Source organism: Pogona vitticeps, chromosome 2 (genome assembly GCF_051106095.1).
Source record: "Pogona vitticeps strain Pit_001003342236 chromosome 2, PviZW2.1, whole genome shotgun sequence".
NCBI classification, from domain to species: Eukaryota; Metazoa; Chordata; class Lepidosauria; order Squamata; family Agamidae; genus Pogona; species Pogona vitticeps.
Window position 1 is genome coordinate 262,619,247 of NC_135784.1, and position 576,716 is coordinate 263,195,962.

Here is a 576,716-nt window from a genome sequence, read left to right on the forward strand (position 1 = left end):
ACTAGACTGTAAGAAAAAGGATATGCTGACAGCTGACCTATATTTTAAGGAGACACATGCACTATATTTTAATGCACACATGCACGCACACACACGGCTTCGGTCAAAGAGCCATTAAACATCTCATCAAGGAGCATCAGCATCAGCAACCTAAATTAATATTTTACAACTGAGTGAGAGGAAAACAATCTTCAGAAAGTTCAACCTGTCTTATCAAAATATGCCTAGTCACGTAGCTAGACAACACATGACTAAAATGCTGGCATACTCATTTGCTGCCAGTCTACAGCTTTTTTGCTTGTTTGTTTTTAAAAAGGAAAGAATAAACAAAGGTGCTCTGGAATTAGTCTTAATAGGGGGGAAACAATTCTGATTGATACAATATGCCCTACTTTTTCTTCAGAAAACTATACTCAGCTCTAGTTGGACGTTGCCGGCTACTGTGATGTACGTAGTCTTTTGAAGAATCTCAGTCCATAGTCTTGGCTGCAGGGGAAAGTGCTGCTTGTAGTTATGCCCTCTAGACTTTTTGGCTGTATCCAGACAACCATAACATGGTTTAATGTAACTCATACATCATTTGTGTGTGTGTGTGTTTCTTTGTGGGAATGAAATGAGCATGGTATCTGCACATAGTTGCTTCCTTCCTTCTTTCTCATGATTCTGTAGCTAACCTTGAGACCCATGACTCAGCCATAGCTGCACCTGCTGAAATGAAATGCTCTCATCTACACAGCTGTTGAAGGTACAGGGACCCTGGCCTCCTATCCGTGTGTTCATCCTAAGCTTCATGTGGGTAACATGCAAAAGAAAGGGAAAAGAAAGCAGAATCTTTGTACCTTTAATAATTGTGAAATGGACTCTTCTTTTATAAAACCATGAAAGATCTGGGAACCCTGGTCTCTTTTCCATTTTGTCACCCTCGCCACATGAACCACCAATATGAGCCATCAAGTATAATACTCAAATGCTGGGATAGTGATTCAGCTGGAATAAAGTGTTATTCCAAATAGCTGTGGATCTAACTTTAATTAAAAAAAAAAAAAAAACAGGATGGTTGGATGCAAGCCATGAAAGAGGGGCTGTATTTTAATAGTTATGAGCAAGAGATTATTACAGCAGATGTAGCTTTTATAGTGCATCCATCAGATATATCTACTGCAGTTTCCTCTTCTATACAGTTAAAAGTACAGGAGGAGCCCTGACATTTTTTGTGTCTGGCTGCGTTAACAAGAAAAGGTTGTTGAACCTCCTTGTCTTTTCCATGTTGGGTGGTGCAATTGCGACTATGTGCTGCAGGGGGCATAGGAATGTGGTGGCGCTGTGGGTTAAACCACAGAAGCCTCTCTGCTACAAGGCCGGATGACCAGCAGTCATAATATCAAATCCATGCAATGGAGTGAGCTCTCCTTGCTTCTCCCAGCTCCCGCCAACCTAGCACTTCAAAAGCATGCAAATGTGAGTAGATGAATAGGTACCACCACAGTGGGGAGGTAACGGTGTTCCGTGTCTAGTCGCATTGGCCACGTGACCATGGAAACTGCCTTCGGACAAACCCTGGCTCTACGGCTTGGAAACAGGGATGAGCACCGCACCCTACTGGACAAATTGTCAAGGGGAACCTTTACTTTACTGCAGGGGGCAGTACAGATAAAGATAGATGGGATTCTCTAGTCTGTTCCTGCTTGGTCTTTTCTGCTCTGCTTCCTCACAGACTGACTTTTGCAGATGTGACTTGAATTCTCTCTTTCTTTTTCTCTGTTTCAGTCATTTATAGCTCATGCTAACAAACATACCACTGACAGTGACCTTTTGTGGATGGTTCCATACAGGCTACATCCAGATGCGCTGAACTACAACATCCACCATCCCTAGATGTCAGAAAAAATGATCGTGCTAGTTAGAGATGCTGGCAATTAGAGTCCAGTATAACTGGTGGTCTCCATGCTAAGGAGGCATAGCCTGCTGAATCAAAATGTAGTGCTTCAATCTTCAGATTATTTTCTCATGAACAAAGAGAGTTCCCACAAGCTTTACATCAAATCATTTATTCATAGATATAGTCAGTCAGTGGGTTGGTAAAATTAAATGGATGGGAGTATGTATGTATGAATTTAAAATATTTTTACTCCCAAGGTGGCTACATCATTAAAAGACAATATTTAAAGACCAAGCCAGTATTAAGACAGTTGAAGATTATTCCAAATCCTTCCCATATAAGTCCCATGTGTTTACTACTAATACATTTCTTGATTAATATGTTAATAAAAAAGTTTTCTAACACCAGTAGCAGGCAGTTGTTAATCTGGGATGTCGATTTCTCATTAGATGCTGTTGCTAATATCCTGCTCTTGCCTGGCTGTTTTTATTTACTGAGGCTTGCCCTAATCACTGGAGAAAGCTTGATCGTTTCACTCTTAATTTTCTCAGTAACAATAGAATATACTGTATTTTTTGCACCATAAGACTCACTTTTTCCCCACAAAACAGGGGGGTGGAAAGTCTGTGCATCTTATGGAGCGAAGAAAACAGATTATATTTTCCTGTTTTCTTCTCTTAAAAAAATCGGTGCGTCTTATGGAAAGGTGCGTCTTATGGAGCGAAAAATACGGTAGGTAGCTGTTTCAAGCCGTACTCTTTGTGGATAGGGTCATTATTTTATTTAGTCACTAGGTGGCACTGCATTGGGTTGCATTTAAGTAGAGTCAGAAGTTTCCTGTTGTTGTTGTCTTGTTTAAGATAAGTAATGAATTTTGTGTCTGCTTTCCTAACTAGTATTTTCTCTAAGCTTTCCATGACACACAAACAGGGGAAACGCAATTCTGATAGTAAGGATGTACTCAGTTTCAAACTGTTGAAGGAAAAGTATATATGAGAATTTCCTTGCTGAAAGACACCAATGTCAATTCCACTTTGTTGTTCCATCAGCGTCCAACACAGTTCCCAGATAATTTCTAAAAACCTAGATCTGACCTGCTTTCTCTTGACAGGGGCCCATATAGGCATTGAGCACTCAACTACAGAGGAAGCCTTTCTTCTGCTTTAATGTGCTTAATAACCTCTTAAGAATTTTAACAAAGCAATCTTAAGAGTGCACTTTCACCAGTATTATTCCAACAATGAAAAGATTTTGATGCTTTTTACTGAATTCAATTTTCTGTCATTGAGGCAGAGAAGACAGAGGCAGGGAAAAGAAGAGGGAGCCTAGTGATTTATGAATGCCTTCTGAAATCCTACCATCTTGTGCTTCATAGCAGCACCTTTGAAAAGGCTTGCTTTCAAATCCAAATTAATGTTCAAACCACCCTGAAATATTAAATTTCTCTGGAGTGAGAGCAGACAGAAAGAAAGCGGGGCTGATTTAATTCTCAGCTGCTTGCTAAGAATAAGATCATCATGCAGATGTGAAACATAAATACGGAATGTTATTACACAGGATTGAGTTGAATGTGGCTTTGAAATAATTTTTAACTGCTTTGCAACAGCATTTGTTTGTGGCAAAGTAAGGAATTGCCCCAGAAAGCTCACATTAATTGGAATCTCATTGGTGTTGGCATCTGGCTGTGCTGCCAGAGATCGGGAGTTCGATTCCCCACTTGTGCCTCCTTGACCAAGGCTGGACTTGATGATCTATAAGATCCTTTCCAGCTGTGCAGTTCTATGACGATGATGATATAATTTCATTTCACACACACACACACTTGAAAACTATTGCTCATGGCAATCACTACTAAAACATGATTCATGAGTATACGTATTGGAAGGGGAAAACTCTACACCTAAAATGGTGAAAGCAGTGACACAAAGCCAATGTCCTAGTTTATTTTTGTGCCAGCGGTTCAGTTCTGGAGGGAATGATGACAACTAGTTTGTGTGGGGAGATCCAATAAGGGGGAGCTCTTCGGAAGTCCTCTATTCAGTTCTCTGGAAGAAAAAAAGGGGGGAATTCATCTGGCAGCCTGAAGGACAAGGGGAAAAGGGCAAAGAGGAAAGGAGTGAAGTCCTTGGCAGAAAGAGAGAGACCTCTAGCAGAAATTTTTAAAGGGGTCCCCACCCACTGTATGTTTTACATCAAGGATACAATATTGCTGCAATTTATACAGCTTGCAATTATGTTCTTTGTCTACAAGCTGCTTGACAAAGTTGCATAATGGCAATATACAATCAGTTATATATTTTGTAGGGCCCAACACACTTTAAGTGTGTTGAACTAGGTACATGAGACCAGAATGAATCATCAAACTGGCCATTTGTGCTGGTCCACTTTTCAGTTGAACAGGTGTTCAGTGCTTCCTAGCCCTACCCCCTCTGGCAGGCATCCATTCAGAGACAGTGCCCCAGATTTCCGGCTCCACCTCCTCCAAGTAATACCTCTGAGTGGGCGCCCACCAGAGGAGGTGGGGCTTGGTGGCACCAGATACCTATTTGGCCAAAAACCAAACTGGCATTTCTTGCCCATCTGTAATACCCACCCCATAAAGTGCAGCTGATGTCTTGATCGTTCTTGTTTATGTGAGTCCCTGTGAATAAGTTGTCATCCATCTTGTAAGCAAATTAACCATCTCCAAAACGGGCTTTACTATAACAGTACTTGCCTGGGCCCCTTCATGGATTGCTGCCTTATTGTGGCGAAGGGGCTTGAGTAATTCAGAGAAGCTATGGGCTGGGGCACCCAAGGCGGACAGGTCATAGTGGAGAGTTCTGACTAAACACAATCCACCTGGAATAGGAATTGGCAAGCCATGCCAGTATCTTTGCCAAGAAAACCCCATGAACAGAAACAAAAGGCTAAAAGATATGACGCTGGAAGATGATCCCCTCAGGTTGGAAAGCGTCCAACATGCTACTGAGGAAGAGCAGAGGACAAGTACAAGTAGCCCCAGAGCTAATGAAGTGGTTGGGCCAAAACTGAAAGGACGCTCAGCTGTGGACGTGCCTGGAAGTGAAAGGAAAGTCCGATGCTGCAAAGAAAAATACTGCACAGGAACCTGGAATGTAAGATCTATGAACCTTGGTAAGCTGGATGTGGTCAAACAGGAGTTGGCAAGAATAAACATTGACATCCTGGACATCATTGAAGTAAAATGGATGGTAATGGGTGAATTCAAGTCAGATGCTTATCATATCTACTATTGTGGACAAGAATCCCGTAGAAGAAATGGAGCAGCCCTCATAGTCATCAAAAGGGTGGGAAAAGCTGTACTGGGATACAATCTCAAAAATGATAGAATGATGTCAATACGAATCCAAGACAGACCATTCAACATCACTGTAATCCAAATTCATGCACCAATCACCCATGCTGAAGAGGCTGAAATTGACCAATTCTATGAAGACTTAGTACACCTTCTAGAACTGATACCAAAGAAAGATGTTCTTATTATAGGGGACTGGAATGCTAAATAGGGAGTCAAGAGATAAAAGGAACAACAGGTAAGTTTGGCCTTGGAGTTCAAAACGAAGCAGGGCAAAAGCTAATAGAGTTTTGTCAAGAGAACAGACTGGTCATCACAAATACTGTTCCAACAACACAAGAGGTGAGTCTACATATGGACATCACCAGATGGGCAATATCGAAATCAAATTGATTATATTCTCTGCAGCCAAAGATGAAGAAGCTCAATACAGTCAGCAAAAACAAGTCCTGAAGCTGATTGTGGCTCTGATCATCAGCTTCTTATAGCAAAATTTAAGCTTAAAATGAAGAAAGTAGGAAAAACCACTGGGCTTGTTAGGTATAATCTAAAACAAACCCCGATGAATACACAGTGGAAGTGAAGTACAGATTTAAGGAACTAGATTTGCTGGACAGAGTGACTGAAGAACTATGGAAGCCCGTAACATTGTACAGGAGGCAGCAACAAAAACCATCCCAAAGAAAAGGAAATCCAAGAAAGCAAAGTGGCTGTCCAACGGGGCCTTATAAATAGCAGAGAAGAGAAGGGAAACAAAATACAAGGGAGATAGGGAAAGCTACAGAAAACTGAATGCTGACTTCCAAAGAACAGCAAGGAGAGACAAGAGGGCCTTCTTAAATGAACAACGCAAAGAAATAGAGGAAAATAATAGAAAGGGAAAAACCAGAGATCTGTTCAAGAAAACTGGAAATATTAAAGGTACCTTTTGTGCAAAGATGGACATGATAGAGGACAAAAATGGCAGGGACCTCAGAGAAGCAGAAGACATCAAGAAGAGGTGGCAAGAATACACAGAGGAATTATACTAGAACGATCTGGATGTCCCGAACAACCCAGATAGTGTGGTTGCTGACCTTGAGTCAGACATCCTGGAGAGTGAAGTCAAGTGGGCCTTAGAAAGCTTGTCTAATAACAAGGCCAGTGGAGGTAATGGCATTGCAGTTGAACTATTTAAAAGATGACATTCTTAAGGTACTACACTCAATATGACAGTGAGTTTGGAAAATTGAGCAGTGGCCACATGACTGGAAAAGATCAGTCTACATCCCAATCCCAAAGAAGGGGCAGTGCCAAAGAATGCTCCAACTACCATACAATTGCACTCATTTCACATGCTAGCAAGGTTATGCTCAAAATCCTCCAAGGTAGGCTTCAGCAGTATGTGGACTGACAACTCCCAGAAGTACAAGCTGTATTTTGAAGGGGCAGAGGAATTAGAGACCAAATTGCTAACATGCGCTCGATTATGGAGAAAGCCAGAGAGTTCCAGAAAAACATCTACTTCTGCTTCATTGACTACGCAAAAGCCTTTAACTGTGTGGACCACAACAAACTATGGCAAGTTCTTAAAGAAATGGGAGTGTCTGACCACCTTATCTATCTCCTGAGAAATCTATATGAGGGACAGGAAGCAACAGTCAGAACTGGATATGGAACAACTGATTGGTTCAAAATTGGGAAAGGAGTACAACAAGGTTGTATATTGTCTCCCTGCTTATTTAACTTATATGCACAATACATCATGTGAAAGCCTGGACTGGAAGAATCCCATACCAGAAGTAAGATTGCCAGAAGAATTATCAACAACCTTGGATATGCAGATGATACCACTCTGATGGCAGAAAGTGAGGAGGGATTAAAGAACCTTGTAATGAGGGTGAAAGAGGAGAGCACAAAAATGGTCTGAAGCTCAACATCAAAAAAACTAAGATCATGGCCACTGGTCCCATCACCTCCTGGACAGAAGAGGAAGATATGGAGGCAGTGACAGATTTTACTTTCCTGGGCTCCATGATCACTGCTGATGGTGACAGCAGCCACGAAATTAAAATATGCCTGCTTCTTGGGAGGAAAGTGATGACAAATCTAGACAGCATCTTGCAGAGACATCACCTTGCTGACAAATGTCCACATAGTCAAGGCTATGGCTTTTCCAGTAGCGATGTATGGAAGTGAGAGCTGGACCATAAAGAAGCCTGACCACCGAAGAAGTGATGATTTTGAATTGTGGTGCTGGAGGAGACTCTTGAGAATCCCCTGGGCTGCAAAGAGAACAGACCTATCTATTTTGAAGGAAATCAAGCCTGAGTGCTCACTGGAAGGACAGAACCTGAAGCTGAGGCTCCAGTACTTTGGCCATCTCATGAGAAGAAAAGAGTCTTTGGAAAAAACCTTGATGTCAGGAAGGTGTGACGGCAAGAGGAGAGGGGGACGACCGAGGATGAGATGGCTGGACAGTGTCACCGAAGCTACCAACATGAATTTGACCAAACTCCAGGAGGCAGTGGAAGACAGGAGGGCCTGGCGTGCTCTTGTCCATGAGGTCATGGAGAGTCTAATGCAACTTAACAACTAAACAATTTGCTGCCTGTAATGATACTGTTCCCACTGTGCACTCGGAACTGCATCTCAAGATTTCAGACAATGAGTTATAAGTCATAGAGTTCTGTAACTAGTTACTTATAAAGTAATAAGGATTTAATAAAGTTGCATTTCAAAAACAACACATGGAGTAGGAATAAAGGCACATTACTGATGTAACAAATATTGTCAAATGCTGCTTTCAAAGGCATGTTAAGGCATTTTTCAAGTTTGATGTCATCCTAAGGTGTTATTTTTGAAACATAGAAGAAATTAATGATGATGGGCTGCTTTTTTTATAACTGTAAGAGGAATGGGTCCAATTTAGGCTCCTTCTATGCTCTGGTTTTTTTTTGGGTTACACATTTCCAAACCATCATACTGTAGTATGGGAAATACTCCAAGGTGTGGAGTGTCAGACATATTTGAGCAGGAGAACAAAGACAGGAGGAAGTACAAGAGGGATCTGATGATGATTGGTAGTCACGTGAAACAATCTGAAAACCAAGAAGATGATCTGGATTGTATATGTTGGTTGACTGTCATGAGTAAAAGCTCTTCTGCGAGATGGCTTACAAGGTGGCCTTTGGCTGCTTTTCCTGTGCATGTGTATGGCCTCAAAATTGCTTACTATGATTTTACCTTGTAACATTATTTACTGGTTAACCTTTTCAGTGAATGCTTCTGGACAACGCCGAGATTCTAATTGTGAATGTGGAACCAGATGATGGCAATTCTGAATTAAACAGTACAGAGTTTGACAGTACACACACATGCCTATGATAAGACTGTAAGTTGCACAACCTTCTTATATTGGCATCCCTATATTCTCTCTCTCCCTCACACACAGAAAGCACAAAGGAGAATCACTGGGAGGAGATAAAACTAGCCAAGCTTGTAGAGTGCAGTGTCCTTGCATGACCCCTATAGCACGCTGGCTAACACGCCTAGCAGCTATTAGATAATACAGACTGACACACACACTTTCTGCTGTCAGTAACACAATGTCACAGTGTAGAACAGAAATAACTCTTCCTGACACTTGGCAGATAAAGTGCTTTAGAGTCCTCCCCCTTCACCACCAGCTAGCACCATGTAGGGAGGATTTGCTATTGAAAACATGGATTAAATAGAGCAACATTAAAAGCTGCCAATCAAGCGGCAAGTAGGGAATGGTGCTGGAGCCAAGTCGTGGGACGAAAGGGAAAATATGCATGGCATATTCCTGGGGTGTTTCTTTTACACCTCTCAAGTATCAAACTCATCTGATTTAAATATTAAACTCATTTTATTGCATTTTGTTTTTTTTACTAAAAGAGGTGAACTGGCTTAGGAAATGCTTGCTTTTAGCTTTGTAACTGGGAAAACTTGTTGTATATTGATATATATCTGCAAGTCACCTTGGTAGAGCTTTGCCTTAAAAATTGCAGAACATGCATTTCTTAAATAAAGTTATATGGCTTTATTTCAGCTTAACATTCTTCTCATAGTAGGTTTCTCTATTTCCTACTGCTTTCCTTACATGCGGGCGCAGAACTGCTATAGACCCGAAACATCAGTGAAGATGGCCCAGATGCTGCTGAAATTTGTTTTCCTAGAGTGGGCCATTGTAGTGGAGTTGTATGATTTCCAACATGAGTTGCTCAGTTAAGTAGAAGAGTTAACCTTCCGCAACTTGGCACCTGCCAGCTAGGTTCAGTCACAACTCCCAGTGGGAAGAACCAGTGGCCATGCTCACTGGGATGTTATCAAGTACATATGGTGCTAAGTTGTGGAAGGCTAAGTCATGTTGGCAACCTAAAGCCTCCATCATGTGGTAGCAGTTCAGCAGCTACCACACCTCACTTTTAGTGTTTGAATTGGGCCTTCTTTGAAAAAGAGAGAAATCTGAAAGGTTAAGTTTATTTGCCTCAGGTAAAACTGATTTTGTGGGGGGGGGGGAGAAAGTAGCATGGAAAAGCTTAGAAGTACGCAGTGACTATTCCTCCATCTCCATTTTTCTCATCTATCCTCTTCTCATCTATTCTATCTTCTTCTGTTTGCCTCCCTTTATTAGCCCACCTATTGTTCCCGTTGACTCTGTTCTTCTGTTCCAAGTTAGCTTCATTGGTCTTTACAGGATTTCCATGAAAGTTTTCACAGCTAAGTGATTCAATAAGCATAGCCCAACTTATTCCCATGAACATTTTCAGTGATGGTGGCTTGATGACTCACTATGTGCAAAATGGCTGTGCAATTACTTGAACATATTGGCAGTTTGCAAACTGACACTCCGCTTGTTCAACCCACTTTCGCAGGGCTGGTGACAAGAGTCTGATGAAGCACCTGCAAAGAAGTGCCAGATCAAACACATAACAAGTTTGGCACTTGATAAATCCAACTTCAATTGATTTCAACAATTTACCATGTGAGCTGGCCTTTTTTTCTTTACACAACAAGCCTGAAAATTAATTCTAAGAATTCAACAAGTTAGGAAATAGGATGCAATACATTATGTGAATCAGAGCAGCTGTTAGTTGTTCATGAGCAGCCCAGTGAATGCTGCCTTGGAAACATTTCTAATTTAGCTCTCTTGACCTATAGTGCACGTTCGAGGTGTGAAAAAACCAAAGCAACAATGCCCTCCTGAATTCTGGTTGTACTTGATATACATCACTCTCAGAAATATACAGGTGACAGTGTTATTCTATTTCAAATCCACCTAAAAGTAGGTCCCTGTGACTTCACGTTTAGCTTTTTACTGAGCAAGCATGCATGAGAATTCAATCCAAAGACCTCAAGAGTATTCATTTCATGGCATCAGTAGGAGGGCAATGGACTCAGAGTAGTAATGGGGGAAAATACTTTACCTAAATTAACATGCCAAAGAACTAGTCCCTATCAGCAGGAAGAAGAGAAGGAAAGTGGGTGTTTTGCCTGAACACTGGAGGTCAAGTAGTAGTTGATATTTATTTATTTATATTTATTTATTTGATTTATATCCCGCCCATCTGGTATATTCTACCACTCTGGGCGGCTACCAACAGAGATATGCTCATTTTAAAAAATACAAAGCCATTGACATAATCAGTAATAAAAACAGTGCAAAATATAAGAAATGATAGATAGCAAAAGGAAAAAGAGTTAAGTGCTGGCAGGAGGGAAGGCCTGGATGTACATCCATGTTTTTAGTTGGGTTTTAAATGTACCCAGTGTAGGGGCCTCGCAAATCTCCGGAGGGAGGTTATTCCAGAGTCGAGGAGCCACTGCCGAGAAGGCCCGGTTTCGTGTCTTCTCCTTCCGGGCCTCCCTCGGCGTCAGGCTCCTCAACCTCACCTCCTGGCTCGCGTGAGTGATCTGGGTAGATAGCATTGAGTTTCACCTACCCCATTTCAGGTCAGAGCCCTTTATTTCTCCCATTCGTGTGTTTGTGTGTGTGTGTGTGTTTCACCATCTAGACCAGTGGTTCTTAACCTTGGGTTACTCAGGTGTTTTTGAACTGCAACTCCCACAAACCCCAGTCAGGACAGCTGGTAGTGAAGGCTTCTGGGAGTTGCAGTCCAAAACTCCTGAGTAACCCAAGGTTAAGAACCAGTGATCTAGACAAATGTGAACAAATGTAAATATAAATCTGTAAAATACTTTTAAATATTTAGATACAAATCTAACTGAATAGTCTACCTATCAGTAAGACAAATTATTTGGACTGAATGCAGGGCACCTTATTAGCTCCCATGGAATCAATTAAGCAAAACAACTGCATTTTTAATAATAATAAATAAATCTATAGAAGTAATCTACTGCTTGTTAGGATGAAACACATACTGCTTGCTTTTGGTGAAACACAAGCATTTCTCAAAAGAAAGAAAAGAAATTCATGTTTGTTTGTTTGTTTGTTTGTTTGTTTGTTTGTTTGTTTATTTATTTATTTATTTATTTATTTATTTATTTATTTATTTATTCACCAAAGTTGGAGCCAACTGGATGAGACATAACAACTATATTGCACTATATTGGCTGAAATTTTGTTGCTTAGAGTTGTAAGTTGCAACTAGAGTAGGCCTACCAAATCACTGGAACTTACAGAGGAGCTGACTCACCAAATCTCCACTGATTGGGTGAATCCGCTCATTTGTAAGTCCCATTGTTTCAGAGGATCTACTGTTGTTGCAGCTTGCTTCTCTAAGCAACAGTTTGCATTTGAGTTGATCTGTGTCCTTTATATTTACATGGAAATAAGGGGGAAATGTGCCTATAAGCATAGTATTCTACCTACTTGCTCTGTAAAAATATAGATGCTGTCTTCCACTGTATTATAGAGAATTGGGATGCTTGACAATTTGCCCCCCTCTTCTTGCTTTTGGCCTAAACTGTTATTAAAAAATTAAATAGATTTTTAAAAGGGTTCTTACCGTTTGAATTTTGGGAGTTTTGCGTTAACACTGAGACTCCCTGAGCAAAAGACGTCTGGCTGCAAACCAGTGACAGAAAATAGCATTTCTTTGTACAGAAATGAACATACAGCCCCTCACATACACCCCAGGAATGATTCCTCACCACCTCCTAGTTTAAACCTGGCCTTGCTTTATCCATACTGAAATTCCCTTCTTTCTTCCATCCTCAACACAGCATTTATTCTTGATTTAGGCCTGATACATCACTGTACCATTCTCCCCCATTCCAGTTTTAACATTTAATCCATTTGCAGAGAAGCACATTATGCAGTGCGTCTGAAAATCTACTCCAGCATTTTTCTCCTAAAATAGAATGCTAAAAGCATTCGCTCTAATGCATCTGTGTATATGAAAGAGGGGCAGGGGGAGAAAGAGAAAGATGATAATGCACAGCCCTTCAGAAAGCTGTGGCTTTTTTTTCATTAGGCGTTCAGATTTCTAATGGGTATCCAGAGTTCTTGCAGGTGTTGTGGCTCAGGTTCCCTTGACCTTTAAAAAGAGAGCCTAAAAACAAAAATAAAGACAAGCTTACCAGCTTTAACAGTAATAGACAATGATTAAGTACTGTGCATTAGGTAATATTATCAGTATGAAGTATTCAATTTTTAGGGGGGAAAAACTCTAGTGTACAAACATGGGATATTGTTCTTCTCTATCCACAACTCAAAATGCCAGGAAGTGGCCCAATATTGCTGTACAATATAGTGCCCACTTAGCCAGCAGAAAAAAAGGATGCCAAACTTTACATAACGAAGGACAGCCTGAATATTGATGACATCCATGTCAGCAGTCAAGATGGTCTGCAGCAGTGGTTCCCAACTTTGGATCTCCAAGTGTTCTTGGACTAAAACTCACTAGCTGCACTGGCCAGGATTTCTGAGAACTGTAGTCCAAAAACATCTGGAGACCCAAGTTTGGGAACTACTGATCTACAGGATACTCTCTTGTACTCAGAACCATTCACAAAGAGACTCCAAGCAAGGGGAAATCATAGAAAGTGACTCCTTTTTTGTCAGTTAACCGCTTGTTACCCAAACCCAAAGCAATTGTCAGGGCTGATTTTCAGCAAGTTCTCTAAGTATCTGTTGCTTGGAACTATAAAATAATCAAAATGCCTAGAAGAAAAGTGCCTTCTAGATTAACTGTGTGGACGCAAGTACCTGTCTGTGCATCTGGAATGTTTTGGACTGTTAATCCCCCAAGGAACTTACATTATTAATTTGGAGTGTTTCTAGTGCATGGCACACCGAGCCATCTCTATTGAGAAAGTCTTGACCACATTCCTTCAGGACTGATGCTCTTTTATGCTCAAGAGCAGAGCAGAGCACAGCCAGATATTAAGAGAAGGCTAAAGGAAAGGTGTACGTAGATGCATGTTGCAAAGTACCTCATTTTAAATCACTCTCAGGAGTGTATAGTGGGTCCTTTGCAAAATAATGCTTACTAGGGATGTATTTGAACCTTTGGGAAGGAAGGGAAATGGCTTAAATTAGGACATCTGATTGGCTGTTTCTTTTGGATGGAAAAATATATATTAAGTTCGATCCCTCCACCTTTCTATATTTGCTCAATTGCTGCTCTACAGCTAGATGAATGGAACAGCAAGTATTGTCAATTGTTCTCTCAGCTGCCTCCTTAACACCAGAATATATGAACCATCACCTTGTGTTTGGAAAAAGTGGCAACATCCAGATTCAAAAACAAGAGCACAGCAAAGATCAAGTTCAGTTGGAAAGAAGTTTCAAACTTATTTAGGTTTAGTAGCCAAGAGGCCATAACCTGTGCCAAGCTTTCGAGTTTAAACATATGCACTTTTATGATGCTTCAGCATGCTTTATAGAACCTTGCCAGAAGGAACAATGGTTCATAAGCATTTGCTTGCCATTACTTATCAGTATGCATCCTGCTCCTTTATTAATGTTATAGACACTTAAAGGACATGTGGTCTTGGTGGCTAACAGCACTTTTCATCAACTTAGGCTGATAAAAAAAACTGTAACCCATTATAGCATAGAAAAGCTGCAGCCATTACCTATGTTGTAATCACCTCTTCACTAGAGTTGCACAACAGCCAAAGTATCCAGGACTTTGTCTGCAAACGGTTTGAAAATTTCAGATACTGCACAATAGCGCTGCTATGTTCCTAATTGGGGTGCTTGATATGATCATGTCAATACCAGCGCTTTGTCTTTGACCTTGTTTCCTAATCTGTTTCCAGGTCCAATTTATGGTTCGTGTTGACCTTTAAAATTCTAAATGGTTTGGGGCCAGAAAATAGATCATTTTCAGAGGTTGCTCCTCCACACGCTCCTTTGGGATGAGGTTTGACATGTGGCTACAAGAAAGAAAGAGGGAAATTTATTTAGAGCATATCCTTACATTGTTATATTTCCAGTGCCAGGTAAAAACACTTCACCCAGGCATTTTAGACTTTCACTTTTGTAGAGCTTGTTGCTAGTCTCAGTTAGAGTAGATACACTGAATCCTTGGAACTTTTGTGTTGACTTGCCAAGTTCTCAGTGATTTCAATGGATCAACTCTAGCTGCAAGTAATAATTGTGTTTAGGCTGTTGGGTTTTACATGTTTAATGGTTCTTTCTTTGAAAAAACAAACTGTTATTTCCTTCAATGTTGTTTTTTTATCTATTTTATCATAGAATTTTAAAGAAAAATTTGGCATAGGTTGGCGTTGGAGATGGGCACAAACCGCAGTGCCTGGAGGAGGTGGAGCAGGGAAGCTGAGGTGCTGATTCTGACTTGGGGCTTGTTGGAGGCGGCAGAGTGCCGAACTGCAGAACACTTCTCCAGTTGGCATATAAACAGCATAAGTAAACAGTCTGTTGTCCTCTGAAGATGCCGGCCACAGAGACTGGTGAAACGTTAGGAAGAACAACCTTCAGAACATGGCCAAAGAACCCGAAAACCCCACAACAACCATTAAACAGTCTTTCTTTCTCTGTTCTTATCAGAGCATTGCACAGTTCAGGATCGTGGACACACGTGAAATATAGGCAAAATCAAAGACCAATTAAAACGTCAAGAAAATTAGACTATTTTTGATCAGAAGTGGTCAGAACTTGAGATGCATGCAGAATATTTCCTTGGATTTCAACCATTGTGCCAGGTTGAGTTGGTGTCTATGAAGTGGATGGCTTCAGTGCTATTCTAGTCACAATGCTTCTCCAAGTGAAGGATTTGCCAGCTGCACACCATTGCCCATCGGACACTGGAGCATACTCAACGTGCTTTTCTGCTCTTCGAAGGAGTTCCAGGTTACATCAACAGCACATGATCCTCCTCATGGAGGCCACCACATTTCATAGGGGAATGAACAACTTGCAAAAGAAAACTTCAGATTCCACAAGCAGAAAAACTGGAACAAAGAGATCTCAAAGCAAAAATGGAAAATAAAACTCTTATTCAACAATGACATCCTTCCTTTGCTCAGACGTAGGGTGATTTTCAAGTTCTCCCTTGTAATGTGTAAGACCAACCCATCCAAGCATTTATCTCTGTGCAGACAGAATAGAGGAAGGTGCCTTATATTGAACAAACTGTGAGCTCCCTTAGTTCACATGTTGTCAACCCTGACTGCCAGCAATAGTTCCCTAGGCTTCTAGGTACAAATCTTTCCTAGCTCTTGCTAGTCTTTGACTGTCATAAATAGAGAAATATCTCCTAGCCTTACCTGGAGATTTTCTTTGCATTCTTCGGTGGCCTTGCATCGAAGTTCTAATCAAGGATCAGATGCGACTAGTGTGCTCAGGATGGGCTGGTGGCAGTAGCCAGAAAGAGGAATGAACTAGTCCTGTCCTCTCCATTGCCAGTTCTTTTGTCTCTTGCACATGAATAACATTCTGCAGAGCAGAGTTTGCAATCTGTTGTTGCTCTCCAAATAGTTTGGAACCATTCTTTTCTGGACAGTGAATTAGCTTTGCTCTGTCCCCATCAGGACAACAGAAACTCTCTCCACTCTTCTTCTAGTCTAGAAGGAAAAAGGTGGCCTGTGTTTAGGGCCCTATAAGAGACCGGTGCATTGCCTGGTTCAGTAGATCTATTACATTGCAGTCCTATAAACGGCCCAGTCAGAAGTAAGCTCCATGCTGTTCAATGGCATTTACTCCTGGGGAAGTATCTGTGTGGGATTGCAAACTTAATTACCAATATGTGCTCAGAATCTGAATCTAGCAACTATTTTACCAGACAATACAAAACTGCAATCCATGTTGAACAGCCTCTAATTGTTGCCAGGATGTGTTCAAATTACATCTTTATAGTGAAAGAATAACATTCAGGATGCTAGTAAGTAAGCTACCAGTAAGTATTTTAGTGATTTTTATGTAAATATGCATCTTTCTGTTCCATGATATTTACCTAAGGTTTCTTGCCTTGGTATATTTGTATCTATATCTGTCTGCTCAGATCCCTGTTGAAGTTAAGTCACAAGAGACAAAAAATCAGATGTAATGGTTTGTGCTCAAAATACATTTCAAAATTATGTAAGGTTTGAATATCAGATTAAAGATTATCAACAGTATTGGTAAATTCTAAAGTTAATAGAACTTACAACTGACCTTGAGGACCATATCTTACACCACACTTTGCTATATTTCCTTCGGAAAGGTTTATTTATTTCAGTACGATCAGTTTCCCAGTAATGTGTATCAGACAACAGGCTTTACATAAATTGTAAAAGAGCTGAGATTTTAGTTCAATATAACAGCAGATGCCAAATGTATTTTTGGCATTTGATTGCCAAGAACAAATGCAAATGTGGAGGTAAAAAAACAACATTCTGACATAGCTTTTTTGTGTGGTTGTGTTATTGTAGAGCCAAGTGTTAGAAACTTTTTAAAAAGCAAACCCAAAAAACTCTTAACATATTCCAAAGTAGTTTCTTTTGTGTTACTTTCAATAGTCCTAGTCTGATACATGTTCTGAGTACTGTATCAAAGGATATCTAAAGTTGACTTGATCAAAAGGTAAAAGGGTAAAGGTTCCCCTTGACATTTTTAGTCCAGTCGTGTCCGACTCTAGGGAGTGCTGCTCATCCCGTTTTCAAGCAGTAGAGCCAGCGCTTCTCCGAAGACAGTTTCCATTGTCACGTGGCCAGCGTGACTAGGCAACACCATTTTTACCTTCCCACTGAGATGGTACCTATTTATCTACTCGCATTTGCATGCTTTGAAACTGCTAGGAGCTGGGACAAAGCGACGGGAGCTCACTCTGTCACGTGGATTCGATCTTATGACTGCTGGTCCTCTGACCTTGCAGCACAGATGCTTCTGCAGTTTAGCCCGCAGCGCCACCACATCCCAAACTCATCTCCATTTCACCAGGGCTGTGAAGCCTTTGGTTTTCAGATGCTGATCAAGTATTAGCCCAGCTTGCTTCACCACTCACTAGGCTAGTTAAGGTTGAGGGGAAGTGGTGTACAGCAAAGTCAAGGGGTGAGGTTCCTTAGCCCTTCCCCATTCTTTACTAGGGAACTCACACTCCTGTCAATCACAGCAGCACTGATCACTTGTGGGGTACTTTGAGAAATGTCAGACCCATTTCTTACCCTCCCTCCTCCACAGAACAAACAATTGTCATGTTGAATGGGAGATCCACGGTCAAAACTGGTGTTCACTCGAAGATTTCTCACACTCTACTGGAATGCTTGACTAACAAATACAGAACAAACTGTTCCAGTACAAACTGAAGCACCCCCAGCACCCCCAAATAGGATTGCAGGCAAAATGCCCCACTGAATATCTTGCAGTCTGTTTCTGATGACACATGCCTATGTGGGAAGAATATCAGATGCAAACAGAAAAAAGCACACTTTGAAGTAGAAGTAGAATGTTATATAAAGGATAAATAACACTGGGCTTTTCTATCTTGCCAGATCAACAGACATTACTGTACTAAAAGTACCCAAACATGTGCCTATTTTACTCTGTCTAGTCAGACCAGCCTTTATTAGAATTGAACAGCAAGAACAGATGAACCAAAACAGTGCTGGAGCTGTATAGAAATTTGAAGGGCGAGCACAAGTAAGAATCCCTGATATAATTTGATTGTTAGACAGAATTACAGATAATGGATTGCTTTGAATTAGGGTTGTGTCAAAACTGTGAAAGTGTTTCTTTTCACTAAATGCTTCTATGAAGATATTTTGAGTTAATGGGTGACTTTGAGTGATGGGCATGTTTCGAACTGGGGTAAAAAAAACCTGTTATACTTCAAAGTTTTGTGCAGATTGGTTTTTATCAGCTTTGACATGCTGTGACAGACATATAAACAGAATCCCTATTACGTCTTAGCTGTGGGGAGCAAACATACAGAAGTGGGCCATGTCTCTGATAAGGAAACAAACTTTTAGACAAACAAGTGTTTCCTCCAAAAACCATGTTATCCCTCCACACTTGCATATCTTTTAGGACTACATACCTTGGACATCGGACATGCAAACAAAGGCAGGTTGTCTCCTAAGTTGACCATCTATAAAAACAAAAGCAGGGGTACTAATATGGAAAAGGGTGGAAGAGAGGGAATTCCTTCTTTTACTGTGCTGCCTGCCCATCTAAGACCACAGTGCTTTTCTTTTCCATTATATTATAAAACTATTTAAAAGATATATAAAACATCTTCTTTACTTTAATACTACATGTTAACTTGTTAACTTACTGTTGATAGCTCTATCCCAAACATCTTTACACCATTCATTTAACTGAAAAATCATACTTTTTCTCCAATTCCTAACTACATTAATCTTGCAGCTGTTAATAAATTTGAAATTTATCTTTAGTTGTTCAATTACATTGTTTCTTATCATTGTCTCTGAATTTAACATATTCCATTTATTTCCTTGAATGCCAATTGTCAAATGTCAATATATTCTCACATTCCCACACACATGAAAATAAGTAGCTATTTTCTTAAATCCCCTCCAAAATAACTTGGGATAATAACTTGGGCGCCCCATTTTAACGATGAATCCACATAGCGATGGCTTTTTTGCGATCGCAAAAGTGATCACATTGCAATGTTTTAGATAGTAAAACATCGCTTTGCGATGATCGGTAAGCTGTTTTGCTTACCGATTTTCGCATAGCGATGTTTTTGGAAGAGCTGGTTGGCGGTTCCAAAATGGCTGCCAGGTAATTAAAATGGCTGCCAGCTGTGTTTTCGCGCCCATTTTCGCGTAACAGTGAGTTTACAGCCCATTGGAACGCATTAAACGTGTTTTAATGCATTCCTATGGGCTTTTTTGTTCCGTATAGCGACGAATCCACATAGCGACGATTTTTCCAGAACGGATTATCATCGCTATGCAGGGCACCACTGTATATAGGAAATTTATATAGGGATTTCCAACACTTTTTTACAATATTCTTTATTATGTCATATAAAAAGAATGTTCTCAGAGTTCCAATGTAATTCTTGTGATTCCATATTCAACAATATTAATTCATTGGACTATGATATAAAGTGTATGTCTTAACTGACTCGCTATATAGTAAAGCATTAAATTTAGGAAGTTACAACCCTCCCTACTTAACTCCATTACAGAATTTATCATATTTTTCCAATATTTTAACTCTTCTTCAGTTATCTTTATTAATAACATCATGCATTAAACAATTATCTTAAAGTCTTCATTTTACATACTGTATTGCTATTCAACCAAAGCATAAAAGTCCAATTTCCCAAAAATCATCAAACTTTTTATTAGTACTTTCTTTTTTTAAAATACTCCTTTAATCTTAAAAAATTATTGGAACATTTATACCTACATAATTAACAGATGTTCAAATATTAGTATGAAATTGTTTCTAGTTATCTTTTTCCATCCTTATTGTAATTAATCTCTGATTTCGTCCAATTTATCTGTAATCCTGTTATTTTGCCAAATACTTTTAAAGCTGATTTTACCCTGTCTGTAAACATTAATGGGTTTTCTATTGTTAATAATATATCATCAGCAATAAACTAATTTTAAATTGGTCTTTAGTGGTTTAGGCATCTGGTGCAGAACCAGAGGTTGAGAGTTCAATTTCCCACTGTGCATCCCAGAGAAGACAGCCTGTGTGGTATTGGGTAAACTGCACAGTGCCAGAGTGCCTGCAGAAGAAGGGAATGGTAAACCAATTCTGAGTATTCTCTACCTCAAAAATCCTGAAAAATTGTCACCATATATCAGAATTGACTTCAGGGTACCTTTTATTATTATTATTATTATTATTATTATTATTATTATTATTATTATTATTATTATTATTATTATTATTATTATTATTATTATTATTATTATTAGTAGTAGTAGTAGTAGTAGTAGTAGTAGTAGTAGTAGTAGTAGTAGTAGTAGTAGTACCACCACCACCTATGCCATAAATTACTCTTATCTAATGACATTTAGCAATACAGTGGTGCCTCGCATAATGAGTGCACCATTTAACGATGAATCTGCATAGCGATGCAGATTTTGCGATCGCTAATGCGATCGCATACCAATGTTTTAATAGGGTGAAAATCGCTTTGCGATGATCGCTAGGCATTTCGCTTACCGATCTTCGTATTGCAATGGGGGAACAGCTGTTCAGCGGTTCCAAAATGGCTGCCGGAACATCCAAAATGGCCACCGGAACACCCCAAATGGCCGCTGTAACACCCAAAATGGCCGCGGCTGGATGGGGAAACATCGCAGAATGGTGAGTTTGGGGCCCATTTGGAACTTCATTTAATGCATTCCAAGGGGCTTTTCCGTTCCATTTAGCGATGTTTCCCCATAGCGAAGGTTAATCCGGAACGGATTAACCTCGTTATGTGGGGCACCACTGTAGTTCTATAACTCTTAACAAGTACACTCCATTTGTATCTTTTAATTTCACCAGTGGGGACAGAGTGAAGTTCCACAAGTTACCATGAATGTTACAGGAGGTTGCTCAAGTGACAGTTAAAAACGACCAACCTAGGTCCTGTCTGACAGACAGAGAATTCAACGGCTGCAAGAAGTGGAGGTAAATAAAAGTTCAGAAATTACTATTTACCACTCAGATGCATTCTTTTCATGGTCTAGAGGGGCGGGGTAAAAATCAAATAAATAAATAAATAAATAAATTCTCTTTTATTGGCCATTAGAGGCACTGATCTTTAAGGCTGAAAGCAGACAGAGCCAGATACGCAGCCCAAAATATTACTAGCATGGCAATCTGTACCAACCAAAGGAGAAACATAAATGAAGAGTTAATCCCTGTTCTCAGCCCTCTGCTCGGCTGGAGACCAAAGCTGCTGCCTGTTGAGTTTCATTTTCAAATTCTGAGTATTAAAGCCATGCTACAGGATCAGGAACAAAACCAACCTGGTACTAATTATTTGTATAGCTGCAATAAAGATTGTTTTTTGCAATATTAATATATGGCCTGGTACACGCTGTGCATGCTGAAGAATCCTGGTGCAATCCTCTGGCACCTCCGGGTAGGAAAGACACCAGATTAAAACTTTGGAGGGCTGCTGCCAATCATATAGACAATAATGAGTTAGATGCATCTGACCTGGGTATCAAGCAGCTTTTCTACGTATATTCCTTACCTTCCTGTTCAGCACACTGTATCAAGACTGAACTTTCATAGTACATGTTTTCCATTTCAGTATAGATCAGTTTAAAAAGATTCTTTTCTTGCAATTTTGAAAGCCAACTAATAATAGAAAAGTACAGTCACAGCAGTTGAATTTCAGCAGTCAGCTAAGCTTCTGTATTGACAAAAAGAGTAGCCTGGTGTGCTACAGACCAATTTAAGGAATTCTTAAAAGAACAATTCTCTGAATGGATTGAAACTGGGCACACAGTTTACAAGGAAAGTAAGTTTGTTTTCCCAGGATCAGGGTAGTCGTCCCCAAAGCGGCAAAGCCAATCAAGAGTTTTGTCACATCTTAAAAACTAAGATGTTTCATTTGTCATTATGTTTCATGGACTGGTGTCTGCTTCTTCACATAAAGGCTGCCGATCTTTCAGATACCACAATGCTCTTGTTTTCACTGCAACACATTAACATGGCTATGTCCTGGACATTTTCACAAAAACACATGCATTAATTTCTCATAGTAAAAAGGACCACATTCTTGCATGAAAGCTACTCGCTTATCCTTTTGCGCCATTTCATATGGTTTCTTCATCTGTATGACAAAATATGGTTTCTTCATCTGCGGACAAAAAAGCTCTACAGAGAACCATTACAATTGCCCAGAATATCATCGGGCTCCAGCTACCAACCTCACATCCCGCTGTCTAAGGATGTCACACAGCATCCTGAGAGACTCTTCCCATCCTGCTTATAACTTTTTTGAACCATTACCATCTGGCAGAAGATATAGAACAATTAAGACTTGGACCACACGTTTTCTCAGTAGTTTTTATCCCAGAGCTATAATTGCAATTAATAATGAGCTTAAAGACCACCAGTAGTGAATAATTAGTTGGACTGTGTTACTTGGCCTGCAGTGTAGATGTTTGTATTTTTAGTGGGGGATTTTTAGTGGGTGGGGAGTGTTTGGGGAATTTTATGTGTGTGCATGTGTCTGGTCTCTGGGTGTCTGTGAATTTCGTTGTATGGGTATACTGTGTATATACTTACAATGACAATAAATAATAATAAAATAATAATAATAAAATAATAATAATAATAATAATAATAATAATAATAATAATAATAATAATAATAATAATAATAATAATAATAATAATAATAATAATTATTATTATTATTATTATTATTATTATTATTATTATTATTATTATTATTATTATTATTATTATTATTATTATTATTATTATTATTTACCAAACTGTACAGAAACATGCTGATTTCTGTTATAACAATAGCCAGGGGAAACAAGATGGAAGTTTGCCTCAACTGTGGAAGTTCTCCAGTTGTCCAGCTAGAATTTCTTGCCTTAGCTTCTGAAAGATCTCGAAGCCAAAGAATCTAGTTGATTTCTGCAATGTTGGGATGTGTATGTTAAAACAAAATTCAGAAGTGGCATATCGCTGCATGTCTTTCAAAACCAGTCACTCACACCAGACCCATATAACGGTATGTGCATCATCCTTTTATTTCATAGTCAACAATGTTGTTTCATAGGGTAGAATCAATAAATAATGTTCACTCAATAAATGTAAAAACCCTCTCTTTGGCATTGGACCATACTCTTCAGGTCAAACTCAAGGTTATGTAGCACAGTTTCTTATGAAATCCTTCTTCAGTACAATATAAGGGTGCAACTTGTAGTAAAAATTACAAGGAATTCCCTCAAATTTAAACAAAACCTTTCTACAGATTCTGCACTGCAATTTGGACATAACTATGGGGAAAAGGTGGCAAAGAGGAAATGTATCCTAGGCTTGCAAAGCATGTGTGCTCTTCTGCATTTCTTTGTAAGAAACAAACAGTCCAGCCTTTTCACTCAAGAACATTAGGACTGCACTGTCAGGAATCATTTAAAAAGCAAACAACGGTTTCACAAACAATGTAAGCACCCCTTACTCTATGCTCCCAATTTTAGCTTTTGCTTCTAAGTAACATATAGACCAAAAACTTAACATGGTTGCACAATGCTTCAGTAATAAACAGCACATCTTAAAAGAGATTAAATAAAAACATTACAGATTATTTTAAAATGTTACCAGTAGTCTACCGTAAGTTAAATTAGGATTTATTTGGAGATGATTTTTCAAACAAACATTTTAAGCCAGAGGATTTGACATGATCATTTAGCAGAAACCTTCAAAGCTTTAAAAAAACACCAAGTCCAAATCAAGTTTTTTAAAAAGCAATATTCAGTGCTGTAAATAAACTGGAATGTTCAGATGTAGTGCTAAAATATGGTCTAGTAAGACCTCTCATCATAACTATGTAATACGGTAGCACTAAATTTTAAATGTTCATTTTGATTCTTCAGATAATAAGTGCAGTTATGCAGACAAGTAGTCCATGAGACAATGTTTTGAAAAACTGAAGGTATGAAATTGAAGTCAGCTAGTATTTACCTTCCAACATTTTTCATTTTTTCCTTCAAAATATTTTTTAAAAAAATCACTGAAATCAATTAGAAATATGAAAATTAATTCAATTACACACACAAAAGTTGGCTCCAGTAAATGAAATGCCCAGGCTCAATTTCGTCAGTGATTTTTTCCCATTTCCAGTGCAAAACCAGTAACAATAATATGTAAACTGGATTATTTTAAATAACTCGTTATCTTAGTCAAACTTTCCCCCCTAAAATGCAAGTCATTGCATATACACATACATTTAATATTCAGAGTGTACTTCAGTGCTTATTCATGAGTGGCTTCATACAGCGAGCCCAGTCCAAAACACAGATCACAGTACATCAATTTCTGAGTGTTAAATCACCATAATCTCTAGGTATCCATCTGCAAGACCTTATGTTACTTTACGGTGTTCTAAAGATATCTGCAGTCAGAATTTCCAATTATTATCTTTTTTTTCCTCCACCATCTTCAAACTCGTACTCATCTAAATTATGGTCTGGATCAACTCTTTGCTGATATAGCCAATTATGATTTCTGTGCCTGATTGTCCACATTGCAAAGTGAATTTTGATGCAATGAAGAACCAAAGACAATTTATATTCATGTATTGTTCCTAGCAAACATACGGTCCCCTCTTAGGGTGAGGTGTTGAAGCTGATACTGAAGCACTTCTGTATCTGCTGGTTCCTTGATGTTCATTCTGTCTAAATTGAGGTAGTCCAAGGATTTAGAGTGAGACCTTTTGCCTTTGAAAAGGCAAAGAGGCAAAGGACCATGAAAAGCCTTGTAAGGTTCATAAGGTAGTGGCTTGGTGCATTTATCCCCTGAGCTGGGCATCCGGCGCCTTCTACGGCCATTGATAGCTGGGATCTCATAAGGCTGGTAATAGCGGCTTCTGGCTTTACATACCCGGGAGGAACGGGAGAGTCCCGAATCAAGCTGTTTGGAGCGCAAGGTAGGCACCACTGCTTCTACTTTATGCTCTTCACCTACAGTGCACGTTTGGGCTAATTTCAGAAGCTCCTCTCCAGTTGTAAAGCCAACCAAGTAGTTAGAATCCATGTGAAGGATCTGGTAGCCTGAAACCGTTTGGCGCATTGGTGAACATGGAGTGCTGGAGCAGCGAGGTTTCTCTGAGTCTGCCTTGCTCGCGGTGCTCACCTCAGTGATAGGCAAGGGAAGAGCAGCTAGAATAGACCTGGACTCTCCATTAATGTCAACTTCCATTTTAAATATGAATCAGCTAGCCTGCAATTTAAAAACAAAACAAAAACAGTTTTAGTAGCATCATGAAGTACAAGGAAGAGACGCACAACAATTTTGCTTGGACTGTGACCACAAGTGAATCTAAGCATTTGGGATTCCACACCTCTTTTGACAGCTCCTTTTATGCTCAGAGTAAGCCTAGGTGTCAGTGAGGAGAGAACTGCAGTCCCACCTCTGGAACCTGCTGTGTGGCCTTGAATAAGCTGATTATCTCCTGGGCTCAGTTCCCTACCTCTGCCCATGAAAAGAAACCAACATAGGTTTCTTTCTATAGCAGTGAATGTAGAGGTAAACGCAATAACCATTACACAGCACTGCTGAAAAGCAAACATTAAAGAATTGTAAAGTGAACCTCATCCCCAATATACTATTTTACCTCACCAATTAACCCCAAGGGAAGTTTTCCGCCTAAACTAACTAAGAATGACTGAAAGATGTTGATGTAAGGAATGGTTGGAAAGCCCGATGGTTTTCTTTGCACACAAACAATGTAAAAAAGAGGAGGAGAGATGGAAAAGCCAGTTTGTCATAAACCGCTTGGACTTATTTTCAGTGGGTTTCAGTGGAAAGAGCTTCCTCTGAAGCCAATCTTATCTTCTACATCTCTAGCTTAAGCTCCACTGGAACAAGCACAATTTTTATTTAAATTCTAGTGAATGTCTAATTATCTCCAGTAAAGATTTTTATTTTAGCAGAAACCCAGTGTTTCTATACCCTTCAATAGACCATGACATATGACCCTTTCAATATTTGGGTCAGAGTGATGCAAAGGCCTATTTCTACCATTAAATGCCAAGGCAACTGCCTGACCATGAGAGAACCAGAAATATTGATTAAAACCAACTGCATTCTGTCATGCCAAAAAGATCAGATGACTGGAACAACATTGTGAGTTTCACGCTTTCAGTCAACCCTACTAGTCCCAAAACCACCCCACAAAGAAAAATGTCTTTTGAACATTTTTCGATTATTTTGCATCTCTCCCTCTTACACCTACACAACCACATACTCTCTCTCTTCCATAAAGTCTACATTTATAACTTGTTCTTCCATTTTACCCCATTGGATATTCAGAATGTTCAAATTTCTGTGAGTATTGAAATGACTCCCCACTACCAAACTTATATTTTGGGTTCAAGATGCTTAAAAAAAGACATAAAATCCCTCTTTACAATACTGACACATACAACTTCTTTTATAATTTTAAAAGTAATTTAAAAACTGAAATCCTGCATGTCCTGTGTAATATGTAAAGCTTTTTAACCATTTGCTCTTTTCTTGTACTTTAGACAAAAAGACTCTGATCTCCCATCTGAGCCTGCCCAGATATTAACATTTTTGGTAGAGGCTTTTCTCTTGATTCCACAACCACCACAGACATGTTTGGAGGAGACATAAGACAGTATCTTCTCTGTGGCTGATCCCAGGCACTGTCAAGAGAGGCTCGGCTGGCTCTGTCATCCTTCCTCTACCAAGTAAAAAGACAGGGCTCTGGTGTCTAAATGCACTGCTGTACAAGTAGTTTGAAGTGGTGATGGTTTTAACATTTGTACACACTTCACATCTAAACCAGTATTAATTAAAGGCTTACAACAACATAGAAAAGGATTGCCAAAACTGAAAGGCAAACCTTCTAAAATGTGGCACAATTAACCTATCGCTAAGAAAAGGTACTGTAATAATTGCAGTTTTTGCATGTGTGCTTTATACCCTGTTTCCCCAAAAATAAGACAGGGTCTTATATTAATTTTTGCTCCAAAAATGCATTAGGTCTTATTTTCAGGGGGCGTCTTATTTTTTTTTAAAGTACGGCAATCTACATTTATTCAAATACAGTCCTGTCATCTTCTTCTGGTTGCTGCACAATGGTGGAGGCCGGGGTTTCACTCAACTAGGGCTTATTTTTGGCGAAGGCTTATATTACGAGCATCCTGAAAAATCATTCTAGGGCTTATTTTCAGGTTAGGTCTTATTTTCAGGGAAACAGGGTAGTACGGAAATAGCATATATGGAGCTGAAACCCTCAACTAAAATGCTTGGGGTAAGGGTCACTAAAGCTATAGGTGGTTGAACTCATTTTCCAGATTCTGGGCGGTTCTGTCATCCTCTAATGAAAAGTTCTCATTTTAACTTAAACAGTCAGCTCTTCATATGGAAGTCAGGATCTTACAGTTTCTCTTCCCCTCTACCCCACTGCAATCTCAGATGTCAGGGAGAATTATTTGATTATAACAATTAGTGCAGCGCATCTGGAGAACAAAAGCATAAATACAGGCATTCTGAGGCCTTGGGCTTTTTTTGGGAAACACTTTATGAGGGTCTCTTTTTTTTAGTCCAAGCTGATGAGGCATAAACAAGTTCAAGGGCAGGAGAATATGGCAGGATTTTGTTTCACACTGCAATTATATGGGTAACTGCAACTACATTTGCATTGGAAGTAACAATCTCTTTACAAATTGCCACACTTCCTACACAGAGAGCACTTTTATAAAGCAAACCACATGGAATTTGTGTGTATACACTGGCATGTATGAAATGTTGCATCCAATTTCTTATTCAGAAATTATATGTCACAAATAGCTTCATTTATGAAGCAGCCCTTAGGCATACATGAGGATATATTTTGTGGAATACTGAAGTCTGCCTCAGGAAATGGATGGGTTAAGAATACAATTTAAAAATGTTAAAAGTAAATTGTATTTATATTTTAATAAGAATTTAAAAAGAAGTCGGTCCAAAATCCTACAGAAAGGTTGCTGACTGGCACAAGTTATAGGTAACTCCCTTATTACAAGAGCTTCATTGGCTGCCAATCAGTTTCCAGACACAGTTCAAAATGCTGGATATTTATTTAGTATTTTTAAAACTGTTGATTCTTTCTTAATTTTAGTTGTGTGCCACCTTGATTCCCCTATGGGGAGAAAGGCAGCATATAACCAACCAACCAACCAACGTCCAATTCTATATGCATATTTACCTATCGCAAGCCTCAGAAGTATCACCTTATCACAGTGATACCTACTTCTGAGCACATATGTCAGGCATACAAAAATAGTAGTAAAATATGACTTCATTGACTATAGTAAACATTTTCTTTGTATTGACAACACAGAACTGAATATGATACTGTTCAATGTTTGAAACCAATCTTTAATCAAGAGCTTAAAAGCTATGGTAACTTTATGTGCTTCATATAAAGTAGTCCCAGAGAATCTAATTTTACATCTATCACTGTAAAAGGCACTAGGGGATTGGCAATGTCATTAGGGGATTGTGTTGTTCTTTTTAAAGACAAATCATCCCAAGCCTCATTAGCTTTTGCAGCATTAACCATAGGAAGCAAACTGACAGTTGAAGTTCAGCAAGTAGACTCAAAAGAATAGACCTAAAATTATCTGGCATATCAACACTAAGGTGAGGCATGCAGATTTTAAGTATCCTGAATGATTTGAAACAAATGTACACAAAGAAATCATGCCAAAGTAGGAAGACAAGATCTCAGTGCAAAGCAGTATGTCTAGATACCTGGGACTGGACACACAAAGAGTAACAACTGTATTGTACACATTCAAAATAATTATTTTTAAAAACCAGTACTCAAAACCCAAACTAGACAAAATGCAATTCAAGTAATCAGCCATTATGTAAACCTTTTTTGAAAAATAACCTGGAGACATGGGCCCTGCATTTGGGATCATGGTGCAGGCGACACACGGGCTTTTAATTTTTGCCACCATTATGGATCCCTTCCGATTCAACACACTAGGGCCAGAATATTAACTAGCCAAGGTAACTGAGAGCCACCTGAAGTTGCACTGAATCTAAACTTCTGCCAATCTAAGAAAGTTGGGAATTATTTATGACTACACGGATCTTCGCCTAAAATAAATTTAGATCTGGTATAGTTTAACTTTTCTCTTCCTCTTTCCCTCCTCTGCCTCTTTTTTTGGCTCTTCTGCTGGCAGATGAGGCTCCTGCCCATTCCAAACTCTACAACTAGAACATCTTTGATGTTAGGATTGCATTGCATGCCTCTTATCTGCACTGTATGCAAGGTTCTTTCTGAATCAAGATCACAGTGCTGACCAGAGGATTAGAAGCCTCCTACTCACCCCTCATATCTTGACTTGGATCAACATCCTCATGCCTAATATTTACTTTTTAAAAGACAATCATACAATTGATGCCTGTGCAGATGAGAACTTGTCTTGCTTTCTCCCAAGACAGAATAAAATTGAAGAGGCAACAATATTTACTGTGAATCTTACAACAGTTTCACAGTGTCAATCTGAACATGCAGAAGAAATGCTGCCTTTCAAGAGTTTAGCTACTGTTACAGGTGGGCTAAACGTCCCTTCTTCAACCTGATGCATTACAGACTACTGTATTGCACTCAGCCAATCTGGCCACTATTCTGGTTACTGGTTAACTTAGGAACGATGGGTTTTTTAGACCAACACCTCTGTAGGGCATCAGGTTGAGGAAAACTGGATTAGACCATGACATGAATGCAGAAAAGAAAGAAAAATACAATCTCTGGAAGCAGTGGCATCATAAACATTTCATATGATAAGGAAGATTGCTTTAAACTAATGTGGCAGATCAAGAGTAGTAAGTTAGTTAAACATTCTCAAAATCTGAAGGTTTCGGTCATGTTTGCTGGTGCAGAAAAAAAATCCATCATCTTGACACTGACAGTTCTGGGGTGTGTGTACGTTTTCATCAACTACAATACACTGGATCAGCATGTTTATTGCCAAGTTTGGTCCCTCTATTTATATCCTTTGAGTGTTATGTTGCAGCTAACAGGAACACTGTTTTAGGCTGCCTGGAAAAAAAAACCAGACCGTTCATCCACTGTATATGGCAGAAGATGGGCTTTAGCCCTGATACATTTTAGCAGTTCCAGCTACAGCTCATCCAGAACAATGATGCATCGTTCTCACCAGTCTGTCACCACTCTATGAACTTCACTCAGAACTCAGTGCCTATCAATCCTACTGATTCTAAGATATGCCCTGCATATACACACCTCAAGTTCTAGATAACACCTTGTGCATCTGGTTGTAGGCCATTAGAGCTGAAATCAAAGGCATGCCTGTTAAGTCTTTCAGATGCCCATAAGTCTCTTTGTTATTCTAAAGATCATACAGCGTACTGTAGCTAGAGACATTGTTTACTGCTCAACTGATGGCAGAACATTAGGATCTATATCAGTCTGTGACTGACAGATATAGAATAGGAGGTAAGTAGTTATCTCAAATGGTCAATCTGAAGATGAAAGGAAGATGATCTCCCCCCCCCCACTTACAGACAGCTATCATGATCAGTAGTCATTGTAAGTTTATTGGATGATCAGATGCTTATAAAAGAAAAAGAAAACTTTCCCTCATCCGCTTTTTTCATACCATGGATAATTCTACACTCCTCCATCTTGTCTCCCTCAACTCACCCTTCCTCTAGACCAGGCGTTTCCAAACTATGGCCCGTGGGCCACATCTAGCCCGCCTTACCATTTTATCCGGCCCGTTCCCTTCAACCCGTGCGCCGGGGGGGCGGGTAGGCATATATCCATATATGTATGGGCAGGCGAGCAGGGGTGCGTGCATGCGTCTGTGTATGCATACACACACATTCCTGTTCCTTCGGCCCTCTACGATCTTGAAAGTATCTAGTGTGGCCCTCAGGGTCAAAAGTTTGGAGACCCCCGTTCTATACTAAATGATCCCAAACACTACAACCTTTCCTCGTAGCAGTTACTATAGTCCCCTGATAAATGTTGTTTGCTGATTTCCACATCTTCCCATATCTATAATTTTTTTTTCCAGGAGCAACAAACAGAAATATACGTAACACTCAAAGTGTTGTCACAACACAGATGCACATAAACACAGTATGATATTGGCCATTTTATTTTTGGTTCCTTTTCTAATTATGCCCCATATGGAGCATTCCCTTTTTCACAGCAACCATACATTTGGCTGGGGTTTTCACTGGACATCTCAACCTCTAAATGTTAAACCAGAAGAGGCTAAACTAAACCTATGGAGAATAAAAACAATACACCTTGCTGAACAGATGGATGCCAAAGAGTGTCTCCCACTAGGACAAGACTCTAGCTGGACTAACAGATTTCAAAGTGAAATAGGAAAATCAAAGAATAATCAAGTAAAATGGGGCTACCTGGATACAGGGCAAGTTTTCTGTGACTGTGGAGAAATTCAATCAATGCAGCACATGTGCATGCAATTTATGCCCCACCATGTGTACAAAAGACGATCTAGCAAATGGCCAAGACAGTGCTATTGAAGCAACCCCATACCAGTGAAAAAAGACCCCCAAACCCAATATCTTTTTTCTGATCAATAAGTGGTAATAAAATCCCACTGATGCATATGTGAAGTCTGGATGTTACTCAGTGTACACTGTGTTCTGTATTTATTTGCAATAAAGAGCATTCACCATTTTAAGGCCCAGTGTGCAAAGATCCTTTTGGCACTCTACGCAATATGAGGTCTCTCTTATATCAATAAAGAATTTGTTACCATGCATTCTGGCCCATGTACATGTAGTGTAACCATGGCAACAATATACCTATCCACATTGCGGATCACAGTCATGACAATATCACAGCTATATAGGCCAGCACATTTAGGAAATATTGGCTGAAATCGTGTTTGTAGCATAAACCGAATCATAACTTTTTCCTGTTCTTCCCTGGTAAAAAAAAAATGCTGCTACTGCAGGGGGCACACATTTACATCCCCCAGATAATTGTGGCAGGAAAGTTTTGTTTATCAGAGGGGGGGCTAGATGGAAAGTTACACCTTGTCTTATGCTATGAACAGGGTTTCAGCCATTCACTTCCATGTGTGTGAGGATGCATCCTCCTCTCTGCCTTATTCTATCATTCCATTAAGATCTTTATTTGATTTTATTTACCTGTTTAGAGTCCTGTAACACTGAATCTGCCATTTTAACTGTTTTCAGGGCTGTTTTATTTGTACTTACTTGAGATATTAACATTTCCTTTTCAAACCCAAAACAAGCTGCCTTGTGCACAGGCATTTGCCTGGTTCTGCATCCTGTTGGTGTTCATGTAAATTCTGTGTAACTTCCTGCAGCTGCCAATAGAGAAAGTGCTGGAGTACATTTCAGTTGTGCAATTGGGCAACCAAGACATGCTCTGGCATCTGCTGCAACTTATGCAAACACTAAGATCTGCTCTTCGTTACTGATCATAAACAAGTAGTATGCTGGATACATAGTCAGAAGCACTCAACCTATTACATGAAATTAGTAGACTCACTTCAAAACAAAACAGTCATGGTGTAAAGCAAAAACAAAACAAAACAAAAAAGGCAGGCATTTGTGCTTCTTGAAAAACTGGGTTTGTATGTAAAAGAAAAAAATGAGTGACGTTTTGTTCAAGTGTATATGGCAAAGAAACAATACATGTGCATGCATATACACTTGTGCAAACATTTTTAGGCAAAAAAGGGAGTATGATGTCAAAGAGAGAGTATTATGGATAGTGTTCTCACCTTGGCACTACCAACACAACCCAACAGCATTTCCTTCATTTCCTAGTGTCTACAATTGAAGATAAACCCCTTGACTATGGGCTGCCTTCCAACAGATTTAAAGGGAAGTGCCAGTCTGAGAAAGAAATAGGTTCACGAGTGAACAGAGCCAGATGCATTTAGCAAATGCCGTAGGTTCAGGTCCATGAGTTTACACAAATACAGCCATACAATGCTTCATTTCAGTTGCATCCAAGAGTGATGCAACTACGCATTCAGCAATCATCATTGTTTGTTTTTAAAATAAATGCCAGCCCTTTTAAGTGCCAAGACACTATGGGACAGGCAGCATCTTTTCTGCTTTTCTCAGTTTTCTCAGAGCAGACTCTCTAATAATGTGCCATTCTATGGAACACAGCCTGAAACTCAGAAATGCAAGCTTCTCATCATCAGTGGTCCACAGTGTTGTAAAGAGACACAATGACTTATGAGTAGACCAAGTCAAGCAAGAGCATGAAGCTGGAAGATTACTGAATTCCTTGTTTATACAGCCCCAGATTATGTTGGAAGAAATCTCCATGGCGTACAGAAACGTGTCTATAGTTTCCTACCCCATTTTGGTCTATACAGAATACACCTGCTTGTTTTCCTTATCATTATTTGTATCTTATTTGCCACACATGGTATATACACAGCACTTGTTCTTCTTATGCTAGTGATAAAGCTGGCCCATTGTGAAAACAAAATCACATCAATCAGGCTTGATCCCAAGTCACTGCTCACCCTAGTAACGGATACTTGCAAATCATGTTTGTAGTAGGCAGCTACAGCCTGACCTACTGACAGACAGCAGTTACATAATAACAAATACACTCTCCTGTTTTGTGGGAGGAGCAATTTAGAACTACTTTTCTGTGTCTCATTTCCAGCTGATCTGCGTGCATTTGTATACACAGTGTATCTATTACTGTTGCATACGGCATGCCATACACAAATTCTATGTAACAAAATATTTATCTGTAATAAACAAGCCTACTCCATCTAAACTTGTACAGTACTCTTCTCTGTTCAAGCATTATGACTCAATTCCAACAATGTACACACGTACCTACTACCATCACAATAATCACAAATGTTACTCTGTTTCAATCTATTGGTACTGAGTAATACCGAATGTGTGAATGGACTTCCAAAACATTCCAGCTAGCCTCACACTCTGATCAGTGATACAGATAATCAGCATCATTTTGAAGGGGACCTACACATGTACATGCACAGGACTCACTGCATCATGATGAGAACTCAGACTGGCCATGGCTCTCCTGTGTGTTGAAGGAGTTCTTGGATGTCATCTGTAAACAGCCAAGGTCTCTTTCGGACTGATGCTGATCATACACCTGAGTCCAATTGACAGAGGTAGTTGGTGCTTTCTCAGAAGTATTCCTTGCGTTTGTTAGCAAATATCTGAAGTGGGCTAATGTTTCATATTACCGTACTGTGCTTTGCAGTCTGGCATCCTCACCTATTGTATATGTACAAAGCCCCATTTTCTCCCATGCAAAGTGAGATCATCTGTAGTGCACAATATACTAGCTTTTCCACAAGAACACCAGAGACAGGCCTTCCAATTTTCTTTTTGTATTTTAGAAAGTCACTTATGGAAACAAGGGCAGTAAAGAGAACCTGAACGTAAGGAGAGTTCAGCAAATTCTGCATCCATGGAGGCCATGGTGGAGGATACAGTATTAGTATGTCTTTCAGCTATATTAGCTTACATCTTTTGAAATCTGTTTGTCTTTAAGGTGCCACAGTACTTTTGGTTTTGTTACATATACTGGAACAGACTTTTCTGCCCACGTCTCCAAAAATTACTGGTTGCTTTGAAAGGTTTTTCACTTAAAAAGCAGCTAAAACATATGTCTCCATAGACAAAAATATTTTACTGGCAAAGCTTTAAAACCAAGGATTTTTAGGACTGAAAAACATGTGTGGATACTGCGTTACAAAAGGTGGCAGTACATAAATTAATATTAAGACAACATCCAATAATGGAATAATCTGGGGCGAGGTAGGGTGCTGAAGTGATCTTCAGTTTCCTCATCAGTGTGCTATATTGAAGGTGTTAATTTCCCCCTTTTTCAGAATCCAACTATCACCTCCACTTTCTTTTCTGCTACTGCTAGAGTGCGATATATTTGTCAGGGTTCTTCTCATCACCCAGTCTTTTAAGCAGAGAAGCCCACAAGAGCCTCTGAAGGAAGGAGGGGAAAGTAGACCATATGCAAACAGGGTGAAAACTGGTTCTCTTCAATCCCCCCCCCCCCCCAATTTGCTGTGCAGCAGAATCAGGAGCTGCCAAGAGCTCTCCATAGTGCTACTTCCTTTTATGGACAATGAGCCAAGGCAGCAGGACCAAGGAGAGTAGGCAGACGCTTGCTCACAGAGCACACAAACTACGCTCCCTGGCACAGCTTCACTACTCTAGCTCAATGATGTCAGAGAAGCGGCTAAGCAGAGGAACAGGGCACTCTCGCAGCCGATTACTATCAGGTTCTCCAGACTGCTTGCTACTTGCTTCGCTACTTAAAACAAAATCAGCACAAGCACAGGCAGGGTTTGTCACTTGCTTGGCTCCGATCTTTAGGCAGCTTCCTTCTGCAAGGGTTTGTGAAATTAAAGGAATGGGGCGCCATAAAATAATTTAATGAACTATGGGGGCCTGATTCCATATGAAAGAACCAATTTGCTGTCATATGATATGCGACATCTAGCAACTACTGCACCTCAGAGGAATTAAAAGTCCCATTGATTCAACCGAAGCAAATGCTTTATGGCATTCTAGATTGCATGTATATACGCATATAAGAGCTTATGATGTCTTTGTTTACACTATACCCGGCCTTTCCCAACCCTGGGGTCCAAGGGCACTCACAGTGTCATTAAAAACCATATATAACTGAAAGCACAGCAAGAGACATTATTAGCACTATTAAGCTCACATGGTACCAGACTCGCATAATGTATATGATCATTTAATATGGCTTTCTCTACTTAAATAATATGTATAGACATCGTAACATCCAAGTGCCTATGGCTGACAGCAAAACACAATATTCTGCGATTATCAGTACTACCAGAGGCACACGAAAACGCCAACTCTCTGCACATCCTACAACCAAGTGCATGCGCTTTAAAACAGCCTTAAACACTTCCCAACGTCTGGGCAGCTCCCGTGCATGTTTTATAAAGAGATTCAAGTACTCACTGTACATGCACACATACACCCCGATAATGGACCCTTTTTGTACAGGTACGTACAGTACTTCTATTCACACAACTCGAGGAACAGAATGCAAATATTCTTGGATTTCTCCCCTCATCCCCGATCGCAGCGGCAGAGAGATTCGTACGTGTGGGCCACACGTGTGACACGCACGTACGTGTTGGCACGGCTACCCGTGCCCGCAACAAGCTTTCGTGTAGTACGTAGGAGCGACCTATCCGCCTAAGCTGCGCGCTTCTACGCACACACAGACACACACACACACACTGACGCGGAGGGCGACGCGCCCGTCCTTTGCAAACCGCCAGGCAGGCGCATAGGGACAAGCCCTTCTTCGCCCGGCCCGCGCGGCCACAACAAGAGGGAGGAAGGCCGGGCCGGCGGGGGCGCGCCTCCGCCTCCTCCTCCTCCTCCTCCTCCGGGCCGGTGGCGGGCCCGCCTCTGCAGCTGCCGGAGCCCATTCCGTCCTCAGCCCCTGGAGAGCGGCAAGGGCGCCAGGCAGCGGCCCCGCGAGCACCGCCTGCCCTGGCCATCCTCTGGGGGTGGTGATGGTGAGGCACTCCTCCGCCGCTGTTGCCGCAAGCAGGAGCCCCCAGTGGTGGTTGGTTGTTTTTTCTCTCTCTTCTGCCTTACCTGCGGGTCCAGGGCGGCGAGGCCTGCGGGCCGCTTCCCGGCACCTCCCGACGCTGCGCCGCCGAGAGAGAGAGAAGGGAAAAGGCGGGCCGCCCCTCCCTGCTCTCTTATTGCACGGTCCAGGGGCGGGTCCTGGGAGCTGGAGGGGCGGGGCGAGGGCGGGGCCGAAAAGCCGACGAGCCACGCCCCCTGCCTCGCTGCTCCGGCCCGCCGCCTGAGCTATTCCCTCGCTTCCTTTCCTGGGTCCCCGCCAAACCGGGGGGGGGGGGGGCGCGGTGGTCCCGCCGAGTCGGTCGCGCTTTCCTGGTCTCCTTCCTGGCGGCGTTATCGGAGCGGTTCTCCTGCTTTCTCTCTCTCTCCCCTCCCAGGCTCTCATTCAAGGCCGGCTTCGAGCCATCCACCTGACGGAACACGTGAACGCATACGAGAGGAAAGGGGAAGCCCGGTTGTGGCACCTTAAGTGACGCGCTTCCTCGTGGCGTGTAGACGCCGGAGTCAAGCCCATACTGTTCGGATGGGGTTACTCTCTAGGAGAGCGACCTCGCAGCTTTATTCCGGCTTGCGTTATTAACAGCCCGTTAAAAAGGCATGTCCCGATGAACAGGAACTGAACCTGAACTACGACTTGGCGATGCTAATTTTTTCCCACATAAGGCACTTACTGTTTCCTCATTTATTTATTTTTTTTGCTTTTTCAGGAAGGAAGGAATCCCATGGCAATGTCAGCTAGCCTAGATGGTACAAACATCAGAGAGTTTTCCCCCAACGTCTCCACACACACACACCTCCCCGATTTCCTAAGCATCCCATTCTTAACCGTTACCTTCGGCAGTGGCACTGAATTACTTCGAGGTACATTGAACCATCTGTCAAAAATAGGAAAGCTCGTGGCAGCTTTTCCTTGGGGCTTTTCAATTTGAAAAGCACAAACAACGTTGTGGCGGCGGGGGAGAGCAAAGCAGCATCTATTTAATGCGCCTCCAGTCATAGCCTGTCTTTGTTTGTGTACATGCCCCCCTAGCTTTATGCCTGTCGTTGCCCCTTTAACGGAACTACTTCTGCTCCGTCCTTACTTTTCAAGAATTATAGTTTCTTCAGGTGCGTTGTGTATTAGCATGAGATGCCTGACTCGTTCCTCCGCTCTGGCCTGATTCCAGGAAAAATAGGTCGTGGTGTCTATCTCAGAATAAGGAGTGGAGTTTTAGGAAACTATGCTGCCTTTCCCACTTTTCTCATGTCTATTGCACGTCCTACAAGAAAGGATTTGCTCACTTTGTACTGTAGGATCCTTTTTTCGCCTGTCGGGCCAATGCAGAATGCTGGATGAGTGTAACATAGTTTAGTAAGTTTTAATGTGGAGATTGCAAAAGGGAAGAGGGACTAGATCACTTTTAAAAAACTGTAAGATAGTATATAGTATAATGGAGTGATGGCGAACCTATGGCACGTGTGCCACAGCTGGCACACAGAGCCCTCTCCGTGGGCACAAAAGCCATAAGTCACCATAGAGAAATACTTTACCCATCCTGCAATCCTTGGTATCAGCACTCCCCTCTGCTGGTGCAGTGGTCCAGCGAAGGGGTGCAATGGCGACCATTACTGGTCTAGCCCACTGTGGGATTCGAGGACCTGTAAGTATTTATTTGTTAATACTGTCCGTAGAAAAAACAACCAAGCATTTAACCCTTGCAGTGCAGGATCAGTTGTTTTTTTCTAAACAAAAACCTCAGCATTCGGGTTTTAATTGCAGTATTGGCACTTTGAAGTAAATAAATTGATTTTGTGTTGCAATATGTGCACTCAAAAAGGTTTACCATCACTGGTATAATGGGTAGAGTGCCAAACTAGAACTCAGGAAACTTAGGTTCAAATCCCCAGGGATGTTAGCAAGGCTTTGGCTCCAAGTCCCAGTCTTTGGTACCAAGTCCTGAGTCCTAAGTCCAAGTCCCTGTTGAAAACAAGCTTCCCCCCCCCACCCAGAAAAAAAGGTGGGTGAGTTTTGAGTTGTGAGTCTAGTCACCAATGTGACTTAAGTCTGACTTGACAGTGAGTCCTATGACTTGAGTTCCCATCCCTACAACCCTGCTTGGCCATGAAGACTCATGGGAGTGGGGGAAGTGTCACTGGTAAAACCAAATCTTAACAAGGGTTCCCAACAATTAGAATCAGATAAAGGGTGCATAACCCACTCCCACCTCAAGAATGTACTGTAGACATAATTTATCTTGCAATTCTATATAACTGACTTTCACATTTACCTCGTGTTATGTAATTCAATGTATTGTAGTAAAGGCAATTTAGCTCATAGTCACCAGTGGTTTCCATTAGCAATAGGGTTTGTTTTGGCAAAAAATCAATGGCAAGTTTGTACTGTTGATGGTATGAGTTGCCACTGGAGGAGTTGCTTGAGAATGTCATATGCATGGATTCTATGTGTCTATTACACCTGGAGTAAAGCTAGAACTGAGGTTCCACTGATACCTATGTAACTAGAAAACATTGGGGGAGCTGGAACTAACCATAACATTATAGGGTAGTATACTATATGCAGATAGCCTAGTGGTTTAAGTGGGAGTTTGATTTCCCACTGTGCCCCCTTGACAGGGGTTGGACTCAATAATCCATAGGGTTCCTTCAAGCAAAGCAGTTCTCAGATTATTACTATTATTATAAGGCCTGAATAATGTGTTTATTGAGGGTGTGGCCCTTAACAGCTAGTTTTCCTGGCACTGTGGAACAAAAGTGGTCAGGGAAAGCCCTGAACACAAACATGCTGAACCAAAAGCTTTCTATGAATTGATTACATTTTGAGAAGGGTGTTTTGCTTTAGACATGTTGAAAGTGCTGTGATACTTTATAACACAGAGGACGGAGGCTTTACGAACCAGGCCATTTGAGTCAGGAGAAGGGTCAGTTTATCAGTTTTCATTGGGGAAAAGGTGGCTTCCAAATGGCATTTTCGTGTTATGCAAAAAAGCATTTGAAAATACAGTGGTACTTTGACTTACGAACTTAATCCATTTTGGAACGACATTCGTACAGTATGTCAAAAAGTTTGTAAGTTGAAGTACCATTTTCCATTGAAATGCATGGGAACGGAATTAATCCGTTCCAGCATTTCAAAAGGCAAAAAGGCAGGGGAAAAGGGCTGGAAATTCCAATTTCCTGCGCTTTCTCCCTGCCTTTTTGGCTTTGGAGGTCTCAAATGGCTTCCTCCGATGTTGGGGGGGAAGCCTTTTGAGACGTCCAAAGGTGCCGATTGCGGCGGTGGGGACCCCCAGGAAATCTGTATTTCTTCTAATAGCATTACGTATATGCATTCCAATATATGGACATGACATCAGGAACACATTATGGAAACATCAAAGTTACAAATAAGCTTCTTTATGAAATGGACACAGGGTGCATTAATTATACCTGATTTCTACTTGGGACCTGACTGATTACTAAATTTTAACATTAATTTCTATCTCCTAAGTGCAACTTAACCAGGAGCCAATTTGAATTGTCTGATTATAGTTCGTGATCTGTTTATACTCTCAGTAGACACCCAGAGTATTTCTTGAAAGCAAGCATGGTGCACAGCTGTCTAAACCAGTGGTCCCCAACCTTGGGGCTCCAGATGTTTATTTATTTTAATTTTTTTATTTATTTATTGTATTTATACCCCACCTATCTAGTCATTTCGATCACTCTAGGCGGCTTACAACAAATGATAACAAGTTCTAAAAAATTTATAACAATTAATTAATTAGATGATTCTATAAGATGGGAAAAATAAAAATAAATCAAATAAAGAGAGAAAGAAAGAGGAAAGAGGACAGGAATTAACTGGAAGGGAAGGCCTGCCTAAACATCCATGTTTTTAGTTATTTCTTAAAAGTACCCAGCGAGGGTGCAGCACGAATCTCCGGAGGTAGGTTATTCCAGAGACGAGGAGCCACCGCTGAGAAGGCCCGGTTTCTAGTTCTTTCTTTCCGGGCCTCCCTTGGCGTCAGGCTCCTCAGCCTCACCTCTTGGCTCGCACGGGTGACACGGGTAGAACTAGTTGGGAGTAAGCGTTCCGCCAAGTATCGAGGTCCTAAACCGTTTAGGGCTTTATATGTAAGCATTAACACTTTGAAGTCAATGTGGAAACGGATGGGCAGCCAGTGCAGCATGGCCAGAGTAGGAGAGATATGCTGGTATTTTCTCACTCCAGTAAGGAGTCTGGCCGCCGCACTCTGCACCACTTGAAGTTTCCGCATCAGCTTCAAAGGAAGCCCCACGTAGAGCGCGTTACAGTAGTCTAATCTAGAAATTACGAGCGCAAGTACTAAGGTAGTGAGTGCCTCCGTGTCTAGATAAGGTCGCAGCTGGGCAATCCGCCAAAGGTGGAAAAAGGCGGTGCGGACTACCGATGCCACCTGCGTTTCCTGGTGAGCATCGGGTCCAGGTGTACCCCCAGGCTGCGGACCCCACTCTTCGCGGCCAGGGCCACCCCCCCAAATATGAGGGAGTTTCCCAAGCCACCATCCACAGGGCCACCCACCCTCAGAACTTCCGTCTTGTCCGGGTTCAACCTCAGCCCGTTCTCCTGCATCCACTGCTGTACAGCCCTCAGGCAGTGCTGGAGGAACAGGACGGCATCACCTGCAGTTGGTGAAAAGGAAATATAGAGCTGGGTGTCATCGGCATATTGATGACACGATGCTCCACATCCCCTGATGACCCCACCCAGCGGCCTCATATAGATGTTAAACAGCATTGGGGAGATGATCGACCCCTGTGGAACCCCACAATTGAGACTCCACGGGGCCGAAATACTCTCCCCAAGCTGCACTCTCTGGGGGCGGTCCTCCAAGAAGGAACGGAACCAGGCCAGAGCTAAGCCACCGATACCCAACTCAGAGAGCCTCCCCAGGAGGATACTGTGGTCGACGGTATCGAAGGCCGCTGAGATGTCGAGGAGGACCAACAAAGAAATTTTACTGCTGTCGGCCTCCCTCAACAAGTCATCGTATAGGGCGACCAATGCCGTCTCTGTACCATGGCACGGCCTGAAGCCCGACTGAAAAGGATCCAGGGCATCTGTTTCATCCAGATGTGCCTGAAGCTGGTCAGCCACCACCCTCTCGACTACTTTGCTCATGAAAGAAATATTGGCGACGGGCCTATAGTTGCCAATTTCGTCCGCCGCCAAATTAGGTTTCTTTCTTATGGGCCTAATGAGTGTCTCCTTGAGGGCAGAGGGAAACCTGCCCTCAAGGAAAGACCCATTTATTATTGCAGTGGCCCATTCTGTTGTTATCGGCCTGGCTGCTTTGATTAGCCAGGCCGGGCAAGGGTCCAAGGAGGAGGTGGTGGCTCGACAGCGGTCAAGCACTCTGGCCACAGAATCAGGCGTGATAGGTTGAAAGGAGTCAAGGGTTACCAGGCAAGACGGAGCGCTGGACATCTCTGCTCGACTTACTGTGTTCAAAAAAGGAGAGAGGTCCCGTCGGATGGCCTCGACTTTAGATTTAAAAAAGGCTGCAAACTGGTCAGGTGAAAAACTAAGGGGAGGCCTATCATCCAGACCAGTTCCGGATAGGTCGCGCACTATACGGAATAACTCCACCTGCTGGTTGGACGCTTCGCTTATCCGGTTAGCGAAGTAAGTTCGACAAGCAGCCTTTACCTTAGACAGGTAAAGGTTAGTTGCGACCTTGACAGCTATCCTATTATAATCCGTCGGGTTCTTCCTCCATCTACGCTCTAGCCTTCTCCTATGTCGCTTCAGCACTCGAAGCTCCTGGTTAAACCAGGGCGCTGGACGAGCTCTACGACGGAGAGGGCGTTTAGGTGCGATTGTGTCTATAGCCCTGGTTACGAAGGTGGACCAATTATCAACCAGAGTGTCGACAGGAGCGCTAGCCAGGTCCGCCGTGACCCCTCTCATGACGTCCTGGAATCCAGCTGGATCCAGTAGCCTTTGAGGGCGGACCATAGAAATAGGTCCCTGCTCCCTGCGAGGGGGGAGAGCCACTGTGAGGTTACATTTTATTAGGTGGTGATCTGACCATGACAAGGGGATTGACGTGAGGTCCGTCACCACCAGATCACACTCACTCCAACTGGAGGAAAAGACCAGGTCCAGTGTGTGACCACTCACGTGGGTGGGGCTGCTGACATGTTGGGACATGTTCAAGGAAGCCATGGTTTCCAAGAACTCAAGAGCTGACCCAGATGGCTCTGCCCCCGCGTGCACATTGAAATCACCCAAGACCAAAAGCCTCGGGGATCCCAATAGTGCCGCGGAGACAAAGTCAGTCAACTCTGGACTTTAACTCCCAGAAATCCTGGCCAGCAGAGGTGGTGGTGAAGGCTTCTGGGAGTTATAGTCCAGGGATATCTGGAGGCCCAAGGATGGGGACAACTGGTCTAAACAGTTCAAGGGCTCTGTATCCCGGGAAATGATCATAGGACTGCAGCCATATATTACCTGAAATCCTGTTGCTGTTAAGTTATATAGCACACATGGCTCATGATACAGTGGTGCCTCGCTTAACGACGATAATCCGTTCCAGTAAAATCGTCATTAAGCAAAAACATTGTAAAGCGAAATTAAAAACCCCACTGAAATGCATTGAAACCCATTCAATGCGTTCCAGTGGGGTAAAAACTCACCGTCCAGCGAAGATCCTCCATACGGTGGCCATTTTCACTGCCTGTATAGCGAGGAATCCGTCCCTAAGCACAGCGGGGAGCCATTTTAAGCACCCAGTGGCCATTTTGAAAACCCAACAATCAGCTGTTTTTGATAGTCGTAAAGCGAAAATCGGTTCCCAAATCAGGGAACCAATTGTTGCTAAGCGAAATCCCCCCCATTTAGACCAACCTTTTTGCAATTGCAAAAAGATTGTCGTAAAGCGGATTCATCGTAATGCTGGGCAATCATTAAGCGAGGCACCACTGTATTGTCAGCAGAGAATTTTCAGAAATTAAACATCTACAACTTCTCTCCCAAAGGCTCCTGTGTAATTACTTTCATTAGCCCCAATGATTTTGGTAATTAGACTTCTCCCTCCACTTCCAACAGCTCCCTGACAAGGAATGTGAAAACATGGGAGCCTCAGGAGAGATACTAGAATGTTTGAGAAAAAATGCTGCTGCTGTTGTGATCTGCCTTACTTGATGTAACTTACAGAACAGGATTTCAGCCGTAGTAATGCTGAATGCAGTTTGTTGGATGAGTCCAATGGCTCTGGAAACTCCCCCCCCCAATAAGCACACGAACACCAGTTCCATTTTTAGATAAAATTGACCACCATTTTATTGGTTACAGCTGCTAATAGTCCTAGTGCTAGCATGGAGGACAGACATCAGCCACCCTGACTACTGCTGATAATAATCAAGGTGATAGGATCAGAGTTAACTATGTAGGCCTGTGCCAGTATGTGGCTCCTACCTGTCATGGGTGGGAGTATGCAACAGTCCCCATGTTAGGCATGTACAGTAATGGCCTCGCTGCCACCCCTCCCTCCTTGAAGTGGATACATCTGGGGAGGGCTCCCACCCCATGGGTTCCTTCCCAACCAGCTGAATCCATCTTCATGCTTCAGAAAAAAGCTCCCATCAAAGCTGTGACAAAGAGGGATGAATATTAAAAAATTGATCAAATCCAAAAGTAAGAAAAAGGTGGGTGGAAAAACTCTCAAGCCAAAATTGCCAGCCTCCCTCGCTGCATTGCTTGCGTACCTAACAGATGGACCAGACTGAAAACTTCAGTCTTTGAATCTTCTTGAACAGCAGGCTTGGTTGCCTGTGAGCTACTGCATGGGAAAAACAGCCTGTGCAACTACAGGGGAGGTTGGGATGATGATGGACAGGCCAAAATGGCAGCCACCATACTTCCCAATCTGTCAGAAGCTCAGGTGGTTGATTTCTAGTAGTTGTCAGTCTGATGGTTCATGTGCCCTCTTTATCGCAAAGGAGAATGTAAGTGTGACGGACAGCTCTCGGGTCACTCCTGTCAGTCAGGTCACAGCTCTGGTGTGGGGGCCTATGAAATGACAGGAGGGGCGGAACCAAGAGAATGAAAGGAGACAAAAAGACAGTTTACTGACAGTTTTTAGGCAGTTAGGGCCATTGATGTGTTAGAGAGAAGACAGTCATAGATATACAGAGGGATTGAAAGACTTTGTAATAGGATAAGATCTTGAGAAGTTGGTTTGGTTAAGAATTGAATGAATTATAGTGATAAAAATAAAAGAGACTGTTTGAATATGGTAACACTGTGATTAAAGTAAATCTAAACAAGCAAATCTCAAGTCAAAAGCACTATTAATGAGTAAAATAAGACCATCCTTGATTTACATATGTGATTGAACTATTATCTTATGAATAAATATTGTTACACTTTACAACAGAGTTATTATTCCTATTTGGTACATTGAGGAGATTCTCCTCTGGTGGCAGCATAAAAAAGGTGAAAATTGTAAGCTGCACCCAAAGGCAAATCGGGGAGTTAAGGAAAACAAACAGAGGAGCTGGAGGGTTGCTACAGTAAGCATGAGGAAATCAGTGATCCATGCATTGGATACATCACTTGTATACAGTTACAATGTGCTCTGTGTAGGGTACTGTTCAAGAGCATCTGAAAATTTCAAAATATAGCTAGGTTGCTACCAAATATAGGGAGCACATTACATTAATGTAGAAAGACTAGCTTTGGTTCTGAGTTATTTTCCACACTGAATTCAAGTTGTTGGTTTTAACCTTTAAATATTTATAATATACCAAATTGTGTGCATCATCATAATTTCTTACAAGTAGATAGTTCATTCTATTATGTTTTGTGGTACGGTAGGAGCAACATTTTTTTTTCTGGCAGTAAATAATTCTCTATTGGAAAGCAAAATGTGTATTACTATTGACGCTTTTATTTAAAAGCATATTAGAATTTTATGCCAAAGCTTTGGTTGACTGGAATGATGTGCACACATAAACTGTAACATATTCTTATATAAAAACAGTAAACATGTCATGTACATTCAGAAGTGAGAAGACAAACATTATCCATATTACAAATTTACATTACACAAAATGAAATATTTGTAATGAGGGCTTATGAATATACTATATATTTGGTATCTTAAACAGTACTCAAGAATTTCTCACACGTGAACCCATATGAAACATGCATACCAATGCTATGGCATGTTTAATAAGCAATTAAATATTCAAGGAGAAATGTTGGATGAGTGTAAGAGTTTTTGTGCTGAAGAACTAAAGCACAATTTATTCTTCAAGATTTTAATAGCAGTAATAAAATCTTTAATTTGCCTTAACAACTCTCACCTAACAGTAGAGTTTGAAAGTACAATGATAGGGACATTAGCTGTATAGATTTTTGTCCAACAATGAAAATTTGGTAATGCTGCAATATCTTTTAATCTCATGACAGGTAGTATCAGGCCCTATAGATATATAGTTATGAACATGGAATATGAACAGACCAGCTGTTTCTGCTCTTACAAGGCCCTGTTATCCACATATGAAATTGTTTTTAAGCAATATTCTGCAGGAATCTGTAAAGAAAGCAGTATTTTCAATAGACAGGACAACCATCATGAAGAATGTAAACAGAAAATTACCCATATATTAAAGCACAGAAAATAACAACCAGAATAGATCTGAATGTCAAACTTCTAATGTAAACATACAAAGAGCATGGAAATTCAAAGATAAACCAACCATCACTGACCCTAGTATGATAATATTCACACAGCAAAAATTTAATAGCATAACAATTATTCTCTTTGGAAACTGATTTAAATAGATGCTCCCAACCTAAGACTGAGTGGACAAGTGTCAGTTCAGGGCAAGATATTATCGTTTAAGTCATGTATATATGAATGGTGGACAAACAGCTTTTTAAACTGCTTTAGAGTTATTGGGACAGCTATAATGAGTTCCCCTACACCCCTACAGCTGCCTCAGAACAGTTGGGAGTAGATAATGTTTCAAGAACCACATCTGAACTAGAGCAGAGAGGAGCAAAGAATCCTCTTTGGCACAAGACCTAAATCCCACATTTAACTCCTATCTGGTGTAAGCAGGACAGCACAGGAGCAGGCTCAAGATCCAACTCCTGTCCCCCACTAGTGCTGAAGAATAAAAAGGTGGCACACATCTGAGTTCCTTAGACAAAAGTGTGGGTATATGGTGAGGCCTTGAGAACTACTGAGAAAATAAACACCTTTCTGTGCTCTTTTGTTCATCATTTTTTAAAAAAGTTTCTTGCTTGTACCTTTGACTACAGCAAGGCTTCTCAGATTATATGAAAGTTACAGCTGAACTAATAACTGTATATTACTGTTCAATGTGTTTGTTAGAAATGAGCCATTCTCTAATAAAGGCTTTCTGTGAACTAGGACTAAGTTTAACATGTTACAATGCACCCATAGCTATTACAGTTAAGTAGCACTTCAGCAGCTCAAAGTAATCAGGCCATTACTCTCTATTCTAGGGCAACATCTGCAGAGTGGTGTGTGTGTGTGTTATCTTCCAGGTTTCAGTGCTTTTCATCTATTGTTCAAATCTTAAATACACTTATACGAGAGATGAAAGAATCATCCATTGAACTCTGTTATCAGGGATTGACATTTAGGAAGGTATGTATTAACAAACAAACATATTTACATGGCTTGGTGATAATTTTTTTTCTTTCTTGCCCTGGAGTTTAATGAGTTTTACAGGCCCAAAACCAGTAATAATAATATTAATAAACAGTAGCACTTTTTTGCACCAGTTTGTTTCTTATCTTCCTTCTGCTGCTGCTATAACATAAACCAGTATTTTAGGCTGCTTTGGCTTTGTTTTGTGCGCAGATTGAAAAAGATTATGCAGCTTGTCCAGTAAAAATGACCAGTTCCTTATAACTATGATGTAAACTTAGGGTTTGCCTTTTTCCCCAGATTTTAGAAACAAGGGCATCAACTCAAATATTTACAATATATGCACTGCAGCAATAATTTTATATACAAGGAAACACATTCTTACAGACTGAAATGCACAGCCTTTGAAAGGTGACTCATTTTTTTTCTATGAAGAGATACAGTTTTTGCTTGAAGTGCTTCATTTCAGCAGAGAGAATGCAATCACCAAAGGCATTAGCTTTTTTCTTTCTTTTTGTGATTCAGCCAAACCTCTGAAAGTAAAGGACCACTGGAATCTATACAAAAACAAAATAAGAATGTTTCTTATGAGTATGAAAATGACAATGAGCATAATCCAGCCAAACATAAGAATTTGATTTCAAGGGAAGACCATTATACACATGAGTTGTCTCTCTCACTACAATCAATACCAGTACAGTTCTTTATGGCTGCCTTATGGCCTATACAGTGGTGCCTCGCATAACGAGCGCACCGTTCAACAACGAATTTGCATAGCAATCTAATTTTTTAGATCGCTAATGAGATTGCATTGCGATGTTCTGTATAGGCGGTTCCAAAATGGCCACCAGGTGCCCAAAATGGCCACCGCAAGTGTTTTCGCGCCCTACCCTTGCTTACCGAGGGCGCGAAAATGGCGACGCTATGGAGGAACATCGCTGAACGGTGAATTTTGGAGCCATAGGCTTTTTATGTTTATGTTTAGCGATGTTTTTGCATAGTGACAATTAATCCGGAATGGATTAACGTCGCTATGCGGGGCACCACTGTATTATGATCCTTTTCAAACAGAGATGAGTTACAAAGGGGGAAAAGATATTTAAAGGGGGGTTGACTGAATATTTTTAGACATTTCCAGCTATATTCTTAGCTGTTCTGAAAGTTCAGAGTGATTAATATTACGTCTCATTCATCTCTTCTGACTACCTGTAAAACGTAAGGATGTGCTTTGCATCACCAATCTATTTTTAAACAATTTGTTTCAATCTAAATACTACCCTACTGATGGCAATATACTTCCTTCAGTATAAAACTTACAATTCTAATGAACACAAAACTCACAAGAACTGTTCGTCAAGTTGAATCTTGATATATATTTGTTGAATAAATCAATGCCTTTAATTTAACTCAATGTAGTGTTAGTCTGGTTTTACAGAAGAATTTGTTAAACATCAAGATACTCAAATGGAATTTGGTTATGTGTTGAGAACACAATGCTGTGTTCTAAGTTTAAATACCATTCCATTTCCAAAAGGAGAAAGAAAATACAATACACCTTGTAAGACAATGGGTACAAAACCACTGCACAACTACATGCACACAACTTGATGCTGCACATCTGGCAGTTAGGATAGCACTATCCACCAAGCACTTCCACTGGCACATTAAGCAATTGGTTGTGCTGAGGATGAGTAACTAATTGCACAATTCTTTGTTGCCAGGTATCATGCTCAGCGCATTTCTGCCAAAGTCATTTTAAAATTAGATAAAGGTATGTAACTTTGTTACATCAGTGTGAACAGGATTTGTCCATTATCTAGGGATGAATCCTATGATTTGTGAGCTACTGAACTCCTAAAGAGTTATACTGCAGGAAGAAAGTTCATGTCACAACTACAGTGTTTATGTTCGGAGTAGACCATGCTCTTCCAAACTGTGCAAGGTGTTTTTCATCAAAGTGCTGAAGAGAAGATACTAAAGCAGACTTGTGAATTACCTGCTGTGACTCTCATATGCCTTGACTTGCACTTTGATACAAGAGTAGTTCAGGCTGATGTAATTTTGGCAATGACATTGTGACAAACCCAGACCTACTGGGATCTATCACACAGTTACTAAGCTGCCACCAACCATTCCCTATAATAAGTCACACAGACCAGGGATGGATTTTTAAACAACAAAAGAATAAGGTTTATTTTAAATACAAACAGGGTAAATAAAACAATCAGGTGAATAAAATAAAGTAACGTGGCTTATTCTTACACACACAAGCATACAGTTTGGTTCACCTAGAACCTTTAACTTAAAGCACAGACCCTGAACCCATCAGTTCTGGCTAACCAACAGACCCCTGAACCTTTCAGGCTGGTACTCTGACACACAGTAGTACCCTGTCAGACACCCAGACTCCCACAACAGCCTCTTCTTCCCCAGCTGCTGCTTCGTCCCAACCCAGTGTCTCACAGTCTGTCTCAGCATCTCCCTTCACCACACAGGCATCACATATTTATACAGTACAGCCCCTCCTCCTGATGTCCCGCCTTCCACTCCCCATAGGATGGAACTTTCCCTCCAAACCCATGACAGACAGGTAACATCAGTGCTGTTATGTAACACCTCCCCTCTTTATAAGTTGTTTTGTAGGGGGAAAGCTAAGGTGCTTTTCACCAAAAAACAACCTGTATAAAATACACAACAACATTTATACATACCATATTATACTTACTTACATATACTTACACTCCAAGTTAAACATAGCAAATAGGCATTTCAAACATTTACCATATGCATTACATCAATTTACCTTTATTAATACAAACCATATTCAAAACCAGGTACATTTAACTTTTTGTCATTATTATATACACATATAGTCCATGTTCTTTCGCCGTCTTCAATCTTCAGGTCTTCTTGATAAGGCGTCAGCAACACAGTTCACTGACCCTCTGACCACCTTCACTTCAAAGTCATAGTCCTGTAGGTTTAAAGCCCACCTCATAAGTTTGCTATTGTGGCTTTTCATTGTCTTTAACCATTGTAATGGTGAATGGTCAGTACACAGAATAAAATGTCTTCCCCAGATGTAAGGCTTGGCCTTCTGGATCGCGTAGACTATGGCCAAACACTCCTTCTCCACGGTTGCCAAATGTCTCTCACCTTTTTGAAGTTTCCTACTCAGGTAGGACACTGGATGCTGGTCACCATTCTCATCCTCTTGGCACAGAACTGCTCCTACCCCGCTGTTAGACGCGTCGGTGTAGATGATAAACTCCCGGTCGAAGTCTGGAGCACGCAGGACAGGATAGTTGATTAACGCCTCCTTCAACCTCTGGAACGCCGCCTCACAGTCGCCGGTCCACGGGATGCGGTCATCAGCCTTCTTCCTCGTCAGATCGGTCAGCGGAGCCGCAATCTCGCTAAACCTCGGGATGAACTTTCTGTAGTAGCCCACCAACCCAAGAAATGATTTGACCTTTTTCTTGGTGTTGGGTCTAGGCCAATCACGAACAGCTTCTATTTTGGCCTCCAGGGGTTTTATCATTCCTCCCCCTACCATGTGACCCAAGTATTTTATTTCTGGGCTACCCAGCTGACACTTGCTGGCCTTTACTGTTAGCCCTGCTGCACTTAACCTCTGCAGCACTAACTCCAGGTGTATCAGGTGATCTTCCCAGGTATTACTGAAGATCCCTATGTCGTCAATGTAGGCCACTGTAAAGTCACTGAGCCCTGCCAAGGTCTGGTCCATCAGCCTTTGGAATGTGGCTGGTGCATTTCTGAGACCAAAGCTCAGGACTCGAAACTCATAGAGACCAAAAGGGCTGCAAAAGGCAGTCTTTTCTTGATCCCTGGGATCAATTCTTAATTGCCAATATCCCTTTACCAGGTCCAATGATGAGATGAACCGACAACCCCCTATGGTTTCAATCAGGTTGTCTAGCCTGGGCATTGGGTAGGCATCAGGAGTGGTTACACGGTTTAATTTCCTGTAATCGACACAAAACCTAATGCTCCCATCAGGCTTGTCCACAAGGACTATCGGAGAGGACCAAGGACTAGAAGAGGGGACGATTATGTTCTCCCTCAGCATCTCGTCCAGCTCCTTCCGCACCTTGTCCCTATAGGGTCCCGTTACTCGGTATGGGGATACTGCCTGCGGGGGTGCATCCCCTGTGTGGATCCGATGCATCACTCCCTTCACTATCCCCGGCTTGTTGGAAAACACCTGTTGATATTTACTAAGCAGCATTTTTAGTTCTTGCTGCTGGTCTTGGGTGAGTGCAGGACTGATCTTTACCTCCTCTGGGTTGTATTTTACTTCCCCTCTACCCTCCCAGAAGGGTAATTCAGCTTCCTCACTCTCAGCTGCTTTTATCGCGAATAAAACCCTCTGTTCCCCTCTGTAGTAGGGTTTTAGGGCATTCACATGAACCACCCTCCTTGCTTGGTTCTCCTCCTGCTCTATTAGGTAGTTCAGGTCTGACATCTTGGAAATGACCCTATATGGTCCTGCCCATTTGAGCTGCAGTTTGTTCTCTCTGCAGGGCCTAAGCCAAAGCACTTCTTCCCCTGGGTCAAAGTGCCTCTCTCTAGCTTTGTGGTCATACCATGTTTTCTGTCTGACCTTCTGAGCTTGCAGGTTTTCTGCTGCCAGCTCTAGATTTCTCCTTAGGTCATTCATCAAGGTGTCTATATAAGTCACAACGTCTTGTGGGTCATCCTGGGTGATCTGCTCCCAATTTTGTTTGATCAAATCAAGGGGCCCTTTCACCCCTAAGCGTGCAACCAACATTTCAGAGTGACCCCTTTGTAAGATCATGGGGCGATACTTTTCAGGTACCACCAGCTGACTTCTGATCCCATCTCCCCCTTTTGAGATATTCCCCAGGGTCTCTCTATATAAAATCCCCTTTTTCTCCAGAAATCTCACTGGGGTTTCAGGTGTTAGCTGGGCGTCAGTCACCTGTTCAAAACACTTTTGGAGAGAGGCGTCTGCCTTCTGCTCCTGTCCAAATCTGCTGTCTGTGGTTAAGGTTTCCACCACAGCTTCTGAACTCCCCTCTGCTTCCGTCTCTGGCTCATCATTACCCCCCTGAACTGTTCCTGTGGTGGCTTGTGAGCGTGTAATCACTAGCACCCGTTTCACATGTTCAGCCAGGTCATTTCCCACGAGCACGGCTGCTGGCAGAGTCGATGAAATCGCTATCCGCCAATCTCCCCTCCAGCCTTGAAAGTTGACAGGTACCTCTGCTACTGGCAGAGAGATTATCTGCCCCTCAATCCCTGCCACCTTCATGCTCTCATTTGGGATTATAAACTCCCTAGGGATGATATCTGGATGGCATAGGGTTACTTGGGAACAAGTGTCCCGCAGCCCCCTATACTGACGGTCAAGTATTCCTACGTCCACCCCTGCTGTCTCAAACAACTGAGAATCTGTTTTTATCAGCAAGCAGCGCTTTACCTCCACAAGAGGACCATTTTCCTCAGCCTGTTCAGCAGAGGTAGCTGTCCCAGACTGAGTAGTCATGGCAACAGGCTCCCTCTGTGACACTGAGCCTTGCTCTTTCTGGACACAGAACACAGCTTTTGGCTTGGTCCCACTAGAATTCTGAGGCACCATCCCTTTTAGCTGCTTCAATTTCTCACACTCTGAGATCAGATGACCCTTTCCCTGACAGAAATAGCATTTTCTGGTGTATTTTGATTCCCTCTCCTCTTGTTTGGGTTTTCCCTCCAAATTCTGAGGGCTTGGTTTCATGCCTGAGGGCTTCCCTTCACCATGGGCCCCTCCCCCTTGCTGGCTTTTCCCTGGTCCCTGAGAGTACTTGCTGTAGGTTTCTTTGGGTTTACCTACAGATTTCCCCTCACCCAAGGGCTTTCTTATTTGGGAGATAAAATCCGCGATTTCTGCGGCTGCTGCCACAGATTTCGGTTTCCTTTCCCTCACCTGGAATTTCAATTCCCCCTGCAGGACTGAATAGAACTGTTCCAGGGCTATCAAGTCTTTAAGCTGCTCATAGGTCTCTATTCCCTCCTGCGATAGCCATTTCTCAAGCAGCCTCACCAATTGGGCCCCCACTTGGGTAAAAGTCTGTTCTGGTTTCTTGGTGAGGGACCTGAATCTTTGTCTCAGCTGCTCTGCATTTATCCCATGTCTGGCAAACACCAGTTTTTTAAACTCTGCAAAATCTTTCATCAATTCCTCAGGCATCTCGGCATAAACCTCAGCCAGGCTACCACTGATTAAAGACCGCATGATGGTCATCTTCTCAGTTTCCCTTACTGAGAAGTCCACAAACGCTCTTTCCACTAAGGAAAAGAACACCTCAGGACAATCTCCCTTGTGGTACACAGGGAATTTCTTCAGGTCAGCCTTAGACAATTGGCCTCCCTCAGAATCCCTATTATTATTATTGTTCTGGTTCATCAGTTCCAGTTTTCTTAATTCAAACGCCATTCTTTCTTTTTCCAGAGCAATTTTCTCTCTCTCTAATCTTTCTTCTTTTTCCAATTGCCTCATCCTCAGTTCATGCTGTTGGGCTATGAGCAATTTTCTGAGTTCTGGGTCCTGCTCTCCTGTGCTGTCACCTTGCACTGAGCCAAATTCATCCTCAGAACCTTGGTCAATCTGGGGGTCTTTCACTTCACTCATGTCTGCTACTTGGCTTCGAGTCAAGGGCATAATCCCCCCTCAGAACAGGCCGCTTTAAAAAGTCAAGCCTCAGAATAAAACGACCACTTTTTTTCCTTTTTGCCTCAGAACCAGCTCTCCCTAGAGATTGCTGCTGTTCTTCAGCACTAAATTGCAACAGTATCGAGTCAGAGCCTACCCCCCTCTGCTGGGCCTCTCAGCTGGCAAGCTAGCTCGCTGTTGCTATGCAGTTTTGCCTCAGCGTTTTCCCGCCAAAACTAGGCTGCCTCAGAGCACCTTAATCTAAGTCTCCCCCAGTTGGCACGTTCTTCTACTAGCGCACCTCCCCGTGAGGTACACCTAGAAGATTACCTACGCGCCTCAGACTGTCCCTGACTAGACCCCCCTTGCTCTGGGCACACTTGCCAAGGCTTTGCTGGACCGCTGGACAACTGGACCAGTCGTATCCCACACGCTGGACACCAATCAATGTGACAAACCCAGACCTACTGGGATCTATCACACAGTTACTAAGCTGCCACCAACCATTCCCTATAATAAGTCACACAGACCAGGGATGGATTTTTAAACAACAAAAGAATAAGGTTTATTTTAAATACAAACAGGGTAAATAAAACAATCAGGTGAATAAAATAAAGTAACGTGGCTTATTCTTACACACACAAGCATACAGTTTGGTTCACCTAGAACCTTTAACTTAAAGCACAGACCCTGAACCCATCAGTTCTGGCTAACCAACAGACCCCTGAACCTTTCAGGCTGGTACTCTGACACACAGTAGTACCCTGTCAGACACCCAGACTCCCACAACAGCCTCTTCTTCCCCAGCTGCTGCTTCGTCCCAACCCAGTGTCTCACAGTCTGTCTCAGCATCTCCCTTCACCACACAGGCATCACATATTTATACAGTACAGCCCCTCCTCCTGATGTCCCGCCTTCCACTCCCCATAGGATGGAACTTTCCCTCCAAACCCATGACAGACAGGTAACATCAGTGCTGTTATGTAACAGACATATCCTGTTATTCAGGATTCCTCTTGGCTTGTAGCTCTTGAAGACATGGGTAAAATGTCTGAAGTGATAAGGGCTACCAGATGTTTATCCAATCCCTGCCCTTCCTGGAGCATTAAATCTACTAAAGTACAAATGATGCTACAGCTAAGATAGATTATTAATTATTTTCTTTTTTAAAAAACATGGCAGCAACAGTATCTTTATGAAAAGCATTTGCCCTTGACTCAGGGGTTTTGACTAACAGTGTTATACCTGTCATTGTTGGCAAGTGTGACTGAGAAGGGTGGTTCTGTGACTCCAGACAATTTTAGATGTGGACCACTCACAAACAGAATTTTCAACAAAACATAGACAGCTTTGGTCAACTCGGGGACTAGATGGGGGCAGTTTGGACCTCCTAGTCCCCCTGGATCTCTCTCTAGATTTTTGTTGTAAATCTGTCCAGGTATGAAGATCTTCAGGAGAGACCCTCCTGAAAATACAATTATCTACAGTCCACTTGTCAAGCAATTGCCAATTGTAGAAAATACTCCCATTGTAGATGTAATCAGTTCCCACTCTTGTTGTTTTTAGGAAAAGTCTGAAGACACATTTCTACAAACTGCTTTTTAAAAATTATTTTATTGATTATTGTGATGATTTAACTAGCTTTGATTATTTTGATATTAATGGTTTTATTGTTTAGAACAGATGAAGAGCAGCTTAGTTTGTGACCTGCTTGTAACCCGTTGACTGCTTTGAGGACTATATTTTAGCAGAAAGGTGAAAAATGAAATAAAGGAAATGAAGAAATTAATGGCTATTGAAAATGAAGATAAGTTGCATTCCTTGTAGCTGCATGCCTACCACTTTCCATAAATATAGGCTTTTTTTTTTCAAAATAAAAATGTTTTGGTTGTTAAGAAAGCAAATTCCCAGTATAAACTGAAAAACAAAAATAATGCTGATTGATTACTGTGACACATTCCTTTTGTACATGGGTAGAAGGAGGTTCTTACAGTGGATTGTGCCTCTCATTCATCTTAATAGACAGGAATTAAAGACCAATCTTTTTTCTGGAGTGGCTGTTTCCCTCTGGTGGAGAGGACAACTCAGCATTTTACTCCTGTCTTCAAGCCTACTCTCAATAACAAACTGAGAGAACAAACACAGAATAAACAACAGAGGAACTAGGAAGGCTGAGACCAGAAGACACTTGTCTTCATTACTCCCTGAGACCCAAGCCACAGTTTGATTACAGCTGAGTCCAGCACCCTTTTCACCTGGGAGAAGAAGGACATATTTCTATCCCTGCAGTAAAGTAATGTGTCACAGTAAGTGTCCAATGTTGCTTCTTCCTACAGGGGGAGAAGGACATCCCCTTAAAAAGCAATTTACCAAGCTCAAAGTCCTAGGTGGGTTTCTGACACTGCCAGGTCAAAGACCCTAAAGAAAAACAGATGAATGAGATTCTACTGTGGAAGAACCTGTTGCAGGATTCCACACCCAAAAGATGCCTCTACTGAGACAAAAAAATCCAGTCCGTAATGCATAATGAAGGAAGACTGAAATTTTGGAACTTGGTTTTTCAAGAAATAAATGAAATATTAAAGTTAAATTTAAAAATATGCCCTAAAATAGTTTTTTTAGATCAATATTTGAGAGTGAGCCATGGAATTGGACAACTAAATAATACCAAATTTAGTAATAGTGGCTAAATTAATAAAAGCAAAGAACTGGAAAGTTAAGTGTGATCTCCAATTGAATGACAAAGAACACAGCTATCAATGATAATTTAATGTGCAATATTGAAGTAAGGAAAGGAATGGCAAATAAGAATATGTTTAGAGATATATGGGGAGAATTTATTGATTTTGTCTTAACAAAGGGATAGGGTTGTATGCCTTCACAAGAATCAATGTATTTTTGGAAGGGGAATGGGGCTCCGTAAAGGGAGGGAAAAGAGAGTATCTTCAATGGTCCCAGCAGGGCGGGGGAGGTATATTGGGTTCCATGTGTGATAACTAAGTTTCTTAGATCAGTTTTTTTTTGTGTGTGTGTATGTTATTTGTTTTGGTTAGTTTGTAATTTGTGCTTAATTTAATTTAAAAAAAGAAGAGGCTCCTAGCTAGCCCTGTGGCAGGAACAGGATACTAGGGCAGAGTTTGGCCAAACTAAACTTCAAAGCCTTCTAATTTAGGCTTTTCCTCCCATGTGGATCACATTGAGATAGTTGTCAGGTGGCTGCGAGGTAACGCCAAAGATGGAGAACTATGGTACTTTTGTTTCAGAAAATCCACATATCTCATCCCCTGTTGCAGTCAAAGATATCTAGGACCTATTACGAACTTCTGTGTAAAGGAAACAGAACTGCTCTGCATGCCTGCATATGAAAGAGCCATTTGCAATTCAGAATACTTTTGAAGGATGAGGAGGCTGGGTGCAGCCTCTCTTGTTTCTTCAACTACATCCTGTCCATCTTCAATGAGGACTTCAAGAAGACATGGTATCTGCAAACACCATCATTGTCAAGATGAGTGTATAATGCACAGAGAGAAGATAGACATATGCTATAGCTTGGAATATGTAGGCCACACTATTATTGGTCTATATAACAAATGTAAAAGGAGGTATATCAGGAACTTGTGCTTGATATACTTGAGTGTGCAACATATTCATGAATATTTATTTCTTTTTCTTCTCAACTTTGCAATGACAGTGTTATTTGTCAAAGGCTATCTCAGGGGACTTCACATGAAAATTTGCCTCTAAAACAATATAAACATACAATGATTTTAAAAACAGACTATTCATTAGTGCAGGTCATCCGTCATGTAGTAAGAATGTCCATGGGCATCTGTCTGTGTACAACAGCGGGTACGCAGCCTCTAGTTATGCACAAAATCCTTTCAGCTTTGGACAGTAACATCATATTAAGCAGAAAGCTACAGGGCTACTTGCTTCTTCCTTCATTTTTCAACTGCTGTGAAGTAGTTTAATAACTCAAGTCATCTCTCCTGGCAAATAACATTTAATACATTTCACTCTTCTATGTTAAGTTACTTTTCTTCCCACATGTGCTGCCACAGAAAAAGAGACCATGAAAATCTGAGCTGGTGATCAGCTGTCCGTTAACATGACTGGAAATGGAGAATTGTTAAGAAAGCAGTTTTCCCCCAGCTTGTCTAATTCAATAGTTATTAATAAAAAACTTCAGAGATATAAAATTGGGAAAGAGATCAATGATGTGAACTGTCAAGCTACACTAAATACTCTCAAATATTTCTAAGCTTAGAGAAAAAAAATATTAAGACACATTTCTTATCCAGAGCTATACTGACATCTGCTTACTTCAAGAACTCTTCTCCACAGATCGCCGACTCAAAAAGTCTTCAACTGGTGTTGGCTGAATTTTTGCAGGCGTGTATGTATTTAAAGAATCTTTTCTTGCTGACAAGGCATCCTGAAGTAATGGAGAACCTAGAAAAAATATATATTTTAAATCCAAAAGCTATCTTGTCATATGTCAACAAATGCCATATTAGCTTCTGAAAAATAGTGTCAACGCTTCTTGGGAGAAATCAGTACACAATGTAATATCTGAATGGTATATTAAATACAAAATGCCTCCATCAGATTTTTAGGGATCCCCTCACCCCATCAGTTCCTATGAAAATTAAATAATTGTTTATTCTTTATATAGTGATTTTTAGCAGCTCTGGGGATTGCTAGGACAGAGAAAGCCAGGGCAGTTAGCTTTGTGGAACCTTTGTGCCATCACTAAATAAAGCAGACTAATCTGATGGCAGATATAGTAGTACCTAAGGTCTAAGAAAATGCTTTAAGTTCATGGGATGACTTGTGCACCATGCTGGATCTTCTTTTTCTTCACCATCCCCTCATCTCCCTCCCTTTGCAAAGGGACCTGAAAGCCACTTTCGATTTTACAAAGCATTTTTCAGTACTGAGCTTGAACATGTCTGTGTGCATCCACATGTCCAGAGCAAAAATATACTGGAGATGAATATTTTGGATTTTACCCATTTGTAGTTGTGCAAATAACTCTTACTACTATAAAGATGTTATAGGCAGCATACAAGACAATTGGTGTTGTAATTGTATTCTGTGACTAAGTTATATTGCATTTTCATATTTTTCAAGGTAATTACAATGTAGGCAGTAAAATAATATGCCAGTTGTTCAGGAAAATGAGGAAACACTTATTTGACTAAACTTGAGGTTGTTTATCAGTCCTAAACTAGAAAAAATAATGCTAGTATTTTAATGTATTTCCAATGTCCAGTTGTGCTTTGCCATATGAAAATTGGAAAATATAATAAGTAATCATGAAGATAACCTGCAGATGTCTGTGGAAGATTTTCAGACGAATTAGAGGCAGCAATGGAGGCAAGAAATTCATCCACCTGCTTTAATGACAAGGAGTTGTGGAGGGTTTCTAGAGGACATATTGAAGGCACCATGGAATACAATTCAAAGCCTGAAAAAGAATTTAAAAATGCCACAGATTTCCAACATAAACGAGAGAAATCAAGCCATGATATTGGCAAGGAAATGATCCAGAGAAACAAGCATAAGAACCAAAATACAAAGAGACCTGTGTGTGTCATATGTTCCTATGCTGACCACAATACACCTCTTCTGACCTCTTCTCCTGACTACAATTCTTTATCTAATATGAGAAGCCACTCTGAAGTTTTCCTTGACCCTATTGAGAGTTTTCAGAGGTGGACACATGGCATATACAGGTGTATAGTGAAAGGAGAGGGAATTTTACAGGCGATTATCTCTCACCCTGGCAAATTCTGAACCCAGATACATGCATATAAAATTTAGATACCAGAGTGAAATTGAATAGATCCATTGGGTATCCATGCTTATTATATACTATGCTCGTGATTCTTCAGATATTATAATTCAAACACATGGATATTTAAATGAATCTAATGTAGCAATTTAGCCACCACTTACACAGTTAGTCTTACAGATTCTCTTCACTCCTGTATCAATAACACTTTTCTAATCACCCCCTCTTTTGAACTTCAATATAAGACAGATTTGATATACCAGTTGTTAAATGTTCCATATAATGTTATTTCAAATAGCTTACTGGAGCCAGCTCTTTCAGTCAAAATGAAAACATGTCTATGAAAGACTTTAAACTGTCGTCTTATGAGAAGAAAGCAAAGACAACCCTTTCATATATTTTCAAACTGCAAGATCAAAAAGAGTGTCTCTTATACAAATGACAGCCAGGTTTATTAATTTCTGTAAAAACCACACATATACAATTCAATGTTATGCATTGTAAGTACAGGCATAATTAATTATTTCAAAACCAACCACACACAATTATAATGATTTAAAATATTAATGAAAATATATATCAATATATATGTTTAATGAAAGCACTCCTATGAACTATACAAAAATATGTCCATATGATGCTTCAAACTTTTCATTTTAAAAACCACAAATAGAAACTAATCTTATGTAGATGGCTAAGTTTTTGGTTCTATACAGTACTTGCATTTCAATATCATGAGAGGATTGTTACTGAAGATGTATTCATATTTTTATTCCATGATATTTTATGTTAAAGATTCTATAATCTTGATATCACCTTTTTCTTCTCAAATTAACAAAAATCCTATACAATTTCATGCGCAAAATAAAATATGTCATAGAAATGCTATACCATTTAATTATACAGTACTAGTTATGTATATATGTGCAGTTCAAATTAACTGAATTTAATATATACTAATAACTCTTCTAAAAATGCAACACTATACATGCAGGCAAGCGCAAACCCTTTCTTTGCATTACAGTAAATTCCACAAGAACTGCAGCTTTCCCTGACTGTTGAAAAATCCACAAATATGTATGAGTGAGTATCTGTATTGCAAGAAGGAATTTAGTGGGAAACTATTTTCTATATAAGTATTTATGCCTATTTAATGTCTACACAATATCACTACAAAAAGGTGTTCAGTAAAGACTCTTTTAAAAAGTTAAAACGGAAGCATAAAATAACAACACATATTTTGGCTTACTTCATTTAGTACTGTCTACCTAGGCTATCAGAACCAACTCACCAGTTATGAACACTCATCTTTTAACAGCTTAAAAGATGTTCACTCATCTTTTAACAGCTTCACTGTTGGGTTCTCAGCATTAAAGAAATGCTCTGAAACAGTCACTGACAAGCCATTTTTACTGAACTAAAAATAAGAACTATAAAAGATATCTGTATGCATTCTATCTTCTGAAGGAAGCTATCTATGTATTGGTAGGTAATTCTTTAAATATTTGATCAGGCACCGTGAGCTAAATCACATTGCACTCTATGCATTTCCTTCAAAATGCAAGACAATGAAAGGGTTAGCGCAGCAACTTAGAAAGCCACCCTGCCGTCTTACATCTGAAAGCTATAAAAACATACCACTGGAGCCTAGAAATTCCTCAGAGGAAACCGACCAGCACCTAAAGAGGTCTGGATGCTCTGCATAGAGGCCCAGAAAATAAGGTAAAACACTGTCAGCAGGTACTGGTTTCACCATGTTCCTTGAACTCAAGATGAAAAAGAAGGTAAAGACTGAAATGAATTAGAGGCTGCATTGTTATTGCAAAGCTATGGAAGTCAAAGGAAAGGAGACGTTCCAATGAAAAGGTGAAGAAGAGACAATGCACCACACCTCTATGTATACAAAGCAGCTAAAGGTACTCCCCAAGTATATTAGGGAAAAGCATACTTAGATTTCAGAGTAAAATATAAATATGCAGTAAATAGGGGAAGATGTGAGGGAACATACTAAATAGATCAAAGAAATCCATATTAGCACAATAGTGATTGAAAAACAGTGAGCACACAAAATATAAAGTATGCTCAGTTTGCTATTGATATTTTCCCTAATTTTAAAATTAAACATTTTAAAATACATGCATGTTTAATTTTCAAAACTCAATTTTCATTTGTTTTGCACCATTATATAGAATTGCTTTTTTTCTTTGTAGGACTTACAGTAAAAAGCCACATTTCTCATTTTCAAGGCTATGACTAATTATCAAGGTCTTTTAAAATTTTAACTATGGATTTATGACTGAAGTGACCCTGTATTTCCAGTATGAAGTGTTTTCTGTGAAGCAGATATATTGCAGGTCATAAGCATAGAGCTGCAGTTTTAGTAGGAGACCATACTACCTTACAACTGACTTCTGTTAATGAACAGTATCTGAAAGTTTCAATTGTGATAAAGAAATTGAGGGCAGCTCTTCATCTATGAGGGAGGAATTATCAACTCTTCCTATGGTGAAAATAAGTGATTCAGTGGGAAAGTCTGTGTAAAACAATGGTTGTTCTGGGTTTTTTGGGCTGTTTGGCCATGTTCTGGAGGTTTTTCTTCCTAACGTTTTGCCAATCTGTGGCAGGCACCTTCAGAGGACAGGAGCTAGAACTCTGTCTATGTTCTGGTGTACAGGATGTTGAGTATTTGTAGCTGTGGGATCAGGTTTTTGTTCTTTTCAGGAAATTCTGTGTTTCCTGTGATCAGGATGTTTTTTGTTATGGGTGTTTTGTTGTGACAAGAGGGAGATGACACTGTGATTGATGGGTGTTGTTAGGTAGTCTTTTGTGTGCAATGATCACTGGTCCTTGTGGCTGGGTAGAGTTCATTGACCTTTTTGCAGGCTGTATTTTTCAGTGCTGGGAGCCAGGCTTTGTGATTTTTTAGACTTTCTTCTTTTTTGTTGAAGCTGTGCTGGTGTTTGTGGCTTCCCCGTGTAGTCTAACATAATGATTACTAGTGCTGTCCAGTACTTCTGTGTTTTGAAATAGGATTTCATGTCCAGCTTGTTTCAGGGCATGTTCAGCTACTGCCGATTTTTCCACTTGTTTTAGTCTGCAGAGTCTTTTATGTTGTTTGATTCTGGTCTGAATGTTGCATTTTGTGGTCCCAAACAGCCCAAAAAACCCACATCAACCATCGGATCCCAGCCGTGAAAGCCTTTGAGAACACTTTGTGTAAAACGGTTTATATGTAGGGAGAGAAAAATACTTCCCAGTGACCAATTTCAGCAAAAGAAATCTAAATTTGTCTAGAGCAGTAGTTCCCAACTCTTTTTCACTTGCATACCCCTTGGTAGCTCATTTCCAGAAAGTCTACCCCACCATTCACCAAAATAACAAAGCAGCAGACATGTACTGTACTCATTTCACAAAACTTACCAGCTTCCTCTTAAGTCAGTGGTTCCCAACCTAGGATGACCCAGCTGTTCTTGGACTGCAACTCCCAGAAACCCTGGCGAGCACAGCTGGTGGTGAAGACTTCTGGGAGTTGCAGTCCAAGAATAACTGGGTTACCCGAGGTTGAGAACCACTGTCCTAAGGTAAAGACCAGCAATACAGCTGCAGTTCTGACAGACAGTCGCAGAATGGAAAGGCAGCCCACTACAGTGGTGCCCCACATAGCGAGGATAATCCGTGCAGCAAAAATCGCTACAAAGCGATTTTGTCGCTATGTGGTTTTAAAAAGCCCATAGGAATGCATTGAAACCCCCTGCATTCCTATGGGCTTAAAACCCACCTTTAAGCGAAAATCCTCCATACGGCGGCCATTTTCGCTGCCCGGTAAGCGAGGAATCCAGGCGAAAACACAGCGGGCGGCCATTTTTTTTTAACCCGGCGGCCTTTTTGGAACCGCTGATCATCTGTTGGAAAACCATCGCTATGCGATGATCGGTAAGCAAAACAGGGTACCAATCATCGCAAAGTGATTTTTTCCTATCTAAAACATCGCAATGCGATCGCTTTTGCGATCGCAAAATCTTCATCGCTTTGTGGATTTGACATTAAACGGGGCGTCCATTAAGCGAGGCGCCACTGTAAATTCTATCCCTAACCAAATCTTCCTCTCGTCTATCAAAGGAGCCAACTGATAAAGAAAATAAAGTTAAGAGGAGATGGAATGGATCCACCCATTGAGCACTGTGGAGAGTTGTGGATGTTTGTCAGTAAGCTCTCACACACTTTCCTGAACAATAATCCATAATACATTCCTCTGTCCCACCACCACACATTTCCTTAGGCCTTTTTCAATGTTATGTATTTTTTTCACATACTCCCAAATGTCCTGGTTTGTAACCCTGGGGATACACGTATGGTTGGGAACCACTGGTCTAGAAGCTTCAGGAAGAAAATATAAAAACAGATAACTCATTAAGTAAGCATTCCCATATAAATGGAATTGAATTTGGATAAAATAAAGTCACACCATGCCTTTGGACACTCAGAAATGTAAGCAAAGCTTTCCCACAAGTTAACTTTTCTTTTTAAGTCCAGTGCCATGTTAAGAAAGGTGACAGCTTAAGACAGCACTATAAATAACATGTGGAATTAGGAAATGGCAGATTTATCAACTGTAAAGTAGGTTAGATAAAATATGTTTTAAAACATTTTGTTTCTGCTTTTATTCTGTTGTCATTTCATTATGTTACGAAGTTGTGTATTGCTTTGAGATCCCTCATGGGCAGGGAAGCAAATTTTAATGAATACATAAAATGAGTAGATAAATAGCAACTGCAAGGCCAAACAGTATACATCAGAGTGTAGATGTTGGAGAGAAAAAATCTAGAGCTTGGAAAGCTGCTTTTAAGAAAAATGAGTATAATTACATGCTGAAACCTCTCATAACTGGTTCATTGTACTGAACCTACACAGAACTAAGAGCATAATCCCACCAAAGCTCAACTATGGAAGGTCTCAACATGTCATTATATTAATTCATGTTAACTTTCCAGGTTCTGGGGGAAACAAAACAAAACAAAAGAACCACCAAAAAAAAAACACCCCAGAAAGGCCTTCAGTTTCTTATCTTAATTAGGAGTTCCCCAGTTTTCCTCTGATGGCTACTGTGGAATGAGAACGCATGAGAAGGACTTTTGGCCCTTTCAGCAAAGCAGTTCTAATGCTAAATTCAAAAAGACAAAGATATCCAACATAGCCAGAAGGCAAAGAATATTATTTAAAAAAGAAACTAAGAATTTAAAATCAGAAATGTTTTTTAAACACATGCCAGACATAATCATTAGGGGAAATGGTTATAATTAGATGTGGAATTAATTTATGTTGTCTACAAAAAAGATTTGGATGTGTGAATTAAAAAAAACAGATTAAGAAATTAAAAGGGAAAACAGATTCAAACGATCGGTATATCTAATAATTGAGCATATGGCTGTGTGATCAGTTGGGATTAAGAAGGATGGTGGTGGATAGTACTAAACACCCCATGTTTGGGAAGGGATGAAGCAAGGGAATATTTTTTTTCTTTAAATAAAAGGAAAACATACCATTGGTTGGGTGTCGAGCAAATGAGATAGAAAACCTTTTAACAGCAGAACCACGTGTGGTGTCTGAGAAAGAGAAAAACAGGTACCTGAAATTCAAAACAGCTACCAAAAGAGGGTAATTTCAAGAAAGGACAGAAGGGGGTGGGATGAAGAGGAGGTTAGAATTAAGTGGCATGCAGAAGGGACTGGGAAAACTGTATAGGCCAAAACAGATTTATAAGTAAATAAACGTTGCTTGCTGTTATTACTTCATGTTTAATGGAGTGTATGGAAGAAAAGCATGGGTGAGTTTGTGATTCTGGCATACAATGTTATACATTATTAGAATTTAATTTCATGGAAGTTACTTTAGGACATTATTTATTTATTTTAATCACAAATATTAACAAGCATTGCAGTAGCAGTGGAAATATTCTGCTGACATTTCTTCTCTCCTCATTACATGAAGCCCTCATCATATATCACTTCTATTCACAAAAAGAATCTACTACTTCTTATCTTTACTGATATATCTCCATAGATTTCTCTGGTTTGTAAGAAATGTTTCTATTCAATATTAAGAGATTGTGTCCAAAATTTATAGGTTTAATCTAGTAGTTGTATTCAAAACTGCAGAATTTTGTACAGGCTGAACTTCTCAAATCTTGTGTTTATAAGATTGTTTATAAGATTATGGGTATTAAAGAAATAAAATATTGGTGCTATTAAACTCAATTGATTTCTGAAAAATAGAGAATAAAATCCCATTACAATTAACACTAGTAGGTAGTATTCTAGGTTACTATTCCATCAATAGTTCTTTCTTCCCCAAAGTTTCAATGTATGCATTATGAGTGGGTGTATGTAAGTGCATGTGCGAAGGTGTGCACATACCATCTATGCAGCCAGAAGAAGTCAGCTTTTTACGATGAGTACGAGCATAATCCTGTAGGTTAGGTGCACTTGAAGAACCCCCGAGCACTGAGGTGCTAAACAGGCTCGCACAGTGAGACCCTGATGGGAGTTAGAGAAAATACATACAGCAACCAGGTGTTCTTCCATTCACATTGGGGAAGCATGCAACATGCAAGCATATTGCTTTTACCACACAAAAGGCAGCTTCTGGCACTGCCTTGGATGGGTTCACAAAACACTTATAATGTCTTAGTTGCACTTGAAAGATTCTTCTACCACAATTAATTGTACTTCTATAGAGCACAGTTCCCTTTACTAATTACACAGAAAGAAAGGAACTGGACTATAATAAAGAGAATTTATTATTTCTTGTTGCAAGACTTTGTAAAGGGGAAAAAAGGAAGAATTGTCAAATGAGGATAATTTAAGATAAAAAGAAATGGAGGAATAAAGAAAACACAAGATTAAATGCTTTAGAATTTATAATTGAACCTGTATAAATAAACAAAAATTTAAAAATGGCAGAGCTAGGCAGCTTTTGCAGGCAAATCTTACTAAAATTCACAAGATGTGATAAATATAATTTGCACAAGTTGCACTTCTGGCCTGTACAGACATACCCTATGAAATGTGCCCGTTACACAAATTTATCTTCTTCACCCTAAATATACTGTTTTAACATTGCTAAATAACGAGCACAGCAAAATGAGAATACTTTAAATTATGCCTTGAAATTATAAAGTTTGGTTTAAATACCAATTACATGTTATTTTTGTTATCTAAAAGTTAAAACCTTATTTGCAAAAATAAATATTAAATTAAAGTACTACACAACAGGGGCTGGACTCGATCTCTTCCAGCTCTGCAGTTCAGATTTATTATTATTATTATTATTATTATTATTATTATTATTATTATTATTATTATTATTATTATTATTATTATTATTATTATTATTATTATTATTATTATTATTATTATTATTATTATTATTGCAATTTTTCTATGAGTGAATCCAACATAAAATGAAATGGTGGTATGTTTGGATCTCCTCCTCCACAGCACCAAAAATCTGCTCTGGAAGGCAACCCATTCCTCTGGAGCTGATTTTAAGAGTGTGTGAGTAGCTGTAGGGCGAATAGAGTTTACATTTAAAATTCTGAAAAAGTTGCTACTTTGTGTATATAATTTCTTTTGATCATTTTCTGGTACATATAGTATTACTGACTCAAAGAGGGATTTCTCCTGTCCCTGGCCTTCAAAATATTAGCCATTTGCTTTCTAACCATGATCTAGTGATTCAGAATATATGCCAAGCTATCGATGACCAGCAGTGATGAAAGCATTACTATTGCATTAGATAAGACAGAACCAATATAAACAAGTGCCTGATTTGTGGCAAAAGCTTTGAATCCAAAGAAAAACCATTACATAAGCACACAAATAGATCTGTTTCTATCAACAGTGACGTACCATAGAGAGCAGGATCATGTAGCTACTGAGCAGTGTTAGAAAAACTCCAGTAGTCAAGAGTACTTGGTGAAAACAATTGGCTAGAGCAGCTTTCAATGTGAAACACCAAATTAAGATGAGGTATACTAAAGAACTACAAGATTTAATAGGCAAATGTATAAATATCTAATAAAAATTGGAATTTATGTTGAATATATTTTGTTTAATATGATCAAACTGTCTCTGAAATTGGAGGCATTTACATGTAAGAACATAAAATACTTGTAATGTACACTTCTGAATGTAACATAGTTCATCTGCCTGTAAGAGAGGGAGGTATGCGACTACATGACTAAAAGGCTGGCTGCACTTCTCATTTCCCCCGCAACTGTTTCCATTAAAGCTGGTCATTGTAAGAAGTTTTTCAAGAACTAGGCTGGAATTCTGTTGCATGCTGGCTGGCTGTTAATCCTTCGCCTGCATAATTCCGTTTGATCTCTTGGGCTTGTTGCTGCCCAGAGATTGCCTGTTTGAACTAATGGGGCTCCAGTTTGCAGGAGACGACACTGGAAACCTATGCAAACTTTTAAAAGGTTGAACTGCTTGTGCAACAAACCATTGTGAAAGTGGTTCAACTGAGCTGGATCCTAGCCCTAAGTCAGCTTTTTGTCCTCTTTCCCAGCTCTTTTTGTGTGTGTGTTATGCCATCAAAACAATAAGCCCGTGAGCAGGCATTGTTGTATGAGTTACTGCTCTCTCTAAAGTCACTTTGGGAGTCTTTTTGCTGGAGGAGAGTAAATATATTTTTCTATTTCAGTAAAATAAATAATATAATCCATTATAAAATAGTATTTATTTTCCTGTACTAAAGCAATGCCAAAGTTAAATACAGTGGTGCCTCGCTTAACGAGCACCTCGGTTAACGACGAATCTGCATAGCGACGGATTTTTTGTGATCGCAAAAGCGATCGCATTGCGATGTTTTTAATGGTAAAAAATCGCTTTGCGATGATCGGTAAGCTGTTTTGCTTACTGATTTTCGCATAGCGATGTTTTAAAAACAGCTGATCGGCGGTTCCAAAATGGCTGCCAGAAAAAATGGCTGCCTTCTGTGTTTTCTAGCCGATTCCTCGCATACCGGGCAGTGAAAATGGCGGCCGTATGGAGGATTTCCGCTTTAAGGTGAGTTTTAAGCCCATAGGAACACATTAAATGGGGTTTAATGCATTCCTATGGGCTTTTTCTTTTCGCATAGCGACGAATCCGGTTAGCGACAATTTTTCCAGAAAGGATTATCGTCGCTATGCGGGGCACCACTGTACATGATCCTGGTGTAATGTGATAGTTACAACAGAAAGGTCTGTCCACTGAAAGCTGTAGTTGATGGAATTTGGGATAGTGCAAAGAACTTGACTCAGTTTTTATTTTTAAAAAGAAGACGGAAGACAGGCAACTGAGAAAAGTAAAGTGTTGTTTTTTTAAAAACAAAACTCCAGGAGCATCTCTTCATCTCTCTCTAGATCATGAAGCAACCTTCCAACCCAAAGCTGGAAATGAAGAACCTTAATATGGTCTTTGCTAACTTGTGAAAATAAAATTATGACTTTAATTCAGCTGAAAAAAATAATAATCACGTCCATAGGGTAGCAGACATTCTGCTTTCAATCACCCAGGTAACTCGTATGTACTAGTTTGATTCTTCATCAAAAAGGCAGTGGTAACATTTTAGATATTTATAAGAAGTTTGCAACATCTGGTGAGGTATCGGCTTTATATCTGGCTGGATTAGAGAAATCCATCAAAGGGGAAAACCTGCTTGCAAGATTACTGTTGCATGTGTGTTTTTCCCCTCCAACAAATTCCTTCTATCTATATTTACTACAGATTGATGTGAAATGTACAGAATTTAGGAAGTTTATACATACCTATGCCGCTTGTCTTTTGCTCTACAAAGGTTCTTGGTGGCCGAAAATAACTATTGTTTTCTGGTGGGACCTAGACATGACAAACAGATAAATGAGGGGAGAAAAATAGACTCCTGGGATTGTAGAATCCATTAAGCTCGAAACAGCAGCCTGTTTAATACAGACAAGTATTAATAAGCCATACAATGTGTTAGTAGAAATACCAAAATAATATGGGAGATCATGCAGTATTTCTCAAGGGAGTCAATTTCACATATGAGAACCTTGCAATGAAATGGTGCAAGCAGCCATTCATGATGAGAACAGGACAGACACCAAGAAAGATGAAAACACAGAAAGACTGTGTCAATTTAGTTTACCAAATGAACACTCCTAAACTGCACCTGTATTGAAAAGGAGTAGGGGAAGAGGAAACACAGATAGGCCGATGAGGTCACTATACAGTCACTGATTCATGCACAGGCTGTATCAGGGTAAACTTCTGGTGTTCACAGCCTTTAATCTAGAACTCTTTTCTCCTACAACCAAATGCTTTATAAGTTCAAGAGAGAATGGAAATTATACATTCTTTTGAAAAGAAGGAAGAGTCTCTGGTAACAAAACACCATCCACTGTCCAGTATAAACAACATAATAACTCTCTTCATTCTTCAACTTTGACTATTACATACGTTGCAACATAGATCTCTGTATGCCATACCATTAAATTTCTCCAGTACTTCAAATTTGACAATATTATGTATTACAATGGATGAAGTTCTGTCTCTTTTAAAAGGAGGAAGAAAAAATATGCCTCCAATTAAGGAAGAGAGAAAATAATGATTAGTGCTAATTTTTTCCCCTGCACAGTTAACAGGTTGCTGAAAATGTAACCTATGCTCAACTCAGTTGTGGAATACTGGATGCCAATCTAATTATGTAATGTGGCATTTTAATTTAGTATACCGACCACAAGTTTACTAAATGCTGGTCTTTTTCTTTCTTTTTTTCCTAGAAAAAAAGTCTTAAAGGACAACTAAGCCAAAGCTGATGCCTCTTTTGTTAGGGAACTAACTATATTTAATTCAACAGTGCTGAAAAGAAATAAATTCAAAATTCAACATATACATCCAGAGGAAAAAAAATATAGGAAAAAAAAACATGCACTTGCTTTTTTCCCCCCCAAGCATTCTTGGAAGTGGCTAATATTTTTAAAGATTACATTTTAATGACTGGTGAAATAATTTAATTTGAACGAATCCAGAACAAGGGATTAGATGTCCTTAAAGACGGTTGGTTTCTGCTTGGAATGCATAGTAAGGTTTAATGAAGTAAAGTTTAAAAACCTGTTGCCATGAGCCAAAAATACTGGATGTGAAAGCCAATGATTTAGGGGAGACAGGGGAAGAAGTGATTTGTTCCCCTGATCTGCGTCTTCGACGCCCAGTACCCACACCACTGGTGTAATGCAGCCAGGTACCAATACACTCTGGGCTAGACACACTCAGGGGGCTCTCTTCCTGGAAGTGAGAAAGGGGGCAAAAAAACAGCAAAGCATGCAACGTTAGATTCATAGCCAAATGATGAGGAAATAAAAACAGTTTTCTTTGCACCCTTTTCTAAAGAGCTCTACCAGCATTAAACAGTAATGAGTAATGTTTCTCATAAAATCACACAAGGCAACCAGATACAAGAATTCACTTATTTTCATTGAAAAACTCCAGCAGTACTAATGGCAAGTTAACCAAATGAACACAAATTCTATAAATTTCAAAGGAATTACTATACATACAACTCAACTTCCTTTCTTTTTTTGCTGCATTTTCCTTCACTCATAATGCAACATACATTTCAAAACATAAACAATTGGGAAGTTATTTAATTGACTCAGATGAGATTGAGAAAGATTACTTAGTTTAACAAAAAGATGTCTGAAGTTTTTCTAGTAAGATACACCACAAGCATTCAGTCTTTTTCTGTATCCATATGCCACATATATCCTCTGTTCAAAATGCTGTTATCTTCTCTCTAAACTTTAGGACCAATTTAATGGACCAAATCAAGTACCACCAATGGACCTGTACCAAAGTACAGTTACACACATATCTCACTCTACAATTTGGAGACCTCAGCCTACACCACCTTACACTGTCAATGAATATCTGTTGCTGAAGAAGGAAGGACAGAAGGTCTAGAACGTATATTTAGTATTAGGTTTGATTTTTGGAAGTTATTTGAATTTTGTTCATTTGTACTCCTACTGATTTTATTTCTAAAAATATCGCTAACAGATTAGTCATAATCTTAAATTATATTTCAAGCTGAGCTGAAAAGAATCTGGCAATATTTCTTCATAGTTGAATTTACACTCAATTTCCTTGTTTCCTATTGCTGCTTTCAGCACACATAGCATCTTCAGAAAAATAAAAACAAACAAAAATGTTAAATTTAAGCTAAGAGTTCCAACATTTTTCATATTCAAATTTCAAACAATAAGATAAATTAGATTAGATAGAAAAATGTATTGCTATTAAAAAAATTCATAACAAGAAATTAAAGATGTATATATGTGTGTGTGTGTGTGTGTGTGTGTGTGTGTGTGTGTGTGTGTGAGTGTGAATATATATGTGAATATTGTGCTTGCTGAAAAACATCTAAATATTTTTGATAGTACTCTTGTTTTCCTTTCATTAAATAACTATAAGGTTCTGTTTCGTTTAAAAATCCACTACTATGGAAATACACAGTAATATCTGTCAAAAATACTTTGAACAGAAAAACATGCTTTAGTTTCACTCTGATTAATATCCCAAAATTTCACAGTGGGAAGCATGCTGTGGTGTGGAAGGCCATGAAGGACAGCGACTTTATTATTCACAGGTTCCACAAAATGGCAACACAAAGATAAGAACTAGTTAGTTTCACAGCCTGTTTGTTGTCAGAAAAGCCCAGGGTAATCTTACAATCTATCAGTCCTGACCCTGATGTGATGTTTTCCTGACGCATGAGGGAGAGAAACTGATCCAACATACTCATTCTAGCCTAGCAGTCAAACATCAAGCTAATTATGAGGATACAAGGCATTTGTGAACAGCAGAAGAAATCAATTCCTCATTCCCCTTCTTTTGAGGAAGTGGGAAAGACCCTACTGTCAAGCTTTGGAATGGATTCCTATATAAAAGTCTTTCATAATACCACACACTAGTGACCATTAAAAATCTACAACATTGGTGGAAAGTTTGGGCGGTCTGTGAACTGCTCTGGCTCCACCTGTGGCCATACCCATCCAGTTCTACAAAACAAGAAGTGTCTACTTTAAGCCCAGACAGAAAGTACACTAAGCAGAGAGAAATATTTAACAAAAGAGTTGGTGGGAGGAAAGCCTGAACACTGTTGAGGCTTCCTTTAATGGCTGGATATAGACTGCAGGGAGTCTTTGTTTTTGTGGAATTTTGTTAGTCCTACCCACAAGTGCAGCCAGTGGTACTGGCTGCAATGTAGTAAAGGCCAACAGGCCCAGAGCAGGAGCCAAAGCCATGCCATCATCTAGTTGTTCACATCTCTGCCCAACCTTTCTTCAACAGAAAACAGGTGGTGCAAGAGTCCAGATTTGCAGAATCAAATAATGTAATAACTCTGTTTCTTCCATGTAAATCAGTAACAGTAGGCATGATTCAAATTACTGCAAAACTGCTTCTGCTCACACCCAGAAGTTTTGTCCTTTCTTTCCTATGAATCAGAATTGTGGGAAGATTGTGATAATGGAGTGTTGGTTACTTACCATGAAGACTCATTTTGACGTGCAACTAAGGAAACATTCAGCTGAGTGGGGTACCTCCCTCTGATGCTCAAAGTTAAAAACTTTGCATGTTTGGGTTCTTTGTATTACACACTTTGCTCCTTGCCCAGTTCTTTACATAATAAGCACTGACAGATATGAATGCAAGGACTTATGAAAAGCAAATAGAAAGAGTAAAATGCTAAGAGCCACATGACATACTGTACATCAAGGAACATAAAAGCTTCTTGCCAATCAGCCACCAGTGAGTCCATCTGGATATCTCCTTCCTTGTATACCATAACAGATCTTCACATAAAGGAACACTGTTAAGTCTGCAGGAAGGAGACAGCTGACAGGTGAAATGGCGACCTTCCAGGACCTTTTCTGAGGCTTGGAAAGGCTCAGAAAAGGTCCTGGAAGCTGGCGATTTCGCCCCCACTGGCCCCGTGGGGGGATCCCCCCAAGTGTCCTGGAACACACCCTAGGACCCTTTGGAAGCTCACCCTGCCCTCCGCGGGGCCAGAGGGGGTGAAATCGCCACCTTCTGGGACTCTTTTGATGCTTGGGAAGCTTCAGAAGAGTCCCTGAAGGTGGTGATTTTTGCCCCATCTGGCCCCCGGGGGGGTGAGCCTCCAAAGGGTCCTAGGATGTGTTCCATAAGACGGACCTCTCCATAAGGCTCACCAAACATTTAGGAGAAGAAAACAGATTATTATTTTCCTGTTTTCTTAAAATTTGGTTCGTTTTATGGAGAGGTGCCTCTTACGGAGCGAAAAATACGGTATATGTGGGACAGAAAACAACAGTTAAAACTGGATATGGAACAAATGATGGGTTCAAAATTGGGAAAGGAGTACGACAAGGCTGTATATTTCTCCCTGCTTATTTAACTTATATGTAGAATACCTCATGTGAAAGGCTGGATTGGGGGAATCCCAAACCGGAATTAAGATTGCCGGAAGAAATATCAACAACCTCCAATATGCAGATGATACCACTCTGATGGCAGAAGGTGAGGAGGAATTAAAGAACCTCTTAATGAGGGTGAAAGAGGAGAGCGTAAACTAAAATCATGGCCACTGGTCCCATCACCTCCTGGCAAGTAGAAGGGGAAGATATGGACGCAGTGACAGATTTTACCTTCTTGGGCTCCATGATCAGTGCAGATGGAGACAGCAGCCATGAAATTAAAAGACGCCTGCTTCTTAGGAGGAAAGTGATGACAAACCTAGATAGCATCTTAAAAAGCAGAGACATCACCCTGCCAACAAAGGTCCGCATAGTCAAAGCTATGGTTTTTCCAGTAGCAGTGTATGGAAGTGAGAGCTGGACCATAAAGAAGGCTGACTGCTGAAGAATTGATGTTTTTTAATTGTGGTGTTGGAGGAGACTCTTGAGAATCCCCTGGATTGCAAGGAGAACAAATCTATCAATTCTGAAGGAAATCAACCCTGAGTGCTCACAGGAAGGACAAATCCTGAAGCTAAGGCTTCAATACTTTGGCCATCTCATGAGAAGAAAAGACTCCCTGGAAAAGCCCCTGATGTTGGGAAAGGGTGAAGGCAAGAGGAGAAGGAGACGACCGAGGATGAGATGGTTGGACAGTGTCATCGAAGCTACCAACATGAATTTGACCAAACTCCGGGAGGCAGTGGAAGACAGGAGGGCCTGGTGTGCCCATGGGGTCACAAAGAGTTGGGCACGACTTAACAACTAAACAACCACCTTGGCCATGATGCTGCACATAGTTTCCTAGAGAGACCGAAGGCCTGGGAGTGAGCTCACCACCATTATTTGGATGATGAGGCGCTCCCTGCAGGGATGTTTCACGGGAACTCCTTTGGTAAGGTTGAATGGGTAGAGACACCATATCAGAGGCGAATGAAATTCTGAGTTAAGGCCAGTGGTACATGTTTTTGTGAGATTACCTGTTTGTTGCAATGTTAGTACCACCTGAAAAGATTAAAAATGCAGATGGTGCATAGGGCACCACTGTGATGCCTGAAATCATGAATCACAAATTCATCACGTCTGTTTAACATTTCTTCCTGAAGAAGGTGACCTCCCTGACAAACCTATTCACCCCCTGCTGAGCAACAGAGGCTAGAGCTTTGTGGGTGTCTATTGGACATCATCAACTGGGAGAGAAGCAAAGAACTCATGCCTAGACAAATGAGTGTGGTCTGGAGATCCTGTTGTGCTCCTTAGACTATGGCTAAATGAAGAGCGGCTTGTTTTGTTGTTTAGTCATGAAGTTGTGTCTGACTCTTTGTGACCCCATGGACCAGCGGTTTGTTTAGTATGAGCAAATATGCATGTTACATACAGCACTGATGTTACCTGTCTGTCATGGGTTTGGAGGGAAAGTTCCATCCTATGGGGAGTGGAAGGCGGGACATCAGGAGGAGGGGCTGTACTGTATATATATGTGAAGCCTGTGTGGTGAAGGGGAGACGCTGGGATGTGAAGAAGCAGCAGCTGGGAAGAAGAAGCTGGTGGGAGTCTGTGTGTCAGACAGGGTACTACTGTGTGTCAGAGTACCAACCTGATAGGTTCAGGTGTCTGTTGGTTAGCCAGAACTGATAGGTTCAGGGTCTGTGCTTCAAGTTAAGGGTTCTGTGTGAACCAAACTGTGTGTATGTATGAATGAGAATAAGCCACGTTACTTTATCTTATTCACCTGATCAATTTATTTTCCCTGTGTGTTGTTTTAAATAAACCTTATTCTTTATTTGTTTAAAAATCCATCCCTGGTCTGTGTGACTTCTTACAGGGAATGGTTGGTGGCAGCTTAGTTAAGTGTGGCAGATCCCAGTAGGTCTGGGTTTGTCACATTGATTGGTGTCCAGCGTGTGGGATACGACTGGTCCAGTTGTCCAGTGGTCCAGCAAAGCCTTGGCAAGTGTGCCCAGAGCAAGGGGGGTCTAGTCAGGGACAATCTGAGGCGCGTAGGTAATCTTCTAGGTGTACCTCACGGGGAGGTGCGCTAGTAGAAGAACGTGCCAAGTGGGAAGACTAGATTAGGGTGCTCTGAGGCAACTTGTTTTGGCGGGAAAAAAGCTGAGGCAAAACTGTGTAAAGTAGCAGTGATTTAGCCTGCCTGCTGAGAGGCCTAGCAGAGGGGGGTAGACTCTGGCTCGCAACTGTTGCAAGATTAGTGCTGAAGAACAGCAGTAATCTATAGCAAGCTGGTTCTGAGGAAAAAAAAAAAGGGTGGTCGTTTTATTTTGAGGCTTGACTTTTTAAAGCAGCCTGTTCTGAGGGGGGATTATGCCCTTGACTCGAAGCCAGATGGCAGAAATGGGTGAAGTGAAAGACCCCCAGGTAGACCAAGGTTCTGAGGATGAATTTGGCTCAGTGCAGGGTGACAGCACGGGAGAGCAGAACCCAGAACTCAGAAAATTGCTCATAGCCCAACAGCATGAACTGAGGATGAGGCAATTTGAAATGGAGGAAAGGGAAAGAGAGGAAAGATTAGAGAGAGAAAAATGCAGGAAAGGGAAAGGCAAAGGCAATTTGAGATTGAGAGAATGGAAAGAGAAGAAAGATTGGAGAGAGAGAAAATGGCGTTTGAATTAAGAAAACTGGAACTGATGAACCAGAACAATAATAACAATAGGGATTCTGAGGGAGGCCAATTGTCTAAAGCTGACCTGAAGAAATTCCCTGTGTACCACAAGGGAGATTGTCCTGAGGTGTTCTTTTCCTTAGTGGAAAGAGCGTTTGTGGACTTCTCAGTGAGGGAAACTGAGAAGATGACCATCATGCGATCTTTAATCAGTGGTAGCCTGGCTGAGGTCTATGCCGAGATGCCTGAGGAACTGATGAAAGATTTTGCAGAGTTTAAAAAACTGGTGTTTGCAAGACATGGGATAAATGCGGAACAGTTGAGACAAAGATTTAGGTCAATCACCAAAAAGCCAGAGCAGACTTTTACCCAAGTGGGGGCCCAATTGGTGAGGCTGCTTGAGAAATGGCTATCGCAGGAGGGGACAGAGACCTTTCAACAGCTTAAAGATTTGATAGCGCTGGAACAGTTCTATTCAGTTCTCCATGGGGAATTGAAGTTCCAGGTGAGGGAAAGGAAACCAAAATCTGTGGTAGAAGCAGCCGAGATCGCAGATTTTATTTCGCAAATAAGAAAGCCCTTGGGTGAGGGGAAATCTGTAGGTAAACCCAAAGAAACCTACAGCAAGTACTCTCAGGGACCAGGGAAAAGCCAGCAAGGGGGAGGGGCCCATGGTGAAGGGAAGCCCTCAGACATGAAACTAAGACCTCAGATTTTGGAGGGAAAACCAAAACAAGATGAGAGAGAATCAAAATACACCAGAAAATGTTATTTCTGTCAGGGAAAAGGCCATCTAATCTCAGAGTGTGAGAAATTAAAGCAGCTAAAAGGAATGGTGCCTCAGGAGTCGAGTGGAACCAAGCCAAAAGCTGTGTTCTGTGTCCAGAAAGAGCAAGGCTCATTGTCACTGAGGGAGCCTGTTGCCATGGCTACTCAGTCTGGAACAGCTACATCTGCTGATCAGGCTGAGGAAAATGGTCCTCTTGTAGAAGTCAGGCGCTGCCTGTTGGTGAGAACAGATTCTCAGTTGTTTGAGACAGCAGGGGTGGACGTAGGAATACTTGACCGTCAGTATCGGGGGCTGCGGGACACTTGTTCTCAGGTGACCCTGTGCCATCCAGATATTATTCCTAGGGAGTATGTAATCCCAAATGAGAGCATGAAGGTGGCAGGGATTGAGGGGCAGATAATCTCACTACCAGTCGCGGAGGTACCTGTCAACTTTCAAGGCTGGAGGGGAGTTTGGCGGCTAGCGATTTCATCGACTCTGCCAGCAGCCGTGCTCGTGGGAAATGACCTGGCTGAACATGTGAAACGGGTGCTAGTGATTACACGCTCACAAGCCACCACGGGGACAGTTCAGGGGGGTAATGATGAGCCAGAGACGGAAGCAGAGGGGAGTTCAGAAGCTGTGGTGGAAACCTTAACCACAGACAGCAGATTTGGACAAGAGCAAAAGGCAGACGCCACTCTCCAAAAGTGTTTTGAACAGGTGACTGACGCCCAGCTAACACCTGAAACCCCAGTGAGATTTCTGGAGAAAAAGGGGGTTTTATATAGAGAGACCCTGAGGAATATCTCAAAAGGGGGAGATGGGATCAGAAGTCAGCTAGTGGTACCTGAAAAGTATCGCCCCATGATCTTACAAAGGGGACACTCTGACATGTTTGCTGCACACTTAGGGGTGAACAAAACACAGCAGAGAATCACACAGAATTTTTACTGGCCTGACATAGGGAAGCAGATCAGGGAGTTCTGTAAACAATGTGATGTGTGTCAAAGGCAGGGGAATAACCGCGACAGGACCAAAGCAAAGTTGTGCCCTTTGCCTGTGATTGACACTCCGTTCAAATGCATAGGGGTGGATATTGTGGGACCTTTGCCCAAGGCCACAAAGAGGGGGAATAGGTTCATTCTCACCATTGTGGACCATGCCACGAGATACCCTGAAGCCATACCCTTGACTAACATTGAAACTAACACAGTGGCAGATGCCTTGGTGGGGTATATGTCCAGGATGGGATTTGCCTCAGAAATAATCACAGATTTGGGCGCATCGTTCACATCAAAGCTCATGAAACGCTTATGGCAAATCTGTGGAATAAAGCACAAGGAAACCACTGCCTATCATCCTGAAAGTAATGGGTTAACTGAGAAGTTCAATGGGACTCTAATGCGCATGATTAGGGCTTACTTGGCAGAGAATCCAAACAATTGGGACCAGAAGCTGCAATCCCTTTTGTTTGCTTATCGATCAGTGCCACAAGCCAGTACCGGGTTCAGTCCATTTGAACTTTTATTTGGGAGAAGGGTGAAAGGGCCCCTTGATTTGATCAAACAAAATTGGGAGCAGATCACCCAGGATGACCCACAAGACGTTGTGACATACATAGACACCTTGATGAATGACCTAAAGAGAAATCTAGAGCTGGCAGCAGAAAACCTGCAAGCTCAGAAGGTCAGACAGAAAACATGGTATGACCACAAAGCTAGAGAGAGGCGCTTTGACCCGGGGGAGGAAGTGCTTTGGCTTAGGCCCTGCAGAGAGAATAAACTGCAGCTCAAATGGGCAGGACCATATAGGGTCATTTCCAAGATGTCAGACCTGAACTACCTTATAGAGCAGGAGGAGAACCAAGCAAGGAGGGTGGTTCATGTGAATGCCCTAAAACCCTACTACAGAGGGGAACAGAGGGTTCTATTTGCTATAAAAGCAGCTGAGAGTGAGGAAGCTGAATTACCCTTCTGGGAGGGTAGAGGGGAAGTAAAATATAACCCAGAGGAGGTAAAGATCAGTCCTGCACTCACCCAAGACCAGCAGCAAGAACTAAAAATGCTGCTTAGTAAATATCAACAGGTGTTTTCCAACAAGCCGGGGATAGTGAAGGGAGTGATGCATCGGATCCACACAGGGGATGCACCCCCGCAGGCAGTATCCCCATACCGAGTAACGGGACCCTATAGGGACAAGGTGCGGAAGGAGCTGGACGAGATGCTTAGGGAGAACATAATCGTCCCCTCTTCTAGTCCTTGGGCCTCTCCGATAGTCCTTGTGGACAAGCCTGATGGGAGCATTAGGTTTTGTGTCGATTACAGGAAATTAAACCGTGTAACCACTCCTGATGCCTACCCAATGCCCAGGCTAGACAACCTGATTGAAACCATAGGGGGTTGTCGGTTCATCTCATCATTGGACCTGGTAAAGGGATATTGGCAATTAAGAATTGATCCCAGGGATCAAGAAAAGACTGCCTTTTGCAGCCCTTTTGGTCTCTATGAGTTTCGAGTCCTGAGCTTTGGTCTCAGAAATGCACCAGCCACATTCCAAAGGCTGATGGACCAGACCTTGGCAGGGCTCAGTGACTTTACAGTGGCCTACATTGACGACATAGGGATCTTCAGTAATACCTGGGAAGATCACCTGATACACCTGGAGTTAGTGCTGCAGAGGTTAAGTGCAGCAGGGCTAACAGTAAAGGCCAGCAAGTGTCAGCTGGGTAGCCCAGAAATAAAATACTTGGGTCACATGGTAGGGGGAGGAGTGATAAAACCCCTGAAGGCCAAAATAGAAGCTGTTCGTGATTGGCCTAGACCCAACACCAAGAAAAAGGTCAAATCATTTCTTGGGTTGGTGGGCTACTACAGAAAGTTCATCCCGAGGTTTAGCGAGATTGCGGCTCCGCTGACCGATCTGACGAGGAAGAAGGCTGATGACCGCATCCCGTGGACCAGCGACTGTGAGGAGGCGTTCCAGAGGTTGAAGCAGGCGCTCATCAACTATCCAGTGCTGCGGGCTCCAGACTTCGACAGGGAGTTCATCATCTACACCGATGCGTCTAACAGCGGGGTAGGAGCAGTTCTGTGCCAGGAGGATGAGAATGGTGACCAGCATCCAGTGTCCTACCTGAGTAGGAAACTTCAAAAAGGTGAGAGACATTTGGCAACCGTGGAGAAGGAGTGTTTGGCCATAGTCTACGCGATCCAGAAGGCCAAGCCTTACATCTGGGGAAGACATTTTGTTCTGTGCACTGACCATTCACCACTGCAATGGTTAAAGACAATGAAAACCCACAATAGCAAACTTATGAGGTGGGCTTTAAACCTACAGGACTATGACTTTGAAGTGAAGGTGGTCAGAGGGTCAGTGAACTGTGTTGCTGACGCCTTGTCAAGAAGACCTGAAGATTGAAGACGGCGAAAGAACATGGACTATGTATATATATTGATGACAAAAGGTTAAATGTACGTTTTTTGAACTTGGTTTGTATGAATAAAGGTAAATTGATGTAATGTATATGGTAAATGTTTAAATGCCTAATTGCTATGGTTAACTTAGAATGTAAGTATAAGTAAGTATGATATTGAATGTATAACTGTTTTTGTGTGTTTTATCCAGGTTGTTTTTTGGGAAAAAGCACCTTAGCTTTCCCCCTACAAAACAACTTATAAAGAGGGGAGGTGTTACATACAGCACTGATGTTACCTGTCTGTCATGGGTTTGGAGGGAAAGTTCCATCCTATGGGGAGTGGAAGGCGGGACATCAGGAGGAGGGGCTGTACTGTATATATATGTGAAGCCTGTGTGGTGAAGGGGAGACGCTGGGATGTGAAGAAGCAGCAGCTGGGAAGAAGAAGCTGGTGTGGGAGTCTGTGTGTCAGACAGGGTACTACTGTGTGTCAGAGTACCAACCTGATAGGTTCAGGTGTCTGTTGGTTAGCCAGAACTGATAGGTTCAGGGCCTGTGCTTCAAGTTAAGGGTTCTGTGTGAACCAAACTGTGTGTATGTATGAATGAGAATAAGCCACGTTACTTTATCTTATTCACCTGATCAATTTATTTTCCCTGTGTGTTGTTTTAAATAAACCTTATTCTTTATTTGTTTAAAAATCCATCCCTGGTCTGTGTGACTTCTTACAGGGAATGGTTGGTGGCAGCTTAGTTAAGTGTGGCAGATCCCAGTAGGTCTGGGTTTGTCACAATGCACTCCCTTGTAAATGGAGATGGGCAATTACTACACCACAAATTTGGTGAAAACCCACAGGAAGCAATGCCTGGTCTGAGTGCCACTAGGGCAGAATTCCTCTGTAGAAATGACTACCTCCAACCAAATGAAATAATTCATGCTGTGGTGGATTGAGGCGGCATGGGGTCCTTTATTTGCTCAATTGGAACCTGTGGGAACCTGCTAATTACAAAGATTGACCACTGGATCCGACAGGATAGGAGAAGCAACCTGAGCAGAGGAAGAGGACAAGGGAGCAAGTCTGGCCTTCTTAGATGGAGTGGAAACAAGGTCTCTTAAATCAGCTCAGCTTTTTTTGAATGCGCACTTGCTCATTGATTCACGATGCACTGAACATAGGATGACAGGAAAAGATTGCAACAGGGTTGCATGTAAATGAAATGAAAAGGAAGACACATAACGCTGAGCAAAATCTGCCTGCCAGCCTAGCAAGGTACAAAATCACCATCGTACAATAATAGCATCATAGTTGACCTCTGTGGGAGCCTTATGGGGAGCAGATGAGGGGGTTGATCATTACTGCTTCCACTTTTCTGACAATTTTTTTCCTGTATCTATTGTACCAGTTGAAAGGGACATGGACATGGCTGTTGCAACCAATGCACAACTCTTTCATGACTCCATTGGGCTCCTGAAAACAGAAAGGACTGTGTGGGCAGGCTGAGAAGTTGGGAGATGTTTGAAGGGTATGTCTTGAGGATTATCCCACTCCGTAACAATATTTGAACTTCCAAGGGTCATCTTGTTTGATTAACCTGCTGGCAATATGGCGGGGGGGGGGGGGAGAAGGGGAAAAAGTTAAAAAAAACAAAGTTTAAAGGAGACCAATGACGGAAGCAAGCAAAGCAAAAGAGACAGCATATTCTGAAAGAACCGAAAGACAAAGATCTGGACTGAAAAGTGGGATGGAGGTAGTAGACTAGATCACTAGTAATGAAAATATAATAGAAACAAAATCCTGTAAGTGTGAAGAGAGTGGAGCCATATCTAACCTGAGCAAGGGCAAGGAAAGAACTGGGAGTGATACAGAGGTTAAACTGCAGAGAAGCCAGATTTTCAAAGATTAATCCTGTTTCCCTTGGTGTTAGAGGGAAATAACCCACTCTACTGGATGTCTCTGATCCTACAGGCTATGAACAGGTATTTTCCACAATGAGAATATGTTGACTTGCATTGCCTTGAGAGGCAATAATAAACATATATAAGCAATAACAAATCCCACAAAAGAAAAAAAAACTGAAAAATGCCCTTTTCCTATTACATTGATCTTTGTGACATTGCATCTTATGATTCTGTGTAAGAAAGCAATGTAGGTTTGTTTGAAGAACCAAATTCCTCTGACTTTTAGTTATTGCTTTATAAAACTGTTTAGAGCATTGTTAAAATCCTAAGAGCAGTGATACTATATACTTTGATGCATTTTAAAAAAAGGATTCTGAAAATGAATAGCCTACTTTCCCAAAGAAGCACTGATTTCTACTACATGAAGTTGTTGGAAAGCAAAACTTACTTCCACTGAACCAATTTTCCTGGGTCTTGGGAGTGGTGACTTTCTGTGAATATGAATTGGATCTGACACCAAAGGTTTGAACACCATTACAGATCGATCAGGTTCATCCCTTTTATGAGTGTGCAGTTCTTCATCACTATCATTTCTATGTGAGGTTTTCTTTGAGCCATCATTCTACAAGAAAAGAGACATTTCATGTGACACACAATTTCGGACAAACTGTAAACATAATGCCTGTGAATATCAGGGATTATGGCCTTTATCTAAAGACGTTCATGGTAATTATCCCCCTCACCACCACAAAGGATGTCTGAATAGTAGTTGAAGCATCAGAAGCAGATTTTCAGGATGTGTGTTTGAAAAACCAGGTTTCAGTTCCTCTTCCAAAATAAAGAAAGCTGTTAAGTTTGTGCAACAAACCTTATTTATCAGAACCAGTTATGCTATTTCCAGTTTTATTTTTAACAAAGCAATAGCTTCGGATCAGGATATATGTACATTCAAGAAAGCAAACTAAATATCTAACACATCACATCATCTATAATAGAATTTTACATGAGACAACTGTTAAAGTAATTCCTGTCAAGCACCACTCTAAGCATTTTAATATAGTGCCTTCTTCCACTGTTATTTTCTTATGTCATTGGACATTTTATACTATTTAAATAAACAATAATAAGAATTCCCAAAGAATTTTAACTGATTTTAAAGATATAAAGCTGTATCTTGAGTTATCCATAGAAAACATGAGGGAAAGGTGCAATTATGTATGAGGCACTTAGCTGCTTAGAAATGTTATGCAGAAAGCTGTGCTTGCATTTCATATATATTTAAAAAACACTTTTACCTCCCGTGAAGCAGGTCTATACCCAAAACCTGATGGTAGATTTTTATCCTCTTCACACCCTTTAGCTCCTGGGCTAAAGTGTAATTCCACATGGAAACGTTCCTCTGAAGAAGGCTCCTATCAGAAATGGACAACGTAGTTTAAAACATGTTTATGAGAATATATTACCATTTATCCTATTTTCATATTATTTCTTTACCTTGTTTGGATCCTCATAGAGCATGATAACAATCTGGGTCATGTAATTCAGTTCACTGACAATATTGAGATAATCCATAGCTCGTTTCCACTGTTCATCTTTTGATGCCTTGGAGCAAAAGAGTAGAAATTTATCACAGTAAGAATATGATTCATAACTCCCTTTTAAACTCTATATTCTTATTTCAGCATTTATGGCATTCTGGCTAAAATCCTCTTGGGCAGGGTCCATCTGCACAATGGGAATAATGTCATTAGCAATTTTGTGGTGCATGTGACTTCAATATATTGTGTAAGAGCCATGCATGCTCCAAAATCAGAAAAGGAAGCCATTAATTAGCAGTATTTTGCCGCTGCTAGTGATATTCCAATTGTGCAGGCAAAACTGTGCAACAGGATTTTAATCACTTACCAGGAGTAAGTCTCACTAAGCACAACTGAACAACAATACAGTAAAAATGTTTATTATACAGTCCAAGATCATGCAACTGTTATTTTTGTGTTGAAACCAGTGATCTAAAATCATTAACCAAACCTTTATAGTTTATATAGCAATACCAAAATGTATAGATTGTCCTACTTCCTAACATGCTGATGATCTAAAACTAGCAATATTAAAAAGAGCAAGAGATAATGGAAATAGGATTTTATGATTCCTCCATTGCTGCTTCTAATTTCCTACATCATAATCACTTTAAATCAGTGATTCCCAATGCTTTTAAAGTCCTGACCCTATTTCATAATAGCGAGCTAACCTGCAATTCCCTCTGCCATATTTGCACGAAAACACATTTTTAATAGGGTAAAGTTATCCCTTCTCATAAATTGGAGGCTTCTTTCTCCCCACAAAGGGCCTGTTTCTCATACATACACATGCGTGCTAACTTTAATATCCCATTCTTAAATGTCTAGGAAGAAGTTATTTAACGCAGGCTACAACAGATACAAGGTGACCCATGACTCCCCAGAAAACACTCTGTGGCTCCCTAGAAGGTCAAACCCTTAGGTTAGGAAACTCTGCTCTAAAAAGCAACAAAGGAACATGCTGAACTACATCTGAGATTCTAAAGGGCCAATGGCAGACATGTAAAAACAAATTCCAGTAAACAATTCACACTAAGCAGTATCATGTATTTCAGAACTAAAAGAAGTCAGTGAAAAATAATGGAGCTATTTTGACTAATTGGGAAAAAATCCCATAAGACAAAATGAATTCTTGCAAATGTTACAGATCAGCTAGCATCGCTCTTCAAAACATCTGAAAATTAAAATGAAATATTTTTTCTATTATATAATCCTGATTGTCTGTATACTTCTGTGCCCAATTCAAGGTGTTGACATATAAGGCTCTTAAGGTTTGGGACCAGGTTACTTCTCAGAGCACCTCTCCCCTGAGATCATTGGTCTGTTCCACCTGCTCCACTCAAATGGTGATGTTGTAGGTTGGTAACCCAAGGTAAGACCAGAAATCTATGAGTAGGAATTGGGCTTTCTCGGTAGTGGTTGCCACATTATGGAATGCATTGACAGCAGAGATATGCCAAGCTTCTTCCCTCCTAACATTTACTAAATACAGGCAAAACTCATCTTTTCAGAGAAGCTTTTTTGTAGACATTCCCGAAATGATTGTCTCTTATGTTGTTTATTTTAATTGGTTTTTAAATTGCTGTTGCCACTGGGTTATTTTTTTGGGGGGGGGGGTTATTTCCTTTCAATTACATTTGTTTGGGGATTGGGTTTTTAAAATTTTTCAATTATGTAAACCACCCAGAGTAGTAGCATGCCACCAAATGGGTGGTGTATATATAAATAAGTAAATACATTTTGAGTTTTAAAAAACACTGAATGCAATAACAGAAGTATGAAAGGCATACAAAATTCATATAGAACAAATTGAAGATGTCAACACTTACATCACATAAGGAGCCATACCGTAGAGTTGATAGTAAGGAATGGACATGACTTTCACTAGTGAAATACAGCCTAGTTCGGACATGACGTTCTGGAGACATAACTCCACTAGAATACCTAAAATAAAATAAGCAAAGAGAGCAAACAAATAAAGGCATGGGAGAGTCCATATAAAAAGCAAAACAATTTTCATGACTATAAAGCCTGAATGTTATAATATATAAATAAACCTCTTTCTCCTGACTATCACAAATCAAGCATAAAAGCTTTAGTGTAACCTAAAGAGACTAAATTTATAAGTGCTTTCCAGAACTCCACTTTAAACTATCATAACATCAGATTTTATAGTTTGCCAGAATGCCAGTCACACTTTCGCTTCGTTTTGTTCCCTTTAATCTGATGAAAGTTTCTCAAAAACTTTAAAACTTGCTTCCTATTTTGTGACAGTTTGGTTGGGCCTAATAAGGATATTTTCTGGTAACAGATTTTGGCCTTTTTAATTCTACCGTGGTAAAACAGGTTGCTTTTCTGAAACATTTGTTCTTTGTGTGATCATCTGTGTATTCATACATGGATGTCTGCGTCTATGCAGAATCACTCTCCAGAACCTTTAGATAGAGAGTTAAATGCATCTACTCCTTAGCAGGCTGCCTCTCAGTTAGAAAATTCAGATGACACAGCAATAATCAACAGCAGGTGCCAAAAAGAAGAAGCTAAGTAAATTACTTGAGGGAAGAGATGCTTGCTCAAAAAACAAATATTACAGCTAAGCAACATGTTTTCCTTCTTTGGAAGTAGTACATCCAATGCCTATGCAAAAACACTTGTGAATTTACTCACAAAGACATCAGAAAAGCAGATAGGTATGTATCTGCATTCAGACAGAACAGTTCTCTCAAAAAGAGTAGCACTGAGATCTGGTGATGAAATGGTAGTATTAGATAAAGGTAGACTCATCAAAACTGTTGAATCAACAATAAATTCAAGATAAAGGTCAATGTGTGGAACCAAGTTGCTGAACAACATTATTCAGGTAAGGTTGTCAGTTCTGGTAGAGTGGCTCCTTGGAGCAGATGGCAATGGAGTCTCCGCCAGCTGACATGCCAGCATGACTATCTTTACAGCCTTTTGCAATGAAACTAGGAATCCTTTCTAAGGGTCATTGTAAGCCAAGAATAGCTGTGGAGGCTTATAAAATGAAGTCATTCTTTGGATGTAATATGCTAGAGCATTTTTGGAATTTAGCACGTGCTGAGACTTTTTCCAACACCACTGATGGGAAAACAATTTTCTGTAAAAGGCTGAACTAACCTTTGGAATGAGAACAAAATATGACTTTGTGTGGGTATCAACCTAGATATGTTTACTTTGGCCATTTGCTGATCCAAGGAGGCTTTAGGAGTTGCATGAGGTTTAAGGGACCAAAAAAAAAAAAAAAAAAAAAAGAGGGGGAAGAGTTCTCACTTTGAATACAGTGGTGCCTCACTTGACGATGTTAATTCGTTCCAGTGAAATCGCTGTAGAGCGAAAACATTGTCAAACGAAATTAAAAAACCCATTGAAACGCTTTGAAAACCGTTCAATGCATTCCAATGGGCTGAATACCTGCTCGTCCAGCGAAGATCCTCCATACGGCAGCCATTTTCGGTGCCTGTAAAGTGAGGAATCTGTCCTAGAAAACAGCAGGGGGTCATTTTCTTCAGCCAGCGGCCATTTTAAAATCTGACAATCAGCTGTTTGCTGATTGTCGTAAACTGAAAACCGGTTCCCGAAGCAGGGAATCGATCATCATTAAACGAAAAAAAAAAACATTCAAACCATCATTTTACAATTGCAAAAACCTAATCGTACAGCGATTTCTTCGTTAAGCGAGGCACCACTGTAATTTTATTTACCAGTCTAAAGTGGGATCTGGCTACAGTGACACATACCTCAGTTACATCCCATTTACTGTAACATGCTCTATGTGGGGCTGCCTTTGAAGATGGTTCAGAAACTTCAGCTGGTGCAAAACTGCAGCCAGACTACTGACTGAGGCCAGCTACAAGGAGCATATAACACACCTGTTACAAGAACTGCACTGGCTACCAGTCTGTTTCCAGGCCCAATTCAAAGTGCTATAAAGCCCTTTACAGCTTGGGTCCAGGCTACCTGAAGGACCATATCTCCCTATATGCGCCTTCTTGGCAATTAAGATCAGCAGAGGAGACCCTCCTCTCAGTCCCATTGCTAGCACAAGCACAGCTAACAGGAGAGGGCCTTCTCTGTGACAGCTCCCAGGCTATGGGAGATCAGGATGGGCCCTTCCCTGTTATTTTTTTTAAAAAAGCTAAAGACCTATCTCTTCAGGCAAGCTTTTAGCAATTATAACTGAATCCCTGAACCCCATTTTAGCAGATAATTTTAATCTTTTTTATGTTTTCATGTTTTAATCTTTCAATTGTATTTTAAATCATATATTGTTTAATTTATCATTTAATATTTAACTTACTGTGTTTTTAAATTATGTGAATTTTAATATTGTGAGCCGCTTTGGGTCCCTTGTTGGGAGAAATGGGGCATAATAATAATAATAATAATAATAATAATAATAATAATAATAATAAGAAGAAGAAGAAGAAGAAGAAGAAGAAGAAGAAGAAGAAGAAGAAGAAGAAGAAGAAGAAGAAGAAGAAGAAGAAGAAGAAGAAGAAGAAGAAGAAGAAGAAGAAGAAGAAGAAGAAGAAGAAGAAGAAGAAGAAGAAGAAGAAGAAGAAGAAGAAGAAGAAGAAGAAGAAGAAGAAGAAGAAGAAGAAGAAGAAGAAGAAGAAGAAGAAGAAGAAGAAGAAGAAGAAGAAGAAGAAGAAGAAGAAGAAGAAGAAGAAGAAGAAGAAGAAGAAGAAGAAGAAGAAGAAGAAGAAGAAGAAGAAGAAGAAGAAGAAGAAGAAGAAGAAGAAGAAGAAGAAGAAGAGAAGAAGAAGAAGAAGAAGAAGAAGAAGAAGAAGAAGAAGAAGAAGAAGAAGAAGAAGAAGAAGAAGAAGAAGAAGAAGAAGAAAGAAGAAGAAGAAGAAGAAGAAGAAGAAGAAGAAGAAGAAGAAGAAGAAGAAGAAGAAGAAGAAGAAGAAGAAGAAGAAGAAGAAGAAGAAGAAGAAGAAGAAGAAGAAGAAGCCAGAATGCTCCATTCCATGATCCTGAATGTGGAGATGATGGGAAGAATCCTTGATTCTTCGGAGACAATACTGGACAATAAGCAAAACTTCTCAAGGCAATAAAATTGTAACAATAAATTACCAATACATTGTTTATTAAGCAAAAAGGAACTTACAAAGGATGGAGCTTGTTAACAGTATCATCATCTTGAGTTCTTTGAAGATCAGACCGGATTTTCCTCAGTAGTGGGTTGCAGTAGCCTTTAGCAATCTCTAGTTTTTCGGCTTCAGTAATACCATATTCCTTGATGAGCAGAACATAAACTGCACTGAATACAGGAAATTAACTTCCAGCTCAGGACTCATATTTCATCCTTCTTCCATCTCCAATCCATGGCACTGTGTTTTCATGCAAATGTAGCCAGAACTGCACCACCCACCCATCCACCAGACAGAAGAGTCAGCAGAGCTGGAATAACCAATCTTTAGAAAATAAAATGTTTAGTGGAGAAAATCCTAAACACAAAGCCCAACAAATTATCAATGGCCATGGAATGTTGACTGAGAAGAATGAAACCAATGTTGGAGAGGGAATGGAATGGGGAAGATGGAAAACGAGTATGAAGGAGGAGACACATATGTTACAGATAATTCACTACCATAAGATAGGATAATGGCCAACTGTTAGGTTTTAAAAGGAGATTAATATATATAATAAATGACACGCAAGGCTATCAATGGCTAAAAGCAAGGATACTGCAGATTATCTCAAGGAATCAGGAATCATGACTTTGAAATCCAGCCATCAGGACGCAACAGCAGCAGCAAGGATATAGTGTTTATGTCCTGTTTGTGGTTCTCCCACAGATATGTAGTTGGAAGTTGTGAAAGCAGAATGCTGCATAGTAGGACCTACCATGACTCTTCTTATATCTTTGGTATAATCTACTACTATGATCTACATTTTTAGTCACCTCACTGCATGCATAGCTAACTTCCTTATTTATATAAAGCCATTTTTCAGTGTACCTAAGAGTGGAAATAAATGTTGATTTCAAAGAAAGTATTTCTAGTTTTTCAAACAGGCAGAAAGATACATCTTTTGATAAAGTTTTACTTAAATAATACTAAAAACAACAATAGTAAAAGTATCAGTGCCTTCAATTTGTTAGATTGTGAATTCAACAGCATGGATACCTTGCTCTCTTTAGTAATACTCAATTTTAGAATTTAGTAAGATTTAAATTTCATTTACTTGTTCTACAATGAAATAGAAAACCCCAAATAGCTGACTATGTAGAGAATGTATTCCATAGACATGGAGTATTGCGGGAGTGGGGGCAGCAGCAGCAGCAGAAATAATGGCAGGGAATAACTCTGGGTGTCTCAGGACTGTTTTTCTAATATCAGAACAAAGTGGGACTGCACCAGCTCTTCCAAATGAAACCAGAAATGCTTGAAAGGTCATTTCCTATGTGCAGGTGGTAGATACTCCTTGTTTTAAAGAACTGTCAAGGATTCTCACCTTTGGAAAGCTACAACTTTGAGCAGAAATATTTCACACTGCAGCATTCTGGTACAAGCATCACTGTTACGTGTCATCAAGTTGCTTCTGACCTAAGGTTAAGTAAGGTATTCAAAGAGTAGTTTACCATTGGCACCCCTCAGTGAGTTTCCATGGCCAAGCAGAGATTTCAACCCAGGTTTCCTGAGTTCAAGTCTGATACCTATCCCACACAATACAGAAGCATTACTTGTCACTATATATGTTATTTGCCATCAAGAGTGCGATCAAACCAGTGAGTAATCTTACACGTTTATGCTATTGGTACCTAAGATTCTGGTAACTTTTAGGGTACAACCCTCTCTCCATACACTTGGCTTAAGCTCAAAGTAGATACGTATAGAATTGCACTGCAAATCTGGATCCAAGTTCTAAGTATACATATAGGATTGTACTGCAAATCTGGATCAAATTGATAATGTATTGAAAAAATACACCATGTACTTAATTACTGGATAATCTATTTAATTTAATATGAACAGACTCAAAAGGCACCTTTTCAATACATGCAGACAAATCCTAAAAACTAGTTAATAGCCCACAATGTGCAGCTGAAGTAATTAACTATTAATTCCCACTATAATTTATGATGAGCATGACCTTCACAAGACATTTAATTCATTGAGATGAGAACATTTTTACAGTAGTTGCGAGATACATACCTGAGGTATCACAATGTCAGCTAATGCCTTTGACAATCTGTATAGTTCCATTGTATTTTCCAGTTTTAAAGAGATGTTATGCTGGACATCATATTTTATACAATCGTAGATATCTGGGATTTTGCTTATGTCATATTTTCCATTCTTCGTTTTAAAGTCCTTCTCAAGCTTGGCCCACCTACGCAGCATCAGCTCCAATGTTTCACTGTGGTAAAGCTGAATATCTAGGTGGACAAAGAATTATCATTAAAAAAAGTGAGCAGAAGTTAAGTAATTCAAGTAATTTAAGACAAATCAAAGAATACATTAACACATGATCACAGAGCTTGTCAGCATACTCTAGCTGAAGATTGCCTCATGTATGTTTTCTGCCATAGCAGTTTTGTTCTGGTTCAGATTTAAGAGCCTAATCCCCTTTTACAACAAAAACTATCAAAACAAACTCTAGTTGAGGAGAGTACAAATGAAACTGCTCTGAGGTCTCCTTTACCACCCCAGGAATGTTATTACATTAATAACATCCAAGAACTATCTTTTCTACCTCAAGAAGGATGCGCTACATTAACTACTGAATTTTTTCTTAACATTTCAATAGTTAATGTAGCACATCCTGCTTAAGGTAGTAAAGATAGTTTTCAGATATTGTTAACAACAAACATTGAAATTTTAAGAAAACGTTCAACTTTTATTTCTATATCACAACACAAAGTTTCTCTCTGCAACTCCACAGGTTTTTGCCAAATTACTATCTATTCTTCTTTTCCATGTTCAATTCTATAGCACACATTCTTCTTTCTATATGCTCTTCTTATGCCTTCCTGGGAAATTTCTCTTTCTTTTTGGATCTCACTCTCTGTTATTATGCCACCCCCTCCTTGCCCTATGGCTCTAGCTGTATCTCCACTTCTCAGCATCGACTTTGCTGCATTGCTCTGTTTGTGTATACCTGCCCATGATGTCTGCTCCTCTCTAAGCTTCACATCAACATAGTTTTGACTCTCTAAGAAATCATCATACAGAGAAAATGTGCAGGTGAGCCATCTGTATGTTTGGCTGCAACAGTTACCTGCCACCAACTCTATTATGTACTTCTGAGTCAAGGAAGAAGGAAAAATATTGCCTAGAGGAGGCAGCAAATAGATTGGAATCCTTTTGGTTCTGTCTCTACTGAATATTAGATGGAGGGAAAACTTGCAATTTCACTAGGGCTTGAATAGTTAACTTAATAGTTATAAGCAACATTTTATTCCTGCCTTTATTCTTTTATAGTTTTATTGTATCATTGTTTAAAGATGTATATTGCTTTGATGGTCCCGATGAAAAGTGATTTTCTGTAGACTAACAAGAGTTTACAAAAATTGTGTAATAAATTACTAAAAAGAACTCCTCCCTGCCCCAAATCAAGTTGCTGACGAAGAAAGCTTGATCAGGAATGGATTTGTGTGTCAAAGGACTTGGTTCTTACACTGACCATAAATTCCTGGTCTGAGAATATGCCCAGAAGTGCCTTGTTTCTTACTTCTTAGCTTATATCTGCCACTTGATGCACTATTTTATTTTTGGCTTCAATTGGTAGATGTCAGAGATCACAGTATTGTAGTAAAAACACCAACCAGCTCTCACTTCTGTGATTATCACACAGCTATTGCAAGTCTGATTATTTGCCCACCATTGCTGCCAACAAAGGTCTGCTGAAAACTTTCACCTGTCCTTCCCAATTATTGACAGGGTTCAATAGGTCTCTATGTTCTCACATACAAACTGCCAAATTAACAGCCTCCTATGGGACTGCAAACAAACAAACAAACATACCCATCTACAAAAATGGGGGGGGGGGTGACAATCTGCTTATTAGTCATTTTATGTGAGCTTGCTCTAGTCTCTTGCTTCATACCAGAACCTGCATCCAAAGAACTTTACAAATAGATATGCACACCCAGGGGGCTATCTGGAGGTACTGTTCGTGAAAAGTGCCTGTTCATACCAAGTGGAAAACCTGTCTAGAAACAAAGGGGAATTTCTAAAGCAGTTTTTGATGCTGGCAAGAATCCACCATTTCTGTGTGCCTTGATATTCAATCAAAGACTAACTGGTAGTCCCCCCCACCCCCATTCGTATTGCCTTTATAGAAGTAGCAACACCTTTGAAATACTCCCAGGTACTCTTCCTTCAGAAAAACAACTGAGAAGCTTGCTAGCTTCTGCCAACATTGGAGGGACTCTTAGCCATGCTGGGATGAGAAGAAAGAATGCCTGTTTCCACTGATGGAGAATGGCAGTCTCAGAGTGCTGCTGACAAAACACAGACGCATCACCCTAGCACCTTGTTCACTTTGGCTTGTATTTTGAAGGCTCTCCCCTGACCTTGACTCTGCAGCTGCCATTCCTATCCCATTTCCACCACATAGCTCTGGAACTGACAATCATCACACAGCTGCTACAATGATCCTTTTACTTACTCCAGCCCTGCCCTTGAATAACTGCTACAGCCTTCTTCCTAAACCTAAGCTTAGCCATTACAACCACTGGTTCTGTACTTGCAGAAGGAGTTTGCTATCAGATTATAGCTGGTATCACTGACCACAAAAATAGTTCATGGCTAAGTATTTATGTATGAGATTACAACAATTGTTTACCTGAAGATTTGGGATCTTCCATCCGTTGTCTGATCTGAGATGTTAAACTCTGGATCAAAGAATATACCTTGTCACATGTCTTAACAGGATTTTTTATCACGTGCATTGATTTTATTAGAGACATGCTCCCAGATGGTGTAAGCTATAGAAACAAATAAAAGGGAATTTCTTAGCTATACTAGTTATTTTAATCTCTCTTTTTAAAGAACTACCCATTGGACAAAAGGCCAGTACAGTTCTGATAAACATCGAAATGGTAAACCTCAAAACAAAAAACAAAACAAAAATTGGAGATAGGTGTGTTGACAAAAAAAATGGTAAGCCTTAAAATACTCAAGCTGAACATATAAATCAAGAGATCATTTGATACTGTTGAGACTATTTTGTAAGGTGGTTTTCTTCCTGCTTGTACAAAATAACATTCTGTGTCTGCTTTTAATGCCTAAAAACATACAGGGAAACATGTAGCTGACATAGAGGAAGTGCATCTTTAAAAACCCTTCTGTGACAAGAAGACAAAGACATATCAGAAATGATTAAACATGGTTTGAAATTCTCTGTTGATTCTTTTTTGCAGCCACAGAGTATAGGACTCAAACCAATGGACTGAAAGAGCCAAAAAGGAAAATCTGACTACGCACTGGAAGAACTTCCTCACAATAACAGGAAGTTATTGCTTGACTGTAGGATGGACTACCTGCTTTAGTTGTAGATTTCCTGCATTACGTGAGGGTTGTAATTGACAGCCGCTAGGAGGCCCTCCACCTGTACAATTCTTAGATTCTATAAAAATATTTTTTCTTATTTGTTATCTTAACTAAAGTATGCAAACTAATTCCTTTAACTTGTAACTACCTTTATTGCTTAGCTGTAACTAATTAAAGCAGGAACGGCTTATATGTGACCATATAGATGATTACATTTTTAGCAAACTCCTGAGACCCTTAAAATAGGCAATCCCTGGTTGTTTTAACAGTCTTTTCCCTAGTCTGATCCTGAAAATCAGCTGTGTGATTTGTTGTTAATTTTGATAGCATAACAGTCAACAGAGGTTCCAAGGACACAAAACTGGTCCATACACCCACCGAAGTTGGAATTTCAGGACCAAACTGTATATTAGTTTCTTTGGGAATTTCACAACACTGTATAAATATTTATCCTCTTTTTCCACAGACTATGACTGTATCCAGGTAAACCTGAAAGTACATAAATACTGCTGTACTTAAAATGCACAACATGAATGCTAGTATGTTGAACTCCTTTTATGATATGTCTTCAAAAGCTTAGAAAATTAATTAAAACATCTTTTATGAAATTTCTAATATTCACACATTTTTAAAAACTCCCCATACTTTGTACTAGCACACATTATAGACTACCTTCTAACCTTCTCATAGTCTTCAGCAGTAAAGTCTTTGTCTCTTTGGAGTATTTCATTCAGGCGTGCCTTCACGCGATGTTGACAACTGCTAAGAGAGTCGCTGTCACTGTCAAGTAGACCATTCATATTAGCACTTTTGACCATCTGGACAAGAATAGGAGTGAGCTCTCCTTCCAAAGCCAGTAGTCCCTAGAGAGAATAAAATCACTGAGCAGTGATTAAGGTAGAAGCAATGAGCTTCTTTCTCAGCATATACTCCAGATTATGTCAACAGTTCTTTCAGCATCCAATTTTTCAATGTACCTAAAGTTATTTTTACTAAAATGCATATTAATGTAAAAAAATGCTAAAAATAGTGACTGCTTAATATTTGTGGTACTTCATCTGAAATCCAAAGAGATAGGTAACAAGGCCAAATCCCATCTGTACAGCATATATATGCTAGATTTGGGGGAGGCACTAAAATCATCTATCCCTTCCAAATCCTAGGAACTGGTTATAAATTTTTACCCTTTGTTCTTGGATCCAGCAGATTACATCCCTTTGTAAGCCAGGAAGGTGAAGGGAGCCTTCCTCCCTAGATGGTGCCTTTTAAACTTTATCCTCTTTCCTTTGAGACACTGGCTGTTGAACCCAGCAGTATTCCCCTCAGACACCGGGGGCCCCAATAACTGACTTTACAGCTTTAAACTATGTACACAGCCCTCCCTCCTTAAAATACAAAAATACTCCAAAGCATTCATCCCGCCTATCTGGTCAATCATGACCACTCTAGGCGGCTTACAACTTAAATAAAATACACATAAAAATGCAGATACATATAAAATTATTCCATAGTGAACAATAAACAAAATCCAACAAAATGGAAAACAAACAGTAGGAAAGGAGAGGGAAGGAGGACATCAGGAATTTACTGGAGGGAAGGCCTGCCGAAACATCCATGTTTTTAGTTGATTTTTAAATACAACTGTTGCATTTAAAGAGGAAACATGCATTCAGTATGAGGTTGCCGAGCTTTGCAAGCAACTGTACAGCGTGGAAATGCAAGAATTGCTTCTCTGGCCATCTTACAGTTACAGAAGAAGAACAAGGACCTAGAGGCTAAATGAATTCTCAAAACAACAAAATAAGAAAAAAGGTCCTAAATTTAGCTAGCTACCTCCACAGGGTTCAGCTTCAGAAGTTTCCTGAAGCAAGAATGGCTACACATTCCTTTACCAGCCCAGACAGCTTACATCACAAATATAACTATGGTCCCTGCTTGTCTTGTGTTAATGGATACGTTCAGTTCTTGTAGCCTCATGATGTGGACAGGACCCTAGGTGAGGTGACTCTTGGGCCCTTGTCCTTTATGGATTATAAAAGCTTCCAGAGGAGAACTGGCAGCAGGGTAGGATCCCAGCATGCTTAAAGGAGATAATAGTATGACCACTGCTGAAAAAGCCTCCTTGGATCCCACAGTATAGGAAAATTACCAGCCAGTCTCTAACGTTCCATTCTTGGGCAAGGCAGCTAGAGCATGTCGTGGGTTCTCAGCTCCAGGGGTTCCTGGATGAGACAGATTATCTATATTCATTTCAGCCTGGCTTCAGGTCTGATTATGGGAGGGAGACCACTTTGGTTGCCTTGGTGGATAACCTATGCTGAGAACTGGATGAGGAAAGTGCGTTCCTCTTGAACATAACCTCCCAGTGGCTTTCAGTACCATTGACCATGGTATCCTTCTGGGCCATTTCTCCAAGTTGGGACTTGGACGTACTGTCTTACAGTGGATTCTATCCATTCTGGGTGAGTGAACCCAGAAGGGAGTGCTGGGAGACTCCTGTTCAATGCCCTGGCCAGGGCATCCTGGTCACATGCCTTGACATACACCTTATAGTGCAACCAGAATGTGCCTTGGCTTCTCATTAATTAGCCACAGCAAGTTCTGCAAACCTTTTGCAGATATCAATATAATTTTGGTCAATTTATGCAATTTTCATGCATATTTAACCTCTGTCCTTGTCTATGCCATCTAGAAATTAGAGATGTATACTAGAGAGAAGAGTTCTGTCTTTCAACAAAAGATGAAAAATGTGGAGTCTTTTTTCTGTTTCTGTGGTTTTTGCCGATTCCTGAAAATAAGCCTCTTAAACATGAATGATTCATATTAATGAAAGAGGGGAGTTTGGTGTTCTTTCATGTGTCCCCCTTTTCTTGAACCATGCTTTCACTATTTGTCTGTCAAACTGCCTGGTAAATTTCTCACCCAAGTTTTGTGAGGCCTGCTGTCAGCAGCCAATAAGAACTCCTGGGAGGTAAGAAACATTTTGCATATGTAAAAGGGCCTGGATGCTCAGATCCCAGTGTTGATACTCTTTCCTTGTTTCAGAATCATTCCTGGTGGTGGGTGTGCTCCTAGCACCCTCCATCTTGTGTTGCCTGTGCCACTTTCTTGGATGCTTTCCTTTTTCCTGGATTTTTGGGTCAGTTAATTCCCCATTTCTTTGAATTATTTTTCATGCTGTCCTAGCATGCCTCCCTCAAATTCTCTCACTACTTCATTGTGAATCCCACACACACACTTTGGCTTTTTTTCTTTCTTGGATTATTTTTGCTGCCGGACTGACTGTTGCTACACTGGATTCAAAGAAAAAAAAAGAAAAGCATGTATCAAGTGGTGAAAGGAAGAGATATTCCCCCATATTCTAGCTGTTTTGGTTTCCGATGGCAGGGCGCTTTGATTGCAATTTATGCTGTTATTTATCTGCTTGGTTTTCCTGGTTTGGGGCGGTAGGGGACTCTGTGTATGGGCGTTTTATTTTTTTTGCTATTTCCTGTGAATGTGTGCTTTTCCTGTTTGACTAATTTTTTGAAATTGTTATCCAGTTAACTTATGCTCTGCTTATTCTGTTAAAGGCATATATTTGGTGAGGGGTAATTTGGGCATTGTTTGCTTCATGGTTGTTGTTGGTTGTATTCTTGCCTGCTTTTGAATCAGACTGAATCTTTGTTGCCTTGCTTTTGCTTTTTAGAGTGGCTGTTACAGGTTCTTTAAGACATTTTTGGAGTAGTGCCAGAAAACATGAACGGAAAGACACAAAGCAGAATGACTTGAAAGATCAGATCCCTTTTGTCTAAGGAATACAATATTGATGTATTCTCGAAGGCTTTCAACCATTGAAAACAAAATCATTTAAAGAAAAACATAAATATGAATATAGGCATCCTCAAAATGAAACCAAGACAGAAGTTTTTTGTTCACATCCCCAATGTACACATTTCATACAGAGTGAGCTGTAAAAAACATACTATGGTGACAAATGAGAGGAAAGCCTGTCTTCTTATGGAAGAAAGTCAAATAGCTAATTTTGCATGAAGTAGTCTGTCTTTTATATCTGCAACACATTTATTTTAGAAAGTAGTAATGGTAATTTTTTAGAAGCAGCTTGTGCTCAGTGTGGCACTTCCTATTTTAAAAGTGAAATTATACTTCTTTATATTACCTTTGCAAAGGCTGCTGCAGTCATCTGAACTCTTCCCTCATCAGAAGCATATATTTTGAGATCATGACGATAAGTACTATGCAGTCTAAGTAGACCACAGCCAGGAAATCCAGCATAGTCTCCTACCAAAGAAAAACAACCAACTTCATAATCTGTTTTTGTACTTACGCTTAGATTTAAGAAGATTTTTTAAAGGCTTTCTAGGCTATTAATACAAAGGAAAATAAGATACCTTGGCCACCTGGATACATGCACCGAAAAGCTCTTCCTAGTTCCTCTGCTTGAACTCTGCCTGCTGGTGTCAGCTCTCCTCCCCATTTGAGAACTAAGAGCAGAGATGGTTCCTGTTTGCGATTATCTAAATACATAAAAATATATAGTAATACTAGTAATGCACAAGCCATTAGAAATGGTTAGAAATCAATTTGTCTCAAGACTCAACACAAGCTGAGCTGGAAAAACATATTTTTTTCTTTTTAAAGACAAAAAGCAAAAGAATTTCAAAATTAACCAGATGCATCAAGAGTGAATTAATTAAATCGTTTTAAAAAGAAAAACACATTCAGGTTAAGCTAACAAAGGGATCAATTTAGACATTTCTAAGAACTGACTTTACCATCTTCTTCACTGGACGTTTTGGGACAACCATGAGGCAGATATGTCAGCTGAACTTTGCGATTTATGCCAGAAAAATGCCCATACCTAAGGACAACAAACAAGAGGTCAGGGGACCACTAAAATTGACTACATGTTGATTAATAAAATATTGCTGATCAAATGGATATTGCGAACATTGTTTTATAAGGATGTTACATATTTATTATTGTTAATTGCTGTCATATAGAATATATTTGCATAAATTGGTATGAAGAGAAGCACAGTTATGTTTATCTGGAACATAGTTTAAAAGTACTATCATTTGTAATTCCCAGTAATAGCCCAGTGAGATCAAGATCTAACTGGGTATCTCAAAGAAATATTTAAGAATTTTGGATGTTGTTATATAAAACACTTACATCTCCAACACAGTTTTTAGCTGTTCAAGCTTAGATTTACTTTCTTCAATTTCAGAATCATTGTTTTGTCCTAATTCTAGTAAGAGTTGTCTTGCAATATCAAGTACCTCCTAAAAAGAGTGATAAATGGTGTTAAATGGTATATAAAAGCAATATGAGTGTGCAAACATATACAGAGAAATGAGAAAATATCATGCTTGCCTGTAACTGCTTGGGCTTCTTGAGTTTTAGCTTCCCACTCTTATAGCCATTACATTTTTCAAAAAGATCAAAAAACCTTTAAAAGAAGCATGAGTTAATTAATAGAACATTTTTTATCTTCTTAATGCAAACCTAGTGTTAATATGTGCTTTTAGACTTTAATGATGCAGAAAATGGCACAAAAACAAACTTTTCATAAATTCACTGATGATTTTGGTCCTCAAAAGTTTGAGGCTTTTTACCACATAATACTGAACAATCTAGCAAACGATGTCTCCACAGTTTGAAGGTTTGAAGGATCACCATGTAACTGAGATTTGCATTTACAAGCCATTTCTAAGAATGTGTACCTCACTTCTAAGCTCCACATTTCATCTTATTGCTATAAAAGATGCATACTTCTTCTTTCAGCAACTTCCAAAAAAGCAAAATACACTCAATATACAAGTTTGATTAACTCACTTCCAGTATTCTGAATGATAAATACTATTTCTTACTCTTAGGCTGATTGATTTCAGCATGTTTTAAAGTGGGAAGGATAACTGGAACCAAAATACTTTCATCTTGTTGAATTAGTTTGTTTATTACGTAATAATTATTTTTGTATTTATCTGTGTATTTTACGTTGTAAGCCACCTAGAGTGGTTGTAATTGACCAGATAGGTGAGATATAAATAAATAAATAAATAAATAAATAAATAAATAAATAAATAAATAAATAAATAAATAAATAAATAAACAAACAAACAAACAAACAAACAAACAAACAAACAAACATCTAAAATATAACAACAGTCTCTTACGAGAGAAATATACACTTACAATATACTTCAATACCTGGGAAATTAAAAACATATTGGCTGGCTGAAAAGTTAAAATTTTAACAAGCTATGCCTCCCTCAGAAAGGAATTCCACAAACAGCACATAAATACATAGGTCATTTTCTCTCTGATCACCAGTTACCACATTTCAGATGATGAGATGATGGCAGCACCTGCAGAAGGGTTTCAAAAACTGAACCATTTATATAGGCAGTTTAGTAAGGGCCAAAGTGTTCCTTTGATGCTAGTATTTAGGCTAGGGAATATTGTATATTGATTCTCCAGTTAATTTTTCATTCTAGTATCTATCCTGTTTGGAGTTCCATTTATGCACTGACAATCAGCACTTTATTAAGGAGGTGCCTGCCTTCTCAGGATGTTCATAATCTTTGCCTCAACAAAGACTTTAATCCTAATCTCTGTCCTGCTGCTTCTCTTCCAAGAGTTTATGAAATGCTTTCTGTTTATATTTGAGTTTTCTATAGTTTGATTATGTAGTTTAAAAGATACTGTATGTTTGATTTTGCAGATATCCAGGTACTGGCAACTGGCAACACAAACAACACTCACATTCAATAATTCACAATCCCATGAGAAAGTAATGAATATGCACAGAGTGTAAAACAAAGGAAAATCATGAAACTGCAAGTCAAACAGAAATAAGAAGTGGAACAAGAATGGTGCTAATGAAAAATTCTAAATTTTAAGCTGTTCTGAATCCATATGGAACATTTAACAATGTAGAATCAGATGGCTCTACATGTTACCTAAAATGGAAATTCAAGTAAATGCAGGGATACCTATCATAGAGCAGTGATGGCGAACCTTTTTGAGCCCAAGTGCCCAAACGGCAACACAAAACCAAATTATTTCAAAATGCCAACACTGCAATTAAACCTGAATACTAATAAGTTTTATAAAGTACACTGAAATCCTGAACTTGTTTCCTCCAAAGTAAGCTACCCTCAGAAAAGCAGCTATATACTGTATAGGAGTGCAATTTTTTAAAGTTCATACCTACATTTTATACACTACATAAAGTGTATACACACATTTCATTTATTTGAAATGTAGTGTTGGAAAAGAGATTTACAGATACCATGACTTGTTAGAAAGATAAGTAAAGCAAAGTAAGTGTGGACTCTCACTAGAAGCTAAAACAACCAAGGAAAGGGTATTGTACTACAGTGGCATCACGAGAAGACAAGCTCACCGGAAAAGGCAGCAATGCTGCAAAAAGTGCAATGCAGTAGAAAAAGAGGAAGACTGCACATGAGATGGATTGACTCAATAAAGAAACCAACAATCTTTTGTTTGTAAGACCTTTTGTTTGGTGTTGCAGTCAAAGCAGGACCAGGAGCAGAGAGACTGGGATTCAGATTTGGGGAACGAACTATGATACTTTTGCCTGCTTTGGGGATGAGAAACAGAGAAACATGATTGCTACGCACTTCAGAAATCTAGTTCCAAGTGTGTTGGCTGTCTTTTACTAGGTGTTTGCTGTTAGTGAGACTCTGTTAAATATTCCAGTTCTGCCCAGTTCAATTTAGAGTCTAAACAGAATCTTGAAATACTGTACTTGCTGTTCTCAGCAAAAATTGCAGAGCTAATGCAGTGGAGATGAATTTTGGAAGGTTCCTTTTTTCATGGTTTTATTTATATTTAATTTATATACCACCCCATTAGTCTCAAGGCACTATTCTGGGCAGCTTATAGACAATTACAAACCAGGATAAACAAACTATGGTCACTGAAATGTAACAGAAAAAGCAACGACAAATCAAAAATATAAAAAATGGCACCAACAAATTTTCACAATAAAGAGAACCAGATGGGAGGCGCTCAGACAGGGTTGGATTGAAAAGCCTCCCTGAAGAGTAGTGTTTTTAAAAACTCAACCCCCATCTCCGTTGTATGCTTTTCTTAGAAAAGCTACTTTTGTTTTCACTTCACTAGTTTGTTTTGCAGAATATCCCATGACTGGTCACATCTATCATGGGAGCGTTTCTCAATGTTCCCATTTTGAGGACCTTGGAAATCAAAAACAGAGTCTGGGGACTTTGCTGAAGCCTCAGATTATCTAACCAGTATCTTAACGAAGATCACCTAAGGAACCTGATAAATGGCATAACTGAGTTCAATTAAAAATAGGTGGAGGCATTCTGAATGTTATACTTAACCAATGAATGGATTAAGTACTCATACTGTTAACTCGTCCTTTAAAACTCCACAAAGATTATTGAATAATCATTTATCAAGCCTGTCTTCCTATAAACACTCTGGGAATAAGCACCATTGACTACAAGGGATTTACGCTTATATAAACATGGATAGCATTGCATTTTAGAAGTGTTACATCACAGGATTGCAGAGTTCCATCCCTTAACATATGGTGAAGCTCTAATTATACATTTCTGATATATTTCTATAGTACTCTAATTTTTCAAACAACCTATTGCTGCCAAGTTAAAAGTCTCTCTCTCTCTCTCTCGTATGCTACGAGAGGCTATTCTGGGTAGATAGCCAGGCTATTTTGGGTGGCTCGCAACACAATCAAATGAAAAACATAATTACAAGTATAAAATAAATTCAACATATAAAACATCATAAAATATAATGACAATTACATAACCACATAATAAAATATTAGATATTTAAATATTTCAAATGATGGAGAGGGCAGAAAAATCTTTTCATCAAAGTTCTTTTAAGACAAACATGTTTAGGCTTCTTTTGTTAATTTCCCTACTTTCCAGAAAAAGACACTGCAAGGCCATATTTTGGATTAAAATTAGAACTATGTGGAAAATGCCTTAAAATTACTTCCACCTCCCACTCTGTCAATCAGAAAGCAATTTGTAAGGCTGGCCAGAAAAAAAAATCAAGTGTGTACCATAATACAATCTTACCAAAATCCTTTACTGTGTACTTTTGAATGCAATGTACTCCACCAATTGTGATTAGCTTTTGATGCCTTTTTAAGTCTCTCTTTCTCTCTCTCTCTCACACACACACACACACACACACAGAGAGAGAGAGAGAGAGAGAGAGAGAGAGAAAGAGAGAGAGAGAGAGACAGACAGACAGACAGACAGACAGACAGACAGACAACATTTTGGAAGGCTCCTTTTTTCATGGTTTTATGAAAGAGTTAGTTTCTCTCACACAAAACCTCCCTTCCTCCCTAAGTTTTCAGCAATATTTTGCATCAGTTCAGTACAGTGGGGTCTTGACTTGAGAACTTAATCTGTATTGGAAGGCGGTTCTCAAGTCAAAAAGTTCTCAGGTCAAATCTGCATTTCCCATAGGAATGCACTGAGAACCATTTGATCCGTATCTGCTCTTTTCCGTCCATAGAAACTAATGGGAAGCTGCTATTCCGCCTTCGACCACTAAAGGGGGATATTTTGTTTCTTTTTTTCTTAGGTCAAGAAAGGTTCAGGGAAGGCAGGGAAAATACAGTCCAGGCAGTACCAGGCAGTCTGAAGACTCCCAATCCACTCTCTAAACGCTGGGAGGAGTGAGGAAGCAGACAGGCACCCTTTTCACTGGCCAACAGTTAACTGAAAGTTCATATTTTGCACTTTCCCTGCCTCCCACATGGTTTTTTTCAGTTCTTAACTCAAATCTAAGTACTTAAGTCAAGTCAATATTTTCCTATGAGAGCGGTTCTTAAGTCAAAATGTTCTTAACTCGAGCCGTTCTTAAGTCAAGACCCCACTGTATGTCCCTGTTTCCTCTCATTATATTTAAACAAGCTGATGAATCCACCTGTCCCTCTCTCGCGCCTGCCTTCCCACCTTAATTGGAGCCTTCCATCGTGTTTGCATCAGTTCCTTTTTTCATAGTTTTGAGTCAGTCTCTCTCTCTCTCACACACACACACACACACACACACACCTTCCCTCCCTAAATTTTCTACAATCTTACATTTAAACAAACTTGATAAATCCACCCATCCCTCTCTCACACCTTCCTTCCCGCCTTAATTGGACTTTCCCTCCTGCTTGCAATCACCTCCTGCGGAAGTAGTAATTCACAAGCCAGATTAACTGCCCCAGGCTGTTCTACAGCAGTAAACAATAAAGCAGCCTTATCTCCAATCTCTAAAAGATCTGTAAGGAAGGTAGCAGGGGTGGGGGTGGCGCTCCACTTGTGTGACCAGGGAGAGGTTCACCATCACTGTCCTAGAGGCACCTGAATCAAAAAATAAACTTGCTGCTACATATAATAGGTGAAATAGAGTTTTTATCCATTTTATTTTTCATTTTTCCTTTTCATCACCTACTTTTGATGTTTAACTTCCATTTTCATCTTTTGTTTAGGGGTACGATCTCCATGGCGTATAACAGCTATGACACATCTAAGTTCCATCCTGCAAATATGCAAAAGATATGATTATTCTTATTCTATGCCATGGAGTTTAATGAGTAAGGGAGATGGGCTGCAGATTGAAGGATTCTTTAAAAGAGGAATTTACCTCTTTTGAAAAGAACGTTTTTTTGAAAGAGGACTTCATCTCTCATTTCTTCTCTCATCCTTCTAACAGAATTTGAATCACCTTTGCCCCCTACCAGTGTAGGCAACAGTTATAAACAAAAGGCCAGCTTTCCACAACACATTCTTAGACTTTTTGAATATTCATAGTGCAGATATTACTTTACCTTGTTTTTATATCAAAGCTGGAAATCCAGGCCAGCTGGATGCACATGAGTGACATAACTAGAATTAGTCACTGATAGATAAGAAAACAATACAATTTGTTCTAAAGGTACCTTACATAAATTAAGACAAGTAGTTTGCTGCTTACATTGTGCCAGATGTGGTTGGCACGATAGGAATATCTTCTGCTTCTAAAGGAATGGACCACGGAATCTGAAACTGTGGAGCAAGTTCTCGCATTATGATATTTCTAAATGGAACAAAAATGAAACATGATTTATTTTTATTTATATCTGCTCTTACTTCTTAACTTGTGATAGCTCATGCAAGCCAGGGCAGAAAGCAGATATGTTTGCGTGTGCCAGGGGTGGTGGTCCTACTCCGCCCACAGCTACCATATGGCCCCCTGGAGGACCCTAGCAATTTTGAACGGGGCCACAAGCTGAAAAATGTGAGAAATTTCTGAAAGAGATCTGTTCATGTTGTATCACTGTTTGACAGGAATCTCTGAGAAGAACTCCTAAAAGGGATATGGCCAAAAAAAAGTTGAGACTGGAAGGTCTATAATATCCTATTATTACTATGTTGACTTCCTAGGAAGCAGTGATGCACTGTATGTGTAAGAAATGTTAATTTCACAATGGAAAAAAAAATCAAACTGCCTATACCATCTCTTTCACTGAAGATTTTCAAGAAGAGGGCTTCTTGAAAATGTTCTGAACTGTGCTAAACAACCACAGTACATCACTTCCACGTCTCTGCATTACAGTTTGCTGGAAAATGACATGAAATACTTTTTGTACAACAATCAAATGTATTAGTGGGATTTTTTTTTTGCCCACACTGTTTTTTTGTTAAAAAGAAAAAAGAAACTGTACACAAGTAGCTGATATTTCAGAATACAGTGGACCCTTGACTTACAGACGGCTTGACTTACAGACTTTTTGAGTTACAAACTTCTCTGGCCGCAAAATTTAGGTTTGACTTGCAGACTGAGATTTGACTTACAGACCAGAAAAAAACCAAAATGGAACAAAAACGGCTGTTACGGGATTAATCGGTTTTCAATGCACTGTAGGTCAATGGAGACATGACTTACAGACTTTTTGACTTGAGAACCGCCTTCCAATACGGATTAAGTTCTCAAGTCAAGACCCCACTGTACTGTTTAAAGCCACGTAGAGGACAATGCTGTAGAATCAATATATTGTAGTTTAATTTTGGGTAGATTCGTCAACAAAATGTGACTCTGGGTGATGAATATGTCCCATTGTAGAGCAAGAGAGTTAAAATTAACTGTAGCATCTTCAGTGAATAAAACAATTACTGTATTTTTTGCACCATAAGACTCACTTTTTTCCCACAAAACAGGGGTGTGGAAAGTCTGTGCGTCTTATGGAGCGAAGAAAACAGATTATATTTTCCTGTTTTCTTCTCCTAAAAAATTGGTGCGTCTTATGGAAAGGTGTGTCTTATGGAGCGAAAAATACGGTAGCTATAAATTTTGGCTGCCGACTTTTCAGACAAGCAAAAGAAAAAAACTTCAAGACCTACCAAAGGTAATATAATACTCTCAAGTTCTTGTATTCTGCGGTTCTATAACATTTCTGCTTTATTTGCCTATGCTAACTATCCATCTTGTTTTCAAAGCTGTTACGTATGCAAACATTTTTCTAAAGAGACATAAACCGATCAGTTCTTTATCTGCTGAACTGACCTGCAACACACATCTCTTTAGTGTCTCAGTTTCCTTCTAATATAAGGTATCACTGCCTTGAGCTCAATAGAAAACTCAATAAATGACAAAGGCACATGTGTAAGTTTGGAAGCTCCACCATGGAGCATAAAGGCTAGAGTGCCACAGCTTCCTTTGGAAATATGCTCCAGCTTCCATATTCAGGCTTCCCAGATTACTTGTCCATCAGTGTATCACCACTGTTCTTCACCCAGTAGTAGTGACGGGTGGAATACAAGTGCTTGCAGGGAAGAGGGAGAGATGTTAAAGCAGGCAAACAGAACAGTAGGGAGGAAGAAGAAAAAAGGAGGACAAAAATATGTGGACATGTGTGCATGTGAATGAGAGAACATGTAAGATCATAAACAGCCCACCTAGTTCTCACTCTCTCTGTCTTGAGTATGAAAAAGAGAGAAATAGTGTGGGTTGGTAATCATCTTAAAACAAGACTGTTGCGTAATTCTCAGTCACATACACCAGCATGCAACCCCTGAAATAATGCAAATAAGCCTTCACAGGAACAAAAGTTTTGCATTCATGCCATAAAGGAAACTTTGTGGAAAAATCTGCTGGACTGTTTCATTAGTGAAGGCAACTACAGTAGAACAGGCATGCACATTCAAAATCTAATATGGATCAAATTTTGCATTTTATTGAATATATTCTCCAATGTTTCTATCCCTCTGAATACTGTTGGCCTGATTGGTTACTCAGTGATAAATATCTCATTTTTAAGTGTAGAAAACCTTACCCAAGGATTTTAGCACAATCATCATAATATTTCATTGAGTTCTTCACAAAGCTGAAGCCATTGACATCACAGACGTAGGACTGTCCATTTGCACGTAACAGATCAAAGCCACAAACTGTTTGCTGTTAAAATAAATTACAAACCCAGAATGTTTGCAAAGTTCATGTATACATTTTCAAACCTAAGATAATCTTTTGCAATAAACAAACACATACACATTAGTAGAAATATTAGAGTTCAGCAACTGAGGATCTGCTGTTTCATATCTGTTTAAGTGTACAGAAAGATAGAACATGTAGACTTACTACAGAATTTTAATATATTGTCCTTGCACTTTATATTCATCTGATGCTTACCCATTGATTTATGTTTAAGTACCAAGATGCATTTATAAAACACACACATATATGTATATCACTGTAAAAAACTTTCAGTCATAAGAAGCATTTATAAAGCTTAAGTTGATTCTGAAAAAAGGGGCACCTGTTTCTCATATTTATGTGTGTGTTTGTACCAGTAATAAAGACTCTGCTTATATATTTGTTCTTAATTCACTTCCCTTCTTAATCAAAGATCAGCAGAAAAATATTTATAAGACCATTCAACACTAGGAGTCATCTACTATGTCAAACCTGGGCAGTTTTCTTAGCTCTTATCTGATAAGTAACAGCTCTAGAGAGTAAATGATCAATTGCACCAACATGCAATGTTTTCATGTTACCTTAAAAGCCAGGCATACTTTCCAGGCTATCAGCTTCTCCCTCGCATTAAGGATCACTGGGTATCTGACTTCTTTTCCTTCACTGTCCCGTTCTACCTTTCCATCAAGAGCAGGAGATTTACGAGCTTCTGCATGTGCATAATCCGGGCCCACAGTATATACCTTTATTTGGGGAAAAAGAAAACAGAATGAAGAGTTTTTCTTCCTTTAAATACATGCCAGTCCCAATTTGAAGCTGATTACAGCTTCAAAGCTTTTATGTTTGTGTCCGATGATGAGATTAGAGACAAAGTGAAAGGCACAAGATGTCTTAAATTTATTGTTTATTTTAAAGCTGATAATGTATATTTCATATTATACCCACTGCTACTATCAGTTTGTTTCTCAGGGCTCCTAATTAGATGGATTACAAATTATTGGCTTGTATCCCCATAATATGCACCAGCTCCACAAGCCCAAAGGTATTTAAACTTGATTCCTCCATGCCTTAAAACTACAGCTGCTATGTGTTGTCCATATCACAAGGCAACCAGGTATGTTCTCTGGAAAACTATGAAGTAGTTTGTGAAATAGTGTGCAAGGGGAAAGAAGCTTTTAAAGAAAGCAATGTATTTTTGCAGCATGAACTATGACAAAAAGAAAAATGGCATAATTTGTTTGGATTGCATGATTCCTATCTTATTTGTAAAATGTTCAGATTATCCATTTTAAATGCATAATACCAGTCTTCAATTACCAAGCAGAAGTTTCTTGTGCTGAAATGTTATATTTTTAGTTGTGGAACAATAAGCACAAGAACACTTTTTTGTCAGAAACAGCTCAATACATAAACAATCCACATCATTAAGTTGAGCATGTGGACATTTCTCTCACGAGTAAAAGTAAAAATAAAAACCAGACTGCTGTATAATTAGACAGTAATAAATACTGAAACAGATTTGGAATCACTGAGAGCAAAATGGACATGTTCAAAAACTATCCTATAGTTACTGGAGACAACCAATTTGAACTGCGCAGATGAAACCAATCAATCTGATATTTAGATCATGTTAATTAAGACATCTATAACTTTTTGAAGAACACCTATATAGATCCATTTCTCAATATATGAGATTTTTTCTGATTTAGTTAACAGGACTCAACAAGAATATTTTAAATACCAATGGAATGGATGTACCCTGTATATGACTAAATCTGGAATCAATCCACTTTCTTGGAAATAATTGCCATTTAATTCAATGGACTGGTCTTTGGGATAAAGAGTATCAGGACTGGCATGTCTGAATAATTTCTTTTCAGGATAAGTGTATTTCTCCACTTACAGATTTGGAAAACAGCAAAGCAGCAATCCTATCTCCTTTTTGCATTGTAAAATACTTATCTAGCTATATGGTAGTTATACTACTAATAATACTTGACAAAACATTTTTTTTTTAAAAAATCTTCTCTCTACAAAGTCTTTCCCCTGGAGAAACTATTTAAAATGTAAAAACAGCAATATTTCAGGTAGAATAGCATCTAAAGCTGCTGAGTTTATTAAATATTTTACTGTTCTACATAAAATATATAAATCCAGAATATCTAGTCATTATACCTTCACATCTGTGCCATCTGTAGGCATGAATTCCTCATAAATGTATGAACCTGTTTTCCTTACACTACTTTCAGGGGAATAAACACTGCTTCTGCTGCCAATCTGAAACAGAAAACTTTGCATTAATATACAGTAAGTCACAGACATTGTGGCTGAAATTCTGTTTCTGCTACAAAAAATCTCAGTTCCTACCCCCAGGTCCCAGGGCTCCCATGGAATTTCTTTCATTGTGGGGAAGCCACTGGGGGCCAATGGAGAATGTCTTCATACAGAGCAGGATTTTAGCCAGTGCACATTTATCACTTAACAAAGTAAAACAGTAAAGGCTTTGCTAGGTGCATAAATACAGTAACAGAGTACTAAGCAGGAGATACACGTGGGTAAGCTAAAGGATAAATTTGACTGAAATAGTGTTTTAAATAACAATTAGTCTACTCAGAAAGACAACTGAATCATGTTATTTCCCCAATGCACTCTTTCTTACTGTGACGTTAATAAATAAATCTTTCACAAACAGATTGCACAGACAGACCACTCCAACAATTCTCTAATCAGTAACACTCAGTATTTAAATGTGTGCACTTTTAGAATTAGATGTAAAAGTTTGACTTAATCTACATAATATACATAAAGGCTGTAGGACTGGAAAAACCTCAGTAAGAGTTGGAATAGCCTTGCTGTTTCTCATCTCTGTATATGATTTTACATGCTTATTAATAATTTTTCAAGAAAAACTCCCATTTTGTGAACTGCAAGATGTTCTGATAGTTTCTTTTAAACTGAGTACAGCGGTGCCTCAATTTACGAACGTCCCAACATACAACCATTTCGAGTTACGACCAGCTCCAGGTGCAAAACTTTGCTTCTACTTGTGACTGGAGCTTCGAGTTACAACCAGAAAAGGCAGGGGAAAAAGGCAGGGAATTCAAATTGTTAACTGTTGGTGGCGAAGAGGCTGCTTCTTTGTAGCTCTTTCACCTCAGAAGTTAAGAGAGTGTGCAATCAGAGGAGGCTTTGGACTGCCTGGTAAGGTGCTGCTTTCTACTTTTTAAAAACGGTTCTGGGTGGGTTTTGCAGTGTGGTTTTGGGCTGAGTGGTGGGATTATGTTTCTATGCTGTGATGGGTCTTGCAGTCTTTGCTTTTTGGTGGTTTTTTTCACCCATTTCCACTGGGGTCTTGCAAGGTTTGTTTGCTTTTTGCTTTGCTTTTTTTTGCATTTCCGAAGGGTCTTGCATGGTCTGTTTGCTTTTCTCTCCCCCCCACCTTCGGCCGGAACTGCTGAACAAAATCATTGCCTCATAATATAAAAATAAAGTGTTCTAGATACTCCCCAAAAATATATTTGGGGGAAGGTTCATAAGAAGAATCCATTAATTATGAGCTATGCTCTTCACTGCCCAGAGACAGAGGCAGGAGTCTGTGATTCAGTCAACTTTTTAAATTATAACTCCCTCAATTATCTCCTTTAATTTGTTATACAGTCAAGTCACAAAAACATAGGGACAAATTAAAGTACCAATCCAAAGATAGAAGATAGGAAAAAAATATTCTAACTACAGTGGCTAAGAGTAAACAAGCAGAGATGCCAACATAGCTAAAGAATTAATATTTTATGTAAGAAATGAAGAAAAAATGTATCAGCACTGTGAGGGCGAGCGTAGATTCCTTTTCTTCACCTTCTCAGAATGGACTTTCATAGTGAGTATCCAACATGTGGTGCAAATGAGGGATCCAATCATTGTGAGAAATACCCCAAATCCCAATAAATATTTAGTTGGCTATATGTGATCTGATTAAGCAGAAACAACACTTTGAAAATGTGTCTGCCAAAGGAAGCATCTAAAACTGAACTGAAATTTATCAATTTTATTATGCTGGATAGCTCACTGAGTTGATTACAGTACATGGTTGCAGAATCAGAGGTTGAGGGTTTGAATTCTCACTGTGCTTCCCAGGAGAGACTGACCATGTAAGCATGGGCAAGTTGCACATTCCCAGCCCACCTCAAGAAGAAGAGAATGGTACACCATTTCTTAATCATCTGTATCTAGAAAACCTGGAAAGGCTTGTCACTGTTGACTTGATGACATAAAATTATATGAATTACAAACATAGAGTAGTTTGAGTGCCCTATTCCTATTTCACTCCACCCACACCTATCTACCACCACATAGTGAGTGCAAACCCAATCTACATTGGTGCCTTGCTTAACGGGCGCTCCGTTTAGCGACGAAACCACATAGCGATGAAGATTTTGTGATCACAAAAGCGATCGCATTGCGATGTTTTAAATGGGTTTTTTTCGCTTCGTGATGATCAGTTCCCTGTTTCGCTTACTGATCATTGCAAAGTGATGATTTTTAACAGCTGATTGGTGGTTCCAAAATGGCCACCGTGTAAAAAAATGGCCGCCCGCTGTGTTTAGGGACGGATTCCTCACATAAGAGGCAGCAAAAATGGCCGCCATATGGAGGATCTTCGCTTTAAGGTCAGTTTTTTGCCCATAGGAACGCATTAAACAGGTTTTAATGCATTTCTATGGGCTTTTTAAAATCACATAGCGACGAAATCGCTTAGCAGTGATTTTTGCTGCACGGATTAATGTCACTATGCGAGGCACCACTGTATACAAATTACTTGTAATTGTCCAGACAATACAGTTTACAATATAAGGTTTACAACTGAATGAGTTAGCTTGCCGTCCTGTAAAACTATTTTCTTTTTTGTATTTTAGTACTGACAATCAAGTGCGAATGAAACAGGGTTGTTATTAATCAGTTCAGTCTAATCTCACTTTACGAAAGAGCCTCTGACTTCCTCCTCCAGCGGATGTTGGATAATAAATATAAACATTGTGGTCTTCAGCACTAACAGGCTTTTCCACGAATGGTTTTTGGAAAACTTCTCCATTCACTTCCACATGATCTTCTCCTTCAATCAAATTGCATTCTAGAAAAAAAAGTAAAGTTCAGACTTCAGGCTGGGGTCACAAGTTAAGGTACTAAAGTTCCATCATACTTTGGGGATGGGAATGAGTAATGGACAAACATTTAAGACCCTCACTCTTTAAAAGGCTGTATGATTTGCAATACTAAGCATAAACAAAAAAAAAATGGGTTTGGCTACTTCAAACAAAGAACAGTTATTTCAATTTAAGGGTTCACAATATTACACAGAAAATCGGTAATGATTTTGTAGTTCCAACATTACACTGCACATGCAATCAGACTATTTGTATGAATAATTTTTTGAACAAATCAGCCACTGAAGTATCTTCAACAACCACTTCTTACAGGTCATTCCTTCCCTGTTGTTCACTTTTAAAGTATTCTATTTTTAAAAAAAATCAAATATGGCATCCAAAGTCTATATGAATCTTCGTAGGCATCCTTTTCAGTCTCAAAAGACCATGGTAATGCACTCTGTATGGTGTCCTCTCCAAAGCATGAAGCCTGGGTAGAATAATATGGAGGATATATTGTTACCCAAGCAGCAAATCCCCCCTCTCCATGTCGCTGAAATAGTCCAATGGAAAGGCAAGAGCCAATACAACTGGTTCCAGCGACGTCGCAGGAGTTGCCAAAACGACACGAACTGCCTCCGGGACTCCGGTTCTGGATTTTGCCTCGAGGTTTACTCCTGAAGCCATTTCCATCAGTGGATATAGCCACAAGGCAGTGGAGGTTTCCCAGGCTGATGAGGCCCACGTACCCTACCTGGTCCCACATACCCGGTATGAATGGATGTATTCATACATCTATTTGTATCGATGCAAATAGATGTATGAATAACCAATAATTAAAAACACTGATCTGATATGATCATGTTCCTATCCCCTTTGGCAATATTATTTTATATATTCTATGTTTATAGACAAACCCATTAATTTTTTGGTTGTTCTGGGTTTTCTGGGCTCTTTGGCCGTGTTCTGAAGGTTCCTGATGTTTCGCCTGTCTCTGTGGCCGGCATCTTCAGAGGACAGCAACCTTCAGAGCATGTTAGGCAAGAACATGAGAGAGGGCCTTTCCACTGGCCATTTCCAGATCTTAACTCTTCCCATCTTCCACCAACATACAAAGACCTTCCTATTCAGGCAAGACCTTCTGCAACTGATATGTATACATGCTGTACTTTTCTGTTCTTTTAGTCTAATTGGTCTAATTTAACAGATACATAGTTAACTGTATTCAGTGTTAGTTTGCTCTCTATTTAATATTTTTCAATATGCATTTTAATTGTCCTATTCATTATACTGTAAGTTAAAGTGGGTCCCATGTTGGGAGGAAGATAAGGTACAAATAAAATAAAATAACATTTTTTTTAAAAAAGGCTAGAGTTATAATTTGAATTATTTAATTGCAGAAATGTATGGAAAAGAAATCAGAAACTAAACATTTTTAAAAGCCCAATATCTATTTCCAGACAGGTTCCAATAAACCAATCAACATTTTTCTTTGAAAGAATTAACCATCTATTTGTTGACTAATTACAAATTTCAGCAACAGAGTATGAAAATTGTTTCATGTGCAAGCATATAGCATAGCCCAAAGTGCAATTTGTACAGTTATTCAAGAGAAAGTTATATTGCCTTCAATGGCATTTATTCTCTATTAAGTGGGAGCTTTTCAAATCTAAGAGACTCTATAGAAAAACTGTTAAATTCATGGGGAGAGGGAAGTATTCCTGGTCTATTCTGCTGAAAAAATACAGAAACCTTTTCATGTACTTGTTGAGATATATGACCTTCCACCTACAGGATGAAGTAGTTCATACCACTTGCTGAGATGTACAGATTTTAAGGTAACACTGCATCAAGCAAGCAAAATTACTATTGTGAACAATTGCTTAAAGCAGAGTCCTTTGAAAAATATTTATAATGGTTTTTACCTTGGGGATTGTTTGGATCACGATTCAGAACTGCATAACGAGGAAGTAAAATACCTTCAGCTTTAAGAATGCTGTAAACCTCTCTCCTGAAAGAACAACATTTTTTCCATTAAATGATTATAAAGCCACAGAATTGTGACATTTTAAAAATTCTTTCAATGATCATTTAATCAAAGACTTGCACTACTGCAAATAACAGGAAAACAGGACATACGACAAAATGCTGTCATGTACCCTCCCTTCCAAAAGAATTCTATCTGGCCATTCCCTTTAAACTAACACACCTCAGCCTCTCTATTATTGTGTTTTCCTTTTCCTCGTGTACCTGCTCAGTCCTTGGGCTATTTTCTGAGTTTGTTGCTTTTTAGCATTTTAAAGTTTTGTGTACTTCTGAAAATCTCAGAATTCCTCAAAGTATTTCACTTCTTCCCTATTATTTCCTCAGCAGTTCTATTTTGGCTATGATCCTGTTGGCACTCACTACTGAGCTCAGTATTAGAAATGATAATAATTGCTCAACATAACACTTTTCTGAAATTCTCAAAGTATTTGTGTATTGACTTCATTATCCTTACAACTGACATATAAGATTGGCCAACTTTTTGATTCTTAAGTTATAAAATGGGCCTGAGACAGAGGCTCTACTGTCTCTACTACATCTACTGAGATCCTGGCAAGATGAAATTCAACTTGTTACTCTGTAATCCTGTGACTGCCTACTAAGAAGAGGTATTACAAGATACATTCCCAGATAAACATGTACAATATTTCAGGGCTCTGGATCTCCTGCTTCTCAAAGGGCCACAAGAGAAGAATAACTCTTTCTTAGCAAGCATGGATGCAGCAAGACTGACAAGCGATATTCACTGAAGTAATTTCTTAGTATTATATTCAAGTACCACCACTGACATGTTTAGATCATAATGATGTTATTGTCATCATGATGGGATATGTAGTCAAAAGTGTAGCATGATGATGGAATATGTAGTCAGAGAAATGTAAAATGGAGTCAGATAGGTTCTGTGTGGAGATGATTTGAAGGACTTTGGAATGTGTTTTTCTAAGCACCATGAGAGTGTTTTTCTGAGACCTTTATAGCCAAGATCCAGATACAGTATCTTGAAGGCCAAATGAAGAGGCCCTGTGAGACTCAACATTCCAAGCTTGTTACAGAAGAGATAAACAACACCTGGACTCTCATGGGAATAAGGAAACGAGAGAGGTGGCATAACCTTTAAAAAGTTAATTGGTTAACAGCTAGAAAAGCCATGAAGAAGGGAGGAGTTTGGGAAGGTAGAAAATGGACGATGGGTTATGAGAAAGTGAGCAATGGTGATTGATGGAGACTGATGATGGTTCGTGTGGTTTTCTGTTCCATGAAGGAGAGTCGATGTAAGTAAAGCAGAAAGGAGGTGGGGGCTAGCCCATCATAGCCTACCTTAGGTTAGCTTTTTAGTGTTTATTGTTTTAAATGGGAAATAGTTATCTTATTTAACTGCAATGATCTTTGAATATGTTCTTAATGCTGATGCTTAAACTGATTACTAATGAAATTTTATTTTTCTAATAAAAAATTAATTATTAAAATTTCTTACCAAAGGTCTGGTCTCTTGAACAGAAGGGTCTGGCTAAATCCAGGAATGGAGAGGGCCACAAACTAGCTATCATTTAAGAGTCCTACCTAACTGAGTTGCTGTGAGTTCTAAGGAATCACAAAGCCTATGTGCCTGTACTTGCAAAGTACTGAGTAAGTGCAAAGTGTTCTTTTCAGGTCAGACTTGTTCAAAGGGCTTATGCTACACACTGCTGAGGTCTAAGGACTTGCCCCAGCACAAAGGTGGTAGATAAACGCCAGCCAAACTCTCTGGCCAAATGCCCAGTGGCCCTTTAGGGAGTCATAGTTATCATAGAAGGTATACATTTGTTTTACAAATGGATGTGATAGAAAACAAATATTTAAGATTTTTTTATTTACTTCACCATCTTGATACTGGAACAAGATCAGGATATATGCTAATATTCTACCATAAGGAACTGTTTCAAATATGCACAAAGAAGAACAGAGATATACAGCATTTCTGTCAAAATAACAACAAAAACAGAGATCAATTTATTCATTTAAGACAACTTATGTTTCTCCAGAGTGTCTGTCTCTGATGGTTTATGCACTATTTGTCCATGGGACAACTTTCATGATGATAATTCCTGTGGGATCATATTACTACAACAGATGATTTATTGCATTGCACTCTGGATTTTTGCAAACTTTTAAAAAGTCCCATGCACTTCCCACCACACACTTTTCTTCTAATAAGTTGATCACTAGTTTCCTTGGATGCTATACTCTGAGAAATCAACCAAATTTTTAGGCAATTTTAGACTTTTAAAGTTACCCCTGTCCTATCCTGATCAATGATCAATACAAGAAAGAGATGAACTATATACTCCTTGGCAGGTATTCATTTGGATACACCAAATAAAAGAGATATTTGATCAAGTACAAGTAAATAAACAAATAAACAGTACTTCTCCCTGTGGACAATAAGTACACATTTCTCTTTTAAAACCATTTGGTATCATACAATTGAAGTCAGTAATGATTTGACTGTGTTTTGGAGATACTGACAGAAGTGGACCCTTCCACAACAAATCACTAGTTCTGCATCACTGAGATCCCATAAAGTCAGGCTGAGAGGCCCACCAAGATACAGTGGTGCCTCGCATAATGAGCGCACCGTTTAGTGACGAATTCGCATAGCAATCTGTTTTTTGGGATCGCTAATGCGATCGCATACTGTTGGTTCCAATGGGCAAAATTCGCTTTGCGACGATTGGTAAGCGTTTCGCCTACCGATCTTCACATTGCGATGTCGGGAGAACAGCTGATCAGTGGTTCCAAAATGGCCGCCGGAAGACCCAAAATGGCCGCGCGCAGCATTTTCGCGCCCTGTCCTCGCTTACCGAGGGCGCGAAAATGCCTGTGCTATGGAGGAACATCGCTGAACGGTGAGTTTGGAGCCCATTGGAATACATTAAACGAAGTTTAATGGGTTTTTCTATTCCTTTTAGCGATGTTTCCGAATAGCGATGGTTAAACCGGAACGGATTAACCTCGCTATGCGGGGCACCACTGTATTTGTTCCTGTAAAGATGAAATGCAGTAAAGTCTTTACTGTAGGAGAGAATGCAAACAGATAAAAAAAGCAGATGGAAAAAAGGGAAAACAGGTCATATTGCTCCAAATAGTTTTGAAAGAAAGTAAACATATATCCCCCCTTCATGGACAGTTTCCTTCTCATGGTGAAGGGGCTTGAGTAATTCAGAGAAGCTATGGGCGATGCTGTGCAGGGCCACCCAAGAGAGATAGGTCATAGTGGAGAGTTCTGGCTAAATGTGATCCGCCTGGAGCAGGAACTGGAAAGAATACCCCATGATCAGAAACAAAAGGCTAAAAGATATGACGCTGGAAGATGGGACCCTCAGGTTGGAAGGCATCCAACATGCTACTGAGGAAGAGCAGAGGACAAGTACAAGTAGCTCCAGAGCTAATGAAGTGGTTGGGCCAAAGCCGAAGGACGCTCAGCTGAGGATGTGCCTGGAAGTGAAAAGAAAGTCCAATGCTGCAAAGAAAAATACTAGATAGAAACCTGGAATGTAAGATATATGAACCTTGGTAAGCTGGATGTGGTCAAACAGGAGATAGCAAGAATAAACACTGACATCCTGTGCGTCAGTGAACTAAATGGACAAGAATGGGTGACTTCAATTCAGACAATTATCGTATTTAATACTGTGGGCAAGAATCCCATAAAAGAAACAGAGTAGCCCTTACAGTCAACAAAAGAGTGGGAAAAGCTGTACTGGTATACAATCTCAAAGATGACAGAATGATTTCAATATGAATCCAAGGCACATCTTGCAAAATCACAGTAATCCAAGTTTATGCACCAATCACCAATGCTGAAGAGGCTAAAATTGACCAATTCTATGAAGACTTCCAACACCTTCTGGATATGGCACCAAAGAAAGATGTTCTTCTCCTTATAGGGGACTTGAATGCTAATGTAGGGAGTTAAGAGATAAAAGGAACAACAGGTAAGTTTGGCCTTGGAGTTCAAAACGAAGCAAGGCAAAGGCTAATAGAGTTTTGTCAAGAGAAAAAGCTGGTCATCACAAACACTCTTTTCCAATAACACAAAAGGCGACTCTACACATGGACAACATCAGATGGGCAATACCGAAATCAGATTGATTATGTTCTCTGCAGCCAAAGATGGAGAAGCTCTATACAGTCAGCAAAAACAAGACCTGGAGCTGATTGTGGCTCTGATCATTAGCTTCATATAGAAAAATTCAAGCTTAAGAAAATAGGAAAAAACACTGGGCTACTCAAGTATAATTTAAACCAAATCCATTATGAGTACACAGTGGAAGTGAAGAACAGATTTAAGGAACTAGATTTGGTGGACAGAGTGCCTGAATAGAAGCTCATAACATTGTACGGGAGGCAGCAACAAAAACTATCTCAAAGAAAAGGAAATGCAAGAAAGCAAAGTGGCTATCCAACACGGCCATACAAATAGAAGAGAAGAGAAGGGAAACAAAATGCAAGGGAGATGGGAAAGTTACCGAAAATTAAATGCAGACTTCTAAAGAATAGCAAGGAGATACAAGAGGACCTTTTTAAATGAACAGTGCAAAGATGTAGAGGAAAATAATAAAAAGGGAAAAACCAGAGATCTGTTCAAGAAAACTGGAGATATCGAAGGAACATTTTGTGCAAAGATGGACATGATAAAAGACAAAAATGGGAGGGACCTAAAAGAAGCAGAAGACATCAAGAAGAGGTGGCAGGAATACACAGAGGAATTATACCAGAAAAATTTGGATGTTCCAGACAACCCAGATAGTGTGGTTGCTGAGCTTGAGCCAGACATTCTGGAGAGTGAAGTCAAGTGGGCTTTAGAAAGCATGGCCAATAACAAGGCCAGTGGAGGTGATGGCATTCCAGTGGAACTATTTAAAATCTTGAAAGATGACGCTCTTAAAGTGCTACATTCAATATGCCAGCAAGTTTGGAAAACTCAGCAGTGGCCAAAGGATTGGAAAAGATCGGTCTACATCCCAATCCCAAAGAAGGGGAGCGCCAAAGAATTCTCCAACTACTGTACAATTGCACTCATTTCACATGCTAGCAAGGCTATGCTCAAAATCCTACAAGGTAGGCTTCAGCAGTATGTGGACTGAGAATTCACAGAAGTACAAGCTGGATTTCGAAGGGGCAGAGAAACTAGAGACCAAATTGCTAACATGCGCTGGATTATGGAGAAAGCCAGAGAGTTCCAGAAAAACATCTACTTCTGCTTCATTGACTGCCCAAAAGCCACAGGACCACAGCAAACTATGGCAAGTCCTTAAAGAAATGAGAGTGCCTGACCACCTCATCTACCTCCTGAGAAATCTATATGTGGGACAGGAAGCAACAGTTAGAACTGGATATGGAACTCCGGGAGGCAGTGGAAGACAGGAGGGCCTGGGGGGCTGTGGTCCATGGGGTCACGAAGAGTCGGACACAATTTAAGAACTAAACAACAACAGCAACACACATATATCCCTCTGCCAGCTGTTGCCTGGGTACTTTCAATTTTTTTCATTCAGTCATGGGGATGAAGGGGACTGGGGAGGACTTAGCCAAGCCATTTATTTTTTTTCCAAGCCAGTCCATTCCTCAAGTGGGTGGAGATTTCTCTTTAGATTTAAAAAATCTTCCATTCTTCTAAGTATCCTTTGACAATGCTGCTCCCCACTACCCATGCAAAAGAATGTCAAAACATTGTGCATACGCACACACATGGAAATAGTTGAGACTGCATATTTTCTCCCCGGCAATATACCTCAATCTCCCCCCTTCTTCTCTATTTCTCATTTTTTTCTGAGTGTGACTTTTCCTCTTTGTACCCACTTTTTCAGTGTTCCCTTTGTTTCCCTACTTCTGTTAACATCTCTTTCCCTCATTTCCTTTATTTTGTCTCTTTCTGTTCCTCATGAATGCCTACAAGCAAATGTGACAGAAAGTAGCAGACAGAGACTGAGAAGGAGAAAACACAGAAACACAAATGGAGTGGGATATGCTTCTAGTATTTTATGACCAGGCACCTCAGCCAATATCTGTTTGTAGCCGTAACACTTTCTTAAACATGTGGACCTACAATAGTATCATAATGTACAACCTATTTTCTAACCAGGAAATGTTCAGCAAAATAGGAACAGTTATTTGTACTTGATCAATGCCCGTAGTTATTTACATACCTGTCTTGTATATGATACTGCATATTCAAGTCATTAATAACAAATGGATTCCTGAGTTCTGCATAGGCAACTGCTTTGTCCAATGGAAACCCTACATAAAATACATTCAGGAATATTATTTCACAACCACTGTATTTAACCAGATTTTACATGGCAAGGAATGGATATGTATTAGTGTTCTCAGAACTGACCAATGCTAAAGAGGTTTTACAGATCGCTTTTAATTTTGTTTATCTAAAAACATGCTTTTACTCAGATTTCTTAAGTCTGACCTGTCCTCTTTGGGAAACTGCATTTTCTGCATTTACTTATACCCAAATGAATAACTAGTTCATCCAAATTACTGGACTACCAAATATTACAATACCACAATTAATACATAAATCAGTATTTTGTCATTTGCCATTACAAACTTTTTGAACTAATGGGGAAATTATGGGTTACATAATGAGGCTGCAATCCTAAACACATTCAGTGGTAAGTTATAGTAACATATTTATGTATTGTCAAATCAGTTCTAACATATGGCAAACTGAGGTTTTCAAAGTGAAATGTAAGAAGTGGTTTACCAGTCCCTCCTTCTGGTGGTGGTCTGGTATTATGCAGTCATCCCAAGGCTGCAGGGGTGGCAGGACATGTAACACAATAAGCTACAGATGTTCCATGTGATCTCAGTTGGCTTTTCTCTTCGGAGGCACACTGGGGATTTCAACGCTCACCTTTTCTGTTCTTTTAGTATAATTGTATACTACATCCTTACCAGTAAGCATGGTCACATATTGCCATCTCATATAAATAAACAAGGACTGTTACAAAAGAAAGCTATGGGTTGTTGACGGATGATGTTTTCTTGGTTTTTTTTCTGTATTGCAATATAAAGTAAACTGATACTGATCTGTATCACTGTAATAGGTTTCTGTGCTTAGAATCCAAATACTTTTGAATGTATAAATGACTACTGTATTTTTCCATATATAAGATGCCCCCATGTATAAGACATCTCCCCTTTTCTAACCCAAAATTCTGTGCTTAGAATCCAAATTCTTTTGTATGTATAAACTACTGTATTTTTCCATGTATAAAATGCTCCCATGTATAAGACACCCCCCCACTTTTCTAATCCAAAATTAAGAAATCTAAGTGGGGCTTAGCACGTGTAGGGGGGAAGGGATCAAAGCACTGCAGGATTGCTTTGATCCCTGCTTTCTCCCTTCTTGCTAAGCCCCGCAGGGCTTAGCAAAAGGAGGGGGAAAGGGATCAAAACCATCCTGTGACTGCACAATCATTTTGATCCCTTTCCCCCTTATACATTCAAGGGATTGCTTTGATCCTTTCCCCCCTCCTTTTGCTAACCCCCATGGGACTTAGCATGCAGAGGGGAAAGCAGGGATCAAAGCAATCCTGCAGCGCTTTGATCCCTGCTTTCCATTTGCTAAGGCTTAGCCAGTGGAGGGGAAAGCAGAGATCAAAGCCCTGTAGGATCACTTTGATGCCTGCTTTCCCCTCCACTTGTTTTTTTCTCTCCTCAGCTTGCTTCCGTGTATAAGACAACTCTCAATTTTTAGTCTAAAGATTTTAGAGAAAAGCATAGTCTTACACACAGAAAAATTATATATATATGAAAGCTTTTACATAGTTGTGAATAAAAATCCATCACCTTTCGAATGAAAAGAAATGAGACAGTCGCATAAAGGCCAGTTTTCCACAGGTTCGTTCAAAATGACATCCTCTTCAAATATTACTACGGTAATATATTTAAACATGGAAAGACGTTCAAGAATTTCATTCATTGGTTTTGATTTGGATTTTTTTGCCATAGAACATATTCCAACTACGATCTGTCTTTCTGGTGGCTAATAATAGTGATAGATAAAATATAAAAGGTTAGTAAAGATTAACAATGACATATTTGAAAAAATGTTTTTACATGTTTTTCACTGCTCAGAATCCTTTTGGTGAATTTGTGTAAAGAAAATTTCATTAACTCTTGGCAGCACATTTTCTGTGCCTTTTTAATGTGATTCCAGCTTCATTCCTGAGTGCATACTCAGCTGCATAATTGGGAGAATGCTCTGGAACAAACCATCAGCTCACAAACAAGTAGTAATTTGTCACCAAGACTTAGCAGGATTTTCCTTACATAAGCATAAATCTGGCCATGTAAAAATTGTTGTGTTTCATGCAAATATTAAACAGATTGGCTTTCTCATATGCTTATAATACTTATGAAATGGAAAGTGCAACCTAAAGTTAATGTTTTATTTTCTATGAAAGGAACAATCTAAAGAAAAGATTAAAAATTTAAAAGCATCAATTTGCTTTAAAGCTCTATGTGAATAATAAGGATTTAGATGCAGGAACAAACAGCAATATAGAGATTTCAAAGGGTAGTAAATACTTGATGATTTTTTAAAAATGAAAACAAAAAGTGATCAACTACGTTGCATTGACATCCCTCCTATGAACAAAACAATGTATATTCAAAACTATAATTTCAAATTTGAAATAGCTTTCTCTATGGATTAAATGTGGAATATGAGGGTACAATATGAGGGTACATATTTTTGCTGTTTCATTTATTTCAGAGGCACTTAGGATACATGTAGCCTTAAGCAGGATGGTAACAATAGTTGCTGGATTGTGTTCTTCACAGTCTTGATTTAAGATGTCACTTGAAGCACATATATATGCAATCATATAAAAAAAGATTGTTTTTCCCAGCAAATATTACCCTAAAACCTTCATTTTCTATCCTGATTATGAATAATCTGATTTAATTCAAAACAACAAACTAGAATTTGCTATCAGATATATTTTATTTTAACTATCAACATTAGAATTTTAAGATACTACTTTCAGCAGAGGTTCAAAATCTCCTAACTGTGGTACTAATAATGCACAAAACATACAGTACATACAGAATCATACTCCTCATCTTCATCTTCTTGATCATAGAAAGCTTCAAATCCTGCAGATCTTGCTTGATCCAAAAGTTCTTCTCCATCTTCACCACCCACAAAAAACCTGGGAACATCACTTTCTGTTGCACTGACAGACATGATTATATATCCAAAAGTGATCTATGTAGAAACTGTAGTCACTCTGAGAACCGAGACATTGTACATAATTCCCAAGGGCTAGAGTAATAAAAATCTTTGCAGTTTGGCTCTGCTTACACAGTTGCTTGTTGCTCTGATAGTCAGCTGCCAAGTGCAGTTTAATTGATATCATCTGTCCATTGTTTTCAGTCCTCACATTTGCAAAAAAGAACCCTGGAGAATACCATTTCCCTGAGATACTGTGACGATTTCCACCCTAAAAAAAGAGAAAGAAGCTGAATGAACTCTATTAATTTTCTTATTAAAAATTAAACCTATTATAAAATATTACAAAGCACTGCATGGGAGAATGTGTACACAAGTGGAAAAGCCATTTAGCAGGCTGAACAGCAACCACATACTAATTCTGAGAAATATATATATAAAAAAAACCAAGTATCATTGGGGGATTGCAAGTAAAGGGGGAAAGCCATGCAGGAAGGTGTTTAGTGTTTTGTTTTGTTTTACATGGCCAAAATGAAATATCTACATTCATCAGTAAAATTAAACTGGCAACACCGTGTCAGGTATTTCAAGATACCTAGCCTGTTCCAACATTTATTAATAAAATCAATATTCCAGGTTATCTAGCACTTTCTAATAATTACTGATAAAATTATGCAATTATAAAGAGAAAGGTCAAAATCTGGTTTTAAAAGGTAATCTGGCACTTGCATGTCCTGAAATATCAGGTTTTACCTAGCAAGCCTAGTTTCACTCTCCTAAGGGATTCCCTCTGTACTATAGCCACATCCTGCTTATGTAAATACCTTGCATTGTTATGTTATAGCAACATTAATTCCCTGGGCAACTCAGTAGTTTGTAGTAGAAGTTCTATTCTAGGACACCTCTTCTTAAAATTTCAGAATAGGGTGGAAGTAACATAAGATATGCTTGTTTAGTATGCCATAAGTATTGCAGAGGCATGAAACATATTCTAGGACTTTGCCAACTGATAAAAACACAATAAAATAGATATAAAGAATACTTTTTTTTTAAAAAAAGGAAAGAACACAAGAAGTCAAAATACTTTGAGAAAGAGAGAGCAAACCTTAAAGCAGAACCTAATCCCCAAGAGAAGCTATTGCCCTTCAGAGGCAGACACATATTTCTACACAATGACTACATAAACTAAGAATGCTAAATGTTTCAGGCATGAACATAGTCATTACTATAGAACAACTGGCTCTGACAGCTCTTTGGTTGAATTATTTATAGATAAAGAAAGGTAACAGCGCTTTCTAGAGAACACTGATGAATGTTCTCATGTACGCAATGCTGAATATTTTTAAAAGGCAACTTTAAAGGTTCTGTGCATGTTCTTAACCTTACACAAAACAGTGGTATAGTTTTTCATTCAAGTCAAACATTTTGTAGATCAGGGCTTTACAGCACAATCCCTATTCATATTTCTTTGAAAGTCAGTCCCACTAGGCTCAGTGGAGATTATTCCTGGAGTGAATTGCAATTAAAAACTGCTGCTTACACTCTATTTTGCTTTCATCTTTTTAATAGTTCTTGCTCACACAGAAGCAAATTCACGCTTAAGTAATTTAATCACAGTAAGTTTAAAAAAGAACACTACTTACTTTTAAAATTATGGATTTTATTTGCCATTTTAAACATTAATTCATTGTCACATGCAATAATTACACAATTAATGGGTCGGAGACCACAAAATAAAGATTGATTGACTGATTGAATAATTACACAAACATTTTACAGACACTGAAACACTTGCAAGGTTGAGCTGAGGAACATCTTGATACGCTATGCCATACAGAGTACACTGTACATTGACAAACTGAATCCCTAATTTCTGCCCAACTCACTGAGCTATCCAGCCAGCAAAACATACATACACGCAATCACATTCCAATTATCTTCACAACTGCAAATTCAATTTTCCATAGCCTAAGGGGAGAGCCAAACTAGGGACAAATCACATTAGTGGGTCACACATACAATTCAAATTAGCTTTTCAACAGGCACACACACACACAAAAATAAAGTAGCACTATCATGTTGTGGCACAAAATACTAGAAGAAAGAGGACTGTGGCTTTTTGTATCAAACAGTATGCCACTTTAATGACACACCTTTTACAGCAGTAACATCCAAATATATTTTTAACACCCAGAACACATACTGTTTTAAATTTAAGCACTTTCTCTATAAAATGAGGATATCTGAGGACATGAAATCATGTTTAATTACCCATCCTGTATTCCAGATAATACCATAATATTCCAAGCTTAATAACTTTAGAAATAAATGACTAGGCAGTTCTCCAGTTGCACATTTTACAAAAAAGGACCATACAATAAAAGATCTGGTGTTCTGGGCCTTGGACAGAGTTCCTGGGAACTATGAAAGGTCTTTACTAAAAAGGGAAATTGACTGGATCCTGAAATTGAACACCCTAGTACCTCATGGGTTAAACCAATGGTTCTTAACCTTTGTTACTTGGATGCTTTTGAACTGCAACTCCCAGTTACCCCAGTCAGGACAGCTGGTGGTGAAGGCTTCTGGGAGTTGCAGTCCAAAACTCCTGAGTAACCCAAGGTTAAGAACCAGTGGGTTAAACAAAGAAATAGACTTTCTCCCTTTATTATGATAATACTGCTGGGCTGGTTATCTCACCACCCTGTACAGCTGTGTACAAATGCCTCCTCTCCTAATGCCTGCACTTTTGTACTCTTTCAATTAGTTTTGGAGCTGATATAGACCAAAGAAAGGTACAGAGAATATAAAGCAGCTCAGTGTGTTTGATATTTTATCATGCCTAATGAGCTTAGTATACAGTAAATGCATGTATTTATATATAGTTGAGAGTCCCAAGCCAGAGTGTGAGTGTGAGTGTGAGTGCGAGTGTGAGAGTGTGTGTGTGTGTGTGTGTGTGTGTGTGTGTGTGTGTTAAAAAGAAAATGTGAATGATTCAATATCTAATGTGTGGTTTAGTATTACACTCAGCTCCTGAAGAAGGCTTTGCCGAAACGCATTGAGACAGAGCTTTTTAATGACTCAATACAGAATAAATAACTTGTTCTACTTTCTACATCCTGATACTTTGTCTCTCATTTATAATTTAGACTTATACATTTCAGACCTTGATATCACACTGATGCATTTAGAGGCCATTTCTAGACAGAATTATTTAAGGAGATACAATAATCACTCATCTAATAAATAATATGGAAAAATTTATGTTAGATTATACCTTTTCACATATTATTTTCTTACCTATAGCTAAAGAGAAAAGCTGGACTGTAGAAACAAAAAGCAGCAATACAGCATATTTTCCAAATTCCTGATAGATGCAAGTGAAGCATTATCTTCAGTCAGTTCTAGCACTGGGCATAATCTGTTCACTTCTTTTATGAAAGAAACATCCAATTAAGTTTATGTCAACATCAAGTAGAAATCAGTAAAACCAGATTATAGGAAACCACAGTTTAAGACCCAAAGACAGCATAATATTTTAAAGTGAAGGATACAATCTTAGAAACATTTGTTTGGGAGTAAATCCCATTGTGAAGTATCCTGAGTATTACTGTTCTAATAAACATAATGGAAAACTTGGGTTTGGGGTTATTGGGTAGAATCCATTTTCAAACACTGAACCTGGTTTCCCTTAAAATCAACAAACATCAATTCATAACTAAGTTGTCTCAGTGACTTAAGTGGGGCCAAATGTTTCCTCTAAATTATGCATGCACACAGAGCTCCAGTGCTGCTGTGCAGTGACAGCTGGTGTTGATGCCCATTTACCTCTGGGTTTCGGATGAAACTCCGCCCCCTGTACACACACAGGGCAAGCCCTGTGCAGTGGGTATGAAAATTAACATTGGTGGGGCCTATGTTCAACTGTCTTACTCTGGATCCAAGCCACTGTACACTGACATTGGTTGTAAAAATTGTAACTTGAACATCTGAGTACTGTGTTTTAATAAGGATCTCTTCACATTTGTTTGGAAGAGCAGGCCACTCAGTGTAGCGGAACTGTTATGTGAAACACTCTTTCCTGATTTCAGGCATGATCTACCAATTTTTATTTTAAGATACAAGTTCTCTGTTTTTACAAGTATAACTCATATAGTCCAGTCTACTAGCTATGTTCTAAATAATGAAAAATTGACCTAGATCCAACTGATACTCCAAACCAGAGTAGACATACTGAATCAACTACAGCAGGGGTCCCCAACCTGCGGTCCACAGCCCTACCGGCCCGTGGCTGCACCAGGCTACTGAGGCAGATCTGCCACCACATGCATGCCCCCATGTATGCATGGACACCACTCCCACCCATGCATGGACACATGCATGCTCTGCCCATGGATGCACATATGCACATGTGCCTCCTCACGTACACACATGGATGCACGCCATGCCCATGGATGCACGGATGCATGCATGCTCCGCCCATGCATGCATGGATGCACGCCCCACCCATGTACACAGGGACACCCCACCCCCACACACATGGACACACACACACACCGCCCGCCCACCCCTGTTGAACTGGTTTACGGCTCAAAAAAGTTTGGGGACCACTGAACTACAGGATGGTGAATCAACACTTACGTAAATCAACTGATAACCTATATGAGTATAAACTAGATGGATGAAGTATATAATAAATGCAAATAAGCCAGAAAAGTTTTGGGGGCCACAGATTGCACCATATTTCTTGTTTGTTTTCAGGATGGAAGGCTAGAGGGAAATCATCCTTTTGGCTTCTCGCCATACTGGAATTGAGTTAAGACTAAAACTATGGGAAGACTCAATGACTTTCTAGGCCCCTTCCAATTACAATATTCTATTATTCTATGGTGACTTCATTTGACTCTGCACTCTCTCTACATCCACCACCATTAACTTCCATGCTGCTCCAAAGGGCCCTCTAGAACAGCACCAGTGGAACTCTGCTAAGCACAAATATGAGTGGAACCCATTAAACATTATAAACCACAACAAATACAAATGAATTACAGCCCAATCTATTGAAAAAATAGTTTCAATGAGTTAAACAGAATTTACTGCACATACACATATGGCTAAGAATAGAGAAGCATTTTTGCAAGCGTCATGCAGATAATTGGTTCTCTCGTTCTCAAATTATATGCTAAAATTAAGACCATCTACAAAGACATATCAATTTGCATGAAATTGGAAACCACAAAGTAAGTATTTGTGGGTAGCTAATCAAGAGAAGAAAGAAAAATTATTCATCCTAGCATACATCCAAGATTAATCTCCTTTTAAATATGTCCTCTACTGATATTCATCTTAGCTGCATTTTTATAAGTGCTCCACAACTATCACATCACTTTCATTCCTTAACATCATTGCTATCTGCAATTTTTAAAAATTAAACAACATTAAAATACTGCATATTCCACCAAAAACTACAATCCTGCCAAGGCATTCACAAATCACATACCAGTTTAAATAGGAAAGTTTTGACCTGCTGAAGGACAATGAGGGCCAACCTAGCTTTGTGGAATAGGGAACTGCGTAGACTGGAAACAGTGACAGAAAAACCCTTTGCTTGAGTCACCACCAAGTCACTGAGAGAAGGGCCTGTCCTGGAGACTTCAAGTGCCGCAGTAGATTATGGTATGTTAAATAGCTTGGACTCAAGCCATATGGGGCTTTGTAGATCAGAATCAGCACTCTGAACTGGGAGCAGACTGGGAGCCAGCAAAGTTGTTGTAACAAAGGAATTATATGATCCCTGTAACTGGCTCCATTCAGCAGTTTGGATACAGCATTTTAAATGATTTTCTTCAAAGGCAGCCCCACATAAAGCATACTTTGATAATTTAAATGAGATATAAGGCATGAGTCATCATAGCCAAGTCATATAATACTAGGAATAGGTGCAGCTAGCGCACAAACTTTAACTATGCAAATGCACTCCTAGTCAACACTAAAACTGGGACAAAACATGGGGTAGAATCCTGGAGTACACCCAAACTGTTAACCTGAGTTTTCAGGGGGAGCAATAACTTTATTAAACATAGATTGAATCTTTATTCCATGATCTACTTTACAACTGATAAATGGCACTTTGGTCTTGCTAGAATTAAGATTCAGTTTGTCCACCCTCATCCAGTTTGTTACAGATAACAGCCACTGAATCTGTTTTGCAAAGAGTCTGTGGGGAGGAGAGGGGAGCTATGCAACATCCTGATATCCCTGCCCTTCTACACATTTTTAGGCACACCACTCTTTTGTAAAACAAAGCATTTTCTTCCTGGTGGACTAGTAATTGCAATCCAGGGTTTCTGTTATAGCAATAGAGAGAAGTATATCCAGGAAGGCAGAAAGAATTGTGTCACAGGATATTGGGGAAATGCATCAATGCAACAGATCACTGAAACGCAAACACAGTCTTCCTTTGTAAGTCTGATTGCACATTCATGTATCATAACAAGAGTAACGTTTAGGGATGGACAGGATGAACATTTCAGTACTTTTTCATTTCAGGTTCTTTCGGGGTGCCTCTTTAATTTTCGAATTTTTGGTGCACTTATTCTTTTGTTTTACATGAAAATGAAAGCCTCTATTGCATTCCCCCTTGCGCTTTCTAGCACCCCAAAGCCTTAAAGAACCCTAACTACTGTATCTTTCTGTGTATAAGATGACTTTTGTCTAATATTGTTAGACTAAAAATTGAGAGTTGTTTTATACATGGAAGTAAGGAGAGGAAAGGGATCAAAGCGCTGCTGGATCAAAGGGAAAGGGATCAAAGCGCTGCAGAAAGGGGAAAGCAGGGATCAGAGAGATCATGTGGCACTTTGGTCTCTGCTTTCCCCCTCCATTTTCTTCACAAGAAAGTGGAGGGGGAAAGCAGGGATCAAAGTTCTTTGATCCCTGCCTTTCCCCTCCACTTTCTTCACAAGTGCTAAGTGGGCATAGCAGAAAGGGGAAATCAGGGATCAAAGCAATCCTGCAGTGCTTTGATCCCCGCTTTCCAACATTGCTTGCTAAGTCACACTTAGATTTCTTAATTTTTGGTTAGAAAAGTGGGGGAGTGGTGTCTTATACATGGAAAATATGGTACTCCAAAAAAGCAGAGTCAAAGCAACAGAGAACCAATCTTCTCCAAAAGCACAAGTTAAAGGGGGAAAAATCATCAGACCTAAACAGACACCAATACTACAGCAATATGAGTTCAGTGTCAATCATCCAGAGCAACAGATCCTATAAACTTGAATAACATAATTTCAAAAAAATGAAGAAAAAAAAGACAAGGGAGCAGCTAGGCAGGTAGACACTAGAGCTTGCTGGCACACAGAAACACCAACTCAATAAAGTAACCACTACCAACACGACACCAAGGAGAACAAGAGAGAAATGCCTACGCTGTGCTCAAACAATAATAACTATCTTCACAGTCCAGTAGAATACTAGCAAAATCACAAAATCCACCACAAAGAATCAAACAGCTCCCTCTAAAAGCCCATTAAAAGCAGTCCCCCCCAAAAACCCCACTAAAATGAACACCTTTAAGAGAATAAATACATATAATTAACCAAATAATTTTTAAAACTACATGGAAAAGACACACATGGGAAAAAAACAGCAAAATAAAAACACACATAGACCCTCCTTTGAAAATTTTTAAAAAGAAAGAAAAAAAATCAAGCAAGCAAATAAAAGGGGGAAATACAGTTAAAACCCAAACTAACTAGAATGTGGGGATATTTCTCTGTGCTCCACCTTCCTTTTCTTTTCTTCCTTGAGTCCAGCAGACTTCAGCAACTAGGCGAGGCACAAAAATAATCCAAGAAAAGAGGACCAACCAACAAAGAAACAAACCAACTCCAGAGGGAGGAAATTTTTTTGAAATAAACAAGGGAAAAAAAGAATCCAAAAACATTCTCCCAAAAGGCACAAGCAGGTTTAAGATAGCAATACATGCACATCAAGCAACAGATGTGCCATATTATCGCTCTCTCTCCTGATTTGAACTCCCAGAATTCTCCATCCCATAGAACCGCATCTACAGAACCTTAAAGTTGGAGGCTGCATGGCTGTTTTGTTCTTTCTTCATGTTGTTAATGTACCAAAAAAGGAAGCTACTGCTATGCTTCCCAGGAGTCATAGTCTCATAGGTCCCAGTACAGGTAGGTAAAATATAGGTTTCTGTAGGTATCAGTCTGCAGGCAGAAACATCCAGAATTATGTTTGGAGAATATTTTTGGAGAACTTTTGGAAGCAAAAACAAAAATAAAAACAAACAAAAAACAAAAACCCAACTCAAGCAAGGTATGTGAAAACATTTGTAAAGGCTATCTGTATCTTTCACTATGCAGCGGTTTTCACTGTTCATTTAATTATTTTACCACAAGTGCTATATTTCAGAGAGAAAAATGAATCTCAGTTCAGAACAAAGCAAATTTGGTTACTTTCACAGTAAAGTTTACAAAAATGAATCCATTTTAGTATGAGAGATGACAACAGGGATTTAAGTAACACTGTAACAACTTGATAGATCTTAGTAACAAAGAATATTAATGGTTGTTGTGGGTTTTTCGGGCTCTTTGGCTGTGTTCTGAAGGTTGTTCTGGCAAAATGTAAGGAAGAACAACCTTCAGAACACAGCCAAAGAGCCCAAAAAACCCACAACAACCATTAGATCCCGGCTGTGAAAGCCTTCACACATATAAAGACTATTAATGTTTCAAAGTTTTATGTTCAATGTTACAGTGTTTTATATGCATGGTTGGACCAAAAGTATTGCATTAGCCATGGGAAAGTAACAAAACAGGAAAACTTTCATGATTGTTAAAACAATCAGTCCAACAAACAAAACCAAAAACCGTCAAGTTTCCGGGAACTATTATGACAAATAGTTTGCCAGGTGTTATACCCAGGCAATGCAATCTGATCACACAGTTGGTTGCATGGTTGTGAATAGCACTTCCATCTTAGTGCTATTATACAGTAGCTGCCATGAGTCTATTACACTTGTGCAGCTATGCAGCAGAATTTCAGCCTATATTTTACAAGTAGTCCTCACATGATATTAAAATTGTTACTTTCACTGCTTATATGGCTACAATCTTAAACCTTCTTACCACCAATAAATAGCTCCTGAAAGAAATAGAACCTACTGGAAAGTAAAGGATCCAGCAGCACAACCTTTATTTTACAGTTTGGTCCAATACAGTAGAGTAGTGCATGAGGCTACAAGCATTTTACTTTGTCTAACTGCATTATACCAGCCTGCTGTGTGGTCCTTACAAGAAAGTTTGATTTTTGTATAACTATGTAGCATCTTGCAGTCATGTTGCTTTTAATATGCTTTAGTACTGTTTCAATCTACTGTACTAGTTTTAGTATTATATTCTTACGTATTTTGAAACATTGTAGTAATTTATTGCTTTCAACTTTGAACATTGCTTCTTTTTATCACTGTAAGCTACCTTGGGTCCTTTTCAGGAGAAAAGTGGAATATAAATATTTTAAAGATTTAATTAAAATAATAAATCAACCACATGCCCATTAGCTGTCTTCTTTTTTTCTCTCTTTTATGAAACAACAATCTTATAGACTTGGATCAATGGATCTCACCCAGATTCACTGCAGTGAGCAGCCACACAAAAGTCTGAAGCACCAGAATTTAACTTTCACTTTTAAAATTTTGGTGGATACCACATATAGCTCCTACAAAGTACTGTGCAACAAAACTCTGCAGCTTAAGTTAAAAATTATCTGAATATCACAACACCACCAACTTGTTTGAACAGAAAAAGCTCAAGGTATTTTCTACCGACCTATGACAGAAAGAAAATAATGACTTAGATTATTGTGTATTCTCAAACCTTTATACAAAAAGCAGTTGGCTGGGGGAAAGGGAAAGAAGAAAAGATAAGGATTTGGTTCTTTTTGTCCTTCTCCACATGATAGGGATATAGCCCAAGCCTGTATTGCACACAGCGCAAGGTCAATTGCAAGGCTTCCCCGTGCACGGTGGCTATCACTGCAGACAACGTGTGTTGCAAAACGTGGGGATGACGACCTTGAATCTTCTCAAGCTGATGCTGCCAACGGCGCAACCCCCGTTTAGTACCTTTCGGCGCCAGCAGTTCTCCTGCTCTCCAGCAGCCATTAACACGTGCGATCGATTCACCTCGTTTCCTGATTTTTTTTTTAAAAAAAACCCGCATATACAGCTACAACGACACGAAAAGCCACACATCTAGGCACATGAAGGTGAACGCGACCCCACTGATCTGAGCGATGACAACTGCCAGCGAGGGACCTGGGTCGAAAGAGGCACGAAGCGCTCAACTATAAGGCAAGACGGACGAGACAAGCGGAGACAAGGTATCCTTTCGCACGAAATCAAACGCCACCGCCCGGAGCTAGAAGAGCGCGTGAACGGGCCATAGTTTTAGAAAGCCAAGTCTTCAAACACCGGGGAAGGCGAGGCTCCCTTCTCCGCCGTTTCCCGCCTTTGTATGAGGGCCATGGGAGGGGGGCGCGATGAGGAAGAGGGGCGAAGCAGCTCAGGTGGGAAAGGTGAGGCGGAAGGGAGCGCGTGCCGCCGAAAAAGCGCGCGGGAGGGGAGGGGAGGGGAAGGAGGGGGCAGGCGCCCCGGCCCCCCTCAAAACCTAACCGCTCTCCCTCAGCAACATGTTTTCTGCCTGGCAACCCCCCCCCCCCCGCCCGCTTTCCATTGGCGCCCTTCGGAAGAGGGTGAGCGTTCGCCGCTCGGGCGCTTTAGGCCGCCCGCAAGCACGCTGAAGGGGCTCGGCAGTACGCTTTCTCTCTCACACACACGCACACGCACACGCACACGCACACACAGAGTCCTCACCTGCGCCCACCGTTTTCACCATGGCCACCGCCGTTACTGCTTCACTTCCTTCCCATTGAGAAAGAAGCAGGGAGGTGCCGCCGATGCCACGAGCGCCGCTGCCGAGGCTGTCTGTGGTGGCCACCACGCCCCCTCCTCGCTCGGGCCTCCCTCCGCCCCACTGTTTATGCCGACGACACTCGACCTCACAGGGGCGGTCATAAACCCTGGGCTGAAAAACGAAGAGTGGCCAGGCAAGGCCACTCTCTTTCTCTCCCCCCCTTCTTTTTCCCCCCACAGAGAAACGAGACAGGGCCGAGCGCCGTGGCAGGAATCGGGTCAGAAGAACAAAAGAAGCAAGTGTCTGTCTGACAAGGGAAGGGAGAGCCTGCCTTCGCTTCCCTCAACCGAAGCAAATATCCCACGTTCACGCGCGAGGTTTTATTCCGTGATGACGGGGGGGGGGGGGGTAGAAAATTAACGGCCATACAATTCCCTAATTTCCCCGTATTGCAGGCCGGGAAGGACACCGCTGCCAGAGATCAGCCCTGCGAAGAAGCGCGTCGTGATGTTATCAGGCTTGTTAAAATAAAATTTAACAAGCGCGTTAAATAAAATTACTGCAGCCGGTGACATTGTTTTGTCTGCCACAGTCATCATCATCCGTCCAGTGGAGGCTGTTTTGGGATTCCCAGCGGAAGCCTCATCTGTACAAAAGAAAATCCAGCTTCAGAAAATTATAGGCACTTTCCAGCCGAAAGGCAACACTCAGTTTTAAGGTGCTTCTTATCCTTTCAGCATGAAATGGAAATTAGTAACGAAACCAGACAGAGAGAGGGATACGTCCCTCTACTATTACAATATCTATGGTACGTACACGCTTCCGCCCTTCTCTGTCGTCACTTCCGCAAGCCCCAGAAATGTCTCGAGCGGCGGCGGGGCCGTATTTCTCCTTTTAAAGTGGCGAAGGCATTCGCGGTCTTGCTTCTCTCCCGGAGGAAGGCCAGTCTCCCCGAGGCAAACGGTGCGGCGGGAACCGGAGAGCCGGCGTCTCGCTCGATCAACACGGCCTTCGGGAATTAAGTCTAGGTGATGAGTTGTGCGCATGCGTGAGGGAGGGGGCGGAGGGCCGCAGCTGAAGGCACCTGCGGTGGTTGCAAGAGGGGGGGGGCGGGGCCGGTTAGAGGAAAGGGACGGTCTGCCTCCCCCGCTTCAAACCCCGTTGCTTCAACGGAAGCCCCGGATTTCCGGGGTATTTTTAACGTCATGAGCGGTCAGAGTTAGAGGGGCCCGGAGGAGAGTTCTGCCTGTGCAGTGGTGGCTTGCCAGCGGCGCCTCGATTTACGAACGTCTGGACTTGCGACCAATTCGAGTTACGACCGGCTCTGGCCACAAAAATTTTGCTTTAACTTGCCAGGGGCACTTTGAGATACCACTGGAAACATGGTGGGGAATTCGAACTGCTTTCCCTCCTTTTGTCCTTCAGTTAACCATTGGTCAGCAAAGAGGCTGCTTCTCTGTAGCTCCTTCGCCCCAACGGTTAGAGAGTGTGGGTTTGGAGAGAGACTCCGGACTGTGTGTGTGTGTGTGTGTGTGTGTGTGTGTGTGTGTGTGTGTAGTTATAGCTATAGCCTTTTTAGTCCCTGCTGGAATGTGTTTTTTTTAATTCTTTGGCTCCTGGGGTTTGTGTACTGTACTCATGGCTCCAAAGAAAAAGCAGACCAGAGGGAAGGAGATCATCTATCTTCATTCAAGTGAAGAAGGACATCATCGAAAAGTATGACCATGGCATGCATGTGACTGATCTGGCCTCTGAATACAAAATGCCGAAGTCAACTGTCTCCACCATTTTGAAGAAGAAAGATGTGTTGAAAGAAATTGATGTGGCAAAAGGAGTCCTAATCCTAAAAAAGAACAGGACACCCCTGATTGAAGAGGTGGAAAAACTTTTACTGGTGTGGATGGATGAGAAACAGCTGAAAGGGGAAAGCATCAGTGAAGCCATGATTCGTGAGAAAGCCAAGAAGCTGCAGAGTGATTTAATGGAAAGAAAACCCTCTGGAAGTGCACCACAAGAAGAATTCAAAGCCAGCAGGGGGTGGGTTCAAAACTTCCAAAAGAGAAGTGGCATCCACAGCGTTCTAAGACATGGGGAGGCTGCAAGTTCTGACCATGCCGCTGCAGAAGCCCTCAAGTTGGACTTTGTCAAATTCATCAAGGAAGAAGAATACCTCCCCCAGCAAGTTTTCAACTGTGATGAAACAGGGCTCTCTGTGAAATGACCTCCACAGCTCTCTTCTGGAAGAAGATGCCCAGCAGAACCTTCATCATTCAGGAGGAACAGAAAATGCTAGGCCACAAACCCATGAAGGACAGATTGACCCTTTCAGCACCACCAGCGATCTGAAGATCAAGCCTCTGCTGGTGTGCCACTCCCAGACTCCTCACCCATTCCATCAAGAGAAAGTTAACAAGGCCACACTGCCTGTCATGTGGATGACCAACGCAAGAGCTTGGATGACACGACAGCTGCTTCTGGAGTGGGTCTATGAAGTGTTTGCACCCACTGTCAAAAAATATATTTCTGACAAATGGCTTCCTGAAAGGTGCCTTCTGCTGATGGACAACGCCCCGGCACACACTCCCACCCTTGGTGGATGACATTGATGACGAGTATGACTTCAAGGTCATGTTTCTCCCTCCCAACACACTTCTTCTGCAGCCCATGGACCAGCAAGTTATCAGCAACTTCAAGAAGCTCTACACAAAGGTGCTCTTCACCAGGTCTTTCAGTATCACCAAGGAGACATCCTTGGCCCTGAAAGAGTTCTGGAAGTCACATTTCAATGTCCTCCACAGCGTCAGACTCATTGACAAGGCCTGGCAAGATGTCACAACTTGGACCTTGAACTCAGCCTGGAGGAAATTGTGGCCAGAATGTGCCACAGACATTGGCACTGAGGTGACCGATGCACAGGTGGTGAGGGACATTGTCTCCATGGGTGAAGGCACGGGTCTGGATGTCAATGAGGAGGATGTAGAGGAGCTGGTTGAAGACCACAAAGAGGAGTTGGCTACACAGGACTGCAAACTGAGCTGCAGGAGGCTCTTATGGAGGAGCTTTCCACTGATTTCTTTTCCACTATTTTAGTTGTATTTATTGTTTAGTTGAATAGTTCTGTTGTTATTCCATTATTGAGGTCTTAAAGATTATGTGCATTGGCCCTATATTTCATTTTTAAAAATTGAAGCCAAAGTGGTTACTATGTACATCATAAAATGAAATTAGAATTTAACCTGTAAAATGTGGTATACGAAGGGTGCGGATTTTTAATAGTGTGTGATGTGCTATTACAAGATCAGAACATGCATAACTAAGTGTGAAATAGAAATTAATTAGCTAGTAAGAAATAATTGGAATGAAAATGAAATAATTGTCACCTATCAAAGTAACACAGGAAAACAGAGGAAATAAGAAAATTTGTGTTATTTAGCACTTTATTCTTAGCTGTTAAAAACCAATATGCTTCTCCAATTTTGGTTCTTAGCCAGCTTAGCAATATTCTATACAGCAATTCACATTTTAATTATGAGCACTTCTAAGTTCTTAATCATTAGAGTAGCATTTTCTTTACATAATATAATGAAGGCTTTGCAACTATGAAAAGCCTTAATTATGTGAGAGACAGAATAGAATGAGAAAAGTAACTAATTTTCCTGCCATTCATAAAATATACCTATAACTTATTTGTACACCTTAGCAAATACTTGACTGAGATATCTCCCTTAAAATATTTCAGAATTAATTTCATTTCAGCATGCTGGCTTTTCTGTGGTTTAGAAGAAATGAAGACACTGGTAGTTGATTGCACTGCATTCTTATGTGTTAATATTTTACCACTTCATAGCATCATTCTGGCATATCTTGGAGTTCAATATCAGTTTCAGTTGAACAATGTTATACTGGAGATTTCTGATGTAATTGAAATGCATTTTTTCCTTGAGTTTGATAGTTACTTCTGTAGGCAGGTTGTCATTTCATGTTGCAGTTGTTCAGTAAAGAACTGCAGTTGTAAAATCACCATAAATTTTATGTGGAGGGTTTCCTTGCATATGCTAAAAGATAAAAGGACTATACTACTTAAGCTTTGCTTTCTTTTACCATGTTGTGTCTTACTTCAGATTCAGCATAGTGTCTCATAGACACTGATAGTCACATAGAACAGGGCGTGATTAGAGATGGGCATGAACCTTGGTTTGGAGGTTTCTGCTGGTTCGTAAGTGTGGCAGCACAGGTGCTGTGTGTTCTCTTCTGCCTCCTCCCCAGCCAATGGCCCACTCGCCAGCTGGAGCACACTCCTTCCCTTTGGCTGTTCAGCCTATCCCCGGCAGGAGCACCCGGACTTCCCTGATCCGCCTCCTTGCCAGGGACCGCTGAAGAGGTGGAGGAGAGGAGTGTGCACTGGCTGGTAAGTGGGGCAGAGAACATGTGGCCTATGGTGCCACGCTTCTGAACCAGCACGAATCTCCGTATTGAGATTCGTGCCCATTGCTAGATATATTATGTGCCAAAATACTGGAATTTGTTGCTTTCTAGGCACTAAAGAGCAACAAGCTTTAGCACAATTACTACAATATTTGGTGGAAGATCAGCCAGCAGTGTTTTGTACTGCTGCAATTTACTGTTCAGGCATTAAACAGGGATCCAGAAACATGGGTTTCAAGATTGTTTATAACCGAAAATTTAGTGAATTTGAGGAAACTGGTGGCTAAAGGGCTTTCAGCAGTAACAAAACGAATAGTGCAGCTTCCCTCCCACCTCCCCCTTTTCATTTTGGGTGATGGTGATAATGGTGAAAAGGACAGGTGGACGAAGCAGTGGGAAAATGCAGTAGGATTATAAATAAAATGGCCAAAATCCTGTTGGTGTTTGCGTAAGGCAGTGGTTCTTAACCTTGGGTTACCCAGGTTCTTTTGAACTGCAACTCCCAGAAACCCCAGCCAGCACAGCTGGTGGTGAAGGCTTCTGGGAGTTGCAGTCCAAAAACACCTGGGTAACCCAAGGTTAAGAACCACTGGTGTAAGGTTTGTGTAGTTTGTCAAGGCTAATTGATTATGTGCCAGGGCACAGCCTTGGTTAGGTACATAACTAAGCAGATGATTGAAACATGCACACCTCATTAGTTATTTGCTATTAGAAGTTACACAACCATATGCAAACACCAATAGTGTTCTGACCTATGTTGTATGTTTGTGTGAATGAGGTGAGGGCAGTTATGCTATAGAATCCTCACCAGGAAGCAGGCTGTCTGCTACTCAGACTGTTCCCTTTCTAAGTATTGTAGCCTTTAGTAAAATTTCATAAATCTCTACATGTAACAAGCATTATACAACACCATGGATGCAAATACTGCACAGAATAATGTGAACTGGAAACCACGGCATGCTGTTTATTTAACAATTACATTGAACTATTTCCTGGTATGTTTTACAGCAGCTGTTGCATTTTTCAGAGTTTTATGCAGTATTTGCAAGTTGGAGTGCTAGTGGGGGAGAAAAAAAAATCCTAGCCTCACTTTAAGAGGGCTATCTCTGAAAGCATTGGGCAATTTCTCATCCATAATGGTGAATCTGTGTGGTGCTCAGTGTTTAAGTGACATACATATGATATAATGCTTCTAAAGTACCTGTTTGATCCCACCAATGTGATCCATTTGCCTTTGAGTGTGACTGTCCAAACAGTAAGTGCTTGCTGTATACCAGTAGCTCCCAATCTTGGTTAACTCAAGGTGCTCTTGGACTGCAACTCCCAGAAACCTTGGCCAGTATAGCTGGTGGTGAAGGTTTCTGGGAATTGCAGACCAAGAACACCTGGATTACCCAAGGTGGGCACCAATGTTCTGTAGCAAAAGGACATGCCCTTGAATCAAATTCAAGGATAGAGAGTAGTTAAATGTTGAGCCATAACGTATAAAGTTGTGAACCCTATGTCAGTTTTCTAAGTCTGTGTCTTTGGATAGATTTATGTAACTAGTCTTTGTTTTATCCTTAGCAGCAATGGTTCGTAATGGCAAAAATGGAGAGCTTCATTTGAAACAGATATCATATTACAAACAAACAGGTGGCTATCATCTGACAACATTAGCAAGTGAAAGAAGTGGAATAAGAAGAGCGGCCAAAAAGTTTGTTTTCAAAGGTAAGGGATAAAAGAACGGCTTTGGATATTCAGAGTGCTATGTTGTGCTTTGAGTAAGGACCAGAGCTGAACAATGTTTGGCTTGTTTGGTTTTTGATCTAATAGAAATACATCACCATACACCTGTAGAATAAAATTGAACTTAATTTTGTTCTACAAAGGAATTCTTCATTAATATCTAACAGTCTAAATAGTAATGAAAATCAGTGTGATGAAAGGATTAATAGCAAGACTGGGGCTTGGGAGATTCTGGTTCTATTCCTCACTCAGCCACAAAAGTAACTGGGTAGCTTTGGTCCAGTCACTCTCTCAGCCTGATCTGCCTCACAGTTGTGTTGAAAAAATAAAGTCAGGAGGGGGACTTGATGTCTGCATTCAACCACCCAGGATACTGTCCTTTGGGGTTTGTTTGTTTTTCCCCAGAAAGCCCCCTCTCATCCTCTAGTGGCAAAGATTATTAAAAATTTGAGGGTGTGACTGGAGGGGCAGGAGTGCTGAGGGCTCTCCCCAATATGGCAGAATTGCCCCCCTTTTTTATATAGGCACAAGGGGACTTCTAAGTATAATTATAGTAACAGTAGCAGCAGCAGCAGCAGTAGTAATTTTTTTTGTGGGTATGAGAATAGGGGTAAAGGTAAAGGTTCCCCTTGACAATTTTTGTCCAGTCGTGTTCGACTCTAGGGGGCGGTGCTCATCCCCGTTTGCAAGCCATAGAGCCAGCGTTTTGTCCAAAGACAATCTTCCGTGGTCACATGGCCAGTGCGACTTAGACATGGAACACTGTTACCTTCCCACCGAGGTGGTCCCTATTAATCTACTCGCATTTGCATGCTTTCGAACCACTAGGTTGGCAGGAGCTGGGACAAGTGACGGGCGCTCACTCCGTCACGTAGATTCGATCTTACGACTGCTTGGTCTTCTGACCCTGCAGCACAGGCTTCTGCGGTTTAGCCCACAGCGCCACCACATCCCTATGAGAATAGGGGTGCTGAATTTAAATCCCTGAGTGGCAGAATACAGCCCATGAGACACACTTTTAAAGTTGCATATCCTAACCTATTTTTGAGGTCGTGGTTGTATCTTTGCTCTCCTTTGAAATTTTATTGCAGGGTTTGTGCTGTTGCATTTTATTGACTTAATGTATTTATCTGCATTATATTTCCTCTAAATATGAAATATGAATATGATATATAAATATGAAAGCTGCTGCAGTAACACAACAGTGTTGAATGTGGAGTATGCAGATTTAGGAAACCAGCTGAATCCTGTGCCATTCAAAGCTGTAATCTTTGTCATGGAAGCTGTACATTTCAATAGGGGGAAAAAGCTGAGATATTTTCAGCCATACAGAAAAGTAGTAACTGCACTGACCATCAAAGTTGAACTTTCTGCCTCTCTTGAGCAGCTACTTTAAGACCTACTCTTGGATAATTTCAAACAGCAACTGAACAAAACTATCACAAGTGGCATGAAATAACACCATCCACCAATTGCTCTCTTTCAGATAATAAGCTATTCTATGTGGGAAAAGACAAGAGACAAATGCGTTTGGTAATTCTTTCGGAAGAAGACAAGAGGAAAGTGTTAGAAAATTGCCATGAAAACCATTCAGGTACACACCATGGCATCTCAAGGACACTGACCCTGGTGGAATCTCAGTATTATTGGACATCAGTAACCAATGATGTCAAACAGTGGGTATGAATCACACTGACATCTTATTTTTTGACATTTGTGAAATTTTCCCAGTGATAACAATTGGCTGATTTTTAAAAAAATCTGTTTTGCATGATCTGCTGTTTACCATACTGGAGATTTTTCTGTTTCACAGTTAAGTATCTTAACATTAGAGATGCAGTTTCAGTCTCCTCATCATAACAGGTTAAAATTGTCCGATAGTTAGAATGTCTTGTGCTGACAGATGCACTGGCATAAAAGCCAGAAGTGTGATGCATCACCATGGAGAAAATATGGATTCCCATATTGCAGCCTTGATAATGATATTTTTTCAGAGCAGGATGCCAGGCCTATCTTCACCAAGCACTGGTTTATTGTTAAATTCAGTTTACTGCTCATAGAGAATACATGCCATGAAGTATTTTACAGCCCCTTCGATCATTTACCAAAAGTCATATGAAGAAAGCTTTTTATTTATTATGACAGAGGCTAATTATGCCTGCAGGTGCGGGTAGTCATAGATGAACATTATTTTATTTAAGGTTACTATGTACTGCTTGAGGAAAGATACAAAACAAATGCATTTTGGTAGTCCTTGCATTTTAATTTCACTCTCTTTTCCTTGACCCTTCCAGCAGCATTACTTTGGGTTACTGTTGCATTGGGCTGTGATCAAGACCAGTTTCATCCTTAGAGCCCAGTAGCAGAGGAGTTACTTTAACAAACTATGATTTACTTTTGTAGTAAAAGCTTATCTATTCTGAGCCATCTTAACATAGTGAGGTATAAACAAAAGTACAGTGTTCCACTCTTAGATCTCTGTGATTCTTTAAAAGTACTTGTGTTTCATGCTGGGATTATCTTTCTAATATTGTTCATGATTATTTGTTTATGGGATGCATATTATCTGCAACTTGATACTTCAGAATAACTTGATAGACCATAGTACCATGTCTTGATTAGCTGACAAACAATTGCTTTGTGCTAGTTAGCATGGCTTGATATGACATCAAGATAATATATGCTACAGAAAGTCTGGTGGTTCTAATTTTCAGCAGCTGTGTTAGTTCTTTAAGGCTTTTAAATAGATAAATGAAAGCTTCACAACTAGATCAATGAAAAAAAATCAAGTTAAGTTGCATGCCTTTTTTGTCTGTGAGTTTTTCTTTTCTCTTACTATAGAAGATTTGTTTGATATTTATAGCTTCCAGGCACTCAGGTTTCAATGTGGTTCATCTATGTTAAGAATGGAACTACAATGAATATCGAAATAACTTTTTAGCAAAAATAGTGTGAAGGGGGTTAATATTAACACGTATTTTCATTTTTCCCCTTCCAGGTCAATGCTTGCCAGCACTGTCAAGTTGGAAAAAATATAGCTATTGTGCCCCCCAGATTCCATGCTATTAAGGCAGTGGACCCATGGACTATACTTAACTTAGACCTACTGGGTCCTTTTGGTGCCACCAACAAAAACCACATGTATGTGATCCTCCTGACAGATGTCTTCACTAAATGGGCTGTGATTTTGCCATTGCATGATGTTTCAGCTGCTGAAGTTGCTAAGGCAGTTGTCCATGTATCGTTCTCTTACGGCCTACCTCAGAAAATAGCTATACCTCAGGGAGAGGAGTTTGTTCATCAGGTATGGGGAAAATGTTGATGAGGAAAAGCAGGCTTGATCATTTTTCATTGAGGGGAGGGGGATGAAGATACAGCTGCTACTATTAGTGTATTGTATAGAACTGGGATCCCCAACCCCTGGTCCGTGGCCTGGTACCAGACCATGGCCTTGGCAGGGCTGGGCTGCGGAGACAGATCTCCCGCCCCCTCTCACATGGCCCCCACACATGCACGCACGGGTGAACCCCGCCCTCCAACCCACACTCACACGAGTGCCCCATCCACCCGCGCGCACGCACACAGGTGCCCTGCCCACCCACATGCACACATAGGTGCCTCACCCACCCACCCCATCTGGTCCACAGTTCGGAAAAGGTTGCAGACCACTGGTATAGAACACTCTTCACATGTCTCAAGTTTAAAAATGACAACGATTGATTTTGTATCTCAAAACTTGCAAGACGGTGATACAAAACCCTAATTCTTAAAAATCATTCATGTTACTCCAAGAAGTGTATGAGACATGATTTCCTTGTTAAATAGGTGTAACCACTTAAGCTGGTATTCTGTGAGCTTTGTCTGAACAGAAGGATTGTTCTGTTTCTGAAAGAACTTGTTAATTGCAATGCTTGTGCAAGTAGCATGTTCCCCTGTCACTGTGCCAGTAAGCCTTTCCACTCAAAGCTCAATAGGATGCTGGCCTTAGTCATTATCTTCTGCATAAATAACTAGGTCTGTTTGGTTACAGTAGTTATAATACAAATTTACGTGCGTCTTCTTCCATATATTATTAGTATAGCATAAGCTTTAATAGTTGTCGGCATCACTGTGAACAGAAATGCAACTTTAATTACAGATAATTGTGTGCATAACATACTGTTGTAGATAATGGAGCCAGAATTTACTGAGGGGATTAATTAATACCAGCTTCAGATCTGGAATAGATCCAAGGACTACTTTTGGAGGCACAGTGGGATAGCGAGACACTTGGGCTCTTGTGGGTTTTTGGTTGTGCTTTTTCCCCAGAACACCCGGCCTTCCTTACCACTGCCAGTGGGATGAACACTATTAGTGGGGCATCAGCTCCTGTGGAGCTTTCCATGGGATGGAAACATCAGCAGCCATTACTGCTTGCCAAATAGCAGTTACATTGCATCCAGCAACACCCTCAGTAAGCGTTTGGTTGCCTTAAGTATTAGAACCTAAGCTTATACTTATTTCAAATATGTTTAACTATTTAGCCATCTTCTTTTGCATCATCTATATGCAAATTAGATTTATGTTATTCTTCTAGAGACTGACATAGTGTGATTTGCCTTAGGCAATTCCATGCATCTGTTTTAAAGGATGGACTTATCAATTCATTTGTTTTTTTGCATAAGGAGAGTACATACCTTCGGTCCTGTAATCTCTCAATACACAAATTTATCTATGTGGGTTTGCATGGATTTTACAGACACTAGTTTCAGGTTGTCAGATAAACAAGGAGTTATTTCTTTTTAAGAAGTTTTTATTACATTTTTAAAGATCAATGGTGAGCTGTTTGAATTCCTTGGGATGAAGGAATTAATAATGCCGTATCCTGAAAGTGACCATGAATATGACATTGGTGAGAGAATCAGAACTTTCCTCCTCAAATACTGCACAGAGAACACAAAAGATTGGGACGACCATTTAGAAGCTATTGCATATGCTTTCAACTTGTTCCATTCAGTACGTATAGACCACAAAGCATTTCTTGTGTGAATTGAAGCTGCGTATTCTTTTGTATCATTGTGTCAGAAATAAAAAAAATATTTGACTTGTTCCTTTCTCATCCAATTTAAATAGAAAAAGGACCAAAACACACCATATTTTGAGTTGTTTCAACGAAACCCATACATGCCTTCACCTTCAGGTGTGGTTCAGGAAAGGAAAAACGACTGCCTCTTTGCTCGGATTGTGACTGCAGTAAAACAAGCCAATAAAGCAGGGCAGGAAAGTACAAGGTCCAGTTGCCAGGTGAATCTCTCCTCTTTGCTCAAGATTCAGATAATTCTGTTGCGGGTGGGAGTATATATGAATGATGCATATTAAGTGTTTCAACATGAGTTTGTCATGCATTCATAAAGTCAGCTTCCAGAGCTACAGATGGAGAATGAATATATTTTCCAAAAGTAGATAAAGTATTTTATTGCGATTAGGCTCCCCCAAGCTTCCAAAGCTATACAGAGCAATTTTGCTGCACAAAAATAAAAGCTTACAATATAGTAGTTAGAGCAAGATGAACTCTATTCAGACTGTTTCATTTGGAAAATAGGAAGATGAAAAAACATTATCTGTTGCTTACGAATATATACCCCAGATTGTCACAAAAAGTATACAGTTCTGTGTGCAGTTATACAGCTGATTTCATGGGTTATAAAATGTAGAACATGGTCTTTTGATCAAAACATCATGAATGAATGACGTTCACTATCAGGGGCTGGGGAGGCACCTCCCCAGGTATTGGTGAGCACTACAGAGTTCTACAATATCAAGGTTATGAACATACGGCTTGGGTCCAGGTTATTTGAAGGATTGTACTGAATAAACTCATGAGAGCCTTCTTGGCTTTTAAGATCTTCTGGGAAGGCTCTTCTCTCAGTTCCAGTACTTTTCCAAGTTTGGTGAGGATCCAAGAGATGGCCTTCTCAGTGGCTGCTCCCAGGTTTTGGAATGCACAGACCCAAGAAAGCAGATTGACTCCTCCTGTCTTGCCCTTCCATCATCAAGTAAAGACCTTCCTCTTTAGGCAGGCCTTTACATAGTAAATTACCTCAGGAATGCAGGTTTTTTAACTTTTTAACTTAACCAATTTATAATTGTTTTTCAATCGTTTTTATACTTGATTTTTAAAAATCTTAATGTATGTTTAACTGCTTTTTAATGTAATATTTATGTAGTGTTATTAAATTTATTTTATCTGTTGTGAGCACTTGGGTCCCCTATGGGGACAAAGTTGGCAAATAAATAAATATCTAACAATCTTTCTTCTTAGGATATGAAGAAAATGCATGTTAAGCTACAGAAGGGAAGTAAGCGCCACATTAGGAAGAAGCCAAAGCAGTGGAACCCATATCTTCTTAAAGTTGGCCATGAAGTTCTCAGACAAAGGAAAAATTGGTGGAAAGATGGTTCTTTTCACGCTGAATGGATTGGTCCTTGTATTATAGACTACATCACTGATAATGGCTGTGCAATATTAAGAGATGTCGCAGGCTCAAGACTGAAAAGGCCTATTAAAATAGCACATCTTAAACCATATATTAGAGGATCTCAAGAACAAGGTGAGACTTATTTGCTATTCTCACGAGTTTCCCTTTTGTTAAAGGACTACAAGCAAAGAGCCAACAAAACCAAACATAGAGTTTGGTGTTTCCTAGTCTTGTGCTTATGCAGTGATATTGAGAAACCTAAGTTTTCCTGCCTTATAAAATTGAGGTCCCATGTTCTCCCCTCCTCCAGCAACTATACAGATTGTGTGCTGCCTTTTGAAAGGCATCCATGACATGAATTGAGAGAGAAGCTAGGTTTGGGAAAAGCTTGAAAACATTCCAGTGTTGATTTGCAGTGGGCATGAGTACAATAGTTAACAGAGTCCAGGATGGTTGTCGTCTTCCACTGAGTGTGCAGCTTTGGGAGGGACGCACAAGGAGCAGTGTTTTGTTTAGAGAGGGATGTCTACTAAGAAAAGAATAGAATAGGAAATTTTTGCATTGTATTTTGTGTCAGGGAGTTCAGTGGTCAAAAGCAAAATGAGGACTTCCTTACTCCCCATTTGCTGTCTCAAATAATTCTGCTTAATGCAACCAATGATAATAACAAATAGTGGAATATCTCTAGTATTTTCTAAAGCACATGTACTGAGCCTATAGTCTAAAATATTCCATTTCCTTTTTTAGAGGATGAATGTCTTTATGACATCAGTAAACAATTCTGGCTTTTTATTAATAGAAATATTTAATTTTTGTCTCCCACATAGTGTCAGGCTAAGCTACTCCATTTCAGTCAGTGCTCTTCCATTTCCTCTAACCCTCTGCTGAGTCACCAGGCATGATATTTAGAAAGACAGAAAGAGCCAAGCGCATGCTACACAGTTTAAGAGTCTCAATTGTGATACCAAAAAAATGTCTATTTTTAGAGAGGATTTTGGTACAAAGCACCACAGTTAACAGTCTCTTGTCCAGTTTTTCAGGTAAACTTCTCACAAGAAAATCTAGTTTTTGTATATGGATGTGAGGGTGATCTGTCTGCAACACCTGTCACCTCATTGATTGCCAGGATTGATTTGGCTGATTGACTGGCTAGGCGGTTGTCTGCTTCTTCCCTGCGCTGCTCCTTGAGCATCCCTCCTGAAGCCGCACACTTGGTGCAAGAGGACAGCCATCCTGGATTCTGTTAACTAATATTTATATGATGTCCCTGTCATAAAGTGTTACATGAATAGAAGAATCCCTGCGCTGGTACAACTGTGTTGTTCTTCCTTTCCATTCAGAGTTGCGTGATTTTATCAGGCATTTGACATGCCCATCTGCCTAAGTGAAGGTAGATCACTGAAATGTTACATTTGCTTCATGTTCAGGTATAGCATAAAACAACCATTAATCAAGATGTTTTTGCCTATTACAGGTAGCAGTCACATTTGGCAAAGTGCCCATGCGATTGACCATGACTATATTGCTTCACCTGAAACTGCTATGAAGCAAAGCTTAGAAGACACGTTCTTTGCAAATGGACAATCTCCTCCTGCCCCTGAGGATGCCGGGCTGGAAAGGGATCTTGTTTTATCCAAAAATAATGCACAGCTGGAATTTATAGATACACACCCCACTGACTCCATTGCCACAAACTCAAAGCAGTGGTCTGCACCTTACTGGGCTCTCCAGAATAAGACAGAGGCTACTTGAGTCAAGTGCAGTAAGCTTAAATAGGAGTAAATGGCACCAGATTTGTCAATGCCATGTAAAGGGCTCTGCTGTGTTTGTTACCTTTGCCAAGAACTAAACATTGGACTGAAGGACTTAGATGTGACTGCTGGTCCTGGTAGAGTAGCGTGTTTGACTCGGTTGCTGAATGGAAGCCAACTGTTGGCTATATCACTTTGTTTCAGTTTAACCTGCAATTGGATTTAGGCTGGGTGTGTCTGCAAGTAATGTTAAAGAATAATTGAGTATGATATGGTTGAGCAACAGTGAGCCTCGGGCTCTTTCCTCCATGCAGCCACAGGAAGGAAACTGGAAGCTTTTATTTCCATTTTTTTGTTGTTGTTAATTGCAGGTCATTGCTATGTCAAAACCCAGAAAAACTATGGTTGATGTTAGCTAGTATCTTACAGAAGTTAATGAGCCCTTCTTGTATTCCTAATGTAGGAGCAGATAACTCTTAGACTGACAAACTAGCAATTTCAAAGAGGCCACATACTCTACTAGTTAAGGAAAATTATTGAGAACATGCATGAGTAATTCCAATTGTAAACAATAATAAAATAATAAAACTGAATCTTGCTTTTTAGTTGGAGTCACTCTCCCTTCTGGTCTGATAGAAAGAGTGGTGCAGGGGATCTCCCAAGGCTGAGAGAAGACCTACAGCAATAAACAGCAGTTTTCCAGAACCTCAAAAGGGCTACTCTTTTCCTTCTTCCCACTTCTTCCTTGTCACCCAGTGGGTTGGTGAGCAAAGGACAGGTGGTTCTTACAGAGGTCTTGTAAAATTAGGATGAGAGGTACATGCCTTGAGAAAAAAAGACGGGGCTGGGGGGGAGAGAGACTTGAAATTAGTCAGACAAAGGAGGGACAGGATCTGTTCTCAATCATCCTAGATTACAGGACATATAATAATGGGCTCAAGCTACAGTAAGCCAGATTTAGGCTGAATATCAGGAAAACTTAATTGTTAGAGCAGGTTGCCAACAGAACCAATTACCTCAGGAGGTTATAAGCTCCCCAACACTGGAGACATTGAAGAGAAAATTAGCCAACCATCTTATCAGATTTATTTTGATTTAGATTCCTGCACTGAGCAGGACATCAGACTCGATGGCATTATAAGCCCATTCCAATTCCATCATTCTATGATATTTTGAACATGCAAATTTCATCTTCAGTTTCAATACAGTTCCATTAAATACAGTTCTATTTTGTGTTCATAACGAAGTGATTTACTGGGTGATTTGTGCCATCTGGTAGAGAATTTAAATAATTCCAAAACAAGGGTGAGTAATGCTGTTACTGGGCCACTGTAACAGTAAAACAGCAGGGCCACTGCAAAGATTAAGAAGTATTGTAAACGTTAAGCAGGCAGGGTGTGAATCAGGGTAGTTCATATATCCTGTCCAGAGGTTTTAGTCTGAGGATCTGGATTCAAGCCATGTCCCATGATGGAGTATGGAAGCTTGTTGCATAAAAGTAGAATGCATTGTCTTTTTCTGTGTAGACAAAGGGTGGCCAGTCACCGTTACTGGGTTTTTGATTACTTATTAAATTACTTTAATCCAGCCAATTCTTGATTTCTCTCTTACTTTTCCTTCTTTATTTTACTGCTGTTGTTTGATTATTATGTATTTGCCTATGTTTTTATTATCTGATTTTATATTGGAAGCTGCCTAGAGTGGTCTGGTGGGCCAGATAGGCGGGGTATAAATCAAATAAATAAATAAATACATAAATAAATACTTAAAGGTTTTGAGTAAACATTATTGGTTTGTTAGGCATTTTCAATTTGAATCAACATTTAAAATTTGGATGGAGATAGCTTTCCTAGCTGTTCTACAGAAGCTTAAGGAGCAAATTGTAAGCTTCAGGAAAGCCACTGACCTGTCTCCATTTTTCATTCAGTAATTTCACAAGCTGTGTGGTAAATAGCATTTCATGCAGAACAACTTATTTCTGTTTGATAGCAATATCCTCCTTAAAGCAAACTTGGAGTATAATACACCATACAGAAAATTCTTGCCTGTTGGCCTTTCAGCAAACAAGATTATAGCTGGATTAGAACACACGAAATCAGGAATTCACAGACTTTTAGGATCACATTAATATAAAGATAAAAGGGGTGAGGGATCTGCAACAAAATGTTAGTGTATGTTACAGGAATGTGTGGCATGGAGAGCTGAAAACAGAGGATTCGCTGCTCTTGCCTGAGTCTTCTACAGGTTTCTACATTTATTACTAGATTGTCCTGGGAGATAATCTGAGGGGGAACAAGTTAAATATATTAACTATTGCTGTAACATGAGAGGTGTAATTTTTGAATGTGAAGCCAGACCAACCTTAGCCCCACTATTTATATATTAAAAAGGACCCATATTGAAGGGTTGTAGGTTACTCTTAAGGAAAGCAATAACCAGCAAGAAATAACAATCAGTATAGGTTATTGCATCATAGTTATGACATTACAGTCATTTTCAGTTAGCCGTTGTTTACATACATATTGTCATAGCTACTCCATGTTCAAGTGCAAAATACTGTTTTTGTTATCTGTGAATTCTTATATGTTGAATTTGAATATAAAACACTGTAGACAGTATTAGACATTATTCCTTACTCTTGTAACCACTAGGTGTCAGGCACTTACTTCAGCTGCAGGAGCGCACTTAAGTGAGAACAAACACAGATAGTTTTGACCAACCAATTGTGTTCAGGTTACCTACAACAAGCTTTGTTACAAAGTCAGGTGTGGTATGAAATATTCCTCATGTATTCTGGAAATGTGCAGAGGCTAGAAACTTAGAGCAGTTCATTATGGAAGTCAGGGACAGCCAGATTCTGTTGCTGTGCCTGCTCATTCCAGAGGCCAAGGAACAATTTGACCGTTTTCCCCACTCCATCAGTCTTATCCCTTACCAGTGTGGAGATGAAAGCAGAATAATACCAAGTCAGATGATTTTACATGTACCGTAAAGCTGCCACACAGAAAACAGGATTGGCTGGGGAGGTGGGGGAAGGCTGTTTCCCTAAGGATGCAAACAAACATATGTGAGAATGCCTGACTGCACTAAATCAGAACCTCTTTAGAAGAATCTGTCATAACAATCCCTTCTTATCCCTACTGGAAGATCAGGATGTAGTTCATTCCACAGAGAAAGCCCACGACTCATATTAATATATATATTGGAGTGCCTGCCTCTAAAGTTCTTTATGTCTGTGTTACAAAATCACACAGAAGCTGCCATGTGTGAAACCTTTTAATGATCTGAAACATAATGCTGCCATAGATTATGAGGAGATGAGCACACGGATCAGTGACTAGAAATTACTGAGCTAGTTGTTCTTTCTGGTTCTCTGATAGCAATTTACAAAAAGTAGCTAAGAGACAGTAGTGCTGAATGGGCCAACATGCAGAAATGTCAGCAGCTAGAATGTTATTCCTAGTCATGCGTTCGTTATAGATGTACATGATTCTTGAGTATTCCAAGGAAACTGTATACTTTATGTGATCATTTAACCTTAATCTTATAGGGTATGCAAGTATCATGGATTTCACATATCTCTGACCAGAATCAAAAGAATACGTGGCATCTCAAAGAGAGACCTTTTAAATAAAGATGGTGGATATCGTAATATAATATTTTTTTATCACTTGTGCTCTCTACAAGTTGTTTCAGCATGTCTAAGGCTGTCACAAGCCTGCTGTGTAGTGTGGCATCAATACACAGAATGCTTTACTGATGAGATCGCTAAAATGAATTTGTAAAATAAAAATGTAATAAAACTCATATTTTAAAGGACTCTCTGATGTGGTTGTATGCCAGAATGATTTTGGACGATGCTAGTAGGCTTTACTGTATTTTGCTGATGAGGGGCCAGATTAATATATTTGCCACCTACAGTTTGGTTCAACATTCAGGACGAGACAGGCACACTGGGAAATGTGAGACTGTTTTGAATAATAATAGTCCTAAATGGGGTGAATGATTTCTTCCAGGTTGGATGAAATACCTAATTGAGCTGCAGCATGAAAAAATTATGCTTTGTGAGCCAGCATATGCACTACAGATGTACTGTCCTCCCCTTGAAAAGAGATTGTAGATCAGCCTAGTCCCTGGGATTTTTAGATCTGCAGGGACTTTTCCATGACAAACTCCTAGGAGAACTGAAGATCCTCCCGATGCATGATGTAAATTTTACTTCTAATAGAAGGGATTTTGGCTGGGTATCAGGTGGGAAGCAGAGCACTGTCATGAGATGGGATATTTGGTTGCGATCTTGTACTGAAGATGGGTTATGTAGTAGTGAACAATGTAAGAGGGATTCCATATTGGTTCTCTGCATGGATGATTTCTGCAATGCTGACAAAGTATCTGCTAGTAGGAGGATGGGAGAATGCTCTTCTGAAGGCCTGAGAAGAACATTCCACGATAAGATAGATGGACTTTGTTGTGGCGTATTGCAGATGGCTAACCCAAATAACACCTGTTACCCATGGGAAAGGATTGGGGCAGAGAGGACTACCCATGGGAAAGGAATGGAGCAGAAGGACAGGAGATAAAGAAGGACGGTTTACCAGACGTCGTACCGTGATTGGATGACACCGTGAGAAGAGGAAGATAAGGGATATGCCAGCTAAGCTTGAAAAAGGAACTTTTGCCTATGGACAACACAGTGAGGAGATGAGAACGAGGATCAGTACAATATGGATTAGTTTGATTAGAGGATGAGAACAACATGGATTAGTTTTTAGAGAGAGATGTCATTATTAGCAGTAGTAAAATTAATAGAATAGGATATTTCTTTTACAGGACTTTTCGTTTTACAGGATAATGATGGACTTTGGACTTTTACACTTATTTGGACTATTTTCTTCATTTTGCTTTTCCTTATGGATTATCTTTTTGGATTAGAGGGGAGGCACCTGCCTTTTTGCCTACCTAACCAGGTTTTCCTTGTTTTCTTGGATTTTGGGGACTTTTGCTGTTTTTAGTGGTTTTATATTTTTCATGGATTCTTTGCTTCATTACAATTTTGTAACTAACCTGGAAAATGCTCTTTTGCTAGCTTTTGCATAAACTGACTTTTTCTTTATGGAATTTTCTATTTTCTTTAAATCCCCTTTTTGGGGGGTGGGTGGGGGCGGAGGTTCCACTTGTTTCAAAGTGGAAGCACAAAGATTAAGAACATGTTACTTTAGTTCCATACCTTTCCGACATCCCATTGGCTCCATCTTGGTTTGAATTCCAGCAGAAATTCTTAATAATGGTGGGGAAAATTACATTTTGTTACAAAATAAATTTCACAATAATTATCTCCCCTACCTTTTTTTTAAAAAAAATACAGTTTGTTGACAAAATATTTTAAAAATGTCAGTTTACTGATCAACAAACCTATGTTCATTGGGAGGAGCTTCGTCTTGGTGAGGCTAGCAGCTCTCGGGAATAGCTCCCGGGGAAAGCTAGAACCACTTCGGTCTGGGACCCTTCCAGAAATGGGGGGGGCAAGGAAGAGTCAGGAGAGACCCTTCTGCAGCTGGTGAGCCACAGAAGTTAGAAGATTGGGCAGCAACTCGATTTGTCTTTCTTCTGGAAATTCACATCAGCACAGACGAAGATGGGCGCCATTTTTGGCAACTAGCCAAAGACAGCTCCGTTCGCCGAGAATAAGAAAACAGAAGCACGGCGAAAGTATACATCAAAGTAAGTGGAAGCCCTTGTTCTATGAAAAACCTCATTAAATGAAGAACAAGTGATTGTGTGTAAATTTATGACCAAATGAGATAAGGAGCGGCATTCCTAGCATTCCAGCTTTACCCAAGCTGAAGGTTGGGTTATTTCGAAAGGAACAGCCAGGCAGAAATAGCTCGTGTCTCCATTAAAGGAGGAAAAATAACTCTTGAAGAATCAACTGACGGGCCTTGAAAAAATAAATTCTGTTGCAAACTGTTCACTTTGGATCCCTTTTCCTCTGTGGTCATATATTTTTAGACTGTGTGGGACTCTGCTTTCCGTGAATAATATATTGCCGGGACTCTGCTGGATCTCCCTGTTCGGGGGAGGAGAAGGAAGTCTTTGGAAGTAAAAGGAAGAAACGGACTGTGAGCTGTGAACTGGGGGCTATGTGGTTTGAACTGAACTGGGATCTTCACAAATGACATTCTAATAATAGAGTCTTGCCGGGTGAAGGTTAAAACAAACTTGGAGAAGAGGAAAGAAGGGGAAAAAAAGAAGCAACCGGTCTGAAGATATTAGCGACTACAAAGACACTTGAGATATTTATGTTTTAGATTCCATCTCTTACTTGAATGTACCTGCTATCTTATTGCTAATATGGTATACTTGTAAGGTGAAATATTAGAAATATTGGATGTGTACTGGGGTAAAGGGGAGAGGGAATTTTAAGTGAAAATAGTGGAAACAAAATGGAACCTCCCCCTGAGAAAAATACAGATCGGTGGCTAGACTGGAAAACTTCTTTTCAGATGTCACTGTTGCAAAAATTTATGCAGGTAAATTATTATATTGACCAGATGGAAGACGTGATTGGAGGCTCTAGGGGAGGGAAGGTAGCAGAGGTTAAATTACACCAAAAAGAGATCTCAGAACCGGCTGTATTGATGAAGATATCAGATAATATACAAGGGATGGAGGACCACCCAGTGAGAGATGTAGCGATTGAGGTTGAAAAGCAAACTTTGAATGATATTGTTTCCCCTTTTAAAATATGGAAGAAAAAAGAGTCGCAGAAACAAAACAAGCACAGGGAGGAAAGGGGAGGGGAGAGCAGGATTTATATTATTTTGGGTCTGTTGAGTGCATTCTCAAGAAAAAAGGAGGGTGAAAGAGGGGATATATTTCACAACTGGCCTTGGTGTTCTGATGCTGTGGGAATAACATAGATTTAAGCTGTATTACACGTATAAGTTGAAAGCTAAAGAGGTTAATACATAGACAAAATAGTCAAAAGAAGAAGAAGAAAAAGAAGAAGAAAGATGAACCTTTATTGGAACATGAATAGATTAGATGTTTATATACTTGATATGTAAGATTGAATGATTATGCATTTGATGTTTTCTTATTCTCAAAACCCTTTTTCCATCCCCCCCCCACTGCCCTTTGCCTTTTGTATTCCTTCCCCATTACCCAATAGTTTTGAAAATAAAATTAAAAAATTAAAAAAACAAACAAACCTATGTTCATTGATATAATTGCTGCAGATCAATGTTTATTTGGAAACTGGTCCTGTGCATTCACAGTATTTGGGGAAATCATAACTGTTGGAGATCTCAAATCCATTCCACCCTTGAGGATGTAATTCCCATGTAATTTACAACTGTTTGTGTTTTTTTCCCAAGTTCTGCCTGCAGTACGCACATCCATTTCGCCTCTCTGCCCTGTACACCTTGCCTTCTAGAACCCCAACAAATATACAAACAGGGAAGCTGAGTTACATATGCAAAGCTGGCTAGTGAGCTGAAGTACTTCCTAAACTAATTGAAGCGTATTAAAAATGGGTGGCATTTCCAGTCATTATGTAGCCAGACTGAATAGCATAGAGGCAAGCTATGAATTTCGTATTTATCTAGAGCTGAAAATTGCTCATGCCTCCGGGACCCTGGAGTTCAAATGGCAATTGGCTCTAACAGAAGAGTTTGCATGTGGAAGGGCTACTTGGAAGTGGCAACATGGAAGTGGAAAGCAGGAAACAGAGCACTCCCTACTTGCTCTGAAATTCCTTAACTCAGAGTGATTGTTGTTTTTTATTGTTGGGCTGGCTGGATATCTTAGTGAGTTAGATATCTGGCTGTGGAGCCAAAAGTTCAACTTCAGTTCTCCACCATGCTTCTTGGAAGATGACCCAGCCTGTGCAGTGTGAACAAATTGTATGGTACTGGAGTGCCACTAGAAGGAGCTACATCCGGATATTTTTTTTACCTAGGAATCCCTGGAAAGGGTTGTCATCAGTTGGAATTGAGGCCACATAATTATGAAATATGAGAGATGGAACATCTGGTAGCTCCTTTCACCTCCTAGCACATCACAGTCTGGAAGAGACAGGGAGAAGTCATTTGACTCTCTTCATTTTAGGTGGTTATTAAGATTTCCCCTGCTCTTCATTCAAGGTGTATAAGAGCAGCTGCTAGTTCCTAAAACTATGCAGTGCTGTGAATCATAGTAGGAGTTCATTTAACAAATGAAGGTATTAACATTTTGTCCCACCTGTGCCTCTGCCAAGTCAGAACAGTCTCTGTTGTATGGGCTTCTTGCTACGAAAGAACTCCCACAGGCACCACTGGGAGAGTTCCATTGTAAAATGACACAGAATTGTGTTGGGGAATTCTCATTAGTAGTGCAGTGGCTCACTCCTCCACTAGTACCAGCTACGGTATTTTAGTTTACTCTTGTGAATCAAGGCTGGAGATCTGAACTACTAGTTCAGCACTCTGACAACTCTGTTCTTTCTGTCTTTCAACCCACAACATTCTGAAACTATAAGGGGAAAAAAATGCATCACGGCCTCTCCCAATTTGAAGAGACCCTTGTCCAGCAGGCCGAGGCAAAGAGGCAGTCCTGAAAGCAGCAAAACCAGGGAGCTGGACAGGGTACAGATTGTATTTGTCTTCAGTGTGGAAGGGATTGTCACTCTCGAATTGGCTTTCTCAGCCACACTAGACGCTGTTCCAAGTCCTCCATACAGAGCACCTTACCATAGTCTCTTGAGACTGAAGGATGCCTAGTCTAAAACATGTTTCCCTGTTTTCCTTTTAAAAAAAGAGGCTTGCTAGCTTTTAAAAATGAATTTACTCCCCAGTGAATTTAAGTAGCTTGCATGACTTCCAGTTTTAGAATGCTGCTTTCTATGGGTACATAATACACAGCCTTCTTGAGTGCTTTTTTCTACTTCAGGAGGAATGCAGAAACACAAACATTACATCTTTTCCCATTTGAAAGGTTTTCTTAGTCAACAATAACACTGTAATCCTAGCAAATTAAGAAAGGCATCTTCACCCCCCTTTCTACAGCTAGAGCAGTTTGCCTGTGACAGCTACAGCAGCTGGTTCCTGGTGCCTGTCTTTGCAAAAATGGTTATTCCAAGAAAGCAGCTCACTGTAATAGGAAAGCCTGTCTTTTTATTCATCAAATTGCATTTGGTTGGTAAAACATGACAATGACAACTTAGATATGTCAGTTGACTTTACATTCTTCAGCTAGGACCCAGTTGCTATAGTTACATAATGTCTAGGGCTTAGCTAACACAGGGTGGCAAACCACAGTATGTGGTTTGCGAACAACACGCATCGCCTCAGGGGTCAACACGTAGCTCCCTCAGCACCCTTGCCCTCCAACACTCTGCAGGAACTTTAGAGGAAAATAAGACACTTGGTGGCCACAAACAAATCTCCCAGTTCCCTCTATTTTGACATGTTTTGAGGGCCAGTACACTCATTAAAACACACACGACAAAACTGCCATTAGAAGGCAGAAGGGAAAGAGAAAAATGAGACAGGGATCATGGGAGTGAGTGTGCCTCCACCAAGTCCAGAGACAAGCATATCAGGCCCTCAGGGTCCAACGATGGATACGTGAAACTCCCAGGCTTCTGTAAATTAGGCTGTTCTAAGAGATTACACTTCTGTAGCGATGTGCCAAGACACAAGTGTTGTTGCACACCGCAAGGTGGACTTCTAAGTAGGTCTGTGTTATGTGCCACCAACTTACAAAAACCCTAATAGAATTTTTAATGTGCTAGATATAAGGAGTTATTTTACCCTTTTTACCACTACCCCGGTGGTTTCTGGAGCTGAGCAAGGATTTGAACCCAGTTTTCCTGAGTCCTAATCTGACACTCCCTCCATTACACCACACTGGATCTCAAAACTATACAGGACTGTATTGTGAATTTCCAAGGGTGTATGTGCTATGATTTCACTAGGTCATATCTGAGTAAACTGTTACCTGTAAAACTTAAGCACATCTGCAGTCCACCAAAATTAAATTTATAGGGTCGAACTGTAATGGAATTTTTACATATAAAGTGATTTGAACACTCTAGATCAGCCATTCTCAACCTTTTTTTGGCCACTGCCCTTTTAGGAGCTCTTCCAAGGTTCCAGGGCAACTTCTCAAACAAGGATACAACACATATATATTTCAGAAACTTCTCACATTTTTCCAGTATCTGCCCCCCTTTAGATGTACCAGCCCTCCCCAGGGGGTCACATGGCCCCCACTGAGAATGTCTGCTCTAAAGCACTTTATAAATACTAATTATTGAAACTATATATTCTTACTGTAAGGACTGTACTGTATGACGGTGGGGGGAGTAAAGAAATATAATTAGTTTTATGCAAGCTGAGACACAGGTTTCCTCTTAGCTCTGACAATGTTTTATTTGTGCACACACCCTGAAGTTGGGATATACAGGCCAAATTTTTCCTTTTTTTAAAAAAATGAACATGAACTTACACATGTAATGCAAATTTGGTTTTCAGATTTTTGGTTTGCTTTTAAAAAAAAAAAATCCCCAAACAAATGCAATGTAATAAAACATCTGCTAACTTTCATACAAAATAGTACTTTGGTTGTCTTTCCCCTCTTCTCCTCTTGCTGGTAGAAAGCCGTGATAAAACTTTGCAAGCTACTCACTGAGGTATTGTTTACAAACGTTACATACAAAGACCCCCCCTCCCCCTCTCCAAATGTAAAAATTGCAAAGTACACTCTGATAGCTAATGCTCTGCGAACACTTTATTACACAAATTACATTCAGCTTCCGAAAATAGTGTTCTAACAGTGTAACCATCTAAAAATAAGACATCCTGGGAACACACAAAGTGTGGAGGAAGAAGAAAAACTGTTTTAAATAGAGACTCTTAAAATCTTTCCCCTCAAAGCAACAGAATGCTAGTGATTCCTTTGTTAAAAAATAGGGGGTTTTAGCAGCTTCTTTTCTTCGTGGCACTCTATTTTCTCTGTTCTGTGATACGTTAAGGGCATTGAAAGTGAAAAAGGCACAAAAGAAAATCTGGAAACTGGAGAAAAAAATTCTTATAGCAGACTGGGACTTATTTACAAATATAGAGAAGGTCCCAAAGTGACATGAGCAAACACCACTACTTTAAAATTATTTCTGCAAATAAATGGGATTGTTTTGCTTTATTAAAAGGTTCACATGAGACAATGGCACTGATATGAAATATTAACGCCTCCAAATTAAACTGAAACAAAAGGGGCTGGGGAAAAGAAAGAAAAAGAATTGTGTACAGCCTCACAAAGGACTAGTACAGTTTACAATTAAATACATAAAATCTTAAAACGTGCTAGATCTGGCAATCTTTGTAGAATCATACAATGTAGAAATCGAAGGCCAGTTTCAGGAAGAAGACGGGGGAATCGCTGGAGGCTGTGGAACAGAATCTTCCTCCTCTGAATCTGTGACATCATCCTCATCTTTTTCTTGGTCGCTCCCTTCAGTACTAAGTCGGTCAAACCCTTTTCGACTGTAGCCTGTGCGGCTTGCAAAGAAATTCCCAAGGTTAAGTCCTCCACCACCTTTTCCTGTAAAACGAAATGATTTTAAAGAAAAGATTCATGTACTTATCATTGCCTCATGTTAGTATATATGATCATTTTCATCTCGTTATTTAGGTTTCAGGTGTTATTTTAACCACTCCTTCCTGGAAAGCTTGCTGAAGGTAATACACAGTGGTTTATGGAAAGAAACATGGAACGATCTTACAGTTTTGCATCAAATACGGTTTATACCTCCCCCACCCACTCCTGGCACAAAATGAGATGGTCACAACACAGGGTAATAGGATCTGCCTTCATTCTTCCCTTCCTCAAAGCTTTTCTTAAAGTTAGCTCAGGGATTATTCTGAACTTAGGCTGAGAGAAATAATTGCAGTCATTATTTTTCTTCTTTACACAAAGAGCAGGTGCAGGTAAGTAAGATCAATTCTGTAGTATTGTTCCCTGTTTCTACAAACACTCCTCTGTTCCTCATCAAACCCTGCCAAATCAGTGGCTCCCAAAGGCTTTGCTGGGTAGATAAGGAGGTGACTCATCACCTTCACTACATCAAGAAGAACGGCTGGACTCATTAGCAGTAGAGAGACATGTACCAGGAGCAGGCAGGCATTTACATCTAATGGAGAAAATTAAAGCAGCGCACACTGGCGTCACAGATCATGAGATGGGAATATTTCCCTCTTCCTCCACCAACCATAAAGAAGGAGTACACTTCCAAGCATTTCAGGAGCTGCCATTTATCTGTACAGAAGCAATTTTTGACCTTGGTAGAGCAACTCCAGACCTTTCTCTTTACTCACCTCTAAATCTGCCCAGGATTCTCCCTGAACTTGAATCAAGTTTATGTTCAGCATCAGCTACAAGAATGAGACATATTTCTAAATCAGGAGCAAGAACCCTGAAGTGCAATTATATTATTGAAACATAAACTGGAAAACATAGCACACTTTGAAAAATGAAGCTATGTGGAAAAGAAACAGCACTAAAATGCAGAGCTGGTTTGAAAATGACTCTGTTCTGCACCTGCATTTCTTTTTAAAAGGCTCAAACTTGTGGAAAAGCTGCATGGCAGAATGGATTCATACAACACTGTATTTTGCTGTTTGTGTTTGCGCTGTGTCAAAATGCCTTCCACACTGTTTTCACTTGTTGTCATTCAAAGTGACAGAAAAATAATCTGCTTCTTCTTCTTTTCAGGGCGGGGGGGAATCATCTGAAGAAAACTTCAGAGAAATTGTTTTGCTGGAGCTTCTGGTTCTTAAGTTTTTCTTAATTTTGAGGTGACACAGTGAGTGAGTTCTCTGTTTTTCACTAGCTGGTCATGCAAACATAAAGGCATCACATAAAAACACATGTTTAAGATTTTATACCCCTGCCAGTCCCCAAGACCTTATTTATATTGTGGCACATTTTTAAAGCTAAGATGTAATTGCTTCAAAACCCATGAGCGCTCATGTAAATTCATTATATTAAGTTAAGGATAGATAACTGCAAGAGGCCTGCCTAGCCATAAGGGTCTGATTACATCTGCTCTCAAGGACCTTCAGAGAGTGACACCTACTTTGTAGACTTGTCCAGAACAAGCTCACATTAAAATACAGGAGTTAGTCTTTAAGGTGCCATAACATTCCTGTCTTTACTTTTTGTTTATGTGTGTGTTGTTTTTACCTGACATCCTAGCACAGACTAACATGGCTATGTATTATCATAGTCATCTAGAAAAAGGATGGGATTTACCGTATTTGCCGGCGTACAAGATGACTTTTTTGGTCCCAAAAACATGCCTCCAAGTGGGGGAGTCATCTTGTACGCCAGGTGCACTTAATTTGGGCCAGGAAGGAGGTGCCACTGCTGCCGCTGCCACTAAGTGATGCGGGGCCGCGCCGACTGGAGAGTAAGGCAGGCGGGCAGGCAGGCGGTCGGTCCGGAGGAAGGGAAGCAAAGCCAGCCATGCCTGAGCGGCCAGAGCCCACTGCCCTGCACCGCTGAGCCCACTCGCCCGCGCACCACCGGAGAGCTGCTTCTCCTTCCCCTCCTCCTCCACCGCCACTTGCTTCCCTTCCCTTCTCACCCTTGCCCCAAAAACATGCCTCCAAGTGGGGGGGGTCGTCTAATATGCCCAGTTGCCTTGTACAGCGGCAAATACAGTATTTATCAGTGCACTTTCTGCAGACTGTTTGAACAGTTAAGTACAAATGTCTATCTAATGTAAACAAAGGCCACAGAGATGGGCAACCTTCAGAGGTCTTGGGACTGCACATGCCCATCCATTATCCTAGAGGACTCAAGGAGAATTTCTGACACGCTGTCCTCTCCCAAATATGCTAATTGTTCATGGGATGTGGGTCCTGGGGTGTGTGTTTGAGCCCCTGAGGCATGTGGCCTGTGAGTCTCATGCTACCCATCCCTGACATAGAACATACATTAACAATACAATGTGTTGGGCCTTTTACAAATAAACACTGGATATAGTTTACAGCATCTGGAGAAGTACACCTTCCTTTATTGCTTTTGAAGGGATATTTTCCCCAGTTTTAATCTTTTCCCGATCATATAGCTGGCAGCCTCCCTGTTTCTCTGCTTCAGTAAAAGCCCAGGAAATAGTATAATAAAATGACCATTCTCACTCTAAGGAAGTGGACTTGTCCACAAAATCTCACATTAAGATGCCGCAGTTAGTTTTTAAGGTGTCACAACATGTTTGGCAAGTTTTTTATTTTATTTTTCTTTTGTTTTAGCCTGATATTCTCACTCTTGAGTTTCTCCAGATCAGGATGACTGGATACCAACAGGGGATACAGAATAATTGAGAAATGGATGAAAGAAAAAAGCTAACACGCAACTCTTTTGCCCATTTCACCATGTGGAAAGCAGATCAGTTTCCAGATGTAGTAGGATGAGTTATGGCACAGTAACTAGGCTCTCACTTCCGTTCTAGAGCTGGACACAACATCAACCCAAGTGAAACCAAGGGCAAGGCTTGTAAGGAGGAGCAGTATCGTAAATCTCCAAGTTAAAAAAAAAACATCCACCTCAGAAACTGGACATCTAGAAGAACTCAGGCAGGGCACTGGCTGTTAAAGAAAAATAACCCATCAATATTTCTCAGAACAGATTTTTCTGGTAACAATTTGGGTATTTTTAAAAAATCTACCCTAGAAAAAGAAGGTCAGATATTGTCTCATTTTGGGAGGATTGTGGTGAAAGATTCTTCTCCTGCCTTGCAATGTTGTGGAACAATCTTAGCAATGGTTTAATGGTGGAGGATACACAATGGCCAGGATGCCATAACAGATGCTTATGCTACTCTTTGCAGGGGCAATGCAAAAATAAAACCAAAGGACTTAGGAAAAGAAAAGACGTTCTATGAGCAGTGCTGATAGTGAGCACCACTTCTGATGAATGGTTACAGAAGTTATTTTCTTCCAGGAGAAATTAGATAAAATGACCATACCCCTCAATTTCTTTCCCCATGTACAGGACAGAGGCTTTTAAGAGGCCATTTGTTTGCAGCACACATTCACATCTTAAATAAATATCTTGCTTCTAGAATTATCTTTGATGTTCAAAAAATAATTACACAAAAGCTGTACTTGAACCGCTAACATGATTCATTCCTTGGGTAAATAATCCACTCAAAGAACAATCACACAGACAGTGTGATGACATAATAGCACCACATCACTGATCAGATCTGGCTGTGTGACAGTATGTTGAGGTCAACACCTTGAATATTCACCTGAATCTCTTTTGCGTCAATGCCAAATGGGACCAGAGAAGAAACTGAATAAGGAGGAATTGTTTGTGTGAATAGTCTCCTCCTCCCATCCTCTTATACAGCACTTAGAAAAGCTGGGGGGGGCTAAGTAAGAGAACCCTCCTCTCACCCACCCACTTTCTTTTTCTAATTCATTTTAAATTCTACAGAGGAAAAAAAAACACCATAAGTAGGACATCTGTAGTGAAGAAGTTGCAGAGGGGAAGTGTTAAGTATGTCCTTGTTATGCTCCTTCACCGCTCATGATGCCACTTGAAGCCATTTTTCTTTCAAGAAGGAAATGATGTTAAGATTTTCATTGCATGCATGTTTGTGCAATGTGTGATTCTTTGCCAAGAGGGAAATATGAGACGTCTGCATGGGTATATGTGTACCAGTAGACAGGATGCAAGTTTTTCCTTTAGTCCTGCATTGCACAGATAAAATAATGCTGCTCTGTATGCAAGTGGCATGGTGCCCAAACTCTGGACTACTTGTAAACTATTTATTTATTAGATTTATATTCCGTTTTCTCTTCAATACTGGACTCAAGGGAGCTGACAGTGTGAAAGGGAAAATTAAATATTGCTGAAGTTATTTTGTAATAATTCATCTACATCATGTAGACCTTCTACTATACAGAATTTATCGATGTTTAAAGACAAATAACAGAGCTATTAGCATTAGCGCATAGCAAATGAATGCTATAGATGGCTTATAAAGAGTAACACAGAGAATAACACAGAAAGGAGAGAGATCTTCCTCAGAACCCCTGTAAGACAGCAAAACCACTGAGATCAACTTGATTGTGCTTGTTTCAACAACCTATTTGAAACAGTCGTTACCTTTTATCAACTCACAAACTAAAAAAAATATCCTCTCTCCTAAAGCACTAGAAGACATTTTAAATGAAAAGCCTATAAAAATCCACTTTTACAACTGAGAAGGTGAGAAACTATTTGCCCAACTTTTGACTGCTATACAGCAGTGGGGAATAAACATTTCATATAATTTCACAATACTATTTACATGAAGGATTTGGATATTAAAAGGCTTGTTATCATGTTAAAGAGTTAATTACCTCCATAGATTCTTGTTTTTCTCCACCGAATAAATATGACAATTGCCAAGAGGACAACAATTGGAATAATTAGAAGTGTTATAATAAGAACAAACGAAACTCCAGTGGTAGCTTGTTGGACTACATGCTGCTTTTCCTCTTTTTTCAATATTTCCTTTGACATGGGTTTGTTTGTCAGTCTGGTTTCTATAACAGCTTCTGCTTCTTTAAGGAAAGAAGAAATTGAACAGCAATTAACGTTTTCAAGACATGAAAGTTTATTTCAGAAAATACACTGCAATCAGTAACTGCAAGATAACTCATGTTGCAGGATTGATGACCATTGTTTAAAAAAGCCTCCGAGAAGATAATAATATAACTTTGTAACGGAGGCAAAAAAAAAAGTCCACTAGCCAACAGATTGACTTTCCTTTTTTATATGCATCAACAATATTCTGCTGGCCATTTCTACAATGGATTTTTGTAGATCTGGTCACAGGGTCCCCTCCTTTCCTGACGCACATTCAGTTTTACAGTTGGTGAGCAGATACAAATTAGCCTTGCCAACACAATACTGATCATAACACTTGGTCCTTTAATATTTAGGAGAAATTTAGCCTCGTGGCACAGTGGTTAAACCGCTGTACTGCAGCCAAAACTGTGCTCACGACCTGGGGTTCAATCCCAGGTAGCCGGCTCAAGGGTGACTCAGCCTTCTATCCTTCCGAGGTCGGTAAAATGAGTACCCAGCTTGCTGGGGGGGGGGGCAATGTGCAGCCTGCATAATTAACTTGTAAACCACCCAGAGAGAGCTTGAAGCACTATGGGGCGGTATATAAGCAGCAGGCTTTGCTTTGCTTTTTTTATTTCAAGTTCTTGTAATTTTCTCCTAAAAGTGCCATTCCAGGCAATTATTTGCACACAGAATCCACAGTCACTGAGTTGCATGTTACAATCATCAGAACTCCTTCCTTCAACTGATCATTAGACACAATAATATCCATGTGGCCTTCCCATGGCATTAATTGTTGAGAAAAGACAAACCTTTTATTTCCTGTACCTCGATCCCAGCCTTTTTAACAGATCGATGTTCCATTTCTGCAACACAAAATGTGCTTTTATGACCTTGCAATGTATGTGAGGCTGCAACAGTCACCATCTATGACAAACAATTGCCTTTGCAAATATGAACAACTCCAAAGATCAGCAGGTCTGGTTTGAATTCAAAATATTTGCAAAAATATATGGGATGGACTATGTACATCCTTCTAGCCACCTAGAGTGGTCGAAATGACTAGATAGGTGGGGTATAAATACAATAAAATAAATAAATAAATAAATAAATAAATAAATAAATAAAATAAGTTTAAAAAGTTTCGGAAAGCTTTCCTGCTGATGATATCAGAACAATCAGCACAGGATTGAGTGTGGCATGTGACATTCCCAAATCAGGGAAACCCATGAAATTGCATTAACAACAATTACAAGATTAGCACATATCCTTCCTTTCACACAATATATTTTCAGGGTTTTGTGCTTTGTTTCGTTTTTTGAGAGGGAGAGTCAAATAAGAGCAATGGCAAACTGAAGGAGCTTGGCAGGGACATTGCCCATAGACAAACAGCTTTGATCTGCTCTTGGTTCCAGACGTGTTGGCAGACACTACCTAGAATTTCTCAGCATCTTTATCTGCTACTTGCTTAGCAGCAAATATTTGAAAAAAAATGTGCAGGAAAGCCCAGAAATTATGCAACCATCAATCTTTTTAGAAAAGCTTTAGATAACATAATTGATGTTCTATACACCACTGAGCTATTGAACAGTTCTTATATGTGGTGATTTATTATTGTCATACATTTTTATCCTTCCTGATGTAATTGCAGATTATACAGTTGATCTGTAAACTTTGAAAAATCATCCTAAATTTACTGACCTCAGAATAACCTCCTAGCTGAAAATGCCATAGGAAGAGACAAAGAGTTATCATAAAGGTCATAACTGGAAGTTTGTGATAGGAATAAAGTACATTTATTCACCCATTTATTTTAATATTCAGTTTTGATGTACAGTTTATATTTTGAGGAACACACACATAGACATACACAATTTGGTAGATTTATTGCTGAATGAGCTCTGGAATTTGGAAGTGTGTGTGTGTGTGTGTGTGTGTGTTTTACTATACTACAGAAGCTTTGCTCTGCAATTCATATCAGATGTAAAGGCATTATTAGGCTTTTAAAAAATATTCTGGCTATTCTTGGTTCCAACATATGTTATTAACACTCATTTTACAGTTCTTATTGTGGTTATATGGTGTTTTGGATGCAATTTCTTTTGACAAATAATATAAATGAATATATACATTGGAGAGGGAAATCAGCACACAATCAGATTGTCAGTTTATGCCTTTAAAAAAAGGCAGATATACTGAAGGGGCACCTTCAGCCAAGAGCAAATGCCAGCCTTAATGACCAAGCAGAAGCAAATGTTCCAGTGGGAACAACTTATTTAGGTTAACAAGACGTGAAAATGGCAGAGGAATGTGAAAATTAAGTCATTCAACCAGTGGTCACTACAATCCTCGGTTGTGGACAGTGAATGCCAGATGCTGAGGGACATGTTGGAGATGAACTGATCTCTCTAATCGAATAACGAGCCAGGCATGGCAACACAGCATTTAAAACAGCAAATTCTCCTGGTGATCCTCTAAAAGAGCTTAAAAGCAACATGCCCTTCTCCATTTCCTTCCCTGCCCCACAAATTAAAAATAAAAAGTTGGCTGCATTTTTAAAAGGCTTTATTGCTGTAACAGGTAGGAGCTGACATTCATCTGTAATTCTAGCTAACATGCAACAGTATTGTCTCAGCAGAATGCAACAGTATTCCGCTGAGAGAATTTACCTCTCCATGAACCTAGTGGGAGAAATTCCTCCTCTCCTTTGCAGTACCTTGTATGCCATCAAAATCTGACATGGAGAAGTGGAACATCTACCAGATGAGGTGTTTGGTGGGACAAACAGCTAGAAGAACAGGAAGGACGTCCCAACACAAGTGGTTATTAACATGACATGATGCTTAGGACTTTTAGTTGTCTAAAGCAACCTGGAAGTTGACTACCGTGTTTCCCTGAAAATAAGACAGGGTCTTACATTAATTTTTGCTCCAAAAATGCATTAGGGCTTATTTTCAGGGAGTGTTTTATTTTAAAGTCACGTCATCTTCTGGTTGCTGCACAATGGTGGAGGGTGGGGTTTCATTTAACTAGGGCTTATTTTGGGGGTAGAGTTTATATTACGAGCATCCTGAAAAATCATACTAAGGCTTATTTTCAGGTTAGGTCTTATTTTCGGGGAAACAGGGTAGCAGTAAGAGCAAAGGGCAGATTACTGGCCACAACCAATGTCTCCATATTGTCTGCACTGACTGTCAGTTTTATTGACCCTCATCCAGTCCATTACAAGTCCAAGAACCAGTTTGTCATCAGCTGCTCCATATGTTTTAGAGGGAAAAGAGAAACAGAACTGTGTGTGAACCACTTATAAGTGACACCCCAAATAACTTTTTCCCATGATTTAATGTAGATAGTGAAAAGCATTGGGGATAAAATAGAGGCCTGTGGAATCCTAATGACTGTGGAGGTACGGAGCAATAATTGTGCTTCATCATCTTTGATAAATACTCATACAAATATGAATGTAACCAGCCATACAAGTATAGTATATCCACTTCCCAACACATATAGTTCCTGTAAGTAAAACAATTAATAGAATTGAAAGCTTAAGAGAAAGCCAAGAAAGCTGAGAGTGTTGTTGTACAAGCATGTGTCCCCCAAAGCATAGTAATCCTACAGAGCAACCATGACCATTTCTGTTTGAAACCAGGCCTGAAGCCAAATTAAAATGTCCTATTTCTACAATACACTGTTTTAATGTTTAGCAACTATATAGGATATTCCCATGGTGTTTGTACTGCTCTATATTTTCAATGTTTTCCTAATGTTAGCCTTGGGTCCTTTCAGGGAGGGAGGGAGGGAGGGAGGGAGGGAGGAAGGAAGGAAGGAAGGAAGGAAGGAAAGGAGGAAAGAAAGAAAGAAAGAAAGAAAGGAGGAAAGAAAGAAAGAAAGAAAGAAAGAAAGAAAGAAAGAAAGAAAGAAAGAAAGAAAGAAAGAAAGAAAGAAAGAAAGAAAGAAAGAAAGAAAGAAAGAAAGAAAGAAAGAAGCCTCATAGGGAATTCACATTTTTAAATTTGCTGTACAGTGGGTTGTTGTTTGCATTGAATTTTCTTTTCCTCTTATATTTTGAAAAACAAAATTAAGGCAAAATACCAATGGTACCTCCTAAAATATTTATAAGTATTCTGATAAAAATAATTTAAAACAAAGCTTTGAATTTACTGGATTGTACAATTTAAATAATAAAGTAAATCCAGAATTTACTGGATTGTACGACTTAAATAAAGGGACGTGTTGATGCTGCGAGTTAAACTGCAGAAGCCTCTGTGCTGCAAGGTCAGAAGACCAGCAGTCATAAGATCGAATCCATGTGACGGAGTGAACTGCCGTCGCTTGTCCCAGCTCATGCCAACCTAGAAGTTTGAAAGCATGTAAATGCGAGTAGATAAATAGGTACCACCACAGTGGGAAGCTAATGGCGTTCCGTGTTTAGTCACACTAGTCACATGACCATGGAAACTGTCTATGGACAAACGCAGGCTCTACGACTTGGAGACGGGGATGAGCACCATGCCCTAGAGTCGGACACGACTGGACAAAATGTCACGGAGAACCTTTACCTTACAACTTAAATAAAACAGAAAGGACAGTTTAAACGTTTCATTTCCTAATCAAATGTTTCATTTCAAATATTTTTGACTACTGGAAAGAAAAACTGAGCATGTAAAGCTAATGGGCATATTCTTTTAAACTTTGTTTTCAAACAAATCAAACATAATAAATGACATTCTAGTTTGTATAGGGAATCTGAAAATACTCTGATTCAAATCAAACCTGAAGCAAAACCATATAAAACAGTATCATTTAAAAAATGCACCCTCAATTTCTAACATTTTTTTTGAAACCTCAGTGGAGACACACTTCTAAGGCATGGCTAAAGACAACAGAATTTCTGGTGAAGTGTGTGCCTGAAAATAATGACTGATGCTTTTAGTGGCATAAGGCAACTGTCACTTACTTTCTGTAGACGTAAATTTCCACACTGTATTGGCATGAGCATCACCAATATACACTGTTTTGTCATCTGAAGCAACAATGTCATGTGGCATTTCAAAACTCTGTCAAGGTAAAGCGGTAAGGTAAAGGAATTAAAATTGGAAATTGGGCACACAGAATAAAATCTGATCGTTTAGATTATTTATTCAACAGACAGAGATCTGATATGAAACTCTTGTCTAGCTTAACAGGCAAAGGTTTCAAGTTCAATTAACCTCTGCAAAAATATGGCAGAAGTCTCAGGATGACAGTGGAACAGAGGTGTCTTTCCCCACACAACTATGAACAGCTGGTATACAGAAGCGTTTTCCCCAGAGCCTGGTGTGGCAGTGGCCATCTACTGGGTGCAAATACAATGGTCTTGGATGAGATCTTGGTCTTGTTATCTCTGTCCCCTCCTCTTAATACCACCACCCCATTTAAAAAAAACCAGCAACCAGGAAACCTAAACTATAACAGCACATCGCAAATGATATAAAAATTATAAACAATAACATGTGCTAAGAAATAAAGGTTCCCATTTTCACTCTTAAATCTCAGCAAAGATATGAGGAACAATTAAAGAAAAACAAAAGAAAACACAAAACAGATCACCAACCAATCACACACTTTATAGCTAGAAGGGGAGGAAGAAGGACACACGTGCGAGATGCCAGGGTATGCTATATCGCAAAATACACTGCTTTAGAGATCAGAGTCTTTTTTTTAAAGCTGATGATCTATAAGAATAAGAGGCAAAACTATTTGACTCCCAATCTCAATAATTATTAATTAGAATATTTAGATTCATGGAGCATCTGGCACATGCAGTAATCAGACAAATCAAATAAAGAATTTAAAGAAAATTCCAGACTACTAATTAATTTTAATACAATGGCATGCTGAGATTACACGCATAGTAGTAGTCAGAGACAAGTTAAAAGAAGTAAGGGACTTGACCCAGTTCTAGCAAAATCTCTCTCCTTTATTTGGCTTAACAAATCAAATTTATTTCCTGGCTCAATCTCTGCCTATTTGTGGCTGCAGCATAATTAGATAAAAGGACTTTCCATATGAAGCAATCAGCTGTTTAGGGCTGAGTAAACTCTGAGCCAGAAACTGTGTGTGGTACAATTTGAATCTGGCTGGGTTTGGGGGAAAACTGGGTATGTGGATAGGTAGTTTCATCTTTGCTGAACTTTTCTGCAGGTTATTTTCTAAAGCAGAGAGCTAGTTGAGATGCTATTTCTAGTGCCAGGAAGCTTCATGCTCCATTGATTCATCAATTTATAGACTGCATTTCAATCAGGGCCTGGCAGTTAGGGTGGCTTCCATTAAATAATACACAAATATAAACATTAGCTGAAATGCTAGAAATATACTAACTGGATTCTGCTGCTTAGTAGAGTAAGGCCCTGGTCACATGAGGGAAATGTTCTCTAGTTATCCCCCAGTTAGAGTGTTGCTTTTTTCCCCAGTCACATAATGCACAGTCAAGATCAAAACATTTTCCCAGCCAGCGACATAACTGTGGCTTATTTTCCACTCCCTGAGAGGCTTGTGTTATTTTCTACTTTTGTGGTATTGGTGCATTCCTTACTGGAATTGCCTGTGTGCAGGATCTGCCCTGCTTCTTTTCAAAATCAAAGCCAGGAAGGTGGCCACCATTATTGCAGTGTGCATATTATATATTTTTAATTTTCCATGGTCAGTACATCCATACATTGGTTAAAGCAGAGGTCCCCAACCCCAGTCCATGGCCCAGTGCCGTGCCGGTCCATGGCCTGAGCCAGACGGAAACAGATCTCCAATCCCCCACATGCACTTCCCCCCTGCACAGTCCTTTCGCGCATGCACACAAGAGCCGGGTACTGGTGCCCTGCCTTCCCCAACCAGTCCACAGTGTTAAAAAGGCTGGGGACCACTGGGTTAAAGTATATCACAGAGCAATTTAAGCCATTGCTGCAGTACCAACATTTCGACACACCACTTTTTGCCATCATTGTGAAGAGACAGCCATGGGGTGGTTATGGGCTGGGATAGGGAAGGAAATGGCTGATTAGGCTGAAAGGCAGAAGAGATGGTAGGGAAAGTAGACTGACCAATGCAATTCTGCAAATGCAGAGGACATATCCCCAACCCCCTCCTTATATATCAATGTATTAATAAATGTTACACACAGACACACACACACACACAACCTGGTACCATTGTGTAGCTGGCCATGATTCAAATAGGAAGAAATAAATGTTTACCTTTAAAAGATCTTGGGACATTTGCCTTGGTATATATACCACATGACTGAGGATCAGTACAACAGAGTTGTGGAAAGTATCAGAAGAACTAGAGGACATTTACCTTGTGTGACCAGAGCCTAAATCACACAAGAGTAAGCACACTGAAAACAATGGGGATTTGGTGAGTCAACTCCTCCACAAGTACTAAGGTTGCAACTTACTATAGCAAACCAAGATGCAACTAGGTCCATTAAATCAATGGAAATTATGAAGAAGTTGACTCACCAAATTCCTACATATCCAGTGGACCTATCCAGTGCGACTAACTACACTGCCATCAGGATTTCAGCCAATAAAACAATGGCCAAAACAAATAAAGATGCAGGAGTATGATGTGGAACTTATGTGTCCTAACACATTTATGCAGGTTCTACTAGCCTTCCAATGCAGAATTAGGATCCTAAAATGAGAATCTTGCAGATATGGGCTTTGCAATCTCTCCTACCCTAAATCACTCTCAGGGCAGTCTCCTGCTCTAATTTTCCCACCTCTCTAGAAACCCTTCACATCTCTCTGAGCACAGAGATTTACCAACCCATCAACAAACACTGATTCTTATTAATGCAGACACTTTGTATGGAGCTTCAGTTTACCGTCTTTCAGATTTATGTCATAGAAATCTCAAGTCCTGAAGCAACAGAGATCAGTCAGAAAATCTCAGACCAGACTTCCTGCCCAGCAACCAATAAAATTATCAAAAATTGCAATTAGTAGTTGTTTTTCTTACAGCTCACTTATGAGTCCAGAAGCAGCTTGACCCTGTCAGAGTAATTCTGCATTTAATCCAATATCCCATCCATGACGAAAGTCAGTACTGCATATGATAAAAACTGTCTTAGGCACCTAATGGCTTCATTTCAACTGAACATTTTGCCGTTTAGAGAGATAGGATAATTGTTGCAGTGTATTTGTCCAAGCATTCCTTTCACGGTCACATTTGAAATGAAAACCAGGCAGACATAAGAGTTACCATCTCCATTCCCCATTTTTGGTATATTTCTGTTCATTCTAGAAAAGCTCCTTCTGGTTTAATTAATAAGGTGATTACTATTTATGCAGCCATCCTGAAGTTTAATAGAAATCAAAGGCAGCATTAAATTCACAAATATGCACCTCTCATTTCAGGTACAAAGCCATAAAGAAAGAAGTCCTTGATTCCAAATCTTATTCCCATAATGGTATAATTATGGCCAAATGTTAAATCCAAACCATGTCAGTGTGGCTTTCGATCACTGTTACAGGTTCGAAGAAGATGCGGTTCAAGGCGTCTCCCATCTGTGCACAAAGATTCTAAGGTATGATGCAAGGGGAGTGTATCACTTCTTAGTACTGTGACTGGGGAAAAATATATATAAAAACTACAATCCCAGAGTCAACATGCACCATTTATCAAAGCAGAACTTGGCCTCACATTCTAGATATTTTGAAAATGTTCATGCTAAATTTTGGAAAGTGAACAAGGCATGGAAAGGAAGAAAAGCAAATGAGAGTTCATACATTTTTAATAAAATCAAGTGATGCTTCACAACACGTTACCTTTCTAAGCGGAATGAAAGTGTCAATGATTGCTCCAGTTGAAAAGTTCATCACAAATGCTTGCACCGGCTCCTTGTCTCCAGGGTAAGGCTTTCCATTAACTGCAAACAGCAACCCACCTACAAAAATAAATCACAGATGTGTGATGAATGTATTCTTCCCTCTTACAATCCAGTCTAAGCACAACAATGTAGGATAGGGAAAGGCTGTCTTAAAAAGCTATCTGCCATAATTAAACACACTCAGGAGTTTATAAGCTTCTTGAAAGACTGGATTTGGACCCCTTTCAGCAGAAAACACAGATAAAACTGCTGGAAAGCAATTGGCAGTGCTCAGGGTTAGAATGTGATGAAAAGGAAAAGCATTAGAAATCAGAGGCATGTTGTGTTCAATGTTTACCCTTCTTTTAAGCTGATTATTGCAGTATTTATGTATTTTTTTACTATTATTGAAGTATATATCTGGGACATCACTCATGCTGGCCTGGATCCTAAGTAGTGTGAGCAAAAAGATCATGCAATGGGAATTTTCACTTGTGCCACATAACCAGCCTCTTCAGATGGCTGGGCTAGCTACCTTGCCCTAGCATCTTTCCATGTTATTTTCCATGTTACTTTAGGACACAAGACATAGCTGACATCTAGTATATGCATTGTATGTGCCTATAAAAAGTAACCATGAAAATTTTAGGTCAACACATTCAACATTAAAAACAGTAGAGATTACTTCCTGCAGAAGTAACATAGAACACCATGCTGGTATTTCTCCTGTGTCAGGTGTTGAAGGAGTATGGTATGCATTGGATCACCACGAAGTTCAATTTATGAATACAAAAACCTTATTCTGACCCTTAATAAAGGTCAGGAATAAGGGAGAGAAGGTGTAAAACTGAACATAAGAAGACTGCAGGGTCACAGTGTGTTTTTCAGCAAAACAAATGATAGTGTTCCAGTGATTACACAACTTCTCCTGACTCTATCCTGCTAAAACTGATGAACTCACTTGCTACCAATCTTTCAGTAGATTCACTTATATACAGTGGTGCCTCGCTTAACGAGTGCCCCGTTTAACGAAGAATCCGCATAGCGATTTGTTTTTTGCGATCGCAAAAGCGATCTCATTGCGATCTTTTTAATGGAAAAAAATCGCTTTGTGATGATTGGTAAGCGTTTTGCTTACCGATTTTCGCATAGCGATGTTTTAAAAAACAGCTGATCGGCGGTTCCAAAATGGCCACCAGAAAAAAATGGCAGCCCGCAGTGTTTTTGCGCTCTTTTCTCGCATACCAGGCAGCGAAAATGGCGGCCACATGGAGGATTTCCGCATAACGGTGAGTTTTTTGCCCATAGGAACGCATTAAACGTGTTTTAATGCGTTCCTATGGGGGTTTTTGCCCTGCATAGTGACAAATCCACATAGCGACAATTTTTTCAGAACGGATTATCGTTGCTATGCGGGGAACCACTGTATAACATCAACAGCAGAGCTGTGATTTTTGTAGCTGTTTAGATTAATCTAGAATGAGCTCCTAATGACTGGTCTTTAGTTTTAGGCAATTCCCACCCATCCACTGCCACAGATGGCACATTTATTTACAATTCACTCTCTTCCTTAGGTTGTTGTCTAGTGTCAGAACTAGCTTTAGGCAAGGTCTGCCTTTCTCTCCTCCACTACTTCTCTGGACCAATTGCATCTGAGAAGATTAGCTCATGACCTGAATTCCTAACACAGTCTTCCAAGTATGGCAGGGGAGGGGAAGCTGCAGATATAGAAGCTTGTTTAGATTAGAGGTGTTGCACAGAGAGACAAGGTATCTACCCCATGCTCTCATAAGGTAAAGGTAAAGGTTCCCCTTGTCAATTTGTACAGTCGTGTCCGACTCTAGGGGGCAGTGCTCATCTCCGTTTCCAACCCACAGAGCTAGCGTTTGTCTGAAGACAATCTTCCATGGTCACGTGGCCAGTGCAACTAGACATGGAACACCATTATTTTCCCACCATGGTGGTACCTATTTATCTACTTGCATTTGCATGCTTTCAAACGGCTAGGTTGGCGGAAGCTGTGACTAGCGACGGGAGCTCACTCTGTTGTGTCGATTCGATCTTATGACCGCAGGTCTTCTGACCTTGCAGCACAGAGGCTTCTGTCGTTTAACCCTCAGTGCCACCATATTACTGCCTTAATGTAAAGATCCCTCATATTAGCCCAGTGCATATGCTATATGCTGTTCTGCTGAAGCACACCTTTGGAACTGCAACAGGTGTCACTCTCTGGACTAGATCAGATGGAAAGCTCTTTAATCTCTCTAGCTTGAGAGCGAAGACCAAAGTCCAGCTGAAATGCCCATAGGACTTCCTCTTCGCCAATGATGCAGCTGTTGTCGCCCATTCTGCTGAAGAGCTCCAACAACTCATGAATCGCTTTAGCAAGGCCTGCCAATACTGTGGATTAACAATCAGCCTGAAGAAAACAAGGGCCAGGGCACTGACTCACCTCCCTCTATTTAAAGTCATGAACAACACAAGAATTGGAGGTTGTTCATGACTTTGTGTACCTTGGCTCAACAATCTCTGACACACTCTCTCTAGATGTCGAGCTGGATAAACACACTGGCAAAGCAGCTACCATGTTCTCTAGACTCACAAAGAGAATACGGCTTAATAAGAAGCTGACAGCATATACCAAGATCCAGGTCTATAGAGCCTGTGACCTGAGTACACTCCTATACTGCAGTGAGTCCTGGACGCTTTGTGCATGGCAGGAGAGGAAACTGAACACATTCCTTATGCATTGTCTCTGATGCATTTTTGGTATCACCTGGCAGACAAAGTTCCAAATAGAGTAGTCCTAGAATGAGCTGGAATTTTTTAGCATGTATACATTACTGAAACAGCAATGTCTACGTTGGCTCAGGCATGTCATTAGAATGGCTGACAGTCGGATTCCAAAAGATCTCCTGTATGGAGAATTAGTGTGGGGAAAGCACCCCACGGGGAGACCATAGCTGTGATACAAGGATATCTGCAAGCGGGATCTGAAGGCCTTAGTAATAGACCTCAACAGATGGGAAACTTTGACATCTGAGCGTTCAGCCTGGAGGCAGGTGGTGCATCATGGCCTCTTCCAATATGAAGAGGAACTTGTTCAGCAGGCTGAGGCAAAGAGGCAGTCCCCAAAGCAGCAAAACCAGGGATCTGGACAGGGGACAGACTATATTTGTCTTCAGTGTCATAGGGATTGTCACTCTTGAATTGTCCTTCTCAGCCACACTAGACATTGTTCCAAGACCTCTATTCAGAGCACATAGTCTCTCAAGACTGAAGAATGCCTACTACTATGCTATCAGAAAAGATATTAGAAGTTCTAGTCATGTATTGTGCTTATGCTTGGAAATGGTCTCATAATACAGCATCACCTTGCCTTCATAAGTCTCTTCTTGCAGAAATGCAATATTGCATTGCAGCTGCACAAGGTGATGTAGAATTAGAGTTGCAACACTCTCATATATAAGACTAAAGTCTTTATCTACGTGGATAGTTCAGTGAGCTGGGTATCTGGCTGTGAAGCCAGGGATTGGGAGTTTGAATCCCCACAGGGACTTCTGAAGAAAACCCAGCCTCTGTAAGTTTGGTCGAGCTGCATAGATCTAGAACACTTCCAAAAAGGGAAGAGTAAACTACTTCTGAGTACTGTCTACCTAGAAAACGCCGAAAAGGGTCACCAAAAGTCAGAACCATGGCACATAATTATTTTTATTAACACACACAATTTTGAAGAGCACTTTTAGCATGTATTCTTTGTACTTTCTTTCACTACTAATCTTTTTACATTGTTTTATGGATATTGAATTTTTTTTGATACTGGATGTTATTTAAACAATGACATAGTTTTTGGATGTTTTCACTTCAAGATTTTCTGGGCTTTAATGCTTTGGTTTTTAATTAAGATGTTTAACCCCAGCATTCTCATTCTTATGTTTAAATTTGTAATTTCCTCCTCTACTGAAGCAGAAATATTTTTCCTGATTCTCTAATGACATTCAAAATAGTGTACTAGCTTTTTGAATTTGCAGTAACCAATTAAGAAGCCACGAATATACATACCTCTTTAAGGATGTACATTTATTATTGCCTTTGTTATTTTATATATTGATGGCGATCTGGGGAGGTGGGCAGAAAGACAGTGAAGGAGAAAGGAATAAAATTATCTTTCACATGAGGAAATGAAAGAAGAGATATTGACTTGATATCATGTGAAGCAATGGAACTCCATCCCAGTTTGGGAGATAATCTCCATTAAAAGAGAAAATAATTCTAATTATTCAAGTAGACATCAGAACACGCAAATAACCTAGAGCAACTATTGATGGATTAAAATAAAGAGAGGAAAATTGTATGTTTCCAATAGCTTACTCTAAGAAGTCACCAAACACAATTAGAAAGGTTTCATTTTAATCAATGGGATAACTGCATTTTTTTAATTCTTTCATGTTAAAATATGATTTTGCAAAAATAAAAATTGATGTTTTGTGTTCATTTCTAGATGTGAGTTATCCTAGAAGCATAGTTCTGTTGAAGGAGCAGGACACAAGCTTAGTGAAAGGTTATTTCTAAATCTTATTTTTAGAAAGACCTACATATCCTGATATCAAAACGTCATTCCTGGGGGGGAAGAGTATTCCCCAAAGGTCATTAGGGTTCAACCGAAGTAGCAATCACTCAAGGCACATTTGGCCAAGTCAGGACAATACCATGATGAAAGGGGGGGGGGGAAAGATGAAGAGGCTGCAAATATTGCCTATGCCAGCACTAGTTTGATGAGTAGAAAAGTAGCCACATGATTAGGCTTTTGAAAGGCTTGGGCCTCTAGAGCTGATGCACACATTTCCTGACACAACAATTAATAACCACTCTGGCTTCTAGGATGAAGGGGCCGAATAGTTTTCTCAGTTCCTTTCAATATAACTCTGAGAAACCTGTTGCTGTCCAACATAAACCTGTGGCAATCTTTACAGCGTAAAGGCTTTGTGGCAGAAATCAGGCAAGACCAATTTCTCATTCCTATGAAAACTAAAAGCTGCCTTTGGATATGACTATTAAGCCCAAATGTAGTAGCATGTTATCTAAGAGGAAAACACATCGTTTCTTCTAAAAATTAAGGACATATCTTTTCCCTAAAGAATTAGATGAAGAATGAGATCCTTGAGAATTATGAGCCTAAACATAGCTGCTGGATAGCTCAGTGATGTAGACATCTGGTTGGGAACCTGATCTCCCACTGCGCCTCCTTGACAGTGTAGCATTCAGCCCTGCCCTCACCTGTCCGTCACAGCTGGGCAGTGGAACATCAGCCAATGAGGGGACGGAAGGTGGTGCCGAAGGGGGAGGAGCTGGTATATATAAAGGGGTGTATGAGGTAAGAGAGGAGATTTAGAGAGAGATTTTGTGAGAGTTAGTGATGAGAGTGTCTATGGGCCTGTGAGCCAAACAGTCAGTGAGGGAAAAGTCTCTGTGTGTCAGTGAGTGAGAGACCTTGATTAACATTTTGTGATTTACCTATTTTATTTTATTAATCAAATAAACAAGTTTAAGTTTTGAAGGAACACATGATTCAGTGATTTATTGGTATTGAAACAGCAATACCTGGTGGCAGCTACCTGAGAAAAAGAGTGAGCACTCCTGGAGGCCTGAGTTGGTAGAGGCTTCAGTGTGCTCACTACAGACAGGAGTAGGACTTGATGATCCATAGGGTCCCTTCCAGTTTTAAGATTCCAGAAAGGAAACCAGAGGCTGACATTCTGTTCATGTAGGTTTCACAATGCAAAGCTCATGATGACATTGTCAACCAGGGCAGGTTTTTGGAAATTAAACATTTATTCCTCCATTCCCAAGGCCACAAAGGGCCTGCATAATGGTTGTTTGTGGGTTTTTCGGGCTCTTTGGCCATGTTCTGAAGGTTGTTCTTCCTAACGTTTCACCAGTCTCTGTGGCCGGCATCTTCAGAGGACAGCACTCTGTCCTCTGGTGTAGTTGGCTTGGGAGTTTCTCAACAGGGCACTCCCAAGCCAACTACACCAGAGCACAGAGTGCTGTCCTCTGAAGATGCCGGCCACAGAGACTGGCGAAACATTAGGAAGAACAACCTTCAGAACACGGCCAAAGAGCCCGAAAAACCCACAACAACCATTAGATCCAGGCTGTGAAAGCCTTCGCAAATACATCCTGCATAATCTCTTTCATTGTTGGGAACCAGTGGAGGCTGCAGGACAGGCAAACAATGTCTTTCATTAAATGAAAATCACTACTGCAAGTAAAGGCATCAGCCTTACACTCTCCCTGCTTCAAATAAACACATCATCTTAATCACATCCTCTTTAAAAAAGTTTAAAGACTACATCTTTTGTTAGGACTTTAAAAAAGCAGAGTTCTCAGATATTAAAAATGCCTTTTAATTCATTACCAGGAGCATAAGAAACTGCAAATACTTCTCTTCCAAACACTGGGTGTCTGATTTCTTTCACAAATTGTCCATTTTCTGGCTTAAAACACTGAATTCGACCATTCTCTCTGTCAGCTACACACAGTTGACCAAAATCGTACACAAATGTCAAACTGTGAGGGATGTTGAATTGGTTAGGTTTTGCTTGACCCACTGTAGTCTCTGAAAGAGATGGGGAAAATAAATTAACATCCACCTAATCTGAGGGTATCATTTATGGCCAGAAATACTGATTTGTAAGCTTCAACTTATGAGAAAATGCACCCAGCCCACTGGAACTGTATTTTGCCTAATTACAGCAGACTTCAAACAGTATACTGACAATACTCCATACCGTATTCACATTTTAAAGGATCAGTAACAGTATCTCATTTGAAGACATACTTATATGAGGAGCTCTGAGCAATAGTCCAGAACCCATTATACAGTAAAATAATGCCATGCATGCACATAAATTATACATAATGCCTGAAATCCTGTAGTAACTCACAATTAAGAGTAGGTTTATTTAATTAGTTGAGCAAACAGCAGGGCAACTTCCTTTCTCAACAGGCACATAAGCTTGAACTTGGCCTATCCTAGGCCACAAAACTTTCTAGATCAGCCTGTGTCCAAATGAGCATAATTTAGGGATTAGTCTAGCAGATGGAACTCCCAGAATGGAGAATTTTAGGATTTGGAATAAAAACAAACAAAAAGACAAAAGAAATGCATGGTGCATGCCTATTGGTAACTCCTCCATAAGCTCCCACTAATTCATTCTGCTTGTGACTTACTGCTGGATTTCAACCAGTATCTGAGGATCCTGCATGGGGATAATGTTTTTTATGGGAAATAGTCAAATATATGACCTATCACCTGCAGTTTGAAATTGTAAAGCCCAGACACATGTTTATTTCCTCAGTGAGAAATAGATATTAAAACCACAGTCAGTGGGACCTCAGGAACATCCAACTTCTAGACTGTCTCTTACCTGGGTTACATAATAAACCATTCTGAGGAGGAAAACAAAAGCAAAACATAGGATTTGCAAAATGAATCAACAGATTTCTGTTCAGTACCTTCTCCCCACTGCATGATGAACATTCCACTTGGAGAAAACTGAACAATACGATTATTACAGTAGCCGTCTGACACATAAATATTGCCAGTAACTGGATCCACTACTACATCTGTAGGTTGGCAAAAGTGATTTCCATCACTTCCAGGTTGCAATGCCTTCCCTAAAGTCAGCAAAGGAGATTCCACACCGTGTGGTGCTAGTTTGAATACCTATCAATGTAAAAGGTAAAAGAAGATTATTTAAATTACATATTATACAGACAACCTAAGGCAAAAATCTATAGTTTGCAGGACCTATCATGTGCCTGCCTACTAGAAAACATATTTCTTCAGAGGAAAACTACATATTAGCAGAAATTCATAAGCCTAATGAACAGATCCATTGCCAAGCAAATAATAAGAGTTAAATTAATAGTGTTTATGTATAAAATAAGTCAATCTATGATTATTATGCTAAATAGAATAGTTGAACATTTGGGAAACATTCCCCCAGTATGATAAAAATGATGCTGTCAAGTTGCTAATAAGAGATAGAAGCTAGCTAAATTCGGAGTTGTACATTTAGTACAGCACTTTGAATGTCAATTACACATACCTGATGAAGAGCTACATCAGTCACCCAGTAGTTTCCGTTATTATCTATACTCAAGCCATGAGGTAAATAAAACCTGAGAAGAAAATAAATGAAAGCTACAGTATGGAGAAGGGGGAAACGTGAAACCAAAACAGAATGATTTGTTTCTCTTTAGCTTTCATATTAACATTTGGGCTGTTCTTATATTGTTGCAGAAGGAATGCTTTGCTTATGGAAATCTGCTGGACTCTTCTTGAGTTCATTTTCCCTACTTTTGTTCCTGCTATTCCACAAAATCTGGTGCTATCCCCCACATTTCAAAGCTGATACCTGCTTGAAGCTCAGGGGGCAGCATTCCTACCAGGCCACATTTGTATATGCATACAGACCTCAACTCTTAATTCTGTTCCTCTTTTTATTGAAGGATAAGGAGGAAACAGCCAAAAGAAAAGAAAAAGAGAGGTTGTTCTTAAATCCCCCACCCCCAAATCAGACATCTATTGCAAAAATTGCTTCTTCCTGTTTCAACAAAGAATTCAAAATCAAACATATCTGTAGTGTTATATCTGTAGACCAAGTTTTCATTTAAATTGCACACCCAGCACACATTCAATAATAGCAGTATTGCTTTGGATATGACATTTTCAACAATAAAATATGTTTGTCTGCCCATCTGTCTGTATTACACTTAGGAAAATACAACATCTCCACCATGCATTCATGGCCATTCTAATTGCTGTGTGCAATATTGCTGATGGATGTGTTGAACATCTACTGGATTAAATGTGCCATGAAATTTGTGATAAATATTATACCATTGTTTTGGCCATTCTAAGGATAAACTGCCATTTTGTATATTGCTTTACTGCAAGGAAAGGTGTGGGCCTGAAATAGAACCTGTCAGTAATATTGAGATATTTTCCCCTACCTTTAGAAGATGAAACAACACCCAAGTAAAAGGGGGGGGGGGAGAGGGAGGGAATTCAGATATCATCATGGGTGAGATCTAATAGCTTATTTATAGGTTTATTGCCCAAATTTAGGGCAAGAACAGTACTACATTAAGCTTTAAAAGAAGTAAATGGCAAGTGGACTGCCAGACCATTTGATGTGTGTACAATTCCAATTGCAGCTTGGGCAGCTGCTGACCCAGTTCTTAGTGCCTTTCTTCCGGACCCAGCAAAAATGGAGAACACTGTCAGTGAACAAGCAATGTTTGTGAAAAATGACTCTGCCCAATACATAGTGATTCCCTCCGTTCCATCAGGAGGGTCTTCTACCTCTCTCTAAACGCACATGGAAAAGGAACCTACCCTTGCAGGCTGCTACAGGATCAAACTCAGAATCCATGCGGACGTGTGTCCCCCCTCCCCTTATTCTATTATACTCTACTCATTTTATTCACAAAATCATTTCATCTAAGCTATTTTAACAACAACAATATAATAAATACCCTATAATAAAATACTCATTTAAGACTTGTAAAACAAATTAAGCATCGAATTTGACTTACGAGTCTGAAGCTCTGGAAATAGGTATTTTGAAAAATAAGGATACTGTTTACATGAAAGCACTAATCCATCATTATGGATGTGTGTGTACTCCACACTTGTGTATGAGGAATTTGTGTTACCTGCCCCCTCTGTTATTGCTTTCATCATACAAATGTGACTGTATGAAGAGATACAGCCCTTATTGTATCTGTATAACCTCAGTAGGTAAGCCAGACCTGTTTTCTCTCTTCCCCTTTTCCATCTCAGGAGCAGGGGCATGTGTGTGCATTCTGAACCTATACAGAACAGTCTCTCTCTTGCTCTCTCGCTCTCTCGCTCTCTCCCTCTCTTCATCCCCATGAGGAATGTGATAACCAAGAAGTGGGGTTAGCACTCTACCCATATCACATATGAAATACACATGTTTTCATCACAACTAAACAGGGCTGTAGAAAAGAGGGAATCAAGTGGTAGATCTCAGAGCCCTCATCCCAGCAGATGCTCCCCATCCAAAGAATCACTTCTTCTTTCAGTTTCTTAGAAAGAAGCAAAAGCTTTCCAGAAAACTGTCCTTGGAGAGTATATACTTAGCAGCTACACAGTCTGTGTTTTCATGTGTACACCTAGAGGAATTATGAGAGTCCCATTTACTCATTACCCATATATAATGTCAGTTTGGCTATAACGCCAGGTCGAAGCAAAGTCCACTTTCACCTCTAGGAGGAGTGCATGCAGGATTATAGTAAATCCACCCTCTCTTTTGCTTTACCTCTCTACTTTCTTTCTCTCTGCTTTATGTATCCATACTCTGTTGGTTTCATTTCCATCCCAGCCATCCTCAGTATTAGACACCGGCCAGATGGAAAGAAGTATCTCCAGAAAACAGAGTGTGTGAAGGCAAGGCAAGATAAAGGACAAATTTCAACACAATTCTCCATGATCTGTTCAGTGACAAAATCATCAACACACATACCCAATACATACTTTATAGCCGAACCGGTTACTGCACAGTATGCACAGTAAACAAAGAGATCTCTGATCTTCTTCACTTTCTGATTTTTCTTCTACTTGGGGTGAAAGTGATGTCAACATACTGAATCCTGACTGTCCTACTTCTTCAGAGTCCTTCTGCCTTGTGAGAGGGAGGGAATATCTCCTTTCCATCGGAGTTTGTGTTCATTTGAGTCAACAAGCAAACTGTTTTTCTTCACCAAATTTAACAAAAAATCTTGAATGGAGATTGGTATGTACAGTGCAAAATGAGGTTGTCTCAAGTCAGGAATATACAAGTATTTTTAATAAAGTAAAGCAGACTTACAGATTTTTTCCTGTGGAATGAAGAACTGCTGAATTACTAGGATCTAGTACCAGAATTGTGCTTTCTTTAATGGGTCCAAGCCCCTTTTGTCGATAAATGTAATTACTGTCAAAGGAACTAAAGATGAGAGAACAATATGTCAGTATAGCGAACAATAAAAAGGCAAACATTTCAGGATCTTGTAAAGATCAGCATATTCGAATGGTTATGCTATTGCTGTGGTCACACAAGTGTAGATTTCCCTCGTTTAAACATTTACATAATGACACAGCAACATTTAGGCAAGGTTTACATTCCCAATTCTATAGCAGGTGTGCAGACATCTTTGCACACAGCTGGGTGCAAGCATCCATGGACTAGGCCACAAGTCCTATATAGTACTGTCATTTTTTAAAGAAGTGGAAGAAGATATATCTGATCCCTTTCTGAACCCAAGTAAAAAGAAACACAATTAGAACAAAACAGAAACTTCAAAAGGATAAAATGATAGAAAAGCAAGTCATCTGACAAATCCAATGTGAATTAAAGTAGAACTCCTTTTCAAGGAGACTACATATACCTTGGATCTTACAAGGAAGAAGGTTAAAAAAACTAAACAAATTCAAAACTGAAAACTTTGCATGTCAACAGAAGCTTATCACTGTCATTTTTTGCTACCTAGATATGCTCCAATTTTACCAGGTCCTTGTCAGAACATTGAGGAACTCTGCTAATCATATTGGACTTGAAATAAAGTAACTACAAGCAAAAGACAAACACAAATATTCAAGTATCTACACTTTAATATTCAGGTATCCACACTTTTAAAAAATGCCAAACTTTTTAAACGAACCTTCTTAAGGCAGATGACCTGATTCTCATCTTGTTCCAGTTTATTTTCACAACAGATGTTGGGGAGGTTGAAAGAACAGGGGTGTTCAATCATACTAATCAAGACATGCAATATCTATATACATTATGTGTTTGTTTATGCACAGGTCCTGGATGGCAGATGCATTTCCTCCTCATCAATAAGCTATATTCACACATTTGACTAACAATTAGTAGAAATAAGCTTTTTTGAATCTTAGTTAAATTAGCAATTTTTAATTCAAACAATTGCTGATAAAATTACATTTACAAACCTACACAGAAATAAGTCCTAGTTTGTTTATCGGGGCTTCTGTAGGCTTGCGTTGAGTTACTTTAAAATGTCACCTAAAGCAGCTAAAATAATAAAGGGTGATGTCTGTGTTTGTTGGAGCCAAAATTTATGGATTATGTAATTTAGATACGTAATTTTAGACATGAATTCTAAGAGGCTGGAATTTTTAAAATTTTAAAACATATTAAACTTAATTAATTGACACCTGCAGTATTATCTTCAGTCATTAGGTGGCAAGCTACCTGAAGCATGTTTGCAGTTTATATACTTTGAAGCTTGAGGGAAGCAGCTCAAAAAGCAGGGATGCAAGACTTCCCCTTCTACTCTGCAGGGAGCAAATATTCCATTCAGGGCTCACCACTACAATGGCCATGTTCAGAGACTTCAGTGGCTTTGTGTACCCTCACATAGCGGCAGCACAAAGTGGCCAACAATGTCAGCCACATCATTTTTTCTCAAAGACTTTGGTGCATCCAGTGCTTGTCAGATCCTGGTCTTTTTGCTAGTTGTAAGTTGTCAATTTGTGTGTAATTCTAAGATTATTATAACATTATAATTTTTAAGTTATGTAATCACCAAAATATCACTAGAAAACTTCAGAAGGGATTCAGCAGAAGATATTAGTCATTCCCTCCTCAAAGTTTTTTTCTGCTGCTACCCAGCTTGGGACCTAAAATCAATGGTCACCATTTGACCTGAAAATTGTTGCCAGACAGATTCTATCTGAGGAGAGTGGTTTCAGTTATCTTCTCCCACATCTTCTCTAGCTGGTAACTTTCATTCATTCAAGGTCCCTGTGCTTTCCCAAACTACCGTGATGGATACCAGTCTATACATCCCTAGCTGAACAGGTGTCATTTTCAGACATTATGAAATGCTGGGACTTATAATGGTGGAATATTTTTAATTTTGTGCCTTGCCTTAACCAAAAGAACACTTCTATGTTGTGACACATACATTTGGTTTTGAATACACATTTGACAAAACAAAACAGGTTTTGAACTAGCAGAAAATTTAAAGTATCAATAATTTTGAAATTCATAGTAGGGCTGTTAGTAGTTGTTTACATACATATAAGGCACTCATACTGTTATCCCAATGAGAAAGTATTAGTTATACTTCTCCCTAAGTACAAAAAGCCTTTATAAACATCTCAGGATAAGTGCTTTTGCATTGATTGCAGCACAGTGTTAACTGACTACGTGCATGAAAGTAAACAGCATTTAATATAATTACATGTAAAACTGTAATTCAATTCTCATCCAAAATGTGGAAGCCATACAATTTTTTTGCACATTTATTTATTTAACTGGCTTCTAAGTGCTCTTTCAGATCGATTTTTTTAAAAACAGAAAACAGCAGATGAGTCTGTGAACCAAATGATTAACCCCTATACATCACCACAATACAAGAATAGATCCTGCATAAAATATTCATACTATGCTTTCAATTACCAAAAGTTGTAGACCTGTCAAGCTTATTGTATTCCATTGATTAGTGCATGGATTTATTTAATACAATAATTTGCAAATTAAACCTCCAGTAGTTTATAATTAAGAATATCCACCATACCCTTAGTAGATACTGGTGCAAGCACTTTTGTTTGTTATCACACAACTGTACACATTTCAGAAAGAGTTTGCATTTTATTAATGTTGTATTGAAGTGCAACAAATCCCAAGCACTGCTTCTGGAGTCTGCTGATTTCCTTCTCATCCCAGCTACAACTGCTGCTGAGGACAAATCACCACAGGGGCTAGTAACATTTCATTTTCATGGCTGAGGTTGGGACAACAGTAGCATCCTAAAAGACAGACCAATGATTGATAGCCCCTTGTGGATGGAGAAAGAGAATAACAACTACAATTTTATAGCAGCAGTCTCTAAGATTATATTCTCTCAGATATCTGAGGCTGAACTACTAGAATACAGCACATGACAGCACATGACCTGACTTTGTTTCTGAGACTCTACAAACAGTCTGAAGCACAAACCAGTAAGAAATGCCATCCTGAGTGATACTAAAAGCCTTTCTGTCCCCATAGTGAACACACCAGATGGCCAGAGGACATCTACCAGCAGGACATGAGTGCAATAGCAACCTTATACTTATGTTTTTGCAGCTACTGGTATTGAGACATGCATTGCCTCTGATACTGGAGGTAATACACTGCCATAGTGATCAGCAGCCACTGATAGACGGCTTGTCCATGAACCTGTCTATTCCCCTTTCAAAATTATCTGTGTTCAAGGCTGTTAACTAAATCTTCCATAGTTTAACTATTGATTTTGTAGGGAAACTGTTCCAAATCTCGCACCATTCTACTTCAGTGTAAAAACATGGTGGTCTCTCAAAAAATATTACTACTAGTGTTTTCTGCCAAGAGACAGGAATACACAGATGGAAGGAATGGCAATTGCTACAGGAATTACTAAATGAAAACAGAGTCTTCTCTCTTTTTAAATGGATATTGCTTTCAAATAACCACAGTCTATAAGTATTGAGCTGTGACAGCTATTTCACAAATCAATCTACTAGTTATCCTTATGTTTATTTTTTCTTTGTTTTATTAGCACAATAATCTGCACCACCATCAGGCAAATGAGACTTCATAATACCAATATGAGTTCAGGGCAAAGACTATGTTCCAAAAACAACAGTAGAGAAGAGAATATTGTCAATGCAAGCCATATCCAGGTGTTATGCTGAATATATGGAGTGGTAAAGAGATAATACGATGGGGTGTATATAAAGAGATAGTGGGATGGGGTGTATATATTAACCTCAAGTCTATTCAGCTGAACACATTCACAGGATCCTTTGCTATGCAGAGTTTTAGATTAAACAAGCATGCATTCTACTAACTCCTACATTTGGTAGGATACAGCTGGTAGGGTTTAAATGCATCCTGAAGTCCCCACAACGTATTTAGCTCTCTACTGTTTCAGACCTTAACATGGCTACACTGAAAAGAAAAAGAGCCATTGGGCTGGATCCAAACTTAGTTATGATTAACTTAATTCCAGTTGATTTCAATGGGCTTACACTGAATAAGCTGGGTTTTATTATATACTGACTGGAAATAAACCAGTCAGAATTTTTTATATATATATTTCTGTTAGGTGAAAAAACTTACAGTGGGAAAATATATAAATTATGGTGGAGATAAAAATCAAAACTGTCAAGATAAAGATCCTTGATCTACAAACACCTGTTTGAATTATCAGTCCAAATTCCCTTGAAGTGCATCTTCACCAAAGTACAGAGAGAAAAAATGATGCATAACAGCATGCACATCTAAAGGAAAAATTTGCGGCTCTTGGACCAGACTCTAAACAACTTTGAACATTTAGAAAAAGCTGGGCAAGCTGTTTGCAAAGTGTGGCGGCAGGGCTGGAGTACCACTGATGGAACACACACAGTGCCAGATCCTATGCTTGCTATTCCCTAACACTACATTATATTGTCTAGATTGTACAATCAACCCTCTGCATTCACTTGTAGAGCTATGCGGCTTTTTATGTTCATGTATTATTAATACATTGCTACCATTTTGAACAGTGCCTAAAGCACTGATAATCTGTTTGCTTCTTCCTTGTTGTATGATGGGGAAGCAATCAAGTAGAAAGAATGAAAAGAGTTCCTAAGGTCAATAATTGAGCACATTTATGACTGGTAAAGAACATTACATCCAATTAATAACTTTGCTTTAATTTTATGATTACGTGCATATATTTAGGCAAAGCTGATAATAGAGGTCTTTTCTCAAAGGAAAAAGAAGGAAAATAAACAGTATGTGAAACCTGTATCATCTGATAATTAACATTAACCCCAATGCTGTTACTGCTCTTTTTGCTGTTACCTGCTTCTTATATATATATATCCAGATTTCTCCTTCAAAAATGTATTTAAAATCTCAGGAGTGCTCACAGATGAAATGCAGAACATTCTTCCTATTTCTTGTATGAGTAACTTTTTGATCAAATGTCAAGCTGGAAACTTTATAACCTGATACATTATATTGGTTACTATCCTGTTTGTGCTGGTATAACATAAAGGAACATAAAGAAATAAGGAACAGCACTATTGAATTGTGCAATCCATCATGAGTCTGTAGCACAAATGATTGTGCAATATGCCAACGGAAGTGCTTCTGGGATAACATTTCCATGTTGGCCATAGAGCAACTCCTACTTATTTAGACTTCCAAGTAAATGTCTCTTTGATTCAATAGATTTTTGGCCAGTAGATGAATTTGCCAACATATTGTAACACCATCTCTTTACCACAGCTCCTCCCACTTTGTCTGACGCAATCATATTACTAGTAACAGAGGACAGTGGAATCATGGTAAGAGGCACACCACTATAAACCAAAAAAGCCTGCAGGTTACAGAAAGAGCTTGGTACTCTTACCCAGTGTAAGAGTGGGGTAAACATCCTGAGCTGTGAGTGGCTCTATATACAAAGTGGCTTGCTTGGCTCCATAAAGTGGGCTGTATCTTAGTGCTAATAATTTGCTGTGTGACAAGTTCCCATTGGAAAAGCCTACTAAGATACAGGGACTGCTCTGGAGCGTCATGAGAAACCTAAACTCTTGCAGCAGAATCAAGACATACAGACATGCAGAAATACCAGTGTCCTCCCTAATTATAAGTGAAAAACTTGCTGTTTTAGTGATTATGCAAAATTCTGCACATATCCAAATTGGATATTGATGAGATAAAATCCTGTATGTATTAACCTCAGTTCTGAAATGGACAGATCTTTGATGGGGTTCCATACTCAAAGATTTGCTTAGTCTACAATCTCTTTGTGGCTCCCATTCAATAGAATCATCAAACACCAATCCCATTTTACCCTATGTCTTAAAATCAGCCAGAAAATGTAGAAGATATACGTATCCTCTAGGTCCTTTTAAAATGAAAAGTATAAGCGTATTTTAAACATCACAGTACATGAAAGTACAACAGAACATGTATATTTTTTGCTTAGAATATTTGCTTACTTTGCATCCCAAACGTGATCACCTCTGTGAAAGATGACCAAGTTACTTTTAGGATCCAGCGCCACTCCAGAAACCTGGCCCAGTTTGAGATTTACCCCAGGCCAGTCAACAACTTCTTCTATGTTAAAATCTGAAAAGGAAAAAATGAGTTACAAACACTATGTTAGTAAGAGACCTTTCCTGTAAGATACTTTCTTCACAAGATATTCTGTAAACCAGCGATTGCTGTCAGAATGTAAGTTCTCAACTGTTTTTAATTTGTGTATGCCACTTAGTATATAAAATATTAAGTACTTGATGAAGTATAAATCCAAATAATCAATAAAATAAAATACGGTACACATAGATAAGTTCCCAAAAAAGTTATGTTTAGTGGTATACTTCAAGGCATATATGCTTAGGACTGCAGCCTTTGACTGCTTTAAGAGTTACACAAGAAGGGCAAAATACTCTTGTGTAAAATTTGCACCATGCACGTCAAGTGAGACTATCATCTGGTGTTGGTAATTTTTTAATTTAATTTTAATTTATATTAGTTGCAAGCTTCTTATTCTCCACTTTCAGTTCCCAAGGGTCCTCAGAGCCAAAAATTGCCTCTTAATTTTAATTTTTAAATTAGAAATTCCCTTTGCTGAATGCTGACCTCAGCAGGCAAAGCTTGAGCAGCGTAACTTTACAGCAATAGGATTCTGCCTGGTAAACATTGCAGTGTATTGAAGGTTGATTCTACTCTGGGAGGAACCTTGCCGCAAAAGCACACAACAAATTTTATCCTAGCTACATGCCCAAGTAAAAGATAAAGTTACCCTAATGATACAGCACCAACAGCTTATTTATAAGGGTTTAATTGGAAGTAATTTCCACTTGTTTAGATGGAACATTTCCAAGTAAATGTGCCTTTGACTGGAGCGAGATCAAGCCAATAATCACACCTGTCACTTGTCAGCACTGAATACTTAACCTCTGGCTTCTAACCCTGATGTTCTCTCAGGAGGAAAACAATGAAAACACACAATAGACCTTAGCCAACCTGCATTTACCAGTAACTTGTCATATACAGCAGTCACAAAACCTTTGTTCAGAATCTGTTTGTAGGGTGATAATGCGTAATTAAAAAACCTAGTCCACCAGCCGGAAGAGTTCAGCTGATTTGGACTCTGATCATTTTAAATTAATATGCCTAAACATCTTAATATAACTTTTTCCCCCTTGACACCACTGAAAAACTGTGCCTTTCAATATAGCTGTTCTCAACAGTGTTAATTTATACTGTGAAAAGAGTAAATAATGAAAAAAAGCATGTGGATAAATGAAAATTATAAGGAAAAAGAACCACACAACAAAAACTGTGTTCACATCACTATCTTGATCCTAACACATGGGTTGATTTAAAAGCCTCCAATAAAATTATTCTCTTCAGAAAAGATGTCCCTTTCTATAATTGGGATTCTGCCATTAGGCTGTATTTTGCTCACTTCAGCAATATCCGCCTATTTGCCAAGTCTTTTAGCCTGCTGAAAATGCTACAGAGAGGTCAAGAGACCCTGCTTGGGTGGGCTGAACTATGATGCAGAGAGGGCGAGAATAATCTGCAAAAATCAGGTGGAGTGGAGCCCTTCTAGCCTTCACAGATTTTGGATCTACACTGGATCGGTTTCTCATATTTGTACAAGCACACTGTTTGCTTGGCAATAAACCACAGGGAAGACTAGCTGATGGCTTACAGTGCACCCTTTATTCCCAACATATTTCTCTACATAATCTTTTACTTCAGCCACACATATACGTACTGCTGAACATCCATTACATGCCAAAATGCAGTGAGAAATTAAAATAGCACACATTGGCACCAGGTTAATGCCATGGAAAATTGCACTTATTAAAGAAAAACAACCAGAACCAATAATTTCAAAGTGTAGACAATATCACCATTGATAGTTTGCAACAGAAAAATTAAAGAAAATGAAGCAAAGAAAAGAAGAAGCTGTTCTTAGTGTTTTGAAACTTACACATAGGTCAACTGCTATGCATCCAGTTCTAATGGGAAATGCCTTCTACATGAAGGATCAAGGTTTTCACCTTAGTGAAAAAGACTGAACTATATTTCAAAATGATCACAATGAACAAAGCAAGAGGTGACTTCTGAGACTTCTTCTATGAGCAATTTCCCACAACTAACTGTAATCAATCTTAGTATAAAAGCTGTCACACAGTAACTAAATATAGTCATTTTGCCAAGACATGCTTAAACAAGCTTAAACTATGATTTCATGTCAGGTCCGAAATGACAAATTGCAATCTGAAATCAGCAAGCAAACCAGAATCAGAAAGCACCGTTTGGCAATGTTGCATTAAGCCACACTATCTGCTTACTCTGGGGTTGTCATAAGTCCTGAATTTATAAAATACAATTACGGCTCTCACTCTGTCTTCAGACACCACTATATTGCAGAAATTAGACTAAACTTATAAAGGTAAGTGCTAGGTAGATAGAGAATAAAAGCCAATACGCAGCTCTAAACCACAATTTGGATTCCGAACAATGATCAGCAGGACCATTATATGATAACCTAAACTGTGCTATCACTGGTGTCCATGTAAACAGCTTCTAGAGCAGTCTACCTATATGACCAATGTGTATGTTAATGAAGGGACTTGCATGGCGAGATTAGAGCTCTTTGTCCCTGGAGGAGGAATCAATGCAATTTGTCTTACTAAGAAAGAAAAGTGACATTCTTAGCGACACTCTTCCAGTTAAACTACATATGAATACAGCATGGATTGTTTATATAGTTAACCCAACTCAAATCAACATCAGTACCAGTCCTGTATTTTGAGAAAAATTACTTTAATGTGAAGAATTATGCTTACACATTCATAAAGAGAAGCCCTCCTTAAATGCAATGAATACCACAAACAAAACACTGTTACAATTTGACAGGGTACTCTGTCTTTGAAGTTGCTATATTCTGTTTTTATTAGTTTAGCAAAACATGGTAACCCTTTGTTTCAGCTCAATTTTCCACTTATATACCCCAGAGTAAACTACAACTATTAAATTAGCCCCCCTCTTTTTATTTTACAAGATTTGGTGCAAACATGGCAATTCACAAGTATATACAGTATTTGTAATAAGGGAACAGACAACTCTGCTATAAACTAGAGGGGACAGCTCACATATAGAGGGCGAAAATTCTGACCCATTGCCAGAGGTGGTAAAAATAAAATAGGCGTTGATTTAGTCACTGCCTTTTACATTAGACGAACAAAACGAATTTTTTATCAGTACCTCTGGAAAGTAATGTGCTACCTTATATTAAAGCAAAACCACACATCTGTGGATATTTTCTTCTACTTTTGATAATATGGAGCAACCTGATATTATTGGACGCTGTGAGACAAAAATACCCCTAACCCACCTCCTGTAGGTTCTTTTTCCCAGTTCCCTTCACCATGTTTAGGCTGCTGCAAAGTGAGATGCCTGTTCTCTGGTGGCCTCAGAGTGGATTCTAATCTGTGGAACTTGTGAATTCTGTCTCTGACAAGAATGGTATTGGCCCTTTCATCATGGCTGGAAAACTCTCTGGCAGCAGGCCAGCCAAGATCCTTCTTCTGGACTACATTAGCAATCTCAGCTACAAGGTCTGACTCTGCCTTTTCTGTTGGGTTATACTTGTGCACATGAACCACATCTTCCCTTTCTCCTAGCAGCTTGGAAATGAGTGAATAGAAATCACCTGTGTAGGGGAAAAAAAAGAAAGAAAGAAGGATAAGAGAAAGAAGCAAAGCAGCCAGAGAGATTGCAAGGCTTTGTAGCGAATCTGAAAAAAGAACAGAAATGTTAAGTCAATCCTAAAAGCTGACTTGATTTTTAAAAGGTTGCTGCTCACAAGCAATTGACATGAATCAAAGGCAGCATCTGTCTTTAAATTTACACAACAATACCAGTGCAGAACTAAAGCAAATGAGAACCCTCACCTCTAGAAGTTCAATTGTGAGGGGAAAAAGCAGAATTGCAACAAGAGACTTCAGTATGATGGAATACTGCTGTACTTACCTCTGATTGTTTATTTTAATAGCCACTCAGTTATAGCTCCAGATATAAAAGCAGCCCTTCATTCACAAGAACACAACCTGTGATGTGAAACCAGTTTGGAATAAAATGTGTTTTTTTATTATGGAAGTTGCACAAATACCTCTGTAAATGCTGTTTGTAAGCCAAACAGGGCTTACTATTTTTGTACTTTTCCCTTCCTCTCTTCAAGTTTTGTGGAACTATACATTTACCAGATAATGAAAAATCTGTTTACTAATCTTCAATTCTTCTTTCTAATAAATGCACACTGGATAGACTGCTCTTCCATAAAATTCAGATATCTTGAGTTTAATTTACATAATATGTATTTCTTTCTGGGGCATTAGTTTAAATAATATCTATTTTATTCTGATTCCTCAAATGAGCCACTATATTTTTTTTCCAAAAATCCAGTTAACTAGTTTGCCTGTGCTTGATAATTTTGTCATGTAGTATATAAAAATAGTACATATTTTAATTTTAAGGCATAATTATGTCATGGTGGCTGGATAGCTCAGTGAGTTAGATTTCTGGCTGTAGAGCCGCAGGTTGGGAGTTCACTTCCCCACTGTGCATTCCAGTAGACTCAGCCTCTATAAGTCTTGGGCAAGCTGCACAGTCCCAGGGAGCCCCTAGAAAAAGGGTATGGTAAGCCACTTCTGAGTGTTCTCTACATAGGAAACCATGAAAAGTGTTGCCATAAGCCATTGTTGGCTTGATGGCACACAAATATTTTTATTTATTATACAAAGAGTCGAAAGAATGTTGCTTCCTATGCTGTCTGATTTCACTTGAGTCTGTTTCTTGTGCATTAATAGAAAGAAAGAAAGAAAGAAAGAAAGAAAGAAAGAAAGAAAGAAAGAAAGAAAGAAAGAAAGAAAGAAAGAAAGAAAGAAAGAAAGAAAGAAAGAAAGAAAGAAAGAAAGAAAGAAAGAAAGAAAGAAAATCGGTGTGCAGTAAGAAAAAATAGAAGAGCCAATCTTCATAGCTTTCTATTGTTCTGGGCAAAATCCAATGGTGGATAGCTGCTGGCAGATTAGCAGAATCCAGAACAACTGGGAAGTGTCAGTTCCTTCTCTCCTCCCCATATGCTCTCAGAAATGGCTGTGGAGATCTTGAAACCACTCAGGACTGGTTTTCAAGCAGTGTGGAGATCTGCAAGGGGAGGGAGAAGGGAAAGAACTCCCATCTCAGCCATTAACACAACACTTAATTAAGTAAGGCCTTTGTGATGAATCTGCAAGTACTCCTAAGGTCCTTGCTGAACAATAACTTCAGCAAATACGGAGGTAAGAAGCAAGTCCACTAAATTTAGAGGATAATGAATGGATAGGTTAGAATTTCAATTACCTAGACTTTTAAACAATAACACTTATGGAACCATGTCATGAAATGTTCTTAAAAGTTGCATGAAGAAACAGTAATAGATAAAAATCACTAACTATCTAGGCTTCAGGTCTTTCATGAAAACTCATTATTAAGAGCTCAGCAAGGGAGAAAATTAAGTATTTCAAAATGACCCTAAGAGAGTCTGTCATGTTTATAAACAATCTTGGCTCAACTGTTTCAAGTAAATTTCCAATTTCAACTGTTGAAAGGGGAATATCCCAAGTGAAATACCCTGTCAGAAAATAATTACCCGAGTTAATAGGACCAATTTTGGTGAAATGAACAAAGCAAATTGGAGCCGAACAAAATGTGTTAAGCCAACCTTACTAACATGCTTGATAAAACAGTCCTGTCAGCGTGCTTTCCTTCAGCTTGCCTTCACAAATCACAAAAATCTGTGGCTACATCTTAGAAACAATGTTCTATTCTGATACAAAACTACAGCTTAATTGACTCACATATCTGAATAGGTAATGAAGGGTGCATGTGCATCTAGGTTGCAGCTCTTTTCTTCCTCCTTAGCAAGAAGACAGGGCCCAAAACCTGTGATCTATATTCACAAACATCCTTTATAAACAATATGATGCATGCTTGGAAACACCCAGATTAAGCAGTTTGAGAATAAAATGAGAATCCAAAAGAAGAAAGAAACTATGCTGAGTGAGCCCTATAAGCATAGGATAACATAAAAAAAAACAAATAGAGAAATATTAAAACATAAGGTGCTGGAATCTGCTGGAGAATGATTGGTGGTCTGCTCCCATCTTTCCACAATTTCCCCTGGGCTTGGCTTTGCATGTATTTCAAGATGACTGGGGGGCAGCCTCAGCTATGGTCATTCATTACAGGCCAACAGGTCATATGTAAGCAGCTAGAGAGCTGGACCAGAAGGAATCAACACTTCTCAGCAAAGAAATGGCTCTATTAAATGTGCCAAGTCCCTCCCTTGGCAAAGTCAAGTTTCCTATAGTAGAAGCATATTGTCAAACTGCCTGCACTTCCATAGTCATGGCAGACTTTTCAAGCTTCTATAATTGAAATAACACCATCATGCAGATAACCATGAGTGCAGTACATACAGTTTTGTATTTTAACAAAGAAGCTCCCTTCTTTCATCGACTGCTGAAAGACAGCATCTGAAATGTGGATAATTTCTATTTACATTTTTTCTCTTTTTTAATGTTCCCTCTTTCATGTAACCTTTCTTCCACCCTTTGTCAAAATGCCTGTTTCATCCAATAGTGACATGAGGACCACTGTCAGTGGCCAATTAGAATGCCCAGGAGGAAGAGAAGACATTTTGGATTTGAAAAAGGGATTCAGTCATTCATTGTGAGTGGGTCACTATGTGCTAAATTCCTGGTGCCCTTCATCTTGGCCTGCTTTTCCAGCCTGCTTATACCTCTTGGGTTCTTTACTATTTTGCCTTTTTTTTCTCCCTTGCTTTCATGAAGATTTCTTTTAGAGAGAGGAGGGATTATTTTTGCTCTTGTTAGGCAGCATGCCTGTGCCAGCATTCTTCATTGGGATTATTTTTTGTTTAAATGTATTTTAATTACATCCCCCATCTCTTTTTCTTTTCTTGGTTTATTTTTTATTTTATTTTATTTATTTTTTATTTTTTGCTGTTGCCTGGCTGGGGCAATGAATGAATCAAACAAGCCCTCTCACTTTTATTTACAGCCTTTTGCACCCCTCCAACATTGTTGCAGGACTTTCTCAACTACATCACTGAACCTGTCCAAATGGTACAGCAAAAAGAGTATTTTTTCATTTTATCTCAGCCCGAGAGGCAAATAATTCTCTTGTTTAGAGATCACACTAGTCTTGTATAGGCACTTTAAAACTGCTGATTCTGCATAGCCACAAGCTTTAGGCATTCTGGCTTCCGTGACAATCTCTGCCTCTCACTGCAAACAACAGTAACAAACCCCTCCTCTCCACTAAAAGAACAGAATAATCATGTAAAAATAACTAAGTAGCTTTATGGATAATTTTTTTTTTTGAAGAAAAGAAATCTCAAAAGCTTGTGCAACAAATGTTGGTAGTTTTATTTTAGCAATGCAAAATCAGATGAAGACTTTATAATGAAAACAGGAATATGTGGAAGCTCAGCATGATGTGACCTATGTCTAAAACACCTAACCATCTCTTAGATATTTGCTTAAGATAAAATTGGCTCCACAGGATGTTGAAGGAGGGAAACAGAAACTCAGCCTGCACTGGACAGAGTTACACCTCTCCTGGAAACGTACGGTAAGTTTGCAGCTTGGGTAAACTCCTGGATTCATCCCAAAGCCTGGATGTCCAGGGTTCAATGGTAGTCAGGAGTCCATCTGTACAATTAAAGCTACTGTGCCACCAGTACCAGTTCCTTGAGATGTCCGGTTTGGATAGTGGCTATCGGAAGGAGTAAATCTCCTCACATGAGCCTTCCTGGCTTCTACGATCTTCAGAGGAGCCTCTTCTCTTGATGCTATTGCTCTCATTGGAATGCTTGATGGCGACATAACGGAGAGCCTTTTCCTACACTGTCAAGTGCTCTCCCTTAGGAGATTACTCCCCCCCCCTTGTATACTTCTAGAAATAGTTAAAAACCTACCTTTGTAGACAGACTTTTAAGAACCAAATTGGGCAAGAGTGAGTCCATTCTAGATGCTGGGCAAATGTTCCCTTTTAATGTGTTTTTAAAACATTTAAATATCGAGCTTTTAATTACTGTTATATGTTTTATTCTCTTTTAAACCTGTAATTTTAAACTTTTAAAAACTTAATTTTAGTCTAACTTGTTTTAATTCATATATGAGCCACTTTGGTTTACAAAAAAATTAAACTCACAGTCTAAAATTCTGTGTGAAATTTCTTAATGGCTCTAATGAAGTTTGAACATATTTTCCTGAGTCTTGCAAAGAAAAGAACAAAATCAAAAACATAACTTTGCATTACTACAGTACCCAAGGTATTTTCACTTCCTGAACTTAGATGTGGGTTACACTTTACATAAGCCACTATATTATTTGCTATAACTAACTACCCTTTGAAATGCATGCCATTTCAGCTCGGAGACATCAACCACACTCTATCCCAAGTCTAATGTCATGATTATGACACGCAAATTCGTGAAGCGTTCCATATTTTTTTAATGTCTTAAAATTACATTGTTGTTTCATTGTAAGCCGCCTAGAGTGGTCTAATACGATCAGATAGGCGGGATAGAAATAAAATAAAATAAATAAATAAATAAATAAATAAATAAATAAATAAATAAATAAATAAATAATAAATAAATAAATAAATAAATAAATAAACCACCATTACTGGGTCTCAGTTTTCCATCTAAATAAGTTGTTTCTTCAGATACCTATCAGATTAATGTATGCAGATGCCAATATCAAATATTAAATCATAGAATCATAGAATAATGAAGTTGAAAGGTGCCTATAAGGCAATCGAGTCAACCCCTTGCTCAAAGAGTATCACAGCATTTTTACAGAGAGGTTTTTACAAGATTTGTTTTTTATATAATGTGTACATGAGACATCTGTTAAAAAACCTGAAGTGTTCCAGTGTTTACAAAATAGTGCCAAAATTCTTGTTATATCATACAATTATCAATAGATGAATGCATTACAATTAGCAGCATATGCTGCTACCAGAATGAAGTAACTGCCAGATTAAGGCTCTTGAAGCAAGACAGTTCTTATTCAGATCTACAGAACTTGCATCAGAGCAACAGGCAGGGGGAAAAAATCTAAATCTATCTTGATCACTTTAGCTGCTACAATTAAACCTAGTAGCCTGAATGTTTCCAGGGAGGGATATGATATTCCAAAGGACAGAGGGACACCAGGTACTGGAGACAAGAGATTTGATGATATACCAGAAATTGTAACAGTGGAACAGGAATGCACAAATGGATGGGAAAAGACAACAAAGATGCAGTTGGAAGGAATGACACATGGTTTCAAAGGTCCCTATACCAATGCACAGAGCATTGTTGGAAACAACCAAGATTAAACCTGATCTCTTAATACAGGGAGGTAAATATGATTAAATAGACATTAGTGAAAGACAATGGGATGCGACTCATAACTGGAACGCAGCAGTTTTCAGACAGGTTGCCATGTCAGCCTGTTTCAGTATTTCTAACACAAATGAAAACAAATATTAGGGCACCTTAAAAACTAACAAATTTATTTCAGTGTCAGTTTTGTAAATAACAACCCATTTCCTCAGATGAGACAGATCTGCATTCCACATAAGGCAAAGAGGAAAATCCCTACACAAGATAATAAAAGGACACACGTATGATATCTCAAATAGCAATGCACAGAAGCCTTCTTGAACACTTCAACTTCTCAGGACACTAGTGTATATCTCTAGTGTGGACAGAAGGAATTACAAAGGAAGATTCAGGAGAGAAAGAGACAGTAGATAGGGGCTATCATCCCAAATTCCAATCTACACTGAAAGGATTAAATAAGGAGCAATGATTCTTAGCACGCTATATATAGCAATGCAATCGACACTCTCTTTTCTCCATTTCACCTGAAATGCAGTCTGCTAAGACAGACAACTTTAGTGCAGAAATCTGCACCCACCTTCTGTCCACCTGTCTGCCTTCGAACAGGTGGTTCATATTTGTTCAACCTGGTTGCCCAGGTATATCATCTTTGCTGGGATAATAATGCAAGTCCAACCCTGGTGAGTCCTCTCTTTGTTCCACTATTTGGACTTCATCTATTGAGCTTACACCAATTTCACTGCTTATGCACAAGATAGTCAGAATGAGGTAGTCATTATGTTGCCCTTGCTAGATACTGAAAGACATTTAAATGTGTCTTTAAATTGTTAAAGGGTAGCCAAATTGGTCATATAAGCAAATTACTGTACTTGCTCTATCAGCACACAGTCTGGAACAAAACAGGGATTAAACATTCAAGTCTTCTATTTCTCTTTGTCTAAATATAAGGAAAAAAACGACCCCTTCTTCACTTGTATCACCATGCTTTTACATACTTTATAGTACTTCTGTCCTATATCTTGTTTAAAACAACAAAACCTTCCAGAAAAAGCTTTCAAAAATGTAGCTCCCAAAAGGTGACCAGCAGTGTCCTACATATATGCTGAATGACATCTTCCTGGCTTAAGTGATACATTCATTGCACCCATATTTTTAAGTAAAACTTTAAATAAATAACATTTTTGGTTCACTTGTGTGCAGTGAATGCACTTATAATATTACCTTTTAAAAATTCAGCTTTAACTATGTACCAGTAAAGTCCAAGACATATGCAAAAATTTGCGGACCTGAAAACATACAGTTATACATACATTTTGTTCATGGGTGATAGTAACATGTAACAAAAATAACCAATTTCCATAAAGATGCACCTGGCATATATCATTAGAGTACTTTAAAATTTCTGTGTGCAATGCAGAGCTTAGATATCCAAACAGCTCTAAATAAGAGAGAGACACACTGAAATTGTTATAACATTCAAAACTTCAAACCCAAAACATTTTTCTTTAAAAATGTATATTCCATAGCTTTGATATTCATTTGTAATCAGGAACGCACAATAAAAGACATTATACATTTTGCAGACACTACAGGGTATGTACAATAGACATTTTACAACATTGTTATCTCAGTGTTCTTTTTTGGCACTGAACACAAATAAATAAAATTACACCTGTATTAAGCAAATTAAATTGTGAGCAGGAAAAGAGAAGGAAATTAAACTGTATTAATGAATTTACCTCCGAAGTTCAGGACTGCTAATTGACTATTTCCTTAGGAAAAGCAGTGCAGTAGCAAGGATGGCTTTACTTGTTAGCAAAGGAAGAGCAAAAACTTTAACAAATCATAATATATTTCAGTATACTTAATACACTGCTATTAAAATCAGTCCTTAAAATATAAATACATACATTTAAAAAAATTCATACCCTGATCTAAAACCTCTTCCTCTTCCCTTTTTGGCTGCTGCATTCTAGAACCCGTGTCTCCATTTCTCATATCTGAAAAAAAAAATTACGGGAAATCTGATGTTCACATTGAACACAAAGTTAAGGGGAGACAGGAGAGAAAGGGACATAAATCCACCTATCTATACATACTAGCTTTTCCAACTAAAATTAGTCACAGTGGGTAGGATTCAGAGTTAGCCATGTGCAATTGGTCTGGAGGAAGCAAAACTCCTCCCCAAGGCAGCCCTTCCAATACTCTCAAAATGCTATACAGAAGCAAATTCTCAGAAAAGATGCCTCTACCCACTTTTCAGGGATCCCTTCAGCACCTTGTACCCTAATTCACCTAGCAAGATGCCCTGACCAGCTGCCAGTACGACTGCAGGAGTTGTTTGGGAAAGCATAGGAGAAGAACCTACTGTGACGTTTACCACGTGGCCCCTTGTTTCACCAAACAAAAGGAGCTCATGCTATGTCCTCCCACCAGCAGATAGCAATTGTGACGTTCCCTCTTTTTCTCACTGCCACCAGTGGATTTCCTTCATCCACAACGTAAAAGATTTTAGTCAGACACTTTTCTGGTTACTGCCAACAGAACTTATTTATCGAAGTGTATTAAATTAAATCAGAATCACAGATGTTCTTTATTCAGTGCATACAATCAAATCATTTAAATATCATATATCTTCCCACGTACTTAATCACCACCTGCTCTATCTATTAACTTTGACCAGTTTATCTCTATTAGTATATTTTCTCCCTTTCTCCCTGACTATCTCTCTCTCTCTCTCTCTCTCTGCAAATTCTATCTCTCCCTGCCAAAACCTTCTTATATCCCCTGGCTCCACCCCTTGACTCCTCTCATAGGCTCATGGAAATAAGATCTTGAATATGAGTGACAGGAGTGACGTGGGGCAATCGTCACACCTACTGTCAGACAGCACACCCAGAATAGAAGAAGAACAGGGCAGACTGTACAGGGAAATCAGGAAGGTAGAAGGTCTTGTTTACTTTGCTTAACTGTAACTATAACTGATAGGATTCATAGGCATTCTTCAGTCTCGAGAGACTATGGAAACATGCTCTGAATCAAGGAGTGTCCTCTCCAGAGCATGAAGCCTGGATAAAGTAATAAGGAGGATAGGGTGTTACCCAAGCAGCAGGCAGGAAAGTTTTAAGGCTCAGATCATACTTCCGCACTATCAAAGAGCAGGCTGGATAGGTGGGGCTCGTCAGCCATGGAAGGCAGCCAATCTAGGAGAAGGAAAACTCCAATTTCAAACCTCCACTGCCTTGTGGCTATATTCACTGATGGAAAAGGCTTCAGGAGTTAACCTAGAGGGAAAATCCGGAGCTGGAGTCCCAAAGGCAGTTCGTGTCGTTCTGCCAATTCCTGCGACGTTGCTGGAACCAGTTGTATTGGCTCTTGCCTTTCCATTGGACCATTTCAATTGATAGGATATGATACCAGTAAAATGTGTTTCCTATATTCAAGCTAACTTACTCAATTACTATACCTATCTAAGATAAACTATCTAAGAAGTGGGGTTGATTGGGTAATTTTTAAAAGCATATACAATAACTTTGTATGCACAATTAATCAAGTGTCATTTGAAACAATCTGGGCTAGTGTCTTGCCTAAAACGTTCCAACAAGGTACTTCTCAGTAAAAGAAAAAATTTGAAGAGAAGGTCTGTTTCTCAGTATAGAGGAGCTAATTAATCTGTATGAGGATTTTGTTTTGTCTGATAAGAAAAGAGACTTGAAAAGGGCAGTGGCATATCAGACAAATGTGAGAACAACAGACATCTAGGATGCTGATCAGGTCAAAAGGGAGAAAAACAGCGTTTACAACATTAAAAACAGATCCCGGGTGGTTTAAGACCAATTGTTAGTACAGCAGTCCCCACACATCCATGAGTGATCCATTTCAGGATTGACCATGGATACCTAAAATCATAGGTAGGAGGGTACTCATTTAAGAGAGCAAGAAGGGGGAAGATTGAGATGTGGAAGTAAGTGTGCAGGATGGGTTGCAGTAGCTGCGACCATGGATAACTGAAATCGGGGATACAGGGAAACTATTGGATAGTCGAAAACCTGACACGTGGATGATATAAATATCAAGCCAAGTGTGTCAAAACCTTCTTATATAACCACAGATCACATTTTCACTGGATGCACTGTACTTCCTTTAATCATCTGTATCTTTCAAAATCTCCAATTCAATTTGCATCCTCCCCTCATACAGGTGTAAAATATCTCCTGAACTTCACCAAACTAATTGGGTAACCAACAATGCCAGATGTAGGGGTGCTTGTGTCATATTTCATTAGTGTCTGGCAGTGTCTAAATGAGAATCTTAATTCTCTTTTCTCATGGTTTAGGGACCAACCATTAGTGCAATTCTGTTTCTCTTCTCCAAACCTTTTGACAGACTTGATGCTAAAAAACAAGGTACATCCCCATAATGAATTGCACAAATTGCACAAATTCACAATGTAAGCCTGCATAGCAAGGTGAACAACAAACAACATTTGTACATGCTGACAAACAAAAGAAGAAAACTTTTCATCTTGTCATACACACTTTCTGCATCAGAGAGAACTAATGAAGATGGAATGTCTGACCACTCTGGTTGAAATCACCACCGTGATGGCTAATCCAAAGGAACATCTGCCTATTAGATATACATTCTGTTATATGGAATATGTATACAATAGAGAAATGTGCCAATCTTCAAAGCAGAACTAGCATAATACAAGGTGTTCCAAATTCTTATGTTAGTTCCCCAATTTTTTCAATGGAGATTTCAGAGAACAAAATGCAGTGTGTGCACTAGTAGTAGGCATCCTTTAGTCTCAAGAGACTATGGTAATGTGCTCTGAACAGAGGTCTTGGAACAACGTCTAGTGTGGCTGAGAAGGAAAATTCGAGAGTAACAATCCCTCCCACACTGAAGACAAATACAGTCTGTCACCTGTCCAGCTCCCTGATTTTGCTGCCTCTATGCCTCGGCCTGCTGAACAAGTGCCTCTTCAAATTGAGAGAGTCCGTGATGCAATGCCTGCCTCCAGGCTGAACACTCAGATGTCAAGGTTTCCCATCTGTTGAGGTCCATTCCTAAGGCTTTCAGATCCCACTTACAGATATGCTTGTATCACAACTTTGGTCACCCTCTGGAGTGCGTTCCCTGCACGAATTCTCCATACAGGAGATCTTTTGGAATCCAACCGTCAGCCATTATCCCAACATGCTCAAGCCAACGTAGACATTGCTGTTTCAGTAATGTATACATGCTAAAAATTCCAGCTCATTCCAGGACTAATCTATTTGGAACTTTGTCCTGCCAGGTGATACCAAAAATGCGTTGGAGACAAAACATATGGAATGTGTTCAGCTTCCCCTCCTGCGGTGCACAAGGGATCCAGGACTCACTGCAGTAGTGCAGTGTACTCAGGACACAGGCTCTATAGTTCTGGATTTTGGTGCATGCCGTCAGCTTTTTATTAAGCCATACTCTCTCTTTGTGAGTCTATAGAACATGGTAGCTGCTTTGCCAATACGTTTATCCAGCTCAACATCTAGTGAGATGGTGTCAGAGATTGTTGCGCCAAGGTACACAAAGTCATGAACAACCTCCAATTCTTGTGTAGAGATTATAATAGAGGGAGGTGAGTCCATGCCCTGGCCCTTGTGTTTTCTTCAGGCTGATTGTTAATCCACAGTCTTGGCAGGCCTTGCTAAAACAATTCATGAGTTGTTGGAGCTCTTCAGCAGAATGGGTGACAACAGCTGCATCATTGGTGAAAAGGAAGTCCGGCATGCATTTCAGTTGGACTTTGGTCTCAATCTTTCCATCTGATCTAGTCTGGAGATAGACACCTTCTGCTGCAGTTCCAAAGGCATGCTTCAGCATGACAGCAAAAAAGATCCCAAACAGGGTCAGCACAAGGACACAGTCCTGATTCACTCTTCTTTGGATGTCAAAGGGATCTGATGTTGAACCATCAAAAACTATGGTGCCCTTCATTTCCTCATGAAAGGACCTGATGATGTTAAGGAGTTGAGGTGGACATCCAAACTTGGGAAGTATTTTAAAAAGGCCGTCCCTGCTAACCAAATCGAAAGCCTTTGTAAGATCTATGAAGGCCACAAAGAGTGGTTGTCATTGTTCCCTACATTTCTCCTACAACTTTCTGAGGGAAAATGCCATGTCAGTGGTGGATCTATTAGCTCGAATTCCACACTGTGATTCTGGATAGACTCTGTCTGCAAGCACCTGGAGCCTCTTCAGCACAACACGGGCAAGCAGCTTCCCTACAATGCTGAGACGCCATGGTAGTTATAGCAGTCGCCCCTGTCTCCTCTGTTCTTAAAGAATGTGACGATGTTTGCATCCTTCATATCCTGTGGTATTCCACCTTCCCTCCTGCAAAGACAAAAGATTTCATACAGTTCAGTGGTGATGATCTCTTTACAGCATTTCAACAGGGATATTATCCCTCCCAGGTGCCTTGCCAGAGGCAAGGGAATCCAAGGCCGCCTTTATTTCTGCTAAAATTGTTTCGCTGTCCAATTCTTCCAAGACAAGCAGGCACTCAATATTATTTAATGCCTCTTTGGTTACTGCATTCTCTCTGGAATATAGCTCAGAGTAGTGATGCACCCAGCAGTCCATCTGCTGTGCTGATCACACTTGTAGCAGACTTCAAAGGAGCAGATATCTTCTGTATTGGATCTAAAGCCTGCTTGATACCGTCATACATTCCCTTGATGTTACCTGAGTCCGCTGCCATCTGTATCTGAGAGCAAAGCTGAAGCCAATAATCATTAGAACATATCCTGGCAGCCTGTTGGACTTTGCTATGAGCAAGTTGAAGCTCCTGCAAGTTGTACTCACTAGGACATGCTGTGTATGCTGCTAGAGATCTCCTCTTTTCCTTGACGACAGGCATGAGATCCTCCGAATTGGCTCTGAACAAGTGTGCCGTCTTTTTTGTCTTCTCACCAAATGTGGACAAGACGGTGTTATAAAGTACATTCCTGAAATGTTCCCATCATCCAAGTGCATTTGCATCAGCCAGGCCTGGAGGGTTTCCTCAAGCGCTTGGGCAAATTCCTCCACTTTTCTTTGATTGTGAGTCTTGCTGATGTCAATATGTGGTCTTCCTTCCTTTTTCATGTGATACAATCTCTTTGTTCACAGTTTTACTCTACTACACAGCAAGGAGTCATAACTGTGTGTGATCATAATATTAGAAAGGCTAGAACATCTAGTGAGTATCAAATCGAGCTGATGCCAATGCTTTGACCTTGGATGTCTCCAGGAAATTCTGTGTTGAAGCTTCGTATTAAAAAGCGTGTTGCTGACACAGAGACCATAATGACAGTAAAACTCCAGCAAGCGTTGGCCATTTTTGTTCATCTTCCCAATGGCAAAACAGCCTAGACAAGTGGGCCAAGAATTGTGATCAGCACCAACTCTAGCGTTAAAGTCTCTGAGAATAAACAGCGGCTCTCTCTCGGGGAGCTTTTTGATAGCAGCTGCCAGATCGTCATAGAATTTGTCTTTGATTTCTGTTGTGGATGACAGTGTTGGTGCATATACACTAATGAGGGTGACCGGTCCCACTGATGAGTGCAGTTGCAGAGACAGGATCCTTTTACTCCCCTCAGTAGGTGGAACAATGGATCTCAGCAAAGTATTTCTAACCGCAAAGCCAACACCATATTCCCTGGTCTCATTCAATGGTTTTCCCTGCCAGAAGAATGGGATTATTTTTTTTCTTTGACAGATCCTGAGTCTGGCAATTTCATCTCTTGCAGGGCAACAATGTCCATCTGCAGCCTACTCAGTTCCATGTTGATGACAGCGTGTTGTCTATTTCCTGCTGGTTGTCAGAAAAGCCAGGGGCCACTGTACGAACATTCCAGGTGCCCAACTTTAGGGCAGAAGTTTTCTTATGATTGTTGCATGGTGCAGGGTTATCAATCTCCTTGTCGGCTTTTACCCTAAAATCTATGCACCCAGTGGGGTTAACAGACCGTGGCGAGACAGCACCTTACTGGTTGGGGGCTGCCCAGCTTAAGGCGGGTGGTAGCTACCTAGTGAGATGTAATGACCTCTCCCACCATTGGAAGTAGCCCGTGGCATCATGCTCTATACCAATTGAGCAGAGATTTATAACTGGTAACTGCTACTTCCCATGTTATTTCAATGCTGTATGCAAAGCTGGAGTGTCCTCTCCAGAGCACGAAGCCTGGGTAAGATAATATGGAGGACAGGCTGTTACCCAAGCAGCAGATCCCCCCCCCTCCATGTCACTGAAATAGTCAAATGGAAAGGCAAGAGCCAATACCGGTGGTTCCAGTGATGTTGCAGGAGTTGCCAGAACATCATGAATTGCCTTCGGGACTCCGGCTCTGGATTTTGCCTCGAGGTTTACTCACGAAGCCTTTTCCATTGATGAATATAGCCACAAGGCAGTGGAGGTTTGAAATCCAAGTTTTCCTTCTCCTAGATGGGCTGCCTTCGAAGGCTAATTAGCCCCACCTGCCCGGGGCACTAATGGGGTGGTTTATAGACTAACCAACTAGCTAGCTAGCTAGCTAACTAACTAACTAACTAAATAACTAACTAACTAAATAACTTTGCAATGATCAGCAATAATAAAAATAAACCAATATTGCTGAAATCTCTACAACTGGTGGAACCAGAATCTCTATTCCACTGAAACATCTTTCACACAAAAGCTTTGACATCTGCAGTCTTTAATGACACCTCCTAGAAAATCACGAAGCAAGCACTTAGGGTGTAATATGGGAATCACTGAAGCAGCCTAATGGGCTTTTATATGCAATCCAACCAAATCACACTCCTTCTTTAGCCATATACCTAAGCAACCAACCCAATTTCATGGCTGTATAATGCGAGAGAGGTTAAATCAGGCTTCTTGTACATTCTGAATAACTCTGTACAACAAATGCATTATGTCTTGTTAAGGGCTTGCAGAGATATGTTGGGTTCCATATGCATACTCTGACACTGTTCTCACTGTAAAACTAGAGACCAATGTTCCCTCTAATTTTTAACCCTGTTGGGTGGTGTGCCACCCCTCTAACACGTGACTCTGCCCCCCACACGGGATTCAGTCACAGCTGGAACCACAGGGGCAGAAAATGATCACTGTGGGTTCATAGAGGGAAGTGGAGCCATGCATGCTAGCACACTCTAGCAAGGTTGCTTAGAGGGAACCTTGCTAGACATTAAGCAATGCTTACTTGATTGCATACAGAATAACTAACAAAGAACACAGCAGTATAAAGTTATAACAGTGTCTCAATCTAATTGTCTTGCTTCCTTACAAACACATTCTTTTAATCAACAGTATGTTCCTTTCTCTATTTTATTACCTTCATGATGACCATGGGCCATCATCATCATATCAGGCTTGACTGGGATAGGAATATTTGCCTCTTGTGGTATGTTTTTGAACATCTCTGGGTTTACATTCTGTGTGCAGGTCATATATGAGACTGCATGTTTGGCCTCCATGTAGTACATAATGTAGAAATTGCACATTTCATCACTGGCTGTGCCCCTACAGCAGAATTCAACAAAAAAGAGAAACACGTAAATTAACAAGAGCATATGTATCCATTTTAGATATAAACTGAACATGAATTAGTACTGTGTCACAGAAAGCTACTTTGTAGTAGTGGGTATATAACAGAAATGAAACAACCACCGTTTCCCCCCTGATGATAAAGGGTCAGGCAGGAGTGTGCTTTAACATACCACATTAAAAATGCATAAGACCCTTGACATAAAAAGGCCATTAACTCCAGCTATTTGCCTGCCATTTACATTATGGAACATCCATCTAAATCATTTTCATAAACAATGGCTAGAATCCAAATGAATATTTACACCTATGTAAATGGTGTTACCCCATTCACAGATTGCTGCCTTGTCGTGGTGAAGGGGCTTGAGTAATTCAGAGAAGCTATGGGCTATGCTGTGAGGAACACCCAAGACAGAGAGGTCATAGTGGAGAGTTCTGACTAAACACGATCCACCTGGAGCAGGAACTGGCAAGCCACTCTGGTATCTTTGCCAAGAAAACTCCATGAACAGAAACAAAAGGCTAAAAGATATGATGCTGGAAGATGAGCCCTTCAGGTCGGAAGGCGTCCAACATGCTACTGAGGAAAAGTGGAGGAGAAGTACAAGTAGCTCCAGAGCTAATTAAGTGGTTGGGCCAACGCCGAAAAAACGCTCAGCTGTAGACCTGCATGGAAGTGAAAGGAAAGTCTGATGCTGCAAAGAAAAAAAAAACCCGCATAGGAACCTGGAATGTATGAACCTTGGTAAGCTGGATGTGGTCAAACAGGAGATGGCAAGAATATTGACATTCTGGGCGTCAGTGAACTAAAATGGACAGGAATGGGCAAATTCAATTCAGACGATCATCATATCTAATACTGTGGGTAAGAATCCCGTAAAAGAAATGGAGTAGCCCTCACAGTCAACAAAAGAGTGGGAAAAGCTGTACTGGTATACAATCTCAAAAATGATAGAATGATCTCAATACGAATCCAAGGCAGACCTTTCAACATCACAGTAATCCATGTTTATGCAACAACCACCAATGCTGAAGAGGCTGAAATTGACCAATTCTATGAAGACTTACAACACCTTCTAGAACTGGCAGCAAAAAGATGTTCTTCTCATTACAGGGGCTGGAATGCTAAAGTAGGGAGTTAAGAGATAAAAGGAACAACAGGTAAGTTTGGCCTTGGAGTTCAAAATGAAGCAGGGCAAAGAATAATAGAGTTTTGTCAAGAGAGGTTCCCGGACATTTAGTCCAGTCGTGTCCAACTCTAGGGAGCGGTACTCATCCCTGTTTCCAAGCCATAGAGCCAGCGTTTGTCCAAGGACAGTTTCTGTGGACACGTGGCCAGCGCGACTAGACACGGAACGCCGTTACCTTCCCACCGAGGTGGTACCTATTGATCTACTCGCATTTTTACATGCTTTCGATCTGCTAGTTTGGCAGGAGCCGGGACAAGTGATGGGAGCTCACTCTGTTGAGTGGATTCAATCTTACGACTGCTGGTCTTCTGCCCCTGTAGCACAGAGGCTTCTGCAGTTTAACCCACAACAAGCTGGTCATCACAAACACTCTTTTCCAACAACACATGGACATCACAGGATGGGCAATACCGAAATCAGATTGATTATATTCTCTGCAGCCAAAGATAGAGAAGCTCTATACAGTCAGCAAAAATACCTGGAGCTGATTGTGGCTCTGATCATCAGCTTCTCATAGCAAAATTCAAGCTTAAACTGAAGAAAGTAGGAAAAACCACTGGGCTAGTCAGGTATAATCTAAACCAAATCCTTACGAATACACAGTGGAATTGAAGAACAGATTTAAGGAACTAGATTTGGTGGAAAGAGTGCCTGAAGAACTATGGATGAAGGCTCGTAACATTGTACTGGAGGCAGCAACAAAAACCATCGCAAAGAAAAGGTAATGTAGGAAAGCAAAGTGGCTGTCCAACATGGCCTTACAAATATCAGAGAAGAGAAGGGAAACAAAATGCAGGGGAGATAGGGAAAGGTACAGAAAATTGAATGCAGACTTTCAAAGAATAGCAAGGAGAGACAAGAGGGCCTTCTTAAATGAACAGTGAAAAGAAATAGAGGAAAATAATAGAAAGGGAAAAACCAGAGATCTGTTCAAGGAAATTGGAGATATTAAAGGAACCTTTTGTGCAAAGATGGACATGATAAAGGAAAAAATGGTAGGGACCTAAGAGAAGCAGAAGACCTCAAGAAGAGGTGGCAAGAATACACAGAGGAATTATACCAGAAATATCTGGATGTCTCGGATAATCCCAGACCTTGAGCCAGATATCCTGGAGAGTGAAGTCAAGTGGGCCTTAGAAAGCATGGCTAACAACAAGGCTAGTGGAGGTGATGGCATTCCAGTTGAGCTATTTAAAATCCTAAAAGATAATGCTATTAAGGTGCTACATTCAATATGCCAGCAAGTTTGGAAAACTCAGCAGTGGCCAGAGGATTGGAAAAAATCAGTTTACATCCAAATCCCAAGGGAGGGCAGCACCAAAGAATGCGCCAACTACCGTACAATTACACTCATTTCACACGCTAGCAAGGTTATGCTCAAAATCTTACAAGGTAGGCTTCAGCAGTATGTGGACCGAGAACTCCCACAAGTACAAGCTGAATTTCAAAGGGGCAAAGGAACCAGATACCAAATTGCTAACATGCGCTGGATAAGGGAGAAAGCCAGAGAGTTCCAGAAAAACATCTACTTCTGCTCCATTGACTACGCAGAAGCCTTTGATTGTGTGGACCACAGCAAACTATGCCAATTTCTTAAAGAAACGGGAGTGCCTGACCACCTTATCTATCTTCTGAGAAATTTATATGTGGGACAGGAAGCAACAGTTAGAACTGTATTCAAAATTAGGAAAGGAGTACGACAAGTCTGTATATTGTCTTCTTGCTTATTTAACTTATATGCAGAATATATCATATGAAAGGCTGGACTCGATGAATCCCAAATCAGAATTAAGATTGCCAGGTGAACCTTAGATATGTAAATGATACCACTCTGGTGGCAGAAAGTGAGGAGGAATTAAAGAACCTCTAAATGAGGGTGAAAGAGGAGAGTGCAAAAAATGTTCTGAAGCTCAAGATCAAAAAAACCCAAGATCATGGCCACTGGTCCCATCACATCCTGGCAAACAGAAGGGGAAGATAACTGAGGCAGTGACAGATTTTACCTTCTTGGGCTCCATGATCACTGCAGATGATGACAGCAGTCATGAAACTAAAAGACACCTGCTTCTTGAGAGAAAAGCAATGACAAACCTCGACAGCATCTTAAAAAGCAGAGACATCACCTTGCCGACAAAGGTCCGCATAGTCAAAGCTATGGTTTTTCCAGTAGCAATGTATGGAAGTGAGAGCTGGACCATAAAGAAGGCTGACCGCCGAAGAATTGATGCTTTTCAATTGGGTTCTGGAGGAGACTCCTGGACTGGAAGGAGAACAAACCTATCCATTTTGAAGGAAATAAACCCTGCATGCTCACTGGAAGGACAGATCCCTGAAGCTGAGGCTCCAATAATTTGGCCATCTCATGAGAAGAGAAGACTCCCTGGAAAAGACCCTGATGTTGGGAAAGTGGAGAGGCAAGAGGAGAAGGGGACAACGGAAGACAAGATGGTTGGACAGTGTCATCGAAGCTACCAAAATGAATTTGACCAAACTCTGGGAGGCAGTGGAAGATAGGAGGGCCTGGCGTGCTCTGGTCCATGGGGTCATGAAGAGTCGGACATGACTTAACTAAACAAAAATGATGTTGCGACACATAGGAATAAGTATCAACTAACTAAGATGTCTCTGATTACAGTAAATTCCTAATTGTGTGCAGAGTCATATAAATGGTGTGCTACTAGATATTTAATCAGGGACTTGCTAATTTGTGGCTATTTGCTGCTTGGATTATGCCACTGCCCTTACACAATTTTAACTATTTAACTGGATTATGGCCTGTGTCAGAAATTCCTAACAATGCTTAGCAAATTAATCCTCAATGGCAGATTACTTTCTCCACTGGAAACTCTTGCAAACCACCCATGTGTATGCCCTTCCTATAAGTCCCTTTGCTGCCCTTCTGAATTTGACTGTGATTTTGGTGGCCGGTTTTTCAGATTCCCAGTGATTTGGCTGAAAGTAACAAAACAGCAGTGCTTAGTTAATTGCACACACAATCACTGACAGGGAACACAGCAGTTATAAAGTATTTATTCCTTCCTGAAGATTTTTCTTTTCCCTTAGCCCAGATGATGTGTTCCATTTAAAAGTCATTAATAATTAACAGTTTTAATTTAGGATTGTTCTATTTAATGTTTGACAGATTCCTCATACTCCCCCCTCTACCTCGAACAGAACACAAAGTATAGACCAGAGTTCTTTAAATCATCATTGTTATCTTATGCAACTATGTAGTGGCATGTTCCCTTGTGATACTCTAGGTTTCAGATAATAATCCCCAACCTATATCAAAACTTATTTTAATTTTTTTTTAAAGCAACACAAGACAAAAATTTTAAAAGTCAAGAGCTGTGAACGAAATGGTAAGAGATCAGACAACTAGGCTGGAATAATTTACAGCATTTGTTTACCCTGTTTCCCCGAAAATAAGGCAGGGACTTATATTAATTTTTGCTTCACAAAATGCATTAGGGTTTATTTTCAGGAGATTTTTTTTTTATGTACAACAATCTACATTTATTGAAATACAGTCATGTCATCTTCTTCTGGTTTGTTTGTTTGTTTGTTTGTTTGTTTATTTATTTATTTATTTATTTATTTATGTCCTGCTCATCTAGTCAAATCGACCACTCTGAGCGGCTGGTTGCTGCACAATGGTGGAGGGCAGGGTTTCGCTTAACTGGGGCTTATTTTTGGGGTAGGACTTATATTACGAACAACTTGAAAAATCATACTAGGGCTTATTTTCAGGTTAGGTCTTATTTTCGGGGAAACAGGGTGAGTGTAGAGAGATGGACCCTAAGAAAGGAGAGTGAAGTGGCCAAATTAACCTGAAGGCAGCAAGTGCCCACAGCCATTAGCTGAATGGGTCCAAATGCAGGATACAGCCCATGACTACCCGCCTGCTCAAACTTACTCTATCCATAAAATGGGCACATGTCAGTAGTAGTGCCACAGAAGCTGATGAGGTTGCATGATCAGCTTCTGACCTTATGTATCAAACTGCCATCCTTCCCCCTGTCTCAATTTCAGTCCAACAGAGGAAGAAAAAGATGTACAGGTAGAAAATAGCAATGCAGTGTACATGATACAGCATATAAAACATTAGTGCTCACACACTATGTCACGGTACCCATGACATTCCTTGACTACAATGCCCATGCTGCAGGTGTCCAAGAAAGGGGGAAACTGTGCTGTTCCCTAGCAACAATTGAGCTGGCCTAAAATAATTCTTCCGGGCCTCCAACCAAGATCATCAAATGTCTGGGGCACCCCACAAGCATATAGGCTGGAAAAGAAGTTTGTCATGCCTGCTGGCCTAGAAAGAGGCTGCCGAATAAGATGGCAGGCCCCATTGCAGGCCCAACCAGGAATGGCGGCAACCCATGAGATCCAGTGGATCCTAGTATAGTAACAGGTTCTCTTTCCCTGCATTCCCCACAACTGCCTCCCTCTGGTCAGTCAGGAGGGGGAGCATTTCTTCACAGCAACAACACCTGAAGCAGAGGTAAAATCAAGCAAAAATGAATGTTTTCATTTTCTTTTCTTTTAGGAGAAAAGTATTGTAGCTTAAATAAGTAGCATACTTCTACATCTGTTTTAAAAGGCATCTGATGACATACGTTTTATTTTAAGAGGTCTCTGAGGGGATTTTTAGGCTATGGCTTATGAAAGCTGATACTAAATAAAAATTGTTTGCCTTTAAGGTGCCACAAGAATTTCTGTTTATTCTGAAAGATGCCCCTTGCAATAGTTCTAGGCAAATCCAGACTCCTAACAGACAGAGGTTTAAAACAAAACAATCCCTCCCCCCCACTTTCTAATTATTTTCCACAATCAAGTCATTCAGCCTACACTAATACAAAGGTGTGGGGGAGGACTATTTGCAGCTTTCAAAGACGTCAATGCTGACTTTTTCCTGTGGCATCATGCAGCATTCATTTATTCACCATAGCAACAGCAACGACACCAGTTGGAGGGGGGAAGGCCTTCCAAAAAGAGAATTGATATTTCAGCCTTTCAAAAACAGGGACTCTCTTGACCATCACAGAAAGCTACCTTGCCCTGATAAGGTCTGTTTTGGCTTTCTCTCCCTTTAATTCATTTTTTCTCTCCACATCTGATTTAGATAGCTGTCACAGAACTGCCACTTCTTTAAAATACAAGCAGAGCAATGAAGTGCAGTTGAGGAGAAAGCTCACCCACCTACTCATCTCAACACTATCAAAATATTGCCAATGTTTCTAACATGGCACAGTTGAGTACCTCTGGAAGATAAAAGGTAGTCACAAATTTAATAATACTTTGGTTGTTAATAAGATGTCGGGCATCACCAGAGCGCAAACCCTTTCCTACATTCTATGCAGCATTCCTTTCCCTTCTTCTCAGTAGGAAAGAAATGAGCAATTAGGGGTTTAATTTTAATCTCCATCAAGAAAAACTGTCTCAACTCACAAAACACATTCTCTCATGGGCAACATTCCAGGAGCTGCACATCAATGATGGGCCAAAAGAAGCAAAGCCAAACACACTCACACACCCCCACACACTCTGATCTCTTCTGTGGTTGTCACTGAATTAGTGCTGGATGAGCATTACAAGCCTGTCTGATGCTCTGTAGAGAATTGATGACAAGTGCTGGGAATGCTCAAGTCTGTCATTCCTTGAGTTAGAAAACTGCTTCCTATAAGGACTTTTCAACACCTGACACTCTATTCCATTGTATTCCAGACCTTCCATACCCCCCCTTCCAAGTCCCATGTCTGAAGGAGTTCCTGTATACAGTGGTGCCCTGCTAGACTCTTACCCCATTACACAACGAAATCGCTTGACGATGCCTTTTTGTGATCGCTATAGCGATAGCAAAACAATGTTTCCTATGGGTTTTTATCATTTAACAACGATTAGGTCCCTGCTTCGTGAACTGATTGTTCGCAAGACGACAGTTTAAAACAGCTGATCAGTGGTTCGCAAAATGGCTCCCCGCTGTTTTCCGGACCTATTTCCGCAAGACAGGGATCGCAAAATGGCATCCCTATGGAGGATCTTCACTACACGAGCAGGTATTTCCCCCATGGGAATGCATTAACCGGTTTTCAATGCATTCCAATGGGGTTTTAATTTTTGCATGACAACAATTTCGCTGTACAGTGATTTTAATGGAACACATTATCGTCGTCATGCGGGGCACCACTGTATAAAGAATCAAACATGTTCCACCCAAACACTCAGAACCTGTGAATATGAGGCATAGTGAAATTAAATCATGAAATAAAACATGTGGTTCTACTGAGATACTTCCAGACGCCAAGGAATTCCAGTGCGAAACCTACCCACCCTACCTTGATAGAAAATTTTTGATGTTTTTTTTCCCCTGAGTAGCTTGAGTCTACAAGAATATATCACTTAGTTTATGCATATCATGGTTTGCCCTAAATAACTAGTCAGAAAGACAGAAAGACAGCTAACATGAGATATTTTCAGTATCAATATGCTGCACAAGCTAGGTCAAAAGATTATCCCAACCATCCAAATAAGTAGATTTATTGAGACTCTTTTTGTCTTGGCCTTTGCTTGTTTGTTCATTTGCTTCCTGGAGGCCTGCCCATGGCAAATGGTTGGAAGTTGAGAAAATTCTTTACTACTGTGCAAGCAATTAGATCACACAAAGACCTATGCTTCATGTATACCTCTGTGCACACTCAGAAGGATTGTTGCATTTTAAGAGCTAAATGTTCTATTGGAGTGCATAAGGTTTAAAGCAAAGGGCTTCAAAAAAGGGGAGGGGAGAAGTTTGACCTGGCATTGAAAAGGTAGCAAATGTGGCACAAAATGTTTCTGAGGAGACAGTCTTACACCCATGATGAAACCAGAGAATATATTTGGACACACAATTATTTAGATAATTAAAAATAGAGACACATACCCTATATATGTTTGTGAAGATCTGCCTTCGCCTGTAAAAACACATCGTGCTGCCAGAACATCTCCATATTTGATTTCTACAGGATTTTCTACTGGATAAAATGCCTGAGAAGGGAAGCAGAATGATGCATATCAGACGATCACCATCTAGATTTCCTACCATATATCTGATTGAGAAAAAACCAGAATTATAAGATACAACCCAGATATATTATCTATTTATAAGGTTTTTTATTGTTAGATATGTTGATCAGAAAATAAGAGAACTTGTTAAGAGCTTCATTCAAAAGCAGTTAAGGGGATTGAAATCAAGATTTTTTTAAAAAAAAGAAATGTATCTCCTGTGTATACAAATTCTGATATAAACATTATTTGAAAAATATCTCACCAGAACAGATTTTATTTGGATGGTTTTCAGTGTTCTGGGGAGGACAACTTATAAGTGGATTTGTAAAAAGGGAAGTGTACACTCCAAAACAGATTGCAGCCATGAAACACAGCAGAATATATTAAATATTCACAAAGAAACAAACAAAAGTATCTATCTTATTCCCACTAATGGGTAGAAATGTTAAGCTTGTCTATACTTTAGAGCTTGTCTACAAAAATGTAGTATTTCTTTTCCACCAGTTTTTCCTTGATGCAGTTTCGCAAGATGAATCATGCTGATCACTTTGGTTGCTACAGAATTTGCTTGAACTTCTTAAGCCAGTCTTACTGGCAAGATAAATAGCCACCGGTTAAATTCCACTTTATTATGCAGGAGAGTTCTACAACGCCTGGCATGCGAACACACTAAACACTCAAATCTTTTTCATGAGATAGAAAAAGTTCAGAAAGGTAAGTCTGCTTTTTCTTCAGGCAGATGTAAAGAAAAATAAATATCTAACATCTCATCATCATGCCTAACTGGATTAAGATGTTAATGTTACCACCCGTATTTGATACTGTGACAGATGATTGTAAAGATTACACAAAATAATATTGGCAATGCTATTTTATGGAACACTGTAACAACTCATTAACATTTCTTTTTTTCTCTATCACAGTTTGAGTGGCAATTGAGTCTGCTTTACTTCTATTTATCAGAATAACAAGGTGACGCATATGTTCCTGGGTGCATGGCCAATTGTGCAATTGTGTACATGCCCAGGAATGCAACCAGCAGCCCATTAATGAGTGGCAATTTGCCACAAAGACTTCAGAAGTTTTTCTTATGTAAGCATATATCAGCAATAAGATTCTAGTCAGTGTGTGATATGGCAGTGGAGTTTGTTCCGTAATGCCCTTATCGAGGAGATTTCATCCAATTGGCAGACTTTGGCTAATGCTTAGAACTGTTTTACAAATGAGGAACCAAATAAAACTTTCCTAAATCAAAACAAATATAGATGGGGATATCCGTATACTATACATATCAACTTTCATTCTTTCCAGGTTTAACAAACAACCTGAAATTATATCCATTCATTTTAAAGAATCCAATAAAAGAAACACAAATAAACGGATGTAGATCTTCTAGCTTCTTCTAAACAATGAAGTATATTAACATCCCACTTACCAATCATCAGCCAAACATACCTGAGGCAACTGAGGACTCTGCCTGCCAATTGGTGTCCACTGACCATCTCTAACTCTATACCCACTCACAACTTTTCCTGTAATATAAAATTAGTTGCATTTAAAAATCACAAAAGGAACCTTGCAGCACAATGGTTAGACTGCAGTACTGCAGCTAAGACTCTGCTTATGGCCTAAATTCAGTCCCAATGGGCTCAGGTAGCTGGTTTGAGGCTGACTCAGCCTTTCATCCTTCTGAGATCAGTAAATCGAGTACTAGACTAATGGGGGGAGCAACGTGTAGCCTGCATAATTAAATTGTAAACTGCCCAGAGAGTTTTTTAAGTGCTATGGGACAGCACACACATATTTAGCAAACGGCTTTGATCCTTCCCCACCAAATTATAACTAAGTTACTTCACTTATCTTGATTAGAGGATCAGGTAATTCTTAAAGGTGCTAAATCCTTCATATTATCCCCTTTTTATTCACTTACACATGTATCATGTCTCCCATCTCAGAGATTGATAGATAATTTCAGCCCCCACAACGATGTTGTGCTGAGACTTTAGAAAAAAATTCTAGTTGGAAGCCAAATTTTAAAAGGTTTGAATTGCAAGTGGTGATGAAACCATAAATGGTCATTACAATCTTAAGAGGGGCACTCACCATTCTCTCATACATTGGAGTAATTGCCTATTCATTGGGACTGCTGCACACATGTATCAAACAATAAAAGTCAAAGGAGAACACTCTTTTTAAAGAAATATTGACCAAAATCTTATACTGTGCTTCCACAAGAGAAGTCCTGATGCTACCTTGAGTGCATCACTGGATTTAATACATATCTTTTACTCATATTCAAGTTTAGCAATAGAGTACTGTATTTAAATTGTTTAATCAGGTGACAATATTACCATATTGTGAGAACTACTTTCTGTACCTATTTCACAACAAACTCCATTTTTTAGGAAAGCATACATATCTTTTCAAAACTTCTAAAAACATACAAGTTAGGATAACTTTTAGTTGAAGACTTTAACTCATGTTTGCTAGTTTTTTAAAAAATAGGATTTTGTCTCACATTGATTGAGAGATCACCTTTGTTTTAATAGGAAACAAAACTGAAAAAGGTCATACAGAATACAAACTTAAGAAAACTACTTGACCCACTTCTCTTCAGAATCAAATAAAGTCAACAAGCTTTTGCATTCTGTTGTGCAACTTGTACTGTAAAACTGATGATGTCATCAGCTGTGGCAACTTTTCACCTATAAAACATTACTGATTACTCCCCATCCCCAAAGGCCCAAGGCTCAACTGGGATCCCCTCTGTTGTGGGGAAGCAACAGGACCAGTGAGAAGTTGGTGCAGTCGTGCCCCGCTTAACGATTACCCCATATAACGATGAATCCGCCTCACGATGGTGTTTTTGCGATTGCAAAATGGTGTTTTAATGGTTTTTTTTCACTTTGCGACAATTGGTTCCCTGCTTCGGGAACCGATTCTCACATTACAACAATCAAAACAGCTGATCGTTGTGAGGAAGCAACAGGACCAGTGAGAAGTTGGTACAGTCGTGCCCCACTTAACGATTACCCCGTATAACGACGAGTCCGCCTCATGATGGTGTTTTTGCGATCACAAAACAATGTTTTAATGGGTTTTTTTCGCTTTGCGACGATTGGTTCCCTGCTTCGGGAACCGATTCTCACATTACAAAGATCAAAACAGCTGATCGTTGGGTTTTCAAAATGGCCGCTGGCTGCTCAAAATGGCTCCCCACTGTTTTTAGGAGGCAATTTTTGCAAGACAGGCACCCAATAATGGCCGCCGTATAGAGGATCATCACTAGACGATTAGGTATTTCGTCCATTGGAACGCATTAACCGGTTTTTAATGCGTTTCAATGCGTTTTAAAATTTCGTTTGACAACATTTTCACTCTACAGCGATTTCGCTGGAACGAATTAATGTCGTCAAGTGAGGCACCACTGTAATTTCAAAAAATTCCCCCTTCCACTAGCATAATTTTACCTGTGGTAGAAAAGCTTGAAATAAAACACCCCTCCCTCCCCAGCAGCCTTCAATGACTTCCCCACAACAAAAGAATCCCAGTGGAATCTTAGGATTTTCGGGGGGGATAAGAAATTGGTAATTTCTGAAAAATCGCCATAGCCGATGATGTCATCAACTTTACACAGTGTAAATTGCACAATAGGATTTCAGCCATTTTTAATCTGCATTATCGCTAACACCTTAATCAGATTTTAACTCAGAATTAAGTCCCACTGAGTTAAATGGAATTTATTTCCAGGTAAGTGTCCCACCCTAAACTGAGACACTGATCAGTAAATTAAAAGTCTTACCTAAGTGGTGAGTGTGCACTCTATAGGCAAACACGTGCATTGGATACATTTTATAATGGCAGGCAATATCAGAATTGACCACTGTGAGAAAAAAAAAACAGAAATAAAAAGAATCAGGGGAACTGATGCCTATGTATTAATGATTAGAACTACCATTACAACAATAAAGTTAAATGGTCTGCTTAGAAATAAGCAGTGTGTTTGCACCTGGTGAAGACCAGCCTTCACTGATGCCCATCACTCATCTTCAGAATTAATACCTGGGTAAAGTCTTTCATTCACACATCACTAAAGTTTGTTCCATTTATTTAAGTGAAGGTACAACACCATGAATACGCACACTTACTTGTACGCACAGTGTTGTTTTCAGCACAGAAACAAAACAGAACAGGCCAAGCATATAGAGAACTAAATCCAGTAGGTAGTCCCAACTAGAAAATACTAATGGAATAAATTGTTAAACAGTAAGTCAATACCTATATAAATCTTACTGATTCAGTTACTTGGGACTATTAATTGGATTTAGATCACAAGTTTCACCTATGAACTAGAACTAGTACTATATGCTTAGATTTCTGGACACAGCAGCATAAGCAATTTTTAACAAATATTGCATAGCAAACTTGAATTTAAAAAACCCAACACAAACTTATAAGTAGAATAATGAACAGACACTAACATGTAAAATGAACACAGTAACTGTTTTTTTGGGAGCAAACCTGAATGAGCTTCACATTCATGCATGCATTCTTTTCTCCTTTGATACAACCCCAAGGCAACAGCAGTTTTCACTTGCATTATAATTAACTTCTGTTTAGCATCATACTCAATTCTGGGCAAACCATGGTTATTTTTAATTGTACTGTAGAGAGGCTGGCCAAAGTCAAACTTGTTTTGTTTCATTGTAAGCCAGAATATTTTTAGAAACCACAATTAAGATGAACAGTACACACTGTGTTTATGTTTGAACATATTTAGGACTTCACACTTGAAATATATACAAGTTACAGTGCTTCCAATAAATTTGGCACTGGCAGTTTTGTAACACTGTGAAATTTTATCCCACAGGGAAAGAATTGAAAAGGACAGGAGATGGAGTGGTTGTCATATTCACCTTTCTCTCCTGGTGGTATGACAGTATCCATGGCCATCATAAGATACATGCCAGCAATCATAGGCTGTCTTTGAAAGAAAAAGAAACCCAAATCAATAAGTTACACAGAAGTATACGGAGTCACTAGTTATATGATTCCTTCTAAAAGCAAATAAATGGTAATATTGATAGCACTTTTTCAAAGTCAGATCCTGAGGTATCTGGCACATATAGGCCTGCACCATGCAGATTAGTAAAATACTACACATTTTCTTGTACAGAATCATTCATGTATCTCACACTGCTAAGAGTTACTGTATATTAATAATAGACATATGTCACTCAGCCTATAATATGCAGAAATGTGCACCAGGTGTGCAAATCCTCACTTTTATACCTCGAATGTTAAGTATGGATGATAAGGTGACTCTTAAAGATTGGGGTCTCATAAGAAGTATGATGTCCAAGAAAAAAAAAAGAACATTATGAACCACTTACATTTATGTCTTCCCCCTTAATTAATACATGAAGTGGTTCTAATAAGTGGCTATTTGAGAGAATTTATAGAAGGCATTCTGCTTTGTGGTTCTCCTTATATTCGTGATTACTTTCCATTGTTTTTACTTCTAGAAACTGTTACTTTCTAAAACTGATTTACAAAACTGTTTAATTTACTGTAATAATTTAAACTGTTTTAGACATAACTGATTTAATGGTTGTTATGGTGTTAGTGTTGCTAGATTTTAAAGATTCTGTAAATGAATTTAATTTTATTTATACCTTATATTATGTCCTGTTGATGGTGAGCTGCCTTGGACACTACCAAGGAGTGGAGAGTGGAGTAAAAATGGAATAAATAACCATCATTGTCAAGCCAGACAAATGCAACTTCATTTTTACAGTTCAGACAAGCACCCCTGTATACAGGGGTGCCTCGACTTACAAATGTCCCGACTTAACAACCATTTTAAGTTGCGACCAGCTCTGGCCACAAAATTTTGCTTCAACTTGTGGCCGAAGCTTTCAGCTACGAACACAAAAAGGCAGGGGGAAAAGGCAGGGAATTCAAATTTGCTAACCATTGGTAGGCGAAGAGGCTGCTTCTTTTTAGCTCTTTCATCCCAATGGTTAGAGTTAGTGCGTTGGAGGAGGCTTCAGACTATATGGAGCTGCTTTCTGCTCCTGAGTAAGTACATTTACTTTGTTTTGCAGGGTGGGTTTGGGTTGGGGGGGTTATGTTTCTGTGCTGTTATGTTTTTTTGTGTGTGTGTTTTGCTGTTTTTTCCCCCAGCCCCATCTCACATTCGGATTGGGCTGGCTGTATGTGGGTTTTTTTAAAATTATTTTCCCCCCAGCTCCATTGTGCTTTTGAATAGGGCTGGCTATGTGTGTGGGTTTGCTTGTTTGTTTAATTTTTTCCCCCAGCCCCATCGCACGTTCGAATGGGGCAGGCTATGTATGTGTGGGGTCTTTTTAAATTATTTTTCAGCCCAATTGCCTTCCGATGGGGCTTAGAGTGGGGTTTTTTGTGTGTGATTATTCTTTTCAGCCAGAACAGATTAATGGGGTTTCAATGAATTCCTATGGGAAATGGTGCTTCAACTTACAACCATTTCGATTTATGCCCATCTTCTGGAACAGATTATGGTCGTAAGTCGAGGCACCACTGTATTTAAAATATCATTCATTTTGGCCTGGAGCTTCTGCATGATGGCCAGTTTGTTTGACACGGAGAGAAAGAATAGCCCTGAATTAGCCCCTCTCTTTTCCATTGTCAATTTCTCTCCATGGAAACGTATGTATGCAGAAGAGAGACTCCTCAGTTTCAGCTGTAGGCTCTCCGCCTAAGCAAGAACACTATACAATTGGGGTCTTGGTTGAGTACAGAACCTACATAATCAGGAATGCTGTCTTTGCAGAAATGTTGCTTTCCACATTGAAAAAGTAAGGATGGACATTTCTGCAAAGACAGCATTCCTGCTTATATAGGTTCTGTACTCAACCAAGACCCCCGGTGAGCAATGCCTGAATACGGCTGATGTTCTCCTCTCAGAAAGTCTATGAAAAAAATTATGTTGTGTTCGTTATGGGCAACTAAACTGGAAACAATAGCAATATAATAGGGCTTTCCACTTAAGTGAGTGTTCATGGCTGAGAAGGGATTTGAAATCGGATGTCCAGAGCCACTCTATCCACTGCACCGTGTTAGGTAAAACTTGTATTACTCCCTTTAAAAAAAGTTCTGAAAAATATGGAACAAATTACAAAATAAAATAAAATAAAAATAAAAAATAGGAAGATACTTACCTTTGATTAGTAAGATGTAAAGTTACACCAGAACAGTCTTTGTGTTTATCTGCAAAAAAAGAGTAAGATAAAGCTAAATATAATCACTGCTTTTCCTCCATTATTATTTGAGAGCAATAATTAAGTAGTTCCTACATAAATGTCTTATTAGACAATCAGTGTGCCAAGCATAAATGAGTTTTGCGATGCATAGTATAACATCGTTCTGCTATGCAAATGATAAAGACTCTGTATTTGCATCAGAATCTCTTCCACGGTGGCAATAATTTGAACAATTTGTTTAATATACTGCACCCACAAACTTGAACGTTGGCCATTATATTTTAAATAGCAAGCAGCAGGCATTTTTCAAAGCAAAAGGCAAAATCGTAATACCATATTTTAAACAAGAAGAGAAATTAAAGTTTTTTTAAGAGGTTTTTTTTTTTAGCCATACAATGAGTATTATTTTAGCTACTCAGGATATGTGAAACCATGTATTGGACTATTTCCTCTGAAGTCCAGCAGTTCTTGTGTCTGGATGTCACCACAGCTTAACACAGAAGTAAGGAGCCTGCGGCCCTCAATACAGTATGTTCTTGGACTGCAATTTCCACTTGCCCTAGTGAGCACTGGAAACAGCAAACATGAGAGGGGACCACATGTTTCCCATACCTTTCCTACAAAATCAATAGTAGGGTTTGATCCCTAGTACAGTTTATTTTCAAGTAGATACGACCAAACAATAAGTCTTTTTTTTTTGTCCTCTGAAGCGATGCACACATGCTTCCTCTGAATGCATTTCAATCTCTTCCCCATGCTGCAAATAAATCTATCCATTGTGCCTCTCATGAATTCTATCCCTTGCCGTTAAATTCTGAAATTATTCTGTAGTGCACACACCTCCCAAATCTGTCTCACAATTTTCACTCTTTATCTGCTGAACTATAACTCCCAACTTCCATCCTTTCTTGCACTCTTCCATGAATATTAGTAACAGACCATCGTGCCTACACCCAGAAGGAGCCAAAGATCATCTGCCGGCCATAGCTCACTGTGTGAGAGGCAGTGAGTCTGTGGTTGGGCCCCTACTGGATCTCCCTCTGTGGTTACAGGCCTTGCGGCCTGCTGCTCCTGGCTGCCTCACCCCCTCTCGGCATCAACCACCTGGCCTAGGGGGAGAGAGAGCTTACAGGCCGGAGCTGCCCCTGGGACCGCACCAGACCATCGTGCCTGCACCCAGAAGGAGCCAAAGATCATCTGCCGGCCATAGCTCACTGTGTGAGAGGCAGTGAGTCTGTGGTTGGGCCTCTACTGGATCTCCCTCTGTGGTTGCAGGCCTTGTGGCCTGCTGCTCCTGGCTGCCTCACCCCCTCTCGACGTCGGCCACCTGGCCTAGGGGGAGAGAGAGCTTGCAGGCCGGAGCTGCCCCTGGGACCGCACCGGACCGTCGTGCCTACACCCAGAAGGAACCAAGGATCATCTGCCGGCCGTGGCTCACTGTGTGAGAGGCAGTGAGTCTGTGGTTGGGCCCCTACTGGATCTCCCTCTGTGGTTACAGGCCTTGCGGCCTGCTGGTCCTGGCTGCCTCACCCCCTCTCAACATCAACCACCTGGCCTAGGGGGAGAGAGAGCTTACAGGCCGGAGCTGCCCCTGGGACCGCACTGGACCATCGTGCCTACACCCAGAAGGAGCCAAAGATCATCTGCCGGCCATAGCTCACTGTGTGAGAGGCAGTGAGTCTGTGGTTGGGCCCCTACTGGATCTCCCTCTGTGGTTACAGGCCTTGCGGCCTGCTGCTCCTGGCTGCCTCACCCCCTCTCAACATCAACCACCTGGCCTAGGGGGAGAGAGAGCTTACAGGCCGGAGCTGCCCCTGGGACCGCACCAGACCATCGTGCCTACACCCAGAAGGAGCCAAAGATCATCTGCCGGCCATAGCTCACTGTGTGAGAGGCAGTGAGTCTGTGGTTGGGCCCCTACTGGATCTCCCTCTGTGGTTACAGGCCTTGCGGCCTGCTGCTCCTGGTTGCCTCACCCCCTCTCAACATCAACCACCTGGCCTAGGGGGAGAGAGAGCTTACAGGCCGGAGCTGCCCCTGGGACCGCACTAGACCATCGTGCCTACACCCAGAAGGAGCCAAAGATCATCTGCCGGCCATAGCTCACTGTGTGAGAGGCAGTGAGTCTGTGGTTGGGCCCCTACTGGATCTCCCTCTGTGGTTACAGGCCTTGCGGCCTGCTGCTCCTGGCTGCCTCACCCCCTCTCAACATCAACCACCTGGCCTAGGGGGAGAGAGAGCTTACAGGCCGGAGCTGCCCCTGGGACCGCACCAGACCATCGTGCCTACACCCAGAAGGAGCCAAAGACCATCTGCCGGCCATTAAGAGCCTCGTGGCGCAGTGGTTAAAACGCTGTACTGCAGCTAAAACTGTGCTCACGACCTGGGGTTCAAATCCCAGGTAGCCGGCTCAAGGTTGACTCAGCCTTCCATCCTTCCGAGGTCGGTAAAATGAGTACCCAGCTTGCTGGGGGGGCAATGTGTAGCCTTTATAATTAAAATTGTAAACCGCCCGGAGAGTGCTTGTAGCGCTATGGGGCGGTATATAAATCCAATAAATAAATAAATAAATAAATAAACAGTTGCTAGTATAGGGTTAGGAGTTGCTATACTATTTGAACTTTCTTCTCTTTTTGAAAAAAAAATGCATGGTAAAGTAAAACCTGTATTGTTTATACTTAATCTTTTCCCACTTTAATCTAGGACAGTCTACCAAGTACTTACTTCACTTCTACAAAATATTCCAATATTTCCAGGTTCACTGAATACATGTCTACATATAATCTTGCAAAACAATGTGTACAACGCCATTTCATAACAGTTATCAAGTATTTCCCAACACACACAACATACACAGATCCACTGTTTATGGACAGTAGACAGCAGAATCTGTTATCAACCTCTATGGCAATGTTATCAGAAGACTTCTAACAGGGTTAAAATGAAAGGAAAAGGAATAGTTTGCTTCATCTTGTGAGCCCCCATTGAATGCTTCTGGTGCTACTATCACTTTAAAACCTTGAGTTTCAAAATACTGTAAGGCAATGTGGTGGTGGTGTAAATGCAGATTATGTGGCAGTTCTTTGTTGGGAGAGATGGGAGGAGAAATCCAGCCAGTTGCTATCTGGTGTGGAATTTGAAACCACACACCCAATGGCATTTGCTTTTGAACTGACCTTAAGAAATAGCCCTGGCCCAATAATCTGCCATGACTCTCATGTACATTTTTTCTGCACTTTCCACAAAATCTTGGCACATAGCCTGAGGAAGATGGATTGACATCAAAAGCTAGCTGTTTGTTCAGATTTTAGTGTAATAAAGGTATTACTTGGTCTTGCATTTGTATCAGTTGAATACTTTACTATTCCAGGTGCTCACAGAAACATTTATGGGGAAGTCCTCCATAGCACAAAATGCAAGGGAAACAGTAAGAGGGAGGGAATGGAGGAGGAAAATTGAAGGTGGGGGAGAGAATTTCTCTGCTTTGCCTTCTTTGTCCTTCCCTTCCAAGACTGCAATGCATACAGTCAACATGGGGGATGCACATGTGCACACAAATGTAAGAAGGCATAATAATGGTCCTTCTGTCCTTCTCTACCCCCAAATGAGACAATATATGAGTTTCTCCATATGTTTATCTCTACACAAATATGCATATTATCAGGCAAGACAAAAATGTCTCCCCCTCCTCTGCCCTGTTCTCACCATCAAACATAAGCAACTGCACATACAGATTGATGGCTTTCATGCCATCACTTCCATCAGATGTCCCACGTAATTCACGTGGGTGCTTGTGGCATGAGTTCAAATGAATGCTTGCCCCCCCCCAAGAAATGAGGGATGGGTAACTGTCAATCACTGATATGCCATAGATTACACTGACACAGATTTTCATTTGAGCACTCCAGGGAGGTCATGCAACCCCCAAATAACAAAGACTCGTATATGTGCTTGTGTTGGCAGCAGGAGTCTTTTGGAAAAGTGCCTGAAATTCTGTTTGCCTCAACCAATGTTAAATTGCTGTTTTATTTCAAATTTCCTGTATTTTACTAGTTTCATAACATTTCTGTTCTCAGCATTCTGTCAATGGTAAGCCATGCAAACAGCCATCTCAATTCAGTTTCTATGGTTTTCTCCCAAACATCTAGGTACTTTAACCTCTGGATTCAAAGTGGCACTGAAAAATTCTTATTCTTGTCAAAGACATACTTATCAAATTAGATAGATCTTCCACAAAAATAGATCTGTGGATGGCTATTACTAGCTATGGTACTTGAATGGGCCCTTCATATTCAAAGGCAGCCTGCCTCCGAAAACCTGATGTTGGGAGAAAGAGGCTGGCCAATGCATTACTGCCCTGTTTGTCAGCTTCCAGTAATATCATCTGTGTGATCACTGCTGCTTATAACAGTATTTTATTATAACAGTGCTTTATTATTTTATTCTGCATACCAGAAGCTGTTCTATAAAACATCTGGAGAGTTGCAGGGTAAGCAGGAGGCCTGGAAACAAAGGAAGGTAGATGAAGAAAAGGGGAAGTCATTCTGTGCAGCCGTCTAGGGGAAAAGGAAGCTCTTTTTAGAAAATTTAGACTCCTTTGTAATCTCTGTTATTCATCTTCAAACAATCCTGTGAAGTAGATTGCTTTCATTTTACTGACAGACAGAGATGTCACACACTGACTGACTGTAATTTGCCCAAGGCAACTGACTCTCTCACTGTGCATGAATTTGGACAGGTATCTTCCAGTTTCCTTCAGTGAAAGCTGGTGGACACCCAGAAGCAGTAAATGTCACAGCAGAGAAGCTTCAGACTGGAGAAGATTTTTCACTCAGCTTCTTAGCTTCTGCAGTTCTTAATGTGTTTCAGCTCAAGACACAATAAAATGTTGTGGATACCTGAGTACCCATCATACATATGATTGTATCATGTGCTTTAACCCATTAGGAAATGCAAAAACAAAAACAGTGACATTTAAGAAAATGGGTGGAGGTGGAAAACACAATGTGCAAGTATCTATTAAATACATATGCATACTATGTTGGAATCAAGTTGGAATCAACTTATATACCAACCACAATAGTTCTTCCAAGGTAAGTGAGTGGTTAAGGAGTTATTTTACCAGTGTCATCCCTGCAGTGAGTTTCTATGGCTGAACAGGGATTTGAACCCAGGTCTCCAAAGTCCTACTCTGTCACTCTATCCACTACACCCCATTAGGTATCATGTATTACATATGTATACATGAAGCATACATCCAGTTTGCTGAAAACTGACAAATAGGTAAAACTGAAACTAAATGCAGAAGGTAATTGCTTTAATATATTCCATTCAAGTCATTTTAACTCCACAAACATAGAATGCAGTTCAGTTCCTAGTTAAGCATCATATAGGGCAGACCCATTTCCCTAAAAGGCACATTCCCCCGCAATCGTGTCAAGCAATTCTTATTATATCTTCAGTCATTAGACTTCTAGGCTGTCAAACACACTTTACAGTTAGGTCAAGCAAACAATGAAGCTGCCTTTGCATCTAGATTGCATAAACAGTGCCTTGTGAATAAGTCAGACATCACAAGTAAAAACCCAACGAAAAGTACTCTGCTACCTCCAAATCCACATCATTGTAGACTTTAGGAAATTTGCTCACTGTGCTAAAGCAAAGGTAAAATCTGGGTTAGGCTCCAGTCTTGCATAAGTTATCAACTACCAAGTTACTTTTTTTCTCACAAATTTCAGACCATTTCCTGTGTTAAATATTTATAATGTATAAATAAGAGTTTTGCTTCACACTGGCAAATTTTTCCTGCATATGGGATGAGTTTCTATCCCTTACATACCCCTCTCCATACATGGTCATATCTAACGAGGTCTCCACTCAGCAGGTTTGATAAGCTGGAAGAAACTGAACTGCATAACATTTGCTTTGGGGACCAGCTCAGCAGATTGCTGGAACACGATACAGTTCTTAACACTCCTCCTCAAATTCATTTTTGCTATTTGCCACTCAGCCTTGGATAATTCCTTTGATTTTGCATTTCAGCTAGAGAGCAAGTACACATTGCTCCAGGACAAAGAAATTATTAGCTTCCATTTGCCTCGTGGCAAAGAGAAGGAAATGCATTCATCCCCCCTTAGAAGCCGGTTCCTTTCAAATCTGATTCTCTATGCAGAGTTTCCAACAGAGATCAAACAAGAAGCTGTGCTTACTAGGGTGGCTTAATAGCTCTTCTGGATTGCGCAGTGTATATTACAAAATCTATTGTGATATGCATATCAGCTTCTAATTCTTTGATCACCGAGAAAAATAAATGGTAACCACCACTCTGAAGTTACATTAAAGGTTTACAAAGTTGAAATACCCACAGATCAGGCTTATTGTACCAGAATTACAGCTTAAAAACTGAAGCAATAGAAACAAAAAATCCAGTCCTGATTCAATGGTGAAATATTGCACATGAAAGTTACCATAAATGTGTCCACTATAAAGCAGCATGTTAAAATAACAGTGAGAAAAGGGGAAATAACTTCCATCAACTATGGAAGAATGGCATGTTTTTCAAAAGCTGCTCCTATTTTTAACTGTTTTAATCTGAAACATCGTATTTTACAGCATTTTATATACGTGGAAGTGCAAGAACACATACAGATGACTGTCTTAAGATTTCTTTGGAAATGCGAGTAAGAAGAATAGAGTCCTAGAATGCACCAAAGATCTAAAAATGAAACTTTTCATAAGGATAAAGTATTCCCCCCCTTTTAAAGTTTATTTTTAAGAGCAAATAAATAAGATTTGGAACCAATATAAAATATGTTACTACAACTTATCACTGAATACAAAGTTAATTCATTGTGCAGCAGGGATTTTATTTTTGTCTCACTGCTGTGTCACAAGCGTAATTAATGATATTATTTAAAATGCTAAAATAAATGTTTTATAAACAGTTGGAATGTGGAAAAAGCAATATGCGTGGAGATGAAGCATGCACAAGTAAAGTGGGGAAATATTTATTGAAAAATAGAAATATATAGAGTTAAAAATAATGTTTACCTTGAAAAAACAGTCTTTTACACCCAAATACCTTTAACTTCTAATAACTCTGAACAAGTTGAGGGGAATAGATGGTAGAGAGGATTTGGGGAGGGATGAGAAGAAGAGGTTGGTTGAGAGACGGGCCAGGAGGGGAGGAAGGTGGTGGGAACTGAAAGGGGAAAGAAGTCTGGGCTTAGAATGAGCTGTCTGATGTGGTGCTGGCTCTTTCAGCAAGTGGACCGTGGTGCTTTATTATTATTATTATTTTAAAAATTCTTGCTTACCTGGTATAGTGCTGTATTAGGAAGCAGGAATTTTTAAAAAAGCAGTAGGTTGCTCACCCATGTGGAATCAATTCCAATGAATTCCAATTGATTCCATTACCACCTCAAAATAAATGGATCTCTGGCTGAGGAGCGGAAAAACTCACTCCCCTGGCGCAGTACTCCATGCATGCACATACCTTGTGTTTATACCAAAATTAAATTTGTGTTTTTTTTTAAAGCAGAACCCAATAGAACAGCAGTTTTTATTGTCAGTGGGATCAAACCCAGTGTTCCAACATGTCTCCAGTTTCCTTTTCCTCTGAGAAGGAAAGCACACCCACACAAAGCAAACACTGATGTATTGGCAAGCTGTTAAGAAAGATGGCAACAACCAATCTGATACCATTCAACACCTTAACATAGAAAAGGAGAAGTTAAATTCAGGTCTTAAAGCTGCAAATGCCCTAATGCTGGACAATGCTGGGCAGTTCCTACAACTCTCATAATTCACTTTAGCAGCACAGAACACAAAAATAGGCATTTTCGCTCAAAAGGTCTTTCTTACAAATGCAAGATCTCCACTGACAATGCCAGAAAATTCCTGACCTTCCTGTTGACTCACCAAATCTCCTCTGATTCAATGGGCCTGTTCTAGCTATAACTTACTACTGGATTTCAGCTGATGGTTCCTATAAAATAGATTCTAATCCACAAATGATTGAAGTATGGTTGTTAACAGTTAACTAAAAGCTGAAAATCAGATTTCCAATCCTTATAATTGTGGTTAAATTAAAAAGGAAATAGATGATAAAATGTATCAGAGTCACTCATTCTGAATCTTGAAAGATATTCTACCAAAACTGTGTTAAGATAGATTCTAATTGAGAACTAAATGGTTTCTCTATGAAAGAAGCCTCTCTCCCCCGGTGCTTTGCCAAGGTTAATTGCTATAGCATAAGTTTGCTGTAGAAAGGAAATGTGTTGGAATTAAAAAAAATGAAGGAATGTACACCCCCAAATGGATCAAAACTGCAAGGCAATTACAGAAGAAAGAATGAGGATGTAGGATGCACAGCAGCATATAGTTTGCAATAAATGCTGGAATGAACAATGTGCTAAGAGACAAAACATCAATTGTGCAAAAAACTTGCTAATGCAAAACAGTCCTTAGAAAATTGTGTGTGTGTGTAAGGGACCTTATAAAGCACTGTTGCTGTGTAATATAAATTAATTTCCAGAGAAGAAGCACTGGGCACTGGACAGTTGCTGCTACTAGCAAATGCAGGAACGTCAGAATGCTTAAATCAGAAACCATTGGCAGATCCTAAAAATTAAAAATCAGAACACAAGATGTGATCATAACCAGAATGAGTCCCAATGGCACAGTGTCAACAGCTGTGAGCTATATACTAACCAACTGGCAAAGTGGCATGTTGCACCGGAACACCAGCAACAAATGGAAGTCATTCAAGAGTGCTACTGAGAAGATAGCTGAATTTTAATTTTCTTTACTGAGCTTAATGTCAAGGTTAATATTCTCATCAAACGTAATGTAATTTAACCAATCAGTATCATAATTCTGAAGGTCTAGTTGAAATCTTAACATGTTTTTAACAACAATCAGTATCTACTATACTTAGATCTCTTTCCTTAAAGATTTACATAGTTGAGATAACATACTAACATTGTGTCTGATATGAAATGGACCTGTTTCAGTTCCAGTTCAGTTCCTACGTCTCCTTGCAATCTGCTCTGCTTCTAAAGATGTAGTTACGTAGAAGGTAAGATAAAGAGTCTCAAGGACATAGTGACATCTCTGAAAACTAGATTTGAAATCCTGATAACTATGGTTAAATTAAACAAGAAAGAGAGCATACAATGTGCCAGAGCCAGATGCTGAATATCATTACCATAAAAGATTGACTAAAGAGTGCCAGGAAATATGGGGCCTCCATTTCCTATTCTTCCTCACATTCTTGTATGCTGCTTCAGGCTTCAGTATAACTCTGCAGGAATGCCCTGCCAACAGCTAGGAAGTGGGGACAGAGAAGGAGGTGACAAAAGTGGCCAAAAGGAAGCCTATAGATAGATCCTGTTTCTTTTCTGATTACATAGTGAACTGTGCAAAGCTCAGAGGCCCCTCTGGGTTGGAACCAATCCAGGTTAATATCAAATTATCTGAAGGTCCAGCAGGCAACCAGCAAATTACCCCACAAGACACAGACTTATTTGAATTTAAGTCAGATGGTTGGCCCATTTAAGCAGACGTTAAATTGCCTGTTGTAATTGATCTTAGTTACTAGTTTTTTTTAAAAAAAATTCTACATTAATAGCATAATACAGTAATACTTGAAGACGAGACATACCTTTGAATGCACTAACATCTCCATAATGTACTTGGAGCACAAAGTATTTGCTACCCTTCTCTCCTCCAACTTTGAATCCAACACCTTAACATAAAAAAGGAGAGGTGAAATTCAAGTGATTATATGCAAATGCATTCCTAAAAGCACTATCAAAAAGTAAGAAATTCAACGGAAATCCTGAAATGCCCACATTACAAAAAGTGTCAAAGTTCTTATTTTAGTAACTTTAAAGGACACACAATTCAACATTCTACATGTATACAGTATTCTGTTTGCATAGCAACTTCTGAAGTACTTTCTCCAAGGCAAATAAGCATTAGAACCGAGAGCTCTACATCTAACCTGGCTATGAAATGGGAGATGAGCAAATACAAGCAGACAGGCAAGATATCCCAAGTTTATGTCTCCATTTTTTATTTTTTATTTTTAATGGCTCAGCTCACTGTTGGTGGGAATATGGATACTTGGTGTAATGCAAGATAAAAGAATCATCTTGACAGTGTTCTGCTACAAACCAAATCAAATTCACCAACAATCCATCATTTATAAGCCATAAATGTTATCTCCATCTGCAGTAAATAGCACAGCATAGAAATCTGCTGTAGAAGGAAATTTATTCAAGCCCACATGAGAAGAAAAAAAAGATAAAAACTCACCTGCTTCCAAATGACATACACCTTTTCTTATACCAGTTTACTTAGATGAGCAGTTCGCTGCTCTGATGCCCCACTTCTCTTGTATAGTTGTCTCAGTTACACAGCTACAATAGTCTCATTCCACTTTAATTGCCATTGCGTGATCTTATGGAATGATGGGATTTGTAGTCTGACAAGCTCTTGTCAGAAAGCTCAGCCCACTCCTGTGAACCTTAGCAAAGAATTCTAAGTAGCTCAACAAAATACAAATGTCAGTATTCTGTAGGACAGAACTACGGCAGTTAAAGTGGAATCAAAGTATTACAATTGTGTAAGGTAGTAGATGCACTAAATATTTAAATATTAAAACTGTTAAATATTTAAAGCAAAAATGTGTCCCTCCAACTCCAAAGAGATTATCCCCTACTGCCACACCAGTATTTGGAATGTCATGCCATCGAGGACCCTTTACCTTTTGGCAGTCTTGTTGGTGGAGCATTTCTTGCCCAAGCATACAAAATGTTGGATGTGTCCATGCATGTTCCTCCATTGCAGTCCCTGAAAGAAATGAACACAGAACACATCTGGGCTCATTTTCTTGATCTGAGGAATATTAAATATCTCATTTTATTCCATACAAGAAAGCCTACTTCTACATTCAATATTCTTTATATTACTTTGAATCATGTTGTACCCACAACCTCAAATTGTTCACATCATGCAATACCGCACTCATTACATTTGTAACCCAACTTTCCGTCATTAACATTAAGACATTTTATCTTTACAACCAAACCCTAGTCTGAGGAGGCAATAACAGTAGTTATTTACCCTGCAATTTATTCTGAGTTGGGCACAGATTAATCAGAATTAAAACCTAAGACAACACAATGTAAAGATCAATGCAGAGATGCCTATAGTGCAACTGTCTATTTTAAGTGAGAAATCATTTTGTTTTGTTTAGCCAACAGAGATGGTTTTAAATTTGTTCTGATCAGTTTGACCAGCTTGATATCATCTTTGTCTACTTTCTGCTTGGTATCACCACCTGATTCATTCATTGGGGGGGGTCTCAGTTCTCCTCAGCCAAGTGCCTCTAGTTTCCCAACAGTTTATTCTAAAAAGAGTTTCAGCTCAGCTTTGGAATACATTCTTGCTAGGGCACTTTGGAGAAGTAAATAAAAGGAGGGGGAGAGAGAATGGTGTAAATTGCCAATTAGCACCTTGCTAGCACCTTATGGCAGCTTTTGCTGTTGGAGCTCCATATAAACTGAGCTCTCTGCTTCTGCCCCTGCTGACTCCTGAAAATTGTTCTCTGGACAGCTACATCAATTTCACCCAGGGAAGACAGGTTTGATAAATTATGAATCACAGGGGATCAAACCTTATTTTCCCTGCTATGTTTTGTGGCACAATGTAGATTTGAACTGAGTCTTGAATCTCACTACTTCCAAAATTTTGAATACTACACCACACTATGGCTATAAATCCTTGTTTGTTTCATCCTTGCATATAAGGCAGAGAAAACACAATATTATTTTTCTCACCATGCAAGAGGGCATGTTTTTGTAGGACTCTGAACAAGAAGAGGAGATGAGCATATTTTAAATAATTCTCTCTCTCTCTCTCTTTGTCTCTCTCTCTCTCTCTCTCTCTCACACACACACACACACACACACACACATACACACACACACTCTCCTTTAAAGCAAATAGTGCAAACTGTGCCAGAAGATAATGATTATCATTTTGTTGCACAGAATTTTAAGGATTAAGAGCAGTGGAGGAGATACTGAATCTCTTTTAACAGTCAGACAGTTGTTCTGTGCTTGCTGTGTTGTGGGCTTTGCTTCTCAAAGGAAAAGGATATTTGTTTTGCCCAGAGACTACCTGCACGGGTAAGGTGATAAAAATGATCACTCTTTATCCCACTCTTGCCCAGAGGCAAGGAATTTCATCTGGCCTGATAATTCTTCCCTGAAGTATTTTCTCCAGTCAAGTTAGCCCCCCCAAAAAATCAGATCATGTTTTTACATCCTTGCACCATGCTGGCTTGAAGGCAATCACACATAATCCTCAAAGACTGGGCTATCTACGCAAGTGGAGGAAAACCTGTTGGTCCAAATTATACTATCAACTTACATGAACTAGTTTGAGAGATGCAACATGAATTAATAATATTAATAATAATCATGTGTAGAGATAAACATGAAGCGCTGGTTTGTTTGCCTCTGCAACAGGTGTTTGACAGTCCGCCACCCCACCTTCTCTGGTGGGTGCCACTCAGCACACAGAGGAGGCAGGGCAGGGAAGCTGTGATGCTGCCTCTGACTGGGTGCCTAGTAGAGGGGGAAGGGTGCTGAACTGCCAAACACCTCATGTGGTGGTGAATGAACTGGAATGAATCAGCAAACAGGGAGTTCATGCTCATCTCCAATCATGTGCCGTCAACTCAATTCTGACTTATGGTGATCCTTCTCAGATTTTTCTAGGTAACAAATATGCAGAAATGATGTACCATTCCCTTCTTCTTCTGGGGACATCCTGGAACTGTACAGCTTGCTCAAGGCCACACAGGCTGGCTCTCCTGGGATGCACAGTGGGGTGCTGAACTCCCACCATTGGGCTCTGACGCCGCTTACCTAGCTCACTGAGCTATCCAGCCAGCTGGATGAATAGCAGGCAATCACATATAATCATGCAACATGAATTAGCACTTTATCCATTTATTGCATATTTATGCCACCTTCCTCCTGGCAAAGGGACTCGTGGCAGCCCACAGATCATTAAAAGAAACAAACAAACAAAAATTAAAATAAGACACATTAACTATTTAAAAGTTATTAAGCGTGGAATTATTAAAATTGTTCTCTAAAAACAGATTAAAAATGTAGAATCATTAAAAAACCCACACAAATTTAAAAAACTATGATAGCAAGCATACGTTATCCAGCTATGTTGAAATCAAATATTAAAATTCTGTCTAAACAAAAATGTTTGCAAGTCCTACTAAAAGGAGAGGTGAGGGAGGGAGGGCAGTTGTGCTTCAAAGGGGAGGGAATTCCATAACATAAGGGCAGCAACTAAGACATCCCTTCCTTGAGTCCCTCTGTAAAGGTGATGGGACCTAAAAGACAGCCTCCCCCTAAGATCTTAAAACCCGAGAAAGGTTATACAGGGAGATATGGTCTGCTAAATAGCCTGGAACCAAGCCATAAAGTTTAAAACACAATTGACCATAAAAAAGAAGAACATGGGCATGAAGTTTGCCCATCAAGAGTGAGCAGTTTTGCCATATATCAGATGGAGTTGACACATTGATCACCTGTTTTTTGCCTGAATTGTTACTGAGATGCAACTGAGATGTGCAAGCAGATGTGTGACCAGATACTCAAACAAGATACAACTTAACAGCTTGCCAATTAGCTGCAATTAATCAGAAAAGGTCCACAAACATCAGTAGGATTCTGGCCACTGTCTTTTTAGCATTTCCTAGTCATTGTCTTCTCCACTACATGAGATATTCAGTATTTAAACGATGTTTTAGATTTATATTTTGAAGACCCACTTCCTCTTTTGGGGTAATATATTACTGGCCATCCTATACAGAAGAGGTTTATTTTCAATGGCAATACCACCTCATTTGTGGAATGTTTTCCCTCAGTACACTTTCCAGGCTCTCTTTTATAGCACTTTGGAGTAAAATGCAAGGCTTTCAACCTGACTATATCTTGAACTATTATATTTCCATGCAAACTATTTATTTGTTGCAATTGTGTCTGCATGATTTTTGTATGGTATCTATGCTTTTAAAATATTATTTTAAAATCATGTACTGTATTCATAACTGTCCAGGGCATCTTTTTAAGACTGAAAGATATAATTGTAAGAAACAAAATGCAAAATTACCAGGAAAATGAAATCTGCACAACAGAATTAAACCTAGTGGAAGTTTTGCACAGGCAAATGAAGCCTAGATTAGACATTGATTTACTATCACAACATACTTGGGTGCATAAGTTAAAAGTTTTATCTAAAATCTGGCATGTATTTCTCAGCTGCAATAGTGACACTGCGCCAACTACTCAATGAAGACTATCAGGAATCCTGATCAATGTATTTTTTATGAACTAGTGTGCCTTGAATAGTAGGTCAGCTTTGTCCCTACACCTTTTCCTATCAAAAAATCATTATAAGATATTCTTGTTACATTATGGCATATCTCAAGACAAGTGAAGACAAATACAAACTTATAAGCACAGTACAGATTATGCACAAGGCACAGATTTTTAGTTTCTTGAGACTAGGAAGGGCAGCAATGAAGGAATTAGAAAAGATTATCAAGAGTAAGGATGTGTCAATGGAGATCAAGACTGAGGTAATCCACACTCTTGTGTTTCCAGTCACCATGTATAGGTGTGAAAACTGGACAGTAAGAAACCTGATAGGGAAAAAAATGATTTATTTGAAATGTGACGCTAGAGGAGAGCTTTGTGGATACCCTGGATTGCCAGAAAGACAAACAAGTGGGTCCTAGATCAAACCAAGCCTGAACTACCTCTGGTGGCAAAAAAGTGAAACTGAGGCTGTCCTAGTTCGAGCACATAATGAGAAGGCAGGATTCTCTGAAAAAGATAACTCTAGGAAAGGTGGAAGACAACAGAAAAACAGGAAGACCAAATATGAGATGGGTTGACTCCCTAAAGGAAGTCACAGGCTTTAGTTTGTAAGAGCTGAGAAAGACAGTAGAGGACCTTACCGTATTTTTCCATGTATATAAAAAAACTTTTCTCTAAAACATTTAAAGGAAAATTTGAAGGTCATTTTATACATGGAAGTAAGGGGGGAGGGATCAAAGCACTTTGATCCCTGCTTTCCCTCTCCATATTTTGCAAAGAAAATGGAGGGGGAAAGCAATTCCTGCTTTCCCCCTACATTTTCGTTGCAAAAAGCAGCTTTCCTCCTCCGCATTTTGGAAAGAAAATGCAGGGGGAAAACGATTCCTGCTTTCCCCCTTTATTTTCATTGCAAAAAGCAGCTTTTCTCCCTCCATGTTTTGCAATGAAAATGGAGGAGGAAAGCAGGATGCTTTTCCCCTCCATTTTCTTAGCAAAACATGGAGGGGAAAGCTGCAAAACATGGGGTGGGGGGAAAGCCACAGGGCAGAAATATAAAGTCTCAACAATTTAAAATTGCCACCAGTGGATGACATTATTGACATGGAGAAATTTTCCATGATTAAAACTTTCTCCTTTTGTCCCATGGCTCCCCACCTTCCACATGATTAAAGCAATTTCATGGAGGTTGGAAGAAGAAGGGGAAGAAAAGTGGAAAGTAGATCACTTGGGAAATATTCATTTCAGAGCTACTCACTGCATATCACTGACTTATTTTTGTCTATTGAAACAATTTTAGAAAGTTGTGGGATGTACCCGTATAAAACAGGCCTTAACCTTGAAAGACAGTGAATCCCTTATTTCACTCAGAACACATGTTTTCAAACAGTTTTCAAAGTGTGGAGCAGATCTTCCTGAATCATTGTACAGCTTTTGCACTGAACGTGGGGTAATAAGTTTTGACTTGAATGAAATAACACTGATTTCTGTGCCCCGTCAGTACTTGCTTATGTAACACTAGGTGCTTTAAGTCTACCAGGGCATCATAAAGTGAGAAAGGGGAACCCAAATGGATGGTTGTAGAACACATGTCAGAAAGGGGTAAGGTTAAGGGAAGGAATGAAATGATGGTAACTAAAAATACTGTTTGGATTATCAGCCCAGTCAAAAATTTGTGGACACTGCTAAAGAAAGTTTTATCACTATAATATACATGCTGCAAAGGTAAATGATTGAGATTATTGCAGATAATTACAATAATAAACCGTACAGAACTAAATGAAAGGGAAGGAAAGTAAAATATAATCGGATATAAATCCTTGAATTTTGAAATAGTAGGATGGCGTTAAAATGTTCAGAAAGGACCACAGGGATTTCAGTATCGAATTCAATCTAAGAAGAGGAATTTTCCATTTGTATTTATATTTAAATACTGTATAATATTTTTCTATGAAAAAATGCTTTGGGAGTTTGTTTTATAGACTGCACCTTTCAAATATTAACAGCCCAATCAAAATTTAAAAGGCATTTCAAAACTGTTTCTGTTTTATTAATAATAATATTTTATTGATGAATATGGAAACAGACATTTGTACCTATCATGGTTGCAACTGTTCATTAGTGCAAGTAATACAATCAATCATCTAAAGTTTTAATTGATTAACCTATAGAAATTAGTTCAAAATGAGTAAGCACAAACTGTAAACAGGACTGAATATCCTTTGACCTTTCACATGAAATGAAAACAATAAATTAGAGATGGCTTTCCCTCACAGCAAGAAGTGACATGTTTGGTTTATTAAATCACTCTTTCTTATGCCTCCTTTAGTATCTCAAAAATGTATAGATAAAATCAAGTCACATTTAGTTGATTAATTTGTCTGACATGCTAGCGTAGACTAACACAAATACCATATTTTCTGTGCATAAGATGCCCCCATGTATAGGATGCCCCCCCACTTTTCTAACCCAAAATTAAGAAAACTAAGTGGAGCTTAGCTAAAGGAGGGGGAAAGGGATCAAAGCAATCCCATGACTGCATGATTGTTTTGATCCCTTTCCCACTTATACAGCCATGGGATTGCTTTGATCCTTTCCCTCTACCCTTGCTAAGCCCCATGGGACTTAGTAAGCAGAGGGGACAGCAAGGATCAAAGCCATACTGCAGCGCTTTGATCCCTGCTTTCCTTTTGCTAAGGCTTAGCAAGTGGAGGGGAAAGCAGGGATGAAAGCCCTGCAGGATCACTTTGATCTCTGCTTTCCCCCCCCACTTGGTTTTTTCTCTCCGCAGCTTACTTCCATGTATAAGACAACCCTCAATTTTTAGTCTAAAGATTTTAAACAAAAGTACTGTATAGTCTTTGACATGGAAAAATACAGTACCTCTTCTAATTCAGAAATGAACATTTTTGAAAACTCTATTCTAACTACCCATTTGTTCATGCCTGTCTTAAGGTACTGAGCATATATATTTAAGCACACAGAATATCAGCATATATGATCACCTGTATACACTGTGTCCAATAGAGCTGAGAAAAATTGCCCTGCAACACAGTTTTTGTTTATTTCCTGTAGAGAAATTTCACACAGCTTCTATTATATGAATATGACAAATGTCTAAAATTCTTTGTCTCCTTTATATTCAGAAGGTTTCTAGTTGATGTCACTGGCATGATCAATACTTCATAGTCTTGTTTCGAAAAAAGGACCAAATCAATGTATTAAGAGAGTATTTTACAATACATATGTGTACACTAATTTCTATCAGTCCTCCAACAATACCAGGGAGACCTGACAAGTAACACTCACTGACTCTTATATTTCATTCTTCCTCCCACACCAGTCACTTACTCACCTTTTATATTCACAAATAAGTATTCACATCATATCATATTTATTACATTTAAAAGTTAGATGCACACCAATTTGTATTTGTCCATCCTCTAAAAATAAGAAACAGACCTTCAGAAATACTCACAGATACTTTCACTCCTTCTCATACAACACCACCCATTTACACAACTTTATATTCACCCCTTGACCTCTCTCCTGTGCAAGCTGTCTGAAATTCTTTACTCACAAATAAAGAAGATGGCAGTAAAGAAAGGAATGGAACACATGCTTCTGAAGATCCTGTACACCAGTGGTCCTCAACCTTGGGCCTCCAGATGTTCTTGGACTACAACCCCCAGAAGCCTACACCACCACCTCTTCTGGCCAGGATTTCTGGGAGTTGAAGTCCAAGAACACCTGGAGGCCCAAGGTTGGGGACCACTGTTGTACATCAGCCCCAATTGATATATTCTTAAATTTCCTCCTTGCTACTGCTTTTTATCTGCTCCATTCTATCTCTATCATGTAACTTTTCTCTAGACCAGGGGTCCCCAAGCCCCGGTCCGCAGCCCAGTGCCAGTCCGTGGCCTGGGCTGGACCAGGCCTCGGAGACAGATCCCCCCGCATACACTCCTGCCCCCTGCACAGACCCTTCATGCATGCGTGTGCATGCATGTGTGCCCCCACCCCGTGAGTGTGCGTGAGTACTCCTGAGTGCCCCTGCTCCTTTGCGCATGCATGCAAATGTGTGTGCCACTGCTCGAGTATGTGCACACCTGCACGAGTGTGCACCCGCTCCTTCACGCATGTGCCTTCCCCAATCAGTCCATGGAATTAAAAAGGTTGGGGACCACTGCTCTAGACTGTCAACACACATGTGAACAAATTAATCCAGAATAATGAACACAGAAAATATCAATTTACCAATAATCTTCATCTGAAGCAGGGTTGTTGCATCCAAATAGAAGCATATGGTGGACTGTGTCCATGCTCGCCTGAGGTTTGAAGTCAACTGAAATATAAAAGTGATATATAAAGATGGGTCTGTTTTCATACTACTAAGAGTATAATGTTGCATGAGACTATTCACTGTGTTTTATGCATATAATAGTGAATGGAGATACACTGTTGGTTGCTCTACTGATTACAAGACACAGCAGGAATATAAACCAAACACTGAGAAAGGATAAAGTTGCATTTCTCTATAGCTATATACACTTCTACGAAGACTTGTACTAAAAAGAGAAGATTTGTGTTTTTGTTCTGTAGTTATTCAACATTTTAGACATATAAGAACAAGAATTAAATTAAAATGAAGCAAAGAACACAATATTCTCTCAGCAAGTCCCATAAACATTAGGACTTGCCAACCAATGGAAGATATTTCCATGAATATATTTCTGCTTCTTAGGGACAGAAATAATTGTAAGTAGCAGGCCTGATTTTTGAGGTTGTTATTTTAATTCTATAGATACAATGGGTTTATGACCACAGAGGCAGATTTAGTATGCTATAGAGATTAGGGTGAAAGAGTGATTATACCCCTGTTTTGTGTTTTTTAAAAAGATTAACAATCAGTACAAAGAAATATGAGGCGTTGGAATACATTAATAGAGAAGACTTAATACTATGCTGACAGCAGTCTTTTAACAATCCACTCAAGATGCTACAAATTCATTTTCCAATTGTTCTCACCAAGTGTGATATTTACTGACAGAACTGAAAGACTGAAGACTTCAAAGTAAGGAGTTGTTAAATATTAAAATGAATTTCACTGCCAAAAGAGACTATGTATTAGCTTTGTATGCAAGGGCAATGCTAAGCTACTGATATCATAATTTCCCTTAACTTTACACTAGACCACTATCACGCTTCTTTTCCATTTTAGCACACATCTTTAGTTAGGTGTATTGACATAGGTCTAATAAAGGTGGATATTTAAAGGAAATTTCTTCATTTAGATTAGAAACTAGTTAATTTTTAACATTTCTGACGGATGGAATTACATGACCATCAAACATTTGATTGGGCATGCTTAAATTTCGGACACTTATAGTTTTCAAAAACATTTATTCTTAAAATGCATTGGAGACAATACACACTGATGACCACATGTTTAACTACTAGGACTTAGTTTTGGCATATGTTACTAGGATGCCTTTCTAGGAAAAAAAGGATTCAATGTCTGCACCTCCAGATAGACCAGTGTATCCAGAAATCACATCAATACTATATTTTCAATGCTATATTTTTACCCCAAGAATTATTTAGTGGGACTCTTCGTTCCATTACTATGGAAACAGAATCCTTAAAAGTGCTCAGATGCTTCATCCTCAAGAATATCATTGAAACTGTTGCTTCATGCCTCAAGGTTTACCAGGGTAGGCACTCAATTCTACAGCTTTTTGAATCAGAAAGAACAAGAGGAGTCTATGATTCACTTTAGACATCACAGTAAGTCAGGTCTGCAGAATCCTGGATTATCAGGTAAGGTAAAGGTTCCCCTTGACATTTTAGTCAGTCGTGTTCGACTCTAGGGGCGCTGCTCATCCCCGTTTCCAAGCCGTAGAGCCAGTGTTTGTCCGAAGACAGTTTCCGTTGTCACGTGGCCAGAGCGGCTATACACGGAACACTGTTTACCTTCCCACCGAGGTGGTACCTATTTATCTACTTGCATTTACATGCTTTCGAACTGCTAGGTTGGCGAGGAGCTGGGACAAAGCGATGGGAGCTCACTCTGTCACGTGGATTCGATCTTACGACTGCTGGTCTTCTGACCCTGCAGCACACAAAGGCTTCTGCGGTTTAGCCCGCAGCGCCATCACATCCCCATGATTCATTTTAGACATCACAGTAAGTCAGGTCTGCAGAATCCTGGATTATCAGGTACTTACCTTATTTGCTCTCATAATCAAAAATGTAAAGGGCTAAATGGGAAAATATTTGGTTCTTCCTACCAATAAGAACATAGTTGTTATCTTATTCCCAGAAGTAGACCCTTCTTTATCACCAACTGCAAATGTATTTAAAAATGTAAACTAACTAATTTCAGATCATTTTCTTCAGTAGGTTTTTTTTACAAAAAGTACTATACATATTAATGTATGTCAAATGTAGTCTATTTCAAAATTAAATAAGGTGTTACAATCTGATATCATTGTCTATGTCTGCAGGTTTCCAGTAATGTAAGACATAGCATATTCCCAGAATCTAAGGAAAGATGCACTATTAAAATCAGAAATCTGGTTACATATCAAAATTCTGTCCCTAAAAAAGTGTCATTTGCTCAGCCATTAAGATTTTCAGCTAAGTTTGACAATATGTTAACAGTTCAGTGGTTCTGTCCAGGGCTTAGGATTTAACTCCCTCTCTAATTCATCTTTCTACCTCAAGAGTATATTCTGTAAAGTATCCAGGGTGTACTTCTCCAGGTTTATCCATCACTGTCCAAACTGCTTATCTATACATAGTTTGGATCAACAACAATAAGGTATCCCTTCCTGCTGTTCCCCCAATATTGTTCATTTGATTCTTAATTTTCTGTAAACCATTCTTTAAAGGATCCAGTCACCCAGAAGATTTTTCACAGGCTCCAAAACTGACAATAAATCATTACCTACCAAATACAAAAATACATAAATGCTCAGTAATGCAGATAGGTTTTGTTCAGCAAAAGATGCTATATCCAAAGCAATAAAGATTTCTATAGTTAGAATACCTGCAGTTAGATAGTCTAGAAATGAAATAAAAAAGCAATACATCATCAAATTATTTCCACCTCTATTTCAGAATGTAATAGATCCCATCTTGTTTGTATGAAACTATTTGACAAATAAGATCTCACCATCAGTCAGTGTGTGCGTCTGTGAGGGGGAAACACATTTATTTACTGGTTGGCCATATGCATGAAAATAAGAGAAGGAGAATGACAGATAAATTTCTTGGCTGAGTGGCTTGCTGTCAGACACAATTTTTCTAAGCATCCATAGTACCCTCTTCAGCTATCACCAGAGTTCAATTGTAAAAAGCAGTTTGTATTGGACTCTGCAAACACTTTTCTAGTTTTGCTATTTGCTCTCATAATCAAAAATGTAAAGGGCTAAATGGGAAAATATTAAAGACATAATAAAAAAGTCACATCCCTGCTTACTTGCTTTCTATATACTTCACCTCTAATTAATTCTGCAGTGCATGTGGAACTATTGTGGGGTTGAAGAAAAAAGTGGGAAGAGAGAAAAACAATAATAAATAAATAAAAGCTTCAATTGTACACAAATTCATAGCTAATTTCCAAGCTCAGAATCCTAATCACTATAAAATTGGCTCTAAATAAAATTGGAGTGAAAGGGTTTACATTGGACAAATATTATATACTAGACATTTTAATGATTATTTGTCACTACTCTTATTTCTTTAATACATCTTGGAAGAGTTAGAAAATATATATGCTATAGAGAGAAATCTTCAATATATACCTTGATGGAAAACTCTATGACTGGAAATAGGTTGGAAACAATTTTTGTAATTTTTTATACAATTTCCAGTCTTCTCCATGTTTGACAAGATATGGACTTGTTTACCAGAAAAGTCGTGAAAGTGGAACTAGCACAAGATACTAGTGTCATTTAAACAAAATAAACCTTTTGTGCAAAGAAGGTTGTTACAGTTTTTCAGCTGAGTGTTTAGATACACTGATACCCTCCCCTTTTCACTGAAGACAGAAAAAACTGCAAATATTCATTAATCCCTTAGTAAATACTATAATAATTTTTTGGAGTTTTCTGTCTCAGTTCTATCATCAGTTTAGACTGACATAGAACAGTCAGCTTACAAAGCAAACATCTTCTAAATAACTAATTTTCCTCAGTTTTTAATCTACAATTGTACATCAATCTTTATTTGTTTTTAAAAAGGAAAGTAATTGTGAAACAGAAAGACAGATTCACCATGGATGGGTCAACTCATAATGTCTACTTAATTTTAAATGCAGCCATTCCAAATAAGTAAACATGTTACTGAAGCATTTATTACAGTTAGCCCAAAGCATAAATTCCAGGACAAGAGTTGCCTCCTATTTTCTAGACAAAAATCTAGTTTTGGTAAACTAGTCAAATATCTCTTTTGAGGGGGTGGGGGGCTGTACAAAAAGGCGTATAACAAATAGCGACAAATACTCTCAATCCATTCCCCTGCTTGCAAAACCTATGCCCATTGTAGTTGCACAACTAAAATTGGAAGAGAATTTTTACTAGATTGTGTTTACTGTTGTACTGGTTCTATTGTTCTTTGTTTGTTTGTTTCACTTGTTTCTTTTGGTTGCAGGCTCTTAGAGCCCTTATCTTGCACTCCCTGGCAGCCTGTGCCCCACTCCATCTTGAATTCTTTGATTTTTACTCCTTGCTCCTTTTGATTATTGTTTTTATGCCTCAACTCTAGCTTCTTTGGGGATGCTTTTGGCTCTTTGGTCCTCTCCTTTCTTGTATTATTTTTGCTGCTTGCCTGCCTGCTCTACACGGTTCGCAAAGAGAAGAGAAGGCAGATGATGAGTGGAATAGAAATCTCCCAATGTTATAATCATATTTATTGGGATGAGGGCTATCCATATATATAATATATATAATAATATAATATATAATATATATAATATGCTCATTGCAGTTATAGTCCTCTCTGATTTTTAACACTCACATATGCTTTCTTATATATTATATAATTTATAATAAATTCAATGTTATATAATGAATATTAGATTAAAATTGGAATACAAACTTCCAGGGCTTCCCTGAAAAACAACTGCCTTTCTGGAAGACTTCCAGAAGACTTTGTTGTTAAATCTTTGGTTCTTCTTCTTCTACGGTACATACACCATAAATTAAACTAAGCAATTCATATATTATCCAAAGAGAAATTGCTGCAGCATTTTATTTCACAGTATTTCTAAGGAACTAATTTCTTGCATATTAAAGGTTATTTTACAAGACCAAAACAGAAGGGTCCTCGGAACAAATGGCATATCAGTTATTTTGAAACTACAGGCTATGAGAAAACTGCTAGTGTGCTATGAAAACAATACATGAAAAGCACATCATTAGAGGTTCCTTTATGCCCAGGATAGTCACCAACAGAGAATGCAGCTGTTCACTGTGTGACTGCAAGATGCACTCACTACTCTAGCTTTCTTTCTGTCCAATCAGCCTCATGTATGCAGTTACATCAGCTCCAATTGTACTCAATTCTTTTATTAAGAATAATTGGATGTCAAGTCAGCCAACATCTAGACACAGCAGAACTTTCAGCTTTATCCAGAAAAGAAGCAGAACTCAAAGAACTCTAAAACTTTTATAAAACCAATCTCCCTCTAGAAGCCAGCCTGGATTCAAGAATGTGTGAATGCAAATATGACTCCAAAATTAATTCTGCAATGGCAGCAGCCCTTGGGAAAAAACAGCACTCCCCAGGATATTGTTAAAGGAAGATGAGGAGATCTTTGACCCACTGACTCATAGGTTCATGTGAGGCTTTTAAAGAGAAGGTTTGTCTGGGGGCTTGGTGGATTCAACTGACAATGGGGGAAATGGAGATGTTTAGACCCTGAGCCAAAAAAGAATTCAAGGGTTTGTACAATTTATGTATTCTTTAATGTCAGCTTGACTACTGCTGGGATCTTTCCCTTTCTTTGTCCTAGAAATAATTTACCATCAAATTATGGGCTAAAACTTTGATTGAGTTGTAGGCTAAATTAAGCTTCTCAGAGCACCCCCCCCCATCAACACATATAGCAGTACAATTACTAGAGTACTTGTATCACATCAAGAGAGCTAAACAAAGGCATTATCAAATGAATTTTAGTTAGTTCCTTTGAAACTGTTTCTGTCTTTCCCTTAGCTCTCTATCCAAGTCAGTGAGATGTTAAGTACAGCATCTTTTCATTCTTAGCCCACTATGAAAAAATAGGGAAAATCCATTTAAAAAAACTCATCAACTATTTGACATATATAAACATGGTTAAACTGTATTAACAGTTAACTAAACTCTTCTGAAACGCACATGACAACTTTTCTAAGTCCCAGTGTTTAATAAATTTCCATTCTGTTATGTACACTGATGGTGTAGATAAATGTTTGCAAATGAAATAAAAAAATAAAGATTAATGAGTGAATACGCTAAGCAGATGGTGCTTATTTCAGTGGCCTACTTACTTAAATTAAACATTGATACAGTACTGTTGTAGAGCCTGCCATTTACCTGTCATCTCATCCATGTCTCAACATAAAGCAAGTATATTTTGCAGAGAGGTAAGATCTTACTGTTCCCAATGCTCATTGTAACTGCAAAGAGATTTACTGTCTGCACCAGCAGGTAAATAAACAGCTTGTGCAATGGAGTGGAATTAAGTATCCAGCCACAGACAGAAAGCCAATACTTTACAAATGGGAGCATTTGGGTCCAGCTGCCAAAGGCATCTGCATGAAGCTCCTTAAGTACTAATACAAGTCTCTTCCAATGCAGTTTGTTATCCCTGCCTTAAGTGGTTCCTCTAGTTTTGCTTCTGCACTAGGTATAATGAATGCATTAAAGGAGCACTGATGGGGAAGATTAAGTGACAGAGTACCAAGAGAAGCTTTGACAGATTACTACATGGCCTGGCCATGACTTTCTGACATTTGAGTAGCACTTACCTACATAGGCTTCATCCTCCACTGGCAGACGCAGAGACATGCAAAAGTAGGTGTCAGACTATCAAGAAAAAAGAGGAAGAAAATAGAGAAGATAATTAGATGCAAATTCTCAGTAGCTTCAAGTTTTGAAGAAACGACCTTTCATTAAAAAAATCTATATCTGAAATAACTGACAATGGAAAATAGAACTGCTGTTTAAGCAATCATTTGTCTGCATGATAAAATATAAATGCATCTTTTAAAGTTCTATTGAATAGTACTTTTGGTTAGTACTTTCACATGCACTGTTGGATAGGACAAAAGAGATGTGAAAGAATCTTGATAAATCACGTGTTCTTCACCATCAGAAATTTTTAAATCCTAGCATGATTTCTCAGCTCCAACATGAGAGGGAGAACAGTTCTTTCTTAAATTAAGGTTGCCGCAATTTGTCCTAAATGTCTCTGCACAAAAACAATGCTTGGCCAAAGCTTAGAAAAATGGCTTCTTTGGATTACAACTGCCTTCACTGCAGACAGCAAGCCAGCACTCCCTGCAACCACACATATATACACACAACTGTATAAGATCAAGTTTTAGGCTAAGGAATTATGCAGTAACTAGTGTTCTATCTCTCCACTGGAACCATGTGAAAAATACATAGGAAGGGAATTCTTAAGCATGAAGGAACCATATTCTTTTCCTGTAACATCAAGGAGATTACATACACAACATGTTCTGATATGTATGGCCTGCCACGAACAGGGAGTGGCTAAGGAATGTACTCAGAGGCTCAAGAAAAAGAAAAAATGCCCCCCGCACCCACCCGCGCGCACACACGCACGCACGCACGCACGCGCACACACACACACACACATACACACACACACACACACACAAACAACCTCCCCAACATACAATATTTCCCTATATGATCATTTCCTGAGAAATCAATGGGAGTAGGGAAACAGGATGGTAGACTAATAATGAACCTTTAAGCCCTCGTTAAATTGTTTTACAGATATGTACTTGAAACACATCTAGGGAAAAAGAACCACCAAATCAATAGCACTTGAAGGGCGAGCACATCTTCCTAAGTCGCACACCATCTTCAACACATATGCTTCTTCTTATACAATATTAAACATAATTAAAGAGTTTTCTCTGGTCATGGAGAATATAAAGAGTGGAAATCCATAGTAGTGTCAGTATTCTCTTCACTCCAGTTAACATTAATGAAAGTTAATGAAGAGAATGTTTCTTTTAGAGGTAAGCAATACAAAGTCAGGCAAGGAAGCTCAAGACTCAATTTGTAATCTTCCTCAGAGCAAATTGGAACATGATAACCCTGCACTGACATCAGTTACTTCAGTGGTCCTGGAAGGAACATGCTACAATGAAATACAAGATGCATTCTGAACTACCTATTTCTTGGTGAGGACTCTCTGTGTTAGTTTAATGCTGTAGGTCCGTGGTGTTAAAAATAAACCAAGTTTTTTTTTACTCATATACCAAAATCAAAAGTTTTTTAAAGGCAAAAATTGTTGTTTTCTATGAATGCTGAGCATGCCCCTTTTCCATCTCTGAAATTTGGCAGAAATTTTCAACATGGATTAAAAAGCCTATTTCTACAAGATAGTACAGTGGTGCCTAGCTTAACGAGCGCACCGTATAACGACGAAATCGCATAGCGATCTCTTTTTTGAGATCGCTAATGTGATTGCTTACCGATGGCCTCTATGGCCAAAACTCACACTGCGAAGATCGGTAAGCGTTTCGCTTACCGATCTTCGCATTGCGGCACCGGGAAATCAGCTGTTTGACGGCTCCAAAATGGCCACCGGATGACCCAAAATGGCCACCGCAACCATTTTCGAGCCCTGCCCTCGCTTACCGAGGGCGCGAAAATGGTGGCGCTATGAGGAAACTTTGCTTAACGGTGAGTATAGAAGCCATTGGAACGCATTAAAATAAGTTTAATGCGTTCCAATGGCATTTTGCATCCCGTTTAGCGATGTTTCCTCATAGCGAGGGTTAATCCGGAACGGATTAACCTCACTATGCGGGGCACCACTGTATTTTTAAATTCTACACAGTAGGATGTTTGTAACTGGAACTGTATACAGTGGTGCCTCGCTAGACAGTTACCCCGCATGACAGTTTTTTCGCTAGACATTGACTTTTTGCGATCCCTATAGCGATTCGCAAAACAGTGATTCCTATTGGGGAATTTCGCTGGACAATGTTTGGTCCCTGCTTCGCAAACCAATTTTCACTAGATGACGACTTTGACAGCTTCCTTCACGCTGGCAAAACAGGTGTTTTCGGGACCTAAGCTTCGCAAGACAGTGATTTAAACAGCTGATCGGCGGTTTGCAAAGTGGCTTTCCTATGGCCGATCTTCGCTAGACAACGACGATTCTTCCCCATTGGAACGCATTAAACAGGTTTCAATGCATTCCGATGGGGAAATGCTTTTCACTAGATAATGATTTCAGTGGAACGGATTATCATTGTCTAGCGAGGCACCACTGTGTGCAGGCAGAAATGTCAGAAATGAAGAACCACCTCCTGAAGGAAATTCTAACTTGATTTCTAGGTCCCAATTCTGTGTTCTTGAATTTCAGCAGCCACCACACACTCCTGCCACAAAAGTATATATATCATCTCCACTGTGCAGTTAAGGTCCTCTCATACTTTCCCACAAATTCAAAGAATAAAGTAGTCCAGACAAATGTACAGGTACATTATTAACAATAGCAACATTAAGACTTTTCAAACCACTTCCCTAAAATGTCTAACCTACATATTATGCAAATGCCTCATTCATATGTCATAATAAATCATATTTCATCCTCATGGGAATAAGCCACAATTTGCAAGCTTTCCAGTCCCATCTTTTTCAGTGGAACCACAATTAACTATTAGCATTACATCTGAACATGGAGAAATCTGCTTATTCTTAACCATAATTTAACCTAGCCAAATCCAAAACAGAGTTTATTGCATTGGCTTGTTTCCACTAATTAAAATTAATATTAACTAGGCTAGGTTCAGATGTAAAATTAAACTGTAATTAACTGAAATAATTTTTAAAACTCTGCTAACTCTGCCTCAGACCGACACCAGAAGTATGGCAAAATATACAAAACCAAAGTTCATGGACCTCACAACAGACCATTGTTTATCGTTCATTTTGATCTATTAAATAAAAGGGCGCATTGCTCTTGTGCATTTGTTAATTGATTGATGTCGAACTGAACATTGTGTGGCAGTCCCTTAAAGAAGCTGCCCGCTTAGCTAAACATCTACCAAGTGCCAGCTAGTTTACTGAAACTTGTTGGAAAAACCAATTAGCAGACAAAAGACATTACAAGCTACATCTTGTACTTTTAACCTAAACAAATGAAATACAGCATGTTCACTATGACATAACAATCAGGCAACTGCAAGGAAACTCTATTAAACTAGTTGGTAGATCTTAGTCATAGCAAAGTAATGATTTTAAAGAATGACAACTCATCCTTAAAACAACAAGAACTGATATTTATTTATTTTTGTTTTCCACAGTTAACTAAGGACAGAGCTGTACTTTGCCAAATGTGGGTTATTAAGCGAAAAGTATGATTTTGTGTCCATCTGTAAACATTTTAAATTTGCTACAGAACATGAAAGTAGATAGCTTTTCTGATCAAGAGGTATACCTCATTATTACATAAATAGCATAGGAAGAAAATAGAATTAAAAAAGGAATTAGGCCAAGAAAAGTGGAAAGGGACTCCATTTACTTCAGTAATATTACTGAATCTGTGAACATCAGTGGCTCCTACCATCTTATCTGCCTTGCCACTATGCAGCAAAGAGTTTCAAGAACATTTAGAAAGAAGAGAAAGCAGAGAAGATTTTTAAAAAATCTCTGAAAAATACATTGAACTACTGAATTACCACAGATTTTCATAAATCCAAAAGCCCTCCAATATTTTTTCTCCTTCTCCATTACTGTAAGCATTTCAAGACTGATTTTCTTTGGCATCCCTACTTCCCTCCTTTCCACCTGCTCTCTAAAATTTTGGCAAAATTGTGGCAAGAAAGACAACATAAAAGGGAGAGAACCAAATACTCAGAAGCCACTTAAGATGAATAACATAGATACCCAGTTGTACGAATTTACATAGTCTCCTTGCAGTCTATAATACTAGATCTAAACATTTTTGTCAGTATTAAGTAGAAACATTCTGTGTACACAACTAACATTGTTCAAACAGCTACACTATTTTACAAGGTGCCTGTTGCATGAAACTGTGATTGCATGCTCAGTAGCACAACTGGTCTGTGCAACAGTCACTAACTCAAGTAGCAGATCTACTTTTGCAACGTACGTTGCATGTGTGGAAATCTCCAAAAGGACAAAGTATTCTGGTCTTAAAAATTCAACCCACTCTAATTCTGCTTATTTCATCAATTGACAGTAAATAATTTGCATAAAGGAAGGACTCTGCAATGCTTCTTTCCAAAACTCCTCTCTCCGTATCATTCAAGCTGTCAGTTGACACCCATATACACCAATGGATATACACCTAATAATAATCAAAAATACGGTAAATAAGCACTGCAAATGTCAATTGCTCTGCAATCTTGTTATTACTTCATATATTAGTCTGCAAGCCCACATTATAAGCATGTTTTACAACACCAACGGTTTGAGAGTGCTTTCAAGCAACATACAGTCTGAGTCACCTTAATTTTAAACACACTAACCTCTAGAATTCCTAAACATCTTAAAAACACTGAAAGTGAATCACAATTTGTTTTGATCGATCTTGGCCTTAGAGTCCCTCCCACGTAACATAAGAAAATTACATTCATCAACCACTGCATATAACAGTTTGCATTTAAGTTTGAAACTTTAAAATTTAAGAAGTTAAAAGTGACTAGTCTTATATTTGCTTCTGTGTTGATGGAATTGTTAAAGAAAAGGCCAGGCAATTCAAACTCATAACATATCCTAATAGTGATTAATAATAGATTAGTGATAATTGGCAATAATAAGAACCGAAGGAAAAAAGAGTCATAATAGATGTCAGAAATTGCTCATAGAACTTGCATCCATTCAAATTTGCCCATACTGTATAAAGAATAACTGATTTCAGAAGGTAAAATATGGCCACCATGTTATACAAGTCAGGAAGATTCATAAGTATTATGCAAATTCTTGGATTAAAAAAAGTCTGTAGCATAAGAGACATGAAGCAAGAGTATATTTTTCTACCATTACCAGGACATATTACTTAAGGCCATCATTGTTATTTCAAATATCAACAGCTTTTTGTACCCATTGTTCTAATTAATGAGCCTGAGATGAAGAATTCTTAATTCAGTGATCTTCTCATTCGTGCCCTTGCCTTCATGCTACACTGAACCTATCGACAGTGCTTAGAATTATTCCAGTTTAATACTGCATTCTATCACCTTGCATTGATGTATTTTTCTTCCTAAAAATTTGTCATGGCTAATGAATCTACTTTAAAGAAAATAGTTCTCAGACTCATCTGGTGGATTATTACTAGAAATCAAGAATGCAAAAACAAAATAGCACAGCGTACATTCTCAAAGACAATCTAAGTAATGATCCCTAACAATTACTTTCCCAAAGGTCATGTAGCTCCTTCAGCCCTGCAACATCAAGAATGTCAATATACAGTAAGGTACCCATATGCATATTCACTTTATTTTTAAGGGATACAAATAATAGCAATATTTCGGACAAGCACATTGGATTATGACCATACCGCCATTTTGTTCAACAGGAGAGAGAAGAATTTAAAGCAGCACTTGTATAAACAGGAGGAGGGTGATGAGTTCTTCCCTACTTCATACACAGCTCTTTTTACCACCTATTTTTCTCTTAGGCTGGGCCAAAAAAGGAGAAGAGGAAGAAGAAGGAAAGGAAAGACAATTGAGATAAGGCAGATTTAGGAAACAGACTGGGGCAGGTATGACAGGGCATGGGTTCAGCATTCATGGTATGTTAAAAAATTACCCCTACTCCATCTACCTTTTCCCCATAATGCACTTTTTAGACCATAATCTAAAGTTCTACAGTTGCCACTATGGATAGAGCAACAAACCAATGTCAGTTCCAGCACATGTATGACATAGTTAAAACACAGATTCTCAAGATGTTCTTCTCTGGTAGAAAGAGACTGGTTTCTTGATTGTCTCACATATTGTAAACAAGACTCTAGCCCAAAACCTATTACCTAGTTACAGAGACATAGCTCAAATGGTATTTGGAGGTGAACTGGCCAAAGTTATCATCATAGACACTATCAGATACAAACTGATTTGTATGACTCAGCATACAAATGATAATGTCTATATGGTTGTTGTGGCTTTTTCGGGCTTGTTGGCCGTGTTCTGAAGGTGGTTCTTCCTAACGTTTCACCAGTCTCTGTGGCCGGCATCTTCAGAGGACAGCAAACTGTGCTCTCAGATGATAATGTCTATAGTGATCTCCTTTGAATTGTGGTGCTGGATGAGACTCTTGAGAGTCCCCTGGACTGTTAAGAGAACAAACCTATCCATTTTGAAGGAAATCAACCCTGAGTGCTCACTGGAAGGACAAATCCTGAAGCTGAGGCTCCAATACCTTGGCCATCTCATGAGAAGAGAAGACTCCCCGGAAAAGACCCTGATGCTGGGAAAGTGTGAAGGCAAGAGGAGAAGGGGATGACCGAGGATGCGATTGTTGGACAGTGTCATCAAAATTACCAACATGACTTTGACCAAACTCTGGGAGGCAGTGGAAGACAGGAGGGCCTGGCATGCTCTGGTCCATGGGGTCACGAAGAGTCAGACTTAATGACTAAACAACAACAACAAAAGAGAGGTTACTTACCTGTAACCATGGTTCTTCAAGTGGTCATTCTGTGAATTCACACAATGAAGGGTTAAGTCAGCGCCTGCGCGGGTCCCTCGGAACGTTCTCGAGCTCTGTAAAAGAAACATAATTAGGAGTGCCTATACTGCGCATGCTCCGCCCGCCCGAACCTCAGTTCCATTTATCCGCCACTCAAGCAATAATGATAATAACAGTGCAGTGATAATAACAGTACAGTGACGGATAGTGGGGAGGCCGGGCGGGCTTGTGTGAATTCACAGAATGACCACTTGAAGAACCATGGTTACAGGTAAGTAACCTCTCTTTCTTCAGCGTGGTCTTCTGTGAATGCACACAATGAAGGGTGACTAGCAAGCTTGCTTACCGGAAGGTGGGCCGTCACTGTAAGGCAGATGCCAAGACAGCTCTTCCAAATCTTGTTTCCTTTTGAGCCCTCGTGTCCAATCTGTAATGGGAAATGAAAGTGGACACTCTGGACCAGGTGGCCGTCCTGCATATGTCAGGTAAGTCGATCCCTCTTAAGAGTGCCGTCGACGAAGCTACCGCCCTGGTGGAATGGGCACGGAGGCCAGGAGGAGGGGATTGATGCTGGAGCTGATAGGCCAAAGCTATGGTAGTAATCAGCCAACGGGATATTGAGGAGGAAGAGGCTGGGAGGCCCTTTTTACAACCAAAGTAGCAGAGGAAGAGTCTTGGAGATAAGCGAAAGTCTTTGGTGCGGGCAACATAAAAGGAAAGCGCCCTCCTGACGTCGAGGGTATGGAGCATGCGCTCGTTATCGCTAGTGGGCTGAGGAAATAGTGTGGGGAGTATCAACGGTTGATTGAGGTGAAATTCGGAAACGACCTTGGGAAGAAAGGAGATATCGGTATGTAGAACAACTTTATCCTTGAAAAATTGGAGGAATGGTTGGTCAGCTCTGAGGGCAGCCAGCTCACTGGCTCTGCGGGCAGATGTGATGGCTACGAGGAACAAAACTTTAAGAGACAACAATTTAAGAGAACAGGTAGCCAGAGGTTCAAATGGAGGATGCATAAGTGCATTAAGGACCAGATGTAAGGACCACTGGGGTACCAACGGTTTCAGCGGTGGACGCAGGTGAGTGACTCCCTTAAGAAAGGTTTTAACGGTGGGATGAGAAAAAAGCCGAGAGGAAGGGGAATCTCTTGGTTGAAAAGAAACAATAGCTGCCAAATACACCTTCAGCGTAGCGGGGGATAACTGAAGGTCAAACAAATAGCGCAGGAACTGCAGCGTGGTGGAAAGGGATGCTGGTGATGCTTGAAGTCCTCTAGAACTGGTAAATTTGAGGAAACTTTTCCATTTATGAGAATATAACGTGGAGGTGGATGGTTTTATGGAATTGTCTAATATCTCCCTGATCTCGGGGAGATCCTCCACGCAGTGAGGTGTAGCGTGTTCAGGTCCGGATGGCAAACCTTGCCCGCATCCTGAGTGAGTAGGGTTGGAAAGCTGGGAAGTCTCAGAGAGTCTATTGCCAAGTCCATGAGAGTTGGAAACCAGGGCTGTCGAGGCCAGAAAGGTGTCACCAGAATTGCTTCTGCTAACTGAAATCGTAGCTGAACCAAAGCTCTCTGAATAAGAGGGAATGGCGGAAACAGGTAGAGTAGACGGTGCCTCCATGAGATCATGAAAGCGTCGCCCATTGAGTTCGTCCCCCGTCCAGCCCTGGACGCATACAGAGGACATTTGGCATTTCGATGGGTGGCAAATAAGTCTATTTCTGGAGTGCCCCATCGATGGCACAGCTGATGAAAGACTGAGTCGTGGAGTTCCCATTCGTGCATCTGGTTCATGGACCGGCTCAACCTGTCTGCAGTTACGTTCTCGGTGGTCGATATGTGGACCGCCCTGAGAAAGATGTGGTTTTTGTAGCACCATTCCCATAGAATTACTGTTATGAACAACAGGGACTGAGACCGCGTGCCCCCTTGTTTGTTTATGTAGTGGAGCGCTGTAGTGTTGTCGGTGACAATCTGGACTCCATGGCCGCGCACCAGAGGGAGAAAGGCGATGAGCGCCTTGAAGACGGCCAGAATCTCTAAATGGTTGATGTGCAGCGTGCGTTGCTGTGGCGACCAAAGCGCATGAACTCGATGTGGACCACAATGCGCCCCCCATCCGGTGGGACTGGCGTCGGTGGTGACCTGAACAGTTAGGCGGAGTGGACGAAAGGGTCGTCCTATCTGTAGATGCGGTGCATATGTCCACCATTGAAGTTGTGAAGCTAGCTCCTGCGTGACAAGGAGGGGTTTCTTGGGATGGTCCCGAAGAGGGTTGAATAGAGATAGGAACCAGACTTGCAGGGACCGTAACTTGAGACGTGCATGCGCCAATGCTGGGGTGGTGGATGACATAAGGCCCAGTAAATGTTGAGCAAGTTTGGCTGGCACTGTTCGTCCGGGTCGGAACTTCGCTATTGCTCTGCGGATTTTCAGGATTCTGTCCCCTGGTAGGAAGATCCTTCCCTTGCGGGCATCGATTGTGGCACCAATATAACTTACTATTCTGGAATGCCTGAGATGTGATTTTTTGTAGTTCACCGTGAGGCCCAGACTGTTTAGGACATAGAGGGTGAACCTTGTGTCCTTTATGGCCTTTTTGCTGGAGGACGAGACCACTAACCAATCGTCTATGTATGGGAAGACATGGACCCCGTTGAGCCTGAGGTATGCCGCCACCGGGGCCATGCACTTCGTAAAAGTCCGAGGTGCCGTCGCCAACCCGAATGGTAGGGCTAGATATTGATAAATCGTGTCCTGGAAGATGAAGCGGAGGAATTTGCGATGATCGCGGTGAATGGTGATATGAAAATAAGCGTCCTTTAAGTCGATGACTACAAACCAATCGTTTTCTTTTAATAGGTGAATAATGGATTCCAACGTTACCATCCGGAATCGTCGGGGATGCAGGTAAGTGTTTAACTCTCTGAGATCGAGGATGGGTCTCATGCCTCCATCCTTTTTGGTTACAGCAAAGTACCTCGAATAGAAGCCATTTGCAATGTCCCTTTTTGGTACCTTTTGGATGGCACCTTTTTGTAGCAAAGAACGAACCTCCTCCTCTAGGACGGGATCGAATGTAGTATACTCTACCCGACCTAAAGGAGGATATTCTGTGAACTCTAGACGGTACCCTGAAGAGACGATGCTTAGCACCCAGGAATCGGTCGTAATGGTGGACCAGTTTGGGAAAAAAGGTAGCAGTCTTGTATCTGGGGCGGTAGTTATCTGTGATGGCTCTGAGTCAAAGATATTGCTTGTGTTTTCTCGTAGGCTGCTTAAAAGACTGTCGACGCTGGGATGGCACATGCGAACGGTAAGTAGACGTTGCGGAAGCGGCGGGGGGAGGTCTCGACTGCGGTTGGGTTTTGAACTGCCTATATTGCTGAACCGACTGATTATATTGAGGGGAGGATTTCTTCCAGTGATATCTGCTAAATCTAGGCTGAGGTTGGATGTAATACGATTTGGCAGTTCTTTTAGCCTTATGGAGTTCTTCGAGATGATTATCAGTCTTTTCACTGAAAAGGCCAGAACTGTCAAAGGGCAAACCCTCTACTTTAGCCTTCACATCCTCAAAAATATTTGCAGCGCGCAGCCAAGCATGCCTGCGTAGAGTGACAGCTGTGACCAATATCCTCGCTGCCGCTTCAACGGAGTGTCTGGTAGCAATTCTCTGATGCTTCGAAACAGTCTGCGCTTCCTCGTAGATGTTAAGGAAGGCCTGGCGGGTGTCCTCAGGTATCATCTTCAAACCTGATAGGGTCTTAAGCCACAACTGCTTCTGATAAGCCTCTAGTGCGGTCTGGTGGTTAGTCACACGGAGAATGAAAGAGATGAGAGAGTAGAGACGTCTGCCAATCATTTCCAACTTCTTCCCCTCCTTATTGGTGGGGACAACGTGGGCCCTGCCTGATGGTCTAGTACAACTTGTCTCCACGATAAGAGAATTGGGGATTGGATGCTTAAGTAAAAATTTTGCATCAGTCCCATTGATCTTGTACATATTCTCTGTACGCTTCGCCAAAGGTATGGAGGCTGAAGGATGCTCCCATTGTTCTTTAACTATGTCCAATAAAGCTGGCAAAAAAGGGATGCTAGGGGGCGGGGAGCGGTCCTTATGGATATCACCGAAAATGAGGTCTTCCTGAATGGGGACCGGGTCGTCTACCCGCAGCTTCAAAGTTTTAGCGAGGCGTGACATCATCTGTGAGTACGAAGTAAAGTCCTCCGAGGGAGATGGGTCGTGTGGGTCACCCGTGTCCGACCCCACAGTCTCCCCTTCTGGCAAGTCCTGAGGTTCAGGGTGGGGAGCAGGCTCTGCTTCCGAGCCCGAAGACCGAGATGAAAATGAAATGTCCTCGTCTGAGGAGGAAACACGCCTCCTCTTCCGACGTGGAGATTGCCCCTGCGGCAACGTAGGAGTGGGGCGCTGCGGGGTGGGTGCGTTCGACGTCGAAGGCGGGAGAGAAGGATCAAGCGGAGGCTGTGGCAGCGATGGAGGCTGCGGAGGGTTAGCCTCGGTGTCTCTGCGTCGTCGGCGTCGACGTCTCCTGGGAGGGGTCGACGCGGAAGATGACGAGGAGACGTAGATATAGCGAATCTTGCGCCGCCGCCGATGGTATTCGGGCGACGTCGACGCCGAAGATGTGGAGGAACGGCGTCGACGGCGATGTCTACGTCTCCTGCGCCGATCCACTGAAGAAGAGTCATCCGACGTCGATGCATATCGATGTCGGGAACGTCCGTGTCTCCCCGCGCCATCCCTGTGAGGGGATCGATGGCGATCTCGGGAGCAGTGTCTCGTCTTTCTCAACCGTTTCCTTGGTGGTGAATGGTGGTGAGAAGACACAGGAGACACAGAATGAGCCGGAGAGCCCTGCCCGCTGGATGCGGGACTGACAGGGGTCAAACCCAAGCTTGCAGTGGTCTGTACAAGCTGGCTTGGCGTTGGTGAAGTAATGCCAAGGGGTAAGAGCGGCTCAACTTGTCGTGGGGGAAGCGGCGCAAACGCTTCAGAAACAGAGTCCTTGTCCCTGGAAGAGTCCTCCAAGATAGGGGACGGGAGGTTGGTGGTTACAGCGGACATTTGCGAAGTGGGGTCCTTAGGTTTAGTCGACCCCTTTGATTTTTCTTTCTTCGCAGGTTTTGCAGCTGAGGCTGTCTTGGGGGCGGACTTCTTCTTAGAAGCGGACGACTTCTTTGTCATTTTTTCAGCAGGTACGTCTGCCGCTTTGGAAGTCGAAGGTTGGGGTGCCGAACCCTCTGCATGGGAGGTAGAGGAAGAAGCAGGGAGCTCCATAGAGGAAGGCGTAGAGGCAGAAAGAGCGGTGTTCCACAGGTGTAATTTTAAGCGCTGCTGCCTCGCCTTCAAGGCGGCCTTAGTAAAAGCCTGACAATGTTCGCAGTTTTGGGGAGAATGGGATTCCCCTAAACAAAAAAGGCACGTATCGTGTCCGTCCTGGAAAGGGATCTTAGTGGAGCAACGGACACACCGACCAAAAGGACCAGAGGGTGGAGGCGGCATAGACACCCTAGGAAAAAACGGCCGGTAAAAAGGGCGGGAAAGGGGTAACGACGCACAAGAGAGTCGAGGAAAACCGTAGGCACCAGAACCAATTCGTAAGGCTTAAAGAATGTCCGTAACAGTCCAATGTAAAAAATCCGAGCAGACAATCCGCGAAAATACGATAGAAAAGCGAAAAACAGTAAGAGCTCAAGCCGAAAGAACCACTTCACACGGCGGAGAAATGGAACTGAGGTTCGGGCGGGCGGAGCATGCGCAGTATAGGCACTCCTAATTATGTTTCTTTTACAGAGCTCGAGAACGTTCCGAGGGACCCGCGCAGGCGCTGACTTAACCCTTCATTGTGTGCATTCACAGAAGACCACGCTGAAGAATAGTGACTTCCTGGAGCAATCTGGCTCCAAAAGTTATACAGTTTGCATACCATGCAAAATAATTGATCAAACTTGAAACTTGGGTTCAATTTTCCAACTGGAAGAACTGTGAGGTCTAGAGATTGCTAGACAAGGACCAAGGCTGGGCTTAATAAGATATCACCTAATCTGGCTTCCAAATCCCTGCTCTCTGGGAGATCTTGGGTCAGTCACTGTCTACTTAACATTAAGGTTTTACTGCAAGGGTAAGATGGACAATGGAGAGAGGAGCCCATGTATTCTGCCCTAAGTACTTTGAAGAACAGAACTTGAAAAATATTACATTCCTGTCATGCTGCTGTAACTGAAAAAACAAGACAGAAAGCTGGAAATAATGCAGAACACTTTTCAAAATGAATGAATGAAAGAATGAATAAAAATTTGTAGAGTGAAATTTCTGATACCAGATGATTTCCTAAGATAGTTTCCAGTAGAGCACCACTTACATTTCATACCCATGCAAATTCTATGTATTTATGTTTTAATTTCCAAGAAAAGCTGCTACATAGAATATTTTACTTAAAGCTTTCTGTTTCTTCTACAGTCAGTAAATGGAAACAGCTGGTTCTAATCATCAGTTCCAGGAAATTCTCCCCAATAACTAAATCACTTGTTTTTCTTCTGTTTTTGAAAATGCTTTCTGCAACAATGAGTCATCTCTTCTGCTGCAGAGCATCCTATTCTTGTCATGCTTCTGAAGCACTTTCTAAAAGGAAGGAAGGAAGGAAGGACAGCTATAATGACTTGCATCACTCTGGCAGTCCTGCTTAACAATTAATGGCTAATGCCTCCTACATATGTTTACTCTGAGTTAGGCCCACTGTGTTTACTTTACTTTCACAGAAGTGTGCAACAGACTACTGTACATTTCAAATATGTTTTTACGAGGTGCAGTGTCCTACAGAATTCTTTTCCTATATCCTCGGGCCAGTATCCTACTGAGCTTTCACCAAGCAGAATGTTCCATCAGTATAACAAGACATGATTGAGCCAGTTGTGCATTGCCAATGCATAAATCAAGGATCCATTTTCTTCATCCACTTGCACAACAGAAACACTTGCACAAGTGCCGAATCTTGTACACCTATGCTGGTAGGACTTCCCAATTAGCAGAAGCTCAGTACAGTATGATACTGGCCTTGATGACTGGTGGACAAGGGAAGCAAAGAGGTAGCCTTTCATTGACATGATATCTGAAGAACGCAGCTTTTCCCAATGTAGGTTCTGCATTATATTGACATATAATCTTTATTTTGTTGTATTTTAAAAACAGAGAAGCCACTGCCATAGTTAATGGTTCTTTTGTGTTGCCAACTACACCGTTATCATGGTTAAATTAACACAGCTAATTGTTGAACAACTGCACTTTTATTAACAGATAGGAGATTCCAGGCTTTGGGACAGATCACAGTAATGTAGACATTACGATAGCATCTGCAAATGAGCCATTGAAAGGGGGGGGAGCTATTCACATGGTCTGATGTACTAACAGAAGGAACAGTACTCTCCTGGATCAGGAACTGAGCATGCAAAAAATACTGTGCAGTTCTCACTGCTGAAGCCTGACCAAAGTGCAGCATGCACGGCCCTAAGTGCTTGAGCAGTCTGTTCATACAGCACCAGACTATAACTGCCAGCTAGCTTTTGACAACAAGCCTTCTATCCTTGACTCTCTTCCCCCACAACAGGTTTTCTATACAGGTGTTGGATATAAGTAAAAGTGATGACTTCAACCATTTATTGGACATTTACAGGACAACTGTTTCCCCTGCTTGCTGGATTTCTGCATGTGAATTCCAAATGCTTTCAGAAAGATTAATATGTTCTTTCAGTAGTGCAAGTTTCTGTCTTCATGATTTAAGTTGCTCTTCAAACTTGACAAGTGGGGGGGTGAGAATGCTCCTAATTCATTTATGAAACACTGCCTTCAAGTAGATAAATTACTTTTGATAGAACTGCATTATGAATGGGATTGTTGCACCATTTTTAGGTATGCCTCATACTTTTCGATTCTATAAGCTATTTTGTCCAAGGAAGGTAGATAAGCAAGAGCTTAATAAGGGAATTACAACACACACTTGCTGACTTCTAGACTAATTAAATCAACAAAAGCTTTCCTTTGGTGTATATATAAAAAGGGTGGTTAAAATTTGAGAATCAGAATACTGTTTTTTACCATCCTCTTCAGATGCTCACTTCCAAACACACACACACACACACACACACACACACACATCCAAAGGGCAGTGCACTCACTGTATATGTGCACAATGTCATTGAGGAGACACCATATATATGTTACTTTGACTCCCCAAATTCTGGGTATTCCACCTGACAGACACACACCTACAAACATCTAGATTTCCCTCAGCTAGCAGCAGGGCAGATTCCTTTTTCAACAGGAAGCTAGTCTAGAGCTAGGCCATGACATCTTCAAGCAAGACCTTTCTCTCCTTTTTCAACAGGAAGCTAGTCTAGAGCTAGGCCATGACATCTTCAAGCAAGACCTTTCTCCAGGTGAGTAAAATGTAGATGTTAGTAAGTGTGAGTCAGTCAGGTAGAACTCCCATGGAGAATTCTGGGAGTTGAAGTCCAAAAAAATCTGAATTGCACATCCTTACACCCTAAAACAGGAGCGACTGAATTTGAAGGTGGCACCACACATGCATTTAGGCTTCCTGGTATTGACCATCATTCTGTCTGGAGGCACTGAAAGAATGTGCACTTTCAGTGAGGTACATTCCTAGAGTCCCCTTTAAATGTTCTGATGCAAAAGCCTGAAGAAGGCTTTCTCTGAATCAAGCTGTCATATGTGACTGATAAATACAAGAGCAGTCATTAACAGCCACTAAGGACAGAAACCTTCATCCATTATTTACCTGTGGCACCTAATGCAACTTATAGCCCTACACCACTTTGCATGTAGAACTTTCTCTGTATTAAAGGCTAGAGAGAATGTCTTTCGAGTCAATGTTTTAGGACTTTGCTAAAACATGGATTTCATTCCAATTTTGTCTGTGTGCTTACATTATTTTAACAGTCCAACAAAGATACTACATATCCCTGCTTTTGGATTAAATGTGCATACTTTCATATTTGGGTATCTATATGACTGGAAATACAGTGGGGTCTTGACTTAAGAACGGCTCGAGTTAAGAACATTTTGACTTAAGAACCACTCTCATAGGAAAATATTGACTTGACTTACATACTTAGATTTGAGTTAAGAACTAAAAAAAACCACGTGGGAGGCAGGGAAAGTGCAAAATTTGAACTTTCAGTTAACTGTTGGCCAGTGAAAAGGGTGCCTGTCTGCTTCCTCACTCCTCCCAGCGTTTAGAAAGTGGATTGGGAGACAGTCTTCGGACTGCCTGGTACTGTACTGCCTGGACTGTATTTTCCCTGCCTTCCCTGAACCTTTCTTGACCTAAGGAAAAAAAGAAACAAAATATCCCCCTCTAGTGGTAGAAGCTACTATCAAAAATGTCCCTGAAAGAGAGTCACTGTTCATTCTTGGAGACTTCAATGCTAGAGTTGGTGCTGATCACAATTCTTGGCCCACTTGTCTAGGCCGTTTTGGCATTGGAAAGATGAACGAAAATGGCCAACGCTTACTGGAGTTTTGCTGTTACTATGGTCTGTGTGTCAGCAACACATTCTTTAATACGAAGCTGCAACACAGAGTTTCCTGGAGACATCCAAGATCCAAGCATTGGCATCAGCTCGATTTGATCCTCACTAGACGTTCTAGCCTTCCTAGTGTTACGATCACACGCAGCTACCAGAGTGCTGACTGCGATACTGATCACTCCCTGGTGTGTAGTAGAGTAAAACTGCGAACAAAGAAATTGTATCACATGAAAAAGGAAGGAAGACCACGTATTGACATCAACAAGACTCGCGATCAAAGAAAAGTGAAGGAATTTGCCCAAGCACTCGAGGAAACCCTTCCAGGTCCAGCTAATGTAAATGCACCTGAACGATGGGAACACTTCAAGAACACTGTCTACAACACCGCCTTGTCCACCTTCGGCAAGAAGACCAGAAAGATGGCTGACTGGTTCGAAGCCCATTCGGAGGAGTTAATGCCAGCCATTGAGGATAAGAGAAGAGCTCTAGCAGCATACAAAGCCTGTCCTAGCGAGTACAACCTGCAAGCTCTTCGAGCCGCTCGTAGCCAAGTCCAACAGGCTGCCAGGAGATGCTCCAATGACTACTGGCTTCAGCTTTGCTCTCAGATACAGATAGCAGCGGACACAGGTAACATCAAAGGAATGTATGATGGTATCAAGCAGGCCTTAGGTCCATTACAGAAGAAATCTGCTCCCTTGAAGTCTGCTACAGGTGTGATCATCCAGGACCGAGCACAGCAGATGGAACGCTGGGTGCAGCACTACTCCGAGCTATATTCCAGAAAGAATGTAGTAACCGAAGAAGCATTAAATAACATTGAGTGCCTGCCTGTCTTGGAAGAGCTGGACAGCGAACCAACCCTAGCAGAAATAAATGCGGCCTTGGATTCCCTCACCTCTGGCAAGGCACCTGGAAGGGACAACATCCCTGTTGAAGTGCTGAAATGCGGTAAGGAGATCATCATCACCGAACTGTATGAAATCTTTTGTCTCTGCTGGAGGGAAGGTGGAGTACCACAGGACATGAAGGATGCAAACATTGTCACGTTGTACAAGAACAAAGGTGACAGGGGTGACTGCAATAACTACCGTGGTATCTCTCTTCTTAGCGTTGTAGGGAAGCTGCTTGCCCGTGTTGTGCTGAAGAGGCTCCAGGTGCTTGCAGACAGAGTCTATCCGGAATCACAGTGTGGATTTCGAGCAAATAGATCCACCACTGACATGGTATTCTCCCTCCGACAGTTGCAGGAGAAATGCAGGGAACAACAACAGCCACTCTTAGTGGCCTTCATAGACCTTACAAAAGCATTTGACTTGGTTAGCAGGGATGGCCTTTTCAAAATACTTCCCAAGATTGGATGTCCACCTCGTCTCCTTAACATCATCAGGTCCTTCCACGATGGAATGAAAGGCACTGTAGTTTTTGACGGCTCAACATCAGATCCCTTTGACATCCGAAGCGGAGTGAAACAGGGCTGTGTCCTCGCACCAACACTTTTTGGGATCTTTTTTGCTGTCATGCTGAAGCATGCCTTTGGAACTGCAACAGAAGGTGTCTATCTCCGGACTAGATCAGATGGAAAGCTCTTTAATCTCTCTAGATTGAGAGCAAAGACCAAAGTCCAGCTGAAATGCATGAGGGACTTCCTCTTTGCAGATGATGCAGCCATTGTTGCCCACTCTGCTGAAGACCTCCAACAACTCATGAACCGTTTCAGCAAGGCCTGCCAAGACTTTGGACTAACAATCAGCCTGAAGAAAACACAAGTCATGGGCCAGGGGGTGGACTCACCTCCCTCTATTACCATCTCCACACAAGAATTGGAGGTTGTTCATGACTTTGTGTACCTTGGCTCAACCATCTCTGACACCCTCTCTCTAGATGTCGAGCTGGATAAACGCATTGGGAAAGCAGCCACCATGTTCTCTAGACTCACAAAGAGAGTATGGCTCAATAAGAAACTGACAACACATACCAAGATCCAGGTCTATAGAGCCTGTGTCCTGAGCACACTCCTGTACTGCAGCGAGTCCTGGACCCTTTGTGCCCGGCAGGAGAGGAAGCTGAACACCTTCCATATGCGTTGCCTACGACGGATTTTTGGTATCACCTGGCAGGACAGAGTTCCAAATAGAGTAGTCCTAGAACGAGCTGGGATTTTCAGCATGCATACATTACTGAAACAGCGACGTCTACGCTGGCTTGGGCACGTTGTGAGAATGGCTGATGGTCGGATTCCAAAGGATCTCCTATATGGAGAATTAGTGCAGGGAAATCGCCCCAGAGGGAGACCACAGCTGCGATACAAGGATATCTGCAAGCGGGATCTGAAGGCCTTAGGAATAGACCTCAACAGATGGGAAACTCTGACATCTGATCGTTCAGCCTGGAGGCAGGCAGTGCATCACGGCCTCTCCCAATTTGAAGAGACCCTTGTCCAGCAGGCTGAGGCAAAGAGGAAGTCACAAAGGAAGCAAAACCAGGGAGCTGGACAGGGGACAGATTGGATTTGTCTCCATTGTGGAAGGGATTGTCACTCTCGAATTGGCCTCCTCAGCCACACTAGACGCTGTTCCAAGTCCTCCATACAGAGCACGATACCATAGTCTTTCGAGACTGAAGGATGCCTACGGAGTGGTAGAAGGCAGAATAGCAGCTTCCCATTAGTTTCTATGGACGGAAAAGAACAGATACGGATCAAATGGTTTTCAATGCATTCCTATGGGAAATGCAGATTTGACCTGAGACCTTTTTGACTTGAGAACCGCCTTCCAATACGGATTAAGTTCTCAAGTCAAGACCCCACTGTATATAGCACCAAACTCCTGTTTACTACTTTAGCTCAGTTTTCTAGCTAAAGATTGAACTCAATACAGCACCCAAGTGTGGGACCTTATAGAGACCATGCTCTTTTATTCAGAGTTACCAGTGCTCCAACTTCAATGAGTCTTCCCTCTAAAGAGCCAGATTCCGTACAGTTGGATTTAGAGTAGATAACTTTTTCCATAGGATTCCAACATACAACCTTCTAAGAAACTACTATGTTTTAAGTAAGCTTCCAGCACGCTAGAAAACAGTATGGGAGATCATGACAACCCATCTCTTCATAGCTCCATCTTGAGGTTGTTGTGAAATCATGAGATAGGAAAACTATAATTATGTTCTTTTCCATACATTCTCACCTGCTTAGGTGTCACTCCAGGCATGCGAATGTCCAGTGCAAAATCTGATAACCCTAGAGGAACAAGCTGCCTGTTGCTGCCAAGACATTCGTTAGCGTGAGACCTTGCTGCATCCTTATACCTAAAACAAACAAAGAAACAAACAAACAAAAAACAGAACAGGACGATTACAGACATACCTTGCATTTTAAATGTATTTTTTAAAAATTCTAAGATTCCTATAGGTGCTTTAGTAACTCCCATTAGGCCTTTCAAATTTTAGAAACATATGAAAATCCCATTAACTGGGAGATCCATTAATATGAAAGTTACCTGGTTTTTGTAACACTTTATTTTGCATTTTTGTAAATTATAAAACAGTATGAAATATTAGGCCTAGCAAAACACTAGAATTATTCAAAATATCAAGTCAAATAATGTTTCATAAGTTCACTGCCAATAAGAAAGAGTACAGCTTTCATTTCAGATGGATGCTGTATCGTTGAGAGATGATATTTAACTTACACACAACCAATCAACCAAGCTGACATTACAAATATGTTGATTCACACTCCGTTGAATCATATGGTGAGTCACACTTTTGGAAGCAAAGCTGAAAATTGAAACCTGCAGGGTGAGTCACAGTTTACAATAAAGCCCAGACAGGTTCACTTCATTGAGATCTGTGAGTGTATCATTCAGCTGCCACTCAGGTTCTCCAGAAAATATCAACATACAGAAAAATCGCAGGTCACAATCCTGCTGGTGTTTGCCTAGGGTTTGAATAACGTGCTGCAGCTAATAGTGGCTAATTGACAAGGTACTGGGCCATATCTTAGTCATGTGCCTGGTCACAAGCCCAGCTGCACTACTGAGATGCACTCTTACACTGAATCAGTTAGCCACAATTAGCTGCAGCAAGCTACACAAATCTTATGAAAACACCAACTGGATTCAGAATATAGTATAGAAACATTCAACAGTGCATGTACAATGATGCTGGGAAACTACTGTTATTTCACTTCTTGAAATGTGACTGCAAACAATTATTTAATAAAATTTTGTACCATGTGCCTGGATACAAAAATGGTCATGGTAATTTTCTTTTCTTAGATTTTGTAACAAAGGTGAATCTGAAGACCATCACATGGAAAATGACAGAGGACTGCTAACATCAAAGCAACAAGATAAGAGAAGTCTTTGATGCAATGTGAATACTAAATATACCTATGGATAAATATTTGATGTGGCAATTATGATGAGTACGCTGTACATGAGGTCATGTTGTCTTGTGTGCAAATACAACTGACTTCCTCTTAAGAAGGCATTCAGAAATGCAAGCAGACATCCTCTAAGCAATTGATAAGTTATTTGATGTTTCTTGAAAAGATACTTCAGATCAGGAAGAAGCAGGAACTTATGGGAGGGGCATTTGATACATGAAAGTTTCATAGATTTTACAGGAAAAGAAACTGTAGAAAGAAATGTTATCCACCATTATTGGTATGACAATACACATTTCAGCATACGGTATCAGCATTAAACTACACCAATTACAACTATATTTTTTTAAAAAAAACAACAACAACATTTGAACTATATAACAATGGCTTTCTTTTTTGCTTTGCCAACAAAACAAAACAAAATGGAATTCACTCTTGAACATGTAGCACAATTCTGGAAAACAGTTGCAACATAAAGCAGCATGCACTGACAAACACTGTAGATCCTGCCTATGGAACCCACCTTTTAAAGACAGAAAGTGGGCTTCTGAAAGCCAAACAGCTGTTTTGAAAAATAAGGAACAATATTAGTAGGTTGTTAACGAGGCCAGCCATGTCCACCCTGCTGTTCTTGACCTGATTATGGAAGCAGGAAAAGGGCAGTGCAACTTTATGTCAGCTGTGATCCTGACAATTAGGCACCAGCAGCACTATCAATTCACTACTTCATTATGTTGTTCTCTGCAGGCATTCTTCAGCTCTTTGACAGACCATCTGTCTTAGAAGGTGATGTGCTTTAAATCAGAAAGGTGGGACTATACTTTGCAGTCTTCATTAGAAGCAGCAGAAAGAAGGAAGAGGAGGAGGATGTCGAAGGAAAAATAATTCTTTTCTTTGCAGATAGGTTGTAATAGACTTGTGTCCAGTTTAAAGACCAGAAGCCAAAGTCACCCCCTGGTGTTTTTCAACAGTCTACTATCAAATCTCCAGGCCACTTTATCAATCCATGCCACAGTGAAAGAGGCTCCAAGTGGCATCACAGAAACACGTCGCTCATCATTCTGAACCTGTAAAAATAGAAACAGATAATGGGTGACTAATACACTACAGTATTGCTTAGCAAATCCTTGGTAAAGCTTTTTCACATATAAGGAGTTTCACCAGTCTTATTTCAACCCAGACAAGGTATTTGTTGACCCGCTCTACTCTTACAAACACATAATGGTGCTTAATGAGTAAGTGTAGTACATATTTTTGTAACATTCCTATCAAAAGCAGTTTATCTTCATTTTCAAATCACAGGGCTTACAAATCCTAAGTACATTTAGGTAACTGCTGGATAGCTCAGTGGCTTAGTATCAGAAGCAGGGAGTCTGATTCCACACTGTGCCTTTTTGACAGGGGCTGAACTCGATGATCCATAGGGTCCCTTCCAGTTCTGCAGCTCTAAGATTATTGCCTAGTATTCTGCTTCCCTGCTTCAGAAAAGACTGGATTCAGTGCTGAATTTCACATGCAATCTTATATTCTAACTAACAACTAAGAAACAAGCATTTCTTTTTATGCAATATAGAGAAAGTTGCTAACTTCTTAAGATCCTGTGTCTGAAATGAATGAGGGAGGACATTTAAAGTTAAAACAAAAATATATGGTTCATACAACTTCCTGACTGAGCAGCTAAAAAGCAAAGAGCATATACTGTAATTCTGAGTCTGTGACAGACTTTGAAAATGTATGAGCAAGTCTGACCTGCACTGCTTAGAAGTTTATAGCAAATCCTAATCCAGATTTTTAAAATCCCCCCCCACCTTTTTACACACATTTCATTTTTGTTTAGGATTCAATTTATTAATGCCTTTAGTCTACACATTATTTGTTCAAATCAGTTCTGGTGTAGGAATTAATTGGCACACAGAACTCCAGACTGCAAAATGTTTCCTGTAATATTGGGGGGGGGGGGGAATCAACATACTTAGGGTTATTTAAGATATTCAGTCTTCAACAGTCTATTGATTAAAATCTGTCTTCTAAGCAAATGTAGTGAGCATAGCAACACAGCCATGGAAGAATGTGAGTGATTAAAGTAATACTTTAAATTTGATATAATATGTATATGGGCATATGAAAACAAAGTGAATGTGCAGAAAAGTGATTCACAAAAAAATAAGCTCTCAGAAAGGAAAAAACTTCATTAAGGGAGATCTGTTTATTATTTACGAATTGCCTGAGGAATGTTCGGTAATAGGCTGAAGAAGTAAGTGGCAAAAACTGTTCAGACAGGAGTTTTCAATAGACCTGAAAGCCAACGAACTACAAAATAAAATGGAACAAGTGAGGATAAGAGACACAAACAACAAGATTACATGGTTGCTTAGGTTCATTATATATCTATGCTCTGGGTTAGAATAGATACTCTAGAGGGAGACAACAAATACAAGGCAGAAACAAGGTTAAGCAGAAAGACCAGAAAACTGTTTTGACTGATTAGAAGCCAATATCTTACTCATATATTTTGGAGTCAAGCACATCTAATTTACACTTCTGTTTACTTGAAACGGTTCCTACCTATGTGTCTCATGTCAGGTTGCAGTGTTTACATGATTCCAGATACCTCAACAACGTTGCCTCAGCTAAGTCAAGGAGAAAGATGAGCTCAGATCTGAAAGTTTGTGACTTAATAGATTCAGAGCAGCTCTGGCTGGTCATGCAATCCTTTGTTGCATTCTAAGAACATGACAGAAGAGACACCTGTGCTTTCAGTGTAAAATTCTGACATGCGAGTTTTGTTTTTAACTTTTTGAATGCCTGCAGCTCACTAACAGGATTTATAAAACTACTGTTCTACTGCTGGATAGCTTGGTGGTTTAGGTATCTTGCCGCAGAACCAGAGGCTAGGAGTTTGATTCCCCACTATGCATCCTTCACAAGTGCTGAACTCAATGACTGACAGGGTCCCTTCTAGCTCTGCAGTTCTAAAATTATGTTGATGATGATACTTGTAAAATGAAACCCGAGCTGTTCTGAAACACTATCAGCTAATTGTTCATCAGGTTCTTTTTCCAAGCATATGAGAATCTACGCCCTCTCCTCATTTCCACTTTCTTCATCTAGAAAGCAACATGTTTGTGGAGCAGAGATTCCTATTCATGTGAAGGTTCTCCATGTGAGCAAGAATCTATAGAGTGTACATATAAGCTTTTCTCTGCACACATAACTCTGCATGTGAAGAATGTGATGGTAGAGAGAAGAATGATTATGAAGGGGAGCTATGTGTTCCTTTCTCATGTATTGGAGAGAACAGATAAGTAACTACATAATAAAACCTCAGTATTGTACAGTAACTCATGTAAACACAGATCATAGGTTAGTTAATTAGGAACACTGCATATTACACAGACTAGCTCTTGAGTTCACTCTGACAAGTTTTCAGGGTGTACTAGATCTCCTTGAAAGGATTCTGGAGAAGATCTTGGTCTTCCCGGTTGTCTTTAGAAGTACTCTACATGGGATTTGTGAAAACATCCTATAAAGTAGTTGTACTGAATTGCTCTGATCTGGGGGTTTTGTGGTCGGGTGGAAGGAGAAGGCTTTAAAGTCAGGAAATGCTCTTTTGGACTAGGATGGTTGCAACATCATCCATTCTCTTTGTTTTAAAAAAAATTATTAATTTTTCATTCTATCTACATTCAATTCGTGCTTATTAAACATCCTGTTACATGGGTTGCTTATAATTCTTTATTTTTGTGTCTTGGTGTCTTCTTAGTTGTCCCTTCAAAATCTTTACATTTTTTAAGCATTTGAACCAATCATATGTGTATTTTAGTGTACAACATTGGTAACTATCATAATATTGCTCTCATAGTATACAATGTTCTCAAAAATCCTCTCATAAGATACCTCATAAAAGTAATTTTGGTTTCAAATCTATATAATTTTGAGGCAATTTAACTGACCAACTTTGTATTTTATATCAATAATAACTAAATAGATTCCTATGATAAATGATTATATTAAGCATTTTATATAGATTTTCTTTATATAATTGTTCAGCCTTTTGTATCTCCACATTTTCTATCCTGTCTATACCGATATCATATCTGATATATGTTAATTAAATACTGTTTGTTTTGCCTCTTCTTATATCTAGCTTCAATTTACCTTAAGAGCCACCATGTTATGCCTTAATCCCAATTAGTAATCCCTTATTTCAGTTTGATTCCCTTTTCTAATATATAAGGTATGTCTCCTTACAATTCCAGAAGTTAGATATATACATACCGTATTTTTCCATATATAAGATGCCCCCATGTATAAGACGCCCCCCACTTTTCTAACCCAAAATTAGGAAATCTAAGTGGGGCTTAGCAAATGTAGGGTAAAAAGAATCAAAGTACTGCAGGATGGCTTTGATCCCTGTTTTCTCCCTTTGTGCTAAGCCCCTCGTGGCTTAGCAAAAGGAGGGGAAAGGGATCAAAACAATTCCACAACTGCACAATTATTTTGATCCCTTTCCCCCTTATACAGCCATGGGATTGCTTTGATCCTTCCCCCTTCCTTTTGCTAAGCTCCATGGGGCTTAGTAAGCAGAGAGGAAAGCAGGGATCAAAGCAATCCTGCAGCACTTTGATCCCTTTCCTTTTGCTAAGGCTTAGCAAGTGGAGGGGAAAGCAGGGATCAAAGCCCTGCAGAATCACTTTGATCCCTACTTTCCCCTCCACTTGTTTTTTCTCCTCAGTTTACTTCTGTGTATAAGACGACCCTCAATTTTTAGTCTAAAGATTTTAGACAAAAGTGTTGTCTTATACATGAAAAAATAGGGTATTTTCCACGTTGAAGGCCACCTTAATGATTTTTCCTCTTTATATCTTTTTAAGTAACTCCTTTTATTTGTCTTTTCCCAATTCCTATTCCTATCTGTCTAAAAAGTCTGCCATCCCTTGTACGATCTGTGATCATTTTTTGCACTTGATCTATCTCCAATAGATCTCCAAAGCTATTTAGTTAAATCTGCTGGTTCTCTCCCCTTATTTTCCCTTAGCACACTTAAAACTCTCCTCGGCTCCATGGTTAAAATTAGTTCTCCTAAATGTTCTCCTCTAGTTCCCTCCAGCCCCTCCTTTGATTGGCATACATTGTCCACTGCCCTCTCATTTCTTGTTCATTCTTCCTTTTATTTTGTTGACTATAGTCTTTCTTTAGCTGCTCCTTGAATAATTTCACCTCTTCACTGTGGGATCTCACTATTTCTAAGATTGCTTGAAGGGTGGATTTTGTTTTGTCCCAAATTTTTTCTTGTTGTAGCATTATGTCCAGATATCCAACTATTGTATTCCAAGTAGAAATTGTCCACTTGCTTAGTAGTAATCAGTCCAGTGCCATCAATACTTGCTTCCATAGGTCCATTTTAGTATATTGATCATCTTTAGGGTTAAACTTACATCCAGTCTTGGACATGAAGAATTTCCCCCACTTGGAGGCTGAAGGTCACTTGCTCACTAGTTCTGGGTTTTTTGCCAATGCTGTAGATAACTGTAAATAATTGCAGCAAAAACATAAGCAGTATAACTCCAAGGTTGTTAACTAATAAAAGAAAGATTCCTTAAGTTTCTAACACCAAAATAATACCAAACTTCCTTCCTTGAAGTATAATTAAATGTCTAATTAGTGTCCAATTCATTTTCTTTGTGTCTCTTTGCTCCTCTTCCTCTCTCCAGATTCACCGCTGCTTTGTAAGTGTTGAGGATACGAGACACTATTTCTGTTATAGGGAATTGTCTCATCCAGGAATAGTCATAAAGCCGTATACTTATCAAATATTACTCACCCAATGATAACAGATAATGTTAATTAAGCTGGTTTATCGCTTCTCAATTGCCAGCTACTGATGACTTTCAAGCAAGCTTTCCAGCTGCTTGTTTCCACCCGCTGGTTGATTGAGGAGTATCCCAGATCAAAAGGGGATAAGCACCATCATACCCATGATCAACAGGCTTCTCTCCCATTTCACCACCCCTTCGGGGTGGTTTTAACCTCCTGGGGGGGTCCCAAACAGGTCAGAATTCAGCCCAGGGGACGGAACTCCATCCTCCTGTTGCTGTCTTGTTGCAGCATCAAGACAGAAATCCACCATCCATTCTTCGCCACCACCAAAAAAACTGCCAACACTGCTGCTAGAGTTTCTTTGTCAGCTGGAATCTATATAGACCAGTCATTGCTACATCATCAGAAATGAAGGTCATGTAGGAGTAGCCACACATAGTCTACCCTAATATTTCCACCAATACATATCAATGATGTATTGCATATAATCCCAGAACTACAGAACTGGAAGGGATTCTATGGACCACTGTGTCAAAGAGGTACAGTGGGAAATCAAACTCCCAATCTCGGCAGGCAGGCATCCTTCAGTTTCAAGAGACTATGGTAACGTTCTCAGAATAGAGGTCTTGGAACAGCATCTAGTGTGGCTGAGAAGGCCAATTCAAGAGTGACAATCCTTTCCACACTGAAGACAAATACAATCTGTAACTGGTAACTGCTACTTCCTGTGTTATTTTGATGCTGTATGCAAAGCTGGAGTATCCTCTCCAGAGCATGAGGCCTGAGTAAAATAATATGGAGGATGGACTGTTACCCAAGCAGCAGATCCCCCCTCTCCACATCACAGAAATAGTCCATTGGAAAGGCAGAAGCCAATACAACTGTTTCCAGCGACATTGCAAGAGTTGCCAGAGCATCACATACTGCCTCCAGGACTCCGGCTCCGAATTTTGCCTTGAGGTTTACTACTAAAGCATTTTCCATTGATGGATATAGCCACAAGGCAGTGGAGGTTTTAAATCAGAGTTTTCCCTCTCCTAGATGGGCTGCCTTCCAAGGCTAACGAGCCCCATCTACCAATCTCAGCAGCCAGATACCTAAGCCACGGAGCTATCCAGCAGTCCTTCTATAGTTCAGAATCAGGTCCACAAATGATTCACTTAAACATCTCAGGTTAAAATTTATTTTTATTTCTTAGCATCTGAATTTTTTCTTGTTTCATCCACTGTTAAGAACTCCTGTACTGATAAAGGTATTCAGTGAAATCCTGACTTATCCTGTTTGACTTCACTGAAAAACTGTGTACCTGAGCTAACAACAGTAAACAGCAAAATCCCAGTGGTTTTTAATCACTCCCCTACTGAAAATGGAATTATGTATGCCCAATTTACTCAAAGCTGTGCATTTTATGTCAATACCATTTGTTTTTCTAAAATGTGAAAACTTTCTCTCCAAAATATGGAAAACACCACAGATATCCACATCTTACAAATGAACATTTTAACACCAAATTGTTATGTTTGTGCAAGAAGCATATAAGAGGCTGCTCCTAAATGACTTTCAATTGCCACCCAATTTCCTGCTATATGCATTTTTCAGAAATAATGTTGTACATAATTTTAAACACTCTTTGCTATGTCATTACTGCAAACCTGGGCAAAGTGCAGCCTGAGGGCCACATATGGCCCACGAGCCGCTCCTATCCGGCCTGCCAGTCATCGCTCCAGTCCGATGTTCAAGCACTTGTTGAAGCCCAAAAAAGACTGGATTTCTCTCACTGAACAAGTTGAACATTAAAATCATTTATAGCTTTTTGTCTAAAGTTGATCAGTTGCTTATCTTTAACATACCCCAAAAAACTTAGTATTTGTGAATATTAACAAATTTAAAATAAAAACAATCATAACATCACTGTTTCATTTTATTTTAAGTAAAGTTGGTTTGGCCCCTGAACACAGTTCAGATTTTTCATGTGCCCCCCCTATAGAAATTAATTGCTCACCCCAGCTTTCCTGCCTAGTCAACCATTTCAAAACACATAAACTGAAAATTCAATTCATGCTACACTCATGGAGATGAAGCAAATATTTGCTTTCAAAACAAGTTTTCTACCTTATTGGTACTCCAAAATCTGTTGCATTCATTCCGCTAGAGAATTCCAGAGTGCACAAAAAGCATTTAAATTGTTATGGATAATAGACTGCAAAGGTTGTCAAAGTATCCTGCTATGTCTTATGCTAAAACTACTCCATTCCCCCAGCAGGAAAGACTCAGAAAAAGCTTCATTTAACAAAGAGCACAATAACGATTAACAAGGCACTAAGATTCCCATGAGATACTATAATTTCAGGTGTCCATAAAGAAGAAAAAGCCATTATTGAAATTACATAAATTAACTGTTGAAAGCAAAATTCCAAGGCCAATGTTTCACTTTTCTACATATTTTGAGAAGATTGCTGAAGTGCTTCTAATCACTTTTTTTTCAGCTTAAAAAGCTGTACATGCAAAGTTAATTTTAAAAGTATCACTTCTGCCATCAATGTGGAAAATTGCAAACAGTGCTACCATTTCTCCTTCGGTGGCTCAAGCACACAAACCTGTCAGGATATTGTGGTCCATAAAGGAGAATGTACTCTTTGTACATGAACCAGAGTGCATGAATCAGAGTGTTCTATTAGGCATCCATTTAAGAGGTGTGCAGCCACAAGGTTAGCACATGTAGATGATGCAATACTTAAATTGTGTATTGGGTATGATATAGTGTCTGGGAGAGGACACCATGTGATGAGCCAGTGATTGGTTGTTCACACTATATAAGTGCTGCACACTGGAGTGGAATATGGAGCTTTGTATGAAGAGTTGCTGCACGAAGTCTGTCTATTTATTTCACAGATAAGTGTATTGTTTAGTCTGCTGTACATAATTCTGCTGTACATGTTTTGTAAATACACTACTGGAAAGGAATATCTGTGAGTCTCTTTACTGTTGACCTGGAAGACTGCCTCGTCTTGGACCCATCTCCACACCCCAACATTCTTGACAAAACCTAATTCCAAGAATACTTACAGAACACTTATTACTGATTAGCCATCCGTTAGAGAAATTTCAGTATCCATTATTCTTACTATAAAACTATTTTCCATTTCTTTCATCTCAATTTCCTGCTGACACTACAGTGACAACAAGCTAACAATGTATAAAACAAATCATATACTGCCTCGTACACATGGTTCTATTCTCTTGTCTAGTTAGTGTCTCACTGACAGAAGAACAGCATATCCCATTTTATCATGTAACAAGGATTTTTATGTACATTGACTAGCTGCAAACCTCTATACACATTGCACTGAGGACTGTGTTCCACTGAACCACACTGTGTGTTTATTTATTTAATCAGCCTATTTCTATCCCACATTTTTCCTATGAATGGGACTCAAAGCAGCTTATAAGAAAATAAAATAGTACAAAGACAACTCAAATATTCAATGCATAAAGGCATTAAAAATTCATTCATTATGGCCAGAACCCAGTTGTTTACACAACACCTCCACATAACTCCAATGGTGTAAATTTCAGTGACCAACTGTCACTGTGAAGGCGTCAGTAGTTGTTTTTCTTGTCAGACAGTAGTTGAGTGACTGGTCACATTACAAGAAAAATACATGCCAACTAGTGGCAATTTACTGCAGAAGTTTACACTGTTGGAGTTACAGGACATTAAATATGTAATAAGATTTCTGACCAAACACTTGCAGGGCTGCTAGGTCGGAGGATACCACCTGAATCCCAGGGAACTGCCCTGCCTCTCCGTATCTCACAGGAAGAACACCACTTTAAGAAGACTGAGGGCTCACTCAGATGGCAAATTGGCCACTGTCTGGTATGTTGCAGGGGTGGATAGGTTCGTTCTTTTTTTCCTGAGACCACATGATGTAATTGCTAAAGTGGACCAATTTACCCCAGTCAGCTCCCAAGGCACCCAAACCTGTACCTTTTTTGACAGGGGGCTCTATTTTTTTTTGGCACAAGTTGGTGCACTCTAGTTTGGTCTGCTCCCAGCACATGTGATTGCTGAGAATGGACTAAAATCAAGCCCTGCAGTTATTAAAGCTGCCAAGGCTCCATCCCGTGTCAATTTCTGGTATCATGAAGTAGCTTAATAAATGAGCCACTTCAACATATCAACAAATTGAACACCTCCAGTTCCTTTGCAGATGGGCAGGGGAAGTGCCCCCCAGCAAGCTTGAACCTCTCTCATAGACCACTACTGAACTAAAACATTAGATTATATATATATATATATATTTTAAATGTATTTTCCTTTGTGTGAAGTGCCATTCAAAACCACGGCTGTGGGCAATTTCTCAATCAGCACTACATATTATTTTAAAAAAGAATAATCTATAATCAGCAAAGGTCTAATTTAGGCAAAAACAAGAATTTCACTTCTGTTTCCCCTCCACAGAGGAGCAGGGGAAACATTCAATTGACAGCAGAAGGAGCAGGAGCACTGCTTGAGGTTAATATGACATCTGGATGAATGTGCCAAATGGCATATGGCTCCTCCCCCCACAACCTCACCAGCCTATTTAGACCACACCAGCTCGCACCTAAAGGCCCAGTGAAGACATGCCTCTAGTCTGATTTTTGGGTGTGCGATACTTTTAAACTACCTTCATTCTAAGCTAACTTCAGAACTTATTAGCTCACTGCAACAATGTGTGTGTTGGGCATGGGGTTTTCCTCCAAATACCAGTACAACTGCATAGATCCATTATCTTTTTCCTCAGTTCCGATCCTTTGTTCACAGTTGTCTGGAATGCCAACATTGACTCCACTGTGTTATCTGGAGCAATGCAGGGAATAGAGCACCAGTATTTGTTTTTATTTTGCTTTGTTTTTGAAGGTTTTTTAATTTAATTTAATTTTTTTAATCATCTAACATAATCAACAAGACAAAAAGATATAAAAACTAACAACCAGGAAAAAAAGTACTAACCTAAACCCTCCTTCCTACCCCTATGGATCAGAAGATCTGATCATCATCTGGACCTCAAATGTCATCAAGAGGATTCCGGTGGGCACTGACTTTGCTATATACTCAATTTCCCCCTAAGCTCCTGTCTTTTTCTGGGCCGAAATATATATCAGCTTCCAACTTTGGTTTACAAAATCTCTTGGTTGTTCTTGTAGTGCCTCTGAAAGCAGAGTACCAGTATTTGTAACTCATGAACCTTCCTCTTTCACAAACCAAGATGGCACCATTGCTAAACTGAGGGGAGGGGAACCTCCCACCCCTCTTTCCCTGTCCCATCTATGTGACATTGTAATGGTCCACCTCTGTGATATCACCTGGTCTTAGGTTTGGCCCTGAAATCAAAGGAATAAGATGCTGCCACACTGCCAAACCAAATGGATTATTAGGAGTGACTGTAGAATGTGTTTAAATCTCACATATTAAGATATTATCATAGCAAGAAAATTTAAGTCCATATATATGAAGACTCTTACTCAGTTGTTTTTAAAACTGCCTCTCTTGATAACAGGAACACAGTCTTAGGACTTTGCCTGCCAGTTTTTGAGACCCCAGTTAAAACTCCAGCACCCACCACAACACTCTCAGTTTTGACAGTCTTTCAATTTATTTTTATAGAAGCTTAGTGCACCTATGTTACCTGTTTCATCATTTCTCTATCTATCCATTCAAAGTGCTGATTATGACCTATATACAACATGGGTCTAGGACAACATCTCCCAATATGTGACTCTCCAGATTTTAAGATTTTCAGGACAGGCTGTTTTCTTGAACCACTCTTATCACAGGAACATCTGGAGACGGTAAAAGAGAGGGCACTGTTCTGAGCCTGAGGTACTCTCTTCCACAGAAAGCTAGGTTGGCTCCTCCTTGCCATCTTTCCATTGGCAAGTAAAAGGCCTTCTCTTCAGTCAAGTGTTTGGCAACTGAACAGGCTACAGAGAAAGGAACTTTTAAAGGTTTTGAGTCCCTGCACTTTACTTGTAAAATTTAGATTAAAAAAAGATTTATTATTTGCTTTAAGTTAGTGGGTTTTCATTCCTGTTGCATGACTCACTGCATTTTGATACTTAAAAATTTGCTTTTATAAACTATTTGAGTTCCTACACTGGGCAAATATGGGATCTAAAAGTGAGGTTTATCTTTAACAGGACTCATTGGTTCCACCTCCTGACACCAGCCTGCTGCTTACTTCTGAAAAGCTGATTACATGTTGATCAGCCTAGGCTATGGAAGTGTCTGGAAAATAGGATTAACCAGTCTAGCAGTGGTCATAACAAGAGGTTGGAAAAAGTGGTACTAGTAAGCCAGACGATAAAGGGGAAACACATGGTTACGGGTGGAGGAGGAAGGTCATAGAAGCTGAAAAACAAGCCAGTTACTGCCATCACTATGAACAATCTACAAGCAACACATTTGGCCAATGCATATACAAATAAGAGTTAGGAAGCAAGCACTATTGATTGAATACAAGATACACATGTTTTCCATAATAGGAACAGGAGAAATGACAAAACTTCCCATTACAACATTGCCTGCTGATCATGTCCCTCCTCTTCAAGGAGCATTTTAGAATTAAAATCAAGGAACACATGGAAATAAAACTTCAGGTGATACAAAAAGAACATCTTCTAATGTCTTCACAAATAAAGTCATGGACTGAAACACATCTGCTATGAACACGCTTGGCAAAATATATACCTTCATGTTACCATGGTGGCAGGATGCTCATTCATGCTCATTCCCCTTTAAACAGTCATTGAATTAAAACAACATTAAAACAAGAACAACTCTCATTGACCACAGAGGAAAAGTAGAATCATGGATGGAGAAAATTCTTGAATGATAAGCCTTTAGCAAGTCATTCTGTGCTTTGCTTTCTTCATAGTGTGATGTACTGTGTCCAATTCTGGGTACGATTTGACAAATAAGTCAACTCACTGGAAAGTGTTCAAAAGCAAATGACAAAAATGATGAAGAATCTGAAAACCAAGCCCTGTGAGGAATGAATCAGAGAACTGGGTATGTTTAGTCTGGAAAAGAGACAATTGAGAGGTGATATAACAGCCATCTACAAATATTTGGAGCACTTATGGGGGAGTAGCAGTAGCAAACCAGCCCTTAAACATCTCATATACTTTTAAAACCCATTAGGCTTTACTTTGTTTTATTTCATTTTTACACCACCTTTCTACAAGTGAAGCAGCCCAGAGCAGTTCATAAATTATTAAAAACAATTTGACTGAAAACATGATAGATTACTGCCTTAAACCAATGAGTTAAAAACAACAACAAACAACAAACAACAATGATGACGACGACGACGACGACGACGACGACGACGACGACGACGACAACAACAACAACAACAACAACAACAACAATAATAATAATAATAATAATAATAATAATAATAATAATAATAATAATAATAATAATAATAATAATAATAATAATAATAATAATAATAATACAGTGGTGCCTCGCTTAACGAGCCACCATTTAACGATGAATCCGCATAGCGACCCATTTTTTGCGGCCGCTAATGCGATCACATTGCGATGTTTAGATAGGCTAAACATCGCATTGCGATCATTTCTGCACCTGGTGGCCATTTTGGGAACAGCTGATCGGCAGTTCCAAAATGGCCACTGGGTGCAGAAAATGGCCGCCCGCACCATTTTCGCGCCCTGCCCTTGCTTACCGGGCAGTGAAAATGGTGGCCGGATCCAGGATTCTTCGCTTACCGATGAGTTTTTCCCTAATAGGAACGCATTAAACGGCCGGATAGCGAAGAATCCCGATAGCGACGTTAATCCTAGAGGCCTATAAAGGCAGTGGCATTGAGAGAAGGACTTCCTCTGATGATCTTAGGAGCCAAGAAAACTCTTGCAGGGGGATGCAGTTGCTCAGATAGTCTGGATCCAAGGCATAGTGGGCTTTATTGGTCATCACTAGAACTTTGACTTGAGCCCGTAAATAGACAAGCAGCCATTGAAGTTATTGTAACAGGGGAGTTACTTGCTTCCTGTAACTGGCCCCAATTGGCAGTCTGGCTACAACATTTTGAACCAGCTGAAGTTTCTGAATTCTCTTTAAAGAGAGCCTCACGTAGAGACCATTACAGTACTTCAAACAGGATGTAACTAAGATGTGTCACAGTAGCCAATTAGGGCATCTAATGGAATGGGCACAGCTGGCATGCCAGCTTTAACTAGGCAAATCATTCCTGGTCACTCCTGAGAATTGAGCATCCAGGTTCACTATATCCAAGTACACTCAAGCCATGAGCCTGAGTTGTCAGGAGTACTGTAACCCCATCCAGCATCCCTATTCCCTGATCTGCTTTTTAAGTGACAGGTGCACTTCTGTCTTGTCTGAATGAAATTTCAACATGTTTGCCCTCATCAAATCCATTACCAACAACAGACACTGGTTTAGAAGAGGAACAGCTTCCTGAAAATTAAGCGGAAAGGAGTTGGATGTCATCTGCATTCTAGTGACACTCAACTCCAGACATCCTGACCCACTGGCTTCATGTATAAATTAAACAGCATAGGGAACAAAATGGAACCTTGGGTGGTTCTGTGCAGATGCAATGACAGCAGAGAAAAAGAATTTGTTTGGTGCAATGCTGCCACAGAGTGGGCCTTTAAATGAGCTCTAACCTGTGCTCAGTCCAATTCACTATGAGTTTCCCACTATCTCCATCCTAATCTCCATATCAGTCATTTTATCACAACCAGGTCCATAGGAAGCCAGGGGGCTAATTTGGCTCTACTACTTAGGAGGGAACATCTAGGAGGGATTGGGTCTACAGTTTTTGTTATCGTCCCATTACAGAGGTCAACCAAGGCTGCAATAGAAATACAGGTACCTGCTCAGGTGAGAGGGAATTCCCCAAGAGCTCCTGGAAACCATTTGGATCGAACCCCATCAAGTAGTGATCTGACAATGAAAAGAGAACTATAGAAAGTTCTTCCACAATCAGATTGCCACCACCCTGTCCAGCACAGAAAACTAGGTCCACATTAGAGATGGGCGCAAAGGTTTGTGCCAGTTCTTATGCATGGCACTACAGGTACCGCATGTTCCCTTCTCCCACCTCCCGGGCCAATGTACTGATCACCAGTAGAAATTCACTCCTCTCTTCCTCCTCTTCAACTGTTCAACCAGTCCCTGGAAGGAGCATGGGCTTGCTCATCCTGCCTCCTTGTCTGAGTGGGCAATCAGCCAAAGAGGCAGGGCAGGGAAGCCCATGCTCCTGCCAGTGACTAGTGAAACTGTCAGAGTATTAATCTAAATACTAGAGAATATTGTCTATTTAAGAAAATTTATGACAATGCTGGATATGAGCATTGGAACTCTGCTGAGATCCCTGGCATTTTTGTCCTTTATCATGTCCATCTTTGGACAAAATGTTCCTTTAATATCTCCAATTTTCTTGAACAGATCTCTGGTTTTTGCCTTTTTATTATTTTCCTCTATATCTTTGCACTGTTCATTTAAGAACACCCTCTTGTCTCTCCTTGCTATTCTTTGGAAGACTGTATTTAATTTTCTGTAACTTTCCCTATCTCCCTTGCATTTTGTTTCCCTTCTCTTCTCTGCTGTTTGTAAGGCCTCGTTGGACAGCCAACTTTGCCTTCTTGCATTTCCTTTTTCTTTGGGATGGTTTTTGTTGCTGCTTTCTGTACAATGTTATGAGCCTCAATCCATAGTTCTTCAGGCACTCTGTCCACCAAATCTAGTCCTTTAAATCTGTTCTTCACTTCCACTCTGTATTCATAAGGAATTTGGTTTAGATTGTACCTGACTAGCCCAGTGGTTTTTCCTACTTTCTTCAGTTTAAGCTTGAATTTTGCTATAAGAAGCTGATGATCAGAGCCACAATCAGCTCCAGGTCTTGTTTTTGCTGACTATATACTTCTCCATCTTTGACTGCAGATAACCATCAATCTGATTTCGGTGTTGTTCATCTGGTGATGTCCATATCTAACCATTATTTTTTTGAAATCATAGGAAACGGGGGAGGTGCCAGAGGATTGGAGGAGGGCCAATGCTGTACCTATCTTCAAAAAGTGCGAAAACAGAGGAACCTGGGAACTACAGGCCAATCAGCCTGACATCAATCCAAGGAAAAATTCTGGAACAGATCATAAAGCACTCATTGTGCAAGCACCTAGAAAACAATGTAGTAATAACTGGAAGCCAACATGGATTTGTCAAGAACAAATCCTGCCAAACTAATTTGATCTAGTTTTTTGGTCAGGTAACCTCCCTAATAGAGAGAGGGAATGCTGCAGACATAGTATATCTTGAATTTAGCAAAGCTTTTGACAAAGTGCCCCATGATATCCTGATTAGTAAGCTAATTAGGTGTGGGCTGGATAGATCAAGTGTCAGGTGGATACACAATTGGCTACAGAATCGTACTCAAAGGGTGATGATCAATGGGTCCTTCTCTAATTGGGAGGAGGTAACTAATGGGGTAACCCAAGTCTCAGTCCTGGGCCCAGTGCTCTTCAATATTTTTATTAATGACTTGGATGAGGGAGTGCAGGGAATGCTTGTCACATTTGCAGATGATACCAAATTGGGCGGAATAGCAAATACCCTAGAATACAGAAACAAAATTCAAAATGACCTTGATAGGATGGTGCACTGGACTGAAAGCAACAGAATGAAAGTCAACAGGGATAAGTGCAAAATACTGCACCTCGGAAAAATAAACCATTTGCACAGTTACAAGATGGGGGATTCCTGGCTCAGCAAAACTACAAGCAAGAAGGATCTTGGAATTGTCATAGATCAGAAGCTAAATATGAGCCAATCGTGTGATGTGACTACAAAAAAGGCAAATGCTATTTTAGGCTGCATTAATATAGTATAATTAGTATAGTTTCCAAATCCCGTGAGGTGCTAGTCCCCCTCTATTGAGCACTGGTTAGGCCTCATCTTGAGTACTGTGTCCAGTTCTGGACGTAACACTCCAAGAAGGATGCTAACGAATTGGAACGAATTCTGACATTCATGATCAGGGGGATGGAAACCAAGCTTTATGAGGAAAGACTGAAAGAACTGGACATGTTTAGCCTTGAGAAAAGAAGATAGAGGAGTGATATAATCACACTTTTCAAATATTTGAAAAGCTGTCAGACAGTGGAGGAACAAGATCTGTTCTCGATCATCCTAAAGTGCAGGACACACAACAATGGGTTCAAGTTAAAGGAAGCCAGATTTCAGTTGAATATCAGGAAAAACCTCCTAACTGTTAGAGCAGTACGACAGTAGAACCAGTTACCTCAGGAGTTGGTGAGCGTTCCAGCACTGGAGGCATTCAAGAAAAACTTGGATAATCACCTGGCAGATATGCTTTGATTGTATTCCTGCACTGAGCAAGGAGTTGGGCTTGATGGCCTTGTAGGCCTCTTTGAACTTCACTTTTCTATGATTTTATGTGAGCTGGTGAATGGGGGATCTAGCCAGGAAGGCAGATGAAGAGTATGTGCAGCACCTGTGGTGCCAGGTGTACAAACCAGCATGAACCTCCACATGAATGGGGCCAGGTACCACTTGGGACAGGCCTATGTCAACTTGAAGGATATGAATTTTTGAGCCACTCCTGATGATGTAGCCTTAGCATGGATATTGAAGTATCTTGGGACAAATTGCCAACTGGACTCCAGCATCACCTCTGAGATCAACTCAGTCAAGCTCAGAAACATAAATTACTGAGCAGTGGAGTTGGCAGTACACCATTAGAATCCCTATTCTTTCTTGGGCACTCACCATCAAGTACACACAGTACAATTTAGAAGACTGTGGGACTGGTGAGGAGAAAGGAACCAGTGCAACCCTGTCTCCCAACTCACATGTTTGAAAGAGCTGAGTAGGATTAAGTTTCCTAGATTCATCAAGCAGGCCTCTGTAATACGTAAACTGTTGTTGTAAGCCAGAAGTAATTTGACAGCACATAACAACAACGATTCTGGATAATATTTCAACAAGCATACATAAATCTCAGTGTATCTACATCTATTACACTCAGTTTAGGAGACATGTTTTCTATATTTAGGCTCATCTTGTTTAACACTGCAATGTCACATAACAAAGCTACATAATATAGGCAAAGAATTCCAGCATGATACTAATACGGAAATTATCGTAAAAGCTGTCAGATTTTCCCCGTAAGCATTTCCAGTTTGTAAACAACAGTTGCTGAAATCTGAAACCTCTTCCAAAAGCAACAAAAATAACCTTGACGTGATAACTCTACATTTGAAGGCATATACTGAAGGAATTCTACTTAATTAATATTTTGTATTTTGAATATATTATTTATACTTTATTGTTAATAATTTAAAAAAGAACTTTTATTTGGAATGTTGAAGTCCAAACAAGGCTTCATCATACTACAAGTGCAATTCTTGATACAAAGTTGTGCTGCATTGATGTCTTTAATTCTTAACAATTCTGTTTCCCAAATGTTATGTCACAAACCCACTTGCTACTCCCACCTAGAGCAGTTCCACTGAATCAATTACTGAACAGTAACTCAACATTTATTTAAATCCCATTGATTCAAGGCAACTACTAAGAACTAGCAATTGCATTCTGTCCTATATCACCATTAATGGATTTAGAAATTTCCATACATTTCCATTGTATTTTCCAGTACTCATCCAAGCTTCCTTAAGCCATCTAACATTCTGGAAGATTATTTATTTATTTATTTATTTATTTATTGGACTTATATACCGCCCCATAGCGCTACAAGCACTCTCCGGGCGGTTTACAATTTAATTATACAGGCTACACATTGCCCCCCCCAGCAAGCTGGGTACTCATTTTACCGACCTCGGAAGGATGGAAGGCTGAGTCAACCTTGAGCTGGCTACTTGGGATTGAACCCCAGGTCGTGAGCACAGTTTTGGCTGCAGTACAGCGGTTTAACCACTGCGCCACGAGGCGCATTATTGCTCATGCAATGGAAATAGGGTCTCCTCCACTGACCTGTTACAATTTACATTACTCCTGGGGGTGAGTGTTAAATAATAAAAGCAAGGAAAAACCCAAATAAAGGTATAATGAAGTTAATGAAACGAGTAAAAGAGTACTCACTGAGGGACCAAGTATTATTTGCATAATTTTGTTGTAAACCACCCAGACAGTACTCTCGCAAAAATAGTAATAACGTGTTTTATACTATGTTTTTCTCTAATTGTTTAAGAGGTGATCTAATTATCTCAGGACACAGATGAATTTGGAAGAAAGTTCACTGGGCCTCGTCTACAATGTCCCTGTCAGATATCCCAGGATGACATTTGTTTGCCATGTTCTCTACTCTGCAGCCTATACATTTTTCACTGTGGAAGTTGGCTTGCTTGGCATACCTAGCATTCTGCACAGATGCTTGATTATACAATTTAGACTGCTGATGGCACGTTCCGTTGTGCCTGTGATTAAGAAGACATATTCTCCCTTTGGAAAAACAATCTCCTCCTATCATCTTTTAATTCTTACAGTTCTCATAGGGAAGCAATGGGTAGTGACTAGAAGCTTGGAATTTACTTATGATCATTTCTGTGTCACATGAAGATGTTACAGATATCAAATGCTGACTTTTGATGGTGTATTGCACAGGAAATAAACTCCACCTACAGTCATTCAGATTACAAAGCAAGGCCAGAAGACCAGCAGTCGTAAAATCAAATCCACACAACGGAGTGAGCTCCCATCACTTCTCCCAGCTCCTGCCAACCTAGCAGTTCAAAAGCATGTAAATGTGAATCGGTAAATAGGTACCACCACGGTGGGAAGGTAATGGCATTCCGTGCCTAGACATCCTGGCCACATGACCATGGACAAACACTGGTTCTACGGCTTGGAGACGGGGATGAGCACCACACCCTAGAGTCGAACACGACTGGACTAAATGTCAAGGGGAACCTTTATCTTTCACTCATCCACCTACCCATCAAGGAACTATAACTTTCAATACCTTTGTTAAATCAACAGCATAGTTTTATTATAAGATAAGACATCTATTCTTCCATAACACAAATCCACAGATGCAATAAAAGCAAGCTTATTCAGATTACAAATCGTCCTTCAAGATAATACAGAGAAGCAAGAACAATACAATACTTAAGGACGTTATATTCTTTCACAATATGAAGATCCTTCAGATATCCTATTGTGTGTTAAGAGCATGAAACAAAAAGATTGCACATTCAGGTACTGGCTTGCTAAATGCTTCCATTCACTCACCACACCTTCATCTGAAGTTCAGATCTGTGACCCAGGCAGGTTCACACGTCAACACTGTGCTATGAATTGAATACCCACACCAATTTACTAGCTGACCCTTCCCAAACAAAAACACCAAGGTTCATGGAACGCTTTTCCAGCACATCACAGAAGATGATCAACAGAGATCAACCAACACACTGGATTTTTTAAAACAAACAAACAAACTTATTATGAAGTTTTACAATGTTCCTAATTCAAAGCAATTTATTAAGTTTAAAACCTTCTTTTTGCTTAAATTCCTCAGGAAAAATAACCTTTTTCCAGTACCAATATAAATAGCCAGCATATGTGATTTCTTACAAGGAGTTACTGCCATTCTACCTCTGTTCTCTGCTTAATATAAAAATCAGTACAGTGTTGAGGGTGGTGTTGGTGCTTTACAAAAATTGCTTTACAAAAATATGCTATGACCAAAGGATCTGGAAGTTTTAGCCATTTTTAAAATTCATCTTACTAATTAGAAAGATAACAAACAACAATGACCCATGCAATGGTAGCATGAAAACTCAACATTTCTGAAGAACAAATTCCATGCACAGCATGAAATTCAACATTGTTGAATGGACATCCGTTTACACAATGGGACTTTTGTCTATGCCTATCCCGTAACCCACAAAAGCTTTGGCATTTCCCACTGTGCTACTGAGGGTCTCCAAGCTCTTTGGGGCAAATTTTGAAGGAGCCCCGAGAGCTGCAGTGGAATGAAGAAATGGCTCTCCCTCCCTATTTCACTGTTCTGCCAGCGGGAAAACTAATTGGTACAACTCCTTGTTTTATATTTGATGGCTTTATATTTTAATGTTGTTGTTTGCAAGTTTTGAGTAAGTGCTTCACAACGACAGAACAGTTATCTATTAATAGCACATTTTAACCATAAAGTACTGAAAGCCAAACAGGACATGACACAGGAAATCTATGAACATGATCTCGCAAAGCTTTTTCAAGTGTTAACAGCAGCTGTAGTCATCTGAAAAAAAAAAGTTGCCCAGGTAACCAGAACTCAACTGCTATGGAAAGCCATCTGCAGCTTTTGTGGTTCCCCAGGGCAGGGAGACCCTCTATGGGGCTGGGAGCAGTGTCACACTACTCGTCACCCTTTTCACAATTTGTAATCACTTTTGCTTTCTGACAACAGATAAGTTGATCTGAAGATTATGCTGGCAAACTCTTAGCAGCAGCCTCAGATTGCCCTAGGTGCTCAAGTGGCAAGTGTAAATTAAAAGCTGTGTTTCTTTCTGTTTTCAACTGGCAAAGGGGCTAGTGAATGAAATGTGAAAAGTCAAGGTAATTTGTAGCTGTGCCTCAAAGAACATTAATACTAGATACCTTTTAAATTGAATGAGGGGATAGAATTAATCCACAAGTATTATCCAATTCTTAACAAAACTTGTGAATGTGGAATATTGTGCTTTTGCAACCATTTATTCAAAATGCCAGAAAATAGCCCAATATCGATGCACAATATTGGTCTGCATTACCAGCAAGAAAATGATGCCAAGCAGGGTGAAATCGCAGAATCTGGCTCCTTTTTTTCCATCAGTTAACCACTTCTTATCCTTATCCTTATTCTTATTCTTATACCAGCCTCATGGCGCAGAGGTTAAACCGCTGTACTGCAGCCAAAACTGTGCTCACGACCTGGGGTTCAATCCCAAGTAGCCAGCTCAAGGTTGACTCAGCCTTCTATCCTTCCGAGGTTGGTAAAATGAGTATCTAGCTCGCTGGGGGGGGGGGGGGGGGGAGGGGCAATGTGTAGCCTGCATCATTAACTTGTAAACCGCCCAGAGATTGCTTGAAGCACTACAGGGCGGTATATAAGCAGCACGCTTTTTGCTTTATCCAAACATAATGCACTTGTCAGGGCTGTTTTTCAACAAGTTCTCTAGGTATCTACTGTCTGGAGCCATTTAGTAATCAAAATGTCTAGAAGAAATTTGTCTTTCTGATTAACTATGAGCAGTCCAGTATATATCTGTGCAGCTGGAAGGTACTGGATTGTTAATCCTCTAGAATTTTACAGGGATTTGGAGTGCTTCTGTCCCATATAGCACACCCAGCCACCAGCACTGGGAAAGAAGTCTCAGCCATGTTCTTTCACGGCCAACATCCTTTTATGTTCAAGAGCAGAGCACAACACATTCATATCTTGAGAGAAAGCTGATGGAACCAAACACAGCTTCACTTCAAGATGCTTTTTTTTTTCAGGATTAATTGTTCTTGTCTAATTCTTGCCCTTACCCATAACTGCCATACTGATTTGATCTCGTATCAAAGCAGTGTAGTTGCCAAATGTGGTTCTCCAAATGTTTTGGGGTTACAATTTTCAGAATCACTGGCCACAGGAATAATATATGTAGGTTGGCAGGGACAGGATGCAGACAGTCTTAACTGTAGTTCCTCTTGCAATGCACAACAAGTGTGTAAACAATGTAGAAGAAACTTCTTGTAGAAAGCATGCAAGTCACATTCTTCTCCTTTCTTCATACTGTTTCTTTTCTAGAATAGCTCCATCGGTGGGTGAGAGAACCCAAGCCTAAATGTATATCTCAAAAGGACTATATCCATACAAACAAACAAAAATGGATTCCTTACCAACGTATAGAAGAGAAATTTCCCAGGAAGTGCCAATGTAAGCTTACAGTATAGTAGCTGAAAATCAAAGCTAAGAGTGAGAAAGGAATGCTATTTATACCACAGCTGGAACTGGAGGAGCCGCAATTGCCTTGCAGTTTACATCAGAGCATTTAACACTTGAAACTAAGATGAAAACATCCCTCACTGGTGTAAAAGAACTACCAGTTTTTGCATAAAATGTCAAGCAGACATGAACATACTTTCCTAAATAACTCTAAAGACATAGAAAACTGAATCCAATTCCAGAAACCTAAGTCTTAGCATAACATTTTTAAAACCACAACTACACAAATGGTATAAGAAACAAAATAAACTTCCTGAACTACTGATATCAACGCATGACGGTTTTTGAGTAATCTCTCCATTCTATAGTGATGAAGCCATTCAGAAAGTGTTTCTCTGCTAAACATTCTTCACTGTATTCCTGAATCCACCCATAGAGACAGTGGCTAGAATCCAAAAGAGTTTTTATCTGCTTTCATGAGTAGAACTGAGAGGGGGACAATCACAGCTCTTATACATAACTGAGTGCTACAGAAAATGTAACCACACTATTGCACTTATCAGCAGAGGAATGCGATTATCTAAAAATCTAGTTTTTTTCTAATTCTGCATAGTTTTGAGAAGATAAGTGATATCCTACTTGCCATGTTACTTTCTTAAAGCATGGTAAATTTGCCACTTGATAAATGGGCCTCTTCATTCAAGATAAGACAAACAGAAATCTATGATCATTTCATGAACTATTTGTATGATGAAGAACGTATCTTTACAGCAGAGGTTTAAACCTGTTCTCAAAACCATCTGCAGAAATGTCCACCAGTATCCACTTCTGCTCGTCCAAAGTTTCAATTTTTAAATTGAATTATCTGAGGGATCAGCACACTGGACAGTTTCCCCCAACTTTTCTTCAAATTGATTCAAAGTCTCTTATACCACAGTGCTGGCAGTTTCCTCTGCCAAAATTATTGTTACTGTTCATGTGGAAACAATCCATCATCCTGTTGAATGAATCCACACATAAAATGTTCATGGAGATCACAGCCTCCCATCACGGTAAGACTACCCTCTTCCTCACTCTTTCTCTCATCCCTCATGTTCAGACTATTACATCAACATTTTCTCTTTAAAATTTTGACAGGTGATATAGTGCTGATCTGACAGAACCATTTAGTTTTTTAAAATCATTCTGACAGATGATCACAGGGGAGTTATTATGTGAAAAGGAAACAGAACTGATATACAAGAAATTTTTAAAAATGAAAATAGCAGTGTTGCACTTAGGTAAAGGTAAAGGTTCCCCTTGACATTTTCAGTCCAGTCGTGTCCGACTTTAGGGGGCGGCGCTCATCCCGCTTTTCAAGCCATAGAGCCAGCGCCTGTCCAAAGACAGTTTTCCATTGTCATATGGCCAGTGTGACTAGGGAATGCCGTTTTACCTTCCCACCGAGATGGTACCTATTTATCTACTCTCATATACATGCTTTCGAACTGCTAGGTTGGCGAGGAGTTGGGACAAAGTGACAAGAGCTCACTCCATCACGTGGATTCGATCTTACGACTGCTGGTCTTCTGACCCTGCAGCACAGGCTTCTGTGGTTTAGCCCACAGCGCCACCACATCCCTAGTGTTGCACTTATAGATGTGCAAAAGTAGGTGATACTTTTATTTGGACTTTTTTAAAAAAACAAACAAACAATAGTGTTCTAATAAAGGCATCACCACCCATGATTGCTGATCATTAGTTAGAGCTTAGTCTGCAGCTTTGCAAGCCTTCTCAAGTGCTCCAGGGGAGAGGGGGCAAGAGAGGAAGTGTTAATTGCTTCAGACTGGCTGGAGGACAGAGGTGTGCACAGATGCAACACAGCACAAGAGGGAGATCGATGGGGTGGGTGGGGAACAGACCGTAACCAAGTGAAATTGAGCCAGAGAAGGGACAAGGCTTGAACAGGTATGGGCTTTGCTGCTTGAATTCTGCATTCACCCTCTTGCACTTCACACCCTTGCAGGTGTCGCTGCCTTTTCAAATGTGCTCCCAATCTCACCAATTTAGAAAGCAGATATTATGCCTTCTTTCCTTTTAAAAAGATTGAGGGATAATATAGCACTGGTGTGATGCAATGCTATTTTTGACAGTACCACTACATTTTTTAAAAAAAAATATTCCCTGGAAAGTGAAGAAGTGGTTACTGGAGGAGGATGTTCCATTTACGGGCCCCATCACACCACATTGAAGATGTCACCCTCAGTATCACCTAGGACACCCTCAGCCACTGTTCATTCAGGCTGTTACCGGCAACCATACAGGACAAAAACTGAAACAAAGTAATGCCTGCTGAATTGCCACAAAAAAGTTTTAGCCCCTGCCAGCCATACCACTACTACCATGAAAAATGACTGGGCTTACTTGCAGTAAGTTTCACATCATCTTGCCAGTGGATAGAAGTCAAAACTGACCATGGTAAATACAGCATAAAACACATGACTGTTTGCAATGCAATCACCACCATCAACTACAGAGCTGGAAAGGACCCTATGAATCATTGAGTCCAGCCCCCATCAAGGAGACAAAGTCAGGAATCAAACTCCCAGACTCTGGTTCAGCAGCCAGATAACTATTCCACAGGGCTATCCAGCAGAGGGTGGAAATTCAATTCCCCACTGTGCCTTCTTGACAGGGTCTGGATTTGATAATCCATACAGTCTCTTCCAGCTCTGCAGTTCTAAGATGAGTAGTAAGTAGTAGTAGTAGTAGTAGTACTTCTATTTGTGGCTACCAGTGATTACCACCTCCAGAGAGAGGAAAAGTTATTTTACAGATTATATTGAGAAAGGGCATGCTAGCTATGGGGCTCTGGGAATTACAAACAACAACGACAACAACCATCACCATCGTCATCACTTCCAACTCTACCATATTTTTCTGAGTATAAGACCCTCAAATGTATAAGATGACCCCCAGTTTTGACCTTTGCCAGACGTGGAGGTGAAGGAGCAGCCACACTTAGCCATCCCTCATGGCTGCCCATTGACTGCTGCCACTGGTACCACACAATCACCTCCTCCAGCACCACTCGTGGGCTTCCTTCAGGCAGGAGACAAGGTGGTGGTGTGACCTTGTCATGAGTGCAGCCGAAGATCTGTAACCTGAAGGGTTAACTGTAGCTGAGGAGAATGCTGAGCAATCAGAAATACAAACACCTGAATCGCCTCCAGATTCTCCTCCCCCAGTAGACAGGCTGAGGTCCAGGCTTCGGGGAAGACTTATCACGAAAAGGTCAGAGGATCGCTTGAAGGCTGCCCGCAGAAACATCCAATCAACTAGCCCTTAATTCTGACAGGATGAAAAGGCTTCCAGCAGTTTAAGGGCTGTTTTTACTATATAAACAGCTCTCAGGCGGCTGAAAGTCTGTGGAAGCAACAAGTCAAACCTCTGTCTTGCATCCATGCTCCTGACAACCTTGAACCTTGTTCTCTGGACCCTTGGCTTTGGACTCTGACCCTGGATTATGTTGTGCATTTTGGCTTTGGACTCTGACCCTGGACTATGTTGTGTGAGTTGGCTTTGGTATTTGGATATCAGCTCTGCATTCCCTGAATTCCTGACATACGACTGGCTGTTGTAACCCCTGGGAATGTGACAGACCTGGAAGTGAGCCCAGGCAGTGGCACTGGAGGAGGCGATTGGCCAGTGGCAGCGGCAGCAGCAAGAGGTGGAGGTGAAGGAGCAGCAACACTTGGCTGCCTCTCACGGCTGCCCATTGACTGCTGCCACCACCGCCCAATCTCCTCCAGTGCCACTGCCAGAGCCCATCTCCAGCTCATGCCATTGCCTTGTCTCCTGGCCGAAGGAAGCCTGTGAGTGGCGCTAGAGGAGGTGATCCAGCAGTGGTGGCAGCAGTCAATGGGCAGCCGTGAGAGGATGCTGAGTGTGGCTGCTCCTTCGCCTTTCCCTCCGCCTCCGCCTTCTTCCATGTATAAGATGACCCTCAATTTTTCCTGTAATGATTTTTGGGAAAGGGGTCATTTTATACACGGAAAAATACGGTACCTCCAGAACCAGAGGCAGTATGCAGGCCTTCAGTCTATGACTATTTTCTTGTGTTGCTGTCATGCTTTTGGATTGTTCAAAAAAGTTCATTAAATAAATTTAAGTTAATGCAGTGCTGAAAAAAATGGTAGTAAAAGTGAATGAATTGAGACTCTTTTCAAGAAGTTTTTCACTTTTTTCTCAGACTTGCAAATTAAGTTAAAAAAAAACACACAATGAAGTAATGCCCAAGATGAGAAGCGTGACATAGGATGTTGCACAATAGGATTCATAAAGAAACAGCGAGAACAAGATCAGCAGGAATCAACTACTGTATTTGTCAGACAAGATAGAGGGGAAAAAATTTACACAGACATCTCTTCATCACTTCCTGTGGAAGGCTTCAGGTTCATGAAGAAACCAATGAAGAAGCCTGCCTTTCAGAGCTGCAGCATCAAGCATGAAATCCCACACTGGGGCAATCTGAGACAAAGGACATATTAACTTTCAAAAAAGAAAAATCGACAGTCTGCTCATTCTTTTGCCATGACACAGAAGTATGCTTAAAACAGTTGGTATGCAAGATGGTCTGCCCTTGCCCATCTCAAAAGCCTAGCAAGGCGCCTAGAGAAGCCGTTCAGATGAAGGCTTCACTCAGGTCTTGGCTAAGGTCAGCAATTAAACCTTTGTTCTCAGATAAAATAGTCTTCCTCGAATAATCCAAATGCAGAACACAGGGTATTTTAAAAGAACATTTCAAAGAGTAAACAGAACTGCTGCATTTAAATCCTACTCCCCCTGGGTTCTTCCCGTCACAACACATCTTTCAGCCAACAATGTATAAACATTGGCTGCATTTTAATATGAAGTGAGGGGGTTTGGATGAGTGGAGAAAGAAATTCTTTTCTTGTCTCTTCAGGTTCCTTAGAATTCCAACTTGCTAATCAAAAGCAAAAAAAGAAAAGAAAAAGGAAACATCTCTCTCTTTTTTCCAAAACAATATTTTATATCCAAAGCCAGGCTGCAAGGAGCGATGAGGAATATTTCAAGAATCTCTTCTTACAGCTGACTGCACAACTAGAATTAAACGGTGATGAAGGGAAACCTCATTTGTGAAAGAACTGAGCTTTGATCCCCTGTCAAATCATTGAAACCTGCAGCACCTCTTCCATTAGTTGACACTGACAATAGTCTACAGCTACATAAAAGATACATTGGAGGTAGAGCTATCTATGTCTGGGCAGAGTTCTGCAGAAACGATCACCACTGCGCTTTGAATTAAGCTTCTGCTTGCTATCAAGCTTGACACACTCCTCCACAGCTCTTTCATATATACCATTTAATAGAAGGCTCCTGCAAAAAAATAACTGTTCTTTTGATGGTTTTCAGATTGGTTTCTTATGACACAGCTGGCTGAATATCTCTTGTGAGGTCGCTACCTGGATGTGGAGCTAGAGACCGGGAGTTTGATTCCTCACTGTGCCTACACAGAGGTGACTACATAGCCTTGGGTCAGTTACAGAGCCCCAGAGTATCCCTCAAAGAAGGGACTGGTAAACCAGCTATGAGTACTCAACACCTAGAAAACTTTGTAAAGGTTTGCCGTAAGTCAGCATCAATTTGATGGCAGGTATTTGTTAATAATTTATTATTACGTATTTATTATTTATTTTTATTAATAATTATTATTGTTAAGATGTGTGCAATTATTTTATTTTTCATATATGTTAATTTGTATCACTTTCACCTCATTTATCCCTGACCACCCACAAATATTTAATTTTCCTAGACTTCGAGCCCCTTGGAGAGAAATTAGGTGGAAACAGAGACTTAAAAAAAACTTCAGATAGAACTAGCCTTTCAAGGAATACATTCACTTCTTCACTTTGTTTCCTGGGGGAAAGCCCTGAGCAGAACTCCAGTACCCTGTTGAGAGAAAGATTTATGAATAACACCTCATAGTATGCAGGACTTGTTTCTTTAAGAGGCAAGTTTAAAAGTAACTCCCTCTCCTTTGAGAGGAGGTTAAGCAGGATTATTAAGTGGTGCTTTCAGAGTTTATGTTTTTCTTGTCACTATAAATAGTTGAGCTACCTATGGTCTGCATCAATCAGCCTGTATATAAGAAAGCCATTTTATCTCCTCAAATTTAAAGCAATTAACAATTTGAACTAGCTGAGTCCTTTCCATCTCCAATAATTTCTCAAACTCTGTTTTCTTTTCTTCTGCCTTTCACCCCCTTACATGTCTAGCACACCAATGATGGCAAACAACCAAAGAAAGGAAGGAGGTAACTCATTCCTTCTCCCCACTTCCTAGCACCTAGGCACCCCACAGCCCATAAGGCCCCTTAAAATGTAGCCTTTTCAAGGGCTACTGAAATGCATATTGTTGAGGCTAGTTTTCTTATTAATTAACAAAGCCCTGAATTCTACTGCTTTCCATCTTTATCTTGCATCTGTTTCCAAGGACTCTAGCCAACAGGCAAGACCTCAGAGACAAACTCCAGTTCAGAGTGCAACCCTACCCAGGTAAGAATTCAGGGTTACCCCTATATCGCATGAGCACTGCAAGAAAACTCATGTTTGAGCCCCAGATGCATACACCTTCCTTACACACTCAACATGGTCAGCACTGTTTGATTTGGGAAGAGACCCATAAAAGAGAACATAACTATCCAGAGCATGCAGACATAACTTCTTGCTACTGCTTGAGAATCTCATGGTGATTTTGCTGCTATCTAATTGCTTTTAAGTGTGATATTTATATAGTGTTTTAAAATTTCTTATTTTACTTGTCTCTATGGGGAGAAAGGCAGCATATAAACAATTCAAATAAATAAATAAATTTGTGTAGTGAGCTCAGAACTTTATTCCAGAACTATATACAGTGGTGCCTTGCTTAACGGGCGCCCCGTTTAACGACAAATCCGCATAGCGATTAAGATTTTGTGGGGAAAAATCGCTTTGCGATGATCGCGGGGAAGCGATCATCGCAAATGCCCCATTTTCGCACAGTTGATCGGCAGGGCTTCAGGATGATCGGGGAAAAGCGCCCCGATCATCCTGAAGCCCCGTCGATCCGCTGGGCAAAAATGCAAGCTTCGGTATGATGGGGGAGAAGCGCTTCCCCCCATCATCCCGAAGCCCCGCCGATCAGCTGGGCAAAAATGCAGGCTTTGGGGTGATGGGGGGGGAAGCGCTTCCCCCCCATCATCCCGAAGCCCCGCTGATCAGCTGGGCGAAAACTGGGCGTTTGCGATGATCACGCAGAAGCGATCACTGCAACACCCCCATTTTCGCACAGCGGATCGGCGGTTCCAAAATGGCCGCCACTGTTTTGCCTCGCTTTAGAGGCACCGAAAATGGCCACCCCTATGGAGGATCTTCGCTTAAGGTCAGTTTTTAAGCCCACAGGAACGCATTAAACAAGTTTTAATGCGTTTCTCTGGGCTTTTAAAAATCGCTTAGTGACGAAATCCCTTAACGACGTTTTTCCTGGATCGGATTAACATCGCTAAGCGAGGTACCACTGTACAGCAGAAAAATCTTCACTTTCTTAGTCTCTCCCAGATCCTTTTTTCCTCTAGATGATGATGGTTAAGCTTCACCTCCTACAAGTCCTGTTCAGGTCCCCTCAGTAGTTTTAATCACCCCGCCAGTCCTTCAATGTCTTTGTTCCCTCTTGTACTCCTTATTAGTTTGGAGGCCCCTCTCTAGTTGTCACACCCTTTTAAATTGCCTCTCTCTCCTCCAGTGCCTCAGCTGGGTTGGGGTCAGTGTTGGTAGGGTAGGACTAGTGCTGCAAGTGTGGGTCCAGCCCACCTCATAATAGGTTTGACATTGGGTGAGTCTAACAGCCCTCTGGTGTTACCACTGTGGGTTTGTTGGGTACTGGGGTTCATGGAAGATCTTTCTGGTGAGGGTCGTACATCCATAGTAGGAGAGGACGTTCAGGCAAAAAGGACACTCCTGCCACTCTGGAATGTTAGTCCAAATTGTCTCCTCTTTCTCTTCTTCAAGATCTTCTCCTATGTTAGTTGCCCCTTTTCGTTTTACACTACACTTTTCTCCCCTTTCTGAACGTGCTCCTGCTTTTCTGTCTTCTGGGACTGCACAACTGTTGAATCAGTCTTTGCAGACAACTTGTCCCATCACAGCTATTGCCCAAGGGAAGGATTCCACAAGTAATCCTCCTGCATGGTGCTCAGAGGAAGGCATGTTATGGAAGGCATCAAGGTCAACCCTTACCATGCACTGATGAACTCCCACTCAGACATTCACTGAAGTAAGGTGTCAATTGTCTTCTTCCCCATGGAGAGGTGGGAAATAGAGTTCGAGCCAGAATCTACATCTCAACACAGTGAGGTGTTTCTGACACTGGTGTGTCACATTACTATTCAAAGCACAATCAAATTAGTACAGAGCCTTGTATTCACTTGATTGAATCTTGTAGTCTTCTGTCTCCTGCTAACTAATGCAACATTCTTATTCCAATCACTTATATTTCTTGCTCTTTTCAGTCTCATGTGTATACTATACCCACCTAGCTGTCTCTATCTAGAGTTCAGGTACATTGTGAGAAATCTATACCATGAAAGCTTAAGACACAATATATTTTCTATCTTTAAAGGATGTCATGGGTTTTTTGTTTTTGTTGCCAGAAATCAATACGGTAGCCTTTCGGAATACATTCTGATTGTGTCCCTTTAAACTGTAGACTTTTGATTAACGTGGAAACTTTGACATCTCTATTTTTGTCTTATTCAGGAATGCTTGGACAAGCTCAGATGGGAGGTTAAAATTAACTCACAAGATAATAACAGTGATTCTTCAAAGATCACCTCCTGCAAGTAGAATGAAGGCAGATGGTGCCTATGTATTCAACTAGGGTAACAGTGACCACAGCATAGTTGTCAATCAAATATGTTTTGGAAGGGATGCATTCCATCTGTGTTTTAATTACTTTAACAAACGTATTCACTTGATCCACAGTCTCATAAAAGTACTGGAAAGCTTCCCATCACACATAAAATGTGTGCTACTAACCTAATGCAAATAGCTTTATGAGAATGAAAAACCATTTGGTTCAAGGACTAATGTATCAAAATATTTTAATATAAAAGGATAGAATAAGCAGCAATTAAAGAATGGGCATAATTTAAGAAGCACTTGCATTATTCTATAAGCTATCTAGCATCTGACATCAACATTAAACACACAAGATGGAGACCAGTTATAAATTATAATCTGGCTGTGACTATAACAGATTCATGCCTACATATTATTATTTCTTTTAATTTACAAGATTTTTTAGCCCTGCCATTACCAATGGTGCCTGCACGGCGTAAAACAATATTAAAGCTTTAAAAACATTAAAACCATTAAAAATAGGCAATATTACAATATCCTATATTAAAAACAATCATTAAAACATTAATATTAATAAATTATAAGTATATAAGATTAAAAGAAGCAGATCTACACTGTTAAGACATACTTTGTAAACTACAAACTGACAAAAGCAGTAAGGTATGAAAATAAACAGGAAGCAGTTATTTATAAGATATTAAAACTAGTATTAAAATCTGATTTGCTATAGATAACATGTAGAGTTCAAAACGAATACTTTCAGCAACATAAACCTGACTCTACAGCTAAAGTGACAGATACACAAAGCAGTAAAGCAAAACCTGATTTTTCAGTCAATTATATCCTTCACTTAACTTTGTCAATTATTTTAATTAAGTATTCTTGTAACTGGCAACTCTTTCATCTCTCTTTCTAAAAATGTGCCCAATGTCTTGGTGATAGGCATGGGAGTGATGTCAAGAATGGGGCAAATAAGTGTCATGTGTGATTGATTTCTGTCCGAAACTCTCAGAATAGTTTCCTCCTCCAAGTCTGACATCACTATTTGAATGCTGTGTGCATTTTCACCTTAAGTATTGTCTTATAGTAGAAACATGATTCACAGGGTCAGAGCAATAGGGCTTATCACTCAGTGAAGATGATGATGTCATATTTGCCCATCTTCTGAAGCTTATTCATCTCTAAGCTAAGCAGCAATCCTCAAAGCAGACTGTGCGGTATGAGTTTTTCCTTTGTGAGCTATCCCAGTTATAATGCAAAGTACTTTAGCATGGTTTGGTCTTAAGAAGGCAGTTAAGAATCAGTCCAAGAGTGGATGAAAATTGTTGGAATCGATTTGTCAATGTGGATCAACACAGGGTGTCAGACTTGTGGACCCCTACAGCTATGGGGACTGACATGCTGGCAGCTCACACTATTAAATTTATCACTACACTACTACCTGAGACTGCCTGAGGAAAGCACTGAATTACATCATTCTGATAGTCATTGATCTTGTCTAAGACAGAGCTGTCAATTAATTACAGCATAAGACAATTATATTCTGTTCCAAAATCTATTTAACACAGAACACCACATTAGAGTTGCAATGTATTAACATATACTGTACGTATACCTTCGCAAATAATGGCAACAGCAGTTTCTCTTGTTGCACAACTGTCAGATTTTTGATATATGGAAGCTACATACTACTCATGGCACAGTGGTTAAACTGTAGTATTACAAACTCTGCTCATGGTAGGTGAACTTTGGCAGCCAGATCAAGGTTCACTCAACCTTCCATCCTTCCAAGGTCAGTAAAATGAGTGCCCAGCTCACAGGAGTGGGGGATATGTAGCCTGTATAATTAAATTGCAAATCCAGAGAGTGATTTAAGCACATTTTATTGTCTCTTTTCTTTTTTCTTTCTTTCTCTTTCTTTTTCCATTTTCTCTCTCTCTCTTTTTTAACTCCTTAACCTTCACTAGATGGTATAAACCATTATGAAACATCTTCATCTAGGGCACTGGTTCCCAATATTGGGTCCCTGGATATTCTTGGACTCCCAGAAATCCTGGCCAGCACAGCTAGTGATGAAGCTTCTGAGAGTTTTAGTCCAAGAATATCTGGGGACCAAAGGTTAAAAACCACCGCTCTATGGCAAACACTATTTCCAGCTAGAGCTACTATCTCAAGTGATGTTCAATGAATTAACATGAACATGAAACTAGGTAAATAAAATTTGTCATCAATGCTATGACCCAACTGTTATAAGCAAACAAACAGAAATATTGTAACAGTTTAAAACTAACAGATTTGTTTCAGTGGGTGCTTTTCTGGATCACAATCCACTTCTTCAGACAGAGTGCAAAGAAGTAGATTACAGTCTTAAAAAATTCACAGTGGAAAAAAATCCATTAGTTTTAACAATATTTTAAACACAGTATTTTTGTTGTTACTGAAGAAAACTAACATGGCTACTTCAGTCAATATCCCCACACCACATAATGAGATCAATGAATATGCATAAGAAGAAGACTGCCTTCTTTCCACAAGGGGTTCATTGAATGTCAAAAGATACACAAACATTGTCTTCAAACAGCACAAGAGCAGAGAGCTGTGGTAACTGGAGTGAGGAATTTTGTCCCCTCCAGTATTCTGGACTACTTCTTTAAGAAGCCACATCCAACTTGGCCAAAGGCTTGATAAGGAATCATTGGGACAAAACATTTAAAAGGCCAAAGATTTCCCACCACTGGTCCAAATAATTCTGAATTCAGTTTAGCTGGCCATAACAAAGACTGCTGGAGATCAGTTACAGAAGAACATATATACACAAAAAGACCCCTCCCTTAACTATACTTTACCTAATACTTCTACAATTGCTTCCACAACATTTTAAACATGTTAAGGATGTATTCGTGAAGGCTTTCACGGCCGGGATCTAATGGTTGCTGTGGGTTTTTCGGGCTTCTTGGCCATGTTCTGAAAGTGGTTCTTCCTAACGTTTCGCCAGTCTCTGTGGCCGGCACCTTCAGAGGACAGCAAACTGTGCTCTGGGTAGGCTCTCCCACTCTCAAGCCTACCCAGAGCATAGTTTGCTGTCCTCTGAAGATGCCGGCCACAGAGACTGGTGAAACGTTAGGAAGAACCACTTTCAGAACATGGCCAAGAAGCCCAAAAAACCCACAACAACCATGTTAAAGATGGCCACCCATGTTTTTCACCTTCCTGACATGTTTACCTACAACCCACATGACTGCCCATTCAAGGAGATGAGTAACACTGAAAACACACCAGGAGGGCAAGTCATATGCTTAAACGCCCTATGCTGTCCAGGGTACATTAACAAGTCTCTATCTGTATGAATCCCTGGCACATTTACAAACCACGCTGCTGCCCAGAAGATCTAGTTTACCAGGAAAGCAAATCACATGCAGACTGGCACCAGACTAATCAGAAAGTAGCAGCTAACATGCTAATCAGGTTGTCCTAAATTCTGCAGCAAAAAAGGAAATGACTGGCAATAAGCAAAAGTTGCCAGAGGCAAGGAACAAAATCTGCATTCTTTAAGTACCTGGCTCAACCAGACAAGTTTAGCTCCTTTTTCAATGGCACATATCTTTCTTTATTTGTATCAGAATGTTGCACAATTCAAAATCATGGCCACACATGAAATATAGGCAAAATGAAACATTTATTTTATTTTATTTTATGTTATTTATATCCTGTCCACCGAGACCGAAGTCTACTCTCGGCAGCTGACAACAAATTCATAACACAATAACAGTATAAGATAAAAACAACAACATTAATATGATTCAAGATGGCAAAAAAAAATTTAAAAAATGACAGGAGCAAAGGCCTGCCTAATAGTTAAAATTGTGACTGGAAGCAGTCAACTTGAAAAAAAAACTGAGAGGGGAATTGCTAAATTTGGAGAGGATATGCCCATCTACACCTGCTAGCCTGGACAGAAGTATCATCACCAGAGTACCTGTGTACATCTGCTGCCAGTGAAGGGGCATGCAACTGCTGTTGTGTCTTGCTACCTGGCTCTGTACAGGCAAATGATCAATTAATGTGTGAACATAATGTCAACACAGCCATTCACTGTGATACAACATGACTCTTACTGGATGAAATCCTGTCACAAAACTGTCACCTGTGGACATCACTACTGGATGGCATTATCAGCAGGGAGAGATTTTTAGTACTATCTACTTTTGGCCATAGCAGTAGGGGAACAGACTAAATTCAATGCCTCCTCTCCCAGGCACCAACAATATACCCCCGCAATGAGAACAGGCATCCTTCTAGTGATCAACAAGCCAGTGACTTGTTGGATTAGTGTTTGTATACAAAGCAAAACACAATTTCTACAATTTATCATTTATATGCCATTGACATTTAATTACATTTTCCTCACCCAAAGGGTTGGCACATAATACATAGATGACTAGGCATTTGAAATGACATATCAGCAGTGCATATCTCATTATTCTGGATGCTTGCTACATAACATATACTCCCAAGAACGGTGACACTTTCTGAATCATACAGGAAAACAGTTTCCAAGAAAATAAATATTATTGAAACAAAATGGATTTATGTACAACCACTTCTGGATGGGACTGCACTCCCTTGAAGGATCAGGTTTGCTAGTTGGAATAGTCTTGCCTTCTGGTAGGACAGTTGGCTACTGTAAACAGGAGTACTGTATTTTTACCCAGTTTTGGCTCTATCCCTTCCCAGGAAGGGCAGGTTTTGGCCACTAGAGTTGTAAAGTATACTTAATAAAGCACAAAATAAAGGGTGGCTGTTGAAAGAGGCCTAATCCTTCAAGTTCATTGCAAGAAAGACAACTATTGTAATTATGCATAAACTGTGCTATTTGTTTTAAAATTCTTAATTTCTTAAATTGTGCCCCAACCCAAAACAAACAAAATTCTTATTCTTTTCTTCTTTTCTTGCTGTGAATTAGACAAAATCTTCTTGACTCTCATGGGGTAAGAATAATTTTGCAGTTCCTTGGCTCAGTCAACAGGCATGAAACAAGCAAAGATTTACCTTCCTATTGGCCACAGTGATCTATGCCTTAATTACATCTTGTTTAGATTGCTGAAACAGTATGTGGCAATGCCTTAAAAATAAAAAAAAGGTTGCAATTAGTGCAAAAAAAGGAGTGTTTCGAGTCTCTGACATCCAGTTTAGAGACTAAGTTGAAAAGTATGGTTTTGTCCTCAAAAGCCCTAAAAGACTTTCAGATATACTAGAAATTATATCTGAAAGCCTATTTTGAATTGGAAGCCTTCACAACAGAGGCCTTGTTCCACATCCTACCATTCTTGAGAAGTTAGATTGGTGAATATATGAGGCATGTTTTTTTTTTCTGTACCAGCATCTCATTCGCAGACCTCCCTCCAGAAGAAAGTCAGGCTGGCTTCATCTTTATTGTGCTTCTAAAAGGCAGACAGAACAGTAGGTCAAAAACACTACTTTTGTCTTTAAATTCTGTTTTGAAAATAATGTTTTGTTTTTGCTCTCTTTTTATGCTGTATGTTGCCATTTTACAGACACTGGTGGGTAGAAAAGAAATATATAAAGAATTATGTTTAAAGATTACAACGATAGTGGTGAATAGAGACTTAGATTATGACACATTGTATGCCTTGTGCCACATGATGCCACAGCTGCTGCACATTCTCTTCGACCAATCACCCAGCCAGCTGCCCCACTCACAAGCCTCCATAAGTCACCTGGGTCATCCTCCATCACCAGCTGCCCAGTCTGGGAAGGAACTCGGGTTGTCCTTCCTTGCCTCCTCTGGCAGCTGACCACTCAGTCAAAGAGGGGGGATGGGGAGTCCCCCTGTGCAGCTGTTCAGTGGATGACTGCTGGAGGAGGCAGGGAAGGGCAGTCTGAGCTTCTTCCCAGACTGGGCAACCACAAAAGGAGGATGACCTGGGTGGCATGCAGAGGACTGTGGGGGGGGCAGCCAGCTGGGGGTGGTGTGGTTGGGGGGAATGTGCTGCAGCTGTGGCACCATGTGGCAGAAGTCATATGATGCAGCATAACTTAAGTCATGCCCAGCTCTAGTTGTGATCAAATCCTCTATGACAATGGCTCCTAGCCTTGGGTCCCTAGTAGAATAAAACTCCCAGAAGCCTTCACCACTAGCTGTGCTGGTCAGGATTTCTGTGTGTTGTAGTCCAAGATAACTGGGCACCCAAGATTGGGAACCACTGCTCTATGATATACATCTGCTTAAGACAGCATACAAATACTTCACTCAATCAATCATTCATTCAATCAATCAATCAATAAAAATAACATTCTAAGCAAAGCATTTTTGTGCATACCTTCCATGATTAAATACATGCTGGCTTGCTGACATTTAATGCTTAAAGTCTTTTGCAGGATAAGAATTAGTTCTTTAAGTCTTTCAAAGATAATCTAAGAGAGATCTTCTTCCACAGAGTTAGAGAATCAGTAGGCGGGTGAGCAAGGAACCTCAATTGATTTTAAAGACTAAACATCGTCCTCGTAGTAATAAATCTATTAGAAATAAGACAGATGCTATGAAGAGTCTTTTTTAATGATCCAGTAGAAGATTTAATCTATGTCTGCTTTCACAAGCTCTAGAATGAAAAGTAGCCCTTACTCATTTGTATGCTTTTTTCTGAAGGATGAACCACACTGAAACTAATGTCAAAGCCTAGGGGTTTGAACCACAAGGCTGAGAAGACTTTATGGCAAATTTTATCAATTTATTGTGTAACCTTAGTTTTCAATTTTTTTTAAAAAAAAATCTGTTATTGAGTTAGCTACACTTTAAACATACTAGGCATGTTTCCTGGCTTTTGGATGATATTTATTTGTTCCAGAGCAGTCTTTACTGCTGGCTTAGGACAATGGTACCAGAGATTAAAAAAGAGGTTTTTTTTTTTAAAGAACTCCCAGAATCCCACAGACAGCATGGGCCAAAAGGAAGGAAGGAAGGAAGGAAGGAAGGAAGGAAGGAAGGAAGGAAGGAAGGATTCAAAAAAATCAATTCCCCCTCTCTTAACATAAACATGTGAGGAGAGAGTTTTAGCTAGGGAAAGGCTCTTTTGTGGAATTCATGTTCTTTTGGCATTTTCTGAAAACACAAATGTTTTGTATTTACAAAAGAAGGATATATGAACATTTCATGTTCCTTTTGCTCTTCCGTGTAACCTTTCCATGCCCTTTGAATGTTACGTTTGCCTGAGTTTTTCATCTACCATAACAATATATGAGACTCTGGCCGGGCTGGTGCTGGAGGTGCCGAGAGAGAAAGAGAGCCAGAGAGCTGCTTCCCTGGAAGAGGTGGTGGCGGTGGCAGCTGCTGTTGGCAGCTTGGAGGAGCTCTTCAAGGATGGGCCAGGAGCGAGCTCCACTCGGAGGTGGCTCTGGTGCTTGAGGAAAAGGGCTGGCAGTGCACCTCGCTCACCGGCTCTTCCCCAAGACAGTGCCTCTTGCACCCTCCATCCAGAACTGCTGCCTCCCAGCTGGCAGACAGGCTGTCTTGGGAGAGAGCCAGCGAGCGAGGCGAGGCTTTTTTAACTCTTGACAGCAGAGGACGCATGGGCGCTTCGGGGGGGCAGGCAAGGCAGGGGCTGCAAACTATTGACCAGCGGGTCGCAAATGGCCCCCGGGCCGCATGTTTGAGACCCCTGCACTACACAGTAAACTTGCTGCTGTAGATGTTGTTGATCATTTGATTATTCTACTGGATTCACTAAATTGCTTTAAGTGATGTCTGTTAATGGCCTTGCACACTATTTTAGCAGAAAAGTCAGATTCAGACATTAAGAATTTAAGACTGACCAGGGTGGTTCTGTTTGTAGTGCCCTTGAGTAATCTCAGAAGACGACTAACAAGGCTATCAAATGTGGGAGAGGTTCTTGCTGGTGACATCTCAGCTTTGGAAATCCTATCAGATATTTCATTGTCCCCTGGATTGTCATCATTCAGGTGCTAGTTCTTTGTACAAGTGTTCAAGATATAATCAAGTGTTTAACTTGTTCACTGTTGTTGGCATTTTACAGCATTTGTTTGTAGTAATTTTTTTAAAAAAAATAACTGGGTGTTTCATGCAGCTGTTCTGAGAAAGAGCAAGATATAAAACAAATAATGATATAATCATAACAGCAGTAGTAGTACAACAACAACAGATTGTGTGTGCCAATTTTCACCTGTCTGACTCCAGTAGAGCTCCAAGGCCATGAAACCTATCCCTTTGAAACTTGGCAGATCTCCAGAGTATCATGTCAGGATTATTTTGTTTTGTGTTTCCTTCTTTGTTTCTTAAAGATTAATTAAAAAGCAATTAATCCTCAGGCAATGGGCCTCCCTAATTTTCTAGATACAAGCTTGGAGTCAGGTCTGGGAGATTGATTTCTTCACAAGGCCTCTAGACAACAGGGCTCTCTAGGACCTGCAAACCCTTCCAAGAGTTCAGAAAGAGAGAAGACCCCCCCCCCCACACACACACCTGATAGACAGGAGAAGAATATGGAAGGGCTAAATGAGTACCCAGTGCAGGCAGGGGAGAGAGAAAACTGGTTAAGAAAACAAAGAGTGGAAGGATACAGAGAAATCCCTGAGCATGAGGCGGGAAAGTCAGTTACAAAGAAAAAGGAAGCGAGGAGAAGAGAATGGAAGGTGGTAAAAGAAACAGAGCAGATGGGAAAAGAAAGACAGAATTGGGGCACTAATGAGTTTTTAATGCTTGCAAAGCTGTGCACTTCTGCTAGAAACAATAATAACCATCACTGAACAATAGGTTGCAGTTCTGATAGGAATAATTCACTGGATTGTTCTATCATCTAAATAACCTTCATGAAGAGTTTTGACATAGCTTCTCTTAATATAATCCATTCCTAGATTAACTTCTCACCACTATTACCAAGGAATGGATTATTTACTGAATCAAGATGTTTCATATCACTCTTTCATTTAACTATTAGGTGCCAGATGTCACAATAAATCATAGTTCAAGAAAAGAATGCATTTCAGTACCCTGTTTCCCCGAAAATAAGAAAGGGTCTTATATTAATTTTTGCTCCAAAAATGCATTAGGGTTTATTTTCAGGTGATGTTTTATTTTTGTCATGCACAACCATCTACATTTATTCAAATGCAGACATGTCATCTTCTGGTTGCTGCACAATGGCAGACGGCAGGGTTTCACTTAACTAGGGCTTATTTTTGGAGTGGGACTTATATTACGAGCATCCTGAAAAATCATACTCATTTTCAGGTTAGGTCTTATTTTAGGGGAAACAAGTTAAATCCTGGTCTCAGGAAATCACCCCTAACTCTTCTTATCTCCTCTGATACAGTTACAAAACTGTCAGCTTTTGCTTTAGCCTTCAGTCAGGTACTGTTTAGCTTTATGTTCAAACCATTCATTGAAACTAATCTTGAATAAGGTTTGTTGGAAAAGGAGATCTCATAAACGATGGCTTTACTTTGGCATGTTTCAAACAAGTGGCAGTTAAGAATAACCAGAGATTATCACACTGAGCTAAAAACAGCAAGCTATGGTCAATCAAAAATAAAACCCAACACTTCAGATCTTCACCTCATTACCAAACAGAGAAGGAGACGAAGGGCAGAGGAGCACAAAACCCAAGTCTCTTTATGACTCATTTCTGTCATGATATTACCAGTCAGTGAAATTCATAAAATAAAATTCTAGCCTGACTTTAAAGAAGTGCCTACGTCCACCATCAAGGACAAACAAATTATCCAACCTGACCATGTAATGAACAGTCCTTTAATAATACTGGCTCTCTGGAACCAATTTTTACTCTTATGGCATCCCTATGTAAAATCCTGCTGACAAATACAGTAATCACCATCAGTATTATATATTATATAACATATTCTCAAGGTTCTCATAGTGCTTCAGAGAATTTACAGAAAGCCACATGAGCATTACTGAAAGTACTCTAAGGGAGGAGGGTGGAGACAAAGTGTTCCCTGCAACAGAGCACACATCTGAACTTTTAATTGATAAGTCTTGGCTGCTGTGCTGCATCAACCCTGTCCTGCCCCTTGCCAAATGACCTCCTGAACATCTTCAAACAGCAAAGTTCAATGCAAAAGTTTGAATAGCATGTGTTCATTTAAAATGCAGGATACATTGCGGAAGGGGCAACTTCCTTTATTTTCATATAAACTGAAGCCCTTGATTAACAACCACAATACTCAAGACACCGCCTACTGTCCTAAAGTGAAAACTGTTTATAGTGCATTTTCACTAAAATAATGAGCCACAGTGGGCTTCAAGGGGTGCCTTACAATATGCCAGCTAGTATCTGTCTAAAGTTGTTTTATGTTCACAAAGCTACTTGGTTTGTTTTTAATGAGACCTGGAAAAAAGATTTGTTTCTTTGAGGCTTCTGAAAGAAAGAAAGAGTTATTTCATGAGCACATTATGCTGTTATTTTTACATTGTTCGAAATAAAGTAAAGCACTTACCTTGCACACCTAGATGTCTCACATATTACTAAGCAGAAGAGCATTTGTGAGAGGGCTTATGATTTTTCAGGAAGGGTGAATCATCTTCACATAGATGCTGTGAATAACCCCCGTTATGCATACTGACATCATCAGTAAAGGCTTGGAGGCAAGGGGTACCATGGTAACCAAGCAATGTGCTGAGGGACAGAAGCCTTTAATTGCTTTAACAACTTCCCGGGGCTCTGGCTACTGGGTTTCGATTTGCTAAGTAGGAAATGAAGGTTGTCAGAAATGCAACAGAGTGCGACACCAATTTGAGAGAGCTCAATGAATCCTGAATCTATTAATACAGATGTGACTTTTAACAACAAGTGTCATTGCCTGAATCTATTACTGATATCCTTCCGACATGTGCAAGCTTTGCATAACTTACAGGCCAAGAAATGATACTATCAGGTAGAAATTTTTACAGCAGTTCCTTTTCTTAGAACTATCAGTATTGCTGCAGGAAAGCAAATCTGTGTTTATTTTTGGCCTCAGAGAAAGATATCTGTAGTGACCTGGGCAGTAACGTATCCTTGGAAATAAATAAAACGTAACTGAATTGGAGGTCACAAATAGTAAAGAAAGTTGTAAAAAAAGCTTTACATGTGCTGTATTATTATTTATCTTTCCATGCATCTCTTGTCTTAAATGTCTGACACTACATCACTTAAAAGGACACAGCTCAAGGGAATGACCGAGCCATCTGTAATGGAAAAATAAAGAAAAACTGGTATAATAAGATTTACAACAAAAAAACTCTACAGGATCATCTGTCAGTCAGATTATCAACACACAGGGCTCGCTCGCTGTGTGCCTGAACTCCTGTTAAATCAATTGATAAGCCCTGCTGTATTTTTACAATTACATATGAAGATATTAGCACGTTATCTTTAAGAAAAAAATAGTATAGGTATGCTTACTTTTGGAGGAGGGGGGAGTATATTCTGCCATTACATTTTAACTTAGAAGAATAGCAGGTATATTCAGAGAAAAGAAATAAGCATTCAATCTATTTTCAGTATCATTCTTCTGGTGTGGAAGCTGCTCTGTGCTATGATTGCTCATGTATAAATGCATGCAAATAGTGAATAAAGTTTACCACCCAGTCTGGCTAGAAATACATATACCTCTCATATAGTTGCCCTTCAAGATTTAACCTCTTGATGACTGCTTTAACCTGGAAATCTTTGACATACACTGGAAAAGGAATACACATAATATGGTACATCCTATGAGGGGTTCATGTGCCAGATGAGTACATGAACAGAAGCGCACTTCAGAGGCTGGATAATAGACTGCAGTTATTTAGTAATAAAATGTGACATATGAATTGTCTCTTCGCAGAACAATATGTTTTCCATCCGTGAAACTACTGTTCCATTTCATACCCACCCACCATTCCATAAGCATCACTATGCTTTTAAGAAGATAAGAACTAGGCACACAGTTGAGGTATAGTGTGGAAGATTCATGTCCATTTCCTTCATACCCTTTTCTCTGTGGAGTCTGCAAAAGAAACAATAAGGACTACCTCTTTTTAATGCAGAATTCGCAGTTAAGTGTTTTCATCTATGAGGAAATCAGTTTTAAAACTGATTTTACAGTGACTATTTTTCCTTAAGGCTAACTCCTTAGACTGGATTCCTGCATAAATAATTACTCATGTCTAAAACCTGGAGCTCCTGCTGGGAATATATTTATCAGCTTGAATGTGACAAAGTTAAACTATAAGACAAATCAGCAAGCTCTTCCCATTTCAGAACCAACCAAAATTTGATTATGGCACATAAGATGCCATTTCTTTTTTAAAAAAACTTTCAACTACAAAATGAGCAATTCTTAAAGCAATCCGATTGCTTTGGACTTTTCATGTTGATGAAAGAATAATCAAAGCTTCTGACACTTGCACTCTATAGTATACATTCAATGGTGGAAATTACAGTTGTAAAACACTGTGTTTAATTTACTAGACACATTGTCTTCCACATCTAGGAAAGCATACATTTTGTTTCACTACAAGAGAAGGCCCTAGATGAAGGAATCAGAGTGGCAGAGATGTCCACAGACCTCTTCATCAGAGATTTTGGATTATTTTTTATATCAGCTGTGTCTCCTAGTAGTATTGCTATTTCATGTACTGGATCGATTGGGCTGCCCAAGTGACTAAAAGAATTATCATAATCAGTAAGCTACCCCACACCTCTGAGAGAGAAATAGGCAAACATAGTGCTAATAATTAGCTACCTTTCCATTCTCTCAAAGGACAGGTGCTCAGCAGCAAATGTACACCAGCCTAATATGAGAGGAAAGAGACAAAATCAATTTATTTCTGTAGAAATCTTAACTAATTCTGCCAAGAGTACTCTGTAGGCTTTAGAGAAAGGTGTAAAATTAAAAGATAATACATCAATGTACTCATTATCTATTTAAATAAAAGTACGTTTTTGTTTGTCTGTCCATTTGTTACTGCATCATGAGAAAATGGCTGCACTGAATTCTGAGGGCAGGTTTTGGATCATGTGATCAAATGCTGCACAGAAAAATCACTTTGGGGACCCTTGGGAATATTCCAATTATTATCTCTTAAACAGCTTAACAAATATTCATCAAATTTTAAGTAAAGCTTTGTGGTATTGGGACTTAAAAACTGTATGCGGCATACATAAAAATTATTTTGGGTGCTCTCAAGGGCACACTAATTAGTTTCCCGCTGGGCAGACTTTTCCGCTGGACATACTTTCACCAAACTGGAGGGTACCTGCAGGATTGTCTGACTTGATGCTACATGTTGTACATGATAGTCACTTTAAGGGCTATAATGGATGCCTCCATTATTTTCTTTTGGCTACAAGATCATGAAGTGTGTAATTCTAAAGATTTTGATGAGGTGTGTTCAGAAATTGACATGTTATGAATTGTGTTGTAACTATTACAGATGACAATTCAAAATATTCATTAATCAGTTACCATGTTACCTGAGGAATTATGGAAGATGTACTCTTCAGATAAATTACCAAGCTGGAGGGAGGGAGGGGGACAGCAGTGCAAATGAAAGGAGAAGGTACACAAAGAAGAGACAGGATAGTGGCTGAGTGGGAGCTCTACTCAAGGGATTTTAACTATTTTAATAGTTTGATCCATTGTCCAGTTATTAATAAAAGCACAGGTGTTAGCACAAAGCATATTCCAAAGCAGTAAGAGCAAATAATCTCCAGCTGCTCAAGATTCTACAACAGATGACAACCCCTCATCAGCCTAATGAGGAAATATAAAAAAGATAAGTGTCATGTAAGTTGCCCTCATCCATACGTTGTTGGGCAGGTCTTAAAGAAGATGCAAGTGAATGGAGGGCAATACAGTCTGTACTGTAATCAACAACAGCAGTGACTCCCCCTACATTCTGACTGTTTCTCAAAAAACATCGAGGAAAAAGAAGTCTACTCATTTGCTTAGAGATGGAGTGGGCAGCTCTCGTCAGGTAAAAACTTTTGGATTTTAGCTCCTACAATCTTTATCCAGTGGCTGTGATAGTTCGGGCTAATAGCAGCAAGCCAAAAATCTCTAAAAGGCCATAGCTGCTCATCCCTATCTTTGGACAAAAACAAGATGACAAAGCAAAAAGAAGTTAACTACGCAACAAAGACTAAGTGAAGAACTAACAGCTGGAAAGGTTTCCTTAGCAGATAAGGAGAAGGAGTCAAGGAGGAGGAGAAAGGTGTCTCCTAAGAAATGCCCTCCAGCCTTCTTTTCTAAGATCCCTTCTTTTCTGATCTAATATGGATGGGACTGGGTTTGATGATAATGTGAATCAGTTCTTCTAGGCATGAATGCTTCTAGCATGATGAGACCCAGAAGAGGAGTACTCACATACTTTCTCCTACAAATGAATACCATAAGTCAGGGATGACACTATAAGAAGACAGGGCACTCTGATTTTAAGTAACAGTAATATTAAGAAGACCAGCTTCAATCATCACAATGGGAGCCTGGACAGAGGTGCGGGAAGGGAAAATAAACATTTTGTTAGTAAATTATTGGGAATTTCAAGAGATGAGAAAAATTACTTTTCTGGACTGCAATTCGTAGAATCCCACAGTTCAACCATGGAATTCTGGGAGTTATTCTTCAAAAGGTAACTCATCATCATTGACTCTTCCCAATAGAAAATCCAAACTACAGCTGCACTGTCAAAAGATACTGAATTAATGTCCAACGTAAGTTGTCTAACTGCACCAATACCCTAATTAACATTTAGCAGTATGACATCTCAGACATACCCGTAATGCTATAACGTACAACCTTAATGTCTAGATTTCAAAATTCAGCAGGAAGTTGTTTGCAATTACCACATATGGTAAAATAAAATACCTTACAAAGAATGTAAAATAAAATAAATTGCTGCATCTGATTAAGAAAAATATAGTCAAAGTTTCTGCCACTAAAAACTCTTTCAGATGTCCTAACACTCTTTGGTGGAGGCACAACAAAATAACAGTGACCTGAAACATTATAGACTCACTTGTTACACAATGTCAAACATTGCAACTTCGTAAAACATAGCAAACAGTTACAAACAGTACTTCCAACGCAGACCCTAAGACAGTACATCCAGGCAAGAACAAAGAGTAAAATTTCCAGTACTCTCTAGATAATCTAGAAAAGGTAGAAAAGTAAACACTAATTATATGTTATTAGAAGACACACTGGCAACAGTGAAAGCAGTGTTGCTGTATTAGCATTCCCAAATGTGTAAGACAGAACAAATAAAAACATACTGTATTTGCTAAACCACATTTGTTGTTTTACTTCTAATTTAGTTTCTAGAAAGGCTCTTTATGATTCTCTAATATAGCTATCAATATTTAGCAGCACTGATGACAATTAGCATGGTACAATCGTGTTTACTGAAAATTGGGAAAGTGCACAATTCTGGCTTGATAACCAATGGAAACATGAATTTGCAAACTTTCCCCCCCAAAAAACAAAAATCGGTTTGGGAATGCATATATACCTTTCCATAGTATTCATTCCTAAAGAATAATGAATTAGCATGTTATACAAAACAGGGAAACCAAAATTCTCATTTTCTTTTTCCTCTCTTCTGTCTAGAGGAGGTACTTTTACAAAAAGCCTGTTGACCTGCTGGGAAAATGAATCTGGCATTGCAGTTAAAACTGGGCAGCAACAGAGTCAGCCAGGGGTTCGGGTTGCAGCACCCTGTAGCACTCAGTCTGCACGTACAGTAACCAGAGCATTCATGCATTTTATTTATGCCCAACCTTTTGGGACTCAAGAAATGGACTCAAGGTGACGTACAAGACATGCAACTAAAATAAAATAAATTACAATATTAATTAAAAAATTAAAGATATTATATTAAAACAGTAACTGAAAAAAATAATTAAAACAGTAAAGAGCCACTGGTAGCTTGCAAGTTCCTTAGCTAGTTCACTGCAGCTTAATAGGCACTTAAAATCACAGAAAAGATTAAGTTTCAGAAGGCCTACAAATGCAAAATACTTTGGTTAGTTACTAGTTCCATCTAGAGGAGACCCATGATGAACAGCATGAGTTATTTAAGTCCAATTGATTCAGGTCTATTTTAGTTGGGACTATAAATTGGATTCAGCTCTCTGGCAAAAATAAAAAATAAAATAAAAATAAAATAACAGTACCTCATAGTGTAGTTAGCTGAATGTTTACAAAGCGATTTTATCATAAACCACTCAAAATATAGATTTGTTCAGGAATGTTACTTTATTACAGCACTGACTTCATCCCAGTCTTTGAAGGTGAGCAAATTAAAATCTATTTTACAACATTCAAACTCTCTGAGACACATACTTCAAAAGATTTATTTCAGTCTCAAAAATGGATTGTGATATAAATAGATCAAAGTAGCACGCATAGCTCTGCTCCCGAACAATCCCAGATTACAACTATGACAGCTTCCTAGAAAATTTCATTATCAGTTTAAACAAAACCAAGGAAATGGTCTCAACAGCATAATACTTAAGTCCAACCTACTCCTAAGTAAGCAACCTGAACTGTCAATTCAAGTACTGTAATAAGACTACAAATGACAATGCTGCTCTGGCGTTTTGGTTTGGTGTTTTTTTATCATCACAAAAAAAAAATGATGGTCAAAAGTCATAATTAACAAGTGACTACAAGGACCCTAGTGACTTTCATATGTTTTGGACTACAAATCCTTTCAGGCCCAACCAGCACAGCCACCAGCAAGAGAGAACAAGAATTCCAGTGCAAAACATCCACCAAGTTGCCTACCACTTCACTATTGGTATATGGTCATATTTTCTTTCAACTTCATTGGAATATGATTTATACTTCACTTGCTTTTAAAGAGAAACTGAAACTGAAACCATATGGTTATTAAATTACGAGTGGGGAACGAAACATGTAAGATGCTCACACAAACAGGTCTTAAATGCATAGAAACATTTCATGTCAGCTTAACTAAAGTCAGTAAATCATTAACAAGCCAAGCATCCTGAGATAATTTCTAAGGAAATGGGCATATTTTAATAAAGAAGGAACATTGCCAACACTTAGTGGTATTTCTGACATTTAGTTTTCTTGGACTGAATTTCTGTGGAGAAAAGCCTTGAGGCAAAACCTTATCTCTCCTTCTCTCTATTAACACCCACAAAGTGAACATAATCTGCATATGCTACTTCTGGCAGACATTCTACACCCTGTTGCACACAGTTTAAAAGATGCCAAAGTAACAATTCTCCATTTTTCCCCAATAAGAATTTCAGCATCTCTCCTTCTACTCCCAACACCTTCCAAGACCTGGGACAGCTCTAACACATTTTCCAGGGATGTTCCCATCAGTCCAACAGGTGTCTGCTCCTATTTTATGAGTACAATTTTTTTAAAAAAACCATTCCATTTATTGAAATTAAGCATGATTACAACAGAAAAACCTTCCCCAGTCCCCAAGTCTGAATCAACACTTCCATGTACACGTAAAGTCCAACAAAACACAAGCAAGAAAATTTCAATTTTCAACCTGCTTTTTTTTTGTTACACTGAAATGGTCTAGAGAATACACCTGTGCTAAAGATAAAGCTAACTGGGGTATGCCATACATAGGCCAAAGGCCACTTGCACTGCTAGAAAGAGATTGCAGCATCCTATAGACAATGTCTGTAGCGATTTCTTATCTTGAGGCAATGTGCCTCCAAAAGTCATGCCATTTGCATCACTCTGGCATAACAACACAGGAAGATTTTGGCCATGTTTCTTAGATGTAACTACTGTGATCTTGCAACCCAGTGGTGTTTATCAAGGTCCATTCTTTCTAAAAGCTTTTCCTTCTGTCATTCAAAGATGGGCATAAGTGCACAAGCATACATACCCTATCGGCTGCTGAAAGCAACAATCTCAGAGGACAGTTAAGACTTTGTGAAGGGACATAGTATCTGTTTACTGTTTTTAATAAGGCTAGATATGCCTATCATTATTCACCACACACTGGTAAATTACATGTTTTGTCACAGCTAATCTCCCCTTCCTAATTAGAAACTGGCTTTGAACACTTACTGCTAAGTATTCCATGCCTTGGTTTGCTCCATTTTTGAGAATTGGCCCGTTATATTATGACATCATGTCCCAGGTTTCAAAATATTGTTGCTGTTTGTTGTTTAGTCGTTGAGTTGTGTCTGACTCTTCGTGACCCCATGGACCAGAGCACGCCAGGCCCTCCTGTCTTCCACTGCCTCCTGGAGTTTGGTTAAATTCATGTTGGTCGCTTCGATGACACTGTCCAGCCATCTCATCCTCTGTCGTCCGCTTCTCCTCTTGCCTTCACACTTTCTCAACATCAGGGTCTTTTCCAGGGAGTCTTCTCTTCTCATGAGATGGCCAAAGTATTGGAGCCTCAGCTTCAGGATATATCCTTCCAGTGAGTACTCAGGGTTGATTTCCTTTAGAATTGATAGGTTTGTTCTCTTTGCAATCCAGGGAACTCTAAGGAGTCTCCTCAAGCACCACAATTCAAAATCATCAATTCTTCAGCGGTCAGCCTTTTTTATGGTCCAGCTCTCACTTCCATATATCACTACTGGAAAAGCCATAGCCTTGACTATGTGGATATTTGTCAGCAAGGTGATGTCTCTGCTTTTTAAGATGCTGTCTAGATTTGTCATTGCTTTCCTCCCAAGAAGCAGGAGTCTTTTAATTTCGCGGCTGCTGTCACCATCTGCAGTGATCATGGAGCCCAAGAAAGTAACATCTGTCACTGCCTCCATATCTTCCCCTTTGATTTGCCAGGAAGTGATGGGACCAGTGGCCATGATCTTAGTTTTTTGTGTTTTTTTTTTTGTTTTGTTTTTTAAAGTAGAGCTTCAGACCATTTTTGGTGCTATCCTCTTTCACCCTCATTAAGAGGTTCTTTAATTCCTCCTCACTTTCTGCCATCAGAGTGGTATCATCTGCATATCAGAGGTTGTTGATATTTCTGGCAATCTTAATTCCGGTTTGGGATTCATCCAGTCCTGCCTTTTGCATGATGTATTCTGCATTTATGTTAAATAAGCAGGTGAACAATATACAGCCTTGTCGTACTCCTTTCCCAATTTTGAACCAATCAGTTCTCCATATCCAGTTCTAACTGTTGTTTCCTGTCCCACATATACATTTCTCAGGAGATGGATAAGGTGGTCAGGCACTCCCATTTCTTTAAGAACTTGCCATAGTTTGCTGTGGTCCACACAGTCAAAGGCTTTTGCATAGTCAATGAAGGAGAAGTAGATATTTTTCTGGAACTCTCTGTCTTTCTCCATAATCCAGTGCATGTTAGCAATCTGGTCTCTAGTTCCTCTGCCTCTTCGAAATCCAGCTTGTATGTCTGGGAATTCTCAGTACACATACTGCTGAAGTCTACCTTGGAGGATTTTGAGCACAACCTTGCTAGTGTGTGAAATGAGTGCAATTGTACGGTAGTTGGAGCAATCTTTGGCACTGCCCTTCTTTGGGATTGGGATGTAGACTGATCTTTTCCAATCCTCTGGGCACTGCTGAGTTTCCCAAACTTGCTGGCATATTGAGTGTAGCACCTTAACAGCGTCATCTTTTACGATTTTAAATAGTTCAACTGGAATGCCAGTGGAATCACCTCCACTGGTCTTGTTGTTAGCCATGATTTCTAAGGCCCACTTGACTTCACTCTCCAGGATGTCTGGCTCAAGGTCAGCAACTACATTATCTGGGTTGTCCGGGACATCCAGATCTTTCTGGTATAATTCCTCTATGTATTCTTGGCACCTGTTCTTGATGTCTTCCACTTCTGTTAGGTCCCTCCCATTTTTGTCCTTTATCATGTCCATCTTTGGACAAAATGTTCCTTTAATATCTCCAATTTTCTTGAACAGATCTCTGGTTTTTCCCTTTCTATTATTTTCCTCTATTTCTTTGCACTGTTCATTTAAGAAGGCTCTCTTCTCTCTCCTTGCTATTCTTTGGCAACCTGCATTCAATTTTCTGTAGCTTTCCCTATCTCCCTTGCATTTTGTTTCCCTTCTCTCCTCTGCTATTTGTAAAGCCTTGTTGGACAGCCACTTTGCTTTCTTGCATTTCTTTTTCTTTGGGATAGTTTTTTGTTTCTGCTTCCTGTACAATGTTATGAGACTCCAAAATATTGTACTAGGTATTAAATCCCTGAGTTGGAATCATTTTCTGACCATCATTATAAGTCTTTTATCATTGCCTCTAACTGTTCTGATGGCTGTGCAGCTGCTACCTCCCAAAACAATATTAAGTGTGGTCCCTACATACTGGAAGCACTCAGTAAGAATTTTGCAAATTAAAAGAAAAGTTTGAAAACATGCAAACAAGCAAAACTTCTTGATGAATAGTTCAAGGAGGGGGAAAGGGAAACAGAAAAGGGGATGGAAAAGAAAATGGCCCATTCAAACTCTAATAAAACCATTACTTAATCTGCACAATACTCACATATGGAGTGGACAGCTTTAGCCAGCCCTATCCATCCTGGGTTTCATTGTCCTTGTACACATGGTTTCTATACAGGAGAGCAATGGGTCTGAAATGGGGGCACTCCGCTCTCTGTGGGACCTCTCCAGATGAGACAATACCATGATTTTTCATAATCCCAGCTCAGGTGAAAAGTCCCTACTGACAGCTGAGCCTGTCCTTCTCCAAGTGTAAAAGGGCCAGGGAGGTGATTACAAAAAGAAGTGGGGTTAGATTGCTCCCCTCTACACATGAGTATGCTGCACATTACCCAACACTTGAGTCTATTCCACAGGGAGGGATAACATTAGGTATCCTCTATGAGGTTTAAAAACTCTTCAGACACTATGTATGAATATTCTACAAAAAAGAGAAGAATTCCATTTCCTCTCCTCAGAAGCTCTTCTGCCTGCTATATATGTCAATATTAAAGGCTTGGGTTCAGAGCTGGCAGCCATAGCTAAATCTAAGCCCTTTAGCTCTACCTTTATCAGGTATGGGAAGGGTGTGAAGGGTAGGGAGAGCAAAAAGAAGACATTTCGCTATTATCTCATTTTGCACATGTCTCTACCAGGCTTAGGCAGGAATGCTTAGCTTCTATTCTGCACTGGAAGATCTGTTTCAAGGGGCAGGGCACACTGCAATTTTTCCTTAAAGATTATGGGTGTCCATGGGAAGGCAACAGAGTGTACATGCCCCCATCCCAATCCTATGCTTCTTATTTCTTTAAATGTACATACTTGAAAACTAAAGTGAACAATTCACAGGTATCATTTTGCCCGATCCTCTGCAAAATCTCTGCAGACACCCTTGTTAGTCATAGTATTATAACAATAAATACTAAGAATTTACAGATGAACAAGCACATACACATCTATTCCATAATGCATTGATTCCATTTATATTGCTGACCTACATGTTCAAAAAAGGCAAAGTGAAATGTTCCACAGCAAAAGTGAAGCTAATGCACCACTGTGACAATTGCACAATGTTTTTTTTCTTTAAAAACATATATACAGTTTGCACAAATTACTGAAGATGAGAGAAATACCACTCTAAGGATATATGCAAAACAGCTCAGGATTAAACTATTTCTTCCCTCAGGAGTAAGCTGTAAAAGAGGATTAAAAGCAAAGAGCAAAACATGCTAGAGCAAGGACAGTCAACTTCTGTATTTTTGGGGGTTACTATTCTCAAGACAGCTCTGGAATCAGAACAAATTCATACAGACGAACACAATTTATTTATTTATTTATTTATTTATTTATTTGTTTGTTTGTTTGTTTGTTTGTTGTTTGTTTGTTTGTTTATTTATTTATTTATTTATTTATTTATTTATTTATTTATTTATTTATTTAAAAATAAACCTCCCAACTAGAATGTTTCTACTCTGGGCAGTTTTCAAATAATATAGAAATAAACTAAGGTAAAATCCAAATTAATCACTAAGTCCAAGATGGGAAAAGGAATAAAGAAGAAAAAGAAGAAAGAGAGAGAAAAAGAAAAGGTAATGGCTGTAGGGAGGGCCTGCCTGTATAGCCATGTCTTCAAGCTAGTCTTGAAGGCCATCAGTGAGGGAACCAGGTGGATTTCTACAGGTAAGTTGTTCCATAGGATGGGCCACTGCTAAGAAGGCCAAATATCTAGTTTTTTTTTCCCACCGGGTCTCTCTTGGCATTATGCCACTCAGCTGCCCAGCCTGACTGGAGTGGGTGATACAGGTAGAACTAGGCGGAAAAAGGTGCTCTGCCAGGTATTGAGGGCCTAAACCATTAAGGACTTTGTATGTAATAGTTAGCACCTTGAAATTGATGCAGAAGTGGATGGGTAGCCAGTGTAAGGCAGCCAAGGTAGGAGAAATACAGTGAAATATTTTCACCCCTGTTAATAGCCTGGTCATCATGTTCTGGACCATCTGGAGCTTCTGCATCAGTTTCAAAGGAAGCCCCACATAGAGAGTGTTACAGTAGTCTATTCTTGAGACTACGAGCACATGGACCAGTGTGGTGAGTGCCCTCATGTCTAGATAGGGACACAGCTGGGTGATCTGCCAAAGATGTAAATGGGCAGACCAAACCACGGACACTACTTAGGTCTCCATGGTAAGCATCGGGTCAACATGGACCCCCAGACCACAAACCAAATTCTCTGTGGTGAGTCAACCCCCCCCCCAAAAAAGAGAGGGAGTTCCCGACCCGTAGGACCGCCATCTTGTCTGGGTTCAATCTTAGTCCATTCGACTGCATCCATTGCAGAACAGCCTCCAGGCAGCACCCAAGGGATGGAACGGCATCCACTGCAGATGGAAAAAAGGAGATGTAGAGCTGGGTGTCATCAGCATATTGGTGACACAAAGCTCCACACCCAGAGATGAACCTCCCCCAACAGCTTCATATAGATGTTAAACAGCATTAGGGAGATGATCGAACCCTGTGGGACCCCACAACTGAGGGACCACGGGACTGATACATTTTCCCCCAGCTGAACTCTCTGGTGATGGCCCTCCAAGAAGGACTGGAGCCAAGCAAGAGCAAGGCCACCAATCCCCAACTCAGAGAGTGTCTCCAGGAGGATACCGTGCTCAACAGTATCAAAGGTGGCTGAAATATCAAGGAGTACAAGCAAGGACGTTTTGCCCATGTCAGCCTCTCTAAGTAGGTCATCCAGCAGGGTGACCAATGCTGTTTCCATACTGTGGCACAGCCTGAAGCCCGACTGAAATGGATCCAAGGCATCAGTTTCATCCAAGAGAGCTTGAAGCTGGTCGACAACCACCCTCTCAACTACCTTCTAAGGAAAGAAAGACTGGCGACAGGCCTATAATTGGCAATGTTGTCCACCATGAAGCTTGGTTTCTTCCTAATGGGTCTAATGAGCGTTTTCTTCTCTGGCCCTCAAGAAGAGACCCATTTATTATTTCAGTGACCCATTCAATTGTCACCGGCCTGGTGGCTTTGATTAGCCAGGCTGTTCAAGGATCCAGGGAGGAGGTGGTGACTCGACAGCAATCAAGGACCTTGTTCACCTCTGTGGATGTCACAGGTTGAAACTGAATAATTCTCAATGGACAAGGCACTGCGCTGGATGTCTCAGCTCGATCCACTGTTTTCAAATAGGGTGCGAGATCTCGGCCGATGGCCTCCACTTTTGATTTTAAAAATGCTGCAAATTGGTCACAAGAAATGCTAGGTGGAGGCCAATCAAATTGTGTCAATCAAAGTGTCAATCAAATTGGAAACAATGAACAGTTCAGGCTTCAAAAGTCTGGAGTATATTGCAGGAGCAGAGAAGCAAACATTGCCACTGTAGAGATGCAGATCAACAGTGGTTTTTTCACTTTCAATGAGCTAACAACAAATTGCTATGACTTTAATACATTCATTAAATTTCTAAACTACAATTCAATTCAATTATGCCCAAGGAGGTTTGTAGAACAGACAAAATGCAATTAAATAGAGAAAAGCCCTTCAAATAAGCAGACTAAAATTGGCGGTAAAATCTGGTCCTTTGAGATTCAGTCAAATATCTAAAAAAAGCAAACAGTTCCTTATTCACTAATATGTGTATGAAATACACAAATCTCATCACTTCTTTTCCTTACTGATTAATCTCATCAGAAATCAAATTTGGTCTGGCCAACATGAGCCCAGCAAAGGTAAACAGGGGCTGGCCCACATAGCCAATTGACTATTTATAACCTACATCAAAAGTAGGAAACCTCCAAACCTCCAGATGTCATTAGATTCAAATTACTACCAGCCCCAGGAAGCAAGACCAGTTGTCAGAGACTATGGAAGGTTTAGTTGAACAACATCTGGAACACCACAGATTTTTCTGTCTTGCTATAAAAGAATAAATACAAGATTCAAATATAAAATGCAGTAAATTCCATAGATTCTATTTGCAGCTCCTTGGATAAATGATGAGAACAAGTATATAATGTGTGCATCAAACCAAAAGTAGTACCAGGACAATTACCTTGCAAGTCACTGTCTAGAAGAATCTCAGCTACTGACAAATGAGTTTCACATGTTATATGGTTACAAATTATTTTGACTATTTCTGAAGTACAGACTGTAGTTACAAATTTTTTGACCCTTTCGAAAGTGCAGACTTGATTGTGTGCTCCTTTTACCAATGGAAACTGACTGGTCTAACAATGCAGTTTCAATTTGTATTCCTTCTGCAACTTATCAAAACATGAAATAAAACTAGATCACGTTCTGCTTCTTTTAACATCACAACTACTTGGAAGGTTTGTTTCAATAGTGGTGATGTACAATCACTACATAAATAACCTTCCTAAGTGACCGTGTCCTTTAAAAAAAAAATCTTAATGACAGTAAAATATAATACTCTTAATCCCAGATGTTCCAGAAAGAAGCAAGCTCCTCCTTAGTTATTCAACATTTAATTTTTATTCTTTTCCATTATACAGGCAAGCTACATGTAAGATATTTTAACACAGTGGTCAGAATATTATTGGAGATCAACGGATAAATGTGCAGACTGCACTGGCAAATTGCCACTAATTAATGAGTTACTGCTCACATTCCTGGTTATGTGCCAAGTCATAAAGCTGGCACCAAACAGCAACTCATTAATTAGCATCAGTTCACTGCTATAGTTTATACAATTACACTTATGTTGGTGTAGAGCTCCAACGGTATTCTGACCATTAGGAGCAACTAAGAAACTACGGTAATTTAATAAAGATGTTTTGGGCTGTATCTATCAAGCAACACAGAATGCAGTGGCAGTTGTGCTGACCAAAAAATAATGTTCCGTTTTCAAATGCCACACTAGGATTTAATAAGTTTAAAGTTTAAACCTAATGAAAGTTTTGTATGAATACAAAATGGGAACTACACCACTGATTGTAAATACGTTATACCAGTGGCTGTCAATATGTATGATAAGAATGATCAGCGTGTAGCTTGCAGGATGCATGAGGTCCTAAACATCACCAGCCCCAACATAAAAATGCTTTTAGAGAGGGGGAAAAAAGCTTTCAGTCTCCTTGTGCCTTCTAGAGGGTGAAGGGGGCAATTCTGCAATGATTTGTGGGGACTCCAAAACTCTCAGGGACCGACATATACCCACCAAAAAAATATCATTTTTCCCTATACAGCTGGAGTCCAGGCAACCTGAACGACTGTATCTTCCTACATGCACCTTCTCAGCAATTAAGATCAGTCCCTCTCAGCCCCATTGCCAGCACAAGCACAGCTGATGGGGACACAGGAGAGGGCCTTCTCTGTGGCAGCTCCCTAGCTATGGAACACTTTTCCTCAGGAGATCAGGATGGCCCCTTCCCTTTTATCGAAAAAAGCTAAAGACGCATCTCTTCAGGTAGGCTTTTAACAAATATAAGTGAATCCCTGAACCTCATTTTAGCAGATAATTTTAAACGTTTTTATGTTTCCATATTTTAATCTTTTAACTGTATTTTAAATCATATATTCTTCATTTTATCTTTTAACACTTAACTTATTGTATTTTTGTGAATTTGTGTGAATTTTAATGTTGTGAGCTGCTTTGGGTCCCTTATTGGAAGAAGTGTGGCATAATAATGAAACAACAACAGCAGCAACAACAACGATGATGATGATGATGATGATGATGATGATGATGATGATGATGATGATGATGATGATGATGATGATGATGATGATGATGATGATGAAGTTTATTTCTGCCATTCTTTCTTTATTCCTATCAGAACATTATACAATTTAAAATTCCTGTGATAGGAGATATGGAGAACCATTCACATGGGAAAAAGGACACACGGGAGCTTAGGATCTTGAATTAATTGATGCCATCTATCTCATCAGCCAAGATCTGGATAGACATAAAACACTCTGGCAATGGACTCTTGCTGACTGACATTGAATATGAGAAGGAAAGAATTTAAAGAGAACTGCTCCTATGTTTCCCTCTAGGAAAAGAGAAGAGATCATACATATCATGTTCTATTTCTCTTTTAACATCTCTGTGGGATTGCTATCATCAAGTACAATTCATTGAATGCAACAGCAGACTGTATACATGAGACTATGTGCAAACACGACTGCTTATTCACGAACAGAATGGGTTACTGGTTCTTGTTTTAAAGTTTTCAAGTTTAAAAGTAATGCCAATTTCAAAAGAGTTTTAAAAAACATGTAAAATATCTGTCTTACAACACAAACAATGCATAGCTAGGCATTACAACGGAATTACAATATAAGCAAAAGAGAAATAAAAGCTTTGTAAACAAACACTACAATTAAAGCAAAATTTTAAAGGTTAGCATCCACACCTGAATTTAGCATAATCCCCACATTAATTTCACTGTTTGTAAACAATGATTCTAGGAGTATGCAAGCAATTTTTGCTCATTAACAACAGTAAACTGCCTGGAATTAAAAAAAAACAGGAAGAAAGGCTGAAATCCTGTTGCACAACTTTGCATCACATAACAAAGAAGTAATCAGTTGTAGCCATACTATGACCATTCTGGGCAACAGAAAACTTCCTGGAGCCAATCATCTCTCCAGGTTTCAGGAATTCCTAGGGATCCCCTTTGTCCTGGGGTAGCCCTTTGGGAGCCAAGGAACAGGAGAAAGGACAATTTGAAACCAGAAAATTGGTGTTGCCTGTCCTAAGGCACCATCTTCATTGCACAATGTAAAGCTGCACAACAGGAATTCAGCCAAAGAAAGATCCTCAATACACATATATCAGAGTGCCTATCCCAAACTGTTATATATAACTATGAACACTTAGTCCTATTTAGGACAAAAGCAGTGTACACCTTCAATTTTACTTTGGCATATGGTAGTATGGATCTAGTATTCAGCCATGTACTCAGGTGCAAGAGATGTAGGATATCCACCACCTTCACCCATTATTTCTTCATTTGCTAAGTATCAGTATGTTCAATTGATAGCAAATGTACCTTTGCAGAAGAGTTCAAGTTACAATTCTATATCATGCTGCTCTGTCATGGACATCCAGAGAGACAACTGAGAAATTAATTTGTTTTAAAGACTGGTTAAAGGAAAGAAAATAATGGTGATGCAACTGGCATGAGAACATAATAGTTGCTATTTGGATTAGACCTGTAAAGCTTTAAGTATGCACTGGAAATAAAAGAGCACAGAAACTGTTTCCATCAAAAAAACTGTAAGTAAACCAGTACAGTAGTATTGGCAAATAGGAGGGGCAGACCCAAAAAAGAAACATGACCCTAAAATGAAGAGGGACAAAAATCAGTGAGAGGTATCTTGGAGGCTGCAGTGCCTTGTGACAGAATGGACTTACAGCAGTCAGTTGCAGTCTTATTTGTTAGAAAGATCCAAGAGCATTCAAAACATTTCTATAGTAAGGTATGCAGATAAACAGATCTGCAAAAGCAGAAATGCAGAACATTGCCAATAGTCCCCTCAGTCTAGAAAACCAGGCTGGAGTCTTGTACAGAAACAAGAACAAAAAGACACCAGTATTTCTATAGAAATTGTTTGGGCCGGAGAGCCTTTCTGCACATAAATTCAACTTTTTCTGCCTAGGAGGGGAAGAATGGCCAATGAACTTACTGCATGAGTGTTCCCTTTTCTACAAAGAGCTGTTATATAAAGTGCAAGCATTTTAACTGAGAAAAATACTTTTCACTGAGTCATTCTATGAAGCCATGCAATTATTACTCAAGCCTTTTTCCTCACAGAGAGTTGCTGCTTTAAAAGCCATCCTCTAGTCCAGACACAAGGCCTAACTATGTCAAAGAACAGCTAATGGGTATACGAAGAACTGCAGTTTATTTAGAGGCCAGATCTATGGCCTGGTTTCCTGCATCCACAACACCAGTGAAAGGATAATTCCATTTCATTAAAATTTTAACCAGGAAGAATCTCAAGAGTAACAAGAAGAGCATGCTGTGAAAAATGATCAGACCAGAATGGGAACATAGACCCTCTTCCTTCAGTGCCTTTCACTCAGAAAGTGAGAGCATCTCTCCCTCATGAGGAGAAATGATAAGCATAATCATCATGTCCCATCAAATCAGTTCTGACTTATGGAAAGCCTTTTCATTTTTTTTTCCAGTTAGAGAATACTCAGAAGTGGTTTGCCATTCTTTTCTTCTGGGGGTGCCCTGGGACTGTGTAGTTTTGCCCAAAGCCAGTCTATGTGGATAGACTGGTTTTTCTCCCTAAAGGCACAGAAGAAAATGGAACTCTCACATTGAGTTGTTATGAAAGCTTGGCTAAGGACCAAACTAGATAAAATACATTTGAAATGAACAGGAGGCATAAAATTTGTGATGGTACATCTGGTGGGGTGGTTTATGCTCCTCAGTGTCATTTCCCCCTGTTTTGTCTGTCTTGTTCACTGGTCATAGGAGAAAGGTGAATACTTTGATGTTGCTGTACTTTCTTAAAGTATATCTGTCTTGTTTCTTTAACATTACTTTTACTACATTCATACCTTGCCTTTCTTCCAGGAACTAAAGGTCTCCCCAATTTTATTTTCAACAATAATATGAAGTAGATTCATATCCTGCTAAAACAACAAGAGTCTTGTGCCACCTTTAGGACTAACAAGTTTTATTTGACATGAGCTTTCCTAGGCATCTTTGTTCATTCGTGTGAAATAAAAATAGTTATTCTTAAAGGTGAAACACAACTGTTGTTTTGCTATATCAAATTTAGGTATCTGGCTGAGGAGTGTAGTTCGATTATCCAGTGTGTCTCTCTCACAGGGTCTTGACTCAGTGATCCATAGTGTCCCTTCCAGTTCTGCAGTTCTAAATTATCATTGTTGTTGTTGTTGTTGTTAAACACCAGACACAGCCAATCAAAATTTTAAAAACATTGGTATTATATAACAGATACATGTTATAATCAAAAAACCAAGTACTGTATCTGTTAAATATCGATGCAGTATGTATGCTGTTCCTAATATTGTTTGGTTTTTTTTGTAACTCTGATGGTGTTATTTCCGAGATCTGTAACTGCTTATAATACTTTGTGAAATTTCTTGATATTGTTCCCAAAGCCCCAATGACTATGGGGACTCACTTTTTTCATCCACAAGTGAGAGGTTTCGATTTCCAGATCTTTGTATTTTGCTTATACCTCCTGATCTAGAAATGTCCTGCAGGAAGAATTTACCTTGTTACATCTGCCTCTGACAGGGGCAGGGGGAGGCTGCTGGCTACCACAGAGATGACTACAAAATGAAAGACAAGGCTTGTACATGCGTTCCTCAGTCATTCCATAAGTAAGATAAGCACATGAATTCCGAACTTCACTTGCGATAATTTCTCCAAAATTTCTCCTCCTCTGAAATATTTTCCCAAGTTGGCTAGAAATGGCTGAAATTCTCATGGGAGAAATTTTCAACCCAGCATTCATTAAAACTACATGTGAGTTCAGGAGACTTCCTTTATGTAGCATAGCTTCATAGACACCCTCACTATGCATATTTAAAGCCACTGGATATATGATGAGCAATTCTGTTAGCCATATAAAATGGAACTTGACAAGAGCTCCAGGGTTGAGAGATGACTGATTCTCCACCTGTCTGAAACATGTAATATTTAACTCACAGCATTTCTTCTTGTAAGTAGTTTCCCTGTCCCCAAACTGACATCAGATTGACGGAAATAATCAGATGCTGCAAGGATGACAGCTGACTGAAGTTGTACACCCTTACACATCAGAAGAAAGAACACTACCTCCGGGCCAGCAAAGACTAACAACAATACCAGGTCAACAGCAGAGGTACACAGCTGAATATCTGCACAAATCAATTCACTCTCCAATGATAACCTAGTCTTTTGGTCAGAAATAGCAAACAAATATTCAGTAAAATCATGCCTTTATTATTTTGCCTTTTTCAAGAATGCAACTGTGCTAGTTGCTAATCAACCGTAAGAATAGTAAATTTATTTTAGAATAACTTTTCACGAACTACTATTTCATCAGAGCATTATTTCATACAATTGATGAAGCAGACAACAGTCTGAAAATATGATGCTATGTAAATCTATTAATCTTTAATATGTTCTGGGATTCTTTATTATTTTGCCTATAATACTAGCAGCAGCTATATTAGTTCAACATTATGGTAAATAGTAAATAATGAAACTAATGCTTTGTATTAGATCTATAAGTGTAAGAATCAACAACAAGGACAAAATGTTTCCAAGTTAGCACTGAGATAATATGGGCAAATGGTGAATTATTCTAACTGAACTTGATATTGGGCCTAGCCTTAGCCAAACCTTTCTCAAAGCATCCTTCAAGCACAACTAATTGTTGGCTAGCAAACTAATTGTGTCTGTGTGTTTAGTCATGTCCGACTCTTCGTGACCCCATGGACCAGAGCGCGCCAGGCTCTCCTATCTTCCACTGCCTCCCGGAGTTGTGTCAAATTCATGTTGGTAGCTTCAATGACACTGTTCAGCCATCTCATCCTCTGTCATCCCCTTCTCCTCTTGCCTTCACACTTTCCTAACATCAGAGTCTTTTCCAGGGAGTCTTCTCTTCTCATCAGATGGCCAAAATATTGGAGCCTCAGCTTCAGGATCTGTCCTTCCACAGAGCACTCGGGGTTGATTACTTGAAATATTTCTTATTTTCTTCCAAATATATATATAGAAGGTTATATAAATAGAACCTGGTCTTCTATGCTCAGGTGAAGAAAAGTTATTATATTTCTGGACTGCATGTAGAGACACAGTGTCCAGATGAAGTAATGACATCACTTTCCTTTCCTTTGATGAAACCTCAAACCAGACCTATATTTTGAGGCCCTGAAGTTTGAACTGTTATGGGGGCACCTTGCAACCAGCAACGAGGTCTAGGTAACCACTGTTTTCTTCTTCAGTGGGGTTGTTCCACAACAAATCACATTTTTTTTAAAAAAAATTAACCACTATATCTCAGGTTTTGATTAAAATTGTTGTACTGTTTACCTCACATGTCAAAGTCAGTGATGTGAATAAAATTTTTCTGTGCCTCAAAGTTATCTACTATTTGTATTTACCAAAGAAGATATTTTATTATCTTTTTAAATTACTTTTTAATTTTCACTGTATTTTAATTGTACATAGGTAAAATTATTATTTATTGTAATACTATTATATATTTAGTATATTTTAAGAATTTATAAGATTATTTGTTTAAATAAAAAGTAACAAAATGTTGTCCTTTACATTATGACCACAAGCAATGAAACATGCTTTCAGTTTTTTAATTAAGGCTAGCTTAAGATAAATAATTTTAATAAAAGTTTTAATTTCTTTCATAAATGTAAATAGTGTTTAAAATTATTTATAATTTTTATATTAAATTTAGAATGAAATACTCTTAATTTGAATCTTCTTTTTCAATTATGGCTGGCATACACAACACTTTAGTAACCTTTTTATTTTTATTTTAACTATTATTTTCATATTGAATTACACTATATTATTAATATTATTTTTTTAAAAAAACTTCTCATACAGTAGACCCAACATTTTTAAGTAATATGGACTAAAGTTGCTTTTTGGGCTCCTCTGGGGTTAGGGACCCTGAAATGTTAGCTTCATTAGTTTCACAGTGGATTCACCCCTGCCTCAAACTTGAGAACTATGTCTAGTTCCGGGCACTAATTTTAAAGTCTAGAAGCCAAGCCATATGAAGGATAGTTCAGAAAATTGAGTGTGTTTAGTCTGGAGAAAAGAATGAGAAGTAATATTTTCAAATTTTTGAAGGCTATTCTTTTCTGCTACCCCAGAAGATGGGATATGAATTGAGGGATAGAAATTATAAGAAAGGAGATTTTGACTAACCTTTAAGAAGATCTTCCTGATGTTAAGAGTGGTTTGTCAGTGAAACTCTAAACTGAGATTGAATTACCATCTGCAGGGATACTCTAGCTGTGCATATCTTGCACTGGCAAGGGATTGGGCCAGGCATATCTTGGGGTACGTTCCAGTTCCACAGTTCTACAACTCCACAATCCTATGATTCTACAAACATGCTGTATTTCCCAGGTAGCTGAGCCTGCAACTCTTTACAATATGCTAAATAGTGAGAGTATAAAGAATTAAATTAGGGATAACACAGTAATTTGACTAGGCACGTTCTAAACATTAAAGGATCTCAGTGTAATATTTAAAGAACAAGCCAAATGAAGCAAACACATCAGGCTCTTGTTCACTGGGATCATATTGGCTCACCTTCCACCTCTCTACAGTTTGTTAAGTATTTCTCCTTTCCTCAAAGATCCACCTTGGGGGAATTGAGTAGAGAGAAATGGGGCAGAAGACAGTGTCAGAAGACAAGGAAGGAACCATCAGGTCCTCCACAGTATCAATTAACACCTTATTTCCCGCCTTAGGCTCATGGGGCTTGTCATCCTGCCCACAACATTTGCCAGCCCGTACTCAAGTGAGAAGGCCAATTTCCTTCTGCTATCTTTCCCAAGAACAGTCTTTCTTTTTTTGACATATTTGGGAAAATAAAGGGGAAATTTAGAATCTAGAGGTAGTAGAAAAGGGGCCCGAATTTCCTTCTAGTTATTTCTCCTTTACTTGCAATGGATCATACTGGCATTTTGCACAAGCTGTTTGGGATTTTGCATGAATCTTAGAAAACCTGCTGTATTTTATGGATGCTTTTTTGAACCAATGAAAGTTCTGCCAATACTAAATCAATTTACAAATAATTAAATATTTTTGAAACTTTTATTGCTTTGAGAGATATATAGATACAGATATATAGATCCATACGTTCCACTGATTCAGATGGGCCTATTCTAATTGAAACTTATTACACTAAAATAAGTCACAATTAGAGTAGTTGTAATTTATCAAATCCTTATAGATTCAATGGGTATACTCTAGTGCAACTTACTACGCTAACCAACAGAATTGCAGCCACTGTGACTGATACTGAAGGTAATATATCAGCAGCATGAATAGTAGCCATTAATAGCAATCCTCCTTGGATCTAATTCCTCTCTAAATACATCTGAGCTGTTAGGCTATCACTATATCTTTCAAAATTCCATCACTTCTTCGAGTTGCTTAAGGATGTCATTTTGTCTGTCCTCAATCTTCCAATGCTCAGGTTTTGTCAATAAAAGAGTGCTTCTTCCAAATGTTCATAGTTTTATGTACCACCTCTTGATCATCCTTTTTTCCTTAACTAAAAAAAGCTCAAATGTTGCACCGTTACTCATAGGGGAACTGCTCCAGCTCTTTTATCATTTTTGTAACCCTTCTCTGCATCTTTTTAAGCTCTACAATATTATTATTTTGGCCTTTGTCAAAGGAATGCATCTTTAATACCATTAAGGCTTCTTAATATTGCACAACACAGAAGTGTGTATTGAGTACAGAATTTATAACATGCTCATCCTTGGTCCTAGTATTTTAGTATTAAGACATCTGAAGACATCTTAGCATGTAGAATAGGATGAAATCCACAAAACTATTAGCATGACCAAAGAATATTTGCTCAAATACAAGCTGCTATACTTAGCTAGTAGGTAAAATTCATCTTGATTTGATTAACAGGGATACTAGTAATGAACAGCCAAAGTAAATGAGTTATATTATGTAAAAGACTGGGCCTGGATGAGATAAGAAGTTTGGCATTGTACAATGAATTCCTAAATGATAAATACAGAAACAAACATTAGAAAAAGAACTACAATGGACAAATGTTGTACATTTGATGAATAACAACAGTTTTAATGAGAGAGAACTACCACATTGTTCTCCACAATAAAACAGCTAACAAAAAACCTGGAAAAACTAAAGATACCTAACTGCAAGGCTGAAAACCCCTAACTTGATATCAGTCACTCCCAAAATAGACAATGTGGGTCATAGAAATGTGGATGGAAGCTGCTAAAAAAGGCTCTCTCAACTTTGCCAGTTTCTGATGGTAAAAAGACTTGCATTTCCTTGCTGATTTTGGGTGCTCTAACACTAGGCACAGTGAACATGTCATTTCCAAGTGCCCAAAAGAAGTTGGCTGCCAATTTTACCTGCAGAAGAGCTCACGGGATGATTGCCAGTTTAGCACCCCTGAAGCCACACCTGCTTCTCAACCAATGACAAAGTGCCTCCAGCCTTCCAGCATGTGTTGATTCCTATTCACCTCTGTGCTTTCAAACTTGAGAAGACTGCTCACATCATGCTTACCTATGGGCAATAGCACTGTCAACAACCAGGGTGAACAGAGTGGGTGAAAACAGCAAAGTGTTATTCCCCACTTTCCCTCAGTTCTTTACAGAAGATGAGCAACAGTTTAGAGCAAATAAACCAATTTAAAAATAATTCAACTTTTCCAGAAAATATGACGAGTTACTCTGACTACAGAAGCTCTTCGAAAATACTTCTGATACACATCCTTGATTCTATCTACACAGGCCTTAGATAGATGAAAGAAATTAAGACTATTCCAATTCTTTGTGTGTGCCTCTAAAATAAAGTTACAGGAAGCACTCTGAATGCAGGATTTTTCTCACACAAATCAACTAAAATCAGATGGTTAACATTCCTCCCTTGTGAAAAGCTACAGTCTTTCCATACGAAATTCATCCTTTCTTCTGCCTTGCAGCTTCCTAAACTGTTCACATCATTGGAACAGTTTAGAGAAGAAGGCAAGCACACCCACAGACACATGAAAAATTATGTAGGTAAATGGTCCCCAGGCACAGTCCTATTGTCTGAAAGATATGTCAAGGAAGATGAGTGTACTAGTACGTAGCCATTTAGTTACTTGGAGTAGCCTTCTACCATGAACTGTTACATCTGTCCTTAGATCAGGGTACAACATAAACAACTGAAAATATTTAAAACACAAGAAAAAATGGAAACGATTTAAAGTATTACACCAATATGGCCATATCATAATACAACAGTGCTACATTACACCACATAATAATAGTCAAAAATACGTTGGGATCTCATATGCACAAAGAGGAATCACATAAATTGTCAGAGCTTATTGTGTCTATTTCACAACATGCTTAGGCTGGGCTGGGCATGCAGTTTTGTCTGTGACCAGCATACACCCAGCCTCTCATCGGTTACCTATGGAAACCTACCTGACTCCTCTTGCACACATGTAAAATCCCGACAAGATTTTGGTCATTATGTTTTAGTTTGTGGGTGCTTAGTTTGTAGCAAGAGGGAGAATCTAATCATTCTTAAACTCCTGCTGAGAACCAGTTTATTTGCTCAAGAAGTCTATATAAATTTAAAAATAGCCTCCCGTGCTTTCCCGCATACCTGGTTTATGTCCTTCATAGCTACAATGTTGCTAGGCTTCACTTTCCTCCTCGCTCCCTCTCTCTCTTTCTTCCCTTTACATAACAATGCCATAGCATGGACAAGACTGAACTAGGAAGATCTTGGATATCAGATATACCATCCAAGTATAATTCCAGATCCAATCTGCAACAAAGTTTTGATGAGCAGCATGTCAGAATCTTTTACTGTCCTCCACCCCATGAAAAAAAATAATGTTTTCTGTCCAAGAATTGAGAAGTTACTGGTGCCTCTGCAGCCCTAAGCCAGTGGTGACAAAACTGAACATTACGCCAGTTCCCCCAGAAGCTGAGAAATGTTGATTACCACAACATCCACTTCTGGGGGTGGGGTGGGGGGATAATGCACTGAAATGACTGAAAATGGCATAGCTTTTTGAAGAACTGCTGCTTTGAAAATATCATCTTAGGTAGAACAGCACTCATATACTTTTCTGGCTACAACAATTCAGTGTTCAATTCTATATGTTGTCGCTTTTTAATCATTCATCTATTTAGTACACTCACTGCAGAGGCCTTTAGAAACCACAAAGGATAGTCTGCTGCCCCGAGAAGCTTACAATCTGTATAGTTTAATACAGCAGCAGCTCAAAGAGAAGGAAAATGTATTTCTCTACTATCTGACCCTTGTGAAAGAGTCTTGTTCTGATGAGCCAGATTCTACAGTTGCTTTTCAATCTCACTAAGAAATGTTTAATCACTGAGATAAAACAAATGAATAAACCGCTATTACATACAAATTTTAACTGCTGTACGAGGTCAACGTGAACACTAAACACTAAAACACATGGTTTAATAGTTGCAAGTCATGCTTATCTCATGCTCAAACAGCATTAAGAAGCACAACATTCCTCTTAATGCCATATCTTCCACTTAGAAGTTATGAACTCAACAGTACAATTAAAACCCTAAAGTTTGTAAAGCAGTGTTTTAAAACATGTAGATTCTGGTCATAATAGTGGAGAAAAGATCTTGCTGTATTATCAGTAGTATATGCCCAAGGTGAACCTTGCTCACTATTCCATTACCTAGTAAAATACTAGAAAAAACAATATAGTGAGAAAATACATAGCTCATTTTCAAGATGAAAGTATTTTGGTTCCAGTTATCCCTCCCACTTTAAAACATGCTGGAATCAATCAGCCCAAGAGTAAGAAATATTTATAGTTCAGAATACTGGAAGTGAGTTAATCAAACTTAAACGGTAATTTGAAATGTAGTTCAAAGCAATCTTTCTGTACAGTATTTTAATAGTAGCTGTCAATTCTACGTCATTTCAATTACTCTTTCTTTCTCATCATGCAGCCTTAGAAGGGTTACTAGCACACTGGTCCAATAACGGAAACAGTTTGTAAGTTTGCAAAATTAGGTCTACCATTGTTCATAAATATCTGATCAGAAGAAATGTTCTGTCCCAGAAATTCATGCATCTCAGGAGTCTAAGGAACATTATGGTACAAATTACCCCTCCACCCCAACCCTCATGAGCTGAAAATAAGAACACTGCAGTTGTAAGAAACAGGAAGTGCATATAAGGAGCATTTTATAGCATTTTGTTATGGACTATTGATCCTGAAGTAACTGGGATCCGCAGACGAATGTAGCTGTAGCTCATGAAAGAGGGATTGGCACTACTTTCATTCATTTTGTCTGATTTCCTTGTGTTTAGGAGAACAAATGAGAAAAGTGGGAAAGCAGAAATGGGAGTAGTCAAAGAGGTGAGGGAGTTGAAGCGAAGAACAAAAACAGAGATGAGGAAAGGCACAACTTTTTCCCCCATGCAGCAGGAGGGTGATATGTGGGTCTGGAGAAATTGCCCTATTATATGAAAGTACATGTTTTTTCTTCATACAGCTGCTCAGCTATTTCCTACTTTTTTCTTACATGAACTTTAGAACTATAAGCTTCTTGCGATCTATGCTCTAGAACTCTGCTAAACCCCCACATACTCTGATGATAGGATGCCCAACCTATAGAACAGCTGTGTTGGTTAGCAATGCTGCACAAGTGATGAAAGACCCATTAAATACTTCCATGAGTATACACAGTATACAGGCCATCCAGTTCCTCATACAATTTTTTTGGGGGGGGGGGAATTAGAGGACAGGCTCTCTTGAATCCAGCACTGCTGTGTTTTTTTTTTCTTTTCTTGAAGAGGAAATAGACAGACAGACAGACAGACAAAGACAGAAAGAAAGAAAGAAAGACAGAAAGACAGACAGACAGACAGACAGACAGAAAGAAAGAAAGAAAAAGAAAGAAAGAAAAAGACAGACAGACAGACAGACAGAAAGAAAGACAGAAAGACAGAAAGACAGAAAGACAGAAAGACAGAAAGAAAGAAAGAAAGAAAGAAAGAAAGAAAGAAAGAAAGAAAGAAAGAAAGAAAGAAAGGTGAATTGTCCAGCAACACTTCTGCCTCTTTAACAAACCAGAAGCAGAGTCCTGGGATTAATAATAGGCGACAGAGGAAACTTTGAGAAGAAAAGCAAAACTCCCTGAGAAATCTCACCAAGCCCCCTTCCCTCCTCTTTGGCTGATCGGAAATAACAGATTACATCTTAAAAGCCTGAAGTCACCAAACACAGACTTTATATACTCAACAGAAGACGGAGGGAGCCGAGTGTGTGCAAGCGATAAACCCTTGCGAGGCGGGAAGGCATATCTGTTGGAGAGATCCTGAACTCTCTCTCGCCGGCCGTGGCCAGAAAGGATTATTATTTCCCAAGGGAAAGGCTCCCCTTCGGCCGCCGCTGTAGCCACACGCCTCAGAGTTCAGACACAATCACAGAAGCAACAGCCCCGAAAACAATCACAGCCACCCGCCCGGAAACCAAAGAAGAGTGACGGCGGGGTGGGCGACGCTCACACCGAGACACACAAACAAATCGCCGCGATCTCACACCGAGCCGCTCCCCCGCTCGTCACGGCCTCTACGTGGGTCTTCCCACGAGCCGATCCTGACGTGCGCTCCTGCCCGAGGCAGGTCAGTATTCAAGTTGCGCTCCCCCGCTCCCTCTCCCCACCTCCGGGCCCGGCGCTGTCAAAAGGCGCGGGGGCAGGAAAAGTTGCTGAACAGCAAAACAAGATGCAGCAATGCCTGCCTCCCTTCTCCGGGAAGGGGCGGGCGAGGCGGGCGAAGGGGGAAGCAGGTGCCCCGCAGGCGCCCCCGCCAGCCCCCCGCGTGGTCCACAGGCGAGGGCGGGGAGAAGGGCATACAATGGGCTGCCTGCGGAAAGTGACCGAAGTGGCTGGCAGGCAAGCCAGCAGAGAACCGGGGCTACCCGTCACTGGGCTGCCGAGGCAAGACTTTAAGAGGAGGAAGACCAGCCCGGCGAGCCCGGCCAGAGTCTGGGAAAGGCAGGCGGGCTGGCCCACGGAGCTGAAAGGAAGGAAGGAAGGAAGGAGCAGCCGCCCGCCCATGTTATGGTGCCCGCGCGCTGAAACAACTTGCCCTCCCTTCCCTCAGCCGCGGTTATGGCGTGGAGGAAGCCCAGTCTCGTCCTCGTGCCCCGTTCTCGGGCGACTCACCTTCGCCACGCCACCTCCGGCTGCAGGGAGCCTTCCGACGACCACCCCAAGGTTTCTCCCCCCCGGACTCGACTAGGCGGCCGTAGCTGCCCGCCTGACGCCGAGCGAAGGAAGCGGTGCTGGGCCCGCCCCCGGAGCCAGCCGGGCCCGCCCCGAGCCCTCCCACCGCCAGCTCGGAGCTCCGTCTCCAGAAAACCCAAATACGGGGAGGGAGGCGGCGGCGGCGGCGGGGTGAGGGAGGCTGCTTGGCGGGCTGCGAGGAAGCTTTTGTTTGGCTTCGCCGCGCCAGTCCTGGCAGCCTGACAGAAGGCTCCGGTCCCGACAGGAAACGCCAAGAAAAGCTCTGGAAAGGCCGCTTTTCTTTCGCCCCCTCGCGGCTGAGGCAACAGGGCAGTACGGGAAGCTGCCACCCCACGGTGGCCTGCACCAGCAGGAGTGTCACGTTTCCCAAAGACGGCATGAAGTGGCTCATGGACGCGCTGGGCGCCCCCCACCTCGAAATTCTTAGGTGAGGCGCTCGTTTCCCCTCACCTCAGAATCACTTAGTCCAAGAAAATGAAAAAGAATTCTGCACTCGTGCAAGGGCTCTTTTCAAAAATGACAGTATCCCCACACGGAATAAAAAAGGGTAACGTGTGACCTAGGTGTACAGAGCCCAGTGGCAAGAATATGGGTATTTTGGGTAGCATGCCTTAAGAAGCCACAGCAGATTGTGGATTTCAGTTTCATGGGCAAATATGTACACGCGTCGCACACCTGACGTGACTGCTAGTCGGTTGCAACTCGAACTCCCTGAAATAAGGAATTTTTTTAAACTCATAGGAATTCAGCAGGTTCCGAGTAGCCTTACTGGGAGGGAGAGACTCAAAACCAGCACTTCTTCACCCTGCAACGTGAAACTTGGCGTTTGCTTGCACAATGGACAGTGATAAGCCACCAAAGTGAGCGGTTTCAAAAAGAGCGGCTTGCAAGTTCATGAAGGGTGGCTTGTCAGTGGCTGACAGGAGATCAAGTTGGCTAGCCTCTTGGTTGCCCACTGGGGAAAGAAAATGCAGTACACGTCTTTGGTCTGATCCAACACGGTTCCTATGTTCTTATAATGTGGCCCTAATGACACAAGGCAGATAAATCCTTACATATAACGTTAGTAGTGTGGGGAGGGGATACAAATTGCAGCAGGGAGGTGATCATTGGTTTACAGAATAATGGTTTTCTTTTCTGTTCTTTCTGTGGGTTCCATCTTTCCTTGCTTTTGTTGTTGTTTAATCGTTTAGTCGTGTCCGACTCTTCGTGACCCCATGGACCAGAGCATGCCAGGCTCTCCTATCTTCCACTGCCTCCCGGAGTTGGGTCAAATTCATGTCGGTAGCTTCGATGACACTGTCCAGCCATCTCATCCTCTGTCGTCCCCTTCTCCTCTTGCCTGCACACTTTCCTAACAACAGAGTCTTTTCCAGGGGGTCTTCTCCTTCTTTCCTTGTTAGAACTCCCCCAAATCCAGACTCTTGGGCAGAGACAGTTCTGTTATTAACTCAACTTTTTAAAATTAACTTCAACAGGCAACGTTCCAATAACAACTTCATAAGGTCCCACATCCACCTCACCATTTAACACTCTGACAGTCATTATCAACCCTTCCCCATGGCTCCCTTAGAGTTGGGGCATTCATCTTGCTAGTAGGAGGGTGATAAGAGGTATGGGATCCCATACACTTGCTGCCATAGGGATGGCATGCCCAAACTTCCCCAAGTTCTCTCTTTTTTGTCTAAACCTGCATCTCATCTCTCTTCTTCTGCTGAGGAGGCCATCCCTGTGCTAACTCCCTCCCAGAGTATAGTACTGTCATCCTCTCTCTCTTTCTAGATGCCTCCTCTTGCATCTTTCCCTTTCCACAGTATAAAGGTTTAGGGGAGGTTTTTGTCCATAGCTTCTCTACTTCTTCATGGGGTACCTTCAGCTTTACAAGTGCCCCAGTCCGGACATACTCTTCTCTATCCACCCTTTGGGTAGCTTTGCCAAGGTGAACTTCTCTGTTACTTCTGTCTCTTTCTCTCTCCTTAGAGTGATCTTTTCTACCTCTCTGCTACTGCCATCTCATCTCCTCTTCTCTCTTACTTTTATCTCTTCTATCTTCTACCTTTTCTCCCTTCTACCTAGTTCTGTTAGATGCAAAGTTGCTTTTAGTATGTCATTTGGCCCTTAGAACAAAGACAATGGCTAGAATCCTACTGATGTTTGCATAAGGTTTGTGAAACTTGCAGTGGCTAATTATGGCTAATTAACAAAGTATCGGGGCATGATTTTGTTGCATCAATCAACCCTGCCCATGTGCTTTGGCTGCACAGTTGAAATGCATTCAGCACCTCATTAATAAGCAGCAATTATGCAAGAAATTATGTACACATTATGTGAACACTCAGGATTGCAGTCAATTCCAGTCTAGACAACCTATCATTTCATAAATAATCATCTACAGACAGAAAATAATCTAAGTTACAAATTATTATCAAGGACATATTTTCTACTAAAGAGTGCTAAGTTGACTTCTGTAGTTTTTGGAAGGGTGACTAAAAGCACCATTGCAAATTTGCCATTTTTGCAATTGCAAACCTTTAGCTAGCTATAAATGTTCCTCTAAGCAGTGACTAGACATCTACCAGTGAGGCCTGTGGGTTTCAACTGCAAAAATTGATGATGCATGTGTCTCAAAATGGTTCACATAAGCAGAGGCAAGCTGTGTTAATCACTTTTGTGGTGATTACTCAGGACTTCATATTTAATTCCTGTACTAGAGCATATGCACCTGCAAGTGGGGAAACAAAAAGTTTGGGCAAATACTATTATACTTCATTTCATTTCCCTTTGTGCACAGAAATGAAGTATAACTGGGTGAAAGAATTAAATCTCAAAGAGTCAGGAATAATGCCAGCAGATTGCTGTAGCAAAGAAAATGACAGAACTGAATCTATTAGAATAAGGGAGGATCCAAAGCAAATAGGTGCCTGATTATCTAAGCAGGATATGAACCCTAGAGAAGCGACAGCCGAAGTCTAATCCTCCAGAAATTCCTGGACAGTAACTCCCAGCATTCTTTATTTTTGGCCACACTGGTTAAGATCATAGAAGGTGCTATCCTAGAGAGCTTCACTTTGACCACCTCTTCCTTAAACCTAGGTCATGCAAAAAAGTAAATCTGGTTCTTCAAGCTGATAACCAGCAAAGCATGCTGCTTATATATAACCAGCTGATTTGTAGTAGATCAATAACACTTTCTTCCTTCTAATGGCGCACTAAAATGAGCTACAAGAAGTATTTTCCTGTCCCAAATTAGGCTTTTGTATGTGAAACTTGGGAGCTTCAGTTCTCCTTTTGAAAGTAAATTGCTGGGGTGTGCATAGGGGCAGAGGCCCCTTAACTCTGTAGCTACCTTCTTGAACCACTGTTTTGCATCTGATGCCAATCTGCTTTAGAACAGATCCCACAAGTGTGAAGTCTGGCTAGAGCTGTAGTTTAGAATACCCATAGTCAAAAGGAACTTTGGGCATTGAGATGAGGGTGTAGCTTTATGTAGTTCTGCATAAAATTTCAGATACCTCTTCTTGCAAGCAATGCACTGAAGACAATAGTGCTTAAGAGTAATCTTTTCTTTTGTTACTTTGTATGGATTCCATCATCTTTGAGATATTAGAGAGGGGGCTGCTATTTTGGGTAGTATACTTGGAAGTTGCAGGCTCAATATTTTAGGGGGCTAGGGGCATTCTCTGTTGGGACAGCCTTGAAATAAACAAAGCCTTGGTTGGTGCATTCATCTCCAGGCAAGATTATTTCTGTTGAACTGTGCAACTGCACAGTGCCTCCAGGAAGGGGATGGACTCCACCAGAGGCAAGGCAAGAACATTGCTCTCAGTGGAAAAGCTCTTTGGCAGGCAAGAACATCAATCACCAGCAGAAGATTTGTTGTGACAACATGAAGGGAAGAGGATCTCAGGCTGCACTAGATGTTAGCTCTGTTGTCATGCCCTTGGAATAAAATTAACTGTGTGTTTTTAAAGCTTTCTTTTTGTTTTTAATATTTAACAAGGGGAAAAAAAATAGCTTTGCTTTTTTATTGACAAGCAACCAGTAAGACAGCGCCTGCTTTGCCACGCAGTGAAGAGAGTGTGACATGCGGCACAAGTGCAGTTTGAAGGGCTGGGGAGGGACAACTCAAAATCTCCCCCAATAATAGGGTTTTCTTAATGGATTTAAAAGTAATAACAGCATCTAGACAGCTACCTTGCAAAGTGATAAGTACTTGCTCAGGAATGTAACATGAACAAGTGCTTACTGATATGAAACCTAATTTATGGCATGTTTTATGGTATCTGGGAGTGTTCCAACGGTCATAAAATAATTTGGATTTCCCCTCTAAAAGAAAAGTCAGACCCTGAAAAGGGAAATCCAACCTCACAATCCCTCTTATCGGAGTTCAAACTTCCATTCTCTTTTGCCTCTTGAGCATTAAAGATAAAAATAGGGCATTTTGTTGGCACGGAGGTACAGATCTAAAGCCCATTCTCTTGATGTGTTCCCACAGTTAAAGGAAACATGTAAGCTGCTGTGTGTGTGTGTGTGTGTAATTTTCTTTCAATTGGCTGCAAAAGTAAGGTAAAGGTAAAGGTTCCCCTTGACAATTTTTGTCCAGTCGTGTCCGACTCTAGGGGGCGGTGCTCATCCCCGTTTCCAAGCCATAGAGCCAGTGTTTTGTCCGAAGACAATCTTCCATGGTCACATGGCCAGTGCGACTTAGACACAGAACGCTGTTACCTTCCCGCTGAGGTGGTACCTATTTATCTACTTGCATTTGCATGCTTTCGAACCGCTAGGTTGGCGGGAGCTGGGACAAGCAACGGGAGCTCACTCCGTCACGTGGATTTGATCTCACGACTGCTGGTCTTCTGATCCTGCAGCACAGGCTTCTGCGGTTTAGCCCGCAGCGCCACCACGTCCCCTGCAAAAGTAGGTAAAATATAAAAGTATATGGGGACACACAGTAGGGAAGGGAGGAATGCTGCTGTCTCCTCTCTTCTGACCTGACAATGTGAACCCAGCAAGTCTTTACATAATACAGTTGTTCACTTTCAGATCTCCCAGCTATTCACAGAAACAGCTGAGGATGGGTATTAGGATAAAATGTTCTGACATTTTTGAAATTTTGGTTTTGTAAAGACTGAGCCTCCTTCTCTGGTAATAGAAATACAGAAGAATTAGTAGGTGGATCACGGGGGTGGGGGGCAGGCGGGCGGTAATTCATAAGAGATGCCAGGATTCGTTATCTATCTGGAAACAACTTGCTCTGTTATAGAACATTTATGATTTTACTTGCAGGTGACTGTTAGGGTTACTCAATTGTCAAAAGGAGAAGCCCTCAGCTATGCAATCCCTTCTAGCTTTCTCCACATGATGAGAAGATACATACTCCCACACAGGCTTTTGATATGGGTTGTCATATCCATTATGGAAGTGTCTTCTGCTATTCTGCCTACAAAAGCAACTTGGCCTCTGGTCTCTATGTGTCCTTTAGCAGACATGATGCACCCCTTAACAGACCAATGTAAGGCTGAGTTTAGTTAGTTTTTTTGCTTTAGGATAAAAGCAATAATGTCTGGGGAAAATGTCAGAACAAATGTCTTTATGCAAACACATTAATAGTTATTTTACAACTTCCATGTGTTATACCTGAGTGTAGGAGGCAGGAGGGAGTTCCAGTCAAATGTTAGCATTGACTCAAAAATAAGCATTTTTGTTTTATGTATCCTGTGTACCTAAAAAGATTATCAGGACTCTAGGTTATGTTACAGTTTAATATGCATGAATATTAAGACAGGACTTCCAATGCTATCTTCTGGTGTGATTGATCACCTTCTGGTGGGATTGATTACCAGCCATAGTTTGTGTGTGTGTGTGTGAGGAGGTCCCACTGAAATGAGAAACTGATTATTCACACACACCATTATGATATGATGTACAGCTAAGAATCAGTTTGTAGGATTATGGGATTAATTTGTATAAGGATGATCTTGCATGTACCCACAATTATAATGCTTCTAATAATCAGTATATAGTGAGTATTAGAAATATTATAAAGAAACATCCCTTACTGGAATCATATAATCCTGCAAACATCTAGGAACTAATCTAATAATTAAGATGATAGTCACAGAGTGTTTTAACTACTTCATTTCTATTTCACACACACAAAAAGCTATTTTGATTCTGTCTTAAATTATTTGCAAGACTTCTGCATAGCATTTCCACCAGTAAAGATAATCAGGTACGTAGCTACCCTATATTGGTAGCTTGTAGAGTGAAGTCAGTATAATTATACGAAAGGGTTATTAACTTCTTTCTTTTGTAGAGATTCCTGCTTGGTCAATATAAACTTTAAGAATCTGATTACCATTATCCATGTTTCTGTTCCATTAATAAGACAATATGACTTGGAAAATGAAGGTCATTAAAGAAACACTACTTTGATTCATGAAGGCAAGGAAAATAAATTGCCATGAATTATAAACTTTGACTATAGTTAAGTGTTGATATTTGGTGGATGATATTTACTTAATATATTTTTTATCTCCCATACATTTAATCCATTTCAGCTGTGAGGGACTGTAGTGGCTTGACTGAAGTTTTTTTTTAAACCTGCATTGTTCAGAAACTATGGCCTGTAACTTAATGCCTTTTGTATTACATGTGACAGGGAACCTATGGACCTCCAAATGTTGGACCACGACTCCCATTGTCTCTGTTAACTGGTTGTGCTGACTGGGGATGCCATGAAATGAAGTCAAAAGGCAACTAAAAAACAACAGATTCCCTTCCCCTAAAAATACATGGATCACTGCAGAAGAGAAGCTAAAACGAAATGAACTGTAGAAAAGCAGTGATTCCTATAAGCAGTATGCATAACCTATTAAAGCTTTACCCAGCACAGCAGTAAATGATGCATACTAATTGATTTATTGTCATAAAACAGTGGTTTAGAAATAAACAATTTGAAAGGACAACCAGGGTCGCCAATCCTGTACACATTTGCTATTAAAGAAAATGGCAAAATGAAATTAGCTCCAGAGAGCATATTAGCAAGTGACTCAAACATTCTGGGCTACTACCAGTGCACAATTTACAGTTTTTTTTCCTCAACCAAAGTGCTGGGCTAAGTAGATGGCTTGACCTGTGCTGTGTGGGATCTTTGTTGTGATTGTGTAAGAAATATTAACAGCTAATGCTGGTTTAACTGACTACACTGTTTGGGAAATTCTAGCAAAACCACACATTGTAACTGTGTCACATTTAAACAGTAGCATTTCCAAACATAATCTTGCAATATACTGTACACAAGAATTTCAAAATCATTGCTGTACAATGATGGTGTTATTTCTATTAATTCTATACGATGATACTCTGCCACCCGTTTGCCATCACCTAGTAATCCAACATTTTGGTCAGATGTTATAAGTTTGTTTTGACCTCCTGATTCAGACTAGATAACAATCCTGCACTTAAGGAAAACTGCTTTCTTAGTCCACTATGAACACATCTCAAAGTGATATGTTACTGTATCAAAAAAATTATTCCTTTGTTTCTTAAAGATGTAATCTTATACTCACGTATTTGGCAGTAAGTTCTACTGGACTCAGCAGAATTTACTTCTGATTACTGTATATAGATTCTTGCATATATATATATATATATATATATATATATATATATATATATATATATATATATATATATATATATATGACACTTAGTATCTCTCTATCTTTTTAAAAAAATACTTTTGTTGATTCACCTGCTCCCCGCGCCATCTAATTTCCTTACTAAACCTCCACTCACGTCTGCCATTTCTTATCTTTATGCAGTCATTTGTGTAGTTTTTTACATGTAGCACAGTCTGTCACTGGATATTTGCCCAATTTTAAGATATTATCGAAATATTATATTCTCTCTCCAAACACCAAATTCCTTCTTGATGTTTATCTTTTGATCAACTTTATTTCCTTATATTCAGCTCATCCACTATATAGATTTTTGTTTTATTCTAATTCCTTTGAGAATCTACCTGGGATTTGATCCAGGTTGTGAGCAAAGTTTGGTTGCAGTACTGCAGTTTAACCACTGTGCCACGAGGCTCAGAAACAGTCATTGGTACATCATAGTTGTGAAGCATAGTGTGACCTTAGGACAGATCAGTGGTGAAAAGCCTTTGCTTGTTTGATATATATTTTAATAGGAGTTTCCACAAAAGATGTATAAGCTGATCGATATCCTTTTCCTACCGAAAGTAATATTTTCCAACCTGATGCTCCCCAAAGGTATTGAACAACAGATCCCATACAATTTCCCATGCAACACAACAAACATCTTGCTTCAGTATGATGCACGGTTTGGTCCAACATATCTCGTCTATTTTTAGGCAGTCATTGGCATAACTTCAAAAACCTTCTGCTAGTAATTAGTTCAGGCTCCTGGCAAGAGTAATCCATATTTATCCTGGCACTCTGATTGAAGGAAGGAGAAAGTTTTGCCAGAATGAAAGAGAAAGAGGTTGACAGGTGAGGGATGGCACTGCCTGCTTTTGATTTAGCTTCACCAACTGCTGGCTTCACTGTGGCTATTAATGGTCCCTAATGGAATGCAGCTCTTGATAAGAAGGTGTGGCCAAATGTATCCTAAAAGAATTACACTGTTTGCACTTTGAGAAACCTATCCTGACTTTTCCCAGTTTCTGAGAAAAAATGCAGTTTAAGAAGCTTTACATACCATACTTATTCCATCAACTACACAATGTTAATGCTAATCATGAGTAGGTCCAATCTTTTGTCATGAGTATGTGGCTTATTTTGTTCAGCCAGCAGGCCTTTTGGGGTGTGTGTGTGTTAGCATTTCCACTTGCATTATTTTGTCTTGCTTTTGGTTTGTGAAATCGCTTCTATTCGCCCTTTGGGACCATTGTTGGCCATGTCCACATATCATCATTGCTGATGCGCAGAGAGAGGCATGGTGTAGAAGTGTATTCTTTTGCTTGCCTTTGCTCATACTGGTAAGGACTACAACTATAATAAAATCAGTAAATTATGTTTTAAATTAGTTTAACATTACAGCTACAGTGCTAAAATGATATAGCACTAATTCAAATGCTTACCATATCTTGCCAGTTCAGTGCTATTTCTCTTGCTAAATATGTATAAAATATGTATAAAATAATTTGAATGCACATGGTGTGATAATAATGGCAGAGGAGGGTGAGGAAGAAGAGAGCTGTGTGATGTATGAATACTTGAATAGGATAATTAAACATTTACATGTGAACTGCAGCAGAGATTTAAATGTCATAGTAAAGTATAGAGAAGTTGCCATCAACTCAGGACAAATTTCTGTGTATCCACACCCTCAGTGTCTCATTCATATACTTAGTATTTTCATCCTTGGTGGTTTTCTGAGAACATGCTTAGGATATTCGGTGTTGGCATTAGGAATGTCTTGTGTTACTCACAGCTGTAGTACATTTTTGGTCACATTGGTGCAGCTATATTTTTAGCTGAAGAAGGAAATGAAGACACCACCACTTGCCTGTTCCTCTATGAAGTCTCTTGCTGCAACAGAACCAAATCACAGGACAAAGGATTAAGGGTCCCTACTCTACCTCTTGGGTTCTGCTCCAGATTCCCTTCCTGTTTTATCTCCTGTGATGTGTAAACAACAATACAACTCAGAGATACAACCTATATGATTAAGTTACATGTACCTTGGCCCTAACCTGCTCTATGACTATTACTGTATGTGTTGGTTAGCTACATTGCACCCAGCCAACCTTTTTTGCAAATGCAGAAAAAAAGAACAGAAAATGGAAGAAAAACATCAAAGCAACATCAGATGCTTCCACATGCTAAAGCTGGACTATTTTTATCCTTTGTTTGTTTAAAGTCTGGAGCTATTAAGTGGATCAGTAATATTTTAAGGATGTTATGAGATGCTTTGGGGACTTCAGTCAAGAATACAAGATATACATCTACTAATTAAGGAGCAGTCTAAGTAATACTTAGGAGTAAAAGTAGTTTAGCCTCTCTCTTTTTTATGCTACAGAATTAGATAATCAATCTCCCTTGCACCAAGAAGCTAAGAATGTTTTTTTTCCCTTCACTTTCAGTGCTTTCACTGGAAAGCAGCTTTATATATATAATTTTCAAGTTAACCAGTCCTGAGGCACTGTTGCATGCCATCTATGAGTCCATTTGCTGAAACTAGTCAGAACTGATGCATTTTTCATCTCATGCTTACATAGCCAATTGAAGTAGATTATGCAAATGACTCTCTGTCACATCACCTTAATAGCTTATTGAAAAAAGCTAAACTGAACTAATTCATACTTTGCTGTATCTAAAAGAGTCTGCAGGAATTTTTCCAGGGTGGAGACAAAGCTGCATAATAATATGTTACCATAGTTCTACAACATACTGCACCTGCCTATGCACACTAAGATAATAAATAAAACAAAGATTAAAGGAGAGTGCTTCTCCCCACAATACACCGGACCATACATGAGGTTGGCTCTCCAGGTTTCACAGCACAGTTGTTTGCAGTAGTATGTCAATGTGCCACTTTTGTGCTATGCAGACCAAAGCTCAGAATCTTAGTTTAAAAAGAACGAACATAATGGCATGCTGAAGCTATTTGTAACTGAACAGTAGTCTCAGCTTGGAAAAAGTTACAAACACAAAATATCAACAACCATTTTCAAGCAGATGAGTTTTCATACTGGCAAGCCTTGGCAAAGTTTGGTTTTTTTCTTTGTGTGTATGTAGTTGTTTAAAGATGAAACTATGCCAAGCATATTTTGGTATACTTGCAATAAAGATAGGCATGTATTGACAAAAATGGTATGCCTTGGCAAACCTGCAGGAAATAAAAAGTATGAAGCCAACCTAAAAGGATAATATTGTTTAAGTAAGATGTGTTGCGTAATATAGTTCTCAGCTTGAATAAAAAATGCATATATTTGCATGAGGAAGATAAACAGAAACAACAGGACTTCTGCAGATTTTCTAGACTGTCCTTTACCTGTTCTGATCTTAGCTGACATACTTCAACCTTGACTGATGGTCTGTCTGCTTCTTTTCTCTAACTGATGTTACTTCCTTCTTTTTTTTGACATCTCTCTCTCTTCAAGAAGAAATCTTACTCTTGTTCCCAAGAGACAGGAGGCAAGCAGCAGTTCCCTGCAGATCCACCCTATTTAGTTACAAGTGTGATTCCTGTAATATTTACTATAGCAATATATCCCTTATAAACACTAGCTTTCTTATTTTCCTGGAGAAAAGAAGGCTGGATACGATTTCTTTCCAAGAGAGAGAAATGTGCTCCTCTAACTACTCTTATACAGTATTCAGAATCTAAACCCATTCAGATGTAGCACACTTTGTTAATTCTCTGGAGGTTTTTGCCAACAATAGAGTTTTTAAGGCTGTGAACTATTTTGCTTTGTTTATTTAAAAAATAGTTTCATTATTTGTATTTCACACTCTAACCACAGAATTCTTGCTCATGCATGGGAAACACATGGAAACCGCATCTCTGTTCCTAACAAGCAGAGAATTTTTAATATTGGCAGAGTTGCAGAGTTCATGTTTCTCTAACACCCATTTTTTAAAAAAAACAACAACAAAAAAGCTGGAAATGAATGACTATCTGAACTCATAAATGAACATTTAAACTTCTAAATAAGTGGACTGATTCTCCGCAAAATGCTTAACACCCAGCAGTGCTTAGTAAGATGTTGAGGCCATTCATCCTTTCATTAGTGTAAATGGCTTATGTAGCAAGTGAGGTTCTGAAACCATTTTGATATACAGTGGTGCTCCGCTTAGCGATTGCTTTGTTTAACGATGTATTCGCTTCACGATGAGGTTTTAGGAGTGATCTTGCACTCCGTTTAGTGATGTTTCCAATGGGGGAATTTTGCATAGCGATGTTCGGGACCATGCCTCGCATAGCGATGACAGTTTGGGTCCCCCTGTTTTGCTTAGCAATGTCCGTTTTCACTATTTTTAAAGTGTCTTAAAATGTTCAAAAACTGTTTAAAATGCTTGGAATCATTAGTGCACCCTGTAAAACCTTTGCAAACTTAATTTGGCTTTGTTCTGAGTCCTCGTTAATTTTTGGTGAATTCCCCCCCCCCATTGGAATGCATTGACAGCTGTCAAACCTACAGTTCAATGCATTTCAATGGGGGGAGAAAAAAATTCACCAAAAATTAACCTTTGATTTATGAAACAGCCCCATTAAGCTGAAAATAAGAATGAAAATATTTGGCTGAAAGAAGAAAAGCAGTGGCGAACCTATCTTATCAGTCTGCTTCAAAAGCGAAACTAACTCTCCTCCCCAAGTGAACTCCTAATATAGCAGGCTGATTTCAAAGCCGAGAGAGTGAGACAGAAAAATAAATCTTATGTTTCTGGAAAAGAATCCCAGACAGTTCTAATACCATCGGACAGGATTTAAGAGACTTGAGTTTCTTGAATGCAGTTTGGCTGGGACATTTTTCTCTTTGCCTTTTCCTGGACTCTGTGAACTGTTAATAAGAGAATCTGGTTGTTTTCTGGAGAAGAAAGAAGGAACTGACATGGTCGACTGGACTGAGGAGCATCAAGGGGTTAATGGAAAGATCATAAGACGGGCTTCAAGGACAACTGCTGGACAGTTTAAGACTCTGTGATTGTTGTTTTGTTTGCCGGACTGCGTGTGAGACTGATAATAGAAGCTTGCTAAATTCTGGAGAAGAAGAAATAATTGTGCCACGGTTCTATTTGATTTTGAATTTGCTGGGTTAAAAGTTGATTTTTATATTACGATACTTGGATAAAGATTGGAGGGAGATCTAAGGGGAGGTTTATGACTAGGGGTTTGGATTGTTGATAAAATTGTGGAAATTGTTGAAGGGGCGATCATTGTGGTTAAGGGCATAGTATTATCTATACAAACTCCATTCACTGGAAAGCCTGAGATGGCCTCCAAAAATTTAAGACAACAAATGGAGACTTGGTCTGTTCAGCCCCAAAGTTTTGGAACAGTGATACAAGAAATAGAAAAGGAATGGCAGATTGCTATGCAAAAGATAATAATAACAGGATTTCAGCAAGTGAATGAAGGTCTTAGCAATATAGAAGATCTGATGAAAGTGACAAAAAGGGGACATTAGATGCCAAACAAAACTTAAATGAAGCTGCACAAACTTTAGAATCGTCTTTATTGGGCATGACACCAGGTAACATAGATGGGATAGAGAGTTATCCAGTGACCTATGCAGCTTCCAAAATTAAAAAGCATTATGTTAAAAATCTCAAGAAAGCAGAGACACTGAAACAAGAGAATCTTATTGTGAAAATATGGGAAGTGACAAAAATGGATATTCTGTCAGATGGGCTGAAAGACTGTTCAACTCGAAAGGAAACTGAGCAATGCGATGTATTGTATAAATGGCTGCAGTTACCAGATAGTGTTGGAGTAACATAGAATTAAACTAAAATTAAATGATAAGATGAAAGCAGGAGGGTAATCAAACTGTGAAAAAGCAAAACGTTAATTTGTTATTGTAATATGAATTGATTGGTTGATGGTATACTCTGCATTCTCCTATCCCCCTAACCTTTCCCCCCCCTTTCCCTATTCCCCCTTATTTTTTGTATTCCCTACCCTGTCCTAAATAAAATAAAAAGGGGAAAAAAATATACTGTATTCTCCAAATATGATTGAATGTTTGTCCACTGCATGAGAAAGCAATGGTTAGGTTAAAAATATTTTGGATGTGGTGATAAGAATTATTTCCCCAGGGAAAATCTGCAGTTATTTAGAGAAATATTACTTTGGGGAAATTTCTGGTCAAGGATAATTGGTATTTCAGTTATCGTAAAGCAGGCTGCAAGAGTTTTTTCCTAAAAAGGAGGCTGTGAGAGTAACTGCAAAACACCACTGAAATGGTTAAGCTGGGAAATCTTTCTTAGGAAACTGAAGTAAAGGTGGATAGTACTTTTTATTAGACCACTAAAATATGGACAACAGCCAAGCTTTTGAGTCTTTGTTTTTGATATTATGTATGTCTAATAAAATCATTACCAACACTGGGGTGCATTTTGTACAAAGAGGAAACCTATTTCGACTGCTCCCCTTCCCACCAAAGACTGGCACAGATTCTAGCAGATATTCAAGCCATTATTTATCTGGGTGGGTTCACATTGGTTTAGCTTGTCAACTCAGAAGGCAGGCAGACAGACAAAAGTTAATATAAACTCATCAGAAGTTCTTCATAAAATGGCTGAAATCCTCACAACAATGGCCCAGGACATGTTAATATTGTTATCCTTCATGTTGCTCATGTAGCTTTTGGCCAACCTAGCTGAGATGTTGATCAAGTGGTTGGCTGATGCTTTTTTGTTTTTCTGTACTAACTAGCACTCATCAAGGGGTGAGTATCATGGAAATACAGCATCTCTTTGTCCTTTCAGTGGGAGGTTCTCTCCTGATACAAATGGCAATTGTGGAGACGGAGTGTGAGATCAAAATTGTGACTGAAACTGGTTTGTTTTCTTCTTCCTTGTGTCATAACCTTGATACAGATTCCCCAACAGCTGCTTATGTTTTTTTAAAGCCTGCAGTTGCCAATCAATTGATCAGCTGATGTTCCATCTAGTTTGCTCACCAAAGAGAGTGACCTGCCTAAGGCCATCAAATGAATTCTTTACAAACATTTAAACGAAGGGCACCAAACCCTTAAAAATAACAAGAATGTCTTCTAAGAAAGGAAGACAATCTATGCCATGGCCTAGCTCTCCCATCAGCATCATCCCATGCAGCCAAGGATAAATATAAGGCATGGTGAGAGTTGTAGGCCGGAAAACAGCTGGGAGGCCAAAACGCCCACAGCACTGCTCTGAAATTATTTCATCAAATGGACATCAAGTTTATGCTTATGCTGTTATTCTGGTTAGCAAACTTGTTCCTTGGTGTGTGTGTTTTTGTATTTTTTTTATTTTTATTTTTATTTTTTTTATTTTATTTTTTATTTTTTTACTATTTGGCCTTTTCTTTTTAGGGAAAGTGGTGAGAAAATTGAAAAGACAGGAAATTCTCCTTCACCCCTTCCAGAGAAAAAAGCAACTTGGAAGGTAATCTTTAATTAAGAAATGTCTGGAAAAGAAAGACTCAAGCAGCTCGTCTTTTGCCATCCCTCTTCTTGTGATCAAACTCTGCCAGAGTGCTTCACTGTTTTATGTATCTGTTGTGCAATGTCTGTTTTGATCCTACATGGCTTTTCTAGGAAGTCTTCTCCTGAGATGGCCCAAGTATTGGAGCCTCATCTTCAGAATCTGTCCTTCCAGTGAGCACTCAAGAGTTGATTTCCTTCAAAATGGATAGGTTTCTTCTCTTTGTAGGTAGCAGCAGACAAATCTGGGACCTATTTCTATTCTTTGTTGTCTTTTCCATATTGTATCTTGATATTTTATGGGAAAATGGGGAATTAATGGGATCTACAGAGGAATTGATTCATCACATAACCCAGGCTTACTCTAGTTGTGAATTACACTTCAACAGGCTTACTCTAGTTGTGAATGATTACACTAAAGAACAAGGTTTTAGCCATAGGTCACTGGGGTTTGGTGAGTCAACTACTTCATGAGTTCCCTTGCTTTAATGATCTCACTCTGATTGTGAGTTACTACTGAATTTCAGCCACTGTGAAGGTCTAGCAGCTGACAGAATCAGGATTCAGAACACTGATTACCACCACTTGCAGTGGATATTTCAGTGCAGTGCATTAGAAATGATGAAATCTGTTTTAGGTGCTATTTGCTGTTCCCAGAATGGGAGCAATGCTACATAGGGTCAGAACTGATAGCATGTTTAGCACATCATTTGCTGTGGAGCTCTCTGAAGGGGCTGAATTTATTTGTTAGTTTTTGCACAAGGTGTTTTTTTTTAGCTCTACAAGTGGCAAATTAACTTATGTTTGCTTTATATTTGGTCTTAAGAAGGTAAGTACAGTCTTCTTCTGAAAGTCAATTGTTCAGGCACAGGAACGTTGAAAATATAGGGCTCTGGATGGCCAACACTTTACTGCCTTTTAACTGATAAGCTGGTATCACAACTACTTCAGCCCATAATAGGTCCTTTTAAGGAGTCCATTTAAGGAGAAAGGCAGGGTAAAATATTTTTAATAAATAAAATAATAATACAATAGGTGAACAGAATTAGGAGTGCAAACTTCAGTTAAAGGATACTTTGTAGTTAAGATTCTTACAAATGCTGAAGACTTCAGTTGGGCAAATGGCTGAAGCTGTAAAGGATCCACCAGTTTGCTAGAATCTTTTCTAGTTCAAAGTGGAAAGCAAAGGGTATATATTCAGGAAGAGACCATGCAGTGATCAAACAACATCTACTGTAGAGTATTTTGTTCCTGATTCCTTGCTTGCTATGTTATACATTTTTGAAGGGGTGGATTTGTTGGCACATGTGCATATAAAAACAAAGCATGCAATCATCTTTGAGTCAGTAGATATATGTGATAATCCGATCATCATAAGGGGATAATGTCACTGGGGGGAGGGACTTGAAGTTTGCCAACTATCCTGTGTCAGTATCAAATTGGATTTCTGTTCCTGACACTTTCTGTCATTAAAAGAAGAAAAAAAAATGCTTTTAAACATTAAATGTTATGGAAAACACAAGCTGAAGAGAATTCTCTCAAGGTAGACTTAATTGTGAAAGTATTATATGGCACCTACGGGCTCGTTTTAAGCTTTTTAGGTAATCAGTACCCTTTCCTTATCCGTTCTGTTTAAGTGTTGTTTTTAATACTGAATTCAAGAACTTATTTGAATTTGATTTTTTTCCAGACTATTTGGCTGATAATAACTGAGACAGGATATAGGCTGACAGGCTTTAGATTATATACACATCTGCTTGAAAATGAGTCCCATTTAATTCAATGGGATTTACATTTAAGTAAACATAGAGTGCTTGTAGCGCTATGGGGCGGTATATAAATCCAATAAATAAATAAATAATAAATAAATAAATATACAATATAGGATTAATATGCACATATACTTGGTAGATCTCTACCTTTTTCTGTTCACTGTGACAATCTTTATTTTTCAGCTGGCATTTCCTTTTCTAGTCAAGCCAAGAGAAAACAGATTTTCTACCTTAAGCTATATTTTCTTGGCATAAGGCATGGAAAAATATCTTTTAAAAATCATTGATTCAGTTATCTAGGTGTGCCAAATGGCATGTGCAGGGCATGTTTAACTGAGACTTCCAGAAGGAATTGGCACCACATAGCGTCAGGTTCTATTCTGGAATGGCAACATAATACTTGCCATTTTAAATATTTCAAATTATTTTAAATATAAAGGGATCCTTTAAAAAAGACTGTTTTCAGTGCATATCCTTACCAATAAATGAAATATTACCTTAAGGGCTGCGAATCAAAGTATTCAAAGCTGCAATTTTGAACTGTATAGTTATTTGGTCAAGATCTTGAAAAGGAAAGCTGTTAATCCAAATCCATAAAAATCATCTAAATCATGTATAAGGCAGTTTGTCCACTTACATTGATATCAATGAAGTCCTGTTTATGGGCAGCCATACTCAAAAACAAATTCCAATTCCTACTTCCAAATAAATGTTTTTAAGTTTGCCACCTTAAGGGGTTTGCAGATAACACGGTTAATATTTGTGTTTCATTTATTACATCTCACAATTGACACTCTATCCTGTTAAAGAATACTAGGGGATTATGCAGACTAGCTATAGCATCCACATATATGTTTGCAAAGAGGGTAGAGTTGTTAGTACACAGTATAATTTGGAAGATATAGGTTACTAATTAACTGGGTAGCAGCATGCCTTAATTAAGTGTTTCCTGTACATCTTAGGTCTTTAATGAAAGCATTTGCTCTGAGGCAGGAGTGTGTCACTTGGGTGGATTTTGATGGAACTTTTACCAGTGGTAAATTTTGCTGCCAAATTTCTGAGACAATTAGGGAAAACTCCATTTTGCTTTCTTTTGACACAGTGACAAATGGCTACAAGCATTTGAACCAGAAATTTGCTTCCTTTAAATATTTTACCCTGGTTATTGATCTCATACCATGATTTGCCACTGAATTTTGGTGAAGTGTTTTTTGGGAGCCCATGAAACAGTCTTGATATGGCTGAGATGCATGGGACACCTGTTGCTTTGAAGATTTCCTTACTCATTTGGATTGGGAAGGCAGCTCTCTGTGGAGAAAAGATGGCAGAATATATTAGGCAAAATAGGTTATCTTGTCCTCTAACTGAAATCTTAATTAATTAGGCCTTCCCTACTCTGAGACTATGCAACATTCAGCTGCATTTCAAAAATTCTCTATGAGAATTTTGGGCTCCAGCTGTTCCTACCACCCACCCACAGTTCCAATTAATCCTAAAGCAATTTAAATTTTCCATTTGGGGAAGTTAGGTTCTTGGATTAAAGCTCTCAGAATCCTTCAGTCAGCCAGCATAGCCAGTGGCATTAAGAAAAGCCAGGTTATTTATCCAACAGAAAAGGGTTCTCCACCCCTAGACTTAGATTAAGGATGGGGGACCACCTTCAGCTCCTTTTGACATACCCTGGCTGAAATCCTGTTCCACAATTACAAAAATGGCATCATTTTTGGACATGAATTGTCATAAGAAATGTCCATAGATATTATCTGTTCCATGTTCAGTCTTCTCTATGGAGATTTCTTAACATCTTAACATTTCACTTCTAAAAGTTACACCATTTATGAAACTGCACAACAGAATTTCAGCCATAGGTTTTCAATTCATGAAGCACCCAACTCTTCAATGATGAGGCCGCCCCAAAGAGAGGGAGGGAGCTTTTCCTATACTTTGCTTAGCACAGCAACATGACTAATGCCAATGAGTAACAGGCCCTGGATCTTTGCATATCTAAAATGAAGGGCCTTTATGTCATAGTATTTCTCAAAGTTATTGCCATTTCTTAAGATTAAGTAGGCTGCCATCCTCACCTTTTTTCCTGGGTTTGTACTGAGCATCTTATCTGTGTGAGATGACATTGGGCAGGTTTCACTTGGTAAAAAGAAGAAACCCACTAGCTGCATAAAGAAGCAAAATCTTTGAGGATGGAAAGCTGCTACCAAATTCCTCCAGGCTGCAGGCTTTCCCACTGCTATTGCAAAGGCTTTATTCATTCCATTTAGTTATTAGGATATAAAATGTTTCTTTTAAGAGAACAAGTTTATAGATAGGCAGATTCAATCTCATATAGTTCTTGTTGAAAGTTTATAGAACCATAGAATTTAATATGATGAAATGCAAACAAGAAAAGGTTTGCTATAGCTTTTGTAGCTGTACAGAAGCTGGAATTTGAGCAGGTGCAGCTTTGTTACACAGCTACTCAAGAAACAAAAGGTTTTTTTCTCGTTGGATCTGGCCACCCTAACACTACTGGAAGTAAACAAAAGGTAACACAGTCTATAATTGTGCTGCCCATACAAATAGTGTCCACCACTTATTTAGATCTGACTGGGTAAATTCTGCAGCACTGTGCTTAGCTTTGGATCAGGGGATGGGACACTTTGCCGAACATGTTACCGTTGACTATGTGGACAGGGGGAGTTCCTAGGATCTCAAATTTGCAACCAGGAGTTAAAATTCACATAAGCTGAAGGCCAAAGTTTTCCATCTCATTTTCTGGAGCTGGGGATACTCCAAAGAAAACAGATGCGGATGAGAGGGGGGAGTATTTTCCAGCTGAGATAAAGGTGAAAAATAAAGGAAGATAGTGTAACCTCACCTGATCTGTCAAAGATTTGAAGTCCAACTGGATCTCCAGGTTGTTACCTGGCAACCATATTTGCTTGGATGGACTAAGTAATACATTAAACATTGAACTAAGGCTTATATTTTAAATCAAATGTCAGTTCTGTTACCTGCATGTGCCAGAATAAATATTACTTTATTTTGGAAGTTTCAACCCTTTCACCTTCTGCCTAAACTTTTTATATAATTCCTTTACTCAGAGCAAAGGATATCAACAGGCCCCAAATCTGTGAATATTTATACACAGAGATAATTCATTCTCTAATAATGAGTCTCAGATGTATGCAATTAAATTTCAATCCTGAGCATAGTTATCAGGAAATGTCCCACTGGAAGTGGTTGAAGACATGTTCTTTAGACTGAAGTTTGTTTCAGGTGTGGCTGGGAAGTTAGGTTGAAGGGCCTAATGTATAGCTCTCACATAGGATGTTAGCATCTTAGTTTTTAGATAGGAGCTCCTGCCATGTGGGAGAGAAATCTGGCCATTTGTGCTGCCATATATAGGTTCCCAAATGAGTCTAGTTGCAATGTCCTTTCATCCACTCTGCAGACCTCAGTATTCATATTCTTTATTTACATAATGTTCTAACTTCTATTTCCTACTTCTTGCCTTATGACAAACATGTTTTGAGTTTGAATATTTGGAGGAATGCTTTGCAATCTATCCAGTACTAAAAGCACAGTTTTTAATAAACACAGCTCAGCTGTAATGAGATCCTGACATTTAAGCACTTGATGCACATGGATGTAAACACAATTACAATGAATAAGGCATAACATCAGCAGCAAATGCAAGGGAAGATGGGACGAATCTTAGCATTCATCTTGGAAAGTATTAATAAATGAGCAAATATTTACAGATTAATCAACACAACAGTCCTGTGAGGTAAGTAAATATCCTACCTCCTACTGCTTTTACAAAGTAATGAATGGAACCCTGTTGGTATTTAATTATCCTCACCATCTTGGAACTTCAGGGCTGGAAGGGACCCTATGGATCATCAAGTCTAGCCCTTACCCAAGAGGCACAGTGGGGTTTCAAAAATCTGGTTCCTTTGTGTGTGGTTTATGAAAGTTGTAGTGGCTAATTAAAGGTAATTGGTGAGGCACACTGCTATAACACAGTCCGGCATTTTACTTGGCATGTTACTGAGGGCATGGTTACACTATAGAAAAAAATTAGATGATGGATCAGTGTTTTCGAGGTTGGTTTAAAGTCATGTGGTTGTTTTGGGTGGTGGGTATGTCCTCTTTTAATCCATTTTAAAGCTGCATTGCATATCGTTCAAAGTGGCTACATGGGCTTTTTAAATCATTGCATATGAGGGTTTTTTTCTCCAACCACTCACCCACCCTCACACTGGTATATGTGCTCAACTGTGGGGTTTGTCAATTAATGACAAGTATCATGGGTCTCAGGGGATCTTTACAATCCCATCTGTTTTTTCCCCCATCTGTAATACTGAACTAACACTGTTCCATTTTGAAAGAAATAAAAAAATAAAACAAATACTAAAAATAACACTGACACTAGCAGTGGCAAGTGGCTGTGAGAGTCAGCCAGTGTGAGTGCAGATGGGCACAACACACTTGTTTCATTTGAGGCTTTAAAATTGCTTTCAAGGGTGCTAAACACAAGGCAAACCCAGCGGGATTTTGACATGTAACCACACCCTGAGACACAAACTGACACCTTTTGTACAAAAGAAATTGTACCCATATACAGATTAGGTTTTTAAAAAGAAAGGAAAAGACTTCAATGCATATGATGCTATTGAGAGAACAAAGAATTTGAATGGTGGCAGAAAATCTTAATTGGAATTCCTATTTGACCCTGAAGCCTTTTATGGAGGGAAGAGTGGAGTGGATTGGTTCCACTAATATTGTTTATTCTGCTGGTGGATGGATGCATTTGGATAAAGTGCATAATATCTTCTGAGATTATGGTCATAATATTGATGAAGGGAGTTGTGTGAACAGTGTGGCTAAGGTGATCATCTTGTTTTCGGAATAGTTGAGAAATGACTTTTTGGTCCTGAAAAGGGGGCTTCAGTAACAACAGGTAGCTGTTCTGATTCTTATTCACTGTCCTTTGGACCTTCCATATTTGCTTCTCCGGACTGGTTTATCTCAATGATAATGCTGCTACTCCATGAGCAAATGGCCTGTATACAGTGTGCACCCAGGAGAAGAAATTGGTTTGCTATTAGTAAACTGATCAGATAGTCAATATGCACAATATATTTACACATGCATTTTCCAACACACATTTATTTATAAGGGGGGGGGGAATCTGTACTTTATGAAACACCCAGTGTTTTCACTGGTCCCATATGATTCTTTTTCATTAAATGTGGCTAGATTGTGATAAACGTTCATTGCCAGCCTCAAGTGTTGTAAGCCTTCTAAATGCAGAGGAGTTGATTTCAGGTTGCAGCCTTGAAACGTTCCCTGAGAGTTGCACATTCAGAGCATTTTGAGGACTGCAGTTGGATATTATATAGTCTGTAAACAGCAGGGGTAGGGTGATATAATTAAAGCAAACTTTCATTAAAGCTTCAATTTTAACAGCAGGGGAGGGGCAGTGGGAGATATTGTAATAAACAGTATTATTCATTGTAATCAATTAGTCTACTAAATTTATGAAAAAGAGGCTGTTGGATGGGAGAAGAGGGGAAAAAAGATGTCTAGCTTTAGTAGAAGAGAATATACCTCCATATTTAATCTTCTCTGAGACCAGAAACATACATTAAATTTTGCCTGTGATTGGAAGAGAGAAATTCTTAACTAATGTGAGCCACCTGATTTAGCTTCTTGCCCTTCCAGGATTACACAAGTTAGCTCGTTTTGTTTGGTCATTTAAGACTTCAGGATTTAATCATAGGATTACTTTGAAGTTTGATCTCACAAACATGGAAAAACTGCCCGATTCTCCTCTATGTGACATGAATATACACTCAGGTCTAATCATGGGCTCCATATGACATTAGCTTCTGGCCTATATGATATGTGTTCTAAATAAGAATGTTTCTCTGTCCAGTCAAGGAAGCATCAATATTTTGAAGTCAGAAAACAATTGGCTATCAGAAACAAGGCATACTATGACGAAGCAGAGGATGAGGCCAATAGACAGTGGAAATGAAGTGTAGGGACATTTTCACACAAAAAGGCTGACAGAGTAGTGATGTAGGGAGGAAGATTTTTGAAAATTTAGAACAAAAGCAAAAATGATAGGAATCTGAAAAAGACAACTGTCTAGTTCTGAAAGAACTGCCTGAAAGTACACTTCTCTCTTTGGAAGCAAACTGAATTTGAAGATACACCCCAAACAAATCCATATTAAGGACAGAGAATTGTGAGAAGGGACAGCAGAGGCCTTGGATTAGTCTTACTGTAGTTAGCACTTGGACAGCACACTGAACAGTGTGGGTTACCTGTTTGCAGTGTTTTGCACTGTGCTGCTAACACACCTAATGATAATAATAAATCTAGAACTGCAGAGCTGGAAGGGACCCTATGGATCATCGAGTCCAGCCCCTGTCAGACAGAGAGAGAGAGAGAGAGAGAGAGAGAGAGAGACAGACAGACAGACAGACAGACAGACAGACAGACAGAGAGACAGACAGACAGACAGACAGACAGATGTGTTTGTGTGTGTTTAGTCGTTTAGTCGTGTCCGACTCTTCGTGACCCCATGGACCAGAGCACACCAGGCCCTCTTATCTTCCGCTGCCTCCCGGAGTTGTGTCAAATTCATGTTGGTTGCTTTGCAGACACTGTCCATACATACATACATTTTATTATTACGGCATTGAGCCATACAAAATTGAATACATAACTTCATAGACAAGCATGTACTACAAAGCCATACAAGAGGTAAAAATAAAGGATAAAAAAAGGGTAAAAAGCTAAAAGGATAAAAGGTAAAACTGCTAAAAGATAAGACACTGTCCAGCCATCTCATCCTCAGTCGTCCCCTTCTCCTCTTGCCGTCACACCTTCCAAACATCAAGGTTTTTTCCAAGGACTCTTTTCTTCTCATGAGATGGCCAAAGTACTGGAGCCTCAGCTTCAGGATCTGTCCTTCCAGTGAGCACTCAGGGTTGATTTCCTTTAGAACTGATAGGTTTGTTCTCCTTGCAATCCAGGGGATTCTCAAGAGCCTCCTCCAGGACCACAATTCAAAGGCATCAATTCTTCGGCGGTCTGCTTTCTTTATGGTCCAGCTCTCACTTCCATACATCACAAAAACCATAGCTTTGACTATTCGGACTTTTGTTGGCAATGTGATGTCTCTGCTTTTCAAGATGCTGTCAAGATTTGTCATCACTTTCCTCCCAAGAAGAAGGCGTCTTTTAATTTCGGGGCTGCTGTCTCCATCTGCAGTGATCATGGAGCCCAGGAAAATAAAATCTGTCACTGCCTCCATGTCTTCCCCTTCTATTTCCCAGGAGGTGATGAGACCAGTGGCCATGATCTTAGTTTTTTTGATGTTGAGTTTCAGACCGTTTTTTGCACTCTCCTCTTTCACTCTCATTACAAGGTTCTTTAATTCCTCCTCACTTTCTGCCATCAGAGTGGTATCATCTGCATATCGGAGGTTGTTGATATTTCTTCCGGCAATCTTAATTCCGGCTTGGGTTTTTTCCAGTCCAGCCTTCCGCATGATGTATTCTGCATATAAGTTAAATAAGCTGGGGGACAATATACAGCCTTGTCGTACTCCTTTCCCAATTTTGAACCAATCAGTTGTTCCATGACCAGTTCTAACTGTTGCTTCCTGTCCCACATATAGGTTTCTCAGGAGACAGATAAGGTGGTCAGGCACTCCCATTTCTTTAAGAACTTGCCATAGTTTGCTGTGGTCCACACAGTCAAAGGCTTTTGCATAGTCAATGAAGCAGAAGTAGATATTTTTCTGGAACTCTCTGGCTTTCTCCATAATCCAGCGCAAGTTAGCAATTTGGTCTCGAGTTCCTCTGCCTCTTCGGAATCCACCTTGTACTTCTGGAGTTCTTGGTCCACATACTGCTGAAGCCTACCTTGGAGGATTTTGAGCATAACCTTGCTAGCATGTGAAATGAGTGCAATTGTACGGTAGTTGGAGCATTCTTTGGCACTGCCTTTCTTTGGGATTGGGATGTAGACTGATCTTTTCCAATCCTCTGGCCACTGTTGGGTTTTCCAAACTTGCTGGCATATTGAATGTAGCACCTTAACAGCATCATCTTTCAAGATATTAAATAGTTCAGCTGGAATGCCATCATCTCCACTGGCCTTGTTGTTAGCCAGGCTTTCTAAGGCCCACTTGACTTCGCTCTCCAGGATGTCTGGCTCAAGGTCAGCAACTACATTGTCTGGGTTGTACGGGATATCCAAATCTTTCTGATATAATTCCTCTGTGTATTCTTGCCACCTCTTCTTGACGTCTTCTGCTTCTGTTAGGTCCCTCCCATTTAGATAGATAGATTTTTATTTATTTATTTATTTATTTTATTAGATTTTTACCCCGCCCCTCTAGACAATGTCTACTCAGGGCAGCTTACATAGATAAAAGCACATCAATATAACAATATAAAATCACAAAAAATACAATTATAACAATTAATTCCAAGCGATCAATCTCTTTTTCGATCAATCTCTTTATGTTTATCATTTTCAGTGATACCTGTATTTGGCCACTGTTTACAAAATGAAAAGAGAAGAGGGAAAAAAAGGCTTTGGAGGAGAAACTTTTGGAGATCAATGGGATAGCTTTGCCAATGTTTAAAGAGAATATCTCAGCACACAAGTAGTAAAATGGAAAATACATCTGTAAGGAAAAAAAAATTCAAAGAGCCTGAAATTAAAAAAAACATATTAGGCAATAAAGATCACCACAGAATGTATAAACAGGAATGTGAATTGATTTAGTTGCTAGGTTTGATAAACAAGACAAAAACAGTGGACTAGTTAGGAATGCTGAAATAAGCTTTCACACAATCCATTTAGTAATGCGACAGGGAGACCTATATGGTTTTGCAATTTTGTTGCTTTTTTCCTATTCAAATATCTCTGCTGACCAATATACATATTTTGCTTCAAAATGTTTAATAAATGCATGGTCATGTACAAGGTCTTTCCTTTTGATTATGTGCTTTATTTGTGAATGAATCTACCCATCCAGGCATGTTGGAAGCAGAATCCACTTGGATATACACATTAAGATAAGACCTTTTCTTTCTTTTTTCATACATGGGAAAGCTTCATTTAAAGAGATATCTTGTTTCCTCCTCTGCTTCAGCAAAACCACCCAGTTTATGGATAACTTCTTCATAAGAAAATATTCAAATACAACATTTTGGAGATCTGTATTATTTACTAAGCCATATTTTATTTTATACTAGTCAGTGGGTTATATTTTGAGAACAAAAACTTTCTGTAAGTTACATAGAGATAATGCAAATTTCTATTTTCTCTTCTGCTTACAAGTAGCTATATTCTTTGCTGAAGTCTCAATTATGTTGCAAATTCCTGGCAAGAGTCATGAAAATGTATGTAGAGGAGGATTCTATAGCTTCTTCGTTTTAACCTTTTTCTCTGGCCTATCCAGTTCCAGAAGAATTCCATCACAATTGAGTTACTTGATAAATTTACTGCCGAAGTATTTTAGCCCCAAGTTTGTGACACTGGAAAAAAAAAACTAATTACTCTAGAGACTCATAATAAGACAAAAAAGAATCTACTCTTTATTAAGTCAGGTCCTGTGTACTAGAGCAATATAGGAGGGGGGGGAAGGCTAAACTTAATTACAGAACCACTAGAGTTGGTTTCCATATATGCAAGTCCACCTCTTTGTCCATATATGACGGAGGAGCAAGAAAAAGAGAAAGAGGAAAAAAGAGGAAGGAAGAGAGCCCAACAGCAGCAATCTCAACACAGATGTAGAAAAGACAAAACTCCTGGCTAGCTATATGTCCATCCCCCTCAATTAGTGGAAATTTTGTTTCTTTGTCTGTGTTTTCTTTTCACGGTTTCTTTTTAAAATGATTTTCACTTTTACCTAAAGTTCCTCACATCATCAGCATTGTTCCAGAGAGTACCCCAAGCCTGCAGAGCACTTTTTAGAAATAAGCATGGGGGTGATGGGGAAGATTTAGCAGCTGCATGAAAATTACTTCCTATTCTGTTGTTACCATGTGTCTGCTAGCAGGCACATATTAGCCTTCCCATGAGTAAAATTCTTTTCTCTGGGTCTTAGGATCCAACCCAAACCAATGAAAACGCTGTTGAGAGCACTAATATCCTACAATGAGGACACTAAACATGGTTCTATGTGGCTGTATTCAATGAAGTGGAGCTTAACATTTGTACTGGGCTTATGAGATGAGTCTGGCTAATAGCACGGAACTTTTGAATTGTCCCTCTGTGTGAATAGCACAGAAATGAAAGAGCACGAAGGGCCTGGCGTATGTTTTTGATGCTGAAGCACTGCTTCATGTTAAAATGGCATACTGTGCTGTACAGTTCAGGGCTTGCCTGTGATGTAAAATAAGCAGGCATTCAGCAATATTTACAATGTTTTCAAAACACACATATTGGGCAGGTGGGGGAGAACACAAGGAGCAGCCAACATACCTTCAGAGGAAACCTACCTTGTGGTGAGGAAAACTAGAGGCAGCAGAATAGATTGTTTTAATTTGCTGAGACAACATGTTTGTTTACATCATGATAGTGAGCCCATGAGAGTGGTGGGAATGAGAATCCATTCTTTTCCCTGTGCACTGTAAAAGGTTTACTTTCATATATTCAGCTTAATCAGTGACATACCATTGCTCAATGCCATAATATCATCTGTGTTAAAATTATTAAATCATTCTCAGACTTGAATTGGGATCAGCGCTGTAGTGCTGTGACCCTCTAGCATAATACTGACAATAATCTTTGCCTTCTTTCTTTGATTCACATGGGGGGGGTATGTGATAATGAGCTAGAATTATATTCTTGCATTTTCCTTTGTTTAAAACACTTGGAAGTTGTAGGCTACATTGCTTGAATGCCCAATCAGCAGGTCCATTGAATTTGTTTAAGTAATTAAATTGGGCAATAAGACAGTATCTTGCTATATAATATTATAGGAAAAATGCCTCATTTGTCAGGACCTGGGAGGGAAGTGTTGCAGAGTCTGACTTTTTGGTTAGATTCCTCTAGCTGCACAGCAGAGGTGCAGGGACTCACAGAGCAAAATAGCTTCTACTTCCCCGGAGTAGACCATCCCTTTTGGACTCATTAACTGGCACTTACAGTCTCAATAATTTCGTCTAAGACATTATTAAATAAATACTTAAAGAGCTTCATTTACTCACTGTTTAACAGGCCAAACAGTACATTGAACAAACATTACTGCTTTGATTAACAGGCCACTACAGACTCACTGACTGCTTCCAGCAAACACCCGGTCTACATACTAACTGCTGGCAGACCAGAAGAGAGGGGAAAAGACAACTCATCACAGTCCAGTTACCCCAGCCCAGAAAGGTCCCTCCCAGGCAAGCCTACCAAGGGCAACACGTGAGGGTGCAATAACTCCAGCAAAAGATACAATCTCACAGTCCTGCCACAAGGAGCACTGAGCTGAATATTTGTTCCGCTGGCACGAGCAGTGTTGCCATGGTGGAATGCTACCAATAGGGGGAGGCAGGGAACATCTATTTAAGGTTGCTCCCACATGTGTTCAGCCTCTTTTCGAGGATTTATTTGGAAGAGAAGCACTGAAGCTGGCTGCACTCTTGGGCCTAGCCACAAGGCGCAGCTTTCATTTTTGGCGTGTGATGGTCCTGTGGGATTAGGGGGGGGGTTATTAACAACACACCTCCTAAGGGCATGTGGGAAGTTATGCCTAATTACGCAGGACAGCCTGTTTATAGTGGGAGTGCATATTCATAGGAAGAAATTCTACTAGGTGAACATAATCATGGGTCCTAATAAGGGTCAGGGTAAGAGCAAAGGGAAACAGGACATCTAGGGCATCTCCACTAGCATTGTCATTATCTGATGAAGACAGCTGGCCAGTTTGGAAGGCGCCTTGGGCTTAAATTAGTGCAGCGGAAGAGCAACAGGTGAGAGAGACAACTGTTGCCATGAATGACAGCTGGATTAGGCTAGATTCTGGATTCTGCTAGAGAGTCTTAGGTTCCTAAGTGAGCTAAACTCAAAGCTCTTTTGATGATTTGTTATCTTGTTTTGCTGCACTAGACAGCAATTCCTCTGGTACATCAGGCATGATGGGAACTGTGACAACTCCTCTGCAGTTGGCAGCAAGGTCCACTGACACCTCAGAACCAGATGTGCACCCGGAGCAGACAGTGGAAGTACAAACAATGAGGAGGGAAGTTCGGAGATGCGATGCAGCCATGGATGCTGGACCAGATGGAGACGTAGCCTCTACAAGCTGCGAGGGTGTTGAGGTCCAGGTCCAAGTGAGCTCACCATTGCACTGGACGTTAATAGAGCTTTAGTTGTATGGCCCTGGGGTGTAGGGACACAGCTGCAGAAAATGCAAGGGGTAAGTCACTCAGGGTTGATTTTCTTCAGAATAGATAGGTTTGTTCTCCTTCCAGTCCAGGGGACTCTCAAGAGTCTCCTCCAACACCACAATTCAAGAGCATTAATTCTGCGTTGGTCAGCCTTCTTTATGGTCCAGCTGTCACTGGACCATAAAGAGAGTTGACAGTAGTAGAGGAATTTTCTTGTGCTTCTGAATATCATGAAAGGCTAAGAAATGTATTTTTAAAAAATATTTTGTACTTTTAAGAACATTAGTAAGAAATGTGCATCCTGCTTTTTGATTGTGCCTGTTAAGGCTATAAATCCCTGCATTTTCTAGAATTTAATTAACATTCCTTGCCCCCATTTTATTACCTTCTGTGTTCCTGCATTTTAGATTGAATTCTGACTTAACAATTTGGCTACAACTTAAGTTTGTTTTTGAATTATTACTTATTTGCAACTTTTCATAGTTGTGAATTTTTTGGATGGCAATCATACCTGCAGTTTTTGAGAAGTTGCAAGAATGAATTTCTGTTTATTTCTTAGTACCTAAAGTTTTTAACAGCTGCAGTTTTAATTTCTGTAAAACTGAAATGTTCCTGTAACTTCTCAGAATATTACATGTTTTCAATAATACTTGAATTTTTGCATAGAAGCAATGTATTAGAATAAAGCTTACAGAAATAGGCAAGCAATTTCAATGAAGAAACTTTTATCTCAGAACTAACACTGATATAATTTGAAAAGGTTATCTGATCTCACACTGGAAATAAACTTTTAAGGGATAAATGTCAGCTGTAAGGGAGTTCTGTAGTGCCCTGAGATCATTGTATGAGTCTCATACTTTTGACCTCAGGGGTGGAGCAAGAACAGTTCCCTCCCATGTTTAAGTACCGTATTTTTCCGCGCATATGATCCCCCAATGTATAAGATGACCCCCTAATTTTTACCCTTGCTGAAGGTGGTGGAGGAGCAGTCAGTGGGCAGCAGTGAGAGGCAGCCGAGCGTGTCTGCTTCTTTGCCTCTGTCTCCACCTCCTCCTGCTGAGCCCACAAGTGGCGCTGAAGAAGACTGCAGCAGCAGGAGAAGGCAAAGAAGCAGCTGCACTCGGCCGCCTCTCGCTGCTGCCCATTGACTGCTGCCGCCACTGGATCGCCTCCTCCAGTGATTGTCTCCTTTGGGCAGGGGACAAGGCAGCAATGTGAGCTGGAGGTAAGCCCTGGCAGGACGAGGAGGCGATTGGATGGCGGTGGCAGCAGTCAATGGGCAGCAGCAAGAGGCGGCAGAGCATGGCTGCTCCTTTGCCTCTGCCTCCTCATCCTGCTGCTGCTGCTTAGCCTGCGAGTGGCACTGGAGGAGATTGCAGCAGCAGCAGGATGAGGAGACTGAGGCAAAGGAGCAGCCATGCTCTGCCGCCTCTCGCTGCTGCCCATTGACTGCCGCCGCCACCGTGGATCACCTCCTCCAGCGGTCGTCTCCTTTGGGCAGGGGACAAGGTGGTGACATGAACTGGAGGTAAGCCCTGGCCAGAGGATGAGGCAATCAGACAGTGGCGGCAGCAGTCCATGGGCAGCTGCAAGCTGCTGTGAGCACGGCTGCTCCTTTGCCTTAGTTTCTGCCTCCTGCTGCTTCCTTCCGTGTATAAAACAACCCTCAATTTTTCCTTTAATTATTTTAGGAAAAAAGTGTCATCTTATACACGGAAAAATATGCTATCCAGCAAACTCACCACCTAAATGAACCTAAACTCTGAGCAAAACAGTGTTGAACAGGATTCAGGACACTTGGATTCGATCCAAACTCAGCCATTAAGCTCATTAGCTGGTCTTGGATGAGTTAGACACTCTCAGCATGAGCTATCTCTCAGAGCTGTTGTGTGCATAAAATGGGGAAGAAGAGAGAGATGTGTGATGGCTTGAGCTTACTGGAGAACCTTTCAACACCAGCTAAAGCAGATGAGTTCAAGCAGAATGGACATGTAACAAACAAATACTGTAAATATTTGCAGAACTACTCAGCACTGATCCTAAACATGAAGACAGAAGGAAGTAGAGTGTAGCTCTACTTTTATTAGAATGAATATTCTGCATCCAGAAGGTTCCATTTTCAATTTTCCACATATCCAGGCAGGGCTGGTGAAGACTCTAGTCCTAAATTGTGAAGATTCATTACTAAGGACAGTGAGCTACACAGAACAATGACTCAACTCCATGAAAGGTTAGGCAGCTGTTGATTTTATTGCAAAATAAAGTTTGACTTAAATTAGCATCACAACCTGCACTTTTCTTGCAGCAAACCCCTATAAACTCAGTGAAACATCCTTCTGAGTAACTATGCATAAGATGGCTCTGTTAAGTTATTAGAAAAAGAAGGTTAACAGACCTTTCTAAGCTCTGTTAATCAGTGCATATCACGGAGCACTGAATCAGAGGGTGAGTGGGAAGAGAATATGCTGATGCTTTGGCAATGAATCAAATTTCAAATGACATTAAAAGCAAAGAGTGTGATAGTGAAATTATCAGATGTTGCCTTATTGAGAAGTCCTTTACATCTGTCCTGAACTGTGTGTTTTTTTAAAAATCCTTTGACTTCTCTTTGACTTTCTTTTTAATTAGTATCTGCTCTTTCAATTTATTCTTGGGCTGTGAAATTCTCCATTGATTTCAACTTTGCAAAGTAGTTGGGATTTCTTTTACTATTATTATGAATAAAAAGGTGAGGATAATTGTAAAGTTAATGTTGTCAGATTCACCCAGAGCTATAATTACCTCAGAGGGGAGAATCACTTAGGAAAAGATGCTAATCGAATGCCAGCATTAAAAAGGAGGGAAATGGTATTACCAGCTGTAGAGTGTAAACCTGTAAAAGGAAGGAAGAAACTGGCAGGCATGGAAAACACATAGGAAGCCTTGATTTGTTCCCCAACACCAAAGTGGAACTTTCAAGTTTTATACTCCTTTTAGGTTCTACCAAAACATGTCTATACACATAATTATTTTACTTTATTTTATTTTATTTCTTGGAATTATTATACTGTCTGATTAGTATGAGGCACTACTCAGGGCAGTTAACAATCAAATTTTACAAGTAATATAATACAACAAAATAAAACAGAAATACTATAAAAAAAGTATACCAGCATAAGGTCATAATCTTGGTCTTCACAAAAGAATATTAGTGTTTCTTAACAATTTTTTGGGCAATTAAGGAATATCCCTCTAGGGATTACTCTTTGGAAATATATTTCTTAATATAAACATTTATCTGGAATGGTGGGAAAAAGAGGCTGGAGGGATATATACTCACTTAAGGAAGGGCAAGATAAGGGATGTGTGGGAAAGTAAGAGAAGAAACATCTTTTGGAAAACAGAAGAAAGAAGCTTAGGGTTTGTTTTGATATTTTTAAGGCCCTCTGTAACCGAGGGAGGTTTTTCAGAGTAAAAGCAAACAAATTAGAAACAACAGTAAAACAATAATTCAGGCTCTAAGACAGCATTGAAATAAACTGCAAATTAAGATCAAAGGCAATCATCAAAGAGCAGTGAATAAAGGAGTGGATATGATGTTTGAAAGGGGGGGGGAGCCACAGCAATCTTCAAAAGCCCTGAGAAAAGGAAAAAGGTCTTTACCTGGTTCAGAAAGGATATTAAAAAGCTCTTTGCCTGGTATTGAAAGGCCATTAAAATGTCATTTCTTCTGACCTTAGAAAGGTTTTTGTTTGGCACTGAAAAAGCATTAAATGAGCCTTCCTCAGGAGTACATTTTATAATCGAGACACCACGACAGGAAACAACTCGTCAGTCATAACCCCTTTTTGCTCCTCACAAGGCAGGGGCATCCAAAGAATGGCCTCTGGTTATCATTTCATTACGGGGATACATGTGTGTAATTGTGAGCCCCTATTGAATTGGCAGAGCTCAACCTCCTCCACTCTAGGATCCATAAATGAGGCTGGAGCTTTTATAAACCCCAACAAAATGGGATTTATTAAACTGGGAGAAGATTTGTTAACATCAACCACTAGAGCGGGGAGGAAAACTTTGGGGACTGGAACTCAGGTTCACCTTCACTGTTTACCAGTCCACCTCCATGCCACATTCAAGGTTCTGGCTTCAACATATTGAGCCCTAAACTGCTTGGGACCTTGTTATTTGTCTCAACATTTTCTGCTTAGTTTGGCTACTTGTCTGATCCAGTCCTCAAAGTATGAGTACTGACACCTTGAGAAACATGGAAAATGTCAACCAGAAGCTAGGCTCTCCTGCAGGAGTTATAGTAGGTGACCTCGCTTTGTGTCTTTGAAAAGCTCTTAAAACAGACCTGTTTAGGGAAGCTTGTGGGCGGGTTATCCGCAATTAATTGGGACAATGAAAGAAAGAGGAAAAGAATATTGCATTGTATGCTCTGAAATTTTTATTTTTTCTGTCTGTCTTGGTTTGTGTGTGTTCATTAGTGGGATAATCTAGTGTTTCATAGTAATTTCACAATTTACATATTTCCATTGTTGTATACCACCCAAGGTATGATTTGCTAGATGGGCAGTATGTAAATTGAATCCTAACTAACTATATGAAAATAAGATTACAGTGGTGCCTCGATTTATGAACTTAATCCATATTGGAATGGTGTTCGTAAGTCGAAATGTTCGTAAGTCGAATCAGCATTTCCCATAGGAATGCAATGGACGATTAATCCTTTCCGGCTGTTTTTTGCTCTTATGTCGAGGTGCCGTTCTTAAGTCGAAACAGTCATTCCCATAGGAACTAATGCAAAGCCAGTTAATCTGTCCTCTACCACTAGGGGGAGCATTTTTTAACCTAAGATGAACTTAGGTCAAAAAGGACAGGAAAGGAGGGAGGGAGGGAAGAATGGGGAAAAGAGGAAAGAAGGTCATCACTGGGGCACACAAACCCCTCAAAGATTTGTGCTTTTAAGCACAAAAAGAGAGAAGACAGAGAGAAGACAGTGTGGGGGGGAGAGACTTAAGTCTAAACTCCATTTTAGAACCCAGCAGCTAGCACAGACTTTTGCAAAATGCTTTCTGATTTGAAATCGAAAAGACTAAAATGCCACAGTACACAAACCCTAGGAGCCACAGAATCCAGCAACCATTATTGCAGTAAATAGACTCAGCACAAAAAGAGATAGGGTCTGCAAGACCCATCAGAGCACAGAAACATAACTGCCCCCCACCTAGCCCAAACCCAACCTGTAAAACCCCTGTACAGTAAATACAGTGTACTCAGAACAGGCAGTCTCTCTGTCTTAAAAAAGAAAGTCAAAAGTCCAAAAAAGCCCCCCCCCCAATATAGTCCATACAGTACAGTACCAGGCAGTACCAGGCAGTAGGCAGTATGAAGTCTCTCTCAGTATCCACCCTCTCTAACCGCTGGGGCAAGTGAGGTAGCAGAGAAGCATCCTCTTCACTGGCCAATGGTTAACTGAAAGTTCACATTTCGCATTTTCCCCACCTTCCCTGCATTTTTTCATTTGTAAGTCGAAGCCCCATTCACAAGTCGAAGCAAAATTTCGCAAACAGAGCTGTTTGTAAGTCGAAATGTTCGTAAGTAGGGACATTCGTAAGTTGAGGCTTTATTGATTTATTTTGTATAAGATAAATAAATACAGCTGTATTTATTTATTTTGTATGGTACTGCAGAAAGTGTAAGACTTCACAAAGACAATATACAATATGTATAAAATGTAAAACATTAAAAGAAAATATTCTACAAGATTTTAAAAACATGCAATTCAAATAGTAAATAACTAATAAAATAAATTATTTATGAGCAGTTGCTAGGGTGACTAAGCCTAAGGCGGGATATTTAAATCATTTAACCACTGAGCAGCAGTGCCCTCAAGATGATGTCATTCTTGCAGGGAGTCAGGGAACCTTCTAAAGGGGCATCACAATATAATGTAAAGTTTGTCGGACATACCCACAGTCACAATTAGAATAATCAGCCAGCCCTCATTTATAAAGTGTTGTAAGAGGACAAATATTTTATTCAGTTTATTGTTTGCTTTATTCTTTTAGTGCCCATCAGGTGATTTGTTGCACATGAGCTGCTGTGATTTTATACAATGTTCTAAATGAATATCTTTTGCTAATAAACTAAAGCGTATTATCTGTGTACATTATTCAGTTTTACAAATAACAAAATTAAGCAACATTGCCATTAACTAGTGTAAGCCTGAGGTTCTAAAAGCTTAACAACAGCACATTCTAAAATGTGCTGTTGTTAAGCTTAAATAATCCAATATATGTTTTTATCCCAGATAAGGTGGCCACATGACCTCTTTTACAAAAGACAGCCCTCTATTTGAAGGTCTGTCAGAGGACTGTTCTTCCCCCTCCCCAACATGTGTCAATTTTGCATCTATAAAATAGCAAATTGAATTTGATTTAGGTAAGCATCTTACTTTATCCTACCCCTTTTTGTTTTATGTCTTTCAGGGCTACCCATGTAGCATGGGTGCCCTATACTCAGAATGCAAATAAATACATATATCTTTGGAAATGACATATGTAGCAGAATGCAAAAAAAGGTGACGTCATTCCTGCCTGTCCATCACAGCAGCTAAGGGGGAGGAGCCTAGGATACAGCAGGAGGGGCGGAGTGAGAGTGACACTTAGAAGGAGTTGAAGGACAGTTAGAGAGAGTTGGAGTTAGGTAGAGATAGAAAGAGTCAGGGAGCAGAAGATGTACAGAGAGTGTTAGGGTTTAGGAACAGGTTAAAGAGGTTTAGGAGAGAATATTGAAAGTAAAACACATGTAACAAGCAGGAATGAAGGCAAAAGCATAACAAGAGAGATATTAAATTGATAGCAAAGTGATTGACTGTATGATCTTAAAAGTATTAACACCTGAAACGACTCACATATGATTTTCCTGTTGAATAATAATAAAAGAATACTTAATCAATCATAAACCCTGCTTCCTAAAGTATATGACCTTTTGGGGTGGCAATTCCTGTGTGGGACTTGAAGTGGTATCAGAGAATACCTGGTGGCAGCGAAAAAGGTGTGTGTTCCTTTGTGAGGCCCAAAGAAATAGGGGCCACAAAGGGTTGATCACCACAACATATTTTAAAACAGGTGCCCAGGCATGGTGAGGATGCGAGTGCACACCTAAGTCTCAACTCTCTGCCAGCTGGTATCCTGCTTGGCCTTTGTGCATAAAGTGTAAAAGTCTGATAAGTACTTTGCAAATGTGTTCACAGAACTATTGGGGTTGTTAAAAATCAAAAGAATAAACAACTGGTGCTGTAAGTGGACAACTGTTACTTAATTAAGCCATATTCTTCTGAAAGCACGTGAGGGTAAATTTGTAGAAGATTCATGTGCATGCATTTGAGCCCTCTCCCATGAAGTGACCAACACATTTGACACTTTTAGAGACCTTCATGTTCTAGAAAGCTTACAAAATCATGACAAGAACTCTGCAAGTGTATTTGGTTGCACGTAGTCACAGAACTCCCATGATGGAGAACCATACCTCATCTGCATTAAGGTCTCACTTTGCAAAAATCTAGTATACTTTCAGGTCGTGGGGGTATTTCAGGACAGAGCATATACACATAATCACACCCTTACCATAACCTATCTATGCACCTGGGCAGGTGAATGCCGATGTGAGATTAAATCTTATGTTGTAGAATGATTACAGTCTTAATATTGAAATTGTTTTGATGGGAATCTGAAATGCCTCTCCCTTCCCACACTCCATCAGCAGGCAAACATTTTTTCCCCATGCCCCCGGTATCTACTGAATGTTAGTGACATCACTCATGACAAGCAACATAAACCTCACCCCTCATATCCACATAATTTTGGTTTTATTTTAACTTTCCAATTCTAAATATATAATGTTCATCTTGTAAAAACGTACTGTTGATTCCGCTTTTGTTTTTTAGAAGTGTCAGACCATTGACTGCAGCAAAGCTACTCCACCCTTCTGCCACATACAGTCATTGATTTGTGTGAATATGATGTCTCAGTGGCAGTGCACCACTAAACCTGTTTATAGTGCTGGTATGTGCAAGCTGCCAATTTTTAGATCTCGGTAATAGGTGATATAGCAGGGCATAATCTTTACATACATGTTGAGGAAAGCTCCACTTACAGATTTATAGAGATGTTATTGAACACACAAGACCAGGAGAGATAATTTCTTTATATATTTTTTAAATACTGTATATAAAATTTATGTTAAAAATTCTTGATACAGTTCCCCAACTGGGATGCAATCCAAGAATAACAGACCCTGAAAAACAAAGCATGGTTCCAGAGAGGATGATAAGTACATTTTTGGCCTGGCGGTGGGATTTGGAATGGTACTGTCCAAAAAAAGGTAACTTTTTAAAACTTTCAATTTTAAAAAACTTGCAGGACCTTTTTTGCATACATGATCAGTTTCCTCCATTCTTTTTGAAATCTAATTTTTATATTTTCCTCCATCCTTCTGTCCCATAATGAATATATCTGCTTTGTTCTTTTGACACATGTGGTTTAGAATTACTGCTAGAAGCAAAGTGCCAGTATGATTCCCTGTGAATTTTTCCAGAGAAGGAAAGACCCTTCATTAATCAAGCAATCAATACGGCACACACACAGAGTGGAGTATCAACGGTGTTTGAAATTCTCTAAAGGGCAGCCCTATTTCCTATTCAAGTCTGGCTTAATGGGCTTTGAATGCCTGCAGGTGAACATGTTATTGTTAATATAATGATTTGATTTGGTTTGAGGGTGAAACGGTATTTGCTCATAAATATAGTGCAAACTTAATGCCAAGAACCTGGATATTTTGTCCCATCTGCAAGTATTTTGCCTCTTCTCTTTATAAATTACTGTATGTAGGGACTGATTTCAGTCTGGCAGCTACTTCACTAATAAATCACTGCTATTCCATACTAAGCTATACATGAAATTGCAGTTAACTCTCCACACTACCTTTGGTATTTCATTTCTTTCTATATACTGTTCCTCTTATGTTCTGTCCAAACCAGTGGGTGTGATATGGCTGCTGTAGGTAAGGGAAGTCCGTTTCACGAGAGTAGCCATTCCAAGCAAAAGAAATACTGAACAACCCTATCTCTCTCAAATCAGTCTTTAACTTATTCAAGGTGTGATCAGAGGTTGGGAAAGGAGCATGTCTGATCACCATGTAAAGGGTCACTTAAAATGTCTTTTCTGTCTATTGGGAAACTGTGCCAGCTCCCAAAAGTAGTGGCTGTAATGCTGGACCAACAAAGGTCCATCTTGGGAATGGACTGGGATCTGGCTGGATTGCTATTCCCTGTATATCATGTGATCACCGGGAAATAACTCGTGATGGACCATGCCACAAGCAATGTGGTCACACCCTCATATAAGCATGATTATACCTCTGTCAGGTAAGCGTTTAACTCCTGTTTTGATTTCCAAGTGTAGACTGGAAATTTTTAGTTATGGTACATACAGGAACTAATGAGGTTTTTGGACTGATTCCCTTAACATTCAGTCTGCCCCTAACCCTGTGGGGTTTTGTTTAGTTTGTCGTGCTTCCCATCACAGTCCAAAACAGGCCTGTTATTTTCTTTTTCCTTTTAGGGGTGACTCTACTGCCTGCAACCTACCGTTGTGGAGGAGTTATATGGTATCTTAAATTTGGGTGCCCCAGATTTAAAAGTTTTTTTTTAAATTAAAGCACCAAATGTACAAGATGGCTGAGACAGTGGTGGCACAGAGAAGGAGGTGTAAGTTCAGAGATTCTGTTTTCAGGGATTTGGTATTTCTTGTTGTTTTTTGAAGGGGACACAGGATGCTTAACCACAGAGCAAGGGAACAGAGAGACCAGGTGCAGCATATGCAGCAGCAATGAAGAGAAACAAACTTGAGTGGAAGAGAAAGCTGCCAGAAAAAGGAGATGCGAAGAAGAGAGGAGTATTGTGACAGTGAATTCAGCAGGGAAGGGTGAAGGCTGACAAGTGTCTGCAGGTAAAAGCAGGCAGAAGGAAGCTAGTGGCAAGCTAAATGTTTAAAAATATCTTTAACGTATCTTTTTTAAGATGCTTGTTAAAAGTTGTTTGTTTAAACATGTCCCTTTCTCCTATAGAGACTGAAACAGAGAAGCTTAGAGCTAACCACTCTTGCCAGGATACAAACCCTGGTAATTACTGTTACTATCCAAACGAGGGGGGAAAAACCCACCAGAAATTACCAATAATTGGAGGAACAAGTGTCCTATCTGGAAAACCTCGACAAATGAGATTTTAGAAGTAATACTAGGAGTATAAAATGATACACACCAAGTTATAATGTGTGTATAGGGGTGGGGGTGGAGATGGGGAGATGAGCTGTAATAGCTCTTCCTGCCAGTTAGGTTACTGCTCGGCTCCTTTTTGGAAAAGATGGAGAAGCTGCACTTAAGGGCATCTACACATGTGGATATTATGCTACTCTTCAGTTCTTTTTAAAAGCTGGCCTTTCAGCAGTAAGAAAATAGATGGAAGACACTGAGGAGGATTAGATATCATGTGAATCCTCTGTAAAATGAAGCAGAACAAGGCATAGCAATTCTACACAAAATGCTTAATGTGGGAGAAGTATGAGAAAATGAACAACAGCAGAGATGAAAGCCTACGCTAACCTGGGATCAACTCCTGCTGAACCAACCGGGCATTACTTCTGAATAAATACATAGAAGCTTGCACTACAAATCAGATTTTCTGTCTGTTGCTCTCTGTTGTTTAAAGATAAGAGGTTCTGTTAACTGTATAACATGTAAAAGTCAGTAAAACCTATGCATGTGTACTCAGAAGAATGACTCATTTGAATTATCCTTTATAAGTGTGTTAATATTGGATTCCTTCTAGAAATAGAGGTCAGTAACCTAAAGGGCAGGTGAAACTGTTACAGTTCAGCACAATTCTATATGTGTTTGCTTGGAAGTGTGTTTGATTGTGTCCACAGGGATTTGCCTCCAGAAATGTGTTTAGAATTATGTCCTTGGTCTATACTCCCATGCACAGTGATTGGAAGAAATAGCATGTTTACACTATGGGGAAAAAAACTATATTTGAATTGGGTCTAGCATGGTTTTAGCATGAAAACTGTTTCTGTGGGGTTTGCCACTCACTAGTGTGCCTTCTGTGCTCCTTCTCCTTCTCCATCTGTGTCCCTCCTTCACAAGTCTAGAAACGTTGATTTCATCAAAATGTTTGTCAAAATCTAGTCAAAATGCCTGATCAGTTTCAGCCCTGGCTCAGCTTCTCCTTCTTTACCTTCTGTGTTTGTGTGTGCGTGTGCATGCATGCCTGTGAAAGGACAGTCAGACAGTCCTTCAAATGTCCCCAGATGCTTGGGTGTTATAGGTAATTTCCCCAGGAAATGAACTGAAACCAATACAAAGAAAATGAAAAAAAAATACATAACAGGACCAGCAGCAAAGCAAATTCAGACTTGCCAATATATCACAGAATGATTTGGTTTTCTACAAATATTACAATTATTATTATTTTGGATAGCAAGCCACAGAATCCCCTAGCTAATCATGACCACTATGCTGAAGTACCCCTACTCCACACACGGAGCATTTTCATAGCTCTGGGTTTTTCTGCATCCGTTTTATTTGAGATTCAGGCCTGGGTTCGACACTGAATCAGCACTGTTTGCCTTGTAGCATGGCCTTTGCTGAAACAGAGCCAGCATAGAGGCAATCCTGGCGATTATTCTTGATCCCTCAGCACCTTTCAGTATCCCTCTTGCTAAGCTCTCTGGCTTGGAAGTGAGCAGTATTGTTTAGCAACAGCTCTTCGCTTACCTCAATGAGACTGCCTTTTGGCACTTCCTCTCAGTTGTGTGCATTTCTCCTGCCGGGTTCCATGGGGTTCTATTTTATCTATTGATGATCAATTTTTAATCATCATCATCATCATCATCTTAGACCAGCAGAGCTAGGAGGGATCCCATGGGTCACCAAGTCCAGTCCCTGTCAAGGAGGCCCATTGGAATATTGAACTCCCGACCTCTGGCTCTGCAGCCAGATGCTTAAGCCACCGAGCTATCCAGCAGTTTTAATAAATATGCTTTATTTGATTTTAGGCTTTATTTAAATAATAATGAATAAAGGACTATAAATCATTTAACAGTAAATCTATGTTGGCAGTGAACCAAGAACCCAGTAGTGAAATGTCCAACAGAGTAAATATCATTCCCAGTTCAGTGAAAGGTTGACTTCAGATGACAAACTGAAACAAATTTCTGTGCATATTCCTCTTCCATTACATGCAGAGTGCAGTGGTGGCAGCGGCCGCAGCTGGGGCATATGCCCTGCAACATATTCCTCTTTATTCATTTTGGAATGTGTGGAGATCCAGGTCAAATATAAGGACATAGATCTTCACACCATGCCTAGTTAAGCTGAAACATTAGCTTCTTCAGTTTGTTGCGATGGACACCAATTTAAGGGGTTTGAAAAAAAAGTGAACCAATTCATTGAGGATAAAGCTATCAATGCCTACAAGTCATGATGCTATATACAACCTGAACCTTCAAGATTGGATGCAGCATGCTGAGACTCAGCACATGGCTGGAGGGAGGGGCAATGTCTATGGAGAGAGTTACACTCTTATGTCCAGCTTGTGGGCTTCTTAGAGATTTCTTGATGGCCCCTGGAGGAAACAAGTTGCTACACTAGGCAGATCCGTGTTCTGATCTAGCAGGGCTTTTTAAAACTGTACTGTTAACTGTATTCGCGAAGGCTGTGGGTTTTTTGGGCTCTTTGTCCATGTTCTGAAGGTTGTTCTTCCTAACGTTTCATCAGTCTCTGTGGCTGCCGTCTTCAGAGGACAGCACTCTGTGCTCTGGCGTAGTTGGCTTGGGAGTGGAGTAGTTATGGCTGTGAGATAGGCTTTTGTCTTTTTTTTTTTTGTAGATGGGCAATTAGTGTGTCTTGTTGTGGGTGCATTGTTGTGATAAGGAGGAGAGGTTATCTGTCACTGTGACTGATGGGTGTCATTAGCTGGTCTTTTATGTACTGTTAACTCTTAGAAATTCTTAGTTCTATGGATAGTGGAAGCTTTGGTGGATACATGTAGGATTATGGAAAACATGGCCCACTTAAAAACAGTGGAGGACCTATTTTTCTCTCTGTGTTCTACTGATCTGATTGCTAATAGAAGCAGGTGATGACACCCTCTCCCAAAGACTGCATCTCAGTGACAGAGAGCATGTTTTCCATGCAGAAGGCCCAGGTTTCCCTCCTGATATCTCAGATAGATAAAGGTAAAGGTTCCCCTTGACAATTTGTCCGGTTGTGTACGACTATAGGGGGCGGTGCTCATCTCCATTTCCAACCCATACAGCTAGCGTTTGTCCGAAGACAATCTTCCGTGGTCATGTGGCCAACGTGACTAGACACAGAACACTGTTACCTTCCCACCATGGTGGTACCTATTTATCTATTCATGTTTTGCATTTTGCATGCTTTCGAGCTGCTAGGTTGGCAGGAGCTGGGGCAAGCGACGGGGGCTCACTCAGTTATGTGGATTCGATCTTACAACTGCAGGTTTTCTGACCTTGCAGCACAGAGGCTTCTGTGGTTTAACCCACAGTGCCACGACGTCCCCAGCTGATATCTCGGGTAGGACCAGGAAATACCTCTGTCTGAAGGCCTGGAGAGCTGCTGCAAGTTAGCATGAAGAATACTGAACTAGAGAAATATCTTACATCCCTGTGAATTGTACATAGTGTAAACTAAAAGAAAAATGAAAATTCCAACCATAATTTGAAATAAAGAGAGACAGTATAGTGTAGTTTATAGAGTGTCAGAGTAGGACTTAGGAAATCTGGGTTCAAATCCACCCCTCAGCTATTGAAATTTACTGGGAATGGCCATGATAAACAATCCCCAGGCTGTCTTATATATCATGAAAACTTTTAGGATGGCCATAAAATGGAAGCAGCTTGACAGTAGAAAATAACAACAAATTGCAATGAAAGAGGCAAGTGTAATATACAGAAACAGACCTTGTTCCAGGCAAAGGTGAACAATGAGGTAAAGAAGTGAAGAGAGGGACAGCTCAGGAAGGTATTAGATTGAGGGTAGTCCTGTGTGTGTTGAATGGAAAATGCAAACGAGGGAATAAAGATACATGGTACTGATTATGATACAACATTTTCCCATTTCCCATTCAGGCAATTGTTTTTCTGTATTGATCAGGCAAATGTATACGCATGGAAAAGGTGCAGTGGACAAGGTTAGCTGGGTAATGTTTCCCAGTGTAATTCTGTAAGCAGGAGCCAACAGTAAACCGAGGGAACTGTTCCAGCTCACAGAACTGTCTGGGGGTTAAAATCCACAGAAAACTTATTCCAATGCATTGTTTAAAAGCAGATGTATATGGAATCGAGTCCTTCTGAAAGATATTATGTAGGGAAGAAGGAAGCTGCCAGAGTTGGACATTAGCCAGGGAGGTGGCAGGGGGAAATCGTCTTCGTGTGTCCACTGGGAGTTAGACCATAACATAACCTGCATAATTCTGTCTAACAAAATTAATCCAACCAAACATGGAGCTCTTTGGAAAGTTCAAGGCAGCACATCAGGAGACCAAGGTTAGAAACAAGAAAGAAAAACCTCTCCAGGGCTTCCTTCTTTATTCACAGCTGGAGTGACTTCGGAATAATAATTAAAAAAATGGAATTGTATAATGTTGGGACTCTGTTTTGTGCTTGCATGCTTTTATGGGATCTGAAGACTTCAAAAACGGGGGGGGGGGGAGAGGAAAGCTGCTCGGAGGCCTGTTTTCTAGAGCTCGGTGAATTTCCATTTCCCCTTCTGAAGCATTTCATTTATAATCTTCCAGAAAATCACTCTATGTTTAATTAATATCACATTGAATCCTGCTGTAGCTAATTGAGAAATGGGCCTCACGTATTTTCCTTCATCAAGAGGAAGGGAAGAAACATTCTCACCTCACTTATCCTCTTCAGTCCTGCCTATAGCAGCTCCCAAGATGTGACCAGCATCGTGTCAGAATTTAATATAAATCTTTGAAGGCAGCTGAGACCCCCTCCATGATATTTACAAGGATGATCAAGGTTCACACTCGTGGCAAGAGTTTCTGACCAGAGAGACTTTCCTTCACCAGTACATGAAAGGCTTTGAAATCCATTCAGACAGAAGCTGTGGAATGAGAAACAAGAAAATCCTTTGTGCCAAACTGTTTTATAAGGAACACACAGCACAGCAGCATATTCTCTGCATTGTCATTCCCCTTCCCCAAAGTTGATGTGAAGCTGATAACAAAAATGGGAGTTGAGAGAATTAATGGCTGTAAAATTCTATTAGCATGCCAGACTTTTATCTTTGTTGTTTTGTTGCAGGATATTCATAAGCCAACACCAGAAAATAGATGCACAATCCCTTAGGTTGCTTAGATACTATACTAATCTTATAATGATGTATTTCAATACTACATATAACAAATCCAATGACTAGAGTAGACCTGCTGAATCAATAGGGCTAACACAAGTGTCGGCTTAACACTCAGCATTTGCTTTGATGGATGGAATCTAATTGGGACTAGCAATTGGCTTTAGCCCTAAACAGAAAATGTGCCTGCCATAGTAACAGAAAAGACAGTACCCAATGCACTTTCATTTGTAGCACCTGTTCTCACATCCAAATGCCAAACTGACCTCAAGTGACCCTATTTAGTCTGGCTCCCTCTGCTCTCAATTTCCGATATCATGAAGTGGCTTAATAAATGAGCCACTTCAGGATATTGGCAAATTGAACACTTTCTCTGCTTCTCTGTGGAGGAGCAGGAGAAGTGATTTTTTTTTGCCTCTGCAAGGCCATCATTGATGTGATGGATCACTAAGATTAATTTTTTTTAAAAAAAAATATTCTTTGCCTTGTTTGTAGTGCCAATTGAGAAACTGCCTGCAGCCATGGTTTCAATTGGCATTTCATACAAAAGCAAAGAAAATATTTTAAAATTTAACCTGATTCAGTGTGTCAACAATGGTTTAGCTGAGGCAAAACAATTAATTTCATTTCCTCTGCCTCTTTGCAGAAAAGCAGCGGAGGTGATCAATATCCTGAAGTGACTCATTTATTAAGCCACTTCACGATACCGGAAATTGACAACAGAAGAAGCTTTGGCAGCTTTGATAGTTGAAAGGCTTAGCTTTGGTCCATTCCCATTGGCTGGTTGCTCTGGAAATGGACAAAACTAGAGAGCATTTACCCACACCAAAAGGGTAGAAGCTCCAGACAGGGGCTCAAAAGATGCAGATGTGGGCACTCAGGTCATCCAATCAGTAGAAAAGGAGTGAACCTTTCCACACGCCACAGTGAAGAGTGGGATAAACACTCTTGTGATCCAGCCTTTACTTACCTATGAATTAATGTAAAAAAAAATTAACTCTGTTTTAAAGCTAAAAATAACCCTCCGAGTGATATTTCCAAGATCAGTAAGTAATGAGACAGTCTCAGTCCAAATAGAACAAGAAACAAGGAATAAGGTGTAGGAAGGGGAGAAAACAGGTACATTGAAGTATCCGTTCTTAAGTAATATGGGCTGAACTCCAGTAGTAAGATGCAATTACAGTAGGGCCATTGAAGCAATGGGGATTTTGGTCTGTCAACACCTATATAAGTTAGATTGACTCAATGGGCCTACTCTAGTTGTGAGTTACCACTGAATTTCAGCCAACGCGTTCTTCTAATCACTAGCTTGAATGAAAAGAATTTGGTATGAGGAATTGTTGAAGGCAGCTGATATCTTAGCACAGCAATGGAGTGCCCCCTGCTTTTCATTTCACCCTCTGTTGCACACAAGTGATATGGCTGCTGCTACATGACAATTTTGGGAGACCCATGATGAACCTGATCTCTCCTTAGATGCAATGGGTTGGATCTTGCAGTCTCATTTCTCCCCCTGCTACTGGCAGATGAAATCAAGTCAGTGGCACTGGAGAAAGGGCAAGTATGAGGAGCTGTCATTCTTTAAGCTCCTGCACCTTCTATAGCTGTAAAATTACAATGCAAATTTGTAGGTTGCAGCCCAGCGACCCTGTGCAGAGAAGATGAAATTTTGGCAGCCACATTCTGTCACAGAAAAGTGGTAGTGTGGCACTACTGTGAATCTCTCTTCTGTATATATCTTAAGATGCTGCCTTTTAATTCCATGTGTTCTTTTGCTGCTGGTAAACATAGATTCAAAGATATCCTGAAATACAGTGTAGAATATATCTCTCTCTTTGAGTTGTGCCATACAAGTTAGAATGTTCTATTACAGTTATTCTGCAAATCATATTCCTTGTTAGAAATTTCCAATGTTTATTTTGTCCTGGGCTTGCTTGTGTTGCAACCATGGCCTTCATAGCTTAAAGTGTGAGTACTGAATCTCCACAGCATGTTTTAGTCATGCTTGCTCTTTTTCCTTTATTTCCAGACTAAATGAGAAGACCTCACCTCTGGATATAGGCAAAAGATTGTCTTTGCCTTGATCTTACTACTAAAGCATACTTCATGACTTATACTGCCTGATGATGAAATGATGTGAATCCCTTTGCAGAGCATGTGGTAGCCCAGATTAATGACTGGTAAAACCAGATGTAGATGGTGTGTGGGTGAAAGCAAATGAGGCACTAGATGTTCCCATGTTGATGGTCTCCATCTCCTTTGGCACCTGCTGAAAGTTTACCTCTAATTTCTTCCTTCCTCTTCCTTTTTTTTTTTGTTTCCAATTAAACCTGGAGTCCCCCCCCAACTGCACCCCTCTGTTTTGTTCTCCATTCCCCCCACCCCTATGAATTCTTTACAGCCTGGGAAAAATGTATCAGTTTTGGGAGATATAAGCCATATTCATTCAGTTATTACTTTGTCTAGCATCATCAGTACACACAGAGCCTCAGCTCCTTCCTCAGCACTTATCTTCAATGGGCAGGAATGTGTCTGAAGAGCTTTCTGCTCACCTATAGGCTTTACCTGCAAGCAAGAACCCAGGTTCTTGCTGACATGTGGAACCTGCATGCAAGGAGAACCATCTGGTTCATTTGGAGAAAGCAATGCTAGGGCAGAGCTAGCTGCTCCTTTCTCTCTGTATTGATGATGCCATATAAAATAATGGTTGAAGTAATGACTAATTTGTACCCCACTGAGGAGGAATCTTCAGTTGTGTTCAGATTTTTATTCAGTTTACTTCAGAGGAGACTTGCTTTGTTTTGAATATGTCTCAGGTCTCTCTTTTCATGAGAAGAGAAGACTCCCTGGAAAAGACCCTGATGTTGTGAAAATGTGAAGGCAAGAGGAGAAGGGGACGACAGAGGACAAGATGTTTGGACAGTGTCATCGAAGTGACCAACATGAATTTGACCCAACTCCGGGAGGAGGTGGAAGACAGGAGGGCCTGGTATGCTCTGGTCCATGGGGTCATGAAGAGTTGGACACAACTTAATGACTAAACAACAACAGGTCTCTCTAATTAGCTCAACTCTCTTCTAGATTCAGGATATATCCAAATCAGAATCATGCCCCTAATAGAAATGCTGCAGAATTGGAACAGGATACTGCCTCTTTTTGTTGCACTCCTAATTGCTATGATTTTCTTGCTACACACACTGTATTCTCAGTAAACATTAGATTGCCAATTTATGCTGCAACGTCTCTTGAAGGATACATAACTTGGCCGCTCTCTCTGTCTTTCTCTTTCTCAGATTAAAAATGTCTGCACAATCTTTGGATCAAGGGAAACTGCTTTGCTTGAGTGTGTCAGACAGATTGTTTCCTAACTGTAAGGAGAAGTTGTTTTATTTTGTAGGTAAAACATCCACTCTAAACCTGATCATTTTGAATAATTTCCTTTTTAAAAAATCAAACAACATAGTGCGATCAAATCATAATCTTTTTTTTCAAATTGTGCCACAATATTCCTATCATTGAAAAACTGTCCAAGCCCCCCCATTTTTTGTTGTTGAAGAAGTCCCTTATTGTCTTTAGCTGCTTCCCCCTCATCACAAACCAATCAAAAGTAAGTGAGAGGAATTTTCCATCAACTATATTGAATGTGTATGTTGGGGTTAGACAAGGGAATGAACTACAGTTCAGAGGTTCAACTTCATTTGGCACAACACCCACAGGTTCTGCACATTCCTCTTCCACCTCCTTTGCATGCTCATACATTACCCAGCTGAAGCACATTTCCCTCCACCACCTCATCTGTGTGATTGCCCACTCACCAATCACAGTGTGCGCTTCCCTCCTCCACCTCCTATGGTGGCTGCCCACTCAAAGGTAGAGCTGCACTCTTCCCTGCCCTGCCTCCTCATCTGAATGGGTGACCACCAGAGGAGGTGGAGGAGAGAAAAGCACACTGTGAAAAATAAGTGGGCAGTCACACTGAGGAGGCAGGAAAGGGAAGCGTTCTTTGGACGGGTAATTGGCAAGCATGCAGAAGAAGCGGGAGAGGGAAGTGCACCCGTGGAACACCTGGGCAGGCACTACGCTGAACTGGATTGAACCACTGAATGACAGTTTGTGCCCATCTCTAGTTGGGGGGCAAAGTAGTTACATGTCTGGTTAGAAATCTGCATGTAGCACATGGGCTGCACTTTGCTTGCCCCCCCGATACACTCATTTGGGGAGTCTAGCATGTAATTTGGCCCCTAATTGGTAAAGCAAAGTGTGCTTTGTATTCAGTCAACTGCTTCAGTGTTCACACATGTTTTCTGTTCTGCCTACAAGTTCTTCCACATAGCTGCATGAAGTTGTGTTGTAAATATTGCTAGGCATTATGCCCATTCATGTGCTTTATAAAAAAACAGAGCCTTGCAAAAGGAGAAGGGAGGACATTAATAAATCAAATCATAAAGGAATATTTCTTACATGGTTGTTTTTTCCCCCCTGGCCTTTAGCCACATCTATTTAAAAGCCAACATTTAGCCATTTTTGAAAAGAAAGACTGTCATTTCCTAAAATGTCATGAGGGACTTTGGAAAATGTTTTGCTGAACTCAAGACATATCACATTTACAGCATTCCCACAATCCACTAAACAAGTAGGATGAATTTGACATGATTTATCCTTGATAAAGAAGTGTGCTGAAGTATCCCTCACATTGTTTTGTCTGTCAAAAATAGCAGTTCCTTTGCTCACCTGTTTAATACAAGCAAGTTAAGAAACTCCAAAGGTTAAGTGATGGGTTACTGATTAGTGTATACCACACTTGGGCTCAAAGGATTCTAGAACATTACATTTAATGGGGGGGGGTGTCATGAAAGTTAAGATTTGATGTGATCTGGTTGAGTTTCTTCGTTTTCTGGATTGGTACAGTATAATGTCATTGCTTCTATTTGTACTGTTAGTCATAGACTTGTTTCATGTAATACTAAGCTGTGTTTAAGAAGTGCATTTTTCACTGTGTTCCTAGCCATGTGTCCATATGTCATTAGCTGCTTTGCACAGACAGATAGTATGATGTAGCAGATAGACTCGGTAGACATTTGAGTTCTAAAGAACTATGTTTAAATCTCTGCTAAATCAGATGAAGTTACTTAGGAGGGTAGAAGCATGACTGTTTACATAGTGAGTAGCATTACTCCTCTCAGCCTTTCCTATCCTGTAGGATTTTAGTAAGAACAAAATTGCATAATTTCTACTGAGTTTGTTGGAGGAATGGCAAAATACAAGTGTACTAAATTAGTGGAAGAAAGTGAAAAAAGGCAAATGGAATGTACATTCCAGCCAGTGTAAGTTTTATATATGCATTGCAATGTGGTGTAAAAGCAAGTTAGAGATCATAGTACACCATGGCTGGTGCGTTTCACTCCGTCCACATTGCATAAGACTCCTGGCAAAACATGCATAAAGCACATAAAATTCTTTTTATGTTTTCTTGTGTTGGCATCTTTCCCAATATACTCTTTCTTATTGTATTCAACAACTGCAGAGGATGTTCACATCTGGAAATCCTTCTACCTGTATTGCTTTTTGAATGATATCCATCTAAAACTCCCAAAGAAAATCACGACCTTTCAGAATTTCCTTGGCTACTGTATGGATCTCTGCAAGAATATACTAGTTTTCTTCTTTGGGAATATTGGACATCCTTCAGTCTGCACTTATTGGAAGACTTTCTAGACTAATGTCCAAGGTAAGTTGACTCTGCTCCATACAATGCTTGGAAGTCAGATTCTCAAGAGATAGCAGAAATGTGACATGACATCCTTGGAACTTCTATGTGAAGATGGCCTGCTACAATTCACCAAAAATATGGAGAATCATTAGTCTTTGTGGCTTGGATTAACTGTGATCAGGCCTCCTCTTTTCCCCTCTGTCTAGTGCTTTATACTGTTATTTTGATGCTGCAGTGCAGGAGGGATTACCCTGACATTGCTAGCCCAGTACTATTTAAATCTTGTTCCTAACTGTTTCTTTGCTCCTGTGTGCACGGAATCAAACCAGAGATTTAAGTATTTTATGGATGAATAAAGACCAGTTAGGCAGAGATATTTTAACAATATATCTTGCCACCCCAAAGAGAACTGTGAATAGGGTTGAAAGCAAGTGTCAGGTGATGTGGCAATAATCATGTTACTATGGGACATGGTGGTGCTGCAAGCTAAACCGCAGAAGCCTCTGTGCTGCAGGGTCAGAAGACCAGCAGTCGTAAGATCGAATCCACACGACAGAGTGAGCTCCCATTGCTTTGTCCCAGCTCCTCGCCAACCTAGTAGTTGGAAAGCATGCAAATACAAGTAGATAAATAGGTACCACCATGGTGGGAAGGTAAAATGGCGTTTCCTAGTCATGCTAGCCACGTGACAACGGAAACTGTCTTCAGACAAGCACTGGCTCTATGTCTTGAAAACAGGATGAGCACCGTGCCCTAGAGTCAGACACGACTGGACTAAAAATGTCAAGGGGAACCTTTATCTTTACCTTATAGAGTTCTGTTGCTTCAGTTCAGTTAAGAAAATACAGGCTCTGTTCATCTATTTTCCTGGTCCATTTAATTCTGATATATAGATTACTTGATCCCTAATAGTTAGTTTCAGAAGAATTGTTGTGTGTGTGTGTGTGTGTGTGTGTGTGGGGTTACTGTCCTGGCATGTCCCAACTTCCATTTAGGTTACTAAATTTAACAGATTACGAGAGGCCAGGATAAAGTCACTAGTATTTGCTCCACTTCCTGATTAGTGTGTTAGCTCCCGTAGAAATATGCCATTTGTGATGAAATAAGTTTACAGAAGTTTAAACGTTAACAAGGGCTCTCCAGCAGTTTGACAGGTATTGTGGGTTCTCTTAATGGACTTCATTGGGATCAAATTTGCAGACTGATTTCTCTATTTGTACCACACCTTTCAAAAAACATCATCCCACTTATTTGGCTAAAACAAAAGATGCTTTAAAACCATTTTCCTGTGGCAAAATGTTGGCCTACATGACCTTCAAGGTCCCCCCCCCCCATTTCTGTTACTGTATGCACATGTGTATTATGGCTAGTTAGGTACTTCAAGTATGGAACAGTAACTTCAGTTGCATGGGTCTGTGGGCCTCCTACAGTAAGGTTGGGACCCAGACTTACCTGATCCTGTGTTGAGGCTGGAGCATCAGCTGGGGCTCTCCTGTGGTGGCTGGGAGGCAAGATGGCAGCTGCCACATGGTGACGGGTGAGAAGGAGCATGGGAGGCCCATGCTAGGCCCGCTGACACTGCTTCCAGTCAGTGATTGACTGGCTCAGGGAGAGGGGGCAAGGTGTCCTGCCAGTAGACCTGAAGGTCGGGGTTTCCATTCCAGGCTGCCATTACAGGTTAAAAGAGGGTGAGCTGAGGCAGGGAGCTTCAGTTTGCTGGAGTGCAAGTTTCCCAACCCTCCCACCCTACATGGTTGCACTAATTTCCTGGTGGCACCCAGGATGACTTAGAGCCACTGTTGTTCTTCTTCTTATGTTTCCAATTGTCACAACTCAGAGGGCATTTTTAGGCATTGGGATGAATCCAACTGGTTGTTGGGCAGCAGGCAGGAACCTGTTTGTCCAAATGGGGGAGAAATCCCCACAGAGGAACCAGGGGTTGGACACCAGATCTGCCCCAGTTTGTTGGGGGGGGGAGATTTGCCCTTACTTGTAAGTGGTGGTGGGACCATGGAGTGCCATATGTCTGTGTGGCCCCCGAGGAAACTGCCACCCCAATAGGTCTCTCAAGGAGAGAGTGGTCTGTCTCCCAATATGGTGGATCCAACCCAGTGCTTGCCCAGGATGACTGCTGCTGTGATCAATAAAGTTGTGGCCTTTTTTCCCAATTAAATGATGTTTGTGTCAGTTATTCCGGGTCCAGTTGGCCATCAAACAAATAACACTGTTAGATATGGCCCATCATAATTGAAACATCCTGACCTTTTGGGAGGTTAAACAAGCATGAAAAACTTTTAATACAAAATGTTGAACAAAAGGTTTTTGATTAATTGGACTGCTGTAGCTCTTTGCTTCAATTAACAAAATGTCTTGGTCCTGCCCTAGTTCCATATTAATCCTTTTCTGCTGAAAAGCAATGCCTTAATCTGCCTTCAATGCTTACACTCTATCCTATGCCCTGGGATGTGCTCACCATCCCTCTAGTATATGGCTAACCTTGGTCTTCACTTTGTTTATTTCCTTTGTAGTGTTTGTACTACAGCTTTTTCTTTTTCTGTGAAGATGGGCATTGCGGGATTGGAGCAGGCAGTACATTGATATGCTGAGTGTCCAATGAGATGGCAGTGATATGCCAGCCAATGGCAAGATAGAAATGCCTCAAGGACCAAAGTGTGGCAGGAGCCCTTGGTTTTGTTGCTTTATCTCACTGCAAAATCTTCCCAGTTTTTTCTCAGAGCTTCTGCATTGAGATAGTTCACTTTCTCAATTTGTACATATAAAGGTAAAGGTAAAGGTTCCCCTTGACATTTTTAGTCCAGTTGTGTCTGACTCTAAGGGGCGGTGCTCATCCTGTTTTTCAAGCCATAGAGCCAGCGCTTGTCCGAAGACAGTTTCCATTGCCACGTGGCCAGCATGACTAGGGAGTGCTGTTTTACCTTCCCACCGAGGTGGTACCTATTTATTTACTTGCATTTACATGCTTTCGAACTGCTAGGTTGGCGAGGAGCTGGGACAAAGTGACGGGAGCTCACTTCATCATGTGGATTTGATCTTACGACTGCTGGTCTTCTGACCCTGCAGCATAGGCTTCTGCGGTAGCCCACAGCGCCTCCACGTCCCGTTGTACATATAAAACACCTCCTTAAATCTTCAATTGCTTCCTCACCCTTCTCTGATATCTCCAGGGTTGGGCTAATAGCTCAGTTTTGCTTTCTATCATCCACCATTAAAAAAAAAAAACTTCTAAAAGAAGTTGGTAGTTTTCATTAAAAAATGAACCAAAAGAAATTCTCAAACATTTGGACTGGCCATATATTCAGTGCATGAAGTATTCTCAGCATAGTGCGACCCCTATCATACTTACTTGCCATGTAATCATTAAAGGGAGAAAGTGCAAACATGGTATACTGGGCAGTGCTTTATTGCATCAGCTAGGGCTCTGGATTGGTTTTGCCTATAGAAACAATGTGCTCCTTGTCTTAGTTTTGTTTCCTGTCATTTCCTTTGTTTCTCAATGTTTTTTTCCATGCCTCCACCTGCCTAGCATACCAACCTTTGCTGGAATCTTTCAATCAAATCTGCTTTTTTCCCTGCATGGATGGGCATCAAGGGAATGCTGCCACTGTATGATGTGACAACCCTAACTATGGGCATTCATTCCCCTTCATCCTACCATTTCTCTCCCCCCCCCCCCCAAGCTCCAATTCTTGCCATTGCTAGTAGCTGGATTTGTAGCAGCTATTGATGTTCCATTTTTCATCTGCCTCCCTGCTTCTGTTCTTTTCCCTCTACACCAAACATTTCTGCTTAGTGCATCAGTAGTATTATGAATAACAATGTCATATCACAATAGCAACAAATTGTAAGCTTCATTTAATGGCTATTCCTTTGTGAGAGAGTGATCTTACTTTGTACTTATACAGACTAGTATTGCTAAATACCCACTCCTCTCAAGGGGAGAGTGAATGATATGGAGTCTGTCAGCAAACAGAGGTAGCGACCTTAATCCAGTACCAAAAATATGACTGACTACACAAAGATTCAGACCCAGACTTTTAAGAGGTAAATAATGCCTTCTGCCTGGATCAGCAAATCTGTCAATTTAGTTTCCTCCTACATTTGAAAGCTTTTAATCTCAAATTCTTTTTGATGCATTTAGGAAGAAATTTGCTTCCAGACAAGGCTTTTATCCTGCAATCGCCCTGCTTCATGCACAGAGTTATATGGGGGGTCCAGACATTACTGCTCTCCATTTGTTACTTTTCTCTGTTTTCCCACAGCTTTTATCTCTCTCTCTCCAACCCCCCCCCCCCCAGGTTTCGAAAGAAAAATACACTCAGGAGGAAAAGATGGTAAAGCTGCACAAGATCTTTTGATTGGAATCATTAGCAGCTGCCCTTCTCAAAACACCCTGAGCCTTGTGGGTTATTATTATTATTTCACTTAGAAACAAAGCAAAACAAACCAGTGTCTATTTAGAATCTTTGTGTTGAAGCAAAAGGAAGCACAGAAATCAAGACAGGGTTTTACACCTTCATTTGTAAATGAATGGAACGAGCTTCCCTTCTCTGTGTTTGCCATGAATGCAAGCAGGTGCATTTCCTCTTTTGAAACCTCCTCCCTCAAGAATTTCTATCCAAGATTAAAGAATTCGCTGGACCATTTGAAGCAAAGGGGGCATGTTTTATACTTCAGTGACATTCTAGCAGCTGAGCTGTTCAACTGTTTCGTTCCTTGTTACAGTGCAATACGATAAACACTAGTATGAATCAGGGATCAGTTTACTGATAATGATGGCAGAGATGCAACCAGAACCCCTTTGAGATTAAAGAATGGGTTCTTAAGAGCTTAAATCAACTTAACACAGACAAAGCAACAACGCTAGCCAAGTGGGAAAAAAATCCAGAAAGTATAGGACACAAACACAGAAGAGGGCAAAACTTTAGCTTGTTTTTTTTTCTATTTCAGCTCCCAGAATATTCCAACAAGCATTTGCCTTGGCTCCTACATACATTTCCTCTCTCCTGTTAAAAGCATATGACGTCCAATAATGTCCCTACAATCTTTTGTCCAATTTAGTCTTCAAACTCTGATGTGAAACATCTGGGAGGTCTACTTTTCTTTTTAAAAACTCACATGCTTTCACAGATCAAACAGCAAGTGGGAGGTGGTTGAGAATTTACATTGGAAAAATACCGAAGGGAAGGATTAAGACTGCTCTCCTGGCATCATACAAGATCTAATCACACCATTCTAACACTCTTGGATTATGATGGCAGGTGGACTAAATCCACGAGAAATGGGAGTGCATTAGCCTTGATCGTTCTTCATGAGTTTCATCTGAAGAGGCAAGTTTCCTCTATCCATGAACAGTAGAAAACCGATGATTTTGGGAATAGGGGAACATCATGTATGCGTGGAAACTCTCTGTCTAATCAATAATGTTGTTTCTCCAGCATTCTGAATTGCACGGAGGACCTCTCATGACAAGGGAACTTTTCCTCTTCTGGAAGTTGTTTGATTTCCCTTTAAATACTGTAATAAAATAAGATACCTTGGTGCCAATAGGTGCTTTCCTTTCAATCTTAACTGCTTTCCAATCTGCTTCAGAAGTGTTGGAGGTGGCTGGGTGTAACTCAGCTTGCAATAAAAGATGCATGTCTTGCCTGGGGTGGAGCAGAAAGAGAAAGGGGAAGGCTTGGATTTCCTAGACTCTTCTTTACCAGGTCTGACTTTTGCTGACCTCTGATCAAGTTGATGTGTTTAGAGTTGCTGTTGTCACTTCCTTTCTTTCTCACATTTCTCTCTTGATCCTCTCTTGGAAAGCAAACATCTTTTCTTTGAACCCCAGAGATAGGGCAACTATGACTGCCAGCTTGGTTGGCTAAATCCAGGTTTCAGATCATCTTCTGTATTTCAAAGTATTTCTATAAATACTAGCTTGCTTGTTTTCCTAGAGTAAGGGTGTGAATACACAGCAAGGGAAATGCAAATTCAAGTGCATTCACTCAACTCAAACTGAAGTTGCACTAAGGGATTAGGTTTTCTTCAATTTAAGCAGACACACAGAAAATTCTTATTATGGTAACTCTACTGAAGTGCCTGTAGGTGGCATGGTCAGAGGAACTGCCTTAAGAAGGGTTTTCCTTCCTCAATTACTCATTTCTTCATCTTATCTCTTAAAAAAAAAAAACCCTTGCTGACTGGGAGAGCTCCATTAAACTGTAAAATATGTATAAATAAACAGGAGTTCAGCCCATGGAGAAAAACATGTAAAAAAGAAGTGTCTTGGAAGAGAGGTTTTGCTTGCTTTGAGTATGAGCTGGCACTACTAGTGTGTGTGCATTCCCTCTCATAGATCTGAAAAGATAATATTTTAAAAAATAGAAGCCTGGGCAGCAGAGGGGAAAAAGATATGGATGGAGGTGGTGGTATTGATCAGGCTTGTTTGCATTCTCCTTCATGTTGTGTGATCAACAGGAAAAAGAGAGAGAATCAGCCGCAGACCCATAATATTTCATGCATTTTTCACCAATGCGGTTGCTTCCTAAGTTTAGATATCTAGATGTTGCAGGCAAATAATGACATTGTTTTATAAGCAAATGAGATGTTCTACATAAATATATATGGATGATGTAATATTGTTGTGTGACCTGTTGAAGAACAAAACATCTGAAGGGCATAACTTCACCTCTTCCAGGCTGCCATAGAATATGAATCAATTTATGTGATCTCCCCCCCCCCAAAGATCTGTACCCAATAATGCACAGGATATTTTTTCCATAATTTTTAAATTTTTCTCCTTATAAAGGTAGGGTAGGTCAAGGGCCAGCTGGGGTAAGGGTACCCTTTGAGGGGGTGGATATGAACAGACACATTACAAATCAATATTTTACATAGTAATTCTATACATATCATAAAGAAATAAAGACAGTGAGCAAGAGGGAAAATCAAATTCAGACAAATATTTTGTAATTCTAATTATTAATTATGTAGCTGATGGTATTTATCCATCATTTATACTATCCCTTCTGCAGCCATACAGATAACTGTGTGTCAGTCTACTATTTTATCTACCTTGTATCCATGTATATAATTGCAACCAAATTTTCCAGTGGTCTTTTTTCTTTTCTTTTCTTTTTCTTTTTCTTCTTTTTTTTTTTGCATCTAGCCAATCTGACAGTATGTCCATTTCTGTAGTTTCAAGTATTTTATCTATTACTTTGTCTATTTGCGATGTTCTAGATTCCTTCCAGTGTTTGGCAAAAACTATTCTGGCTGCTGTTATAATATGAATAGTTAGATATGATTTTTCAGAGTCTAGTATATTTAGCAAATCTACTATTGTGGGCAAGAAGCCGGTAGAAGGAATGAAGTAGCCCTCATAGTCAACAAAAGAGTGGGAAAAGCTGTAATGGGATATAATGTCAAAAATGATATAATGTGATTGCAGACCTTGAGCCAGACATCCTGGAGAGTGAAGCCAAGTGGACCTTAGAAAGTTTGTCTAACAACAAGGCCCGTGGAGGTGATGGCATTCCAGTGGAACTATTTAAAATCTTAAAAGATGATGCTGTTAAGGTGCTACATTCAATATGCCAGCAAGTTTGAAAAACTCAGCAGTGGCCAGAGGACTGGAAAAGATAATCTACATCCCAATCCCAAAGAAGGGCAGTGCCAAAGAATGCTCCAACTATCGTGCAGTTGCACTCATTTCACACGCTAGCACAGTTATGCTCAAAATCCTCCAAGATAGGCTTCAGCAGTATGTGGACCAAGAACCCCCAGACGTACAAGCTGGGTTTCGAAGGGGCAGAGGAAGTAGAGACCAAATTGCTAACATGTGCTGGATTATGGAGAAAGCCAGAGAGTTCCAGAAAAACATCTAATTCTGCTTCATTGACTATGCAAAAGCCTTTCACAGTGTGTGGATCACAGCAAACTATGGCAAGTTCTTAAAGAAATGGGAGTGCCAGACCACCTTATCTATCTCCTGGGAAACCTATATGTGGGACAGGAAGCAACAGTTAGAACTGGATATGGAACATCGGATTGGTTCAAAATTGGGAAAGGATTACAACAAGGCTGTATATTGTCCTCCGGTTTATTTAACTTACATGCAGAATACATCGTGCAAAAGGCTGGACTGGAGGAATCCCAAGTCAGAATGAAGATTGCTGGAAGACATACCAACAATCTCCGATATGCATATGACACCACTCTGATGGCAGAAAGTGAGGAGGAATTAAGGAACCTTGTAATGAGGGTGAAAGAGAAGAGTGCAAAAAACGGTCTGAAGCTCAACATCAAAAAAACCCTAAGATCATGGCCACTGGTCCTATTACCTCATGGCAAATAGAAGGGGAAGATATGGAGGCAGTGACAGATTTTATTTTCTTGGGCTGCATGATCACTGCAGATGGGGACAGCAGCCACGAAATTAAAAGATGCCTGCTTCTTGGGAGGAAAGCAATGACAAACCTCAACAGCATCTTAAAAAGCAGAGACATCACCTTGCCATCAAAGGTCAAAGCTATGGTTTTTCCAGTAGCAATGTATGGAAGTGAGAGCTGGACCATAACGAAGGCTGACCACTGCAGAATTAATGCTTTTGAATTGTGGTGCTGGAGGAGACTCTTGAGAGTCCCCTGGACTACAAGGAGAACAAACCTATCTATTTTGAAGAAAATCAACCCTGCATGCTCACTGGAAGGACAGATCCTGAAGCTGAGGCTCCAATACTTTGGCCATCTCATGAGAAGAGAAGACTCTCTGGAAAAGACCCTGATGTTAGAAAAGTGTGAGGGCAATAGGAGGAGGGGATGACAGAGGACAAGATGGTTGGACAGTGTCATCGAAGCAACCAACATGAATTTGACCCAACTCCAGGAGGCAGTGGAAGACAAGAGGGCCTGGCGTGCTCTGGTCCATGGGGTCACAAAGAGTCGGACATGACTAAATGACTAAACAAACAATATGAGGCAAAATATTTAATAGGAATAATTCCTGCATGCATAGGATAGATTGAGAAATTATTGGACAAACTTGGTGGGCATTTGAAAAGTGTTAGTGATTTTGCAATTTTTTTTCTCCAGGGTAATATTCAAAACTCTGAGATGGGGAGGATGGTTAGACTGCTACAGGGTTACTTCATTATCATATCAAAGCAAGAGACATATAAAGGTTGCTAGTTTGAGATGCTTAGATAGTGATCCAATTAGCTTGCTTTTACACTTCCACCAAAAAGCTAATGCAATACGAAGTAGCATCTTGACCTTCTCAAGACCTCTCACTCTGCAAGAATCATACAGAATATATTTCTTTATTTACTTGTGCAATGGCAAATTTTGTTGTTGGAAAACATTCTGCACAGAATAAAATTAAATGTATGTTTGAATGTTCAGTCTGCAATTACATATAAAGCAAATCTAAAAGTGATTATATACGGTAGTGTGCACTCATTTTACACACTAGCAAGGTTATGCTCAAAATCCTACAAGGTAGGCTTCAGCAGTATGTGGATTGAGAACTCCCAGAAGTAGAAGCTGGATTTCGAAGGGACAGAGGAACTAGAGACCAAATTGCTAACATGTGCTGGATTATGGAGAAAGCCAAAGAGTTCCAGAAAAACAACTTTTGACCGTGGGGACCACAACAAACGATGGCAAGTTCTTAAAGAAGTGGGAGTGCCTGTCCACCTTATCTACCTCCTGAGAAATCTATATGTGGGACAGGAAGCATCAGTTAGAACTGGATATGGAACAACTGCGGGTGATGAAGTGAGGGCCGAGACAGCTGGAGAGCAGATTGAGGAAGTCCTGCTGGGAGTCTGATCGAACATGACTTAGTGCCCATTATTGGGCCTATTTTGTGGCAATACGGCTGGCAAAATGCCAATATTTTTCCAACTGTATTCCTTCCTTAGAATGTTGTCCAGCAGAGCTGTTTCGGGTGGTCCAGGATCTTCTTCAACTGGGAAATCCGGTGTAGGTCCCGGACTGCTCATTAGCTCACTTTGATGTCATTCATTTTGAGGGGGAAATCGCTCAGATTTGCAGTGGGTTGGACTCCACTGTAACTGCAAAATCAGAGGAAGTGTCCAGTGTGCTGTGCTTAGGTCAAATATTAATGGATGAGTTTCAATTGTTGAGACCTGTGGATGTGGACAGGGTGCTTGGATCTTTCCGTTCTGCCACCACTCTGCTCGACCCTTGCTCATCCTGGATAATTGGAAGATCTGCCAGGGGCGGTTGCACTTGGGTCCAGGAGGCCATGAATGCCTCTTTGAGAGAGGGAGTGGCCCCTACCACCTTGATAGAGGCAGTAATTTGACCACTCCTTAAAAAGACTAACCTGGACCCAAGGCTGATGGTTAACTACCAACCAGTGGTGAATCTCCCTTATTTGGGCAAAGTGTTGGAGCAGGTTGTGGCTCGGCAACTCTAGGCGCTGCTGGATGAAACTGATTTTCTGGATCCATTTCAATTGGGTTTCAGGCCGGATTTTGGCACAGAGACTGCCTTGGTCACCCTGTATGATTACCTTTGCCGTGAGACAGACAGGGGGATTGTGACCCTGTTGATACTCCTTGACCTCTCAGTAGCTTTCGACATCATTGACCATGGTGTCCTTCTGGATAGGCTGGCTGGTTTGGGAGTTGGGAGCACCGGTTTACGGTAGTTCCGCTCCTTCATGGCCAACTGTGTTCAGAGTGTGGTGCTGGGGGACAGTTGCTCTGTCCCATGGCATTTATGTCATGGGGTTCCTCAGAGCTCAATACTGTCCCCCATGCTGTTCAACATCTACATGAAACCGCTGGGAGAGGTCATCAGGAGGTTTGGGCTGAGGAGTCAGCAAATGCTGACGACACTCAGCTCTACCTCTCATTTCCACCAATCCAGGTGAGGCAGTTTCTGTGCTGAACTCATGTCTGGACCTGATAATGGACTGGATGAGGGTTAGTAAATTGAAACTCAACGAAGATAAGACGGAAGTGCTGTTAGTGAGTGCTTTGCTGGACAGGCTGGAGGGCCATTTCCCTGCCCTGAATGGGGTTACACTTGCCATAAGGAACAGGGTCTGCAGCTTGGGGACCCCACTGGGAGTCCAGTATAACCCTGGAAGCCCAGGTGGACTCAGTGGCCAGGGGCGCCTTCCTTCAGTTGTGGAAATTGTACCAGCTATGGCCCTACCTGGATGAGTGGAGTCTCATGATATTTATTTATTTATTTATTTATTTATTTATTTATTTATTTATTTATTTATTTATTTATTTATTTATTTATTGCATTTATATGCCGCCCATCTAGACATAGTCTACACATGCACTGGTAACATCTCGTATAGATTATTGCAGTGCGCTCTATGTGGGGTTGCCTTTGAAGATGGTCTGGCGACTGCAACTGGTCCAGAATCAAACTGTGCGGCCGGTGAGTAGTGGGGCCACTAGGGGACATATTAAGCTGATTCCGATTAAATTACATTGGCTACCAGTTGCTGCCCAGGCCCAATTCAAAGTGCTTGTTTTGACATATAAAGCCCTAAATGGCTTGGGCCCTGGATACCTGAAGGACTGCCTCCTTCCATATGAACCTACCTGGCAGTTAAGATCTAGCCAGGGGCCCTTTTTGAAAGAGCCGTCCCTTAAGGAGGTAAGAGGGATGTCTTGTAGACAAAGGACCTTTTCGACAGCTGCCAGCAGACTATGGAACGCCCTCCTGACTGAGATTCGTCTGGCGCCAACACTGATGTTTCAGAGCCAGGTCAAAACCTTCCTGTTCCAGAAGGCTTTTAATTGAAATAATATCAACTGTGGCTCCTGATGGCAATTTTTAGAGCATCTATTTTAATTGTATTTTAATTGTTTTATATTTTAATTGTATTTTAATTGTATTTTAATTGTTGTAAGCCGCCCAGAGATCTTTAAATAAATAAATAAATAAATAAATAAATAAATAAATAAATAAATAAATAAATAAATAAATAAATAAATAAGATGGCCTATTTCCCACAATCACAGTAGTTCCCAGCCTTGAGTAACCAAGGTGTTCTTGGACTGCAACACCCAGAAGCTTTCACCACTAGCTGTGCTGGCCAGGCTTTCTGGGAATTGCAGTCCAAGAATACCTGAGTTGGTTGTTGTGGGTTTTTCGGGCTTCTTGGCCGTGTTCTGAAGGTGGTTCTTCCTAACGTTTCGCCAGTCTCTGTGGCCGACATCTTCAGAGGACAGCAAACTGTCCTCTGAAGATGCCGGCCACAGAGACTGGCGAAACGTTAGGAAGAACCACCTTCAGAACATGGCCAAGAAGCCCGAAAAACCCACAACAACCATTAGATCCCGGCCGTGAAAGCCTTCGCGAATACAATACCTGAGTTACTCAAGGTTGGGAGCTACGGATCTACAGTAACACTTCTGGTGAAAACTGAAAAGAATGGGAGTTGCAAAATTCTCCTCAAAATACCTCAGGAAAAGATTTCAAAGTTTTTTTAAAAAACATTCAGGTAAACCTCCTGTGGCTAGGCAGGGAAATTCATCTATTCAAGTCTGCAGTTTAAGCTGCACATTAATGGCATGGGAACAGGAGCTAGTAAAAAATATTGGCAAACCTAGGCAGATCTGGTCTTGGAAATTCCTGAGAATCAGCAATAAGAGGCATACATTTTCTGATGCCAGTCTATGTGAACTCTTTTGCAACCTTTGGAAACAGTATGTGCTTTGTGGTAGTTGCTGCATCCAGCAGGGTCCCAGGTTTGGAAAAAAAAAGTCTGATTGCTAGCTGGCTGGATAGCTCAATGAGTTGGAGCATATGGCTGCAGAAGCAGTGGTCTGAAGCAGAAATTGGCACAAATCCAGATTGTGGGATTGTATTGAATCATCATACTGGCACCATAGGTGCTGCATGGTACCATCCCCCAAGCCCCTAGCTGAAATTCCCCACTCACCAGCCAGTGCATGCTCCACTTCTCTTCCTCTTCTCCTTTTTGGTCATTTCACCAGTTGTAGTAGGAGCACAAACTTCCCTTCTCTACCTCCTCCAGCAGCTGCCCACTTAAAGGCAGTGCTGCAGCAATCCATCATCTGAGTGGGCAGATGCCAGAGGAGGGGGAGAAGGGAAATCCATGCTCCTCCATGACTAGTGAAATGACTGAAGAGGGGGAGAAGTGGAACATGCCAGTTGATGAGTGGGGGAATCTAGATCAAGAGGGTGGGAGGTGGAACTTTGCCACACCTGTGGTGACAGTCTGACGAGCCAGCACATTCTGACAATCCAGATTCATACCCATCTCTAGTCTGGAGTTCCTTCCCCCCCTTCCTGAGCCTCCTGAGAGAAGAGCCAACCTGTGTGGCCTTTGGCAAGATACACAGTTCTGGTGTTCCACAAGAAGAAGGGAAGGGTAAACCACTTTCTCTATGTAGAAAACCCTGGAAAGGGCACCTGTGGTGGAATGCCCATGTCACTCCTGTCCATCATATGGAGCTCAAGTGCAGGAGCCTATGATAGGACAGGAGGGGCGGAGTTAGAGGGACAGTTGGGGAGTTAGAGGGACAGTTAGATAGGGACTGGAAGTGAGAGAGTTAGGACTTTGAATTGAGAGAGTTAAGACGGAGATTGGAAAGTTGGAATGTTACAGAGAATAGGAAAGAGTTAAAAGGAATAGAGAATAGATAGATGATTAAAGAATATGGTTAAAGTGGTCACTGTGAATAAAAGTACATACAAGCAAACGTGTAATCAAATCCAATTTAATGAATGATCCTCAACAACTGTGATTTACATCTGTGATTTACATACCAACCAAATGATCAATAAACCTGTTGCATCGCCAGCATGTGTCTGAGATACATATATTTGATATAGTGTGGACTAGATCCACTGGTGGCAGTGTAAAAAGAGGTGACACATCCTGAGGGTGGACCTGTGTTTAGGGAGAACAAACAAGGGACACTGGGGGGATGCAACAGTACCATAACTCAGAATCAACTTGACAGCACAAAACTATTATTAAGTCAGGGCTAGACTTGCTCTAAACTCCAGTCTTAGTCTCACTATTGACCGCAGAATGAACTGAGAATCCCAATAAATGCTGCTCAGTGATATCCTATATTTAGGATATCCTATACTGTTCTAGGAAAATAAATATCCCAGTTAAATTGTCTCCCCTGTTTTAGACAAGGCCAGGTGTCACAGGATCATCTCTTTTCCTCTTCTTCCCTCCCTGTGCCCATGACCTCCGCCCTCTCTAGGATTATGATGAGAAAAGGAGCCTTCAAACGAATGAAAATCAATAAGCCTACACTGCCAGCTGATTCATTCAGAAAGGTCTGAGTGAACTTAAAGTCATGACAAGCAATAGATTTATCAACAATGGACTGTGCATGAACAAAAGGTGTGGGTCATTCACTATTATTGCCTTTGCCTCCAGAGAGGAGATCTCAGTCAGTCACAGATGTGTGTGCATGAATAATAGCATCATCATGTGCATCCTTAAGAGCAAGGAGTCATTTGTACTGCTCAATTTCCCTTCTGCACTGTGCTTTAGAATGAAAGAGCATTAGACAAATAATAACAGGATAATCACCTTCATTCTCAGCCATGAAGGATGTTTGGGAGTGGAAGATTCTGTAACAATACATGGAAACAACTACGCCCAACTGAACAGAGGGCAAAGATGCTGTATTTTCCCATCTATTTTAATTATAGTTTTCCCTTGCACTCCTCCTCCTCTGGTATAGAGCAGAGCTGGGATCTCTGTATCTCTCTGGGTATTTTAATGATCACCCACACAGCCTGCCTAGGATGGTTCATATTTAAACATGGGGAAAAAATTGAAACAACCAAGGTCTAACAGAACATTACATTAACAGATTTTCACCAGTGGTAGCCCAAGCTGTCTTCCCGCCTGAGGCAGAATTACCACCACTGCCCCCATCATCGCTGCTCTCCCAGACTCACTGCCATCTGTGGCTCTGTCTGACCCCATATACAGAGAAAGGTCAGGTTCTGTGATAAAAGTATGGGGAAATTAGTTCTTTGTACTGTGATTCTCAGAATTCCCTAGAGGCCATGTTAGTTACAGGAATTTAGAAGTCCAACATTTTCAAGCTCTGTTCTGTTCTTGATCTAATGAGCCCTCATATCAAGGCACTGGAAGGTCAGTTTGGAGAGCTGTACGTAACTTGTTTCTCTGCTACCTGATTGCCAGGAACAGAGTGTTACCTTTTTAGGTTACTTAGGATTCTGGGAACTGTAGTGCAGAAAGGAACATTTCCAAGCTCTTAGCAAGAAACCATTAAGGTCCTGTTTTTGAGAGCCAGATTTGCTGTTTTCTGTGCTCCACCACCTGTGGCACACACCTCACTCTGTTGGATGGCCGACTTCTTTATGGACTAACACTGATTGTGTTGGCCCCTCTTAGCAAAAGAGGAAAGAGGCTAAATGTCTTTGATATGCAAGAATGTATGAACAAATACACACAAACCATTTAACCAGCATCTTAGATGCAGCATTTTGTGCAGTCCGTATTGTTAGATGAAGACAAGGGACAGAACATGCCCTGAACCAGACTGTTAAGTGAGTGGAGGTAGAAAAGATCTACCAGAGGAGCATCTACCAAGTTACAGAAAGAACAAAAGAAGCTAGTTTAGTTGGATTCTCTATATTCGTTTAACCTAAAGGTCTCACATCATTAGAGAGTTTTGGGGATCCATAATTAGTTTCCATAGAATACAGTTAAATTAAAGCAGGATGATCTGCAAGGGCCTTCAGTACTGGAATTAATTTTCTCTCCTGGTCTTAAATAGCCTGAAACAGTTGAGCTTAAGTGCCGGGTGCAGAGCTTATCAGTTTGAATGAGTCTGTTGGGACAATTGAGGTGAAAGGGGCATCAGAAAGCATAGGCTGGGGATTTTCCACCCCTGAATTATTCTCTTATTCTTGCACTTTCTCTCAGTTTAACAATAGCACATTGCATTTCATGTTTCATTTCTATGGCAGTGTCTGGTTTTCTAATATCCACCCACATTTAATAAGAGAATAAGAGCGAAACGGTAGACAGCTATTACTGTCTACCTTTCTATTTATTTAAGTTTTAATAGCTCTGCAGGTTATTATTTATAGCTGTTTCACCCTTCTTCCTGGGAGCTCATATACACACCACCATTTAATCCTATGAACATTCCTGTATGGTGGTTATGCTGCAAAATGGTCAACCAGGGAGCTTCCAACTGGGGTTGGAACGTATCTCTTCCCAGTCTCGTCCACACATGCTATCAATGCCAGGAATCTTCTCCAGTCATGTATTCCCAATGTTGATTATTTCTTCCATCATCTCTAGCCACGGGCCTTACTAGCTAGGAGTTTTAATCTGATACATCTGGAATACAACTAGTTAGGAAAAGCTAAACCACAGGTTAGCTTTATATTTTTAGAAAAATTGGAAACTGTAAGCAAATTTTCTGCACATTTACAGCACTGTAATTTTGGCATAGCGGTTGAGCTTGATACACAGATATTGGATAGGTGGAGCTTTTTCATGCAATGGAGCAGAAGCCACTGAGACAGGCTCACCTCAAATTACTGTCTGTCTGGCAGGCTGTTACAGAAAGCAGAAGTGCATCATTACAAAAGACTTAATGACTCTAAATTGCTGTTGGGGTTTCTTAAATTAGGTCAAATTGGCCCTATGATCATTAACAATATAGAAAAGCATGTTTTCTAGAATAATTGCCATTTTGTGTAAAAATGAAAGACAGAAAATGATAAACATAAAGTTGGAGTCAGAACAAAAGTACAGATCTATATCATCTCCTTCTTTTAACTCAGACTGTGGACCTGATAAATTGCCTGGCTAGATCCTTCCACACTGACAGATGATGAGATGAGAGTGACATATCATATATCAATGATGTGTCATTTATGGCATTACATTGTCCAATGATGACAGTAATGCTAGGAAAAGTTGAAGGCAGCAGGAAAAGCAAAAGGCCAAACATGACATAAATTGACTCCATAAAGGAAGTTACAGGCCTGAGTTTTCAATAATGGGCAGGGCTGTTAATGACATACCATTCTGGAGGTCACTCGTTCATAGGGATTCTGTAAATTGGAAATGACTTAGTGGTACATAACAACAACAATATTGGCCACAATCTGATAGGTTAGTAACTAACTACAGCCCTCTTAGTTAGTTATGCCAATTGTGTGAGTAGGCATGTGATGAGTAACAGATACAGATAAAAGTGCAGCATCAATTCACCACTGCAGTTTACATCAATGTGTAACTAACTAATAGGATTCTGGTCATTTTCAAGTGAAAGACACATTCTCCCACCTGCAATGTCTCATCTAGCAAAATATCTCTTTAGCTTTAGGCAACGGTTTCAGATTTGTAGTCATGGTCCTTGTTATTATTATTTTTTAGTGCACAGGAATGGACTAATTACAGGGCATTAGGCAATTCATCAGTTATTCAGGAACAATTAGAGGCAAAGTAAATGGCTTCTTCTAGAGGAGGAAACACTCCCTTAAGGATGCAGAAACCTAAGAAGGTTTAGCAGTGCTTTGAAAGAACATGCATGGCACATTACAGCTTCTATTACATATGTGGGGGGAAAACTTGCATGAATTAGTTTTTGCAAGAATATAAATGGATAGTACAAAACACATTGGAATGCAAAGAGTAGATAACAGCATCTTTTGGAATTATCTATAAAAGTGAGAGTACAAAGGGTGGCAACTCCTTATCATACACTTTGTGTGGAAGCGACCCACAGAACTCTTATTTGTGAGCAGCAATGGTGTTATTTTAATAGGCTGTGGTTCTCATCAATGCTTGAATGAAAGATTACAAGCAATGCTATGGTAGCTACTCTAACCTCTCTCAAAGAAGAAAAATGTTTCCTTTAGACAAGAGATCAGAAAAGTTGTTGTGTGGGCTCACAGTTTCCAGACACTGCAGCCGGTATGGCCATGGCAGCCACTAGTGGTTTTAATCCCCAAAAAAGTAACTTTTCTAATCTCTGATTCAGAACATGGAGTATATCTTCCCTACAGGGAAAAGGCAGGGTAGAAATAAAATAAAACAATACAAAACTAAGTGGGCAAGCTTTTCTACATCACACCTTTTGTGCTGTTCTCAGTTAGGTCATAGGCAGAATTCCAACAGGTGCAACTTCTAAGTATCATTTCATTCATTGGATTTTTACTTGTTATACAGCTGTCAAGGCAGAGGAAAAGTGATCATCATATTTTAAAGAAGAATACAGTCCAAATCAAAGCATGTTTACTCGAAAGTATATCTCACTGGGTCCAGTAGGACCTCCTGATGTAAGCAAGCAGGCTTGCTGGTTTACAGCCTTTGAAGTGTACTAACAGAACTTTTATGCAGTTAGGTAGTAGGCAGAATTCCAACAGATGCAGCTTGTGTTATGCTCTATATATTCACTGGACTAAGCAGAGCTGTTGCTAAAAAAGCTAAGGCTGAGCATGCTTTATATTTCTATTGTCTTGCACTCCCAATTATCCTAAGTAATTAAAAGTTCCTGAATAGCTTTACAATGATCTTTTCCCTTTGGACCAAAGGACATATCATGATTTTTGTAATAATTCTACTTACATGCAGCTGGGTGGGTGTGGATGGGTCATCCAGATGGCCAAGGAAAGCTGTCATATTGATTACTCATTAATTATAATTTGCTGATAATAGCCAAACCATGGCAATTCTGGAAGGCTTTGAATAAAATGACAGCAGGGCTAATAACAATAGTTTGTTTATTTACATTGCTAGGGCAGCATCCTAAATAAATGATGTGGAAATCCATCAAAATCAACAGGACTTTCAAGCAGTATTTTGTAGCTTTTGATCTCCCGAAAGACAACTGTAAAATAGATTCCATTGTGGTGTTACAACATGTTTCTTGTTCATATAGAACATAACACCAACTCATTACTTTTTATTTTTCTCCCTGATCTTTAAATTATCCTCATCTCATCCCTTATTCATTCAATATTAGATAGAGTTCTCCCGCCTCCCTGCCCACAATCTGTGTCAAGTCCCAGCTGCCAGCCTTACCATGCGATTCTATGTACGTTTATGAACAAGAAGGCTGTTTTCAGATGTTCAGAAAGCTCTTTTATCTTCCAGGACAGCCAATCCAGCACTTTCATCAGTTCAAAAAAACAGGTCCAGGGGTATCACGTCCTCAGCAGGGTACCACCTCAACTGCTGACAGGCACCAGATTATCAAATTGCCACAAATGCACAAAGTGGAACAGTCGCAGCACAATTCTTGGATTACCTGGGCAGAGCTTGAAAAGATGCACTTTTTTGGACCACAACCTAGAGACTCTGTGAACTGAAGTCCAAAATACAACATTTCTGAACTCTGAAACTCTGGCATGCTTCAATGTGCAATTGCCATGCCCCCTTCACACAATCGAAAGGGGAGCCATAATAAAACAGTTCTAACGGTTCTACACTTTCCCATAATGGCTTCCATTTTCTCTTACCTCAGAAAATTCATTAAAGAAATTGCAAATGTTTTTATTCCCTTGTGGGCAGCAGGAAACCATTCAGAGATTTTTTAGGCTTACACGAGAGTTTTAGGTTAGTAAATAGATATTGCTGCACAGAAAATTTACAAATTTTGCACTGTTAAGTGCAAAACACAAAAATTTTGTTGAAAATACAAGGGGTTTTTTATGTAAAAAGAGATTTATCCAATGAAAATACAGGATTCTACAAAAAAGTTAGAGAATGTGAAAAATGCACAGAATCCCTCCTTGATCACCATATACACTGTTAGTTGTTGCAACCTAATCTTGTCCGGGGGGGGGGGGAGGGAGGACTTTTCAACGTTTTTGCTTTTATCTGCAGGAATTAAATACATGACGATTCACATCCCTAGATGGAAATAGCTTTCTTTCTTCCATTGCTTGTTATATATTTCCTGTTTTAGAACCATTCTAGAGATGAGTACAAACTGCCACTTTGTCCATCTGTCCATCAGGTGTGTCATGGTTGCAAGTCCCACCTCCTCTGGTAGGTGTCCATTCAGAGGCGGCACCCAGAGGAGGCAGGGCAGGGAAACTGGGGTGCTGCCTCTGAGTCGGTGCCTGCTGGCATAGAACTACGGAACATCTCCTGGATCAACAGATGAACCAGTATGAACTTTAGAACCAGCAGTTCATGCCCATTTCTAAGTCCACTTCATGTCCTGAACAAGTCCTTTCCTCTGGTTTATCAGTTTTCAAGCTTAATTCAATTCTTCCTGAAAGAAGAGTTGCTAAATTCCCCTATCTCTATTAATTTTTTTACCTACTGTTGACAGATTACACTGAAAACTGCACTGTTTACATACAATATCATATTCATCTAGTATTTATGTGGAAATACTTCTTTGTGATGCAATGGTAAAATACAACAACTAACAGTGTGTATAACAATCAATGGATGATGGGGAAAAGGATGGACAGCACTTTTGACTGGATTGACATCTGGTGAAAAGTGTTGTCCATCCTTTTCCCCATCATCCATTGATGGTTATACACACGGCTAGTTGTTGTATTTTACCTATTCAGGTATTTTCTTAGACATGTGTAGGAATCAAAATGGGGATGAGACATGAGTGCACATAATCCCAGTCCCTGAATGGCATCACATGTAGAGATCTGCAGAAGGCTATGTAACTATGTTAAGCTGAATGTTGTTACAAATCTCCTTTATTTGGGTTCTTTATAATGGGAGCTCTGTAACCATGTTCAGCTGTACATAGCCCTCTACTAGTCTTGACCCTCAATGCGCAGCAGTCTCTCATGCTGTGTTACTGACAAGGTTCAGTGGGTGGATTTATGTGAGTGTGCATGTCCCTGTTTTGATTTTAAGTCCCAGGTATGTTCAGGCAAGCACCCCATGTGTGGATGGGACATAGCAACATGTGCTCTTCCATAAAAAAAAACTTCAAGTCTCTGAAGTGTGGAAGACTGACAGTAATTGCATTCCACAGGAGAACAATGACTGTTAGTACTAACAGAACCCTCTGTTGGAAGCACCATGGTGGACTTAATTCATGTAATTCGAACATCTTTTCTATTGGGAGAAGGAAACAGACAGGAACCAAAACAGGATTGATGCTTGGAATGGTAAGTTTTATGCAGACTTGGAAGCAATGTGTCTCAGGGGAATTTGAGGTTGTTTTTGCATTTATAATTGTATTTTAAAAAATAATGATGAAAAAGTAACACATTAATAATCATGTGCTGTCAAATAAATTCTGATTTATGGTGATCCTTTTTTAGTGTTTTCCAAGTAGGGAATACTCAGAGGTGGTTTAGAATTCCCTTCCTCTGGGGCACCGTGGGGCTGTGCAGCTTGCCCAAGGCCACCCAGGGTGGTTCTACTACTTGAAGGAGGCACAGTTGGCTCCGCAGCCAGATACTTATAGAAAAGCATTAGTAAGGTGCTATCTATTAACAAATAATAGAATTAGCTCACTGGAGGAAGGTGGGCATAACAACAAGATAACAAATAACACAAAGAAGTTACTTTCAAGTAACAAGTAAGATGTAACAAATTACTAAAAACGCCAATGTTTTCAGCTCTGAATGTTTCTTGACATGACAAATGGATGAGGCAAAATATGTTTTAAGGCACATGTGGGAAAGTCTCTTTAATCTGCAAAGTCTGTAAAAATGGGAAACATTTGTAGCCAGTCTTTCCTACTGGAGCTGAAGAAGTGACTTCTCATAAACATGTGGACATGTCAACCAGACCATCAGAAAGGCTTTCCGTAAATTCATACTGAAACTGAGATTTGGACCTGACACTTTTAGCTCATAAGCTGTGCTCTTAATTATTAGCTTCACTCTGATTCAACAAGCCTGCAATTGCTTATTTGTATATGTATATCTGAAAAACTTATTTGCCAGTGTAGTTAACATGGGATGTGCTTCAGCATTATAGCTGACAACTGCAACCGTCCTGACCAGGGAGACGGAAGCAAATGTAGCTTTATCTTCCAGTTCCATATGCAAGGAACAGCCGACCAGGCTTGCCTCTCTATGTGACATGTGATAATGAATTGGTTATCCAAGTTGCTGCTTCACATTATAGAATGTGTCTGGATTCATTCAACCATGTGAAACAAATTTCTGAGATGCCAAATGTGTGCTATGGGATAGTCCCTTGAGGCAGAAGGAATAACATTTGTGCCGCTGTTCTAATGCCCATCAGCCCGAGAAAGAGAACGGATCTGGCATCCCGTTTAGTCTAATAAACATGATGATAATAAGAATAAAATTTCCTTAAGCATTGGCAGCATGTATTTATTACTACAAGCCTATCAGTGCTGTCAGGTTGCATAAGGAGGAGTTGTATCAGAAGGCAGCCATGTAGGGAGTTATGTAACAAGATGAAGGCAATGTGAGCTCAGCACCCAGCTGTATTTCCTCTAATAGTATGGACCGTCAGTTTACTGAAGAATAATAATAATTTTCCTACAAGGTAAAGGTAAACGTTCCCTTTAACGATGTATTCATGAAGGCTTTCACAGCCAGGATCTAAGGTTCCCTTTGACATTTAGTCTGTTCATGTCTGACTCTAGGGCACGGTGCTCATCCCTGTTTCCAAGCCATAGAGCCAGCATTTGTCCAAAGACATTTTCCATGGTCATGTGGCCAGTGTGACTAGACATGGAATGCCATTACCTTCCCACTGAGGTGGTACCTATTTATCTGCTCACATTTCTACATGCTTTCGAACTGCTAGGTTGGCAGGAGCTGGGACAAGCAACAGGAACTCACTCCGTAGCGTGGATTCGATCTTACAACTGCTGGTCTTCTGACCTTGCAGCACAGAGGCTTCTGTGGTTTAACCTGCAGTGCCACCACATACCTACAAAGTTATCCACAAAACATGCTCAGTATCTTAACCCACAGTTGCTCTGAAAAGAGAGGTAAGTCTGGGCATTGCTGAAGCTTCCCTGTGTTTAAATGTGCTGTGTGGAGCCACAACCCCCAAACCACTGAGAAATCAATAATGCAAGATTTCAATAGTCACATTAAATTGCATGAAGTTTCATCATAAGGCAAGCTCCGGCTCGTCTGCTAAAGAAACCTAATTTTGCTGATTACAGCAAACCTCATTTATAAATTGTTTATTGTTGATTCCCTTTCCCTAAGCCTAAATAAATGATGAATGCAGCTTCAGTGGTTTTTTAATGAAACACAATGGGGGACTACCTTGAAACAGTAATGACAATTTCATAAGCACATTAACTCATGACCCTGCTAATATGATGTGCAGATCATTTTTGACAAGAGAGAAAATGAGGAAGTGCAGTGTTCTTAAGGGTGCATTAGGTAGATTTTAAGACTAAATTAAAGCATCTGTTGACACTGAATCTTTAGGGGATTTATTAAATTTCACATGATCTATCATATTGTGAAGTGCCGATAAAGGATGAATGCAATGTTCTTTTCCAAACTGGACAGTTTCTTAAATACTGTTACGTCTGCTCTTACTGTGTCCTGCTGCCCCACGTCAAAATATTCAGTGTACATAACATCAATGGCAGTGAAGATAATCTTGTCCTGATATTTGCAGGCTTTATTGTTTGTGCGCTGTGATCTGTTGTACTACTGCTAAAATAAGCATATGTGAATATGAAAAAAAATATTTTCTATTTACAGTCCTCCAATCAAAACCTAAGGAGTCTCACCATTAAGATAAGAAAGAAGCACCCAACAATGTACTGGTCTCACTGTACTTTCCCCATATATGTGACCAAGCTCAAACTCTTTTTTGTTTTGTTTTGTTCAGGAATACAGTAAGTGAACTGGAAGATTGTGGGCACCAGAAGCTGTTTCTGTGACCACAGTGACCTTGGAAAACCAAAGAAATGTATACTGTATGCCTGAAGTCTCACCTGAATTTACAAGGAAATCACAGCATTAAATGGACCAAATTATTATTTTTTTGAAGAAGCTCCAACGTTTTAATTTAGGATTCATGTATGCTTCTTTCTTTCTTTCTTTCTCTTTCTTTCTTTCTTTCTTTCTTTCTTGCTTTCTTGTCTTTCTTTCTTTCTTTCTTTCTTTCTTTCTTTCTTCTTTCTTTCTTCCTTCCTTCCTTCCTTCCTTCCTTCCTTTCTTTCTTTCTTTCTTCCTTCCTTCCTTCCTTCCTTCCTTCCTTCCTTCCTTCCTTCCTTCCTTCCTTCCTTCCTTTCTTTCTTTCTTTCTTTCCTTCCTTCCTTCCTTCCTTCCTTCCTTCCTTCCTTCCTTCCTTTCTTTCTTTCTTTCTTTCTTTCTTTTCTTTCTTTCTTTCTTTCTTTCTTCCTTTCTTCCTTCCTTCCTTCCTTCCTTCCTTCCTTCCTTCCTTCCTTCCTTCCTTCCTTCCTTTCTTTCTTTCTTTCCTTCCTTCCTTCCTTCCTTCCTTCCTTCCTTCCTTCCTTCCTTTCTTTCTTTCTTTCTTTCTTTCTTTCTTTCTTTCTTTCTTTCTTTCTTCCTTCCTTCCTTCCTTCCTTCCTTCCTTCCTTCCTTCCTTTCTTTCTTTCTTTCTTTCTTTCTTTCTTTCTTTCCTCCCTCCCTCCCTCCCTCCCTCCCTCCCTTCCTCCCTCCCTCCCTCCCTCCCTCCCTTCCTTCCTTCCTTTCTTTCTTTCTTTCTTTCTTGTCTTTCTTTCTCTTTCTTTCTTTCTTTCTTCCTTCCTTCCTTCCTTCCTTCCTTCCTTCCTTCCTTCCTTTCTTTCTTTCTTTCTTTCTTTCTTTCTTTCTTTCTTTCTTTCTTTCTTTCTTTCTTTCTTTCTTTCTTCAAACTGGCATATACCCTTAGGGTGGTCTGTAACCATAAAACCCCCCAAACAATTACAAAAACAACTGATGCTACAAAGACAGACAATATCAATGCTACAGTACTAAAATGTTCGGCTGCTTAAAAGCCTGCAATACAAATTATAATAAAAGGTTCAAATTAAAAATCAAGTGCTCTGTTAATTGTCTATCTAGCAGCGTACAGCTTCACTCCTACGTAAGACCCCTGAGAGGGTATGTACGAAGCAACCCACTGCTATATATACAGGCAATGCTGGATTGAGGCCAGTATATTTGTGCTTCAGCACAAGGTAACGTCCATCCCAATTGCAAAGGAATGGAATTCAGGCAACAGGCTTTATGCATCCCTGTTCAGTGAGGGGAGAAAATGCCCTCTGACAATCTGTTTAAGCAGGACAAATAAGCAGCATATGCATTTCTATAAATGTCTTCAGTGAAAGCATGAGCAAAATTGTTTAACGTAGTCATTCAGCTGGCAAAGATAAATTGAACATGAACCAAAAATATGTTTCTTTGGCTTCATACCAAAGCAGGGAATCCAAGAACAGTATGAAAATCAGTCCAATTTTCATTTGTAAATAAGTAATATCATGACTTTTAAAAAAAACTACACAACCAAGTATATATGTATCTCTGTGTGTATGTTATTGAGACTGGGTCCAAAAGTCAAAAGTTTTACCCTTTCATAAAAACTGCCAAATACACAACACAAAAGATGAGAAGGCGTTTAAGAAGAAGGAAATCATTCCAGCATTCTGAATGTTAACAGTCCCTTTCACAAAAATCACTGGTTATATCTTTTTGATAGGCTGCAGATTTTTAAACTACGAACACTTGAACTCTATCCATCATTTTTATAACAACTGTGCACAAAAACACAAGAGGGCAAGTACATACCGTACTTCTCTTTCAATTTTTCCCTCTCCCATTTGAAAGATCTGTATGAAAGTTGCAGAGCTTGGAAAAATTACTGGTTTGGAATACAATGCTAGGAATCCACGCAGCCAGTACGGTCACTGTTTGTACTGGCTTGGAAATAGTCCACAAAGTAGCTTTTTCCAAGTTCTGGAAAGTTGGTCAACTCAATGGCCTCAGAAGGGGCAACTATCCTGACAGGTTTCATTAGATTCTCCCCATGATTATACAGTAATGGATTGGCATTTTCTTCTTCTTTTTTCTCTCCTAAAAAAGATGAACGTTGAGATCTGATCTGCCCGTGGTGACACATGACCTATTTACATTTCAGCTGAATTAGTATAATGCACTCTATGGAAAGTGTAAGAAAACTTCAGCAGGTTAGGTTAGGCATCCTTCTGTCTCGAGAGACTATGGTAACGTGCTCTGAATAGAGGACTTGGAACAGCATCTAGTGTGGCGGAGAAGGCCTATTTGTGAGTGACAATCCCTTCCTTTTAAGGAGAAAGGTGGGGTAAATATATCTAGTTGGGCAAAGAGAGGCAATATTACAACCTTTCCCTCCCCCCCCCCTTTGTTGTTGTTGTTGTTTTTTTTTTTTTTTTGGATGACAGTTAGAAGATTGTTTGAAGATTTGGATTTCTGGATCCTAACATTCATGTGACCTCTGAATCAGTCCAAGGCAGATCAGGTAGTTTTCTGAATCAGGGTTCAGAGTTAAGCAAGATAGTGGTCCATGCACACTCCTACTTTAAGGTGAAAACTAGCACTTTGGATTCTGTCTGGGGGAAAGAGGGGAGCCTGTGCAATTTACATATACTGGCAAGATACATTAGCAGTCTTGTTACCCCATTTTGCACCCACTTCAGTTCCCAGACAATCTACAGAGGTAAGGCCAACACAGTGAGTAACAGCAATCCAATTAAAATATTATCAGGTAAAGTATCACCGCCATATCTGATTGTTTTTTAAAATGGCTGCTGCTGGAGATTTGGAGAAAGTGGATAAACTGTGTTAAGAGCCATAGGAAGATATTCTTACTGAGGCTCCAAGGTAAACCCAGGCTGCAGACACCAAATCACACCTTAAATGCTTATTTTCTGCTCTTACACTCGTCTCCCTCCTTCAAAGGCTAATTGGACTTGAAAATCGATCCCATGACCGTTTGCTGATGATCAATCACAAAATAAGAACAAGTTAATTTACATACTGCAGCATGAGACAAATTCATGCCAGGACAATTGGGCATCTTCTCTCACTTCAGGGCACTCCACTTGTGAATGGCATGCTAACTCTACCCTTCAGTTTGAACCCAAGTTGGGGACCTAATAACGGACTGAGGCTACCTTCAGAGGAAATGTAGATGAGGATGATTTTAAAACCCTGAGAGAGCCAGAGCCGTGCTCAGGTGTTAATCTGTGCATCTTAACACACAAGGAAAGAGTAGGGCTCTTTCATGTCACCCTGCCCCCTGCCACTGCACCTGTAGTGTAGCCTGCTGACCGCGATATTGTTACTGCTTATTGTGACCCAGGTGGTGGTCAGTGTATAAATAGCTATATGCACATGCATCTTTTTTACATAGATGCTCACCCTCTGAGCACAGACATTTCAAAGAGGACCTGCACCATTTGGGGTCAGGATTGATTGATGAATGCCCAAATAGGGTTTATATCACAAGCCAATAGTAGCTGTATTCAGGAATTTTAAATGTGCCTACACCCAAGAGGGGAGTTTTTCTAGGGTTCAAAATTATATGGACCACCAAAGAGACCTAAGAACCCACTTACAGGAAGTCAGACTCTTGGCCCCTGAAGCCCATTATAGCCAACTCTACCTGAAAGCAGCTCTCTAGAGTTTCAGGCAAGATTTAGTCCTAGCCCATCCCTGGTGTCCAATCAAGGTATTAATCAGGCTGAACCCTGCACAGCATCTGACATCAGACAGTACTGGGTGTGTTGGAGTTGTCCGGTGGCTCATCCTTTTCTGCCCACCTTTATGAACAAAGGAGATTCCTTACTGCAGACAGTGACCTTCTTCATGTGATACGATAAGAAGGATAGTGAGAATGGGGGTGGAGCTAGTGTGCTATTTTCAGACAGAAACTGTACATGATATTTCATTTCAACTCTATAGATTTAATTAGACTGATTCATATAATGAAGTACAAAGATCTATTGACTCTAGGCAGAGGGGGAGATATTTTCCAACTTTTGAAAAAACTCATCATAAGCCTACTCGAGTCAGTTCATCCTCTGTCCCAAGAGTAACACAGAGTGAGTACTAGCTCACATTAATTTCACTCATGATTTTGAAGCAGTTTAGAAAAATTACTCTCTTTTTTTGGATGACAGCTCCTAAATGAGAATTAGAGATGGGTCTACTATCTTCAATTGGGGTTTCTTCTCCCATTGTATTTAAAAAACCTGAGAAAAAAAACATTCTTCCACTCTCACATTCACATAAGAAAGCCCAAAAAAATGGGGAAAGGGGGGCAGCACCCATTAAGGTGCAATTTTAAATACAGAGATCAGAATTTCAAAGCTCGAGTGGAACTTTTATCTGTACAGATCCCACACCCTCTTTGATTTATCCATATTGGCTGGGGCTTCTGGAAATGAACTTCAAAGTGTTCAGAAGGGAAAAAATTCCCCACACCTGCCTTATAGACAAGCTTGAATGCCTGAACTCAAGCATCCTCATCTACAGAAACAGAAAGAAATAACAGGGTAAGAAATTATGTTCATCAGTAACAATTTGCTTCCCACTAGCTAAATTATTGCAATATTGGGTGTGATGTTCTCCTCACCATTTCCTCTTCAATCCATTGCCTCCATTCACCATCTGCCTTGCAATGTGCATTAAGAAACATGGGCGCTACCATCTTGCAATTAATGGAGAAAACTTAAAGTTTCTTAACAAAGAAACGTTACACAAGATAGGAGTCGAGGTTCTCTGTGGAGGGAAAAAACACAAGATAACAGAGGGAAGCCAAAAGGTTGAGCTCTGTGAAGCAACACAACAAAATCTAAGAAACCACATTTGACACCCCTGCCTCCCCAATCTTTGTGTAATCCACATAATTATTCATCCAATGCCCCATTTCGCTAGCAATTTCCTCAAGGACTTCTCTGAGTCGTGAAAGTGACAGATGGCAAGAAAAATATATCTATTCAGTATTTAGAACCAACTTGTGACATACTATAGTGTCCCTACATACACCCTTGTTTCAGCACAAACACTATGTGTGATTGTATGAGAGCCCTTGAATACCTAAGCAAATGACTTTATCTCCCCCCCCCCCCGCTGTGCAATTAAACCAAGAAAAGTGGATAGCAAATACCAACAATCATGGATACATGTCATGACTTGCAAGTGGGCGTTTGATTCATAAGTCTCATCTTCTGAGAAGAGCAGATGCATCCATCATAATTGCTGTGGTTGTTTGCTGGTAAGCATCTCTAAAGTTCAAGAACAAATGTTCTCACTGTGACTTACCAATAGATGTGATACCTAATTTATCAGCGATGTCTGTTCCCCCCCCCAAAAAATAAAGTCTCAGTCAAATATACATATCTAATGTCTTGTACCTGCACAGTAAAATCTCATTAGTAATGAATGTTTCTAGAAACAATTTGCAACAACGCATCTGTACAACACTTTAAATATTTGTACTTCTTTGTGATTTATAGACCTGTTTTTGACAGGTGAGTTACAGCAATTATTCACGAGCAAGACAGATTTGTCCCTCTCCCTTCCAAAGGCTTACAAAACCAATTAGACGGGTATGGCAGGGCATTGAATCTAAATTGCTACACCCAGCCTCACCCATTAACTGTTCAACTTGGGACTAAGGCCCATTGAGTTCAGGGGGATTTCCTTCTGAGTAGCCATGAATAATATTGAGCTCTGAAAAAAGTATTCTACAAACTATAGAGCAGTTCACATGTAAAAAAAAACATGCTCTTTGGAAAAGAGTAGCATGGAAGTTGCTGGCAGTTTTGTACATCTCATTCCACTTTGGGGCTTTTTTAAAAGCCCCAGTGTCGGCTTCTGAAGTCTAAGGTGACATGAAAAAAGCATGAGCAAAACACACCAATGGTTTCATTATGACATTTTTGGATGTCCCCTAAAAAGTAAACACAATTCCAGAATAACCACCTAGCCACATAAAGACTGAAAAACCACTCTATCATAGAGCCTGGAAATATCACATTTTTTAAAAAAATTACTACAACCCCCCCCCCCCAATCGCCACCTTCCCCCCCCCCAAGTGATCATGTTGACTGGAAGATTCTGAGGACCATAATAAAAAAAAGGTAACTATTCCAAGCAGGTTTTATGCACCCCAGTGCCCTGTCATACCTGAGTCCATATCTCTGAGGACCAGTTTGCAACACAATAGTAAATAATGGTATCCCCTCCAGATTGCTTCTGGACTGTCATTTTAACTATATACAAAATGTGTTTACTGATTAATTGAGATAGCTAGCAAGATAACACAGAGTGGTCTTATGCATTCTCAGCCAATAGTCTGAGGAATAGTTGCCTCAAAAAAAGCCAAAATAAAGTGGAGGAATAGTTGATGTATTCATGCTTGCCCAATGGCACCTATGGATATTCTACCTCTAATTTAGAAGTTAAAAATACAGGGATAAGGAAGATCAAATTGGAAGACTCTGCCCTTCCTGGAACACAAGCTGATTACCCATCTGTCTGTTTCTACTCGAAGAAAAGAGTAAATTCAGTTTTGCACTCAATGTTTGTGAATGGCCCAGAAGTCACAGATTCATCAGTGTATATAAGGAATGAAAGGTAAACACTGAATTCTTACATGGTCCATCAACTGAGAGGAATAAAGCTACCAGATTGCAGACCCAGAGATGGAGCTCTTAACAGGGAATTTGTAGAGATATAGAGAACCTATCCAGACTGGCCATTTTGGTGCAGGCTGGATTGGGCTGCCAAAGGCTGGTTGAGGTTGTGGAGAGGAGCTATCTGCCATTTGATATGCTCCTCCTGTTTGTAAGGCATAGCTACCTTTGAGTCCATGAAACCCTTCCCCTGATCATCTGTGAAGGATCAGAGGAAGCAAAATAGTTTTTTTTACATCTGCATGAATCACTGCGTTTAATTAATATATATATTTCTTTGTCTCTTTGCAGCCAGAGTTTTGACTGGCAATACACCACCAGGCAAAGAATGTCTTGTTAATTTAATCTACATGACCCACCGCATGAGCAATGATCTTGCAAATGCAATAAAAAATAATTTCACTTCACCTGATCTTCCATAGGCAATCAGGAGAAGGGTTCACATTTTGGTATCCTGAAGTTGTTTGAAAGCACTGGCAGGAGTTGCAAGATTCTAGTTTAGTCTGCTCCAAGTAGCTACACTCACTGGGAATGGACTAAACTGGAGCCCTCCAATCTGTACTGCCAAAATAATAGACAGGGATTCAAAGAGATGAGGACTGGGGCACTGATCTGCTCCAGTGATGTCCATATGTGGACATCAGAAAAAAAGGGTAGACCAACCTAACCTATCACCACACCAAACTGAGGGACAAATGCCTGTGTGGACAGGCTCAGAATCCGAAACTCGGGAAGGCATTGCAACAATCCAGTGGAAGATAGAGAGATGTAGGGGGGAAGTCTGGTACAGAAAAAATGTAAAGTTGCTTATTAGAAGTCAGTGCAATACTTCATGCTTGAAGAAGAAATATTCCCAGTGCTCCTGCAGCAACCCTGAGCAATGTGTTTCTATATTAAGTGCAGAGCAAGGCTTAATAGTACTAACAACGTTGAGATAGGAAAATCCAGCTGAAATTAAATAATCAGAAAAGATAGGTGAGCGGTGATTTTAGGAAGTAAACAGTGATTGAGGAAAGAAGAGTGAACAGCAGGTCTCTGCGTGAAGTAAATTAATTCATGCTGGAGTTTTATACTCCTGAAGAAATTAAATTGCCCACTTCTTAATCAAGCATAGTTCCTGGGATGTCATTTCTTCGCTCTAATGCCCCCGCTCTTGCTCTTTTGCTCTTGTGCCCCCATGGCTGCTCTAAAATTTCTTTTTATGTGAGGCCATGGGATTATTATTTTTATAAAAACTCTGTTCAAATTATGTTGTTCCAAAATAGTATTTCTGTTTTATCATTTGAAAAGGAAAGGGAAAAAAATGTGTATTCATCTTCCACTTCTTATGTTGGCCCAGAACTCTGGGTTGCCATATCAGTTGGTTAGCTATACTTTAACCAGATTCTGAGCCCATTAATGGAAATTCCCCTGTGCTTATTTCCACCATCATGTCACCCAGAAGCCATCCTCTTCCCTCTGCTCTTGGCTGGGGCATCAGAAAGGTCCAATGCAGGAAATGGGGTGTACTTTACCTTGTCCCTAAAATGAGGATGAAACCAGATGATGAAGGGGGAAGAAAAAAAATATCTCCACATTTATTCTCCCTACATTATGCATGATCTTATACCCCTCTCTCACATCCCTGACTCTTTTTTTTTCACCTGGAATTATCATACTGGTGGGAAATGCCCTTTGCTGCCCAATGCTGCTGACTGTAACTGAGCCATTTCAGAACGGAAGCAGAACACTCAGGAAACAATGGTGGCTGTGATGAGGGCTTCTCAAAAAGAGTGGAAAAGAGGGGTCATTACGGTTAAGTGTTTTCCTTCAGGTGCTGTGGCTGAAAGAATGAACTTGATGAAGAAGAGGAAAGAAACACTTGTTATGAATGCCAACAGGATGCAGCAAGCCAGTCTAAAGGATATGGTTACAGTATTAAACAGGAAAAAATACTCTAGAAATTAGCATCTAGTTAAAATATTGGTATAAAACAGAAAACATACTTTAGTTTTGGAGATAATGCTGGGCTTTAACCCTAAACTTGGTTAGAGATGCTCTTATAGCTGGATTCTTTGTCTTCTGTGTATGTCCCTGTGAAGGAAGCTGCTTGTATCTGTTATGGAGAAGAACCCTGTGTGGCTACCTTCTTCTAACAAAGGGAAAGAGCTGTAAGTACAAGCTCACTTCCGAGAAGAAAGAGGAAGCAAAACTGTTTCCAGATCACCAACTGGCTATGCATAAAATGCAAGCGAGAACAAGATGCAACTAGCTGCTTCTCCCATCACCACCACCTTGCTACTTGTTAAATGGGTTGGTGCATTTTACTTCCAGTGCAACAAGTCCAGGCCAAAATAGTACTGGCTCTAGAAAACGAATGGGGAGGATGTTGCACAGACATTAGAAACACTTTAGAATTCTGCTGGACCACCCGTGCATCCATTTCCCTCTACCACTTTGTCACAAGGTCCTGCCGGCAAGTAAAGCAAATTCCAGCCATCTCTATTTCAAGGAATGCTATCTGAAAATGCAAGGGGAACGTGACACAGCCTACTCCCCACTGCTGGTTTTTCTACTTCGACATCTAGGGAGAATAAAAGAAATAGACCAAACTTATTTTGTTCATCACTTCTTTTTATTAAATTCAACAGACGTTTTATGCTGCAGAAGCTTGCAATATGTATCCTCTGCTCCCCAAAGGCAGGGACCCAAGAGCACTGAAATCAATAACACACTCCCAGGTCAGCTTCTCTGTGTTTTAATTTCGGCATGAAAAGTGGTGTACATTTTCCATAATGCAGGCTTCTTTTCATAAACTTCTTGCAGTGGGTGCATTATTCTTCAATGACCAGATAGGCGGGGTATTAAATCAATCAATCAACAATCAATCAATCAATCAATCCCCCCCAGCTACTATATCACATTGGACAGCTTAGTGATTTAGATATCTGTCTGCAGAGCCAGAGGTTGGGAGTTTAGCTCCCCACTGTGCACCCCAGAAGAGCCAGCCTGTGTGGCCTTGGGCAAGCTGCACAGTTCCAGGATGCCTCCAGAAGAAGGGAATGGTAAAGCACTTGTGAGTACCCTATACCTAGAAACCCTGGAAAACATCCCCAAAAGTCTGAACTGACTTTATAGCACATGATTCTTCAAAAATGCCAGACACAGTTAATCAAAATTATAAAAGCAGTGACTGCTATTATATAACAGATACAAGTTGTAACCAAAAACCTAAGTATCTGTTAAACATTATTGTAGTATCTATACTGTTACTAATATTGCTGTTTTTTGCAGCTCTGATGTTGTTTCTGAGATCTGCAACTATTTATAATGCTCTTGTGATGATGATGATGATGATTCCACCGGATGCATTTTAAAGAAAACTATGTGTGATTTGGTATGCATGAAGTATACTTCATACCTTGAAGATTTCTGTGGTGAGGTGCACTTATTCTCACAGCAAGAGACTCAAGATGTTTCCAGCCCTACAATATGCCTCCAAGTGAGGTGAGATGTGAACTATAGCACATGCTCTCCAGGCTGTTACAGGACTACCTCCTACATCAATGATCCTCCAAGTTAATTTGCCTATTAGTGGTGAGCAACAGTAATCAACAGGTAGCCCACAAGCACTAGTTGGCTAGATCAGGAAGCTATCACTATGTAAATTCCCCACAATGCTTCCTCAGGTGCACCTTGGGAAATCAAAATGGTGGCAGTCCCTACCAACTAGCCATCTGGAAGTTGTTGGAGCCCCAGCCCTTACCATATGAAAAATGTAAAGAGAAGCCCAGGGTAGGTATCAAAAGTGAGTCCTGGTGGGCTGAAAAAATTGCCAAAATCTGTTTGTTCTTTGTGTGCAATGGCATATTGTACGCACACTTGTCCTTTTCTGCCAGCTATGCAACAGGGTATTACTAGCCCCTTGTACATGTGTAAGCCTTGTGGTTTTTTAACAAGGTGGTGTAATCTAAAGCAAGAGATTGCTGGAGTAGTCAAGGATCACTCTGTTCTCTGATTGTTAATAGGATTCTGGCCATGTTATATATCGATGGCAGGCCTGCAGAAAGTCTATTACCACTGCCAAAATTTCAAGGCTGAAAAATCCATAGCCACTGCACCTAGATGGGGCAGAGAGTTCAGCTGCAGCAGCAGAAGTTGTACAGTTGGAGATCTGGGAGCGCTCCAAGCTAAGATTCAATATCCCTAAATTCTAAGAAAAAACTGGAGACCATCAAGGATTCATTCCACTTGTTCTCACACCTATTGTCAGTGAACATGGCTTTAGTCACCTTGCCCGTGTCCAGTTCCAAGTTCCAGCACCTAGGTGTGAATTAGGCTAGGAAGGATCAAAAGCAGATGGAGTTGGGAGGAGCCGATGGCATAATGATGCCACTTAGCTTCCAGGTCTCAAATCATTCAAATTATTGTTTCTCTTCTGAGTCCAGATTTATGACTGCATTGCTTGAGGGGGAAATGCAAATCGCTATTACAAGCTCGATGCACGATTGGGGATAAATCGCAGTATTTTGGAAGTGACATCAGCTTCTGCAAGCCTGGCAGCCAGAATGTACAGTGGTGCCTCGCTTAACGATTGCCTCGTTTAGCGATGAATTTGCATAACGATGTGTTTTTTTAGAAAATAATATGCCCCGTATAACGATGTTTCCTATGGGCGATTTTCGCTTAGCGAAGTTTGGGACCATGCTTCGCATAACGAATGCGATTTTAGGTCCCCTGCTTCACTTAACGATGTTTCTTTTTTCAATTAAAAAAGTGTCTTAGAAGGGTCAAAAACGGTTCTAAATGCTTGGATTCGTTAGAGGACCCCCTAAGTCATGTGCAAACCTGATTTGGCTTTGATCTGACTTTTCGTTAATTTATGGTTAATTTTTTTTTCAGCCCATAGGAACCAATGGACCTGTCAAAATCTGACAGCTCCATGCTTTCCTATGGGGGAGAAAACAATTCGCCATAAATTAACGAAAGTTCAGATCAAAGCCAAATCAGGTTTGCACACGACTTAGGGGGTCCTCTAACGAATCCAAGCATTTAGAACAGTTGCTGAGTCTTCATTAATGTTTTGTGAATTTTTTCTTCCCCCATAGGAAATAATGGAGCTGTCAGATTTTGACAGCTGTCAAAAGTTGGGGGGAAAAAATTCACCATTAATTAACGAAAAGTCAGATCAAAGCCAAATTAACTTTTGCATCCGTTTTAGAGGGTGCAGAAGCTAATCCAAGCATTTAAAACCATTTTTGACCCTTTTATGACACACTTAATTTTGCAAAAATTGACTTCGCAAAGCCATTGAAATGTATTGAGTCAGCTTCAATACATTCCAATGGAGGAAACATTGTTTCGCTTAGCGATGTTTCCTATGGGTTTTTTCGCTTAACAACGGCAATCCGTTCCAATTGGAACGGATTAACCGGTTTCCAATGCATTCCTATGGGAAATGGTGTTTCGCATAGCAATGGTTTCACATAGCGATGTTTTTTTTGGAACTAATTAACATCACTATGCGAGGCACCACTGTAGATGTAGAGTTGAATATAATATTTCTGTTTGGAGTTATTTGCTAAGTATTCTATAAATAAACCCAGCTGTACTTATACTTGACTCTTGTGTAAAAATTCTATTTAATTATGTACTATCTATACACCTGACAAAATATGGTGACAAAAAGCAAGAATATTGAACAAATAAAACATTTTGTCTGTGAGTCACTACATCACTGGGACATGGGTGGCATCAGTAATCTTCTATGCAGTACGCCTTGACTCATGTTTACCAGGGCTATCGAACAAGGATAGCAGACATTTACAGTGCACTCATACGAGTATACCCACCCACACTAATTTGTGAGCCATTTCCCAGTACTGTTGTACAGAATTTAGAAAAGATCTTTTGGTATTATAAAGTCTCTATGTGCCTCTATTCCCAGGTAGATAGCAGCCCTATGCTTTGACAAGGGCAAGGGAATATAGACTAGGTGACTGGCATTCTTTGTGTGCAGAGATGGGGAAAGATAATTGATCCTCCCTTGGCTGAGATGAAACCTGATCTATAAGTTGCAGGCCTCTTATCTTGGGACATTATATATATCTATACAGTATATCTATATTTTCCTACCTCAGCACTCAAGTTTCCAGAGCTCTGGTGGACATGATAGCTTCCTTGGGTTTTTTTTTATGTTTTAGTGGCTAAATAAAGGTCTCACCCACACATATTTTTTAATTATTATTTTGTTCAAGGCTTTCTTATTTTCCAACCTCTGGATGCACTTTAATACTGGAACTAAATAGACTCATAGAATCATAGAGTTGGAAAGGGCCTGTAAGGCCATCAAGTCCACTCTTACATGCCTTTCCAATTTGATCATTGTATTGCTGAGAGGAAAGGACAATTATCCCGTGAGAAACATCTATGTGATTGACTGCATCCATGTAGTCCCAGTATTCATACACACATTGCAACAAAGTGGACTCATACCAGGGATGGCCCTGTCATTAGGCAGAGCATTTCTTCAATCAGTTAGCAGATGATGGGAGTTGGCAACAAATTTGGGAAGGAAAAAATGTGTGCCATACAGCTTGTCCTGTGCCTCCAAAGCAAGTCTGCTATCTGTCTTCAAATATGGTTGGAGTTGCTGTCCCATTGTCAAGGTCTAAGAAAAAGTTGACTGCTAGTCTAGTCCACATTCATATGTGGCACGGGAGAGGGCACCATCATTTTCTTCCTTGCTGGCAACAAAATACCTTGGATAAGCCAAGGTGATTAGTACTGCTGAAAGCTTTTGCAGCAATTTCAGGTTGATTTGCAACTTGCAACCACCATCGCCTAGGTAATTTTCTGACATATCCACAATGTGTTCTGAGGCCATGTCAGAAAAGTTTTATTCTGTATTCTTGCTCGTACCACTTTACATTCAGTCCCTAAGCCTGTCTACATCTTGTTTTCTTATCTAGTCTCTCTATATAACCCAACAACTACATACTGTACTGTAATATTTCACCAGTTTATAACTATCAGTTTTTCCTGCATAGAACCTGTTGGACTTTGGATCTCCATACTCTCCTTGGTTATGAATAGATGTGCGGTTGATTACCCTTGCCCTACTCATCAAATTCCAACTTTTGTCATACAGTTGACACTCAATTGCCAGAGCATTTCTAACAGGAATAGTGAAACTATGCCGCTGATCAAATTCTTGATATTCCCCAACTCTACTTGACATTTTGATGTTCTTGTGGTTCCTTAGTTCCATCTATACCTTCACTGTTTCATTTTAGGGTGCCATGAATCACCCTGACCTCGAGCTGTGAAGAAATTTCACCAATGTCTCTTTATGGTGAGGTAGGCTGCCCTGACACAGCTGAATAGTTTGACAAAAATTCAAAAGGTTTTGTGAGACATCTCACATCCAGAGTGAAACTGAAGTTATGAACACTTCTTCCCAGTGGTGGTTTGCACAGTTTGTGCTAAAAATCTCTAGAGTTCTTTTCATCCAGCAAGCACAAAAGGACCGGCTGATTGCTCACAAAGACACAAACACTGTGTCTAATGCTTCTGTTTCTTAATATCCTGCACAACAAAGCAGCAGGTATTACAGTTTAAATGTTGTGCATTTATAGAAATATGTAGAAGCCAGGCTCACAAATGGCAAAAATACATCTCATTGCTTTGCAGTGAGGAGATTTTTATTTCAATTTATATTTGTTATTGATTGATTGGTTGTGTTTTCTTCCTTAGCACAGGAAGATGAACTAGGTCACAACTTACATCCTTATTGAGACCACTTTTCATTCCATACCATGGGCATGCTGAAGAGCAGTTCTTTGTTTCACTTGTCATGTTTGCCCCGTGGATACCTTGTTTGGGTCACCAGGTCCTCTCACAGCCAATTTGTCTTGTAACACCTGTCCCAAGAGAAGCAACAGTAAAACGTCTTATTGAAATTTTTGAAGGGGTTATGACTAGAGATGGGGGTATTCGTATATGAATATAAATACCCCTGCACAGGTGGCGATAACGAGGGTCCAGCCCCATGGGCCGGATGGTCCACTCACTGATCCACTGCTGCCGCCTATGCATATGCCGTGATTCTTCCAATAGCTCTGCAGATCACAATCGGCTAGCCACTCCTGGCAGGAGGCAGGAGGACAAGCCTCACTGCAAGGTTGAAGAGTGGCTCGAGATCACAATCTGCAGAGCCATTGGAAGAATCACGGTGTCTGCAGCAGCAGAGGATTGGTGAGTGGACCGTCTGGCCCAATGGAGTTGGACCCTCATTATTGCCACCTGTGTGGGGATATTCATATACAAATACCCCCATCTCTAGTATGACCAGATTTTGACTAAGTTGGAGGCAATTTATTTATTTGTTACATATAGGCAGTGTACTCCTTCTCCTTCTCACTCAGAAACGTATGCAATTGGTCAGGCTAAGAGTGTGCAACTGGACCAACATCATCCCTAATTTCATTGCTGAGTAGGGATGTGAACCCAGTTTTCCTGCTTATTCTCTAACAACTACCCTACACTGGCTGTACAGCTTCATGTCAGCTGTGAAAGTACCGCCCCACCCCCCAGCATCTTCTCCATTATATCCCAGACATTCTGTTGGAGGGCAGAGCTGCACATATCACAAGTAATGCATTTTACACTACAAATAACTAACTGGTCTCAGGGATTATAGAAGATACCACCCCACAGCAAGTGCTGTTCAACCCCATCAACTTCTGTACATAAAACAGGGGAGGGGGCAACTTTCTGTTCTTTGTTATTTGCCTCAGGCAGGAAAATATCTTGGGCAGAACCTGAAAAGGAGTTGATAGATTATGAAACACAAAATCATTTATATGTCAACCCTTAGTGCCTTTCCCAGTCTGGAAGTAACAATATAGCCAACTGTATCTAGTTTCCTTTCCTTTCCTTTTTTATTTTTAAATTAATGAGGATGTGAATAAAAAGGAACAGAACAAAGGTACAGTACTTTTTTGTGTTACCATCGGTGTTTCTAATTACTGTCAAAATTGCTTTTGAAGGATTTAAAGAATTTTTAGAGGCATTTCCATGAGAATTTTAAAACTTTTACACCATTCTCTTAGAAATTCTGACTGGCAAATGAAGTATTGTTGTCTTTTACATTTTATATTTTCAAGCTGCAGTAACAGAAATGGTCACTAGAGAGCTCCAGAGAACATTTCTGTGTATTTTTCCAACCTGTGGGAAATAATAATTGCAACACAATAATAAGGAATATCATAACCATAACAGTAATGCTCATCTCTCTGCTGTATAATAATGAACATTAAAAATAGAATCTTCCCAGCGCTGCTGTTTGCCCAGCGTCTCATGTTGTCCTGCTTGCAATCATCTCTGCTGGTGGTGCAAGAAAAAAATATATTCCAGAGGAAAGTGTAATAGAGCATATACCAGCAGATACCCTGGACATAGGTGCTAGACTGTGCCCTTTTCTCTAAAGCAGAAGACATTGGAGTGGTGAAATGACCATGAAACCCAGCCTCGTGGTGGTGCTGCGGGCTAAACCGCAGAAGCCTCTGTGCTGTAAGGTCTGTAGATCTTCAGCTGTAAGATCGAATCCACGTGACGGAGTGAGTGCCCATTGCTTGTCCCAGCTCCTGCCAACCTCGCAGCTCGAAAGCATGCAAATGCAAGTAGATAAATAGGGACCACCTCGGTGGGAAGGTAGCAGCATTATGTGTCTAAGTCGCACTGGCCATGTGACCACAGAAGCTTGTCTTCGGACAAACGCTGGCTCTATGGCTTGGAAACGGGGATGAGCACTGCCCCCTAGAGTCGAACACGACTGGACAAAAATTGTCAAGGGGAACCTTTGCCTTTTATTCCTATGCCCACATAGTGATACCTGTCTGGCAATGGATTGTTTGGCTAGTATCACCAGAAGGACACCGTTGCCAGTATGAAAACAGCCTTTTGCTTCACTGGCAAAAGTTTCAGCCTCTCCATGTCTGAGTTAACATTCCTTCCAACGTCGTCACAAGCTATTGTTAACACAAGTGATATTTGATAGGGGTTGACACAGTGGTGGCAGTTTTTCTTAAAGCTGCTTAACCTCTATGCTTTCCCTCATGTTTAACATGTTTTATTTTCCTTGGTGAAAATAACTGGAAGTGCCTTTCCCATCTCCTGCACTGCAGAAAGAGAACAGATGAAGCCGGATTTGCATTCCAGCCACGTCATTTCTCTCAGCTTTCTTTTTTTTCTTTTTTTCTCTTTGAGCAGCTCACATGTGGTCCCAGACTTCCCATTACTCCTGACATACTGGGGATCACTTTAGGTACTGTTCTCTTTCATTCTGACAAGTGAAATTAAAAAAGGCCAAATGATAAAATTTGTATCTGACACAGTCAAAAAGACCTGACAATTATTCTAGAAGGCCCCTGCTCCCCATCTTGCTTCTAGAGCCAGGAGTGAGATGTATTTCTCTTCAACAAGAGCTGTATTATGAATTCAAAATGTGTTTAATATATCACACTTGCTGGGAGTTATAGAAGGTATTTTAAATGTCTGCAAGTGGAATCAGATTCTCCTGCTGCTAGAAAAGCAGCGAAAGACAAGTGAGGCAGAAAAAGAGAGAAAGAGAGAGAAGGGATGTTATTATTTACCACACTTAAAAAGGCACCTTTAAATTATTTTAAATAACTTCCTCAGAAGATTTGCACATTGTTGTGAATTCACATTGTTGTGAATTTCTAGGGAACAGATGTGTCAGAAAATAGACTTAAAACAAATGATCCATTCTTCACTATAGCCATCAACCAGCTAATTTTGGGACTGACCTACTGATATAATTAATGCTATTTATTTGGTAAAAGTAATCTCAGTTTTCTGGCAGTTTATCTATAATGTCAGCTAAATTCATTCTATTTCATGTTATTGTATGCACTTAAGACTTTACATGAGCCCCCTTGCTGTACTGTATGTGCATACAAATACGACGGGTTAGAGCTATACATGCTGAGAGCAGACCGCTAGAATCAACAGGTGAGCAGGTTAGGATACAAACCTGTGTGTCTTTCTACTTTGGACCTTATCGGTTTGTTAGCTGATTTGGCTGAGAGCTCTTCCCATGGCAAAAAGCTGTGTTTTTTGGTAAGAGTGAAGGCAGACCCAACCACATCTCTCCCCAAGCACTGTCTCTTTCCCTAAGGCCAGGTGAAGAATCCAAGCTGGGAAAGACCAAAATAGATTGGAGGGTAATGACACCTGCAGGGGAAAGGAAAGAGTCAAGACCACCATCTGAGGAGAGAAGAAAGACAGATGAGGTGACAGGACAGTTAGAAAGGGTGCAGGTGACGATGGAAAGGTTGATAGGGCCATCAGAAAAGGCAGGAACAAGGGCAGAAGATGGAGCAAGACCATCAGAAAGAGGGGGAGAAGGAGACTTACAGAAAAGGAGGGTCAGAAAGGGGAGGAGGAAAAGATGATATGTAAGAGAGACAGATTAGAGGAAATGGTAGAGGGTGGGGAAGCTGATTCTACGAAAGGTCCCAAGGGTGGGAATATATCTAGCTAGAAAACCTCTGGACACATCAATAGGAATGGTTGATGGTGCCAAGGAGGAAGCGGAGAGGAGGTGGTGAGAGGTTAAGCCAGTCAAACCCTCTTACTGGGTTGCAAAGAAGGTGAGAGAGTGGGGTAGAAGGATAAGAGAAGAATGTACCAAGCTGCCCAGAGAGAAGCACGAGAAGGCAGGATGGCAGAAGGGTCCAAATACTGAGAAGGACTCCAGAATGGACCTTTGGGACACCTAGATGTGGGAGAGGAGCTCAACAACCTCAAGGCATCCGGAATCACTGGAGTGCCCATTTTGCCAATATCACTCGAGTCCCCACTGATAGAGTTTTATTCAGATTGATGGTTTGGACAGTTAGAGTTTGATGTTGTCAACCCATTTGCAGAACAACACACTGACCCTTTTCACACACCATTGTGTGAAGAGGAGAGACAGTTTATACCCGTTAATGTTAATAGCTTTTTGGAGTTGCCAGAAATAAATGTTGTTAACCTGAATCTTGAGAATGTGCCTTTATTAAAGGAGACTCCCAGAGACAGAGAAAAGGACCCATCTGGAGTGATGCTTGAATCCTCACAGTTTTGTTTTTCAAACAGAAAGATTTTTCAGTACTATAACAGATCAGCACATATTGATTCTACATATATACATTTTCAGCCTATTCAAACTGTATTCTGAATTTTATTGCATTTATGTGTAAAGTTGTTATTTTTAAATGTGCATCTATGCACATAAACTAGCAAATGCAAATGTACAAAAATCTGATTTCAGCTTATAACGGAAGGAACAAACAAAACCTTCAGGTATTGACAATTAAACATATTGTAATAGTTGGCCCAATGTTGGTCCTGTTTGTTTGGACTGCAACATCCAGAAGTTTTAGTTACCAGAACCAAGAGTCTATAATATTTCTCAAGTCTCCTATTGTCCAAGAACATCAGGAAATCTAAGGTTGGGAACCACTGTTCTATACAAAGCCAGTGACTGCTTGACCGCTTCTAGTAACACTTCTTCAGCACCACAGTGTAAGAAGTTTGGACGGAAGTTGTGATGGGCAGCTTCACTCAGTGTCTGCAAGGAGAAGCTGACTGGCTCAGATGGAGCCAATCACAACTCACCAGGTGGATTCAAGAAAAGTAAAAAGGAGTCTGAGCAGGGAGAGTTTTCAGTTGATAGAGAGTTAACAGTCAGAAGTCTGGAGAGAGGTTGATACATAGTTTACCAACATGGTAGTGTACAGTATATCTCCAGAAGAGAATTGTCTGTCCTACATGAATTGTTAAGAAAGGACTTGTTATAGTTAGAAAGCTAGTTCTTTAATATACAAAAATTTGCATGAATTATGCCATGTAACCATTATGTGTCATAAAATACATAATTGTTTCTTTTACAATTGAAGCAGTTTGGCTCATATGTTATGAAGGATAGCCCAGGAAAGGGATCAGAGAGTTGGAAAAGTGTTTAGCCAGGTGGACTGGTCACATATGGAGGAGAAAAAGTGTTATTGGAAGTGGTCAACTTATTGTTGGTTCCTTGCAGAGCCAGTGTTGTTAGTGACTCATCTGCATCATTTTTCCTAAGCGATGATGAACAGAGACCTCATATTTTAAGGCAAAGTGTTTTCTCCAACCTCACCATTTTCAGACAGGTTGTGACTAGAGAGGCACAAAGCACTGGTTCAATTCATTCATTGGCCAAACAGATGTTTGGTGCTTTGCAGTCCTGCTTCCTCTGGTGGATGCCCACTCTGAGACAATGCCTGGAGTAGGTGGGGCAGGAAAGCTAGGGCGCTGCCTCTGAGTGGGTGCCCACTGGCGATTCGTGCCCATCTCTAGTTGGGACCTATCATTCCCAGCTAGCAGCTTCAGCACTGGTTTTGTGCTCCTCTTCAGAAGGGTATTTTTGAGGCTACAACCTGGGCACATTTGAAGCACTCAAGAAGAAATGTGCCATTAAAGGTCAGTGTTGAAGCAACCCTATAAATCCACTTCCCTCCATGCTCCCCGAATAAACAAATTAATTTTTTGTGGAAAGTTGACCTTCAGGCAATTGAATCCTCTTTGTCCAGTATCACTGCATTAGGATGAAGAAACTGAAGAAATAACAAGTTAGCCAGTTTCGGCTACTCATTGTCTAGAAGAGCGGGTTCAGTTTCTACTTAGTGTGCCGGTGCTAAATAGGTAGGTTGGCAGAAGAGGGGGGTTATTAATTGGAAATACATTCAAAAAGATGAGAACATAGTTTCACAGTGTTCCTATTCCCCATAATTTGCTCGATTATCTTGTTTCTGCACCTTGACTTTCCAAGATGTATTAAACCTTGGTGTTCCTAAGGAGACGGTAGAAAGCGTCCTCTTTCTTACCTACAGCAATAATTTTTCTTAGCAACCAATCTGGATAAATTGTCTATTTTGTTTGTGCACAATCAACTGTAGATCATTTCTTCTCAGTCATTTGCAGCAGATAAATGTGTGGAGGCCAGCACTCTTCTCAAGATGGTCATATTTTCATGATGAGCATTATGACTCATGTGCATTATTGTTTTTCAAGGACAGGAAAACATATTTTCAGCACTGAAATACATTATGGCAGAGGCTTATTCAAATGGGTTTGCAGTGTGCCCCATGAATAAAAACACTGTGAACAATAGTATCGTCACATATTGACAACATTGCAGCACACCATTGTTTTTGTAGAACTTCTTCATAAATTCATTTCTTAAAAATACATCCCAGTGAATCAATCCTATGGTGACTTTAGGTTTGAGGAACAATATGGTATATGAGCTACACGCAGTCCCCAAGCCACTTCCTTAAATGATGCTATCTACATTTTGTGGCAGATTTCTCTTGGCAAATCCCCATTAAAGTGAGCAGAAAAAGTTGCTTTGGTCATATTTGCCACCCAAAATGGGTGGCAAACTGGGACAACCCCAGTAAAGCAAGTTCTTCCTTCTTGTTTTAATGGCTTTTTATTTATGCTTTGCTGCTGAAATCTGTTGGTGCGTTTTCCTGCCCAATTTCAATGGCACAGCACCAATGGGGGCAATCTGCCAGGGCAATGAAATTGGTCCACCAAAATCGGGCACCCCTGGTTTCTGGTACTTAAAGTATCCCACCTTCCTCAAACTGGTGCCTTCCCAATGTATTAGACTCACATGTCAAAGGCATCTGCAAGGCACTAGGCTAGCAAAATGGACTGAAGAAATGGGATTAGTTGGATCTAACATTACATATTCCACTGTTGAGAGGGACATGGGTGAAACTTGAAGACATACAGGTGGCTCCAGGTGAAGTTGTGCTTTAAGAAGACCCATAAAAATTAAATGATTTAAATTTGTCTATTCCAAATTGAATTCAAAGACAAAAAAAAAAAATCTTGTCATTTCAGGAACAGAGTAAATGTCCGATTAAAGCCAGGAAATAAAAAGTTGAGGTTGAATTAGAGTTGCAGAATGTTTATTTAGACTGGTGGCCTAGAATTCAGCTAGAATCCAGATATACAAAAGATAAAATAGAGGGTTTCTACTTCGAACAAACTATCTTTGATAAACTGTTATTGGGTTCAAAAGAACAAATTGTTAAGAAAATGTATAATTATATGTTGGAAATTCAAATGCAAGAGGAAATGGTGAAAGAACCTATGATTAAGTGGGCACAAAATATAGGGCACAACATTGATATTGATCAATGGCTGAAAATATGGCAAAATAACATAAAGCTCACAAGATCGGTTAATTTTAAGGAGAATATATATAAGATGTTCTATAGGTGGCATATGACCCCTGAAAAACTGTCAAAGATGTATAGTGATGTATCAAATAAGTGTTGGAAATGTGAAACACAAATGGGAAGTTATTATCATATGTGGTGGTCGTGTGGGGTAGCGAAAAAATACTGGAAAAGAGTGCATGTTATGTTACAACAAATTCTGCTTTGTAAAGTACCACTAACCCCAGAATTGTTTCTATTAAGCATGATACCCGATAACATAGATAGGTCAAAGGAACATATAGTTATATATATTATTACAGCAGCCAGAATTATGTATGCTAGAAATTGGAAAAGTACGGCGGTGCCGGAACAAGAAGATCTGATTGAAAAGATACGGGAAATAGCCGAAATGGACATCTTATCGGAAGTTATGAAGGTCCAATCCTTGCAAAGGGCAACAGAAAGATGGGACTTATTTTATAAATGGACTGAATTAACAGGTAGTAGCTGAATATATATAGTGAAATGCGAACCTTATACATAAGGCAGAAAAGAGTAAATAGAATGATTTTGGATTTGATATGGCAATAGGTATAGATTGGATATTAGTATGCTATGATTTCCCCTCTCCCTCACAAATCCCCTTCCCTCACAAACCCTAACCCCCATGTCCCTATGTCACCCTTTATGTAAAAAATAAAATTATATTAAAAAAAAAAGTTGAGGCTGGTGCCTTAAGAGCAATGTACCATCACTCCCTGGAATGCAAGTTGGGGTTACAAGTGCTCTTAGAATAGTAGCTTGTTTCATGAACCTGTCAAAAATGAAGCTGAAACCTGGGAATAATAAGGCATAGATAAAGTGATCACTAATAACCCATCCAGGAAAATGACCAGATTTGCTATTTTAGAAAAAAAAAAGACAAAAGACAGGTTTATAAAATTTGCATATGCAGGTGTAGATCCAAATTTAGACATAATGTGTGTAATTGAAAGAGAAATAGAATACAGTTTTAGAGTTCCCCAAACTGTGTACAAGTCTATAGAGATACTAACAAGAATAAAATCTTGTTCTATATACAGTATATATATATATATCAGAGAAACAACTTTCAAAAACAAGCAGTGAAAGAGAATGTTTTTTGCTAATCTGATCCTATTTGCAGGGCAGGCAGATCAATTAATGCATCCACATGTTAAATGAATCCTGCCCTCTGTTTTCAAAAGCAGCCATCCATACAGCCAAGTTGTTCCTGGACTGAGCAAGGCTTGGAGAGAACGGCTGGATCTCAAAACAGGCAGTACACCAAAATTTGTTGATACTGCTCGAATAGCAGACACTAAGAGACTTACTTCATCATTTGGCTTATGTCCATTATTTCTAATTTCCATGTCTGGGAGTAAATGGAGAAGCATATTTGAGGGAAGATGAGGCAGAGATGAATAAACATTACATGCATAAATTGAAAACACACTCACTCACAAATCCAGTAATTTTACAGCTTGTTGACGAACCATCTGAGAAACTATTATCCAACACGGAGCTTCTGAATTTGGGGGAAGATTAACAACGTGCATTTAACCTTCATCGAATAAATGTATCTGTTTCATTTTGCATGGGGATAATACGCAGCTCAGCAACTTCCTTATCCCTCCAAATGGATGGGTGATCAAACTCTGATTAAAAGCTAAATCTTTTTAAAAATATATTTTGATTCTCCCTCCCATTATCTTTTGATAATTAGTTGCTTGATCTTTTTATAAGGTATTTTTCCTCACTCTTTAAATCTCACAGAAACTAAAGCTGAAATGAGAACACTATCTGAATGCTCACTCTTCAGAAGAAATTATTGAAGTGACTATTCTTTTTTAAAAAGCAGTTTGCATGTAGATATGTTTAATGTTTCACCGGTATATACAGTAATTTAATGTGAAATAGCTCTCTTTTGTGGAGGATTCAGCCTGCCACTGGATGTTTAAATTTTCAGTGTCTGTCACCATGGCAACCAGAAGGGAATCTGGTACCCACTGTGTTCAACATAAATTAATTTAAAGTCATAGTATCTGGAAGATTTTATTCATCCCTTCCAAAAAATAATAATATTAATACTGGTACGGCTATAATTTATGTACAGTTTAAGCAGCTATGTTTGAAATATAATTAAAGCACATTTATCCTGAGATAATAATTAGTTTTATTGGCAATATTCCATACTTGGAACATAATGAAGAATGTACATCAAGAAATTGGTTCTTTGATTGTGGAAATTAAAGTATGGAAATAATATAGGCAAAATGTTTAAATGAATATTTAATACAGTTCTAATGTTTATATGTATTCAGGTCATTTAGTTTAAAATTTGTGTCACAATATAAAAGTTAGTAAATGAAATGGTATATATAAATGTTTACACTTTGCTCAAATTTATTTCCCATTTTCCTAGGTAATATTTCTGTTTTGCTACATATATTTCCTGTTACGATAATTTTAGGAAAGCAATAGGACCATTAAAGCCACTTTCAAAATATCACTTTTATTCCACTAAAGATTATGAGAAAGAGAGCAAGGGGGCGGGGAAAGGAAAAATTATTCTAAAATTTAAGACATGAATCAAAGGAACTTAAATTTTTTATTGGCATGGTCTCACAGGATTTCCAGACTTCCACAAGGGATTACAGTGCAGATAATGAACATAAGAAGGAGAAATAATGGGTTTAATGGTTATAACAAGACTAGATTTTCTGAACAAAATTTACAAATGTCACTTACAGCTAATTTCCTAAACTAGTTTTACTCTGTGCAGATCATAAATCTGTGGAATAAGAGAGCTTGTCGGAGACTATGAATAGCCAAAGTGAGCTGATATTAGGAGGTCAGTGACGCCTCATTTCTGCATATCATGTGACATCTATTACATTTTCTGATTTAACCATTCCCCATGGCAATAGAAACTAAATATTATATACAAACAGCCTTTCATTTCAGTACAGAACACTATTACAATGAATGGCTTTTGTTTGTATCTCTTTAACAATTGAACATTTCATTTTCCCTGTCCAACTGATGTTGCTTTGTGGCTTGCTCAAAAGAACAATGCATTCATATTTTCCTTTTCACAGTATCTGATACCTAGAGATTATTAGAAAAAGAAAACAAAAGGATTTTTATCAACAGCTGAAAACAGGGCTTCCTTCAGTCATCAACAGTTTGATGTGAAGTCACTGTTGAGTCTATAAAACCTCCAAATACGGTTCTAATTTTAAATGGATTGGCCCATCATCTCCACTGCTTGGGCCCATGTGGAGTGGCATGCAGAGAAACCAATTGTGAAAACATGAAAGAATATTGTTTTGAGAGGCTTTCATGCCAAGAGGTTTTTTTAAAGCACTCTGCATATTAAATATTTAGACTGCCTGAACACTTTCCGCTGCAAACATCTTTTACTGTCATTGCCGTTGCCTCATAGTGATAACCTTGCCATATTAACACATACTGTAACCAGACACTTAAGAATACACAAATGTGCAGCAGCTCGGCATGACACATTTGCACCAATCAGACAGACTCATTAATAACACAGTCAACTCTTAGCGCTCTTGAGGGGATATGTTTTCAGTGTTTTCTATTGCTACACGAATGGCTAGAAACTTTTTTTGCTCATTTGCCTGGAATCGCCCACCCCCTCATCACCCTGCCCCCATTTTAATAAGCATGCTGTCACTCATTATGTTCAAGCTTCTTTAATAAGCTTCAAAGAAGACAGACACTTGACTACAGCACAGGAAACCACCCAAGACTTCCTTTATGTATTGCTTTCTGATATAGGTATGGAATACAAAATGGAACCTTCTCTTGACAACTGCGGGAATGAGAGGGTGAAATGGGCTGAGGGGGAGTATTTCCCCCACAGTTCAGTGAAAATTGGCAAGAACTCACTAAAAAAATGCTGTGTAAAGGAGAGGGTTTATGTAAATGGATTGAGAAGGTTTCACATCAGTGAACAGAGCTGTACTTAGGTTAACTGCATCAATATTCCACTTTATTTGTTTTAAAGCTCATTTCAAATGGCAGATAGTTGACTCTGAAATAAATGAATTGATCTCAGTCTACCTTATCTATTATTAAGTCTTAGTGGGCAGAAGGCCATAATAAAATGTACTGACTACCCTGCTGCACACCACTGGAAGAATTGAAGTGTGGATTCATTCAAAAGCTCCCCTTCCTGGAATGCTGCCTTGTCATGGTGAAGGGGCTTGAGTAACTCAGAGAAGTTATGGGCTATGCCGTGCAGGGACACCCAAGATGCACAGGTCATGGTGGAGAGCTCTGATTAAACGCAATCCACCTGGAGTAGGAATTGGCAATGCCACTCCAGTATGTTTGCCAAAAATACCCCATGATCAGAAACAAAAGGCTAAAAGATATGATGCTGGAAGATGGGACCCTCAGGTCGGAAAGCATCCAACATGCTACTGAGGAAGAGCAGAGGACAAGTACAAGTAGCTCCAGAGCTAATGAAGTGGTTGAGCCAAAGCTGAAAGGACGCTCAGCTGTGGACGTGCCTGGAAGTGAAAGGAAAGTCCAATGCTGAAAGAAAAATACCGCAAAGGAACCTGTAATGTAGGATCTATGAATCTTGGGAAGCTGGAGGTGGTCAAACAGGAGATGGCAAGAATAAACATTGACATCCTGGGCATCAGTGAACTAAAATGGATAGGAATGGGCGAATTCAATTCAGATGATTATCATATCTACTATTGTGGGCAAGAATCCCGTAAAAGGAATGGAGTAGCCCTGATAGTCAACAAAAGAGTGGGAAAAGCTGTACTGGGATATAATCTCAAAAATGATAGAATGATTTCAATACGAATCCAAGGCAGACATTTCAACATCACAGTAATCCAGATTTATGCACCAACCACCAATGCTGAAGAGGCTGAAATTGACCCATTCTATGAAGACTTACAACACATTCTAGAACTGACACCAAAGAAAGATGTCCTTGTCATTATAGGGGACTGGAATGCTAAAGTAGGGAGTCAAGAGATAAAAGGAATAACAGGTAAGTTTGGCCTTGGAATTCAAAACAAAGCAGGGCAAAGGCTAATAGAATTTTGTCAAGAGAACAAGTTGGTTGTGGCGATCTCCTCTGAAGCCCCTATTCCCTCAGGTCTTCACGAGGTTCTCACTCTTCTTCTTTCTTCACTGCCACCAGGTATTGCTGTTTCAATACCATTCAATCAAGTAGACACATGTGCTTTTGAAAGTTAAGATATTTATTAGATCAGGGAAGTTCATATAGGCTTATTACTCAATAGGTAAATCACAGTTTGCTGAGCACTTGTATCTAAGTCAGTCCTACTTTAACTTTAAAACTCTATCAACTCTCTGTTCCATTCAGTGTTCTTACAAGCCTCTAACTCACTCTGTTCACTTTTAAGTTTCACACTGTCTCTCACTCACAGGATCTCTCTTCATACTCCATACACCAGCCTTTATATCCAGACCCCTTCCCCCTTGGCTCCACCTTCCATCCTCTCATTGGCTCCTACTCCACAGTTCTGCTGTGACGGACAGATGAGGGCAGGGCTGTTCGCTACACTGGACATTACAAACACTCTTTTCCAACAACACAAGAGGCAACTTTGCACATGGACATCACCAGATGGGCAATACCAAAATCAGACTGATTATATTCTCTGCAGGCAAAGATCGAGAAGCTCTATACAGTCAGCAAAAAACAAGACCTAGAGCTGATTGTGGCACTGATCATCAGCTTCTTATAGCAAAATTCAAGCTTAAACTGAAGAATGTAGGAAAAACCATTAGCCTAGTCAGGTATAATCTAAACCAAATCCCTTATGAATACACAGTGGATTTGAGGAACAGATTTAAGGAACTCAATTTGGTGGACAGAGTGCCTGAAAATTATGGATGGAGGCTCGTAACATTGTACAGTAGACAGCAACAAAAACCATCCCAAGGAAAAGGAAATGCAAGAATGCAAAGTGGCTGTTTAACAAGGCCTTACAAATAGCAGAGAAGAGAAGGGAAACCAACTGCAAGGGAGATAGGGAAAGTTACAGAAAATTGAACACAGAGTTCCAAAGAATAGCAAGGAGAGACAAGAGGGCCTTCTTAAATGAACAGTGCAAAGATATAGAGGAAAATAATAGAAAATGAAAAACCAGAGTTCTGTTCACGAAAATAGGAGATATTAAAGGAACCTTTTGTGCAAAGATGGATATGATAAAGGACAAAAATGGTAGGGACCTCACAGAAGCAGAAGACATCAAGAAGAGGTGGCAAGAATACCCAGAGGAATCATACCAGAAAGATCTAGACGTCCTGGACAACCTAGATAGTGTGGTTGCAGACCTTGAGCCAGACATCTTGGAGAGCGAAGTCAAGTGAGCCTTATAAAGCATGGCTAACAACAAGGCCAGTGGAGGTGATGCCATTCGTTTTGAACTATTTAAAATCTTAAAAGATAACACTGTTAAGGTGCTACACTCAATATGCCAGTAAGTTTGGAAAACTACATCCCAATCCCAAAAAGGGCAGTGCCAAAGAATGCTCCAACTACCGTACAATTGCACTCATTTCACACACTAGCAAGGTTATACTCAAAATCCTACAAGGTAGACTTTAGCAGTATGTTTTCACACACTAGCAAGGTTATGCTCAAAATCCTACAAGGTAGACTTTAGCAGTAAGTTGACCGAGAAGTCCCAGAAGTACAAGCTGGATTTCGAAGGGGCAGAGGAACTAGAGACTAAATTGCTAACATGAGCTAGATTATGGAGAAAGCCAGAGAGTTCCAGAAGAACATTTACTTCTGCTTCATTGATTACGCAAAAGTCTTTGACTGTGTGGACTACAACAAACAACCACTCTGATTGCAGAAAGTGAGGAGGAATTAAAGAACCTCTTAATGAGGATGAAGGAGGAGAGTGCAAAAAATGGTCTGAAGCTCAACATAAAAAAATCAAGATCACAGCCACTGGTTCCATCCCCTCCTGGCAAATAGAAGGGGAAGATACAGAGGCAGTGAGAGATTTTACTTTTCTGGGCTCCAGGATAACTACAGATGGTGACAGCAGCCACAAAATTAAAAGACACCTGCTTCTTGGGAGCAAAGCGATGACAAACCTAGACAGCATCTTAAAAAGCAGAGACATCACTTTGCCATCAAATGTCCGCATAGTCAAAGCTATGGTTTTTCCAGTAGCAATGCATGGAAGCGAGAACTGGACCATAAAGAAAGCTGACCACCGAAGAATTTATGCTTTTGAATTGCGGTGCTGGAGGAGGCTCTTGAGAGTCCCCTGGACTACGAGGAGAGCAAACCTATCCATTCAGAAGGAAATCAACCCTGAGTGCTCATTGGAAGGAGAGATGCTGAAGCTGAGGCTCCAAAGCTACCAACATGAATTTGACTGAACTCCAGGAGGCAGTGGAAGACAGGAGGGCCTGGCATGCTCTGGTCCATGGGGTCGTGAAGAGTTGGACACAACTTAATGACTAAACAACAACAAAACACTGTCCTTCTTTCTTGATTGGCAGTACACACAGGACAAATATTAAATTCAATCTAAGTAATACAGTGTATCAAGAAAAGTGTAGTGAATGCAATTTAAAAACAAAATAATAATTTCCCTTACCCTGCCTGTTTACAGGAGCAGGGCAAGTGTTGAATTTGCTGATATCCTGAAGTCTCTCACTTATTAAACCACTTCACGATGCCTGAAATTGACAGCAGATGTCACTTGAGTTCAGTATGTCATTGGATGTGAGCATTGCATCAAATGACATATTGCTCCTCCACCCAGCCTCAGGCTACGCTGCACCCGTTTGCTCCAAAACGTCCAGTGTAGTAATAACCTAAGATATAGGGGTGGTAACGGGACATTGTGACTGTTCACCAGATGCTCTGGTGTTGTTTTACTGTGCTTTGATTCCCCCCCCCCCCTTCTTTTACATTGTATTTGTATTGCTTTTGTTATTGTACGTTGCCTTGGGAAGGATCCCCAGGGAAGGCAACTGACAAACAGTAAAACCAGAAATAGATATAGAAAACTTCATTGGACTCAAGCATTCCTAGTGTTCTTCGAGAAAGAGGTGGAGAAAACAACCCCCATAACTAGCTTGTACATTCTTTCTCAGTTAGCAAATATTTTCTTATCCCTCTACTACAGTTTTTATATTGGTGGAAAAGAAGATGAGAAAGAGAGGGAGAAATTTCCTTCATTTATTGTTATTTTCCTTTCAAGCAAAAGGCAGCCTGGTTTCCTCCTTATTTACATAAGTAGATCATCTTCATCCTCACCTAAAATGCAACAGTGACTTTATAGTACATTTTGTAGCTCTACATTTCCTGCGCTAAAATTGAATGAGGAGATGTCTCCAACATCATCACTTGCTCAATGAATGATCTAGCTTTCCCCATTCCGGGGATACTATCAGAATAGGATTTGCATTCGATATTTCCTCTTGAGTTGGGTCATGACTTGCTTCGGTGTTTGTTCACTTCCATATTTTCTTTCAATAAGTCACTAGGAGCATCACTACTGTCTTTTTATGAAGGACTTTTGTTTCTTGTTAGGGTGAGATTTGAAATGGAAAGCTGGAGTACTTGGAAATTCACTTTGCAGGGTAATGCAGGGCTGGGGCTTATAGCTAGTACCACTGGGCTTCTGCTGAGATATACATCTCAGGGAGGAGCTCACTGCTGATCTTCAGTCTCCTAGAATCCCTGCCTCCAGCCCCCATCCTGTGGAGACATCGGTGGCTGGCAGGGCACCCTTTGAAATGCACTTCTTCTTTTTTTAAAATAAAACATTATATTTGAAAGCCAGGAAATCACCAAACAATAGTGTCACTGGAAGTCACAGAACTCCAGAGGGTAGACTGGGGCTACAAGAGGACAGAGGCTTGAGGTTCCCCATGCCAGCCAGAAGAGTGTGCTGCCTATAGACACTCCACAAAAAGCCCAAACTAGGCAGATGCAATTTCAAGCATCATATTGCAAGCAGATCTGCATTCTTTGAAATGTCTTTGGCTAGGACACTTAACAAGTGATCCTTGCACTTCATGTATATGGATTACAAAGAAGTAAAGAACAACACAGGGACGCGATAAGACAAGGAGCAAGAAACGGAAAAGAGAAATGACAAAACAGCACCAGCCCAGGCATGGTCTAAATTAACCACCATTTTTAAACTCCAGAAGATTATCTCTGACAGCATGAATAGCTTTATATTCCTCCTGGTGTAATCATGAGCTCTCCTACCTGTTTATCAGACTGCATAGGTTTAGCAATGAATAGGGGGAAATGATATAAATTAAGAAGAAAATCACTTGTGTGCTGGCAAAGACAAACCATATGCTTCCAAAAAAAAAAAAATCCTGCTGTGTGATTTATTGTGGTAACTAAAGGACAGCTTGCAAGTTGCCTTCAAAATGATGGTCTAGCCTTTGTATACACATCAGTTCTGTATTTGGAGCAGCTAATGATCGAATTATTCTCAATAATTTGCTTGTATTATAACAACCAAGGTATCCTGTGGGCTTTGTAATGCTACCTTTGGAGCATGGAAGAATTTGAGCTCAAGGTGCTGTTTTTTTTTAATCATATGAGGAAATTCTGTTTTGTTCTAAGAATAAGCAAGATGGTTCACTCAGCTGAATTTTGCCTCTTCTGCCTAACAGGAGCTCTCCTGGGGCTCGGTGGGAAAAACCTTTCTCATCCCTGTCTATTTGTCTGAAGATACCACATGGTGAACTTAGGACCACTGGATCATTTAGTCCAGTACTACCAACTCGTGTGTGTGTGTGTGTGTGTGTGTGTGTGTGTGTGTGTGTGTGTGTGTGTGTGTCTGTGTCTGTGTCTGTGTCTGTGTGTGTGTGTCTGTGTGTGTGTGTGTGTGTGTGTGTGTGTGTGTGTGTGTGTGTGGTGGTCTCCCTTCTTAAGTGCTAATCAAGCCCTCTCAGAATTTGATGAGTGTTCAGAAATGGTATGGTGGTAAATACAGGTACATAAAACAGGACACTGTCTTATATGGAGTCAGATTGTTGGTCCATTTAACTCAGTATTATTAGCCCAGTTCTGACCAGCAGCAATGGCTCTCAGGAGAAAATCCCTAACTTGAGACCTGGGCTATTCTCTGGTTATCTCCCAAATGAGAAGTAAGCAGCTCCAATTCTTGTTAGCTTCCCAGATCTTTAGAAAAAAGCCTGCTGGGAAACCCAGGGTGACCCGCTCCCCAACACACAAAAATATAATGGACAAGAGTATTTCAGGGCTTGGAAAATTTACTTTTTTGGACTATAGTTCCCATAATCTTTTCATCAACATAAGATTCAGTATGCTGTAGTGAAAAGTTTTATTTTTCCAAGCTCCTTGTTCTCAGGTCATTAAGCTATGCTACCACCTCAAGGAATCCCACTTTTCACTTCCCAAATTAAAATGTAACTCTAAAAATCTCAGCCTGAAAGTTTTAAAAAGTTCTCAGTAAATCTATAAACCTTTGAGTATTCTCTTGCAAGACATTTGCCTCATATTTTCCTGCTCTGGGAGGAGAGAAGCTTTCCTCTATTCAATCTTGACATTACCGCTGTAGGTTACTGAGATCTGTTTTATTGTTCATTGCATTTGCAATCAATAATATTTTACCCTAACTGCTGTTTAATACATGTGGCCCTGCCATTTCAAACATGCCATTTTTAGTGAGCAAAGCAGTCAACACTCGAAAAACAGACATCCAATTCATTTCCAATTAAGGTGCTAGAAGCATGCCAGCTAGCATCCCAATTTTGTTTCTTCTGAAAATGTAACGAATTATGTCAGTGTCTAGATTGTGCCAGTATGTTACATCTGTTGCATGCCTGAATTTTGTAGACTGGCTATTATTGGGTATGGGCATCATTTATTGCTGGGAACTGGCACTTGGGGAAACAGTTTGTGCCATGTGGACAGTTTGATTTCAGCAATTTTGTGAGGAGAAAGAAGTCTAAATTTCAGCAGTTCCTCTTATCATTGGGGCCAAGCAACCAATTTACCCCCACGCCAGTTATATCAGTATTCCAGCTACTGGGTGATCACTTAATCTGTTCTGAAAAAAATTAGTTATTGAAACTATTTTTAACCCAACCCAGCCATGAGCACTTGTTTATTCAGGTGTACATGCTGGTCCCAAGCGCAGATAAATGGGGAGGGTTAAGGAAAGACCTGGCAACCTACCTTGTAAAAATTTATGTCAAGAAAATTCCATGAAAACACTCTCAAATTATTTCAATATGGTGCCCAACGGTAAGACCCTCAGGCCAGAAGGTACCCAATGAGTGACTGAGAAAGAGCAAGGACCTGTAGAAAGTAGCTCTGGATTTTATGATGCACCTGGGACAAATCCAGTAGGGACCTTGAGTGCTGATGCTACCAATCATGAAAAGGTCTGTGCTGTATTTGGCACTGCATCAAAATACCTGGAATGTCAGAAGAATGAGCCAAGGTAAATTTGACACTGGTTGTTGTGGGTTTTTCGGGCTTCTTGGCCGTGTTCTGAAAGTGGTTCTTCCTAACGTTTCGCCAGTCTCTGTGGCCGGCATCTTCAGAGGACAGCTAACTGTGCACAGTTTGCTGTCCTCTGAAGATGCCGGCCACAGAGACTGGCGAAACATTAGGAAGAACCACTTTCAGAACACGGCCAAGAAGCCCAAAAAACCCACAACAACCATTAGATCCTGGCCGTGAAAGCCTTCGCGAATACATTAAATTTGACACTGTAAAACAAGAAATGATCAGATTGAAATTTGACTTCCTTGACGTTAGTGAATTACACTGGACAGATAATGGTTATCTTCAGTCTTAGGAATTTACTATCTATTACTCAGGTCATGATAACATGCATAGGAACAGAGTGGCATTTATTGCAAGCAAGCAAATGGCCCAAGTAGTGGATGGCTTCTCCACAGTAAACAATCATATAATGACAATTAGAATTCATGCCAATCCCATCAACACTACCATTGCTCCAGTTTATGCTCCAAAAACTGATGCAACATTGCAAGAGATCAAGGATTTCTATGTCACTATTGAAGATACATTGAAGACAATTCCAGGAAAGGATATTATTTACTTACCTTGTTATTTTAATGCAAAAAAAAAAAAAGGTTCCCAAAGAGAGGCAGGAATCACTGGAAGATTTGGGTCTGGAGAAAGAAATGACGCTGGTGGTTGATTGGCACAATTTTGTCAGGAAAATCAGTTTTCAGTCATGAATATATGATTTGAACAGCATGGTTATACATGTGGCCCTCGCCTAACGGACTACATTGCAATCAATTTGATCATATCCTATGTAATCAACGATGGGCCAGCTCAGTTCATGCAGTCAAGACTTATCCAGGTGCAGATTGTGGTTCAGACCACGAACTGCTGGTGACCAAGATCAAAGTCTAACACTGTAACATCAAGAAGACAACACCACCAAAAAAGTTTGACATCATCAAAATTACCCTCACTTATTCAACTGAAGTCATAAATAGGTTTCAAGTTTTGGACACTGATGAGAAAATGCCTGAAGAACTATGGCAAGAAATTCAATCAATCATCGTTAGCACAGCAGATGATTATGTACCACACGTGAACGTAGAGAAACAGTGTAAATGGCTCTCAGAGAACACCATCCAAATAGCTGAGAGAAGAAAGGCAACTGAAGCAGTGGGCAACTGTGAAGTGGAGAGGAGACTGAATGCTGACTGCCAAAAGGCAACGAGGAAAGATGGTGAAGTTTACTGGGAGAAGCGTTCTAAACAATTAGAAGAAGACTACAAAAGGACACACTAGGAATGCATTTACACAAATTAAAATGATTCAAGTAAGTTTCATTGCTTGTAAAGTTATCATCAAGAATAACCGAGGGAAAGAATTTTCAGACCAACAAGGTGTCTAAAAACAAGATGTCAAGAACAGATGTCAATAATATGCGGCAGAACTGTATGCCTCCAGCAAAGAGGGGCAACATCAAACTGAGGAGGAGAAGGAAATAGAACCAGAACCAGCTACACTTGATGAAGAGGTCATGGGAGCAACGAACCAACTGCCAAATAACAAAGCTCCAGGGGTCAATAACATCCCAGCAGAATTGCTGAGGCCAGTACAAATGGCAATTATCAGAGTCTTGTGCAAGAAAATTTGGGAAACTGATGCTGATGCATGGTCACAAAACTGGAAACAATCACTGTTACCAAAAAAGGAAGAACAAAAGATTGTTTTAACTATCACACAATTGCTCTAATCTCTCAGGCTAGTAAGATCTTACTGAAAATTAATGGTGATTGCAGCCAAGAAATAAAACATGGAATCATACTAGGTCACATAGCTATGATAGTATGAGTCAAATATGGAAAAGTAAGGATGTAAGCTTGACAACAAAGTGCAGATTAGTTTATGTAATCAATTGCTAACCGACCAAGATCGGACTATCACAGAACTGGTAGTGAAATTTTGGGCGGCATGCTACAGCAGACAGACTAGATAGCACAACCCTTAGACCTTGGCCATACATCGCTATATTTGCTGCTTTAGACATTCTTAGCTGTTTTTAGACATTTTACCTTTTGTATGACTATATATGCCACTCTCCTCAACGGTTTACCTTTTATCTTTTAGCAGTTTTACCTTTTATCCTTTTAGCTTTTTATCCTTTTTTTATCCTTTTTTTTAACCTCTTGTATGACTTTGTAGTACATGCTTGTCTATGAAGTTATGTATTCAATTTTGTATGGCTCGATGCCGTAATAATAAAATGTATGTATGTATGTAGTTCATGCCATTGTGTTCCCCATAACTACATACGGCTGTGAAAGTTGGATGTTGAAGAAGGTGGACAGAAAGAAAATTGATTCTTTTGACCTATAGTGTTGGCGGAGGTTCTTGCAGGTTCCATGGACTGCAAAAATAATAAAGAAGTGCTGAAGCACATAAAACTGGACATGTTACTGGAAGGTAAAATAACAAAACTTACACTTAGTTATTTCGGCCATGTCATGTGATCAACATCATTGGAGAAAGACGTTGTGCTTGGAATGCCAAAGAATGCATTGGCTGGATGTAATTAAAGCAAAAACTGCACAAAATATAACATAACAGAAAGAAGCGGTTCAAGATCAGAAATCATGGAGAAAGCTGGCTCATGGGATCACCAAGGGTGAGATACAATGAATAATTCAATACAATTTTTTCCCTGCCTGTCCTCTTAAAAAGGACCCAAGCTGGCTTCTGTTGTTGTTTAGTCATTAAGTCATGTCCAACTCTTCGTGACCCAATGGACCAGAGCACGACAGGTCCTCCTGTCTTCTGCTGCCTCTCGGAGTTGGGTCAAATTCATATTGGTAGCTTCAATGACACTGTTCAACCATCTCGTCCTCTGTTGTCCCCTTCTCCTCTTGGCTTCACATTTTCCCAACATCAGGGTCTTTTCCAGGGAGTCTTCTCTTCTCATGAGATGGCCAAAGTATTGCAGCCTCAGCTTCAGGATCTGTCCTTCCAGTGAGCACTCAGGCTTGATTTCCCTCAAAATGGATAGGTTTATTCACGCTGGGCATCTTTAAAATCCAACTAAAAACATGGTTCTTCACTCAGGCCTTCCCTCCAGTCAACTCTTGATTTTCTTCTTATTATTTTTCTTCTTATTTTTTCTATTTATATTATAGTTGTTTTGTATTATTTCTGCACTTGCTGTGTTTATTGTTTAAATTTTATGTTGGAAGCCGCCTAGAGTGGTCCATTGGTCCAGATAGGTGGGGTACAAATCAAATAAATAATAATAATAATATATAATAATAATAATAATATTTGCAGTCCAGGGGACTCTCAAGACTCAAGCACCACAATTCAAAGACATCAGTTCTTCAGTGGTAGCTTTGAATATGGGACCTTTGTTGGCAAGATGATGTCTCTGCTTTTTAACATGCTGTCTAGATTTGTCATTGCTTTCCTCCCAAGAAGCAGGCGTCTTTTAATTTCATGACTGCTGTCATCATCTGTAGTGATCATGGAGCCCAAAAAAGTAAAATTGGTCACTGCCTCCATAGCCTTCCCTTCCATTTGCCAGGAGATGATGGGACCAGTGGCCATGATCTCAGCTTTTTTGATGTTGAGCTTCAGACCATTTTTTGCACTCTCCTCTTTCACCCTCATTAAGAGATTCTTTAATTCCTCCTCACTTTCTGCCATCAGCGTGGTATCATCTGCATATCAGAGGTTGATATTTCTTCCAGCAATCTTAATTCCGGTTTGGGATTCATCCAGTCCAGCCTTTCGCATGATGTATTCTGCATATAAGTTACATAAGCAGGGAGAAAATGTACTCCTTTCCCAATTTTGAACCAATCAGTTGTTCCATATCCAGTTCTAACAGTTGCTTCCTGTCCCACATATGGATTTCTCAGGAGGTAAATAAGGTGGTCAGGCACTCCCATTTCTTTAAGAACAAGGTGGCTTACATAATTTAAAAACAACATTAAAAAGCTAAAAACAATAAGTGTACAAATACCAAAAAGGATCGAACAAATACTGCTATATGAGATGGTAAACAAAAGCCATACTAAATACAAGTTCAAAGCAGAAAGACATAACAATCCATTTAAAAATCCCACTCAGGCAGCCATTCACTGAAAGAAAGCCTGCCTGAAGAGAAAGGAATGTGAGCAAAGATGGGACGTCTTGGATGTCGAAATGATAATCTTCTGAGGAGCTACTAATGTAAGTTGTAGTGCATTCAACTCTGTTCTTCAGGGTTTACCTGTTCTCTGGCTGTGTGTAGGTGCTGCACGTGGAGGAGAACTCTACCAGTTGGATCCATCCGCATAAGGATCTAGTAGAATCTTACCCCACAGATTTTTTTTGCTCCTTGGTGAAAGCAGGATATAATGTTCTAATAGCACAACATGCTTGACATATTGACTTTAACCCATTAGTAAGTTACAACTTTAGGCCCATTGAATCACTGGAAATTACATAACTTAACTCACCAAATGCCCATTGATTCAAATTGGTCTACTCTAGAGCAACTTATTACTAGATTTCAGCCATTGTCTTGCTTTTGTATATCACATGTAGCTTATAATTAATGCTAATGAATGTATTTGCACTGATGTGTGCTAAGAATGACAATTTATTCCTCAGATGTTATCTGTTGTGATATGCCTTGGCTGCTGCTGCTGCTTCTTAAATCAACATGAACAAAATCTACCCAGCCATGCAAGCCCCACCAAAATGAATTTATTCCTACTGTGTTCTTAGGTTGATGAACTAGGTCACACAATTCATAATGCGCCTCTCAATTAGTAATGTCTGGATATTATGATGATTTGTTAACACTTGAGTACTATGAAATGGCCAAGACAAATCACTGGCTCTTTTGAGGAGAATGGCTCTGGTCATCAAAGAAATCACCACTTGAGGCCCTTAAAGCTGTAATCAATGCCTAATTTATGCACAGGTAGCTCTTTTGTTGTAGTTTCAAATTATAGTAGATTTCTAAATAATTATATTTTAAAAAACCCCAAGCATATCTGTTCGAATAATGCACATTGTTAATGTTGTGCTTTCACTTGAAAATGGACAATGTCACTAAAAGCAAAATTGCTTCTTCTTCTGTGTGAGAGCTCTTCGAACGTTTGAAGAATGAAATTCTGAGTAATATTTCTAAACATTTCTGATGTTCTTAAAGGTTCTATATTTAGGGTGAGCTGAATGTTACAAGGCTGTTACAATGGAAACAGACGATTATTTCAAATGCAACATTTCATTGGAATACGTTTTTAGGTGAGGCTTGCCAATGCAAGATCGTATATTTTTCATGCACCGGCACTGACTAGATTAATTTTAAATTACTAAAGCAATAAAGTTTCCACTTGCCCTGGGAGATTATTGTAAAATCTCATAGATCTTCCTGATATACTGCTCTCCCTCCCCACTGCAGTAAACCCACCTCCATTTAGTTTAAACTTTCTAATCAGCTAGTTTCATCTTTAAGATCTTAAGGTTTTCTTTTTTTAAAAAAATCCTATGCAGATATTTACTGTTCAGATTTTTCAGGGGAATACTTGAAGTCAACAAAGAGGCTCTTCATTGCTATTTGAAGAAAAAAATCAAGAATGCTATGAATATTTGTTCTCAATTTAGGATATTTGCTGTAGTTCTTTAAACTTCCAATTCTCTTTTCCAGTATGGTATAATCCAGTGGGAAAACTGGTTTTACCTGCCTGCATTTTTTCCCCTTTGCTATGAATGTGAATATGTATGTGTAGCCATTTGACACTGTACATACAATGCCTAAGTGTATTCTTTAGAAATACTTAATACATGGAAATAAATAAACAAAGGATGAACATAATCCATTCATACCCACATCAGAAGAACCATCTGGGCTTCAAGGGATCAGCATATTGGTTGATGGACTGTTGTTCTCTATTTCAGCCTTTAGGATAAGGATACTGATGTAGATCAGGCCTCTATTGATAGTGGAAGGCCCATCTTCACTCCTGGAACTATATTTAGTCCACACACCCCACCTTTTCATTTTTTATTTATTTGTTTTAAATTAAATTTTATTTTCAATCCATTCAAACCAGCATAACAGAACAATATCTATTGTATTACAGTAATAGTAGATTTCTTATTCATAAAAATCTTATACCTTCATATATACACACAGTTTGCATCATCTCTTTTTTTCAGTCTCTTCTGTGGTTCATTATTGCATTTTTATGTCTAGGTGATATTGTTTGGATTAACCAGCAGTCCAATCCCTTGTCCACTTGGTTTACTCTATTTCTTGACTCAATATTGAATTTCAACAGGGAGTGCCATTTCTTCATAAAGTTATCTTTTTCAGTCTCCCCTCTGTATAATCTGACCCAATTATCCACACACCCCACATGACAGCAGGGTTCTAGTCAGTTTGCTGGTCTGGCTATGGAGATAAGATAAGACCAGAGGTAGGATGATAAGACAATTGGGCCCCATGCCAGCATGTCTTTCTTTGCATAGCAGCTGCTTCTCTGCAGGGACAGGCAGTGTCGTATAAAAGATTTTTTGGAAGGGTGCTGAATAATATATGGAGATCACAGATATTTCATTGCTTCTGTGATGTTCCCTGAACAGACATATATATTCTTCCCGTGTAATCCCTTGAGCCTTGATGCTGGAGTCACTATTGTTTTCCTTCCTTCCTTCCTTCCTTCCTTCCTTCCTTCCTTCCTTCCTTCCTTCCTTCCTTCCTTCCTTCCTTCCTTCCTTCCTTCCTTCCTTCCTTCCTTCCTTCCTTCCTTCTCTCTCTCTCTCTCTCTGTCCCTCCCTCTTTCCTTCCTTCCATAACATTTTGGAAACAGATATTATCATCCAGCAATACTGGTAGGAATACATGGCTGATTTTCTAGTTATTGTGGGTGAGATAGTAATCCTTAGTGTCTTTGAATTATTTCAAATCGTCTGTCCAATGATTCTTTCTTGTGGTAGTCATGAGGTTCTAACTCATAGCACAGTGCTTGTAGCGCTATGGGGCGGTATATAAGTCCAAAAAAAAAATCTACTACTTTCTCCTGAACCAAGGCATTTCAGTTAATTATCAGTCAATACCTTGGCTTCTCCCAAGGCACAATAGCCATCCATGATGATGAGCCAGGACTTATAAGGTAATAATCAAAACAAAGTGGCCAAAACATATGTTCAGTCTGAGCAATAAATATGAAGTAAAAACATCAAACAAACCACAGCTAGAAGAACATTATGGCTGAGGCAAGGCCTCAGTCCAGGCAGAAAGCGTTTTACCTCTTTCTGCCTAAGAGGGCCCAATGGGCAACTTGGATGGTTGGGCAGTCTAGGATAGGTTTACCACCCCAGACAGATTCTGCCCCCCACAGGTTGATGATTCGCCACAAAGGACAATTCCTCAATGATCCAGACAGTCTCAGTTACAGTCCTGCAAACTGACAAATAATTTTCAAAGAAATGTGTACAGAGATTTCAGATTGTTACAAGAGAGAAGAAATAGTTGGACAATTTGAAATATAAACAAACAAAATATGATGGCATCTGCCCAATGAGACATTCCCGTGGTGTGGGGGAATTAGATTTCCTCAGCCTGTCTTCTTCCAGATGTTTTAGAGGTCAGCTCCTACATACCCTAGTCAGAATAGCAGATGGACAAGAATGCTATGATTTAGATGTAGATGAAATCCAAGACATTTGGACGGCATCACTGATGGAAATTTCCAATAGATCTTTGAAAACTGGATTAGAAATCCAACAGGCTACTATCAGCTCAGCTTGGTAAGGTAAAGCATGTTGCTTATATACGGCCCAATAGCGCTTCAAGCACTCTCTGGGCAGTTTAGAAGTTAATTATGCAGGCTACATATTGCCCCCCCATCCCGCGAGCTGGGTATTCATTTTACTGACCTCAGAAGGATAGAAGGCTGAGTCACCCTTGATCCGGCTACCTGGGATTGAACCCTGGGTCATGAACACATTTTTGGCTGCAGTACAGCAGTTTAACCACTGTGCCATGAAGCTCAGTAGAGGTTTGATCCCAAACAGTAGGTAATCAAGATCTTAACTTTATAAACCTATGAATTTTCATAAGACACTAATGATCTCTGGGCCAATCTTCCATGTTACTTTGTCATGAAGAATCATCACAAATGGTGGTTTTTATCCTGCCTGATAATGCCCAAACATTTTGTTTGAAGATGCATTTCCTTGATACCTTTAAGCCACTGCAGACTATTATACATCATGCTAGAAAACTATTGAATATTGATTTTCATCCTGCTTTAGGAAAAAGCCACTCCCACTGCATGATGATGCATTTAGATCAGACAGCTGCCATACGAAATAGACATCAGAAAACCCATGTGAAAATTATTATGGATACTGTCCTGTGCATTTCAAAACCAAGAGCGTAGCTTGAAGGAGGTGAAACAATAGTTGCTATGATACATAATAACTACCGATCCATTCGCTAAGCACTTGCTTTCAGAGCATATGACAGCTTCATCTATCAAATGATCCCAGAGAATACAAAAAAGAGATGCAGAATGCAAAGGTTAAAGAAAGAAGAGTGCTGTTTATTAATGCACCCAGTTAAAATGATGTGGTGATTATATATGTTATGACCGTGTATAGTACTTTCAGTTGCTGGAGGAGGTATTGGAGAGCCATCTCTCCACTGCCACCTGCGTCCTCATACATGTCAATGTTTCCACATTAGGGGGTTACAGAAAAGATTCTCCATATCGTTCCAGAAAAAAAAGACTAACACTGGTGTGTGTATGTGTGTGTGCATGCATGTGCATGTGTGTATGTCTGCACATCCCAACATAACATGTGGCCTTCAATGTGGAAAGCTTGTGCTCCAAGCAGACAGACAGACTGTCCATATCAAAAACTTCTGTAAGTATCAGCATATAGATCTATAATGGAAAACCACTTTAAGACAGAGGAGTGAACTTTTTTCTTCAGAGAAAAAGATTTAAGGGCTCATATTCCATTGCGGGATGGTACCAAAGCCAAAAGAATAGTGCCAAAAAAGTAGCATATTTAAGTTTAAAGCTTTTAGCACCATTAACTAAATCTCTCAGAAGAAGCATTTCAGCATCTTGGGGGGGGGAGGGGAAGGGAAGAGAATCAGACAAAAGCTGGAAAAATATCAGTGGTGGAACTCCCACGTCACGCCTGTCCATCATGGGAAGCTCAAGGGCAGGAGTCTATGAGAGGACAGGAGGGGGGCGGATCCGAAAGGACGGTTAGACAGTTAGATAGACAAAGAGGAGAGTTGGAGAAAAAAGGGCTTTTGGAAATAGGGAATTGAGGAGAGAGAGTTAGGAGATTGAATTGAGAAAGTTATGACAGTTTGGAATGTTGGAATGCTAGAAATAATAGGAAAGAGTTCAAATGCATAGAGAATAAATAGATAGAGAATACTGTACCAGTGAAGAAATACACATACCAACCAAAATAAAAGCAAATGATATTTAATGACTAATCCTAAACATCTGTGGTTTTCTCCTGTGATTTGCATAACATCTATAATATCAATAAATCTGTTGAATTGGCAACACATGACGCATCCAGAGGGTAGATTTGGGATTAGGGAAAAATAAACCAAAGACACAGGGTGTACGTCACACCATCATATGGGTATAGTATCATACTTTAATGGTCATAGCCATTAAAGGAATGCATGAGGGAAGAATACAGTCCCAAGACCTAGGACATCTCATCCTGTCATAGACTGTAATCTGGAAGATCCAAAGGTTGCAAGTCTGTAGGTGATCTGTAGACTGTAGGACAATAGTCATCTCTCTCTCTCTCTCTCTCTTTGTAAAGAGTTGATTCGTGAAGCTTCTGAGTCAGTTTAATCCACTTTGTGTAGCTTCTTATCACCAGAATTTACCAAAGCGAAAGATTGGGAGGTAGCAGGGTTTGGTAAATTCCGAAGGTAAATCCAACTTGTACTTCTGGGAGTTCTTGATCCACATACTGCTGAAGCCTACCTTGGAGGATTTTGAGCATAACCTTGCTAGCTAGCGTGTGAAATGAGTGCAATTGTATGGCAGTTGGAGCATTCTTTGGCACTGCCATTCTTTGGGTTTGGGATGTAGACTGATCTTTTCCAATCCTCTGGCCACTGCTGAGTTTTCCAAATTTGCTGGCATATTGAGTGTAGCACCTTAACAGCGCCATCTTTTAAGATTTTAAGTAGCTCAACTGGAATGCCATCGCCTCCACTGGCCTTGTTAGCTGTGCTTTCTAAGGCCTACTTGACTTCACTCTCCAGGATGTCTGGCTCAAGGTCAGCAACCACACTATCTGGGTTGTCCGGGACATCCAGATCTTTCTGGTATAATTCCTCTGTGTCTTCTTGCCATCTCTTCTTGATGTCTTCTGCTTCTGTGAGGTCCCTACCATTTTTGTCCTTTATCATGTTCATCTTTGCACAAAAGGTTCCTTTAATATTTCCAGTTTTCTTGAACAGATCTCTGGTTTTTCCCTTTCTATTATTTTCCTCTATTTCTTTGCATAGTTCATTTAAGAAGGCCCTCTTGTCTCTCCTTGCTGTTCTTTGGAAGTCAGCATTCAATTCTCTGTACCTTTCCCTATCTCCCTTGCATTTTGTTTCCCTTCTCTTCTCTGCTATTTGTAAGGCCTCCTTGGACAGCCACTTTGCTTTCTTGCATTTCCTTTTCTTTGGAATGGTATTTGTTGCTGCCTCCTGTACAATGTTACAAGCCTCCATCCATAGTTCTTCAGGCACTCTGTCCACCAAATCGAGTTCCTTAAATCTGTTCCTCAAATCCCCTGTGTATTCATAAGGGATTTGGTTTAGATTATACCTGACTAGTCCAGTGGTTTTTCCTACATTCTTCAGTTTAAGCTTGGATTTAGCTATAAGAAGCTGATGATCAAAGCCACAATCAGCTCCAGGTATTTTTGCTGACTGTATAGAGCTTCTCTATCTTTGGCTGCAGAGAACACAATCAGTCTGATTTTGGTATTGCCCATCTGGTGATGTCCATGAGTAGAGTTGCCTCTTGTGTTGTTGGAAAATAGTCTTTGTGATGACTAGCTTGTTCTCTTGACAAAACTCTATTAGCCTTTGCCCTGCTTCGTTTTGAACTCAAAGGCCAAATTTATCTGTTGTTCCTTTTATCTCTTGACTCCGTACTTTAGCATTCCAGTCTCCTATAATGACAAGAACATCTTTCTTTTGTGTCAATTCTAAAAGGTGTTGTAAGTCTTCATAGAATGGGTCAATTTCAGCCTCTTCAGCATTGGTGGTTGGTGCATAAACTTGGATTACTGTGATGTTGAAAGGTCTGCCTTGGATTCATATTGAAATCATTCTATCATTTTTGAGACTGTATCCCAGTACAGCTTTTCCCACTCTTTTGTTGACTATGAGGGCTACTCCATTTCTTCTATGGGATTGTTGCCCACAATAGTAGATATGATAATCATCTGAATTGAATTTGTCCATTTCTATCCATTTTAGTTCACTGACGCCCAGGATGTCAATGTTTATTCTTGCCATCTCCTGTTTGACCACATCCAACTTCCCAAGGTCCATAGATCTTACATTCCTGGTTCCTATGCAGTATTTTTCTTTGCAGCATTGGACTTTCCTTTCACTTCTAGGTGCCTCGGCAGCTGAGCATCCTTTCAGCTTTGGCCCAACCAATTCATTAGCTCTGGAGCTACTTGTACTTGTCATCCTCTCTTCTTTAGTAGCACGTCAGACTCCTTCCAACATGAGGGGCTCATCTTCCAGCATCATATCTTTTAGCCTTTTATTTCTGTCCATGGAGTTTTCTTGGCAAAGATACTGGAGTGGCTTGCCAGTTCCTGCTCCAGGTGGATTGCATTTTGTCAGAACTGTCCACTATGAACTATCCGTCTTGGGTGTCCCTGCACGGCATAGCCCATAGCTTCTCTGAATTACTCATGCTCCTTCACCACGACAAGGCAGCAGTCCATGAAGAGGGACATTCAACCTACCGAAAGGTTATTAAGGTGGTTACAGCTTAGCATGCTGGTCATTATATTGCTAGGCCTGCCTGCATTCTTCAGGGGAAGGACTTATTTTCTGCTTCTGAATTCTAATCAGATGTAATTGGTGAAGCAGATGGAGTGAAATTTCATTCCTCCAATTAAAGTCAACAAAAACAACAGCTTATAAGAGGCCCATGGTCAACCCCAGTATAAAGACGACACCATTCACTTAAGGGTATTTAATGGGTTATTTTGGATTTCATTTTAATGCCCAATTTGAATAATACATAGTGATCTGGCAGAGGAATAGCGATCAGTCTATTGATCTCCTTTATCTGAATGGAACAAAAATATTGCATTTCAGCACCTCTTCGATTATGAGACTCGCAATTAAGTGTGGGGGTCTGTGTGTGTTCTGAGGGGAACATAAATCTACTGTACTTTTATGTGAAGCAAATCAAGTGACACAATATTTCTTACATAGTCAGTGCCAATGGGGAATTGATTTAAAACATTGACTGTTTATAATGACTTCATTGTTCCTTCTGGCTCAATTGCTGATGTTTAGGTAAAAAAAAGGGCTTTGCGCATACTTATTGAACACATTTGGATTTAATGCATACTTTAAAGCAATGCATGTATCTCACTTATCAAATGCACAATTTGAAATCCCACTGAAACATTTGTCTTTACAGTTTTGATTAGTTAAAGTTCACTTGGCTGGTGAGCTCAGCTGTTTCTAGGATGTGAAAAGTTTTAAAATACATTTATTCTAAATGTGATTGACATTTTAAAATTTATAAATACAAGCAGTGCTGGTCATTTGCTTGGATTAAAACATGAGATAGCAATGGTAATTAAGTATCCATATGGTACTTTAAAATCTGCAAAATGTTAACATGCCACGAATTGGGAACAGATCTCTGCCTGCAGTTTTTCAGGATACAAACGTACGGAATCAGAACAGAACTGGGAAATTGATGGCCTTCCAGATACTGTTGGACTGCAATATCCATCAGATCTGGTTAGCGCAGCCAAAGGTAAGGGATGACATGAGGTGCAGTCCACCAAACTCTGGTGTGTCATGCATTCCCCATCCCTGAAACAGAGGAGAGAGAAGAGAAGAATTAAGATGAATATTGAAAAGGAATGCTAGAATGCAGGAAGAAGTTACAACACATGCAAAGTGCTGTGAAGGTGAGAGGTTAAGGATGAAATGCAGCGTTTTTCTCCTGAGGGGCAGGCAGTGCATGTATACATAAAACAATAGAACCATAGAACTGTAACATTAGAAGAAACAAAGGGTCAACTAGCCTAATCCTGACCAAGGAAGGAAATCCCCAGCAAGAGCAGCATCACAATTGGCCATTGAACCTCTTATTAAAAAACTTATATGAAGGAGTTTCCAAAGCATCCCAATTCTACCAATGAATAGCTTGCACTATGAGGCAGGTCTTTCTAATGGTTAGTGCATAAGGATGCTGGTTGCGGCACCCACTTGAAAATTTGCAAATCCTGTCTTTAGCTGCCATGCACTTATGAAGACCCTCTCTCCTTAACGGTAGAAGATACACACTCCTTCTCCCCACCCTTTCTGTCATATAATGGGATGACTTGTAGGTAAGCTGGCCTCTAGCAAATTGTGCAGCCACAGTGGTGCCATGGTGCCTATTGGTTTTTGGAGATGAGAGGAAATGATTCCCCCCTCCTCAGGGAAAGAGACAACCTGAGACTTCTAAAATGAGTTCTGAGTGAGCAAAATGTGCAAAATGGTGAGTAGGAATAACATTATTCCAAACTTTGAAGGGATGGGTTGTTATAAAATTAGAAGAAATGACAGATAGGTAACTCAGTGGGAAATAAAAAGAAGTTTGCATTCCATTATTGGCAGCTGCTGTAAAAATACAGTAGTCTAGATTTTTCTAGAGAGTCAGTTTGGTGTAGTGGTCCATTTCCTGGCATAATTCGAAGTGCTGGTTGTGACCTGAGAAGCCCTTCACACCTTGGGTCCAGGCTATCTGAAAGACTGCATTTCCCACATAAACCTGTCTGTGCCTTGAGATTTACAGGCAAGGCCTTTGTCTCAGCCATGATGTTCAGGAGAACAGGTGGAGATAACGAGGGTCTGGTCGGACTGTCCACTCATGCTTATGCTGCTGCCACGAGTTGCATGGAGCCTTTCTATTGCTCCATTGCTCACATTAGATTAACCAGTCCTGGCAGAAGGTGGGATGATGAGCCTCTCTGCCAGGTCGCAAAGTGGCTAATCCATCATGAGCAACAGAGCGTTATCTAATAAATAAATAAAATATCTCCACCTGTGGGGGGATATTCGTACACTATGCGAATGCAAACACCCCCATCTCTAATGTTCAATCATGAAGATGACTGAGCTATCAATACTATCTTTCACTGCAAATCACCTCTCACATAGCAACTGTGAGGATGAAAATGGGAAACAACAGAAGAACCTGGAGTCAGTCAATTCATTAGTCGGTCAATTGGTCATCAGTCAGTGGCCAGCAATTGCCCACCTTTACTGTAAATACACTAGCCCCATTCATTCCATTATTGTCGGTGAGTGATGTGTGGAGTTTCTTCACATGATCGAGAACCACTCTTCAACGAAAACTCTCTGGGCAAACACTGCTTCCTCAGGATGGACAGAAATAATGGAGGGGCAAGGCTGCTGTGCTCCCATCCTTATTTTTTTTTTTTTTTCATTTTAAGCCCTTGCTAAATGCTGACTGGAGCAGCTACAGGGTGCTGCAGCTTGCCCAGGACACAGGCTTGCTCTTCTCCCAGGAGGCACAGAGAGGAATTGAACTCTCCATGGGTTGAGGCTGGAAGATGGATTCCCCACTGTGTTTTCCTGAAGAGGCAGCCTTTGTCTTGAGTAAATTACCCAGTCCCAGAGTACCCCCCAGAAGAAGGGAACAGTAAACCACTTCTGAGTGCGCTACACCTAGAAAAACCCTAAAAAGGGTTGCCATACATCAGAATTGACTTAACAGCACACAAATATTATTATTACCAGCACTTGAATCTTATACAAATTCTAGATGCTGATACAGAGACTGGCGGCTTGAAAAAAGTTATCTAATAATCATTTCAAAGCAAACATATTTAGACCCAGTTATGTTCAAGATCATTCAGAGTCAGTGAAATATCATTTATACTGTGGCACCTTTGGGAGCACTGACGGTTCAGCCTCACATTCCCATGAAAACCTACTAATAATGATTGAATAGTAAAAACTAACTGGCTCATTCAAACCTAATGATGCTTTAGGCAAGCATTTATTGCTTCCCTAGTTTCCCGGTGGTCACTCGTATTCATCAAGCTACAAATATTGCTTTTAACACACAAGCCATCCCACCCCCTTTTATACAGGTGCCAATTTGAGGCCCTCTTCAAAGCTATTTTGTTATTGCACCAAGACCTATCATTTGGAGGGCCTCCACTGAGCTTAATCTCTAATATTCTATACAAAAAGTAGCCCTTCATTTTGGAGTACATACTGATATTCTGACATGGTCACCAGTCCTGGGGTTGCAAGGGAAAGAAAGATATTCTTCACTGGAGAGTGAAAGGGAGGCCAAGAGCAGAGGTATCAAAACTCTAAGAGACTAATTCATCTGTGAAGTGTGAGGTAGAAATGTGCGGGAAAGTGTGTGTGTTGTGTGTCAGAAATGTTCCAGCATTCCATACATTGTGCTGAAGGCCACCTCCTTTCCACCAGCTTGATTCTTTCTTGAATCAGCGTCATAGGTCTGTAATTCCACTGAATTCAAGGGTTCTGTGATTTGCATTTGAATAAAGCAGGATTTGAATGGCTGCTTTTCCCATTGTAAGGTGACTTTTTTCAGACCACTACCCTGTGGAGAAAGCTGTGGGATCTTGATTCTGGAATGGTCTTAATACAAAGCAGAATATGTCATGCTTCTCTGGGTTTTGCAAAGGTCCCCCTCCCCCCTGTTTTGAACCTTGATGTGGATCTTTCATTGGAGAATTCATGTCTGGAAGGGAACAGCAGCTGTGGAAATGCACACTGACGAAATGTGAACATAATATGGCCTATAGATGGAGGAGTGGGCTGATGTGCAGATCTCGATTTACTGGTAGATCTCTAGGCAGTTCTGAGCCAAATCAGAAATCATTTCTAGCTCATGCTCAGTTATCAATATCTCCTAGTATAAACACTTGAAAGACATGGTGCTAAATATTACATTAAAGTTCCCTCCTTAAAATTAAACAAATAAGGCAGGGTGATTGGATGATAAAAAGGTTGTGTGGAAGCACCCTTGTTTGAAATACTTGTCGACCTGGTTTATGCATGCAACAGAATAATGTAGGGATAGAATGAGCCACTTTAGTTGGCAATTGAAGAATCACATTTTTAAATGCTTTTACAGAACAACGACAGAAGAAAACTTTGTATACTTAGAAAATTAACACAGTAGGGAATGAATGGGAGCAGAGATGGGCACAAACTACCAGTCTGGCAGTTTGGCAGGGTTCATTTACCAGCCACACAGCTGATCAGTGGTTCAGTACCTTGCCCCCTCTGGCAGGTGCCCACTAGGAAGTGCCCCAAGGAGGCAGGGCAGGGAAGCCAGGGTGCTGCCTCTGAGCGTGTGCCTGCTGGCGAGGATAGGGCACTGAACTGTGAATCAGCTGTGTGGCAAATGAATCACGCTGAATGGCCAAATCATCAGTTTGTGCCCATCTCTAAATGGGACCATAGAATCTTACTCTCTAATGCATTAAGGGTTTAAAACTCAAAGCAGAATTCTCAAAGAAATGGTTGTTGCTGTATGAGAGAACATTAGGTTTGTAATTCTTTTGTATTCTGAGTGTTCACCATGTCATAGTGATGGTCTGTAATTCTGCTGCTCATTATTTAGGCTTTCTTTGCTGTTGTTTACACTTTGAAAATGTGTCCCATATCTAATACAGAGATTCAATGATCACAGCTGAGTTAAACACAAGTTCATCTGCAGAAGTTTGAAAATGTTGATGCTTCCACCATTACCCTGTTCCCTCCTCTCCAAGAGATGTACGGGGGAGATTCATCAGTAGAAATTGTGACTACCTGTGTTTCACCTTAGAAAACCTCTTAAGACTTAATAACATGGTGCCATCCTGTGGTGAGTGGTGAAAGTTCACATCTCTGTGTTCATGATGGGAATAGCTTCGGTACTCATTCCCTTCTTGAACAAGATGCAGACAAGGAAATTCAGTAGTCATTGTTTCATCACTAAAGATTGGTGATATAACCCCTGTATCACAAACCTTTTACATAAAAATAATATCACTCACTCCGTCAAATAATGTAAATACCAAAAAAGCTGCCCCCACCCCCGGCAAGAAGCTGATGCCTTTCTCTTTGGAGAACACTTGTAGCAAAGGTTTGTACACGGTTGGCCACATCTGATGGTTGCCATTTGGGAAATTACACCATGGAACTTCTGAAAATTTGAACACTTCCTTGATTTAGAATGCTCACGTAATCTTAAAACATCTTTTCTGAGCCAATGCAGATCATGTTTTAGTTTTTAGGTAAAGCAGGTTCTGTGTCTAAATCGCACTGGCCATGTGACCACGGGAGATTGTTTTTGGACAAACGCTGGCTCTATGGCTTGGAAACGGGGATGAGCACCGCCCCCTAGAGTCGAACACAACTGGACAAAAATTGTCAAGGGGAACCTTTACCTTTACCTAAAGCAGGTATACCAGAGACTTACTAACATTTCTTGGGTTCTGCGCATAACTGCAGTATGTTTTCACATTCTATTCTAAAAAAACATTTCAACATCGGTGCTGAAAAAAAATTTTTTATTCTTAATCTACATACAGTCAACTGTCCTACGCAATTGGTCAGTGGCAGTGGCAGTGGAGATGAGTAGGAGGCCTGGAGTGAATAAGAAAGGTGCTGAGGTCCATGAAGGGGAGCTTTCTGGGGGTGGGGAAACAAAGCAAAACAAAATGCCAATGATGAAGAAGTTTTGTTTCACTTCAGGAAAGCATGATTCCTTGAACCACCCACAAAATGAACCATGAACCAGCCCAGTTCATAGAATTTGTGGGTTTGTGGTTCATTTGGCAGCCAGCATATGGAGCTTTTGGTGCAGGAGAACATCAAAGACACTTTGATTTTTTTCAGTCTGACTCACTGCAGGAGGGCATTCAACATATAATGAATCATGAAGCCCTGAAACTCATCACGTAGGAAATGAACATAAGAACATAAGAGCCCTGCTGGATGAGGCCAAAGGCCCATCTAGTCCAGCTTTCTGTATCTCACAGTGGCCCCACCAGATGCCCCTGGGAGCACACGAGACAACTAGATACCTGTCTCCTGATACCTCTCCTCTGTATCTGGCATTTTGAAGTACCTTCCTTTTAAGCCTGGAGAGTATACATCCCCATCATAGCTTGTAATCTGCAATGGACTTTTCCTCCAGAAATCTGTCCAATCCCCTTTTAAAGGCATCTAGGCCAGATGCCATCACCACATCCTTTGGCAATGAGTTCCACAGACTAACAACACAACTAACAAATGCTGTGAATGCAGCATCTTTGCCTTGCCTGAAAGTTTTCTTATGTGCTGTTGAGCCTGAGCCTGATCCAGCAAAAGGAACAACATGAAATGCTAGCATGAAATTGCATTTTGAGTTCAAGCTGCAAATCAATTATATGTCTGAGATCTTTGGCAGATACAACATACATTATTTGTTCAGGAATTTTAAATTAGATATATTTTAAACATCTGTTCTTATGGAGAAGAAACTAATCAGCACCTCAGTGAGGAGCAAGGCGAAATGTAACATGAAATGTCTTTGTATTTAATATTTACAATTTTGTTAAATGCAAATAAGAGCAATGTGATAATGATGTCTGACCATTCTTCAAATTGCATATTGATGTCCACGAGATAATTCCTTGTAAATGCAAACAGCAATTTTGAGTGAGCGATTTGGTTAGAATCACAACAGGGAGAATGAATATTAAAAGTTGCCTTCCAAAAATTCCCAAAATTTTCAGTGTCACCTCAACAGCTGCTACTTGTGTGTTAAATTAAAAGCTATAGGGCTCATCCACACAAGGTTTGTGGCTCAAATTGATGTGGATTAAAACTATGGGTTCTTTCCTCATAGATCTAGAACCACTCACTCCAAGGTTTCATACTTCTTAGTCACATTCTTCCAATTTCAGTTCCCACACCATACTGCTCCTCCACCTTTCCCCTTCCTCATCATGCCCTCCCTGTTCTCTGTCCTTTCTCCACTCTTTGCTTCTTTCCCTCCTTTTTACACACCAACACCACCAGATGGCTCTTCTGCCAACTAAAGACTAACACATTCTAGCAGGAACTGGGCTGCCAAAAAACAAACAAATAAGACCCCCCACACCCCAACCAACAAACAAAAGGTTCCTAAGCACAGGGTGATAACTAGGGATGGCACTTTTGCATGTCAAGGACTTCTTCAGTAGAAGTCCTCAAACCAGCAGGAGCCCCACTGCTATTCCTATGCCTTTTGTCTGCTGAATGGGAAGAAAAGCACCCTGCTGCTGTGTGAAAGTCAGGACAATTCCCTGTTACTTCCAAAGGTTCATGGAAGGGTGAGTTCTGATGGATGCTGTATGGATTAATTAATTAATTCTTATAATTAATTAGTTAATTAGAATGAATCCTGCCTTTCCTCCTCTGGTTGACCAGGCTGAGACAGAACAACAGACCTGCGGCACTCATATTTCTGTTGCGAGTTCCATGTACCAGTCCAACCACTATACCACACTGGGATACTAGATAAATTGGATCTAAAGGCACCTGTTTTATCTTATCCAGAGTCCTATTATTTACACTTACTAAGTGCTCTTCAAGGTTCTTTAACGGTCTTGACACCAGCCACGCAACGATGGTCAACTAGACATATATTTATATAAGCTAGACATACGTTTATATAATTTTTTTCTAAAAATAAAATTTAACGATAAGTATCAATATTTATAAGAATTGTTGAGACTTTTAATTATGATTTGTACATTACATTGCAACTCATAACTGGTTGAAATTCTAAGACTTGCTAGGCGTCTCCTCCTCCTCTCATCTACTAGGGGATGGCTGAATACCATTATGGTTCTGTCATTTGACTTATGATGCAACACCTTTTTAGGTGCAATGCAACAGCACATCATTTTCTCCATTCTTTTCTCATTTATTTCACTTTGCATGATCAATCAGCAGTTGTTCCTTATTAGGTGACCAAAGTTGTCTGGTTTCTGCATTTCATGGGTTTATTTCTCTATTTTTAAATCTTTATTCACCCTTGCATTTCTCTGTTCATCACCTTCCTGATCTAAGAGATTCTTGCACTTATCCACATCTCAAATGCTTCTTTTTGTGGTAGGTTGTAGTAAAGTCCATTTTCCATGCCATGCAGTAGAACTAAGAATACTTAGTACCAAGCAGTGCATATTCTTGAAACCCCCAGATTTAGTTTTTTGTTGCATACTGAACTTGTCATCTACAGCTATTCTGGACCATCTTTATTCTAACTTCTACTGCATGCTATGATCTCGCTGTTTAATTATCCAGACTCCAAAGTAGCTATATTTGTCAACACATACTTTCATTTACGATCTTTAACAGCATTTCTCAGGCTTATTGCTTTTGACTGACTATCATGAACACTCTTAACATTCATTTTAAGACATGGTTCATTACTTACTTGGTTGACTTTACTGAGTAACCTTTCTATAGCATCTCAGCTGTCCTCTAGTATGACTAGCAAACTGATGGATGAGTTTGTATTTGTCATGACTAGAGTTTGGAAATGTTATTTTTCTAGCATAGTTGGCTAAGGATTCTGGGTGTTGCAGTCCAATATTGCATATTGTTAAGCAGTGGCATAATGGACTTTTCCTATTGGGTACTTCAGTACTTATTTTCATGGGCTGTGAAATTTAACAAGCCACAACAGAATCAATCTGAATTTATAATGACAAGCAGAAGATTAAATTTCTAGGGCCATAACTATCAATAAACTACTGATTTGATTAGCTCTCAGAGCTTTGGTTTATGGCATCCTGCAGTCAAGAGGTCTAATTAATATCATCTGTGAAACAGAGATACAGTGGTGCCTCACAAGACGATGTCAATTCGTTCCACGAAAGTCGGTGTTTTGCGAAAACATTGTCTTGCGAAATGCAGTTCCCCATTGGAATGCATTGAAATCCATTTAATGTGTTCCAATGGGGAAAATAGTCATCGTCTTGCGAAAATCGCCCATAGAGAAACTGTTTTGCAAAAAGCGGATCAGCTGTCAAAATAGCTGTCTTGCAAAAATTGGTCCCTTAAAAAAACGTTTTACGAGTCGTGGACCTAGCTGTCAAAATCGTTGTCTTGTGAAAAGCGGTCCTGAAAAAAAAAAAAAGTCTTGCGAAGCACGGACCAAAACATTGTCCAGTGAAAATCGCCCATAGGGAAAACCATTTTGCGAAGCACTATAGCGATCGCAAAAACTCATCATCTTGCGAATAAACCGTTTTGCGAGGTAATAATCTAGCAAGGCACAACTGTAATGTATCTGAAAACAGATACTAGAAAAATACTGTCCAGAGACGCCAAGATGTCTATATCTATGTATGGTAGTAAATAAGAAATCAAGAAAACCATGAGAAAATAGTTTTTTCAGTGACATTCTGCCTGTGCTTGATGGTATTGGAAGGGTCTCACAAACTGTTAAAAAACATGCTGAACAAGATAAAGGAAAAGAATCTTGCATTTATGCCTGCGCTAGTTGGGTTTAATGTAACGTGCTTGAAACAAAAATATTTATTTATTATTTATTTATTTATTTATTTATTTATTTATTTATTTATTGGATTTTTACCCTGCCCCTCTAGACCATGTCTACTTGGGGCGGCTTACAAAATAAAACGGATCAGTATAAAAATATATATAATCATAAAAATTACAATTGCAGTTTCAATTAGAACAATTAATTTAAGGAAGAATTACCAGGATGGAATAACATAAGAAAGGAAAAATAAGAGAGACTTAGTTGACTGGAGGGAAGGCCTGCTTGAATAACCAAGTTTTTAACTGGCTTTTAAAAACATCCAGTGAGGGTGCCAGCCGAATTTCTGTTGGAAGGATGTTCCACAGCTGAGGGGCCACCGCCGAAAAGGCCCAGTTTCTTGTTTTTTCCTTCCGGGGCTCTCTCGGCGTCAGACCCTTCAGCCACCCTGCTGGTTATGTCGGGTGATTCGGGTAGATCTGGGTGGGAGAAGACGATCTGCCAAATATTGAGGTCCCAAACCATTTAGGGCTTTATAAGTAATCACTAGCAATTTGAAGTCAACGTGGAAACAGATGGGCAACCAGTGCAAAGCAGCCAAATCGTCTATATTTTCATGAACTATCAACATCAATTCCATTGTTTTATAGTTGAAAGTGAAAGAATTTAATTCATCTTGCAAAAAACCTTTAAAAAAATAATATATCTTTGTGTATATTTCGCTTTCTTTAGCCTGTGGTTAAGAATACAGCAGCATTATTTTTCTAAAAATGTAGGCATAGGATTGACCTGTCTCGGTGTTTTATACTGTTGCAAGAGATAATCTAGTATTTCCTTCTGAGAGTGACAAATCTAACCTGATAAGTCAGTTTCTGCTAGAAGATGGATAGTGTCACAAGTTATCAGAAACTTAATACATACACTGGGATACTGGGACCTTTGTAAGTGGGGTTTAAAGACCAGGATCAAGAAGTTTAAAGGCATCAAGCATCCAAAAGAAATTACTCCAGTGGGAGAACTGCAACAGTCTACAGAAGTACAATTTCATTGACTGGAACTTTCAAGGAATTACAGAGGATTGCAAAGGTACAACTGAATATATTTATTTATTCTGTTTATGGCTGAAGCTCTCAGAATTACACATATAATAAAACAACAGGAAAAAAGTCCAAAGGTATTTGGACTGTGAACATCTCTTCAGTAACCTGTTGTCTTTCTGCTGCCAGGCAAAGACCTTCATGTGCAGGTGGATGTTTAATAACTGATTGGTTGCTAAGGACAGTGTTTTAACAAATGTGCCAGGGTGTGACTACACAGTGGGACAAATGTGAATGGATCCATTCTGAAGTCACAACCAGGAAGTCAGTTTTCCCCATGTTAATTCCACTTCAGTCAGTCGCACAGGCGTCAGCAGAGAAAGGGAAGGAAACTGGCACCTCAGCCTTGTTTTCAGCTTGTTAAAGTAACTCTGCTCTGCTTGTCCAGATTTTCAGAAGTCATGTTTTAAGCAAAGCTACCTTTACAAGCTGGAAACAAGCCCTACTGATAACTACCTTCTCTCCTCCTCCCAATTCCTTGCTCTTTTTGGTCACCTAACTGCCTAGGACAGCAAGCCTTTAAAAGGAAAAGAAGAGAAAGGGAACAGAAAGGGAAGGGAAAAGAAGAAGGAAACAAGCACACCTCAGCAGCATATTTGGGTAGGATCCAAATGGCAGCCAGTTTCCCCACTGCCCTGCCTCTCTCATTGTAGCTACAACTGGGTGCAATGCCTTCAAATATAACAGTCACAAATCCTTCCATATTGGCTCAAGCAATTACACTGCCTGAACCAATGTGAATGCATTTGATTTTAAAAAAAGAGTAGAAGCCACAGTAGTAAAGGTAAACGTAAAGGTTCCCCTTGACATTTTTAGTCCAGTCATGTCCAACTCTAGGGGGCAGTGCTCATCCCGTTTTTCAACAGTTATCCAAGCGTTTTTCAAGCCATAGAGCCAGCGCTTGTCCAAAGACAAGTTTCCATTGTCACGTGGCCAGCGTGACTAGGGAACGCCGTTTTAACTTCCCAATGAGATGGTACCTATTTATTTACTGCCATTTACATGCTTTCAAACTGCTAGGTTGGCAAGGAGCTGGGACAAAATGACAGGAGCTCACTCTGTCACGTGGATTCGATCTTATGACTGCTGGTCTTCTGACCCTGCAGCATAGGCTTCTGCGGTTTAGCCCACAGCGCCACAGTAGTAGAGGAAAAAAATTTGGATGGGGGAAAAATTCCAGATTGATTTGCATTGACTTCTATGGAAGGCAAGAGAAAATACTACAAAATGACTGTCCCAATCCCAGAGTATTTCCTGCATTATTTGTCATAAATTTGCTCCCTCAATGTGTTTTTATTTGTACTTGTTCTTTGAATCACGTTCTGAGCCAATTTGGGTCCCAGTCCTGTGTGAAAGGTGTCCTATAATTAAAAATAAATTAATAAATACCCACTTGCAAAAATGCTGCATGCTTGTTCTGAGGAGCAGGGCCACACATAATGATCTTAAGGCATAGATTGGAGCATAGAAGCAGTCCTTCACATGTTGACCCTGTGTTGAGAAAAGCAATATAACTTAATACTGGAACTTGGAATTTGCCATGTAAATGAAGTGAAAACCTATTGAGAAAGCACAATGCTGGCTTAACAAAATCATAAAGATCCATCTCAGTTAGTGCTCTCATCAGCATATTCTGCAGTAGCTCGGGTTCTAGACTGTATTCAAATGCAGCTTCCGGTGCAATCCATTGCCACGATCTAATTGGTGTTGTGGTTCACTGGTGTCGGGTGATCACCATCTGGATAGGGACATTGTTGGTGAACTAGGCTGAGCCAGTTAAAAAGCAACAGTAAAAAAGCAGCAACAAAGATGGATCAAGAAATATCCCCTGTCACTGAACCTGACCCTTTAGGGAAGTGCAGGTCCATCCGGAACTAAACACCTCATCACTGGCTACAGTATTGCCAGTCAACAAAATCTACATCTCATTTGAACTGAGTTTCATTTTATCCAAGCGTTATATCGCCAGGCACAGATCAAGCATTCCTACCACTCAGAATGATCACAAGCAGTGGTTTCATGCAGATGTTAAAGAGCATGAAGGATCAAGATGTGACTCTTAGAGTTCCCAAAATATAAATGCCAAGTGGTTTCCTGGACATTCCCTACACCAGTTTCTAGAAATAGATTCCAAGCACATGTGAAACCTTCACTGCCCTATATTACCCACTGCCACTGTGAAAAATTCCCCCAGACAATTAGTCAAGTCCACCATCCCCGACTAGAGAGACTGCATTATAATCTTAATCTTATAACTGCAGAGCTGGAAGGGGCCCTGTGGATCATCAAGTCCAACCCCTGTCAAGGAGGCACTGTGGGGAATCAAACTCCCAGCCTCTGCCTCCACAGTCAGATGCCTAAACCACTGAGATATCCAGCAGTTCTTTAATTGAACTCAGGAGGTTCCTGTAATGATAAAAAGTACAAGCCTATATTTGCTTCCTTCACTGACTTGGAGGCAGCTGAAGGCTATGAGTGTGATAAGCAGTTCACAGATAATTAGCACTTTTAAAAGTGGCTTGGGAAGCATGGGGAAAATCATCTGCTGAAAAAACTGAAATGGATGCAATACTAAGCTGGACTGCACTCTTGAGTAGCTGTGGGTGCCATGTGGGCAAAAGGGTGAGATGCAGAGATTCTGGCATATGATTTCCCTTTATGAAAAGATGCCTTACTTTCCATTTGTAGAAGGTGTCCTCCATGCTCCATTACAAAATCGAACATCTGGAACCTCCAACCCAAGAGCTCAATCCTACAATGAAACTATCCAGATGTACATTAGACTAGAGGCCCTCCTTGAGCTAGCTCAGAGGCAGTCATTTATGAATGCCTCCTATAGATATAGAATAAACAGATAGTTGCCAATACCAACCAGGAAAAGAATCACATTGTTTTTCGAAGAGTAGGTTTTTTGATACCTTTCCAAACTTGAGAATCTTGCCCTCTAATCCTATACTTCTCTATCCAAAAGTAAATTCCCATGAGTTCAGTGGACAGGAGCCAGGGTTCAGAATTGCAGCCTTATATTGCAATCATACTACACGTATCTCTTCAGACATAAGCCACACTGAATTCAAAGGGCCTTAAAACCAGGCAGATAGACATAGAATGGTGCAGTGATGTACACATTCACCTGCATGAAAGCCCTAATAAGCCAATGGGGTTGATATTTGAGTAGATAAGCCAAAGACATAAACATAATTGCTGTGACACAGAGTTCTAAAGACCATTAGCTAATAGGGAGTGGAAGGAACTGGAAGGGTCGCATAAAAGGATATAAATGTAATTACAGCAGTGCACCGTTCCCAGAATCATTAGTGAATATGGAATGGAAGGGAATGTTATGTTTTAGTATATTCTTAGATGAGGCATATTGTTTTGTTATCATGTGAGTTAACTGTGCATGTATCATACACATTATTTGTTTCTGAAAGTTAAGGACAGGCCTATCCCTCACCTCAGCATTTACTGGCCCACCTCTTGGATGACTGACATCTTTGGACTACAATTCCCAGGGCACCTGAACTAGCATGGCTATTGGCATTTCAGTAGTAGAATTCGGGGTGCTGTGGCAAAGAAAGTAACTTTTCCAAGTTCCTGATAGGACCAAGTGCCCCTTCAGATAGACACTGTACATGTAAAAGGTTCTTTATTGGTTTTGAAGCAGTCTCATCCATGGCAGGGTATTCCGGCTGTTTGGTTTTTGCATGTTTCTTTTGTTTTCATCTTGGGTAAATCAGTGGCTTTAGAAAAAAAGAAAACAAAATAGAATACAACATTAATTAATCGAGGAAGTGGCTCTACAGAGAAGTGAACAAATATCGCATTGTGCACTATAGTGGGCAAAGATGACTGAGGACACCTCTTGGCTACCAGTAAAAATATGACACATAGCATTGTTGAACTAAAGGCAGAACTAATTGCCTCATGGTTTTATCAGTCATGCTTTTGATGAGACTTTACAAAAGGTTACAGCCATCATACGTCATGGCTCAGTTGCCAACAAATGCTGAAGTTTAGAGTTCTAGAGATTCAGACTTCTAAGTAAAAATATTTATCCCCATCTCACTCCATCCAGCATGAACCAGTGAGTTTATGATGCAGAAACTCTTCTCAGTCCGGGTGTCTCCTCTCTTCTTCCTAACCACAGATGCTTGACTGTTGCTGTTTTAATTAACAGAAGTGCTTGGAAACCTCACTGTGTTGTTCCCTTTCATCTGCCTATTATTTGTCTGAGAGTCCATGCTGTTGCTGCTAGATTTTTGTTTCCTAGATGAGAAACTAACAGTGGCTCATTGTTGTGATATATCTTGGTTTCTGGCTTTTATACTAATAGGCTTAAGCTAATGTCATCTACTTTCATTAGAAATGGGGGGGTTGTTTGTTCAGTTCTTTACAGCATGGTTTTATCACCAAGGAGCTGTTTTGAATCTTCCCATCAATAGCAAACTATCTGGTAATTTTAATCATCATTGAAAAAGTCCAGGAAATGTGCCCATCTACTTAGTGTCCAAATTAAATCTCTCGCTTTGCTGACGTAAATACTGCTGTTTTGCTCTGGGGCTTCTGCCTTAAGCCTGTAGAAGAATCCCAAGTGTGTTCTCCAAGGCAAGGCATTGATCTACAAAGGCTACAGACAAGTGTTGTACTACAATAGAAGCACACACCCTCATCCACCTAAGGCCCCAGAAATATCCTTTCCTGGTTTTAAAAAAAATGTGGATCAGAAAGTCCCCTTGTGACCTCTAGGGGGCATGGGAGAAATTTTCCCATGTTTTGTGGGGGACCCAGTGCATCTCCCCCTCCCCAATCTCTCAGGTTGTTAATTTTTTAATTCACCACTAAAAGACTCAAGGGATGTTGCTGTTGTTATAAGTGTTTTTTTTAAAGCATTTATTTTTGTAAAAAATATTTTGGGCAGTAATGGGGGTCATGGTGCAGACTTCCCAGGTGCAGAAATAAGCATGTGTGTCCCAAATCTCTTGGGATTGCCCACCTCTGTTATAAAAAAGAGAGAGAGGGGGGGGGAGAGATGGTAAAATGAGACCTTGACATCTTGGTTCTTTGCTGAACTGCATTCTCCATCCTGTAAGCTTGTCAGATGACAAGGACAATAGCCATCACATATTTTTGTTCCCTTTTTTGCTTCTTCCTTACTCCCACCTCAGCTCTACATTTGCACAGTCTAAGTGCAGAACACTCAATTCTGAAGGACTCAAAAATTATCAAGTTTGTTAATACATTAGAGATCCAGGAAGGGTATTATTCAAATCTAATTTTATTTCTACTTATGGACAACATGGTTACTTTTGTCTTCCCTTCTGTACTGAGAGGGTTCAGGTTTTGCCCACAAAAATTCTAAGCTCACCTTTTCCCTTGCAGTTTCAGCTTCCCACACCTTACGCCTACCCACATATTAACTCTATGAGTCATCATCCTGCTTTGTTTTGCACTCTCTTCTCCTTCTCTCTCTCTTGTTAAGGAGGCAGATATGATGAAATTACAACTTTCAAAGGCCAACGACAAATTTATTCTGTAATCCCTTATAATATTTTCAAGTTTTTATTAAGACTGGGGAACAACCAACTGTAGTGAACAAAACTGCTCATGGTTTCCTAGTTTCTCTTTTGACATATAAGCAATGCTGGGCTTCTTTCCATTAGATCCCCACATCAAAGCCCTCTCCCCCACTCAACTCTGGAGCAAAAAGAAAGGAAACGTGTTTAAAAGAGGGGACGAATTTTTAAAAAAGCAATTCATTTTGATCAGTTATCTTCAACATCAATAAGCAAGAGGGTGGTGTCTGCCATCAAGGTGGCATATAAAACACAAGCCTCCAGAAAGAATTAATTATTTAGTCAAGTATGCTGCTTTTGACTACCAGGAACGGCTCGGATCGGCCCAGTCCTCTTGACATGGGGAAGCCAGGAGGATAGCTTTGGAAAACCAGATGATCATCTCTGCAGTCTGAAGCCATGCAATGGTGTTGTTTGTGTTGCTGTTGATGAAGAAAAGGGGATGGTGGTTGTTGTTGGCACAAGATAAACTCTGCAGTCTCAAACCGTGCGATGGGGCGACGCCTGGACAGGCTTTGAGTGGTGCTGGGACCGGCCTTGTTGACGCTTCCATGCCCGGACAGGTCAGGTCAGGTTGGGTTGGGGTGCTGAGCCAGAACCTCTCTGAAAGCATGTAACTGCAAGTGGATAAAAAGGTACCACCTCGGTGATAAGGTACTAGTAACGGTGGTCCATCGAGCACTGAGGCACATGACAGCTGGAAAGCAGGCTTTGGGGCCCCATCGGGTCACTGAGGTAAGTTGGTAACAGCAAAGTAGTGTGTGTTGCCCTATTGGGCACTGAGGCACATGGCAGCCGGAAAGCAGGTTTTTGGGCCCCATCGGGGCACTGAGGTAAGTTGGCATTAGCAGTGTGTTGCCCCATCAGGCACTTAGGCACATGGCAGGAGGAAACCAGGCTTTTTTTTGCCGCATCAGGCACTGAGGTAGTTGGCAGCCGGAAAGTAGGCTTTTGGGCCCCATTGGGGCACTGAGGCAGAAGGCAGCAGAACAAACTCTGGTCTTCTTCAGCTACTTCAAATTTGCCTGCAAAAGAAAGGTTTTTGCCTCCATGTTGCATGTGATTACAGAACAACAGAAGGCAATTAGCTTTAGAGAGAGAGAATTAAGAAGTAAGTCAACATGCAGATGTCTGCCAGCGGAGCCCCAAGGCGACGCCCAAGAGCAATTTTATTAACCTTAGCAAGCTTACATATATTGTTGAAAGAGTTCAGATAAGACACTAGTCACCTAATCACCGTTTAGGATTGGTTATGCTCTAACTCTAAGGTAAAGAGTCAGAATGAGGGAGTCACCCCACCCCGTCGCAGCTGCTGCTCCTGTCAGGGGAGTTTTCTCTCACTGAGAACAGATAACAGTTAGCAACCTTGAGCAGTGTTCTCCCACATTCCCCCCTTTTCTTTTCTTTTAAGCAAAGGCATATATTCTTTCCTATATTTTCGAAGTACATATAAATCTTTATAACGAAGGCCAGAAGGTGAAGCTTTGCAACAGGTAGTTATTATAGAAAAGAAGGTTGGTATACATTAAATAAAACAACAGCAAATTACAAGGAGGATGAAAATTAGACAGTTTATGGTCCTGGTGGGAACATAAACTGTCCCACCAGGAAGGAAGTATGCCCTGTTGTATGTTATTGGTGAGGTGTCTCAGCTGAGCAAGCTGATTCTTCACTGCATGACTATTATCAGATGAATTAAAGCAAGAGAGATTATTAAAAGACTCACAACCAATATGATTATGCAACTTGAGATAATCTAATGCTGCGTGGTTGTCTAAAATAGCATCATGTAGTTATCGTTGTTCCTGATTCAGCAGGGCAATAGCACTGGAAGTGCGGTTTAGCTTTAGTTAAGGTGCACACAATGTTGACAAGTGTGAGAATTATGAACAGCCAGGAATGCCAACAAGTGACGCAGCCAGTGAAACATATTCTGCTTTGGATAACAAAGTAACTTTACCATTATAAGTAATTTTTTTTTTGAATAAACTAAAATAAAGCCTCCGCGTTTTTCTCAATGGGGCAAATAGTTTGCAGTGTGGAGATGTTTTGAGAACCTGCTATAAATGGTTTTCTTCTTTTTTGAATGTTCCCTAAATGTAAATACAAAGATTGCAATCCTTAAAATAATGCGGTTCTGAATTTTTTCTTCATTAATGACCTTTGTATGTAGCCATACCCTTGAGATGCTTATTTCTTGACCACATCCTTGTGACCACACTGCCGCCTTGCTTAGTTATCCTCTTACAAATTTTATTTATTTATTTATTTATTTATTTATTTATTTATTTGATTTATTTGATTTATTTGATTTATTTGATTTAAATTTTCCAGCATGCTTCTTCTTTCAATTGTGAAATGAAACAACAAAGAGTTTTGCTTTTATGGATAGCATGTTTTATTTGGCAATTGTAGGCCACTTTTTTAGATACATCTGCCAAATCAGAGGCATTTCATGAACCCAGTTTATACCAAATGAGGAGCATCTCATTGAATGACCAATGGGGACATCTCAATCTAAGGTTGCCCTGTGATGTCTCTGTTCTAAATACAGTGGTGCGTTGACTTATGAAATTAATTGTTTCTGGAACTCTGGTCGTTACTCGAAATGGTCGTAAGTCGAAGCACCATTTCCCATAGGAATGGATTGAAATGCAATTAATCCATTTTGGCCAAAGGAAAAAGATCACAAAAAACCCCAAAAAAACACTGCAAGACCCCTTGGAAATGCAATTAATCAGTTCCAGCTGAATGGGGAAAAGGAAAGCAAAGCAAGCAAAGCATGCAAGACCCATCGGAAATGCAAAAAAAAGCAAAGCAAAAAGCAAACAAACCCCCAAGACCCATCAGAAATGGGGGAAAAGCCCAAAAGCAAGCAAAACCCCAAGACCCATCAGAAATGGGAAAAAACCCCAAAAGCAAGCAAACCCCACAAGACCCATCAGAAATGGAAAAAAACCCAAAAAGCAAGCAAACCCCCATCGGAAATGGGGAAAAAACCCAAAAAGCAAACAAACCCCGAAGACCCATCACAGCATAGAAACATAATCCCACCACCCAGGCCAAAACCATGCTGCAAAACCCACCCAGAACAGTTTTTAAAAAGCAAGCTATCTAAAAGACTGAATCTCTCTTTATGAGCCTGCCCAGGCTTTAAGATCATCAGGGGTGGCCTTTCTCTCAGTCCCTCCACCCTCACAGGTGCACTTGATAGGGACATGGGAACACTCAAGAGGACTTTAATAACTGGTGGGCTGAGAGGGTTTTTTAAAATAAATGCTTGTGCTCTGCTGTTTTAAATGTGTTTTAGTATTTATTTTATTATGTACTGTTTTTAATGCAACACTTGTTTAATTCCTTTTTAATATTTATATCCCTACTCTTTTTATATCCCTACTCTACATATTGCCCTTTTAATGATGTAAGCTGCCTTGGGTTTTTTTTAAGAAAAAAGGCAGGATAAAATATAATCAATCAATCAATCAATCAATCAATCAATTGTGTTTCTGGCTAGCTAGCAGTCATTCTCAGAGGAGGCCATATAGCTCCCTGGGTGACCCTGGCATATTTGATGGGGGCCACAAACTGGAAACTATTCTCACAACCACCAAGTTCATTATGTGACTTAAACAATCCTGATTTGGCCTCTCCCCCCCCCCTTGTGTTTAAGTCAGTGGCCAAAAAGGTTGTAAATGGCTGAGGTAAAGATGGATTTTAATTAACTCACATAAATCAATCATTTTAAAACAAATGATCTTGAGGTGCCCACCCTTTGGCTCCCCTTAATAACCCCTCCATGTTTAAGGTAATATTTATGCCTTGAACACATGTTGTTTTCTTTTTCTTCAGTGGAGAAGACCATTAAATTGGTCATCCATAATTGGCTAATTTAATGGAGGATTCATAGAACAGGTAAAGTTCACCTTGGTCCCTCAGTTTTCTTTTGCAGTAGTATCCATCATGAATAGTCTGTATCAAGGTTGGGGATGATGTGACTTTCCAAATGATGTTGAACTTGAGCTCTCACCAACTGTGGCCAACAGAGCTAATGGTGAAGGAGTATTGAAGCTGAAGTTCAACCACATCTGAAAGGCAACAATCAATCAATCCATCTAATCTATCTCCATCGTCTCTCACTTTATATTTGGTGCCTGTATTTGGTTTATTCTCTTTGGAATTGTAGCTTCTGTGGCTCATCTTGTTTAGAAGCAACTAAGATAAAAGTGGTAATGTTTCTGTTTATACCCTCACTGAGGGAAAATGAGAATGGTAATAATTAAATGTGCTGTTTTCATGAAATATTTTAAATCTGAATAGGGAATAATCATTCTAGAGGGATACATGTTAGTCAACAAATTCACTCCTTCCCATAACCTAGCAGCCAAAACCCCAGAGGCCAAGAACGTTCCATACACAGAATTGTAATTAGGGCAAGGGGGTCTAGGGAAAGGTTGTGAACCCATGGGTTGGATATTAGTGTGAACCCCAAGTGAATATACCATATTCAGTCACTCTTCCTGGGAAGAAATGGTTGTTGAACACTAAGACCCAGTGTTCCTCCTCATTCCACCATCATTTCACCATGTTTGCTAGACTCACATATCCCAAGTTCTAGCAAGATGGCACTGGAGCTCAGGTGCCAAAATTGCTAGTTACAGCAATTCTGTAGCAGTTATGCTGTCCCATGTGGAGTAGCCTGAATCCGATGTCTGTTTGCCAAACTAAAGTTCATTAGAAATAAAGCCTTTACCAGCTGTGGTATCTTATTACAAATAATAAGTTTAAGATTTGAAAATGTTGTAATCACAAGTATAAGAGAAATGCTGATTGAGTGGCTCTAATGACGAAATCTTAAATACATACTGTGTACTTGGTCCGTTCCATTAAGTGGGTAAGACTTACTTGTGCAAGTATGTTATAAAAGCTAAAAATGCATTTTTAGTTTCAAGTAGTGATTTGAATGACAACTGGAAAAACTGCATGCACTACATGGGACAGGGCAGTTCAGGGAAGCACATGTTGCACAACACCTCTAAGGATCCCAGGATTGTTCAGTACGTTTTGCAGGGCATGCTCCATCTCAGATTTCATAAGGTTCTTGGGAAAGAATGAGTTCTGATTTTACCATCTGCCAATGCCATTCCGAAGTGTTGGAATGAACAGTTACCTTTCTGCCCAATGTTTAAAAAACCAAGCCAAGCCAAACAGTGTGAGGATTCCGCTTAATTGCAGTCAATAGTATACAGTATATAGTACAGCTGCTATAAAAGTATATAATACAGTTATTATCAGCACATCACATTAATCTGACTTTTCCATGCTCTGTTGAAATATGCCAATGTGGCAGAACAGTTTATATTAGGAAGTGAAATGTACAGTACTCATGTCATATAATTAATTGCATTTTTAGTTGTTCAGATCTACCTCACTGTTCTGAATGCAGATGGCACTAGTGGGAAATGTCACGTGTATTTCCTTTTGGCATGGAAAGTGAAGGCTCCAGCCCAACTGCTAATCTTAACTCAGGAAAACCTAGTGACTCAGGGCTCCATCAAAAGGGCATTTGTCCCATTCTTTGGTGTGCGCCAGGGATTAGTTCGTTCCCTTTTTTTCTTTCTGGTGATCAAATGATGTAATTGCTAAAGCGAACCAATTTATCCAAGAGCACCCATAGCCACACCTTTCTGAGCCCCTGACAGGAGCTTCTATTTTTTTTCATGCAGCTGGGTGTGCTCTTGTTTGTTCTGTTTCCAGTCCATGTGATTGCTGGGAAGAGACCAAGAACTGAGCCTTATGCTGTCAAGGCTCCTTCTGCTGTCAATTACCAGCATTGTGAATTGGCTTTATAAACAAGCTACTTCAGGGTATTAAGACATTGAGCACTTCCCTGCTCCTTGGTAGAGAGGCAGGGGAAGTGAAGTATTTTTTTTTTACTCTGTCAGACTGTCACCGATGCACTGCATCACTTAGATTAAATTAAAACATGTATATTCTTTTGCTGTTTCTAAAGTTTTGACTGTGAACAATTTCCTGATCAGCACTTCGGAAAAGGCAAAGAAAATATGTTTTAAACATTAATCTAAGTGATGCAGCACATCAGCAATGTTCTAGCAGAGTAAAAAAAAAAAGAATTTCAGTTCCTCTGCCGCTCCACTGAGGAGCATGGAAAGTGTTCATTTTGGTTCACTTATTAAGTTACTTCACAACATGAGAAATTGACAGCAGAAGATCCCAGACTAAATAGTGTCACTTGAGGTTTGTATGTCATTTGGATGCAACTTCAAACAACCCTATTTAGACCACACCAGCCCACTCCAAAAGGGCCAGTGTAGATGAGTCCTCAGTTGCTGAAAGGTAGTGGAACATTTACACAGGTCACATTGTTTCAATGGATCTACTCTAGCTGTGATTAGCAACTTGATTTAAGCCTAAGGTGGCCATTATACATAGCATCTTATGAATATGAGAAATATGACAGCCTCCCCCTGCAAGGCTGACACGGTTAAAACAAAACCAAGTTACAATCAATGTCAAAGAATCCAGTGTTTCCTTTGTTCTGCCCCCAGATTCATTTCAGTATGAGCTTCAATGGAATGAGAACCACTTGACCAGGTAGAAAATCTCTTAAAGTCTCAGAGATGTTACAGAAAAAGAAAGGGGAGTGGGAAGGCAGAGGGAGAAAAAACAAATTACAACACACTGATTTGTGGCTATAAAATTCATCAACCAGTATGTTCAGCTGCTCACAGAGCTGGCTTTAAGCACAGTAGAGGAGCTACTACTTCCTTTCCCTCTGTTGGCTGTGTGGTAGCAACTGGAGGCCAGAGAAGGGGAAAGTCTATATATTTATGTAGGCAGAAAGGTACCTCACTTGTTTTTCTGTTTGTTTCTCATACTTTCTGTCAGGATGGGGTCATGCTGTTATATAAAAAATGAAATATAAAGGTCAGTAACCTGCTTACAATTGTGGAGTGTATCAAGAGTAATACATGTTAGACTCAAGCCATAGATAACCCTCTTGCAAACAACGCAGCTCTGCGCTTGTGGCACAGGTTGTGAATTCCCCCCTTGCACAAGCTGTATGAAAAGAGGAACTATATGTGCAACAGACTATTCCACTCATGGCTGACTTCACACAGAATATTGGTGAAGATGCTTCAACTCCCTAGAAGACTGTTGCTGCTTCTGAATTTATGAGCACTGTGACATCAATATCTGATGTCTAGGACTGTGATTGCAGAGCTGAGAAAATTACTATTTAAACTAAAATTCTCCGACTCTGCTAGACATTGTGACTAGTGGCTTGTCTTGTTCTGCATGGATTTAGGTCTATATATTAAAAAACAAGTTTAGACCAGTTTTTAATTGTTATGACCTCCTGGCAGAAGATCTTTATCCTTTTAGTTTTGGATCTTAAGTTTGCATTTGGGAAGTTAACCCTCAATAATTCCCACTGACAGATAAGCTCATTGGCAAAAACCCAGAAACTTCATCTCATACTGTGCATTTAACTAATTGCTCTGAACATCAAAGGCTACCTTTTTTCAGTAACTATAAACTGGTTCATTTAAAAAGAAAGCTTTCTTTCTTGAGGCAATGGAAATGTCTTTTACGGAAGGTAAAATAGTATATCAAGGAAGAAAAATTGGGAGTTCTTCAGATGTTGTTGGGCTCCAGCACCCGTCAGCCTGAAAAAGCACATACAGTGGTCAAGAATGATAGAAGTTGTGATTGAACAACATGTGGAGGGTCATGAGTTTCCTGCCTCCGAATGTGGATCCAGGAACTTACTCTGCATGAGAGTGAGTCAAGATTTCCATTCCATATTTGCCTGGAAGCTTTGGCTTCAGTGTTAGTTAAATTTGCATCCTTCCCCCGAAAAATGAGAATGCACTTGAACCTGACTTCCGTATCTAGCAATGATTTTTGGAACTTTTATGTTCCTTCTGCCGCATCTTCAATGGTCTGGTGCTCAGTCTGATGGAGATCTGTACACAATCAAAAGTTAGCTTACATCTGTGATTATTTTGTGGTCTGATAAAGATATCATCTATCCTTGCCTTTGGACTATGGCTAAATTAGCTAGGAGGACCCCTTTTTTTCTGACTCTAGAACCTTACCACAGGGAGCACAAGGCCCAACAATGTGAAATGAGTACTTCTGATTTCTGGAATTCTACTGTTGAGTTTGGGCTTGCTATTTTGTAGGCTTCTGGGCAGGTTGAAGGCCTTGCACTCACTATACAGCAAAGTTTCTGTTCCTGGAGACTTCCTGGAGCCAACCCCACCCCACAACTTCTTCACTCCTATTTTTTGCCTGTGGATTAAGGGGAGGGAAGCTCAAGGGCCTTGAAAAGGACTTGGGGGGGGGGTCTCCTTGATTACCAAAACTGCATGTTGTCCATGCTTAGTTTAGGCCACAGTGTTAAAATACTTGCAGCAGCTCACATCTCAGTATTAAAACAGTATTTAGGACATATGTATGTATAAATATATGTGTGTGTTTATAATTTTTTTATTGCATTTATATGCCGCCCATCTAGACATAGTCTACTCTGGGCGGCTCACAACATAAAATATAAAAACAATTTAAAATATACACAGTTTTACATTAAAAAACAAAACGATATAAAATATAATATCGTAAATTTACAATTTTAACAATTAATTTAAAGCAAACAGTCTCAAGATGGCAAGAATAAAAGAAGAGAAATAAGAAATAAGAATGACTTAATTGACTGAAGGGAAGGCCTGCTTGAATAGCCAAGTTTTCGATTTTGAAAATGCCCAGCGAGGGTGCCAGCCGAATTTCGGTGGGGAGGGTGTCTTCCTACCGCCCTTTACATAAGTTGGATTTCAGGGTGATGTACAACACAACACATTTTACAAAAAAAAAATACTTTAGCACAGCAAAGGAAGTACAAAAAACAGCAAGAAGACAGCAGATTTAATAATAAAAAAAGAATTATACAGAAGACTGCAGCCAATAAAAATGTCTTGGCAAATAAAAATGTGCTAGCCTGGTGCCAAGCAGTTTGCACTGTGAATGCCAGGCATGTTATATATAAAGGTTCCTCATTTTGTTATTGCTCAAGTAGACTTTTGTGAAGTAAGCTGGCACTTGGAACAGAAATATATATCACACTTTGTGCAGAAGAAAAGCTGGATAGCATTCCTGAAACTTTGTTTGGCATCTATTAAGAGCTTATTTCCCTGTAGCTAGAAAATTCAAACTGAGGCAGACTCAGTTTAATGGGCAAAGAAATACAGAAAATGAGCATTACAAGATGTTAGTGAAATAAAGAGTGAATTGTATTTATTTTCTAAATCCCAAAATCCACATGCATTCTTATCACTATTTATCCCCAACTCAAGTGGAAATAATGATTCAGTCAATATAAAGGATGCGTAGAGCACAAAAATTGGCTGAAGTGTTGCTTTTCTACAGCAACGGCATGGGGTAAAGAGAGGATATGGCATATATCTAAGAAGAGCAGGAAGACATTATAGATGCCCCCTAATTAGAGCTGAAAAAATATTAGTGTGGGAGATCTGTGACTAAGACAGTCCTTCAAAGAAACCTCGTGCTTAAGTCCTGAAGACTAATCACAAAATAAAACAAGGTAAATTGCAAATTGCTGTGACATGCACACACAACCAGATTTTTCTTTTTTACTTATAGGCTATAAATAATTAATATAGACTGAATATTGCATAACGTCTTTCAAAGATTGATTTTATATTGAATGTTCCAAAATTGTAGATAGATAGATAGATAGATAGATAGATAGATAGATAGATAGATAGATAGATAGATAGATAGATAGATAGATAGATAGATAGATAGATGATAGATAGATAGATAGATAGATAGATAGATAGATAGATAGATAGATAGATAGATAGATAGATAGATAGATAGATAGATAGATAGATAGATAGATAGATAGATAGATAGATAGATAGATAGATAGATAGATAGATAATCTATTTTTTCCTTAATAACTGGATAATTATATAGTGACAAGACAGATGGAATCATTGAAACTATGATGAGACATAGGCACCAAAGCGCTGCTAATATTGACTATAACCATCCTCAGCCCCAAAGCAAAAAACAAAACAAAACAAAAACCAAAAAAACCCTAGTAATTTCACAGCTTGAATGAACAATCTTCTGAAGATTTGTTCTTTTTAAATTAAAAAAAAACATTTTTACAAACAGACACGGAATTTGTCAGCATTAATCCCGTTTGGCCAGGAAGGAATTAAAATTCAGTTGAGTTCTGATTGACAGGTTCAAATTTTTATATTGTTCCAGACTAGACCTAGAGGTTTCTCCCCCCCCCCCCCTTTAAAACTTGTGTCAGGAGCCTGGTTGCAGAATCTGGAGAGAACATTAACTGAAAGTACTCAGGGCTGAGATAAACTCAACTGCTCAGTTCTTTCGTAATGCAGAAATACTTTGGATATGTAAAGTACATACAAAAATTGTATGCTAATACCCTGAAGACACACAGTAAAATGTCCCTTTTTCTGAAGGAGTGTCACTTTATTAATTTCCTTAAAGCAAGCCTGGGTTTCTGGTTGTTGGTTTTTTTTTTTTTTACTCTTCCAAGAAAACCTGTCTTTTGACACTGTTTCTGTAACCTTTAATTGCCCTAAGTACTGCAAATGTCTTCCTTTCCATCCCGTCAAGCTGCAATACTTGTGTCAAAGCTCTTGCTGGCAAGCCTGATCCCTGTGTGCTCTGTGTGATCAGAAATCATAGTTTTACCCTTTTTGAAAGGGCTCTTTCGGGAACCAGTAGTTCAGCCTTTATACCCTGGATTCTTTCCATTTTAAAAAAAAGTGTGTTGGGCTTCACAATAAGCATGATTGGTCCTTTCAATGTATGTGATATCTTTAAATCTGAGGACTTTTAGTTTGGTCTATTTTTGAAGCGAGGGGAACAGTTTTACTTTTAAAAAAACATACCTTGAAAACCCGTTGCCCAATGTCCCTAAATTTGTCTGGAAGGTGAGTCATGGCAACTGGACTTCTTTCTTCCTTGGTTGAAATGTTTCGCTACTCATCCAAGTAACTTCTTCAGTCTGAGAATTGGTAGGGGATCCCTGACAGATATATCAGGGATCTCCTACCAACTTTCCTCAAACTGAAGAAGCTACTTGGATGAGTAGAGAAATGTTTGAACCTAATAAGAAAGAAATCCAGTTGCCATGACTCACCTTCCAGGCAACCTCACCTGGATGAATGAGAATTTTCATAGATATGTCCCTAAATGTGTTACAGAGGAAGAGCAAACTGTCAGCTAGAACTGGCCTATATTTTGTGATGGTCTGAACCCCAGATTAAAAGTTAGAATTTCAGGGGGGGGGAGGGAGCTGACACCATTTTTGGAATTGCCATATAGAATGTTGATTTGCACTGCCAGCAGGCAGCAATAATAAACTCTGTACTGGCTTAACATTCTTCTCAAGCTATCTACTAAAAAGCAATCACTTTTTTTAGATAAAAAGGTAATGGTTCCCCTTGACAATTTTTTGTCCAGTCGTGTTCGACTCTAGGGGGCGGTGCTCATCCGCGTTTCCAAGCCATAGAGCCAGCGTTTTTGTCCGAAGACAATCTTCCGTGGTCACATGGCCACGGAAGATTGTCACTGCCAATTTGTATCATATCAGTCTATATATGATACAAAGTGTATATATAAAATCGGAATATAGGTAATGCACTTTTGGGCAAACTGGCCTGCTTTTGGATTTTTAAGGCCGATTTCCCCAGTTTTAAGAGACTCTTTTGAAGTCTTTAGCAATAGAATCAAACTCCTGGCCTCTGGCTCCATAGCCAGATGCCTAAATCACTGAGCTATCCAGTGGTTAGCTGAAGTCTCCTAGCTCCCATGAAAGTGAATGGATCAATGTAGCAACTAATCCAACTCTGCATGATGAGGATCAGATTGTATTATTGGTTTTGTGTTTATAGAAGTAGCTTTGCCTTGTAGAAATTGTTGCATTTAGTTACTGCAGTCTTAGGAGGTGGCAGTACATAGAACAAGAAAGAAAAAAGGCATGCTCTTTTTAGAAAGATTTTTTAAAAATCATTTGGGCACTTTCCCTTTTCTTTTTCCATTCTTCTCAAAATGAAAACACCCCTTCATGCTGTTCGTTCATATTTGCAAATGTAACCAAAAAAATCCTTCCTAAAAGTGAGAGTGCGGATTGCACCACACCACACTTGTGGGAATGAATAATGCCCAGAAGCTATTTTTGGACTTGCTGTCTGGATCCTTTTACTTGTTCCTTAATCTCCACCCTGTTTCTTTTATACAGACACAGTATTTTCAGTGTAGTATGAAAGTGGCATCATTGCCTGGAGCCGTAGATCCTTCTTTTTTGAAGAAACCAACCCTAAGTTTTTTTAATACAACTACTCCCCCCAAGCTTTTTAGATTACTTCAAGCTGCACTGGAGAATTTCTGATTCATCCTTCTAGATGTGAGATGATGGCAGGGTCTATAAAGGTTGTGGATTCTTCCCACCTAGCCTGTGACATCACTGGAGGCAGAAGGAGAGAATGCTAGAGTTACCAATGTTGCTAAAGACCAAAAAAGTATTATTTCTAAGTCTAGGGCAGGGGTCTCAAACTCAATTTATCTGGGGGCCGCTGGAGGCAGAGTCTGGGTGAGGCTAGACCGCATCAGATTTTTCGCCAAGCGGAGCAAGAGCCTGAGGAAGCCGCCCAGGAGTTTCCTTAGCCTGGCTGGGACTCCAAGGAGGAGGAGGAAGAGGGGCGCGCGCAAGCCCTCGTTGCCAGCCACGACCCCCTCCAGCTCCTTCTTCACTACCAGCAGCAGCAGCAGGACTAAGAAGCAGAAAAGGGAGGGAGTGCTAGCAACCGCCTAGCGGGGAGGAGGGCACGACATAAATTTTAAAAAAAAACCCTCACAGAATCACCTTGCCAAGGAGAAATGCCCCCATCAGTACCCACGGAAATTAAACAGAACGGGGTAGGCCCCACACAGGTGCGCGCATGCACGTGCGCACGCACGCACACGCACACACACACAGAGAGGGAGGGAGGGAGAGTGGTCCAGCAACCACACACACACACACACCACACACACACACACACACACACAGAGAGAGAGAGAGAGAGAGAGAGAGAGAGAGGTCCGGCAACCTTCCTCTGAGCCCCCCCCCAAAAAAAGGTGCAGCAGCAGCTACCCCCACCACAAGAGAGGAGCAAACTTTGCAAGGTGAGCCCAGGCAGCCTCCAGAGCCGAGGTGGCTGAAGCAGGACAAAGAGGAAGGGGAGGAAGAAGCACCACCAGGTGCTGAGGTGGCCACTGGCTGGGTTGGTGCTGGGGTTGCCGAGAGAGAAAGAGAGCCACTTCCCTGGAAGAGGCGGCGGCTGTGGCAGCTGCTGTTGTCGGCGCTGTTGAAGGTGCTCTTTGAGGACGGGCCGGGAGTGAGCTGCACTCTCAGGCATTGCTCTGCGGCAGCTCGGGTGCTCAGGGAAAAGGGCCAGCAGCACACCTCGCTCACTGATTCTCACCCAAGACACCGCCTCTTGCACCCTCTATCCAGAACTGCAGCTGGCAAACAAGCGGGCTGGCTGGCAGGCTGCAGTTCCAGATGGAGGGTGCAAGAGGCGCTGTCTTGGGAGAGAGCCGGTGAGCAAGGTGAGGCTTTTTTTTTTGACTTTTGACAGCAGAGGCTGCGTGGGTGCTTTGGAGGGGGCAGGCAAGGCGGGGGCCACAAACTATCATCTGGTGGGCCGCAAATTGCCCCCCAGATGCATGTTTGAGACCCCTGGTCTTGGGGAAAAGATTTCTCCTGCTAATCCATCCATAAAGAAAGTTTGTAACTATTTTTTTAAAAAAACCCTTTTATTTATTTTGAGTGTGATGAGTGAACATGCATGCATTATAAAACAATATATGCCCTTTAGCCATCACATTATGACCAAACTATTTTGGTTAGCCTTCCAGCACCCTGCTAGCTCATTTTACGAATTTCTAATGTGTGTATTGTACAAGTCTATCTCTTTAAAGGGGAAATAATACTACAAACACATTCCCCACAATGACTTGGTAGATATCTTATTTTTTCCTCCCATTTCTTTAAAGCCATTGGAACTAGCTTTGCTGTTCTCTTCTCTAGCAATACAGTTAATTTACCTTGGATTTTTAAAAAAGTAAAGCAGCAAAGATTAAAATCCGCCCAGGGTACCTTCAGAAGAGGCAAAGGGTGGACAACTTCTGAAAACTCAAGAAAGGGTTGCCATAGGTCAGAAATGAGATTGCAACACAGTTATGTTAAGAATATTTGCTTTTCATCTTTTCTGTTTTTTGCCTAGTTTTCTAGCCAATAAAAAAAAGAACTAGAACTATCAGAGAAACTAGTTTTATTTTTTTCCACTGAAAATGTTTGTCTATTGACTTCCATGTTTTCCCCAGTAGACTGATACAGGCTCAGTTTACATCTTACAAAGTTGTATGGCAGAGTTTTGATATCTGTAGAGTTTACAATAAATCCAGTCCTAGAAAATGGATAAAATAACAATTTCCCCTTCCCTGGGCATCCATAGATAGTTATGTAATTCATACAGTAGGGGGATTTTAATAATGCTTTTCATAAGGTCTCCCATAGTATTTTTTTCCATTTCCCCTTACTTTCAAGTAATGTATGTAGGGGTTACCTCATCTCTGTTCACATATAGTTTTTAATTATTGGTGTGATACACTGTGACCAGAGATGAAGTAATCCCTACATATGTTACTAGAAAGTAAGAGAAAAGAGCAAGGGTGAGAAGGAGAAGGTGGTGATACCTATTATGGGATTATCCTGATGTGTAGCTTATAATATATTTTCAAAAATTACTGTTCAAACTTATGATATTCTGTACTCTGAGAAGGTTAAATACTTTTCCATGTTATTTTTCTATGGAGACATTTTTGAGAAACTTAGTAGCCAGAAACTTTGAGTAAGAAAGCAGCTTCGCCAGTGAACCATAAAAGGATTAGCAGAGGTGGGACCAGAAGAAGGAAGGCAAGAAGGAGGGCTGTGGACTGGAATGTGATTTGTATTACATCCAGCATGAATGGTGAACTCCCAAATCAATTTGCAGCCTCTCCATGAGCAGTGAATTTGTGATTTCAAACATAATACAGGCTGTGAATCAAATTATAGCAAAGTAGTTGTATCCTTAGCTCATCTCAAGATAAACATCAGCAGAGTCAGCAATTGGAATTATTATATACATTTGAGTGTGGGGTTGCTTTTTTCTCTTGTATCTACTGATTGATTACCAACTACCAAGGCTCAGCTGAAAAGTTCCAATTCTAAAGCAGAAAAGGTGATGGAAGTCATACATGTAAAACATGCCAAGCAAAATGCTTCAGTATACTGGTGCAGGGAAGTGTTTCTAATCAGAAAGCTCATTTGCCAACCAGCTTGCTAATCATGCCCTTTATCAAGGTCAAATTATGTAATACTAGTAGCATGGTGTTGGAACATGAAGGTATGCTTGTGTAATGCAATTCCTTCCAAGCCTTGTGCCTGAGCATTCACATGTATAAACAAAACTTTACTTCCCAGTGGCCCCTTTTTGTCTCCAGTTCTGTTGACACTCAACCATCTGAGCACACTGTCAGGGAGAATGATGGAGTTAGGTGATGGTTGTGGTGGTTACTGATATCTCCCCCTAAGCAGCCACAAAAGCCAGAGATACACCCTAAGTTAAAAGCAAAACAAAACAAGACAAAACAACTCTGCAAATGCATATATTAGCTGGTAGATATAATTAACTATTGACAGTCTGGGAAAAATACCATGAATTATTAATGAAATAGTAATTTATTTATTTATTTATTTATTTCATTTATACCCCGCCTATCTAGTCAATTGTGACCACTCTAGGCGGCTTACAACATGCATTTAAAAAAGAAACATATAACAAACCACATCACAAATAATAATTTACATAAATTAAGATAGAATAAAAAAAATTTTTTTTCCCAAAGATGGCGAGAAACGGGGTATATTATAACAGAAAAAGAAAGTGTTAGGTAGAAAGGGGGAAGGCCTGCCTAAACATCCATGTTTTCAGTTGTTTCTTGAAAATACCCAGCGAGGGAGCTGCGCGAATGTCAGGAGGTAAGTTGTTCCAGTAATCCTTCTTTATGATTGATGGAATTCAGACAGGACCATCAAGTAACTCTTAAAAAAACCCATTTTTTAGCTATGGACTTTGTCCTCCCAGCCCAGAGGGAGGACAAACCTGGGGCCCAACTTTATTAGCTATTTAAACTAAAAAAACTCATTCTACAAGGGGGCCTACCATAGTGTAATATTATCTCCAAATCTGGTGTAGCCTTTACATATGGATCATTCAAGAGCAAGGCAAATTCATATTTCTGAATCGTGCTGTGATCTGTACAGCACATATTCAGGAGCCTGGTGATAGGGCTACCCCCCAATGCCCCAGCCCACTGAGCCTCATGACCCTAGGTGAACTGCTGCCTGGGAGGTCCCCCCATGGAGAAACCACCTCTCGTCAGCAGCCGTATTGGCACCACCTGAAAGGGAGATGGAATATTTTTGCACCTCATGACTTCCATGAACTCACCCCGACTCTTCCCCTCACACTACCCGCCATTGTGACCAGGAATGTGTCTTTAACTGTCCATTATGAATTAATTAATTTTAATAACACTCGAGCAATAAGAATGGGATGGGCAAAAACACATCTGCATCCCTACAAGCCAATCTAGAATGCAGGCCAAAAATTCCCATCCAGCTTCATAAGCAACCAGCTAATCTCATTCTTATCTTTAGGGTGGGTGGAAGGGTTGCTTGGCCGATGCAAAAAAGGCTGGGCAAAGAGGGACTCCTATTTCTAAAAGATCCATCCCTCTACCCTCTTTGGGGGCGGCATTGTCCACCCTGATCCATTCTCCAGATGGGAGGACAAAGCGCTCCTGCCATGGCAGCTTCGCGCCTGGTGGAGCAACCATAGGATTCAAGAAGGAAACCATGTTTGTTAGAACATTTTTGTAACACAGGAATTAAGAAAACAAAACTTTTCAGTAAAGAAGGAGACATTAGAATATTGCAACATGTGAAGTATCCCAAAACAATCATTGTGATTTGAAGTTGGGTAAGGGGAAGAGAAGTGAACAGGTTAACTGAGGGTAGAGCAGAATTGTCAGTGAGACTTACATAGCATCTAAGAAGTGGAGAGAATGCTGGGACATAAAGGCATGTGTCATAGTCAAAAAGCTATTATCTGCTCTTAAAGATGTGAAGGACAATAATGTGAGCAATAGTACTTTCAACAGCCGAAAAGCTTAAGTTGTTTATTGATATATGTTGTGCAAGGATGCCTTTTGAACATTGACACTGTATTTCCTCTATCTGGATCTGGTTTGAAAGACCAAGATGAAATGTGCATACGTGAAGAGTAAGCTGTAAGCAAACACAGTTTGTGATTATGCATAACATCCTTCTTGATCTCAGTGCATGTTGGTTTAGGTTTCGTCCTTAGCTTTCAGTTTCCCTACTTTGTACAGCTTGAGCCAAAAATTCTGGTTTGAAGTTGGCAAGGTTTTGGTTGGTTGGTTGGTTGGTTGGTATGTAATAAATGAATAAAGTTCATGGACCACCCATACACTAAATATCTAATGTACTTGTAGGAAATGCCAGGGGATAGAAAGTTGTGTATTCACCACAGCATCCTATTTGCTATTTTGATCACTCATTTCCCATCTGTTTTCTTCCTGTCAGTCTGCCACGTGCAGTGTTCATTGGACGTCTTCTCCAGCAAAAGTGCAATGTAATAAATGGTAGTGTTTCTCTCTCAAAATTTCTTGTCTTTGTTTGGAATTTGTTTTATTTCACTCCATATAAATACAATTTCTCAAATATATCTATATATCATGTACATTCTATAGAATATAGATTTACGTGATGCATACAAAAGATTAATGAAATATATTGTGGAAGATATATCTGCTTGACATTTCAGAACTCTCTCAATAATACATGCCTAGCAAATATATTTAACACCATGACATTTCAAATTTGCTGTGAGACTTGTCAAATGCAATAAGGTTCAGATACAATTTTGTTGTTGGAGACTCTGCTGGCAATTTCCATTACATCAGGTATTAAAAAGAAGTGTGTGAATTTTGTTTTTCACAAGACCCCAGATATTTCTCCCTTCCTGATGACAAAGCGATTCTGCATGTTTTTGATTGCTGATCATTCTTCCACTTAGTTGAACAATTTCTTTTCTTTCTTTCTTTTTTTTTGTGCTCTGAAAAAGAACAGGAGAAGCTGTGGCATTGTTGCTGCTTGGTTTGGATGTTATGCTAAACTATGGTTTAGAATGAGCCTTGTCCGGACACATTCCCCTCTTCTTGTCAGGCATAGTTTTGAGAAGGGAAGTAGAAACATTCATTTCAGATTTCAATTTACTATGATTCTTCAGCTCTGCTTCAGCAGAATCCTACTTGGCTGGCTTAAAGGAGCTGACACATTCTCAGAAACTGGGCTGAACTTTTTGGGCTTAATATTCCTGTATCACTCATGGGCATACATAAATCAGAACACACTATTTACAAAAAGATGTATTTGCCAGCTCATGGTATAAGAGATTTACTGACAAATTACATCTTTTAGGCTTCTCTGTGGACTTCTTTCTGAGTCAGCCTTATGACAGTATCAAGTTAAAGGTAAAAGTTCCCCTTGACAATTTTTGTCCAGTTGTGTTCGACTCTAGGGGGTGGTGCTCATCCCCGTTCCCAAGCCATAGAGCCAGCATTTTTCCGAAGACAATCTCCCGTGGTCACATGGCCAGTGCGATTTAGACACGGAACGTTGTTACCTTCCCACCGAGGTGGTCCCTATTTATCTACTTGCACTTGCATGCTTTCGAACCGCTAGGTTAGCGGGAGCTGGGACAAGCGATGGGCGCTCACTACGTCACGTGGATTCGATCTTACAACTGCTTGGTCTTCTGACCCTGCAGCACAGGCTTCTGCGGTTTAGCCCGCAGTGCCACCACGTCCCTGCTTGTACAACACATTAAAGACATAGATCTCCAGTATTCACTAGCATGTGCAGACAGGACCTGCTCACCAATGTTCTTTGGTTTAAATTTTAACTTTCCCAAGTTAGCAAATTATCTCTATCATGTCACAGTACCAAGGTATCATTTTGTCTTCTCAAGGGCTAGTTTTAATTGCTTTCCCTCAGCCTTGTTAAAAGGGCGCTTTAATAACATTCCTTAGGAAGAAAAGATATGCCCCTGTGGGGAAGAAACAGTTGAGTCCTTGGCACACACCATTCTAGAATGTAGCTTATATAGATTTGAACATATCCGTTACCTCTATCCAATAATGTGTAAATGTACTAGTACAGTGGTTCTTAACCTTTGTTACTCGGATGCTTTTGAACTGCAACTCCCAGAAACCCCAGTCAGGACAGCTGGTGGTGAAGGCTTCTGGGAGTTGCAGTCCAAAACTCCTGAGTAACCCAAGGTTAAGAACCAGTGTACTAGTATACCTCCCATAGACTACCTGAAGTTTCTGCTGTCCGGGGAGAACCAATCAATAACACAGTTGTTGGCTAAGTTTTTATTCTCAGTTTTAGGAATTTGTAAACCATTATATTAAGACAACCACATGACTCAAGTTTTAAACTATTGATATGTTCTAACGATTTGCTTATTCTGTATATCTTATATAAAATGTTTTTATCTTTGAATTTTCAGGTCTATGACTGTATAATAATAAAACTCAACTCAACTCAAACAATCATAGCACAAGTGTCACAACCACCCATCATTTGGTACCATCCTCATAGATGGTTTCCTTTGAATAAAGCACACTTGACTCTATGAAGAGATGGTTCTTCCAGCTTTCCAAATTTTCAAAAATAAGGTAGGGAGGGATCAAACCTGGGTCTTCCTGCTCATTGTTTAGCATTCCAACCAATGTGCCACACTGGTGGTAATCGTGTCTATTATCTATCTTAATTGCAATTACATTAATTTTGTTATTAAAAGTAAACGTTCTGTGTAGGCTTCTTCATGAATTATTCCATACTCATTTATGTATGTCAGCCATCAAGAATAATGGCTTACAGATAATACTACAGAATATACATATCTACAGCATATAAATACTTTATGTACTTTTATGAACTCAAGACTTACACATTTCAAGAGTACTCTGCACATCATTTTTAAAGACTGGGCCCATATTCCCCCTCCTTCAGGTCAATTACCTCTTTAACTGGGCTGTATGGCAGAGCCAGGATTGCCAATTTTGCAAAATGAATCTGAAAAAGCAATTAGTTGGGGGTCGGGCTGAATCAGAAGCCTCACTCAGACAGCCACAATCAGAGCTTCAAGAAAATTATCTTTTCCAGCTAGGTTGGAGGTTGCTTACAGCTGCAGTCTTAAAATATAACTTTCTCAAGCCTTGGCCACAAGTATCTTAAAATTACCAAGTTTAACATTAAATGTGTTTAAAACTTTTAAAAAATGCATCAGAAAATAGTGAAGCTTGCAGCACCTTCAATTAAAACTCATTTTCTCACAGTCACATCCAGTTGCCAGAAGTCTTCCTGGAAAAGCGAATCTTATGGAAGAGTGTTCTACAACCTCATAACAGGTGCCAGGACCAAGAGAAGGGGCTTCCCCAAAGATCTTAACACCCAGAGAACTTAAAAGCCAGGTGTCATATGTGTATTTGTGTCTCCATACAATGTTACCTTAGTCCAAGTGACTTTAAGCAGAATGAAGATGATTGGAAGCAGTCTGTTTTCAGGACTTGGCAGTGTTCTGAATTACGACGTTTCTGTTCCAAGTTTTGAAACTAAGGCTCCTAACATTTGTAATGTTATTACAGTGATTCGGCTTGATAGTAAAAAATGTTATTTGGGAATTTACTTCATTGAATTTTTTTCTAGAAAAATATGGAAAATTCAGAAAGCAGCAATTTTATTCAAATTAGCAATACTGGGAAAATCCCTGTAAAACACCAGTATTTTACCCACCTTTATAACAAAATGTGTGTTTTATTCAGCTTGCTTTAACAGATGAGACTGAACTCAGAACATATTCAGTGAAGAATTGCCTTTTTTGTGAAAGAAAGAATAGGCAAAATCCAGACCATGCTAATTTCTTAGAGAGTAACTCCCTCCGAAGCCATCGGAACACATCTGTACGTATACATGGCTATTCTTGCACTCTAATCAGTAATACCACTTTGTTCCATTTGGACAAATGTCTTGCTGCTATGTTGGTCTACTTGTATGTCCAGCAGTATTAATCCTGAGTCTATATGGTTAGACTTGCATGGTCTGTCATGATTAACTTTAGTTGAGATAAGGCAATTGTGTGCATTTGTCTAGTTCAATGTTTAGCTGAATGCACTTCTGCTTCTTTGCAGTTGTCTAGAAGATATTGTACAAATTATTTCTTGGGTGCACATAATACAGCTCTATTAGCCTTCCAGGAAGTAAGATAGTAGATACAGTACTTGTTGCTAGACATTGGCTCTTGTATGTCTATGGTTTCTGAATATTTACAGAAACATAGAGAACATTTTGTTCTCTGATATTTTGGAGCAGAAGAATACATTAAGAGAAGTGGTATCTGGTATTGTAAAACTTTTCACTGGATTATGGTTCCTCACTTTTCACACACTCTGTGGTGTAACCAGGGGTTGGAAGAGTTCCATTTTGATAGTTCCTACAATCTGCCAGACCATTGTGACTGATGGTTTCTGGGAGCTGTCGTACAAAAAAGGAATCTTTCCAATCTATAGGTGGAAGTTAACATTCCCTACCAAGGACATTTATTGCCATAGGTCCCATAACGATATGGGGTACCTATAGAACAATGTGCTTTTGAAAATCAGTCAGATTAGAAGATAATAAAGCAGAGTCCAAATACCATCCAGCGCTGACTGGAGGCACAGGGTACAGGGTGAAGCAGACAAGACACACGGAGTTAATATTTCCTTACAGAAGTGCTAGTTGGCAGGTTACACAGCAAGAAGATTACACATTTACTCTCATTCATTGGGGTAGGTCATTCACTCAACAGCTGTCTTCTTTGCTTATGTATGTGCATTTCTCTTGCCCATGGATATTGAACAGAAAAGGATTTGACAGAAAGCAGAAACATAGGTAGGATTGAACTTGATTTGATATATTTATTAATTGCCTAACAGTGAATAGGTTTTAAGGTTAATCATTTAAAAAATTGGGCTGGATCCAGATGTGTGCAACTAGGCTGGTGGAAATAGTGTTGTTTGTTCCCTCCACCTCATAGCAGCTTCTTATCAGGCCTTTGAAAGTATTATACAGAAGGTAAAAGAATCTTCCTGAATAGGGTGAGCAGTGGTGGTTGTGGAGTGGGTTGGGTGTGTTAAAAACAAGCATAAGTATTTTGCATCGTGGACAGGGCTTGAAAAATTTTAGAAAATTTCACCAGTCAGTATGACCGGACTATAGGCTTGCAATTTATTGGGATTGGGAATCACTGATTTATACCCTCAGACTTGGGTTGCTTTATTACCTGTGTGCCTGTGGGGTCATGAAGCTTGTATTTTGAATGCCTTTCTTTTGAATGTCTCCAGCAAAAAGAAAACTGGAAGCAAAGCACCCAGCCTCTTAAGGAGCCACGGTTTCCTCCCACCTTTGATGGACAGTGTTGCTCCATGATCAGGGCTTGGAAAATGCCACTCATCCACTCGTCTGTGACAAGTGAAAAATGCTGCTCGACGAGTCACAGCTCCCTCCCTGCCTTCCTCCTTCCCCTCCGCCTGTCTCTGTCTAATCCTGCAGTTCTCCCCTCCACCCTCCCAATGAAATAGTTGAATATAATTATCTAAAATGCCTTATCCTGGTCCCCCGTGACACTTGGTTCTATGCTTGGGGTAAAGATATGTGGCCACTGTCACTCTTTCCAGTCACACTCATCCATCAATTATTCCTCTCACTCAATTAATGGGGAGTTTGGCCCTAGCACTATTCAGGTTTTAAAAGGTTAAGGAAGGAAGGAAGGAAGGAAGGAAGGAAGGAAGGAAGGAAGGAAGGAAGGAGTATTTTCTAGGATGCCGAATGCATCATGTGAGTGGATGCGCTGGTTGGCTCCTTCAGTTCTTGCACTCTTAACTGGCCACTTCAGTTCTGGCATTCAAAAGAGCCTTAAAAACTTAACTTTTAATTATTGCATTTTGTTAAGTGACCTATGTAGTCTCAAGCAGTTTTTCTCACATGCTTATGTAGCTTTAGTTTCTGTTTATATGCTACACTTAAGATTCTTTTGTGCTTATAATTTTGATGCACCATTTTGTGCAGGGATGGCCTTGAAATGTGGCATAAATACCTGAAATAATTAAATAACTAAAAATCTGTTTACCTACAATTATTTTATTTTATTTTATTCATGGAGAGATGTTTTACTCCACTCTTCAACCATGAATTTTCCAAGTGTGGTTTTGTTTCAGATCTCTCTCTCTCTCTCTCTCTCTCTCTCTCTCTCTGTGTGTGTGTGTGTGTGTGTAGAGATAAGTAGATATATAAAAATAGAAAATAAAATAAAATAAAATGATAGGACATTTTGGAAATCGGTAACTCATATAGGAACATAACATCTTTGGAATATTTTGCTTAATTACCAAATAATTGTATAGTAACAACATGGGTGGAATAGATACTGAGTGACAACAAGGGTGGAATAGACACTAACATTGAGTTAAATCATCCCCAGCCACAAAGCAAAAAACAGCAGTTTCACAGTTTAAATGATTGAGCTTCTGAGTATTTATTCTCTATTCTTTTTAAAATATGTTTTAAAATATTTTTTTCACCAAAACAGGAACCCTTTTTAAAATGTCTCTTTGGTTAGGAAGGTGTTAAAAAGTTCTCCTGAGAATCATTTAATTTGATCCTGGCTGACAGGGTCAACAGTTCAGATCTTTCTTCCCAGCCTCAAACTTGGAACAATGTTTCTAATGTCATTTGGAATGTTTCATATTAGTAAGCAATTTATAAGAAAGTCACATTTTCTCCCCTTTGAGAGAGATTTTTAGTCAGTTTTTTAGCCCCTGCAGCCTGGATTCCTTGCAAACTTTTTTTTTAAAAAAGCAACTGGGACTAAACATTCCCTTTTAAGATAAACTAAATGGGTCTTTTCAATTTATTTAATCTCTTTAAATTCTTCATACAAAAAAGGCCACCAATATCTGTAGGATAGAGCAGTTTTACTTTTTAAAAATCATAGCTTGAAAACCCTTTGCCCAAACATCCCAAATTTGGCACAGCACAAGAGCAGACCTTGTGCTACATCTGTGACAAACTTGGTGTTGATCTGAACACCAGTTTCAAAGTTAATTATTATTTTTTGTTTGTTTGTTTCAGGTGCCCACAGTCTTAGAATTGACTTGGGGAATGTTGATTTGCTTTGCTCAGCAATATCTGTTGCTGCACTCTCATGCAACAATGATTTAGCTAAGGACAGTTCAATGTGGGCTGGGCAGCAATTCTAGTTTCTGAAATTCCTGTTTCTATTTTCCGAACAGGAATATCAGGAAGATATATTTTATTCAACTCCCAGAGATGACGCTTTTCAGCGGTAGCAAGCAGTAGGCAAATCAGAAGGAATCTGGCATCAACACCACCACATTCTGATTCCAAGATTCTGTCAGGCAGGATTCCCTGGAGTTGAGCCACACTCAGGGTGTTTCCAGAGCAGAACACAAACCACATAAATTGTGTTTGCCTTGTTGCGTTTGCTGAAGCTATACAAGCTGTAACCTGATTCAATTATTATTGCATAATGCATAGCAATTGCTGTCTTCTTCAAAAGCTATTGTTGCTGCATTGTGGAAATACCACCCAGGTAAAACATCTGCTGTTTCCAGATAGAACTCTAATTTCTACCCAGAAAGGTTCTAAATGTGTGCGTGTATGTGTGTTGACAGCAATTTGCCAACACAGTTTTTGATGCTTTATGTAGGGAAAAATTCATCTCGGTCTGTGTGTGTTTCTACCACTTACATCCAAGACTCAAAACACCAGCTGTAGTTGTTCGGTTCTGTACTGCTAGTGTAAGAAAAGGACAGGTAGCAATCCTACATTTTCAACCTCACCAAAAGCAATTTTCACATACAGTATTGTGGAACCTTGATGATCCAATGAAGTGGTGTTCAGATCAACAAGAGCTAATGCAATTAAAATGTGTTAGTCTTTAAGGTGGCACAAGACTCTTTGTGTTATTTTGGTGGCAACAGATTAACAAGTCTTGTGGCAGCTTGAAGACTAGTTTGTTTCCATTTGAGTTTTGTTGATTATAATCCAATTCCTCAGACATTCTCTATTCTCATTCCTTTTCTATGGTATCAGGAAAAAACCAAGAAGAAAGTCTTTACTAATGCCAGTTATGGAGGGGAGGAGGCTTAAAAGCATGATGAAATTTGGTACAGTTTCAGGCCGGTGAACTCTACAGCATAAAGAATGCATTTTAGAACAGAGTAGTTGAAATCTAGTAACACACTGGTTCTTAACCTTGGGTTACTCAGGAGTTTTGGACTGCAACTCCCAGAAGCCTTCACCACCAGCTGTCCTGACTGGGGTTTCTGGGAGTTGCAGTTCAAAAGCATCTGAGTAACAAAGGTTAAGAACCACTGTAGTAACATAACCTATGCTGCATAAGGCTGATGATGTCATCAACTGCAGTTTCTCAGAAAAAAAATATATTTTATTCTCCCCTGAAAGTTCCAAGGCTCCTTTGGGATCCCTTATGTCAAGAGGAAGCCATTGGTACTTTGAAGGAAATCTTCAGTTTCTGGAAAAAAACAGAAGAACAAAAACAGCCACCTGTAAAATAATCTTGGTATTAGTACTGAAACTGGCTAGATAGCTCAGTGCTGTAGGTATCTGACTGTCAGAGTTTGATTCCCTACTGTGGCTCTTGCAAGCAGAACCAGCCTGTGTGGCCTCTGGTAAGCTGCATAGTCCCAAGGTGTCCCCAGAAGATGGGAATGGTATTGAGTGTCTGAGTATTCTTTACTTGAAAAACTCTGAAAAGGGTTTCCACAAGTTAGAACTGACTTGATCAATAGTACTGAAGTTCCAAAACAGTTTTAACTCTTCTGTTGTTAGTACAGAGAACCACTAGGTGGTGAAATACTATGTACAGCCAAACAAGCATCATCTCATCTCATCTAAGCCTTCTCAGCTTTTAAGATCTTCTGGCGAGGCTCTTAAATAGGTTCCACCTCCTTCCCAATCTTGTTTGGCAAAGGCATGAGAGAGGACCTTGTCAGTGTTTGCTCCATGGCCTTGGAATGCACTACCCCAGAAATCAGGTTATCCTCCTGTTGTCAAGCAAGGACCTTCCTCTTCAGATAGGCTTTTAAGCAGTAAGTGTCTCAGGAAAGCCTGTTTATTAACTTATAGATTTTTAAATGTTTTAAATTTGTTTTTAATCTCGATTTTAAATGTTAATATATGTTTAATTGTTTTTAATATGATATTTGTGGTGGGTTTTTTTTAGAACTGTTGTTTGTTTTAAAGTTTTAGCTGTTGCTAGGTAACCTGGGTCCTCTATGGGGAGAAAGGTGGCAAATAAAATAAAATAAAATAAAATAAAATAAAATAAAATAAAATAAAATAAGTAAGCATAAAGGGATGTATTCTGTATGTTTGTATAGAATATGTGGTGACCACCAAACTGACTGCAAGTTCCAGAAACTGGTTCAAGAGGGCCTTCTAATATTAAGTGGTTTTCAGAATACACTTCTATTATAAAAGCAGCTGCTGGAAGAATTCTGCTTTTGATTTTTGGTACTGCATGTTGGAGGAATAAGATGTGACCTTTGAAAGAACAGAAGGGACAGCAGCTCACAAGATACCTTACTAGACATTCTTCAAAGGAAAAGAGTCTTGGAGGTGGTATAATTATTGCTTTTTTTCAGAGACAGCTACATACCCACAGAATTCACTCACAAAGCTGTTTCACTTCTATAGTGACGCAAGGATATTGTATCCTAAGTACAAATACCAATTTTCCAACCGCAAAAGAATTAAAACAAATCTGAAAGATTACATAAACACACTTTAAGATCCAGGCTTTGCCAACATTTTAGAGTGAATGAGATCTTAACAGGAGGAGTAAAGAAACAAAACTCACAACTATAATTCTTCAGTGTTGAGCAATCATTTATTCTGCCAGTAATTCCACTGACTTTGATTTAGTAGAAATCTGTGTAGGTATCTAGTGCTCACTTTGGGACAGAAGAAGCTCAGTGGCAGGCTAGGGTGCTGTGCTGAGGCACCAAGCTGAACTGTTGGGGGGGGGGGAAGGAGGCACCAAGCTGAGCTGAGGGGGAAACTAAGCCAAGCTCAGTGGCTGGGTTTTTTTAACCATATGGTTGGTGGTGAGCTATCAAAAGATACCAACAGCTACAAAACAAAAGATACTGAAGGGAACTTTTGTGATCATTCTGCGGTATCACATAATGCCCTGCCATTAAGCAAAATGTGGCTTTCTGAGCTCTGTCCTTGTGCAAATTGTAGCAAGAGGCTAAGGAAACAATATTTGAACATTTTCATTTTTGACAATAATCCTTTGAAAAAACACCCACATGACATGACAGAGATTTCACTGGGACTCCAGAATCAGTACAGGGGAGCAACATATAAATAGTAGCTCTCACTGAAGCCTTTGCACAGTAGTTGTTAGGGAAAAGTCTGGCATAGCAGAACCTGATATACTGTTATGTTTTTCAGTCCTGAAAAAGCAATATAGTTTATTTATTTATTTATCAAAAGCAAAAAGCAAAGCATGCTGCTTATATACCGCCCCATAGTGCTTCAAGCACTCTCTGGGCGGTTTGCAAGTTAATTCTGCAGGCTACACATTGCCCCCCCACCCCAGCAAGCTGGGTACTCATTTCACCGACCTCGGAAGGATAGAAGGCTGAGTCAACCTTGAGCCGGCTACCTGGGATTGAACCCCAGGTCGTGGGCACAGTTTTGGCTGCAGTACAGCGGTTTAACCACTGTGCCACGAGGCTCTGTCAGATTTATACCCCACCCATCTATACCAATGGTCTACTCTGGGTGGCATTACAAAATTTAAAAATATTTAAAAAGCAATAGTTTAATAACACGCAAAGCTGCAGGGCTACCTGGGAAGAAGCTGGGAAAATTTGAACCATGAATCCACAAAGCAAGGACCTTGGTCCTCAATTTCTGCACATACCATTAGCCCCTGCCCTGATCCTGCCACATTGCTCACCAGAATTATTGGTATTTCATTCAAAGGTTTCATTTTTTAAAAAAGAGGCATGTTATCTTAGAGCAGAAGATGGAACTGAATCTTAGCAGGTAGTTGTGACATAGTGGGCCCTGTGCACAGCGATGGTGAAGTAAATACAGTACGTCACATTGTTGCATGTGAAACAGAATAAATGCTAATTTGAGGGTTATGTGAGTCTTTAAAGCATCACTGTGCATTCCGTCTAGTAGAGAACAGGCTAAATGGGTTATTTCTGCTTCTTTAGTCAATGGTTAGCTGGCTCTGAAACATATCCTTGTGGGGTTAGAAAGGAAAGAAGATGGTGCTTATTAACTAGGCCTTGCAGCTAAGCCATAAGGAAAACTAAACCTATTGCAATCAGGGAAAATCTTTCTTTATGCTTGGATATAGATAAGGTTAGCCAGACAGGCTTAGAGAAGAAGAGGGAACAGGGATGTCTTTAAGGCAAGATTATGTGGCAGATGAAAGCCATTCTTGTCACAGGAAGAACTCCAGATGTGCTAGGAAACATGCAAGGTGACACTGGAGAGCAAATTGTGTGGCAGTTACCAAAGGGAAAGACATAGAAGTGGTGTGTGAGGCCAACCCTGAAGGAAGTAATGGTTCCTGGATGGACAGTAGAGGAGGCCAACAGCAGGCCCCAACCAAAGAACAGGGAGACTGAGCCTCAGGAAGGGAAAAGAAACCCTATCAGAAGGACAGTCTGCAGGAGGAGAAGCTTAGTCTGATTCCAGATCCCTCAGTCCCATGTGAAGGGCAGGACATCTGTCATTCTACTAAATCTTAGGGCAAGGAGGAGTTGCAGGTGAAAATTCTCCCATGTAGTCAGTGGATGCACTGATTCTTGTATGTGGCTCCCAGATCTGAAAATACACCCAACATAGGTCCTCATAAGGGTCAGCAGCAGGCCTCCCAACATCATATGTTGCTCACCCCTTGGAAACTATTTAAAGGACCTGGCAAAACTGCTTGGAGGGAGGAGGTGCTTAAAGTAGTCTTTATCTTTGGTTTATCTATGGCATGAGACAAGTCTGGGAAGTCTGTGGTCCTCCAGGTGACATTGGACTGCAGTACCACTCACCCTGAACTCACCATAGCCAATGGTGATAGATGATGGGAGTTGAGGCAACAACATCTGGAGGGTCGCATTCCTGGTGTAAGACCCTTACTCTAACCAACAATCTCAGCATTAATGATTCAAGGTCAGATGTAAGAGAAAGACAACTTTACACAGTGATGTTATCCCTTCCTTTGGGTTCAAACCAACCCAGTTGCCATGGCGCTAGTGACCGACATTCTCATCTGTCACAAACCAGTTTGTCCTTAATGTTCCGCATGATTCTGAAAGGGCTCCATGTCCTGCTGTAATAATTGTTAACATATTTTACTGGTTTCATTCGCCAGAAAAAAAAAGTTTGGTTACAGTTCTGTGGAGTCACTGGGTTTACAAATATATTTCTATCTTTACTTATCCCTATATATTTATGGGTATATATGGGCACACTTCTCCCAAGATTAGGTTCTACAGTCCTTAAATGTTTGAGGAGTGGGTCAGGAACCCCAAAACGTTGAAACTCTAAATTGAGGAGTGTATCCATGGCATGAGACAAGGCTGGGTTCTCTCTCTCTCTCTCTCTGGGAAGCAGCGATCCGGCTCCTCGCTCACTATCCATCTTGGCGCGGGCGTTGGTGACACCTGCTGGATCTCCTTTCGCTTTCTCTTTGCTCCGATTTCTTTGAGGGGAAGAGGCGTCCGGAATGGGATCCTGAGGTGGGAAAAAAAAAAGCCAGCCCTTTTCGCTCTTCTTGTCCCAGCAGCTGATCCCTGCCTCCAACAGGGCTTATAAGCAGAACAATAACCGTCTTCTTTCCCCATGTGAGCAAAACTGGTCCTTCCAGTAAGGGAGAACTCAGGGACGCTTGACATCTCCTCAGAGCTTCCCGCCTCTTTTTTATCTTGACCGTCTCGCTCCTTCTCCCTCCCTCTCCATTAAACCCTGTTTCTCCCTCCGGGGAGGTCTTGGCAAACCCGGTGTTTCAACCTCTGCCCTTCTCTTTGCGCTCCAGCCTCGCCAGGCGCCTTCGGGAGGCGGCAGGTGTCCGCGGTGCCCACCAGCGGCGGCAGAAGCAGCGGCGGCGGCGGCAGCGGCGAGGCTCCGGTGAAGGCAGCCGATGCTCCGGGCCCGGCGGCGGGATCGGCGGTTGAACCCGACGGAGCCAGGGCCCTGTCATGAAGAAACAGGGCGTGGACAACCTGGCTTTCGAGCCCCCCAGCCCGGATCGGGCCGTGAAGCCCCAGCAAAGCCCGGCGGTGGCGGCCTCCTCCTCGGCCGGCGGCGGCGGCGGCGGCGGCTTCATGACCTCGTCGCCCAGTTTTGACCCAGGCGAGGAACTCTGCGGGTTTGGCGGGTTCGCGCCGCCGGCCCTGCAGATCTGCAACAACGCCAAAGGCTACTTGGTCTTTTACAGCCTCCTTTCCATCTTTCAAGGTGAGCCGGAGAGGAGAAGGGACAGAGAGGGAGAGAGGCCCGCGTGAGAAAGGCGGGCGGGCGGGGGGGGGGGGCCGGCGGCGGCGGAAATCAAGATAACCTGACAGAGCTTCACCCCTCTTTAGCTGGCACTCTTTATGATGCCAATGCAGTTGATCAAATGATGGCACGTGTGTACCCCTGGAGAGGGCAGAGGTAATGAATGGGTCACTGACAGGTTCTGAAAACAGAGGAATTTCCCCCCCCCCTTCCCACTGCGCCCTTCCCATCTCCAATGTTTAGGGACTCCTTAGATGCTGACCTGATCTCTCATGCTTCATATCCCTCTTGTTCCTTCCCTCCAAGGCCCTGGGGCTTTGGGGATCCTGGGCAACGTTGTCTTAGCAACCTAAGGCAACAAGGTGGGATCTGCTCGCATCTGTAGGAATTGTAGATTCTCAAGGCTGGTATGTGTCACTACAGGAACCAGCTGCGCTGATCAGAAGACGCTGGTTGGGCTCTCTTGAAATTTGGGGGTCAGGTGCCCCTACAAGCCTCTATTGACTGTACCCCATCGCCAGTGTCAAAGTTAAGATTATGTTTCCATTCCAGGCAGCTTCTCAAGTTGGCATGTTTGGAGTGAGGAGGTGAGATGAGGCAGCCATTCTCTCCTTTGCCTGAGGCAACAAGATAGCATGGGTCAGCCTTGACAGCATCCCAGGATTTCATACTAAAGAATTTCCCAGCCACACCTGGCAAGACCTGGGATCAAACCTGAGACCTTTTATAGGCCTTATATTCTGCCATTGAATGCAGATCCTGCCACTGAGCTTCATTTGTCTATTCTTGGACCTCTTCCACCTTATTTCCCCCTAGCTCAGCTGACCCAACAATTGTGCCAGGGAGAGAGGGAGAGTGAGCAAATAGCCACTGGTCCTTAAAGCTACTTTCACTAGACCACTTGAGGTAACTATGGCACAAGCAAATTCAAGTGGTGGCTGTAGGATTTGTTTATCCACCAACATGAAGAAGAAGTTGTCAGGTGAATGAAGCAGAGGGCTGTACATTTGAACTGCCACTTGATCACCTGTTTTGAGTGAAAGCTTCCACTGGTAGATGCCACTGGTGCCACAGAAAATCAAACAATGTAGAAGAAGGGGATCACCCATTCAAGCAGTCTGTACTATCCAGAGGGGACTTCTCCAAGCATTGTTGAGAATTGCCTCTCAGTGTTAGTGTCTTCTTGAGGAATTGCAGTCATAGCATCTGCCCAGTGATACCAACCTACACATCACTTTCTATACATCTTGTGTAAATCAGGTTGACTAGGCATAATGAGCCTTACTGAACCCTTCTTAGTAAGGCAGAAGAAAATGGAAGCAAGGAAAATATCCAAGAGATGTTTGCCTCACATTTTCCTAATATCTGTGTTTTGGAGAAACATGTGCGTAGTGGGCACTCTGTGTGTAGACCTTATGCACAATGAGCCTCATCTTGCAATCAATAAACACTCTCACTGTACATGTTACTTTGTTAGATCCTATGGGTACAGACTTCTTTTATGAAAGTAATACTTTTATCTCCTCACTATCAAATCTTAGGGAGCTGAAAAACACATGAAATTGGGATCTAGACTTTCCCATACTTAGAATAGACCCTTGGCCATCCTCTTGCCTCTGTTCCAGGTGTACAACATTCTGTTGTGTGAGGCTTTCCCAGGGCATGTAAAAGGAGATATCTAATGCTTCTATTTGTAAATATGAGTCATGTTGAAAAGAAGGGGGGTGGGACTGCCAGTTTACAAAGCAGCAAGCTGGAGATTGCAGGAGCTCTGTGGGTAGAGCATTATGCTCTGCCCATGGTCAGAAGGCTACTGGCTTTTAAAATCAATGGAACACCTCTGAATTGCAGTGAGTCAATTCTGGGCATTTCTAAGAGTGCAGCTATAATTATCCAGGATGGCAGAGAGCTACCTGAGACTGTGCTGAATCCAACTCCCTCCCAGCCTAAGGATCTTGGCAATTACTCAGAATTACTTTGATCTTGTCCTAACCTTGTTCTGGCCTAAGGACTGTGAGTTTGGGCTGCAAGTAGTTTGGATCTGAAACAAATCTACTTCTCTTTTCTCTCTCTCTCTTTCTGCTGGCTAATTTTTGCCAGCATAGCAACTGTGCCAAAAGATCTAGTTGTTCTGCAGGTTTGAGATCAGCCAGCATAAGAGAATTGTGCCTGCAGAAGAAGTTTTGCTTCTACTGAGTCGCTTACAGTGTCTTTGAATTTGGTTTGCACTGCCTGCCTGGATCCAAACCATGATCAGGTTTTGTCTGCATGGGAATAATGTACAACAGATTTACATACAGCACATGAGAGATCAGTGGGAAAAAGGCTTGAAAAACAAGTTCTATCTATTAGCCTTTAAAGCAATCACAATTCTAATCTATCTACATTTGCAAAACTTGTAATTTAGAATTGGGCAACTATGTAGTGGATTGACTATTACAACTGTGAACACCTACTACAGTATTTTACGTGAAATCAGTTCAGTATTGTCAACTCTGAGTGGCAGCAGCTCACCAAGGTTTCAGAGAAGATTCTTTCCTAGTCCTTCCTGGACTTCCATTCAACTACAAAAGTTCTTAGTTTCTGAAATCAGTTGTGTTCATGGTGGTGTTACAGGTCAAAACCTGAGCATATCCTGGTATTAGTGGTATGATAGTAGAGAGAGAGTTCTGCTACCATGGATGTGAACTTGCAGGCAAAAAATGACCTCACAAACTTAGCTTTCTTGATTTCCTATAGCAGCTATTGCTTGGCCTATAAAAGGGAGTAATCCAGTTCTAATCCCCAATGGACCAAAGCTAGCTAAAAACAAATTGATGTTTTCAGCAATTAACATATTATAGTAATAATGGTTCAGGACTTCAATATTTGGCAGAACGCTGACTTCCAACTGGGTCTGCCTCTCCTAGCCGTACATCCCAGGCAGGACAACTGATGATGCTGACCCCGAGAGAGACCCAGCAAGAGAAAACAAGGAACCATGCCTTCTTGGTGGTTGCTCCATGGCTGCGGAATGAACTACCTCCCAATATTTGCCTGGCCCTTACGCCGGCAATTTTTAAGAAGACAAAGACAATGTGGTTGTTTTGGCAGGTCTTCCAACATATTCCGTCACTGAAGACTGCTGAAACATTGTAGCCTTGGATGAGATCTGCTTCCACCATTTTACATGTTTATATATTTTTATAACGTATTTTACATTGTTTCATCTGCTTTATTTTTATTTTTTGAATTTTTGTTATGTTTTATGTTGTTATGATTATTGTTTTATTCATGTCTTGTAAACTGCCCAGAGTGGCCTTCAGCTAGACAGGTGGGGAAATAAATAAATAAATCCTGTACAAAAAGGGAAGTTAACTGAATCCCCACAATAAGTTAGTTTGTATAGCACTGAGTGAATACTGTCATGCGGCAGTCCAAAGCCTAAGAGGTACAAGGAACTGGGTAAGAAAAGTCCATCTGTTTATTAGCTGAAGTGAAAATAGTTGCTGAAAACAGAGAAAGTGGAAAGGGAGTGGACCCTGCTAAAAATAGTTGTTTTCCCTTCCTCTGGCCACTAGGAAAAGGAATGTGTTGCCTTTCTTGGACATGGTGGAATTAGAAATGGGAGTATTCGTCTCCCCATGCAGCTGGACCTAATGAGGGTCTGGCCTCCAGAACCGGACCATCCACTCACATGTCCTGCTGCAGCGCTGGTCCCACTGATCCTTCCAGCGGTGCCTGGAGCTCCGCTCTCTTCCCGCTCGACTGGTCACTCAGCAGCCATGCAGGGAGACTCATCCTCCTGTTCCCTGCTTGGAGTGGCCAGCCAAGTGGGAAGAGATTGGACCTCCAGGTACCATTGGAAGGAGTGGTGCCTCAGCAGGATGCATGAGTTGATGGTCCAATCCTGGAGGCCGGACCCTCATTAGGTCCAGCTGTGTGGGGATATGTGTATTCGTATACATATACGAATATCCCCACTCTAGTTGGAATTCGTGCTTTCACTTGCTAAGAGGACAATGGAGTGTGTAACATCAATTCTAGCCAGGCTGGAATTGCAGTCCAAAATAAATAACTTTTTCAGGCTTTGGTTTTAAGTAGATCTTTAAAATATTGTATATTAAGAAAGTAAGTTTATTATTTTGATAATGGTTTAATATTATTTTTAATATGTAACTAGAAAAAAGCAAGCCATAAAATCTGCGAAGGATTCACTAGTGGAATGAGCTAAAAATATTACTGTGTTTCCCTGAAAATAAGACAGGATCTTATATTAATTTTAGCTCCAAAAATGCATTAGGGCTTATTTTCAGGGAATGTTTTATTTTTTTCATGTACAGTGGTGCCTCGCTTAGCGATTGCCTCATTTAACGATGTATTTGCTTAGCGATGAGGTTTTTGGAGTGATCTTGCGCTCCGTTTAGCGATGTTTCCAATGGGGGAATTTTGCATAGCGATGTTCGGGACCTTGCTTTGCTTGCCGATGACAGTTTAGGTCCCTTGTTTCGCTTAGCAATGTTTTTGACAGCTCCGTTTTCGCTATTTTTAAAAGGTGTTAAATTGTTTAAAAAGGGTTTAGAGTGCTTGAAATCGTTAGTGCACTTAATAAACCCTTTGTTAACCAAATATGGCTTCGTTCTGACTCTTTTAGAATTTTTGGTGATTTTTTTTCCTTCCCCATTGAAATGCATTGAAAAGGTTTCAATGCATTCCAATGGGGGAACCGCGTTTCGCTTAGCGATGTTTCCTATGGTGTTTTTCGCTTAAGGACGGCAATCCGTTCCCATTGGAACGGATTACCCGGTTTTCAATACATCTCTATGGGAAAACGCATTTCGCTTAGCAATGTTTTCCCATAGCGATAAATTTTTTGGAATCAATTAAAATTGTTAAGTGAGGCACCATTGTGCAACAGTTTACATTTATTCAAATACAGTTGTGTCATCTAGTTGCTGCACAACGGTGGAGGTTGGGGTTTCACTTAACTAGGGCTTATTTTGGGGGTAGGGTTTATATTACAAGCATCCTGAAAAATCATACTAGGGATTATTTTCAGGTTAGGTCTTATTTTCGGGGAAACAGCGTATTTGTATATTCATATGTAAAACTATTTTAGTATACATATTTTGCTTCGCCACTTGTGCACCATTTCACAATAAATAAGGACTCTGGCAAATATTGGAACTACATTTAAAATTAGATGTACTTTGGAGAAGTTTTTTTTAACTTTTAAAAAATAAAAGACCAGGAAGACCTATATATTTAACTGTCTAATTTTTATATCTCTTTTCTTCTAGGCATTGTGGTAAATGGATTGATCAATGTCAGCATTTCTTCTATTGAGAAGCGTTATGATTTGAACAGTTCCCTCACTGGTGTAATTTCTGCTGGCTATGACATTTCATTTTGTCTGTTATGCCTTTTTATATCATTCTATGGTGAAAGAGGTCACAAACCAAGATGGCTTGCATTTGCATCTTTCCTGATAGCAGCAGGATCACTTGTATTTTCCCTGCCACATTTTACAAGTGGAATGTACACATATGGAGAAAAATTGGATGGTAAGTTCCCCATAAGATATTAAGACTGTTCATAGCATTTCTTTTATTGATACTTGCAATAGTTACCCTGTCAAGACTCCCTCTCTTTAGCCACTCAGCCACACTATGCTGCTAATCCTGGGATGAGTAAACCCAGGGAGAGTCAGTTGTGGTGAAGGTTATGGAACCTGATTGGAACTGGATCACTCCCAAAAAGTGTCCACTCACCTCTGACAGTGTGTCCAGGGAGTCCAAAGAAACCCACAAAACTAGGCACTTAGAAACAATGTGCTTACTTTGCAAGGTAGGCTGCCACCCCCCCCCACACACACAAGCACAAAAACTTTCCAGTAGCTGGCCAAGGCAAACCATGGTTTTAATCCCACAAATTCTCTAAGCCATAGTCCCCAAACTTAGGTCCTCAGAGGTTTTTGGACTGAAACTCCCAGAAGCTTTTTCCACTAGCTATGCGGGCCAGAATTTCTGGGAGTTGCAGACTAAGAACATCTGGGGATCCAGGGGTGGGATTTACTGCTCTAAGCCAAAAATCCAGACAGTTGCTTGAAGAGATTTTTATGCTTTATTAAAAGAAGCAAAAGAAGAAGAAGGGCTAAAAAGATAAAAAGTTCCACAAAGTTACAAGAAGGTTTCAAAATTACATAGAGCAAAATACAAAGGTAGTCTAAGGCAGTTCCAAAGTTCACATAAGAAAGTAACAACTGCTAAACTTATCTACCTGATATTCACACCTTGCTGTAGGTCAATGTAGTCCTTATGCATGCACAGAATGTATTTTTCCTGGTGTTGTGACAGTCCAGCAGTTGGGCTGAGCTGTGAGCATACCCCTTTCCCTTAGAGGCCAGGCTAAGCAGACTAGCGAGTTTTCCAAATTCCTTTTATGCATTAAATGATCTATCCCAGACCTGTCAAAGTCAATATTTTAATCCCCTTTCATGTTTACTAAAAACAAAGGCACTTTCTCCCCATCTTCTTTTCCCACAGCTGTAATTTGCAGCACTCCAGGGAAGGAAGAGGACTGGGTTTTGATGCCAAGAGGAGGAGGTGCTAGAAATCAATTGAAGGTGTCAGTTTCCCTTTTGTTCTTTGTGGATGCTAATCTTGGACTTCTCAGCTAGCTTCCCAGGCACTCGATTTCACATTACATATTCCCTAATTTCACAGTTTCTTCATAACACTTTAAAAGGATGGTTGATTATAGGAGGAGATTATCTTATTAGAGAGCAGAATTCTGATAGTGTCTTTGAAAGATATGAACAGTCATGATGATGAAAATGGAGGGAAGTGTGTCAGATCCTGATTGGGACAACCAACTCCTCCAGGAGTCCCACAAAGATTTATAGACCTCCCAGGCAAATAATTTCAGCTGATTTCAGGAATTGTTAATTCTGTATAACTTCCATTTGTTTACACCATTTCTAGGTTTCATGCTTAAAAGTAGCAAAAGTAGCAAAAAATCCAAAAAATTATCAAAGACAGTCTTTAGTTGAGAAGAAAAAAAAACCCATCGTAGGCGCATATGCTTATATCCAAAAGTCATACAGTTATGCAAGGACTGTAGCCTTAAAATACTTTAAAAATCACAACAACTGAACTTACACTTTGAACAAATACTTAAGTCAGAAAATACATCTTAATGACAAGCATGAACTTCAGTCATATTTGAATCGAAAATACAAAAGCATTAAAACACAGGAACTCATAGTCTATAAAGTCAGAGAATACATCTCTACAGCACCAGAGTTCTTAGGAATGAAATTATACAAAGCAAAAGTCTTATAACATTCAGTGAAAGACATTAGAAATTAAAAAACGTAAAAAGCACTTTTCAAATATGTGAAAGGAGGGACAAGATCTGTTCTATATCATCCCTGAGTGCAGGACACGTAACAATAGGCTCAAGTTAAAGGAAGCCAGATTTTGGTTGAAGATCAGGAAAAACTTCCTAACTGTTAGAGCAGTAGGAGAGTGGAACCAATTACCTCGGGAGTTGGTGAGTGCTCCAACACTGGAGGCATTCAAGAAAAACTTGGATAATCACCTGGCAGATATGCTTTGATTGTATTCCTGTGTTGAGCAGGGGATTGGACTTGATGGCCTTGTAGGCCCCTTCCAACTTCACTTTTCTATGATTTCTATGATTACTTAGCTCTAAGCATGTTGTTGACACACAGAAGAAATATTTTCTCACTAAGCCTTTCACCAGTTAATAGTTATGTTGTGTCCATGTTATCTCCTGGCTGCTCTCAGTCAGTCTGTCTGTATCTTCTGTTTGCTTCAGACAGAATGCATCTCCACTTTATATAACTGTGAAAGAGCTCTGTGCTCTTGTGAAATGTCATTCATCAAAAGAAACTTCATCACCATTTAAACTTTTCAACCAATAAGAAGCCTACATGTTTAAGGTCAAGAGATCTCAATTGTCTCTCCTCCCAGTTTCCTGCATCTCAAAAGTTTGGCTTGGCAAGCTTCTGGCCTGACTTGTTCCTTGAGAGCCCAGTGCCTGGCCTTCAAGTTCAGAGTAAAATTATCCCTCCCTTGGCTAGATACACTAAGACACTGACAATACAATAACAATACAATACATTGAGGACAGTGCAATACTGTATAGTTGCATGTATTTTCATCAGTGCAACAGAGTATATATAATTTCATACTCTTTTCAAAACTCAGTTACCATTAATCATGATTAATAGTAATTAACTCAGTTACTAGTAATTAACTCAATTAATAGTAATTAACTCAATTACTATTAATCATGTATAGTCAATATATTATATATAGTCATTATATATAGTCATTTATAGTCAAAATATTATACTTTATTTATAAAGCCTTATAAACCAAATGGCATCTTTGTTTTTCTACTCTATGTGTTTATCATGAAACCAATTGCTTAATATAATATTCATCTTTTTCTCCTTTTACACTAGTTTGCAAACAGTACTATTTTACTACATATTGTTATTCTCATTTGTTTAATACAGGTTTCCACATCTATTTTGTGGTATTTATTTGTTAATTTACATTGTAGGCAAACATAATTCGAACAGCAATTCAAACTGCATTTTCATTTTCTTTTCCCTTTAGTTGTCTCTGTTCACATAATGTAAGCATTTAATTCTTTACTTTTTTCACTGTGAAAACTCACAAAACTGAATGAACTACTTCTGTCATTATCTTATTGGTTCTATTTGTACCAAAACATTTGCTCTGTTTTTGTTTTATAATACAAGCTATCTTCTAATTGTACTTTCACTTTTAATGCACCTCTCTGAGACATCTTTTAAAAGGCATTTTTCATTTTTAGGGCAACAATTCTGCACCTCATAAAATCCATTTTTTGAACTTTAACAAGAGTTGTCTGAAAAAAAAAGCCATCAGTTAGTTGAAAGTGCAAATGTAGGCTAGGCAGGTGCAATCTGAGAGTTATCCAACATGATAGCAAAGGATCTGCCTTACAGGATATATGTTTGCTGGGGACTGACAGCATTCATCTGTGGATTCCTTTTGCAAAACTGCATCTTGTCTAGTTGGGAATAACCTATGTCCATAAATGTGTTACTAATATCAGTACAGCATAGGAAATTCCATCTTGCATTTAGTGTGCTAAGTTTTGGTTTGGTCATTGGGAAACAAACATACGGTTAATTTTGCAAGTCTGATTGCTGATGTATGTAATTCTGAGAAATCCTAGGGCACATGAGCAACCCACAGTGAGATCTTAATTGCACTTAGGTCACATAGAAATTCATATACAAAATTGTTTCTTATTTAGGTTCCGTTGATTTTAGTGGGAACAAAACAGAAACAGCATGTTGTAGAGCTCATTTAAAGTCTTTTTGAGATAAGTAGTTGCAGCTTCCTATTCTTCTATTATACTAATAATTGAGTGGTAAGAGTAAATGGTCAGGAGAAGATTCTCTAATGGACCAGGACTCTGATGGTGTATTTTAAAGATATTCGTCATCAGCATAATAAAAAGGGAGTAGAAAGGAAGATCTTGTCTGGAAAAACAGCCCTCAGCTGAAACTGGAAATACAATTAAGACAGGTGCATTCTGGGAGCCATCCAACATGTTTTCAAAGGATCTGCCTTACAACCTATTTGCTTTCTTGCATTATTTCCTTGTATATTACCCTGTTTCCCCTAAAATAAGCCCTAGTATGATTTTTTTCAGGATGCTCGTAATATAAGTCCTACTCCAAAAATAAGCCCTAGTTAAGTGAAACCCTGCCCTCCCCCACTGTGAAGCAACCAGAAGATGACATGACTGTATTTAAATAAACGTAGATGGTTGTACATGAAAAAAATAAAACATCCCCTGAAAATAAGCCCTAATGCCTTTTTTGGAGCAAAAATTAATATAAGACCCTGTCTTATTTTCAGGGAAATAGGGTATATATACATCACATGTTACAAAGAAAAGTACACCTAGAAGCAAAAGGTGACTACACTTAACAATTGCCACCCCTAAAACTATGCTTGAGGAAGGAGGTAACGCATAATGATATCATTTGGTATCTTTTGAAAAAGAAGGCTGTACTAGATTTTTCACAAATAATACTTTTGTTCGGACAATGAAAATAATCCAAGTAGAAGTCTCCCTTCATGAAAACAAATAGCAGATACCATAATTCTTCATTTAGAGCATTGTCTCCCCCCCCCCCAATTATCTCTAAAGAAATCAGTGAGTAAATTCCGTTGTGGAAAGTCATACCGTTTCATAACCAATACACTGAATCGGTATTGAGGAGACACAGATGACAGGATCAGGCTACACAGCTTAGGGCTAATTGAATTACTCATGAATAATTTGACACACCATGTTGTTGTGGGGAGAAACCTGACCTAGATTTTAGAGTTACTGGGGTCCGTAATAAGAGTGGCCACCTTTCTCAATGGATCCCTCTTCTTTGTCCTAGATAAGCGAATAGTTATCTAAAGTTGTGTAAAAGAAGTTCAAAATTGTGGCGGGGAACATATATTGTCAATCATTAGATACCCTCAGAAGGATTCTCCTCTCCCCCTACTTGTTATCTTTGAGGTATTCAAAGCTGATCAATTAAGGACAAAAGTGGCAGGCTTCTGAGACAATAATGGACCATAAAGCTCATCCTCAGCATACAGCTCTGCTTCATCTTGCTGTGCTCTGGGAAACAAAGGAAATGCCCCTGTGTACACTGGCTTTTAAACATTTGCAGGTATGGGAGTTGGTCAGAGGTGGTATATCTGAAGGCAGAACATATTTGCTGAAGAGATATGAAGAGCTTCTTTTGGGTGGAGCAAACAACTTTACTGAGAACGTAAAGGCAACCTTGAAGAAAATAGGAACAGGGAAAGGAAATTGTCCAATATTATTCTGCATCAAATTGTGCGGTGTGTGAGCCAAAGCCTACGGACTTCTTATGGGAGGCACAGGACAATATCCAAAGCTATGGCTGTCTCCATATTTGTTCCCATGCACCTCCCATTGATGGTGTGATTCATGTACACTTGGCTGCCTCCCCGCAATCCCATTCATGTCTTCCTAACATGATGAAAATTAGACAATGCAATAGCAAGGAAAGAACCTGATAAAGAATGGACGCAAGAAGCAGCCAGTTTATTTAATTATAAGTAAACAAGCAAACAAACACAGAGAGTGTGAATATTCACCTACCATGGATTTTGCATGGGCTGCCCCAGGGAAGGTGAAAAACATTCCCACCATGAGGCAGCAATCTAGTAAGCATGATTCCTTCCTGCCCTCTGAGGGCAACCAACATTATTGCTCAGGGCACCAGGCAACAAAAAGGATGTGTGGATTGCATTGTCTACTACATTTGAGGAAGGGGCTGAGTCCAAGATGCCCATCCATTATATGGCACCAAGCAGGAAGGAGAGAGTCTTGTAAGATGCAATGTTTTTGAGATCTGGGCTTCACAAACTCAACAAAAAAGTGTAGACAAATGTGAGGCCTTCTTCATCCCTAAGAAGCTCTGAAGTAGTAAGTGGATCACTGCAGCATCCCAGTATCCCCAGGTCTCCACAATCTCCCCTCCCCACTGTAAGCTGTAGGGGTCCTATTCTGGGGACATTTGGACAATGCAGTTAGTCTTGCTAGAGTGTTAGCTGGTTTCCTCAAGGTACCCTAAGAAAGTAACTACCTAAGTGATGACGGAACCTATGTACGAGATGCTAAGCTTTCTTCCACTTTCTTTACAGTTTGGGGTTTTTGATTTTTACAGTTTATCATGACTAAACCACAGATATGCTATTCTAGTAACATAGCCAGTTATCATGCTTAAAACCTGACATCTGAATTTAATTCTTGGCATTTTCTTAATTCTTCTGACCAAAGTTTTATTTATTTATTTTTTTATTTATTTATGAAGAGGAATATTTTTCCAATAAACTTTATTTAACGCCTCTTATTGAAATGAAATCGATATTGAAATTTTCAGACTAGCAAATTAATTAAAGACTTGTCTAATTCACATTTTCTTTGAAAAGGAGCTTTAAAAATATTAATTTTATTTTTTTTTAACCATTGCCTAATTGTTTCTATGGTGTTGAGTCCAGACCACAGTTTGGAAAGCTTTTTTGTTTTACATCTCCCAGAATTCACCAGTTAGTGTGCCCATTATGTTGAAGATTCTGAGAGTTGTGGTCCAAGAAGTAACTTTTCCAAGCTGTGGGCGTACATGGCCATGCCTAGAGCAGACTATAGAAATCAATGGACTTAACTAACTAAATAAACAAATTAAATGTAGATGATGTTAGTAAGTTAATTCTAAGCATGACTAAATCTGGATGCTATGCAAAAGGTAGGTTTCTTCACATGGCTCCAGAGCCCTTTTTCAGATTGTGTGTGATGAAAGACTGAGATTTTTCCTGCCCTTTCTGCTTCCAGGTTGTATAATCTCCATATGTTGGCCATCATTCTTGAATAAGAGTCATTCTGACTGACAGCCCATAGCCCTGGGGGCATAGATTGTATGGGCCTAGTATGTTACAGGGCCCAGAAACCTCAGGCAGATCTGGTGAGGTGGGCTTCTTTAATCCCAGTCCTTCACCGTGCACATGTATTTTTGCCTAGAGTAATAGCAGTGTGTTGGAGGATTGCCTTCTGTCTTCAGATGTGCTGACCTGAGACTACCATCATTTCCATTTCCCAACCATACTCCTACTATAGTTTCGTAAACATTTCCTGGGTATAGTCCCATATTCTAACAGCCATGCAACATGTCTCAACTTGAAAGGAAAGCTGAAGGCTAGCAGGCCTCCCACTAAGTGAAATACAGCATGATGAAAGAGAAAGATTTCAAGAGAGATCACCTGCAAGAACGATGTTTCAGTATAAATTACTCAGCAATTTTCTGTAAGAGTGGTATTATTATTATTATTACCTAAAAACCACTGTGTTTGTGATACAGGTTGTATCTAGGGAACTAGTCTTAAAGAAGAACTTTCTCTTACTGTAATAGTTCTTATGCAACAAGGCAAACAGTTCAACTCATACTCTCCATGGGGAAGTAGGATTTATCCATTTTTATTGGCGAGCTGTTTTACAAATGAGACTTGAACTATTTATATTTAATAGACAACTAATAGTGATGTCTTAGTTCTACTTTTCCATGAGGAACAAATGAGGGGAAAGCTTGGGAACCATGTGAATCTCTGGCAAGGATGTTTACTGAGATGTGGCTCCCTCAGAGAATGTTTAATGGGTCCCTCTGCATCTGTTATATGTAAAACATTGGAGATGTTACTACTCTGAGCCTACGTGGTTTAGAAATAAGTAGCTATAGTTATGTATACATACACACATAATAGGCATACACACATTTAATGCACATCTGTGTGGGATTGAATAAAATTAAGAAAAGAATTTTGGTAGAAATTTTGAACTGCACTTTTTGGGGGTTGTTTTGGCTCTTGTATTTTCATTGACCACACCATCAAACCATACATAAAACTAAAAAACATTTTGTGGGTCTGGTTAGGCAGTTGCCAAAATAAGGAACAGACCATAAATACTTACATCTAGATACCATTTTAACTGTATTGGAATAATAACATAAATAATTTTGCTTATTTGACTTATATGTTCAGCATTTTGTGATTAACATATGGTCACAGATAAATGATAAATCCAGTTTTCTTCCTACAGTGAAATTTCCTCAGAACTATATGCTTGAGCATCAGACTTGCCTTAAGTATGTGTTTGCCTTTCCAGTGACCAATCACAAAACAAAGTAAACTTAAATGCAGAGTGTGCAAATAAGGAAAACCATATAGTACAACAAATGGATATCTTTCACCACTTGAAAAAGCACCTTTTTTTTAAAAAAATGATCTAAATGTATCATCTACTTGGACTGTTTGACATTTGGAAACATTTGGGCCATCTTTAGAGTTTTGCAGAATGAGGCAGTGCTCTCAGGTGACACTTGGGGTAAAGTATTGACAGCTTTTCAACAATTTCTTGAAACCCTGGTTGTTTCCTCTTGTTGGAGTATAGAATTATGTGTGCCACAAAACATGTCTTGATTTCTCTAACATATCATAGAATCATATAGTTGGAAGGGACCCATCAAGTCCTGCTCAGTGCAGGAATCCAAATCAAAGCAGATCTGGTGGATGGTTGCCCAATTTTCTCTTGAAAGCCTTCAGTGTTGGTTCCATTGTCATACTATTCTAACAGTTAAGAGGTTTTTCCTGACATTCAGCCTAAATCTAGCTTCCTGTAGCTTGAGCTCATTATTATGTGTCTTGTATAGAGAAGGGGGTATTTGTATTCCCTGCAAATAATAATAATAATAATAATAATAATATCCCCGCCCAGGTGGAGTCAACAAGGGTCCAGCCCCATGGGGCTGGATGGTCCACTCACTGACCCGATGCGGATGTTGATGGCATGATTCTACAAATGGTTCTGTAGCACACGATCCACTCGCCACTCCTGGCAGGAGGCAGGAGGACAAGCTTTGCTGCATAGTTGAAGAGTGGTGAGGAGATCAGATGCTGCTGAACCATTCGTAGAATCACACCGTCCGTATCGGATCTAACCTTAACCCTTTTCCACCTCAGGTTGCCTCAGATGCCCTAAACATCTCAGTGATGTTTTACATGGTACCTAAGAGTACCATGGTTTAATTACTGGTGTTCTTAATATTATAACATACTGATGCTGTAATTTTACTGCAGCATTACTTGTACTACGGCAGTTGTACTGTCATCAGTGTCATTTGAATAAAATCCATGGAGGCTTCTTGTGCTGTAACAAAGGCAAAAGAACGCATGTACTCAGAGCAGTTCACTGTGGTTCAGGTATCTAGATTTTTGTAATTTAGAAACCATTAAAATGTAAAGTGTTTTTGGCTGTCTACCAGGAAAACCAAGCTTCCAATGTAAATTAAAGTTAATCTTCTTTCAGTGACAATGGAATATTGTTTGTGAATGAAGGGTCTGAGCAAGGCTTTAGCACTTTTTTATTTTATTGTCGGTTCTTATTACAAATGGATTGTCATGAAATTGTGTAATCGTCTTATTTTCTGAGATGCTGGCAAAAAGGAAATATAATCCCGTTATTCTTGATCACCAGCGGAGTTAATGAGTTCTGGAAAAGATTACATAGTGGGGATAGGTCCAACTTGTTTGAATAGGTACCTGACAGAGCAGCTCCAAATAGCTCTGCGTTCAACCTGCGCTTTGGAAGGCTGCCATTTTGGGTTTTACACCAGATCACCACTCTGGGAGGCTTGTTGGCTGGAGAGTGGAATAAATGTACTTACAGCCAACTGAAATAAATATGTAGCTGTGCCATCTAGTGGCTGCAGTGCAACCCTGGTTATTTCTAAGCATTGACCTTATTTGATGGGCTGGCTTTTCCACCAGTTCTAGGCAAATTTTATTGCACACACTGTCTAGTTACAGACATCTCAGTAATTAAGGAGTATGTGTTAAAACAGTATGATAGAATAAGACTTTTGGGAAAGTACTGTATGCAGTCTTAAGGATGAGAAACCAGGTCTCCAGCTTTCCATTACTAAAGGAGTGTTGATGTTATGTGACATCAAGCCTGCTTCTGATTTATGTAACCCACATAAAACAATCTGTGTAGACTGGCTAAGTATGAATTCTTTACAGTACCTATATATTATTTACAACTCCATATCAATTTAAATAGTCAAACATTACAGAGTCCATTCGGTAAAGGTAAAGGTTCCTCTTGACATTTTTAGTCCAGTCGTGTCTGACTCTAGGGGGTAGTGCTCATCCTGTTTTCAAGAAATAGACCCAACGTTTGTCCGTAGACAGTTTCCGTGGTCACGTGGCTAGCATGACTAGACACGGAACACTGTTAGCTTCCCACCGTGGTGGTACCTATTTATCTACTTGCATTTACATGCTTTCGAACTGCTAGGTTGACAGGAGCTGGGACAAACAACAGGAGCTCACTCTGTCACGTGGATTTGATCTTATGACTGCTGGTCTTCTGACCTTGCAGCACAGAGGCTTCTGTGGTTTAACCCACAGCACCACCACGTCCCCATATAACTAAAAACATACAAACAAATACTGTATGTTGGAGTTTTTACAACCTCGAATGTTACCTAGAGAAAAGGTGACCAGCAGAGACCTTTTTAGACTCAGATGACTGTCAGTCCATCTAGCACTAGCCAATTGTTTTCTTCTGCCTCTGAATACAAAGAGAGTCCCACTTCTCTTCCTGGAGTTTTCTCCCCTCTCTGTTGTCTGTTGGCAGTCAGTGAGTCTGTTGCTGAAAGCAGTCAGTCGTGTTTGTCAGTTTGTTGTCTGATCTGTTAAACTGTTAAGTAATGAAACCTTTTATTCTTACTCTTACTAATGTCTCAGAGTCAGTTATTAGACTGTAAGTACCAGTTGAGGGGGAAAAGGGGTGGACAAGTCTGGGAACATAAAAGCGATTCTGTTCTGTGGGTCCCTGCACTTCTGCTGTGTAGAGAAATTTAACAAAAAATTCAAAAAAACCTGCAATAAAAATCACACAGAAATACAAATTACTGTATTTTTCCATCTTTTCCCTAAAATCATTACCCTAAAAATTGAGGGCGTCTTTTACACAGAAGTAAGCTGAGATAGCTGAGAAGAGAACAAAATGGCACACACCTTGCCTCTGTAAATAGATTTCCTTCAGCCACGAGGCTTAGCTTCCTACAGTCAGGAGACTTAGTTTCTTCCAATCAGAAGCCTTATGGAACTGACATCAGCTGACCCTGAACAAACCAATTGGAACACACCTCCTTGGAGGTGGAGCCTGTAGGCTCAAGGTTCAACAGAGACAGAATGTCCGACATTCTGAACTCAAGCTAAATCCTCAAAGCTAGGTTTTCTTAATTTTGGAGTTAAAAAATTGGGGGGGGGGGACTTTGTCTTATAAACGAGGGCATGTTATAAACGAAAAATATGGTAGTCAACGGCAGGCACCAATGTATACTTTTGGTAAAGTGCAGAGATGAATGTATATGTAATATATATTAAAATGTATTTGTAAGGAAAAATGTGCAAAGACAGGTCAATGCAGGAAGGAAAAAGATAATCTCAGAACCACATGAAAAATGCAGGTGAGATCAAGAGACACACAACTAAGTAAAACAGAGACATTTTCACCCTCCCCTTCCCTCTCTATTGAGGCTTTCCATCTTGTCTTCATCTCTGGCAACAAAATGTCTTGTGCCACCCTTAGTGAAAAACATTGTTGCATTATGGATAGAGTAATGAGCTAGGATTCAGGAGGCCTGGTTCAAACTTCGGATCAGCCATAGAAACTTGTGGGGTTGGCTGGAGGTGGCCTGGTAAACGATTACTTGAAAACCCACATACCTCAGAAACCCTATTAGAGTTGCCATAAATCAAAAGCACAAATAAACAACCCATGCGGACTGGCTAAATATGAATTATTAACAGTACCTGTATATTCTTTACAACACTCTAGAAGACTCAAATCAGGATTTTAAGTCCCACACTTCTCCCAGGAAGTCTGCAAGGCTGTGGACAATCTTTTACCAGTAAGATTTACAGCCTCAGCTTTGAGAAAGAAAGTGAAACTGGGTTTTCATGCAAGCAGTCAAGTTACCTGGGACCTCTTAAAGTATCAAGAAAGGTATTGAAGTTGTTTCCCAAGGAAATTCTGTCATAAAGAAATATGTAGGACTTAAAATCCTGAACTGAGTCTTCTAGAGCATGAGCTACACAAACTTGAACAAGACATTTTGGCTTCCTGATGAATTTAATTGTTTGGACCTGAATGGACTCTGTAAGGGATGTGGTGGCACTGCGGGCTAAATCGCAGAAACCTGTGCTGCAGGGTCAGAAGACCAGCAGTCATAAGATCGAATCCACACGACGGAGTGAGCTCCTTGCCAGCCTAGCAGTTTGAAAGCATGTAAATGCGAGTAGATTGAATAGGTACCATCTTGGTGGGAAGGTAAAACGGCGTTTCCTAGTCACACTGGCCACGTGACAACGGAAACTGTCAGACACGACTGGACTAAATGTCAAGGGGAACCTTTACCTTACCTTTCAGTTATATGCATTTTAGCCTGTCACGTTTTAAAACATGTGACTTTCCACATTTGTTTTCTCTGAAGCATCGTAAACACTGCAAATGTATGAATTCTCAAGAAAAGGACCATTTTTACTTACAATATGTGTTAGCAGATGCAAAAACGCTACTTTCACTGACCCTGTCAATCCAGTTAAATGTTTTTCCATCTTGTGGGGATGGCATGACATCCTTGAAATGGTAGTTTTCCTTTTTAGCCCTATAACCTTGATCTTTTTCTCCCTGACTGGTAATGTAATGACACAGTGACTTTCTCCCATTATATGAGACATTCCTTGCACACTCCATGGGAACAGGTGAAACACTGAAATCTCCGTAGACTATTTAATGAACAGGCAGGAGGAGGCAACCACATCAGTGTGAACAGTTGGAGGGCATACTGTAGTTGTGTTTGGTACATGGCATGTCCTGTGTCTCCTAAGCTATCTTAGAATATGGTGCTCTCAGATATGGTGCAGGGTGCTGTTCCACTACCAATGTTGAAGTATGCTCTCAGTCGGGTTGTCTTCAGGTGTGTAGAATGAGTTGGGATGCCTCCTTACCTTTGTCGCAAATGGGGAAATATTTCATCCCATCCCCATCAGTGAAGACATAGAGACCTGCCTCCCTATTCATACAACCCAGGGTGTTTGGCTTTTCATTGACAGAAATACCTGATCAGATGCAATGGAAGCTGGTTTTCACTTCACCACCCTGAAGGTCTGGCAATAAGTGAATTTTCCAAGTACACATTTGCTAGCTATTGATTGATTGATTGATTGATTTAACTTTTTTTTAATATTACAATAGATGAAGAGCCTCATGGCGCAGTAGTTAAACTGCTGTACTGCAGCTAAAACTGTGCTCACGACCTGGGGTTCAATCTCAGGTAGCTGGCTCAAGGTTGACTCAGCCTTCTATCCTTCCAAGGTCGGTAAAATGAGTAACCAGCTTGCTTGGGGGGGGGGCAATGTGTAGCCTGCAGAATTAACTTGTAAACCGCCCAGAGAGTGCTTGAAGCACTATGGGGTGGTATATAAGCCACATGCTTTGCTTTTTTTAAAGATAACATGAATAACAGAATTTCCTTATTTCATTTTGGGGGGAGAGGGAGAAAAAAGAAGTTGAAGTGATCACTTATTTTGTCCTTGTGCTAATAATGAAATCCTGCATATCGTCAGGCTGGCGCTGATTTGATAATGAATCTTGTTCTTCAGATGAGGGAAAAAAACGAGCTCTCTCTAGTGGTCTTTATTATTCTGACTCATTCTAGAAGCAAGCACAGGTAGTTGAGTGCCCTATAGCCCAGCTGGTACCAGTGATAAACAAGGGAATCTCTGTGGCTTGTAGAATAACAGTGTTCAGACTAAATGCCTGGTGAGCAGTTATTTGAAACAGCTGAATAAGGACTGCCAGGTTCAGTAGCCAGAGAGCACAAAGTGACAGCTAGGGCCAAGTTTTGGAACCCGGTACTGGAGGGGAATGGGATTATTGCCCTAAAAGCAATGGCCAGTTGGAATTCAGAGTCTGTCTTTTGGATGGGCGGGTACACTACAATGTTTTGTTGCAGTACCATTTTGTTCCGTTATTGCTTCTGTGTTATTGTTGAAAAATGACTTTCTGTGACCTGAAAGTTTGCTTTTATTTTTTTTCAAAATATATTGGACAATAAAAATGTTGTCTCATCCATTCTATTTTGTGCTATGCGTGTGAGCCTAGCTACCATTACTATTCCGTTTTCCTACAAAATGATGTCTAGCAACTGCTAAAATGCATCAGCAAGAAAACATCAAACTCTTCATAAAACAAGGGCTACATTAGGCTTAATTAGCGTTTTGTAGCTCCATCTTTCATGCATCATGCCACTGAGTTTATGATGGCCAACAAAAAATGGAGTCTTACAATTGTTTCTCAGACTAATAATAACTTAGGTTTTGTGCTGTCCTTTTAAAAATTCAAATAATATAGCATGCATTATTCTATGATTCTATGGTTATTGATAATCCTTATGAAACCTTTGTCATGAAGGGTCCCTGTGATCTCCATGTTGCAGATGGGCATTAAGGACGTGCGCGCAACAAAGCTGACAGATGGTTGTGTGTGTGTTTTTTGGCAAACTTTTCATTGACTTGATGGGCTCCCTCTGCTGGCTCTCACTTTCTGTCCTCTCTGGTGGCACAAACCTCTTAAGTTACAAGTATCCTAAGCAGGATATTTCCCATTGTTTGTCAGTTGCTCCCATATGGACTGAAAAATGGCTTTTCTAGCTTCTTCAGAATCGTGTGTCAGCTGTGTCTGATCCTTTGGACAGCTAGGAGCTTGTGAGAATGCATCCTGAAGTAAGTAACTTCCATGACTGACCTAAAATGTTTGTATTTCTAGATGTCTGCCCTGTACCATCTTCTGCAATTCCTAATGCCACATGTGGTACTAATTTAAGATCCAAACAATCCAACTACTTCTATGTCTTCATGTTGGGGCAACTGCTCTTGGGAGCAGGTGGAACTCCCCTTTATACTCTGGGAACAGCTTTCATTGATGACAGTGTCCCAAAACACAAAGCTTCAGTCTATATAGGTAAGTTTTCTGAACCTTTGCTTCTAGACATTTCCATTTGTCTTACTTATCTATCATCTGGGGAGTGGGAGGGTGCTCATGTTTCATTTTAAAAATATATTTGATTTATGACTCCCAGGGCATGGATGGACAAAGGGGAGCCCCCCACCATCGTGTGGCCCCAGAGCCACGTGAGGCGCCAAGTCTGCATAGACCTTCCCATTGCTCCCACAGGGACAAAAAATAAATCAAAAATTGGGGGTGGATCTGCTTTTCTGCTTCTGTGAACATCCATGTAGAGTGCTTTGTTTGTTTGTTTGTTTGTTTGTTTGTTTGTTTGTTTGTTTGTTTGTTTGTTTGTTTGCACTGAGGGGGACTCAACCTTTCTCCTGAGACCAGAAAAATCTCTCTCTCTCTCTCTCTCTTTTTAAAAAAATCAGAAATGAAAGTAGTTATCTGGTCACTTTTTGGTTTTGTCATTTTCATCCACTGGCCATTTCCAGGCTTGCTGTGGTGCTTGGGAGTATTATGGGTGACAATTTGACCCCCATCATCACCAAAGTTGCCCCATCATTTCCTAACATGAACTGAAATTGAGATGTTTCCTTTACCACTTTGTTTCTTGCTGAACAGGGCTAATGTTATTGATTGTCATTGATTGCTTCACCCTCCTAGAACAATTCGGTTTCAGCAAAAATAAGAGTCTAGTGATATCTTATTTAGCATAAGCTTTTGTGTTCTGTAGCCCATAACTTCAGGGACACTCAGGTTATATTCCATACACCTGAAGAAGAGGACTACAGCCCTTAAATGCATATGTCCAATGAAACTCACTTTCTAAATTGCTAAAAGACTGTTATTTTTGATGCAACACACTACTGCCACATGGCTTGTGATAACGCCCCCTGAAAATTCTGCTACATTTCAGTTGCTTTTTTTCATCTCTCTGTGCCTAATTCCATAGTTGGGGGTTAGTCCCTGAGTCAACAAGAAGAGACTTGCCAGACCATAAGGTAAATGAAATGCAGGAAGTCTGAAAGTATACTTCAAAGCAGTCCAAATCAAGGCAACCCAATAGTCATTAAAAAAAAAAAAACCAACAACCCACAGGAAGGGTCTAAAAGCATAGTTAGCTTCAACAGTCTGGATCCAAAGCAATCAGGAAAGAGAACAGACTTTGTCTCCCAAACTGAAGCTTATGTAGCTGAGCTGCCTGATCCTCAGTTACAGGCATTTTGCTAGCTGGTAGGAGAGCACAGCTGCAGGATTTGACCTGTTGGTCTCCTTGGGATGAAGAGCTTTCCTCCAATGAGACCCCTCTACTCCCAATGAAGACTTTCCATGTAGTGAAGCACTTCATCTCATAGCCTTCTAAGCATGTCTTCACCTGTGACATTCAAATGGGGTGGGAGGAGGATCCAGCATCATCTCACTCAGCCTCAGAGGAATGTGATGGAGGAAGATATGCAGGGAACCCCCTCTTTTGCTTAAAACCATATCCCTCTGCCATGGAGCAGATTGTCATGAACTATACATGTTTCAGCTTCTCTGACAAGGAGCAGATATCAGTATAGATCAGTTTTAATATTTGAAAGAAAGAGAGAGACGCTCAAACTGGTGGGTGGATGGTAAATGCATCCAAGTTGCTTTAGCAGGGATTTATTTTGCTTAATATAAAGTAGCCACATCTAACCTTTTAGCCTTATAGGTCTACACTTCCCTATTGAGTTGAAGTTTTGGGTCTCTCCAGACAATTTTTCCTAGCAATTATTTCTACATGATGAAGATTCATATTGGCTTATGTGTCATATGGAGGGCCACGGGTTCACCATGTCAAGATCTCTGTGCTTTGAATGTGCTTCCATGGAATCAACCAAACAAGGCTGATACATGTTTTGGTATTTGAATGACCTGAATGCCTGCGGACCTGAACTATAAACTATTATCCTTCACTGTAGGAATTGGTTACGCCATGTCATTGATGGGCCCTGCCATTGGCTACGTACTAGGGGGACAGCTGCTTAATGTCTATGTTGATTTCAATCGTCAAGTAAGGCAAGGAAGTTTGTTTTCTTTTCACTTTTTTCATTGTATTAACAAGAACTTCCCTTTTTTTAACAATTCTATTGTTTATTTTGTTCACTTTTGCTTCTTAGCGGTGGATATATTAAAGAATAAAATGATGTAGATTTGTGGTTTGGTCCTAGGATGGGTACAGATTATCAGTTCGGAAATTTGTCCTGGTTTGTTTACCACCACAAGAGGTGTTTGGTGGTTTGGTGCCCCACCCCCTCTGATGGATGCCCAGTCATAAGCAGTGCCTGGAGGAGGCAGGGCAGGGCTAGGGATGCTGATTTTGAGTAGGCACCCACTGGAGGGAGTAGAGTGCTGAACTGCTAAACATCTCTTACGGTGATAAATGAACCACGATGAACCACTGATCTGGTGGTTCATGGCCATCTCTATTCAGTATTATTGCTCTTGAACTTGACATGAGATCTGGGTAAAACATGCTCAGATTTTTGTTTTGATCAGTACAGATAGGAAAATAATATTTTGTTGAATGTATTTCTATTCTAATTGCCTTCATAAATTCAAAATGCAATAATTACCACTGTTATCAGTATGGGAAAAAGATGGTAAAAATGTAAGAAATAAGCCAAAGATGTATATGTTATGAAGCAAAGTAACTTTTGTGTAAAATATTGTTAAATGACCAGACTAATCATGTCTGTATTAAATCTGTGTTTGCTAAATCAATTATCTTTCTAGCATAGACATCACTCCCAAAGATCCACGTTGGGTTGGAGCCTGGTGGATAGCGTTTGTTATATGCAGCTTCACTACTTGCCTTTTGGTGGCACCATTTTCATATTTTCCAAAGCAGTTGCCAGGTAATTTATTTTATTGTATTTATTCATTCGATTTATACCCCGCTCCCCTGGACAGCATCTACTCGGGGCGGCTTACAAAATCATAAAATATCATTAAATGACAATAAAACATCACAATCGAAATAAACAACATTCATAATCATAAAAGCATTTAAACAATAATATAGTATGGTCAAGATGGGGAATGAAAGAACAGAAAGATAGAATTCAAGAATTGACTAAAGAATTGTTCTAAAGTAGGGGAGTTGTGCAAGCTTGATTATGGTCTTAGCTATAAGTTAGAACCTCTAAAGATCTAGAGTGAAAAGGGATTGAGATAGACAGATCGCAGAATGCTAGCAGTCTCAAGGAATTGCTATGCTTCCTTGTATCTCCAGATGGGGAGAAAAATCTCACAGTGCTGGGGGGTTGAAGGAGGCGAATATGTGATTTTTGCACTCATCTGTGTGGTAGCTTTAACACCCTGGCCACCCACTGCCATTCATGCTTAGTATGCTGCTTTTTGTACATGTGCTGTGCTTATATCATGTCAGCACATCAAAGAGCCAGGAATAAGGGGAGGAGATTGGGGGGGGGGGAGAACCATAACATCCATGCAGTTGCAGCCACTGTGGCATTTTGGGCAAGCCAGGAAATGAAGTGCCAGCACTGTGACTTGTGTTGTACAATCCATGCCATCTGGAAGAAATTTCCTCTGGGCTAGTTGTGAAGTACTCACAAGTCCCAGTAGCACTGCTTGGCTCGGAAGAATTCACCATGTGCCATATGGATTGTAGGACGCTGATATAGGATAAGAATCTTATCAATAATGGTAGTGACCTCTGTAGTTCCTATGCACATTTGGCTGTCTGCCTACCTGCCAAACGGACACATCCCGTCCAGATTTGGATTGCCATATAGCATGGTGATTCTGGTTATATCTGAATTTGGAGCCTATTTGCCTGGATCCCCTCAGGCCCTTATCTACAATTAATGGCGAAGTAGACCGTTTTGGCTGGAATAAAGAGGCCAGGTAAGGCAGTGGCTAGTTCAAGATGCAGTGACTGGGTGACAAGAGTAGCATTATCACTGTATCCTGTGCTCTTCCACCAGAGGCAATTGCCTTATTCTGACCAATGACTGAGCCAGTCCTGAGCAGAATCATGCTGCACTTGTCTCATGAAAGCTTTTTTTTTATTCTTCCAGGGACACACAGAATAAGAGCTGAAAAGATTTCTGAAGCACATCATAGTGGAGAAGGCCCAGTGCATGGATATTCTGGGAGGAGTATGAAAGATTTTATACTGACTCTCTGGGTAATACAAGCAATGAATCCAAAGAAGTGTTTGTAGAGTGAAACCAAAGCAATGTTTGTAGCAGGCTTAACTCGGCTTAATATCAAGTTCGGTAAAGATCATTACTTTATATACCACTGCATTTTAGGGATGATTGCCAGTTTGAATCAGAATGATGAGGGACTGGCAACCAAGCCTTATGGGAGTTCATTGAAAGAGCTGGTTATTTTTTAGCCTGGAGGAGGGAAACAATATGGAAGTTTGTATTCGCGAAGTTATTTGAAAGATTGTCCTTCAGAAGAAGGAACAGACTTGTTTCTGTTACTTTGGGAAGGAAGACAAGAATATTGTTGGTTAAAGATTGGCTAAATCTTAGAACAGATTTCTAATGGCAACAGGACCATTTTATCTAGCAGTGCCTGAATTGCCTGGCCACCATCAGCTCCAAGCAATCCAGAGGATTGCTTCCATCACCAGAAGTTCTCTCCTCCTCTTCCTCCTCGGCTGCCATCTTGAGATACAGCGACCAATCTTCCCTTCCAGAAGCTGGGCCTGCTGACTCTGCACATGCACCCTCCTATCAGCTGATAGGTGGGGCATGCACAAAGATGGCAGGCCCAGCTCCCAGAAGAGAAGCCAGGCCACTATCTATCCAGATGGTGGCAGAGGCAGAGAATGAAAAAGAGGAGGCAACAGGACCAGGTAGGGAGGGAACAGGGGCAGTGGGAAGGGGGTGGGGGACAGGTTGTGGGGGGAGGCGGGAAAAACCAGGAAGTTCATTAAATCATAAAAAATGTCATGGTTCGGGTTGGTTCAGGTTGATCAGTTTTGACAAACCCATACCAACCCAAACCAGCAATTTTAACAAGATTCCAGTTTTTAAAAAAATTGTGTCCATCTCTACTTGCCACTTCCTTAGAATCAAATTAGATTTAACATTGATTCTGAGAATACAATTAACTTGCATAGTTTTCAAAATGGAACTTGCATGAGTTCCTGAACCCAGCAGGTTGGGTGAATCACAAATCTTGACCTTAAATGAAGCAGTTTGGAGAGATTCAGGGTTCTTCCAAGGGGAGGCATATATTCTTCAAGGTTTTCTAAGCTTTTCCTAACACGTTCAAAGTATAAGAAGTAAGTTTCTAATCATAAGCACAGCAGTGGATTTTTTTCAAAAAATAAATACACTGGGTTTTCGTACCATGGCTAGAACTTTTTTCCTGCTTCTAAAGCATCATCCATAGTACTTTGTGGAAGGATTTTAGGAACCATCTTTTCAGCAGTCTTGGATTTACCGATTGAATAGCAGAAAAAATATATTTGTGGTAAAAGTAAATCATTCTGAAAACAGAACAGTTATTTTACATGGTAGCTTATGAGGACTTACATGGCAGGCATTGTGTTTAGAGTATAAAATATGTTTAGTGCAAAGACATAATGGAAGTGTGTGAGAAGAACTGTAATAATTCCACTCTCTTCTCTCTATTAGCTACTACTCAGGAATCCTGTGTTGATGTGTCTTGTAGCAGCGGCTGCGTTAGAAGCTTTGGTTGCTACTGGTTTTGCCACCTTCTTGCCCAAATTTATAGAAAACCAGTTTGGATATACATCTAGTTATTCAGCTACCTTAGGGGGTAATGTATCTCTTTTATTTATTTTACAGAGAATTCTTTTTATTTGTTAAATGCTTGTATTTCATAACAGAACAGGGTAAAACCTGTTTGGAAAGAGATGACCAAGCATGCCTGAGTTCTTCATGCGGTTGAGTTGTCTGTCTGACTGGGGTCCTGATAATTTGGAGCTCCTACATATGTGTCACTGCTTATGTAGAGCTGTTCCTTTCCAGACACCAATACTCATCATAGATATGGGGCCAGAAGGGAGAGGAGGTGTGGTAAGGCAATATTGGGGCTGGACTACTGTCAAGACCCTACTTCTTCTCTTTAAAGCCTTGCACGCAATAACATGCAAAAAGAGAGAGTCTCTTCATAAAGTGGTTGTTGTGGGTTTTTTGGGCTCTTTGGTCGTGTTCTGAAGGTTGTTCTTCCTAACGTTTCGCCAGTCTCTGTGGCCGGCATCTTCAGAGGAGACCTCTCTTCATAAAGCTTGTTACAGTTCAATGTGGTTCTTTTTCCTGCTTTCATTTTGAATATCTTAATTCATACTAGTCATACTCTTGTGGTGTTCACTGTACTTACACTGAACATGCAACAAGGGGTGTGCTAACCCTACCACCAACTCTACCTCATCATCATTTTCCTTATGAGAGGTTTCTTTTTTCAAATTGAGTCTGTTCACATGAGCAAGAATTCTTATTTTCCATCATTTTTGCTCAGATGGAGAGTTTCTATTTGAACAGAAATATTTCCTCCTCAGATTTGTCACTATCCACACAAGAAAAATGATGATGATGGGAGGTAGGTGTAGGCATTCCCTTGCTCTGGTTAAACTGAGGTGAGTAATGTCTGAACTGCTTGCTTGTTTACCTTATTAATTTGATAACTATTGTTGTCTCATTCTCCACAGGACTTGTACTAGTCCCAGGAGCAGCAATAGGCCAGATAATAAGTGGCATCCTGATTTCCAAGCTTAAAATGCATTGCAAAAATATAATCAAGTTTATTCTCCTGACATGTACAGTGGCACTCTTATTAAACCTGGTGTTTGTGTTTGCCAAATGTGGGAATGAACCATTTGCTGGTGTTTCTGAAACATATAACGGGTAAGTATGTTTTAAAGAACTGGTTGCTCTGTCCAGAATACTGTAATAACACTAGTGTTAGTGTTACAGAATAATAGACACCATTTGAATTTTGAGATGGCAGGCATAAAAAGGTTGTGACAGAGGGATAAAGATACAAGACAACAAAGAACAGAGAAGTGAGAGGCAAGTTGGAATCAGTAGACAAGGAGTAGTTGCATATAGGGCATACCCACACTAGCATATAGATATGATATATGGATCGCTGAGGGCACAGTTTGGATTTTTTTAAAAAAAAACTTTGCAAGTGTTTCTACTTAGAACACCTTTTTCTTTTCTTTTAAGAGCTAACACACACCTTTCTGGCCCAGCGGTAGGGCATGCATTCTTTTTGGCATGCTCATTGTTTAGCCTGAAGATATCAGCCTCTCCATTCATGGCTGCAGATTCTAAAGGAGGAGAGAGAAAGTGGAAGGAGAATAAGGGGAGGGAAGCAGGGAGGGAGGAAGGGAGAAAACAGAATGGCACTGACAGAGGGAGAGAGGAGCGATGTAAAAAAAATTAATTTCACTTTCCCTGACTCTCCTCAGATGATCTGGGAAAGCATTTGATTGACAGCTGATCATACTGGAAGGGGTCTCTTGGTGTTCAGATGGGAGGAACATTCAAAATGGCACATCACTCCTCCCCACATCTTCAACAGACCCTTTGTAGCCTGATCCACCCCACACCCAAAATGGCCAGTTTGGACAGGCCCATACTTCATCTAGGGGTGAAAATGGACTGGGTCAAATGTCTCTGGAAATTGATATATGGCTTTTAGGAAAGGATTTAAAAGGGAGAACGGTAACACCATATCTATGATGCATGAAGAGATTTCAAATAGAAATGTCAGAGACCACATAAAACTGAAGGTAGTGCTTCCAGTCACATTCTTTTCACAGTTGGAGTTTGATTATCGATTTCGGTAATTGATTATTGTGAGTTGGCCATTACATTGATGAACTACTTTCTGACACCCCCTGATTTGTTCTTAGATATATGCGTGGTTAAAATCGGACAATTTACAAGTGCCCACAGTTTTTTGATTGGAAAGTATAAAACCTACAGGTTTTTGATTGGCAAACATAAATAATATATGGTGTAAAATGAATTTGAATGAATGGTTTGGTGTAGGAGATGAAAATGTTAGGACAGCTACTGTCAAGATCTTAAGGCCAGATAAGCAAAAGTCACCATTATTGAAAAAGAAGGTCATTTAGAAAAGAGGAAGGATGAAGATCACATTTTGTGTTCTTATTTTGCTGAACATGTAAATACACTGCAGAAGTATTTTCTAGTTCTCAGCAAGTAAGATTATGTGCCTAACAAATAGCTTTAAGTAATTTAGTTCTAACCTTTCTGTTTCAGAACAAGCACATTATCAAACTTAAATGCACCCTGCAATGCCCATTGTAGATGCCTACGTTCAGAGTTTTTGCCAGTCTGTGGTGCAGATCAAATCCAGTATTTTTCTCCTTGTTATGCAGGATGCACCACTGCTATTGTTCAAAAAGACACAAAGGTATTGCCTTGTTTTGGTCATTAATAGAGAATGCAGAATTTACTTTAGATATAATTATTGCATGTGGGTTTTCCGGGTTGTTTGGCCGTGTTCTTAAGGTTTTTTCTTCTTCCTGACATTTTCCTGGCCGTGAAAGCCTTCGAGAATACAACATGTACAGTGGTGCCTCGCTTAATGACGATAATCTGTTCCAGGAAAATCGCCATTAAGCGAAAACATCGTAAAGCGAAAATAAAAACCCCATTGAAACGCATTGAAACCTATTCAGTGCGTTCCAATGAGGTAAAAACTCACCGTCCCGCAAAGATCCTCCATACGGCAGCCATTTTCGCTGTCTGTATAGCGAGGAATCCGTCCCTAAACACAGCAGGGAGCCATTTTAATCACCCAGTGGCCATTTTGAAATCGCTGTTCAGCTGTTCAAAAACCGTCGTTTTGCGAAGAATCAGTTCCCAAAGCAGGGAACCAATCGTCACAAAGCGAAATTCCCCCGTTCAGACCATCGTTTTGTGATCGCAATTGCAATCGCAAAATATCGTCATAAAGCGGATTCGTTGTAATGCAGGGCAATCGTAAAGCGAGGCACCACTGTATATTAATTCAGTAATAAACTTTGTTACTTGGGAGGGGGAACTCATTAGTGTTTTGAATGATAACACTTATAAGTGAAATACAATGTAACACTCTGTTGTTACATTTCTTAATAATAATGTAATATACTAAATATACTGAAAATATAGTTTCAGGTAATTGTTCTTATAAAATATCTAAACTAAAGGTTGATTGATATATCACTGACTGCAGCTAATACCATTTAGTACAGTATTTCACTGTGTAAAATGTTTACATATGAATATCTGGGATATTTATTTGGCTTAGAGTTGCCAGATGTCAGCCTATATTTGAATTTAGTCTAAGTTCATCTGTCTGCAAATACAGATATGTATCAAATACATCGTTTTCATTATGATGGGGATCGACTCCTTTACTCTCACTTTGCAACTTCAAGGTGTGCAGAAGTGCGAAGCAAAGGTTTTATTTCCCCCCACCCCCACCAACCTAAAAGATCTCCATGGTGAAAACCTCTTCTCCAAATAGTCCAGTGAGCACTGAGCATGGTCAATGACCATGGGACTTTGTCAGTTTGACAAGAAAAATGGAAAGAGAATGGAATAAGCTAATATAGGGCAGAGCTGTCTGGAACCCTGACTAGGACCATTCTGCTAAGCATTTATGACACACTGCAAAATTCATCCTATTGTTATCATATTCTTAATGTGCTCTTTTGGAATATGTGCATGGTTTGGTGGACGAAATGCAGATACTATGAGTTTATAGAAAACAAAGATTCATATCCAAACCCTCACTCTGATTTAGAAAAGACATTCCATGTATAGAAAGAATTCTATGAATATAGACAATGATGTGTTCCAAATGCTTATCAAAGAGTCTCTTTATATGTTTGAATACATAGAAGTGTTGAATTTGGCTGTGATGGTTATTCAGCATCGCTAATGTGTTAAAAAGTTTAAAAAAAAAAAATTAACAGCCACAAATATTACTTAATAAGTTTGAGTAATATTCTTCTGTCCACTGTTTTTAGGTGTACAGCAACTGTTCCTGTGTTACAGAATCCACTGTTGTAATTGAGAATACCATCAAGGGGGCCATTTCCGGGAAGTGTCAGTCAAAGTGTACAGTCCTGCCTTGGTTCCTCAGCTTCTTCTTTTTAGCTGTTGTTTTTACTTTTATGGCAGTTACCCCAACAACTGTGGCCATTCTCAGGTAGTTGCCATGCTGGTTTACTTTGGTCTGAATGTCCTTTATTGAAGTACGGTGTTTTCCTTGCTGGGGTGATCCTTTAAGAGGGAGCAATTGCCATAGACCACAAGGAAATGAGTGTAAAGGAGAAGACCATCTATAAGACTACTTGTAATTAAGAGTGAAATCGTCCTGACACTTGCGATTGTTGAGTAATATAAGTAACATATTTAAAGGGAACCATCACTATAAGGAGCAGGTATAGGAACTGATACATGTGAGGAACACTAAAAACATGTTTACATTGAAAAATCATATGATCTGGGCTTTCAAAGCAGCTGCTTTAATCTGTGGTTGGAGGAAGGAGCTGATGACAATGGCTGCAATGACTACAAATCAAAAAGGATGTTCTATATAAACCAAAGCATTTTTAATAACTCCCCAAATCCCCAACCATCATTACTCATTTTAGATTCCAGCATTTTGTTTTTGGTTAGAAATCCCAGAATTCTCCAGTAAATATGTTCATTCGTCAAAAACCTAACTTTTCCAACATCACTATTAACTTGAATATTGGGCAGCAGTTAGAAAGGTCTGGCTCTTAGCAATGTGCTCACTGAGAGGTCCTCCACTGTTGGGGAACAGGACCTCCAATCATGGACAGATTCTCCTTGAACATCCTATAATATAGGGTCACCACAGTGTCCAGGAAGGTCGTTTTTTACCTGGATTCTAACCTTGCCATGTGATGTCTGTTTATACCACTAGTCGGCTGGAATTTTTAGTGTTCATTTTTTCAAAAGGTCAGTTCTCTAGATCAGTGGTCCCCAACCTTTTTAACTCCACGGACTGGTTGGGAAAGGTGGGGCACCCCCCTGCGCTCTCGCACATGCATGAAGTGGGTGCGCTCTCACACAGGCACATGCATACATGCGCATGTGTGAAGGAGCACTCATTTGGGCACGTGCACACTCACATGCATGCACGATGGGCAGGGGTGCTTGGGGGCACTCGCACACACTCACAAATAGGTGGGGGCACACACACACTCACGCGCATGCACAAAGGGGCAGGAGTGCAGGGGGGCAGGAGATCAGTCTCCGTGGCCCGGTCTGGCCCAGACCATGGACCGGCAATGGGCCATGGACCGGGGGTTGGGGACCCCTGCAAGTCTAAATCATGTAGAACCTGAGAAACAAGACAAAATGTGACCACTATTCTGCTCCTTTGTTTTGTGAGAACTCAATCTGCTCCTGCCTTCTAGGTTCAACAGTGTCTCCAGAATTTTTTCTGGAGTTGGCCTGCCACTAACTAAGGTCTGCCACTAACTAAGACTGATTGGGAAGTTTGCTGATCTTTTGCTTAGCTAAGAATATCAAGGTTCGTGCTGAGACATTGGATAACTTTAGCATCTAATCCTGGCCTTTGCTTGTATTTTTTAAATACTTATTTATTAATTATAATTCTATATTTAAGTATTTTTCACTATCGAGCACTCTGATTGTTGATACTGAACAATGAAATAAACTTTGGTTTACAGGTGTGTACCAGAAAGGCACCGCTCATTTGCTCTAGGTGTTCACATGCTGTTTCTACGAATTTTAGGTATGTTTAAAAAGAAACCAAGGCTTAACAAGGAATAATGGTCACAGTCCTAAAACTCACGGCTGCCCCCAGATCTCACAGTTGTCAGTGAGAAAGAAAGAAACTATGCATGCCTCTCTATGTGCACCAGGCTGGCTTTGCCTGTAAGACACAATGAGGTGGCCAAAACATGACTCTGAAGGATTAAAATATCCATTTGTAACACATAATGGCTAAAGGATGGGTATACGACTTCATTGGTTAGTGTGTGTGTATTCTGAGGGTATAATCCAGAGGTGTGCAGGTTCAAACCACTTGTGGAAAATCACAGTATGCATGATGACAGGAAGATTAGAGTCATAGGCTCGCTCTTCTTATAGAAATTCTTTTTCTTTTTCTTCCCCCCCCCCCACACACATCTATGAGTCCATCCATGTAGCATTTTGATAAATTTTGGGATTAGTTCTAGTTTTAAGCATAATTCTATTACCGACTTGTCTGCAGGTTTTGCATATGCTTTCTTGGCTGGGTAGATCACTGTATTAGACATTTGTTTTGTCTATTATCTCTGGATGCTTAATCTCTAACTTTACAGCCCGATTTCAATGTCTGAGTTTGCATTTCAATTACTGTTTTGTTGCTCCATCTTGTATAGGTACTATACCTGGACCCATCCTGTTTGGTGTTGCAATAGACAGTACATGCACTTTGTGGTCTGTGGACAAATGTGGAATTAGAGGAGCATGTTGGACCTATAATAACAGCAAAATGGCCATTATGTTAATGGCTATAAGTAAGTCTTCCTCAGGTTTCCTGGACACTATTAGTCTGCCATTAATAATTTCATTGGAAACCCTTTGGGGGAGGTGAGATGAGAGGGGAAGTGTAACTGCAGCCATTTTTTAAATTTTAAATTTCTTTATTATATCCTGGTTTCACTCCAGTTAGCACACAGCATACACGCCTCTCCCTATTATTCCAACAACATTCCTGTGAGGTACGTTAGGTTTAGAGAGAGTTTTGCATTCACCAGCTGGTAGAGACCTTCCCACCAAGTGGGCTTTTGAATGGAACCCTAAGGATGGAGCTTTTAAGGAGGCGGGCTGCAACTTTCACCTGTTTTGATGTGCCTTACAATTGCTTCAATTTAGCAACCATTTTAATATTGTAACTTATCCCTGTGTTGGGAAAAAGTAAAACACAAGAGTCATCAGCTGTGTGTTATGACTTTGTAGAGCTGTGAACCTCAATATTTCAAGTCCAAGGTTGCTTCTGCCAATATTGGCTGTTATAGTTTGTGTTTTTTAAATCTTATTTGTCTGGTAATTTAACAAATATTCCCACTTCTGTTTTTCACTGGTTGAAAATGCCCTCTTCCACCAGCTTTTTGACTATACCTTAAACTGCCTATTCTACAGATTTAGCAAATCAAAGCCTAGTGATTATTTCAAAACTTCCATTTAACTATGGCGTTCTGACATAGCAATTGGTTGACTGCTAGAGTCATTGGCTAAAGCAAGGCAGGGTTAAACCAGATATTGTTGGACTACATCTGCCTGTCCCTTAGCTGTGGCCTCTCAGGCTGATAGGAGACACAGTGCAAAAATAATTCAGAAGTGTTTGCAGCTACTTTTGTGTGTGTGGTAGAATGTATTTGCTTCTTTTCATTTAGAATATCATTCTGTACTCTTTGAGAATTCAGTGGTGCCTCCCTTAATGACGTTAATTCGTTCTAGCGAAATCGCTGTAGAGTGAAAATGTCATAAAGCGAAAATAAAGAACCCATTGAAACGCATTAAAACCCGGTTAATGCATTCCAATGGGCTAAAAACTCTCACCGTCCAGCAAAGATCCTCCATACGGTGGCCATTTTCAGTGCCTGTATAGTGAGGAATCTGTCCCTAAGCACAGTGGGGAGCCATTTTGAGCACCTGGTGGCCATTTTGAAAACCCGACTATCTGCTGTTTTGATCGTCGTAATGTGAAGAATTGGTTCCCAAAGTAAAAACAGCTGATGGGCCATGAGTTACCCACCCCTGAATTAAAGTTCTAGTGCAAGGGAGTGGAAACGGCTGGGCCCAGACCTCAATTGTTCCCAATTCAGCTTGTGAAAGTTCCGTCTGTGGGCCCTACCGCTGTGTGCCCCTCCTGTAGTTAAACAGGAGGAAGAATCTCCACTGTTGTCTCTGATCAGTAATCAGAGCCAACAGCAGAGATCTCCTCTTTCCTTTTGTTTCCTCTGTCATTTTTTTTCCAGTTTGTAGAGTAAGTCAAGCCATAGTGCGTCCTTCCCAATAGGAAGTGGCTGGGTGGTGGTGCTGGGGATGGAGGGCTGATGAAGTCCATGCAGGGCCTTGTCCTCTGACATTATCTAGCCTGTGGAGATCTGGGATGGGGGTGGAAACATCCCACACCTGTACTCCTCGTTTCTGAGTCAAGTAACCAGTCACTATTGGATCAGTTTTTATCACTGAACTTAAAATTTAATTTTTGAGATGATGGATGTAGAGTAACAGAGGTTTTTTTGTGTGTTTTGACATTAGTGCTCATTCTAAACAACAACTTATATCATATAAGCATGTCCTTGCTAGTGTATGGATAATTCTGATCTTTGAATTTTAAATTTTTAGTTATCTTGATTAAGGTGAACAATTGTAAAAAAAGAAACGTGACAAATAAATACATAAAGGAATCTTTTCTTTTCTCTTTCACAGGTGCGTGTTCCAAAGCAGTTTCTATAGTTTTCACTTTTACATCGTATTTCTTGTATAAGCCTCCACCAACCCCACCTACAGTTTCACAGAGCAAAGAGGAAACAGAGATCTCTGCACAACTTTAACACAACGAAGAACTACATAGGCCAGCGAAACTCACAGAAAAAACAAAACCTAAGGCTGAAGTGACAGCTATATCAGAGCACATCACAGCAGCTGGAGTTACCGAACGTGAATGATCCCGGACCACTGAAGCAGTTGTTTCAGTTTTAAAAATAAAGACAGCTTTTAAGGTATATTTCAGTCATAGAAAACCATTTTTGATTTGGGGAAACACGTTGCACTTTAAAAAGAACAGCATTTGATCAACAGATCAAGCGTTTCGAAACATTTTTAATGCCTCAATCCCCTGATTCAGGTACTGTGTTGTTTCTTGTGCAATTCTTTGTGGGAAAACATGTGATTGACACCTACTTATTGGGCATATACTGCTCCTGGTCTGGCCATCATGGCAACATCATGCTGATGCATCTGTGAAAGCCTCCATTCACAAGCCCATCTATTGCTTATTTATCTGTTGGGTGTCTGAGGTGTGGCTTCTCAGTGGGCCACAAGGAACAGGAAGTGCTCATTTTAACTTATTTCAAATTCTCATAACAGTTTGTACAAGCCAGGAAGAGGTATGCAACAGAATCTCCTGCTGGTTAACCACAAGTTCAGTGTACACTGCAAATCTATTCCTGACAATTTCTCAAGAGAGACGTGTGGCTTATTGTTTGCCAGGCTTGTCCAATGAGAAAAGGGAATGCCTTTGTTCAGACTTCATTAAAATTTCTGTACTTTGAATTGATAGAAATGGTACAATTACAGGATAAAATGTGCTTCTTTGGGTTTCATGTTTAAAAGACATTCTAGAGGGTCACTGATATTTTTGAATCCTGCATTTGGAGTCAATTCATCTGCAAGGAATCTACAAAGTGCCTCATGTTCACTGTGGTGTGATAAGAGGCATTCTTCGAAAAACCCCAACCCACCTATGGTCACCGTAAGACTACCGACTCAAAACTGAAATCTCTTCTGGAGAATATAATAATCTCATTGCAATATTTCAGACCATGGTGCTGCTGTTTTGTCAACCCCCGAAACCATATTAAACTCAGTCCAGGAAATCGATCAACATTTTACCAACTATTTTAACTTGAAAACTGGAAGCAACTCAACAATCCTGCACATTTTACATGTGTAATATAAAAAGTTTGGTGAAAGTGATAATCTCAGATGATATTTGTGAAGTGTCCAAACATTCAGGAGGTACTCTGTGAATGTAGATAGTCACCAGATGTGGCTGATAACATCCTCAATTTCATAAAGTTATATCTGATAAACAGAAATAGGATATAGGTATGTCTTTGTAAACAATCAAACAAAAATCAGCTAAAACTAATTTCTTAGTATTTAAGAAATTAGTATTTAAGAACTGGTGCCAACATTCATCTAGTTCCAGGTATTCCTGTGATATGCACATGCTCACTGCTAGTCCCATCAAATGGTGATGGGTGTGTTTAACATGTTTATTAAAAGTACTGCATACGGGATGTGGAGGTTAACTTATGCCATCTTTCACATCTTCCTCCCCTTTTTTTCTTTTTCTTTAAAGCTCAGAAAGAGCTTCTTTATTTATAAAGAATCTTGTTCTCCACGGGTCAGATATTACTGTTTTGATTTATGGACCAAAGAGGATGGTATGGCACCAGCTTTTCTCAATACTCCTTACCTGCATATTATCTGGCAAAAGCAGCCAAAGGTAATTTTTTCAGACACCTCTGCAGCAAAAAAAAAAAAAAAAAAAAAAGGTTGCACCTTAAACTGTACCTTAAAAGGACAATCAGAGCTTGGAAACAATATGTGACATTTAATGGGTTAAAGCTAAAATGGTTCCTTTTGCACTAAATAGGAGGAATGCATCTTATTTTTTTTAAAAAAACAATTCTTTGAAACCAACCTTAAATGTTACAACTGTTGATTTCAATATATTGTTACCTGGGTGCTTCAAGTTATTTGTTTTCCTGTTCACAAAAGCAACGATTTTAGCATGTATTCATAATATCTTATTTCCAAACTCTATCTATGATGAAGACAGCTGAACATAGTGCCTAATACTGTGTTGCTTAGCAAAGTACATCACAAGTAGAGAAGGCCCATTGAATCAGTGGAGATTTGGTGTGCTAACTGCTCCATAAATCCTATTGATTCACTGGGCCTATTCTAGTGGTGACTCCCTATGCTGAGCAACAGGATTTCAGCCACTATATTTTACTGACCAAAGCAATACCTCTATTGTTATGTTGTTCTTATATGCCATCAATTAACCTCCAACTTATGGTGAATGAATGAGAGATCACCAGTGTCCTGTCTTCAGTTGCTCTGCTCAGCTCTTGTAAATTCAAGCCTGTGGCTTCCTTTAGGGCAGTGGTGTCCAACCTTGGCCCTCCAGATGTTTTTAGACTACAGCTCCCAGAAGCCTTCACCACCACCTCTGCTGGCCAGGATTGCTGGGAGTTGAAGTCCAAGAACATCTAGAGGGCCAAGGTTGGGGCCACTGTTTTAGGGAGTCATTCCATCTCATATTTGGTCTTCCCCTTTTCCTGCTCCCTTCAAATTTGCCCAGCATTATTTTTTTTCCCAGAGAATCTTACATGATGCACCCACAGTATGACAACTTCAATTCCATCATTTTTGCCTCCAGAGGTAGTTCTTGCTTGATTTGATCTAGGACCCAGTTGTTTGTCAGGATATTCACAAAGCTCTCCTCCAGCACTATATTTCAAACAAATCATTCCCCCTCCCCTTCAACCAAATGAAGGTCTGTATGGGTTAAAAGATATTACCTATCTTTTACTTTGAATTGTGTGTAAGGACCACAAAGCTTTTTTCCCTTTTTCTTGGACTGTGTTTTACTGTTGTCTCTTTGTCAGCTTTCTAATTTCTACCTTTTTAAATGTTTTATTGCAATATTTTGATTACTTCAAAATAAGCAATGTATAAATGAAACAACTTCTCATTAAGCACAGTAAAAGCTAATCAACCTGGATTACAGAATAAGAAAATATTGTCCTTAACATCCTAGGTTTTTCTATAAATATGTTGGATTATTAGTTAAAGATCTTAAACTGTTAATCATTTCAGGAAAAAAAATGGCCAAAATTCTCTGGCTCAGCTACTGTATGTGGGCATAAGTTAAAGTTACACTTTTAGTAGCTACAAAAGGCCAAGACAGAACTGCTGTCCATGAAGCACTTCAGCTGACACATTGCACAAGCGTGTTGTCAATGGGAAATATGGGATTCTCTGTTGCCAAGCATAAGACTGGGTACATTTATATGGCGACAACTTTATATTATATTTGCACAAACAGGATTTAGCTTAATAACAAGAAAGGAATGGTACAAAAAAATCTATTATCATTTCAGCTAAGTTACAGTATTTACAATGACAAGAACTTCATTAAATCAAATGTCTTCCAGACTTAAGCCAGAGCTGAAAAACTGGGTGCCCAAGGCAGCTGGCAGGCATTTCAAGCACATTTGCTTTCTTCTCTACAGTAGCTTTCATGCAGAGCATCTCAAAGTACCTCTGGGGCTCCCTCTTGTGACTTCCAAGGAGAATTTTACTTTTTTATTTTGCCAGAATAAAGAAAAAGGCAGCATGACTTTCATGGATCTTGCATGCATATTTTTCTTAAATTTCATGCCACCAACAATCCTGTATGCAGTCAAATGTACTTTTTTTTTGTAGACATCACGGTATTTACTTCTTGGTATCTTTATATACCTGTAAGGATTTGGGTGCAGGATTCTTGATACCTTTTCCCCAGGTTCATTCCCAAAGACCTCTCTGAAATGCAGAGCTGAATTCAAGTTTTGGACACTAGAAGTTCTAGAACACCCCACTGCCACCCCATCTTCCCTCCTCCCTGAGACCTCCAGCCATTCACGCTGCCAAAAACCAACCCTGGAGGGTTTCCAGATCCTTTAAAGCCAGTTTGTGGAGCACATGGGGAGGGGGGACAAAATTGTTGCTCTCTTGTTTCCTTGAGATCTACTGTTCTGCCAGCGGACATCTCCCCCTCCCCATCCCACTGCTTTAGTGTCAAGAAATACTCTTTTCCTAAGGAGCGTTTTCTAACACAGAAGTAAGTCTGCTCATGCTTTATGGGGTCATTAAGGACTTTCCCATTGTAGCTGCTCATACCTTTTACTAGACTGCTACTCAGACCAAGTTGTTCCACCACTTGTTGCTTCAATGAATGTATTTTTTTTAAAAAAAATCAAATCCATAACTATGCAAATATCCTGAACCACTTACAACTCCATTGTGTATGAATTTCATTGCACAATATTTTCAGTGAAAAAAAGTATTTATTAAAAAGGATAGCAATAAGATGTAAATAACTTACAAATTTTATTTTGTGGAAATGGATTCTACTTAAATTTCTGAAATGGAATAAAGGTGTATTTCCTTTTTCAGATTTTAATGTGTTTGTATGTTGAGCTGTCTTATTTCTTTCATTTCACTGACTAATGCTGTAGGATTCACTGGCGAGCTTTCGAGATTTGAATCGGGTGTTGCAATATTAATTCCAGATATCGGATATAAGGAGATCTGTCTAGTGGCTGGCATTGGTAGAAAATGGAACAAAAAGATTTACTGGGTATAAAGAATTCATAAATCAGAAGTGTTTGCAGCTACTTTTGTGTGTGTGTGTGGTAGAATGGATTTGCTTCTCTTCATTTAGAATATCATCCTGTAGTCTTTGAGAATACATCCCAAGGGTCTTAGGCAATTGCAACTCATGAGGCTTCCTACTGGGCTGTATTAACCCATGGCTGGGCCCTTAGGCTTTCAGGCATTTTAGGGACCTTCTGGCAGTTCAGTCTTTCAACCTACTACAGCTGACAGCCTGATCCTGATACAGCAGGGACTAGACTGCAGTATATAACCCTATATCCATTTTAAGGGTCTCCTGAAGAATTCTATTCACTATTTTTGTAGAGGCCATGATGGACTGCCTGCCTCCAGGCTGAAAGCTCAGATCTCAGGGCTTCCCATCTGTTGAGGTCCATTCCTAAGGCCTTCAGATCCTGCTTGCAGATATCTTTGTATCGCAGCTGTGGTCTCCCTCTGGGGTGATTTCCTTGCACGAATTCTCCATACAGGAGATCTTTTGGAATCCGACCATCAGCTATTCTCACGACGTGCCCAAGTCAACATAGACGTTGCCGTTTCAGTAATGTATACATGCTAAAAATTCCAGCTCATTCTAGGACTACTCTATTGGGAACTTTGTCCTGCCAAGTGATACTAAAAATCTGTCGGATTTGATTTGTCTTCAGTGTGGAAGGGATTGTCACTCTCGAATTGGCTTTCTCAGCCACACTAGACGCTGTTCCAAATCCTCCATACAGAGCATGTTACCATAGTCTTTCGAGACTGAAGGATGCCTAACTAATTTTTGTAGAATGCAAAGTGACTTTAGCCCTTGGTGCCCTAGGATGCATCAGCAATATATATATTGCTGATATATATAGGGGTCTCACAAGGACTAGGAGGTCATCAAATAGATAGATAGATATATAGATGACCTCCTAGTCCTTGCGGGGCCCCTAGGCTGCAGCCTAGTCAGCCTTATGAATAATATACAGCCTGGACTGCCATTGACCATAAGATCATCTACTCAGAGAGATTCTTCTTTGAATAGGAACATGGGACCTTGAATCCCTTTCCTTGACCGTGTGAAGATATCTATGGACTTGTCTTCTGAAAGATGGAGCCCAGTGGCATAGGTTTGCCATCCCCACACTAAGGAATTACTCTGCTAGCCACTTGAGTGCCCACTCCTGTATCTGTTCCACAGTGACTGGAGCTGGTGTCAATGCTTAGGGCACACTCTGAAATAGTTGCCAAGCGGTGAAGGGCTTCAGATCCTGTCTATTCCCATCTCAACCCCAGTTTGCTATTTTTTTTTCCTCCTGTAAAAACGCAGGGACATTTGTTCTTCACTTGTGAATGGCTGATCTGAAAGACTGCCATTTAACTCATGGGTTTTGGGGTATCATTTGGTCTTTCTGTTTAAGACCCTAGTCTCAAAAAGCAGAACATCACATGCTTTTATGCTACAGAGCACCAAATGGTACAGTGGTTGTTAAGGAGTGTTAGCCATTCCAAAATTATCCCCGTTTCTCTGTTCGATTCAGCACACCTGGGACAATACTGGTGCCACCTGCACAGTTTTATGGCCACATACATCTTCTGCATATACCCACAAAAGAAGTGACGTGTAAAGCAGTTCATAATGCAGCAAATGAAAATTGTCCTTTCTTGAAATTGAAATGTTTAGCATTGTCTAGCCAGCAGGTGGTGGTGGTGTTTTTTGTAACCGAGTCTCCAGATAACCGACTACAGGCACAAAGTAACTGCCGCACATTCAATACTTGTCATTGGAAACTAAAATAAAAAAATAAAAAATACTGGAGATGGTTCTTCTGGTGGAGGAAATCGCATTTCTTCCCTTGGTGATACAATTGAGACAATGGTTCTCTCTGCAGCTCCAGCTTTGCATGCGATAATTTTCCTGGTCTTTCTCTCCCTTTTGCTCATGACCAAGCCCCTACTCTTGGGGAAAGCTATTGTCTTCCACTTTGTGGCTGAACTAGGCTACAGCAAGATGTCAATTAATTAAAATCAATTAACACTTAAAAAAAAAGAGGTATTCCAGACATGCATACTTTTGGAGCCCCCTCAGGTTTCAAGTGTCTGGATTTCATTATTCTTAGAGAGTTCTAGTCTTCAGAAGCATCACAGTTTATCCTATCATTGTTATTAATCAACTCTAGCTGGATGGCTTAGAGGAGCTTCTTAGTGCAATAGCAGGAGGAAACCAATTTCATCCCTTTCTTGCAAATAGTTCTACAAGTTTAGAAACTGTAGAAGATGACGAAGCACAAGAGAAGCTGATTCTCTAGGATGGAGAGGAAGAGCCAGCCATTTAACAAGCAAGGAAGATTTACAAGAATAGGTTCTGGAGGAGCCAACGTTAGATCAGCATTGAAGAGGAGGAGACATCAACCTTTTGTATTCCTTGCTATGAGAAGGTGGACTACAAGTTCCAGTGAGGAATGGAATTATAAGGGCAAGACAACCCTGCCGTGCTGCTGTTGAGCAGTAAAGCACATGCTTTCCATAAAACTGGTCCAGTTTCTGACATATCAAAGTGATACTTCTCTGAATTCCTAGGGAGCAAGGGCCATTCTGTGTTGAGTAATTAGTAGTTATGTGCTGTTCACTCAATTCTGACTTATGGAAACTCTCTGCTGAGTTTTCTAGGCATCAAATACTCAAGAGTGATTTAACATTTCCTTCTTCAGGGATAAATCTGGGACTGTGTCAATTGCTCAAGAAGCCAGGTGTTTTCCTGTAAGGCAAATGAGGAATTGAACTTCAAACCTTTGGCTGCACAGCTAGATACTCCAGCTTACTGAACTGTCAGCTAGCTGTCCATGTTGAGCAGATAAGTGTTAAATCATATGGATCACTAAACTAAGCATAAGGCAGCTTCCTTTGCCCGTAAGATCTTCTGATGTATAGATTAACCTCTTGTGTCATGTGCTAATTATTTTAATAGCATTACTGATTTTCATATTCATACTATGTAGCCCAGATTAAAATCAGTACCTCACCTATAAGCATATGCTCAAAGCAGAGAAGGAAAACAGACTTCAAAACAGGAACTGACAAGAAGGTCATGTCACACGGTCTCTTGATGCTATCAGGTGTCCCTTTCATTTCCAACTAAGGAGGGTTTAATTTTTTTTAAATCTCCAGTAAGCAGAGCAGCCTGCACTGCAGATGACAGGGGCTCAGAAACACCAAGCTAATTACCTACAGTAAATGAATTGGAGCCGTTCAAGTGAGATATTGGCGAATAAGCATATTAGGGCAGCCATAAGAGGAGACGTGAAATGAAACAAAAGAAATGAGGGATGAAGCTGTAATGCTTGGAAGGAAAGGCTTCTAGAAAATTAAGAAACCACTGTGTTTCAGTCTAAGCCAAACTGAGTGACCTTCATTTCAAATGTTTTATAAGTCAGTTCTTTGTACTAAAAGAGCTTGGGTCCCCATCAAGGTAACTCTGTGCACCAGGAAGTCTTCGGATCAGGCATGGGGAACTTGTTGCACTCCAGATGTTTAGAACTAGACATTTGTCTTCAGACAACTGGGGAAAATCAGACCATCTCGGAGGTACAGCGAGTGATTCTGCGGTGACTACAGGGTGAAGTGAGGAACAACTGTTCACCGCCAAAGAGGAACAAAAGCAAAGCAGATGTCAGGGTTCAGTAGAAGAGATACCAAGACCCAGTCCAGAGCAAGACCACAGGAACAAGGTAGAACCAGCCCCACATCCAAGCAGAGACTAAGCAGCTCAGGTTTTGAGTCCAAACAGCAGCCAAGTAGAAAGATGATGAAAACCATGGTCAGACAATCCAGGGATCAAAGCCCAGAAGAACCGTATCAAGGCAGCAGGATCCAGGGATGCCAGGAGAGGCAGAACAGGAACGAGGAGGCTGGCAGACAAAGCAAGACCAACCAGGCAAGTCAGAAACAACAGCCGGAGACCTTCATTGCTGAGGCAAAGGCCTGTAGGGAAGGCTTCCACAGGTGGTGTTCCCGAGGAGCTGGGCAACAGCTGCAGGGAAAAGGCCCAGTCCTGCAATCCGTAGAGCAGCTCTCCCCAGAGAGATGGGGCCGAGCCTGCCTGCACTAAGAGTGCAGGGCTCCAGCATGGCCCCAGTTCTGACTGCAGATCCTTTATAACTTCATCCTTCTCTTCCTAAACATTCATACTCTCCCTTTCCACTACTAGGCTGTAGTCAAGGTGGCTTACAATAATTATAAAATGATTAAAACAAAACAAATCTGACCATAAAATAGAAAAAATTAAAATAAAATTAAACAGAAGCATAAAAACTATCAAAATCAATGTGTACAAGGAGTGAAAATCACCACAAAAATAAAATGAATAAATCATGAAGCCAGTTTTAAAAGATATGTCTTTACGGTTTTTCTAAAAGCATTACTTGTGGAAAGAGATTGCAGCTCTGGAGTAAGTGCATTTCCACAGTCTGGGACTCACAAAATCCAGCTCCTGCATCCTTGTCAAGCGAACATGTGCAACAGTTGGCATTCCCAGGAGCGGCCTTTCCTTAAGATCTCAATACCTGGATTGGTTCATAGAGAGACAGGCAGACCTTTAGAGAGGCAGGCCTCAAGCCATCTTAGGCTTTGAAGGTTAAAACGAACACCTTGAATTGGATCCAGTAAGCAATTAACAATCAATACCAACGTGTTATGTTGGGGTTATATTGCCTGGACGCTGTGCAGCAGTTAATAATCTAGTCACCACATACTGGACTGACTGAAGATCCTAGACCAGGCATTCTCAACAGGGGTAATAATGCCCCCCTGGCATATTTGGAGCACAGACTGGAAACTTCACACATCATGACACTTCCGTCCGCTTTGTGTGGTCCACCCTCAGAACCATCTTGATGCACAGAATACATGTGCCATGCTCATTATGCAACTTACATAATCTTGATTTGGCCTTTATTTTTTTTCCCACATGGTATAGTTGAGGTACAATGTAATTAATGCTTAAATGACTGTTCCCAAGCTAGGTTGACTCAGCATGAAATTATCTGTGAATTTACTTGTTAAGAAAAGAATCAGCTAAAGTGGGGTTGTGGAGAACCAAAACCTAAAGTAATTTGGTTTAAATATTCTGCTACCTATAGTTTCTATGATTAATTCTTGGAACTGAAGTCTGCTGAAACTTGAGCCTAAACATAGCAGGAAGATGGTAGTGCTCTGTTGATCTGTAACAAGAAGAAGGATGGTCCACTGCAGTTCAAGGCTGCAGACTAAACCTAATTTTACTGCAATTCCTCAGTCTTTGCATAGCAATTTTTTTGTCTCTGTTCTCTGACCAGTGACTGCTGATAATACCAGGAAAAAAAAAACAGAAACAAATTAAGACTTCCTTTTGCTTATGCCAAAAATCCATGAGTATGGGCCTCATTCATTTAAAAGCAAAATGTGATGTTGTTTCCTGTTGTTACTCAGGGGAAAAAAAACAGGTGAATTAACATAACGTAATATAAAAACAGGGGTGAATGATAGCCTTATTAGACTACAAAAAACTAATATACAGAAACTTCATCAGGCTAGGGTTGTGGATGATGCAGAACCAACATGAACGTTCCAAAACTCATTGCCACATGTACAGGCAGGGCTCCTCTGCTTAAAGCACATTTCCAAATCAGGGCTGCTGTCTCATAACCTAATATGTTGTTCTTAACATGCTATTTCCAGCCTCTGAGTCTGCACAGGGAAGAGGCAAACATGTGGTTCCAAAAGCTTGTAACCCTAACCTAAGGACTGGAACACAGCTGCAGGCAGAATTAGTGTGGGGAGGAAATTGTGCCATTACGTACTGCCTTCCCTACGAATGCCACACCAATTTTGAGCCCAATTCTCCCCTCATTCTGGTTTAGTTCCACATATGGACCATATAGCTTCAAAGAGGATAGATTCAAAAACAATTATTTAGAACTGCTGGGTAGCTCAGTGGTTGAGGCCTCTGGCAGAGGTTGGGAGTTCAATTCCCCATGGTGCCTTCTTAACAGTTTCTGGGCACAATGATCCTTAGAGTCCCTTCCAGCTCTTCAGTTCTAAAATGATGATGATGAGTAGGGGAAGGATGCAGCACACTTTCCTCTTTCCCCCCTCTCAATAGAACCCTTCCCTATCTTCATATGTCCCAAACAGAGGCCTTAAGGAAAGGGGTTTCCCAAGATGGCATGCAGTTCTGCCCTTGGATTGGGGGTGGGGTGAGGCGGCGGAGAGACCATTTAGTAAAATATAAAGAAATGACAGCTTGGGCTTATTTTGCTTTCCTTCTTAAATTTATGCTTAAAATTTTCTTCTGCATCTTGGAAAACACAATGACCTAAATATGCCACACAGATAGCAAGGTTGAGCATTCTCACTCACTCCTCCTTACTACACACACACACACACACACACACACACACACACAGAGAGAGAGAGACAGAGACAGAGACAGAGACAGAGACAGAGACACCAATGTTACTTAAAAATGGGCTCCAGGTCCCCAACTCTTTAGGGCAAGTTTCAAGAGAAAGAGGAGAGACCACTTAGGGGAGTGGGAGTCATTCCCCTCCTGGTTCCATGGATAGAGAAACAGTTCTTCCCATAGAACACATGCATTGGATCCTGCCTAACTGACAGGTTTGAGATAAACCTGGAAGAATTGTTAAATCCAGTTTTGTATAAAGCAGTCAAAGACTATAAGTAATTGTAAGGATCATTGCTAAGAAAATAAGTAAAGCAAGAATTTATGCAGCTGGGCTAATACAAAGACTCGTATCAGCTGAGAGAGTAAACCTAGGCTTGGCTAACCCTAGGATAAAGCAAGCCGACCCAGCACACATACTCTGTGGTGTCATGGTGGAAGGTGTTGTGTCGTCATGGAGAATACTGGAGAAGGACTCTGACTACTGGACTGATTATATGGTATATGACTGCTGAATTGATTTACAAAGATCTTTGATCTGATTTATGCCTGAACTCTGTTGGAACTGCTGTGTATGACTACAGGACTGGAAACAAGGACAAAGGTGTATGCATATATTCTACAAACAAATTGAGTTAATACAACTTTTCTGCTATCAGCCCTGTCTTATTGTTTGGTGTCTTCATCTCTCTTGGAAGTTCTACTGGTTAGTGCCACCTAGCGTCTCCTGGTAATACTGCAACTCTGTCACTAATGCATATTCCAAGACTGTGTGACTGCTTACAGCAGTGGTTCTTAACCTTGGGTTACTCAGGTGTTTTTGAACTGAAACTCCAGCCAGCACAGCTGGTGGTGAAGGCTTCTGGGAGTCGCAGTCCAAAAACACCTGAGTAACCCAAGGTTAAGAACCACTGGCTTACAACATCAAACAACCCTTATTTTCTAAGGCAATTATGAGTTTTGTTTACAGGATTTCGAGAACTTGGATCTTTTTTTCTCCTCTCAGGCTGGAGGAAGTGGGTGATAATTATTTCCTGGTTTGTCCCAGGAAGTAAAGGATACTTAGGTGAGTGGGCGAGTGTTACATCCCAGCAAATCCCATCTGACCTATAGTGACGCTAATTTGAGTTTTCAAAATAAGTGAGATATTTAAAGAGTTTTACCAGTGCCCCCTTCAATGAGTTTCCAAGGCCAAGCGGAGATTCAAACCCATGTTATGTAAGGTCAAAGTCAAGTGTCCAGAATCCTAGACTGTCACTCCACCTATTAACCTATAATTGGTTGCACCTAGAGATTTTTGTCATGATAAGCAGCTGCCTTTTTTACAGTTTGAAATGTTTCCAGTAGTGCTGTGCATCACAAGAGTGATTTTGATGTGTCCAATGAAGCCCTTAAAGCTACTGTGCAACACTTTGTTGATGCAAGAGTACGAAAGCAATTACAGATGACTTGAAGATTAGTCACTGAAAACCAGATATTTACATTATCACAGTGCTATGGCTTGAACGTGTCTCAGAAATTTAGTACTGTATTTTATATAATAAAACCCTTCAGAGTCCAGTTTAACAATATGAATTAATCTGGGCCTTCACCTTGTTGAAACTATAATTTGCTATTTGAAAATGTACACCCCATTTGTCTTCAAGAATAACTTGGAAGATGAGATACAGCTTTAATTTTCATTTGATTCCATGGGAGATGGGGAAGACCTGAATTGCTTATAAAGTTATAAAAATTATATTATATTATATCAATGAAACCTTAACTATATCAAAACAGCAGTTTTCTACCACAGTGAAAACAAAAGAAAAACATCTCTTTACAACCACACAAACACATATGAGTTAGAAAAAAATAATGGTATCTCAAGAAAAATGGTAAGACAATTACGCCAAAAAAAAAAAAAACCTAGTAGAAAAGTAAGTAAGCAAAGCAGGCTTTCATCTATACAGAGGTATAATAAAAATTTGGAGGTTTAGTGATCATCTAAAAACTTGGAGTACTGAATTGTGAGGATAGTGCCAGTGGGGCAGGCACCCCTGTTGGCAGGCCATTTCACCGTCACTTAGGACCTGGGGAATTCCATACGAGTTCCCGAGCAGACCCAGAGGACACCCACCTAGCAGAACAATCTCCAAGGGAACCCACATGGGGGAACCTGGGGCACAAGAACATGGAGCCCCAACTGAGGCTCTGGAGAGGGAAGTTCAGGAGGCCCAGGCAAGGAGGGATGACCCCTGAATTGGGAGCTGGGGAAGATAAGAGAGGCACTGGAATCAGAGACCAGAATCTTGACAGGATAGGAGAGGGTAGAGCAGATGGTGCAGACAGGAGACATGCTACCTGATGTCCTAGTCAAGGAGGTGAAGGAAGACGGTTCCTAGGGAGACACTTTTGAAGTACCAGTGGAGGGCTTCCAGGCTGAGGAAGATTTCCATGTAGAGAATACGCTGAAGTAGTTTATCATTCCCTTCTTATGAGGGCACCCTGGGACTGTGTAGCTTGCCCAAAGCCACATAGGTTGACTCTTCTTTCAGGAGGCACAGTGCTGAATCAAACTCCTAATCTGTGGTTCTGCAGCTAGGTACTTAAATCATTGAGCTATCCAGCCAGCCTAGTCCATAGATTGCTAATGCATTATGGAGGATGCTCAAATCTGCCTTCTCTTTACAAGGTCTCAGGGTGTGCACTAGCAACAGTGGGAAAAAAGATATGTAGTCCTAATTGCCATCTGAGCACCCACAACAATTGGTGAGTCTCTATGGGAGTGCAACTCTGACATCCTCAACCTAGGATAAGTTAGCATTCCAGTCAAAAGTATTTTGTGTTTTACCTGGTTTAAGTCTGATTTACTTAAACCAGGTAAATATACACACACTTTACTTTTTATATAATAAATGCATACTTTTAGCCCTTTTTGTGCTGCTAAAGTCAGGTGTTCAAAGTGAAAATGTGACACACACACAGTCCACCAAAATTGTCCAGCTCTTCTTTAAAATGACTTGGGTGGCAAATCATACTCAGACTAAAGCCAGACAGCAGACTGAAAGTTCTGTTGCAGTGAAAGCCAACCTGGGTAGTACATGGAAGACTGGTCTTGGGAGATCTGAATTCCAAATACTGCTGAGCCATAAAGCTGTCATTGTAGTCTTGGTTTGGTCTTATGATTAACTGTACATGTATGCTACTCAGAGTTTCTTGGAGGAAAGTCTGGAGATAGTTTATATCTCACGTGAAATCCTATATATCTCAGAATTTGTAGGGTGTTTTATTGGAAAGAATATTGCACTTTATAATTTCCTGAACCTAGAAGTAGGCACACAACTGTGCAGCCAAGACGTAGGAATAATACTTATGTTCTGAGGTGGAACTGAGGCAGGATCTGGTCAGACAAATCAACACTGTAAGGTAGGCTCAAGTCTGTGTCTGTTTATTTGCTATGGAATGTGATATTTATGTAATCTTGCACTAGGTACCGAGGTGTCAACTTTGATTTATGCTAGAGGGAGAGAATATACTTATTATGATATATATTTGTCAACACTCTGACTCTGAAAAATGCTACTACTAGAAGGTAATAAGTCTTCTGCAAAGAAGAAGTCTGAGCTCAAGAAGTGGAGCATTTCTGAATATATTATAAAGACTTGCATTATATTATTTTTTATGAGATAATTGGCTTGTAAATTTATATTCCACTTCCCTTTTTCTACAACTAAAGGTTCAAATATAAATACCAGTGAAATAACATACTGTTCCTTCTTCTGTCCCTTGCAGAACAGTTGACCATTGATGAAGAGAATCGCACTTAGAGCCTTCTCCTCCTGAGAGTAAAGAGTGGGAAAACTGAGAAGCCCTCTCGCTGAGAAGCAAAAGGGAAACTGAGCTTAGCCTGTTGCATTCAGAGGAGATTGAGGTTCCATATTATGGTTCGGAATAAAACTGTTACAGGACTGAACAAGACTCTTGAGATCCACAGTCAGCTCACTTGTCTCATCAGCTGCCAAGCTGCCACCGAAGACTGCCATAACCTCTGGGATAGCTGACCGTGACCATGACCTGGAAGAGGCACTGGAGATGTAAATACCAACTCCAGTGAAAGTGTCAGTGGTGTCTGCAGGAAGAGGTGGTAAATCCTCAGGAGTAGCAGTGGCTCAACTCTGCAGACCCTGCAGGGCATGAACTGGCAGAGGTAAGCTTCAGGGACCCCAGTGGCTTTCCAGTTACTGTATGTACTGGTCCCAGTCAAAGCAACTGGTGGACCTAAGGACACAGGACTATCTGGGGGGCTAATGACTGGATTTCAGTTCCCCAGTGGACAGATGGGTGGGAAAGGGGTTGATGTTATTGTGACTGGAGCTGTACCACCCTCCCAAGGATCAATAAAAATAAGGTTGCTTCAGCTTTTCAGCCTAGAGCCCATGGATATGCAGACTGAGAAGGGTTTGCCCACTGCGCCAACACTTGGTGGGGACAGCATTGCTCCCAGAAAGGTTAGCCTTTTCCCATGTGATTTTCTTCATTTACTCTGCACCTGAAAACTGCTGTTCATCCCATTAGTAGGGTTCCCCTAACACCTGGCTGGTTGGGTTTAGCCCAGCTTCAAGCCAGGTGTAACTGGTGTCCATTTGGACATCCCCTCGTCTAGATTCCTTGCTCTTTTTGTTTGTTTGTTTGTTTTAGCTGGTATAGAAATGAAGATATAAAACAAAATGTCTGGTCACTGTTTTGCCCAATTGTTCTCCAAGAAAGAAGAATTTCTGTATGTAGGTCCACCTAACTTGAGAGACCTGTTACAGAAGATGATTGGGTGTTTTTATTTTGAATTATAGAAGTTGGCTGCAGAGGGCTTCTAATGGTAAATGTTCATTATGGATATGTAATGGATGACATTCATTATGGTGCAACTGACTTAGCCATTACAATGAAATCATTATTAATGCAAGTACTTGGAAATGTTATTTTTTGTGAACTACAACTCCCAGAATGCCCCAGCCTGGCCATGATGATTCTCGTTGGGGATTCTGGGAGCTGCAGTCCGAAATGAATGTTTTCACACTTTGCTCAATGTCTGATTTCATAGTTTGTGAGGCTTTATAATGACGTCTAGTTTCTCCTTGCCCTTTCCTTCTTGCCCTTCTGTGTGAATTTCCCTTTTTAAAATGGAGTGTATTTTGATTAAATTTGGTTTTTGAATTGGCCTGCTCCTCGGAATAGGCTCTATCTCACAAGCCCTAAAATTACTCAGGATAGAAACATGTTGTAGATAAACGAATCACGTAATCAGCTCTGACTGAATGTAATACTGCATGAATAGCCAACACAAATTAATTGTTACATAATCTAGAATATGTATAGAATAGAAGCATATCAATGATAATGTCCCAGGCAGATAAGACAGCTGTTGCGCTAAATTTCATGTACAAAAGAAATTAAGATAAGGAAGCATTTGCACATTGGAAAAAAATGCAGAGAAGTTAAAATTGAGTGTATTTTCAGTGGGAGAACAAAGGTAAAAGTAACCAGTTCTGGGGAAATCAGATAGAAACGTTTGAGGAACCAGTCTTTGGGATTTAAGGGTACAGTTGTTTGAATAATAGATACACTGTGCAAAGCCTTTCTGATTATATGCAGAATTGATGCAATTATGAAACTCATATGTTATCTTTCCATTTCAGTGTCTGAGGGAATCTTATTCATTGCCTTATGGCATGGTTGCATTCAGTAATGAAATTCCTGCCAGTCACTATGCAATTTCCTTTTTATACCAGGATTGCAACATTACACCTAGTATGGGCAAGATTTTTGTTTTTCGCACTGAAGACAAGACAATCGAAAATTGGATTTAAGAAGCCTATCAAACTTTTTTTTCCCCCTTAAACTGGATGGGCGGTGTACATTTTGTTTTCATGAGTGAGTAATGATTGCAAAACCAACGTCTTTCAAACTGTCACTAGTGCATTACAGACACCTGAGACTTGGCTCAGTCATTAGCAGGAAACCAAGCTGAGCAGCATGTGGAAGCTGAAGGCTGAATCAATACTACCTGAGCCGGCTAGAGTGGTCACAATTGACTAGATAGGTGGGGTATAAATAAATAAATAAATAAATAAATAAATAAATAAATAAATAAATAAATAAATAAATAAATAAATAAATACCTGAGCTGGCTAGTGCTGCACCCCGCTCCCACCTGAATTTGTTGCCACAGCAGTAGCAAAATAGCCACCTAAACCAATCAAGCAATCAGAGGAAACCTATGTAATCGAACTAAATGCAAACTTCCCAAAAAGATTCAAATTTCTTAAGGTATTTTATTAATCTAATAACATTAATATTCCTTTGCAGTGTAGTTTTTCTTTGATAATGGTTGGTCTATCCAGCTGACCAGGATGCTCACTTTAAACCTTGGTTTCGATTCCTTTGTCAAAGCATAGGACCAAAGACTAATTCCAGTCAAAATGGACTTCCCGGCAGAGAAAGCAAACTACACTGCCAAGGAATTTGTGCGACTTAAAGCCTTCACTGAAATCTTGCATATAAATGACATGGACAATATGAACGGAGTACTTCCTTGAAAGACCTTTTGGCTTCCTTGTGGATTTGTTGGTTCCAGTGAATAATTTTGTACTGATTGAAACCTGCTCAGTATTCATGTTCTTATACTGATAAACTACCTTAAGAAAACTGAGTCATCTGGGGAAGTTTGCATTTAGTTAGCTTACACGGGTTTCCTCTTATTGCTTGACAGCAGAAGCAAAAACAGTGTTGCTTTTAAAATAATATATGCACTGCCATGCACCTTGTTTCTAAGTAGAAGCAATCTTTCTGAAGTGTAGTTCCACCTAGAAGCAATGCCCACAGGCATGCACTCTTGTTTTAGAGAGTGCTGCTGCCACTGTGTTAGCATGTTCAGCTTTGGCTGGAATATAAAAGTGGCTGAGTGAACTGCACACATCTTGTAGGCTATATGTTGTCCTTCCTTGCTAAAAGGAAGGAGAGCTCATGAAAGTGTGATGGATTTGGGGGCTCCTCCATGATCCTAATCCCTAGGGGGTACAGTAAGTCACTCAACTACTCTGTTGAGCCCACACTTCACTGATATCCCCCCAAAGAACAAGGTGCTACCACCTACAGATTTATAGAGTTCCCTTTCATGTAGCTAACTGATTAAATCGAAGACAGCGTATGCAGTCAGCTAAGTTAGCTTTAGGATTTATCTAGGCTTGTACACAGGTAGTTAAAATGTGTGCTATATTGAAATCTATCCTGCTTTTTGCCATTCAATTTGCTAACAAAGGAATTGCTTTTGATGGGGCAAAATAGAGCAAAGAATAAAAAAATAATAATGACATTCTCATGGATGGGAGGTCATTGTATGTAACTTACTGAGACATGGCTTGTATGTGAATGTTCTGTCTTTTATTCCATAATCATCCCTCTGGTGGCCAGCAACCTCTCCAGCTCCCAAGGCTTCAATTAAAACTGGTAGCAAGCCAACCTGAGTTACTTTTTCCTATGGGGTTACATGAAATAAGGAAGCACTGGCAGTAGTGGAGAATGCAGAGTGGTGGAGCCTTGTGTCATACAAGCAATGAGGGAGGGTAGAACATACGTACATGGACTATTTTCGGTCGTCAAGCTCTGAAAGCAGTAAAAAGAAATGTTAAAACTCCTCAGAAATGATGGTGGGGAAATGGATATCTCTCTCATGGGAGAAGAAAATATCAAGGAAGCAGAAAGATTTGAACTGGCACCATGCCAGTTCAAACAGTAGACATAAGTATGGGACAGAAGCCAAAATCCTGTTAGGAAAAATGTGCACTGAAAGACAATCATGAAAGTGGTTCTGATTCCACCATGCTATTCTCCACATGGTCGGTTGTGTGACAGGTCACACATCTGATTTCAGATCCTGTATGCGAACTATTTTGTGGGGGGTATTCCACGGGAAGGGAGAACCAGCTGTGCCACTGCTTTTCTGATCCACATTAAATTAGTAGAATTCTGGCCAGAACAAACAGTGATCTCATGAAGAATAATAGATAATGGTTTGATTGAATAACAATTGATTGATTGATTGATTGATTGATTGATTGATTGATTGATTGATTGATTGATTGATTGATTGATTGATTGATTGATTGATTGATTGATTGATTGATTGATTGATTTGTATCCCACCCATCTGGTCTATGCGACCACTCTGAGAGGCTTCCAATATAACATAAACAATTAATAAAATAACACAAAATTACATAAATCTTCGAATGAGAATGTAAAAACCAGAAAAATAGAGTAAAAATAAATAAAGAAAAAGAAAAAAAATAAGAAAGAATCAAGTATTGACTGAAGGGAAGGCCTGAATAAACATCCATGTTTTTAATTGGCTTTTAAAGATAACATAACCTTCAATTGCTGGTCTCCTTCCTGTCGTGCCTTTCCTCTGATAGGAGCAGTTCTGTCAGTAGAGTCAAGTCGTGAGAAGTCCCTCCTCCATCAAAAACAACTCCTGTCAACCCAACGGTCCTTTGGGGAAATCCATACATTGGTTGTGTGCAAAATATTCTTACACTGATTCTTAAATGTGTGCCAAACATGGTCTGTTATACATGGTCGGCTCTGTAATTGGATGATATGGAGAAGCTCTCCTGCTGTGGGAAGCTCTTTGCTCATTCCACTGCTCTTTGGCTAAGGCTGGTCAATTTTACTGCTGCCTCAGGGCCCCAGCAGGAGGAGAACTGGTGATAGAGGCCTAATTTGCTAAGGCAAATTGTGATGACATAAATTTGGTGAGGGGAAGTGTCAGTAAAGAGCACAGGAGAGTTGCAGGTCTGACAGCACAGATTCAACTTTTTAAAACTGTTGCACTTTAATCAAAGATCTTCAAACTTTTGAGGCTACTGTAAAGCCAGCATTGATTTTACTTAGAATGGACCTATTTAAATCAACGGGGCTTACTTTACCTGAGACTAAGAAGAGAGCTTAGGCTGAAACTCCATGGTCAATTCTCATGGGATTTGCTCCAGTTATAAATTGTATGAATACTTTTTAAAAAACTGATTACTTGATGCGAAGACAATTTGAATCAGTGCAGCTTTTTCTGTCTCTGATGCAGTTATTTTCCTCTGCTGCTGAGGGTTTCTACTTTTTTCAAGCTGAAGCAATTCAAATGGATTTTTCCATAGGTGATCAGTTGTTTCATTGTGCAAAAATAAGGGGAGATGTCTGTGGGTGGTTTTGTGGTGACCTAGGTAGTTGAGTTATGATTTTAGGGATTATGGGAACACAGGCCCTTGAGATCTGTCCCCCAAGTGCACCCAAGTGTTTTTTTTTAATTAAATAACTGAGTGTAGTGCCGAGTCATTGCATTGATACACTAGTTTAGCAGTAGATCACAGGAAAAAATAATAATTCTAAAAATGGCTATGAGATAAAAACAATCTTGATGAAATAAAAGCCTATATATGTTTCCACAGTACATGTGTGTACTTCGGTATGCTATGAAGACATTTGTAGAGCTGCCAGCTTTTCCTTAATGCTTTCAACCCTTCAAAAGCTAATTGACAGCAAACCAGAAAAAGATTGTCAGAGGTGGGAACAGAGGAAGGAAGGAAGGAAGGAAGGAAGGAAGGAAGGAAGGAAGGAAGGAAGGCTGTCTGGCTATGAGTTGAAATATGTAACACATTGAATCAATCTGCAGGCCCTGTATGATCACTAAAAGTGAACTGAACCGTAAAATAGGTATGAAATAAATTGCAGAAAAGCCAGGTTACTTAGATTTGCCATGTAGTATAGTTGCAATGTGATTTTAGTTGTGACAAAAACATTCATGTTAATAGGTTTACATTAGGTAGATCCATTAACACTACTAGCTTTTAATTAGAGATACCAAAACTTTGCAAAAAAGTGTTGCCATTTAAACTGATAGCATGACACAGGAATCCTATCAAAGCAAAGAAAAAATGTATCTAGCTTCGTAGCGCAGTGATTAAACTGCAGTATTGTAATCAAGACTCTGCTCACAACCTGACTTCAATCCCAATGGTCCAGGTAGCCAGCTCAAGGTGGACTCAAGCTTCCATTCTTCTGGGGGGCAATGTGTAGCCTGCATAATTAAAATGTAAACTGCTGAGAGAGAGCTTTAAGTGCTATGGGACAGTATATAACCAGGACACTTAGCTTTACTTAGGGGAAGTAGCTATTTTCTGACTTAATAGTTGAAAGTAAGAACCTAGGAAGTGTCAAATCAGATAATTCTTGACTCTCCCTAATAGTTCAACAGAACTTTATCAACCTTCAGGAAAAAAATCAGAAGTCTGTACTCATCACATTTGTCATTATACCAAAAAGGGTTAACATCAGAATGAAAACAACCACTGACAATCATATCAAAATTCATTTGGGTATCATGATATGTCTTTTCATTGATACAATAATTCCAAGCAATAATAGCTTGTCTAATTCTATAAAGTTTATTTGTCTACATTACTTCTATGTTTCATATGTACAAAATACTTCAAAGTTGTTTTAAAAATACCCCTACTAGGGACTTGGAAAAAGATCATCCAGCAGATTTACCAAGAAACACCAGGCTAGGTATCACCCATAGATGCCTTTACACAACCTAACCTTATGACAGAAACAAAACTTTTAAGATATCAGGATCTATTAAAAATGATTGTGAGTTAACATTCCAAAGCATGATCAGTGTTGGCGGGACCTCTGAGATGCCTCCCATGGCAGCAGAGAAGCCCTGGAAGTCATCTGGAGGCACAATCGGCAGCCTACAGACTGGAAGGAGGAGGCGAGGAAAGCAGCAAATTTGAATTTGGCACTTTCCCCACCTCCCCTTCCGGTCCGTAGGTCGATTCTCTGGCCACAAATCGATTAGAAATTTTGCGGCCAGAGAAGTCCGTACCTCGAAAAGTACACGCATCGAGCCGTGCGTACGTCGAGGGTCCACTGTATTCTGTCAGAAGCGTTGAAAGACTGTTCACTACAAAAGGCAACTGAACAATGGGATTTATTATATAAATGGCTTGAGTCACCAGATAGTGCTTGAATAATGTAGAATTGCTTTTTCATTCAGTGTCCAAGTGGTTCCTGTGATAACTTTTCCAGCAGGAGAAATTTCGAGGTGATACACAACCACCTTTGATGGTCCTGACCTCCTTGAATTTCTTCAGTGTTGTATTTAGACCTACAGGTGGTGGCACTATTCTCTCAGCATATACTACATAGAATGTAGAATTGAAGACTTATGGCAAGGACATCTAATGTGGTATGCAGCAATATTCTTCTCTGTGTCCAATACTAAAGACACTGTAAAATGATGGATATTGACATGGCATCAGAGGTTACTAAAGGTTAAAAAGAAGATTTCAACTGCCAGAAGCAGGCAGAAACCAGTCTTCCCTGGCTGAATGAATGAGGTCACTTGACCAAATATAAAACTGTTTACTTCAGCTATCCCGGAGAAGTTTGAAGAGTGGTAAGGTTACCCAGGTGGAACAGTTCATTGCCATGCTTTGATGTCTGGGGTTTGTGAAATGCATTTGTGAAATGCATTATTATCATTTCAGAAATAGTGAAATGTGAACACCTGATAAATGTGCAGTACACAGATGTTCAGAGATGTGTGAATGAACAGATGCACTGCCTGAAAAGTTATAAAAAAGCTAGATATCCTGGCCATTGCTGAGCCTCTGGAGGGTGCTGTGCAAGTGAGGATGCACTCAGATGTATGGAGAGATACATGACCAATTGCACTGAAAAGGGTCACTTTGCAAGGGGTGATCCCTCTTAGATCAAACCTTCCGGTCTGTTCTGGAATCTCTCCAGCCTGGCCTCCAAAATTAGGAGCCCTAAAGCTGAGTCCCAAAGGTCCACCTTGGGGTCAGGCTGGGGCGCTATTTCCTGTACATCATGTGAGTGCTGAGAAATAGATCACATCAGACTGCTCCAAAATGTGATCCATTCTCCATGTGATCATACTCTGGTTCTGGGAGATGGGTTGCTGCTGTTCTTCAGAAGCTCCTGGCCTGTGGAGCTTTCTCTCTCCTTGACTCCTTTGCTGATTGGGCTTTCTTCTTTACTGTCTGTTGTCCCTTTTACAAAGTTTTGTGCCTTTCCCTCTATGGATGTGTTCATTGTCTCCAAAGTCCAAAAGAACTAATGTCAGCCATGGCAAGAAAGGGCACCCAAATATTATTTTCTCTTTATTTCATGCAGGTGACAAAATGGGATTGAAACTACAAGTGGGTAGGTGAGGCTTAAGCCCTCCCTCCAGATGATTTGTACACCTCAATTTGCCCCTACATTTGTGTGGGGATATAAAGAGAGAAGAGGGGGAAATCCTTTGTTGCCAGTGGAGTTTCCCCTGATTTTTCTCTTTCACCCCTAGGAAAGTAAATTTAAGGGCCTGATCACATGGAGCATTTGAGTTGTTTCTTTTTACTCCCTTTTTATATCAATACATTTCTACATATGGCCATGTTATATATATATCAGCCTGTTCGTGTAGCTATATTTTAATCAATACATTTCTTACTATTTCTACCAGTTCTGTAGGCTACACATGCCATCTCATATAAATCAATTCATTTGCCATCCTGTTTCTGGGTCCTCACTGCCCTAAAATTTTCTTTTAAAAAATTGTACATAATATATAATTATTTTTCTGTCACTTTCATTAGTTGATGCATAGCCTGGTAGTATATGTCACCAGAGAAGACTCCCTGGAAAAGACCCTGATGTTGGGAAAATGTGAAGGCAAGAAGAGAAGGGGACGACAGAGGATGAGATGGCTGGACAGTGTCACTGAAGCTAGCAACATGAATTTGACCCAACTCTGGGAGGCAGTGGAAGACAGGAGGGCCTGGCGTGCTCTGGACCATGGGGTCACGAAGAGTCGGACACTACTTAACGACTAAACAACAACAACATATGTCTCCTGCAGCTCTTGCTTCCTTTTTAATGTTCACTTCCTGACTCATTTTTCACTTTCTGTTTTTGTTTCCCCCTTTTCTTTCTCTCCTCCTCCCCTTTTCCCTTCCCTCCTTTACTCACTTGTCCCCTTTTCATTATATCCCTGTATATATCTCCCTCTCAATTTCTGACTTTCATTTTTCTCTTCCTGGCTGAAGAGGGTTGGGAGGAGGAAGTGGGTTTTAAAAGACTTGCAAAGTATTGTGAAGAGCAGGGTTTTTTAAAAGAAAAATCTGTGAGAGAGGCTAATGCAACAGCCCTTTCTTTCTCCCCTCAAACAATTCCAAGCAGTAACCAGCCCTTTCTCTGCTCAAGCCCTCTTTTGAGGAATGCGTTCCTGTCATTGTTGATGTTGCTTCTGCTTCTGTTAGTGATTTATCAATATGCTTTAAAAAGGATTTTTAAGGGTACAAGTTTAAAAGGTTATGCAGTGACCACAGTGCCCAGAAACCTGACCCATTTGCAAAGTAAACAAATCAACAGGAATGTTCACACATGCCAAAACAATAAGGATTGAAGTGATACATGGACTGGTACATTTTAAAACAACTATGCTGGTGAGAGAGGGGAAAAAAACACAATTGGTTGGCCTAATGAACTGATGTTACCTGTGCTTCATGTGAACAGAAATTTTTAAAATAATTTAAATAACAGCAAAATCAATTTAACTGGGGCTCTTTTGGCACATGTGATTGTTAAAAATAAACTTGTGGAACATTTTAACTCCCCTTCCTGGTGTTCAAAGTACCAATTCAAACTGACCACCACAAATTTTTCTGTAAATAAGAGGGCAAATAATTTTAAGCTGTCTTGTTGTAGCATGTAATTTCACCACTAGAATGCACAAGCTCTTGTGTGCGTTGGCACAGAAATCTGCTCTCAAAATTTAGAGTGTGTGGAGAATGTTTTCCAATGCTTAAAAGCTCACAGGACTTATTTTACTGAACATAACACAGAGAGAGCATGAGAGGGGAGAAGAGAGGGAGAGGGGGAGAAAGAGGGGAAGATCTAAACAGACCCACTTCTGAACACTGAGTGCAAATACTGACAGTATTGCTCTCCAATTCACTGGATCATCACTTTTTATATTTGAGAGGGAGAGTTGTCTGGTTGCTTCTGAAACCTTATTTTGTTTTCTAGTAAACTTAAAATAAGTTTTTAAAAAAGGAACAAAGAATTCCAAAGCCTAGCTATCTGCAAAGAGCATGAATTTAGATTTGCAATTACTTACACTGGAACCCTTCCTGTGTAAGTTCCCCTTGAGGAAACAGACTTGTATGATCTGTCTAAGTATGCAATCAAACTATTGTGTACACTCTCCAAGATAAAAAGGCTTAAGCATAATTTCCATGCCTGCATTTTTGTAGAGATTATCCAACAAATAGTTTTATTGTAAGGAATAAATTAAAAAGAAATTTTAATCTCCCTAGGCAATATGTGATGGGCAAAACAAATCCAATGAAAAACTTAGTGACTTGTTTATGAAGAATTTTATCAGTTGCATTTTAACTATAATTTTAGGAAAAATTTCTTGGCCTGTGGCAACAGGTGAATAGTGTGGGTTATGAAGTATGTTGCAAAAATGCTCAATGTCTGTGATCTGGTGTTATATAGGCAGGTATTTTAAAAGAAAATGGCTGAAATCAGCTGATGACATTATCAGCTCATGACATTATTTCTTAATTTAATTTAAAAATTCCTATTCCCTCCTTTAGGTTCTGAGAATCTCTAAGGATCCATTTTTTATATCTGGGGGAAGCCTTAAGGAGCTTTAGAATATGGGGTGGATGCTGGTGGAATCACCAACTCACTAGGTTCTAAGGGACATATTTCATTCAGAAAAACCTATAGTTTCTCATGATCCACACAGTCAAAGGTTTTGCAGTAGTCTATAAAGCATAGACTAATCTTCTAAAATTCTTGTGTGCATGCCAGTAGCTAGTAGATATTTGCAACATGATATCAAGTGCCTCTTCCTTTTCAGAATCCAGGCTTGAACATCAGGCATTCCTCAATCCCCCATAAGGTTAAATGCCTTTGTTGTAACACCTGGAGCATCACTTTGCTTGCATGGGAAATGAGAACAATAGTCCAAAGCACTCCTTGGCACCTCCTTTCTTGGGAATTGGAAAGTATATCAAACGTTTCTAATCTGAGATCCATTGTCTTGTTCCATGTTTGTTGGCATATTCTTGTTAGAATTTTGACAGATTCAGTCTCTGTAGCTTGAAATACTTTTATTGGTATCTCATATACCTCTGGTGATTTATTTCTTCCCAGTGCTTTTATAGCAGCTTTCACTTCATTTTCTAGAATGGCTCATTCTTCATCACAGCATTCCTCTTCAAATAATTTTATCCTTTTATCTCTTCTGTATAGGCAAATTATTCCCAACCTTGAATCCCCAGATGTTCTTGGACTACAATTCACAGAAACCCTGACCAGCTAGTGGTGAAAGCTTTTGGGAGTTTTAGTCCAAGAATATCTGAGGATCCAAGGTTGGGACCCACTGGAACAGTGGTGCCCCGCTTAACGATTACCCTGTATAACAAGGAATCCACTTCATGATGATGTTTTTGCGATTGCTTTTGCAATCGCAAAACAATGTTTCAATGGGGTTTTTTCGCTTAGCGACAATCGGTTCCCTGCTTTGGGAACCAATTTTTTGCTTTATGACGATTTTCCAACAGCTGATTGTCGGGTTTCAAAATGGCCGCCACTGTGCAAAATACCCCCCCCCCGTTTTTAGGACTGATTTTTCGCTCTACAGGCACCGGAAAATGGCCGCCCTATGGAGGATCTTTGCTGGACAATTAGGTATTTTGCCCATTGGGATGCATTAACTGTTTTTTAATGCGTTTCAATGGGGTTTTTTGTTTTGTTTGACGACGCTTTCGCTATATAGCGATTTCGCTGGAACAAATTAACATCGTCAAGTGAGGCACCACTGTATAGGTTTTCAATATACTATTTCCACCTTTTCTATTTTCTCCTGGTCAGATAGTGTGCTTCCTTGTTGGTCATTCAGCATTCCTAATCTAAGTTTAAATTTACCTTTGATTATTTGGATTTTCTGGAAGAGATCTCTTTCCCTCCCTCTTTTGTTACTCCTCTGTTTCTTTGCCCTGGTTATTGTAATAGTTGTCTTTGTCTCTACATGACAATCACTGAAAAACTGCATTCAGTGCTGTGACTCTATTTCTGTCACCTTTTGCTTTACCTTTTTGCCTATCCTTTACAATTTTAAGTGTTTATTATGTCACCCATTTAGGCTTTTCTTTTTATTACAGGAATTGTCTCTTTGTATTATTTCCTAATAATATCTCTACTTTCAATCCACTTTTATTCTGGTTAACAGTCAATTGTGTTTAGTAATGAGAATCTGTACCTTACATACATTTTCATTCATCAGGAATGTAGTTTAAAATATATTTTGGCACTATGATTCTTTTAGTGTTATTTTTCAGCTTTACTCTAATGTTAACAGTTCATGATCAGTACCAAAATCTTCTCCTTTTTGTATTTTGGCAGATAAAATATATCTTCTTCAACTCCTGCTTCTAATTACATAGTCTGTTTCATTTCTATATTGGCCATCTGATGATGTCCACATGTACAGTTCTGCATTCAGCTGCTTGAAGCATGTCTTTGCAAAATTGAATATACAAATGCATTCTGGTTTACAAGGTATTTACTCTGATCTGGGGTCTTTTAAACCGGAAGATTCTTGTGTCATGCTGTCCAAACCTTGACCATTATGAATTGTATAAATCAATTAATCTGAGCTACATGTCATAATGAAGTTAACAGCAGAAGATAGAGGTAAGAAAAATAGCCAACTGCTGCTGACTGGTCCTGCTGCCAAGTGCTCATTTACTCCAATTTCACATATACAGTTGTGATTTAGTATTTTATTAAAGTGCCCTATAAATATCTTTCTAGCCTAAATGTATGCCCTTATGAGAAAATGAGGTGGTTGAGCCACAGTCTTCTATTTTACTTTATTATATAAGGACTATCAACTGATTGAATAATTTCAGTTGATTAATTGCTTGCCATTTGACCAACTAACAGATCACTTAATTTCATGCAAGAATATTTGCATAGTAACTAAACCTCTATTTTCATAATACTGAAATCTGAGTAATGATTTTTTTTTTGAGATTTCAAAGGTGTGAAAGAACTTAAGAATTTAATGAATAAACAGTCCTGCTACCTGTTAAAATAGAAGCTGGTGTTTATTTTATTTATTTTTTGGTCTTTGTTATCAGAAATCCCCTCAGCTCTCTGATGATTAAAACTGTGCACTGTAATTAATCAATTGGAGTGTCACTGACTAAACTGATTAAAATTTGAAACCCTTATATGTATTTATTTATTTGTTTGTTTAATTTATATCCTGCCCATTTAGACCGAAGTCTACTCTGGGCGGCTAACAACAATATTAAAAATAAAAACAACAATATTAATACACTAGAAGATGGCGAAATAAGTTAGGTATCGACAGGCAGGAAGGCATGTCTGAAGAGCCAGGTCGTACGTTGGCTCTTAAAAACACCCAGTGAGGGAAACAGACAAATTTCTATGGGGAGATTGTTCCAAAGTTGAGGGGCCACTGCTGAGAAGGCCCGCTTTCTTGTTCTTTCTCTTCAGGCCTCCCTTGGCATTAGGTCCCTCTGCCGCCCCTCCTTGCTAGAGCGAGTGATACAGGTAGAACTAGGTGGGAGAAGGTATTCTGCCAGATATTGAGGTCCTAAGCCATTTAGGGCTTTATATGTCATCATTAATACAGTGGTGCCTCACATTACGATGTTAATTCATTCCAGCAAAATCGCTGTAGAATGAAAACGTCGTAAAGCGAAAATAAAAAAGCCACTGAAACGCATTAAAACCTGGTTAATGCATTCCAATCGGATAAGAACTCACAGTCCAGTGAAGATCCTCCATAGGGGTGGCCATTTTCGGGTGCCTGTGCAGAGAAAAATGGCTCCTAAACACAGAGGGGAGCCATTTTGAGCAACCGGCGGCCATTTTGAAAATCCAACAATCAACTGTTTTGATTGTCGGGAAGCGAAAATCG

At 40.1% G+C, this 576,716-nt stretch overlaps 5 protein-coding genes and 3 long non-coding RNA genes across 46 annotated transcripts; 4 read left to right on the plus strand and 4 right to left on the minus strand.

The window, feature by feature from the left end:
* Positions 1–23,284: 23,284 nt before the first annotated feature.
* Positions 23,285–37,091, minus strand: MACIR (macrophage immunometabolism regulator). Of its 2 annotated transcripts, none has more exons than XM_020794411.3 (2): positions 36,957–37,091; positions 23,285–25,499 (listed from the first exon to the last, which is right to left on the minus strand). In XM_020794411.3, the coding sequence occupies exon 2, from the start codon at positions 25,476–25,478 to the stop codon at positions 24,852–24,854; it is 627 nt and encodes a 208-aa protein (XP_020650070.3). In that variant the 5' UTR covers positions 25,479–25,499; positions 36,957–37,091; the 3' UTR covers positions 23,285–24,851. The 2 variants fall into 2 exon arrangements, with proteins under 2 accessions (XP_020650070.3, XP_078242387.1); XM_078386261.1 differs by lacking the exon at positions 36,957–37,091 and adding an exon at positions 36,364–36,471.
* An 8,748-nt stretch (positions 37,092–45,839) lies between these two features.
* PPIP5K2 (diphosphoinositol pentakisphosphate kinase 2) lies at positions 45,840–137,176 on the minus strand. 19 transcript variants are annotated; one of them, XM_078386270.1, is made up of 32 exons: positions 136,183–136,321; positions 125,169–125,565; positions 123,908–124,103; positions 122,251–122,341; positions 115,942–116,027; positions 113,849–114,003; positions 111,054–111,155; positions 109,460–109,621; positions 108,739–108,860; positions 106,401–106,502; positions 105,879–105,965; positions 100,770–100,845; positions 100,569–100,678; positions 100,169–100,254; positions 99,785–99,910; positions 99,553–99,674; positions 96,074–96,256; positions 94,687–94,828; positions 92,052–92,275; positions 90,002–90,129; positions 86,700–86,814; positions 84,788–84,895; positions 84,589–84,705; positions 83,742–83,915; positions 71,205–71,378; positions 69,881–69,950; positions 66,483–66,602; positions 65,610–65,672; positions 61,708–61,767; positions 59,602–59,742; positions 58,596–58,724; positions 45,840–48,153 (listed from the first exon to the last, which is right to left on the minus strand). In XM_078386270.1, exons 2-31 carry the CDS (start codon positions 125,307–125,309, stop codon positions 58,597–58,599), a joined length of 3,711 nt encoding a protein of 1,236 aa, XP_078242396.1. In that variant the 5' UTR covers positions 125,310–125,565; positions 136,183–136,321; the 3' UTR covers positions 45,840–48,153; position 58,596. The 19 variants fall into 19 exon arrangements, with proteins under 19 accessions (XP_078242396.1, XP_020650047.1, XP_020650046.1 ...); XM_020794388.3 differs by lacking the exons at positions 61,708–61,767; positions 136,183–136,321 and adding an exon at positions 137,039–137,176; XM_020794387.3 differs by lacking the exon at positions 61,708–61,767.
* GIN1 (gypsy retrotransposon integrase 1) lies at positions 135,315–152,354 on the plus strand. 9 transcript variants are annotated; one of them, XM_020794405.3, is made up of 8 exons: positions 135,315–135,689; positions 142,214–142,357; positions 143,862–144,055; positions 145,374–145,679; positions 147,185–147,370; positions 147,488–147,658; positions 148,677–148,965; positions 150,308–152,354. In XM_020794405.3, the coding sequence occupies exons 2-8, from the start codon at positions 142,219–142,221 to the stop codon at positions 150,583–150,585; spliced, it is 1,563 nt and encodes a 520-aa protein (XP_020650064.3). In that variant the 5' UTR covers positions 135,315–135,689; positions 142,214–142,218; the 3' UTR covers positions 150,586–152,354. The 9 variants fall into 9 exon arrangements, with proteins under 9 accessions (XP_020650064.3, XP_020650065.3, XP_078242404.1 ...); XM_020794406.3 differs by having other exon boundaries at positions 135,428–135,689; positions 142,217–142,357; XM_078386278.1 differs by lacking the exon at positions 135,315–135,689 and adding an exon at positions 136,390–137,030.
* A 3,587-nt stretch (positions 152,355–155,941) lies between these two features.
* LOC144587025 (uncharacterized) lies at positions 155,942–161,177 on the minus strand. The gene is made up of 2 exons (XR_013542166.1): positions 157,796–161,177; positions 155,942–155,996 (listed from the first exon to the last, which is right to left on the minus strand). It is a non-coding gene; the product is annotated as an uncharacterized LOC144587025 (long non-coding RNA).
* A 159-nt stretch (positions 161,178–161,336) lies between these two features.
* On the minus strand, positions 161,337–345,244 carry PAM (peptidylglycine alpha-amidating monooxygenase). Of its 12 annotated transcripts, none has more exons than XM_078386271.1 (27): positions 344,991–345,073; positions 341,422–341,586; positions 274,449–274,992; positions 272,724–272,844; positions 253,066–253,123; positions 246,311–246,398; positions 238,411–238,496; positions 237,304–237,387; positions 227,598–227,646; positions 225,312–225,379; positions 224,198–224,278; positions 221,851–221,927; positions 220,271–220,374; positions 211,944–212,131; positions 204,507–204,578; positions 196,510–196,827; positions 193,091–193,220; positions 186,939–187,055; positions 184,149–184,221; positions 183,553–183,763; positions 182,453–182,653; positions 175,994–176,112; positions 172,144–172,243; positions 167,999–168,052; positions 166,976–167,179; positions 162,938–162,994; positions 161,337–162,164 (listed from the first exon to the last, which is right to left on the minus strand). In XM_078386271.1, the coding sequence occupies exons 3-27, from the start codon at positions 274,538–274,540 to the stop codon at positions 161,980–161,982; spliced, it is 2,937 nt and encodes a 978-aa protein (XP_078242397.1). In that variant the 5' UTR covers positions 274,541–274,992; positions 341,422–341,586; positions 344,991–345,073; the 3' UTR covers positions 161,337–161,979. The 12 variants fall into 12 exon arrangements, with proteins under 12 accessions (XP_078242397.1, XP_078242398.1, XP_078242399.1 ...); XM_078386272.1 differs by lacking the exons at positions 341,422–341,586; positions 344,991–345,073 and adding exons at positions 310,680–311,071; positions 316,122–316,269; XM_078386273.1 differs by lacking the exons at positions 341,422–341,586; positions 344,991–345,073 and adding exons at positions 310,680–310,752; positions 316,122–316,203.
* On the plus strand, positions 344,342–382,725 carry LOC144587026 (uncharacterized). The gene is made up of 3 exons (XR_013542167.1): positions 344,342–344,445; positions 360,124–360,196; positions 382,664–382,725. It is a non-coding gene; the product is annotated as an uncharacterized LOC144587026 (long non-coding RNA).
* Positions 382,726–395,372: 12,647 nt separating this feature from the next.
* On the plus strand, positions 395,373–401,521 carry LOC140704921 (uncharacterized). Its single transcript, XR_012084414.2, has 2 exons — positions 395,373–395,576; positions 400,527–401,521. It is a non-coding gene; the product is annotated as an uncharacterized LOC140704921 (long non-coding RNA).
* A 110,385-nt stretch (positions 401,522–511,906) lies between these two features.
* On the plus strand, positions 511,907–548,555 carry SLCO4C1 (solute carrier organic anion transporter family member 4C1). The gene is made up of 13 exons (XM_020794419.3): positions 511,907–512,299; positions 517,618–517,881; positions 532,832–533,026; positions 534,964–535,060; positions 535,778–535,899; positions 537,085–537,194; positions 538,663–538,807; positions 539,700–539,895; positions 541,285–541,438; positions 543,042–543,223; positions 544,740–544,804; positions 545,439–545,576; positions 547,498–548,555. The coding sequence occupies exons 1-13, from the start codon at positions 512,041–512,043 to the stop codon at positions 547,620–547,622; spliced, it is 2,052 nt and encodes a 683-aa protein (XP_020650078.1). The 5' UTR covers positions 511,907–512,040; the 3' UTR covers positions 547,623–548,555.
* The last annotated feature ends 28,161 nt before the right edge of the window (positions 548,556–576,716 follow it).

Bases quoted from the DNA above. Each gene is read 5' to 3' on its own strand.
- MACIR (XM_020794411.3), bottom strand. From the start codon at position 25,478: ATGGAAGTTGACATTAATGGAGAGTCCAGGTCTATTCTAGCTGCTCTT.
- PPIP5K2 (XM_078386270.1), bottom strand. From the start codon at position 125,309: ATGTCTGTCAGTGCAACAGAAAGTGATGTTCCCAGGTTTTTTGTGGGT. The intron at 108,861-109,459 runs GTAACATGAAAA...TTATTTTAACAG, and splicing joins AAGTATGCCTGGCTTTTAAG to CAAACAGTTTGTGGCTTTGA. The intron at 106,503-108,738 runs GTAAGGTTTTCT...TGTTCCATTTAG, and splicing joins GATTGTGCTAAAATCCTTGG to AAATATCATAATGCGAGAAC.
- GIN1 (XM_078386278.1), top strand. From the start codon at position 136,961: ATGAAATGGAAATTAGTAACGAAACCAGACAGAGAGAGGGATACGTCC. The intron at 145,680-147,184 runs GTATGGGGAAAA...ACATTTTTAAAG, and splicing joins GAGAGGAGTTTGTTCATCAG to ATCAATGGTGAGCTGTTTGA. The intron at 148,966-150,307 runs GTGAGACTTATT...TGCCTATTACAG, and splicing joins TAGAGGATCTCAAGAACAAG to GTAGCAGTCACATTTGGCAA.
- PAM (XM_020794412.3), bottom strand. From the start codon at position 274,540: ATGGCTGGCCTCGTTAACAACCTACTAATATTGTTCCTTATTTTTCAA. The intron at 237,388-238,410 runs GTAAAGGGTCCT...TTTTATGTTAAG, and splicing joins ACCAACAAGACTGCCAAAAG to GTGTTGGATTCAAAGTTGGA. The intron at 162,165-162,937 runs GTGAGTAAAGAG...TTCGTTTTACAG, and splicing joins AATCCTGGGCAGATTTAGAG to GAAAAGGTGGTGGAGGACTT.
- SLCO4C1 (XM_020794419.3), top strand. From the start codon at position 512,041: ATGAAGAAACAGGGCGTGGACAACCTGGCTTTCGAGCCCCCCAGCCCG. The intron at 535,061-535,777 runs GCAAGGAAGTTT...TTATCTTTCTAG, and splicing joins GATTTCAATCGTCAAGTAAG to CATAGACATCACTCCCAAAG. The intron at 535,900-537,084 runs GTAATTTATTTT...TTATTCTTCCAG, and splicing joins TTTTCCAAAGCAGTTGCCAG to GGACACACAGAATAAGAGCT.